At 38.3% G+C, this 541,340-nt stretch overlaps 6 protein-coding genes and 2 non-coding genes across 9 annotated transcripts; 5 read left to right on the top strand and 3 right to left on the bottom strand.

Annotated features, from left to right (window-relative positions):
- Window positions 1–12,889: 12,889 nt before the first annotated feature.
- TRNAV-CAC (transfer RNA valine (anticodon CAC)) lies at window positions 12,890–12,962 on the top strand. The gene has a single exon. It is a non-coding gene; the product is annotated as a tRNA-Val (tRNA).
- A 74,586-nt stretch (window positions 12,963–87,548) lies between these two features.
- LOC145978546 (arylalkylamine N-acetyltransferase-like 2) lies at window positions 87,549–111,260 on the top strand. The gene is made up of 2 exons (XM_083111225.1): window positions 87,549–87,909; window positions 110,213–111,260. The coding sequence occupies exons 1-2, from the start codon at window positions 87,907–87,909 to the stop codon at window positions 111,026–111,028; spliced, it is 819 nt and encodes a 272-aa protein (XP_082967351.1). The 5' UTR covers window positions 87,549–87,906; the 3' UTR covers window positions 111,029–111,260.
- An 11,749-nt stretch (window positions 111,261–123,009) lies between these two features.
- On the bottom strand, window positions 123,010–172,419 carry LOC145978578 (arylalkylamine N-acetyltransferase-like 2). Its single transcript, XM_083111282.1, has 2 exons — window positions 172,300–172,419; window positions 123,010–123,989 (listed from the first exon to the last, which is right to left on the bottom strand). Exon 2 carries the CDS (start codon window positions 123,975–123,977, stop codon window positions 123,183–123,185), a length of 795 nt encoding a protein of 264 aa, XP_082967408.1. The 5' UTR covers window positions 123,978–123,989; window positions 172,300–172,419; the 3' UTR covers window positions 123,010–123,182.
- A 2,995-nt stretch (window positions 172,420–175,414) lies between these two features.
- LOC145978764 (uncharacterized) lies at window positions 175,415–207,712 on the bottom strand. Its single transcript, XM_083111578.1, has 9 exons — window positions 207,682–207,712; window positions 205,027–205,377; window positions 197,108–197,315; window positions 194,882–195,232; window positions 192,124–192,272; window positions 190,552–190,729; window positions 187,575–187,750; window positions 182,264–182,422; window positions 175,415–175,702 (listed from the first exon to the last, which is right to left on the bottom strand). Exons 2-9 carry the CDS (start codon window positions 205,306–205,308, stop codon window positions 175,415–175,417), a joined length of 1,791 nt encoding a protein of 596 aa, XP_082967704.1. The 5' UTR covers window positions 205,309–205,377; window positions 207,682–207,712.
- A 13,042-nt stretch (window positions 207,713–220,754) lies between these two features.
- On the top strand, window positions 220,755–378,802 carry LOC145978763 (uncharacterized). Its single transcript, XM_083111576.1, has 22 exons — window positions 220,755–220,872; window positions 229,189–229,522; window positions 251,591–251,798; window positions 254,921–255,256; window positions 256,751–256,902; window positions 270,137–270,311; window positions 271,499–271,674; window positions 276,399–276,554; window positions 279,915–280,183; window positions 280,981–281,093; window positions 288,533–288,879; window positions 331,296–331,989; window positions 332,419–333,120; window positions 335,849–335,913; window positions 347,783–348,100; window positions 350,629–350,836; window positions 352,527–352,874; window positions 363,821–363,975; window positions 366,878–367,049; window positions 370,835–371,013; window positions 376,971–377,126; window positions 377,997–378,802. Exons 2-22 carry the CDS (start codon window positions 229,235–229,237, stop codon window positions 378,279–378,281), a joined length of 5,502 nt encoding a protein of 1,833 aa, XP_082967702.1. The 5' UTR covers window positions 220,755–220,872; window positions 229,189–229,234; the 3' UTR covers window positions 378,282–378,802.
- Window positions 378,803–404,595: 25,793 nt separating this feature from the next.
- TRNAT-UGU (transfer RNA threonine (anticodon UGU)) lies at window positions 404,596–404,670 on the top strand. Its single transcript has one exon. It is a non-coding gene; the product is annotated as a tRNA-Thr (tRNA).
- Window positions 404,671–417,437: 12,767 nt separating this feature from the next.
- LOC145978499 (ATP-binding cassette sub-family B member 10, mitochondrial) lies at window positions 417,438–450,682 on the bottom strand. 2 transcript variants are annotated; one of them, XM_083111115.1, is made up of 12 exons: window positions 450,634–450,682; window positions 442,340–442,769; window positions 440,246–440,446; window positions 436,224–436,426; window positions 435,743–435,853; window positions 433,509–433,679; window positions 425,336–425,567; window positions 423,602–423,888; window positions 422,720–422,944; window positions 420,878–420,912; window positions 420,236–420,345; window positions 417,438–417,779 (listed from the first exon to the last, which is right to left on the bottom strand). In XM_083111115.1, exons 2-12 carry the CDS (start codon window positions 442,746–442,748, stop codon window positions 417,661–417,663), a joined length of 2,103 nt encoding a protein of 700 aa, XP_082967241.1. In that variant the 5' UTR covers window positions 442,749–442,769; window positions 450,634–450,682; the 3' UTR covers window positions 417,438–417,660. The 2 variants fall into 2 exon arrangements, with proteins under 2 accessions (XP_082967241.1, XP_082967240.1); XM_083111114.1 differs by lacking the exon at window positions 450,634–450,682 and adding an exon at window positions 450,260–450,365.
- A 38,770-nt stretch (window positions 450,683–489,452) lies between these two features.
- On the top strand, window positions 489,453–527,777 carry LOC145978762 (UDP-glucuronosyltransferase 1-2-like). Its single transcript, XM_083111575.1, has 5 exons — window positions 489,453–489,492; window positions 503,910–504,793; window positions 512,875–513,097; window positions 518,791–519,007; window positions 527,405–527,777. The coding sequence occupies exons 2-5, from the start codon at window positions 503,933–503,935 to the stop codon at window positions 527,775–527,777; spliced, it is 1,674 nt and encodes a 557-aa protein (XP_082967701.1). The 5' UTR covers window positions 489,453–489,492; window positions 503,910–503,932.
- The last annotated feature ends 13,563 nt before the right edge of the window (window positions 527,778–541,340 follow it).

Genomic DNA, 541,340 nt, shown 5'->3' with positions numbered 1-541,340 from the left:
ACACCAGGATCACCTCTGTTTAATCTATGATCCAATTTTGTGCCTGGACCACAATACTGATAGCCTGGAATGTGTAGTTCAAATGGCAGCTTGTTTATAATGTCATTAACAAGGCCCCGACCCTCAGAAATATTCCAAAATTTAGGTGGTAGAGTATTAATAATTTTTATGAGATATCCAATCCCCTTAGTGTCATTCACTACAAAATTAGACAATTTGGTGCTTATCATGTCCATAATTCCAACCTTTTCATTGTAAAAATTGTTGTTCCCAGCATTTTCCTCCCCAGCTATCACCAATAGCCTATCTACAAGTTTCCTGACATCATCAACCCACACAAATTCTTTAGGCAGGGTGTTGTATTGTTTGATTCCACTGCCAGTCTTGATCTGTGACCAAATGGGCTTGATTAAATTGTTGTATTTTGCCCCACTGCTCGACTTAACCCTTTTTTGTGTGGGATCATTGTTCTGGTATAGAGCATCTGATTTTATTAATATTTCTTTGTAATCCTCATAATCTTGATCTGTATAGCTGCCAGGTCTCTTCCTGCTCATGAGTTCCCACAATCCAGGTGTTCCGAGATACTTAACAAAAGCACCTTTTTCTCCAAGTCGAGATTCTGAATATACAATTATATCATCTCCCATAAATGTTACTCTGAAATTGCCAATTCTATGAATAATGCTGCCATCAAGCTCTGTGTCAGCATATAAGCCAAACACCTCATCTTTATTGTCTTTAGGTGTTGTTAAATATTTTTGAGCAAGAAGACCCAATTCAATAGGATCCTGACTAGCCTCAATTCTTCTAGGAGCAATAGGACTAGGTGTGTGAATACTGGAAAGTGGGGTGAATGGATAATCTAATATGTTCCTTGCAGCTACAGGTACAAGCTCTGTGAGCAAATTTTGATTTTGCTCTGTAACAGTTTTGATATTCTTACCTAAATTATTAATAGCATCAATTACAGGCTGTTCTGTTTGTTTGTGTTTTTCATAAATTCCACGGTTCTCTGATTTCCATCCCTTAAATCTTTTTACAAGATAATCTCTTAACTTAAGATCATCAATGATTGGCCTTTTCATGGTTATTTATTTATGTTTCAATGTCTAGAAAATTGTTGATTTTATTTCTGTATTTGCCACTATTGGGTGTTCTTGTCATATCAATTGTGACAAACCCATAACTGTCCTGGTTCCAGCACCTGCTGCAAAACCTGGAAAAATCATTGTAGCTCAAGTCCCCACCTACATATTCATCATGTATGTGTTTGAGGTTGGTATGGTCTTGATGAAACACACATATAAAATTGCTATTGTCTCGGATCAGCTGCTTGGGTATTTTTGAAAAAGTCTGTGCCAGGTAGAAGCAATCAATGTTTTTGTGCCGGCCCTGTGTAAAGAAATTCCTAACCTTGTTTTGATTATCCAATATAATGTCATCAAACACAACAACAGAATTATCGAGACATTCATGAAGTGGCTTAACATCTGGTTCAAAAGTGGCTATATCCAATCCATCATATAGCTTCATCAGCTGCTGATATTTTAATTGTTCCAAGCTCTTAGAGAAGATATACAAGTGCCTGTTTTTCCAGTCTAACCAGTTGGGTGCCAATAAAAAATTATCAATCATTAGTGTAGTTTTACCACAAGCCGATGGCCCAACAATAAGACACCTAATATTATCAGGTAACAAGTTGCCATTTCTCTTATTCTGTTGTTCAGGTTCTGGCAGCCTTTTTATAACATCCCAGGTGCTCATATTATTATTTTGTTTGCATCGATCCAGCTGTTTTCCGGATGACCCAGCCATTTGACAAGTAACTTGTTGCCTTTTCTGCGGATAATTTTTTCTATGAGATAAGTGTCAGGCTGTTTAGTTTTGCTGAGCTCTTGTTCATAGAACCTGCCTTTGAGAATTTCTCCTCGGTGATCCTTTATTATATATGTGTTAAGGGTCCCGGGTTTAACTTGAACCACTGTAAATAATTCAGTGCTCCAGTTTCTTGTAAAGCCTCTCTTGAATAAGTGCTTATATTTACTGATTCTTACTTGATCACCCACCCTGTATTTGGCCTTTCTTGTTGTTGGCTGGTATCTAGGATAATATACAGTGCTGATCAATTTTTGCTCATCAGATGAGCTCATTACTTCAGAGGGTTTCATGTTGATTGTGGAATGGACAGAATTGTTATATTTATGTAGAAGTTCTGGAAGAATATTAATCCATTTATAATTACCTTGCAGGGTAAATTGTTTATACATAAGATTTTTTAAGGTTCTGTTGAATCTCTCTACAATTGAGGCTTTGAGATCACTGTAACTCGAGTAATGTTTTATTGCCTGGCTTTTAATAAATTGTTGAAACACTGAATTATAAAATTCTTTGCCATTATCTGTTTGCAAATAGCGCGGGGATCTTCCACTCTGATTGATAATTGTTCTGATGGCTTCTGTAACACATGCCCCAGTCTTGGATTTGAGTGGCACAGCCCAGGCAAATTTTGAAAATGTGTCTATTACAGTGAGTAGATACTTGTAGCCCTTGTTGATTTTGTCTAAGTTTTTCAACTGTCCACTTGCCATTTCAATCAAGTCCCCCTGCCATAAATCATCTATGCCCTTTGTGACTACTGGGAGTCTCTTATAATTATGTCTGGCCTGTCTGTGTAATTCATCAACAATAATTTGTCTAGACATAATATGTAAACAAGAATATTGCAACTATGGGGTGTTCAGCAGCTGAGACTGCAGGATTTTCTAAATATAATTTGTCCCCTATCTGTATTTTAAATTCCAAAGTGCCATCATCTTCTACATAAGATGTTTCTAATGTATTGGGATCTGTAAAATCCTCTAATTCTACACTGCTGATTTTTACTTTGTTATCAGCATTTGTTATTGATAAGGTGGGGTAGTGGTGTGCCTGTGGCTGTAGCCAATATTTGATCTTGATTGGTCTCAATGTGCCCCCAACAAAAAATTGGTAATAAAATTGTGCAGGGGACAGCATATATATTTTGCCTCCTGGTGTAAATGGAGAATCATATTCTTTGTTGGGGATGCTGTACAATTCAAGAATTACTGAATGTTTTGGATTCTCGATTATGCCTGTTATTTCCTTTTCTGCTGTGAGCAATCTGCTTGTTACAGATTCAAGGTGCTCATTGATAGTTCTAACAATCTCATCGTGCCCAGGCTTGATTCTTATGTCAACAGCAAGTTTTTTGTATTGTTGCACAATTTCTTGTAGCTGGGTGGCAAAAACAGACAGAGCATTTGCTTGATTGGATTCCATGGTCCCTAGCTGTTGCTTGATATTAGCTACAATTTGTTGCAAATTTTCAACAACTGCCAATTTTGAATTTTGAGCTGTAAGATCATGGACCTGCCTTCTGATATCCTCAAACAGGGCATGCAATTCATTAATATGTTGATTGGTTGGTAGAGTGGCCACTGTCTGTGTGAGTTGTTTGATCTCTGCCTGGATATTCTTGATATCTTCTGATTTCAATATCCTATTCACTGCTCTCTTAATATTTTTAAGTTCCTGTGATGTAGGCAGATTTGATACTGTATTTTGCAAAGATTCAAGTGCCAATTTTACATTGTGTAATTCAGAAGCATCGGCCACATTTTGCATAGCATTTTGGAGCAGGGTTATATCTGCCTGAGAGGGTGTGGATTGTTGTAAAATTTCAAGTTTTGTTTGGATATCATCTATCAAGTGATGAAAATGAGACAGTTCAGATTCAGTGTTGAGGTTTTCAAGCTTTGTGATTTGGTGCTGGACACTGACAAGGGTATCTACAATCCCAGGCAATCTGGATTCTAGTACATTTGCCAAATCACTTTGCACTGCTGCTATTGTACCTTCAAGATGGGTTATGGAACTTTGAATTTTTCCAAAATCTTCATATGTTTCAAGTTGCAGCTTAATATTTGCTACACTCCGAGTTATTGCACTTAAAGCATCAGAAGATGGCAAATTGTTCATAAAATTTTCAAGTGTCTCAATTTTTTCTTTAACCTCGGCTATGGCATTGTTCAGAGGGTCCAGATTAGGTATTTGGAGTGACTGAATCTGTTCCTTTAGAGTGGAAATCACTAGATCAAAATCTTCTTGTGATTTTATGCTTTTGACAATTGTTTGGAGCTGTGCCTGGACATTATTTATTTGCTCTTCCAATTGCTGTTTCAATTGCTCAGAGTTGTTAGCCTGGGTCTTAAATTTGGCTTGAAGAGCTGCTACAGCTTCTTCTAAACTTTGAAAATTATCCAATGTTGCCAGGTCAGTATATTTCTGAAGCAATAATTTGAGTTCAGAATCAATTTTAAGAAGAGGGTCCATGCATTGTGATTGTAAATTTGTAATTTCTAATTGAAGACTGGCATTGAGTGTGGTTTGTAAAGCTTGTAAATCACTTCTTAATTTCTTGACTCTGACATCAAGCATCAGAATCTCATCACTGTGATCTTCATGTCTTGTGTGGCCAAAAATATCATTAGGCATTTTGTTTAGTAGTTATTTATTATTGAATACCTGATTCTTAATTCTATAAAAAAGGGTATAAGCTTATCATAAGATCCAGGGACTTCAATATATAAGCAGTCACCAGCAGAAACAGTATATACAGTGCCAGAAACCATGTTTGAGTGCTTAATTCTGTAAATATTTCTCCCTACTGAAATTTTAACATCACCCTCAGGAGTTGTAATAAATTGCAATTGCCCACCTACAGGTAATTGGTAATGATTTAAATTATTGTTAAATATGTACAATATTTTGCCTGTTTCATCATCAACATCTGTAAATATGCTGTTCAGATGAATAATTAACAAGCCACTTAGTTTAGACAGCATATCAGAAGAGGGTTGTGGTGTTGGCAGGTCCATAATACCTTGTTTTTTGAACCCAAATAAGTTCATAGGCATGTTTATTTATTTCAAATCATGCTCTGTGCTTGTGCATTGATTGCCATTTTTCAAATCACAATGACCCCATGGTAAAGTATGTATGCCACATGATAAAATGCATCTCTTATCATCATGTGGGTCCAGAGCCACTTTTCTTACAACATTTGAAGTCAATAAGTGATCCACACTCTGAATTCTGGATTCTGATGTTTTGATTAAACTCTGGGATTTGATGCAATTTTTATAATCTTCAAATTGGAGCTCTTTTTCCACAGCTACTCTGCCAATGCCCTTGGCCTTTTTGACAACAGCACTACATGTTTTAAAACTATACACCTTGGCACTTAACCCAGCAAATTCCACAATAACATCACCAAGTGTCTCATCTTTTAACTTGCCGGGCACTTTTTTGTTGTGGGGTTGAATATTCAAATGGTCTGGCAATTCACTGGTATCAAAGTATTGAAACAATTCAGGCTGTGACATATCTTGATAAACATCTTCTGTTTGAATATCAAGAATAAAACTATCCGTATCCATGTACATCAGTTTTACATTATCACCATAAAAAGGTTTCAACACATCATAATACAATGTTAACATATGTAATTTGGACAATTCCAATATTGCAGCCCCTACATAAATAGGTTTATCAAACTTAATTCTTGTTTTTTTCATGTTGAAAAGAGCCATATCTTCATCATAAATTCTTCTGTAATTGAAATTAGGCTTTGCAACCAATTTTTTGCTCAGGCTGGGGTCAGTAATTATTTTAACATTGGTATGTTTTCTGACATTTTCAATTGTTTTGCCATATACAGAATTGACCATCAATTTAAACAAGGTCTTATCAAATTCGCTCTTTGCAGATGTTCGAAGCTTTGTGTTTGTATCAATGTATGGTTTCAACCATCTTGAGTGCCTGAACCTCAAAACTTTTCCAAGTTTGGTCACTTGAACACCATGTTTCATCAGGAACTGGAGGTTCTTGTAATATATGACACAACCCTGTTTTGGCTCCAGTGTCATCATGAGCTTCTTCTGTTTAGAGCCAGGTGAGCACTGAACCTCGGGAATTGGGGGCAGATCAGAAAATTTGTTGTGTAAATAATCTGGAATTGTCAAATCAACCTCTAAGAATAAGCCATAATTACTGTCATCATAGTTCTGAAGATCCTCAATATTGAAATCTTCAACCCATTCAAGCCCTGCATATGGCAGTTTTTGCATCATAGCGTGACCATAGAGGCTGTTGGCATCTACATACAGTATATAATTTGATGGCCGTGCTGGATCATAATCAGGCATATATTTGTTATTTGCTCTGGCATATCTCTGAGAACATTGCACCATCCCTCCTCTTATACCTTGCTCCATAAACAGATACATATCTTGATCTTGGATCAGATCCAATTGCTTTTTGGTGTTTAAAAACATTGCAGACCATGCTAGGCCCGGGGCACTAAAAAAATACACCGGGTCCAGTCCATAATTTTGCATACAAAATTTTCTGAATGCCTGCATTATATCTGCTGAGATGGTCACATCAAGTTTCAAATATGCCATGTGATAATCACCAAATATCTTGCATTTGAAATTGTCCCACACCAATTGGGCATGGTGATAATCCTCATCAGTAATTCCAGATCCTCTGATTTTGCTGTAAAACTCATGTTGTGGAGGCAGGGAACACTCATTAAATTTAGAAAAATCTGTAACATAATCATATGGATAAACACCCTTCCGCCTAATTAATTTCGGGTCCTGATTTGGAAACACTGCACGTGTGATTTTGAATCGATCATCAGGTAATTGAGTGGCCAGTGTATCCAGGCTAGCAGGTAAAAATCTGTAAGAATCAAGAAATCTTATGTGAGTAGGAGTTCCATTAACTTTAATTGTTTTGCTAATAGATATATATTTCTCATCATTTTCAGCTAAAATATTTAAATTCTCCTTCTCAAACCCCTCGTACCTGATTAGATGATGAAAATCATAATTGGATGCTCCATGACAAAATATGGGGACAAATCTTGGTCTCTTGATCTTAATATTACAGCTATTACACAGGGCCATTAAGAATTTACCATCTGTATGAGAATGGTGATGCACCTTGATATTTGTATCTGAAAATTCACAATCACATAGTGGGCATTTTTCTGCATTGTTGAAATCCTCAATCTGTTTCTCTGTTAAAGGCAACATGGGTTTTGATTTTAATAAGATGTTAGATGCTATGTCACGGCACTCATTTTCTATTTTATGTGCAAATATTTTGATGGCATCTGGCCCCATGTATGAATATTCTTTGGTAACAACACCATCCTGTACAACCACATAACAAAAGCTGGAAGGTTCATGTAGCTGGTATGGTGTAATTGAAGATTCTTCAGGATCTGGGCTACAAAATGCAAGAGATTTGAGATTTGATTCAAAATCACAGACAATATATGCTGGGTGTTCCAACAAGGCTTCAAACTTTTTAAATTTGCAATTTTCACTTGGCATTGGCATCACCATATGAACAGGTTTATGATTGTTACAGTATTTCAGATGCTCAATTAATTTGTTTTTGGCAATTTCTGCACTCACTTTACAAACCCCATTCACTGTTTTTCTACCATCAAATACACTTGAACATCTTCTGCACAACTTGAATATTCTATTAGATTTGTCTAGTTGTGTTCTGACTAAAGCTTCAAGATTATGTATCAGAGTGTAATGATATGTGCCATCCCCTTCAATTAAGAGCAAATCAATTGGAATACCAGATTCATCATCATTGATTCTGAGAGGATCTATCAAGCAATTATCACAACCAGTGGAACAAATATATACATTAATAGATAATTGTTTGCCATTCATATCCCTGGCCCTTTTTTCAAATTTATCAATATTCTGTACAGACATTGGATATTCCAAACCCTCCATTGCATCGTCAAAAAGATGTTCATATTGTTTATAATAACTTATTCTCTGAGGATTCCTTGAAACTGGATACAAAGCAGCTAATATACACCACAAAAAGCATTTCTGGTCGGTATTTTCTATATTAACCACGGCTCTTCTGTTTTTAATATTGATAGGTAATGGCAAATATGTGGAACCTTGTAATGGGCTGAATTCAGAAATATTAACATATAACTTGTGTGGAAAGCCGCATAGGCTCCATCCAGACTCTTTTGCCTCAAATTCAGAGTGCTTAATATTCAATTGATCTATTAAACTGCTTATTATTGTGTCTGAATTTGCATTTGAATATACCGGTACAGTTTCTGTTCTGTGGGGCTGTGTAAATTTTGTGCCATTTGGCTTCTTATATTGTGTAAACAATTTGAGGGACAGTTTATAAGAGCCATTTTGTGCATTTAGAATTGCCTGCAGATCAGGTTTTACACTGTTCAAGAAATTCTGAATGCCACATCTTGGCTCTGATACAAACCGATAATCCCTAAGTTGGGCATTAAAACTGCTATGGATAGGTGAAAAGCATGGCTGCTTTGCTACTCTGGCATTAAGAGGTACTTCATGCTTTCTTTTCAGACCAGATGTGGATGGTTGTAGGGGCAATGTTGATGACTGTGCAGAACAAGTATTTTTATGTGTATATGTGAAGTATTGCATGTTATATTTTCTATGGCATTTGGGGCAAATTTTTGTGGGAGCTCTGCATTTGTCTGGGTTACAAATCTTTTGGTGTCTAGCCCAATTAGAGCTAAATATATTTTTATTGCACTGATTGCAATATTTTTGTTTTGGCATTTTTGCTATTGTTTATTATATACAATTTCCCGGGTTTCAATTCAAAACTTTATACTGGATCAGTTGGGTTCAGCACTGTGCTGTGTGTATGTGTGTATGTATGTATGTGTGTTAATATTTCTCGCTTTGGTATTTATATAAAATTTCCTGGGTTTTAAATCTAATCTCTATGCTTAATCAGTTGGGTTCAGTGCAGACAAAAAACTGCATAGCTCTATGTCAATTAGTTCTTGAGATATTGTATTTAGGAACCACTTTGGCCCCCCCTGCCAAAAATTGGCTTTTATTGTATCGGTGTATATTGTCTCTATGATCAAAATTCTATGCTTAATCAGTTGGGTTCAGTACAGAGAAAAAAACTGCATAGCTCTATGTCAATTAGTTCTTGAGATATTAATTATTTTGTATTTAGGATCCACTTTGGGCTTTCCCCCCCCCTCTTCCCCCCCTGCCAAAAATTTGTATTAGTGTATATTGTCTCTATGACCTTACTTGGGTTATTCCGCCAAATTATATGCTTCAAGTCTCCTATACTTTGGTGGAGCCTGTTCAGGTTCTATCCCCCGCGATGTGGGTTCCTCTGCCGATCCAGCAAAGGTGAGGAATCTGCTCTGTGCTCTGCCTTATATAGTTTTACAGAGCCAATCAGAAAACACCACATCAGCACATTATGTCGTAAGCATTTAATCAATTAATATTGCAGAACATGATGCAATAGAACTGGACTGGGAAGTAAATATGTATGGATGTAGGTAGGTGTGGGTGGGTAGGTGTGGGTGGGTAGGTGTGTGTGGGGGTAGGTGGGGGTGTGTGGGGGTGTGTAGGGGTGGGGGTGGGGGTAGGGGTGCATCTTGGCTTAGTTTTAAGTGCTGTGTTCAAAATAAAAATATAGTGGCTGGTAGCTGTATCCAAGCCCTATTATAATTTTTGTTTCTCTATTCTGTTACTAATTTTGATCCTAGGATAATTATATTTATGGGGGTGATTCTGCATAGCTGGAGTATTTTCTCCTGTGCGTACCTCCCGTTTCTCTGCTGAGTGTACATGCAATCAGTACAGCAGCGCCGTGTCCCCGGGACTCTCCGGAACTAATCCATCAAGGCAATAGAACTGCTAATAAAACCGCAGGAGCTGCTAATAGAATTGCTGGAAGGAGAATTGCACAAAGTATTGATCGGCACCACTGTGTAAGCTCCATCATACAGCGCCACGGGAATTAAAGGAACTAATGCTCCAAGTATTGATCCGCTCTTCCTCTGGCAGTTAATTGGAGGAACTGCCGCTCCAGTATTGACCGGGCAAGGGAAACCTGCCTGGAGCGCCACGATGAGGGACTCGGAGGAACTGCCGCTCAAAGTATTGATCCGATGCACCCAAAAGAAATGCTCGCAGCGATCCGAACATATTTACAGGCAATAAAACTACCGGCGCTGCTAATAAGACTTGCCGCTAGGTCACTGAGAATCAATATATTGATTCTCCCCTATTAGAGAGAGTTGAGAGCTCTTGTATAAATATAAGCTCTGGGACAAAGCTGTGTTTTTAGATTTGTGGCTCATATACAACATCTATTTGGCCTACTGAGCAACATACTGAAATTTTGGAAAAAATCGATAATTTTGTTTCTCTTATATCTTCGGAACCATATGTCCTAGAGACATGGGGTTTGTTGCTTTGGCATGAGCACGGCAAGATGCAACTTTTTGATGTCTATAAATTTTTCAAAATATCTTGTTGTTCTCTAGATCTTGAATAACTTGCCTAATTTTCAAGATAGGAGCATGGGGCTTGCATATTTGAAATCTAGAAGCTGTTTAGAAGTTTTGTTAAAAAATCGATAATTTTTTTAAATTTGAGATTTTTCAGAAACTATCAATACTGGAGACTTAAAATTTTGTAGACATATTCTATTCGAGATTCTCTACATTTTATGTCTCTATAATTTTCCTGTTATATGCAATATTTAAGCTGCAAATCTCTGATTTATGTATGTTCTATAAATAGAATTTTCTGAAAAGTGCAATATTAACAAAGTTGTTAATATCTTCGGAACCATGAATGCTAGAAACATGGGGCTTGGTGATTTCTCATGGGCATTTCAAGATGCAACTTTTTGATCTCTATAATTTTTCAAAAATCTCTTGCCATTCTCTAGATCTTGAATAACTTGCCTATTTTTCTTGAATAACTTGCCTATATCATACAATATCAAGAGGGGCATATTTTTGACAAGTTTATGGACAACAATCTCACAGAAGTGCCTTTTTGTAAGTATAGGCACATCAATCTGAGGGGCTCTTCCTTTCTCATGGAATCCATGAGGGCTTTTTTACAAAAATCTTGGATTAGAGGGGGTTCCACACTAGAGCAAAAAGCTCATATAGGCATGTTGAGCTAGTTTTAAGTGTAGACAATTCTGCTGGAGGAGAGCTCTTCCTTTCTTGAGTTTATAATAGCACAAGTACCACTACAATATCATCTGCATGTAGAAGTTCAGATACAGTTACAGTTTTCAGTTTCCAATTTCCTACTTTGAATTTTCTCATCTTTGGTTTTATTTCTTTCAGAATATCATCCATCAAAGTGATAAACAAGTATGGGGATAAAATATCACCTTGTCTTACTCCTGTTGTTGTTATGAATTCCTCTGATCTGTTATTGCCAGTTCTGACATAGCATCTACTTCTCTTGTAGAAACTTTGTATTGCTTCTACTAATTTTTTTGTTTACATTGTTTTTCTCTAGGGTTTTCTATAGCTCTTGTCATGGCACCATATCGAAAGCCTTTTCCAAGTCTATAAAGCATTCCAATTCTCTATTGTATTCTATAACTTTCTCTATTACTTAGCTTATTGTAAATATGTGATCTTGGACATCTCTACGTGGTCTGAATGCACTTTGTGTCTCCTCTAATTTATCCTCTATTTCTTGTCTTAGTCTAGTTTATAAAATACTTGAATAGACTTTGCCAGGCACACTGAATAGTGAAATACCTCTGTGATTTCCGCATTTCCTGTTATCTCCTTTCCTATATATTGGTATTAGTATTGATATTTCCCAATCCTTCACTATCTTCTTTTCCTTCCATGCCACATTTATTATTCCGAGCAACAGATCTTCTCCTTCCTTTCCCATATACTTGATCATTTCTGGTGCAATGCCATCATGACCAGCTGCCTTTCCTAGTTTCATTCTACTAATAGCTTTCTTTAACTCTCCCCGTGTAATTACTTCTTCTTCTACATCTAGTATATCTGTTTTTCAGGCATTCTCTCCTCTTCCTCTTCATTTGGTACGTTTCTTCTTTCATTTTCACTTAATAATTTTTGGAAGTAGTTTTTCCATCTTTTCTTTATTTCTTCAGAAGTTGTTAATATTTCCTTATTTTCATCATATATACATTTTAAAGGGCAATCTTTTTGTTTCCTCATGTTCTCCTTCAAGGTCTCCTTCTCTGCTACAGATGTCGTTGAGGTCTTCACCTTAATCCTGGCAAGGGGCCCTTACAAGGTGCTACCATCCGGAACCAGATGGACCAAGGTTTTTTATAGAGGTATTACTCCTCTAGGTTCCTCCGCCGCCTCAGCCGTTGAGATGACCATCTATCTTCTTCTGGCTTTGGAGCCGTTGACCGTTAGGTTGCTTCTTAGTCTGGCTCTTTACCCACTAGCCTGCCCGGCATGGGAGGCACTGCCACTAGCTATGCTACCGCCGGTATAGTCTAGGGGATCTCAGAGCACGCAAGCCCCACCACCAACTACAAGATCCTGCAACCACTAGCTGGGTCAACAAAATAAGTCAGAAATAAGTTAAAGAATGAATGATTGATTTGCTTTATTTTGCTTCGCTTTTTGTGCAACTTTTGGCTAATTTGCGAAGATGGGGATGAGTGATGACATGATGAAATTGAAGAATGGACACTCACAAACATCCTTGCCCAGGCCGGGCCTCGAACCCAGGACCCCTGGCTTCGCAGCGCAATGAGTTGAAGACGTTCACTTCCATGTAAACATCACGATTTTAACATTGTATCGTATTAGTATGAAGTAACATTGTTTAAAATATAGAAAGTTACCTTTAGAGTTCTAGCGTGCTTGTGTTATTAGCTTAATTACTTTTAGTTTATCTTTGACCACCTTCAGTGGAGAAAACTCACTCACTCTCCGTCATAGAAAAGCCCAAGGAGTGAACATTTATAACCATCCGTTTCCGTAGTGTAGTGGTTATTACGTGCGCCTCACACGCGCAAGGTCCCCGGTTCGATCCCGGGTGGAAACGTGATACCTCTCTTTTTAATCGTGAGGAAAGTCAAGGAAAAAATGTAAATGATATCCTTGTCCGAGAATCAGAGGAACGTAACTCTAATTTATCAAATTTTCAGAATAATGTATTCTTAGGAACATGTTAGGAACTCTTAAAAAGAGTCAGTAAGTTAAAGATACGTGACTCCACCTTACTGCTAAGAATTGGAAGTGGATATATGTCGATCTGACTCCAAATAAGGCTCTGCAGACGAATTTGTTTAAAACAACACTGAATACCACAATTTTGAAGTTAATTGAGGCTGCAAGGCAGTTCTGTCTCCTCCAAATTTATAATGATGTCCGTGCTATCTCAGGTGGAAACTTTCTGCAAACGCCGCTACATACTCATCATAGTGGAGATACGAGAGACGGCCAGAAAGTATTACCCATGTTGTTATAAAAAAAGACGAACGATGTTAGTTGAACAAAACTTTTAAAGTACATACCTTGAGCTATTTATTTCTACATAAGCACCTACGACAAGTTTGTCAGGGGTGCCCACGGCGGGGCGGGGGGTTCATGACGAGCCTTCATCTTTAGGGGAACAAAATTTTATAATTTAGCTACCAATTCTATATATGCATCTTCACACAAAAATGGGGGGATCGTTTCGTTTGATTGACTTGTTATTGATTTTTTGTTATGGTTTTTAGATGTTCAGCATCTACTTCATGATTTAATAACCTCCACAAACATGAAAGTGAGTCGTGCTATTTCTTTGTTTAGTCTTTTAATTTCAACTGCATTGAAAGGTTTCGAATGTCAAGATCTTTCGATCGTTGACATCTCGGTCAGTGATGTTTTATTTGTGGTAGTTCCGAGTCGGCAAGCTACTTCCGACATGTGGACTTGAGTTTTAGTGTCGGATGATTGCAGGCACAATTTGTTTCCCTTGTATAGTGTTCCAATGCTACGACTGAGTATATAATTGTAAGATACTGTCAATTTTCGTTGTCTAAAGCTTACGTATTTCTAAAATTTATTTTTTTAAGTATGAAATCAATATCGACTTTCGAACAAACATCAATGACTGTGTATTTATCCATACTATATTGGTGTGTATGTGGGGGGGGGGGGGTTGATGAATAATTCTTTTGGGGAGGATTTTCATGAACTACTTCGGGGAAATGCGTCCACGGCCTTGGTTGGAGGGAATGGGCACCCCTGAGTTTCGTTACCCTGGTCATACACATCTGTCGTCAGTCCATTGAGAAACCAAACGGGTACTACTTTCTGGATGTCCCTCGTAACTCCATATCGATGAGTATGTAGCGGCATTTGCAGTAAAATTCCCACCTGAGGTGGCACCGACTTCAAATCAATTTGGGACAGAACTGCCTTGCACCCTCAACTCCTCTCCAATGCCTGAGATCATCCACCCAGGTAATCGAACTAAGGTCTCTCGCTTGGCAGTTGGACGTCATACCGACTGGACAACCGCGACTTGTTGTATAGGTGTGCACTTGATTATTCCATTGACTATCGTGTTGTCTTGTCAGGAATTCCAGGCAGGAACGAATCTGAGTTCGTCGAGAATTTATGACAGTTGTAAAATGCTAAAATCCATGTAGACCCCTACAGGAAACTGTCTTGTTCGTCCCATTCTGACAAAATTTATTGCTTGCACGCTTAACAGAGGACTCTGCAAGGTCTATAAAATGTTAGGAAAAGTCTTTTGTATTTAAAACATCTTTATGGAAAGTGTTGCTACAAATGAAGATGTTTTTCTATTGAGTAATTGTCACTTTTAAGCGGCAAAATCAGCCGAACAGACAAATTCTAAATACATGATGATGCGTAATACTAATACAAGTATTGATGAGAAAATGACATAAAGTTTTAGCAAATTTATACCTGAAAATTTGCACTGTCGTATATTTTCATCTTTATGACTGATTTTGATGGCTTAGAATGTGTAGAATACACACCCACTTGTTGCTACTTTTCAAATCCACTTTATGCACAGAAAGGCTAATCGGGACTGGACCTACAGTTTAAAGTGGGATCCGAACCACTATGTGCCTCCACCGGGTATCGAAACCGGGACCCCTTGGATGCCACTTTGTCATAATTGTCTCTGGTCATCTGCAGCGGCGCCAAGATTAATCATCCAGGGGTGCTGATGGGGTGCGGATTTAAATTTAGGAGGTGCGACGTTGAAAATAAAGAAAACATAAAATATGTATGCATGTTTTAGCCACTAAATCAAATACCAATCAACTTTTAGGCATCAATGATAATATGCCAGTGAAACTAGAATACTAAATAATTGCTTCATTTCTGCTTGACTTTAGCGCAACAACGGTATGTTCGGAAATTTCAAAGGAATAGCTTGTTCATAGAAGACCATTGACATACAAGGACGACCGGAGGATTTTCCAGGGCATACGAGGCACATTTTCTGCCTAATAATGTTGCTCTCTAGAAATGAAAACATTCTTTCAGTTTGAAGTTATCATGTTTCTGCAATTCCCTTGCAATAATGAACATACATTACTGAGGAATTAAATTATATATGTGTGAAATACTCGTACATAATTTTAGATTGACAATCATTTTCCAGGGGAGCCATCCCTCCTCCCCTCTTCTGGAGGTCCAATGATGACATTTGTATTACATCTTGCACTCTAAGAAAGTGGTCATAGAATGTAAACACTCAGATTATGTAGCGAAATACAAAATAAAATTATCCAAAATATGCTACAACAAGCAAATGATAACTTGGTTATCTGACTTCAAAAAGGAAAGAGGGTGAAGTTACTAACAAATTACAAAAGAATAACACGAGACGAAAGAATAAACCACAAGAAAGAATGAACATAAATTACCTGATAGATTACAGAGAAGAAAGCATATATATATATATATATATATATATATATATATATATATATATATATATATATATATATATATATAAAAATGAAAAATTCACGAAGAATATATTAAGTCGGACGACATTCAAAACATTTCGCAAGAAATTTAAATAAATATGGATTATTCGATCTACTACTTTATCAAGCATTTGTATTTTATTACAAGAAGACTGTGCAACATAATTTTAAAATTCGAATCCAATTCGAACGAATAGATTCATGTATATACATATATATTTCCTGTAAGGGAGCACGACCTGATTATCCTTACCGGAATGTTGGATATCCCTTTCGAGTTGAAATAGGTTGCCGAACTTCATTTGGTATTCTGCTCGTTGGACAAACTGCAGACATTGTGGGGTCCATTCCCAAAATTAGATCACTTCGCATGTAGATGTCTTGAATCAGACTTACATGTAAAAACTCGCTAACCCGTTCTTTTGACAGGACAGGACCTTTCCAAGTGCTGTTTAATTACAAAATACTCGTCAGGATGATTCAATACTCATCCTTGGGCCTCTACATAAAAAAGGGGTTTTTGGTCAGAAAAAGGGCCTGCCCTACCGCCCTCTTATTACAAATAGTTTCTTTGGATCGCTGGGACCTCTCCTCATGCCCTCTGCTTAAACAAGGTTTGTTAGGTCGTATATATGGGCACTGATGCCCTCGCTGGGACCACTTCTGAAGTCCTCCTCTTAAATATGGTTCTTTTGGCCGACTGGGGCCACTCCTGATGCTTTCTTGTTAAATATGGTTCGTTTGGTCGACTGGGACCACTCCTGATGCCCACTTCTTAAATATGGTTGGATTGGCCGACGGGGACCACTCCCGATGCCCTATTCTTAAATATGGTTCGTTTCGCCGACTGGGACAACTCCTGATGCCCTCTTGTCAAATATGATTCGTTTAGCCGACTGGGACCACTTCTAATGCACACTTCTTATATATGGTTCGTTTGGCTGACTGGGACCACTCCTGATGCCCTCTTGTTAAATATGATTCGTTTTGCCGACTGGGACCACTCCTCATGCCCTCTTGTTAAATATGGTTCGTTTAGCCGACTGGGACCACTTCTGATGCATACTTCTTATATATGGTTAGTTTGGCTGACTGGGACCACTCCTGATGCCCTCTTGTTAAATATGATTCGTTTTGCCGACTGGGACCACTCGTGATGCCCACTTCTTAAATATGGTTCGTTTGGCTGACTGGGACCACTCCCGATGATCTCTTGTTGAATATGGTTCGTTTGGCTGACTGGGATCACTTCTGATACCCTCTTGTTAAATATGGTTCGTTTGACTGACTGAGACCACTCGTGATGCCCTCTTCTTAAATATGATTCGCTTTGCCGACTGGGACCACTCCTGATGCCCTGTTGTTAAATATGGTTCATTTCGCCGACTGGGACCGCTCGTGATGCCCACTTCTTAAATATGGTTCGTTTGGCTGACTGGGACCACTCCCGATGATCTCTTGTTGAATATGGTTCGTTTGGCCGACTGGGACAACTCCTCATGCCCTCTTGTTAAATATGGTTCGTTTGGCTGACTGGAGACACTCCTGATGCCCTCTTATTAAATATGGTTCGTTTGGCCGACTAAGACAAAATCCTGATGCCCTGTTCTTAAATATGGTTCGTTTTTCCGACTGGGACAATTCCTGATGCACATCTCTCAAATATGGTTCGTTTAGCCGACTGAGACCACTCCTGATGCACACTTCTTAAATATGGTTCGTTTGGCCGACTGGGACCACTCTTCATGCTCTCTTGTTAAATATGGTTCGTTTGGCTGACTGGAGACACTCCTGATGCCCTCTTATTAAATATGGTTCGTTTGGCCGACTGGGACCACTCCTGATGCCCTCTTGTTAAATATGATTCGTTTTGCCGACTGGGACCACTCCTCATGCCCTCTTGTTAAATATGGTTCGTTTAGCCGACTGGGACCACTTCTGATGCATACTTCTTATATATGGTTCGTTTGGCCGATTGGGACAACTCCTGATGCCCTCTTATTAAATATGGTTCGTTTTGCCGACTGGGGCAACTCCTGATGCCCTCTTTTTAAATATGATTCGTTTTGCCGACTGGGACCACTCTTCATGCCCTCTTGTTAAATATGGTTCGTTTGGCTGACTGGAGACACTCCTGATGCCCTCTTATTAAATATGGTTCGTTTGGCCGACTGGGACCACTCCTGATGCCATCTTGTTAAATATGATTCGTTTTGCCGACTGGGACCACTCCTCATGCCCTCTTGTTAAATATGGTTCGTTTAGCCGACTGGGACCACTTCTGATGCATACTTCTTATATATGGTTAGTTTGGCTGACTGGGACCACTCCTGATGCCCTCTTGTTAAATATGATTCGTTTTGCCGACTGGGACCACTCGTGATGCCCACTTCTTAAATATGGTTCGTTTGGCTGACTGGGACCACTCCCGATGATCTCTTGTTGAATATGGTTCGTTTGGCTGACTGGGATCACTTCTGATACCCTCTTGTTAAATATGGTTCGTTTGACTGACTGAGACCACTCGTGATGCCCTCTTCTTAAATATGATTCGCTTTGCCGACTGGGACCACTCCTGATGCCCTGTTGTTAAATATGGTTCATTTCGCCGACTGGGACCGCTCGTGATGCCCACTTCTTAAATATGGTTCGTTTGGCTGACTGGGACCACTCCCGATGATCTCTTGTTGAATATGGTTCGTTTGGCCGACTGGGACAACTCCTCATGCCCTCTTGTTAAATATGGTTCGTTTGGCTGACTGGAGACACTCCTGATGCCCTCTTATTAAATATGGTTCGTTTGGCCGACTAAGACAAAATCCTGATGCCCTGTTCTTAAATATGGTTCGTTTTTCCGACTGGGACAATTCCTGATGCACATCTCTCAAATATGGTTCGTTTAGCCGACTGAGACCACTCCTGATGCACACTTCTTAAATATGGTTCGTTTGGCCGACTGGGACCACTCCTGATGCCCTCTTCTTAAATATGATTCCTATTGCCGACTAGGTCCACTCCTGATGCCGTCTTCTTAAATATAATTCTCTTTGCCGACAGGGACCACTCCTGATGCCCTCTTCTTAAATATGGTTCGTTTGGCCGACTGGGACCACTCTTCATGCCCTCTTGTTAAATATGGTTCGTTTGGCTGACTGGAGACACTCCTGATGCCCTCTTATTAAATATGGTTCGTTTGGCCGACTGGGGCAACTCCTGATGCCCTCTTTTTAAATATGATTCGTTTTGCCGACTGGGACCACTCTTCATGCCCTCTTGTTAAATATGGTTCGTTTGGCTGACTGGAGACACTCCTGATGCCCTCTTATTAAATATGGTTCGTTTGGCCGACTGGGACCACTCCTGATGCCATCTTGTTAAATATGATTCGTTTTGCCGACTGGGACCACTCCTCATGCCCTCTTGTTAAATATGGTTCGTTTAGCCGACTGGGACCACTTCTGATGCATACTTCTTATATATGGTTAGTTTGGCTGACTGGGACCACTCCTGATGCCCTCTTGTTAAATATGATTCGTTTTGCCGACTGGGACCACTCGTGATGCCCACTTCTTAAATATGGTTCGTTTGGCTGACTGGGACCACTCCCGATGATCTCTTGTTGAATATGGTTCGTTTGGCTGACTGGGATCACTTCTGATACCCTCTTGTTAAATATGGTTCGTTTGACTGACTGAGACCACTCGTGATGCCCTCTTCTTAAATATGATTCGCTTTGCCGACTGGGACCACTCCTGATGTTCTGTTGTTAAATATGGTTCATTTCGCCGACTGGGACCGCTCGTGATGCCCACTTCTTAAATATGGTTCGTTTGGCTGACTGGGAACACTCCCGATGATCTCTTGTTGAATATGGTTCGTTTGGCCGACTGGGACAACTCCTCATGCCCTCTTGTTAAATATGGTTCGTTTGGCTGACTGGAGACACTCCTGATGCCCTCTTATTAAATATGGTTCGTTTGGCCGACTAAGACAAACTCCTGATGCCCTCTTATTAAATATGGTTCGTTTTTGCCGACTGGGGCAACTCCTGATGCCCTCTTTTTAAATATGGTTCGTTTGGCCGACTGGGACCACTCTTCATGCCCTCTTGTTAAATATGGTTCGTTTGGCTGACTGGAGACACTCCTGATGCCCTCTTCTTAAATGTGATTCGTTTGGCCGACTGGGGCAACTCCTGATGCCCTCTTATTAAATATGGTTCGTTTTGCCGACTGGGGCAACTCCTGATGCCCTCTTTTTAAATATGGTTCGTTTGGCCGACTGGGACCACTCTTCATGCCCTCTTGTTAAATATGGTTCGTTTGGCTGACTGGAGACACTCCTGATGCCCTCTTCTTAAATGTGATTCGTTTGGCCGACTGGGGCAACTCCTGATGCCCTCTTATTAAATATGGTTCGTTTTGCCGACTGGGGCAACTCCTGATGCCCTCTTTTTAAATATGGTTCGTTTGGCCGACTGGGACCACTCTTCATGCCCTCTTGTTAAATATGGTTCGTTTAGCCGACTGGGACAACTTCTGATGCCCTGTTGTTAAATATGGTTCATTTTGCATTGCAACTCATGGCTTATAAAGTGAACTAAAAAAAGTACATATGTGAAAATATATCAGCATACGTTAGATATTGATGTTTGAAACGGTCCAGTTATAAGGACATATTTTTTTAAATTATAGCGCATATTTTGTAAAATTTTAGGTCATAAGAGCATATTTCATTTTGCATATTTTGGTCATTTTTAGGTCATAAAAATAGCTCTTTCTATATAAGTATACATTTCTGCGTTCCAAAATATTTTTATATCGTCTAAGAAAACAGTAAATCTTTATGTTGGGGCGGGTGGGGGGGGGGAATTCGAGGGGGAGGGGTCACGTATACCTTACCAACCAATACTACTTGAATGCAGTAATTATACACTTTATATTTACATTGCTTTTCTATTTACATAGTCCATACAGCATGTAAAATTACGAGACCAATCTTACCTTTACATGTGCAGCAAATGTTTTTATCATGCGTGTCCGTTGTAACTTCGGGAGACGTTACGAATGTCTTGCTTAACTCTGAACGTGTTCAATATAACATGTGGAAAATTTTTTATTGTTATCATGGTGATAACGTTACTGTATCTGCTAGGATTGTTTACATCAATTCTACAGCATTGCATTATTGCACCATATTGTTTGTGATATACTGTTGGTTTCTTTTGAAGGCTTTGAGTTTCACATGAAATTTTATTTTAAAAAAAATAAAATATAAAGGTTTCAATCGACACTTTATTGGATATGTCAGTATTTTTTTGAGTAAGTGCAGTAAACAGATCTGAATTTTAGTGTCTACTTGTGTCAACAAAATATAAAAGTGTAATTTGGTATACTTTATTTGACACAATGGTTTTGTGTTTTCGAATCAACAATGAACCATTCAATACTCAAACAATGCACTAAACCAGAAATTCTGAAACTTTTTCTCATTATACCCTTTGATCGTAACTAAGGTCTAATGTTATAACCCCAGCATAGGTTTTCTCCGAACATTGAGTCTTGTGATTTCTTTTTTGGCTACTGATTGGTGGGACGTTTTTGATACGTTGTAGGCGTGTATCTCCAATAGATCAAAATGGCATTCGTGCTGTATGTGGAAAGATGGAAAACAAATAAACATTTTTAATCCTACGTTTATTATTTTATTGTGATTAAAATCTATATGATTAGGTACCAAAAAAATGTGAAACGTTTATCAAAAACGTCCCAGCAATCAGGCAGCCAAAAAAATCCCAAAACCCACTATTAGAAGAAAGCCTATGTTGAGGTACATTAGACGTCAGTTACGAGCGAAGGGTACAATGAGAAAAAAGTTTGAGAGCTGCTGTCTTATGCAATACAACAGTCTCAGATGGAGTTTAAATTATATAAATGAGATAATATTTTTTACCCATTATTCAAAACTTAAATTATTAATATATTTTGCCTCATTAAGAGTACTTTTATTACATTTTACGTGAACGAAAATATAATTCCGCAGTTGTGTACATAATGTTGGACGTATCAGCACAATGCCATTGGACCTCATGTCATTGCTGAATCCACAAAGGATAAAATTTATGTGTTGGAACAATGTCATCATATACTCGGAGAACAAACTGTATCTCTTCAGTGACGTTATCTACTGTGCAGTGTGTAATCCAGTCACCAGCCGAATCAAAAGCAATAAATGTAGCTCTTGATAATTTAGGCAACATTTCTGAAAAACAATATGTAGCATTATTACTGATATAATTAGACTAAATTGTTATTCGTCGGATTAAATTTCACCTCCTAATCTGATAGTTTTGAAAGGTGTAATATTACATTGGCCAACAGTTATGCATGAATTCATGAATTCAAGTTTGGGACAATAAAAAAGAGTTATCAAAAAAAGTAACCGGAAAACATGGAAAATCGTAATTCTTAATATTAAAATATTGATGCTGTTTTCTGTATGCTTGAATGCAAGCATATGCTTGAAACGCAAAGGAATCAGAAATAGTAAAAAATAACCAGTAATGAGATCATGGTGTGAAAGATTCAGTTGTGAGTTTTAGCTTGAGTTTTTGTTTTTTGAGTTTACATTATGCATACCGTAACGTTCCATAGTATATTTTTAATTATAATGTACAACGAACTCCAACTCCCAGTCATTCAACCATCGTTTTCTAATCAGGAAATATTCAGAAACATCAGAGAAATGCAGTGTCAGACAGCACTTTAGCCTCTTCCTGGATTTCGCCTGTTTACATGTTTATGCCACTGATGACCAGGAAGAGCTTAAGTGCTGTCTGACACTGCATTCCTCTGATGTTTCTGAATATTTCCTGATTGGACAACGATGGTTGAATGACTGGGAGTTGGGAGTTCGTTGTACATTATAATTACTTCAACTCTTGCATTTATCACATTTAGGCCAAGCGAGTGATAACCATCTGAAAGAAGAATGAGGAAAATCTACATCAAGCAATACAATCTAAAGGTTCATGGTTCGATCCCAGCGCAGTTTGAGAGTTGCGATACGATACAAAAGCTAATCGGGAATGGGAGTCGAACCACTATTTTTTTTTTTCCACCGGGAAGATACACTTGTGGTGAAGTTGAAATCAATGATTTGTACGTGAAATTGCTTTCTAATCGTCAATCAGTTTGAAGTTCCAATAATGTAACTTCACCTGTATAACTTGCAACTTTTTCTGATCATTAATTCTCAAGTAGGGAACCCGTATTCAAGAACTTTCCTCTGCCACTTCATATAAAACGTAAGACGTCCTAACTATTCATGGTGAATAAAGGACAAATTTTTGATTTGCCATTCTCTGTACTTACTCAGTTCCATCAGCGAACCGGATCTCTGTTACGTGTTCCTAAGCCTCTTGATCACATCACGTGATGTGTTTTGCGAATTGGGTCAGAATAACGTGCAAGGCAGCACGACATTCGTCACTTCGTCATTGTCCAGGCTAACCAAACCCTCCAATCTTTCTTTCCCCATATTTTGTCGTTTAGAATTGACCTCCGGACATCACGATCTGCTGTTGAACACAAGCCGAAGAATACGTTGCCCGCTGAGCAAAGAAAAGGTCATGGTGTTAGAAAAGATCTTGAAGGTCAAGAGCTCATTGATCCAATCTCTTGATTCGTGAAATCTGTTGGTCAATTAGGAACGAAGGGAGTTAGCAACCCACTGCACACGACTAGTATATCTTTCTTGAATTTGAATCTGTCCGCTTGCTGCGTATCTGTGTCTCAGAAGTCATTAGGAAGCTTTAGCGTCGAGTTAAAGCAAGTCAGCGAAGCTACAACGCTCATAAACGTAAGCCTGCTGAGGCAAGCTTGCGTAATGGGATGCGCAGAGCCTCCGGAGCATGCGTAAAGCCTACGGAACATGCGCAGTGCCTGCGAAGCATGCGCAGGAAGAACAAATATTGATGAGTAGGTGGAGCCTTGTCTGACACGTGTAATGATGACTCGTCTCGAAGGTGTAACAGCTAGAAATGTGAAACTTGAGGCATATACTAAGGAGTGATGGCGAAACTATTTATTTATATTTCTTACATCTTTTTTCTATCTCTCTAGGCTATCACAACGATGAGAATGAAAGGTGAATTGACGATATAAACAAACACGCATCGTTCGTTACCAGCTATTCTACACTAGCGTCAAAGTAAAATACGAATCGAACACGAAACAAGACAGTGGACTTGTAGATAAGAAGTAGCCAATTTCATAAGCACATGATCAGTGGCGGAGTTACAGTTGGGAGGGGCGAATTTAACTCTGTACCCCACCTCACCGAGGATCAATTGTAAGTTACATTTGCATTGTTTTATACATAAATAATAATAACCTTATATACGTTTAAACAATGTATAAGGTTAATACTGTAAACAGGAACCAAATTGATTTCAATGTTTTAGATATTAGAGTATTATTCTGCTAAAATAGAATCGAGGGCTGGAATTGAATGTTATTATTGTGTGTCGTTAACATAATTTGACATGTTAAACTGAACGATCAGGCAAGAGGAGCAAATTGAATAAACAGATAAAACAGAAACAATTATCTTAACGGCCTTCCTCTTTTGAGACATATTGCACAGTGATTAAGATCCAAATTTAAACTGTAGGTCCAATCTCGGTTCCCCAATAATGAGCATAAAGTGGAATTAAATCAAACTTTAAACAATATTCTCGAGCCTGTTTAATTTGATCAGACAGAAAATTTGTGTTTAAAAAAATAATAACATATCGAAGAACTAGCAGTTGGGAAGGGCAATCCGCCCTATTGCCTTCCCCGTGGATACGCACCTGCACATGTACGTATTTCAGAATGAAATCCTATGTATCGTAATTGAATCGTTTATTTCAGAAGCCCCTATCTCCAAAAATAACATTTGTGAGAATATAACCAAAAAATCTTCTATTGTCCGACATAATATTTGAGCGCAGTAAGACAAATTGGTCAAACTGAAGTCCCATTGTCCAGGTTTTTGATAGTTTCCTATATTTAATAGTAGCTAAATAATTATTTTTCTAATTTTCACATAGGGGGTTTCTGCAAGAAACTACTTTTGAACATTTATTTTGCGCCATTATATTTGCGATTTAATAATACTTATTTGTTATTACTTTGTTTCTGGAAGGGGAAGATCCAAACGAATCACAAATAAGATCTTTGTTCTTCTTTAATCATTAAATAGATGACATCGAGCGTGAAGAAAATGAAAAAAAAAAGTTGAAAGCAAAAATATGTTGTTTTCTTCAGAATAATTTGAGCTAAACGTCAAGGAAACAAAGAAAAGAAATCCACATTTTCAGATAACAAAATAGGTAGTATATTAACGGTCCTAATCTTCCTCATCTTCAGCATCTGTTGCTGGCCACAGTAGAATGTTGTCGCAGAAGCTCTCATATACGCGTGTGTAATCCATCAACTGACGAATATCGTATAGTTTCTTCCTGTTTCTTTGGACCTTTCCTGCTGGGTAAGCTTTTACGAGGGTAGCTAAAGAGGAACTTTTGTTTTTTTGCAAAGTGAACGTTCAGCAATAAGCCCACAAATGAACTGCTGAGCTAAAACTTTTTCCTCAGCTCTTTGTTGAAGAAGAAGTGCTTGCAGGATGATATCTTGAAAGGTAGCCGTTGTTTCTTCGGTATACCACTTCCTGATGTTTTATCGGAGTTGGTTGTTTTCTTGTATGAGTGAGGCCACCAACTGAATTACATATTTCCTGCAGAAAAGCTCTATGTCACGGTGCTTGAGAGGTTTCTGCAGTAACGTATATTTCAAGGCCACTTACCTTCGTTAGGTTTCTGCATCAAACTATGCGTCTTGGTAAGGGACATGTGAAACTGTAAAACTATCGTTTTGCCAGAAGTGGTCGATGTGGGGTTTCTGAAATAAACGATTCAATTCAGATACTGATAAAGGCGGGTGTCAGTGTTCAAAACTGTCGGATTGATTTGGTGTTTTATGTCCACTTTATGCACAGTAAGGCTAATCGGGACTGGACCTACAGTTTAAAGTAGGATCCGAACCACTATGTGCCTCCACCGGGTATCGAACCCGGGACCCCTTGATTACAAGGCGAGGACGCTTCCACTGCGCCATCGGGGAGGCCAAAACTGCCAGATTGGAATAACAATCTAATAATAATAATCCTTTGCGCAACAGCCCATGAAGGGCCTGGGCATACCTACCGACTGCCGGTCTCCCTCCCACACTTTCTCTCGTCACCTCTAAGCGTGGAGATCTTCAACCAGTATTGGAATAGTCGGGGGGTCAGCCCGACGTATCCCCAGCCGTTATAGTAGGTCGTCTCGACCGGATTACGCTCACTCACTCGGAGCTCCCCAATTTCCTCACGATGGTGGGTTGCCACCGGCCCTATACGTAGGCCGAATAAATTCCGACCAGAGCCGGATTCGAACCTACGCCGTCCCGCAGCGAACGATCTCAAGACGAGTGAACGCCTTAACCCGCTCGACTACGGAGGAGGACGGAATAACAATCTACGTACATATATATTTTTAGAATCGGTTTTAATCCTTTAAATAAAATACTAGTATAACGTCTTAACGGAATAAATCAATTAATTTTAATAAATACAAAAATGTTAATTTCTAACTTCATCAGTTGATCCAGTTATCATCTATTTCAAAACAGAGCCGCTCAGGAGCGTGGCCTGAAAGAGATTGATACATATTTATTTTGTTCAAAAGTTGATAATTAAACATATAGCAATTGCTGATAAAAAATTGTTACTCTAGCACCAAATTCAGTAATTTAACGTTTACAATGTAAAATTTAAAACAATACTTTTCTTATGACACAATTCTGTAATTTTATCGAATGATTGAAGACTCAAATTGGTAAACGCTGTAAGTGCCACAAGAATTCAATCACCGTTCTCCACGTTAAACTGTGAAATGTGCCATGCTTGATAATGTGGTAAACGTGAAACGTTGCTGGTAGCCCTCTACTTAGTTAAAAGGGCGTGTAAAAAGGCACTAGTGTGAACGTTCGTTCGTGATGTGCGGAACGATGCGATTTCCCAACACTTTCGCTTTTGGCACTTACAACGTTTACCACTTTTAGTCCTCGATTATTGACTAACGTGTAAGTTTATTTCCGGTTGCTAGGAGCTGGTGGTTGTTTACTAGAGAGGATGGTGTAAGCTGATTCAAATGTATGGTTTCTGTAGTGTAATTGAAGAAAGTTGTCTAAGGTTAATATTGTTATTTCCCGAATCGTGTTTTCTTTTGTAAGTGTAAATTGAATGGAATTAGCATAAGTGGAAATTGTATTTGGTGTTGATTGACAGGTAGTGTGGATTTTTACCATATTTCATCCAGTGTCCTAAAGTTTATCGCACATCTGAGATGGCTTCAGAGTAGGCTGCTAAAATCTCGTTGTTCTCCGTGAAGGAGGGATTGTAAGTTTTAAAAGTGATAAGACTCATGTAACGTAACAGTATGTGTGTGTGTAGACATATTACCGTTGACATTTCCTAACATATATGTACATGGAAATAGCCTAGTCTACACCCAATCTCCCCTGATGTAAATATTTTTGGTTTCTTGGAATCAAAATTGGCATCCTAAGAAATTTCCCGACTTTTCTGGTTTTAGAAATTATTTCCAGAAATCAGGAAAGGGACAGAAAACTTTTTAGCCGATCCTGGTACAGAAATTACGGGTTTTTGCACACCCCTAGTGATTTTCAAACGCTTAAAATGTGTTATGGCACTTTTCCCGTCACTTGCAGGGTAACATCATGTTGGTAGGTTCAATGTATAAGAAGCTTTCATTGTAACACATTGCAATAAGCTGTGTACTTAACAATTTTATTCGATCTGTTGGCACGAAGTCGAGAGTAGCAGGATTTGATTGATTTGGTTTATTTTTCTTAATTTTTCTGCAATTTTGGTTAATCGTGAAGACGAGGACGGATGATCGTGGACACTCACAAAGATAGCTGAAAATTGACAGTGAAACCAATTTGTTTTTATTCTAAATTACATTCTGAAAATACAGGGTGTCCGGAATGGGACTGTCAGTAAAAAACATACATTTTGAAGGCGAACTCAAAAAGTTTCATCGGAAGCAGTTACAGCTCAGTATAGCTCATTATAGCTCCCCATGAGGTTCGTTTGTTGCATGGAGAATGTCTAGCCAGGATTCAATCTCCCTCCACGTGTTCTGTAGCATCTGAGGGGTTACAGAGGCAAGGCTTTTCAGGATGCTGTCATACAGTTCTTGTAGGTCATTTATCTTTGGCCAGAATACACCCATGTACCGCCAAAGTAAGAAGTCTAGAGGGGTAACGTAAATCTTTTGCAGAATGTCAATGGAAAATTAATGTCTTTTCAGCTTGACATCTGGCTTAATTTCGTGCAACAGCTGCACCTAGGATGCATACAAACGCGACCTTTGTGCACGACTTTGTGAACAGTGATCCTTGGAATTCCGAGCTTCCTGGTCCCTCCCGTATTGACTTTCATAGATTACGCCTGCTTTTTCCTGCACCGACGCAATTTTTGTTTGAGCGACAGAACACGTGGAGAGAGATTGAAAACGGTCTAGAAATTCTCCGTGCAACAAACGGAGCTCATGGGGAGCTGGAACTGCTTCCAATAAAACTTTGAGTTTGCCTTCAAAATGTATGTTTTTTTTGTTTTTTTTTGTTTCTAGCTACTCCTTACCGTATTAAAATAACACACTTTTAAAAACTGTCAGTTCCATTCCGGACACTCTGTATTTCCAAATTTTAAGACGCAATTCGTTGTCAACTCATAAACGTGGATTGGTTTGTTTGTTTGATTTTTTTGCACAGATAGGCTAATCGGGACTCAGCCAGCAGTTCAAAGTGAGATCCGAACTGCTCTGTGCCTCCACTTGGCAACGAATCCGGGATCCCTTGATTACAAGATGAGGACGTTACAACTACGCCATCAGTTAGGCCCAAGAACGTGGATTGAGACAACATTAAACAGAATAGAACTGAGCTCAAATTGGATAATAAAGAAGAACGGAAGCAACGTGGGCTGTGAAAAAGCATTGATGTCCAAAAAAATAATGTTTAAAATGGTTCTCAGGGGATGTCATTTCTAGCTACAGTATGCATGGAAGGAAAACTGGCATGGAAATATATTGAACTCATATTTCATTCCACTTTTCCGTACTTTGTACCCACGCGATTTCTCGTGTTTTGGCAGATGGTACTCATTTACCTTTTTCGCAGAGAACATCTGCTCACTACATAAGTTCAGGTTGCAGGTGGATTTATTCCCGAAATGCAGAGGTCGCAGGGGTAGGGGTGCAGAAATTGCTGCAGTCAGGTGTTGAAAGGCATTCGAATGCCGGGAAACATATGCGGGCGAAAGAAAATCGTTATGACATTTCTTGCCTTCTACCATATCATCGTTCAACTGGAATAGCCAATTTCGGAATGCTAACATAAGGAGAACACACTGCAGGTAACGCCTTGTGACGTTACGTAAGATTCTCTCTCTCTTTTTCTCTCTCTCCCTCTCTCTCTCTCTGTCTGTATTTTTGGTTTATTTCCTCTGTTTCTGTCAATCTCTATCTTTGGACTACTCTCTCTTTTTTCTTACAGTCTCTTTCTATCTGTGTTTCTGTCTCTCAACCGTTCTCCTCTACCCCCTCCTCTCTCCTCCTCCTCTTCTTGATTAACTTTCGAGCTCTCTTTGTGCTTTTTCTCTATCTATCTATCTCTGTGTTTCTGTCTCTCTACCGTTCTCCTCTGCCTTCTTATCTCTTTCTTTGTTTCTCTATTCTCCTCCTCTTCTTCTTGATTAACTTTCGCGCTCTTTTTGTGCTTTTCTCTATCTATCTATCTCTGTGTTTCTGTCTCTCTACCGTTCTCCTTTCCCTCCTCCTCTCTTTCTTTGTTTCTCTATCCTCCTCCTCCTCCTCTTCTTGATTACCTTTCGCGCTCTCTTTGTCCTTTTCTCTATCTATCTATCTCTGTGTTTCTATCTCTCTACCGTTCTCCGCTCCCTCCTCCTCTCTTTCTTTTTTCTCTCTCCTCCTCCTCCTCCTCTTCTTCATTAACTTTCGCGCTCTCTTTGTGCTTATTCTCTATCTCTGTGTTTCTGTCTCTCTACCGTTCTCCTCTGCCTCCTCCTCTCTTTCTTTGTTTCTCTATCCTCCTCCTCCTCCTCCTCTTCTTGATTAACTTTCGAGCTCTCTTTGTGCTTTTTCTCTATCTATCTATCTCTGTGTTTCTGTCTCTCTACCGTTCTCCTCTGCCTTCTCATCTCTTTCTTTGTTTCTCTATTCTCCTCCTCTTCTTCTTGATTAACTTTCGCGCTCTTTTTGTGCTTTTCTCTATCTATCTATCTCTGTGTTTCTGTCTCTCTACCGTTCTCCTTTCCCTCCTCCTCTCTTTCTTTGTTTCTCTATCCTCCTCCTCCTCCTCTTCTTGATTACCTTTCGCACTCTCTTTGTCCTTTTCTCTATCTATCTATCTCTGTGTTTCTATCTCTCTACCGTTCTCCGCTCCCTCCTCCTCTCTTTCTTTTTTCTCTCTCCTCCTCCTCCTCCTCTTCTTGATTAACTTTCGCGCTCTCTTTGTGCTTATTCTCTATCTCTGTGTTTCTGTCTCTCTACCGTTCTCATCTGCCTCCTCCTCTCTTTCTTTGTTTCTCTATCCTCCTCCTCCTCCTCTTCTTGATTACCTTTCGCGCTCTCTTTGTCCTTTTCTCTATCTATCTATCTCTGTGTTTCTATCTCTCTACCGTTCTCCGCTCCCTCCTCCTCTCTTTCTTTTTTCTCTCTCCTCCTCCTCCTCCTCTTCTTGATTAACTTTCGCGCTCTCTTTGTGCTTATTCTCTATCTCTGTGTTTCTGTCTCTCTACCGTTCTCCTCTGCCTCCTCCTCTCTTTCTTTGTTTCTCTATCCTCCTCCTCCTCCTCCTCCTCCTCCTCTTCTTGATTAACTTTCGAGCTCTCTTTGTGCTTTTTCTCTATCTATCTATCTCTGTGTTTCTGTCTCTCTACCGTTCTCCTCTGCCTTCTCATCTCTTTCTTTGTTTCTCTATTCTCCTCCTCTTCTTCTTGATTAACTTTCGCGCTCTTTTTGTGCTTTTCTCTATCTATCTATCTCTGTGTTTCTGTCTCTCTACCGTTCTCCTTTCCCTCCTCCTCTCTTTCTTTGTTTCTCTATCCTCCTCCTCCTCCTCTTCTTGATTACCTTTCGCGCTCTCTTTGTCCTTTTCTCTATCTATCTATCTCTGTGTTTCTATCTCTCTACCGTTCTCCACTCCCTCCTCCTCTCTTTCTTTTTTCTCTCTCCTCCTCCTCCTCCTCTTCTTCATTAACTTTCGCGCTCTCTTTGTGCTTATTCTCTATCTCTGTGTTTCTGTCTCTCTACCGTTCTCCTATCCCTCCTCCTCTCTTTCTTTGTTTCTCTATCCTCCTCCTCCTCTTCTTGATTAACTTTCGAGCTCTCTTTGTGCTTTTTCTCTATCTATCTATCTCTGTGTTTCTGTCTCTCTACCGTTCTCCTCTGCCTTCTCATCTCTTTCTTTGTTTCTCTATTCTCCTCCTCTTCTTCTTGATTAACTTTCGCGCTCTTTTTGTGCTTTTCTCTATCTATCTATCTCTGTGTTTCTGTCTCTCTACCGTTCTCCTTTCCCTCCTCCTCTCTTTCTTTGTTTCTCTATCCTCCTCCTCCTCCTCTTCTTGATTACCTTTCGCGCTCTCTTTGTCCTTTTCTCTATCTATCTATCTCTGTGTTTCTATCTCTCTACCGTTCTCCGCTCCCTCCTCCTCTCTTTCTTTTTTCTCTCTCCTCCTCCTCCTCCTCTTCTTCATTAACTTTCGCGCTCTCTTTGTGCTTATTCTCTATCTCTGTGTTTCTGTCTCTCTACCGTTCTCCTCTGCCTCCTCCTCTCTTTCTTTGTTTCTCTATCCTCCTCCTCCTCCTCCTCTTCTTGATTAACTTTCGAGCTCTCTTTGTGCTTTTTCTCTATCTATCTATCTCTGTGTTTCTGTCTCTCTACCGTTCTCCTCTGCCTTCTCATCTCTTTCTTTGTTTCTCTATTCTCCTCCTCTTCTTCTTGATTAACTTTCGCGCTCTTTTTGTGCTTTTCTCTATCTATCTATCTCTGTGTTTCTGTCTCTCTACCGTTCTCCTTTCCCTCCTCCTCTCTTTCTTTGTTTCTCTATCCTCCTCCTCCTCCTCTTCTTGATTACCTTTCGCGCTCTCTTTGTCCTTTTCTCTATCTATCTATCTCTGTGTTTCTATCTCTCTACCGTTCTCCGCTCCCTCCTCCTCTCTTTCTTTTTTCTCTCTCCTCCTCCTCCTCCTCTTCTTCATTAACTTTCGCGCTCTCTTTGTGCTTATTCTCTATCTCTGTGTTTCTGTCTCTCTACCGTTCTCCTCTGCCTCCTCCTCTCTTTCTTTGTTTCTCTATCCTCCTCCTCCTCCTCCTCTTCTTGATTAACTTTCGAGCTCTCTTTGTGCTTTTTCTCTATCTATCTATCTCTGTGTTTCTGTCTCTCTACCGTTCTCCTCTGCCTTCTCATCTCTTTCTTTGTTTCTCTATTCTCCTCCTCTTCTTCTTGATTAACTTTCGCGCTCTTTTTGTGCTTTTCTCTATCTATCTATCTCTGTGTTTCTGTCTCTCTACCGTTCTCCTTTCCCTCCTCCTCTCTTTCTTTGTTTCTCTATCCTCCTCCTCCTCCTCTTCTTGATTACCTTTCGCGCTCTCTTTGTCCTTTTCTCTATCTATCTATCTCTGTGTTTCTATCTCTCTACCGTTCTCCGCTCCCTCCTCCTCTCTTTCTTTTTTCTCTCTCCTCCTCCTCCTCCTCTTCTTGATTAACTTTCGCGCTCTCTTTGTGCTTATTCTCTATCTCTGTGTTTCTGTCTCTCTACCGTTCTCATCTGCCTCCTCCTCTCTTTCTTTGTTTCTCTATCCTCCTCCTCCTCCTCCTCTTCTTGATTAACTTTCGAGCTCTCTTTGTGCTTTTTCTCTATCTCTGTGTTTCTGTCTCTCTACCGTTCTCCTCTGCCTCCTCCTCTCTTTCTTTGTTTCTCTATCCTCCTCCTCCTCCTCCTCTTCTTGATTAACTTTCGAGCTCTCTTTGTGCTTTTTCTCTATCTATCTATCTCTGTGTTTCTGTCTCTCTACCGTTCTCCTTTCCCTCCTCCTCTCTTTCTTTTTCTCTCTCCTCCTCCTCCTTCTCTTCTTGATTAACTTTCGCGCTCTCTTTGTGCTTTTTCTCTATCTATCTATCTATCTATCTATCTATCTATCTATCTATCTATCTATCTCTCTGTTTCTGTCTGTCCACATTCTCCTCCTCTGTCTCTTTGTTTATCTTCCTCTGTTTGTTTATCTCTCTATCGCTCTCTCTCTCTCTCTGTGTGTGTGTGTGTGTTTATGTTTTTCCATAGCCCGCTACGATCCTTCCAGCCTCAGCGCTTTCGCCCTCACAAATACGATTTGCTGTGCTCGCTGAAACGCCATTTTCTCGGCTAGAGTCGCTCAACCCTCACCCGTGCAGAGCGGATTTTGTATGTCCACCTGTGTGCATTTATGCTGTTATTGACTAGATGCTTAATTTTTATTTTGAGTATGTTCGAAGTTATGCTTACTATTGCTACAAAGTAATAAAAACGATCCTCTCTAAATACAAGTTAGAACAAGAACAGCCGTAAATGTAAGCTATTTGGAAACAGTGGTTTAACTTCCAAACGTTGAAACGCTGGATTAGATTGATTTGGTGTTTTAAGTCCACTTCAGTCACAGTAAGGCTAATCGGGACTGTACCTACAGTTTAAATGAAATCCGAACCACTATATGCCTCTACCGGGAATCGAACCCGGGACACCTTGATTACATGGCGACGACGCTACCACCGCACCATCGGGAAGACCGTTGAAACGCTGTAAAGTGCCTGATATTATCATGAATAGTCCTGTTAACATGGGATTTGTTATAAAAGAAACTTCGAATAAATATAACCAACTTTGCCGCTGGAAGTTGGCTAGGCAACAATGACCCATGTTTTCATAGCATACCGAGAAGAACAGTCCACATTCTGCTACTACTGTGTACTCTTTTAAAAGTAATACAATTCTTTCGCCTTGCTGTGAATTTCGAATACTTTAATTAAATAGGAAGGAACCACGGTGGTCCAGTCGTTAGGGATTCAGGCTACAACGTGGAGGGCCCGGTTCGATTTCCTGGGTATCCCTGGAACGATTTTCCACCAGTATTCCTGCACAAGAGACCCTCGATTTCTTGCCTGAGATCAATGTCAGCGATCTCATATTTCTTTGCTTGGAGATTAAACACTAAGATATGACGTGGCCAATGGTTTGCCCTTTCTGAAAGAAGAAACATGAACATTAGTTACGAGATTCCTGGATTCGTATATTCCTAAACATAAGAATAATTCCAAATCTGCCCCCATTGAGTGTGCACATACTCGGCCTATGAACTAAACCTCCAAGAAGCCAGTTCCGAGTAGTATCTCCTGCGTACAGTTAGTATTAACCTAAAGCGCTAATCTAGTAGAGTGGGCAATATGTAGGGAAGTTTCCATTGTCCTAGTAGCATTTACCTTTTGATCTTGTTTGTATTTGCATTGTTGTTATGTAGCAAAGCTTTTCTGGCAGTTTTGGCTAATCGCGACGATGAAGATGAGTAATGATATGATGAAATTGATAAAGGAACACTCGCAAAGAACGCACCTCTTCATCAGAATTACAGAAGGTTGAACGAAGGAGAAGGTACATAGTAGGAAAGAACCAGCAGTCTCTTAGCGTCATGTATGAAGAAAACCCTATCCAGAGTGACAGTAATAAACTGCTTCATGCATATTGTTACTAAAACTTGGCAAAATCACACTAAGTGGTAAAACAACACAAACACTAAATCGGTGTCAGTTTGTGAGGATAATCTTTGTCATAGACATCTGCTGAAAGAGGCCCTCCAAAGTTCCTCAATAGGTTTGAGTGATTGATTTGGTGTTTTAAGTCCACTTTATGCACAGTAAGGGTTATCGGGACTGGACCTACAGTTTAAAGTGGGATCTGAACCACTATGTGCCTCCGCCGGTTATCGAACCCGGGCCCCCTTGATTACAAGGCGACAACGGTTCCTCAATAGGGTGTTATGTTTAATGAACAGGGTTAGGTTTCATATCTCATTGCACAGAAACTGTAAGAGAAATGTTGCTTAACTATCAGCAAAATAGTTACTTCAATATCAAAATATAGTTCGCGTGTCCCACCTGTGACAATGTAATGTGTCATATACAGGGTGTCATTTTAATGGCGCCCACGGACCACAGAAACGTATAGAGGACATCAAAATTAACAACTTTTCTCAGTAACATTTTTCTCTTTGGTGCGTCGTTTCTGCGCTACAGTCGTTCAAAAAATACCGTTTTGCCGCCTGAATGCTGCCAACCCAACACAACGTTTTATCGCATCTGTGACGTCATTTCCTGCGGCGAAAAAGTGCACGGCAGTGTTGCAAGAAACACATAAATTTTGTGAAAAATTTCAGACTACCAACCACATTATTATTTGTAAAACGAAGATAAGAACGCGTCCAGTAGACCGAACATCCAGGGTAATACGGCCTACCAGCCAGAAGACCAGCCAGAGAACCAACGATACGAAAAATGGTAGAAAAACAACGTATTCAAAATGAAATGGCAATATCGGATTTTGTCTCTTAGCCTACATGTTAAATATATAATCATCATCAACAACATATTTTATTGGACTTACAGTTTAGATCTGGCTGTTTACGCCCAGCTTCATGTCAAATATTTGCAAATCGCGTTACGAGATTGATATTTACAGGTTTGTATATCCATTTGTCCTGATACATATGTTATGGTATTGTGGTGCTGAAAACGGAAATATCCGAGGTTCACGTTGTTACAGTATGGCTAAAATACGTACAACCACAGTAACAATCTAATCATGAATCAGGAGGGAATATACTGCCATATTCACAGTTGCAAACTATTTATTGCATGTGTATCCGGTGCGCAGCTAAACCCAGTCGTCGGATGGCTTGTTTTACTATCACTTATATCCCTTTGTTTTCAATCATGTTTGTGCCTTGCCGCACAATGCTTCACTTCCTGTTGGGTTACAGAACGCGTTTTCTCGCTTTGTTTCACGGTGCATAATGTGGCTGGTTGTAGCTATATCATTTTTCACAGAATATATGTGTTCCTGGCAATCGTGGCACGCATCACTTCGCGACAAGAAATGTCTCAAATGCAATCAAATGTGAGGTTCGGTTGCCAGCATTCAGGCGGCAAAGCGGTCTTATTGGTATAACTGTACCACCGAAACGACGCACAAACGAGAAAAATGTTACTGAGAAAAGTTGTTAATTTTGATGTCCTCTATACGTTTCTGTGGTCCGTGGGCGCCATTAAAATGACACCCTGTATACATGTATACGGGTGATCTGTAATTAGATGTATTCCCTGAAAGGGGTTGAAGTAGAGGAAATTGTAATAAATTTGACCATATGATTCCCCATCCGAAAAGTAGTAGTTTTCGAGATAATCGAATTTTTATTGTTGTTTTTTTAATTACAATATTCCACATAAAAATACGAATTGAGAAAAACAACTCATTGTATGGCACTTATTTCAGCGGGTTCGCTGAAAAAATAGTTTGTCCCAAATAACAATCACATGTAAGTAACGGGTCGGTCTAAACTTACAAGTGGTGATAAAAAAATGCACTCTTAGTTTTCTTGGTAACGTATTAATAACAAAAATGGTATGACACGAAGCGTACAAATTACTTAAATTACTTCCTTGAGTCATCAGTTATCCAACAAGGTACAAATGTTCCCAACATTCACATTTGTGTACAAGAAATAATACTTCACTCATGTTCATGTTAATTTCCTTAGAAGCGCGCTATCTACTGCTACTCACGCTTTGGTTGTTACATGTTACATCGTACGCCCACTAGAGGACAATACTTGTCTTATCACGTAAACAAGAGATACAGGTGTGAATCATGCAGCTCACTAGATGGCAGTACCTAAGAGCCTATCTCAGGTTGAAAGTGTCTGCTACATAAATCTACTTTGCGTAGCCTCGCAACGAAATCAATAAGTGATGGAATAGGTTCTATTTAATGTTGTTATTGTGCTGTTCAACAAATGCTGCATTCGACAATGAATGCTGATATTTTGTACTGTTACGGGTTTTGTGATAGTGACGCAGCTGCAGCACGAAGAGAATACGATCGTCGTTTCCCTAATCGCCGTTTACCAGACGCGCGAGTGTTTTGTACGACATACCGGGGCATCCGGAAAACCGATTCGGTTCATCGACGGCAAGGCGATGCAGGAAGACCTCGCGAGTTTGCTCCTGAAGCGGATGAGGAAAAAGTGCAGTCTTTTCAAAGAGACGGCACTTCTTCGACGAGAGTTGTGGCCAAGCAACGTGGCATGAGTCAGTGGAAAGTGCGGTTCACATTGCATACGGCACGGCTTTATCCATACCACTACACACCCGTGCATGCTTTGGACCGACCCTGCCAGGAGGATGGATTTTTGTCGTTTTCTAATAAACACTGATCTCGAAGCTCCAGATTACCTCAGCAATATTTTATGGACGGACGAATCAAAGTTTGACCGGAACAGTGTCACCAATTTCCATAATGCGCAATATTGACCGCCAAAGAGCGAGAACCCGAAAAAAGTCAAAGAAATGGCCAGTCAGAGGATATTCTCATTTAATGTATGGATGGGCGTCATCAACAATCATTTGATCGGGCCATTTTTCCTGCCCCAAATCTTAAATGGCATCACTTATGAACATTTTTTGAGGAACGAGATGGCAATGTCGTTGGAGGATGTGCCTCTAGCCACAAGACGTGACATGATTTACCAGCATGATGGCTGACCAGCTCAGCTGCCTGGCCGTGCGACAGTGGCTGCATGAAAATTACCCAAATAAATGGATTGGCCGAGGCGGCTCGATTCCCTGGCCGGCTCAATCCCCCGATTTGTCGCCTTTCGACTTCTACATTTGAGATCACATGAAAGACTTAGTTTACAAGATACCGGTAAACTCGCAAGATGAGCTCAGGGAGAGGATCTTAACAGCTGCTCAACATATCAAGGGCACCATTACACCACGAGTTACGAGAACAAATGTCCGTAAAAACGTGCGGGCCTGCATTCGTAACGGAGGTGTCCACTTTGAGCAAGACGTGTAAGGTTCATTAATTGTAATGTTCATTGATTCCATTCACATGAAAATGGATGAAGTATTTATTATCTCTTGTACACAAATGTACCTTGTTGCATAGCTGATGACTCAAGGAAGTAATTTAAGTAATTTGTAAGCTTCGTGTCATACCATTTTTGTTATTAATACGTTGCCAAGTAAACTAAGAGTTCATTTCTTATCACCACTTTTAAGTTTAGACCAACCCGTTACTTACATGTGGTTGTTATTTGGGACAAACTTTTTTTCAACTAATCACTTACTTGTTAGCTATCAGAAAACGCTGAAATAAGTACCATACAATGAGCTGTTTTTTCTCAATTCGTATTTTTATGTGGAAAATTGTAATTTAAAGAAAAAAACAATAAAAATTCGATTACACCCTGTAACACGATTTTTGTTCCTGTGTAGTGAGTATTATTTCCTAAAGGCTTCTGACTGGAAACCATAGAAAATGCCTATTATTCCCCTCAAACTTTGTTTTTGTGACCAGGACAGTGATATTTTTGAATTTTACCTGTTTTCAATGAGAAAATATACGAATTCGTGTTTTTCATTTACATAAAGAAAAAAAAAACACATGTACACTCTAGTTGTGAACAAAATTATTGCAAAAGATTTAAAAATGAGTAGTTTTCCAGGATTTACGATTATACTGTACATTACTTTCACGAATCAGCCCCCAAATATAGTCTCCCATCATGTTCTCGTTATACTGGCCTTGGTAGCGACGTTCGAAGTCCAATATATCTTGATGGAAACGCTCGCCTTGCTCCTCCGAGTACGCTCCCATGTTATCCTTAAATGTATGAAGGTGAGCATCGAGGACATGAACTTTCAGGGACATCCTGCAGCCCATTTTGCCGTAGTTCTTCACCAGAGTTTCAACCAGTTCCACATAGCTCTCGGACTTATGATTGCCCAAAAAGCCCTTAACCACTAAGACAAAGCTGTTCCAAGCTGCTTTTTCATTCTCACTGAGCTTCTTGGGAAATTCTTCGCACGCCAAAAGCTTCTTTATCTGTGAGCCGACGAAGACACCGGCTTTGATCTTTTCATCAGACAGCTTAGAAAAGAAGTCTTGAAGGTTCTTGAAGGCTGCTGACTTCTTATCTTAAGCTTTGACAAATTGTTTGATCAGGCCCAATTTAATATGGAGTGGAGGCATTAGCACCTTGTGGGGGTCTACCAGTGGCTCCCACTTGACGTTGTTTGCTCCCACAGAGAACTCGGTCCTCTGTGGCCAGTACCTCGTGTTGTAGTGCGCTTTGGTGTCTCTGCTGTCCCATAGGCAAAGATAACAAGGAAACGTGGTAAAACCGCCTTGGAGACCCATTAGAAATCCTATGATTTTGAAGTCTCCGATGACTTCCCATCCATACTCATCATATTTCAAGGTATCTAGCAATCGCTTTATGCTGTTGTAATCCTCTTTGAGGTGGACTGAGTGAGCTAGTGGAAGAGACGGGTATGTATTTCCATTATGAAGAAGCACGGCTTTAAGACTTCTGGACGAACTGTCAATAAAGAGGTGCCACTCATTTGGACTGAAGTCAATTCCAATTGCTTCAAACAGACCGGTGACATTGTGGCAGAAGCAGAGTCCATCTTGACTTATGAAAAAGCTGGAAAATCTTTCTTCTGATCTGTTATTTGCACACTTTCATGTAATAAATTCCACTGCTTAAGCCTGGACGTCAGTTCTGCATTGGACTTGGTGAGACCAAGATCTCTTATTAAGTCGTTAAGATCTTTTTGATTGGGGTCGTACAGGTTTCTCTCCTCTGCTCGAAAATTGTGTCAAGATCAATGTCTTCCTCGCTCTCTGACTTACTACTCTCGTCTGAAGAGGGCAGTTTTTTCTCCGGAGGAGTGGGCACGGGAAACTAAGGGCAATGTGGCACAGGGGCGATGGACGAAGGCATATCCGGATATATAATAGCTTGCACATTCTTTCCAGCCCGACGTTTGGAAGGATCCACCATGCAAAAGTAGCAATTACTTGAGTGGTCAGTGGGTTATCGCCAAATTCTTGGGATAGCGAACTTCATGGCTCTCTTTTCTCCTCTGTACCATCCTGCAAAAGACAAAAGACAAAAATAAACTAATGTCTATTTTCACAACATATTTCGCATATGAGATATGTAGATATATATTTAATATGCACAAAATTATATACTTTTATTAACTTTGTCAATCAGGTGCACAACTGCACCCAAACCTTGTGATTTAGGTGCATTACTATTGATTAGGTGCACAAGCAACTTACAAAACAGGATGTACAATTCAACATTAATGTGGGTAAAAATAAAGTATATAGCAGTTTATTAAATGTTAAACATGTACGGTGTTAGTAAAAGTAATTTTTCAAAATACGTTTGAAGTAAGCAAAAAATTCTAGGCCTCTTCAAGAAAACCCTAAATATTTAATACGTCATTGAAATTATTAAAATTTTACATTTTAATTTTCCATCTTACCTTCCAGAATTTTTTTGCAGTTCTCGCAGGTGAAATGAGGTGCCCAGGTTTTGTCTTGTTCACCTACAGACATGCCGAAATATGCTCTGTATGCTTCACACATTTTAGCAGATGCTTTCACAAAGTACTTATTTCCTCTTTTCTTGATAAAATGGCCACAGACATAACAAAATTCGTCTGCCATATACTTGCACCCTCTTGATGCCATTGTAAACGTGTATCTAATAAGGCAGCTAGGACGACAATGAACCACTTCAAACTGCACGATTTGCACTATTGTTGCTGGCAGAATGCCAAGACCTATCCATTTCAGTTATAGGGGAGACCAGTATATTGCTACAGCGCGCAATATGACACGTTATTTATCTTCTTTATTCGTAATGAGAAAAAACATGTACTGGAAAAGGGTAAATCTCAAAACATCATTGTCCTGGCTACAAAAACAAAGTTTATGAGGAATAATAGCCATTTTCTATACTTTTGGAACACAAGGAATTAGGAAATAACAATTATTACCCAGGAACAGAAAAAAAATAATTTTTTGTTACATTGTGTTATCTCAAAAACTACTACTTTTAGGTATCATATGGTCAAATTTATTGCAAATTTCCTCTAATTTAACCCCTTTCAGGGAATACATCTAATTACAGGTCACCCTGTATATATATTGTTTATGTAATGTTTTCCTTGCTCTAAAATTCATTTGAAGCCTATGCTACTGACTTCTATTATCTTCTGATTTTGTACAGTCACAGACACTTCTGGATTGTAAGAACTTCATTACAATGCAATTTTGATTTTTTTATTGTCCCATCTTGTGTACCCAAATATAAAACACTTTGATACATGTATGTTCGAGGTGTTCTAAACTAACTTGAATGAACAATTCCAGACCATTTACATAGTACTCATAGATACAATATGCACAACTTGCAAGGTATACATTCTATACTAACTTCAATTAGAATGTGTATTGAAAGATACATATATTGGCATTTTAAAAGTATATCAGCATACGTATGTATGTCCGCCAGTCCTCCACCCTGACCCCTGTTATCGAGGTTTGAGTTAAACTGACGTGTCGCATTCTGTAGTCTGAAATAGAGCTGCATTGTTCTTTGACATGTTGATCGCGAAAGGTGGTGATGATAGGTATTGCCGAATCGCGCAAGACGCAATAGTAAGTACGAATATCCGCTGTTTTTGTCGTTGCTGGTTGCACCTCATTTAAGATCTTGATGGTGTAACGATAGTGCAGTTAGTGTATGTCGTGTGTGAGAACGCGCGCGCGTTTGAGTGTGACAATGTATTGAGAGACTTATGTATTTGTGCTGTCATCAAAACAATTGGTTTGTCAAGTCGTCGTAAGAGATTTAAAAATTATTTGTTGCATTTGTAATTGTAAACTAAGGTATGTCTGATAAAAGGAAATAACTCTCGGGTGCAGAATATCATAAACGCAAACGAGAAAAAGAGCGCAATATAGAAAAACAAAGTGGAGCTTTGCACAAATTTCTGAAACTTGACGCAAGAGATGTAGTGAACTTGGAAAAGGTACAAAGTGAATAGTGTAATCATGAAGAAATCGTGGTTTACGAGGCGTACATAATTGTACATATATAGTTTATTGTAAATAGTGATGAAGTGAAGATATGTTACTTCATGTATAACGTTCTGGAATATGTACATAATTATGTACAGTATAAATAGTCATGAAGAAATAGTGAAACAAAACAGGAGAGCTGTCGGCACGTCGTCAAAAACTGTGGTGAGTAAATGCAACAGATATTTTATTATTATTTGGCTTAAATATGTATGATTGTTTTATTTATGAATAACTTATCTTCTCACATTATGTATTCTTTCATTTTATTATGTTAAAAATTGGTTATACCATGTGAAATTGCTTAGTTGTTCATACATTACGTTTTCTTTGTACGTATTTTGGGAGGGGCAAGAAGTAAAATTGCCGGGACTGGCTGTGATTATAATACGACAAACCGGAGCGACATCTATGATCATGTGATTTTTTAACTCGACACGCAGAACGCTGAATAATGGTCTTCTTCCGAATTGATTTAGCGGAAGAGTGAGCAGCCCCTGGGATCATTGCACCAGCGAGTGGAAGAAAGAATTCCATGGCATTTGGGGTAAAGACCGGCTATGCGGGTTAACATTTTGTTTCACTTTTGGCCATGAACTTTCACACCTCGAACAGTACGCCACACACGCAAGCTAAAAGCCTTTGTCCTCTGCTAAAGTAGGTCAGCTTCAACTCTTTATATTCTCCCCAAATTTGCGTACAATGAGTCACCCTAATACGAAAAATATGGCCGGTGGCTTCTCGGGAAGTTTTGTTCGGTCATAGGCGTATCTTCTATTTTCTCTTCTCAATGCTATATTTCCTCTTGGGGATACCTTCATTTTAATTGTACAGATAGTCAGAGTCATGAAGCATATGTGTGTGAACTGCTCTATAGCGTGATTACTAGGGTTACGATTTTTATGACTTAGCATATTTCTTTTTTTTTTGGTAAGTGTGATGTGTTCCCTAAATATATAGAAATTGATATTGTGAAGAAACTAATTGAATTAAGGTGCTTTTTAAGGGCATATTTTGGCATATTTGGTCATTTCTACGTGATAAAGCATATTTTGATGGATTTACGGTCATATTCAGCATATTTTCAGTTTTTCAAGAAATATATAGTCATTTTCCAAGTGGATTCGTTCTTACTCCCATGTTCAGTCAAGGTTTTTTTCTTTGGCTACAGAAAAATCTTTTTCATTTTTAATTGAAAAGTTACAGAAAGTATTCATTGTGCATTTCAACTCATCAGGGCCCATAAAGTGAACTAAAAATAGTATGTATATGAAAATATTTCAGCATAAGTTACATATTGATGTTTGAAACAGTCTAGTTATAAGGGCATATTTTCCAAATTATTGTGCATATTTTGTAAAATTTTAGGTCATAAGAGCATATTTTATTTTGCATATTTTGGTGAGTTTAAGGTCATAAAAATCCTGGCCCACGTATATAAACCTATGGCATTCAAAATGTCCTCAGTAATTAATAGTGTATGTGCGTGTAAGTGTGTGTATGTCTGTAAATTTTCAACTTTTTGCTCATTTTTGACATTTTCATTTTAGAAAGTTATGAAATGAATTACTAAGGGGTCCTAGTGCATCAGCTGCACTACATTTTGCCTATACGGTATATACCCTAAGAAATATAGTTTCTAGTTCAGGGTGACCAGGAAGTGAGCTCGATAACTGCCAAAAATGTAGATGTCGCCGACCTACGCACGGACCTTCTTTTTGAGTGTTCCTTCGTCAATTTCATCACTCATCCTCATCGTCGCGATTAGCCAAAAGTAGTAGAAGAGCAAGCTAAATAAGAAAAATCAGTCTTCCTAGTAGCTACGTAGTAGCTACATAGGAGAATTGGTTTGGTATTGCATTTGATGGAAGATAGTGTTTGTTTCCTAACAAAACTTTAAAAATACACTTCACATAGTTCATGCCCGGTAGAGATATTTTACAATCATATAACGGATTCTTTGTTTGCAGCATTGTTACTGGTTTTAGTAGAAGACCAACTGACTAATAGCTGGTTGCCTGGCAATGAGAATGAGAGCCAAAACAAAGTGACGACATATTTGAAATCTCATTTAGCAAAAGAATCAAGACTATCTTCTGTTGATATGAGGTAAACAGCATTGAAAACAGTAGTATATGTAGGATATTTTTCAGGGGGTGGAATTGTGAAAGTGGGGAAGGATGCGCACTTAATACTTCGTACTAACATTCTTACCTTCCTTTTAAAAGTTTTTCAAATACAGAAATGGTAATCGGTTGTTTTTTTTTTCAGTGTTCTTTCTGATTTCGTTTGAAAATTTCGATTTTCCTAAAATTTCAGAAGAGGCTGTAGACCCATCAGCCCCCCCCCCCCCCCCTATGTCTACGATAGTGACTCAGACCAAAGATATGAGGTACGTATGGTATGCCATTGCGGGACCTACGTATAGCCACTATTGGCCAGATGGCTGGAATAGGTATCCGAAAATGGGAGGTATGTATGTCGTAAATTATCATTATGTCACAGTATCCAATATCGTGACTATAAAACAAGGGAGAGACGATTTACAATTAGATACATTATCATTTAATATTATAATAAGATTCCATCGAAAATCCAAGATAATATTTCTTTCCTATTCAAATCATATTAGGCCTCCCCGATGGCGCAGTGGTAGCGTCGTTGCCTTGTAATCAATTCCCGGTGGAGGCACATAGTGGTTCGGATCCCACTTTAAACTGTAGGTCCAGTCCCGATTAGCCTTATAAAGTGGACTTAAAACAACAATCCAGTCAAATCATATTAATAGTTTTAAAAAATACAGCAATTGTTAATATTCATTGGATAGTGGTTGCTGAAAACACATTCATTTACAATAAACTTTTGCATAATGAGGAGGTTTGGAAACAAGAGGACGATATCGCGGACACCTAACTAGAACAGTGGCGTGCCCAAGGGTGGTTAGTGAGGGTCACAACACCCCTTCCCCTTTGGCCCAGTATTTCTAAAAAAAACAATGTAGGAAAACATGGCATAAGGAAGGCTGACAGCTAAGAAAAGTATACGTAACCCTTCCGTTTCGAAAATCCTGGGCACGCCACTGAACTAGGGGTTCTGCAAAATAAAAATGGTTTCGAATCAGTAAAGTGCCCAAGATATTTGTATGAGGGACTACTGTTTTGAGTAGTCTACTTATAATAGATCATGTTTTCATGAAACTGGCCTTTCTTTTAAGGAAAGTTTGACGATAAAGAGGGCAGATATAGTCCCCAACACTCCAGCGAGCTTACCACTGTTCAGAATCACAGGTTTAAGGTAATACTTGGCTATAACTTTTATTCCAAAATCCAATTATGGCAGAAAAAGCTTTTAAATCCATGTCAATGAGCAACTTTAGCTTTGTTGAACTTTCCCTGCCATTTGCGGACATGCCGTGCCTTTTCAGCTCCAGTTATTGCTGCATATCCGCGTTCTGATTGCACGCATTGTGGAAGATATAATGCAAAATGATTGTCTCTTGATTCTGGACCCACGCTGTGTCGCATACTATCGCCCGGTGTAGTCAGCGAGCCACTCAACAACTCCCAGTTGCACGATTCCGCCATCTGCAGGAAACCTAATGAAATACTCCAAGGGGAATGACGTCATTTAGCAAGTGATCGATAGAGTATGACGTCATAGTTCACCGTTGCTATGGCGACCGCAATGCAGGTCTCAACTCCATTCCTCACCTGGGCGGATTAAAGTGTGTGTGTGTGTGTGTGTTGGGGGCGCGGGAGGAGGAGGGGAGAGGGACAACAGGAATGCCTCTTTGCTTCGAGGGGCACCCGGGGATCTACACAGAGAGGTTCTGTGTTTAATTTTGGCCACATTCTTCTGGCTGTCGGCTCGTGTTAGAGGGGTTGAAAATGCTGGTCCCAACAAGGAATTATGAGGGTAGCTCAAAGAACGTTTCGAAAGAAATTCCAGCAAGGTTTTCTTCAAAAGTTCCCTTTTATGGAATAAAGAAAGTAAGGTCACAAGAACTATTATTATCAAACATTTCAACAATTCTAGGGATTGTAAACTTTGATTTGGGGACTTGATTGGACGTTTGACATCCACGGAGGAGACCCGAATTCGATTCCTGTGACGAGTTGTCTCCACTCCACTGATCACATAGTGCTTTTTTCCGACAAACGAGGCTCTGGCGACTGGTTCAATGGCCAGTACAATTCTCTGTGTTGTCCTGTGTTTTGTCCTTACGTGTGCTGAGTGCCCGTTTACAGCCTCAGCTTTTAACCTAAGTCAGAATATTTTTATATTTCAGTTATGCGACATTACAGTTATGTTATTTGTTATGGTAAGGTGCTGAAGCCTAAGTGCTGAATCACCCAAAATTTTAAATTCAAATTCACATAGCCTGGGGAATAAAGACAGCTAGAGCGCATTGCTGTTCACACCACCTCAACTTCAGCCGAAATCGAGAATGTGTGTAGCCAGTGATGTATCTACACACACCAATATCCCTCTAGCAACTCCCTGAAACTTTGGTGCTGAATTTTCTTATACCCCCCCCCCCCCTCAATATACACCTCACCCCTCCCTTGAATGGTAAAGTTTGAATAAGCACCTACTTGGAGTCCCCTGCGCGCATTCATGACATGGAATGTGCACAGGGGAAAAACCTTTTCTTCGTTTGTAATTGCTTTTTGTTGCTATCAGTGTTCATCACTGTTGCCATGTCAAACCACAGGAGTATCCCCCAAATAGACCCAAGACTCGATAAAACATCCCCAACTAGTAATGTCCATTTCAAATATATATTTTAAATCTCTGTAATAAATTAGCCAATATAAAGTAGATCCCTCCAAATGACCCAGTCAATGTACAATAGAACCTCTGAAAATTACATTGTAGCCTTTATAATGGGATGATAAGTCAACAACAAAACCTCTAAAAATGTCGATAAATACACACTCAAGAAAATTTCTCAAATTAGCTACCAAATAATTACTTAATCTTTTAAAAATTGATATGCAGATGAGAAGTAGCTCTTTAAGAGGTTCGCAAGAAAGGTTGACTCCACACAACAACGCCTTGTGTGTTGCCGTTGGTCTTGGTTGCCCAAAGTTTGTCGTCTCGTCAGAGCTGTAAAATCATTGACGGGCAGTGATTTCAAAGGCAAACTTGTTGAGAGCTCATTGCACACAACAATCGAAATTCCCATGGGACTCTCTAACTTATGCAGCAACGGACTGGAAACAAAATTCTGTTCTGATATATTATAAGAAAAAAAAACCCACATGTTTCCATTTAATTTGATTCTTGTTCTTGCTTTTCTTCAACTTTTGACTATATGCGTTTACACTTTCGATCCAAATTTACTATTTTGGGGGTGTAAGTAGCTTTTTCTGATTCCCTCTTCATTTTGCATATTAAATAACCCGTCTGTATCCCTATTTCAGTTAAAGAACACAGTCATGTCTTCTCTGTACAAATTCGATATCGGATTAATTACTATTTTCAGTGTGAGGTATTTTTATCTATTTCTCGTCAGACCTGGAGTTGTCATTTATGCGAGTAATTATGAGTAACCCTACTTTAATTTGTTGATTTGATAAATCACCTCATCCACCCTCCACCTTTACCCATATCGTGGTAATTGGATTGCAAAAAACATTAAAAATCTACATTGATAGAACTATCACACTTGTTGGTAAGATTAGCAGAAATGTCCTGATATTTAACACCATGGTACATACGAATGTGATACACAAATATGACGTGTACAGGTTACTAAATCCGTGAAAATCTTGAAAAAATTAGCGATGTACGATAGCCAATGTCTAGCATTTAGATAAATCTGGACTTGGGTCGCCATTTTGTCCAGCTTTTTTAAAAGTTTCAAATGGCTGCCTCTGGACCGACCACATACGCAGGGCGGATTGGTTGCAATGCTGTGGAGGCTGGTGGTCTTGTATGACATCATATTAACGAAAATGTTTTCACAGTGTTTGGATGAAATACACGGGAAATTAATGTCTCTGCATGTATGATAAATTTATCAGCCCAAAATTGAACCAGTATCGCCCCTTCTGGCATTTGCCAGAACTTTCAGATTGACAGCTCGGAGCTGAACATATGTTATTATTGGCTGCTATGGATTTCCAGGTAAAAATAGAACGAGCAGTTCTGCTTTAAAATTGAAAATCACACTATGTTGCATGAAATATATTATTTAACTCATTCATAAAATAAAAGGAATCATTTGAATAAATCAGGTGGCCGCGGTGGCTCAGTCGGTAACGCGTCTGACTACCATGCTCAAGGTCCCGGGTTCGATCCCCGGCCGGTTCAAATCCGGGAACTTTTCTAACGGTGGAAGCGGCCCCGGCGCCTACCCAGCGTCGAATAACATGGGTACCTGGGGGAAACCCTGGGGGGTAAAGGCGGTTAGGGGCGTGATGCTGATCACATCACCCCACTCACGACCGGATCAAGAAAGTGTGGGGCGTTACCCCCACACCCCCTATACGCCTTCATGGCGTGGTGCTATGCACAGGGGAACACTTTACTTTATTTGAATAAATCAATATTTTTCAATCTTTCAAATGTGGGAACATAAATTATATGTTATTTCAATCACGGATAGTAAGCACCACTAACTACAGTCCCACCGCCCTTATAGCCAGCGCGGGTACCGCCTTTATGGCAGTGACCCTCTGTTGCCGCGTTTACCTACAAAGGAACTTGCGGCCAAATCAATTAGACCTACCGCTGACCCCCTCTTTGGGCAACAAGCGGCAACCTTTGAAATACTCCTCGTCGAAGCAGCCAGCAGGGAAACAGGATTATGTCAAAATAGTCGTTCTGCACTGTGTTTGGGGACCGGTTCGTACGGCGGCACTACTTTATGTACAATCACCGGCAATAAAATGGGACATTTAGATCTTGAAATACTCGTTTCCCTGCAAAGCGTTATGTGTGTTGCCTACCTCTAAAGCGGTGGTAGAAGTTGCCGTTGAAAATTTGCTATTAGAATCCACTTATGGCCTCCAATCATCTTATAAAAGCATCAGGCGATCCAATCGTGGAGTCCCACGTAGTGATAGTACTAGTTAAAACTATGCTGAAAATTAGATAACTCAACTGGAATAATCCAAAACCTGCAAATATAGTTTTAAAATGTATAAAGCCCATTTCTGCGACTTTTCAGCAATAAGTCGCAATGTAAATTCAATTAGTTCTTCGTAGTGGCGGCGATTATGGGACGTGAGGAGGAGCAGTTGCCCCCACTTTTTGACACTTTCTCTCCCACACTATGCTAAACTTTATCTACGAAGGCATAGGCGCCGACTCCATGGGGCTTGGGGGGGCTCGAGCCCCCCCCCCCCCAATGTTAACGATGTGGGGCAGAGCACCCAAATAATTTTGCTTTAGAGGATCTAATGTATTACTTTGCTTCTCTTGTAAAGTTTACTCTGAATTGTGCCACATGAACTAAACTTTAAATACACATTTGAATTGTTCTAGACCATCAATTTGGGGGTCTGAGACCGCTAAACCATCAACTTTGGGGGCTATGACCAGAGACAGCAAAACACATGACTTATTCCTATATACTAAATAGAGTTTCAAGAGACGATGTGCATGAACTAGGATAGTGGATGGGACGTTTGGGCTACAAATGGCTCTAACATTTCATTCAGAACGAGATCATTGATATATTAGGGAGATCTGTTTTGCGCTCCGTGGTAGCAGATATTAAAAGTCGGGAATATTTTGCTATTATGGTTGACGAAACTTGTGACATATCCATCCGTGTACAATTAATATTCTGCATTAGAACTGTGAATAAAAATTTTGATATTTTTGAGGAATTCGTGGGTTTTTATGAGATTCCGAACTCTGAGGCGAAAACAAAGGAAGAGAGTGAGTCATTCATTAATTTATTTCAGTGATCAGAGCCCCCCTCAATAATTTTGACAAGTCGGCGCCCCTGTACCAAGGGAAAGTAAACTGTCCTTGCCCCTCTAGTTTTGGAACCCAATCGCCGCCACTGGTTTTTCGCCTAAGTAAACTTATTCTTGGGTGCTGCTGTGCTCTGCTGAGGAACGGGATGGGAACCCAGGACTAACAAGCCAAAGTAGTTGTTTAATTGGGCCTTTCCTACCAGAAGCGACCCGGTGGTCTGGTAACATAAACAGATTGCTGAGCTTCTTAAATTTAAATCTGAAAGTAACCTTCTACAGAAATATACTTCTTCCATTTGGCCTCTACTGAATAAGATATCCAGTTTGCACGAGCATTGTAAATGTATTCCAACCAGTCGATTTGAATATTAAGTGCCTGTGGTCAAATATGTTTGCTTTTCTATTTCACTTTGCAACAATTATCCACTAGCACAAAAACTTAACAGCAAAATCTTTACAAGCTCCTGTGAATTGATTAGGCCAGCCGTACACCGGATCCGACACGACGCGACGAAACGCAACACGAGTTACAACGCGACACGGCAATTTGTTGACTAAAATCTAATTGCAGATTTCGTTCGTATATGCAATAGGTCTAGGTCTGTCTTTCATAATTTGAGAAGCTGGTAACAATGCGTTGTAAGTGTAACAGTTTACAGCAGAATCAGTGTATCAATGTGTATATAGAATTGACGTATCAGTTTATATATTGTGAATTAAATATATTTCTAAGCAAAAAAATCGGTTAGAAGGTATGATGTTAACCAATTAATATAAGATTTAATGACTACGTTTAATTGCTGGCTTTAAGTTGCTCCCATTTTCGGTCCGTGATTATTAGATGTCTGTGCCTGAAGTGAATGGATTGGCGCATGCGCAGATCTTTTTGTCGCAAGCTGTTCCACGCGAGACCAAATTCCACGGACCTTCGTTGTCTTGTTGCAAAGCGTCGCAACCTGTCTGTAGTCAAATGTTTCGTCCGGTGAGCGGCCTCCCATAAGGGAATACAGTCAGTGGCGGCTCGTGGTCTGACTTTATGGGTGTGCACTTCAGCAACGCGTCCAGAAGAAGTGTTTTATAACCCTCTCAAATACTCGCTCTTTTCTCTTTGCGTCCATAATTATGCTAAATGTATTTGTAACCTAAGTTATGAACACCTTTTACTGAAACATATGTGTTGTGTATTTGGAACACATGCAGATCGCACTCAAGGTGTCGAATATATTATACATTATTTAATTGATCACAAAATTCCATTCAACAAACTATAATGAACTCCATTTATACCAGACAAAACACCATCTGTTTTTACCAACATCTTGACAACTTCAAAGGTCTTATAAACAATACAGACTATTCACGCAGTAAGCGTCACACATACGACAATAAGGCTATAGGAGAGTTTTATTTCATAAAAAAATATTATTTTTTACAAATTTGAAATACCGTGGCGAACTTTCCGTCGATCACGAAAAGAGCGATGCTATTGGATATAAAGATAATTCAACATTCGATAACCTGACAAAATCACTATAAATATAGAAATGCCGATCTACAATATTCAATATTATTGTCGATTTGCAAAATATTTAGTAAAAACCTTCCCCCTCGCTCCACTGATAAATGTGAACAAGAATAATTACATTTGCATACATGAAACAAGCAGGATCGGGCGACTACCCAGGGCGCCAAACCGGGGCATCCTCCTTGATTAGAGCCAAATCCTAAGCGTGAGTTTATTTTTTAGTCAACTTTGTGCACAGAAAAGCAAACAGAGACAGATGATCTACAATTTAAAGAGGGGTCCGAACCACTATGTGCCTCTACCGGCTGCGTGGCTATTTGTTTTAAAAAGAGTTGAATTCATTGTTGACAAGAATTAATTGAGGCTACTGCTGAATAACTTAATAAATTAGTATATTGCATGGTAGGAGATTATTGTTGTTTTGATGTCTTTATGTAGGTATAAAATAAACACATACCTACAATACACGTGTTCTTTAACAGCATTATAGTATTTTTAAATAAGGCTATTATTCTTCGTCATTAAAACCGTAAATATATAACATGGTTATGATTTATATTGGAGGAAGGTGAAAAGTAGGGGGAGCCAAAATTCCATCTCGCCCAGGTGAAAATTTCATCTTGAGCCACTCCTGCAAACAAGGTATCCGATCCAACGACGACATGCAGAAAATCAGTTGTGATCTATGTAGCAGTTGTTTATTTCTTACGACCGACTGACCAAACCAACAAACTCAAGCGAAATCAAGAGAATAAATAAAAATATTAAAGAAAATGACAGTACTCACTCAGTCCACACTACCCTTCTTCGTACTTCATAATTTGTCTTTCCCTTCCGCCTTATATGTCTTATTACTGCAGTCGCTGGCGTGATTTGTACGAGTAGCTAACTTCCCTTCAAATACGAGTATTTATCAACGTTAAATATTACGTATCTGCTTTCGCTATGTACAGTTTTCCCTTTCATCATGCTCACTTTGCAATGAAAGAGGAACAAGCTGTTGATAGCGTAACAATTTTGCCACACAATGGAAAGAGCTGACTGATCCACATCTACCCCCTTCCCCGTGACTGAGCGGGTGGATAATTCTACTACAGCGCCACAAGGACAGTTTATTTTGGCCAAGCAAAGGCAATGCAAGACATTGTTTAAAGCGCGCGTTTCGCATTCAGTTGTCCTCCCCTCCCTCCTGTCTTCTTCCTTGCCCTTGTCATGCTCGGAACAGAGTGAGAAAAGATACTATATAAATATCCCTTTTCCAAAAAAAAAAATCCCTCGATTTACGGTGATGTGTGTGCTGCCTCTACTCCGCCACACGATCTCGAATGGAATGGGATTGCAACACTGCTGTATCGTGAACACAGCACTAGCAGTGCGAGTTGAGCCCATAATACCGCGATCTAGAAGAGCAAATCCCTTATATTTTCTTGCGTGCTGCAAACAGCGGCCAACGAGCACCTGGCGACTTCTGTTCCGAGCGAACGCATCTCAGCGGCAGGCACAGGTAATGCGAAGCCGATGGGGCGATTGGGCTTCGGAACGTTTGATGTTTTGAAGGAGATAGTGTTCAGTGAATAAGTTTAATAAAAAATAATTGCATTGCAGTTTTATTTGGGTGTGCACGTGCGAATGTGCGAATAGGCAGAAGCCGCTACTGACTACAGTAAAACCTTATGACTCGTCGGATCTGGTGTGCGGAGGGAATGGAAGATGAAATGTTGAGAACACATTTTGACCTAATCGCTCAACAAGCAAGTAAATCACTTGCGTATAATCAAGACGCATGTCTGCGTTACCCACGCCGCCTTGCATGTGCCGAAGCAGTCAGTTGTTTCCTTTGTAATTCGTTCCTCGTTAAGCATCAGATCCATAACTTTGCTTGTTAGAGGTTGTGGTGAAAATCCAAATACAGACGAACCCCGCATGTTTCGGAAGCCTTCACCTTTCACGAACGATAAGCCGCAGTTCTGAGGCTCGGTGTCATGTTACCGGCAAGATACTATTTCAGAATCTTCTCCATATCTCATCACGGACTTATCTTAACTGCTGGAAACGTGAATATCTCTACGCCGCAGGGCCATAATTTTCGCATTTTCCGCCCCCGGGCCTGAATTGGGAAACGCCGCAGCGGCCCTTTTGCAATTTCAGACGCCGTTACCCGATGCATTATGGGGGCGCATAAATGGCCAATCGCGTCATGATCTGTCAACCGAATCCCCGATGGTTGCTTGAATTCTTCATCGCTTGCCACCGGGCTAGTTTCTGTGGCACCGCATGTTATCTGCCGCGTTTTGACCCTAAATTACCTCGGCCCGGTCATTCCGACCGCTTCGCAGAGGCTGCTGGTTTAGCGCAGATCGAGTCACTGTAATCTATTTTCCTTCAAGTTGAAATGTTCATTGTGTCGTCAATCTGGTAGCAGCAAGACACTGAAAATAAATTACAAAATCTATATGGGCTTGTGTAGGTCCCATTGCACGATAATTTTTGGAGGGAAAGTGGCATTAATAAATTCATTCGTTTTTTTTGTTATTTAGCATCGCATTTCTTCCACTTTTGGCTAATCACGACGATGAGGATGAATAATGATATGACGAAATTGATGAAGGGACAGTCATAAAGAATATCCATGCCCTGACTGGGATTCTAACCCGCGACACTCTCAATTTCGCAACCCGCTGTGCTAACAACTCCGCCGCGGAGGTCGGTAGTGACTTCAATGATTCTGAAAACAAATATACTAACTTCTTCTTAAACTTAGTTCAGTATAGGTGTATTTCAACTACGTCACAAACTGTTGAGTTGTGGTTTCTAGCCTCCATGATTGAGGCCAGTTCTTGTAAGCATACGAAATTCAAGCAGGCGGGCGGGAGATGCTAACACATTCATTCGTGATTTAAAACAAACGTGCAGTTGGTGCAGATGTTATGAACGCTACGTGGTGGATATTTCCTTGCAAACAACAAATAAAATCGGCCGCAAACATGGTGGCTGTGCGCATCCTAACGTTACATGAAACCCATCTATGTACAGTTCAAAGATTAAACCTTTCGTTTTAAGTCCACTATATGCACAGATAAGCTAATCGGGACTGGATCTATACACTCAGAGAACTAAATGCATCATATCGATTGATGCACCAAAATGCATCGATTGATGCACTAAAGTGATGCATTTTGATGCAATAGAATGTATCTTTTTTTGATGATGCACTTAAACGTTTCGTCTGAGCTACATAAACTCTGTAGCTCAAACCAAACGTTTAAGTGCATCATCCAAAAAATGCAGGAAGGTGCATCAAGTAACATCAACTGATGCATTGAAGTGTATCTCGACTGAAAAAAATCCTCACTTGAATCAAATGATGCACTTTGGTGTTTCTTTCAGGACAAACAAAAATGCACCCAAATGCATCAAATGTGAATCTGATTCTTTGAAGAAGCCATAAAACACACTTTAGTGCATCAATCGATATGATGCATTTAGTTTTCTGTGTGTACAGTTTAAAGTGGGATCCTAAGTACTATGTGTCTCAACAGGGTAACGAACCCGGTGACCCTTGATTACAAGGCGCGTTATAATTTCGAGAAGAACGATATTTAGTTCGCCGGTGCTAGTTCCCCCTCCAGTCCAGGAACACACTCAATTTTATTAGTATTTTAATGCACAGATTTATTGTATTATATCTACTAATTTAGTTTTCCCGCAAGTATTTCTCGAACAAAAGTTTCGTAGCAGAGTTGTTGCAAGAAAGTTGTTTTGAGTTCAGGTAATATACATAAAACTTTTATGGTTCTTTTATTTGGTTTATGTTACTTCGCTTTTCTGCCACCTTTGGTCAATCGCAAAGCTGAGGATGAGTGATGACATGATGAAGGTATACTCACAAAGGAAACACTTCCACTTCGAACCCGGGACCCCAGACGTCGTAGCGCGCTGTGCTAACTTCTCCGCTTCGGAGGGCGGCTAAAGACTTGTATGGGATATTTGTATTTGTATTTATTGGTATTTTCCTTGTGCGAGCTGTACGCTGTACGCACTACATAGATTTTACTTTACACACACTTTCTCTTTCCTTCAGTCATGTATTAATATTGTACCCTCTTTACGTTAATATTGAACATACAAATAAAGTTATGTGTCTGGTTCCTTTGGTCTCCAGTCTCTATATACCTCTATTCCAATCTTTCAGTTCCCACACAAACTCCTCCCTTGCACTATTTATCGGGCTGCCTTTCACACTTCCATTCTCCCCTCTTCTTCATGTGATAAGGGGTGTTTACACTTTACGTTACACTATAAAGATGGCTCGGTTTGATCATGATCACTCCTTTCGCTGTCTTCTCTAATAGCTTTCCCCCGCCGTTCTCTTTCTTCCCCCAGGTATTTCTCCACTTATTGTCCCGCTTCTTTTGTGTTTATTCTATCGTTTACCACTTCTATCACCTCCCTCCCTGTTAAGTTTTTCAGAAACTTGTCCCTTAGGTCACGTGTAGAAGGGCAGTTCAGGAGGATATGCTCGTCCGCCTCCTCTCCATCGCACATAGAACATATCGTTCCGTATGGGATATTTATAAATACTAAAGCTAAGTATTTATTTGTACGAGTATTTGTCCCGATTAACCTCGAGAGGAAGAAGAACGGCTTTAAAATTCCAACTGCAAATATGAAGAAATGGATAGAAATTATTGAGAATAAATTTCAAGAAAATGTCCGTTAGAGTGCATTTACGTTCATGTAGGAATCCCTGGTCCGATTCACAATGCTGGTCACCTTCAGGGGATCTATCTGAATATGAAATACGAGGCGATGAGAGTCGTCATTCGGGTCATGTATCACTGGTGACTTGACCCACAGCCAGGATAGTCCTACAAATACATTAAAACATATTCCAAAAAATCTATAAGCCTATTTTCATGGTCGTTATAATTGAATAGTTAATACAAGGTAACCAAAAAAGTTCTTGCCGTTCTAGAGCAGTGATAAACAAAGAGCAATACAGTGGACGGTACGTACCTTTAGGTTTCGAAGTAATCTCCATCGGAATCCAACACCTTTTGCCAACGTTCCTGCAGCTGCACAATACCCTGGTGATAAAACTCGGCGGGCTTGCATGCAAAGAAGTCCGTGAGTGCGTTCCTTCTGCGAAGGATCTCCCACGGAGGTGGTTGTCGAGGGAATGAAACAGGTGGTAATCTGTTGGAGCAAGGTCCGGTGAATATGGTGGATGGCACAGTGTCTCCCAGCCAAGTTGCTGAAGGGTCTCCCGGGGCCTCTTTGCCACAAGTGGCTTGGCATTGTCGTGCAGGAACAGCACACCCTTGCGATTCACCAATGCCGGCTCCTTCTGCCGCAATGCACGGTGCACCCTTTGCAACTGCTGAGAGTAGAGGTCAGCAGTGATGGTCTAACCAGGTGGAAGGAGCTCGTAATGCACCACTTGCCCACAATTCCACCATACAGAGAGCATAACCTTTCGTGGGTGCAGAGGTGGTCTTGAGGTGTGAGGAACAGGGTCACGTGGCGACAACCAATGTCTGGTACGCTTGGGAGTGTCACAGAGGACCCACTTTTCGTCACCAGTTAGCAAGCGATCAAATATGGGTGTGTTTAGGTGCCGAGTGAGCAAAGACAAACAGGCTGTCACTCGTTGTTCCTTGTTGGCTGCCGACAATGTGTAGGGTACCCACTTGCATAACTTGTATGACTTTCCTATCCCATGCAGGTGCAGTCTGGCTGTTTCAGCGGAAACATGGAACCTTTCTGCAAGTTCATCACACGTTAGACCACTGTCCTCCTCGATGGCTGCTTTCAGGGCCTCGTCGTCCAACACATGTGATCGTCCACTGCGAAGTTCATCTGAAAGGCTCACATCTCCCGGACGGAATTTCTGGAACCAATGCCTGGCAGTGCGTTCGTTCACGGCATTCTCCCCAAATGCCTGGCAAATGCGGCGACTTGATGCGGCAGCTGACAGGCCCACTTTAAAGTCATCGTACAACAAACACACGCGAACAAGCTGCTTCGATACCTCCATTTCTCTTCGACACTGGACGAGCTATGACTGCTGTGTGTGCGCAACGTGCCTGTATTACTGACAGTCGATGGTCAGACTAACTTCCGATCGTTTTGGTTACCTGTAAATGAAAAATAATATTATTGAAAGAAATCGTACAGCTCGACACTGAACTCTCACTTCTGTGAAATACAAACCTGACACAGTAGTGTGCTACATGCATGTAGCTCTTTTATAAAAATTGTAATTTTGTTTTGGAGGAGCAGTTGCGCAAAACCCACTGCTTTTTCTCACATCGTAATATTCTGGGCGTCCAATTAAAAGCAACTATACAGCAACCGAAAGGAGAGGAGAAGTGCAGTGAATTTGTTTATTCAATCTAAATTGCGAATTTTACACACACTGCAACATAAACCCTTTCTTAAATTCACAGTTGGAGATGGACAACGTGACAACAATGACAATACGAACAATAAGCTTGTTGGCAAGTACGTAGCTATCCTACTGTTGCGTGTTGCCTAAGAATGATGTATTCAAAATCTTGTGAATCGCTACGTTATCGCAAAAATGTGTATTTTACGTAGCTATATTAGTCTCCCAAGTAAGTATCAATTCTGAGGCAAATATTTGGACTGTATGCGTACAGAATACGTATAGTATATCACCATTTTTCTTTATTTTAGCTAAAATGGACCCGGTTTGACAGCTTAAACTCAAAAAGCACTACGACATGGAACCATCGTAGGCTGAAGTATGAACAAGAAGGTAGGAGGAGCAGGTAGCCTACTCGTTGAGATGGTGTGGGAAAGGCCGCCTGGTAAGTACAAAGATTTTCAAATATTTAGTCTCCCTGTGGGGGGAAATTAATTTTCTATGAACTGCATATACCGGTAAGTCCCTGATAACTGTGCAGTGATGGGCTTGCTCAAAATGGAACAAACCTCCATAAGTACCTTAATCCAAAGAGAACGACACACCATCCTAATTCATGGACTGCTGCACTGCAAGTGAAGAAAATGTAAAGGCATGAGGTTAGTTTTGAAAAAGTCGAGTGTATACCACTAAGGAAATTGTGGATTTTGAAGGACATTAGCAATGAAATGTACTCGAAGCGCAACGGGGGAAACCTACAGAGGACGTACACAGTAGGACACTTATATTGAAAGTCAATTGGGTTGTTACAGGGCAGAAGTGTTCGTGAGTGTACCAGGCAGCCAAAGTATTCATGGAGGTGGAAAGAGAAGTTGCAGTGGTGTGAGTATTTCGACATCCTTCCCAGCTGGATTGGATTCCTGGAGATTGTGCAGTTGTGTGCATGCCAGCTCAAAATGGAACGAATTTCAGTGCCAGGAGTCCTTCAGCCCAACGAGATTGAACAGATTGCTCACAGAACATCCGAGGCCATAGGCGTGTGCACGGAAGGTGGAGGACAAGGGGGAGCAATTGCCACCCCTGCCCCTAATCATAAACGTCAGCAGATTTTTTTTTCCACGGAGGAGCAAGCAAGGTATTTTTCCATGGGGTAAACCAGGTATATTACCCCGATAATAGTGTTGCCCCATCAAAATACACCACTTTACTTTATCGCCATCTTGCATCCCCATTATAATACTTAATATAAATTGCTGTGACTGAAATCAAATTATACGTGTGAAATATATACTTTTAGGTTGATATTTGTTTTCTAAGAGAGAGGTGTAGCCATTTTTGCTCGCTGCACCTTCCAGACATCCATGACACTATATTATACTTTCACCTAGAAATTTAGTGGATAGGAATATCTTATCACCGTTATTATAAGATATTATGCTCTTGAAGAAAATTAAGTATTTTCAAGCTGATAATAGTTCAAAGCAACTAAGTGGGAAGGGAAGGGGTGAATTATTCCCTATGTAATTGAACTATTCCGCTTCGTTCTCTGGCATATTTCTTGTTCTTAACACTATCACAGGCTTGCTTTATTCGTCACTTATTCTGCCTCTATGTTGCTGCATTTAATTATATGTATTATTTCATCCAAACACCATAAGTTTGGTGCAGTGAATTTCGGTGAAATCCGGAGGGCTCATTTAGCCAATTCCACTCTCCTCACCTCCTCGTTGGGGCCCCCTGGGATCTTTCAAGATGCGAAAGAGCGAGTGGTGTGCGGAAAGCAACGGGAAGCTACCGCATATATCTCTTCCCTAGAAAAACTGCAATCATGATGAGTCGTTCCAAGGCAAAATATTCCGGACGTAAAATAGCCTCCAATTCGGACATCCTGGGAAGGACACGTTATGACAAAGGACACTGATGGGGAAAAGAGAAACAAACAGAAGGTAAGATTAAGGATTGGAACGTGGAATGCCAGAACCCTGTCACAGTCTGGAAAGCTAGAAAACTTAAAAGCAGAAATGAGAAGAAACAAAGTAGATGGTATGGGAATATCAGAAGTGAGGTAGGAACAAAATGGTGAAATAGTGAGAGATGAGTTCAAGATGTTTTATTCTGGAGATGATCAACAAGGAGACCGTGGTGTGGGAATAGTGCTAGGACTACGTGTGAGACATGAAGTTATAGCAGTGCGTTATGTGGATGACAGAATTATAATGGTAAAACTTCAAGGAAAGAAGAAAGACTTAGCGTTAATTCAAGTGTATATGCCACATAGTGGGTTGTCGGAAGAAGAAGTGGAGGAAAACTATGAGAAAATAGAAGACTTGATGGAAAAAGAGAAAAAGGGATCCTGCATTATCGTAATGGGTGATTGGAATGCTGTAGTAGGAGAAAGGCAGGATAGAAGTACAGTAAGAAGATATGGATTAGGTGAGAGAAATGAGAGAGGGGAAAGCTTGGTAAATTATTTCTGTAAAAGAAACTCCCTAATTGTTGGAAACACACTCTTCCAGCAACATAAGAGAAGGAGATACGCCTGGATATGTCCAAGAGATTGCAAAAGATACCAGATAGATTACATACTGGTACAAGATTGATTTAGAAATTGTTTGAAAAAATGCGAAGACATTGCCAGGAGCTGACATTAATTCAGACCACATCTTGCTAATAGGAGAAATCAATCTTAGATTGAAGAAGATAACAAAAGATCAGGTGAGCAAGAAACCCTACTTAGAAAAGCTAAGGGAAGAAGAAAGACAAAAATTTGCAGAATATTTTCCAAGGAAACTATACTAAGTTTAAAGCTAGTTGTAACAATAAGAATAAGATGTGGGATGGAATGAAAAGTTGCTTACAGAAGGCAGTGGATGAAACAATAGGCTACGGGGAAAGGAAAAATGCAAAGAAACCATGGATTACTGACAGTATGCTGGAAAAAATGGAGGAACGGAGAAAATGGAAGAATGTAAATACAGAAGAGGGAAGAAATAATTACAGGATACTGAATAACCACCTAAGAAGAGAAACTGACAGGGCAAAAGAACAACGGATGAAACAAAAATGTGAAGAAATTGAAGAACTGGAAAAAAGGGGAAGTTATGACTTGATGTATCGTGAAGTAAACTGCTTGGGCTTCCAAAAGAAGAAGTGGAAAACAATGTGGATGATAGAAGACGAGGGAGGATGTGAAATCACAGACAAAAAACTAATATCGAATGTGTGGGGAAATTACGTTGAAGAGATCTACGAGAAAGAGAATCGCCCAGACAGTTTGAATGTAGAAAATGAAGAAGACGTGCTTGATGATGAGAAAGGATACTATATCCTGAATGAAGAATTTGAGCTAGCACTCAAAGAAATGAGGAATGAGAAAGCAACGGGCACTGATGAAATTCCTGTTGAACTTATCAAATGCCTGGGAGATGGAAAAAGATAAATGCTGCACTTATGCATTTAGAGGAAGAACAGTTTGGTTTCAGGAAAGGAAGAGGTACAAGGGATGCAATTGGTTTACTGAGGATCATTGGGGAAAGATATTTAGAGAAAGGAACGGAGGTGTTTGTAGTATTTGTAGACCTGGAGAAAGCCTTTGATATAGTGAATTGGGTTAAACTTTCAGAAATTCTGAAGAAAATTGGTGTATATTGGAAAGAGAGAAGACTTCTAAGCAACTTATACATGAATCAACGAGTTAAAGTGAGAACAGGAGACGAAATGACAGAAGGCTGTGAAATTGAAAGAGGAGTACGACAAGGATGCTGCCTATCGCCTACTTTGTTTAATATCTATTTAGAAGATAGTGAAAAATTGTTCCCAGGGCACAAGAGGTGTCAAATTGGGAGGAAGAAGAATAAACTGCATAAGATTTTCTGATGACATGGCATTATTCGCTGAGGACGAAATAACCATAAATAATATGTTAGAAGAGTTAAACAGCAGCTGTGAGCAGTATGGGATGAAGATTAATCTAAACAAGACAAAGGTAATGGTTATAGGACGGAAACCAAGGAATATTAATGTGAGAGCAAACAGTGAAAGAATCCAGCAAGTGGATAGCTTCAAGTACCTCGGATGCACTATAAGCAGTGACATGAGCTGCAACCAAGAAGTGAAAATGAGAATCGCAATAGCAAAAGAAGCTTTCAATAGAAGAAGAAATGTTTTTTGTGGACCCTTGGACATAGGTCTAAGGAAGAGATTAGTGAAATGTTTTATGTGGAGTGTAGCACTATATGGTGCAGAAACCTGGACGTTGAGAAGAAATGAAGAAAAACGACTCGAAGCTTTTGAAATGTGTACATGGCGAAAAATGGAGCGTGTAAAATGGACGGACAAGGTAAGAAACGAAGCCGTACTGAAAAGATATATATATATACATCAATGCAATAAAACTAAAACAGTGAGATGATGTAAGGTGTTTCTTTCCTGACTGATCTTTCGTCAGGGCTTTTCCCCCTCCCTCCTCCAATCAGAGAGTGTGCGCACGCCTATGTCCGAGGCGACCGAAAAGCAGCATCGCGGATAAAGAAGAGTTCGAAGGAGTACAACTGCGAATGGTTGAGTATCCAGAATATAAGGGTTGGCGCACAGTGGGCGACAAATACAGAATGAAATATGTGAATATAAAATAATATAGACACTACAATCTTATACTTAATCATATTTCATATTGCAATTTTCCACCAGTTCTGCTAACTATTGAGACACATTAAAATTGAAGATATAGAGAGACGATCTCTCCTTTCAAAAATTAATTGGGAGATGGCCTTCTCCTCCAGTATGAGCTTTGAGACAAGGTGCAATAAAACAAACTGCGAAGGCAACATTGTACTTCGTCATATCTACATTACTATCTATTTGGAAAGACAATATCTTCTATGCAAAATCGGTAACTGAAAATGTACAGACTCTTGCTTGATTTTTGTTATTTACCGTCGCTTTCTGCTACTTTTCGGTAATCACGACGATGAGGATGAGTGATGACATAATGAAATTGATGAAGGGACACTCACAAAGAACACACATACCCATGCCGGGATTCGAACCCAGGAGCTCTGGCTTTGTAATGCGGTATGCTAGCCACGGAAGTCGGCTATCGATTCTTGTTACACGCAAAATTATCGTATATATGCGTTGCATTTTTTCTGAGTTTAGTGAAAAGTACATTTAGATTACAATGATGTGGAGTACATCATGTAGATTTAATTACATGTTTTTATTAGCACGTTTGAAAAATTCCTGATAATGTGACAAAGTTATCCAATTTCTTTTCAAGGCGGATGTTAAATAAATTAGAAACTCGTCATCTAAACTCACCAAGAGCTGCTACAGGAACCTGTGAACTACAAATTTCATAAAATTTGGCAAAATTGTCTGGCAACCCAGAAGCAATAAAACGACCGGATGGGAAGACGATAGTATTGGCACTTGTTGTTCCTTCGTTTTCCATGGAAAAGTGAAGCTTTTTCAGTACTTGTGTGCTGTACTTGTGCATTTGTCGCGATGAACAGTGTTGAGAAATTGTTGGTGCGAAGTTTTTCTACCATAAGTCTATAAGTCTGGATGAAAAAATAAAACATAAAAAACCTAGGCCGAATTTGAATCTAGAACAAGTGTCAAAGAAGGGAGGTCGTGAGTGCACTCGCAAATTTCACGTTGAAGGATAGAAGGATGAATTTCAGTTACAAGCATGTCTGAAGATTTCTGGTAAGTTTGAAGTTTTTACTTTAGAGTTTCTGGTAACGCAGATATCACCTTTCCAGTGAGATATTTATTTTGGTGCCCTATTTCACATATCAATTAGTCATGTTGGACAGGAAACTTTTTCTGTGTAACTTTTTTACTAGTAATTTCCACGATGAATGCACGTAAATATTCGTCATTGTGCTTATCAAGTTGTGTAAAAATTAATCCCTTCTGAAATTTCCGCTCTGTTAAACGACTAAATCTGTTAGAATTATATTTCTTCTTCCATTTTCTTCGCATTACTGTAAAATAATTATTAATTTATTATAATATGTGCAAACGTGTAAAACATGATATTCGGTAAACACGAACGTATCAATTTATTATAACGTTGGCTGTTATACGAAATTCATCATTTAAACTCGCATTACTAGTAGAGCAAATATGTACCGGTCCCCGTGGCGGAGGGGTCGCCCGACCCCGTGGCCGAATGGTTAGCTCATCGCGCTGCAACGCTAGGGGTCGCGGATTCGAATCCAACTCGGGCTTGGATGTTTGTGTTTGTCCAGTTTGATAAGTAACGAAGAAAATGTAACAATTGAAAAAGTGTAAAAGTGAGAAAATGTGTGAATGGTGGGGGATACCTATGTATAGGGGGTATTTCCTTTAATAAAAAAAAAAGAGTGGTTAGCACATCGCGCTACGACGCCAGGGGTCCCGGGTTCGAATCCCGGCCTGGGCATGGATTTTTGTGAGTGTCCATTCATCAATTTCATCATATCACTCATCCCCATCTTCGCAAATTAGCCAAAAGTGGCACAAAAGGCGAAGTAAAATATAGCAAATCAATAGAGCAAATTTGTGAGCTATCGCCCCTCCACTTTGGTTCACCACGAGCCGCCACTGATTATTATGTTGAAAAGGTCAGACAGCGTGAAATGAAATTTTGAAATTTTTATTGCATTTTTATTCTTTCACTCAGCAACATTCCACAAAATAAGTATTTTAATCTTGTGCGCATAAAATGGTGCATCATGGGTAGTATGTTATAATGTTCCCTGTGCCTACTCGGATATTTCCAAATTTTTACCACAAAAATGGTTGCCAGGTGCAAAGTAAATAGTAAGGTGATTAGAAATATTCTCTCACCTCAGTATTTCCTTTGGTTTTCCTCAAAAAATATTTATTTCTTCAGGTTCAGTTTTGGTTCATATGTAATAGTTACTTGTCTTGCATGAACATTCAATTTAGTGCTTGTTTGCTTTGGTTGTTAAGTTCAGTGTCTGTCTTTAAATATATATATATGTATAATCTGTGCAAAATCCTTATGCTTAGTATGTTAAGCAGCTAGATCGAATGGCTCTCTTCATAAACACTATTACGGTAATTTTATTTATGCTTAGTGCCATTGATTTTACCTACAAATCATTGGTAAAAAAAAGATAAAGTGCTTCCCTGTGCATAGCACCACTCCATGAAGGCATATATGGGGTGTGGGGGTAACGCCCCACACTTACTCTGCATAAAGTGGATTAAAAACACCAAATGAATCGATTTTCATATTGGCGAAACACATTTATTCACTGATACCTAACAAATTGCATGTATCTCTGGTAATTGTTTAAATATACCATGAGTTTATGAAAAGACAAGGAAGGAATTGTGTAGCCCAGAATAGTAAAAGTGCCTCTTTCTACCACCTCACCCTTTTCTGTGTTGCAAGTTGAAGATAAACAACTATATGCTCAAGTTGATTGGTGCATGAGGTCAGTTATCGTGGTGCCCTTAATAGAGCATTTCATAAGATGTACAGGCAATTTCATAAATATCCTAGTCATTCATCTTGCACAACTTCAGATGCAATACCTGTTGTAAAAAATCCTGCTAATGGTGTATTGTTAATATCACAACATGGAATGAAAGCACAGATATAGCTATATAGAAATAATATATCTACCTTTTTTCTGTCTTTTGGCTGTTAGTTATGTTCATTACTTCTGCTTTTATTTTTATCTTTTATAAATATTAAAGTCTCAAGAAAGCTGGAAAGTTAGAAAAAATATGAAAATTTTAAATTTTTGCCAGTTGAGGCTAACCTATTTTACTTGCAGTATCAGTTGTGAGTTTAGAGGTTCATAATGTCTTAATTTGGAACAAGGTGAATTATTCTCCATGGTGTAGCAGTCAAGAGAGATTTTGGCCGTTGCTTCTTTTACTAGTTTGTTTTTGCCATACGTTCATATGTGTGTGTGCATACCAGGTGACATAATGGTAACACTTGTCTTGTAATTAAGGTGTAACAGGTTTGATTCTCAATGGAGACATATTGCACAGTGGTTGACGTTTCATACTTTGAGTCCTTCTGAACATAAAATGAACTTAAAACAAACTTTCACATGTTTGTGCTTCTTATGTATGTACAATATAATTTGATTACAAAGAACACCCATGCTAGGCCAGAATTCCAAACTCTGTAGACCTGGGGTTGTAGTGCACCGTGCCAACCATTCCGTGACAAAGTTCAGTATGCCAAATTTATAGTTTCACGTGATAAAATTGTAAACGAATGTTAATATCAACTGGTTAGAGGTTTTTAGAAATTATAAACTTTACTACTCTTACTTGTACACCTTTTACATTAGAATGCATATGCACACTCAATTTAATAATGAAGGAAGATTTAAGATTTAATGCAGCACATGATGTTGAAAATTTTAACTAGCTGGGAGGAGGGGGTGTTTAGTTGTGCCTGGGAGTCAGCTGGGGAATGCATTGCAAGAATTTCGACTAGCTGGGGGAATGCACATGTGGGACAATATAAAATCATTCTCATTACTTAATTGTCGGTCCTCGTATACATGTACCATATATAGTAGAGTATAGTATATAGTATGTAAATTCATAGCATTTCCAACATTGGTGGTGTTCTTTATATTCCTTTTGTCCTTGTGTTTCGAAGTCTTGGGCCTCCCCGATGGCACAGTGGTAGTGTCCCAACCTTGTAATCAAGGGATCCCGGGTTGGATACCCGGTGGAGGCACATACTGGTTCAGATCCCACTCTAAACTGTAGGTCCAGTCCCGGTTAGCTTTTCTCTGCATAAAGTGGACTTAAAAGAACAATTCAATCAATCAATCGAAGTGTTGGACCTGGTTCAGGTACAGAATCAGTTGGCTTTGATATTCAATGCTGCTGGTCCAAACCATTCTTGATTGTGGTATATAAACTGAATATTACAATAATATATAAAATAAAACATGGAATATCAACAAATGTAAGTTCAGGCACAAATGACCAAACCACCCACCTTCCTGTCATTTAATAACTTCTGAACCACATGATAACTATCAGCATTCTGTCTGTGGGACAAAAGTTGACCTACATTTTATCTTTGCATAAGAGGACTGTGGTAAGTAATTAAATTTATTTTCCTAATTAAGATTTGGTTTAATACACTATAGCTATCAACAGTAGAGCTAATTTCCCTCCTCTATTGAAGGGTTTAACAATACTTCAAGATATTATTATTTATAATATCAATGTGAAGAAATGGAGTACATCACATAGTTGTCTCTATGGTGAAATATACTTCTATAAAGGTAATGCAAAAATGTGTAGCTAGATTGCAATGTGTGTCTGCAACATACACGAGACAGTGCCTCAAAATAAAGTTTCACTTTTTGAGCTAAGTGCATGGCATTAAGTGTAGATTTTCTACATCATGGTAACAGAAAAGAACCATGGTGGTGCAGTCAATAGGACGTCCGACATTCATACAGGATACCTGGCTTTCATTATTAGAATATGTAATCTCGGGAGGGAATTTTTAATCTGTCCTAGTACAACAAGTAGCTCTGCCACTCATCCAGCCAAAAATGAGTGGTGGTCTGGGGGAGAAAGAAGGCTATAGCATGATCACATTTCCACTTTGTAAAATGGAAAAAAAAAATATTGGTTCTACTACTTCCATGTCCCCTTTGTACTGCAATTAACAGGAAATTGCTGTACTCCAGGTTGCGAAATCATTGAAGACTGGTGAGAGGAGGAGGAAGAACTCATTTACATGAATGTGTTGAATTATTATGATATGTATATTCTATTTATATATATCACAGTATATATTAGAAAGTAGTGTGCGAAATCCTGGAAGACAGGGGAGAATTTTCTCGCCAACAATTCTGTCCTACAATCCTTCAAAGATTCAGATGGTAAGAATTAGTTTGCTACTTTATATATATATATATATATATATATATATATATATATATATATATATATATATATATATATATATATATATATATATAATGTGTGTAATATAAAATGAATGTATGTATATACATAGACATTAACACTGTATATTATGGAGCCTATATTATATATAAATATATAACAAAATATACAATATTAAATATGTGTATATATTTATATATACATTAATTCATTATGTATTTTATATACACATATGTCAGGTATTTATAAAGTAGCAAACTAATTCCTTTATCAACCGGATTTTTGTAGGACATAATTCTTGGTGGGGTAAATTCCCCCCTGTCCCCCAGGATTCGTTGTTTTTTAAATTATTTTTAATAATAATAATTCCAACAAAAGATCCTTTACTGCCAACAAATTGATTTGTTTGATGGTACCAATTATCTTGTTCAGAGAAAACTACACCCAATTCGATACTCCATACAAGAGATTTGGTTGGATGAACAAAATTATGTCAATCAATGGTTGGATGAACAAAATTAAGTCAATCAAATAATTTTGTACAGAGAACCTCAACGTTTTGCTCGCGTATAACAAACAAGAGATTTGGTTGCTGTAACTAGGATTTGTTGCAGCCAACCAGACTTTTCGCTCAGTGTAGCAGATAGTGAAATGGAAGTTAACAAAACTATATGAACTTAAGACTTATTTATTAAATCCCATACCGGAACAAATAAACCTTCGAGAAATTTGTATGTAAGTTATAAATTATAACGAAACGAAACCGAGACAATACATAGATTTAAAATAATAACTACTAATATTTTATTTCTATTTTTAGCGTATATTTCTTGGATTGAAATTTATACAGAGAAAAGAAAACGAGTCATAGAAGTTGGAGCATACAGTGCCATCTGACGGCAGCATTTTACACTACGTGCATCAAGCAACAGACCGGCACTTTAGGGTCTATCTTATCGCACAAGGTTTGGACATCCTTCTCTTCTGACGTCACCGGGTAATTCTTTTGTTGTTAGACTAATTGCCAAAGTTGTTATGTTTTAGGCTAGTTATGTTTCGTTCTTCTAGCATAAATAATACATACGCAGTGTGTTTATTTTAAGAATTAAAACCTAACAGACCCAACCGAACAACGTACGCATTTCCTCTTTGACGTCAGAACACAAAGTTGTCCTAGCGTTGTGCGATAAGGGATGCTCGGACTATTATCGATCTGCGAACATGCAACTTCCTGCCATCTACACGTAAAAAAATGTACTACCACTACTTTCAGAATGTACATTGAAGAATTATGGAGTTTCGGAGAGAGTCATTCGCGAATATGAGCCCTACACCAGGGCCGGACGGGCACACCGGGACAGCGGGCAAAAACTAGGTGCGCCCTCTCGTCTCGGCGCCCTTTTTAAAACACAAATTCGGTGTCCCTTTTTCTACTGGTTACAATCGGTCACAGACATGGCCGTAGGCAGGAAACATTTTCGGGGGGGGGGGGGGTTCATTCATAATTCTTCCCATGGGGGTCGCCAGAAAATTGAATAATAGAAATTATAACAATAATTATACAACAATAATTAAAATTTCATAATAAAACAATTTTATTCCATAATAATAATAATAATAATAATAATTATTATTATTATTATTATTATTATTATTATATCCTTGAGGGGCTTACTGGCCGTGGGCTTACTTAATCCAGCAGATGAGTGAATATCCAGTACAAGGTTTTCTTGTTTCTTGTTTTTACGTTTCATACAGTGTGTACTGAAATGAATAATTATTATACTTCGTTATTAAATTTTAGATACCTTCAAGAAAAAGCTTTAAAAATTAGATGGAAATTTTAGTGATAAAGTTTTTGTAGTTTGACCTTAAAGTTAAAATTTTTTGAATTTTGAAAAGTGTGGAATCAGTTATTATTCTTAAAAACTTAGCCTGGTTCATGGATTGTAACCTCAATCGCGAACGTAATGCGCTAGAAACTGGAGATCCTAGATTCGAACTCCTATCATGAGGGATTTTCGACTTTATCGAACAGGTAATTTAAAAGTTGGAAAGGGAATTTTGGGTCAATCATAAGGGAATTTTCAGTCTATATTCCTTGTCACGTAGGAACAACACTTGAAAGAGGACAGCAGAAGTGAAAATGGAGGGAGAGGTCGCGGGTTGGCTACGATTCCGAGAATAAATTCTGTTTCACTCAAGTTTCAGAATTCCGAATGTATGAAAAATCTAGCTCGATGTTTCAACATTATCTCTTTGTATTTTTGTGATGCTTCGAAAAAATTTTGAAAATGAGTTACAGATTTTGGTTTCTGAACTTTCATTAATCCAACATGTCAGAAGTTTAGGGGGGGGGGTTGAACCCCAGAAACCCCCCTCTAAATACGGCCATGGTCACAGATGTAGCAGTGGCGATTAAACATCTTCTTTTCTGTTCCCTTGCGGACTTCCACAAACGGCTTAAACTTGACGCCCACTGAGACACCGCAAGCGAAACTCTTCCGTTCTGTTGCCGCGTTTCCGACGTCTTAGTGGGCGTCAAGCTTAATGGTCGAGTGACCGAGAGGTCCCCCTCTGGAAGCGGGAAGTTCCCTTTCATTGGCACCAAAACCTTATTTGTGATTACATAACCGTGGATCCGTGTTTCTTAGTGTGAGTTCTTTCTAAGTCCACTTCATGCACAGAAAAGCTAATCGGGATTAGGCCTATAGTACGAGGGACGTTCCGAAAGTAAGTTTCGTCATCTTTTTTTCACAGAAACCCTGCTGGTAAAAATCGGTGCCCAGCGATTTAAGGAAGTTCTTCACAGCCTGTTGCACCTCCTCGTTGCTTCCGAAGTGACGTTCCGACAGTGCTGGCTTCAACGCAGGAAGAAGGTTGAAGTCTAATGGGGCAAGATCAGGGCTGTAGGCCGGGTGATTCAATCTCTCTCATCCCAGACGACGAATGTGTTCTGCAGTGACCCTTGCTGTGTGGGGTCTTGCATTGTCGTCCAAGAACAAAACCCCTCGACTCAAGAGCCCTGGTCTCTTACGTCGAATGGCGGACTTCACTTTGCTTAGTGTGTGGCAATATCGTGCCGCATTGACGGTCTCTGTAGTGAGGTTATCAAACCAAATGACACCCTTCGCGTCCCAGAGCGAATGAGCTCGGGCACGTCGGTCTGCTGCTTATCTCTATTCTTCGGCACTCTGCGCATGCGCCATCGCTTATCTGCTCTCGCTCCTCCCGTCGTGAATTCAGGAAAGATTGTCTTTTGTTATGACAATGTGTTTTCTCACTTTGTAATACGTACAGATTCCCTGTGGAAAAAAATGACGAAACTTACTTTCGGAATGTCCCTCGTATAATGTAGGATCCGAACCACTATGTGCCTCCACCGGGTATCTAACGCGGGACCCCTTGATTACAAGGCGACGATGATAAGAAATAAGAATCAAAAGATGGAAAAGCAGATGTGATACCACGATTAAAATATTTGCTTTACTGGACTGAAGATTACGAAAATCAAGACAAACACAAACATGTGTTCTGTCACTTTTTCTCATTTCTCATCCTAATGAATTCAACAACAAAAAGTGTGAAATTATGCCACAGCACTTCCGAACAAGTTCAATGCTTTCGAGACAATCATTGTCGCGATAATCTGTCTACCGGTTTTCAAAATTACAACTCCCATTTAAGATTATCTACAAACGAGGAACTTGGATTTCGTTCAAGTAGGGCGATGTCTCTACTGCAACAATAAATTTGAAGGCCTCAGGACATTATCGACAGTCTCTCAGGCTACCAACAAGTTTGTTGCTATCATGTCGAAAAACATTGATGAATAAGAATAATGCCAGAAATAATAAATGACAGAACTTCAGGTTTATCTAGTGAAGATCAATTTCCTAACAAGAAAATGAAAATTTAAAGAATGCCAGTTAAAAGCGTTGGATCAACTGATTAACAAATTTCGTGGAACCGTATTCCACTGCGTTATGGATGTAGTTGGTTGGTTGATGTTTTAAGTCCACTTTATACACAGTAAGGCTAATCGATACTGGACGTACAGTTTAAAGTCGGATCCGAACCAGGAATCGAACCCAGGGCCCCTCGATTACAAGGCGACGTCGCTACCACTGCGGGGAAGGGCTTATTGATGTAGTTGTTCAAAGCTCAAAGCATAGAAAGTTACATTTGAATTTGGAATGCTTCTGTCCAAGAAGATTTAAAGATGTAGGGAGACGTTTAGCTCCTCAGGCTTTGAACAAAATTTGTTGATCTGGTTCCAAATACTGACAAGAAGAGACTGAAAAATTAACAAGTCATTCTCTAGTGCGTATCTGGCCTCAAATACTCAGTCAGGGGAAGATGATTACCAGTCTCTCAGTGATGACTAATTAGTAGTGTTACCAGATCGCTATAAGGGAAATGTAGGACATAATGCCCCAAAATGTAGGACTTCAAGTCACAATGTAGGACACAAAATATCTACAATAAATAATACACATTTTTTAAAACACGTTAGAAAGTAATTCAAAATTGGCTTTTTAAGTTTTAAAGAAAAAAAATATGATTTCTTAAATGCAAAATTTCTTGTACTTGTAATCAATACTAAACAATACATTTCTTACTAACGTTTTAACAGGTACTTCTAGAGGAGCCCATTTTTCTCAGGCTTTGTCAAAATATATTTATGAGAAAAACTGAACAGTCAAACTCTGAAATTATACTGAACCAGTACACTATTTATGAAAAAAAATCGCACACGAGTCCATTGTGCTGATGGTAATGAAAGTACTCATTCAACATTTCCATTATGGCCTGGAATGGCACACAAATGTCCTGCGATTACCGCAACTTGAAATTGTTTCATCTGTTTAGCTTTTAGTTCATTAACTTTGATCTGTATACCCTCTCCCCTGCTTTACAATCAAAATATTGAATAAGAATGGGCAACGCCTTGTTTCATCAGTGTAAATCAGAAATTCTACTCAGGCATTGAACACTGACATCATCAGAATATGTCCCCAAAACTTTGCTCATTAATTACTTCCGTTTTTGTTCTAACAAGATAAACTTTTGTTTTGGAGGCGGGGGGTGACTGAATCAAAATACATTTCACTATTGAGGTTGGGAGTGTACAGTGCTTTTCTTAGATTTGTAACTTACATAATGTATCTATGTTCAACTGTGAACACGCATTTTCCTAATTAATACTATGTGACGCTCAAAATGTAGGACATTTATAATATTTTTCAAATTCCTCCCGGACGCCGGACATAAGGCTAAAATGTAGGACATGTCCGGTAAAAACCGGACGTCTGGCAACCCTACAAATTAGTGAATATGGAATGGAAATTTGAAGAAATGAATCAGGTAGAAGTTATGACTGAAGTTAAGAGAAAGTGTGCAAGTAAAAGATTCATCAGCTGCACTCAATGTTATTCGTGTGTACAATGTGTACTCCTTGCAATGCACTGAATCGAATAAAGTTTGTAACAATCTCCTTACGATTCCACTTATGCAAATAAGCTGCGATAGAGCTTCTGTTCAAATTAAATATACTCGTAATAAAAACAACACTACGTAATAGTCTATCCAGTGATAAATTAAAATGTTTGTTGGGGTGAATTTTTTGGTCAAGATTGTTGGTGGGGGAAAATCCCTCTGCCCCCCCCAGGATTTTGCACTCTGCGGTGTAGGGCTCATTCTGAAAGTAGTGGTAGTACAATTTATTACCAATAGATGGCAGGAAGTTGCAGGTTAGTTGATCGATAATGGCAGGTCTGTTGCCAGGTAGGGTGCACGTAATGTAAAATGCTGCCGACAGATGGCACTGTATGTTCCAACTTCTTTGGCTCGTTCTCCTCGTCTTGAATAAATTTCAATCGCAGAAATATCCCATAGAAATGGAAATAAAATATTAGTAATTATTATCTTCAATCTAGGCATTACGTAGGATTCGTTTCGTTATAATTAATAACTTATATCTAAAATTACCCTAGGTTTATTCGTTCCGGTATGGGATTTAGTAATTTAGTCTTGAGTTTACTCAAATGGTGTGCTACAACTAAGAATTGAGAATTTTTTGCAGGAGTTTCATATGATTCTAGATGAAACTCCCAAATCCTAAAATTTTCTGAAAACGTGCCGAAGTGAGGACTGCAGCCCACCCAAACTGAACAGTAAAAATAATATTTTGCAAACAACATTGGGGCTTGAAAATACATACGTGCGTTAATAAAGTAATACTCTTTTTAGAATAAATAATTTACCTATTATTTGTGAAAAAACGCACTTTTCTTCACCAATTAACCTTTGCAAGCACACCTAATCTGTAACTGAAAGTGTATTTTTTCTGGCTTCTTTTGTGTTTGTGTGATTATATATATAATGTGAATCAACTTTTTCCCTTGCGGGAATGTTATATCGTGCTATATAATTATTATTATTATTAACCATAACAAAGCTTTAACATACTGAAAAACCACACAATGATTCCTTCATTTATTCACGCAATTTTCTGTCTTCGAGTGTTTACAGTTCCATTGTTGGCCTGTGCACACTCTTTAAAAATCACAAATTATATTGCATTGTGTACTGGTCATTTTATTGTGCTTCAACAAGTATTGGAGACCATATTACTTTAAAGTAATGTTTGTTATGCATGAATTTCTGAGACGAGTTCATGAACTCTGTCTTCATGTACAGTCATGGACACTTCTGGGTTGAAATTATCCCATTGAAAGCAAGCGGTGTTGTAACAACCCAGAAGTGTCCGTTACTGTACAAGGATTTCTGGTGAGAATCAAGAGTGTTGCGATAGTGTGCGTTTTCCTGTCTTAGTGACAATTTGCATTAAATATATGTTTTAGTCAAGAATAACAAATACTTAAAATGTTATTGAGAGGTTGTTTGTTTCATAAGCTGAGTGCATAGACTATTCTTAATTAGGCTACTATTGAACGAAACTATTATCGGTGCATGAACAGGTTTACATGTGAGGAATATTTTGTTAAATTTGTGACTATTACTTATGGAATTAGAGAATATGCATGTTATTCTTCTTAAATTGCACCACGCATATATATACATATACGTAAATACACACACACACACACACAAAGATATATATATATATATATATATATATATATATATATATATATATATATATATATTACCAACTTTTCCCATACGGTATGTTAAACTCCAGGTTCACCCCCCAAACCACCACCACCAAATAAAATTCTTCGGTACTCTACTGGCAGAAAGCAATTCTAGTTTATTTGTTTGATTGAGTTTGTTTTGTAAGTCAACTTTATGCACAAATAGGCTAATCAAGAGGACTGGACCTATATTTCAAATTGGAATCCGAACCACTATGTGCTCCACCGGGTTTTCAACGTGGGACCCTTGATTGCAAGGAAACAAAGTAACGCTCCTTTAGATATAATATTATCTGTCGATTTCCAACTACACTTCCACCATTTCAACCAAATCTCGTTAAAATTCAGTATAAAGAGTCCATTTACGGTAATTTCTTATGGATTCTATTTTTGCACGAACTTAATTTTACGACAAACCCCATGTTTTTTCTTCTTCAACATATCAGATTACCAATATATGTTTATTCTATTATATTTATTAAGTCCCTTTGGACTTAATTCTCTTTAAGCAGTAGGTCAAAATAATTACTTCGCTCCATTTTCCTACGCATAATTCCATTCAAAATACTTTTTCGGCAGTTAAACTCCCCTCAACCTTAAAAACTTCCTGGGTGTACATGTGTACACTTAAGTCAATAAATCATTTTAGTGTGTAACTAACAGAGTTGTCATATTTCTCGCATTTGCCAATGCAGGACACACTGAACGAGAATGTAGAAACAAGCTTTGTGAAAGTGTCGGCCCCCAATGCCTGGTTTCTATCCGGCCCTCTGGATTACTTCCTACTTTAATCCCTCAATCTCTCCTTTTACCTCACCCTGGGTGCCAAGCGAGCAGATTATATTTACGCCGGAATTACGAAAGGGGGGGTTTCACATAACAATTTATATTTTTTACTCCCTGGTTCTTTTACACATGTACAGCAAGTGAATAAACAACTGGTTTTAAATGGACAGTACCGTAGTTCTTGGAATCATAACATTTCTAGTAGGATTGTATTAGTTCATTATACGTTGTTATATATATACATATTTACATATCGTTTCCATGTGTGCCTTGCATAGACAAAATTAACAAAACTCTAAATCAACATAATTGCGCACCTGTGCACTTCCTTTACCGCAGAGTTAACAAAACTATCTCTGCGGGCCTACCCTCAGCTTAAATGATATTCCGTTCATTACAAATGCGTTTCCTTACGCTTTCACTCTTTCTTTTGGGCATCAATTAATCAATACGGAAATATCCACATATTCAAGGCTTTGTCTACAAGTGGACTTGGGACAGCAAACAGGGGTTGGCTTACACCAAATGCTACATTGTTATATTCATTTTAGACACCAAAAGTGGACTAAACTTGAGGAGACGTTCCTCGTCGTCGAATCCATGGGAAAACACTGTATTTTGCTAAAGCCCATTGGCCTTCTTTATAGTCGGGGTAAACGTCCGTGGACGTGGACTCCGTAGCGTTGGAAAAATTCCACTGCAACGATCTTTTGAAAGACATCTCCCCCACTGGGGTGAAAAAACAGGGGAATCTAATATCCAGTAAAGCAGAATCCAATACGCACATATACTTACATCCAGTAATAACATAAAAGTACACTCATGGAAACATATTACTTAACCCAACACCTTGTACCTGGCCAGCAATTAATTAATACAATATACCAAAACCAGTAATGGCCAATCCGACCATTACAGCCTTTAGCATACTAACACACAATAAAACAATATAATTTATAATATAAAAAAATAAGGTTTTACAGGAATAGAGTTGGTAAAATAGAACGTCTGGCAACTTCCGTTTTAGACTTTAACAAACTTCAAAATGCATAATGAGAAACAAATTTCTTTTTAGCGCTTGAGATTCAAAAGTAAGTAAGTGAATTTACACAAAAGTAATTACAGTTTGCACTTCACGCAAAATATTTTGAATGACAAAAGACAAAAGAATTACAATTACCCAAAAGGTTGAGCATTGAGCTAATTTTGTACTGGTCTCACAGTACTAAAGCGCAGCCCTTTAGCTAGATATTTGGCACCCCACACCCCAGCAGCACCAAGCACTGACATTTTATGTGACTCCTTCGATATTTTCATTATGCCATGGCTTGTGGTATTTACATCCTACAAATTTTGAAATGAAGAAACAAAGAAAACCCCATGAAAAAATAATATAGGTTATATTTAAAGATTCGTAATTTACACTCCTGATTTTAAGAAATAGTTTAGCATATTTAAGAAATTTTAGTTAATTAGTATCTGAAGCACAGCTTTAAAATCGTACTATTTCTACTACTTCGGAAAACAGAAAATTCCAGCAGTGTGTTGTCAGAATATTCCGCAACAAGTAAAAGAAGAAAATTAGGATTTCTCATATATTCTTTCAATGTCCGTTAAGAGAAAGACACAGAGCAGCCCTTTATAAGGGTGTCGCAAGAGTAGGAACAATATTTCCTCTTTCCTTATCAACCTTACTCCATGAACCCCCATTCCGCTGTCATGTGGATTTTATACGGGTTCGCCCGGAAACACATCATCCTAATGTAAACAAACCCATGCTGATCAACAAAGTAAACAAGGAAGTGTGAAAAGTAGTGCTACTGACAAAGAAAAAGCGAAAAAAGTGCGAAACAGGCGAGAAAGGAAAAGTGTGTTATAACCTTCACATGTGTTAGTGTATTGCCAAATTCTTTACCAGCGCTCACTTCTCAACAAGTGCTCATGATATTTTGTCACTAGCAGAAAGAATAATAACAAAAAACAATAGCAACTTTTGCCGGAGACTGCAGAAAGCAGTGTGGGCCTGAGAAAAGAAGAACAAGGGTTAATAATGATAACGAAAATATATAATACGATAAGTCTGTAACTTCGTTCTCAACCTCATGAATGGAAAAGGATTTATGATTCAGATCATAGGCGTAACTTGGCGGGGACAAGGGGGGGCGCACTTGCCCCCCCCCCAAATTTTCAGGTTTATTAAAATTTACAAGTTAGGGGGCCTGAGGATCAAAGTAATAAAGAGTAATATTTGTGATTTCGCAAATGTCATAGTTATTTAGCAAATAATTCTGGATGCTGTTTTTATTGGATAGAAAACGTTTCGAATGTTTTCCACCAAACTTAAGCTCCAAGTTTGATTCTAATCCCTCAAAATTAGGCCCCAAGTCTGATTCTGCCCCCTCAAAATTAGGCCCAATTTTAATTCTGCTCCCTCAAAATTAGGCCCAGTTTGATTTTGCCCCCTCAAAATTAGGCCCCGAATCTGATTCTGCCCCCTCAAAATTAGGCCCAAGTTTAATTCTGCCCCCTCAAAATTAGGCCCAATTTTAATTCCGCCCCCTCAAAATTAGGCCCAAGTTTAATTCTGTCCCCTCAAAATTAGGCCCAATTTTAATTCCGCCCCCTCAAAATTAGGTCCAGTTTCATTTTGCCCCCCCCCCACAATTAAGCCCCAAATCTGATTCTGCCCCCTCAAAATTAGGCCCAATTTTAATTCTGCTCCCTCAAAATTAGGCCGTTTGATTTTGCCCCCTCAAAATTAGGCCCCGAATCTGATTCTGCCCCCTCAAAATTAGGCCCAAGTTTAATTCTGCTCCCTCAAAATTAGGCCGTTTGATTTTGCCCCCTCAAAATTAGGCCCCGAATCTGATTCTGCCCCCTCAAAATTAGGCCCAAGTTTAATTCTGCTCCCTCAAAATTAGGCCAAATTTTAATTCTGCTCCCTCAAAATTAGGCCCAAATTTAATTCCGCCCTCTCAAAATTAGGCCCAAGTTACACCCATGATTCACATGATTCATGAGGTGGTCGAACAGATAACGTCAAGTTCCGAGTTGACTGGTGACATCTATTTTCACGTGGTGACCTGACCCCCAAAGGAAGTGTCTAGAGGTCACTTCTTCACTTGAAAATCCTCAACGGAAACAAGGGCCAAGTAACACCTTGTATACTTTCCTTCTCCCCTTAGGTCTATCAAGTGTAAATTTCTCCGTTTATCCTTTGTTGTCTTAAAAAAGGCTTTGAATGGCGCCCTAGGCCTCAGCCCCCCTCCCTCCCAGCCTGGCCCTCGCTATGGACGTAATTAAGCGAGACGGAACAGTGACAGCGTCATAGTAGGAATAGGGAAGCGTATAACCTCCGGTCGACTAATGTGCTCCCCTTCGACCCCTAAGAGAAAACGTAAATTAGATAAATAATATTTTGTACTAACATTTTGCATGTGATATTGGGTAAATATAACGGCCCAAACAATATTTTATTTCACATTTAGCCTCAACATCCATTCTTTTTTGCAATGTTACTGGGTCTCAGTATCCAGGAATCGAGCCGGTGACCTCTTGGATACAGTGCAGCTCGTGAGGTCAGTTAGGAAATTCAATCAAAAACCTACATTCAGTCCACATAAATGACTCCTCAAATTTTCGGTAATTACAGAATTTTCGGATAATTAATTGTGGTCCAGTTATTTGTGTCTGTTATAAGGAACTTGAATAAGGATTGTTTAAAATTTATTTTTATGTTGTTTTAGTGATTTGACTTTGATTTTCTTCCCCTGGGTGGTGACTAGAATAAAATATGAATTGACGAAATAAGGCCTTAGTGAGATGGTAAGCACAAAGGATCATCCATACTATACCCAAATTCGAATCCACGACGTAATTAAATTAATTCAGTTGAACCGTAAGATAAGCAAGACAAACTTTCCAAAGATTTTGAACAATTAAATTGATGTTACATTTATAATGTGAGAATTTTTTAACTCCCGTAAAGGTTTTCTATAACGATAATTTCCACATTTATAAAATTCATTAAACACTGTTTCTTTTTTCTTTCGCTGCAAATAATTGACAATTCCTCCACTAGGTGGCACTGTATAAGAGTTTTATACAACATAGTTGAATAAGATGGATACCATGGGAATTACATGTTACTTTTCACTATTTTCTTTTCGGAAAATCAAAGTGTCAAAGAAATATACTAGCCTAATATATCTTTCCGTCAGAGACAATTTTATTACGTCATACAAATAATTTCTCTCTACTTTCTTCTTTTCATCATACTGTAAGCCACATTTGCAGTGTTATGTTGTCTAATGTGTATAATGGATTACCTCCACTTTCGTAATTTCTAATAGGTTGTTAAGCACAACACACATTTTCATGTAATATCTATTATATAATTTTTCGTTAATCATTTACTACTCTTACATCACCAGTGATTAGTGTTTTTACTCTTATATCATTATTGCGTTATCTTTATGTAATTTTCTTTGTTGTTGTTATAATCATAGGTATATTTAATTCGTGATCAATTAACTCTCCTATAATTATTTTGCATTGCCGCTTTTTGTATATTTAGTGCAGCACAGTAAACATTGTAACCGTACGATAACAAATTGTCACAAAAAATAAGTACTACGACGATAATAAAGGACCTCACAAGTATTTTCATTTGCTTGTGCGAGTAGTATATAGATCTCTGAATGAATTTGCTATACAAAAGTATATATTGTTGTGTCTGAAAAACTTATCTTAATTTGTATGTGAGGCAAAACTTCTGTTCCTTACATGCTTCCATTGGAATAGTTCCGTGAAAAAGAAACAAAAACTGCTATAGACTCATGGGTGGATGCGTGATACGATTCTTCAACAAATCTAGGATATCCGGGGTAAGGTATTACGTCATCAGTCACCCATTCCACCGCGACGGTTACTTAATGACTTAATTACGTGACGTAAAAGAAGGCTCAATATTGAGAAATATTGTTGCGTTGCCAGTTAAGAAGGCTGGAAAGGATTTATTTTCCCTTGCATGTTCTAATCTTAGAAACTGCCGTAAATACATGTTAATCCTTTAGTTACCTCAGGCTGTTGAAACAATTTCATTCATATTCATATAGTAAATTACTGGGAAGGAAAATTTTGTGTTTTTTCGTGAACCAATTACACGTGAGCGATGCTCTAACCTAGGGGGTTGGTTAGTGCGGCACGATACAGCACCAGGAGCCCAGACTCGAATCATGTGTGAAGCATGTGTGCCTTTGTGTATTTAATCAGTTTTTTTATTTCATTGATTTTTGTTATTTAGCGTCGCTATTCTGCCACTTTTGACTAATCGCGACGATGAGAATGAGTGATGATATGTTGAAATTGATGCAGGATGCACGTTGCGATACACCCTCCGCCACGGAGATCGACTATTTCATCACTTTATCATTCATCCTTAATGTTGTGATTGACTTGACGAGGTAGAAAATTGACCTGTACTTTCATTTGCTTATGCAAGTAGGATATACGCGTAGATCTCTGAATGAATTTGCTGTACAAAAAAAATATATTGTTGTGTCTGAAAAACTTACCTTATTTGTATGTGAGGCAAAACTTCCATTTTACAACAACTGAACGAAGTAACCGATACCAAATGTTCAAATGTTTCTAATGTTTTCATGGGCAGCACAAATTGACAAAATATAATGTAAGATTATTAACCTAATTGTAATGCATTTTATCCAAAGAGTTGGCGGTCATTGTCGAGCTCTAGAATGAGGTGTTATAAGGTTCGAATCACGGTACTTTAGAATCACTTTGGTTTCTGATGTTCATAGGCGTAGTTAGGTAAGGGCTAGGGGGTCTAAGCCCCCCAAGGACCAGACATTACCCCCCCCAAACGGCGACATATGCCAAAATAATTAAGGATAGAGAAACTCCCAAAAAATGAGGAAATTCATAATGACACTTTACATCTGTGAAAAATGTCATGTGTTACTCTTGTCGTGTGACAGTAACACTTAAGGAGAGAAGTTCATATTATGTTTTGATGCAGAATACATCATAAGGTTCGTTAGTTGTAACAGTAAAACTAGAAAAATGTAAAGTTGTAGAGAAATAAAATAAATTTATATTTGTACTATTACATTACGTACGTAGATAGGGCTTCTAAATGTCTTGCAGCATTATAATTTGTTCATTAGCATAAATATAATTAATATTATAACATATTCAAATTATACCTTCTTTATTCTAAAGAATGCGTTCTTTACTAAATTTGCTTCCATCTGTAATAGTATATTTACTTCTTTCATAAAAGTGACACTCGAAGGTCAACACACGCTATGATGCCAGTGGTCCCGGGCATGGACATGGGTGTTCTTTGTGAGTTCCCCTTCATCAATTTCATCGTATCATCACTCATTCTCATCGCCGTGATTAGCCAAAAGTGGAAGAAAAGCGACGCTAAATATCAAAATCTGAATCAAATGACATCAAAGTTCAATTCTATTTCTTTTGGATTAGATGATATGGGGATCACCTGTTTCCCAAGGAGAATGGACGTGATGATTTTCGTAATGAATAAAAGCATGAATAATGCTACACCCCAGTTAGCTCCGCCAAGTGGGCGGACGATGTTGATGTTATACAACCTTGGTGACAATGAAGTTCGACCAGAAAGGAATACGTGATTAAATGCACAGAGGCATAGGCGGTGGAATGGGTGACCCGCAGAAGTGACGCATGTGCGTAAGAGGTGGCGTGTGAGCAGGCAAGAATCGTGATCCCAGCATGTTGCACCCAAGGTCACGTAAAGAACGAAAACGGGGAACTATACGCGTGACATTGAACTTCGACCAGGCACCAGACCCATACGGTCAATTCCAGATAGTGGCGCATTCGACGAAAGCATGACGTCACGGACACGATAAGGGAGTCCGTATATAAGCGCGTGCTGTGCACCGAGGAACCGCAGTGCATCATCACCATGGCCAGGGGCAAACCTATTGACAACACCGTGAGGAGAAGAGTGGTGGATTTGCAACGGGATGGACTCAGTGAACGGGAAATAGGGCGCCAACTGAACTTACCCAAGTCAACCGTCCACTGCATCATCAAACACCACCAAAATACGGGTACTACAGAGCCAGGTAAGGCCCCCGGTCGAAAACGCCTGGTGAGCGTGCGTGACCTACGGATATTTAGGCGCTATATCCAGACCAACAATCATGTTTCTGTGGCCGAATTACGACTGTGGACTCGAGAACGCTTTCACATTGAAGTGTCAACCAGAACCATTCGCCGTTACCTACAGCGATGCTGTTACCGAGTGTACAAGGCGAAACGTAAACCCTTCCTTTCCATGTTGAACAAAGGCAATCGACTACGGTGGGCACGAATGTACCGGGGATGGACATTTCGGCAGTGGAACAGGGTTTTGTGGACGGACGAATCCATTTTCAATGTTGTGTACGGGAAAATAGGGAAAACAGTCATTTGTCGGAAGGAGGAACAGAATGAAGCAAAATGTTATGTACGTCGGGTACAGAAACCTGCGTCAGTGATGGTATGGGGATGCATGACGGCATCTGGGGTTGGCCCACTACACGTCTGTGAGGGCATTGTGAATGCACACGCCTATACACGCATACTGGAGCGGCATCTTCCCACAGTGCGAAGGCACCTGTTCCACAGGCGGCGTCTCATCTTTCAACACGACAATGCCAGGCCTCATACAGCTCGGCTGACAAGAGAATGGTTGACTCGCCATCACGTGCGAACTCTGCCATGGCCACCATCGAGTCCCGACCTCTCGCCCATTGAGAATGTGTGGCGTGTTGTTAAGCGACGTGTGCAACAGAGGGGACCCACGACAGTGGCTGCTCTTATCGCCTGCCTGCAGGAGGAATGGCACCGCATCGATGTGGAATACCTTGAACGACTCGTTCGCAGCTTGCCCCGACGCATTGCCACAGTTATTCGCCGACGGGGCGGCGTCACACCATGGTAAACAGGATTCCCTCTAACAGTGGTCGAACTTCAATGTCACGTGTAGATGGACGAAAATGTTTTATTTTGTGTGGACACCATACATTGCTGCGTTGCAGCGGAAATTTATATTTTCCTTTGTTCCATGTAGCCTGCTGAATAAAATATGTTCAGCATATGCATGTGTTCTCCTTCTTTCACAACGCACTCCTATATTTGTGACTGGTCGAACTTCATTGTTACTAAGGTTGTATATATTTAAGTATCACTCACCTGCTTCATCATAAACACATGTTGTTCTTGTCTGCAGGTAGGGCCTCCTTCTATGTGTTTAGTAGGTTAGTCACGATGATGAAATGAATGTAGATAGTATGTGGTAGTGCAAACACAAACATAGAAACGCAAGAACAAAGTTACACGTGAGACCTAAGAACTCATTTGTTACCTAGAAACTAGGCCAAATATAGCCTACTACATTGTTGTAGTACACTGTTGAACAAGTGAAGATAAATTGCGTGCTCATCTAATGAATGTGTGAAGTTTTCAATGTTTCACAACGGTGACAAAGGATTCAAGAAGATAAATATAGAGGACGTGTTCCTCTTCCTGCAAGATTAAGCTCCGAAGCATATGCGTGCGCACGGGGACAATTGCCCCCCTCCCCTAATCATGAATGTCCGCAGATTATTTTACCATGGGGCATTTTACTCAGATAATAATGCTGCCCCTCAAAAAGCACCTCTTTGAAATTATCGCATTCCAGCATCACCATTATAATAATTAATGTAAATTACTATGACTAAAATCAAATTATACGTGTGAAATATATACTTTAAGGTTCACATTCGTTTTCTAAGGGGGAGGTGTGGTTATCCTTGCACCTCTCCCAGACATCCATGCCCCTGTATTATATTTTCACCTTGAAATTTAGTGTAGAGGAATCTTTTCGCCGTTATTAAATGATACTATACTCTTAAAGAAATGAAGTATTTTCAAGCCGATGAAAGTTCAAAGCAACTACGGGGGAAGGGGTGCAGTGGAACGATAACAGGGGTGCATTGCCCCCCCCCCCCCCACCTTGGTAGGAAATCAATTGCAGGGGGACAAGAAGGGCAAACATTGAAATAAAGAAAGGAAGACTAACAGAATCTAAGAGTGGCAGGAGAGTTTTGTCTCAAATGCATGAAAAATTCTTCGGAGAAAAAGTGCATATTTCAGAGACAATTTATGTCATTTTCGCTGTTGATTTGTTATGGTCCGGATAAATTATGTATATATATTGATTGATTGTGTGTTTTAAATCTACTGTATGCACAGTAAGGCAAACCGGGACTGGACGTACAGTTTAAAATAGGGTCCACCAAAACACTATGTGCCTCCACCGCGAATGGAACCTGGGATCTTTCGATTACAAGCCGGCCCCTGTGGCGGAGTGGTTAGCACATCGCTCTACGACACCAGGTATCCCAGGTTCGAATCCTGGCCTGGGCATGGATGTGTGTGAGTGTCCATTCATCAATTTCATTATATCATCACTCATCCCCATCTTCGCAAGTTAGCCAAAAGTGGCACAAAAGGCGAAGTAAAATAAAGCAAAGCAAATCAAATCAAAAATCAAATCTTGATTACAAAGCGAGGACGCTACTACCAAGCGGGCTATCGAGTAGGTCCTATATAATATATATGCAATAAAACTAGAACGATGGGCGCTATGTGTATGGTCGGGATTGCTTGCTAAGATTCTGTCGTTTTCTGTCGTTCGCTTTCTCTTTTACGTGTCGTGTTTATTTATTCTCTCTCTCTCTCTCTCTCTCTCTCGCCTTTATCTTTATCTCTTTCTATTTCTATTTCTGGTTCGATACCCGGCGGAGGCACATAGTGGTTCGTGTCCCACTTTAAACTGTAACTGTAGGTCCAGTCCCATATTAGCCTATATGTGCAAAAAAGTAGACTCAAAGCAATAAATCACACACACTCACTCCTTCTATTTCTGGCGTGTAAGGGGTGATCCTTTTCTTGGGTCGCGCAAACGTCAAACGTAGTACACTCTGCACGGAATTTTGCAGACTAACGAGGTTCTGGCTTCTAGGCCCATGGCAAGTATAATCCTCTGTGCAACTTGTGTTGTGTGCTGTCCTTATATGTTTATGATTGTCCCTTCATCCATCTTCGCGATTAGCCAAAAGTGGCAGAGCGGCGAAGTAAAATTAACTACATTAATCAGTCAATCAACATCAATATTTCTATTTCTCTCCCTACTGTTCTCTCTCTCTCTCTCACACACACACATACATACACACACACACACACACACACCTTCTCTGTGTATCTTTCTCTTTCACACCTTCATTTCTCTTTATGTTCCTCTCATTCTATGTCTCCCCCTATTGTATCTATATCTTTCCCCCTCTTCCCTTATGTGTGTGCGAGTCTTCTATTAAAATCTGCGTCACTATTAATGTTCGATTTTTTTTTCCTGTAAGCCATTTGGCCGGGCTATTTCTCCGTGGGCTTGGCCCCACCTTTACCCACTCGGCAGCATCCGAAAAAAAGAACATCCCGATGGCGTAGTGTAATCAAGAGGTTCCGGGCCCGATCTTCGATGGTGCCACATTGCTAAGCTTACCATATTTTTTGGGGTCCAACCCAGAACATATTCTCGATCAACTCGTTACTGCTGAATTTCAGTTTTTTTTTTACAAAAATAAATTGAAATTACTTAAAAGCCTTAACATTTTATTGGAACATTAAACTATAAATTGTACAAGAAAAAATATTAACATTATTTTCTAAAATCAATCAATTAATTTTCAAATGTTTAATTGAATAATACATTTTCTGATGTTTAGGAAACCTCTCTGTTCTAGGTAGCATTATCTGTTGGTTGACTCAGTTATACTTTTCACTAGACATGACTTTTTTCAGAAATGGCTAGTTTGTTTTAATAACATCATAAAATTCACAACATGAAAGTTCTGAATTAATTTTAACATTCAGCAGATGTTTGACAGTGGATACTAGAAGTCTACCTCTTTCTGCAGACCAAATATTCCCCATAATTGAAAATACTCTCTCAACTGGAGCAGATGTTTCAGGCGAAGACATAGCACACTCAACCATTTTAGAAATGTTGGTATATGAAATATCAGTCTTTTAAAACAGCTTAAAAATTGTACGTGAATATTCAATACCGGTAGCTATTTTCATGTTCAGATTCTCAAAACCCCGGACATTTTGCAATCCCGGACATAAACCCGGACAGCAATAAAAAACTAGGACTGTCCGGGCTAATCCCGGACGTATGGTAAGCCTACACATTGCATATCCCACTCAACTGCACGTGCAGCACCGATCAGCTTATCTGAGCATAAAATGGGACTCGAACAAACTTTCCTGCGTTGGGAAAGGAGAAGCGAAAAGGTTGCCACACTGCTTGCAATGCAACATCACACCGGTAGCGAGGAAAGTATATCTCGTGAGGTTCCCCCAGGCAAAACTCACCTTCAATCTTCAAAGATTACGTAATCAACTTCAAGGTTACATAAAAACGCTTGATTTGCTTTCATTTCGATTCGAACATTGAACAAAAAAACACGAGTTCAACAAACAATGATGAGGATATTCCCGTTACGTAATGATGCCTTTGAAGTTAAGGCTGCTGGTGTGAGTTGCGGAGTTTTCTGTTTACACTCGGCGGTCGTCAGCTTCTTCGATCAGTCTGCAACGATCCACTTGGCAACATGTAATGGCTTGTCAAGCATTTTGTCTCCGTCGATTGGGAAACGAGAACTTTTCCGGAAAACCACAAAACCGTTGTGTCGATACAAGGAGCATTTTGCTTTTCACGTCCTCTATTGATAACGCACCTAGTGTTTTCTTATCAGCTTTAAACCTGTTTTGAGCTTCACGTTGCTTGGGAAGTTGGAAGACAAAACAGTTCTCTATCTGCAATGGTAAGTAGTTGTTTCTTCTTTTTAGAGTATACTAGCTTCTTAAGAGTGCATGCAGACAATTTGCTGCAAGTTTCAAGGTATGTTGTATTGTGCCAGAACGTGTCTCATGAGGTCAAAATGTTATTTCTTTATATATAAAATGACTCATTAACTAATAGTTTATGCATTTTGTATAAGTTTAACTATATCTATATATTGAGGAAAAAACTGTTTTTCAAAGACATGTAACTCAAGGGGTCCCGGGTTCGATATGCGGTGGAGGCGCAAGTTGTTCGGATCCTACTTTAAACTGTAGGTCCAGTCCCGATTACCCTTATTGTACATAAAGTGGACTTAAAACACCAAATCAAACAAAACCAAACCAATCAAAGACGTAACGTCGAAACGAGACATCAAGCATAACGGGGTGTGCGATAACGAGACGGGCGTGACCGAGACACGTTCAAGTCTCGTCTCGTCTTTAGACCATGGCTAATCCAGAGAATAAGAAATGCTTTAATGAAAATTATATTAAAGAGGAAATAAAAAGTAGGCTTAATTCAGGAAATGCATGTTACTTCTCTCTTCATAAACTTTTGTCTTCTCGTTTAATATCTAAGAAACTAAAAGTTAAAATATACAAAACAGTAATTTTGCCTGCAGTATTATATGGATGTGAAACTTGGTCCCTTACATTGAAAGAGGAACATAAATTGAGAGTATTTGAAAATAAGATCCTTAGGAAAATCTTTGGACCTAAACGGGATGAGGAGACAGGTGAGTGGAGAAGGTTACATAATTTAGAACTACATAATTTGTATTCATGTCCAGATATTGTTAGAATGATTAAATCAAGAACACTTAGGTGGGCAGGCCATGTGGTACGAATGGGAGGGGAAAGAGGAGTTTACAGGATTCTTGTTGGGAAACCTAATGGTAAGAGACCTGTAGGAAGGCCAAGACGAAGATGGAGGGGAGGGACAACGTTGAGATGGACCTAAGGGAAATCGGTAGGGATGGAAAAGAGTATATAGAACTTGCTCAAGATAGGGAAAGATGGAAGGCCTGTGTTGCTGCAGCCATGAACATTCGGGTTTAAGAAGGCTAGGGAGTTAGAGTTAGTTTACGGAATAGCTTCTAGTTGTAGTAACTAAGCTCGTATACCGAACAGAGAGAAGTGCACGATCGTATGAAACCAAGATTATATTTTTTTAATTTTTCTTTCGCTCATTCTTAATCTGTAAAGCAAAAAAGATTGTTTACATTAATACTAATAGGAAATAGACAAACTCACACAAACACTATTTCTAATGTACTGTTTAGATTCTAGTTATTATTTCACTTAACTTAATTGGCACAATGTGTGTGAACTCTGAACCGATGAAACTTCATGCCTTTGTCCCGATTCGAACCTAGAGCACCTGTTGCCATAACAGGTTCACCAGCCACTGGGGACTTGCTTGGTGGGCCGAGAGAGTTGAGTGATCGACTTTCGATCTCGCTATCGAAGTTCCCGGGCTCCAGTCCCGGCCTGGGCATATTGTGAGTGTGCAGATCAATTTCGTCCAATCATCACTCATCCTCATCGCAGCGACTAGCGAAAAGTGGCAGAAAAGCGACGTACAACAAAAATACAAACACTAACCACTCTACTACGATAATCAATCAACTTTCAACTTGGCACCTCCTACGATTTCGCGCCTTCTAGTGAATAGCATAAAGCAGCGAATTCCTTGTAAATTTATACCTGAAGGTAAAATGTAGAGATGCTCAGTTAACATGTCAGAATGTTGTCGCTGGATATGAAATTTGTTCAGACCTCTTCATCACTAATTTCTGCCACCCTAAATCCATATTATTGTGCAGCTATTTACGTTTTTCAATATGCATAAATTTCATACTAAAATACGTACCATGGAAAATCGCGCTTGGATTTTATTTCAGGACAGTCATCTGTCTCTTTGTAATCGAAATCGTAAAAAAATCACATCGTTTCCAGAAATATTGCCAAGGTCATGAATATCTGAGGTCCTATCTTTTCATCCCCTATGCACAGTCACAGTCACTTCTGGGTTGTAACGATACTATTAGCTTTTAATGGAATTGTTACAATCCAGAAGTGTCTCTGACTGTATCTTCATGGCATGCTGTAATAAACAGGAGTTGTTTTATATTTATACTTAATGCATATTCTTCCCATAAAAATATTTAGCTCTGTAAATATAAAATTATTTTCCATTATAAATGGTAACACTTCCTTGCCGTAAAGGCCTACCCTCATAACGAAGAAGAATGAATTGTCATTGAATTTAATTTTCCGGGGATTTTCTATTTTTATGGATTAATTACAACTATGAGGAGAAATCATAAATTGAGTAATAGAGATGGGAACAAGCACAAGGAAACATGCATGTTTGTTGTACAGTCACCAACAATAAAAATGGGACACCTAGATCTTGAAATACCCGCTTCCCTGCAAGGTGTGTTGCCTAACTCTACCACGGTGGTAGAAATTTCCATTGCAGATAAGCGAGTATTTCAGAATCTAGGTGTCGCATCTTTATTGCTGGTTACTGTACATGGTTAGTTTGTTTTAAGTCCACTTTATGCTCAGCGGTTTAATGTGGGATCCGAATCGAACCCTGAACAAGGCGAAAACGTTACCACTAAGCCATCGGGGAGGCCAACTTGTAAATTGTAACCAAGACCCCTGATACCATAGCGTAATGGGTTACTGTTAGTTGCAAATAACATTGAATATTGACGTGATTTTATTAAAGTATTGATGAAATTTCCCCCCTCCCTTTTTATCAGATTCTTCTAAAGGATTGTGCCACCATTAGCATAAGTGCATAATGATCTGGATTTAATTTCCACACCAACATGGGTAACAAAAAATGATGGATCAGATTTCCTAATTCACGTTTTGTGAAAGTAGTACACGTGGCGAATTTTCAGAATATTAGCAATGCAGGGGAGTCCCAAGCAAGTCATATATTATTAATATTATATGATATTATTTCCGTCAACGTTTTTATCAGGCTTTTATCCTTTGAAAAGCTTCAATTTCCTGTGATTTTTAGATAAGATTTCTGTTTTACGTAACAGAGCTTCTGCTGCAAATTTAATATCTCAGTAGGAATCCATGGTTACTCATAGAAATCTCTAGGCGTAAGGCATCAACAAATTTTAGGAACTTTTGGTATCAATTGAGCGTAAGCTTTACGAGTCTTAGTTATTATCCTAAATACGTTTACAATGGTGAGTAAATTTGTCTTCTTTGATTTCTGAATCATTTATATAAGGTATTCCAAAATGAAAAGGAGACCTTTGCTGTAGCGGCGTTGTATATAATTGAAGAAGGTATATATGTTTGCAAAGAGATGGCACGGTGTTTGTCCCAGTTTGCACGTGTAGCGAACGGTTTCGCCTTCTGTTTCCTCAGTTTGCGAGAGTTGTTTTGCGCGGACAGGTGCATTATGGATTCCTCTAGATCAGCCCAAAGAGCTGTAATCCAATTTCCTCGCGCACAAGGTGAGCATGCTTCACAAATTCCTCACACATCCTCCGTACAGCCCCGATATTTCCCCATGTGACTCCCATATCTTCGGCACCTTAAAACAATCACTGAAAGGTCAACGGTTCACCTCCTGTGACAAGGAAGTGCAGAAGACCGTGGAAAATTAAATCCGTAATCAACCCAGGAGTTTCTACACTGAAGCCATCTACTCCCTTCCTACGCGATGTGATCAGTGCATCAATATCAATGGCAATTACGTGTAGGTATCATGTTACACATTAACTGTAATTCTATTATGTAATGCAAATGTTCTGTAATATAATATTCTTTAGATATAACCGTAGTCTCCTTTTCATTTGGGCATACCTATAAATTTGATTTGAATTTGTTATTTAGCGTCGCTTTTCTGTCACATTTGGCTAATCGCGATGATGAAGATGAGTGATGATACGATTAAATTGATGAAGGAACTTTCACAAGGAACACCCTTGCACAGGCCTGGATTCGAAACAATGATCCCTGACGTCATAGGGCGCTGTGCTAATCACTCAGCGGCGGAGGTCGGCTGAATTACTTGTAAATCACACCCTTCAAAAGTCGTTTTGTATTTTAAAAAATACATTCTCTGAAATAAAGTACACACTGTATGCATTTTAAATAAATATTTTGTAAGTAAAAGTCTCAATTTATACTTAAAGCAGATGACGGCAATATAAAGGGACACATATTCTGAAACACTCTCTTCTCTCCAAGGCGTTATGTGTGTTACCTAACTTTACGGCGGTTGCAGAACTTTCTGTTGAAAAATTTCTATTAAAATCCACTCATTTCAGTGCAGTTAGGCAACACACGTAACTCCATGCAAAGAAGCGAATATTTTAGGATGTGTGTACCATTTTTATTGCCGACGATTGTACATAGTTATATATGTATGTAAAATTTAATTCTCGGAAATAGAAAAACATATGTTAGCTACACATATTACAGTAAAACCTGTCTATCCCGGAACATGATGGTTCCGAGCAAAATTTTCCGTCTTAACAGTTTTCCTTCTTATACAGGGTTGACTTTAAATGCAGTATAGAGGGCTGTAGGAAATAATAGAAAGACAGATTTACATTTCGCATTACTTATAATGTAGAGTACTAATGCATGTACGTACATGAATAAGTAGTTGTATTTGTACTATAACCAGGACAGGAAAGGAAGAGCCCCCCTCAAGCAGGTTTGGCTATACTTAAAACAAGCTCAACATGCCCATATGAGCTTTTTGCTCAAGTGTGGAACCCCCTCTAATCCAAGATTTTTGTAAAAATGCCCTCTCGGAAAGGAAGAGCCCCCTCAGATTTATTTGCCCATACTTACAAAAGTTGCATCAGCCAGATTTTTGTCCATAAACTTGTCAAAAATTGATATTTTTTTGGCTACACCAGAAATTAAGCCAAAAAGCTATATATACACACACATACACACCCATATACACACATATTTACTTCCAGTTTAAGTTTAATTGGACCCCAGGTTCAATCTAATATTAAAACAATGTAATATGCAGAGACTCTCTAGAATTGCTCCGTGACTCTCTCATTTCTTGCATCATAAACATATGATTTTTCACCTATAAGAATAACACTACATATGGTGTCATCAGGTAAAGCCTCATGGAATTCACAGATAATTTTAATATTTGTTCTGTCATTCACCACAACCTGTTTCCTTTTTGAAGTGTTAATTACAAACATGGGTCTCTGTGCTTTGAATTCATCTGGTGTGTACTACATGTCAGTATTGCCAGTAGTGACCCTCTTGAAAGCCGAAAAGGCCTCATATAATTTAAGGAAATCATTCTTGGACATGTCTAAATTGTAATTTTCTCTAGGAAATACCTCATTTCTGCCATTTTTAAGATATATGTTCTTGATGTTGCAGTTATCAAATTTACTTGAATTTTTTTCCTGATTGTTGTGTCTTCCAGTCTGAAACAGTACCACTACAAAATCAGGCATGTCATATTGAATGCTGGAGAATGAATTTGTGGCATCAAACTCATAATATGTACCAGATGCGGGCTTCTGTACACATTGATATGTATAAAATTGCAGAGGAATTTCTGGATTTTTTATTATATCAGCTTTGTATTTAAGAGCATAACTGGCTTCATACTCAACAACAGGGATTCTTAACTCCATAGTCTGAATAATGCATTTGCCTGCATCTGGCAGGGTATTGGGCAGAGCTTCCCCTGTAGAGTTTATTGCACTGTACCTCATCAAAGCATTGTTATCATTTGCAGCTCTTCTAAATGTGATTCTTAACCCACCCTTCCACATAATATCTTTGAAATCTGAAAAGAATCCTGGCAATAGGCGCATAGGGAACAGCACTGTGTGGTTTTTAGATAATATCTTATCACCAGCCTCAAATCCACCGATTTTGTAGTATGAAGCCTCGGTTTTGGATAATTTTAATGTGGCCAAAGCTGTGGAGGTAATACCGGGATAATCCACTCTGTTTATAACAACGCCATGCTTTCTGATCTCAATTTCAGAGAATAGATGTGGCACAAAATTATCAACCAATCTTATATTTGAATTTGCCGGATAATCTGTTCCATCGAGCTTTACAACATCAAATTTGATGTATAGATCTGCTCTGTGAGGGTGTATAAATCCATCCCCTACATCAAGATCAACCTCAATCTCTGTGTTGGGTTGATTTAAATTTGCAAATGTCCTCCTGTTTGGAGGGAATGATTGTAGCTCATAACTCTCAATATTTTCCATTTTCTTCTTGTATGTATTTTTATTTAAATGTTAATCTCTATGATTGCAGTTGTTGTGGCTCCAGCAAAATCAACTAATTCTTCTTTTTCATTAGTGACCATCAATTCAATATTATCTATTCTATTATGACACACAGGAAAATATGATGTTGGGGATGGATTGTAGATGATGGGCTCCATGAATTCAGAATTAGGTTTGAATGTTGCAATGATGCCTGTTTGTTTGTGAGTGCCTATGCCATTTGATTTGGTGATCATACCCTCTGCCATATTACAGTGTATATTCAGAGTCTCTATGGCTAAGAATTTAGGTATATTCATAGCAGTGTGTTTGATGCCTGCTTCAAGTTTTGTGTTGTTCTCAAAGCCTAACAGCTCTCCTATAGTACCCAGATCCACTGTTTCTGTGGCAGATACAATCTCTACTCTGTGAGTGACAGAATTTTGACTTAACACTACACCTCTGGGTAATTGAGCATTTAGAGTGGATAGATTATATTGCCCTGGAGTAATGACAATTTTTTCATCCCCTACTGCAATTGTGTTGTTGTGGTGTGTAATATTGGGGATCAGGTACATGCCATAAAATGCCCTGAGAGCTATTGTTTTGGGATATACAATGTCATCATGCAATTTGAGTTTCAATATTGAATTTTGGCTGGTGAGATGAAATACCCCCATGATGTTTCAGATACCACAAGGCTTTTTGAAAATCTTCAATTGATGGTTTATTTATTTGAGACATGTATCTAAGAACAGATAAACACAAATGTCCGCAATTAATATCTTTGAAGTTTTGAATACGGGCATTATTGTAATAAAGATTAGTTGAATTTAGATATTTTATTAAATTTTCAGGTGGAACACCTCCAAATGAATCAAATACAAATGCCTTATTTTTTTAATATTTAAGATAACAAATCCAGTGAGTGCCCTGATTTTTGTACTTATCCAAATTAACAATGCCACACTCTTTGTTGAGTGGTTGTTCTGGCAAAGAATCAGACATGTACACACCTCTAAAATGTTTGATGCCCAATGGCTTGATTAAAGCTTCAATATCTTGGTTTGTAAGCGGCTCTTGTTTTTTTTAAACTTATTCATGGCTCTTTTAACACCTTTGCCTTGTTTCTCCATTGCCAGGTTATGGCGCTTCTGCTCATCTAATTCTGCCCTATTTTTCTTGGCATCTATTACTGTTTTTGCTATGGCAGCTGAACCCCCAGCCAAGCTCCCAACAGCCCCGAGAGCAGCTAAGATGGCAGGGATGGTAAATATGAATCCCCCCACATGTGATTTTTTTCTTGATTGCTGTAATTTTTTTAATTGGGGGGTACTAAGCAACAATTTCATACCATGCCCCTTTGCAAGACAAGAATTTTTTTTCTTGCGCTGCTTTTTGGTTAAGAGACTGTCAATAGTTTTAAGAGATTTGAGACCTGCATAAGGTATTTGATACATAACACCCTTGGCCTTCATTGTAGGTTTATTATATACATATTTACAACCCCCACCCCAATTTTTGTTTGGTGATCATAGCTATGGTGGTTCCCAATGCTGCTATTTTTTCACTCAAAGATGCATCTTTGCTTACAAATCTGCCAAATGCAGCCTCTTCTAATATCTTGTCTGCAACATGTCTCTTGTCAAGATCGGAATGTGTGTTGTATGCAATATCATGGTCTCTACAAGCAGCATCTAAAGGATTAACACCAGGATCCCCTCTGTTTAATCTATGATCCAATTTTGTGCCTGGACCACAATATTGATAGCCTGGAATATGTAATTCAAATGGCAGCTTGTTTATAATGTCATTAACAAGGCCCCGACCCTCTGAAATATTCCAAAATTTAGGTGGTAGAGTATTAATAATTTTTATGAGATATCCAATCCCCTTAGTGTCATTCACTATAAAATTAGACAATTTGGTGCTTATCATGTCCATAATTCCAACCTTTTCATTGTAAAAATTGTTGTTCCCAGCATATTCCTCCCCAGCTATCACCAATAACCTATCTACAAGTTTCCTGACATCATCAACCCACACAAATTCTTTGGGCAGGGTGTTGTATTGTTTGATTCCACTGCCAGTCTTGATTTGTGACCATATGGGCTTGATTAAATTATTGTATTTTGCTCCACTGCTAGACTTGACTCTTTTTTGTGTGGGATCATTGTTCTGGTATAGAGCATCTGATTTTATTAATATTTCTTTGTAATCCTCATAATCTTGATCTGTATAGCTGCCAGGCCTTTTCCTAGTCATCAGTTCCCATAATCCAGGTGTTCCGGCATATTTAACAAAAGCACCTTTTTCTCCAAGTCGAGATTCTGAATATACAATTATATCATCCCCCATAAATGTTACTCTGAAATTGCCAATTCTATGTATGATGCTGCCATCAAGCTCTGTGTCAGCATATAAGCCAAAAACCTCATCTTTATTGTCTTTAGGTGTGGTTAAATATTTTTGAGCAAGAAGCCCCAATTCAATAGGATCCTGACTAGCCTCAATTCTTCTAGGAGCAATAGGACTAGGTGTATGAATACTTGAAAGTGGGGTGAATGGATAATCTAATATGTTCCTTGCAGCTACAGGTACAAGCTCTGTGATCAAATTTTGATTTTGCTCTGTAACAGTTTTGATATTTTTACCTAAATTATTAATAGCATCAATTATGGGCTGTTCTGTTTGTTTGTGTTTTTCATAAATTCCACGGTTCTCTGATTTCCATCCCTTAAATCTTTTTACAAGATAATCTCTTAACTTAAGATCATCAATGATTGGCCTTTTCATGTTTATTTATATATGTTTCAATGTCTAAAAAATTGTTGATTTTATTTCTGTATTTGCCACTATTGGGTGTTCCTGTCATATCAATTGTGACAAACCCATAACTGTCCTGGTTCCAGCACTTGCTGCAAAATTTAGAAAAATCATTGTAGCTCAAGTCCCCACCTACATATTCATCATGTTTGTGTTTGAGGTTGGTATGGTCTTGATGAAATACACATATAAAATTGCTGTTGTCCCGGATCAGTTGCTTGGGTATTTTTGAAAAAGTCTGTGCCAGGTAGAAACAATCTATGTTTTTGTGCCGGCCCTGTGTAAAGAAATTTCTAACCTTGTTTTGATTATCCAATATAATATCATCAAACACAACAACAGAATTATCGAGACATTCATGAAGTGGCTTAACATCTGGTTCAAAAGTGGCAATATCCAATCCATCATATAGCTTCATCAGCTGCTGATATTTTAATTGTTCCAAGCTCTTAGAGAAGATATACAAGTGCCTGTTTTTCCAGTCTAACCAGTTGGGTGCCAATAAAAAATTATCAACCATTAGTGTAGTTTTACCACAAGCAGATGGCCCAACAATAAGACACCTAATATTATCAGGTAGCAACTTGCCATTTCTCTTATTCTGCTGTTCAGGTTCTGGCAGCCTTTTTATAACATCCCAGGTGCTCATATTATTATTTTGTTTGCATCGATCCAGCTGTGTTCTGGAAGTCCTAGCCATTTGACAAATAATTTGTTGCCTTTTCTGCGGATAATTTTTTCTATGAGATATGTGTCAGGCTGTTTAGTTTTGCTGAGCTCTTGTTCATAGAACCTGCCTTTGAGAATTTCTCCTCGGTGATCCTTTATTATATATGTGTTAAGGGTCCCGGGTTTAACTTGAACCACTGTAAATAATTCAGTGCTCCAGTTTCTTGTAAAGCCTCTTTTGAATAAGTGCTTATATTTGCTGATTCTTACTTGATCACCCACCTTGTATTTGGCCTTTCTTATTGTTGGCTGATATCTAGGATAATAAACAGTGCTGATCAATTTTTGCTCATCAGATGAAGTTACTTCAGAGGGTTTCATGTTGATTGTGGAATGGACAGAATTGTTATATTTATGTAGAAGTTCTGGAAGAATATTAATCCATTTATAATTACCTTGAAGTGTAAATTGTTTATACATAAGATTTTTTAAGGTTCTGTTGAATCTCTCTACAATTGAGGCCTTGAGGTCACTGTAACTCGAATAATGTTGTATTGCCTGGCTTTTAATAAATTGTTGAAACACTGAATTATAAAATTCTTTGCCATTATCTGTTTGCAAATAGCGCGGGGATCTTCCACTCTGATTGATGATTGTCCTGATGGCTTCTGTAACACATTTTCCAGTCTTGGATTTGAGTGGCACAGCCCAGGCAAATTTTGAAAATGTATCTATGACAGTGAGTAGATACTTGTGGCCCTTGTTGATTTTGTCTAAGTTTTTCAACTGTCCACTTGCTATTTCAATCAAGTCGCTCTGCCATAAATCATCTATGCTTTTTGTGACTACTGGGAGTCTCTTAAAATTATGTCTGGCCTGTCTGTGTAATTCATCAACAATAATTTCTCTAGACATAATATGTAAACAAGAATATTGCAACTATGGGGTGTTCAGCAGCTGAGACTGCAGGATTTTCTAAATATAATTTATCCCCTATTTGTATTTTAAATTCCAAAGAGCCATCATCTTCAACATAGGCTGTTTCTAATGTATTGGGATCTGTAAAATCCTCTAATTCCACACTGGTGATTTTCACTTTGTTATCAGCATTTGTTATTGATAAGGTAGGGTAGTGGTGTGCCTGTGGTTGAAGCCAATATTTGATCTTGATTGGTCTCAATGTGCCCCCAACAAAAAATTGGTAATAAAATTGTGCAGGGGACAGCATATATATTTTGCCACCTGGTGTAAATGGAGAATCATATTCTTTGTTGGGGATGCTGTACAATTCAAGAATTACTGAATGTTTAGGATTTTCAATTATGCCTGTTATTTCTTTTTCTGCTGTGAGCAATCTGCTTGTTACAGATTCAAGGTGCTCATTGATGGTCCTAACAACATCATCATGGCCCGGCTTGATTTTTATGTCCACAACAAGTTTTTTGTATTGTTGCACAATATCTTGAAGCTGGGTGGCAAAAACAGACAGAGCATTTGCTTGATTGGATTCCATGGTCCCTAGCTGTTGCTTGATATTAGCTACAATTTGTTGCAAATTTTCAACAACTGCCAATTTTGAATTTTGAGCTGTAAGATCATGGACCTGTCTTCTGATATCCTCAAAGAGGGCATGCAATTCATTAATATGTTGATTTGTTGGAAGAGTGGCCACTGTCTGTGTGAGATGTTTGATCTCTGCTTGGATATTCTTGATATCTTCTGATTTCAATATCCTATTCACTGCCCTCTTTATATTTTTAAGTTCCTGTGATGTAGGCAAATTTGACACTGTATTTTGCAAAGATTCAAGTGCCAATTTTACATTGTGTAATTCAGAAGCATCAGCCACATTTTGCATAGCATTTTGGAGCAGAGCTATATCTGCCTGAGTGGGTGTGGATTGTTGTAAAATTTCAAGTTTTGTTTGGATATCATCTATCAAGTGATGAAAATGAGATAGTTCAGATTCAGTGTTGAGGTTTTCAAGCTTTGTGATTTGTTGCTGGACACTGACAAGGGTATCTACAATCCCGGGCAATCTGGATTCAAGTACATTTGCCAAATCACTTTGCACTGCTGCTATTGTACCTTCAAGATGGGTTATGGAACTTTGAATTTTTCCAAAATCTTCATATGTTTCAAGTTGCAGCTTAATATTTGCTACACTCAGAGTTATTGCATTCAAAGCATCAGAAGAGGGCAAATTGTTCATAAAATTTTCAAGTGTCTCAATTTTTTCTTTAACCTCGCTTATGGCATTGTTCAGAGGGTCCAGATTAGGTATTTGGAGTGACTGAATCTGTTCCTTTAGAGTGGAAATCACGAGATCAAAATCTTCTTGTGATTTTATGCTTTTGACAATTGTTTGAAGTTGTGTCTGGACATTATTTATCTGCTCTTCCAATTGTTGTTTCAATTGCTCAGAGTTGTTAGCCTGGGTCTTAAATTTGGCTTGAAGAGCTGCTACAGCCTCTTCCAAACTTTGAAAATTATCCAATGTGGCCAAATCAGTATATTTCTGAAGCAGCAATTTGAGTTCAGAATCAATTTTAAGAAGAGGGTCCATGCATTGTGATTGTAAATTTGTAATTTCTAATTGAAGACTGGCATTAAGTGTGGTTTGTAAAGCTTGTAAATCACTTCTTAATTTCTTGACTCTGACATCAAACATCAGAATCTCATCACTGTGATCTTCATGTCTTGTATGGCCAAAAATATCATTAGGCATTTTGTTTAGTAGTTATTTATTATAGAGTATCTGATTCTTAATTCTATAAAAAAGGGTATAAGCTTATCATAAGATCCAGGGACCTCAATATATAAGCAGTCACCAGCAGAAACAGTATAAACAGTGCCAGAAACCATGTTTGAGTGCTTAATTCTGTAAATATTTCTCCCTACTGAAATTTTAACATCACCCTCAGGAGTTGTAATAAATTGCAATTGCCCACCAACAGGTAATTGGTAATAATTTAAATTATTGTTAAATATGTACAATATTTTGCCTGTTTCATCATCAACATCTGTAAATATGCTGTTCAGATGAATAATTAACAAGCCACTCAGTTTAGACTGCATATCAGAAGAGGCTTGTGGTGTTGGCAGCTCCATAATACCTTGTTTTTTAAACCCAAATAAGTTCATAGGCATGTTTATTTATTTCAAATCATGCTCTGTGCTTGGGCATTGATTGCCATTTTTCAAATCACAATGACCCCATAGTAAAGTATGTATGCCACATGACAAAATGCATCTCTTATCATCATGTGGGTCCAGAGCCACTTTTCTTACAACATTTGAAGTCAATAAGTGATCCACACTCTGAATTCTGGATTCTGATGTTTTGATTAAATTCTGGGATTTGAGGCAATTTTTATAATCTTCAAATTCAAGCTCTTTGTCAACAGTCACTCTGCTAATGCCCTTGGCCTTTTTGACAACAGCACTACATGTTTTAAAACTGTACATCTTGGCACTTAACCCAGCAAATTTCACAATAACATCACCAAGTGTCTCATCTTTTAACTTGCCAGGCACTTTTTTGTTGTGGTGTTGTTGAATCTCTTTATGTTCACTGGTATCAAAATATTTAAACAATTCAGGCTGGGTCATATCTTTATAGACATCTTCTGTTTTAATATCAAGAATAAAACTATCCGTGTCCATGTACATCAATTTTACATTATCACCATAAAAAGGTTTCAACACATCATAATACAATATTGACATATGTAATTTGGCCAATTCCAATATTGCAGCCCCTACATAAATAGGTTTATCAAACTTAATCTTTGTTTTTTTCATGTTGAAAAGTGCCATATTTTCATCATAAATTCTTCTATAATTGAAATTAGGCTTTGCAACCAATTTTTTGCTCAGGCTGGGGTCAGTAATTATTTTAACATCGGTATGTTTTCTGACATTTTCAATTGTTTTGCCATATACTGAATTCACCATCAATTTAAACAAGGCCTTATCAAATTGGCTCTTTGCAGATGTTCGAAGCTCTGTATTTGTATTAATGTATGGTTTCAACCATTCTGAGTGCCTGAACCTCAAAACTTTGCCAATTTTGGTCACTTGAACACCATGTTTCATCAGGAACTGGAGGTTCTTGTAATATATGACATAGCCTTGTTTTGACTCCAGTGTCATCATGAGCTTCTTCTGTTTAGAGCCAGGTGAGCACTGAACCTCAGGAATTGGGGGCAGATCAGAAAATTTCTTATGTAAATTATATGGAATTGTCAGATCAACCTCTAAGAAGAGGCCATGTTCACGGTCATCATAGTTCTGAAGATCCTCAATATTGAAATCTTCAACCCATTCAAGCCCTGCATATGGCAATTTTTGCATCATAGCGTGACCATAGAGGCTGTTGGCATCTACATACACTATATAATTTGATGGCAATTCTGGATTATAATTAGGAATATGCTTGTTATTTGCTCTGGCATATCTCTGAGAACATTGCACCATCCCCCCTCTTATACCTTGCTCCATAAACAGATACATATCTTGATCTTGGATCAGATCCAAATGCTTTTTAGTGTTCAAAAACATTGAAGACCATGCTAGGCCCGGGGCACTGTAAAAATACACTGGGTCCAGTTTATAATTTTTCATGGAAGATTTTCTGAATGCCTGCAATATATCAGCTAAGAGGATCACATCAAGTTTCAAATATGCCATGTGATAATCACCAAATGTCTGGCATTTTAAATTGTTCCACATCAATTGGGCATGGTGATAATCTTCATCAGTGATTCCAGATCCTCTGATTTTGCTGTAAAACTCTTCTTGTGGTGGCAAAGAACATTCATCAAATTTAGAAAAATCTGTAACATAATCATATGGATATACACCCTTCCGCCTAATTAATTTCAGGTCCTGATTTGGAAACAAGGCACATGTGATTTTGAATTGATCATCAGATAATTGAGTGGCCAGTGTAGCCAGGCTAGCAGATAAAATTCTGTAAGAATCAAGAAATCTTATGTGAATAGGAACACCATTAACTTTAATTATTTTGCTTATAGATATATATTTTTCATCATTTTCAGCTAAAATATTTAAATTCTGCTTGTCAAACCCCTTATATCTGATCAGATGATGGAAATCATAATTGGATGCTCCATGGCAAAATATGGGGACAAATCTTGGTCTCTTGATCTTAATATTACAGCTATTACACAGGGCCATTTTAAATTTACCATCTGTATGAGAATGGTGTTTCACCTTGATATTTGTATCTGAAAATTCAGAATCACATACCGGGCATTTTTGTGCATTGTTGAAATCCTCAATCTGTTTCTCTGTTAAAGGCAACATGGGTTTTGATTTTAATAAGATGTTAGATGCTATGTCACGGCACTCATTTTCTATTCTATGTGCAAATATTTTGATGGCATCTGGCCCCAAGTATGAATCTTTTTTGGTAACAACACCATCCTGTACAACCACATAACAAAAGCTGGAAGGTTCATGTAGCTGGTATGGTGTAATTGAAGATTCTTCAGGATCTGGATTGCAGGATGCAAGAGATTTGAGATTTGATTCAGAATCACAGACAATATATGCTGGGTGTTCCAACAAGGCTTCAAATTTTTCGAATTTGCAATTTTCACTTGGCATTGGCATCACCATATGAACAGGTTTATGATTGCCACAGTATTTCAGATGCTCAATTAACTTGTTTTTTGCAATTTCTGCATTCACTTTACAAACCCCTTTTATTATTTTTTTACCATCAAATACACATAAACATCTTCTGCACAACTTGAATATTGTATTGGATTTGTCTAGTTGTGTTCTCACTAAAGCTTCAAGATTATGTATCAGAGTGTAATGATATGTGCCATCCCCTTCAATTAAGAGCAGATCAATCGGAACAGCAGAATCATCATCAAATGTACTGATTCTGAGGGGTTCTATCGAGCAATTGCCAGTGGAGCAAATAAATACATTAATAGATAATTGTTTGCCATTAATATCCCGGGCCTTTTTTTCAAATTTATCAATATTCTGTACAGACATTGGATATTCTAAACCCTCCATTGCATCGTCAAAATCATGTTCATGTTGTTTGTAATAATTTATTCTCTGAGGATTTCTTGAAACTGGAAACAAAGCAGCTAATATACACCACAAAAAGCATTTCTGGTCGGTATTTTCAATATTAACCACGGCTCTTCTGTTTTTAATATTATCAGGTAATGGCAGATATGTAGAACCTTGTAATGGGCAGAATTCAGAAATATTAACATATAACTTGTGTGGAGAGCCGCATAGGCTCCATCCAGACTCTTTTGCCGCAAATTCAGAGTGTTTAATATTCAATTGATCTATTAAACTGCTTATTATTGTGTCTGAATTTGCATTTGAATATACAGGTACAGTTTCTGTTATGTGGGGCTGTGTAAATTTTGTGCCATTTGGTTTCTTATATTGAGTATACAATTTGAGGGAGAGCTTATAAGAGCCATTTTGTGCATTTAGAATTGCCTGCAGATCAGGATTTACACTGTTCAAAAAATTGTTAATGCCACATCTTGACTCTGATACAAACCGATAATCCCTAAGTTGGGCATTAAAACTGCTATGGATAGGTTCATAGCGTGGCTGCTTTGCTGCTCTGGCATTAAGAGGTGCTTCATGCTTTCTTTTCAGACCAGATGTAGATGGTTGTGAGGGCAATGTTGATGATTGTGCAGAGCAAGTATTTTTATGTGTATATGTGAAGTATTGCATGCTGTATTTTCTATTGCATTTGGGGCATATTTTTGTGGGGGCTCTGTATTTGTCTGGGTTACAAATCTTTTGGTGTCTGGCCCAATTAGAGCTAAATATATTCTTATTACACTGATTGCAATATTTTTGATTCGGCATTTTTGTTGTTGGTTTATTATATATATTTCCTGGGCTTCAATTCAAAACTCTATGCTGGATAAAAATATCAGTTGGGTTCAGCACTGTGCTTTGTATATGTATGTGTATATGTATGTATATGTGTGTATGTGTGTTAATATTTTTGGCTTTGGTATTTATATAAAATTTCCTGGGTTTTAAATCAAATCTTTATGCCTATTATGACAGGTTGTAAGGCCAATAACCCACAAGTAGAAAAAAAAGAATAAATATTCATTCACACTGACCTTCCGCAAATACCCGCACGAACATGCATATCTTGAATGGCAATGACCCAGCACTGAGTATTATGTATTGATTTTTGTATAACAAGCTGGGACAGATATAATCCTAACCCTAAATAACAACAAACAAACTAGATGTAACAAATATCAGGCAACAATATATATTTAATTAAATCAAACAAGCCTGTAAGTATGAGGAGCACTGTAAAAACACATCTGTTCTCCTCAGCCACTCTCACAATACTGCCTGATGCAATATTGCATCAAAGCTGCAATACTCGGGAATTTCTGTAAGTACTGGCGCTGAGGAGAACATGCAAAGCAAAAATCAATACTACCGTCTCGGGAATTGTACACACTGACACAGAGGGGAATTACTTGAAACATGCAAACATATAATGCAAGAAATGAGAGAGTCACGGAGCAATTCTAGAGAGTCTCTGCATATTACATTGTTTTAATATTAGATTGAACCTGGGGTCCAATTAAACTTAAACTGGAAGTAAATATGTGTGTATATGGGTGTGTATGTGTGTGTATATATAGCTTTTTGGCTTAATTTCTGGTGTAGCCAAAAAAATATCAATTTTTGACAAGTTTATGGACAAAAATCTGGCTGATGCAACTTTTGTAAGTATGGGCAAATAAATCTGAGGGGGCTCTTCCTTTCCGAGAGGGCATTTTTACAAAAATCTTGGATTAGAGGGGGTTCCACACTTGAGCAAAAAGCTCATATGGGCATGTTGAGCTTGTTTTAAGTATAGCCAAACCTGCTTGAGGGGGGCTCTTCCTTTCCTGTCCTGGTTATAGTACAAATACAACTACTTGAATAAAAATGCGATACACTCGCAATAAGCATAGCAGAGATTACAATTATGTAATACACAACATGTCGGTACACTTTTTACAGTATTGTAAGAATGTACAGTAGGTACTTATGTATCTTTTCGAACCCGGGATGCCTGGCGTCGTAGCGCGATGTGCATAGAGGGAAAGAGAAACTTTGAAAGATGGAATATGAGAGGTGAAGAAAGATTTATATAAAAGTGAAGAAAAAAAGAGAGATAACAAGAAAAATAGAAAGATGACGAAAGGATAGAGGAGAAATAGACAAAGAAAGGTGAAGAAAGAAACGGAATCGTAACAGCTATGAGTATTGTAGCGCATTCTTTCATATCGACAATGTTACCGATAAGCGAGTGGCAACAGAGGCGTGTTCCACTTACAGTATTGCATTGTTTTCTTGCGAGCGAAAAAATAAAGGAAGAATATAAAATCGGTCCTTTCTGGGGACTTTTTTTCCCGTATTTACAGGTTTCCTTCTTATAGAGGTTCCGGGATATGCAGTTATTACTGTAATTGATATATTTCTGCATACAATAGCATTATTATACATATTGTATGCAAAAAATGAAAAATGCAATATTCTGACCAGTTTCATGCCCCGCCCTATCATTTCAATAATTATAGCATAGAATTTTGTGTAGTATTTTCTTGTTTAAATTGTTTATTAAATTCCCTTGAGATGCACATATTTGATGTCAGATTTTAAGTAAAATTTTGTACATCACGAATACAGTGGAATATTGATACTTGTTAAAATGAATGTCTGCTCAATCCAATGAACTTGTTTGCTGTGTGCCATAAAGTCTGATAAGGAAGTGGCAAGCAGCTTTTTATCGACTCGCGAAACCTGTCTGTCGCGTGGTCAATTAGTGTGTGTGCAAAGCGCTTGTTCACTGCAAACAAAACAAGTGCACGTGGAGAAAATTTGAATCCATTCGCGAATTTGTGTGCTTCTACTTTGATTATTGATTCCAGCATAGCACGTTGTTTCCAACTTCACTAAAGGCACTGCTATTTCTAGGATATACTCGTTAAAATGTGCCAATTAATCGATCTTTTTTAATTATGTAACAGCTACTGGGTTCTTTCCTTTCCAAGCATGCTACAGCGTGCACGAACACTCTTAATTTGTGTTTTTTGAATCAATGGTATCTTACTGGTAAAATATACCTGTGTTGACCTTCGGATTTTTACCGTCGGGTTGGGGTATAGGCTATGTGTGTAGTGCCGTTCACAGTCTAGCTTCAATTGAATTCTTGGAATTCCTGTTTTACGTTTACTTTATGCACAGATAGGCTAATCGGGACTGGGTCATCAGGATACAGTGGGATTCGAACCACTGTAGCTCCACCGGAGATAGAATTCGGGACCCTTGATTACAGGACAGCGTTACAACAGCGCCATTGGGGAGTAAAGTAAAGTGGACTTGATCACGGGCGAAGGTGGGGGTGATGTGGTCAGCACCACGCCCCTGGTCGCCTTAACCCTCCAGTTTTTCCTCCAGAGTTTCCTCCAGGTATTAACTTTATACGACGCTCGGTGGACACCGGAGCCGCTTGAACAGGTGGAAAAATCCCGGTCTACCTCGCCGGGGATCGAACCCGAGTCTCTCGTATTGTAGTCAAACGCCCTAACTACTTTTTTTATATAAAGGAATGCGTCTATGTGGTAGTATTCATAGTCATTCACCTTTTTCTCAACTTTCACACATATCCATTTTTACTAACAGTTGGGCTGAAAAGTTCGTAGGCTGACTCATAGATGGCGTTACTAGAATTAAATCCATGTGATTTTTACTTAGTACTAACCTTCAAAAGATACGTGTATAAATTTCACAGCTGCCGGATAATTAGTTCGTGAGATATAGCATTGTGAGTGAAGCAGCTTTTGTTATTGTGAAAAAATGGATAAAAAAGAATTTCGTGTGTTAATAAAGCATTGCTTTTTGGCGAAAAAAAATACTGTTGAAGCCAAGGCTTGGTTTGATAAACATTATTCGGACTCTGCACCAGGAAAATCAACCGTTGAGAAGTGGTTTGTTAAATTTAAACGAGGCGAAATGAGCATCGAAGACGATGCACGCAGTGGACGCCCCAAAGAGGCTGTTACCGACGAAAACATCAAAAAAGTCCACAAAATAATTTTAAATGATCGTAAAGTGAAGTTGATCGAGATAGCTGAGACTTTAAAAATATCAAAGGAACGTGTTGGACATATTGTGCATGAATATTTGAACATGCGAAAGCTGTGTGCAAAATGGGTGCCGCGCGTGCTCACAATCGATCAAAAGCAACAACGTTTTGATGATTCGGAGCAATGTTTAGCGATATTCAACCGTAATAAAATTGCTTCCCATTCCACCATATTCTCCAGATCTGGCCCCCAGTGACTTTTTCCTGTTTGCAGACCTTAAAAGAATGCTCGCTGGAAAGAAATTTAGCACTGAAGAAGAGGTAATCGCCGAAACTGAGGCCTATTTTGAGGCTAAAGAGAAATCGTACTATAAAAATGGCATCGAAAAATTGTATGACCGCTATAATCGTTGTATCGCCCTCGAAGGCAACTATATTGAATAATAAAATCGAATTTTGTCAAACAAATATTTTTTACTATGTTAGCCTACGAACTTTTCAGCCCAACTGTTATATTCTCGTTTTCTCACTACGGACAAACACAAACACCCATGTCCTATCCGGGATTCGAACCCGGGACCCCTGGATTCGTAGAACGACTGAGCTACCGCGGCTCCATTGGGAAGGCCGTACGCATTCTAGCAATTTGTAGTCGTGGGAAAATTCTGATAGAATCATCAGATTGGAATTGAGAAAAAAATTGTTGCGAGTAGTGTATAAAGCTGAAAATTCAGTTCGGATTAGCTATCTTATAAACGACAATTACACACAACATATTGAACAATGAAAGACTCCCAAACGTCTCAACAAAATCCCACACCTCAGCTCTTCTGAGGAAGTGATCAATAGCCTAATCTCTGGTCAACTGAAGATCTTAAAACCTATATTCTGAGACTTCACACCCATACAGCATGCCATTACCATGCTATAATACTTAATATCGTAATAACCACTTACCTATATGGTTGCATTTTTTTCCCGTTTCGTAACACTTTCCTTAATGCTTGACGAAGAGTTTTACCTGGAAAATTTTCAATTTGTCATTTGCTTCACCATCTCTATCTTTCTCCCTTACATCAACTTCATGTTATATAAACCAAAAACCTGTATTTTGCACATGACGTAGTTACGTAAAGCGTCATAATAATCTCGTTGTATCATGTCTCCTAGACTGTTCTCAATCTCGTTGCAATCTTGTTGATGTCTTGCGTTCATGTCTTTTACTTGTATAATAAAACTATAAATGTCATATGCACAAACAAAAGCTTATGTTCTACAACAGGGTGTCTACCAAAATAACAAATCCAAAATTCTTGACTTTTTCATATCTTTTCTTTACCATTTTTCAGTTTTCTTAACCTTTATTTACACGACCCCTACTTAGTTAAACTTGTAAATTAGCAATTAAGAAAAAAAAATATTTCATGAAAAACCCCTACCAGTTGAGATGAAAACTGAAGCTGTATTTTAAAAGACTTACTCTATCTATTAATACATGCTGGACTGCATTTGGCAGACCAGCGAGGCTCTGGATCCTGGACTCACAGCCAGTACAATCTTATGTGGGGCTCGTGTTGTCGTCCCTATATATTTGTGATTGTCCTTTCATCCATCTTACCATCATTCATCCTCATTTTCGCGATTAGCCAAAGGGGCAGAATAGTGAAGTAAAATAAATTAAATCAATCAGTCATGTGATAGCAAAAATTCTTGACCACAAGTATAATTTCTGGACTTTTTCTTGACTTCTTGACCTACTTGTTACTTTCCTTACTTTTTCTTGACTTTCTTGACTGGGGGATACCCTGTATAAGTTTGGATACCTTCTCAATGGTTGTTACGATTTCTTGGAAGCTGTTTTGAACCTCAAAACAGTAAGGCAGTTGAAGTTTCAATTTACAGAGCAAGTACTACACAAGATCATTAATGGAAACCTAAGATGCAGCATCCCACTCCACGAACTCTCCCTCAGAGTGCCCAGACATAAAACACGGAGCAAGGAGACTTTCCACACTGCAACTCCCAGACTATCACTCATGCAACGTTCATTATTCCATAGGCTACCGCACCAATTCAATATAATCTCAAACCAAGTAGATATTTTTAGTTCATATTCGTCTTTTATTACCAATTTAGAAAAGAATTGTACATAAGTAATGCTTGGCTTGTTTATGTTTATATTTATGTTTATATTTTGTTTATTTTATTTTATCTTGTTTCGTGTGTTTTTTTAACACTAGGGTACTGTTTTACTGTTGTGTCTTTCCGGTTTAAAATGGCTTCTGCTGTACTGGAAATTGCAGTAAATAAATAAAATAAATAAATAAGGATTATGAAAATATACCGTGACTTATTGTAATATCAAGAAGTACTCAATTATTTTTTTTTCTTTTGTAGTTTTCTTCACTGAGGAGAACCTGTATCCAGATATTAAAGCAACAAAGAGCAATATCCTTACAGCTGGTAAATGCCCCTATCACTTTGAGTGTCAAGGGTCGAAGCCGCAACTCTTCTGGATTATTTCAAGTACTGAAGCGCTTCTTCACTTCCATGGAAGGCGTCGAAATCAAAGAAGTTCCGAAGAATCGTTACGAAGACGTCCTGGACCACATAACACCAGTCTTCCTGAGGGACGAGGTCTTATCCTGGAGCTTTCCCACTTGCGCTACAGGACAGAGGGAGAAGGACTTCAGGGAATATGCTCTGTCGCAACTGGAGTCAGGGTTGTGCGTGATGGCTACGGATTCCTCCAACAGTAAAGTGGTAGGTGCTTGCCTGAACCGTCCTTTCACAAGGAGCTATCTTCGGGAATCTGTCAAGGAAGTGGGGGTCATTGAAGACCCTATGATGCAACATATAGTGCGTCTGCTGACAACCGTTCATGTGGAACTGGATGTTTTCAAGCATCTGGGCGTTGAAGAGTTGGTGGAGATCGGTCTGGTCTCTGTGGATCGTGAATATACAGGGAGGGGAATTGCCAAGGCCCTTGTGAAGAGAAGCCTAGAACTGGCTTCTGAGAAGGGCTACAACGCAGCCAAGGCTGACTGCACCGGTGTGGCGTCGCTGAAAGCTTGCATGAAGGCTGGCATGAAACCACTGCACGAACAGAAATATTGTGATTACAAGGTAAACGGGAAAGTGGTTTTCTGTAACACTGGGGATAATCCTCAACTAACAGTTGTAGTGGCCCATTTACCTGTACAGACAACTTAGATGCTCAAGTCAAGCAGAAGAGTAAGTGATATTCCTTTAAATATGCCAAGTCCAAACTACACCCGCCACTTTAGTCTCAGTGTGCACCGGACTAAAATACGTGGGGTCAGAGGACAACTCTCATAAAAGGAACAGTTGTTACTTGCTGCATAAAATATCAACTGCCTTATATTGTAAGCAAATAACTGTAAATACACAAGTGTATTTAAAGTGCAAAACTTAAACTTCATAAAGATCAATATTAGTGTTTAGCTATTCATGAAATAATAACCTCGAGTTTCTGTCCCAGTGATATATAATTTACCACTCTTCTGAAGAGAAAAAAATACAGTTCATGCGCTTGAATTGAATTGTTGTTGTTTTAAGTTCACTTTATGCACACATGGGATAATCGGGACTGGAGCTACAGTTTATAGTAGGATCTCAACCACTGTGGAATGTGCCTCCACCGGGTATCGAGCCCGGAAACCCTTGATTACAAGGCAACAACGTTACCACTACGCCACCGGGGAGGCCCTTCATGCTTGAAAATGTCACAAGTAACAAAACAGATTTCGAAATGTGCCGGCCGCATGTGGCGGAGTGGTTAGCACATCGCGCTACGACGCCAGGGGTCCCGGGTTCGAATCCTTGCCTGAGAATGGATATTTGTGAGTGTCCACTCATCAATTTCATCATATCATCACTCATCCCCATCTTCGCAAATTAGTCAAAAGTGGCACAAAAAGCGAAGTAAAATAAAGCAAATCAAATCAAAAAGATTTCGAAATGTAAATTGTACTTCTGGTTGGTAAACAGAGTTCCGGTTTGTGACCTCCTCCTTTCCACTGAACCTGAAGAAACAGTTCAAACTTTTCCTTTACTCTGTTTTTCTTTGAATTTGTGTGACAAAACTGTTTTCTGTTTTTATGATTTTGTAACATCAGCAGAAATCGCCGCAAGGTTTACGTGTTTTTAAATGCGCTTGGAATTTTTCTGACAAATACGTATGCAGGAGTTTCGAAGCGGAACTTACGTCGGCTCTCGTCACACTTCCGCAGAGAAAATACCAGTGTGACGTCTATATTTCCGCCAACACTTCAACCACTGAATAGAAGAGATTTTTTTAGTGACATACTGACCTACTTCCAGTATTATCTTTGTCCGAGATGGAATCAAATAGCGATATGAAAACTAACTAGGCGCTACTCACGGTCGGATCTTGTCACGCCGTGGCGTATTTATAATGATTTTGTTTACTTAAATTTGACTCAGACCAGAAATTTTATGCAATATAAAAAGGCTGTCGCAGAGAAGGTGAGAATAATTCCTGTATAGGAAAACAGCGACCTCCATTGGCTAGCAAATGTACTAGGATGAAAATTTGGTTCATTAGCTGCCGATTGAGACCAAAATGAGCGCAATACGTCAAAAAGTCGTGACTGCGTAGGAGTTAAAACACAAGCATGTACATGGACACCTCGAAGAAACATTAAAATGAAACCAAAAAAGTACAAACCACAAAATTGTTATTCTGAATCAGCCATATTGAGTAGACGTACATCTTTTTCAAAATAGGCACCATTGACAGCTAAGCAAGCGTCCGTACGCTCCTGCCACTTTGTGAATGTGTTTGAAAATTCGTCGTCAGGAAGCGAACTGAAGAAAACTTGCGCTGCGGTGATCACTTCTTTGTTCGTCATGAAATGACGACCACGTAAAGCGGCCTTTAAAAGTGGAAATAGCCAAAAGTCGCAGGGTGCAAGGTCCGGGCTGTATACTGCATGCGGAAAAATGCCAATTTTTCTCTTCGTCGCGTAATTCTGAAAAGCCCGCGCGGTATGCAACCGTATTCAATAGCGTCTCGTTGATCACGGACGGTCTTTGTCCAGGATACGGAAGCAAAGTGCCTGATACGCGCCTATTTTCCAACAACTTGTGCCATCGGTACACTGTGGCTCTACTCAGTCTGTCTTGATCGGTATATGCCTGTTGAAACATTGCATATGTTTCCGCAGCACTTTTCCCTAAACGCCAACAAAATTTTATGGCATGTCGCTGTTCAGCTTGAATACTCATCGCGAGAAGCAATGTTATACACAAAAACCTGGAGGGGTAAACGAAACACATTCCACGTAAATCAACACAGCTGCTCACTAACGTAGTTTCTCAACATGTGGCAACTTGCTATGGAAACAGAATGAATCATCCTACACGACGCGACTAGTGCTGAAACCATAGGCAGTGTTTGCCAAGCCAGGAATAAAATCTGTCTCACCGTCTCTGCGACAGCCTTTGTATGTGTATTTTGTTTATAACATTTTTATGCTTCACTTACTTTCTTTAAGAAGTAAACAAAATCTATTGTAACTCATTACCGGACGAAAGTACAGTTGCTCGCGAGTGAGCACAGTACCCTTTCTTCTCGCGCGTCCGACACAACTGAAACAAAGATGGCTCTGAGAGCGTTAGACAAGACTCATTTCGATGGTATTTCATTGAAGGGGATGCTCGGAAAGGAAGGTAACGAAAGTTTGGCTCTCACGAACTCCACTTACAAGTATTTGAAAACGAAGGTGAGCGCAGCGCTCACCCGTGAGTAATGGCGGGCTAATTAGGAATGAACAGTTGGAACCTTGAAAATATTGTAAAGAACAGGTCCTTTCGAAAATTGAAGTTCAAAGAACTGATGTAACTTTATGATTGTAAGAGATAGCGTTGAGATAAGTGTTCATTTCTGCAGTTAAACCACAATATTGTGTGTTTAATTAACAACTTTCCATGTATAGCTAAGCGTGTTTCACCGCCCCACCGCAAGTTCCGAGTTCAAATCCCGTTCTAGGCATGGACATCCGTAGGATTTTTCCCACGGAGGAGCGAGCCACTCACAATGATGTCCCATTTAAAAAAAAAAAAACTCCTTCGATTTGAAGTTACTATCTTCCTGCAATGTTCTTATAACATAAATTACTGTGACTGAAATGAAATTTTATGTATATTAGGTCGACATTAATTTTCCACGAGGACGTCCCCCCCCCTGAATGTCCATGATTCTAGGCATCAGTGTGTCATTTACGAATACTTATTAATAATTTTCTAATCATCATACATTCTTATCGCGATTAGGTTAAAATATAGAGCAGCGACAATTAATAAGAAATCAGAAATAGAAATGGTAATATTTAATGAAGGGTTGCAACTGGTACCTGGAATTCTACCGAAATTACGCCAAAAAAGGCGCATGTTAATGGTAATAACTGTTAGTTGATTTCAGAACATAAGTTAATTATGTACATGAGTTGTTGTTGTTATCATTTAAATTTTTCTTTGTGTACATAAGTTTCTGGCACTGAGACAGAGAGAAATTACATAAACAGATTTATTGTGCATAAATCATTTTCTTCAAGATCAATGACGTCACTAGGACTTTTGATTCAGAATCTTCAATCACTTGACGGATAAAATTTGGCATGCTGAATCCAGACGTGTAATATATTGTGGTCTAAAGTCTAAAGTGAAAGCTTTGAGATAAGTATTCACTCAAGAACTCGTTATCAAGAGATAAAAATATATTCTTGTATACCTTGCATGTCTACAGATCCAGAGTTCATCTCGTTATCTATTTTTGGTTTGTTTTCTGCGTCTCTGTAAACAGACGGACTACAAATATATGGATATTGGCTGTTTCGTAAATAATTTTCTCTAGTTACTAATGTAAATACACTGTAGGCACCATGAAATGAACATCGCCTGTGAAGATATTCGAAATTTGTTTTAGGAACGTTTACACTGTATACGTATAGATTGTGTGTGCGCATCATCATTGCCTAAATACGTCAATCGCTTTGCAAAAAAAGGAAACGGCTATATGGAGCCAAAAAACGCAGCCGTTAGGGATTTGAATCTCGAATTCTTTTGGCCTTCACAGTTTTTCGTTGTCCGATGAGGTAGAAGTTCTAGAATGGCTGAATTTGTTTAATGATTGAAGCAAATTAAATGGGAAGTTGTGACTTACCATCAGAACCGTATATTGGTCGGAAGTAACTGCTTACGCATCTTTAAATTGCAAGTTGGATCTCTCCATGCACAGCGCTAGCATAAATAGTAAGGCACTTCACTATCATTTTTTCTCAACAAAAGACGATCGATTTCATCCTTGTTGGCACTCCACCCCCTTCTATACTCGGTGACCACTGTGCACATCTACGTATATCATCAAGTCTGAGCTAGTATATTAAGTTACCTTGATTATAATATGCGACTGAACTTGCAGAAACAAGTTATAACTAAGTAAATTCACCATCAAAAGGTCCAGAACTCGATTCCTAAAGTGGATCGAGCTTCAGGGGTTTCCATAGAACTTAAATTAATTAAGTAGGTTTTGATTAGCTTGTGCCAACATGGTTAAATCTATTATTGACTGATTAATTAAGTTTGTGTTTTAAGTCCACTTTATGCACAGTAAGGCCAATCAGGACTGGACCTACAGTTTGAAACAGGATCCAAACCACTATGTGAGTCCACTGGGTATCGAACCTGGGATCCCTTGATTGCTAGGCGATGACGTTACCTCTCTTAAATCTGTTATGTACAGGCAACGGCAAAGATAAAAGCAGGCAAATTGTCCATAGCTATTTTCATTCTTTTATTCTACAACCCGTGTTGTGTTAAGGAATGGAATTCTGTTGATTTTAAGCAAATGTTTATTGATGTTTTTTCTAGTATTTCAATTCATGACCATGACATTGTGGAAAAGAGACTGAACAAATTGGTGACGGACAATTCCCTTACTTTTTCTTTTGCCCTTTGGTGTACCTTAAATACTATATGTAAATGTTTCCTAGATACAGGTACAGGTACAGTGGGATCCATGAGTATTAACGTGCAAATTGTCCATCACTATGATCGTGCACTTTATTTGACCCAATAAGAGCTACAAGAATGAAAAGATTTGTTTGATTTGGTATTTTAAGTCCACTTTATGAACATTAAGGCTAATCGGGACTGGACCGACAGTTTAAAGTGAGATCCGAACCATTATGTGCCTCCACCGGGTATTGAACCCGGGACCTCTTGATTAAAGAACAATAATTTGCACGGTAATACTCATGGATCCCACTGTACAGTAGAATAGGAATTTGAGATGGGGAGGGTACATTTGTGATATAATAAAAATACAATCCAAGGGTATGAGGGAATGCCAAGTACCCTTTCTTCTTGGCCATTTTGTGTCGCAATAATATACGTAAGAAATGTGCAAGATTGGGATAATGTAATAATGTTACACAAGCTCCATTTTCATATGCTTTAGCCTACAGCCACTTGGCACAAGTAGAGAGAAACTCAAAACTTGACGTAATGCTGCTTTGGTGGACAAGCACATTAATTGTTCTACTCACTGCCTCGCCTATGAAGGTTCTGGGTTCAAGTCTCGGGCAGAGTATGAGTGTTAATTATATTTGATTTTCTGTTCCACCTTATCATTAGTCACCCTTACCATGACATTTAACTTAAAGTTAGAAAAATAGCCTCAATAAGGTCAAAAAATAGTTAAATCCACCTGTGCTTTGCACCACGCCATGAAGGCGTATAGGGGGTGTGAAGTTAGGGCCCCACGCTTTCTTGATCACAGCCGAAGGTGGGAGTGATGTGATAAGCACCACGCCCCTAGCCGCCTTTACCCCCAAGAGTTTCCTCCAGGTACCCGCTTTATACGACGCTGGGTGGGCGCCTCAATAAGGAATAAACAAAATTCAAATACATAGGTAATGCAGTACATATAGATTTATTAAATTTGAAACTTTTGTTAAAATGTGTGCACAAGAAAGCAATAATGATTTATACATTAATGAAGACTATACAGAATGGGCAATTTCCTTTTGGACAACTATGTAATTATATATTTCCCCTATAACACATATAGTACAATGTGTGACTTGTCGTGCTATATGTATTGACAAAATGTAGTACAACTCCAATGGTGTAAAATATGTCAATTATCTGCATGCACTACACAGATAATTGTGTCCGAGACGGAATTATCTTCAAGGAAACCTTCTAAGCAGGTGCATACTAACATATTCCAATTTCTGTGAATTATGATCTTTTGTCTGAAATATTAATATTAGGAAAAATAGTTCAAAGCATGCTCATCATGCCAGGACCCGACAACTGAAATTGTTCTTTTTGTATTCTGATACTTAATATTATCCCAAACAGTGTGTGACAGAATTACGTTTTGTCCCAATACATTATACATATTCAATTTTCGTTGATTGATTGATTGAGTTGGTATTTTAAGTCCACTTTATGCACGGTAAGGCTAATTGGGACTGGACCTACAGTTTAAAGTGGAATCCAAACCACCATGTGCCTCCAAACCGCGTATCGAGCCCGGGTCCACTAGATTACAAGGCGAAGACGCTGCCACCATGCCATAGGGGTATTTTATTGTCGCGTTGTTTTCAAAATTATATCATTCAGAGCAACTGAAAATCGATGTTAATGATCGAACTGTAATACAATATTGCCTCCCCGATAGCGTAGTGGTAACGTCGTCGCCTTGTAATCAATGGGTCCCGGGTTTGATACTCGGTGCAGGCATAGTGTCCCGATTAGCTTATCTGTGCATAAAGTGGACTAAAAACATGAGAAATTGTCACTTTTTCGAAAGAAAATCTACATATTTCGAAATTGTGGTGGTGTAATTGTTTGGCTAGGTCTACGTTGCATTTCCATATCGAACAGGCTGTTCTGTTCTGGGTTCTTGATCAAGATGTGTCTTGATCAGTCTCATGGCAAATAAATTCCATACCATGAGAGTCAAGCTAAATAATGTTTCGCGAATATATTTTCAAACAGGTATTTTTGTTTGAAGTGGCTGCCTGAGAAGAATTTAACACTTTTGGTTGCAGGGTACAATGTAAATACGTCCTGCAAAAACAATTTAAAAAATCAATCGACACCAAATTTGTCATGATGCAGTTTGTCTGAAACTATTACAAAAGAATCAGTAGGAAAATCAGTCCAAATGGTTGCTGTTTACAAAACAAGCAAAATTAAGAAGGCACAGGTTGTGCCTGATCTCCAGACTTCAAGAGAACCTACAGTAACCATTGCATATTCTCATCATGCGTATCTGCACAAACTAGTTGCATGAAGAGCATCAGCAAGGCATTTGACAGGATGGACGCAGGCCACATTATTTATGTGAGGATGCTTTTCACTAAAGAATTTAAAAGCATCTCTCAATGTCATCAACATATAACGCTTCTGCTTCTGGATGTTTACATCAATTGATTTACCCATCACTACGTAATCTTTTAGCCCTGGTGGCATCCAACGTATGCCATTTTCATTGTAAAAATCTTGCAAAACGCTAATCAAATCATCACATTTTCATGAAAATCTACTTGATGATGTGTAACTTTTGAAGACTTTGGGGGAGACGAGACTTCGTTGGACACGGAGGCTGATTACCAAGACTTTTATGAATCTTCTATGGCGACATGCAACTTAAAGAGCCTCCTTGAAGGTCAACACTGCTGCTTGGAGTGTCCAGAGCACCTTTCTACGTTTCGGACCCGTTCCCATAACCTTATCAGGTGTATTGAATTCATCTTCTGCCTATTCAATCTCTTCCCTTCATGGTCCTTCTCTTTCACTTTATCATAAAAACCTGTTTTCATCTTTCTCTGCCTACTTTTGCATTGACATTCAGATGCTGTCTTAGCTATTATACTCCAGTAAAGTTACAGAGTCCGTGAAAATGAGTTATCAATATGCAGACAATAATCTAACATTATAATACATTACAAATACCATTTGGAGCAATTCGCAGTTATCACTGGTAATTGCATCACACGCAGTTGGTAATTTCGTCACAGTGATATTCAGCCAATCCATGAACATTGTAAGTATTACAATACAAGTGAGTAGTACCAAAACATACCTTTGCAAGAAAAGTTTTACTTCCGTGTATTAACAACTTACGTTTTTATGAGAAAAAAATTGAAAAATTGTGACGGAATTACCATTTTGCCTTCCGTATTAAAAGACGCGCATATCTCAGTTTACATACACAGAATATACACCAATAATTTCTAGGATATGTCAATCTTACCATACTGTCATATTAGTTCCTGCTTGCCATGTACAGTGAGTTCATGGATCGATAACATCTCCACAGCTATGCTACCATATACCACCTACCACACTGTTCTTGCCTGTATATTATGTTTGAAATTACGGCGTTTCAATTCGGACATCTGGTATAATGTATTTGCTTCAAACTAGAAGCTCACCGGGCAATATAATATATTTCTGCTCTCCCGATGGCCATGTACCTAGCGGCCATCTTGCATCTTCCTGCTTCTAATTTACTTTTTACGTCCACTCGGTAGACACCTTCTCCTGCAGTTGAATGGAGTAACTTTTTTTTGGCCAAGGCTCATAGAACCAATTGATTCTGGGGCTCTCCCCTTTATTTATTAAACCTATGGTTAGCCAGTTAGTAAGATTGCTTCAGAAGCTGCACAAAAGAAGACAATTGAATTGCTTCAGATAATAGTGTTAGTCGACCTGATTCGCTCTCGCCAGCTTTCTTATATTTCAAAATTAATTATTAAGTCTGTTGACTAAGTCTGAAATGTTGAGTGCGTTAGCATGGTGCTTATTTGCGTCCAAGCACGGTGTAGCGAAATTTTGAGTGTGGTCATTACAAATTAGGTTAGATAGCATCGTCTTTTTGTCACTTCGTGCACACATAGTGAACACATTAAAGACAAAATTTTTATCTATCATGTTTCCATTCTTTTATGATCATGTTTGATTTAGTAAAGGTAAAGTTCCCCGTGCATATGAAAGCACATTTAGGGGATGTGGGGGTATACTCGATCTCTGCCAGTTTGGAGGTGATGTGACCAGCACCACGCTCCGGCAGCCTTTACCTCCCAGGGTTGCCCCCAGATACTCATTGATTTCAGACTGGGTGAGCCCCAGAGCCGTTGGTTTATTTCACTTCGCATTTCTGCCACTGTTGGCTAATAGCAAAGATGAGGATAAGTGATGATATGATGAAATTTATGAAGAGATGGCCAAGGAATATCCGGGATTCGAACCTGACCCCTAGCTTCGTAGCGCGGTGTGATAACCACTCCGCCAAGAAGGCCTGCTCTTTTATGATCATTATAAGACAAAATGGAAAGCTTAAAATTTTTCACATAAAAGTAACTATTACTTTGTTACTTTGAAAAGTAACTTTATGATCTTTAGCATTTTCAATGAGAGATAGGCTGGCCCGGATTTATACATGTGTAGGGGCGGATTGAGTGAGATCCCCCTTCTGTATAAAATTTCTGTTAAGCTTATGACTTTTAAGCCATTCTATGTTAGATGTTTCAAATATACGTCACGTATTTTTTCATTTGGCAGCTCTTTTCAAAACAATTTTCCTCCCAGTGAAGGTCACTTTTCTTATGGAAACTGTAGACACATATAAATTCACGCCTGTGCACAGCGAATCTAGAAATTTGTCATCTATGAGTGTGAGTTTCTAAGTCCACATTATGCATAGATAGACTAATCGAGACTGAACCTACAGTTTAAAGTGGGATTCGAACAACTATGTTTCTTCGCAGGGTAGCAAACTCTGTACCTCTTGATTACAAGGCGACGACTTTGCCACAAAGCATCGGGGGAGATCTCGTTTCTATTAGAAAAAGAATGCAACATTACAACAACTATCCAAGCACTTCAAAACGAACAAACTTGAGACATTGATACTTGACAGAATTGTTTCGCGTGCTTGAAGTGTTTCCATCTTTAAGCGAAAACGTCAGAATGAACGCAAGAGTTATTTTCCTAGTGTATCACTTTTATTTTTATTGTCATCTCTAATTCCAGATTTCACTCATCGCTACTCATCCTTCTCTGCAAGACTTGCATTCATTCTAAGAAGTTAGGCACAAAAGTGATAGGGTAAGATAAGATTGAATAACAGGATGTCCGAATTGAAACGCCGTAATTTCACATACTTATATTAAACATAATATACAGGCAAGAACAGTGTGGTAGGTGGTATATGGTAGCATAGCTGTGGAAATTTTAAATAGGTAATGAATAGTAAGGATTCGTTTATTTTCCAGGGGGTGAAAAGTGGAAATGACAACCAATGCAGAAAAAGCTCAAACTGTGTGTGGTACGTAGAATTGGGATCCATTATTGTAGTTCAACGACGGTTTCGTGCAGAGTATCACAGACACCCTCCCGATGGCAAGAGAATCAAGGCGTGGAAAGCAGCGTTTCTAGAGACAGAATCTGTCGCTAAGAGGCATGGTTGTGGCCGATCACCAACATCAGAGGAAAACGTTCAGCGCATTGCAGATGCATTTGCACGAAGTCCCAAGAAATCCGTTCGTACGGCGTCACGTGAGATTGCTCTCCCAAATTTTGTGTACGAACAGATTTCTTGCAATAATGGATCCCAATTTTGCGTACCACCACACACTTTGCGCTTTTTTAGCATTGGTTGTCATTTTCACTTTTCACCCCCTGGAACGATACAAAATAAACGAATCCCTACTATTCATTACCTATTTAAAATTTCCACAGCTATGCTACCATATACCACCTACCACACTGTTCTTGCCTGTATATTATGTTTAATATAAGTATTTGAAATTACGGCGTTTCAATTCGGACATCCGGTATAATGTATTTGCTTCAAACTAGAAGCTCACCGGGCAATATAATATATTTCTGTTCTATCTTGCTATTTTCCAAAATGTGAATTTTATATGTTGCCACTAAGATTGCAAGCTCAATAATTTTCCTAAAATTAGAAAAAAAAAGAAAAAAAATGTTGTTCCCTTATGTTACTTAGTCACTTACTGCGTATTTATTGGGAAGCATATTCCCTAGGTCCCCGTCTTGGTAAACATTACAGAAAAAGTCTCATATTACCAATACAGTTTGGTTAGTCTGTGCTGATTATGCATGTAATGTGCTCAATCCGCAAGTAAATTTTTTTCTATGTTCCAGTTTTCATGGAATTACTGGACTTTGTTTTTTAGTATCGTGTGTTATATTTCACCTTATTCACATATCCCATTCTTTCTCTCTCTTTTTAGGGAAACTTGATCAAATGGGGGTTACAGCCCCAGTCACTTCCCTTGAGACTGACACTGTACCATAATCTACTTTACAGAGAGATTGTCTGTATATTACTATACGGATCTACTACACGGATAATATTGTCAGCATGAAAGCAGTTGCATCAAAATTAGATCTAGAAGAAGGGTGATTCTTTCGTGCATGCTTTAACTGTGGTACAATGAAAACATTCGCATCCATCCCTTTCAAGAGAGTTTATCATTTGGAACCTTGTAAAAAATTTGAAGTATCAGTAAGATCTAACTTTAATGACCAATGAACAATATGGATAACCAAGTTAAATTTCTTGATTAATGTGTGATGTGCAAAAATTTATGTTTGTCCCATAGTACATTTAATGATGTAGTGTATTGTTATTTTTAACACATATTAAGTTTGGCTGAACCTTAGGATAATCTCAACAATGGTATTTTCGAAAATTATTTAGTTTTGCAGAAACATGCTGATACTCTAAATTCTGCAAATTAGTTTTGTTTAGAAATCCCTTTTAAACATTCCACAGAATTTTTGCATGGATTACATTCGCTGTTATCTAGAAATATTTTACAGAAACAATTCAATTATAAATACCTACAGAATAACAATAACAATAAACACGAAGGTTCTCTTGAACACTCTAGGAAGAATTCTAAACAGATTTGATTTTGCAGAATTTAGTCAGTCAGATTTTTTTTTTTTCAAAACAAGGTAAATTTTCGAAATTGTTGTGACAGACCCAATGTCCAGCACCATCTTAAATGCAAAAGTCGTACAGTATTGATATAAGCATACACGTGCAATATATTAGGCACCCTTATACTCGAAAAGCATAAAACTAAAGATTTAGCAACAATTTAATTAACAGTATGATATTTATTTACCATACAAGGTCTACAAAAGTCATCTTATGAATACTCTTTAAATAAGACAATTGCATTTAAAAGACTAAGTTATCACAGTTGGTTTCACAATGTAGGAAACCAAGTAACTATCAGTTTCAAAAGGCATTTAAGTGAGGTTTTTGTCAAATTCCTCTGTCCTTCCGTGGAGGAAGTAATCGAGCCATGAACACTGTTAAAGCTGGGTTAGGCCCAGTATTATTAAACACAGCCTTACCGTTGACTGTGTAGTCGGCATAGTTCATTTGGTATATAGGTTCCATACCTGCCCTTTCACAAGCTGTGTACGAAGCTCGACTAGTAGCATCTGCCTTGGTCGCCGGGAACCCTTTCTGTGCACCAAGCTTCATGCTCTCACTGACCAGCTTCGTGGCAAGGCCTTGCCCAGAATACGACCGGTCTACTGCGAATATCCCAAGGTCCAGTATTTTATCTACATCTAATGTTGAGAATAAGTCTAGATTGAGATGTATCCACGAGAGGAAGTTTACCATATCACGCATCATGGGATCAGTGATGGAGTGAGCCTGCTTAGCCCACTCTTCAACGAACTGGGGCGTAAAAGACCTATTCAGCGAAGCTCCCACGATTTTATCATCGTGGCCAACTGTGGCCAGCACACATAGTCCACTCTCAAGATGACTGCGAGCGTGCACCCTGAAGTCTTTCTCTCGCTGTCCTGTTGAGCAGGGAGGGTAAGACCAGGTAAGTACTTCATCGCGGAGGAAAACTTCCGTCACGTGGTCCAGGACTTCGTCGAATCGGTTCTCTGTCACTGGTTCTATCTTGATGGCCTCTGCGTTCTCCACCACTTGGGACGTGGACCCATGTATCAGTCTAGCAGCCTGGCAGGAACACCCCTGGGGGATCAGCCGAAGAGCCCTCCTCCACAGTCTGCAAGTTCCGAATTTAACAATCATGTTGATGATTATCTGAGGGAAAAAAAACAAACAAAAAGATAGTTAGAACTACTTTAAATCAACAAGAAAAATTATGATTACAGTAAGCAACAAGTCCTCTCCATTTCAACATTATGTAATTTCCAGATGAAGGACTAATTTAATAGCCCTGTATATGCCAATAATAATGTAATAACTTTAATAATAGTCACGATGAAACTACAATTTATGAAGTAATTGTTTTATGGTAACTTTCATCCAGGGTTGATAAAGGTCCAGGAATTTTAAATAAATTCAATTCCGGTCCAGGAGAGAAAATCAGCAAGCGTAAATGGGTTCTAGACAATGTATAACCTTTTCATTTTTAAAGTATTTCAATTCGGTCCAGGAACCTTTTTTACAGAATGAATTTCAATTCGATTCAGCAACCTTTTGTCCACAATGAATTTCAATTCGGTCCAGGAACCTTTTTTCCTCGCATCAATTTAAATACGGTCCAGGAACCTTTTTCAGGAACAATTAAAATACAGTCCAGGAACCTTTTCTCAATGTAACAATACGCAACTTGGACCTAATTTAAATTGTGCAGAAAAAAGGTTCCGGTCCTGCAGCGGAAGCCAATACAACCCATTAAAATTCATGGGTTCCTGGACATCAAACAACTCTGCTTTTATCTAGGCATTGAAAACTTCTACAATAAGATGACCAGATGTCCCCTATTAGCCGGGAAAGTACCTTCTTTTGAGTATCTGTCCCAATTTTGTAAGCTTAAAACGGGATGCCAAAGTGTCACTTTTTTGTGACAGCATAGAATTACTGCACCTATACACCTTCCCTACTATTACTATGAGCTATGACATAGTGACATTAAGAAGATTCATTCACTGACAAAATATCAATGAATGACTTCTAATTCTCAAGGACTGCTTGGTAGGAGTGCAGCGCTTTTCCCCATATTATGTTAGTTATTTACACAGTATTTATTTATTTAATTAGTTTGCAAACATGACGAAACATTTTTTATATTAATATCTGTACATTTTGCCGTACTGTTTTGTGACGTTTTTCGGTCAGAAAATATGAAAAATGTCCCATTTAGTTGTTTTAAAAACCTGGTCATCTTATTCTAGAACTAACAATGAACGTTGAGAATTCTACACAATCGGATCTTAGGATACTTTCATCCAAAATATAACTGGTCATGGAACCAACTTTATATTATCGAGCGAGAGCATCCCGACAGCATCGAAGGGAGCCCGCAGGCTCAGGGGGGGTAGAGTAAGATTTCACATCTTGGCCTTTAGTCATAGAAAGTTATATTTTACCATTTATTATTATTATCATTCCTATTATGTACAGTAATAATAATATCATAAATTGAAATTGAATTGAAAATATAAATACTTTGGCATTGTTGACAAGTTCACAGATCATCTACCGGCATTTAGACCCACAGCTGTAGGCTGACCGTGAAAATGGACGGGTCAGTGATTCAGTATCCAGATAGCTGGTGTCCAGTTTGCACGTGTTTGTGAAGTGTTAAGGTGTTAACTTAACAAGTGTTTTAGATTGTTTTAGTTTACGTATTACTTGTGCTTTTCTGCAGTCTCAATAATGCCACGCTATATCCTATACGTACAATTTAAAACAACGAATTTTGTGTACGACTCTTAGGTCATTACTACGGAATGGATTATAAGGTGCAAAATTATGGTCGGGAAAGGATAAAAAAAAGTTCTGAAAAGGTTTTCAAAAAGGTGCAAAAGAAAGGTGATTATAAGATGCCTTCATTCAGGTCTAAACCAGTTACTTTAACATCCGTTATTCAACACTGCAGCAAATAATAGCCTATAATTTATGGTAAACATGGTATAATTTATATTATACCATTTTATAGCTCAAAAGGTGCAACAAAATGTGTTCATTTTACTTAATTTGATGTCATAAAATACATATCTCAAACGGTATGTTTTCGGTTTGAAAACAGCTACATTTTCGGAAATGTGCTGCGCCTCAAAATCCGTTCCAAAATCCGTTAGTCATAACTAATTCGATTCATGCCCAATTCACAGACTGCCTAAATTCCTTCCCGATTCACCGATCATGACACCCGGCGGAGTGTGGCATGTGCAGTCTTATCGAAACTCTTCCAGATTCACAGATTTCTCCCCTAACCCCGTCCACAATACGCGCCCACCTCCTTCGAGGAAGTACCTTACCTTCTATTCATGGCGAAAGGTTTCTCGGTTTCGGCACAAAACTTGGCATTAACAGCTTGCTTAACAGTACTATTACCATTGGTGATGAGACATTCAAAACAAGCCCGAAGCATTTCACACAGTTGTATACCATACATTCTGAAGTTATGGGATTGGTGAGACCAGCAATGTACTAACCTAACCTAAGCAAAATATGTCTAGCTTGACAGGAGGATTGGCTTAGCGTTGGCTTGGTACGAGACAGATAATAACATCGGGAAACTTCTCAAGAATCTCGGCTATATGATGAAACTACAGTAAAGGTTGGCTTGTAGGACCAGACGATGTGCAAATCTATGAATTGGGAAGAGATTCTGCACGTGAAGAGAAGACTACACGTGTCATACTCCGCCGGGGAGTCATGATCGGTGAATCGGGAAGGAATTCAGGCAGTCTGTGAATTGGGAATCTGTGAACTGGGAAGTCTCGTAGAGAAGTCAGAAGGCGTTTTGCAGCAGAATTCCCAGATCTTCCTGTTTCACAAAGAGACATTGTTCAGATATTTGTGAACAACTTCGGGGAAATAGGGTCTGTTCTTGATAAGAAGCGAAGGGTAAAACAGAGTGTGCTTACTGAGGAGAAACCAAACGACGTTGGAGCACGATTGGAACATACTCCTCAACAATCCCTCCGGCGCCTTGCACAAGAAACATACATTTTCATGACGCCTGCGTGGCGAGCTACAAAGTTTTTAAACCTGAAGCCACACATCAGAAGAATTTTAAAAAAAAAACTATCAGGAGAAAAACTGAAGCAATTTCGGAAGAGGAACTTATACGTGTTAGTGAAAATTTCCTTTTAAAAAATGCCGTAATGTGTGGAATCAGGAAGACAACATTTCCACCACCTCTTGTAACAAGATACGTGCTCAATTTAATTGCAACTGTCAATGCAATTGTACAAGCTTATTTCATTACAAAACTGTTCCAGTTACGCGGATATTGCATCTAGTTTGCCGGCAGACTGGCGCTCACTGACCGACGCGCTAGCCGCCGCTCCACGGCCACCTCGGCCTTGAAAGGCACTGGTAGAAACTGCATTCGCCTTGCTTACTTTCCGTATACATCTATAAATTGTTAATGGATAGTTTTAGTACTTTTTCACGGTTCACAGATATCATTCACAGATCATTTAGCCTCCAAACGACAAAACAATTAAAAATGGTGGCGCGTGAATTGTCAAGGTCAGATCCCAACTTCGGGAAATGATTTCCTGACTTGTCGGGATCCTGAACAGTAGAGATATTCCAAAGGATTGTATTTAAAAGTGGTTAAATCTTAGTATTTTCTGCATTATAAGTGTCATATATTTCTTGACGTTAATAGTTTTTATTCCAGAACTGCAAAAGTAATCGCTTGAGGGGGATATAGTGTGTAGAATTCGAGATTTTTACCGCGTCTGGAATTTTTGCGCTTTTTTCCAGTTCCGAACGTCGGAATTACAAAATTTCCCTTCCGAATCCCATCTCGCATACCCAAAGTTACGGCAGACTCTTACCAGAAATCTCGGGGGGGGGGACAAAATGCACCTCTGCCCCCCTCCTCCTCCTTGCGGACGCCCTTTTCTGTATCCCATTAAATATGTCAGAGGAAAGTAAGAACTGTAATGATGTTTGAACAGAACGATATACACAGATAAATCAAAATAACTAATTGTTCGATTGTAACTTGACACTGCCACTGACTGAATTGTAATCGCCATTATTGTGACATCACGATTAATCAATATGATCTTGTAACTGACAGTAAAAATAAAAACAATGAAAGTGCATAACGGATTTTTCTCATTTTTCATCGTTTTTCTCTCGTCATCCCGTGATGATAAGGATGAAATGAAATTTATGAACGAACAGACACTCACAAAGAAAGAAAGAAAGAAACACATATGGCTAAACCAGAACTCGAGCCCAGAACTTATAGTGGGGTGACGCATATTGAAATAAGTTATGTGGTATATTGAAAGGTAACTGTATCTATGTACTAACATAATAGAATTTCTCTCTTAAAAAAAGAAGAAGAAGAAACGCATTTGATAGGCATGGAATCGAGACGATACGAAACAGGATTTGGCAGTCTTTCGGTTTTGTCTCGTGTGCGAGGAGGTGTTTCGTTCTCGGTCTCGTATCGATTTATAAATATGCAACATCTGGCTTATCGATAAGAAGAAGGAGATGCATAGTGTAGTGAATTTGGTTTCAGTATTTTTTTTCAAATACGATACAAAAATCTCGGACATAAGTCTCGGTATGCTCTCGATTGTCAGAAGACTGTGTCGCTACAATCTGTAATTGGCAATATGATGGCCTTGAAATCAATATTAAATATTGTCTTCAGTAAACTAGATCCGTTGACCAATGACAGGTGCGGTCCTCCATTCATATTAGGGGTTAGGCGTAGAGCTGACAACTCTGCACTGTAAAAAGACATGTCAAGAAACAGCAATATGAGGCCATGGATGTTCCCAAGGTAAAATACTCCGGAGGTAAAATAGTTCCCCATTCGGATCTCCGGGTGGGGACTACTTTGCGAGGTCCCTGGACTAAGGATAAGATCTACGTTAGGAATAAGGAAATTAAATTAGGCACCTGGAATGTTCTGAGCCTTTACCGGCCTGGGGCATTTCAGTGTACACTTAATGAGATAGTTAAGTATAAATTAGATGTAGTAGCTGTCCAGGAAGTTAGATGGCCAGGAGAAGGGAATTGTAAAACTAAAAATTATACTTTTTTCTATGGTGGTACTGAAAATCATAATTTTGGAACAGGCTTTTTCATAAATAATAGAATTATCTCGGTTCTCAAAACAGTAGAATTTATTAATGACAGGATATCATATGCAGTTTTACAGGGTAGGTGGTGTAAAATTATTTTAATAAACATACATGCATCAACGGAAGATAAAGATGATAATAATAAACATGATTTTTATACAGTTAGAACAGGTCTTTGATAAATTTTCTCAGTATGATATGAAAATTCTGTTAGGTGACTGTAATGCACAGATTGGCAAAGAAGAGACATTTAAACCCACGATTGGTAAAGAAAGTCTTCATGAATTAAGTAATGATAATGGTATAAGATTGATTACTTTTGCAACCTCAAAGAATTTAAATGTGAAAAGTACCACTTTTAAACATAAATATATCCATAAATATACCTTGTTTCCTCCAGATGGTAAAACTCATAATCAGATAGATCATATTCTCATTGATAAGAGAAGGCATACTAGTATAATTGACGTTCGTACACATAGAGGTGCTGACTGTGCCAGTGACCATTATTTAGTAATTGCTAATTTAAGAGAAGACTCGCAGTGATAAATCATAAGCAACAAAATCTAAAAGTTCTAAAATTTAATACAGGAAAATTTACTGATGAAATAATTAAGAAAGATTACCAAATTAAACTGTCAAATAGATTTGATGTTTTGCAGGATTTAAATGATGATGAAAATATAAATGAAACAGACGTAAATAAGAATTGGGAGCACATATCTAATGCAATACAATCAGCAGTTAAAGAAAGTATAGGATACCATAAACCAACAAAAAGTAAGCCATGGTTTGATCATGAATGTCATAATCTAATAGAAATAAGAAATCAGGCTAGACTTAAGTGGTTAAATAACTCTGATAATACAAATCTAAGCAATTATAATAGAATAAAGCGAGAAGTTAACCGAACATTTATAAGTAAAAAAAGAGATTACATGAAAAGAAAAATTAACGAAATTGAAACAAACGACAAAAACAAAAATATCAGAGATTTATATAAAGGTGTAAATGAGTTTAGAAAGGGGTGGCAACCTAAATTAAACTTGATAAAGACGGTGATTTTCTAGCTGACCCAAGCGATATTCTAAATAGATGGAAGAAGTACTTTAATGACCTTTTAAATGTTCATGTAGGAGATAAATCAGAAGTAAATGAAGTACACACAGCAGAACCTTTAGTTCCAGAACCTAACTTGACTGAAGTTAAAGATGATATTAAAAGGATAAAGAATAACAAAGCACCTGGCATTGATTTAATACCAGCTGAGTTAATTAAATATAGTGGAAATTCGTTAATATGTCAAATTCATAAATTAATTTGTTTAATATGAAATAAAGAAGAAATCCCTCAACAGTGGAAAGAATCCATAATTGTTCCTGTGTTTAAAAACGGTGATAAAATGAACTGCAATAATTACCGTGGAATTTCTCTACTCTCAACAACATACAAAATATTATCTAACATTATTTTAACAAGACTAATCCCATATGCTAATGAAATTATAGGTGATTATCAATGTGGATTTAAACGTAACAGATCAACTACAGTTCAAATTTTTCACATCAGACAGACACTTGAAAAAAAGTGGGAATATAATCAAAATGTCCATCAGATATTCATTGATTTCAAAAAAGCATATGATTCGGTCAAAAGAGATAAATTATATAATATATTAGTCGAGTTTGGAATACCTAAGAAGCTTGTTAGTATGATAAAAGTATGCACCAGTGAAACACAAAGTAAAATTCGTGTGGGTATTAACGTGTCTGACAAATTTACAATTCATGATGGGTTAAAACAAGATGCATTATCTCCATTGCTTTTTAATTTTGCCTTAGAATATGCTGTTAGGAAGGTAAAAGAAACTAAAGAAGGACTAAAATAAAATAGTGTGACTCAGTTGTTAGCATATGCAGATGATGTAGACTTATTAGGGTATGATATAAATACAATTAAGAATAATGCTAAAATATTTTTCAAAATTGCTAAAGAGATAGGTTTGGAAGTTAACAAAGAGAAAACTAAATATATGTTTACAGGCCGAAACCAAGTGTTAGGTAATAATCAAAATCTAATTATTGATAACGACTCGTTTGAACCAGTTTCCAAATTCAAATACTTACGAGTAATATTAACAAATGAAAATGATATTCAAGAGGAAATAAAAAGTAGGCTTAATTCAGGAAAAGCATGTTACTTCTCTCTTCATAAACTTTTGTCTTCTCGTTTAATATCTAAGAAACTAAAAGTTAAAATATACAAAACAGTAATTTTGCTTGTAGTATTATATATGGGTGTGAAACTTGGTCCCTTACATTGGAAGAGGAACATAAATTGAGAGTATTTGAAAATAAGATCCTTAGGAAAATATTTGGACCTAAAAGGGATGAGGAGACAGGTGAGTGGAGAACGTTACATAATTTAGAACTACATAATTTGTATTCATGTCCAGATATTATTAGAATAATTAAATCAAGAAGACTTAGGTCGGCAGGCCATGTGGCACGAATGGGAGAGGAAAGAGGAGTTTACAGGATTCTTGTTGGGAAACCTGACCACCTGAAGGAAGGCCAAGACGAAGATGGAGGGACAACGTTGAGGTGGATTTAAAAGAAATCGGTAGGGATGGAAAAGAGTATATAGATCTTGCCCAAGATAGGGACAGATGGAAGGCCTGTATTGCTGCAGCCATGAACCTTCGGGTTTAAGAAGGCTAGAGAGTTCGTTAGTTAGTTAGTTAGTAAACTAGATGACATTTGGAGAGGAATAATCCTATATGTTTGTCTATATTTTGGCATGCAGGTTACTGCAAGTCAAAATAATTTAATGAAAAAGAAGGGAAATTACGCGTAAGTTATTGCTCTAGTTTTAACTAGTGGTGTGCGAGACCTCGAAAAGTTGTGTGGGATCCAGAAAAAAAATTCCCATCCCGATCCCGAACAGTCGGGAAATTCCAGAGTCACTAAAAGTGGTCAATTCTCGATGTTTTCTGCATTGTAAGTGTCTGACACGTCTCGCAAATTGTTGGTTTTCATTCCAGAAATGCAGAAAGCATTAATCAATCACTTAATGGAAAATTACGTGTAAAATTCGATATTTCCACAGCATCGGGAAATCGTAAACATTTCCAGTCCCGAAAATTTCCCGACTTGATCGGGAAATTGCGAATTTTTACCGTCCCGAACGTCGAGAATTTAAAAATTTACCGTCCAGACCAAAACATTTCTGTCCCGCACAGTCTAGTTTTAACAATAGCTAACTTGGCTGAAAAGCCAATCTCCCACATCAGTTGAAGATTGTTGTAATTAATTTATTAGAATTATATTTTAACTGTTTCAATACATAGGCCTACTACTCACTAACACTTGTAAATCTAATCTTTTTTAAAAAAAATTGACGTATATTACGCTAATACTTCGATTTTGATGTGGGATCTGGAAACACTGAAAGTTCACGAGATACGACTGTAACACGTTGAGGGCAATAGCTTCAAATACAGGGTGGGCACAAAGTCGCTTTCCCCAATAAATAAAGAAATCAAATAATTGGGGAAAGCGACTTTGTGTCCACCCTGTATATATTCTGTGAGTACCTAGCTTCGTTATAATGTTACTGATCTTCAAATACGTAACACAACATCGCAATCCATCTACTTACTTCCAGAATTCATAGTACGTTCGTAACTTACCTACCAATATTTGACAAAGTAAGACGAAAGGTTGCACTTCTCTTTAATTGAATGATATTAAATTGTGTGGTTGCATCGGAACTTATCACTTAGATATTATAGATAACGAAAGGTGCCAGACATTCATGCTGATAAAAGTGTCTGCGCTGTCAGAGTAAAAACCAACCGTGTGAAATTGATTAGCTTTTGTACATCTTGGGTTAATCCTAATTATGGGAATGATGAACTGATGACGTAGGTGATCGGAAAAATGCAATGAAAAATGCATGAACCTTACCAAGGGTACGAACGTAGCACATTGTGCTGATCATTCCTGCTGCAGATAAAGGGAGATAATATTGACTATATGTGTCCATATAGTGGTTCAGGCACCACATCATACTGTATAGTCAAGTTCTGATTATCCTTTCTGTGCATAAAATTAATTAAATCTTTAAGAAAACTTCTGCTATAACTCTGCACAACAAGCACGTAGATTGAAAATGTCGCAGACACAAACAATAAACGCAAAAGTTGGTTTGGTGAAATTTGTCTTAAATCCACTTTATGCTAAGATATGCTAGTGTGGTCTGCGTCTACAGTTTAAAGTGCGAGCCGAACGTGCCTACCATCGGGAATCGAAACCAGAACCCATTGATTACAAGGCGGGCAACAATTTACAAAATTGATTAGCAAAGTCATATAATTTCATTAGGGGTTTGCGTGATCCATTTTAAAAAGTCGTTAATTCCCGATTTCCTACATTGGAACTCATCGAAAATTGTTAGTTTTTGTACCAGAAATGAAAAAACAAACACTTAAAGTGAAAATGACGTGTAGAATTTGAGATTTCCAGAGCTTCTGGAAATTGCGAATTTTTCCCGTCCCGAATTTCGGGATTAAAAAAATGTCCCGTCCCGACCCAAAACATTCTGTCCCGCACACTCCTAAATTTCATATTACTGGATCACTCACAACCTTGTGATTCCTTATTCCAATTTCTCAAAATCTATCTCAAAGTCGTACGTTATAACATTCGTTACATGCAAATACAAAAATTGAATGCACAAACCAGCAAACAACCCAGGATTGTTTTGCCTCCAAGCGTGTAAAGGACATAACGAACGTTACTGTGGCTAATTATCACATCCTGGCATGCATCCAAATTAACCGTGGCACGTAAAACAATCCAACCTTTGTCAGACGTGAGAGAATTAGCTATTGGTAGTGAGATGACACATGTCTTGTTTTGATATCTACTCTGGCATGGTTTGTTTTCGTGCACAGATAGCTACGTTTTGGAAAGTTCAAAACGACGAAGTAAAGTTTCATGCTATAGACAATAAACAAAAAATTAACATTAGCTACATAATACATGTTCAGTTTTGAGTTTTTTGTCCACTTTATGTACAGATAGGCTAATCAGGACTGGGCCTACAGTTTAAAGTGGGATTCGAACCACTATTAAGTCTCCACCGGGTACAAGGCGACGACCTAAACAATATGAAATCGGGCAGGTATAATAAATGTTACACGTAAGTAGGCTATTTTTTAAAAAAATCACAGGAAAAATGAGTACATGAAAGTGAATTTTAAAAACTTATCATCGAGTTACTTTTCACGACCGAGACGTTTATGGTTAAGTATAACAATATCACATCTAACAATAAAGTTAATAAATGTTAATTAATATAACGTGACTAATACTTTTTACGAAAAGAAAACATTATTGTAAAAATATAATTTTCTTTCAAATTAATGCTTAATTCCTTTCTGAAATTACAATATTTAATTCGTGTCTTGCTATTCTTTATATGTTCTGCTGTCTATCTAGACCAGTGGTCCCAAACTCGCGTTTGGTCTCGCCGATGACGTAGTGGTAACGTCTTCACATTCTAATCAAGTGGTCCCGGGTTCCATACCCGCTGGGGGCAAATAGTGGTTCGGATCCCACTTCAAACTGTAGGTCCAGTCCCGATTGGTCTTTCTGTACTTAAAGCGGACTTAAAACAAAAACTCAACTCAACCCAAACTCGCGACGTAACACCAACCGTTTTCCTGCCCGCATGAATGACAAAAAAACTAAAACTAAATAATCATATTCCATGCATGTAATCAAATATTAAATGCCATATAATATCAACATAATAATGCTTAGCAAAGTAATCCCCTTTTCAAAAACTGTTAACTAATTTAAGCATACATATTGTTACGACGAGAATAATGCGAAAACTGTGCAAATGTCTTCCTCCAACAAACAATACTGTCTATGAATCCGAGAGAACAGGGTTCTGTGTCATCTGCAAAGGTGGAGATTTCTGTTTAGCGTCGGCGGTTGCCAGGCGTACTGCCAGGAACAATCACACAAACCTGGGTTTTCCAGATGTTTCGAGCAAGAGTACAGTCAGGGACATTTCTGGGTTATAACGGTTCCATTGAAAGCAGATGGGAGTCGTGACAAGTCAGAAGTGTCCGTGACTGTACATGATGGTATAAATAATCACGATTATGTTTAGAATTTATGAATGTGTGCACCGTAATTAGCACGATTAATAGCATATTATTTGCTACTTCAGATCCATCCTCACACAGTCCAGCCGACCTCAGTGGCGGAGTGGTTAGCACAGCGCGCTACGACGCCAGGGGTCCCGTGTTCGAATTCCAGCCTGGCACGGGAGTTCTTTGTGAGTGTCCCTTCATCATATCGTCACTCATCCTCATGATCGCGATTAGCTAAAATCGGCAGAAAATCGACGATAAATAACTAATCGAATCAAATCAAGCAAATAAGTCTAGTCCGAAACTGGACGCCCGTGCATAATTTGAAGGGAATTTGCCCCCAGCCCTTCCTAAACTAGATGCTTAAAGGTTTCATTATCAAAGTGTAATGTAATTTATGGATTTAAAAATCTAATTGATGATAGGCGACATTTTTCAAGATGGCGGCACTATTAAAAAATGACTCCCAGGCTACATTATGTTCTAAGATCCTAAAGTTTCAATTTCAGGCATAAAAAAGTTGCCTTCAAATTATGCTCGGGCTTCCAGCTTCTGACTGGACTATGATTATGTTAGCAAAATTCTAGATGAGTCTACGTCATCGCCTTGTAATCAAGGGGTCCCGGGTTCGATACCCGGTGGAGGCACAAGTGGTTTGGATCCCACTTTAAACTGTAGGTCCAGTCCCGATTAGCCTTACTGTGCATAAAGTGGACTTAAAACACCAACTCAACACCAACTCTAGATGAGTCTAGACCAAGGGTTGATTCTATCTAGCTCTTGAAGTAGAAATTGTTATGCGAGACATGTTAGCTCGAACCTTGACGCGAGCTCCTAAGGTTCAACATATTAACAATGAGACAACCTGTTCATATTCTTTGTGTGAATTTTCCTAGGTAAAGATTCATCACCCCGCACCTCCTCCCGCCATTTTTTTGTCTTCACGGACTCAGCAAAAATGCCGTGCCTCTGTATTCCGTATCACTTACGGTACTACTCATTTTATAATTTACAGATTCTAGATTTGAATTTTAATCATGTACAGCACCTTCGCAGTACAGACAATATTATTGCATGGTGACATGGAAACAAACGACAGTACAGTCTTAGAAAAAAATACCTGGGCCACGGGACGTAGAATTTCGTAACGTCTTAAAGCCTGTTGTTTATGCAACCCAAATAACAAAATATTCGCTTAAGTTTGCCTGGTGATTCTGAGTTCTCGGGAAGGATTGAGCTTTGATAGCATGAGTCACATGACTCGTGCCCCAGCCACAACAAACAGCTGGGTGCTACGATGCCTCCAGAAGAAAATTTCAGGAACTGGTTTCTTGACAAGACCTACTCGTAAAGAAATACTATTCTTTCAAGTGATATTAGAGTCATTGTCAAGAGGTTCGCTGAAATGATGGTTCTCATCACAGACCACATGTCACACGTTAATTGTTTAAGTCCAGTTCATGCACTGGACCTACAGATTAAAATGGGATCCGAACCAAATGCCTCTCTATTTGGTATTGAATTCGGAAGCCTTTCATTACATGGCGAAGACGTTACCACTACGACATCAGAGAGGCAATGGAACCCCTTTAGAAAGAGATAAGCGAAAATTGCTACGTGACAAACTACATTTGCCCGTAAATTTTAAAAATAAGACAATATTTTGTACTGACAGTTTCGAACCGTGGGAGAGGCATATATTTTTTTGTACCATCGTCCATTTCACGAGTTTATAATTCTTCCTCACCGACACGAGTAACGCGAGTGGTGGAAGAAAAGCGAAGTAAAATAACTGAAACAGAAATAAAAGGAAAAAGCGAAATAAATTTTATTCATAATATTCTGCAGTCACTTGAGTTGTATTCACGGGATGCTATCTTTAAAGAAAGCCGTGGTCTCTTCCTTGTCTTTTTTGCTTTCTTTGTGCTCTTGCTTCCCCCGTCACGATTGGTCTAAAACTAATTAATGCGACGTTAATTAAACAATCCAAACAACGAAACAATGCACAATCAACTGCACAAAACAACATTCCAAATGTTTTCGAATCGGAAAACAATTGAGATGCTGTAAAATGACTTAAGATGCAGTAATAAAGTGGGAATTCGGTACCGTATAGAATTAAATCGGTAGAGATGTTCGATTTGATTGGATGTTTGTTATTTAGATTTGCTATTCTTTCACTTTTGGCAAATAGCGACGATGAAGATGAGTGATGCTATGATGAAATTGATGAAGGGACACTTACCAAGGACACCCACGCCCAAGTCGAGATTCTAACCAGGGACCCATGGCATCGTAGCGCGCTGTGCTAACCACTCCTCCATGGAGTGGACATTATAGCATATTTTGTGTGCTCAATTGGGATCAATCAATGGAATGAATAGGCATATTATATGATTAATAAATTCATATCATAATACCACGTCATATTATTCGGCACGAAGTAACATCAGAGACATTCAATCTTGCATTTTTGCCTTTCAACTAATTCTTTGAATTCAGGTTAATCACAACAATAAGATAAATTATGAAGCAAATGATAGTGAATGTGGGATATTATTACGAATTACCTGACAGAAACAACATTAAGCAGGCTCGGTGGTCAAGCTCATTAAGTGATTGACATTCGAAATCGTCGCCAAAGTTCCCGGGTTTGAGTACCGTCCTTGTCGCGGGTGTTTGACTATTTCGTCATCAATTTCATGTAATGGTCACTCGTCCTTATCGTCGCGATCATCGAACAGGGAATAAAAATTATAAAAATAAATACGATGGAAGAGTACTTATTTCATCTCTCACGAAATCTCCTACAAAACCGGAATATATAAAATACATGTATATTCATTCACATACATTTTCGATTTCTATATTTAACTAATCGAGACCGAGAACGGGAGAGCAATTTTCAATTCGACAAACCGAGAGACGGAGAAACTGTCAAGTCTCGTTTCTTCTTGGCACCTCCGTAATCGAGTTGTTCTGTTTGTCATTGGCTTTGTATTGGCAATTATTGCCAGTATTCTTCCCCTGCAGGTAAACCATAACGATGAATTATGATGAAATGAAGCAGATAAAAGGGCAAGAACAAGAAAGTCATGCCTGTTCGGGACTCCAACCCAGAACCTTATGTAACGAGATTTGAAATTCTGGAGAAGGCGTCCGTGTTTCGCTTGGTTTTCTCTTTCCTCTACTTCTCTTATATTATCATACATGTATAATAAAAATGGATCTGATACGATATGTTGCGATTCATAATTGTGCTGGTTAGATGCTACAGATGTGAACTCCAAACTGCAATATATTATTCCCTTGTGTTTCGTATGTGGTTGAACATGAAATTTTCTTACACTGTGACAATTTCTTTCTTAGTTTTGGTTTGGTGCACAGATATGCTAATCTGGACTCGACCTTCAGTTTAAAGTGGGATACTAACCACTATGTGCATCCACCGTGTATCAAACCCGGGATCCACTGATTACAAGGCGACGACGTTATCACTACGCCATCGAGGAGGCCCCATGACAAAATGTTATTCACTCGATCTCTACCATAATTTATTTCAGCATTTACATTTTCGATTTCTTCTTCTTTTTTCCTTTTGTTAACTACTCTTATACAACTCTTTTTGCGTCTTCGAATTTCTTCTTGTTTCAGGAAAAAATAATACATGCAGGCTGTATAAAAATCTCCCGTTCAAATAGATAAAACGTTCACTCTCGAGAACTAATTTACATGTTTATCACTAAAGTAACCATTAGGAAGGAAACTATTGAAATGGTAACTGATATAACTGCAGATGAAACAATACTTACAGCCACTAACGAAATATCTATTCTTGTGTAGCCTCACAGACAAGTATATGGTGAGTCATTCACTCTTGCTGACTACGGGCGAAGGTCACTGAACTAAAGGGTGGTGGCAAGCAAGCAGGCTTCTGCTCTACCAAAGACGAGGTCACGTGTTCCAGTTATCAATGGCGTACGAAATAAGGAGGTACACAGCTATCTGCCGTATGTTTTGGTCCCGTCATTGCACTTTATCGTCGTGGCCTTGAAGTTCCCTCAGGGCACTCCTTACGTAAAGGCTTCTCAGCTAGAAAAAAAAGTCGTTTTCACGTTCAGAAGACACAATGGGCTCTTATGGGCAATGCTTTTCTTATGGGAAATACGAGCGCGCTGTTGTCAAATTTCTGGATTTACAAATTTAGCTTAAGTAAAATCGGTACCTGCAGTTTTGCAGGAAATTTTGTAGAGAATACGATGGTGAACACAAAAAACTGGTAACTTGCTTACATAATTTTAGATAAATTAAAAACGCAAATTTTGTGTGAAAACACAATTTTTACATTGTTTTCATTCCTAACGTTGAAACATGCCGTAAAATTGAAGCTTTCATTATGAAAAAAATTGACACTGTTTTTTAATTGTCATAGGTGACGGTGGTACTCAGAATTTATCAATACTTTAAAGCATATTTGCATTAAAAAATATTCAAATAAAGTTTGTGGAGATTTTTTATATTCGTGCAGTAGAAAATGTCGTCGCTGGCCATTTTTTGTTCTGTAATTCCAAGTAAAAACTTCCAGCGACAAAGTTGTGGAGAAAATAATGAAATTATTTTTTATAACCACTCAAAGGTTTCCAGAAATATTACTTCCATGCATTTGGAGTTTCTTTTTAACCCGAACCGCGCGCGAATAAGGAGACGTTGTCTGGCCATCTTGAGCTGACTCACCGCAGCATTCCGGCTAATCACCACCAAGTTTTTCAGTTGTTATTTTATTTCCATTCAGTAAAAAATATGAACTTCATGCATTTTGTTATAATAGAATTGAAATTACTTAAATTTAATAATTGACAATTATTTCCAATGCTGCTGTTGTGAGCAACATTAGTGCTGTCTCAAATACACGTTGTTTTCGTTTACATTACTGTCGACATTAATGCTGAAATGAAGATCACCTTTCAGTTTCCAACGTACACATAAATTCATAGACACCATATTAACCTTTGAAAGGCTTTCCAACACGTGACAAAATATGGGGCTTCAAGATAGAAATATGACATGCCTTGCTTGAGTCATTCACGTCTTATCAGTTCACGTGGGCCATAACTCATTTATTTGTTTGGGTTGCAACTTGAATCTAACCCATGTGACAGGGTCCCCTTACTTGAGTGAGAGATCTGCTTTGGTCTGTTTAGACTTTTTCCCTCTCCCGAAAAAGTGTTTTCAGTTGTGTGAGCTCTCAGTGATTTTTACTTTTTAAAGTGATTTCTGAAGTGTCATATTCGTGCATTACACTCGCGTGTGTAGTGATCGCAATGGATCATAGTAAAAAGGGGTAACTGTAACGTTCACAGTATAATATTAATGTTAATAATTACATATAATTATCATTATATATACAAAATATGTAACACCTTCATTGTGAAGGAAGGTCATCATTTCCCGGCGACATGAGCTAGCGCTGTATTGGCAACACTGTGCGGTTTCTCCATAAGCGCCGTTGTCTCTTCTGAACGTGAAAACGACTCTAGAAGGATATCTTCCCCATTGAGTGGAGGAAAAGTGGGTGCGTATAGAGGTCCTTCAACTTTCGTATTCTTTTTCATTTCAGAACCCGTGCTGTATCGTCGACTTAATCCAATCTATCCGATGTAGGTTTTAGGTTCTGTTTCTGTTCGGTTATTTCACGTTGTCTTCCTGCTTATGTTATTCGCGACGAAGGTTCTGGATTCGATAACTGGACAATAACGGGATTGTGTTAGTTGCTTGATTTGGTGTCTTAAGTCCACTTTATGTCCTGTTAGGCTAATCGTGAATGGACCTATAATTTAAAGGGGGATCCGAACCACTATGTTCCTCCACCGAGTATCGAACCCGGGATCCCTTAATTACAAGGCGCCCACGATCCCACTGCGCCATCGGGGATTGTGTTCGAAACGAATGAATCAAATTTGAGTGATATGATATGCAACCATTGGAAGACTATTGAAAGAAAAGCTATGGGAACCTGCCAGTTTTTCTACTGCAGACAGGAAACCATAAACATGGAAGAGAAGCTTATATTCTATGAAACCTGACGCTATGTGCTCGAATACTGGCTAAATATAATCCATAGAGGCATAGCAACGTTAAACAACCTCTTATATGATACATATAGGTTTAAAAAGGTCAAAATACAAAGATTGTGTGCGCCTCACTGATGGCGTAGTGGTAAGGCCTTGTAATCAAGGGGTCTGGGGTACGATACCAGGTGATCGCACATAGTGGTTCGGATCCCACTTTAAACTGTATGCACTTCAGATTAGTCTATCTCTGCCGGTGACTCAGTCGGTAACGCGTCTCACTACCATGCTATAGGTCCCGGGTTCGATTCCCGGCCGGTTCAAGCCCGGGAACTTTTCTAACGTTGGAAGCGGCCCCAGCGCCCACCCAGCGTCGAATGACATGGGTACCTGGGGGAAACCCTGGTGGTAAAGGCGGTCAGGGGCGTGATGCTGATCACATCACCCCCACTCACGAACGAATCAAGAAAGTGTGGGGCGGCGTGATGCTGATCACATCACCCCCACTCACGAACGAATCAAGAAAGTGTGGGGCGGCGTGATGCTGATCACATCACCCCCACTCACGAACGAATCAAGAAAGTGTGGGGCGTTACCCCCACACCCCCTATACGCCTTCATGGCGTAGCGCCAAGCACAGGTGAGAACTTTACCTTTTTTTTTTGCATACAGTGGACTTACAACAAAATTTCAACTTGCGATAAAGATTATGATAAGGTATTAAAGAATTGGGTCTAACACATTTTTTTATTGTTTACCAATGACATTATTAACTAACTATCTTAATTTCAGTTTCAAGATGAAATCGGCTACGAAATAAAAGGAGTGGGTTCATATTTCTGTTACGAAATTCCACTTTTGTAGTAGACCTGTGCCACACTAAGTTGTGACAATAAACAAATCTGAGACACTTTCAAAGTATTAAATTTCTATCTACGTATTTGGGAAAAATCTTTCAATATAATACTTTTTTTGGACGCGTCAAATCATAGTATTTAATTCCTGTTTTAGCAGCTTTAAGAAACCTGATCTTTTTGGGGGGGGTTACAAATGCCCTTTCTGCTCCCGTCAAGTTACGCCTATGACAAACAGGAATTCAAAGTAAAAGACTGTCCCGACTAAATCGGGAGACACGTCTGATAGATTTACAATTGGGAAAATCATAATTAAGCGTGTAGTTGAAAACAACCTATTTTCATATATTGCATGCAGCTCTACTTTTTCTGCAATGTGGATCAAGAACTGGGGACGTGGAGAAGCACAACACTCCACATAACCAATAGTCACGTGACCCTCTTTGCTTTCCTGTCATGTTGACCTTCGCGTGGAACACATTTCTCGGTGTTAAGACAGGCAAAATCACCCGATCATCGAAGGGTGCAATATGTGTTGCCTACCCTCCTGCATTACTTGCTCCTATTAAAGCCTTATGGGGAAGAACTTTTTTCCATGACTGTACAAAGGGTTCATTGTAAGTCACAAACATTCAAAAAATATATATTGTTGTAAATGCAGGAAAATGTAAATAAAGACCATGCCATGAGGAAACTCATTGTTGTTATTTTTAATAATGCATGTGTTTGTTAAGTCGCAGCATAAATAGCGCTACCACCTTCTCCAAGCGGCAGGTCGTAGCAGTGTTTCCATATCAGGATGTCGACTACATCCTCTTTGATTAACATTCGCTTGAATGTGCAAATCCAACAATTGCGTCATGGCCTGGGAAATTGCGCAGTTGCATGGTTTTCATTGTGCAGTTAAATACAATAAGGAAAATTTTAAGAGTTTGGTTGTTAAGTCCACTTTATGCTCCGATCGGGTTAATCGGGACTGGATCGATTAAAGTGGGATCCGAACCACTGTGCAATGCGCCTCGGTTGGGTGAGCGAGTGATACAAAATTTTTGGGTGCTTCGGTACGTATGACTATTTTGCACCCTTCCAAGTAAAGGTGAAGTTCACCGTACCATGAAGATACATTTAGGGGGATGGGGGAGGGATTACGGACCCACACATTCTCGATCTCGGCCATTTTGGAGGTGATGTGATCAGCAACAAGCTCCGACCGCCTATACCCCCACGTTGCACAGTGGTTCGGATTCCTGTTCTACCACCTAACATACTAAACAGCGGCGCCTCGAAGGACAGAGCCGCCGTGCCATGTCACTACCCTCAGAAGAAACTCATACCTCGCCAAAGTATTGTTAAATTAATAAATTTATAATTTACATTTTTACATACAAGGAGATTCGAATCTCGCAATCGGTCAAGCTGACGACCGCCCCAACCTCCTCGCCGCATCGCCAGCTGTTTCGTACCCTCGCGAGGCAACGTTCCAAGAGCTGCCTAACCAAGTTGACACATGTGCAGACGGTTGAAGACGCAGGGACGGCGACAGGGGTGGGCACGGTTGGAAAGCGCCCACCCAAAAATTCCTGTGCCCACCTAATCAAATTCACTAAGTATATATACTTAGAGATATGTGAATGTTGCAATACATAAGTGTATTCTGGGGTTCATTACATGTATATTTTACTAATGGTAATGAATATTATCTATACTAGAAATGTTCACATATCATCATCCCATAAGAAGCTGATTTAACTTTATCATTAGAAAGCAAAAGGAATTATACTAGACATCTTGAAACAAGAAAACTCTGACCAATTGAATACTTCTAAGATTAGAAGAAGCTAGTGGGCTTAGGAGGCGCAAAATTATGCAGGGTATGGTCAAGATGAGATCAGGATTTAGGGTGAGCTTGAGGGCTGCAGCTCCGGGCCTTCACTGGGGGGAAAAAACTGCTTTGAAAAGTACCACATAAAGAAAAAATTAGGTACTTCGGATGTGATGAAAAAATGTAGAAACTTATAACTGAAAGTGTGGAGGGGATTGGGGTGGGGTCTCGGTTTTGTAAGCTCCGGGTCTTCACATATAGAAATCCCGGCCTGCGAATGATTCAAATAATCTCTAAATAAACAAATAAAAACCTCAGCGTTGCTTCCTCCAGCAACACAATAAATTATTTCTACTTTTTATTTAGGTCTACATCGAAATTCCAAAAGTGTCTCTTTCTTTATTTCATTACAATTTTTATATCTATATTTACATTTTACATACCTGTCATTTTCAAATATCTACATGATATACAAAATGACAACTTTGTATTCCTTCTACTAATAAATACTAATAAGAATCAATCACAATAACCACTACAATACCGAGGTATATTAATTTCGATGTAACAGTTATGTGGGTTTGGAAAAAGCAACACAATTATGGAATTGATAAAGAGTGGCTAATTCTATTTAGAAATCCTAGTTCCACACATACATTTTGCCTATCAGTTACGTAATCATGCGATTTTCTTTGTGATTAACTTACGTAGAATTAAAAGAAGAAGGGGTTGGAAGGAAAGCTATGTTTTCAGGGCGCCAGAGAAGTAATCAGTCACGATGAGAATGGTTTAAACTTTGGAAGCATCAGAGATTCAGCCGAAAAAGTCAACAGAATATGTAGATGCAGATGAAGTAAAGAAAAAATGTATGTCACGAAGTAGGGGAGGGTGGGGTAAGTGAGACAGGTCGGGCAAGTGCATCCATCCTAGCTAAATTGTAGACCATGATAGAAAATGACTCCGCGAGAAGCAAGTTGGTGTCATGGAAGCTGGAAAGGCTGTGTACGCTCACTTGAAAATTGACGATTTTATAGGTATATACAGAGCATTCCCTGACATTCGCTACGAGACTCGGCGGCAAGCTGCCCGGCATCAGCGCTTGTCTTTCCCGGTGAACGGGTCAGCGACAGTCGGTAGAGTCGGCTATTAAAATTACAGTTTTCATATTGTGTACTAACCTTGACTACAGAAGGTGTTGAAAATGATGTTCCTCTGCTGCAACATATTCCTGGCGTCAACTCTAATTCTCCCGATTTTTCGTACAATACTCTCTTCTAACTCACGGATGGTGTTGGTGTTTGTATACTTTATTTCCCCATTTTTCTTTCCACTTTTATTCAGAACTGACCCTGTTACTCTAAACTTTTTTACGAGGTTTAATATAAGCGACTGTCGCAGACCCGTTCACCGGGAAAGACAAGCGCTGATGCCGGGCCGCTTGCCGCCGAGTCTCGTAGCGAATGTCAGGGAACGCTCTGTATTTATTTTCGGTGTTATCTTTATAAGGATTATGGTGTATACAGAAGTCTACATTCCATTTCGTCAATGCATTTTAACACTTGTAATATATTTATTGCATAAATATATCTTTATGAACCTCATACTGGCATCCGGTGAATGTAGCATTATTAGACTCGCATACAGGCGTCAAGTAAATAAAACATGTGGGGTGGGGTAAGAGCGTTATGACAATATAAATAATACATTGTCATAACAACATTTCAAAAAGGTTAGGCTAAGTTCAAAGTTCTACATTTGTACAATATTTATAATAAGTTAGTCATAACAGTTATTTTTGACTGGCAATATGAAAAACAAATATCTTCAATCATGTGTGTTCTTTCAGACAAGAAAGATATGATATATTCAAATTTATAATTAAATTTATTGAAATTGTGTACATTTGCATTGGCTTCAAGGTGTATACACAAAGGTCAACTCTTTAAAATTGTTCAATGTATAATATGATGTCATACTTGGTATTTTGTATCAACATTCAAAAAAAAAATGGTAATTGTGATCATTAGATAAGTATATTGTAATATACATAGTAAAATAGCTGCAACAGAGCAAATATGTACATTTACAACACAAACATTCAAGCTGTTAAGCACTTATGGACAAAAATATAAAACAAAAACAATTGAAGATTGCACATACTAAAAAATGTGGCTTGAACTAGTTGCTCTGATACTAGTTGTCTGTGACTTTGTGAGAGGCTCAAGATGGAACAAAGATAAGTACAAATTTAGCATTATGGAATGGGGATATATTTGTACAATAATTGTTGCTTTTAAAGCATTAAACTTGGCAATGTGATAATAACTTGGAGGCTTAAGTTATATAGAAGCCTTTTATGACTTGAATGAACTTTGATCATGATATAATCTGATAAAGATTCGAAAGTTGTGGAATGACACTGATATGTATAATAGATGCCATGTTGAATTGGAAGCAGTGAATAAGTATCTGTTTTCATATTCCTTAAGGGGCTGGCTTGTGAATGTTACAGTTCCTCAAATGAGTGCTTGGAGGAAGGTTGCATAGAGTGACACTTATATGTTCTACATTTGGATGTGGTTTGGTCAGATGATGAATCTGGAAAACTGAAGCTCAGAATTGTGAATACAAAGACTTGCTTTATCCCGGAAGGAGATAACAAAGAGATATTTTCTTCTAAAGTATAGCATTGATATGTTATAAATGCTCTTGTAATTTTTGTTGTTTCTAGTTTTCTTTTATCAATTTTATAATTATAAAGTTATTTATTATTGTTTGAACATAAACACTATTCAACAGTATATGCAAATTTAAATTTCCTTTTCAATATAGCACCATAGCTACCTATTGTGCTGATACTGAGTTTGAATTAAACTGACTAACAAGGTTAAACTTAGATTATGAGGACTCAAATGGTACAATTATTGGATAGGAAAGAATAAGTTATTGAGTTGTGAATATTCCTGTTTCTGATATTAGTTTCAATACCTAACATTATGGAGAAGGAGATCACATTGGCTGACATTGTGATGATGCTCAAATCGCAGCAGGCAGAAATGAAAGAAGGTGTATCTGCAGTGCAAAGTGAAATGAAAGAAGGTATCTCTGCAGTGCAAAGTGAAATGAAAGAAGGTATCTGTGCTGTGCAGAGTCAGATGAAAGAAAGCATTGAAGCCAGTAAAGCTCAAAGTAAGGAACTTAGAGAAATAAAGGTAGATATTTCACAGTTCCGTAAGGAATGCTTAGATAGAACAGAAAAGTTAGAAAAGAAAGTTCAATTACTGGATCAAAGGATGAATGATGAGCTAGTTTATCTTGCTGCGGATATGGATAAAAAATTAGACTATACAGTTAGTAATTTATCCAAACAGTTTACTTCTCAACTGGACCAATGTCTTGAGGTTTGTGCTCAGTGTAGTGTATCACTTGGTACATTAAGTAATGATCTAATTAAGTTACGAAGTGAAACCAAATATGCTAATTCAACTGAACCACAGGTTGATGTCAAATCTATTGGCATACAACATGATGAGGTTGATAAAGAAGTTATATCTAGCAGTGCAAGGCATATTATTATCACTCGCATTCCAGAGAATGATGCAATTAGGAGTGATGTTGATAGTGATAAGTCGGTGGATATTAGTACAAGGCATAAGTATTATAGAGACGATGAATTGCATAAGTTGCATGATGTAAGTAATAAAGGCAATATCAACTCTTCTTTGGAATTAGGTGTTAAGAATGCACTTCTACAAATAGAAACCAATATCATGAGTGTAGTTAATAATGCATTAACACCAGTATCAACTCATGATATAAGAGCAGTTAAAAATACAGCTAAAGCACAGAGTGACTTTACACCTCGAATGAGTTCTCACACTGTAAATCAGAGACAACATACAGTTGGGAATAAAGATGAAGTTTGTCATGGTTCACCTAAAAGTAGTCTTGTTAGACATAATATAGGAGTGAATACTGAATCTCAGATGTATAATAGTACAGATTCAGATCATGATAGAGTAAGTATGCTTAGTGGTCCATACCGAAATACAAGATTAGCATCTAAGCGTCGAAAATTGAGGAAGAACATATCAGTTGCTAATAATAATGTTGATGACAAAATTTCATATGCACAACATGATGCGGGTCATATGACTAATGTTAGTCATTCAGTAGATGTTCCATTGACTAATTGTAATAAGAGTCAAATTAAAGTTCTCATTAAACCACAGGACTTGAGGCATTTCCCTCATTTTGATGGGATATCTTTAGAGTTTGCACCATCGGAATTCTTAGAAAAAGTAGAGGAAAACCTAGATATTTATGACATCAAAGAAAGTCAATTCTTGAAGTACATACCAAAACTTCTAACTGATTGTGCTAGAACTTGGTACTTAGAAGTAAAGAATCAGTTTACCACTTATTCTGAATTTAAAAAGGCTTTTTTGGCACATTATCAGAATGACCGCTGGAAATCAGTAAAGTTGACTCAAACTTTGAATTCTCCTTTTACAAAAGAGAGTAATGTAAGCCTGTTACAATATGCAAATAAGACCTACAAAATTTTGAAGTCTACTCAGCCTCATGCTGAAGAACCTCATTTGATAGCACAGTTAGCCTCATTATTACCACACAGGATTACTGAACATATGGTGATCAATAATGTACGTACATTGCAGCAAACGTTGCAAGTAATTGAAAATTTTCAATCTTTAAGAAATAATCCTGCACGGTTCAGTGACACGAACAGAAATAATTATAATCCAAAGAATAAGGCTAGAGTAGCAAATGTTTCATGTACTAATGATCAAAATAGAAATAAGGATAGGTATTCTAGTAAATCCTATAGAAATTCTAGGACTTTTAATAAAAATAATAACAAACAATCATCTTCTGATGTTGGTAATCGAGTTCAACAGCAGCATGATAAACAATCATGTGATACAAGGGTGCAAAACACAGTATGCAGAGAAAGCAATAACAATGGTGATGGTTATGATAAAATAGAATATTACCGATCAGATAGTGACGGTGGCCGTAGCAAAACTAGTGACGGTGGCCGTAGCAAAACTTATAGAAACTCTGCTTATACTCGAAGTTCAGCTTCTAATTGGAGACTTCGAAGCCAATAACACTAATTAAATTTTAGGAATCAAATTAAATATTTAAGTAGGCATATACATGATATTTATTTATTTATTTAGTAATGTAAAATTGGTGATCTTGTGCAGAAGTTTCTTGCCCAAGTTAGACAAGTACAAGTTGATGTTTCTTTAGCTGCTATATCTTACATAGATGTAGTAACTGCTTAACACATGAACTTATAAGGGTGGTTGGTTGGGAGTATCTTCTAGACTGTTGGTCTAGGGAGGTATATTTGGCCACAGTACTACTGTTCATCTTGATGGACAAAAATACAATATAATATTTTGAAGTACAAGTTTGTGATTCATTTTATGCACAGTTCAGTTGCATGATCACTATATTTAAGTTTATTATACTTAAATATAACTCCGCATGTTTGTGGGAAACTTGGCATTATTATGCACAACAAAAGCAAATTTTAAAACACTTTAATAGTTCATCTATGTAACAAACTTGAATAGCTGATGAAAGATGTTACCCAAGATGTTAGTTAAGCAGTGGTAGTGTACCACGAATGTAAGTGCATTTAAAATGCTTATATACGAGAATTATTTTATTTGCTATTAGGGAATTGTTAAGTCAATAATTCCTGAAGATGAATTGTTTCCTCGTATATTTTATGAAGTTGACATGTAGCAGAGACATCCACTAGATGATCCAAGCTCGTCACTCATAATTCCATGCCACAGTTGCATGAAAGCATTGTGAAGTGTTCACTTAAAGGCAATAGTGAGTCCTATTGTGACACTTAATGTAGAAATATTTATTATATGAATATATATATATATATATATTTCTTTATATGATGCACATGTATCTTTGGTGCTTTATCAAGTTTGGATTCTTCCAATAGTAATCGTGTAGTGCTGATAGGTTAGGTATTTATGATTTCAAATACACTTATCAAGCTAAGCCACACAATGATGCTGCTATATATGATGATTGAAGGTTGACTACTTCCACATCTTAGGGGTATAAATTTATGAAGGAAAGATACATATTAAGACCAGTTATACTAGTTTTTTCAGGGAATGTAATGTTCCATTTATGTTATAATATAAATGTACTTAATTACATAAGTGATTACTCTGAGCCACGTGTCTTATATTGATAATGATCGTAAATATCAAGTATCTTTTGAGATAACCATTCTTACCATGTTTTGGATTAAAACTATGTTAGATGTATTTTTGATGACTTCTGAAATCACACATGACTACGTTAAAAAGGTTTTAGTCAATTAAGCCTCAGAGATATGTTATTTTATCAATGCACTTGCTAGGATTGATAAAATATTTATACAGACTAGGATGAAATTTTGTTGGTATGAGGTATATTTTAGTTGTTTTATTCTAAATTAATAACAACGTTAATTTGTGATTTATTTTGACAGCATATTAAAGGACTTTGACATGATCATATGATATCTTTGCACTTGAAGATATTATAGTAATGAGCTTTCACAAGGTATTGTCAGTGTGATGTCATTCTCTATAAGTGTGATCTATACTAAGAGTAGACACAGATTGATTAATTATTTGACAATTTCAGATAGTATTTTCTCAATTGCAAACTCAAAGCAATTCTGATAATCAAAAATTGATTCATGGTTGTAAATTCTTTTAAATATACACATGTATATGTTTGACAGTGTTATACATCTGAGATTATATATCCAATATATATGTTCATACTTCATAAATGTATAATGTAATATTTTCTTCATCATTGCAAAACATGATAATGATTTCTTAACTGATAACATGTTGTTTATTTTGTTGGTTTGAAGAACAAAAAAAAAAAAAAAAAAAAAAAAAAGTACTGCTTCGTTTCACAACCATACCCATGAGGGTTGGTTGGTTGAGTTCTTCTCTTAGACTGTTGCTTAAGGGTGGTACAATGAGTCACAGTACTTTATGCACAATTTTTCTTTAGTCAGATGTCAATGTTAAAATTTTCTCGTTTTTCGTGCTTCTTTCCTTGAGTCTGAAACATTAGTTCAGGTATGAAGTATTCATCTGTAGAGTTTGCCTTAAGTTGATCTTCATAATCCAACATTGGTGCTCATTTATATATCTTGATCCTTAGTTGTGATTAACGGTGGAAAAATTCAATATAACAAATATTCTTTGTTATGTGTATTTTGGGTGCAAAAAATGTATAATATAATGTGATAGCATGTGCATAATAGATTTTAATGCTAAGATTTAGCTGTGGCTTAAAAACATTTACTAGAGCTCTAAGATTCCAAGAGTTGAATTGTAGGCTCCAATAGAAATAAACTTGACAAGAAGCGAAGACGTGTTGATCCAAGCTTAAGTCAAGTAGTAAGTTCCTTTAAAATGCTAGAATGCATTATGGCTCCAAAATGTGTTCACAAAGGGCAGAATAGGAAATTCGTGCCGTGACGCTGTGAGTTCAGGAACAACAGTTATTTATGATTTATAATTTTTGCGCGCACATCATAATTTATACATTTCTTGCATGAATTGATTTGTGATATAAGAAATCTAATTTTCGGCACTCCATAAATCTGAAGATGTTTGCTTCTCGATGCAGGGACTTAGATTCTTGTCTTGTTAACTAGATAAATGGATGAGTTCCCAATTATGCTTTATTAGTTTATGAAACTTAGTTGGATCATAGGTAATCTACTCTACATGTGGAAAATTATAATTAATATATTTTTGGCTAAATAAAGATTAATACAGAAATTATGCTCTCAGATTAAGAATGAAGTTCTTAATGGTGCTTCATTGTTTGATAATAAATAAAAATGTTATGTAGCTACATTGTTTTATGTAAAAATGGTTCATATGGAACTTCATTAGATAATTGTTGGTATGTACAACTTGATTTTTTTTGTTTGTTTTTCAACATTATTATGTACTAAAAACTCACTATGTGTAGTTGCACTGTATTGGTTCATGATGAACATGTTCTTGTTCTATTGTTGGAAAACAAATATTCAGTTATACTCATTAAAAAAAAATATTCAGTTATACTCAGTTGATTATAATGCTAAACATGAAAACAGTTTGTAAATATAGAGGCATTATATTAATTGTTATATGTTAAAATTCTCAGTAGTGCTCAGATCTGTTGTTGTGGGTTCGTCCCTTGTTGAGCGCCAGTATGACAATATAAATAATACATTGTCATAACAACATTTCAAAAAGGTTAGGCTAAGTTCAAAGTTCTACATTTGTACAATATTTATAATAAGTTAGTCATAACAGTTATTTTTGACTGGCAATATGAAAAACAAATATCTTCAATCATGTGTGTTCTTTCAGACAAGAAAGATATGATATATTCAAATTTATAATTAAATTTATTGAAATTGTGTACATTTGCATTGGCTTCAAGGTGTATACACAAAGGTCAACTCTTTAAAATTGTTCAATGTATAATATGATGTCATACTTGGTATTTTGTATCAACATTAAAAAAAAATGGTAATTGTGATCATTAGATAAGTATATTGTAATATACATAGTAAAATAGCTGTAACAGAGCAAATATGTACATTTACAACACAAACATTCAAGCTGTTAAGCACTTATGGACAAAAATATAAAACAAAAACAATTGAAGATTGCACATACTAAAAAATGTGGCTTGAACTAGTTGCTCTGATACTAGTTGTCTGTGACTTTGTGAGAGGCTCAAGATGGAACAAAGATAAGTACAAATTTAGCATTATGGAATGGGGATATATTTGTACAATAATTGTTGCTTTTAAAGCATTAAACTTGGCAATGTGATAATAACTTGGAGGCTTAAGTTATATAGAAGCCTTTTATGACTTGAATGAACTTTGATCATGATATAATCTGATAAAGATTCGAAAGTTGTGGAATGACACTGATATGTATAATAGATGCCATGTTGAATTGGAAGCAGTGAATAAGTATCTGTTTTCATATTCCTTAAGGGGCTGGCTTGTGAATGTTACAGTTCCTCAAATGAGTGCTTGGAGGAAGGTTGCATAGAGTGACACTTATATGTTCTACGTTTGGATGTGGTTTGGTCAGATGATGAATCTGGAAAACTGAAGCTCAGAATTGTGAATACAAAGACTTGCTTTATCCCGGAAGGAGATAACAAAGAGATATTTTCTTCTAAAGTATAGCATTGATATGTTATAAATGCTCTTGTAATTTTTGTTGTTTCTAGTTTTCTTTTATCAATTTTATAATTATAAAGTTATTTATTATTGTTTGAACATAAACACTATTCAACAGTATATGCAAATTTAAATTTCCTTTTCAATATAGCACCATAGCTACCTATTGTGCTGATACTGAGTTTGAATTAAACTGACTAACAAGGTTAAAGCGTCCACCTAGAATCTTAGACAGTCGCACTTGATCCAAGGTTGATTGATTCACTGGTAGGTTATTTTTTGTTGCGTTACTACAGTTATAGTTTAATTTTAACAACAATGCCCCATGTGTATTGAGCAGTATGCGTGCTAAATTTTTCGTTATGGGGAATGCCCACTCATCCCTTTTGCCAGTTAATATTGTTGCCTGAAGAACTCTCCAGCACATTCCATTAATCTGGACACATGATTTAAGTGATTTAGAACGTTTGTCTGGTGAAAGTTATTTTCCAAGTTTTATTGTTCAATTTCTGTATCTGGCTGGTCTCATTTGCGATCACATGCAGACTTGATTTATTTCAATCTTTTAACAGAGAAGTTAATATTTTTTTGTATTTGAACTAGATAAAAATGTTCATAACTGTTCTACGTGTAGCCTGGTAAAAGTTTGTTTCTTCTCAAATAAATAATGTGCACACTATGACCTTTCTTTTCTTAAGGGGCCTCCTCACTTGCCCCTCTCTCCCCTATCAATAAGAAAATTTTGCTTATTTGTTTTTAAGTCGAATTTTATGCTCAGATAGGTTAATCGGGACAAAACCTACAGTTTGAAGTGGAGTTCGAACCAGTGTGCATTGCGCTTCCACCAGGGGAGGGGGCAGTAGAAACCAGAACCTCTTCATTATAAGGCGACAACGTTATGCCATTGGAAGTCACTTTTCTGCTAATTTTGGCTAATGGCGACAATGAGGTTCGACGGTGATTAGATGAAAGTGACGAAGGGGGAAAACAAATACACACAGACATTGAAAATACACCCCCCCAATTATTATTTTGACTGTGGTTCCAGGCGCCAGAGACTCGTTCGCCTGCAAGATTAAAGTCTCCAGGGTATACTGCGCAGGATAGAGGTTGACATTTGAGCGCTTTCGAAAAGGTCACGCAATACAGCCCAAGTCGTCTGTGAAAAAGAGATGAATTACCGGGTATAGTGATCAATTTCGATGAATTCCTTGTGTCCAAAATCACATTCTACAAAATGTAAACTATTTGTTACCTCAGTGCATGTGTTTATCTAACCATACGTGCATCACTTCTCCCGCATGAGTAACGAAGACTTACTTCAGAAAACGAATAACAACTTAGCTAACAGATTTTTCAATGTTACTCGATTATATTACTTTTGGGCGATATTTTGTCAAAATAGCCTTTCATAAGCCTGGGGATACTTTATGTAGAATGAACAAATAATTGGTTTTTCCGTGTGTGTGTGTTTACATTCCCAATACATTAATTATAATCCAAATATCCAGTGGCGGCGATTAGGAGGAGCGAGGGGGTAAGTTCCCCCCGCCACATTTTGCTACTTGTTGCACCCGCCTCTCAATGCTAAGACTTTTCTACCAAAAAAGTAAACTGTCCTTGCCCCCAAGTTTTGGCACCCGATAGCCGTTACTGCAAACATTCAGATACATTTGTCAGTTGTAATAACCTTGTAAGCCAAGAAAAGTGATCATTAACCCCCTTGTTTCAGTCAAAACTCATATGATGAAAATAATATGATAATATGATCAGGAACATGCATTTAAATTACGGAAAAGTAATTTAACTATCACAATTTCTATCACTGTCGCCTAATATATAAAGTGGAGTAGGTATGTGCCTTGTATTTTTGCACTTGAAAGACAAAATGTGATGAAACCAATTCACATTTATTTCACTACATTGACATGAAGGAAAGAATGTGATTAGAATGTATGGCTGCGCACACAAAAACACTTCCTTGAAATAATTGTGTCCATCGGAGACAAAAAAGTGGAACAAGATGCGAGAATAGATTAGAAAAGAAAGAGGAAAGACACCAATCACACACACACACATACATGTGATGTGTGTGTGCATGGCAGTTAAGAGAAACATTTGAAGAAATGGAACGAGAGAAAGTGAAAGGAAGAAAGAGGTAACAAGCTGAGAAAGAAAGATATAAGAAGCCATTAGGGAGTAAAAAAGGGAAAGATAAAAAGGAAAGGGAAAAGAAGTGAAGAAAAACGAAAAAATACATGTTTAATAAGTGAAAAAGTGAAAGAAAGCTATTCAATGATATCACACTTGATTCCCCACCCCCGCCCCCTGGGTGTGGGGCGGTGGTATTGTAGAATCGGAAAGAGGACTTCATTCCGAGTCCAACGAGCTATCAACCATCCTCCTAGCTCAATTAAGAACGGAGATATGGCGATAAAAAAAAAAAAAGTTAAAATTTTTAGACCCCCTTTCCATATACTTGACTTGACGTGCAAATTCCGAATCTGCATTCGCTTTCACTCTAGCTCAATTAGGGGCAGAGTGTCCCTTTGAAAATTTTTTGGGGTTTTATGAAATTTTCACGTTTTTTTTTTTTTTTTTTTTTTTTTTTTTTTTTTTTTTTTTCGAAAATTTAAAATCCCCATTATCTCCGTTCCTAATTGAGCTAGGAAGACGGTTGATAGCTGGTTGGACTCGGAATGAAGTCCTCTTTCCGATTCTACAATACAAAATGGGGTATTCCATTTAAAATTTCACAGTTGCCCCCGCGCCACCCCCAGGAGGCGGGGGTGGAGAATTAAGTGTGATATAATTTGAATATCTTTCTTTCACTTATTAAACACGCATTTTTTCGTTTTCCGATTCGATGTGTATTTCTCACGATATGTGACCGTTCCGGGACTTTTGGACCACCCGATATATATATATATATATTACATTTATACCTGCCCACCCTAATCTATCAATATACAGCTTCTGCCCAAAATTCTAAATTCTGTCGAAAATTTCTGGCGCCGCCCCTGTGAAGAAGTCTCAGTGGGGAACAAGGTGGAGGGAGGGGAAGGGGGTAGGCATAAGACACCAGCCGAGCCCGTTTTCGCTTGGCACGACGAGGGTCATAGCTGCCACCTTTAGAGATAAATCGCTAAATATGACTGATTTGTAAGACCCGTTGGGAAGTAATTCCTGAGAAAGGTACTGCCTACTTTTGAAAAAAACAACGTAGTATTTATCTAAAGTTAAATGAAGAGCCATCCAGACTTTTATATTTTTTATAAAGTCAAAAATCCTATGGTGATGCGAGTTTCCTTTGACATTTCTTTTACAACAAATATCTACGATATTTTCGACGTCCAGTTGGAATACGTGTGCATTGGGGAGAAGAAGGTCAGAGGATTTGTTTTGCCCTTCCTCCTGTAATTGTTTTTTTTTTTTTAGGGATGTGTCTTACAGTGTATAAAAGATAGGTTAGCGAGTGAAGATTAATCGGATTAGTGCGTTGTTACTTATTACACACACTGTTTTCCACGTTACCAAACGAAGATAAATTAAAAGTTAAATATCTTGGCCAGTGGCGTAACCACAAGGAGGGGGCGGGGGTATAGCGGAGAGTTTTTTTTTTTCGATTTCTTTATCACGTTAGCACTACCCATCATAGTAGCCGCCGGCCGCCACTGATACTAAATACATTCTACATACTAAATGTTTGTACAATAACAAACAAAGAAGAAAGATAGAAAGAAACATAAAAAAAAGACACAAAAAGAACAAATACAAAATTGAGAACAAAGGCTCGTCTACACACTAAAAAAAAAAATTGAAAACAAATACACAAATGATACACAAATTAATTGACACAATTGTGCTTGGTGTGATATAGTTAAGTCTAATACAAATTAATATTATGTGTAAAAACATATAAATGTTCTTAATATACGGGAAAGGACAAAATATCGTCAAGGGTTGGCAACATGTAAGGGAGAAAGTAAACAAACAAAATTAAAACGAAAATACTTGTTTTTAGGAAGTTGGTTCAGAAATTAAAGCTATTATTCGTGAGTGCTGGAACACAGATATTGTTAATTTAACAATAGAGTTTTTAGTTTGTCTTTGAAGTTGTTGCGATTAGTGAGGAAAGTCATGGAAGGAGGAAGTTCATTCCACGCTCCTGCAGCTGAATATGTGAATTATGATTGGAAAAGCACTAGTGTGTGATTTGGTAGCTCAAGTTCTGAATTTTGGTTTTGTCTCGAACGGATAGAGTTGGTCCGTAAATTACGTCTCAGTAATCTAGTATAGGCGGGACGGCATGGGTTCGATCCCGGGTACAGTCTCCGGGAATTTTCGGCCTGTGTATAGAGCCGGTGGCAACCCACCATCGTGAGGAAATTGGGGAGCTCCGAGTGAGTGAGCGTAATCCGGTCGCGACGTCCTACAACGGCTGGGGGTTGGTCGGGCATCTCCACGCACCCCTGGTGGCCCGCGTGGGAGGGAGGCCAGCAGTCGGTAGGCAAGTAGAGACCTGCACAAGACCCGGAGAAAACCAGTCTGCGAGGAGGCGCGCCTACAATAATATGCAACACGCACGTCAAGCCCAGGTGTTCGAAATCGCGCAAGAGAGCTTCACGTCACAGTTGTGCACAGGCATCGATGCCTGCCAGGCTTTTCTATTACCCGGGTCTTAAGAAGACCCGTGAGACTCGGTGTAGTTCTTGCAGGTAGACGGCGAGCACTACTGTCAGTGTTGCCGACGGCCATTATATTTCACTACGCGTGGAAATATTTGAATTTCTGCTAGGCGCAGGTGCCTTGAGGTTGTATAACCATTGGCGTAGCAAGGGATGAGCGAAGTGGGCGACCACCCTGGGCCTCGCGCATATAGGGGCCTCGCGTCCTATGAGGTTGATACGAAAAACGTAATAAATGGAAGTGAGAAAGATAGAATAGGCTAATTTTTGTGGGCAATAAAATTAAAACATTTTTTTATCTGGCTTTATATTCTAGTTTAACGTTATAATTTGAATGAATACGTCAAATCAGAGGCGGGCGGGAGCTCTTAAGCCTAAGGGGTCTCAAAAAGTCAAAACAATTCTCATTTCTCATGTGAAACATTAACGCAAAAATTGCTTGGACAATTTTATCCAATTATTATTTTCTTGAATAGAAAGCGCTTTGTCTTGGTTTTTCTTCTGTCTCGTGACATTGCATAGCCTACACGATTTTAATATGTTAATGATAAAGCACCTCAAACTGCCACGGAGCAAAGTATGGGGCATTTAAATGCTTCCGGTGTTTTAAACTGAAGAAGGGTATGGATAATATTAGCAGTTCTTCCTTCGTTCTTACAACTTCAGATGCAGCTATTGCCCTCTGTAACGGGCACGAAGATGATTTATCTTCAGAATATCCTGATAAAGTTTTACGTTTCAGGAATGTGCTTAAATCTGAAATCAAGTGCTTTGGCAAAGTTTCTTCTCCTGATAGCTCTACACTAGCTTCCAGTGTTCTCTGTATCCTGTACCACCTTCTGTTTGTATCCTACTCTTCAAGTAACAACCACGAAAAAAGAACTATCTTTCTCAAAATTGAAACTTAGGAAAAACTTCTGGAAGGTAGTGTCGAATGGCATGATTCAGTCCAAATTTACCGGACTCAGTAATCTCACTCTTGAACGAGAAAGGGCAAGATCTAATGTAAAAGTATCATTCGCTGCCCAGAAGCCAGCTTTCTGTTAAGCAAGGTGGTTTGATTTAAATCAAAATTTAAATTGGGGAATTCTATTTTTAAAAAAATAACTTATTGAAATCACTTTAAATAAAATTACAGAATAATGTACACAAGAAATTTGTAGATATCAGAATCACTTTTTCTGAAAGTATATTAATCTCGTATTCATTTAATGGTGTTTATTATGCTCTAAGAAAGGAAATAAAGGAAACAATGTCCTGATGGGGTGAAGCTCATACGAAAATAAATGTAATATGTCATCTGAAAAAAAGACTTAAATTTCCCTTGATTTAAAATTCAATAATTTTTATAAGCAAAACTAACACATTTTTTAAATAGAATAATGTAGAAAATACTAATCACGTTAAACCGTAAATAGTGTCATTTTCATTAAACTGTAAATAAATATGGCAGCTGATATTTGGCTAACTAATATGTTGTAATATGTGAAAATTCCGAGGTAGAGCATCGATTTGTATAATTATTAATCTAAGTGTAGCCATAACCAGCCATTCTAAGTAATTACATACATTTCCTGGAAGAATCTGACTGTACTTGAGGGACCCAAATTTGTTTCTTGCGGACGCGTACTTTGCGATTTTGTTACGCCACTGCGTCAAATATTTAATATTACAAGAACATTAAGACGTAACAACAAAATGAGATTCACAATTATTATTATCATCTAAGCCCTAAAATTCAAAGTAAAGTGGTACAATTAATGTGCAACAAAGTCAAAATTGCTAATTAAAAAAGTCAAATTAGCTATATCAATTGATTACACCAAAGATTTCACATTTATGGGGCAAATGACTATCGTTTTATGATTTGTTGATGTTGAAACCGATTGTGTCGAAGAGTAGGTAGATAGATACTTTGGGCCCCTAGACAGGATTGTGGTTTAGCGCAGCCCCTCCCACCCGCTCTATCAAGCACAGACATTTTATGTGCGTCCTTCGATATTTTCTACTTAAGCCATGGTTTGTGACATTTACATCCTACAAATTTTGAAATGAGGAAACAAAGAACGACTCATTAAATAATATATAGGTTATATTTAAAGGTTCTTATTTAAGTATATTTCAGATGTCTTACTGTCTAAAGAACATCTTAAAAAACGTACTATTACTACTGCCTTGGTTAATGAAAATTCCAGCAGCGTGTTAATGTAGCTCTGCCAAGTGTAAATTTCTCTGTCGCGTACTACTAAATATAATTTTCGGCAGAAATTAATTATTATTATAGGCTATTATATAAATATAATTATTTGCTGACGTTTCCTTGATGACTGTATATCGATTCACATTAATATTTCAAACTTAAAGAACGGATGGAGCCTTGCATTCTAATCTCGCCCAGGGCCTCGCGATATGTTGCTACGCCACTGAAATTAAGAGTTTTGTAACTTCTCAAATTAGTTTCATTATTATGTCAAACCAACTACCACATATTTTCCAAATATGTTTCGAAGCTCTTCAAATAGGTTTTTGTGTCTTATTCATTTTATGTCACTTTTCTGGTCTTGAAATCGTAAATCTCCTCTCGGTTTCATTTTTACGTTGTTCGTTTGTTGAAATGTGTAAATAGCATTGCCTGCTATTTGCACCCGTATGAAGATACAAGCTAACAATAATTATATTTTGCATCGTATTACTATCAATGCGGTCTGTAGAACTAGATAACTAGCAACAACTTTTTTTTGTACTGGGTACAGAGTCTGAAGAAAACCTTGCTAGAAGGTTGAAACGTTACGTTTAGTTTATGTTTTAAAATTAAATAAATTTCTGCGTTGGTCAGCATATTGAGTTTTTCATATCATGTAAATAAGGCTAACTGGTGTTACAACAACATGAGCGAACGACGATTTGTTGAAAGAGATGACAATATTCAAAAACCTTTTATAATGCAAATTCTGATTTCATGTTCCATTTTATGGACCATCGTGCCTTAGTGTCGGGGGGGGGGGGGGATCTTGAGCAACTAATTCGGATATTGAATTGGCAAAATTACACCAGAGAGAAAATCTGTTTGATTGATTGATTCATTTATTTGGTCAATTTATGCACAATAATGCTAATCGGGACTGGACCTACAGTTTAAAGTGGGATCCGAACCACCATGTGCCTCCACCGGGTATCGAACCCGGTACCCCTTGATTACAAGGCGACGACACTACCACTGCGCCATAGGGGAGCACCCCCCCGCAAAAGTATAATGTAGAACAACCACCAGTAACACAAAGTCCAAAATATTTACGATGGCACTTTTTACAAAACTTGGTTCGTACTCCTTTACAGGTGTCAGCAGTGGCGGAAATTAGGGGCGGGGCCGAGAGAGTGCAGTTGCCTCCCCCCCGCCCGACTTTTTGAAACTTTTGCACCACGCTAACCTCATGTATCAAGGGAAATTAAACTGTTCTTCCCCGCCCTCCCCCCCACTTTTGCACCTTGGCCCCTTAGTTTTGGAACCCAATCGCCGCCACAGGGTTTGAGTGATACAAATGTTTTCTACCAAGGAATAAATGTCTGCAATTTCAAATTGATAAAAGTGATGAACATTTTGAGTGCTCCTAGAACAGTTTAGAATCTAAAAGTTGGCAACGGTGACTGCATGACTCATGTATCTGGAGACGGTGCAAAACCGGAATGAGCGTTCGCTGAAGATAAGCGAGCTTCGTCTTGCAAGGCCTTCCAGTTACCCGTGGGCTTTCGATGCTTGACGGGTCAAAACTCAGGTATATAGTTTTACTCGCCCGCCCGACCAGCCAGGCGGGCCTAGTAAGCGATTGTGACCGATATGCAGCCCTCTGTAGGCAAGCCAGGGCCCAATATTATGCTGTAGCGCTAAAAGACTAGGAATCTAGTATAGGAAAGATCAGTGATTGTATTAGTCTTATTTTAATCTCGGTTTTTAGGCATTCTTTAAAGCTATACAGCGATCTTTGCACAGCGTAAGCTTTTTTTAATTTGTTCTCGTACATGAATATCCCAGTTAAGGTGTTCATCGAAAATGACGCCTAGATTTTTCACATGTGTTGAATGAGGGATTATAGATGTGTGTAGTTTGATGCATATCTCGTTAGGATTTATCAGAGAGAGAGAGACTATTTCGGGAACCAATAACAGAGAAAGTTGATTTTTATGGGTTTATTTTTAGACGGTTACTTTTACACCAGGTATTTATGCTGGATAAATCATTAAGCAAAGCTAAGGCTGCATGCGGCGATTTTGGCGGAAACGGAATTTGTAGTTGAGTGTCATCTGCGTAAAAATGGACTTTACTGTGATTGATTATGGTAGGTATGTCGGCTGTAAAAATGGTATAGAGGAGAGGGGCTAGAATGAAGTGGTTTTATTATATGTAAGTTTTTATTTAGTTTTTGCTTTATGTTAATATAAATCAATCAGATTTCATAGTTATTATTGTTTTGAATTCTTGTTTTACTTTTATTGTGCGTATTGATATAGATTTGTTAATGATCTCTTGAGAGAGAATGCATTCAATACTCACAACCACACTAATGTGTGTGTGTTTTCGATATTATTGTTAGTAAAGTATATTTTAAATTAAAAGTAATTGCTTATCTTTTGTTTATTATAACAAAACTCTCCCCCCGGTAATTTTTGGTGGGGGGGATTTTTGAGGTCAAGATTGTTGGTGAGGGATTTACCACCGTCCCCAAAGGATTTTGCACCCTGACTGCATATTATAAGAAGCTGAGCCGGCCCCTGTGGCTGAGTGGTTAGCACATAGCGTTACGATGCCAGGGGTCCCGGGTTCAAATACCGGCCTGGGCATGGATGTTTGTGAGTGTTCATTCATCATATCATCACTCATCCCCATCTTAGCAAATTATTCAAAAGTGGCAAAAAACGTAGTAAAATAAAACAAATCAATCAATCTATAAGAAGCTGAGCATCACTGTATTAAAAACATCGCTAAATCATGTGAGAAAGCGGGAAATGGGGGGTTCGGGGACAAGGAGTATGAAATTGTTACCGATTCTATGGAATGTTCACAACGTTGATAAAAAAATATAATTTGCTAACTTACGCTGTACTGCAATTTGAACTTGGAATTTTCAAAATTTCGTACATGGAAACTTAAAAAACTGCAATATTACAGCAAAAGCTCACAGTTGCCAGGCTCACATTTTTAGTCGCCATGGCGACCTGGATTTTTCGAGCCCTGCATATATATATATATATATATATATATATATATATATATATACTTTGCATTTAGTTTATCTTTTATGCTGTCATTTAGTTTGTCCCTTGTGTACAAATTCTTTCCCCTACCCTAACAGCTCATTCACTCCACTCCTTATTCCAGTCTTTCTTCCTTCTTCCTCGCCTCACTTCTCTTCTCCTTCACTTTCACCAAAAACACTCCCACTTTCTCTAACTTTTCCACAGTAATTTCACAACTAATTTGAGTGCTTCTTCTTTTCCCACACCCTCCAGCCATTTGTCCTGCAGGGCGCGCGTTCCCGGACATTTCGGAAGCAGATCTAGGTCATTAACGTGCTTGCGAGTTTGCTTGTAAACATTTTTTCAGTGATTTCGGAAAATATAGGTAAGAGACTTATTGGTCGAAGGACATTCAGGGCCGTTAATGCTTTTTCTTTGGTATCGGAACAATACGTGCTGTTTTCCAACTGGCCGGGTATTGTGCAGTTCGGAATGAGAAATTGACAATGTGCATCAGGGGACGTAAGATGTACGGTAATAATAGTTTAATCATTTTTATGGATACTCCATCATTACTAGAGGCACATATTTTTGGTAAATAAAAAAGCAAAATTTCAGTACAAAAACTGAGTCAATTTCGGGTTCAAAAGCGGTAAATAAAATGAAATTTCACTGTTATAACGGTCAAAAAGCGGCATATAAAATGACATTTTGGTTTTAAAAATGTAAATATAATCTCCAATTTGATTTAAAAACTGCACTATTACACAAAATAAACATATCCCTTTTAATAGCACATTAAATCATTACCAGAATATTATGTTTATTCCTGCATAAAGGGGCCCATTTTTGCTTCTCAAATATTTACAGCAGAATTAATCAGTTTTCCATGAATTTCATAACTCACAGGATAATTCTGACTTCAGAAAGTGTCGCGTCGGTATATAAACGGTAAATTTCGTGTTTAAGAGTATATTTCGCATGTTGCAGTTCATTTCGCATTATTTCGTGACAAGACAGGGTAGAAAAATGTACCTTATACCTTTCAGAAACATGAAAAATTAACATTACAACGTGTTATTTCACATTTCGTGTTTTCGTCAAAAACGAAATATGCATGCTTCTAATCATTACCAGATGCATTGGATGATATTTCGTTTATTGCTTTCATTGTTTCGGTTTGGTTTATTTCTTGCAGGTGAAAAGTTTGAGCGCTTTCGTTAAAAGTGTTACGATCAAAGAACTCTCGGGTTTTGTTCAGTCCCGATTAGCCTATCTGTGCATAAAGTGAATAAATTCAATTCCAACCCAATCTCAAATTCATCATACTACAATTGGTTTGAGTTTACAAACATAAAATATAAAATCCCTCTATTTCACCATGTGAAGATGCGGTATCCTTAAATTTCATTTCAGAGATATATTTGAAATGATGAAGGGAGATTGCAAGCAAGAAATGCATTCGAAATGACCTATTTTACATTCCTTGATAACCAAAGATCAATCGCGACAATGGGAATGAGTGGTTCATGTATTGTATGTACGAGACGAGAACAACTGCATACAAGCCGAAACGGGAATCCCAAAGACAATCACAAAACGTTATGTTAAACAAAACACGGCACGGGTCTGTTGGCAATGACGTAATTTGATGATTTAGTGCCTCTTCGATGGCGTAATGGTAACGTTGTCGCATTGTAATCACGGCGTTCCGGGATCCATACCCGGTGGAGGCACGTGGTGATTCGGATCCCACTTTAAACTGTAGGTCCAGTCCTGTGAATAAAGTGGATTTAAAACTCAACGTAATTTGATGAGGATTTTAATGTTGTTTCGATGTGAATGGAGAAAGTATATTTATGATTTTTCGCCGAACCTTAAGATAGTTTAAAAAGTTCATATCTTACAAACAGACAGGAAATCTTGGTTTTCAGAAATAAAATTATTTTCCGAGTTGTTTTATAAAACAAATGGATCACATGTCCAGAACTTAGGAAAATCATCCATGCCCAGGTCAGCGCTGGAATAATCGAACGAGTCACACACATATAGGACTAAAACAGAATTAGTTTTTGGTGAGTCAAGTTAGTTATTATTATACGCTGGAAAAGTGATAACACGCAGAATACACCACTTAGAATAGATGTAAATTGCCATACTCTTGGAAGTGAAGACCCTCATTATTCGATATTTAATTAACGCCAGTTGGTGAGCTCCCCTGTCCCATCTGGAGACCACTCTGGTTAGATAAGACATCTAAAATTAGACAACGTACAAGTGACATTGGCATAACAGTTTAGTGGTATATTAACCGTTTCACTTGGAGTGGATTATGCTTCATTGTGGATGTGAACTTTCCCAATAGAGAGAAATGCTGTTAAGAAAAAAAATATGGCAGTGTGGGGAGGCGACATTATTCCGTGGGGGGCGAGGAGGGTGAATTTATTTCTGCTGTGGTCTGTTATTCCTTGAAGGTTAATGGAGACGTGGTTTCCTGGGGGGTGATCCATTAAGTTTAGACATCGTCCCTTAATTTTAGTCGTAATTCCCTGGGGTCAGTGGCGTGCCCATGGGCTGTTGCTGGGGGTCATAACACCCCTTTGGCCAAGTATTCCTAAACAAACGAACGTCATAAGCAGGAAAAGATGGCGAAATGAGGGCTGACTACTAAAAAAAAAGTATACGTAATCCCTCTCTTCCGAAATCCTGAATAAGCCACTACCTGGGAGTGAGTGGTCTCTTAACTGCAGTGATAGTAATTTCCTGGGGGTGATCCCTTATAAGGTAAGGAGGGACAATTTCGCACCAGGCATGCATTTATTTAAATATCGTCGGAATTGGCACTGCTACTAAAGAAAATCCACGCATAATTTGAGAGTATGAATTTCTCCCCATGTTGCAAGTGGAAGCGGTTTTTAAAGTGCATTATTAAATTATATACCATGTTTGAAAAATGTGATGAATACGTATTTACAGAATCCCATGTATTCCTTATGGAGAGACAACTTCAAATTGAAGTTACGGCTAAACAAATGGGAGTCTCGACTATTTCTAGCGCAAATATCATCTTCAATGGATCCTTTACCCGATCATATATTTTTTCCGCCATCGGAAGTTTGATATCTCCAAGAAAACGAGTAAAATAAATCTCCTATAAGCGTAATGCATTTCTCCTTGCCTCCTACAGCCATCCTGGCAGTGTTGCCAAACCTGATGTGCATAAAAGAGCTAAATTTCACCTTAAATTGAGCTAAGTTGACTTTCAAGGAGCTAGATTTACGAAGGCTGGATAAAGTGCCTCCCATGGTAATTTCAGTTGTCAAGAGGGTGGGGAGGGGGCGCTGCTATTACCCGTAACTTTAAAGTGATGACAATCTATTCTTAGTTTTCACCTTCTAGATCTGACGGAATCACCCATCTTTAAAATCGACCGATGGTTGTATGAATCGAAAATAAAGGATTACCGGATAACACTATTGTCATCTTCACCTCAGTCAAGGCGCTATAGAAAAGTAGCTGGGGAGGTAAGAGGGGGGGGGTCAGACGACGCAGCCAATATAATAATATCACGTCACGTGCAAAATGTATACGCATGGCAAAAGTTGGTCTATGTCTGGGGCTAGTGATGCATAGTGGGGCAGGGGGTGGGTGCCACAGTTCACAGCCAAGCGAGTGCATGAAAGAGCCAGATCTGGCCTCAAAAGAGCTAAGTTGGCAACAGTGCTTCCAGCTGCCTCGGAGAGAAGGACCTATAGGAAATTGTCCCTCTCCCCCTTAATTTTAGTCGTATTTCACTTGCGTAATCCCTTAATTTTAGAAGGCGTCCCCTGAGCTGATCACTTAATTTTATATGTGAATGGAACTGTTCGTCGTTTCATTACTATGTTAATTTTAGATTAGATGTCAACGGGAGGCGGTCACCCCTGTAGATGCTTAAAATGGAGAGGGGTTTCCATTCACTTCTGCGTTAACTGATAATTCACTTTAAGTTTTAGACGACTGGAGGTTGACTGGTAAATTCTAGATGCCACCTATTGCCTTTTCGAGCGTCAGAAGGATGAGAAGATTATTAAGGTTAATTTTCGATTTTTTTAAATTTTTGCCGTATGGAACAAAGGGTTCAATTTCATACAACCATAACCATGTTATATAAAATTCTTATTTGAGATAAAAACTCATTTCTTATCTGTTGAGAGAGAGTTCCCAAAGGTGCCGCAAGTACGGGAATGTCCCGTTTGTCATGAAGATGTTCCATTGCCCTGTCAAAAGTCCGCATCACAGATTATACCATGTTTGGAAACGAGAGGCTCTTTAATCAATTTAGCCATACTCCGATGAGCTTATTCTATAGGAGCTGTCACAAATTACATTCTAGTGCTCATTGTGTGCATTCGTCGCAATTAAACTGAAGATGGAAAATGAGATGTAAATTTATCAAAGTAGGAATTGCATTAAATGGTTCTTACTTGTTTTCATAAGGTGATGATTTAGAAAAAGAGACCAAGACTGAAGCTGTCACAGCAAGGGCGGATTATGTCAGTTGGTCTTCCCCTATGATGCATTTGGCTGATCGCCCTCCCCCATAAGACATGGTGTGATCGTTCTCCTTCCGTTAGAAGACGGGGTGTTCGCCCTCCCCCAGAAGACATGGGGTGGTCACCCTCCCTTCCCCTACTAAAAGACATGGGCTGATCGCACTCCCTTTTGTTACAAACAATATTTATGTTCTGTTTATTTTTTCTGTTTGTGTATAATTCTGTATGCTTGGGTTTATTCTATGGTTCAGTCAGTGACGTGCACTGAGGAGTAGCTAGTCTAGCAGAGATAGATTAATCAATCTCACATCTCTAATTATTTTCAAATCACAATATTTATTGTCTTGTTAAAGCCAGAGTTCATATGCAACACTTTTTTCTTCACGCGCTTCTCGTCCCTCGGTGTGATTTGCGGGCAAAACTGGCCTAGCTCGCTCTTCTTCCGCCTTAGCAGTTCCAGGTAGAAACGGCCGCCCGAAGGAAAAGGGAAGATTTCTGCCTCTACCTCCCTTGTCCCCTCACCCCCGCTGCAATGGTTAAAAGCCCGTGATTTGAGGTCCCCCAGTCCCCGTGCTTTCAGGTCCCCCAGTCTATCTCCTATAGGACAGATAAGGGATTGGTTTGCCTTCGATTTCTTTGTAAATTCTCTAAAGAACTCAAGGGAAAATTTTCTGCAGTACTTACTTATGATCTCTGTATTTACAGAATATTTTACACGTTGTACAATATGTATGTATAATATGGGATGTAGTTTTATTATTTATGAAATGGGAACGTGTCATGTGCAGACAATAATGTTATGCTTTCTTTCTTTTATTTTTTTTCAAATATGGAATATATAATGATTAAATTACAAATATTTGCTCAGGCTGTCTCTCGCTCTCGTTTTAGTAGTGTTTTATTTAAATATACTAATCTCTTGGCCTCCAACGGATGTATTTATTTGGGCAAGAGAACGTACGTTCATATTGTTGTTGGTTTGGTTTATTTTAATACTTCGCTTTTCTGCCACATTTGGTTATCGCGAAAATGAGGATGTGTGATGATAAGATTAAATTGATGAAGGGACCTCGAACAATCCAGGCCGGGATTCGAACCCGTGATGAGCGTGCATTCTTGTTCCTGTGTTGTATTCTGCAGTGAATAATGAAATAATTTGAAATGAAAAATGTATCTCAGAACTCAAGAAGCCAAATGAATATTATTGGAGGAACTACAAAAAAGTGTGTTTTGTTACCTGTTTTGTTTCTGTGCATAAAGTGTACTTAAAATACCAAATCAACCAACCGTGGGGGAGTGGTTATCACAGCGCGCTAGGACGCCAGGTGTTCCGGGTTCGAACTCCGACCTGGGCATGGTTGTCCTTTGTGTTTGTCCCTTCATTAATTTATCGTATCATCTTCGCAATTAACCAAATGTGAGAAAAAAGCGACGCTAAGTAACAAAAATCAATTCAAATCATTGGCTGATTGCTTGATTTGGTTTATTTTACTTCGCTTTTCCGCCACTTCTGGCTAATCGCGAAAATGATAGAATATAATTGATGAAGGGACACACTCAAAGAATACCCATGGCCAAACCGAGACTCGAACCCAGGATCTCTGGCTTAGCAGTCAAATCAAATCTTTTTTTATTTTCAAATGGGGGTAGGGGTTACGTGTACTTTTTTTAGTACTTATTCATCATTTTGCAATCTTTTCCTGTTATTGATGTTCTATTTTTAGGAATACTGGGCCCTAAAGGGAGGAGGGGTATGACCCACACCAACCCTCCCCATGCGACGTGACGAGGGAGGAAGTATAAATATGGCCTCTCTGACAGAAGACAGAGTGTGTGTGAAACAGATAGCAGAAGGGAGAGTGATCTTCGGTCTTCAGCGGTGGAGAAAGAGCATCCCGAGGCAGTTCTGCCGATTCTTAGCTTCCACTTGGCAGTTCTGCCGTGGGGCTCAAATTAGAGAAATGTAAATAATGTAAATTAGAGAATTAATGGAAGAATCCGAACCTTGTTTGTTGAATTGTAAATAAATGTATAAAGCCCATTTCTGCGAGTTTCCAGCAATCACCCTGCAACATTAATTCAGTAAGTTCTTGCCTGTGATTGATTCTTTGGTTCCGAGCGCTCTGGTGAGGATCGGGATTAGAACCCAGGACTAACGAGCCTATTTAGTTGTTTATTTGTTGTTGTTTTTTCCTGCCAGAAGCGACCCGGTAAAGTTGGAGTGTTGCGGAACACTTCTCCCCATGAAGCCATGGAGTAATCGCTCTCCTTTCCCTATAAGACATGGGGTGATCACTCACTGTCCCTCCCTCCACTAGAATACGTGGGGATGATTTATCTTCCTCCCCTGGAAGAAATGGGATAACAGCTCCCCATCCGCTCGAAGATCGCTTTCCCACCCCTAGAAGACCTGGGGTGATCGCCTTCCATTCCTCCCCTAAAATAAATCGGGTGATCGACCTCCCTCCCACCATTAGCAGGCATGGTGTGATCGCTCTCCTTCCCCTACAAGACATGGGGATGATTGCCCTCCCCTAAAAGATATAGGGTGATCACCTTCGCTTCCTCTCTTTGAATACATGGGTTGATCGCCCTCCCTCCCAGATAAGTAAAGAGAATAATAGTTTGGAGGGTAAGTGGCGATCGTTTCTCCCTCCCCATGAAGGAAACATGTAAAGAAATATTTAATACAAACACAGATATAAATATAAATATTGGATCAACAACTAAAATATAACATATCACTAATCTATATGACATGAATAAATTCAGTATCGTGTCCAAGATTTTTCTATTAGTAGTCACTTATTTCGCCATTTTCTTTTTGCCACTTTTTTCTGTCTTTGGCGTTCTTTTTTTTAGGAATACTGGGTCAGAGGGGGTTATGATTCCCATCAACCCCTCTTGGGCACGCCACTGAATAAATTCGAATGACGGATTTTAAATTATTCAGTATTCTTTTAAAAAAAAATAATAATCCTAATTAGTCTGATGAAAATTTTCTGTTGAACATGTACTGAATTCAAACTCGAACGAGATCTTCGACCCCAAGATTTCGAAAAAAAGCGGTTTCATATTTTTGTTTTCAGAAGACCCCTTGAAGTGGGAATTGCTATCTGAAAAGGGGGAGGAGGTGTCTTCTCGAACAGTGAAGCTAGGGGGAGGGAGTGCTCTGCATGGCGGCAATGAGAAAGGTGGGGGCAGGCGCAGATATATTATTATGCCTAATATTTTTGAAGACTGAAATGTTATTTTATCATCAAGTGTAACAGGTTCGATATTTAAGTTTGATATAAGTCTTTATGCTTGTGATAGGGTAATCGGACCTGGACCTATAGTTTCAATTTGGATCCGCCACTGTGCAGTACGCTTCCAAAAGGAATCGAACCCGAGACTCCTTAAGTATAGGTTTTTGTTTTATTTGTTTGTTCACTTTACTCCTCGTAGGCCTATCTGATTGTTCAGTTTACTGTGGCAGTGGGGGAGATTATGATAACAACATACAATAATTCCAGACCTGGATCCCTATTTTTGCAAAAGTATACTCTAATCTCTAGAATATGGAAGTCAACTTGGTTCCTGTTTATAATACAATATATTATTTACATAAAACAGTGCAAGTGTAGGTAAGAACTGATTCTCGGTGAGAATAATTGCCCCTCCCAACTGTACAGGGAGTACTTGAGTATTACCGTGCAAATTGTCCATGACTATTTTCATTAATTTTTCTCTCACATCCTATGTGTTTTTAAGCGATGGATATTTATGTATGCTGGTGCGGAAGTTGTCAACAACTTGTTTTGAGCTTTCTTTTAGTTCTTGAAGCTCTTATTGGGTGACATAAAGTAGACGAACATGGTGATGGACAATTTGCACGGTAATACTCATAGATCCCACTGTACCTGCTGAATCCGCCACTGGGTGGGAGATGTTCTGCGTAAATATTTCTAACTGGGGATACCACCGCCCTGCTCCCCCCCCCTTTTCCTCCGCACTTCGAGCACTGTTTCATTATGAGAACACTGTGTTGAAGAAGGGCCTCCGAGCCTATGTATCTGCAGGCGTTGTCTTGATATATTATCTAATTTACAAACAAGAAGAGCATCCATTTAATTTTAATTGACAATTGCGACTTTGGTGGCAAATTTTAAAAAAACTCGCCCAGCTGAAAAAAATGTAGTTAATCTAAAACTGGCCTTAGATGAAATAGAATATGCAGATATTCCTTTTCAGGAATGAAACAAAAAACATGATTTAGTTCAGTTGTAATGTGTCATACATTTTCTGTGGGTACATACTGGAAATTTCGAACTGTTAAGGACAAAAAAGGTCGACTTTCCAGCTGCCTCTACATTTGTTATCGTGTGGCTGTGGGGAACGTGACGTCTGTTCAGGCTGTAATGTTTCCCGTACGCCCCCGAAAACGCAATCAGGGCATAGAACTTGTGCGTGTTCCATTCGAACCTACACTTGAAATAATAGATTCCACAGTGCTAATAAATATGTAGCTTCCGTCGTGACTGTGAATTGTTTAATACCATGACGTCTACACGAACGAAAAGAACGATCGTATCCACTGACCTCGTTTGCTTGTAAATCAACGACACAAGTAAAAGAACAAAAACTAAACACTTTCTGAAATTCTTATAATTTCATTCATGCTATTTCACTGACCTGCTGTGTTCATTCCTTTGATGTTATGTCAGTTTATTTACCCTTGTTGATCATTTGTTGCACATCACATAAGAATAACACCTCTTGTTTTGGAAGTCCCAACACGCTACAGACAGCAAGAGGAGGAGACAGGAGAGGTCGCGCATGCGCTTTGCACCGGTTCCCAGCCATGCAAAGATAGCACATAACGGTGTTCATGTAGTTGCCTCTTTCCCTGCTAGATGGCTCTAACTGTCTCTGCATTTCTATATTTGTTGCTGCGCAACAGCGCGCACTAGGCGACTAAAGAGCAAATTACTCGGGTTTCACAGGATTATTTGTGCGAGTGCCACACTAACCAGCTGAATTTTCTGCTAAATTTGTTGTTTGACCTTCCACAGTTAAATTTCATTGCCTCAATACACCTTACTTCTATTCTCACTTGAGTTATAAGAAGTGTTGAATCCAGACACTTCCCTCCGAGGGGTATCAAAATTCGCAAGGGGAATGTCATAGGGTCATAGGTATCAAATTATATCTGTAATACTAATATTTTAAAATTGCCTCTTACCTATTAAATGTAATTAAATATAATTAACCAGGGGCGGCTGAAAGGGGCACCGCCCTAGGGTGCACCAAACTCTTGCTTGCTCCTTCAGTAGCGCCAAAACTTTATTCTACATAAGCGTGGCAATTTGTTTAAAAAGGGAGTTGTGTAGACAGGAATAAATTAAAGTTGCTTCTGCATAACATAATAAATATAGTTGAAAATCATGTAAAAAAAAATAGGCTAAGAGATTACTGTTGATGTCATTATGTATGTATGTGTTCTTTAACAGTAACACTGAAAGTATTAAAAAAATAAGGCTATTATTTTTAGTAATTAAAACTACCACGCCGGTAGTGCAAACGGACAGTCCTCGAAGAGAAGGGGATGAGGGGGGATGGTATCCCCAGCTAGAAAATATTTCACAAAGCATCCACCAGCTGTCTCATTGTCACCATATTAAACCATATGAGCATCACCCCCCCCAAATAACCAGGCCCGTAGCCAGGTAGGGGCCAGGGGGGCGCAGCTCCCTGACACTCTCGTCACTCCCCTAGACATTAGGTAAAACTATTTTGTACAATTTCTTTGTAGTGAAGAGTGAAAATGTATACAGCAGATATTACTTTGCTCACAACTTGGTGAAGGATAAATTCACAGAACTGAACATCGGCCATTACATTTGTTCATCTTGTTTTTGAGCAGAAGTCTGAGTAGCGGCAAGTATTTAGAAGATTCTCCAAACTTTAGAAAGTCTTTCGTAGGGGATTATCTGTACCTTTGACGCTCCTCTAGCGGCCTCCCGTTTAGACAAAAATCTGTGAATCTGACGTCATTGTTCACATTCCTTCCACATCTGCGTTAAAAGTCAACAACTCCCATGTTTTGGGAACGAAGGGGCGTTTTTTTTTACCTCGGCCGAGGGTGGAATATATTCCAGGTACTATGATTGAATATTGTGCATTTTTTCTTGTATGATATAAATATCTGTATCATCAAAAGTAGTATGGAGTATATTGAAAGGGTTGATGTCGGCAGCCGTCAATTAACACTTCAAGAGATGTTTTAGAAGATATAGAAAAACAAAACTGTAGTATTTGTATGATATTTCTAAATTCTATATTTTATATTATTAATGACCCTCCACCCTTCCCCCCCTTTAGAAAGATGGACTTGGTTTACAAGCCCCTCCTGCTAACTTGTGAGCCCCCCTGGAGATCAATTCTAGCTACCGGCCTGCAAATAACCTCAAGTTTCTTCCAAACTTTCCCCTAGCTAATATTTTCCGCTCAAGCACTGGAATCGAGAATACACAATACATATTCAGCGAGCGTCCTTAGAGCTTCAAAGCCAATGTCGGCCCATAAGATAAAAGATTCAGAAGATGAATCGTAATAACGAGCAACGAACTAAGAAGAACGCAAGTCTGCAACAACATTCTGGAAGTCCTAACATCAAGCACAGTTCTTTACAATTATTTTCATTAAAGTCTTGAAATGTTTTGAAACTTTCAAAATATACACTTCACATTTACAGCCTTGTCATTGAGCCTTTGATTCATTTCATTAATCATAATTTTCACAAATTTCCTCACATTTTCCATAATTTGTTTCTTTCGGCGTTGAAAAGTAATGCAGAACCGTGTATAGGGTTATGGTAAAATTAAGTAATAGGATGGATCAGGAGCTTCTCAGCTGAGGGGAGGAGGAATCCACAGAAAGGTTCATTGATGATGTCATCCACAGATAGGGTCTAGAAGCTGTAAAAATAAATCCTCGGCGTGTTAGTTTGCTGTAAATGTAAGTTATTGCATACCATAATATTGTTTTATTGATTCTCATAATGTCATTCTTAAAATGATAATAGCCGACCCCCGTGGCGGAGTGGTTAACACATCGCGCTACGACGTCAGGGGTCCCGGGTTGGATGTTTGTGAGTGTCAATTCATAAATTTCATCATATCATCACTCACCCACATCTTCGCAAATTGGCCAAAAGTGGCACAAGAAGCGAAGTAAAATAAGCAAATCAATCAATCAATTGAAATGATAGGTAACTATTTTAATTATATAATAATAAAAATAACCCTTGCCTGTACAGCCCGTAAGGGCTTTGGCCTATCTCCCGACTGCCAATCTCCCTACCACAATCCTACCTAGAGCTGTGAAGATCTTCAACCAGTAATGAGGTCACGTGGGGTCAGAACGTCGAACCCCCAGCCGTTATAGGAAATATCCATGATCGGGTTACGCTACTTACTCGTAGCTCCCGAATTTCCTCACGATGGTGGGTTGCCACCGGTCCTATACACAGGCCGAAAACTCAGAGATTGAACCCAGGCGGACTCGAACCCATGCCGTCCCGCAGTCGGAGTCCAAACCACAGCGCTTTAGGTCACACGGCCACGGAGGAGAATATTTATTTTAATTACACTTAATTAAATTTAATTACATATCATAGGTAAGGGGCAGCATAAAAACATTAGTATTGTTTTGCTAGTAATGCCTATGACATAATATATAACAAAGGGATACGAAAAGATACAAAACATGCTTTATTATATAGTCCGTGTGAATGCCTTGAGGTACATCATGAGTGGACACATCGATGGATCTTAGGCATGTTGTATCGCAACACTTTGCCCCAATGATTCTTAGGGATTCCTTCCACGAAGACAATGTTCCCGTTGAATCGTATGGCTGAGGGCAGGGAATTGTTTATGAAGTGCTCCAGTTCTTGCACCGTGAGGTCTTTCCTCCTTGGGACCACAAAAGCCAATGGGAGTTCTCCGGCACATTTGTCTGGAATACCCACCACAGAAGCGTCTATGACGTCAGGATGGGCGCTGATGATTTCCTCAAGCTCCGACGGATATACCTGTACCAAGAACAAGATTAAGGCTGTGCTCAAGGAAGTTTTGTTTTGACTTCACGTCAACAGATGGCAGTAATGGCAGCCTTAGTAATCATTCTATGTGTGCTACCAATTCTACGTGTTTGATTCAATGCAGGAGTGAGTTATGGCTGAATCACACGAGGCTGCATGTCCTGGATTTGCCAGTTGGACTTGAACTAGAAGTGGTGTTGTACTTTTTCTCGCCTGCTAGTTTTCTCCTCACACGATACTCGTGATCGTACTTTTTGGTAGACTTTTGTTCCCGTAAGGCATTGCCCACAGCAGACTTGAGGAAGAACGTTGTAGGAGAATAGCTACTTAGGGGTTCCCCCCCCCCCAAGGCCTATGAGCACTACTCCCCACCCAAAAGGTGGAACATTTCCCCCGCACACCCCTTTATGCCAAATTATTTACTCAAATTATTTTGGTGAGACAAAATTTGCGGAAAAATATAATACAGACATATATAAACAATATGTTTACTTTAGGTATTGTTTACAATACAGAAGTTTACATGTATATTGTATATTACGAGAACTTTGACATTGATTAAAATAACAATTTACATAAATGATAATAACTTCTGACGTTGCAAGGTTGTTGCAGCAAACTTATTTATAATTTCCTCATTTTGCACCACTTTTAAAATATCAGACTTACAGGATGGAATTAAGGTAGATATTAACCACTCATCAGTCCGTTTTTAATTTTTGTGTGAAGAATTGGTAGTTAAACTCTAAAAGTTTGTCCCCTCCAAAATAAAAATCCACTGACACGGAAGCGTCATGAATACTGGGCACCCCTGGCTACTCCTGCTGTTTTCCTTACAAGTTACAATTTCTAAAATGAAAGATTTAAGAAAAAACAGAAAAGAAAGGGTTGAAAATTGGCTTGAAAGAAAATATGATAATAAAGGTGTAGCTACTCTGTAAGCATCATCAGTTACCGATGCATCAGCACGACAACCAGCAACTTTAGGAAGCAAGATCACACTGGAAACTCCTCACCAACGAACGAGCTTACCGCGCCAAGGAAAGATAACAGTAATTCATATGTTCAGATCTTATAAACTTTATTCTTAAGCATTTACTGATTATATGCGTATGTAACGTGCAGAGCATCAACAGGCGTCGATCCACGGGGAGGGCGAAATGGGCGATCGCCACTCCCAACTGCCATGATTTTTGGATATATGAATATGCCTAATAATATTCAAGACTCATTCGTTCTGTATTCTTATGACCACGTTTAGCAGGCTCGAGAAGTCCACTGGATACTCATGATAGGCTAATCGGAACTGGACCTACAGTTTAAATTTGGATCAGAACGAGTCTACAAGGTGCCTTAAAAGGGAATCGGACCTGATACCACTGCAGAGAATATGTTTTTATTTCTATGTTTATTCTTGATACTCCTCATATCTGACCTTCAGTTTACAGTGACAATGGGGGGAATTATGATAACAACAGAGGCGTAGCAAAGGGGGGGTGAAGGGGCCTCGCGTCCCATGGGCTTATTATTTTTTAAAAAAATGTAATAAATAGAGGTGGAGAAAATAGATGGAAAGGGCTAATTTTTGTGGGCGATAGAACTACATCATGTTTTTAACCGGTTATAAATTCTACTGAAACATTACAATTTGAATGAATATGTCAGCTATTTACTATTTTAAATAAACCGGGTGGTAGCCGTCTGATTTTAGAATATTGAGGAAGCCAAACAAAGACAATGAAAAGTTCTCTTACAAAGATTGATAAGCATAAACACAATTCTTGACTTCTGATAATTTATCGGTTCGAGAACATCGAGAAACATTATACACAGCAAAAACGACAGAAAATTAAGGGAACTTTACATATTTGGTGAAATTTCTTTCGAAATAATGAACAATTACCATAAGAACAATAAAATGAGATTCACAATAATTATCCACGTATTGAAATTCGAAATGAACTGATACAGGTAATGAGCAACGAAGTCAAAATGGCTATATTAAAAAAAGTAAAATTAGCTAAGTCCAGAGATTTACTAACGTTCAGTTTCAATATTTACTTTCTTTATGTTCCAAACTTCCTATTTTACGTTCTAGATTATTTTGTAAGTGGACGTGACCTAACACAAAACAGCACAACAATGTTTAACATTCAACAGTTATTGTTCATTGTTGAAGCTCGTTACAGTAGCTATGAAACTACTTCCAAAAACTGACCACCCCACGCACATAAGAATTCTATTGTACTTTTTTACTTAAGGTAAAAGTTCTTCATACCGGATTTTCATTCAAAAGTGGAGAGATGCTGGCAGCTGCAGGATAGTACTTAAGTTCTTGAATTTTATTATTTTCAGTCGCTTTTCTGTAATTTCTGGCTAATAGCAAAGATGCGAATTTAGTGATGATGCGATTAAATTAAAGAAGGGACACTTACAAGGACACCCATGCCCGGATCGAGATTCGAGCACTTAACACATCGGTCACCGAACCGGCGTGTTTATGTTATTAATGCTACATTGACTTGGCTTATTTTACTTCGCTTTTCTGCCACTTTTGGGTTTGGCTACTCGCGAAGATGAAGATGATGGGACAGTCACAAAGAACACCCCTTCCCAGGCCGGCATTCGAACCCGGGGCCCTTATTAATGTATGTATGTTCAAAGCTGTTTGTCTGTAAAATAGATCAACCCTGTGGCCAGCAGGTCTTAGAGTGCCAATCCCTGCCAACCAGATTTCAGTTATATGGCGCCTAGTGAGCTCATCGAGTCCCATCACCGCTGCTGTATACAGCTTGACAGATTAGATTGCAGAATGAATGCTTGTTATTACCTTTATCTGTCATTTTATCTACTAGTTATCTCTACAGGATTTTCCTGAAGTAATTTGGATTCTTGCTGTAACACGATTATGCCTTGTTTCCATATTAAACACACTATAGTTACTAACCAAGGCAGGTTTTCATTATTATTATTATTAAAAGTACTTTACACGTTACGTTTCCACCCTATATCTCATGGATTCTTGTTATTCGGATGGCAAGAAAAACTGTAGGATGTCTCCCGATAAGGTTTTTCCCTACCGTTTGGTAGGAGACGTCATGGAAGTTCCACCTAGGACAATGGGCCTGCCTCTGCGTTGGTGGCCCTATACTAGGTGTGATAGTACACGACGTTTTTCGAGCTAGTACGAATTCATCTGCTCTGGACTATTGCTGGGTCGGGAAGGTCCTACGTTTGCTCAGCATCCACTGTTGTTATGCTGGGGTGAACTTGACCAGCTTGCAACAGTAAAATTACAGTAATGACAGTAATCCCTGAGATTTTCCCATGTCACTTCATGAATTGTAGGTGTGTAATGAAATAAGTCTTGATAGCCAGTGTGTATGTAGGTATGCAGACAGTAGGTATGTAATGTAAAATCACTAACGGCTCTTCCTTTTGGGTCTGCGAAGTAATTCCTTAAGCTTGTAGGTTAGGTTGACTAATAGGTATTTCAAATGATTTGTGCAATTTTTATTACCTTAGATTTAAACATATCAGTATTTGCAGACTTAGGAAGAAGAATTGTGTGTTACAAGAATCGCTGTGGACTTGAAAGCGAGATCTTGTTATACACAGATGCAATCGACATTTGTATCGAGTGTATTTGCAAGCTATATATCAAGTCGATTGCAGTTGGTTCTCCGGCTCAAGGCTGTAAGGTACAAATGGCCTTGCATCCCTCTTCCAACTGAAAAAAGAGGCCCTCGCAGATGGTAGAGACGTTGACGGCGTTGTGAGGCTTTCAACTGACATCTACCTGTACCGACGCTAGTTGGCCCCATCTTTTCAGGACCTTGAGAGATATAGATTGCCCACGAACCATATAAGTTGGAAAACACCATGAGATGTCTAACTTCACGGCCTCAAAATCAACAACGCAAGGATCCATTCTAGGTCCCGAATTGTGGAATCTAAACTTGGAGCCATCTATCAAAAAATTAGGAAGTATTTCGGAGATCAAGAGCACACTGGACTTTGCAGATCACGTAATAATTGTTATGGAAGGTAATTCAAGAACAGAGTTGGAAACATAGACCAGTATTGTGATTAACTCTCTCGAGGACTTGTGTGATACGGCGAAATTTACGATTGCCACCCACTTTATAATCCTAAAGGGTAAGCTGAGTAAAATCTTAGAAGAGTAAAGGAAGCTAAATATCTAGGTGTGGAATTACGAGAAATGCAACGATGACATGGATTACGTAACTTCAAAAGCTGAGCCTGTAATAAATAAATTGGTAGCAATAGGTTCGAACACATTCAGACTCCCTATGTCGCTTACAAACCCATACATATTCATAATCTACAACGCGACGCGATAGTTTTTTTCGATGGACCAATCTGAGAAGAATACCTAAAATATACAACATATGTAACAAAAATAACATCATCATAAATGAAGACCAGATAGTCAAACACAGAACCGCCATATACTGTTGCAAGGAAGGCCAAGAAGAGAGAATTTACAAAGTAATTGGCATATATGCCCCTACCATTGCAGAATTAACTCCCAGATCATCCAGGAGTGGAATAATGTACTAACAGCCTCCGCGGTAGGAGACTGTGCCACTTCTTTCCGTATATAAAAGAGAGGCTGAAAACGACAGATTGCTGTCGTTAACGTCTCCAACGACGAACGGACACTTCACTTACGGTAAATGGTCTACCGGATTCACAGTTTGCAAATTCCTCAACACACAAAATAACTTTATGTTTAAGTGCTGCATTTTATGAGTGATGTTTCTGTCTCTACATTTTTAATGTCCGTTTTATGTGCAGTTTGCAAGAGCTGGCTCACTGACCACCTATTTACAGGAACACCAACATAAGAACAAATCACAGGGCTCACTACTAAAAATAGACTGACTCTTTGTTGTGAAAGGAAACAAAATTTCGTTCAGGGTGATTTTTTTTTACTAATACTTGTACTTCGGTAAAACATCGAGGACAAAACCTGATTACTGAAATTTGCAAATACTTCATTCTACGTATATTACACTAATACCATGGTATATTTATCTACCCACAGGGTTAGAATTCAGGCTGCAGCCCCTTTTCTTCAGGAGCACTGGCGTATGTAGGGGCTGGAATTCTAACGGTGGTTGTGTTTTCTTGGAAGGGGGTTGCATACACAATACGATATTTCATATTTTTAGAATATTCCTCTCTCAAAATGGCAACGGGGGTATTTTAAGGAGGCTTTGCATTTGCCAGTCTAGTCTCAGGAGCCAGCTCCTTTTCTTTATTGCAAATATGGTTAAGAAATCCATGAATCCAACTAAGATAAAGCTACACATTTTGAAATATGATCTTAAAAAAATTAATTTATTAATTGCATTGGATTAAAAGTAATTGATTCTTGCGCGAGAGTGGTTTTCCTCAAGAAGGCTCAACTGGTAACAACATGAAAAACTATGCAATAATTCTAATATATGGCCAACTCTACCATATCGCCACAGATTTTAAATTCGGCTAGCAACAGTGAAAAAAAGGCATGTTTATTATTATGATGTAATGTTATACGTGATACAGAAAACACCCAAACATTAAGAAACACAAACTGTGCTCGTCATTTAAAAAAAAAAAAAAGGTAATGGAAATATCCATAAGCGAACTAGAAATATTTTTTTGAAAAACTTGTTTTATCACTGATTTTGAAAATTCAGGCAGCAGGTGAAATTTTCAGGCGTCCTGTATTTTTCTACCCCTCTTTTATGCATATACTCTGATCAATACTCCATGGAATCCAAGGTTCCCTAAATTTTCAAGATCAAAGACCCGAGAAAATGGATCGCCTGGAATTCGAAGAAATACGGTATTTAAATGTCGTAATCCCTTTGCTGACATATGCCTGAATATTTTGTAGCTATGCACTTTGATGTACATTTTAAGGAACGGATCGGGCTTTGCAATCTGATCTCGCACGGGCCCCGTAATATGTTGCTACGCCAATGGATAACTATGTACAACAATAACCATCCATTCCTTCCTGGACCCCTTAAAAGAGCTAATCCGTAGAGCATAGTTTTCTCCTGCTAAAAGAATCATATAATTATTGTTCATATAAAACAGTGCAATTGTAGGTTCGGTGAGGTACCCGTCTCTGAAATTCGCCCCTCCCAACAGTAATTTCTGGATCCGCCACTGAACATCAATCTAGTTGCTAGTTTAGGTTAATGATCTAAAAGTAACAAATTCCATGTCCGCAGAATTTTTACCAGGGAGGGGCAAGAGAGGATTTTTTTTACGGGGGGCAAAGGAGGCATATTTCTCCCCATAATAGTGATGCCCCCTCAGAAAACTGATTTAGTGAAATTATCATATCCCATCAACATCCTTACAATAATTAACATAAATTACTGTGACTGAAATGAAATTATGTTTGAAATATATACTTTTTAGGTGAACCTTCATTTTCCCGGGGGTCGTCCATGTCAATACCCATTACTTTTAGTACCAATTTATTTTCATATTGTACTAAGAGAGAAATTAAAATCTTGCTCAGCCTACCTCATATCCATGAACTTTCAGAATAATTTTATCTCTGTTTATCATGAAGAACTCCCCATCACTGTTGTAGTAAGCCAGATCGGCCGTGTGTAACCAACCATCCGGGTCCAAAATCCTGTGCAAGTCTCCGCGATCACTAGATAAGTAGCCCTCAGTAACCTAAAATGAGAAGAAACTTATTCAAAAATTTGATTGTTGAGCATTGAGAAGTCCGTATTGTGTAAATTCCTACTGACGTCACCGTTCCGGAAATTGTGGTGTAGGAAAAACAGTCCTCTGTTTTGTCCTCAAGATCAGTGAACAACCAACACTCCTTTATTTTCTAAAGGCATATACATTTTCTATAAATAATTTAAATGGTTTAATATTTAAGATGTACATCACGTAATTATATCATTGCAACAGTTGCACATTATATAGTTAGAGACAGTGGCTGCGATTAGAGAGGCGTGGTGGCAGTTGCCCTCACTTTTTGCCAGCTTTTGCCCCTGCACTATGGCCTCTTAGTGCTAAGCCTTGTCTACCAAAAGGAATTGAAATGTTCTTGCCCCCCCCCCCCCCACTTTCCCCCTCATTTTTGGCACCCAACCGCCGCTACTGGTTAGAGATATTGTTCAAACTGTGCATAATAAATTTTAGTGTCTGTATGGAATATTTCAAATGAAGAAAACCCCTCATGGAAATTTTCGAAAGAGTTTTCTGCGACTATAATACGGATTACTGAAAGAAACAAAATCAGCCGCAAAACCCCCACAGTGCGGGGGGCCGGAGACAAGTAAGCTTTTATGGGGCCCTCAGCCATTGGCACAGTAGAGGGTTCGCGTACGTAAAAAATGAACGTAGTTACTCAGGGGTACAGAAAGGAATACAATATACAGAGTGTCCGAAAAGTCACGCAACCCGGTGTTTACGACCGTATAACGGAATAGCGAAACGGAATGAGAAGAAACGCTTTCCGCCAAGAGAATGCCCTGTATATTGGGAACATTTAGAGAGACAAACATATGTAAGAACATGCATGTTTTAATAACAAATAAGCAAAGTGTTGCTAAAGGCGGAAAAAAATATTTGCAAATCGTGTATATTGATGCACAGAACTCACTGAGGTAAATTATTGCAACTTTTCACAATACCAACGAACAATTTGGATGGCCATCTAATGAATTTGACAGAAAAAGAACTTTGACGAAGTTTCAAAAACATTGCAGAAGGGAATAAATGGGCTGTTCCAAAAATCGATGTTTTCACAATATTACGAGGGACACTGGCAACACTGTTGGTGTCACTTGTCACGAACAGACGTGTTTCACCTCAGGCTATCACACTAAGGCACTTTTAACGACAAAGGAGAAAGTTGGTTATTCTCGAACATATGCAATAAATTACATACACCTTGCAACCCTGAAATGTGGTTTCAATTGGATAGATATGTCAACAGCCAAAATTCCAGGCATTGGTCGACAGAAAACCCACATCAGTTGCATGAACTACCCTTGCACTCTCCGAAAATCGGTGTATGGTGTGGAATATCGCGACGTCGTATTGTGGGACTGTTATTCTTTGAGACAACAGTGGATACTGCTGTGTACGGGGATCTCATAATGCAATTCGTTGCTATCCTGGAAGAAAACGAACGTGATGTTTGGCTACAACAAGATGGAGCAACTTGCCATACATCTAATGAATCTCTTCGTATGCTGAGAGAATTTTTTGGTGATCGTCTAATATCCAAGGATTTATGGCCCAGTCGCTCGCCCGATTTAATATCTGGAGATTTTTTTCTGTGGGGTTACTTAAAGGGGAAAGTATACCAAACGGGACCCAGAACATTGGAGGAGCTGAAACGAAACATTACACAGGAAATTAATAATATCGGTGCTGCAACCCTCAGGAAGGTATCTGAGAACATGATCAAGCGAACCAACTTATGTATCCAAGAAAATGGTGGACACTTCAAACATTTGCTTTAATTTGTAGGACTACCCACATTTCAGGGTTGCAAGGTGTATGTAATTTATTGCATATGTTCGAGAATAACCAACTTTCTCCTTTGTCGTTAAAAGTGCCTTAGTGTGATAGCCTGAGGTGAAACACATCTGTTAGTGACAAGTGACACCAACAGTGTTGCCAGTGTCCTGCGTAATATTGTGAAAACATCGATTTTTGGAACAGCCCATTTATTCCCTTCTGCAATGTTTTTGAAACTTCGTCAAAGTTCTTTTTCTGTCAAATTCATTAGATGGCCATCCAAATTGTTCGTTGGTATTGTGAAATGTTGCAATAATTTACCTCAGTGAGATCTGTGCATCAATAAACACGATTTGCAAATATTTTTTTCCGCCTTTGGCAACACTTTGCTTATTTGTTATTAAAACATGCATGTTCTTACATATGTTTGTCTCTCTAAATTTTCCCAATATACAGGGCATTCTCTTGGCGGAAAGCGTTTCTTCTCATTCCGTTTCGCTATTCCGTTATACGATCGTAAACACCGGGCTGCGTGACTTTTCGGACACTCTGTATAAGGTAAAGGTAAAGTTCCCTGTGCATAGGGTCTATAGCACCGTGTCATGAAAGCACATTTAGGGTACGTGGATAGGTATGTTTTATCTGGTCAGGAGGACATTTTGATGTCGGCCATCTTGGATGTGATGCGATCAGCACCACGCTGCGGCCGTCTTTACCCACTCCTCCGGGTACCATTTGATTTGAAGCTGGGTGGGCCCTTGAGCCGCTTTATGCATCAGATTAGAATCAAATCAGGTTAGAATTTCACGAGAAATGCAGTGGTGAAGGTTTCTTCAACCTATCTTTAATCGGGAAGAAGTTATGACTGCATGATTGTAACAAATGTATCATTTTCCATTTGTGAGAAAAAAAAAGGGTCTGTATATCACATCACTCCCTAACCATTTAAATATTTTCAGTTGAATTCAATATGGCGGACGCCCGCTTGGAACGCACCGATGTGGTTCCCCCTAAGCCTAACCTGTTTCTATCATGACCAATTGTACCCAGCCTAACTCCTTTACTTTTTATAGGGAGTGTTAAAGGACATTTGTATCACCCTCTAGGCACTTACAGTATATGGGACCTTGATGAGATCAAGAATTACACACACACACACACACACACACATTATGTACGTGTATGTATGTATGTATGTGTGTATATATATATATATATATATATATATATATATATATATATATATATATATATATGTGTGTGTGGGGGGGGGTGTAAATGTAGATTGGTAGCGGGGGACCTTTGGTAATATTTTTGCGGGAGGGGGAGCAAGATTTGTAGATCCGGCACTGGACAAAATACCCAATACAAAAGCACCAATGTGCTATAAGGATTTAGATCCCAGAAGCATCAGCAACACTAATATGAACTATTACAACACTGGGACTAATTGAATAACGACTTCCGTACAAAACCTATCCTATGAAGAATAGTGAAATCACGGAAATCGTACTTAGGTAATCGCTTATGACCTAAATGTTATATTAACCCTTCTTTACATTCGTATTGATTATCCTAGAGTCTACGTGATTCTTAACACACTAAATCATCAGACAATATGATTTTCAACTCACGAAAACACCGATCCTCCCTCCACACATATAATATCACTATAAAGAGGCTACGTATATATTTGAATGCACATTGGCTTCACTATGCGCCATATCGTAGTTTTACAAAATTACAAAACTACAAATATGCAGGAAGCGCAAATTCGAATGAAACAAATTATAATTAGGATGTCTTGAATATCATTATTTGTTGCATAATCTTCAAATTTAGTTTTCAGTCGCCTGACGTCTTGTTGTTATGTTCTTATTTAGTACTTACCATCAGGTGCGTCGCCTGATAATGTTCGCATGAACACGTGAACACTGATGCATATGTTTTAAATTACGTACATATTAAATGCGCGCACACACACACATATATATATTTATTCGAAACATTACTTTGTTTGATGCTCGAGTATATACAGACAATTTACTCTGACACGACATCTTTCACGTCTGATTACTTTTCTAGATAGTTGGTAACACTGATTCTTACGGTGTTCAACGGTTGGCTTTGAACATAATTGCTGTGCGTGTTGCATAAAACTGACATCTAAGGGGCTGTTGGCCATTATACCCCGAAGATGTTCACTTCGCTGTGCGAACGCTGATGCAAGCGGCAATACTTCTTACATTCGTCACCAGAGTGCAGCATTTACAAGGGATGTCTGGGGGGACTCTGAAAGGTCTGCGCTACATAGTTGCAAACTTAAGTGAGAAGTCGCCAAACATGGCTGATTTTAAATTTCGCTGGGCCGTAAAATTCACGGAATAATGACGAGCAACTTTTCTTGAGAAACTAGTCTACAGGAATTACATAATACCTTTCTAGGTTTACATGATTTGCGCATGTTCGTCTGAGGGCCATTCAGACTGTCCAACTTTTTTAGTGATAGACGTATTTCATGCCAAGAAAATAACTCTCACCAACTTAAATTGCAAGAGAAAGTGCCGATTATATTTACATCAATTAAATGCACATTTCCCTAGTAACTATACTCAGAATAGTATGGACCCTATGGCCTAAATAGTTGTTACCTTACAAGTAACTGAGCGTTGCAAGTGTTATATAGGCCTTCATTCTGACTTGGGAGCCGCGAAAAAGTCTTGAAGCACTAAGGGCGGCGTGAAGCGAAGACGTTTGGGAACTCTTGCATTAAATGGTCAAAAAATTAATCTTTGATTTTTTTCTGGACTCTTGGCAGGACGATGCACGTGCTTTCAATGCTGAATGAATGTCGTTGGTTAACATATGGTACGTGCAATAAAAAGTAGATTGGGAAGTATGGTAGTCTTGCGTTGTACATACCTGAGATTGCATGTTATACAAATTAGTTCGGCCTAATTATAAATTACGTAATGAAAAGGATGTTAGTTGCATAAAAAATATGGTATTACTTCAAATATAGCGTGATTTTGGGGGGAAATTGTTGAAAAAAGTTGAACTGTTATTCTCACTCTTTCAATTGAAGATGAAGTTACAAGGGAGAAGAGTAAATAGCATTCAGTATAAAGATTTTTTTGTGAACACCCGTACGTGAACCGCACGCGACGCCAGTGCACCATTCACCAGAAGAACGATATTGCAATGAAACCAAAAGCTGTTCACCATGACACTCGGTTATGTATCTCTTCACTTCCGAACTTGAAACATTATAAAAATATTTTTCGAACATCTTTTAACATAATTGATGCTATGAAAATTGAAAAATACTAAGAATTTGGAGTACCTGCGGCCCCTTAACGCAAAGTTCTCCAACTTGTTCTGGTTCCAGAGTCGCACCAGTTGAAACGTCCGTTACTTTTGCCTTTGTGTTGGGTATGGGAACGCCAGCCTCCAAAGGGTGGAACTTGCTGGAATGTCTTGGAGTAAGCAGTGCAATTGAAGTTTCTGCCATCCCATAAGCTGAAATATTAAGATAACCTCTTCAATTGACAGCCTTGTATTAATCATACCACATTTCTAAAAATGGGAAGATCTAAATTAACAGTGACAGGAGTGTATGCTCCTACAACTGTTAACAAAAGAGAAACAGAACAATTTTACAACAAACTACAAGATGTAATAGATGACGTAAACAAAAATGAGCAGATATCTGTGGATTTAAATGCAAGGATTGGAAGAGAAACAATTGAAAATCTAAGAGGACCTCATGGTGTATCAGTAATAAATGAAAATGAAGTTTACCTACGAGAATTCTGTACATACTATCAATAATTGATTACTTTTTTAGACATAAAGATATACATAAATTTACATGGGCTGATCGCGGGTCACAATCAACAATTTGATTATACTTATACAATAGCTGTTCAATTTAGACTCGAATTACAGACACAATTGTATCGTATCATATCCAAGGTATTGGGTAGAAGGGACAAGTCTTCTGTCATTCTTAGCATAGCAGGAAACAGAGAAAGGAATGCGGAATAAGCAATTAGGTAAACGTTAGGTTATTGACTTGAGAGACGGGTATGGAATGAGCGTTGGAATCGTGAGGGAGCGAGGACAGTTGGCGAGGATATGAGACAGAGTAAAGATCGCGCGGATGGTGATAGTGACTGGAAGTGAGGGACGATTATTGGACAATGGTGCGTGAACAGAGTGAATTCTGACAGGAAGGTCAGACATGTGACAATTGAGAGGGCAAGAGTAGAAATATTTTACATGTAAGTTCATTTGCCATAACTTTGAATGTAACCTCTTGCATATATCTCATTTAGGCCAAGCGAGTGATTACCATCTGAAAGATGAATGATGAATAACTACATCAGACAATACAATCTAAAGGTATCTAGTTCAATCCCAACGCAGTGTTAGCATTGCGTTACGGTATACAGAGAGGCAGAATTGGACACTGACTATTTCCTTCTATTAAGTAAACTAAAATCAAAACCAAACCTTATAACGAAAACTGCAAAAGAAATACAAGAAAGTAATTTTAAGGTCCAACTTTTAGAAGAAGAAAGCATAAGGAAATTATATGATAATAGATTAGCAACACATTTGAAACCAAGAGTAGGGGATGTGAAGATTGATTGGATAGAAGGGTGGAATATTTCCTCCAGTAAGAACACAGCATTGGAAGTATATTTTGCAACTGAGATCCGAAGAGCAATTTTAAAAATTGACCGCCATTAAAATATGAATTACACCAAGCAGTAATCGGAGGCAAAGCCTGTAAAATTCGTAGACAAAGAGCAATGTGAAGATTTTCAAGCAGCATAAAAATTAGAAAAACTGAGTACTTAGGTGCCCATGGAGATTGTTGGGGGTTATATTCTTCCATTACCTCAAATGTCCTAATGCATATAAGGAGGAAAATATAACACTGGCAAGCTTTTGAATTTTTGATAATGGAAAAATGTCTTCAAATGTAACTCGATCTTTCAGTTTCTATCTATACTGTATTTACTACTCACAATCTTCCTAATTTTTTAATGTTCTTACCATATTTGTCAATCAGGAAATACGCATTTCCAAGTATGTTTTTAGGAACTGCTTTCCACTGTGTCTGAAAAACTATGTAATTAATTTTGATAGAGGCCAAATATGGTCCTTCCTCCGTGACCGTGCGGTCTAAAGCGATGTTTTTTTGGATTCAGACTGCGGTACGGCATGGGTTCGAATCCGCCTGGGTTCAGTCTCTAGGTTCTCGGCCTGTGTATAGGACCGGTGGCAACCCACCATCGTGAGGAAATTGGGGAGCTATGAGTGACTAGCGTAACCCAGTGTCGGAAATCTCCTATAATGGCTGAGGCTTCGACGTGCTGACCCCAAGTCACCCCATTACCGGTTGAAGATCTCCACACCTATATGTAGGAGTGTGGGAGGGGGACTGGCAGTCGGGAGATAGGCCAAGGAAATTCTAGGGCTGTAGAACCACTGGCTATTTATTTTATTATAGGCCTAATATGAATTTGTCTTACAAAAATATGAATGGAACTGCCTCCCACAAAATCATCTCGCTTCCCTTGCATCAGGCTACTATTTCTGGTCAAAGTTTGTTTGAATCGAGAAAGGCTAATTTGGATTGGATCTGGGATTTAAATTGGGATCAGAACCACTGTGCAATCCACCGGGCATCGAACCGGAGTCCCTTTGATTATACTACGCTATAGGGGAGGTCCACTAAATTCTATATTTCTTAATCAGTTGTATTTTCTCCCAAATTATGCTAAATATTCAAGGCGATGATTTAAAAAGACAAATCTTTAAGAACAAAACCTGGCACTTTTTAAACATAATTCAGATATTTTCAATTGAACACTTATCTTCATTTTCTTACCAAATGTACATAAAATTCCTCAAATGTTTAAATTGCAAGTCTTGTTGAATTGTTGTTGTTGAAGTGATGTTTTAAGTCCACTTTATGCACAGTAAGGCTAATCGGGACTGGACCTACAGCTTAAAGTGGGATCCGAACCACTATGTGCCTCCACCGGCTATCGAACCCGGGATCCCTTGATTACAAGGCGACGACGCTACCACTGCGCTATCAGGGAGGCCAAAATGCAAGTCTAATAGAATGTTGCTTTGTTATAGTAATCATGTATTCCCTTCAGGAAATATCCCTTCAAATCCCTAGACACTATTAATACGTGTTGTGGGGGAGGTAATAATCAAAGTGTTTAACAAATTTATTGTCCGCGTTTCTGTTGCGATGTTAAACAACATTTCGGATTTTAAGTGACATGCTCTACTACCGAACTGGAAATTAATTCCTGTTTGGAGTTTGGTCATCATCTTGGCCATGTCCATGATGTCCACAGGATGACGGCTGCTTTGGAAGACCGTGTGCACAGCTTCTAATAAGTCTGCAGACACTTCGTCATTTTCGCCGATGATGCGAGCCACGGAGGAGGCCATGTAGAGGATGGTGAACTAAAATGGAAAGCAAATTACGTCTTTGAAGAATAAATTCATATCAAGGAAATACAGTCTAAATGTGTGTCAACGTGGAAATAGCATTACTGTAATAAAACGTTCATGCCAAGGATCGAACTAATTTTGAAATTCATGTAGTCATGCAGTTCGTGTGCAGGAAATAAGCTCGTGTAAGGAATATATATATATATATATATATATATATATATATATATATATATATATATATATATATATATATATATATATATATATCTTGATAACCTTTTCACTCGACCCTGAGGAAGGGTCTAGAAATTCAACAGAAATCTCAGGAGTGTCTACCCAATGACGTAGTGGTAATATCGTAATATCGTGGCCTTATAATGAAAGGGTGCTCGGTTCGATACCCGGAGAAGACGCATACTGGTTCAGACCGCATTTTAAACTCTAGCTCCAGTCCCTATCTGGTCATAAAGTTGGACTTAAAATACAACCCCAGAAATCTCTTGATTGAAGATATTGGACGGCGCTCATATTTTGCAAGAGTAAATCCCACACTTGTTCAAATACTTATAATATTTGTTACGTGTACTAAAGGCATAACTTTAAAATCGTGTGTCTTGATCCTGTGTTAGCCCATTTAATAAGGAGGCAGAATTTGATATGATAATTCTATAACTTGTTCGAACATGATCACTCTTACCTAGTGAGGCATCGTTCATTTATTATTCTCGAAATGCCTCCGATATATTCTAGAGTATGTGTTTCTCCTCATGTTGCAATAGCTCTTTCTGTAAGAACATCAACGAATGTGTCTTCCAATGTATTTCTTATGGAGAAAGATAATTCTTCCTCCTTAACGCTTTGAAATATTACAACATTGTTTTAATATTTCTGGTCTGACGTTTTTTCCTTAGTTCTTTGTTATATTCGTCTATGCACTTGGTGCAGTTCTATTAAACAACAAGTTGCTACAGTAAATAAGAAATTAACACTTCCATAAGCATTCATGTAAAATTCTATTCTTGCCCCGGAAGCAAGCGAACGAAAACAAGTCTTCTGCGCAAGTAGTGACACTAGAGGGTTGGACCAATGAACGTGTGCGGCAGCCGTTTGCAGCAGTGCGCTCTGCTTTACTCCGCCCACTTGCATTCTCGCAGTGTTGCTCCACAAAATCCTGGGACACAGTATAGCTTCCAGTTGTGAAGGAAACTGCGCCGCTGGTCCTGGATTGATGATTTATTGTTAGTTGTAGACATTTCAGACGGTCATCAGTTAATTTTAGACCTCAGGGAGGGGACGATCGATTTATCTTGAGACATCAGAGTCAATTACTATTTAACCCTACGTATTAATTAAAGATTTGTTGTTGGTTTTCACTGTCGTCTGCCCCCCGCCCGTGCTCTTACCTTATATTTAGTGAAGCATTCAATTAGAATCTCGTCGTTCACTCTGGGCGTGCAGACGCAGTGAATGCCACAGTGAAGTCGTAGTAAGATTGTGTATCCGTACGTAGAATAAAATGGTGCCGTCAGAAAGCACAGTTCCTGTTGGCCGTCTAGAATGAAACAACGTGTGATAATATAAGAATGACGATGCGCCTAAGGAGATTCCTTGGTAAATTGTCAGACTGCAATACGATATTTTCGGAAACGATAATTAAAATATGTCCGTCAAAAACTTCCTCACTCAATTTTTTTTAAACCGTCATCAATTTCATAAAAACTAATACTATACTGTCTCAGAGCATAAAATCTCTATATCCTAATTAAAAGCTGAGGCTGTAAAGGGACACTCAGCACAAATAAGGACAAATACAGGATAATTTGATCCTATAGAGGATTATCCTGGCCGTGGGTCCAGGCGCCAAAGCCTCGTTGGCCTGCAAGACTGCAGTTACTGGGGTGTAAGTGGATATGACTTGACTTTTGGGTGCCTTCTCAGGTCAACCCTTACACGCCCTATGGGCAAAGGCAGTGCATATCTGGCTAGACAGTCACTTGAACAGAATGGGGTGGGTACATGGGCATATTTAAGAAAGGTTCAACGGTTCAGTAAAATTACCAGATTACCTGTTCTCTCCGCTATCCGCTTGTTCATAAAAATTTCTTCGGAGTTATTTTGTTCTAAATTAGAGACGTATAGGACGGGATACGGATGGGAAAGAAATATATTCCACACACCAGATGGGATTGCAGACCAAATGTCTGAAATTTCCTGATAGTTTCAGAATTTCTCTAGAGAAAGCTCAGAAAATTCCTGACGTTTCACAAATTCTATAATGTTACATGTAATTTCTGCTCCAAAGCAGTTGTTTGTGAACTTATATTACCATTTCATTGTAAGTTCCTGATATTGAAGAATTAAGCATTCCTCAAGTTCTAATTTTTTGACAGTTTGAAATTTCCCAACTGCTTGATAATCCCGAAAGTCGACAAATCATTTCCCAAAGTCTAGCAAACTTTCTTTCCGGTTTGTTCCTGATGGAAATGTAACTGCATCTGGGTTAATTTCAGCTATCACTTCTCTCTCTGGGTTGGGTGTGGATTAAAAAAAAGTGGTTGGTGAAGGATATGATGGTGCTGATTTAATGGGTGAGAGAATTAAGGCGGTGAGATCGATAATTCAGAGAAGTGTACAAAAGCAAATGTTGTGCATTATTCAGCACATATTTTAACTCTAACTGTTGCCCATGTGAAATTTATGCGATAAGAAACTACATTGGGGCTGTCAAATCAGTTATATTTTTTTCCATGTAGTCTTCTCAAAGGAATGTGGTTTTAAAAAAACTCAATGCAAGAAAGCCAGGACAACACCGTATCATTCTCAAGTTGTCTGACACAAGATGGACAGAAAAGTATCAATACTAAGCAGCGTGACTTGTTGAAATAGAAAGTTTAAAGGCTTTACAATTTACCAATACAAGAGAAACATTTCAGAAAGTTCTTCAGTTTCTTCACTGTGTAAACTGTGGGGAGTTTGAAATATCTCCACTTGTTCTAACCAAATTCAAATTGCTTTCATGCAGTGCAGCATTATTTCAGGCACCTCAAAAGGTGGGCTGTTCAGTATTGTGAACATGTCAAGATATTTTAAAATAATCTAAAAGAGAGTTCTGAAAACTTTAATGAAATTTATTCCAAAGCAGAGAAACTTCTTAAAGAGACCATGGTGAAGAAGTGAAGAGACCTAGAACACCCAGCCGTCAAATAAGAGGAACAATGCACCCAGAGGCGCAACCACGAATTTTTGTCTGGGGGGAGGGGGGCAAGTATGAGGATAAACATACCAATAATAATAATAACAACAACAACAATAACATTATTATTATTATTATTATTATTAGTAGTAGTAGTAGTAGTAGTAGTAGTAGTAGTAGTAGCAATATTAAAAACGTTATTATCCTGTAAGTTACGGAGAAAGGGGTAAAAGTTGGTGCAAAAGTATTTGTATGGAGCAAACGATTTGAAGTATTTTTTCATCACCTTCAATTTCACATTACCTAATAATGGGAAACAAACTGTATTTTTGAATGGCAAAAATGCATGATAAATGCATGTCGAATATAATTCTTATATAACATGTATAACTTTCATGTACAACATATATGTTTTAAGGGGAACATTTAATCATTCAGTTTCTGTTGTTTGGCTTAACAATAAAATTCTATTTTTTGGTATTTTGAAAACTGTGTAACTATTTATTCTTTAAACTAAATGGTAGAATATGGAAAAAAATATGATTCCTGCATTTTACACTTTCTTTCTTTAGTTTACTTCGATTATTCTGTTCGAACGTTAACTTTACTTCCTTTATGAACAATAGAAATGAAAAGCTTTCAGCTGTTTTGTTACTTGAAATAAGCTATGTCAATGTCCAGGAGGTACCAATGGACAGGTTCGCTCTCTCCGGACGCCCAGTCTCCACATTATCAGGACGTACAGTGGGATCCATGATCAAATTGTCCATCACCAAGTTTATTTACTCTCTTTATTTTACACAATGAGAGCTTCAAGAATTCGAACAAGACGCCAAACAGGTTGCTGGCAACCTCTGCATCAGCATAAGTTATAATTCATTCCTTAAAAACTAACAGGATACAAGATAAAAATTAAGGAAAGTAGTCATGGACAATTTGCCGAACAGTACTTGTAGATCTCACTGTACCTTTCTTATCTGATCCTGGTTCGCAAGGGTGAAGCTGCTTGTGTTCCAGTTGGCAAATATTGGCCACAACATTCCTGTGACTCAGCTTGACTCCCCTCGAGGACCTGCTGGCGAAAGAGAGGAACACCGTGTCTTCGGGAGAGATGGACTGCTTCGACGGGTCCTCAGCTCCAAGAGGCTCAGCACACAATTTATCGCAACAATAGCTGCCTTGCTCATCGCTGTCACCCACAACAATGAGAACTTCACATGATGAAACGTCGTCACGGACACGACGAATCTCTGGCTCTCGCTGAGATGTCACCACGATACCGAATACATTGGCACACACCAGTTGCTTCTGCAAGTTTTCTGAAAAGAATGTTGAATCATAATGAAAAAGATCGTAGAGAAAGCATTTGCAAATCGGTGTAATCAATGTCCAAAAAATTCAAAAATATCCCATCAGTAATTTTAATCATATGAGGTTTTAAGAAAAGCCCGGTGTTCCAAACTCCCTCCCTCGAAGTCCCAAGTTTTTTGGGCACTGTGCGTCTTCATAATAAAACATTTACTATTTATGATAATTTACGCATTACGTCACCGATTGTTATCTAATCTTAATTGAGATCACTACCACGAAACCGTATATAAAGCAAATAAAAATGAAATTATACAACACACGAAGTATTTTAGAAGAAACACTCATCAATTTTAGAGAGTCGCTGTGAACCTAACCTACTCGCGTGTAACTTCCTCATCGGTAATTTTTTAGGGAAGCATTGAATCTCACTGCCTAACCAACTCATCTCGTCGATAATTTCTAGCGAGAGGCATTGCATTTAACTACCTAATCTATTCACGTGGCAACTTCCTCATCGATAATGTTTACAGAGGGAGGCATTGAGCCTAACTGCCTAACCTACTCTAGTGCAACTTCTTCGTCGATAATTTCTAGCGGGAGGCATTGCACCTAACTACCTAATCTATTCACGTGGCAACTTCCTCATCGATAATGTTTGCAGAGGGAGGCATTGAGCCTAACTGCCCAACCTATTCAAATGAAACTTCCTCGTCAATAATTTTTACTGAGAAAAGCTTTCAACCTAACTGCCTAACCTACTCACGTGCAACTTCCTCATCGATAATTTTTACAGAGGGAAGCATTGAACCGAACTCTCTAACATACTCACGTGCAACTTCATCATCGATAATTTTTACAGAGGAAAGCATTGAACCGAACTCTCTAACATACTCACGTGCAACTTCATCATCGATAATCTTTATAGAGAGAGGCATTGAACCGAACTGCTTAACCTACTCACGTGCAATCTCCTCATCGATATTTTTTTACAGAGGGAGGCATTGAACCAGATTGCCTAACATACTCACGTGCAACTTCCTCGTCGACAATTTTTAGAGAGAGAGAGAGAGGCATTAAACCTAACTGCCTAACCTAACAACACGAAAAATGTATATCGCTAACCAAATAACTACATGACGTCGTAAACCTACGTTGAGAGTGATTATTTTAAAAGGGAGACATTAAACCAAACTTTCTGACCTACTCACGGGCAACCTCTTTCTCGATTAATTATACAGAGAGGGACATTGAATCTAACAGCTTAACCTACTCACGTTCAACTTCCTTGCAGACAAATGCATTGAACCTAACTGACTAACCTACTCACGCGTAACTTTCTTAGTATGGAGAAGACGTTTTTGGGAGGGGCGGTGAAGGTAGCAGTTGATATTCACAAAAACTCAAAAGAAAGATACATACAAGTAAGTGTATCATATTCCCTGGAACGTAAACTAACAACTTACATTTAAAAATCGTTCTTGATTGATTGATTGATGGATTTTCTTTATTTTACTTCGCACTTCTTCCACTTTTGGCTAATCGCGAAAATGAGGATGAGTGATGATGATATGATGAAATTGACGACGCTCACAAAGAACACCCATCTCGGGATTCGAACCTGAGACCCTTGGCGTCGTAGAGCTCTTTCAAAACCGTTCTTATATCTTTTATTTTGTTATTTTTAGCATTCCATTTTACACATACTATCCGTAGTCACACGAATATGAAAATTAATATCATGGTCCGTGGAAGGGAGAATTTATGAGATTCTTGTGAACTTATAACCGAAATGTTTGAACACACTCAATGTTTTTCAAACGTTGACACACCTGCTCAACACTCAACCAATAAGATTAACCACACCAGCAAAATAAGTAATTCACCAATCGGGTAGCTGTAGTTGAGCAGCGCAGTCACAACACCGGCCTCAGCAGCTCCCAGAAGCAGCAAAGGATAGACGGGTAGATTTGGTAGGATGAGAGCTAAAGTAGAACCCTTCTGGAATCCAACGTGGAGCAAGGACTTAGCGAAGTTCCTGCTGCTCTCTCGTGCTTCGGCGTACGAGTAGCTCCTTCCTGTCATGCCACATGTCTTGCAAAAACGAATATAAATGTTTAACAAAGTATTCTATGTTTGAGTTTCATTATAAATCCACTTTATGCACTACCAACTAAATAGCCTTCTTAAACCCTAATGTTATGGCTGCAGCAACATAAGCCTTCCATCTGTCCCTATCCTGGGCAAGATCAATCTTTTCCCATCTTACCGATTTCCTTTAGGTCCATCTCAACGTTACTTCTCCATCTTCGTCTTGGCCTTCCTATACGGGTCTCTTACCATGAGGTTTACCAACAAGAATCCTGTAAACTCTTCTTCCCTCTCCCATTCGTGCCATATGGCCTGGCCACATAAGTCTTCTTGATTTAATTATTCTAGTAATATCTGGACATGAATACAAATTATGTACTTCCAAATTAAGTAACCTTCTCCACTCACCTGTCTCCTCATCTCTTTTAGGTCCAAATATTTTTCTAAGGATTTTATTTTTAAATGCTCTTATTTTATGTTCCTCTTTTAAATGTAAGGGGCCAAGTTTCACATCCATATAATACTGCAGGCAAAATTACTGTTTTGTAAATTTATACTTTTAGTTTCTTAGATATTATACGAGAAGATTAAAATTTATGAAGAGAAAAGTAACACGCATGTCCTGAAATAAGTCTGCTTTTTATTTCTATTTTAATATAATTTTCATGTGTTAGTATATTACTCCCAAGTACTAAGGGTTACCAGACGTCCGGTTTCTCCCGGACATGTCCTACATTTTAGCCTTATGTCCGGCGTCCGGAAGGAATTTGAAAAATATCATAAATGTCCTACTTTTTGAGCGTCACATAATATTAAGAAAATTGCGTGTTTCAGTTGAACACAGAAAATAACTGCGCTCCAAAACTCAATAGTGAAATTAATTTTGATACAGTATTTGTCTTTGTTTCTGATAGAACAATAAAGGAAGCTATTAATGATTAAATTTTTGGGGCCACATTCTGATGATATCACTGTTCAATGCCTGAGTGAAATTTCTTGCTTCGGTGTTTATACTGATGAAACAAGGTGTTTCCCATGCTTATTCAATATTTTGATTGTAATATATAGAGAACAAAGTTATTGAACTAGAAACTACCCTAGATGAACCTTCTGAAATCATTTAAAATTACCATAATTGCTGAATATTTCTTTGCCATTCCAGGTCATGAGAAAGTACTTTCATTACCATCAGCACAACGGAGTCATGATTATTTTTTTTCAAATAGTCTGAAAAATTTGGTTACTCAACGGCGGAGGAGGCGGAAAATCAAGAGGAGTAATACCTCTTTAAAAATCCTTGGTCCATCTGGCTCCGGATGGTAGCACCTTGTAAGGGCCCCTTGCCAGGGTTACGGCGAAGACCTCAACGGCTGATGCGGCGGAGAAGGAGTCCTTTGGTACGGCGCAGAAGGCGAAAGAGGCAACCCTCCCTTTTTGGGGTTGAATAAAAAGGGAACCACTGCCTTGTGGTGAAGAGGGATCTTCGAAGGCTAAGGGAGACAACCCTGACAGAAAACAGCATGCTTGGATGCTTCAGGTGGCAGCCCTACCACCAAGCTCGGGTGCTGTAGGCCAATAACCTGCACACCTTAAATTGCTTTATTAAAGAAACTAAAGTGAAACGAAACCGGACGGATGCTTTGACGACAACCTTTGATGTTAAAAGGAAAACGAATATAGGATGTTGGAATATCAGAACTTTGAAAGAAAGTTCAAAACTAAAACAAGTGGAAAGAGAAATGAAAAAATACAAACTAGAAATTCTTGGGTTGAGTGAGGTGAGATGGGTAGACTTTGGTGAAATAACAACACAAGAAGGAAATACAATGTTGTACTCAGGACAAATAGGAGATAATGCAGAACACAGGAATGGCGTAGGGATACTCCTAAACAGACTGGCAAACAAGAGCCTAATAGAATGGAAACCTATCTCCGACAGAATTATTACAGCTAGGTTTAGAACCCGCTTTAGAAATATAACTATAATACAATGTTATGCTCCCACAGAGACGACAGAAATTGAGAGGAAAGATGAATTTTACCAACAACTAAATGACACAATAAAAAATGTGAAGAAGAGAGATATTTTGATCCTCATGGGTGACATGAATGCCAAGGTAGGTTCGCAAAATGAAGGATTGGAACATATAATGGGGAAACATGGTTTGGGAGACATAAATGATAATGGAGAAAGATTGGTAAACCTATGTGCATATCACGAATTGGTCATTGGAGGAACAATCTTCCCTCATAAAAACTGTCACAAAGTAACTTGGGTTTCACCAGATAGCATTGCAGAAAACCAAATAGACCATATAACAATAAGCAGGAAGTTTAGGAGATCGCTAATGGATGTAAGAAATAAAAGAGGAGCAGATGTAGCCAGCAACCATCATCTTGTGGTAGCCAAATTTAAGCTAAAAATAATGTCAACATCCAAGAAGTTTGAAGGAAGAAAAAAGAAAATTAATGTTCAAAGATTGACAGAGAAAGAAAAACAAAAGGAATTTAAATTAGAAATAAATAATCGATTCCAAGTTCTCTCGGAAAGTACACAGCATGAACCAGATATTGAAACAAATTGGGAAAATGTGAAGAGAATCTACTTAGAAGCTGGAGAGAAGGTACTTGGAATTAGAAATCAACTACAAAAAGACTGGATGTCTGAAGACACTTGGGAAGTAATAAGAAATAGGAAACAAGCAAAACAAAAAAATAAACCAAAGCAGAACAAGATTACAGAAAGCAGCAGCCCAAACAGAGTACTCGGAAATAGATAAAAAGGTGAAGAAATGTGTGAGGAGAGATAAGAGGAAATGGGTAGAGGACTTAGCACAAAATGCAGATGAGGCAGAAAAGAGAGGTGACTTAAAACAGTTATATGACATAACTAAGAAATTATCCAGAAAAACATTCAGGAAGAGTAAACGGGTGAGAGATAGAAATGGTAATCTATTGCTAACCCAAGAACAACAAATGGAAAGATGGAGAGAATATTTTTCAGACATATTGAATAGAGATGGGAAAAGAGAAGAAGAAACCTGTAATCGAACAAGAACAGAAGGAAATAGAAAAGATACCAAAATTAAATTAGGGCCCTCAACTAGAGCAGAAGTTAGGCTAGCAATAAAGCAAATTAAGAATGGCAAGGCTCCTGGAATGGATAACATAAATCCGGAACTAATTAAAGCTAATATGGAAACTTCCATTGATCTATTACAACCGATGTTAGAGAAAATATGGAATGAAGAAAGAGTTCCATTAGAATGGAGAGAATGTTTAATAGTAAAGCTGCCAAAAAAGGGAGATACAACTAACTGTAAAAACTGGAGGGGAATTACTTTGCTAAGTATACCAAGCAAGATACTATCGAGAATAATCTTAAATAGAGTGAAGGATGTTGTAGAATCAAGATTGACGAAAGAATAAGCTGGTTTCCGCAGACAACGTAGTTGTGTCGATTTAATAAATACTCTAAGAATAATTCTGGAACAAAACAATGAATGGCAAGCCACCTTATATCTTACGTTCATCGATTTTGAAAAGGCTTTTGACTCACTAAATAGAAGAGTCATGTGGCAGACACTAGTAGAATATGGTATTCCAACGAAGATATTAAACCTAATGAAAGATATGTACGAAGGTTTCAGGTGCAAAATCCTACATGAAGGACAGCTTACAGAATACATAGATGTTACAAATGGAGTGAGACAGGGCTGCATTCTATCTCCGACAATATTTCTGCTAGTACTAGATGCAGTTATGAAGAAAACGATGGGTTGCAGGAAAAGAGGAATACAATGGGGACTCAAAGATAGACTAGAAGATCTAGATTTTGCGGATGACATCTGCTTATTATCTCAAAGACTTGGCGACATGAAGGAGAAACTAAAAAGACTACAGGAGGAAGTAACGATAGCAGGACTCACTATTAATGTGAACAAGACTAAAGAAATGAGAGTCAATGCAAGAGGAAAAGAAAAATTGAATGTTTGTCATGAGCTGGTTGAACAAGTCATTTACATACTTAGGAAGTGTCATAACAAAAGAAGGAGGTTCAGATGAAGACATACAAAATAGAATCAAGAAAGCCAATGTGGCATTTATACAACTGTATCCCATTTGGAAAACCTGAAATGTTTCTAGAAAGACAAAAATAATGATTTTCAAAACAAATGTAAAATCAGTTTTACTGTATGCTTGCGAAACATGGAAAACCACAAAAGCTAACACGAAAAGGATACAAACCTTTATTAATCGCTGTCTCAGACGTATCCTCAATATAAAATGGCCAGAAATAATATCAAATGAAGAATTATGGAAAGAAACTAAACAACAGCCAATTGCAACCCAAATAAAAAGAAGAAAATGGAGTTGGTTAGGACACACCTTAAGAAAACCAGCTGGAGCAATAGAGAAAGCAGCCTTAGACTGGAACCCCCAAGGATCCCGGAAAATAGTACGTCCGAAGAAGACATGGAAGAGAACAGTAGAAGAAGAAGCAGCCGAGAAAGGAAAAACATGGAGAGAGGTCAAGGAGTTGGCACGTCACAGAGCCAAATGGAGGCGTTTCACTGAAGCCCTATGCTCCTGATGGAGCAAAAGGAATTAAGTCAAGTCAAGTAAGTCATATGTTGCGCAATTTCTCTGGGACATGCTCATCAATTTTACGACACGTAGTGCGAAATATCTTATCTTTGTATGTCGATTTTAATGTTACAGTCTTTGTTGTTTTGACGTTACCTGATGTTATTAGTACCTATGAATGTCCAATCAGCAAACACGTGCGTTTTTTCGTATATTTTATTGTTGGTTTACGTACCTAGTACCTATGGAAGTTGATCTTTATGGCAAGGATATCTAAGCCCTCAGAAAATAAGCGAACTTCGCTGTGGCTTAATATTCGACATTATCACCACTGCTTCAAGGCTAGAGGTAAAAATAAGGCATCGGGTCAATATCTTAATTGTGGGTAGCATAAAGTCACCTTCTTCTACTCACCGAACTCTAACGTAAGTATATGTCTTTCTATGGTGGATTGCAGAGGAATACTGGCCTTCCTATGTGGTACAGAGCTTATCATGACTCCCTAAAACATTGCAACTGCAACTACTTACTTTTACAGGTAAGTGACAGTTAACTGGAAAATTTGTAACGTGTTGAGAACTAAATTTTTTGTAACTCTTGTTTTCAACTCTGTGTGTTCTCTAGATGTCAAGATGAAAGGTTTTCGTGGAATCCTAAGGCAAGGAGGCTGGGCTTCCCTTCATTCTAAATTTAGAATATCCTCGCTTTATTTTAGCCAGGATATGGGATATGGAATTATATCTTAACCGAGGAGTACAGTGCGGGGAGGAGTGAAGGTTTCTTTATCTTATTTTAAATATCTATTAAAGTAACTGCACCTGGCTATCCTTGATATTCAGAGAACTTAGAATTGTACTTTGAATTTATAATTTGATACATATATTAGACCTATTTAATTGTTTATTGGCGGGGGATTGAACAGTAAATGGTCATGGTTCCTTATGGCTATTGTTTTTTTTCTGTATTTTCTGTTATTTCTGAGAGATTGGACACTTTCGAATGGCTGATAGAACTCTGCAAATGCTTAGTTGTTGGAAGGTTGATTAATTGATTGGTTGATTTGCTTTATTTTACTTCGCTTTTTGTGCCACTTTTGGCTAATTTGCGAAGATGGGGATGAGTGATGACATGATGAAATTGATCAATGGACACTCACAAACTACCATGCCGAGGCCGGGATTCGAACCCAGCACCCCTGGCGTCGTAGCGCGATGTGCTAACCACTCCGTCCCGGGGGCCGGCAGTTGTTGGAAGGGTTTCATGTCACAAATAAGAATAATTTTCAAAAAAATTACTTTTTTTATGGCAAAAAAATCCAAAAATAATTGCAGGAAGGAAAAATCAAGCACAACTTAATACCCTTGAAAAATTCCCAAATCATTCATAAATCGCAAACATATTCTATTTCGAATGTTTAGATGAGTGTATTTCATTTTTCACACGCCCAGGGGTTAAATTTCGTTCGTAGTCTATGTTGCAGTAGTTTGTTAAGAAAATAACTTTTACTGTTATGGTTTATTTCGAGAAATGTACCATGTTAATGTTAACAACGGCCATAACTAGGGCTTGGAAGTTAATTACCTAAAAAATCTGTACATTAAAATTATTGAAAAATGACCTAAAATTTTTTTTAAAAAATCTAAAAATTTCAAAATATGACCTAAAAGTAATTTTCACGCTTAAAATGAAAACTTATTTTTTTCATAAATTGCAAGAGAAAAAATAGTTGAACAATTCAATAAAATTCGTTGTTTTTTTTTATTTAAACTACCGAAGCAAAGGGCTAAAAGCAATTAAGTGCTAATGTAATTTTCTATATTTTTCCTTTAAAGTTACATAAAATACACCGCACCGCAAGGTTTTTGTGTATAAGCCATTCACCTCCTTTCTGACTGGGCCTTGCACGATACAGTAGTCGATCAGGATCTGAAAATACAGCTGTGTTTCGCGAGCTTCAGATTATATTTTTTTATGTTGTGACTAATTTAATTTAATCCCACAGATTAAAGCGATAATAATGGCCAGCAAGGCAACCTCTCAAAGTAGGCTTCACGCAAAGTATTTTAAGTTTGCCGGAGGAAAAAAAAAATACTCTCAATTATTTATTTAATCCATTGCCAAATATTTCAGTTAAAAATAACATTGTGCTTTTGCATTGACCATATTTACGGTTATTGGTGTACTTGCTAAAGAGACAATTTTAGGGAATTTAAATATCTAAGTTATGATGAATTGAAAATTCACGAAACAACAGAGAAGGAGCAAAGAGAAACTCAAAAATGATAAAAAAATTGCAACAAACATGGCAAAAGGTACCGATAAATGATCTAAAGTTCGAAAAAATGCAAAAAAAATGTTTTCTGGTTCTAACAACTTAAGTAAAACGAACCACTATAAAGTTTAGCATTGTCTTGAAGCCCGGAAAGAAAAGATGATTTCTCATCAACTTTCGAGCCATAGTCACAACTAATCTAGCAGAGAAATACTTAAATATTGATGCCTGTTATGTCTTTATTTTGCATTAGTGTGTGTAATCTTTGTTTTATATTTAATCACTGAACACTATATTTACTTTTCTAATAAAAATGTTTATTTATAAGTGAATGAACTTTAATGAGAGAAAGCGTTTATGGTATATGCATATATGGAGAGTCTAAAGTAAAATAAGTGATCATTCAAACAAAGCTAACTGCTTGTTCTGTCATTAGTTCTTGTAATAACATAAATATATGAAGATTTGTATTATATACCAGGAACATAAACAAAGTATGCGTAAGGCTTCACATATTTATTTTATTACAATGAATGACCATTGATTGTGTGTAATTTTTGTTCAAGAAAATATTTAGCAGAAAGTAACTTCAAAGTAATTTAAAGCTACTTCTGAGGTACCGGTAACCGTAACTTAGTTACTTTTTAAAATGAATAATGTAACTCAATTACTTTTTGACGCAAGTAACTGTAACTGTAATTTAGTTACTTTGTAAAAAGTAACTTTTCGAATACTGCTACAAAGTCATGGGTCCTCGTGTTTACCCCATCATCTATTTCACCACCTAATCTGATCGTCACGATATGCCCAAAAAATGGAAAAGCAATGTAAAATAACCACAACAGGAGCACTCACAATTGCAGGTTTCTCCTTCCATTTGGCAACATTGCTCCAGACAAAATCTGCCAGCGAGGTTTCGGGTATGGAAACATCTTGAAAGGGAGACTCGATCACCTTTTCCAGTGGATCCGGTTGCGTTGGCTTTCCCTCGCTATAACGTCTTCTGGAGATCCGAGGACCACGGGGCTGAGCATTGGACTGGACGGAAATGAACCAATTTGTGCATAAACGTGAAGATCTGGCGTGGGCATGTAGAAGATTCCACCATAGTCTGACGCTCAGAAAACGAATTGGCATTTTCCAGAAGGTAGGTTCTTATTCACGCTTGTCTCTCATGGACAATGGTGCCCTTGAGTTGTGAGGCTTCTGTAAAAGAAGATTGTGTAAACAAAAAGTAAATTTCCGGGCGAAAAAACTATTGGTTGCACTTACGAGCGTCGCAAACAAAAGTTCATATTGTTACGTTTCATTGTTGAAGATTTGCATGAAAGAGCGGGATTATTTTCGACCCAATTCTGATCATCTCATATCTTACGCTCATATTGAGAGCGAGTTTACTTCTGACGTTGCAGTAAAAGACACACACACTCAATGCTATTCACTATTCAGACACATGCGCTCAAGGCCACAACGCACTTAACTGCGTATTGCAATACACAGAAAGCTGCTGTCTGCAAACGATTACGGCCAGTTTCGTCATATCCCGTTTCGCCTTATTGTGTTTAACCCCCAATACAATTTCGCGTGATTTATGTGACACTAACTTTCTAAGGCGAAACGGGACATCCCATTTCGCCTTATCCTGTTTCGCCTTACACACAAAAAATTTCCCACCAGGGAATATTATCGACATGAAGGGTCATCATTATTAATGTAATAAAACACCATGCTACATTGATATAACGTGAATTTATGCAAATTTCTCTGAAAGAAGATAATGTGTACTGCAGTTAGTAAATAAAATAATAATTGAAAATAGTATGCATCCAAGTCGTCTATCCAAGTTTCAGTCATGTAATCATGGAAGATTACTTTTCTCTCGATGTCCGGTGCATCTTCTTGACGCTGTAGGAAAGCTTCATCTAGGCATTCAATGGGTACCAACCTAACCTAACCTATACCGCGTTTACGAATATTTCGTAAACGCGGTATAGGTATATATAATATATACCTATATATAGGTATATATATAGGTATAATTTGAAATATACGAATATTTCAAACTTGAGCAAGCACTCTAAGCAGTTTTCAGATGGAATGAGGCTAGGAAATACCATTGTTATTATCAGCTAACCGTATTCCATACGAACATATCTAGAAAATGTCGATGTGACCCTCATACAATATAGTAGCCTTCTAGACGAACATATCTTTACGTTTATCTAGAGGTGTTTAAATGCTGCTAAAATATCTTATCTTCTCCAACCATCATTGATGTCAGTAAACTACATTTTTTTGTTCGAGTCCCGTCCTAAGTAATTATTCATGTGTGCCTCTAAAACTGAAACCATGACATGCTTAATAGGTTCTGTGTTGCCACTTCCGTTACATTACAAACTGGTTTGTCGATATTACAAAATCATGGATCCTGGATTCTGTCTGTGGTTGTTGTATCATAATTTCATTGATTCTTAGTCGCAATGAGAAAATTGTCCTTCAAACTAACTTTTTATTGCCAGACAAACTCCCTCCTTGAAATACCCAACAGAAATGTTTGTTGTTTTGTTTTAGCATAGATGTAACCAACAGTGGAACTTAGATCATATAACGACGCCATGATTGATTGAATGAAAATTTTTGGGTGCATCAACACCACCCTTCAGTGTGTACGAGTAAAAATCCTCTTATCTAAAACCCTTACACCTTAAAAAGGGGTGTGAAGAGCCCTTTGAGAAAGTTAAAAGTCCAAGGTTAATAAGGTTGACACCTCGGAACTAAGTTAATGGAACATGCAAAGTTTCATTACACATTTCAACTCTACGTTGATACAGAGAAATATTACACCAGCAAGTTGCAGCAGTGTGGCGTGGCATACGTTAGAAGCTAAAGTCTAAATATTTTCACCAAGAAGAGCAAGGTAGAAATTGCAAATTTGGGTAGGAGCTAATTTTGATACATAATATAGAATAATATATTTCTTTAAATTTCCTATTCTTGGGATAATCGAAAACTACAAAACGAATATTCATTTAACTTCAGTTAGATTAATTTTTTGTTCTGTTCCCTAACTGTATATTTTCCCTTGTCGACGGTATATTCTCATTGTTCTAGATCTGCACCTGCAAAGATGCATTTCCGAATTTATTTGAATGCTTCTTGTCGTCATGATCACGTATGGAATCAGCCGTGAAAGAATCGTTCGTGTTTATGTTGATCACCCTATATATAAAACTGAATATTTCGGAAAGGCAGAATTCTCATCCAACGAATTGTGAGAAAATTTTCATTTCGTTCCATTACCTCATTATATGTATGTAGTCATTGTCCATGACAAAAAGACAGAGACGGCGATTGGGGACATAAGGGACAGTTTCTCACTTACTTTTCGCCCTTAACTATGCCCTCTTAATTCTAAGTCTTGTCTACCAAGAAAGTCATTGCCCCCCACCCCACCATTAGTTTTGGCGTCCAATCGCCATTACTGCAAAAAGCTATACAGGTGTAACTTACCCGCAATGGCTCCTACATTGTTACCATAACAATTCAATTCCAGCACACCATGTTATTGTTGCGTGATTCATTAATCAACTTGCACGAATTGTTAATTTTCGAAATTTAAATTCATTCATTGTGCCTACCAATATTATTTGTTTATTTGATAAATGTTTACGTGAAGAATTATAGAAAAGAGTTTGCTATTGTTGTTTGGCAGTTCAGGCGTTTGAATTCTGTGCGAATGTCTTGACCACTATCTTCGAGATAAATGAATCGTTTATTACAGAAACCCCCTATCGACGGTTTCTGGCGTAAACGATATGTGTACAGTTTCATACAGCTCTTGCCAAGTTGCATCGTTTGATGCAGAAATTGATAATGTAATCACGTATCTAGGTACAGTACGTTAGGTACGTGGTTACATGATAGATTTCTGCATCAAACGATGCACCTTGGCAAGAGCTGTATGAAACTGTACACACTGGCCCGTACCCAGGGCGGGCAAGGGAGCCATGGCTCCCCTCGGACCATGAAATATTTTGATGGAAACCTGCAAAAATAACATGTATAATTTTTAATATTTTGCAAGAATTTAGATTTTATTCTTGATTAAATGAATGGGTTGTCTCTGCAGAGAGGAAGACTCCAGAAGTCTGCAGTCTACTACTATATTTAGTAAATTTTAGTTTTATAACCATTTATGCGTAGCTACTAAATGTTCCAATTTGGTCGGGACAGTTCACCATATTTACTCCCTGTTTTGACTTTTTTCGAACTGCAGTCTTGATGAGAAAATGTCCTCTTTTGTGGTTAATTCACATTCAGACATGTCCATCATTATAAGGATAATTCCATAGCATTGGTGGTCACATTCAGGTTACGAATTGCCATGGCGGAAGGGGGATCTCCCACCTTCCCACCAACGATCTTGTTCTATTAAATTTTTCCCCCATTAAAATTTTCCGAGGGTAAGAGTTTGTGTTATAACAACAAAGCAATTAGTTTGGACTTCAAACATACTTTACTAAGAATAACATCATAAACACATACAAAGAAGAAATAACAAAGAATGATGTCTGCCTGTGTGTGAATGTTGCATACATCTTTTGTTCTCTCTCTCTCTCTCTCTTTAGGGCTGGTAACAGCATGGGGTAAAAACGTACTTCAACAGTCATAGATAAGATTTTAAAATTATATCAAATTGGACTAGTAAGAAATGGAGCCGTAGCTGCGAAGGTGATTGTCATTGTCTCCCTAGGCCCCTGGAACATAGAAATTAGACCGACCTGTCATTTTTCCTCCATTTCTCACCTCCTTTCGTCGGGAATAAAACATAGCACTTACATGTTAATTTAATAGGAAACTAATGTCTTCTTAAAGTTTCTAATTTTTTGTCCCTCCACCTAGTTATCATTAATTTGCAATCGATTTTGCAGATGTGAACAATAACACACACTGCTTCAATGAAGATGGTGTGGGATGCACAACCGACTGTCCTTTTATTAGCCACATTTCTTGAATGCCAAGTTTTATTTCATCGTATTCAACAGAAAAGAGTAAGTACATAAAATTTCTACAATGTCTAAGTTTTCCAGCTACATCTAGGTAGGGGGGTGCAAATTCGGTGTAAGGGGTGCGAAAATCATTCTCGTCCTGGGCGCTGAAATCTCTAGCTACAACTCTGATAAGGAAATATTTCCTTTCGAGAGACCATTAATAGATTTACACCATTATAAAAACATAACACAATAAAAGTATGAAAATTTAATTATCATTTTTAATAAAAAGCAATAATTAAATAATAACACTTATTAAAAACATTTCACCTATCTTCTAATTTCTTGACATTTTGAACCAGTGGATAAAGGAATTAATTTGCTAGTTTATAAATGTAGCAAATTAATTTGTTTATATATGTTTATAATATATATATATATATATATATATATATATATATATATATATATATATAAATTAATTATTTAATAATTGACATATATTTCATGAAAATATATGTATATATATTGTATATAACCAAGGTCTCGGGCTTGCCCCCCCTCAAAATAATCCTGGGTACGGGCCTGTGTACAGTCATGGAAAATAGTTCTTGGGCCACGAGACCTACGATATCGTAACATCTTAAAGCCTGTTGTCTATGCAACCCAAATAACAAAATTGTCGCTTGGGTTTGCCTGGCGGACCTGGATTCTCGGGAATGATTGAGTCTTGACAGCAGCGTGAGTCATACCCCCAGGCCCAGCCATAACAAACAACAGCTGGGTGCCGTGAGACCACCAGAAAAAGTTTCAGGAATTGGTTTCTTTACAACAGCTATTCGTAAGAAAATGTTCTCTTTACTGATATTAGAGTCATTGTCAAGAAAGTTCACTGAAATGGTGGTTTTCGTCGAATCATCATCGCGCAACACACATGCTGTCAACCCAGAAGTCCTTGAAAAAGGTTGGAGTTAAAAACAACGTCTTGACAAATGATAAGACGAATCGATATTCATTAGTCCCAACTTAGAATTTTGTGTAAGACATGGATCATCATGTCCTATCATCCATTTCATAACTTCATTAATCATCCTCATCGCCTTTGTTGACGCCAAGTGCTAGAAAAACAATATAAAATAAGCAAAATTAAGAAATTAATAAATTACATTTTCAGCTATTTCACGCAGCGACTCAGTTGCATGTAGACAAAGTTTCATTAATCGGGAACCAAGGGCCCCCTCGTTGTGCTTCATTGTCATTTTCCCTCCACTTTGCCGGCCGCGATTAACCTGGTGTTGATTAATGCACAATCCACAAATTGCACCAAAGCGGCGCATATTATGAATAGGTAAACTATGTGATATTATGCTAATTTAGAATTTAGTAATAAAATGTGAATTTTGGGGGGTTCAGTTAAGTGGCTGCACATCCATTACGTAATCGCGATATCATCAAATTGTACGAAGCATGTCTACACCTACGTAAAGTGTCAGTCCCCGTCATAGGCGTGCACAGACCCTCTGATTAGGGGGGATAGCCTTGATGATAGTTCAGGCCGGAAAATAATAATGTAATTTCATCTCACTTGTTTAAATTTTATTGCATTGAAAGGTGTGTTTATATATACACCCCTCCTCCCGCCCCCACACACATATAAATACATACATACATATATATATACAACACACACACACACACACACACACACACACACACATATATACATATATACCAACAGTAAAAATCATATAAATTGTCTCTCAAATCTGCGCGTTCCATTTCCTCGAAACAATTGTTCATGCACTTAAGAGAAAACCTTTTAGAAGCAGTACTTCTCTCCTCGGTAATTTAAAATGCATTACAGAAAAGAAATTGCGAGCGAAGCGACCAATAAATTTTCAGATCCAATTTTTTGCAAAATGAAAACAATGTCGATTTAATATGGGGAAAAAATCATGGAGCGCCATATTATTGTCTTTTACAATTTTTTTCATTTAGATCGTTTGGCGTCCAGGGTTAACTCCCGTCGACCCCTAGCTACGGCTCTGAACTTGACTAGACTGCAAGAAAAGCAGACATTGCGAGCGAAGCGAGCAAGAACATTTTACAAAAGGTATTTATATTTGTATAAAATTTGAAATCAAGGGGGCAATTGCAGCTCTGTCCCTCCCCACCCCCACCGCAGGTGCTCTTGGCAGTCTGGAAGAAATAATGCAAGAAAGACGTGAAAACAAAATCCATCTTGAGTATCCTTTTGTCCTGCTACTCTTAGATTCTGCTACTCTTGCTTTCCTTTACTTCCATGTTTGCCCCCTAAAATTGATTTCCGTTCAAGGTTGTGGGGGTGTGTGGTTTCGCCACTGAACCCCTTCCTCCGTAGTTGCTTTGAACTTTCATCGGCTTGAAAATACTTAATTTTCTTTAAGAGTATAATATAGTTTAATAACGGCGATAGGATTCATCTATCCTAAATTTCTAGGTGAAAATATAATAATATAGGGGCATAGATGTCTGGAAGGGGGGCAAGGATTGCCACATCTTCCCCTTAGAAAACGAATGTCAACCAAAAAGTACGTTTTCACATGTATAATTTGATTTCAGTCATAATAATTTACATTAATTATTATAATGAGGATGCAGGAATGCGATAATACAACGCTATTATCGGGGTAATATGCCCCATGGAAAAATACCTTGCTTGTCTCTTCGTGGAAAATATCTGCAGACGTCCATGATTAGGGAGGCATTTGCCCTCCCCCTGGCCCCCTAGGCGCACTCCTATGATCCCCGTGATGGAATATGTAGCTCAAACCCAGGGCTTTAAGATCAAATTTGTTTTGTTATTGTTTTTATTAGTAATTACCTCAGTTTTCTTCCTCTTAAGTTAAATTATTCATGACGACGATTTATGATTACATTAAAGACACGAATGAACATACACAATGAACCCATTTTGGTCGGAACTCGAACTCGGAACCTTGTTTGGCAATAAATACAAATATCCATAAGGCATGAGTGTTTCATTGGAGATGTTCCTCTACTTCCGTCATTTTATCACTAATATATTTCTTTAATATACAATAATAAATCACAACTACCTAAAAATAAATATTATTTTGCATTTTCACATGCATATGTTTTTTTACGGTTAGAGTGTGAACTGGCACCTGTTTATTTAGATTGTTCTTTATGTTTCGTGTGTAGTTAAAGATAGGAAAAATGCTTGAGGAACGATTAGGGCTATAAGAATTCCGTCCGTGACAGAGTGGTTAGCACAGTGCGCTACGATGTCTGATGTCCTGAGTTCGAATCCCGTCGTGCGTATGGGTGTTCTTTGTGAGTGCCCCTTCATCAATTTCATCATATCACTCATCCTCGTCGTCGCGATTAGCAAGAGGTGAAAGAAAAACGAAGCTAAATAAGAAAATAAAAATACTTATAAGAATCATTCTTATTTCCGGACGTGTCCTACATTTTATAGTTACGTCTCGCCTCCGGAAGGAATTTGAAAGAAATCTCAAATGTCTTATACGTATTTTGGGCATCACGTAACTTCAAATTAGATGGAGAAACAGAAAATCTGAGGGGAGTCTGAGACAACGTGGTTCCTTGGAGAAGTATGCTTAAATCAAAGAGTGTGCATGGTTGCTACTGGATGTTCGGAAAAACAATTGCATTCTCAGCTCAGATATTACTTCCCGATTTTCTAGATCCGGAGAAGTCCGGATATATGTATAAAAATGCTTACTTTGTAAAGTTTTATCGATACTACAAGTGTCAATAATTTGTTCGAAGTAACAAGTTTCGTTCCAGAAATTACATAAACGGTCCTTATTGGAGAAATAAGGCACACAATTCTGTTTTTTCCCAGTGTATAGTAGTTTCTTACATATTAATAAACAAGAACTTCCAGACTTTGTTTACGAAATTGTGAATTTTTTCCTTCCCTAATTCATGGATTGTTTTCACTTCCTGGCCCCATATCGACGAAAAACGTTCTGTCTTACATACACAAGTTGAAATCACATACAGTCGTGCTATTAATTAGCAGTTGAGGAATTTTGAACTCAACCGTTCACTTCAACATTAATTTTTCAGCTGAAGATGTGTCATATTCTCGTTATATGCTAAGATGTTCTAGTAACCTATTATATTTACTGCAAATGCGTTCGTGTCCAACATTTTGAGACAATTTGTCCTACTTTCCTCTGAAGAGTGATCTGATAGCACTATGTGTGATGAGAACTGTTTTTACTCAATTTCTGATATAATTTATTCCAGCATTTCCTTCAACTTCTATTACCTTGTTATTACCTCCAATGCTTACACGACTTTTCCTTCGTGCTCGACCTTTGGGTTCAGAAATGTTTGCAACACCCCCATCTCCCGCGTGTAAATAGCAAGCAACAACACTCTGGAAGACCATAATGTATACAACTTGTTTACTACATATTTTACGAAAATATTAGAATGTTAGCTTGATATAACTGTGGATTGTAAGGAACGAAATTAAATACCTGTTTTATACGCAAACTGGAACGAGCGCAGGCCTGCTGTGAGTCACTGTGGCAGTGAAGGTCACTGATCGAAGCAGTTGGTGCTTCTTGCTTGCTACAAGCAGGCGCCTTATCTTTCCTCAAGGAAACACGGAAATCTTCGTTACTTTTTTTCGCCAGACTAATGTTGAACATTTACAGGAACGTAAGGAGTAGTATCGTATTCTATTGGAATTAGATTTCGTGGTGTTTAAAAGATATCATAACAATATGTAAATCTCTTTTGTGACCTACACTGAACTTATTTTAAAGTTTCATTGACATGTGAAAGCGGAAATTTCGAGATCCTTGTTCCTTACGATTTCTAAACAACCAAAGAGCGTGGTGAACGTGAAACTACTTATTGTTCGCCACAAAGGTATGTATTATACAAATGGTCTCTAATCAAAAACCCTATTACATCACAGGAAGTGATATTTAAAACAATTCTACCACGTATCCAACGTAACCAATATTCAGATTGATTCCAAGCTTCTGTTTGGGTTATTTTGTGTCGCATTTTTACCTCTTGCGATAATCGCGACGATGAAGATGATGGGTAATGATACGAATGCAATGCTTCATCTATGCCTCAACAGGTTTCAAAAATGGATCCTCTGACTTTGTAGAGAGTTACGGTGATTTTGATTTTTATTTTCATTTGGTATTTTAAGTCCACTTTATGCACACAAAGGCTAATCGAGACTGCGTCTACAGTTTAAATTGGGATCCTAACCACTGTGTCTCCACCGGGTATCGAACCGGGGACTCCTTGATTACAAGGCGACTCCTCTACTACAGCGCCATCGGGAAGGATGAGAGAGAGTGAGAGAGAGAGAGAGAGAGAGAGAGAGAGAGAGGGAGAGAGTTACGGTGATTACGATAATGAAGAATTGAAAGTAGCAGAACGACTAAGCTATTCTTTTGTCAATATTGGGATAGTTAATGAATGTTATGAATGTCAGTTCAAATTGAAAAAAAATAAACTAAAAAATTTCCAGAGTGCCGTTACAAATCGTTAATTTTTCTCTTTCCACACATTACTTTGCTACTATGTAGATATTTGCATGCTAAGACGTAGAAAGTGCTTCATTTTCAGTGTGTGGAATTGCGATTTATTTCTGAGAATGGAGTGGGTAGTGGGAAAAGGATCACCTCACATGTTTGGATTATACCCCCTTCCCCTACACACACGCACACAAAATATATCGGCTGTTGTTCTTATAAGGAAATATAACATGTATGAATTGTGTCAAGAAATATTGGAGCCTATTCACATCCCTACGGAACTTGGAAGAAAGCCCACGTAGAGATTGGGAAGTTTTGTTACGACAAAATTGGGATGTATAGTAAATTAAAAAGCAAAGTCCTACTTTGTGCTTTGCACCGAGCCATGAAGGTGTATAGGGGGTGTGGAGTTAGGGCCCCACGCTTTCTTCATCAGGCCGAAGATGGGAATGATGTGATCAGCACCACGCCCCTGGCCGCCTTACCCCCCCCCACCCTTCCCCAGAGTTTCCTCCAGGTACCCACTTTATACGACGCTGGGTGGGCACCGAAGCAGCTTGAACAGGTGGACAAAATCCCGATTATCCCCCGTCGGGGATCGAACCCAGATCTCTCGCATGGTAATAAAACGCCCTAACGACTGTGCTACTGCGGCACATACAGTAATTAAGGCAAGAATTGTTTTAGCGTTTCGTTCAACGTTTTTAGGGGAATCATTTTTGGAGATATAATTTGTAGCTCTTGTCGGTTCTGCGACCTGGCTTGAGAAAAGGCGATTTTCTGACGAACAACATTCCACCTGACAAGTCACGTGACTTTCCTACATTTCCTGTGCCTGTTGGCTTTTGCATGAAAGACGAGTTGCTCTTGAGACAGACAGAATCACCCGATCACCTAATGGTGCAATGTGTGTTGCCTACCCTTCCGGCATTATTTACTGCCATTAAAGTCTTATGGGGAAGAACTTTTTTCCACCACTGTACACATAGGCTATCGTTTTCGCCAAAAGTGATCGATAGGGGGTTTCTGAAATAAACGATTCAAATGTGGGTGGTGTAGATTTGCGAATGGCATGAACTTGTTAGCAGAAGATTAAAGAACAATGAAAAGTATGTTAAAAGGAGGTTAATTAGCCCCGCCTACTTCGCTGTACTTTGTGACTCGCTCTGCAGCGTGTACTGCTACGTTCTGCCCACTCAATCCCACCCTCTTCTATACCGCTAAGCGCGGCCTTGCTCCAGAGAGAGCTTGGAAAGAGTACAACAGTCCTAATAATATGGATCTGCAGGTTTACATATTTTTCTACCTCAGGTAGCCCTTTCAGTATGCCCAGTTTCAAGAAAATCAAAAAATGTAAGGCTGTAAAGTGCCTTTTTATCGGTTGATTTCACATGGAATGATCCAATTGTTAAAATAATTTACTTACTTAGTCGATCCTCTTCTACCGTCAGGTGTAGAGGTTTTGCAAAGAGCTCTCCATCCTTCTCGGTCACTGGCTAACATTCTTGCCCTGTTGGTATCCAATCCTCTTCTCCTCCAAACTTCTTCCATCCAACCGTCCCAGGTCTGCCTTGGTCTTCCCTTTGGTCTCTTTCCATCTACTTTAGCTTGCCATATCTTTTTAGGTATCCTTTCTTCACTCATTCTGCGAACATGACCAAACCACCTCAACTGCGACGCTTCTATTTGTTGTTGTAAAGGTTGGGTCTTAAGGCTCATTCGAATTGTCTGATTCCTTACTCTATCTCGTTTTGTTTTTCCTTCTATTCTTCTTAGGTATCTCATTTCAGTTTCTTGAAGTTTGCTAGAATAATTAGTTGTTAGTGGCCATGATTCACACCCGTAAATTAGTGTAGGTGCATACGTTGTTTTGTAAACTGTCAACTTTGTTTTCTTCGTAATTTCCTTTTTGTTTATGAAGTTTCTATTTAGAGCATGATATAATCTTCCTGCTGCAGCAATTCTATTATTTACTTCTTCATCTATTTTCCCACTGCTGCTTATTAGAGACCCTAAATACTTGAACTTTGTTACTTGCTCCAAGCTCTCACCTCCTATCTTAATGGTATGAGTTCTATGTTCTCTACTTATTATCATTGTTTTTGTTTTACTGGTGTTAATTCTCATATTTACCTTTTGTAGTTCTCTGTTCCATACATCTAAATTATATTGTAAGTCCTTTTCAGTTTTAGCAAATAAAACGAGATCGTCTGCAAAAGCTAGTTCTGATATTTGTACCGGTCTCATGAGCCAATTCCCAACAGTAAAGGGTTTAATCTTTCTTTTGCAAGTTTTTGTAATTTCATCAATTAAAATTATGAACAGAAGTGGACTTAAAATGCAGCCTTGTCTTACTCCAGTTGATGTATAAAATTCATCAGATTTTATGTTACTTGTACGGATGTAGTTACAACACTTATTGTAAAAGCACTGTATGCTAGCGATCAGGTTATCATTCACTTTTCTTCTTTGCAGCACTTCCCATAATTTAATCCAAGGTACCCTGTCAAATGCCTTTTCCAAATCTATGAAACACATATGAATTTCTTTATTATATTCTATCACTTTTCCTGATATTTGTCTTAGTGTAAAAATTAAGTCCTGGCAGCTTCGATTTGGTCTAAATCCACTTTGGCTTTCTTCTAGTTGGTGTTCAATTTCTTGCCTGAGCCTGTATTCCAATATTCTTGCATATATTTTATCTGGGACACTCAACAATGAAATTCCTCTGTGATTTGAACATAATCGGTTGTCTCCTTTTTTGAATATTGGTGTGATCACTGCAATTCTCCAGTCTTTTGGTGTCTCTTTGTATTTCCAAGCAAGGTTAATAGTATGGAGTAATAATTTCTTTCCTGTACTTCCCATATATTTAACCATTTCTGGTGTAATCCTGTCATCAGCTGAAGCTTTACCGATTTTTACCTTTTTTATGGCATTATTTAGTTCTTCTTTCTTAATTGTGTCATCTTCTTCCAATATAACTTCTAGAGTTGTTTCCTCAGCTTGTTCCTCCATAGTTGTACCTTCTAACAATTCCATAAAATATTCCTTCCACCTATTCATAACTTCTGTTTCTTCTGTTAACATTTTCCCATTTTTATCTTTGATGAATTTCAGTGGACATTCTTTATCTTTCCTCATATTTTTTAACACTTTATAAAACAGTTTCTTGTTTTGTTTATAATTATTTTCCATAAATTTACCAAATTCTTCCCATGCTTCTTTCTTTGCAAGAATGACCATTTCTTTAGTACGTTGTCTTTCCAATTTGTATTTTTGGTAGTCTTCTTTGTCTTTTGTTGTTAAATATTTATGCCATGCTTGTTTCTTTTGTTTCACTTGTTCTCTTACTTCCTCTGTCCACCATGGGGTCCTCTTCTTCTTTATTCCTATTCTGTATGTGCCACATACTTCCTTTGTTGCATCTAGCACTATTTTCTTGAAATTCATCCAACTTTCTTCCAAATCTATTGTATCCCTTCCTGTTCCTAGCTTTTCTATTTTATCCTTGACTTTCTCTTTATAGATATCCTGATATTTCTTCTCCTTCAACTTATAACTTTTGAGAGATTCTGACACATGCTTTTTCTTTGTCTTAAGATTTTTTTCTTTAACTTGTGTTACTAATTTCATTATAAGAAGATAGTGGTCACTGCCAATTTCCGGGCCTCTCCAAACTCTTGCATCTCTTACATATTTCATTTGGTCTCTGTTTATGATTATGTAGTCGATTATTGATTTTTCGTTCTTAGAGGGTTCAGCTCTTGTATATAGGTGTATCTTTTTATGGTCGAATTTTGTATTTGTAATTATAGGATCATTTGCAATACAAAGATATATCAGTCTTTGTCCATTGTCTGAACAGTGTTCTTCGCCGTATTTGACAATAACCATCTCAGCCTCTTCTGGATTGTTGCCTACTCTTGCATTAAGATCTCCCAGAATGATGATATTTCCTATTGTGATATCATCTATGATACTCTGGAGTTCTTCATAAAAAGTCTCTCTTTTCTCAACTGTTTCATCTTCGTTAGGTCCACACACTATTATTAAATTCCTTTCATGGTTATCGTCGTTGATGTATACTATCATAATTCTTTCGTTAATAGCTGTCCAGTTGGTTATGTTTTTAATATTATCCTTGTGAATGATACAACCTACTCCTGCTCTTGCCCTCTCAGATCTTGGTACTCCACTATATATTAGCATATATTCATCCTCTAATGTTATACATCCCTGTCCTTTCTTCTTAGTTTCTGTTACTGCCAAGTATTTCACTCCTGTCTTTTTCATTCCAGAGACAATTTCTACCTCTTTTCCATTTAAACTCCTTACATTCCAAGTTCCACATATCATTGTCCTTTTCTTTCGCCAGTTCGTCGTCAAATGTTTCCGTCCGGGGATAGCTCTTTGATTACTTTTAACGAGATAAATTTTTCCAGGGTGGGGGTGTTGGCCCCACGCCCAACCCCCAACCTGGGAGACCAGGATTTTCTTTCAGGGTTTACTCCCTTAGCCTTTGGGTCAAGACCCTTTCCTCAAGGCAGAGGATTTTTGGTTCTTTCGCCTCCTTCGCCGTTGAGATGTTTATGCATCTTCATCCGTCGTCAGAGCCGTTGTGGGTGGTGTAGATTTGCGAATGGCATGAACTTGTTAGCAGAAGATTAAAGAACAATGAACAGTATGTTAAAAGGAGGTTAATTAGCCCCGCCTACTTCGCTGTACTTTGTGACTCGCTCTGCAGCGTGTACTGCTACGTTCTGCCCACTCAATCCCACCCCCTTCTATACCGCTAAGCGCGGCCTTGCTCCAGAGAGAGCTTGGAAAGAGTACAACAGTCCTAATAATATGGATCTGCAGGTTTACATATTTTTCTACCTCAGGTAGCCCTTTCAGTATGCCCAGTTTAAAAAAAAATCAAAAAATGTAAGGCTGTAAAGTGCCTTTTTATTGGTTGATTTCACATGGAATGATCCAATTGTTAAAATAATGCTTATCCAAATTTTAAAAGTGCGTACAATGAAATAAGAGAGAATTCAATCCACATTAAAATGAAGAAATAAAATAGTCCAGTTTTCATTTCCTTCTCTGTTCTGGAATGTTAGTCTGTTACACAAGGGATGACATGGGAACATAGTTTTACCTCTTTAGGTAATCACACTGATGAGACTGGATAACGATTAAATGATACAAATACAATAGAATACATATAGTGTGGTCGAATCTTAAACTTAGATTTGAAAACTATAGCCAACATAAAAATGTCTCTTCATCAAGTTTATCGTATATCGTCACTCATTCTCATCTTCCTGGCAGAAAAGCGAAGTAAAATAAATCAAATCAATCCGTCACCAATCATAATAATGTGGTTTGAATGCGTTTATGTGAAATAGCATTGGAATGTGCATTTGACATCCAGTTAGTTATTTCAGTTTGTCATGTTGCAGGCAGTTAAAAGCTTAACCTCGTAGTACTCGTGAAAAACATCGTCGTTTATTAGACTGAAGTGACATAGCAAAGATGACTCTTCTAGGTATTGAACCCGCGATCTTCTGAGTACCAATTCATTGTCTTCACGTCTCATCTCGGGGTATAAGGAGTACCTTCCACGTAGGCACCCAAAGGTCAACCTCACTTCCACGCAGTACACCCTGGACTGCATTTTGCAGACAAACGAGGTTCTGGCGACTGGCACTATGGCCAGTATACTTCTCTGTGTTGTCTTGTGTTTTGTCCTTGTGTGTGCTGTGTCCCCGTTAACAGCCTCAGCTTTTAACAGAAGTCAGAATATTTTAAGATTTTAGTTATGCAACGTTACAGTTGTTATTTGTAATGTAAGGGGCTGGACCCGTATAATGTGACGGTTGCAAAATAGCCCAAGTGCTGACGCACCCAAAATCTTAAATTCAATTTCAAATGCAAAATTCACGTCTAATCTCACTCATTAAAGGAACGAAAAATACGTACTTGTACTTTGCAGTCCATAGTACTGTTTACAGCTGTCCAATTCAAGATAGTGAGCCTAACTCCATCACTTTTATCTAGAGGCTCATAAACGGAGGTCGAATAGATTCAGTAACGCTCGCTGCAGGGCCTAGCTAAAATTCTTGCTCGGTCATTGAATGTAAACGCATATTGTAGCGAACCGGCTGTCCTGTAGCTAGGTGAGTAGTGTTCATTCACGCATGGTAGCGAAAGGTGAAGTGTGAGATTGTAAAATGTATTAGTTGAATACTGTTAGCATTATGTAAGGAACGTAACTGTGTACTGCACGTTCTCAAGGACTCTGTGCTGTGAGAAACGAAAGGCATGTTAAAATCCGAACGATAAGGGTGTGGTGTGGAAATGGTTTTCGTACACATTGAACCGATAGAGACATGCATGCAAACGATAAGGACCTCCCCAATGACGGTGGCAACGCTGTCATCTTGCAATCAGAGGGTTCGGAGTTCTATCCCCGATAGAGGCACATAGCGGTTAAAATCTCACTCCAAACTGTAGGACCAATCTATCTCAGATGAAGTTGACTCAATACTTTTTTCTTTTGAAATAATTGAAACACAGGCACACATTTAAGAATCAGGACTAGTTATTGTCCATGTTGTAAGAGTATGTTACGTCGTTGTTTCCAAAAGTAAAGCCCACACGTGTTATGGTAGTTCGCACTAACACTCATTGGCCTACCTGTGGCGTAGTAGTAACGTGGTCGCCTTGTCAACAAGAGGTTCCGGGTTCGATACCCGGCGGAGGCACTTTGTACGTTGGTTCGGATCTCACTTTAAACTGTATGTCCAATCCTTATTAGCCCTTCAAGAACAACAGCAGCACTAACACTCACTGACCACATGTCTTTAATTCGGGGATTCAAACACAGGAACGTTATTACCTGAATATTGTATTTGTAAAGTATCTGGCGTATTCGTGGTCTAGTGGTTAGGGTACGATTATCAAACAGCCTTCGCATCGTTGCAGGCAATCTAACAGTGGACGTCGAACTATTTTCCTTCAATAAGATGTAAGACTTAATGACGATCAGCCTTTCCGTAAAGTCTAAACTCAAGCGATCGCTCCCGTCCGAAACGTAACACTGATGTAAATTTAAGTGGGTGCCATCTAAAAACAAGCCTACCCCACCCAGAGAACATTTATAATGCTCTGAATCAGATAAACAAACAATATAAATGCAGGCAAATTTTATAATCTAGCCTTTACATAAACTAATACTTCATAGACACAATTTGTAAGTTGTTGCGTAGCAAGTTTCATATGCTTCTAAAGTAGAGTTGACATGTTTAAAATAAAAGCGTCAAAAGATCATGTTTTTAAATGTTGAAAACATATGCGTATGCTTTTTTAATAAGTATGTGTTTAAAACACTTCTATAATTGAATAGTATATGGATGAACAGTTTTGTTCAGATCTAAATACTTAGTGTTGGTACATACATAATGTTTTGAGTCAACTTATCTAAGATAGATTAATGTCAATGTATTTTGTTGCATTCACAATAAAATGTGACATTTCGGGAAACAGAGCAGCTGCCGCGTGGCTAGAGTAGGGCTTGGCAAATGCGGAATAGTTGAATCTTCTCGAATAGCCTACATGCGAGATTTACAAGCAGTGGCGGCGATTAAGAGCAGTTGCCCCTCCACCCCCCCCCCACTTTTCACCACTTTTGTCCCCGCACTGTGGCTTCTTAATGCTAAACCTTACTTATGAAGAGGAAGTAAACCATCCTTGCCCTGCCCCCCCCCCCCCCCACACACACACATGTGGCACACAATCGCCGTTACTGTTTAGGAGAAAAACATAAATATGCATTTCAAGAAATGAGTGAAGCGTTTACTTTATAACTAGAAACACCATCCTTCCTTGGATGAATATGAGATGTCTTATCAACCATTCTTCCTATAAAACAAGTCTTCTTGACACATGTTTTAAACGTTTTAATTCTATATTATTTACACCAATAATTTTGCCAGCCATTTTCTAAAGATGTCACTGATATAGTGGCATTATCCCTTACGATTCGTCGATTTGAATTAAACCTATTAAAGTTTAACACTTGTGCTATTCATTTGGTATTTCCCCCATCAAATGCTACGAGGGCGGCCAGAGCCGGCAACTCGAGCATTCGCCCCAGGCCCCGCGCTTCAGGGGGCCCCACGTCAGATAAGAATAATTGTGTGCGGTATTACAAGTTTATAGGGCGCTGGTGGTTCCAATTAAGTAACTAATTTCATTTTTCATGAGTTCATGGTTCGTTTTGACATAACTTAAAAATATCCAAAGCGACTGAATTCAATTAAAAATAAACAAAAAGAGAATTATGTTAGAGAATGATATGAATAAAAAATGCCACATCGACACGTAAAATAATAGCTTGATATTCAACACACCTAGTTTTGTAATTAAATATAATGAACGCCACACCAGTAGCACATCCATAATTAAGAGAAACACTAATTTTGGAACTTTTATTAACCTCTCATAATCCTTGGTTTTAACATTGAACATGTTCTGCTTATTGCTCGTAGATAATAATACGAATTGTATCAATTATAATTGTTTATTAATTTTAGTAATGTTTATATTGTGATTATATAGGACAGCTGTACTTCAGACTAAGGGAAAAATCTTGTTTAGATATCTGAACAACTTTTGTTGTATATTGTATGCCCCAGGCCCCGCAACCACATAGCTCTTACAAAAAAAAAAAAAAAAAAAAAACGCGATTTGACAAATCACTGATGTCAATATTAATAGATATGCCACAATAATAAATCCTTTCCTCAGTTATGTCATGGAAGCTCTTTAAACTTCAAATGTCTATTTTGTAAGGTTAGAATATAGAAAGTTGGTCAACGAAAGAAAGTTGAAGGAGTGGTTTATAAATACCAAATTTTGTGTGGTGGTCGCACTAGGCGCCATATTCTCGATAAACTGCTATGAATGTACTTGACAGTGGAGGTTGATATTTGGATGGTGTTTCACACGTCACGCTTTCCTTTCAGGTTGCTTAATTGATTTGGTTCATTTTACTTTGCTTTTCTTCAGCTTTTGGCTAATCGCGAAGATAAGGATGAGTGACGATATGATGACATTGATGAAGGGACGCTCACAAATAACACCCATGCCCACCCCGGGATTCGAACCCGGGACCCCTGGCGTCGTAGCGCGATGTGATAACCACTTCGCCACGGAGGTCGACGCTTTCAAGTTGCATATTTATGCTGTCCGGTTAATCGCAACAATTCAGATGAATGATGATGATTAAATTGATGAAAACAGAATCAGAAGCTCATCGATGTGCTCAGGGGTGCAGTTAGAGATTGTAGTAACCTTTCTTGCCAAAATTCCTGAAGAAAAGTTAATATTCATGAAAAGTTGCTAAAATACAGTTCGTATTGCTGTAAAAAAAAGATGCCATAACATACGCTTGACTGTCGGATCTCCCGCTTACGTAATTCGTAACACGCCAGTGTTTTCAATGCGATAAATGAGATGGAAAGCTGCAAAGCAGTAAAATTTCTCGCATCATCTATGCTATAAAGTCAAGGTCATAGGAGTGATTATTTTTATGTTGTTATATAAGAAGAACCAATTGGGATACGTGTTCGTTATGTAACAGGAACTTAAACATGGCGTGAGGTTGTTGACTGTTAACTTGTTGAAAACCTCCGTACTCACGCGATATCTTTGTTCTGGGCAAAATACTATTCTTCCTCTTCGATATGTTCCATTCTTGTGCCCAGTATTTACAAACTCTGATTCGATATACTCATGATAGGAGAAGACTATTTTCCAATTGCGTTATAGTGAGAGTTACAGCAAAGAGAGATAACAATATTTGTAAATATTGGACATTATTATTTTAGTCAGTACTTTATTATGGCACCTTGGCAGGTTGGCAGGTGTAGGAACCTGTGTTTGCAGCGGACGTCATTTTGAGCAGATCTTGTAATTTCTCTACAGCATAGGATTCCTGGCACAACTGTTATTTATATAGGTGTTCAACATCTCATGAGCACTTCCGATATTTGCGTTCCGTTGTATTTTTCTGCGGTCTTATATTGCTGTATATCTTACTTTCTTCACTATTTTAACATCCAAAAGGTTTTCATTGGGTGATGGGAGATCAGTGGATAGAGTTCCATTGACGCTGTTGTCTGGCTTTCCAAGCCCGCGTTAACGATTTGTCTGCCTCCTCTCTCTCTCTCCTTTTCTCCTCTGTCTGTTTGTCTGTCTCTCTCTCTCTCTCTCTCTCTCCCTCTATCACCCGTTTCGAAAATGCAAGTACATATCTATGAACGTCTCTCTAATGTCCCTTAGGTTGTGCAACGTCTCTCTAGTGCACTTCTTAAATGTTATTTACCACTGCTATAGAAATATCTTAATCTCAGGGGATAGGTTCTTTATTCGAGAATTCCAAATAAGAAAGCGTTTTATAGCCAAGAGGATATAGTTAAATGCGGATCTATATTCTGAAAACTTGACACAATACAGAGAAAATATATAACGAAGCTTGTATATACATTGAAATATATATACAGGGTGGCTCAATAAGTCACTTAACACCCTCAGTACAAGGCCACTGCGGCATGGAATTTGAAATTGGCGATGACCAATCGTTATCTGGCCAAGGGGGAACCACATTGACGCCACTCACACGGTCGGCGGCCATCTTGATGTCCGCCATCTTGAATTCAACTTCAGAATTTTAAATGGAAAGGGGGTCGTGCGAAATATCAAAATGGGCTAGAATTTCACGAGAAATGCAATGGTGAAGGTTTTTTCGACGTATCTTTAACCAGTAAAAAGTTATGACTGAATTCTTGTACCAATTTGCTCCTTTTCGAGGTGTTAGAAAAATGCCTTAAAATTTGTTTAGCGCTTCGGTAATGCATCGAGATCAAAGTGACGTCTATGGAGAGACGTTCGCATGCCATTGCACATTATTTTAATCGGATACATCCATGAAGAGCTGTGCATTATGAATGGTTGTCCCGAACAATTTACAGTGTGACGCTTCCATTGAATTAAAAGTCCTTCACAGTGACAAGGCTAATGTTTATGTTCATAAGGAAGTTCATAAACAGAATATGCGATTCTCGTCATCTGATAACTAACTTTGGACAGAAACTCCTTCACAACGTTCCCATAGTGTTCTTGTGTTCCTCCCTATTGAAAAAAACTCTGTAAAAAGTACCTTCTTCCATAAGCAACGATGAAAAAACCTGTTTATTTAATCCAAGTAGCCCTAAGCATTTAAGGTTCCGTTGATGGAAAATTGACTAACCAATCGTGTTCCACACTGCACGCCACACCATTAACTTACCAACTCTAACCATTCAGCTTTGATCTGTCAAAAATGGGTTATCAGATAAAAATCATCGAATATTCTGTTTATGAACTTCCTTATGAACATAAACATTAGCCTTGTCACTGTGAAGGACTTTTAATTCAATGGAAGCGTCACACTGTAAATTGTTCGCGACAACCATTCATAATGCACAGCTCTTCGTGGATGTATCCGATTAAAATAATGTGCAATGGCATGCGAACGTCTCTCCATAGACGTCACTTTGATCTCGATGCATTACCGATGCGCTAAACAAATTTTAAGGCATTTTTCTAACATCTCGAAAAGGAGCAAATTGGTACAAGAATTCAGTCATAACTTTTTACTGGTTAAAGATACGTCGAAAAAACCTTCACCATTGCATTTCTCGTGAAATTCTAGCCCATTTTGATATTTCGCACGACCCCTTCCCATTTAACATTCTGAAGTTGAATTCAAGATGGCGGACATCAAGATGGCCGCCGACCGTGTGGGTGGCGTCAATGTGGTTCCCCCTTGGCCAGGCAATGATTGGTCATCGCCAATTTCAAATTCCATGCCGCAGTGGTCTTGTACTGAGGGTGTTAAGTGACTTATTGAGCCACCCTGTATATTCATACTCCTGGCAATGTTTTATTAATCAGTTCAATTAGAAAGAGTGGATAAGAGATATCTCTTGTAATTATTATATATAAGCATGAGCTGTTTATAAGCATGATATTAAAAAAATGACTTGCCAAATGAGATTGCAAAATGTTTCACGTTTGTCCTTGAATTTCGTAATACCGATAGAAAAGTAAACGACTCTTATCAGTTTGCATGTTGTATATGTTACAACAACATATTGTAGGTTCAACTGAAAAACACGAAGTACCTCTACTGATCACATTTAACACTAGAGAAAGTATTTTTTTTAAAAATTCCTATGACCATGAAGTTTAAAATACGACTTCCGTATGAGACTGTCCCAGTGCTCAAACTGTGATGTTCAATGTTAATGTTATTTATGCTATTAATGTTGCTTTAACTTATTCATGTTTGTTTTTATATAGTATATTGTCACATTGCTCTTATCGCGCTGTATAAAAGAATTTATATCTAAAAAGGAAAAAGAAGAAAACAAAGTGTTGTAACCATAGCAACAAAAACCAATAAGTACTGAAATGGTGATGGAAGTGATAAGATTTCTTGTGTCTGTACTTTATTTTCTTTAAATATAACGATTAACGTTAATTAAGCAATATTATTTGCATTGGTAATCGTTCTGCAAGTGCAAGCGCAGCGGCGGTTATCACGTATATTAGTACCCAGTGGCGGCGATTGGGTTCCAAAACTGGGAGGAGTCAGGTGCCAAAACTCGGGGGGGGGGGGGGGGGCAAAGACAGTTTACTTTACCTTGGTAGATAAGTTTTAGCATAGTGCTGGAGAAAAAGTGTCAAAAAGTGGGGGGCAACTGCCCCCTCGCCCCCCCTAATTGCCGACAATGTTAGTACCTTTTAAGTTGATGTACCGTACAACGATTGTCACAAGTGTTGGACAACGAGTATCATAATAATACTATTTGCCATATCTCGTCTGTATTTCTCGTCATATATTTTTATTCTCCAGAAGAAGGAAATTAATGTCAACAGAGCCACGTGACTTATGAGAAATAGTTCCTTTCTTATGTGTTAGTTCCCATGAATATACTGGTACTAACTGTACAGCTCATATATATGGTTCGTCTGTCATGGGATGAGCATCAATAAATCATTTGGAACACTTAGGTTCTTGTTTAAATTTAAGAAACTATTAAACTATTAACAAACTATTAAATTTAGCAAACTATTATCTTCAGAAATCAAGCCGCGATGAGTTGAAACACTTATATATTCATTTCTCGACTATTGTGATGTAGTCTACTCTGGTAGAATAAATAAAACTTAAAAGTAAATGTTCAAAAATGTCAAAATGCGTGCATGTATAATGTAGCTGGACTCATTTTGGTAACAGCATTTTCACCTTTTAGAATATCACAAATTGTTTTCAATTGTTTCAAGTCCTCATTTGCACTCACTACCCGTTTGCACTTTTCCGCAACAGCTGACCCCTTTTCTCCTGGCTCTTCCATCATCTGCTGCATAGATTCCTCGTAGATTTTCATGGATGCTATAATTGTAATTTTCTCTGGCAATGCACCATAATGTGCAAAAATAAACTTGAATAGCACAGGAGTTTTTCCACTTCAAGAATTGAAGCCGCTTCATTTTCTGGAAGAGCATCTATCACCTCACTGATTTTTCCAAGGTTGTTAGCATAATATATAGCTGCTGATATCCAGGTCCCCCATCTGGTCAAGACTGGTTGCGGAGGAAAACTAAGCTCAGATGCAACTTCCTTAAATTTTCGGGTTCGAGAGGGAGATTTCAGAAATATCTTCTTTGCGTTCGAAATCAACCTGTCCACTTCAGCAGTCAATCATGCACAAGGAAATGTTAACCGAAAGGCAATATCCTAACTGAGCATGAAATACATTTTTCTCACACTTTTCTCCTTCAGCAATGTTGAAACATGCATGAGTTCAATATTACATAAATAAGGCGAAAATTATTCACATAATAAACGGAAGAAAAATAAATGCCAACAACGTTTTTTGGGAGAATAATACTTTATATACACATTTTTTTTAAAAAAATGTCAAATTTCATTGAAAAAGGCAAAAAAAGGCATTATAATTAAAAATAGGCAGTGGGGTCCCAAATAGGCAAAATAGGCAAAATGAAAAGGCTTCTAAAACACTCGAAACAACATAAAAAACGTATATCCGGAAAAAAATTATCAATATATGCAGTAGATAAAAAGAGGCATTTTGCCAAACTTCCGGGCTCTAGTAATAATATTATCAAGGTAATCTTGGTTGTACGTCAACAAATTCCAAAGAAAAGTAAAACTCGTATTCAGTGGGGGCGATTAAGGGGGGCGAGGGAGCAATTGCCCCCCCTTTTTTCCACTTTTGCTCCCGCACTATACTAAACCTTATGTATCGAGGGACAGCAAACTGTTCTTGCCCCCCCCCCCCCCAGTTTTGGAAACCAATCGCCGCCACTGCTCGTATTTCAACACTTCACAGTAAGTAACAACACCATCATACTCTTTTCAGGTTTCGCTAGAGAAGAGCAGTATTACATGGACAAGTGAGGGACAAGATGACTTTGAGGTTGTCAGTCTTCAGGAGAAATGGAACATGCTGTCAATTGGTCCCAGTGGCCAGAACATTAGCTACAATTGTTCAACGGATTGGCGGGCCACCAAAGGAAGAACGGTGTGTGATCCGCAGGAAATGTCTACCAACAGTTATAAAACGACAAGCAAGTCATCGACATCATTCGGAGTATATCGTGAAGTCACCGTTTCCAGAGTTGCCGATACCGAAAGTGCCTATTACAGAGTATGTATGGAGCAACGTGGAGAAGTGGCCCGACAGGACAGCAATCGTAAGTACCGTTACAAGGGAACTATATTTTATATATTATTAACATTTTAGCTCTCAGCTGGATTATATCAGTAATTTTGAAGCTAAAATACAACAATTTTCTCAACTGTTATTACATAAAGGGAACAAAATGAAACTGAAACTACCAAATGTTTATAAATGTTCGAAGTTTGCAATTTTCTTACAAAATTTTTCGAACAAAAAATACTTCTTTTTCAACACGGAATCCAAATATGTAAAACGAATGGGGGTGTTCCATTTGAAATTTCACATTTACCCCCTCAATAGTATCAAACTTTTATTCTGTGCAATTTTTCGATGGGATGCATTCTGCATGCGATATTATAAATGGACCACCCGGTATAGTGGAGGGCAGGAATAACATTTTTCTGGAAAATATGAAATTTCCCCGTTTTGGACAACCGGTTGTGTAAAATGTACTTACATGAAACAATGTAATTTCGAGGTCTAACGCAAAATTTTGTTACACACAAGGTCAAATATAACTTAAAACTGGAATAATCAATGCTGTACTTATTGAAATGTTCAAAAGTAGTTTGATAAGACCCAACCACTATAGACGCAAAAACGAAAACTGTTTTCCACGAAAACTTGGAAACTTCGTTGAAAAAAGAAGGTCGGGCTTCTGCTTCCACTACAGGATTCAAACTGACATAGAGACAGACAGCCAGGGGTCTTTACGGCATTGGTTCCCAGGTACCAGCATTAATCAGTGAGAAGCCGAATGTCCCCATTTGACCCGCCTTCCCTGTTTTAGACAATTCTTCCCAATCACCTACTTTATTTTCTTAAATTCAAAGCAATCACATTCATGGGAGCCCGCACGAAGGGCACTAGCCCTCCCCCCCCCGAGATTTCTGAAAAGAGTTAATGTAATTCGAGTACACCCAATTGTCAACCTCACTTCCACGTAGTACACCCTGGACTGCATTTTGCAGACGAACGAGGCTCTGGCGACTGGCACTATGGCCGGTATAATTTTGTGTGTTGTCCTGTTTTTTGTCCTTGTGCGTGCTGAGTGTCCGTTTACAGCCTCAGCTTTTAACGAAAGTCAGAATATTTTAATATTTTAGTAACACGACAATGCAATTACCTATGCTATTTTAGTTATGGTAAGGGGCTGGACCCCTTATAATGTGACGGGTGCAAAATAGCGTAAGTGCTGACACACCCAAAGTTTTAAATTCAAATTGAAATTCAAATTAATGTAATTCGAATGGTAAAATTGTAGAGATATTTTATAACAAATAGTATTTTTTTCTGTGACAGCAACTATTATTATTATATTTTTTTTTAAGTAGGGTTACGTTTAAGCTTACAGTCTATTTTACACTGATTAGCTAACTATAAAAAACAGCTGTTTGTCCTACATTAATAAATGTTAAGTATGCAGTTAAGCAAATTGAATGTAATTTAAAAAACATAAGTAGTAGTTGTAGTAGTAGTAGTAGTAGTAGTTGTAGTAGTAATAATAAATTTCTGTGACTCTGCCCCCCTTTGAAAAAGTCCTGCGGACGTCCATGATCACATCTGTAAATTAAATATTTGAGTTACGTTTGGTTTGCACAACATAGCTATAGTTCGTCTGCCTTAGTGGTGAACATCGACGAAAGTGTGCATGCGCTGCCTGGACGAGTCTAGTGGCAAAATAGGAGTGGAGAGGATAAGGAAACCAGTTTCCGTGAAAATAGCCCACTGCTGAAACTACAATGAAATTACACGCATAGTAACGTCATCGGCAAAATACGGTAATAGAGGAATTAGGAGCTGCAAAAACTATAAAAACACAAACGAAATACTGATCTGGAACATACAGCATTGTTTCGTGCAAGTTTTTACCTATTTCCCCTATCGAGAGTGGGTTCGTCCTCTCGAGCTAATCTCATCTTCCACGGTCGGGTACTGTGTTAATGATTGATTGATTTAGTTTATTTTTCTTCGCTTTTGTGCCACTTTTGGCTAATTGCGAAGATGGAGATGAGTGATGACATGATGAAATTCGATGTGCTAACCACTCCGCTGCGGAGGCCGGCAGGACGCTGTGTTAAGAAAGCAACGCAACGTTATGGAGAGAATTAAAACTGTCAACTCTATTACTGTTATTAACTAACACCAAGTATAACCATTTAAGGTGTTATATGGCGTTTTCAGGACGACTGAACTTAAAACATTTGTGGCCAGCACGATCCCCAGACTTTTTCCTTTGAGGATTTTTTAAAATAGAAATATTCACATTCAAATCATCCGCACACAATTAAATTTGCGTAGACAAAACATCGATTGAAAAATCACAGAAGATGTTTAATAAAACAACATCATTCTCACAAACATTTACCGTGTAAATAATATAAGCTTTCGTAATGCTTATTGACAATACCAATATATCCTCCATTGCCGAAGAACCGTTTGAGGACTGTCCTGCCCAACAACTTTTAGGTGAGTGCAGGCCCGTAGGCAGGATTCTATTTGGGGGGGGCTCATCCCTTATCAGAAAAGGCGTCGCCAGAAATATTTGTAGAGGGGGCAGGCCACTGATAAAATATAATTAGTAGAAATAATAATGACAATATTGATTATTACCATGGTTATAATTGTTATTTTACAATGATAACTATTTTAAGTTATTAAAAATAAATTTTAATACAAATTTATTATTATTATTATTATTATTATTATATAAATGGAGAGACTTTGCTATCCGATCCACTGTATGAGTGAATATCCAACACAACTGTTGTCCATTATTTTCTTTCATTTTGTACAATTGATGTACTGAAACTCATAGTTATTGTATTTTCTTATTAACTTTTGCACATTTCGTTCAAAAAAAGGCTTTAGAAGTTAGGGCCAAATTTTGTTCATGAAGTTTATACTTTGTGACCTCTCACAAAGAAAGTTATAAATTTTGTTACTGTGGATCCATTTATTCTTTGGATTAAATGGTGGAATATGAAAATATAGTCTGATTCCTCTATTATACACTAAACTTATTTCGATCTAATGTTTAATCCCTACTAAGGAAGTAAAATTAATTACCATTATCCACTATTTAAATTAGATATTTGTAGGATTTTGGAGGGGTGGCTTCGGCCTCCTTAGCCCTTCCCCTGGCTACGTGCCTGGTTGAGTGCTAATTCTGTCCTACCGCAGGAAACGCGCTTTCAAGTAGGTCAACCTCCACATTATTCTCTTCGCAACGCTGAGTCAACACAGATATTTTGAGGCCCAACCACGTGACAACTACTATCCAATGAGAAAACGTTTACATAAATTTCTCTGGGTCATTTAGCTACAGGGCAAGTGTCATCGGCGCTCATAACCCGAAGTCAACTTCTTGCAACTGCTTTGAATCCATAGATTCATACCTATTACACTGATCGAAAGTTCAACTGGCGGCTGATCTACTATTTGCTACATCTCTCTATCTGCGTGCCTCGGTGAGTGTCAACCACCTCAGTTGCGACGTAAAAGCTGTAGAGGTAACATCGCTCTCCCGTTACAACATTGCCAAGCGTACTTCTGTTTTTGTCAGTTGTTTTTGTAGCTTGTTCGTGCAGTGTTTGGGTGTTTTGTGTACAACTTTTATCCAGTAACGGCGCTGGTCAACTCTCTCCCCCACCTCCGTTTTACAGTACATTTGGCAACATGCTGTGTATTCGATGGTCATTTGTTTCGTCCCGCCAGGAACTTTCGGTGCCTTGTGACTCGAAAATGCCCGATGTCAGTCAACTGATCGCTGATTCGTTGTTTCCAAGTCGCCAGTTGGAATTGCGAGTAGTGAACTCTTAAATTATGCTAAATGCGACTAAATTATGCTAGGATATATTATTCTTATTATAATTACTATTAATATTTATATTAGTATTAAATAATTATTATTATTTTTATGATTATTATTTGATGAATTAGGTTGTAAGTTTAATATATGCATGTAGTTGTGAACTTGTGTTATTTATTACTACAGTTAAACAATATTGGGAATTTCCCGAATAAAATTAATTACAATGGTTTAACCAATGAAATGGGTTCAATATAGTACTTGAAATATTTGGAAAAAATTCGACGACTAGGAATTTTTATATGTGACCCCAAATTTCTACCAATTTTCTTCCATAAAATGTTCCTCGTTATCTAAATAAGGGAGGATAAAGCACCTCTTGTTTGAAAGATGTCCGCCGAAAAGATCTGCGGATTTTACGTAAAAACATATTTCCTAAAAACACATTCCTTTGAATTCAATTTATCTGTCTCCCAGGAACGCGCGTTTGCAGATGATGCTATGTTTTACCATTATGCCAAACACAGGGTGCTAGGTGCCATCAACGATTAAATTGTGCTAGGTTTAGCACCATTATGCTAGGTTTGGCATCACTGATTGCGAGGGGTATATAAGGTCATAGTTTCCTCTCTCCTGAGACTTTGCCCGATGCTACGTTTGCCAGGACTGCGGCTGGAAACCAGACTTCAACTGTACAAGGCAATCATCCGATCAGCTCTGCTCTACGCCTGCCCTGCCTGGTAACACCTATCCAAGACGACCCACCGCAGACTCCAAGTTATACAGAACAGGGTCCTACGTATCATCAGCGGACACGGGAGGTATACAACAAACATCCAACTCCACGAAGACCTCGACATTCCACCGTTAGATGACGTGATCAAGCGGACAACCGCCACGTTCTGGGCCAAACTCCAGGAAAACCCAAATCCAACGGCACGAGCCATTGGTACCGCCAACCCGCACAGACACACTCATCGTCATCGTCTACCAAGACCTTGAGCCGACCTGCCAGAACAAGTAAAAAGTGACCACAGCCTAACCGCCACTGCCACCCTCACTTTCCCACCCCAAGCGACAGCTGCAGGAGTGGAATTCAACACCGAAAACATCGCACGCCATATCAATAACAATTCAAAGAGGAGGCAAGGTGTCCACAGACGCTGGTACTCCACAATGTTGCGTAAACAAGCCAAGACTCGTAACTGGTAACTGGTATAACCTCCTGAGCAGGCTGAGCTACCACCTCGAGCGACAGTCGCAGAGGACAGTGATGACAGGACAATAACAACGCCAATGAAGGGGAAAACATTCAAATAGGAGTCAAGGAAACGTAACTCCCACATCAACTAATCAAGACAAATCAGCCAGCCAGCCAGCCTCTTGCGAGTGTAACGCGAGGGTTGCTAAAGAACATCGTTACGAGTGGACCTTCCGTGAGCGAGAGGAGGAAAATAGCAGTCGGAAGACCTTCGCTCATTGTGCTTCTTTTAAACGCGTAAACACAGAAGCAAGCAACGCTTGACAATGTTTCTACGGACACATCATAACAAACTGCTTCAGTGCACACCCTTCTCGAAGATGCAACACCAAAGATCAGACGCCAGAAGATTTAGGATTTTATATTTCTAGAATGAAAAATGTCCAAAAACGGGCGCACGTTCCTTCAGTAATGTTATCCAAGTGTAAACGCCCTCCCTTGCCCGGGAAAACAAAAACTACCACTACCTAGATAGAGGCGGCAAAATCTCCCTCGGACAAGTGAAAGTGCTTAACGGTCCAGGTTGAGTTCGTGTACAGGGACGGTGACCAATAGTGCATGGCGATTAGCCATATCAAAAAGAAAACACACATAATTTCAATTACCAGACTTTTACCTGTAGCCGGGAAGCTGCTATTTGCATACCTGAAAATCACAGGTAGCGACATACGTATGAAATGATATTGCCCAAATTAACATAAAAATAAAAAGTATATTCTATTCAAATCACTAGCCAGCCCTTACTTAAGTTTACCTTTAAAAATAGGTCTGTGCGGTGACAATACATTATTTGTCCAGAATAAACAAAGCGTCTCAACAGCAATTACGCTCACGTGGGCGGACGTTTTTCCTTTTACTTGGCCTCACGTGGTCCTAAACATTACAATAACCTCCGTTGAGTGACGCAAACGTATACTCTCTAGCGGGCGGAACTTCAACACTTCGCCGCGACGAGCAATTAATATTACCAGGCAAATACATTAAGCATAACCACATACGCGACCTGACGTAGCTAGCAGCGACACAGCGCTGACACATACTAAAATGAAAATAACCTCAAATAGATAAAACAATTAAGCGGGCGGCGCTTTACTCTAGCAGTGCGCACTTCAATCAATACAAAAGGAGCACAAACAACAGTGAACTTAAGAACATTAAAAATCACAAAAAATGAGTAAAATTGACCTGAGACAATTAAATACAAATATTAAACGCAACGGGAGTCTGATACGAAGTGTCGAGTTGTGTGGGCGTTTTCAAAACATCAGCGAATTTCTAGGGCATTCTCTAAATATCAATCGAGCCGGTACGTGTTGACATTCATACAGATGAATACGTTACCATCTCTCTGGTTCCACGGCGCATCCTGGTGTCTTCGCGGGCGATTGAAATCACTTAGTATGCACACGAAAGGTTTTCCTATTCTTCCTCGATCGCGACGACGAGAAGGTGAAGAGCGTTCATGCATCTGGTTCCTCGGCGGATCAGTGACGATGGGTCGTCGGTATCGCTCGGGGAACGTCAAGGGCCTTGGCGTCTCTTCCTCTCGGGGTCGGTGAGCATCTTCGTGGTTAGGTGTGATTCGGACGTCGCATATGGGCGGCGGGGGGTAGTTCATGGGTCGTCGGCGTCTTCTCCATCACCGTCGGACGATCTCAAGCGTCGGGACGTCGATATGGCAGCGTTCGACATATCTCTCCCTCTCTGTGGCGGCTGGTAGGCATCAGGCGGCGTAGCTCGGGTTTTCAGCGTGATGTAGGCATTCGTCGTGGTGTCTCGTCTGGCATCGGGACGCACCGAGGGTGGCCCTTCTCCTCTATCTACAGTCAGCCGGGCATGCTTATGAGCGTTTCACTTCACGAAAAGGACAAAATCTCGCTTACAGCCATTCCTCACAAACTCGCTCGGACGACTACAGTAGGCTGGCGCACTTCCACTCGTCCTCACACCAATAGGTAACAACACACGACGAGTCGGCACAATGGTAGTCTCAACGTTCGGAGCGCGTGGATGTGTTCTCCTCGGAACTCGCAGTAAAACTGTGTGTCGAAATGGCAGGTCCTTTCGTTTTATACAGTTTTCGAAAAAGAACGCTTGAAGGTACGCTTCCCAAGAGGTCATTCCTCTTCGCTCCATTGTCTCCCAGCCTGGACAGAGCGTGCTCTGAGTAGTATAAAAGTATATAGGGGAAGGACAGAATTTTTCAGAAAGGAAGAGCCCCTCTCATGCAGATTTGGCTATACTTAAAACTTGCTCAACATGCCCATATGAGTTTTTTGCTCTAGTGTGGAACTCTGCCTAACCCAAGGATTTTGGAAAAATTCCCGAAGGGGATTTTTCAGAAAAGAAGAGCTCTTCTCATGCAGATTTGCTACACTTAAAACTTGCTCAACATGTTCATATGAGTTTTTTGCTCTAGTGTAGCACCCTGCCTAACCCAAGGATTTTGTAAAAATGCCCTCGGGAATTTTTCAGAAAAGAAGAGCTCCCCTCAGATTGATTTGCCTATACTTAAAACAGTGCCAAGTTCCCATATGATTTTATTGTTTATAGTGTGTTTTTTCTGTCAAAATCTTGAATTGATATACAGCTCATAGGTATTGGGTCTTAGAACTTAGTGGAGTGTTGTGCATATCAGCTCAGCTATTAACTGCTGTTATGCAGGCAAAAATTGCCCGATCAATACAATGGGAGAGAGGCGGACAAACATAATTTATTGCTTCCATGTTTTTATAATCTTTTGATCAGTCCCATGTTTCGGCCAGCAATAAATTATTGCATGCCCGGGAGTTGTATGCCAGCAGATATAATCTATATTGTGTCTTTTCAGAGAGAAATAACATATTATTCATCATCATTAGTAAATGCCTGGGAGATTATATCTGTTGACATTACCTACACTGTGCCTTTTCCGAGGGAAATTACATGTCATTTGTCATGGAACTCAAAGAGAAATTCTTATCTACACTATGCTCTTTTCAGGAAAATTACTTACCATCTATCATATTGAGGAAATTCCTAGTATTGCCTTCTCGGATATTGTCATGCAAACTGGTTTGGTCTTGTCGCAACAGAATAATTGCAATATTTCTTTATTTAGGCTTTTTGGCAGATGTGCTGTGTTATTTGGGGGTAGGTAATATATATAAAAGCTTTTCTGCCACGAGCAGAGGTGCTATAAAATGGGTAGGTAATATATTTTCTGACGGTAAAGTGTTGTTTTATATCCAAAGGGCCTCTGTGTTTGAATCGGATCTCTAGAATTGTTCTGTGACTCTCTCATTTCTTACATCATAAACATATGATTTTTCACCTATGAGAATAACACTACATATAGTGTCATCAGGTAATGCCTCATGGAATTCACAGATAATTTTAATGTTTGTCCTGTCATTAACCACAAATTGTTTTCTTTTTGAAGTGTTGATTACAAACATGGGTCTCTGTGCTTTGAATTCATCTGGTGTGTAATACATGTCAGTATTGCCAGTAGTGACCCTTTTGAATGCCGTAAATGCCTCATATAATTTGAGGAAATCATCCTTGGAAATGTCTAAATTATAATTTTCCCTAGGAAATACCTCATTTCTGCCATTTTTAAGATATATATTCTTGATGTTGCAGTTATCAAATTTACTTGAATTTTTTTCCTGATTATTGTGTCTCCCAGTCTGAAACAGTACCACCACAAAATCCGGCATGTCATATTGTATACTGGAGAATGAATTTGTAGCATCAAACTCATAATAAGTACCAGATGCGGGCTTCTGTACACATTGATATGTATAAAATTGCAGAGGAATCTGTGGATTTTTTATTATATCAGCTTTGTATTTAAGAGCATAACTGGCCTCATATTCAACAACTGGGATTCTTAGCTCCATAGTCTGAATAATGCATTTGCCTGCATCAGGTAGGGTATTGGTCAAAGCTTCCCCTGTAGAGTTTATTGCACTGTACCTCATCAGAGCATTGTTATCATTGGCAGTTCTTCTAAATGTGATTCTTAAATCACCCTTCCACATAATATCTTTGTAATCTGAGAAGAATCCTGGCAATAGGCGCATAGGAAACAATACAGTATGGTTCTTAGATATAATTTTATCACCAGCCTCAAATCCACCTATTTTGTAGTAAGAAGCCTCGGTTTTGGATAATTTTAATGTGGCCAAAGCTGTGGAGGTAATGCCGGGATAATCTATTCTGTTTATAACAACGCCATGCTTTCTGATCTCAATTTCAGAGAACAGATGCGGCACAAAATTGTCTACCAATCTTATATTTGAATTTGCCGGATAATCTGTTCCATCGAGCTTTACAACATCAAATTTGATGTATAGATCTGCTCTGTGGGGGTGTATAAAGCCATCCCCTACATCAAGATCAACCTCAATCTCTGTGTTGGGTTGATTTAAATTTGCAAATGTCCTCCTGTTTGGGGGGAATGATTGTAGCTCATAACTCTCAATATTTTCCATTTTCTTCTTGTATGTATTTTTATTTAAATATTAATCTCTATGATAGCAGTTGTTGTGGCTCCAGCAAAATCAACTAATTCTTCTTTTTCATTAGTGACCATCAATTCAATGTTATCTATTCTATTATGGCACACAGGAAAATATAATGTTGGGGATGGAGTGTAGATGATTGGCTCCATAAATTCAGAATTAGGTTTAAATGTTGCAATGATGCCAGTTTGTTTGTGAGTGCCTATGCCATTTGATTTGGTGATCATACCCTCGGCCACATTACAGTGAATATTCAGAGTCTCTATGGCTAAGAATTTGGGTATATTAATAGCAGTGTGTTTGATGGCCGGTTCAAGTTTTGTGTTGTTCTCAAAGCCTAACAGCTCTCCTATAGTACCCAGATCCACTGTTTCTGTAGCAGATACAATCTCTACTCTGTGAGTGACAGAATTTTGACTTAACACTATACCTCTGGGTAATTGAGCATTTAGAGTGGATAGATTATATTGCCCTGGAGTGATGACAATTTTTTGATCCCCTACTGCAATTGTATTGTTGTGGTGTGTAATATTAGGGATCAAGTACATGCCGTAAAATGCTCTGAGAGCTATTGTTTTGGGATACACTATGTCATCATGTAATTTGAGTTTCAATATTGAATTTTGGCTGGTGAGATGGAATACCCCCATGATGTTTCAGATACAACAGGGCTTTTTGAAAATTTTCAATTGATGGTTTATTTATTTGAGACATATATCTGAGAACAGATAAGCACAAATGTCCGCAATTAACATCTTTGAAATTTTGAACACGGGCATTATTGTAATAAAGATTAGCTGAATTTAGATATTTTATTAAATTTTCAGGTGGAACACCTCCAAATGAATCAAACACAAATGCCTCATTTTTTAAATATTTAAGATAACAGATCCAGTGAGTGCCCTGATTTTTGTACTTATCCAAATTAACAATACCACACTCTTTGTTGAGTGGTTGTTCTGGTAAAGAATCAGACATGTACACACCTCTAAAATTTTTGATGCCCAGTGGCTTGATTAAAGCTTCAATATCTTGGTTTGTAAGCGGCTCTTGTTTTTTTTAAACTTATTCATGGCTCTCTTAACACCTTTGCCTTGTTTCTCCATGGCCAGGTTATGGCGCTTCTGCTCATCTAATTCTGCCCTATTTTTCTTGGCATCTATTACTGTTTTTGCTATGGCAGCTGATCCCCCAGCCAAGCTCCCAACAGCCCCGAGAGCAGCTAAGATGGCAGGGATAGTAAATATGAATCCCCCCACATGTGATTTTTTTCTTGATTGCTGTAATTTTTTTAATTGGGGGGTGCTAAGCAACAATTTCTTACCATGTTTCTTGGCAAGACAAGAATTTTTTTCTTGCGCTGCTTTTTGGTTAAAAGACTATCAATAGTTTTAAGAGATTTAAGACCTGCATAAGGTATTTGATACATAACACCCTTGGCCTTCATTCTAGGTTTATTATATACATATTTACAGCCCCCCCCCCCAGTTTTTGTTTGGTGCTCATAGCTATGGTGGTTCCCAATGCTGCTATTTTTTCACTTAAAGAAGCATCTTTGCTTACAAATCTACCAAATGCAGCCTCTTCTAATTTCTTGTCTGCAACATGTCTCTTGTCAAGATCAGAATGTGTGTTGTATGCTATGTCATGGTCTCTACAAGCAGCATCTAGGGGATTTACACCAGGATCCCCTCTGTTTAATCTATGATCCAATTTTGTGCCTGGACCACAATACTGATAGCCTGGAATTTGTAGTTCAAATGGCAGCTTGTTTATAATGTCATTAACCAGGCCCCGACCCTCAGAAATATTCCAAAATTTAGGTGGTAGAGTATTAATAATTTTTATGAGATATCCAATCCCCTTAGTGTCATTCACTATAAAATTAGACAATTTTGTGCTTATCATGTCCATAATTCCAACCTTTTCATTGTAAAAATTGTGGTTGCCAGCATTTTCCTCCCCAGCTATCACCAATAACCTATCTACAAGTTTCCTGACATCATCAACCCACACAAATTCTTTAGGCAGGGTGTTGTATTGTTTGATTCCACTGCCAGTCTTGATCTGTGACCATATGGGCTTGATTAAATTGTTGTATTTTGCTCCACTGCTAGACTTGACTCTTTTTTGTGTGGGATCATTGTTCTGGTATAGAGCATCTGATTTTATTAATATTTCTTTGTAGTGCTCATAGTCTTGATCTGTATAGCTGCCAGGCCTCTTCCTAGTTATCAGTTCCCACAATCCAGGTGTGCCGGGGTACTTAACAAAAGCACCTTTTTCTCCGAGACGAGATTCTGCATAAACAATCAGATCATCCCCCATAAATGTTACTCTGAAATTGCCAATTCTATGTATGATACTACCATCAAGCTCTGTGTCAGCATATAAGCCAAACACCTCATCTTTATTGTCTTTAGGTGTGGTTAAATATTTTTGAGCAAGAAGACCCAATTCAATAGGATCCTGAGTAGCTTCAATTCTTCGAGGAGCAACAGGACTAGGTGTATGAATACTGGAAAGTGGGGTGATTGGATAATCTAATATGTTCCTTGCAGCTACAGGTACAAGCTCTGTGATCAAATTTTGATTTTGCTCTGTAACAGTTTTGATATTCTTACCTAATTCACTAATAGCATCAATTACAGGATGTTCTGCTTGTTTGTGTTTTTCATAAATTCCCCGGTTCTCTGATTTCCATCCCTTAAATCTTTTTACAAGATAATCTCTTAATTTAAGATCATCAATGATTGGCCTTTTCATGTTTATTTATTTATATTTCAATGTCTAGAAAATTGTTGATTTTATTTCTGTATTTGCCGCTATTGGGTTTTCTTGTCATATCAATTGTGACAAACCCATAACTGTCCTGGTTCCAGCACCCACTGCAAAACTTGGAAAAATCATTGTAGCTCAAGTCCCCACCTACATATTCATCATGTATGTGTTTGAGGTTGGTATGATCTTGATGAAACACACATATAAAATTGCTGTTGTCTCGGATCAGCTGCTTCGGAATTTTAGAAAAAGTCTGTGCCAGGTAGAAGCAATCAATGTTTTTGTGTCGGCCCTGTGTAAAGAAATTTCTAACCTTGTTTTGATTATCCAGTATAATGTCATCAAACACAACAACAGAATTATCGAGACATTCATGGAGTGGCTTAACATCTGATTCAAAAGTGGCAATATCCAATCCATTATATAGCTTCATCAACTGCTGATATTTTAATTGTTCCAAGCTCTTAGAAAAGACATACAAGTGCCTGTTTTTCCAGTCTAACCAGTTGGGTGCCAATAAAAAATTATCAACCATTAGTGTAGTTTTACCACAAGCTGATGGCCCAACAATAAGACACCTAATATTATCAGGCAGCAAGTTGCCATTTCTCTTAATCTGTTGTTCAGGTTCTGGCAGCCTTTTTATAACATCCCAGGTGCTCATATTATCACTTTGTCTGCATCGATCCAGCTGTGTTCTGGAAGTCCTAGCCATTTGACAAATAACTTGTTGCCTTTTCTGCGGATGATTTTTTCTATGAGATATGTGTCAGGCTGTTTAGTTTTGCTGAGTTCTTCTTCATAGAATCTGCCTTTGAGAATTTCTCCTCGGTGATCCTTTATTATATATGTGTTAAGGGTCCCAGGTTTAACTTGAACCACTGTAAATAATTCAGTGCTCCAGTTTCTTGTAAAGCCTCTTTTGAATAAGTGCTTATATTTGCTGATTCTTACTTGATCACCCACCCTGTATTTGGCCTTTCTTGTTGTTGGCTGGTATCTAGGATAATAAACAGTCCTGATCAATTTTTGCTCATCAGATGAAGTTACTTCAGAGGGTTTCATGTTGATTGTGGAATGGACCGAGTTGTTATATTTATGTAGAAGTTCTGGAAGAATATTAATCCATTTATAATTACCTTGAAGTGTAAATTGTTTATACATAAGATTTTTTAGGGTTTTGTTGAATCTCTCTACAATTGAGGCTTTGAGGTCACTGTAACTCGAGTAATGTTTTATTGCCTGGCTTTTAATAAATTGTTGGAACACTGAATTATAAAATTCTTTGCCATTATCTGTTTGCAAATAGCGCGGGGATCTTCCACTCTGATTGATGATTGTCCTGATGGCTTCTGTAACACATGCCCCAGTCTTGGATTTGAGTGGCACAGCCCATGCAAATTTTGAAAATGTATCTATTACAGTAAGTAGATACTTGTAGCCCTTGTTGATTTTGTCTAAGTTTTTCAACTGTCCACTTGCCATTTCAATCAAGTCGCTCTGCCATAAATCATCTATGCCCTTTGTAACTACTGGGAGTCTCTTAAAATTATGTCTGGCTTGTCTGTGTAATTCATCAACAATAATTTCTCTAGACATAATATGAAAACAAGAATATTGCAACTATGGGGTGTTCAGCAGCTGATACTACAGGATTTTCTAAATATAATTTGTCCCCTATTTGTATTTTAAATTCCAAAGAGCCATCATCTTCAGCATAGGCTGTTTCTAATGTATTGGGATCTGTAAAATCCTCTAATTCTACACTGGTGATTTTTATTTTGTTATCAGCATTTGTTATTGATAAGGTGGGGTAGTGGTGTGCCTGTGGTTGAAGCCAATATTTGATCTTGATTGGTCTCAGTGTGCCCCCAACAAAAAACTGGTAATAAAATTGTGCAGGGGACAGCATATATATTTTGCCACCTGGTGTAAATGGTGAATCATATTCTTTGTTGGGGATGCTGTACAATTCAAGAATTACTGTATGTTTTGGATTCTCGATTATGCCTGTTATTTCCTTTTCTGCTGTAAGCAATCTGCTTGTTACAGATTCAAGGTGCTCATTGATGGTCCTAACAACATCATCATGGCCTGGCTTGATTTTTATGTCCACAATAAGTTTCTTGTATTGTTGCAGAATTTCTTGAAGCTGGGTGGCAAAAACAGACAGAGCATTTGCTTGATTGGATTCCATTGTTCCTAGCTGTTGCTTGATATTAGCTACAATTTGTTGCAAATTTTCAACAACTGCCAATTTTGAATTTTGAGCAGTAAGATCATGGACCAGTCTTCTGATATCCTCAAACAGGGCATGCAGTTCATTAATATGTTGATTGGTTGGTAGAGTGGCCACTGTCTGAGTGAGATGTTTGATCTCTGCTTGGATATTCTTGATATCTTCTGATTTCAATATCCTATTCACTGCCCTCTTAATATTTTTAAGTTCCTGTGATGTAGGAAGATTTGATACTGTATTTTGCAAAAATTCAAGTGCCAATTTAACATTGTTTAATTCAGAAGCATCAGCCACATTTTGCATAGCATTTTGGAGCAGGGCTATATCTGCCTGAGTGGGTGTGGATTGTTGTAAAATTTCAAGTTTTGTTTGAATATCATCAATCAAATGATGAAAATGAGATAGTTCAGATTCAGTGTTGAGGTTTTCAAGCTTTGTGATTTGGTGCTGGACACTAACAAGAGTATCTACAATACCGGGCAGGCGAGATTCTAGAGTTTCTTGTACATTTGCCAAATCACTTTGCACTGCTGCTATTGTACCCTCAAGATGGGTTATGGTACTTTGAATTTTTCCAAAATCTTCATATGTTTCAAGTTGCAGCTTAATGTTGGCAACACTCCGAGTTATTGCACTCAAAGCATCAGAAGATGGCAAGTTGTTCATAAAATTTTCAAGTGTCTCAATTTTTTCTTTAACCTCGGCTATGGCATTGTTCAAGGGGCCCAGATTAGGTATTTGGAGTGATTGAATCTGTTCTTTTAGAGTGGAAATCACTAGATCAAAATCTTCTTGTGATTTTATGCTTTTGACAATTGTTTGGAGCTGTGTCTGGACATTATTTATCTGCTCTTCCAATTGTTGTTTCAATTGCTCGGAGTTGGTAGCCTGGGTCTTAAATTTGGCTTGAAGAGCTGCTACAGCTTCTTCTAAACTTTGAAAATTATCTAATGTTGCCAGATCAGTATATTTTTGAAGCAGCACTTTGAGTTCAGAATCAATTTTAAGAAGAGGGTCCATGCATTGTGATTGTAAATTTGTAATTTCTAATTGAAGACTGGCATTGAGTGTGGTTTGTAAAGCTTGTAAATCACTTCTTAATTTCTTGACTCTGACATCAAGCATCAGAATCTCATCACTGTGATCTTCATGTCTTGTATGGCCAAATATATCATTAGGCATTTTTGATTTAGTGGTTATTTATTATAGAGTATCTGATTCTTAATTCTATAAAAAAGGGTATAAGCTTGTCATAGGATCCAGGGACCTCAATATATAAGCAGTCACCAGCAGAAACAGTATATACAGTGCCAGAAATCATGTTTGAGTGCTTAATTCTATAAATATTTCTCCCTACTGAAATCTTGACATCACCCTCGGGGGTTGTAATAAATTGCAATTGCCCACCTACAGGTAATTGGTAATGATTTAAATTATTGTTAAATATGTACAATATTTTGCCTGTTTCATCATCAACATCTGTAAGTATGCTGTTCAGATGAATAATTAAGAAACCACTCAGTTTAGATATCATATCAGAAGAGGGTTGTGGTGTTGGCAGCTCCATAATAGCCTGTTTTTTGAACCCAAATAAGTTCATAGGCATGTTTATTTATTTCAAATCATGCTCTGTAATTGGGCATTGATTGCCATTTTTCAAATCACAATGACCCCATGGTAAAGTATGTATGCCACATGATAAAATGCATCTCTTATCATCATGTGGGTCCAGGGCCACTTTTCTTACAATATTTGAAGTCAATAAGTGATCCACACTCTGAATTCTGGATTCTGATGTTTTGATTAAATTCTGGGATTTGAGACAATTTTTGTAATCTTCAAATTGGAGCTCTTTTTCAACAGTTACTTTGCCAATACCCTTGGCCTTTTTGGCAATAGCGCCACTACATGTTTCAAAACTGTACATCTTGGCACTTAACCCAGCAAATTCCACAATAACATCACCAAGTGTCTCATCTTTTAACTTGCCAGGCACCTTTTTGTTGTGGAGTTGAATCTTTGTATGTTCACTGGTATCAAAATATTTAAACAATTCAGGCTGTGCTATATCTTTATAAACATCTTCTGTTTTAATATCAAGAATAAAACTATCCGTGTCCATGTACATCAATTTTATATTATCACCATAAAAAGGTTTCAACACATCATAATACAATGTTAACATATGTAATTTGGCCAATTCCAATATCACAGCCCCTACATAAATAGGTTTATCAAACTTAATCTTTGTTTTTTTCATGTTGAAAAGTGCCATATTTTCATCATAAATTCTTCTGTAATTGAAATTAGGCTATGCAACCAATTTTTTGCTCAGGCTGGGGTCAGTAATTATTTTAACATCGGTATGTTTTCTGACATTTTCAATAGTTTTGCCATATACAGAATTGACCATCAATTTAAACAAGCCCTTATCAAATTGGCTTTTTGCAGATGTTCGAAGCTCTGTGTTTGTATCAATGTATGGTTTCAACCATTCTGAGTGCCTGAACCTCAAAACTTTTCCAATTTTGGTCACTTGAACACCATGTTTCATCAGGAACTGGAGGTTTTTGTAATATATGACATAACCCTGTTTCGGCTCCAGAGTCATCATGAGCTTCTTCTGTTTAGAGCCAGGTGAGCACTGAACCTCGGGAATTGGGGGCATATCAGAAAATTTATTGTGCAAATCATCAGGAATTGTCAGATCAACCTCTAAGAATAGGCCATAATTACTGTCATCAAAGTCCTGAAGATCTTCAATATTGAAATCTTCAACCCATTCAAGCCCTGCATATGGCAGTTTTTGCATCATGGCATGACCATAGAGGCTGTTTGCATCTACATACACTATATAATTTGATGGCCGTGCTGGATCATAATCAGGCATATATTTGTTATTTGCTCTGGCATATCTCTGGGAACATTGCACCATCCCTCCTCTTATACATTTCTCCATAAACAGATACGTATCTTGATCTTGGATCAGATCCAATGGCTTTTTGGTGTTAAAAAACATTGCAGCCCATGCTAGGCCCGGGGCACTGAAAAAATATATTGGATCTAGTTTATAATTTTGCATAGAAGATTTTCTGAATGCCTGCAATATATCAGCTAAGAGGGTGACATCAAGTTTTAAATATGCCATGTGATAATCACCAAATGTCTGGCAATTTAAATTGTTCCACATCAATTGGGCATGGTGATAATCTTCATCAGTGATTCCAGATCCTCTGATTTTGCTGTAAAACTCTTCTTGTGGTGGCAGGGAACACTCATCAAATTTAGAAAAATCTGTAACATAGTCATATTGATATACACCCTTCCGCCTAATTAATTTCAGGTCCTGATTTGGAAACAAAGCACTTGTGATTTTGAATTGATCATCAGATAATTGAGTGGCCAGTGTAGCCAGGCTAGCCGATAAAATTCTGTAAGAATCAAGAAATCTTATGTGAATAGGAACACTATTAACTTTAATTATTTTGCTAATAGATATATATTTCTCATCATTTTCAGCTAAAATATTTAAATTCTGCTTGTCAAACCCCTCGTACCTGATCAGATGATGAAAATCATAATTGGATGCTCCATGGCAAAATATGGGGAGAAATCTTGGTCTCTTGATCTTAATATTGCAGCTATTACACAGGGCCATTTTGAATTTACCATCTGTATGAGAATGGTGTTTCACCTTGATATTTGTATCTGAAAATTCAGAATCACATACCGGGCATTTTTCTGCATTGTTGAAATCTTCAATCTGTTTCTCTGTTAAAGGCAACATAGGCTTTGATTTTAATAAAATATTAGATGCTATGTCACGGCACTCATTTTCTATTCTATCTGCAAATTCTTTGATGGCATTTGGTCCCATGTATAAGTGTGGCTCACTAGCTACACCATCCCGTATAACTATATAACAAAAGCTGGAAGGTTCATGTAGCTGGTATGGTGTAATTGCAGATTCTTCAGGATCTGGATTGCAGAATGCAAGAGGTTTGAGGTTTGGTTCAAAATCACAGACAATATATGCTGGGTGTTCCAACAAGGCTTCAAACTTTTTGAATTTGCAATTTTCACTTGGCATTGGCATCACCATATGAACAGGTTTATGGTTTTTACAGTATTTTAGATGCTCAATTAACTTGTTTTTGGCAATTTCTGCATTCACTTTACAAACCCCTTTTATTATTTTTTTACCATCAAATACACTTAAACATCTTCTGCACAACTTAAATATTGTATTGGATTTGTCTAGTTGTGTTCTCACCAAAGCTTCAAGATTATGTATCAGAGTGTAATGATATGTGCCATCCCCTTCAATTAAGAGCAGATCAATCGGAACAGCAGAATCATCATCAATTATACTGATTCTGAGAGGTTCTATCAAGCAATTGCCACGGCCAGTGGAACAAATAAATACATTAATAGATAATTGTTTGCCATTGATATGCTTGGCCCTTTTTTCAAATTTATCAATATTCTGAACAGACATTGGATATTCTAAACCCTCCATTGCCTCATCAAAATTGTGTTCATGTTGTTTGTAATAAGTTATTCTCTCAGGATGGCTTGAAACTGGATACAAAGCAGCTAAAATACACCACAAAAAGCATTTCTGGTCGGTATTTTTTATATTAACCACAACTTTTTTGTTTTTGATATTTGCAGGTAATGGCACATATGTAGATCCTTGTAATGGGCTGAATTCAGAAATATTAACATATAACTTGTGCGGAGAGCCGCATAGGCTCCATCCAGACTCTTTTCCAGCAAATTCAGAGTGTTTAATATTCAATTGTTCCATCAACCTGCTTATTATTCTGTCCGAATTTGCATTTGAATATACCGGTACAGTTTCTGTTATGTGGGGCTGTGTAAATTTTGTGCCATTTGGCTTCTTATATTGTGTAAACAATTTGAGGGATAGCTTATAAGAGCCATTTTGTGCATTTAGAATTGCCTGCAGATCAGAATTTATACTGTTCAAAAAATTCTCAATGCCACATCTTGGCTCTGATACAAACCGATAATCTCTTAATTGGGCATTAAAACTGCTATGGATAGGTTCATAGCGTGGCTGCTTTGCAGGTGAAGCATTAACAGGTGTTTCATGCTTCCTTTTCAGACCAGATGTAGATGGTTGTGGGGGCAATGTTGATAACTGTGCAGAGCAAGTATCTTTATGTGTATATGTGAAGTATTGCATGTTATATTTTCTATGGCATTTGGGGCATATTTTTGTGGGAGTTCTGCATTTGTCTGGGTTACAAATCTTTTGGTGTCTGGCCCAATTAGAGCTAAATATATTTTTATTGCATTGGTCACAATATTTTTGTTTTGGCATTTTTCTTGTTGTTTATTATATAAGATTTTCTGGGCTTCAATTCAAAACTTTATACTTAATAAAAATATCAGTTAGGTTCAGCTGTGTGATTTGTATATTTAGTGTATATACTTAATATTAATATTATTAATATTATTATTAATTTTTATCCTCGGTTATATTATATAATTTTTTGGGTTTTAAATCAAAACTCTATGCCTATCTTATGACAGGTTGTAAGGCCAATAGCCCACAAGTAGAAATATTGATCTAAACTGACCCTCCGCAAATACCTGCACGGACATGCATGTCTAGAATAGCCTTGTTATGTATTGATTTTTTGTATAACAGGCTGGGAGAGATATAAGCCTGACCCTAAATATGAGTGGATTACAATAAACAAGCTGGATGTCAGGCAAAATATTGTTCAATATACCAGAAATATAAATTAAAACAAACAGGCCTGTAAGTATGAGAAGGACTGTAACAACACATCTGCTCCCCTCAGCCACTCTCACAATACTGGCTGATGCAATGCAAAATCTCTTTATATACCCTAAGCACAAATTAAAACTTCTGAAACAAATAAACCAATCAAAATATAACACATCATCATATTATATCATAATTAAGCAATTAAAAAACAATACATGGCTAATAATTTGTTGCATTGGATAATAATTTGTTGCACAGCATGATGCAATAGCTCTTGCATCATAATTTGTTGCTGAATAATAATTTGTTGCACAGCATGATGCAAGAGCTCTTGCATTACATGTGTGTATGTATGGGTGTATATGTGTGTGTATGTGTGTGTGTGTGAGGGGGGGTATGTGTGGGTATATATGTGTGTGTGTGGGTGTTTTGCTTAATTTCAGGTGTAGCCAAAAAAATATCAATTTTTGACAAGTTTATGGACAAAAATCTGGCTGATGCAACTTTTGTAAGTGTGGGCAAATCAATCTGAGGGGAGCTCTTCTTTTCTGAAAAATTCCCGAGGGCATTTTTACAAAATCCTTGGGTTAGGCAGGGTGCTACACTAGAGCAAAAAACTCATATGAACATGTTGAGCAAGTTTTAAGTGTAACAAATCTGCATGAGAAGAGCTCTTCTTTTCTGAAAAATCCCCTTCGGGAATTTTTCCAAAATCCTTGGGTTAGGCAGAGTTCCACACTAGAGCAAAAAACTCATATGGGCATGTTGAGCAAGTTTTAAGTATAGCCAAATCTGCATGAGAGGGGCTCTTCCTTTCTGAAAAATTCTGTCCTTCCCCTATATACTTTTATACTACTGCTCTGGTAGGGTACGTTCGGATTAAGTGCGGGCCAGGCTGGCGCCGACAGCTCAACTGCAATCTGTGTCCATAAACTGATCGATTATAACCAATTCGATCTGGCATCCGTAATTCTTACTTGATTGCGACGAATCTCCACACATCCGTCCTTGCATACATGTTGCTGCGCTGGTAAAAGTTTCGCTTCAGTCCGGCTGCTAGACCACGAGATATTTGAATGGCTGTCGTTAAGGTCGAATTTCCTAAGTTCCAGACGCAAAACGTGACCTTTCTGGTGCTCGCCCGTCAGACTCGCGACTTCCTCGATTACTCCCGTTGGCTTGGCAGATCAAATATATACATACAAATAAAAACACTCAAACACCTTGATTAAACACATTTTTCACGGCTAATGATTAGAATAATAATAATAATGAGGCAGGTCGACGATAAATCTGACTGTGACACAAGGTATCGATTTTTCCTTAGAAGGCTTCAGTATTACAACAATGCAATGAATAGATTATCTCTGGTATACACAGGTTGAGGCAAAAGTCAGGTTACATAAGAACACAAATACTTCATACACACATACACATGATTGATATGTAATGGTTACAGTTACAGTGCATGTTCGATATGCTTGCATCCATGCTTCGTTTTGATATTTCCACTTCCATTAGTTTGGTGGGTGTGATTTGGAAGATGGCGCCTGCAATCATTTCCTTAAGGTGGCCCAGGCTCGTACATGCCCTCCCAAGTAAAACTCCAGAGTTGTTAGGTTTGGGAACCGCGGTGGCCATTCACATATGTAACCTGACTTTTGCCTCACCCTATATAACTGAACCAATTCTACCATCTATCCATCTTACTTCACAGGAATGTGCTGTTACCGGAAGGAGTTACAAGTTTGCAGAGCTCAGAGACTTGAGTGCCAGGTTTGCAAACTCACTGCTACGAATCGGTTTCAAGCCAGGAGACATCCTTGCAGTGGTTTTGCCAAACCTTCCTGAGTATCCAATTGTTTTGCTGGGTGCAATAGAGGCTGGAATTGTTGTCACGCCACTAAACCCTATTTACACAGAAGGTGGGTCAAGCCTTGTGCTCTCAGTAAGTTACACAGGGTGATTCAGAATTTATATTACACACTTCTAGGGGTTGTAGAGGGGACTTAGTGGATCAAGGAACCCATGTCCTGAAACGTACTGTTTTGGTACTACACAGATGACAAGATCACATATTTTACGTCACTACAAGAGCTGCTCGATGTGGCGACCCTGAAGTACGTTGCAAACAGTGTACCTCCGAAGGATGTTTGCATACACACGCTCAAAAATACCTGGTGTGTGCTGAATCGTGTCTGCTGCAGCAGCAAGAACTCGTGCAAACAGGTCTTCCTCCGACACTACAGGAATCTCATAAACAAGACTCTTCATGTGACCTCATACGAAAAAGTCGAGTTGTTAGATCCGGCGATCGTGGTGGTCCACCGCGACCTATCCACCTGTCCCAGTATGTTTGATTGAGATGTTGTCGGACGTCATGGGAAAAGTGTGCTGGTGCGCCATCATGTTGGAACCACATGTGCTGGCGAATGTGCAGCGGCACATCGTCCAAGGACTGCGCCAATCCTTCTTGCAGGAAGGTCAAGTACCTCGGACCCGTTAGGAAGCTCAAACAGACGACCATCGATGATACCAGCTCATACATTGATGCCAAACCCTTGCTGAAATCCATGAGAATGTATGGTACGAGGATTTTCGTCATCCCAAATGTGGCTGTTCCGACTGTTGAAAACACCTTCCCTGGTGAAATGCGCTTCATCCGTAAAAGGAACAAGCCGAGAAAACTCGGGAACTTCCACACAATGGTGTAGAAACCATGCACAGTAATTGACACGTGATTCAAAATCTGCCGGACCCATTGCCTGTACCCTCTGGGGGTGGTACGGGTGAAGCTTCTGGTCATGAAGAATACGCCAGACGCTGCTCTGAGACACATTCATGTGACGTGTAATGGTGCGAGTACTCGTCGACGGGTTTTCGTCAGTTGGATGAAGGACCTCCTCTTCAACGTCGAGAGTGCGGCATGTCCGTGGCTGTTAACTTTGATGTTACCTGTTTCTCGTAGCCGTTGCTCTAATTGGGCAAAAAATATATGTGATGGAGTGACACGATGCGGAAAACGCTCTGCATACAGACGTTGCGCAGCTCTACCATTACGTCCAGCTTCGGTCGGTGTTCTTAGCAAACGTGTATTCAACAATACTGTACTGTCTTCCGCAACGACTGAATAGCAACTGTAAGCAGAGGACGTTGGAAGCAGCACACATGACGTCAGGTGACTGAAGACGTTCCCTCCGTCAATGTGGGTTGCCTACCGTGAAGCGGGAAATGTGAAAATTATGTGATCTTGTTACCTGTGTAGTACCAAAACGGTACGTTTCCGAACATGGGTTCCTTATCAAAACTTGATCTACTAAGTCTCCTCTACAACCCCTAGAAGTGTGTAATAGGAATTCTGAATCACCCTGTAGTTATGACTGTTTCAATAAATGAAAGTAGTAAGGTAAAGCTACCCCTGCACGTTACAACATGCCATGAAGGCATAGAGGGGGTTATGGAGGTTCGCATTCATAATCTCGGCCATTTACGGAGGTGATGTGACCATTCCTACGATCTTGCGCCTTTATATCCAAAAGTTGTCCCCATGAAGACATTAATTAAAGTTTGAGCACACCCCATAATTCTCCATGCAGAGACATTGCTGGAAAATAACTCATCCCGAGAATCGAACCCGGGTCCACCGCGAGACAGTCAGACACCCTACACCGTGTATCTCATGTCTTGTTCAGTGCTTCATCAAAGTGTACAAGGAACCAGAAGCGGCGCTTCATAAATTCAGAAATAAATTTCATTCTGAAACAAATTGATTTATTTTCAGAATTGGCTTTCCGTGTCTATATAATTTTTTTGCACGTCTGATTATATAAATTAAGCTAATCAGGGGCGATAACTCATTAGCTCTACCCGAAATTCATTTTAAGGTACTTGAATATCTAAATATATTTAGCTCCTGGACTTATAGTTAACAACAGAACCTCCACAGCAATATTATCTGGTTTTTTTTTACGTTAGTTGGTCTAAATTTTTCTACTCGCCAGCATCATAAGATGCGGAAACAATTCTCAGTATAAGCGACCGTTATCATTGAATATGACATTCAGTAGCCATTATAGAATCGAATTATGTCTTGAGTTATTGAATTTCATGCTATTCGGGATGTGGGTTATACAATTGCGTGTCTTTTTCATTTATACTTTGAAGAGGAATGTTTATCATTTTAGCACTTAATTTGTATTGTTCTGTGAAAATGCCATTCATCTACTACATATTTAAAGTATATTCTATTAGTGGTCCTTATAGGTGAAATTATGATTTGCTTGTAATATATACAGTGTCAAAAAATAGTATTTACACTCTTTGAACGTTAATATGAGAACACTAATAACAGCAAGTATGAACTGTTTTGCGTGTCACATACCTTAAAGTCATAGGTGTACAATGGCAGCAATACCTTGTCTGCAATGCTATAGAACAGATCGACAAATCAACAAACAGCAGATATGGTTTCCACAGGAAGGGAAGCGCAGGTAGTGTCAGTCCCATGTTTTATGTCATTCAGTAGCCATAACTTTCTGGGGTACACATCGTTCTTCAGTTTTCCAGAGGTAGAAATCTATCGGTGTTAAATTGGGAGATCTGGGTGGTTATTTGACACTTCTTACATTGCTCAAAAGAAAAAAAAATGCTCACCTCTGCCACTTTGGGTACACAAATGCCTACCGCCTGGTGGGCTGTAACTAAAAACAATAGAATGCCTACACACGCTCGCACACACACTAAATGTAGATATTGCAGCTTCAAATACAAAAAGTCCAGTCAAGTTATCTTTAATAGTTTCTCTGATATTAACATTCAAAAGTGTAAGCACTATTTTGGTACACTCTGTATTGTAAACTAATCCCTTACAGTAAGTAAGGCAATGTCAGGACTGCTACACACCCTATGTGTGCTGCGCTGACTAATCACCAAGGTATCAAACAATCACTACTCAGATGGTAGTGTTTTGGGTTTGAAAACAAATAATGGTGATTCGTTGCTGCACCATGTTCACACAGTGCATCACAATATTCATATGTTTTCTCAGATGAAATGACCCGGCAAATAGACAACTGTGGCGCAATTGGAGTGGTTACGACCCTTCAGTATCTGCCAAAAATCCAGTCCATGATGAAGAGAGCCAGAAGCTGCCAGTATGGCTTCGTCATAGGAGACGCTCCACAGGGATTCATAGACTTCCACCAGTTCGTGCAGGAGGGGTCAACGAGGAAGATCTACAACTCAAACTTCAACATTGAAGACACAATCATCTTGCCTTACTCGAGTGGAACGACAGGCCTTCCCAAGGGAGTCGAACTTACTCAGAGGACGATAGTGACAAACTTCTGCCAATTCCAGACTCCACAGGTGTGTGTCCTAAGAGGTAAGCTTGTGGGTTATATGATACCGATTGTATTGTTTGTAACAAACGAGGAGACAATATGTTTGAGCTTCAGTGATCACACAATCTCTGTTATGAGATAATACTAGGAATTTCTGGAATCCAACACATATTGTTGCCTAGAGAACTGTAATAATTAACAATAGGTATATCCAAAATCTAAACCTGTGATGAGTTTACCACTGTCGAAATTGCCAAAATCAGTGCTAACTTGACTTCGTATGTGGGTACATTTTGAATCATTAGTGTGACAAAAATAAGCATTCTCGCAGATCTACCAGATGAAAGGTCAACTTTCTTTAAGAACTCTTTATTTCCGATGTTTTTAAATAACAAGATTGTTATTTTATATTATTATTATTACGTTTTTCAAAATTCACACATATATTAGGGTCTGTTAATGAAATTATTATTGCTACTAGGTACTTATATATTCAGGTTATATATTACGCGAATTGCGCACACTCTTACAAACAATGTATTACAGTCGATTCTGATTGTTATTGTGCATAATACAGCTTGGAATCAAATTACGCACATAATGCTCCTACTACATTTGCTGAGGAAATTTTTTTTAAAAAAAAATATTCAATATAGGGAAATCACACAAAATAACCTTTTCGGCTCTGTTCAAATTAACTTAACTACAATTTTATCTTATTTGTTTCACATCTCAAAGACCTAGCAGACCATTTCAATTCTTCAATTTCTGGTAAACTTTTGATTTTAAAACTAATGAGAAATTAAACATCCATTTAACATACATCTTCTCCAAAATGACGTAAACATGTAGTTTCTCTTATTGGTGTAAACGCTGGAAATTTTTCATAAACCTACAACATGTGCATGTATCTGTATTTGTTTAAAACACAACAGGCATCTCGGAATACTTATTGACTCACCTGAAAACTCAGCTTTAAGAACACTTTTCTATCAGCACAAAAAAGATGATACGTATGCAAGGCTTTATTTTACCAATTTATGAGATGAATAATCCATCAGCACTGTCTGTATATTACACAACTTTTCGTACTCATATTAAATTGAGTTATCATCCCATCTGGACCATGGCAGTCCATTGGTATTCATCGAATATCTGAAGAATTATCAACATTTGATATCTGCTCTGAAGCACCTAGCCAAGAAAGAACTTCTTGATGTCTGCAGCAAGGAAACTTTATACAGAACAAGCTCATGATTGTCCCTCACACAGCACCCAATGTTCAATACATTACCACAACAGTTTAAGATCTCCAGCCAGATAGACATTTTCAGCTCTTACTCAACACTTGTCACGAACTTTCAGGAAATTTTCCCGAATTAATGTAGGAATAATTTGCAGCTTTGTGTCATGTTGCTTTTGTTACTGTTTTCTTTGTTTTTAGTTGACCTGCTTATACATTATCGTTTCTTTTCAGTTTAAAATGGTTTCCGACTATACTAGAGGAAGTTTAAATATTTTTTTCTTCTTTGTAGAAAACTACCAAGAAGTAATACTTGGTGTTCTTCCTTTCTTCCATATATATGGTTTGACGACAAGCCTTATCAATATAACACTTGGGAACAAGACTGTTACTCTCCCCGGATTCGAAACTACAAGTTTCCTCAAATGCTTGTCGGAACATTCGGTAAGTATGCACGTTAAACTTGATTGTTTAATGCATACAAACCTTTAGAAAGCGCGCAGTGGAAATTTCCGCCTTATAGGTCTACTTATTTTGCTATGGGGCAGCTATGCTATTAGAAAGTACAGATACAACACCTTTTCCAAAATATGCGAGTTTATTCATTTTCACATAATGTGCAAGCACCATTAGTCTACATAAAGAAAGATCGTCGGTCTTAAACTCGCTGAACTAAACATTTTCATGTCGTATCACTTATGCCAGTTGGATGGATATTAATTGAACTAAATAATTAATAATGATGAACTAAATCTATTCCTTTACAGTTAAGTCAATTCCACGTAGTTTAACGGACGAGAAAGATGAACAAAATATAATTTGGGTATGTGAGTGCCAATTCGACTTAAAAGTACTTATCCTTCTCCTCCCATGTCGTGGTTTCTCGGACACCTTCCTAAGGTGTCTGTCTAGAGGAAAAACTACTTCCTCTCCCTGGGTCAGAATCCAAAATGCGCTGCCTGAAGGGCTGCGACTTCGCACCAAGGTTTCCTTGTTACGTCATTGCGTAACCGATGCTATTGCCCTCTGGTGGCAAAATTAAAAAGATTCCATCCATCTGGCACACAAATAAACAAAATGACGGCTCCGCGCGCACTACGGTCCATACACTTCCCCCTCCCCCCATGTGAAATCAGAAAAACATGGACTCAGTGCGGGCGAGACCCTCAAACAAAAAAATATACAAACACTAATGAAAACTTAATAATGGAAGGATAACATTGGAAGTGTAAATCGTTTCTTGCCAGCCCTTATTGTTGATCGCAGACAGATGGTATAATAGATGGTAGGTGTCGACTTTTCCATGTCTGTCGATTTTGGAGTAAGGCTTTATGGCTACGGTCTTCCTTCTTCCATTTCACAATTGTAATCTCCAGGATATATTCCTGAAGGAAACAAAATAAATTACCAGCATCATTTGACATTACAAAATTATAATACCCATTTAATTTTTAATTTGTAATTTCCTCTTCCTTTAATTTTACACAAAACTTCAATTTGTTTCTTTTCTTTATTTATTCCCTTTTATTCCCTAAGAAGAAGAAATGACAAATGACATTTTGGATTCCAACTAATTACATTCAATATATGGTTTCAGTTGATCTACATGACAACGTCTTATATTAGTATTATTTTTAGGATCTTCCAGAAGAACATTATTTTCAGTTAGCATTTTAACAAGTTTGTATGGGCCTTCGTAAACTAATGACAATGACTTTGTCTTATTTTCTAGCAATGAAGACCTTGGATGAGTTTTTACCAAAACGAAATCATGTATTTTATACTTCGGTATTTGAAACTTTCTTTGATATAGCCTGTTTCTCTTGTTCCATTCTAATTTCATCTTGTGGATTGCCTTATTCCATTTTTCACTCAGATTAGCCTTATCCTGCAAGAGTTCCTGTTCAGTTAAACTCCAATTATTTATGAGAGGATCTAAGGGAGCTCTACCCAGGAATAATTCAAATGGAGTAAGATTAAGTGATTGATGCCATACAGTATTAAGTCCAAGTTGAATATAATATAAATATTTGAACCATGAATTATGATCATCATAGCAAAAACATCTCAAAGAAGTTTTCAAATTTTTAATAATTCTTTCTGCTAAATTTGCACGAGGATTATAAGCACTGATAGTGATATGTCTTATACCATTGCCATATAAGAATCCTGCAAAATATTCTGATGTAAAGTAACTTGCATTATCGGTGGTTATTTCAGCACACCATCCAAATTGCAGAAAATATCTTAACAGATAATCAGCTATGATTCTTGAGGTAAGGTTTCGTATGGGTTGAAACCAAACGAAACGAGTTGCGCAATCTACAACTACTAGAATGTATTTATACCCATGGGATTGAGGCAAAACTCCCACAATATCACAGCAAATACGCTGTAAAGGCTTCTTAATAACTTCCGAAGTTAATACATTTACAGGAGAGATGTTAGTGTATTTTGCCTTCTGACAAATTTGACATGACATTACCTTTTGTTTAACATAATTTAACATGTTGTCCCAAGTATAAAATCTTTGCAGTTTCTTCAGTGTTCGGGACCAATTACTATGTATTCCGCCTAATGCATTTGTATGATAGAAATCAACCAATGCTTTAATCATTAGCTTTGGAACAAGAACTTTAAATGGCATATTTTTGTTTTTTGTTTTCTTAAAGACTATACCATCTTTCACAATACAATTTGGAACTTGTAATTTTTGAACCTGTATCTTGTGTAATATCTCAGCTATTTCAGGGTCTCTCTTTTGTTCTTGACGAATATTGTCAATTAGTGTACTATTATTCCAAAGTGACAAATAAGTTGCAGGAATTTCTTTTTCATATAATTCATCACTCTCAAAGTCACGTTGATCATATAGACGACTTAAAAAGTCACCAACTAAATTGCGACTAGAAGATATATGGATCAAGTCAAATTTAAATTCAGATATAAATTCTGCCCACCTGGCAAATTTGGAGAATTTTTGGGCTTTTCTTAACATATGAAATAATGCCATATTATCTACCCTTAGTACAAATTTTTTATGTTTTAGGTAATATGAAAATTTCTCTAAGCAAAGGACAAGAGATTTTAATTCATGCTCATAAATTGTTCTGTTTTTGGAACTTTCTGGTATCTTTTTAGAGAAAAATGCAACTGGTTGGAGTATCCCATCATCATCTGGTTGCATCAAACATCCCCCATAACTCTTAAGAGACGCATCAGTATCTAATACAAACGTTCTTTCAAAATCTGGAAGGGACAAAATGGCATTTTCCATAAATAGCCTTTTAATTTGATTAAAACTATCTTCATGAATAGTTTCCCATTGGAATGGTGTTTTTGGCGAAATAAGCTCGTACAGTGGTGTTGCTATTTCAGCAAACCCTGGGAGCCATGTATGAAAAAAATTGAAAAATCCCAGACAACGTCGCAATGCACGTAAATTTTTGGGACGTGGTAAATTCTTAATTATTTCTATCCTTTCAGGATCTATTTCTATTTTGTGATCTTTAATTAAAAACCCAATAAATTTAATTTCTTTAGTCATAAATGTACTTTTCTTTTTTGAAACTGTCACCCCAAATTTTTTCAAACGTTCAAACACAGTACGTAGGTCACGTAAATGTGTGTCAAAATCCTTACTTATGACAATAATGTCGTCAGCATAATATTCTAGGCACTTGCCTCGCAAATCTCCTAATATACATTCCATCATTCTTGCGAGACAAGCTGTACCAATGGTCATACCAAATGGAACCCGACAATATCTTAATTGTTGCGTTGGTGTAAGGAAAGCAGTAAGATCTCTACTTTTTTCGTCTAATAAGACCTGGTGAAAAGCCTTTCTGACGTCGAGAACCGAATAGATGTTTCCCCGAGAGAGATACGAAAGAGATTCCTGCATAGGTTGTGTTGGGTATGAATCATACACGATCTTTTTATTCAGTTCAGAATAATCTACTACTAATCGTTTATTGGAACCTTTCCCCTTAACTATAAATGCAGGGCTCGCATAAGGAGAATTACACGGTTCAACGAGCTTTGCGTCTATTAATTCTTGAACGGCATCATCTATTTCCTTTTGTTTCTCCTTCGGTGCATAATAAGGAGGTTTACGCACAGGAATAGCGTCTGTAACATGGATCGTATATTTCCACCCATTGAAACATCCTACATTTTCAGTCACTACCGTATTATAAGAATGTAACAACTCACCAAGTTGTTCTTTCCAGTAGTCCTCATCCTGATTTGTTTGGAGTTTGGTGCTGCCTACGTCACATCGTTCTCCTGACTCAGTCTCGAAGTTGAAATTTGCCTGCCCAGGTGTTGTAGCTCGATGAAAGCGAAAGTTTCCCCGGTGCATGTTTGGCTGTCTTCTTCTTCTTCCACCACCTGTTCCGTATCGGTGCTCCGCGGGAGTTGACCTTGGAGGCGTAGTACACGGGACTTCCTGCTGCCTGGAATATTGCTGTGGATAACTTGTCTGTAACGAATTAAAGTCTGTAAACAAACTGTTCAAATGCCATTTTATCGGTATTTTCACTTTCGCGTACGGAACCGTAACGCACTTTTGTTGAAAGTCTAGAAGAAGCTTATTGTTTTTCATAAAGTTTATACCAAGCACTATGTCCACTGGAAGGTTTTCATATAAATATGCCCATATAGGCCAAGTCAATGTTTCAAGCTGTACAGTGAATTGCACTACCTTTTTAAGGATGACGTTCTGTTCTCCTTGTGTTATCTTTAAATAACAATCTTGAACATTAACTGGACACTTTGAACGTAACAAATTAAATGTTTTATTACTAATTAAGTTTTCTGTGCTTCCGGTATCAAGACATGCTTTAACATTTATCACTTTGTTTAATGTACTATCTACAAAAACTGCAGTGGCTTTTTCACTTTTTTCTGGTGTTTCTTGAACACGCAAATTTTGTAGCAAGTTAGCATTACGCGAACCGTAATTACACTTTTGTGAGGCTGTATGTCTTGTACCACACTTATGACAGAATTTGGGGATATTTTCCTTAAAATAAGTTACATTCCTTTCTTCGTCTTTTCCCTTTTGTTGGGAACTTCGGTAAAAGTCACTTTTTACCGTGAGGTGCTTTTGTATTTTTTCGAGTATTATCTCGAATTGAGCATAACTTTTTGGAATTTCTAGAAACAATAATCTTTCTGATACATTTGGGAGTAGCCTGTCAATCACAAGCGCAATGAACTGAGATTCTGTCCAATTCACTTGTAGTAACAATGCACACCGCTTTCTATCTAAGAAAAATTGGAGTGGGGATTCCTTCACTGACTGCTTGCATAGCACATATTTCTGGATAATCTCATCCCTGCCCAATGAGGTCACAAAAACGTCTAATATCTCAGTTACTAAATGTTGCCATTGCACACCTTCTCGAAGATGTTGCAACCACTTAGGCACTAAACGTTCGTGTACTTTGTCTAGTAATGACACAAGAACATCGTGTGTAGGGAAAATTTTAAGTTCTAGAATTTTCTGAATTTCCAGCAAGAAACCAAATATAGATATAGCATCACAATTAATCAAGCGAGGAATTTTCTGTAAGAGATTATGCATAGAGCTAGATGCTGCCTGCGCTGATATTTTAGATAGTTCTGGTCCCTTGAATATGGTCCCTGTATTCACAACAGACGTGACATTTTCTTGACGAGAAATGGGTTGAAAGTTAATCAAATCTCCCCCACTCGAGTTACCACGGTTTACACACGTGAACTCCATTGCAGATAAAGGATTTAGTTCATTATGTAACACAGATCTTCTAGTTGAAGACATTCCGCCGAAAGGAATTCCCTGTGGAGTATCTAGTACCCCCGTTTCATCTACAGTTACAAATGGGTTTAACTGGTAGTGCGCCATTTTACAGAAGTTTTAACTGCCCCATACAATTCGACAGAGAACCATGCTCTGCATCTGTATGCACGTTAAACTTGATTGTTTAATGCATACAAACCTTTAGAAAGCGCGCAGTGGAAATTTCCGCCTTATAGGTCTACTTATTTTGCTATGGGGCAGCTATGCTATTAGAAAGTACAGATACAACACCTTTTCCAAAATATGCGAGTTTATTCATTTTCACATAATGTGCAAGCACCATTAGTCTACATAAAGAAAGATCGTCGGTCTTAAACTCGCTGAACTAAACATTTTCATGTCGTATCACTTATGCCAGTTGGATGGATATTAATTGAACTAAATAATTAATAATGATGAACTAAATCTATTCCTTTACAGTTAAGTCAATTCCACGTAGTTTAACGGACGAGAAAGATGAACAAAATATAATTTGGGTATGTGAGTGCCAATTCGACTTAAAAGTACTTATCCTTCTCCTCCCATGTCGTGGTTTCTCGGACACCTTCCTAAGGTGTCTGTCTAGAGGAAAAACTACTTCCTCTCCCTGGGTCAGAATCCAAAATGCGCTGCCTGAAGGGCTGCGACTTCGCACCAAGGTTTCCTTGTTACGTCATTGCGTAACCGATGCTATTGCCCTCTGGTGGCAAAATTAAAAAGATTCCATCCATCTGGCACACAAATAAACAAAATGACGGCTCCGCGCGCACTACGGTCCATATAAGTCAACATTTCCCACTAGATTGTATTCTACCTTCCCAGCAGGGACGGCGCTACGGGGGGGGGCTAGGGGGGACTGAGGCCTACACAAAACCGGCCTAAGCCCTCCCTGTAGCCCCTAAGATTTTTGTAGTAAGGTAAACGCATTTTGACCGAAAACTTAAAAAGCTTAAATTTACATGTTCCATTATTAAAATTTAATTGAGGCAAGTATATTTTCTAGTTCAGTTAGATCGCAAAGTTTCTTTTAATACGATGTGTTCTAAAATCAAGGGGAGGGGGGTATATGCAGATATGCCTGGATAGCAGCGGCTACCATTTGATATTACGTAACGGGTAGGGTTACCAGATCGCTGTAAGGGAAATGTAGGACATGCTGTCCCAAAATGTAGAACATTAAGTCAAAATCCCGGGTTCGAATCCCGCTCGGGCTTGGTTGTGTGTGAATGTCCATTCATCAATTTCATCATTTCATTACTCATCCCCATCTTCGCAAATTAGCCAAGAGGCACAAAACGTGATGTAAAAAAAACTAAATCAATCAATCAAGTCAAAATGTAGGACACAACGCATTCTCAATAAATAATACATATTTCCATAGAACACGTTAGAAAGTAGTTGAAAAATGACACTCTTGAGTTTTTAAAAAATGAATTCTCAATGAATTTTTAAATTCAAAATTTCAAAACTTGCAATCATACTAATCAATGCACCTCTTACTACTTGATTTAAGTGGTACTTCTCAGAGGAGACAATTTTTATCAAAATTTCAGGTTTAGTCAATTTATATATTTATGTTAGAGTGGACAGTCAAACTCTTTGAAATTATAGGGACCAATACTAAACATTTTACAGACTTTATGAAAAAATAATTACTCTCCTGAGTCTGTTGTGCTGATGGTAATGAAAGTACTCTCTCAACAATTATGACCTGTAATGGCAAACAAATATTCAGCAATTACCGTAATTTAAAATGGTTCCAGAAGTTTCATCTTGGGTAGTTTTTAGTTCAATAACAGGGTGTCTACCAAATAATACATCCAGAAATCTTGACTTTTTCTGGACTTTTCTAGACCTCTACTTAGGTAAAGTTGGAAATTAGTAATTAAGAAAATAAATATTTATTTAATGAAAATCTCTACCAAAGGGCCAGTTAAGATGAAAACTGAAGCTGATTTGATTTGATTTGCTTAATTTTACTTCGCTTTTTGTGCCACCTTTGGCTAATTTGTGAAAATGGGGATGAGTGATGATGTGATGAAATTGATGAATGGACACTCACAAATATCCACGCCCAGGCCAGGATTCGAACCTGGGACCCCTAGCGTCGTAGCGCGAGAAAACTGAAGCTGAATTTAAGAAGAGAATTAGATCTGCTATCTTGTATTAATGCATCCTGAACTGTGTTTGGCAGACAAGCGAGGCTTTGGCGTCGGGACTCATAGCCAGTATAATCTTATGTGGGTTTGTGTCGGTTGTCCCTATATGTTTGTGACTATCCATTCATCCATCTTATCTTACCACCATTCATCTTCATCTTCGCGATTAGCCAAAGGGACAGAAAGAAAGTGACGTAAAATAAACTAAACAACCAATCGGTAACAACAATTCTTGACCACATTGGCTTGTTGATTTTTTACTTTTTCTTGACTTCCATGACTTTCTTGACTGCAGACACCCTGAATAACTTTGTTCTCTATACCCCTGCTTTACAATCAAATTATATTGAATATTGAATAGAATGGGCAACACCTTGTTCCATCAGTATAAACCCTAAGGCAAGAAATTCTGCTCAGGCATTGAATAGTGACGTTATCAGAAAGTGGTCCCAAAACTTTCATCATTAATTTCATCCGTTTTCCCGTGTTTAATGGCAGGACAAACTTTTTTCTTTTTGTGCAATGACTGAATCAAAATAAATTTCAGTATTGAGTTTGGAAGCCCAGTCCATAGACTTGTAACTTGCATGATTTTTTTCTGTTACGTACTTTCCTAATTAATATTATGTGACGCTCAAAATGTAGGATATTCATGATATTTTTCAAATTCCTCCTGGAAGCCGGACATAAGGCTAAAATGTAGGACATGTCCGGGAAAAACCGGACGTCTGGTAATCCTAGTAATGGGCCAATCATTAGTGCCAACCAAACTTGCTACGAAATCTGTTACCTGCCTCGTAGGTGGACAACGTATCAGTGGCTGTGAAATTGTTCTTTAATTGTTGGCATATGCAGCTAAACGATTACATTATTAGGCTCCATAAATCGTATTGCTATATTTCTGAATAAATCTAACAGGTGTGTAAAATTATTTTTTTAAAAGTAGGGCAACGTTCAACATCTAAAGAGCCGTCAATGTTCTTTTCTGTTAGTTCCACATTCGATTACCGATAATGGTATGAGTGTTATCGATGTACTCTCATTGTTTTGTTTTTTTATCGTTATATTTATCCTTATCCTTGCAAAATATTCAAGAGGGAGAAATAGGACGTTAAGAAATCAAAGAGTACACAAAGTAACTAATTCTTAAATGATAAGAATTGGAAATATTAAAATTGGACCTCCCCGCCCTGGTTATCTAGCAGCAATACTGCTGCCTTGAAATTGAGGGGTACCGGGTTCGATCCCGGTGGAGGCAGATATCATTAAGTGGCTCAGATTCCACTATAAGCTGTAGGTCTCGTTCCAATTAGCTTTGTATATAGTGGATCTTAATACAAATCCAATCAAGTAAACATTTTGCACACGATGCAAAAATCAGCACACTTGGGCAAATTTCATTCTTCGCAGGCCTAGGCCTATATGCTAATTAATTATTATCTTTGATGTTTGAAAATAATTTCTGCAGTACCATCAAAGGGGCCAAATTTGATTCCGTGGAGAAGAATCAATCTTTGAAGCACCTCTCATAAGACTATTGATTCAATTCTGATCAATATTCAGAGCATAATATATTCTGAACTAAAATTATAATCTCCAGCAGTCACTTCTCTAACCAAAATGCCCAGTGCAAGAGTTGCAACTACATATATTCCTTGATTTTATGTCAATATATTTGTCTCGTAATGGAGGTAGATTTGTAATGAAAATATTTTTGTTCCTTGAGAGTGTCACGTCCTAAGTGGACGATATTTCTCACATCCTCCCCATTTTAGCTCAAAGTTCTGAATTCCAGTCGTTGAACAAGAAAAGTAAGATATTTCATCATGGAAGAGAAAATGCTATCATTAATACAGTTTCTATTAAGAACAGTCGGTGTTTAATATTCATAATTCATTTGCATGTATTTAGAATTTATTTGCATGTATTTAGAATAAATTTACATATCATTAAAACTAATTTACATTTATGTATCTGCATATTTATAACTTTTATGAATTTTTAATTATTTATTTTATGAAAAATATGTAAATAGAAGGTAATTAGCGGTACTAAATGTTATGCATATGATTTTATATTTATTACTGCAAAGTATGTAATGTATGAAACGATAATATTAATGTTTATAGTATTGAAAAAGTTTTTACGCTTTCTTGAACGCTATGAATGGTGGTAATGGGTAGTGGTAAAGGTCCGATTACGATTTGGGACGGTCCCGGTACTCGAACTCACAATATGTAATGATAATAATTATAGTGTACTATGTAATAATGTTATTATCGTATGGAAGACGGTGGTCCGACATGCTAGACAGAAGAGGGTGAACTCCGCGCAGGTAGACGAGAAAGGAATTTGGGGGGATGTGCGGCCAAGGTCAAATGACGTCAGAACGCCAGAACAAAGAAAGAACCCGATTGTCCAATTAGAAAACGCGTCGGTAGATTTTAAGAACCGTTTTTTTTTTTCAAGATTAACTAGAACGCAAGAACAGAGGAAAGGTATGCAACACTGTAGCACAGGACAAGGGAGGGATTGAACCAGATAACAAAGGATGTCTGGGAATACGCGGTCAAGGACAAATCTCTGAAGCTATGCGTAGCTTGTAGAACCGGTCTTAGCGAATTAATATTCCGCTCAGGGTTGCCTCCAGGGCACTGAAAGCTGTAGCATGGGGATTAGGGTAGAATGCTTGCTTGTTAGAACATGTTTCTGTCAAAGTAACCCAAGGTTACCCATTACACAAGAAAAAAGGATTTTTGGATACCCAATTAGATTGGAGCGAGAAATTTACCTTGAACAAGGAGAATGAAGTGTAAGGGTTTTATCCGAATAAGGAAGAAGGGAAAGCTATCTGGGACTGGACCTAAAGTTTTTACTATTTGCTTTTATCACGGGGTGTCGAACCTCGGACCCATTGATTATTGATTTAGCTAGTAAATTTATGTTTCTGCGTGTTTTTTAACAAAACATTATGTTTATTTTTACTAAAGTTTGATTTATAGTTGTTTTTTTACATTTGGGCGCACAAAGTGTGTCTTGTCAAGTTTTACCTGGTTATTTTCCGCGTTTAGGTTTCTTTTCACTCAAATAACACATTCAGGCAAGATTTTTATCACATTTTGACCACACAAAGTGTGTCTTGTCCAGTTTTGTATGTTTATTTATCAAGTTATCCAAAAATCCTTTTTTCTTGCGTTCTGGGTAACCTTGGGTTACTTTGACAGAAACATATTCTAACAAGCAATATGCTATTTTGCACCCTTCACATTATACGGGGGCCAGCCCCTTATCATTACAAATAACAACTCTAACGTTGCATAACTAAAAATCTTAAAATTTTCTGACTTCTGTTAAAATCTGAGGCTGTAAACGGGCACTCAGCACACACAAGAACAAAAAAACAGGACAACACACACAAAATTATACTGGCCATAGTGCCAGAGTCTCGTTAGTCTTCAGTCCAGGGCGTACTACGTGGAAGTGAGGTTGACTTTTGGGCGCCTACGTGGAAGGTACCCCTTACACCCCCGGACTGTCCTTAAGTCGGTAGTAAGTCACTAAGGGTGTTTTCGCTTTTTTGATGCCTGCTTTATTAGTACCACTTTTCTGAAGCATGAAAAGCTACAATCTTTATACGCTCCCTACGGTTATGATTTGGACAGTTTAGAGTCAGGGCACACTATGACGTAGGATGGAAGCCAAAATAAAGACCTTCAGCACCTGCTTGTCATGATTGAAACATTCAAAATTTCCTTTTACGAACTTTATAAGCTTTGTGTTATTGAAATGTTCATATCCCCATTAACGGTTGCTTGGGAGAAACCTTCGAAATCTAATTGGTGAAGAGAGGTTGAGTGGTCTATCTGATCTGTCCTCTGAAGAGCTTGCAAAATCTTTGGATTTAAAAAAGATTGTGGCTGCTCATAAAAACAGACATATCTTATCGTAATTTCTTGCTGTGGCTCGTTTTCTCATTTTAGCAACAAGTTAGTCACACTGTTTACATAGAAATAGTGTTACGTGTAGTATTTATACGAATATTCAGCGAGTTGATAATGAATGTAATGAGTGTAGTTTCTATGGTGTATTTTGTACACTTCACATGACTAGCAAGATTCTGATATTATTCCACTCAATAATGGCTTAGGACAAGAAACAATTTAATTATTGCATTTTATTTGACATAAAAGATTCGTGCCTAAAAGTACGAGTACTTTTGTATATGATGGAACAAAATGCAACATCTCATTGATTTATCTTGAGTTCTGATTGTAAAATATGCAGCAAGCGTTAAAATTATATCCTAAAAGTATGAAGTAAGTACATATTAGTCGGTATGAGTTAGCCCCCCGAGAATTTGACTCCGAAATCTGTAGCCCCCTTCCACTTATTTCGGGCTGGCGCCGTCACTGCTTCCCAGTTTAATTCTAACCTGGTAATATTTCATATCGGATGTTTAGATTCAATATCCATACATACTTGAAAGAAATGCATTATCAAAGATCAATTTTGCATATTATTCTGGAATTTTGAAGAAGAAATTAACCTTAGGCAAAGGTTATGTATGCATATTTACACTACTGCCTGATAGTAAAATGTTTGTTCCCACCATATATTAAGGCCTTGCAGCGGTGTGTTTGTATAAAGAACAGTAATTCTTCGGCTTCCAAAAAAATATTATATTTACTCGTTTCAAACTTCAAAATTAGGTGCACAAAGAATGAAGCCACACACACACACACACACACACACACACACATATATATATATATATATAGATCAGTAAATAGAATTTAGAAGGGAATTGGCAGAAGCATTAGAAGTGGACACCATAGAAAAAGTCAGTTGAAGGGTTGATCGAGTTTTCGTGAAAATAGAAAATCTCTAAGAAAGTTCAAAAAGAATGACAATATGTGGCTGAACATCAAGTTGTACAGTCAGGGACACACTTCTGTGTTGTAAAGATATCATTGATTTCCAATGGTATCATTACAACCCAGAAGTGTTCGTAACTGTACTACTAACTTCGGTGCATTATACAATGTGAGGAAGTATAGATTACTACATAGTACTCGAAAATGCAACTGCACGATATAATTAAACTACAATTAGCATTATACAGAGTATCCGAAAATAGTGTTTACACTCTTTGAATGTTAATAACAGAGAAACTATTAAAGATAACTTGACTGGACTTTTTGTATTTGAAGCTGGAATATTTACATTGAGTGTATGTGTGAGCGTGTGTAAGCATTATGTTGTGTTTAGTTCCATCACAACCCACCAGGTGTTAGGGAGAGGTGAGCAATTTTTCGTTTGAGAAATGTAAGAAGTGTCAAATAACCGCCAATACCGTTAGATTTCTACGTCTGGAAAACTGAAGAACGATGTGTACCCCACAAAGCCATGGTCACTGGATGACATGAAACAATGGATTGATACTAGCTACGTGTGCTTCCGTTCCTGTGGAAACCATATCTGCTGTTTCTTGATTTGTCGATCTGTTCTATAGCATTGCAGACAAAGTATTGCTGCCATTGTACACCTATGACTTTAAGGTATGTGACACGCAAAACAGTTCATACTTGCTGTTATTAGTGTTCCCATTATTAACGTTCAAAGCGTGTAAACCTTCTTTTGGGACACTCTGTACATCTTTTAGGTTTAAAGATACGGTAACCTTTCACTCTTCCAGATAACAATTTTCTACTTGGTTCCTCCTTTAATCCAAGTCTTGGGCGGGAGTCCAGATGTGAAACCTGAGATGTTGAAATCTTCACACAACGTATTGTGTGGCGCCGCTCCAGTTGCCCGTGCAGACATAGAGAAATTTCTCGACAGAGCAAATAAAGATACCGTTTTTCAGCAAGGTAAGATCATACCAAGTTATATTTACTCTAGCTTCATGCCTGAATCCTAAGGTGTAAAGGGCGTCTTTCTTGTAAGAACCCAAATGTCAACCTCTCTTCCATGTAGTACACCCTGGACTGCATTTTGCAAGGCTCTGGTTCATGGACCCGCAACCAGAATAATTCCTCTGTAGGAATTGTCATGTGTGTTTGTGATTGTCTCTTCACCCATCTCGTCGTTTAGTATCCTCTTCGTGGCAATTAGCCAAAAGGGGCAGAAAAGCGACTATAATAACCTAATTCAACCAATCAAACGGCTGAATCTTTAAACACATAATTTTCTCTACGTTTATTGTCATAAGCAGTGCATTTTTTTCTTTTTGTTCATTTTTGTGTAAACTTCATGTTTTTAGAACAATAAAACAATATATTTTTAAGTTTCATTACAATTTTTAATTGAATATGTAGTTAGCTACACTTATAGCGAAGACATCACCACAATAATACTCTGTTGTAGAATGAAGAATAGCGGATTGCTTTAATGTGAGGATGCTTGTCTTGTGAATTTTATAGTGTTTTAGTGGATTTGTGATTTCGCTACTGGGGGTTCCAAGTTTGATTCCTGGCTTGGGCATAGAACTTCCGTGTTGTTCCATCTCATGTTTGCATAATTCCATCCGTTTCGTCGCGATAAGCCAAAAGAGGCAGAAAAGCGACGAGAAATATATGTGCTTGATAATGTTCACTACTAGGCTTGTTTCTCCAATGTTAATATGATCTCAATAATTTGATTTGATTTGATTTAGTTTATTTTACTTCGCGTTTTGTGCCTCTTGGCTAATTTGCGAAGATGGGGATGAGTGATGAAATGATGAAATTGATGAATGGACATTCACAAACAACCAAGCCCGACCGGGATTCGAACCCGGGACCCTTGGCGTCGCAGCGCGATGTGCTCACCACTCGGCCACAGGGTCGGGGATCTCAATAATGGAAGATCATTTGATTTTTTGGTGTGTGAAGCTTACATAATTACACGATTCATCATATTCCAAAGTGTGTTTGTTTGTAACTGTTTTTAAATAGAAATAGGATCCTGCGTAAGTATTACACGCTGTATAATTGAAGAATTATGAATCATTATCATTCCAGATGATACTTTCTTCCATTAGTGCCGTAACTATTGAACTCGTCTTGTTCTTTTGTAGCATATGGAATGACGGAGCTATCACCTTTAGCCACCATGGGAGACCCAACGCCAGGTTTCGACGTTATGTGCAACGGAAGTCCTATTTTCAGCACAAGTTTGAAAATAATTGATCTTGAAACCAATGAAAGCAAAGGCATCAATGAAACTGGAGAATTATGTGTATTAGGCCCACAGGTATGCAATTGAAATAAGATTGATTTGAAATATTTGTGCGAACTCATGTTTTAGTGTGCATGATAATAGCAATATGGAGAAGATTGAACTTAATTTGACCAACAATTTCTAAAGCCCGCATCACACGGAACTGGACTTCTAGTAGGTATGCCCTAGTTGGCGCTGGACTGGGTACCAATTTGCTAGTTTTCGCCTCACACGATACTTATCAGCGTACTTGTCGATAGACTTTTGTTCCCATACGAGGGAAGTTGTAATGGCGGCCGCGTGAGATGTAAACAATGTATCATATCACATTTTTAAAAGCCGATAACTATTCAACCGAGAAGAATAACGTTTCGTGTACAAAACAATGGCGCTGCTTAAATACATACTTTACAACGTTTACTGTACACGTATGGAAGAATATTTTAGTTGTTTCAAATGTAAACACCGTGCACTCCGCATAGATGCTGTAACTCAACGCGTCTTTCATGCTAACTAACTAACTAAATCTCTAGCCTTCTTAAACCCGAAGGTTCATGGCTGCAGCAACACAGGCCTTCCATTTGTCGCTATCATCAGCAAGATCTATATACTCTTTTCCATCCCTACCGATTTCCTTTAGGTCTATCTCAACGTTGTCCCTCCATCTTCATCTTGGTCTTCCTACAGGTCTCTTACCATCAGGTTTCCCAACAAGAATCCTGTAAACTCATCTTTCCTCTCCCATTCGTGCCACATGGCCTGCCCTCCTAAGTCTTCTTGATTTAATTATTCTAATAATATCTAAACATGAATACAAATTATATAGTTCTAAATTATGTAACCTTCTCCACTCACCTGTCTCCTCATCCCTTTTAGGTCCAAAGATTTTCCTAAGGATTTTATTTTCAAATACTCTCAATTTATGTTCCTCTTTCAACGTAAGGGACCAAGTTTTACACCCATATAATACTACAGGCAAAATTACTGTTTTGTATATTTTAACTTTTAGTTTCTTAGATATTAAACGAGATGACAAAAGTTTATGAAGAGAGAAGTAACATGCATTTCCTGAATTAAGCCTACTTTTTATGTCCTCTTTAATATAATTTTCACTTGTTAATATTACTCCTAAGTATTTGAATTTGTAAACTGGTTCAAACGAGTTGTTATCAATAATTAGATTTTGATTATTACCTAACACTTGGTTTCGGCCTGTAAGCATATATTTAGTTTTCTCTTTGTTAACTTCCAAACCTACTTCTTTAGCAGTTTTGAAAAATATTTTAGCATTATTGTTAATTGTATTTATATCGTCCCCAATAAGTCAACATCATCTAAATATGCTAACATCTGAGTTATACCATTTAATTTTAGCCCTTCGTTAGTTTCTTTTACCTTATTAACAGCATATTCTAAGGCAAAATTAAAGAGTAATGGAGATAATGCATCTCCTTGTTTTAAGCCATCATAAATTGTAAATTTGTCAGACACATTAATACCCACACGAATTTTACTTTCTGTTTCACTGGTGCATACTAACAAGCTTCTTAGGTATTCCAAACTCTACTAGTATATTATATAATTTATCTCTTTTGACCGAATCATATGCTTTTCTTAAATCAATGAATAGCTGATGGACATTTTGATTATATTCCCACTTTTTTTCAAGTGTGTGTCTAATGTGAAAAATTTGATCTGTAGTTGATCTGTTACGTTTAAATCCACATTGATAATCACCTATAATTTCATTAGCATATGGGGTTAGTCTTGTTAAAAGAATGTTAGATAATATTTTATATGTTGTTGAGAGTAGAGAAAATCCACGGTAATTATTACAGTTCATTTTATCACCTTTTTTAAACACAGGAACAATTATGGATTCTTTCCACTGTTGAGGGATTTCTTCTTTATTCCATATTTAACAAATTAATTTATGATTTTGACATATTAATGAATTTCCACCATATTTAATTAACTCAGCGGGTATTAAATCAATGCCAGGTGCTTTGTTATTCTTTAGCCTGTTAATAGCATCTTTAACTTCAGTCAAGTTTGGTTCTGGAACTAAAGGTTCTGCTGTGTGCACTTCATTTACTTCTGATTTATCTCCTATATGAACATTTAAAAGGTCATTAAAGCAGTTCTTCCATCTATTTAGAATATCGCTTGGGTCAGCTAGAAAATCACCATCTTTATCTTTTATCAAGTTTACTTTAGGTCGCCACCGCTTTCTAAATTCATTTACACCTTTATATAAATCTCTGATATTTTTGTTTTTGCTGTTTGTTTCAATTTCGTTAATTTTGCTTTTCAAGTAATCTTTTATTTTACTTCTAAACGTGCGGCTAACTTCTCGCTTTATTCTATTATAATTGTTTAGATTTCTATCATCAGAGTTATTTAACCACCTAAGTCTAGCCTGATTTCTTATTTCTATTAGATTATGACATTCATTATCAAACCATGGCTTACTTTTTCTTGGTTTATAATATCCTATACTTTCTTTAGCTGTTGATTCTATTGCATTACGTGTGTGCTCCCAATTCTTATTTATGTCTGTTTCATTTATATTTACATCACCATTTAAATCCTGCAAAACATCAAATCTATTTGACAGTTTAATTTGGTAATCTTTCTTAATTCTTTCATCAGCAAATGTTCATCTACTATAGATATTAGAACTTTTAGATTTTGTTGCTTATGATTTATCACTGCGAGTCTTTCATGCTGTATACTTTATACATTGCTGGAGTAACACTCGGAAACCACAGACAAAACCGCTCCTTTGCACACTCACAGATTATCTTCACATGGCGAAACTTTGCTCTGATTGGCTGTTCCACAGAATCCAGTCGAGTAAAGCAAGTAGCAATTAGAACATGTCTTATTCCTCCAAACCAGTCAAGCAGTCAGCCAGGCGGCCATGATTGCTACCTAGTACCTAGAAAGTTAGTTCAGCGCCAACTAGGGAATTCCAACTAGAAATCCAGTTCCGTGTGATAGGGGCTTTAGTCGAAAGATAAAATGATCAAGATAGTTATTTAGTAGTACATCTTAATGCATTTTATATTAATTCGAAAATAAACACAGGCCTCCCCAATGGCGCAGTGGTAGCGTCGTCGCCTTGTAATCAAGTGGTTCCCGGGTTCGATACCTGGTGGAAGCACATAGTGGGTCGGATCCCACTTTAAACTGTAGGTCCAGTCCCAATTAGCCTTACTGTGCATAAAGTGGACTTAAATCAACAAATCAAATCAAATCGAAAATAAACAATCACAAGACATCCAAATTTAAAGAAGAGTGTTTGTTGACGATATCCAATATCTATAAAACCCCAATGCCACCACTCACTCACTCACTGACATAAATGTTCTCCATGAAGGAAGCCCCGGAGGCAAAAAAAAACGCTCGATTACAACCCCCCATGAAATTGTCCCAAAAGGCCAATAAAATCACTCACTTAGCCCTTTTTTAAGGGTGAAAATGCCCTTTTTTCACGTCCTTAGCAACCCGTTTCCACGGGCATTTCTTTATTATTATTATTATTATTATTATTATTATTATTATTATTATTATTATTATTATTCATGTCTTCATTGTCTAGCTATATTATTTCTCAGAGATCAATAACAGATGAATCAACTCCTGGTTTTGAAAAGGTGCTTCAAACAAGGGTGACATCCAAGTAAGGAGATTATTCAGTCCAGATACAATTAGATATTGGTACACCCAATATAAAAATATCTACATCGTGGCTGTATTAATTAAATGTTTGGAGGTATATAACAAACAATTCTTTAGAGTTTGCCGTGCTTGTTGTTTACCATGGAAACGGGCGTTGCTAGGGAACTTAAAGAAAGTTTATTTTCACCCCGAAAACTAAGGTAAATGAGTTATACTTGCATTTTCGTGTTTCAAAATATGAGCGTCATAATTTATTACAGAGGCAAAGTAGGAATTTGCGAAGAATGAAGGAAAACAATAGTTTTTCAATTATGTTTAAAAATGGAAAAGAAGTAAATGTTGCTTTTCAAATTTGGTGTCACTATTGAAATTGTTAATGTAAATCATCATTGAAACGGACAGTATTTACGCAGTCTATTATTAACAAAATAGACAATAATATGTTGAGTATTTGTACCATATTAGAACCCGTACACACGTAACGTTACGTTCCAAACTTTTCAAATAAGACAAAAAACAAGTCGGAGAGCGCACCGTAGGAAATTTTAGGTCTAGGCATTGTCATTGAAATTCCTGTTTCAGACTCGTATGAGTTGCAGAAAAACTTGGATAGAGATCTTAATTTTAGTACTACATCTTTTCAGGCGCATTTTTCAAACTTTGTTAATTAGTGTGATTTATTTTCTGATCCAACTGACTTAAAATGTCTAATTTGCAATCAAAATCTATGTTTACTATGGAAATAACTGGATCAAATAAATCAAACGAATTAAGCAAATCCACCAGTTATATACAAGTATTTATGTGCTTCTCCGATAGCGGAGTGGTTAAGCCGTTCGTCTTGTAATCAAGGAGTCCTGTGGCTGATACCCAATGATGGTACATCGAACAATGGTTCGGATCCCACATTGAGCTGTACAGTGTAGATCCAGTCCCGATTAGCCTATATGAACATAAAGTATTCCAAAAACAAACTTTTGTTAATATATTTACTGTATTGTTGGTCCAAAGTAATAAATTCAAGGCCATAGTTCAATGCACGAGTTGATTAGTGAATATTGTTTTGTACGCAGATAATGAAAGGTTATTACAAGAACCCCCAAGCAACGGCAGAGACAATAGACAAAGATGGGTGGCTACATACAGGAGACATCGCTTACTTCAATGAAGACAATTGTATATATGTGATTGACAGGCGGAAGGAGCTTATCAAAGTTAAAGGTTTCCAGGTAAGTACGTGTTTTTATTGTACTAGCAGGAAACAACGTTAGAACATTCACGATTGGCCCTTTTAAATGTACACATTTCCATATTCTTTCATTTGTATGTACGACAGTTCATTGTGTAGATCTGAAATAAATTAGTTTGTCTAGCATTGCCGTCGCCGTCGCCCCGTCAGGAATTTTTACCCTTTTGTCTGAAAAAGTAGCACAGTATACAATTCCAATGAAGGCGAATTTTCCACTACATTTTAATCTACTGACGCCGTGAACGAGACGAGACTTTCAAACAGTAAGTCTTGGTCTTGTTTCAATTTTACAGATGTCTCTCTAGTTCTTTGTCTCGGTTTAACAAGTCTCGTTCTCGTCTTCAATTTCGAGATAAAACCAAGACACGTCACGTTTCGAATTCGATACCATCCCTACAAAAGTTCATGTATCTATCCAAATTCGAACAATTAATTGTATTTGTATTATTTGTTGCCGCATTCCTGCCACTTTTGGCAAATCGTGACGATGATGAGAGATTATTAGATGAAATTGATGAGGAGACACTCACAAAGAACGTACATGCACATTGCACATGCCGGGACTCGAACCCGGAAACTTCCGTGGTGTCAGCCATCTTGAAATCAACTTCAGAATTTTAAATGGGAAGAGGGTGATATGATATATCAAATAAATCAGGCTAGAATTTCACGAGAAATGCAATGGTGAAGGTTTTTTCGACGTATATTTAACCAGTGAAAAGTTATGACTGAATTCTTGTACCAATTTGCTCCTTTTCGAGGTGTTAGAAAAATGCCTTAAAACTTGTTTAGCGCATCGGTAACGCATCGAGATCAAACTGATATCTAGGGAGAGAAGTTCGCAGCCATTGCACAAGATTTTGATTTGATACATCCATGAAGAGCTGCACATTATGAATGGTTGTCGCGAACAATTTACAGTGTGATGCTTCCATTAAATGAAAAGTCCTTCACAGTGACAAGGCTAATGTTTATGTTCATAAGGAAGTTCCTTGAAGTGGCCTTGTACCGGGGGTGTTAAGTGACTTTTTGAGCCACCCTGTATAATAGATTGTATTAATAGCTTTGATAAAGATTGTAGCAAGTTCATATGGTCTTTACTTTTACAAGGCCAAACTTCCATTCATTAATTAATATCCTGATTTTCTTAAAATACTTATCATAACACGCAATTCATTTCTGTTCAGAATCAAAGCTACACAAGCCACCAGTTAAATGAGTTTATATGAAATGTGAAAAATATGTAAATTAAACTAAGAAATGTGATCTGGCCATACAAAGGATAAATAGTTTTTAGAAGGTTCAACCACAACCGCACGTGTCCATCGTAAAGCTAATTTCTCATTACGGTATTATCAGGATACGTTAAAATATTCTTCGACATTTTACGTATGCTTATTATTCGATCTTCGCCCCATTGCGTGAAGTAAGCAAAATTAATTACGTCATTCACATAAGGCAATCTAATGAATGTGCTGCTCATATTCACTGTCGTGACACCATCCTGTGATTTTGTTTTATTAAACTAACTACATTGTAAGGTCTACAGTTGCAGGTCCAGACGAAACCCCAGTCATTATCAAAGATATGATGTTTCAATAACGCTTGACTGTCAGGTCCTAAATAAAGATATATTTGCATTAAGAGTAATAATACCTGAAATGTTAATCTAACTTCACATATTGAATGTTTTGACCTTCTCTCCACTTTTTCCTATCCTGGCTACTCTTCGTATTCTATACTTTCATATCTTTCAAATCTTTAATTATTTCATCTTCCCATCGTATATTTGCCCTAGGCTACTGTTCCGAGTGGTTTTCATTTATATATTTATTTTACTAATCTTTCATAAGACATTCTATTTACGTGCTCAAACCTTAATCTTTGTGATATCATGAAATTTACGATGTTTTCAATCCTTATTAATTTGTTGAGTTCTTCGTTAGTTCGTATTCTCCAATTACCATCAGGTTCTTTCAGAGGTCCATAAATTCTTCTTAAAATTTTCCTTTCAAATATTAATAGTTTCTGCTTAGAGAAATCTTTGAGGGTCCAAGTTTCGCATTCATCTGTGATTTCCAACCTGAAATGTTCACAATATTTAATATTGATAAGCTTGAAATAACATATCTAATTGTAATATCGATAGTCGTATAATGTGCAAGCTATTATTGGCTATCCAAAGATCCAAACCCAAAGTTAAGGCAACAGCAAGAGAGTTAAATAGTGGACAGTGGAATTTCGAGATGGTTCTGGAAGGAAGCGCAACAAGACTTGGCACTGTCTCGTCTCGTCTCGACTTCCAAATTTCTGTCTCGTTCTGGTACCGTTTACACTTCTAAACTCCCTTTCGTTCTTGTCCCGAGTCTCCAAAAGTTACAGTTGTTAATCTTTATGCACAATCGCGTTAACAACCAAGCAACCCTTGTTCTCGGCCTTGTCCCATAATTCTTGTCTACTTTTCCTTACGAAATTCATACCATTCTCTGTTGTCCAGAAAATTGAAGTTCGCGTTACTTGTCTTGTTTTAGCAATCACTCCTATACGTTGCCATCTTTTGCGGAATTATGCCAGAGCCGTTGTAGTTTCCGGCGTGAACCTTTCCTTTCACCTAGGCTGTTACGTCAGCAGGTTAAGTAGGCGACGTGATTGGTCACTTGCGGTGTTGCTTTTCCTACGCGTCACTGCAGGCGCTCGAAACAGCCAATCAGACGCGCTGTTCTTGGAATCTTCCCGCTTTTTATGCTATTGGAGGCCGGGAATAACACCGGTAGTACTTTAGTCATTCCTTTTCTCTAGGTACTCCTTGTAGCCTAACAATTTTCACTCTTACCTGTGGTGATTGCTAATTTACTCTTACATTAATTGACAATTTATTGTTACTTTCAGGGCCATTTTGGTACTACATTTACCTTTACACCTACCCATGGACTTCGGGAAGGGAGGGGGCAAAGGGGGCTACGTGCCCATCCTGGAAGATTAATGCCAATTTTATAAAATTTCATTTCAGTTACAGTAATTTACGACAGTTATTATGTCGTTGCAGGAACATGATAACGTCAAACTGAAGAAGTGTTTTTTTAGGGGTAACACTATTATAGGGGAATATGTGCCTCGTTCCTCCCCTTGGAAAAAATACTTTGTTTGCCTCTCCCTTGAGAAAATTCTGCAGACGTCCATGCACATTCCTAAAAAATGCAATTACACCCTCTGGATTCAAAATTCTGGATGAACTCCTATCCTTTACTCACTGTTTTCTGGCTATGTATAATAATAATTTCCTTCCTCTAAAAGATGGTTGTGGAAATATGATCCATTTAATATCAACATTCTTCACCAGGTGGCACCAGCAGAGCTTGAGGAGCTTCTAAAAAGTCACCCAAAAGTGAGCGATGCAGCAGTTGTTGGAGTCCTGGACGAAAAGTCAGGGGAGGTCCCCAGAGCGTTCGTTGTCCCCAGAGCAGAAGGGGTTTCTGAGAAAGAAGTACAAAGATTCATCGAAGAGAGGGTTGCTCCGTACAAGAAACTTTCTGGAGGCGTTGTTCTTCTCGACAACATTCCAAAATCACCTTCTGGGAAGATATTGAGACGCCTGCTGAAAGAGCAGCAGTAATTAATTTTGTCTGTTTCTGTATATATGTGAAAATTGTTACTTTCTTTTTAATGGCTTTTGCTTAATGAATAAATTTGAAATACGGAACAAAAGTAAATGTGTCTTGGTTTTTTATTTCCATTTACTGTACGCTAGTAATGGCAAAGACGAGACTTATCATACTCGGTATTTGTGAATGAGGAAGTTCATTGTAAAACATATTTAGTGTACGAATCAACGTGGAGTGCCAGGAATTCCTCTCCCCCCAAACAAACAAAAAAACACACACACACACATACACACACACTCACTCACACACACACACACACAAAAGAAATATCCCTGGCAAAATAAAATTATTTTTATTCTTGTTAGGGATGTTTTTATCCCCCTCAAAGAAAATAGAATTGAAAGCTATAGTCTACCACTTCTTAATTATGCAGCATTGAACACAATTGAAAAAGCATTTCTGTTCATTAATGGACCATTCATCAAATGTTTCCCTCTCGAAAAAGTGTTATGCAGCCTTGTGGATTAGAAAAGAACACCTTCTGCAACTGAACAACTCGCCGAGCCGAGACTACAGCAGGCTATTTTGCACTTAAGTTTTCATGATATAGTGATGATATTTTACACGTATTAAAGTGTTCAGAAGAAACTTGTAGGTAGGTTAGAAGGGCGTTCAGTTTGAACTTGTCAATATAAACAAAGATTTCAATATCGAAATGTACTTACGTTCTAAATTCACATAAAATTCCCCAAAGTCGTTGCCCACAAAATGCAATCTTATCTTCTTAATCACATCTTCTTGTAGGCGGTTCGGTTGGAGGACGTTCATGTTCATGGTAGCAGTATCCTTCCGCGCAGTGAAGTGCGCGCAGAAAGAAAGCTATGCCGAGAGAGAAAATAGTTCCTTTTCTATTGACAGTAAGCACGAAAATGTCTGTTTCGAGTAAAGAATGGATGAAAACATTTTCTCTGGGTGATTTCAATTTCAATCAGATTGCAAAACTTAAAATAAAATATTCTATACCAATGACTAAATCGACATGATAAAGTCTGAGTACGCCAACTTACTCACTTTCGGAAACGGTTTCTTCAATTTTGACTAAAACCCGCGCGAATTATTGACAACCATTTTTAACAGTGTAGAAATTTGGTCAAGTTTTAGGTGTTATTTGTTCGAAAGCTGTTTTTTGTGTATGAGTTCGGGCTTTCTTAGAATGTAAATATATAGTAAGTGTTTCTAACTTAGGTGTAAATGTTATCCTAAGATTTGATGACCTAGGTTAGAAACAATGTTCTAAAGTGGTTAGAACCGCAAGACAAGAGTTTAGTTTACTGACTGGCGATATATATGAATTTTTAAAAAAATAACATCTGCAATACATTTCTATGTACTGTATACGATGCAACGTGCTTCAAGTAAGGAACTATATTTTTGTGCTCAAGTCTCGCGAACTTGCCGTTCGAAGGCGCATTGCCATCCCGCATTCATTATCTGAATCCAAATCAGTTTCGTACAGTTTATTACGTTTAAGTATCGTGCTCATTTTAATGGTTATTTATTATGCATCATTATATTCTGCAAGAATCCTCGCATTGTGACATTTTGAAATTCCTTCGCTTGTATATTACGCTGTAGGTTTGCAATGCTATTATGACGTCACTGTCAAGATAGGTTGCACCCGAGTATAGGTGTCTGAAAACTGTCATTACATATTGCGTGTATCTAATTGTGAATGTGCGTGTTTCGAGAGGCGTATGAGTAGAATAGAAACAGTTTCTTCAGAGAAACCTTGAAGATAATACCAATGACTTGCATTTCTTATCTTTTGTTGGCTGGGAAAATAAAAAACCACCAATGATAACCACTGATAGTCTCGACTAGGCAGTGGCGGCGATTAGGGGGGGCGAGGCGGGCAGTTGCCCCCCACTTTTCGTCACTTTTGACCCCGTACTATGCTAAAACTTATCTACAAAGTAAAATAAACTGTCTATGCCCCCCCCCAGTTTTGGCACATTGACCCCCCCCCCCCCGGTTTTGGAACCCAATCGCCGCCACTGCGACTAGGTTTCGGAGAACGAAGCAATAAATGGATAGTTCGAAGCAAGGATCGGGCTCGAGTGGATGAAAAACATTAGCAAGTAAGGCCTGATGGTTACACTCCCTCATTTTCACGAATTTCGCGAATGAGTATACTGATCGCAGGCCCAACTGGCAGCTGACCTATTTCTTGCTACATAGCTCTCTATCTGTCCACCAATCGTCTTCGCCTCGATGAGTGTCAACAACCTCAAGCTGTAGGGGTAACATCGCTCTCCCGTTACAATGTTGCCAAGCGTACGTACCGGCCACCATGGCGGAGTGGTTAGCACATCGCACTACGATGCACGGGTCCCGGTTCGAATCCCGGCCTGGGCATGGATGTTTGTGAGTGTCCATTCATCAATTTCATCATATCATCACTCATCCCCATCTTCGCAAATTAGCCAAAGGTGGCGCAAAAAACGAAGTAAAATAAAGCAAATCAATCAAGCAAACAAGTGTACGTCTGTTTTTGTCAGTTGTTCTTATTGGCTTGTTTATAATGTTTGGGTGTTTTGTGTACCAATGTTCCGTACTTTGTGTACTATTGTACAGTCCGTCCACTAGCCACTTGCCTTACGACTTTTTTTCCAAATTGATGTCAAAATTTTACACTTTTTTTAATTTTATATTTTACTACTACTTTACATGCAAAATTACATTAACAATGATTTTTGGTACAACAATCAAAAATAATCAAAATATTCTACTCCAAATAGGCATTCCTTTATTAACCCGAGTATACTCGGAGCTGTTAAATGTGATATAAATTGTGATATTTACTAACAATAATGCAACGAACAAAATGGTATGTTGTTTATGTTATAAATGATATAATATTGATTTCAAAAGACAAAAGAAGTAATTATTCAGGATCAAGTTCTTGCCACACTCGTACAGACGTCAAACTAACATCAGAATGCGAACTTTTGACTGAAATATCATCACAGTCAGTTAGCGTTGTTTCACTGCCACTAGCACTTACACTACACTCTGATGCACTTATGTCTGTGCTTATATCACTCATTTTGCTGCCAAAAGGACGAGAAAGTTCCAACCGAATCAACGCTTCCGAACAATGCATTCTTGCAAGCAACCGAATGTCATGCAATGCAGAAAAGCTGTTGTCTTTCTTCACTTCTTGGTGCCTCAAGGCAGGCACAAAAATTAGTGCACGCTCGAGACATCTGATGGGCGGACTTGCAACTAACTCCACCTACCCAATTCATCATGAAAGTTCCGCCCGACTTAGTACGGGCCGGTAAAAAAATTACATTCAAACTCCTCAGGTTTCCGAGATAACTCGGGATAATATTTTGCCGGAAGAGTACCACATCCGAGATAATTCGGGTTAGTAAGGCAAGTGGCTAGTATTGTTCGGCAAATTGTTTTTAAGCGATGGATTTTTATGTATGCTGGTGTAGAAGTACTAAACATCTTGTTTTGAGATTTCTTTTAATTCTTGAAGCCCTTATTGGGTCAGATAAAGTGCACGAACATGGTGATGGACAATTTGCACGGTAATATTCATGGAACCCACTGTACAGTGTCTCTCAAAAGTTTTAGGACAACGACATTTTAAACTAGGCAACCCAATTTACACAAGGCGTTGGTGGGTTGCGTGTAGAGTTAGGCTCAATTTCAGGGTTGCCACATGCACAATAAATATTTATAAAATACGCGAAAGAAATAAAAACAAGTATTAGTGTATAAAAAGTATTAAAAATATCAATATTATATCGCAAGTCACAAAATTCTTTCTGAAAGAAAAATAATAGGTTTTCTAGCATTTCATCGCTGATGAGTCTACAGAAAGGAGAAGAGGTGAGAGAAAACGAGAGGTGACAAAGGACAGGAGAAAGAGAAAGCGAGAGGAGAAGAGGAAAACTAGAGGAGAGGATAGACGAGGAGAAGAGATGTAGTGAGGAGAATGGAAAAATATTCTAGGAGAGATTAGGAAAATGAAACAAAGAAGAGAAAAGAGAAGGAAAACGAGATGAGAGAAGAGTGGAGAGTAGAGTAAAGGAGAGGAAAAGAGAAGAACGAAAAGAAGAGGAGAAAAGTGCGTGGAGTCGGAAATCTAAGACAGGAAAGGAGATACGAGGAGTGGAGATGAGCGGGATGGAGATAAGATTCGAGAAAAGTAGGGAAGGCGATGATATGAGATAAAAGCAGAGCAGAAGGAGGGGAGAGAAGAAGGAGAAGGAGAAGAGAAGAACAGAAGGGACTGAAGAGAAGAGGTAGTTGCAGAAAATATCGTCTCAGAGTCAAGAATTGATGCATTAGTCAAATTATCGACATGAAACATTCAATAACATTTTGAAATTTATTGGAGAATGTATTAAATCGGTGCGAAATGCCTTTTGGCTTAGTTCAGAGCAAGGTAAAATCTTCCATGTAAGATTTTTGATTTTACCTGCGATTATACCACTAAAAACGTGAATGTAATTTTAATATTTATAAGAATTATCAATTTTTTGTCCAATTCTCGGTTCGTTGAAATGGAGATTTTGTAATTTAATATTTCCCCTCCCCCATCGTTAATTCCAAACTGAATCATTCCGTTTCACACGGGGTGAACAATGAACACAATGGGATAGGTCTAAAACTTACGAAAATTTTCTGCCACCGGAAGGGTTTGAACCTACGACCATCAGATTGACAGTCCTGAACGTTAAACACTACACTACAAGCTTTCGCTCCTGAAAATAAGTAGAAGGAGCTGACCAATGTGAAATGTAGATGCAACTCTCCTCCTACATGTAATGTGCAAACAATACTTCTTTGTAACAAAGAAAACGAAGGTAGTACGACTCGGAGAAAACATTTAATGGAGAATTGCACATGATGAGAACTTTTCATTCGATATTTGCGGAGGTATCCTTGCATTGAACTCGAGTGGGAAAAGGGGTAAAATTAGTATGTCCTGAATTGCCACAAATGTAAATAGTTATTTCATTAATATTTGTCAATGTCTTTGAAGCAGTACACAATTATCGTTAAAGTATTATAATTCACGATCTTATACATGAAAATATCCCTTTGAACGTGTGTCAATTCATTTATTTGTTTATTTTTTTTATAAATTCCATTTGCAGAACAATGTAGCTACTATACACTGCAATTACAATTAATGTTACCATGCTCTTGTTTGTAATAAAAGGAGAATTAAAAAAGGAACACCTCCTAAGGAGGATCAAACCTGGGACCACAATCAATGCTTTCAAGAACTCTAACCAATACACTACGCCCTTTGCTTCCCTTGGAGAAACAGTTCTTAATTATTCTGCCGCGTCAATATTGTAAACGTTATCCTGCAAAAAGAAGTTCAATACTCTGATATAGCTCTGTACTTATAGAATTACTCTATACACATGCATTTGAAAATTAACTCTGAATTTATTTCTTCGTTGTTAGTATATCTAAGCTTGTGAATATATTTTATTTGTAATTTTATAACGGTTACATGAACATCTAGGAAATAGTTCCTTATAATAACCTCAGGTTGACCAAGTTGCCAATACAAACAAATGGAATACAGATTGTCTTCGAGCTTACATTGTTAAAAAGGAGCGGGTACGCGCATTACTATCCCAATACTTATTCAATAAGGTTCAATAAGGATTCCTGCTCAGAATCTATTTTAGAACCCCTGCTGTATGCAGTCAACAATTCAATAAAATTTGGTACATTCCCCAAAGTTCTAAAACACAGCACAGTGATACCCATATTCAAAAAAGGAGCTGCAACAGACATTGAGAACTACAGACCTATCTCCCTAACATCTGCTTTTTCAAAGATATTGGAAAAAAATTTATCAAATTATATTATAAAGTTTTGTAACAAATATAACACAATAAACAGAAACCAGCATGGATTCCAGAAAGGGAAATCAATAAACACAGCTCTAGCACAGTTAATTGATTATGTAACCGAAACATTAGAGAAACACGAAGCTCCAAACACTATATATCTAGATCTTTCCAAGGCATTCGATAGGGTAAAACATGACCTGCTTATGGTCAAACTAAGCAATATAGGAATAAGAGAGATAGCTTATGAACTTATACAATCTTATCTACAGGACAGAATGCAAATTACTCAAATAAGCTACAACATGCATGGTATAGTCACTAACTTTAAATCACAAAGTAGGAAAGTGTTAATGGGGGTACCCCAAGGATCAATCCTGGGGCCCCTGCTCTTTATCTTGTACATAAACAATGTACCAGAATACCCAAACACAAAAATTGTCACCTATGCCGATGACACAACTGTTCTTGCCAGAGGTATCGACCCTAGGAAGCTTGAAATAAACACTTTTATCACCATAAACCAACTGGCACAATACTTAACTTCACATGGATTAATAATAAATAACAATAAAACAAAATTTATGATATTCAATACAATCCGAAACATGGATTTTGAGTTACAAACACTATGCATAGACAATGTGCTCATAGAAACTGTATCTTCAGTAAAGTTTTTGGGAATAACACTAGATCAAAAATTAACGTGGGAAGAACAAATTAACAACATCTGCAGTAAATTATCATCTAATCTATACCTGCTAAAACAAATGGCTGAATATATTTTAACAGAAATTAACAAATGCATATATTATGGACTAATTTACCCCTATGTTGAATATGGCATAATAGCTTGGGGTGGATCATTTTATAATAATACTGTCAGAATACTGAGACTTCAAAAGAGAGCACTTAGAATAATGTACAAACTAGGCTGTAGGGAATCTTGCAAAGAGTTATTCAGGGAAAAACAAATAATGACAATTTACTCCCTATACATCTATAAGGCTATAATGTTTGTTCTAAATACTGGAAGCATGACTAAAAATAACCAATTACACAACCACAATACAAGGGGGAAAGATAATTATTACCAGAACCAACACAGACTCAATATCTCAAAACAATCACCAATGAATGCCGGAAAAATATTCTACAACCAGCTGCCTCATGACATAAAACTGATATCTCCAAAAGATAATCAAATACAAACAATAAAAAAATATTTGACAGATAGAGCTCTCTACAGTATCGGAGAATTCATGGAACAAGACAATACAAGGCCAATGTACTAAAAAAGGTGTATTTTAATTGTATTCTTATTTCATTCATGCAACAATGATAATGTGTTGTTTTATTTTTATTGTAGTGTAATGAAGTGTATTTTTTCATTTTTACTTTGGTGTAGTGATGTAATGTACTACGCAATGTTTCTTCTTTTTTGTTATGATGTACTTAACTAATTATTATTTCATTATGTATCTTGACGTTTTCCATGCCCTTTTAAACAAGGGTCAACGGAAGAAAAAAAAATTCAAATTCAAAATTCTTGGTTGTCAGAAATTATCACTTAAACTATTGCAGCCCGACCCTGTGGCCTAGTGGTGCAGAGTTGTAACTTGCGACATCCTCTGGTAGCTCAGTTGGCAAGTTCGCTGCCAGCACTGGCACGCGGTGCATCGTCTCTACGTGCGGTCCGTGTCGAGCATTTACGTGCAAGCGAGTGAAATTCCGGTTAAGTCTACCTTCTGTGTTCTGAACCATGTCTGTACGGCGCGTGAATACTGTGAAATTGGTCTTCACAAATGTGCGACAAAAACCAACATCGATACAACTGCATCGGTGGATACAGCAGAATTTGTCACTAACAGAAGATCAAGTGCTTAGTATTGAAATCGATCAATATCGAAAGTGTGTGTTTATAAAGTTAATATCGCGAGTGTTAGGCGAGCAGATAATATTACGATCGGGAGGCACATTAGTTTACACTGATGACAATGGGGAGCATGAGGTAAAACTGGAATGGGCGGATCAAAATAGCGTAATTGTGAATGTACATGTAGTTCCTATGGAACTTCCAATGGACGTTCTACAACAGACACTGACAACATATGGTGATGTGAAATATGTTGATGATGAAAAGTACACGGATGAACATATATACCCAACGCGTACCGGTACAAAGCGAATTCGCATGACGCTTAAAAAACCAATTCCATCGTACATCACTATCAAAGGTGATCGATATTGGGTAACGTACTATGGTCAAAAGATTACGTGCAGGATATGTGAATCTACAGAACATCTCTCAAATTGTTGCGATAAGCGTAGAAAACCAGGAAGAAGGACAGCCTCCACATATGCGGAAGCCACCCACCGATCACCAATCAATATTGATGCAGCAGAACAACCACTGCCATACCAGCCTACAAGTTTTCAAGTACCCAAGACAACCCTGGACATAGAAATGAAAGAATCCCCAAAGAACCCAGATGTAAAAGAACCCGAAGGTGCCGCACAGACGCCACTGGATCCTCCGACGAACAAAGTTTCATCAGAGAGAGCAGCAAAGGAAACTTCCCATTTGTTAACAACAGAAAGTCAAAATTCGACATGGGTAGCAGAAGTTGAACGCAAGGAACTTTCGAGTAACTACCAGGTCTCGCCTGAAGCCTCGATTAGTGATAAGATAGCCCCTCCCCTCCCCGCGAACAGCTGTGTATCGGAAGGTGAAAAGAGCCAGGCAGGTCATGAGCTTTCCCTGCCAGGCGCTTCCTCGCACACAACGACCTTGAAACTAGCAGAAGGAAACGTGAGTGGACAACATGACCAACCTAAAATTGCTCCCCCCCTTCCCTCGTCACAATCGCAAGAAATGGTATCAGGAGATGACTCCCAAACTGAAGAGGAATCCACAGATGATAAGCAAGTTATGGACAGAGGTCAACGAAATAGAAAAAAATGCACAAGTTCACGACTGAAAGCGGTAACAGAAGGTAAGAAAAAGAAATGTACCAGGATGTTTCTAAGCCAGCAGTCCGTCACACACAGCAGGAAGACCCAACAAAAGTGAAATGTTAAGTAGATGCGGGTTCAGATCGCCTTCCCCCCCCCCTCCATTAGGTAGTTAGTGTAAGGAGAAATGTTTGTTTATGTTTGGAGATGAGAGTGATTTACGAGTGTAGTGCGCGACATAAATTTCTGTACTTTCCTAGTGTATACAGTGTAATGTTATATATTACATGTTAGAGAGTTACAAGATGAATATCGATATAATAACAGGTAGAAAAAATAGTGTAAATTGTGTCATGCACATGAACGATTATCATCATTCTGAAAACACTTCGGACTAATACTTACTTTAGTGTAATTGAGCACCAAAAATGCACATTTACGTGGTATTCTTATATACAGTTTTTTATAATATCTTATTGTGCATGAATTACAGCACTCGTCTTTGTACCCTTAACATCAATGGGATCCTGACGCCAGTGAAATGCAAATTGCTTGCGGACTTTGTCCGAATCCACTCGATTGACATTTTATACTTGCAGGAAGTTTGTATTGTAGATTTTAACTTCCTGTATGGGTACGAGGCTATTGTAAACTTGGGGACAAGCGGGAGAGGGACGGCAATTATAATCAAAAGTGGTATAGAAATAAAAAATGTAAAGAAATTAGTCGATGGGAGGGGAATTAGTTTTCAAAGTCAACGTTATACTTTTGTTAATATCTACGCCCCCTCCGGACAGCAAAACAGATGGAAGAGAGAACAATTTTACCAGGCTGAGATCGTATACTTACTTCCAAATAATGATTCGTGTATCATCCTAGGTGGTGATTTTAATCAAGTGCTGCGATCATGTGATTGTATAGGAAAGTTTCAAAATGGTTTAGCTTTAACGACCTTAATCAGCGATTTACAGCTGAAGGACATCTGGACCGAAAAACGAAAGGATATAGTGTTTACCTATTTCAATAACAAAGCAGGTTCTAGACTGGACAGATTCTATACACTTGGTCATACTATAAAATATGTGACGACAATAGATGCTTTGCCGGTACCTTTTTCAGATCATATAGCAATCAGAATGAGTATTAATCTACAAGAATCTAAATTAGTTTGGGGTCCGTCCTATTGGAAAATGAACTCTGCCCTACTTCAACAGCCTAATGTTAATGATATGTTTGAAGAAAAATTGAAGTATTGGTGCCGGCAACAAAAACACTATACTGATTACAATACGTGGTGGGTAAAATACGTAAAACCTCGAATTAAATCCTATTTTCAATGGCTAGGGAAAGAGAGTGCACGTGACCGGAACTTAATGTTGAACTTCTATTACAAATGTTTACATGAGTTATGTATGCGACCTGATGTCACCGAACATTATCCACAGATACAAAAATATAAAGCACAAATCCTTACGTTGCAACGGCATCACTTGGAGGGTATAAAGATAAGAACTACTAATGCGTCATCCTTGCAAGATGAACGAACCTCTTTATTTCACTATGTTCACACACAAAAACAAAAGCGAGCTCTTTTGATAAACAATATTGTCGATTCCGGCGGAAATACACATAGAACTCAACAAGGTATATCACAGGCGTTTTACACGTATTATAATAATTTGTATACTGGTAAAGAAGTAGATCAATTGGCTGTACAACAATTGCTCACATCGGTAAATAATTTTTTGACGGACGAAGACAGAACTTTGTTAGACAGTGACGTCACTGTCGATGAGGTGTATGAAGCACTGCGTACTTGTAACGTTAAGCGCACTCCTGGCAACGATGGCATAGGCTACCAATTTTATATACTTTTTTTGATGTTATGAAACATGAATTGGTCAAGATAATACAAGATGCATTTCGAAACGAATGCGTGCTTCAAAATGAAGGTATAATTGTACTGATTGCCAAAAAAACGCGTCCGAGTGCAGTGACTGACTTTAGGCCCATTACTTTGTTAAACTGTGATTATAAGATTATGGCCAAAGTTTTGGCTAATAGACTGAAACCTATATTATCTTCCTTACTCAGTTCACGGCAAACATGTGTCAGTAAAACTCAAAATATATTTTCTACAGTGGCGGTTATACGTGATATAATGTATTATTATGAAATGCAACAAACCGCAGCTTGTATACTATCCTTTGATTTCACAAAAGCTTTTGATCTTGTAATTCACCAATATTTGTTTGAAGTACTTCGAGCCTATCGCTTCAGTGAAGCCTTTATATCTGTTTTGCAAAGTTTCTATAGAAAGGCAACCTCCCGTCTTCTTATCAATGGATTCGTGACTCCTGCAATACACGTGACGAGATCCATTCGCCAGGGGTGCCCCTTGAGTATGCTTCTCTTCGCTTTGACCTTGGACCCGCTACTTCGATATATTCAGTGCCGAGCCCCACCCGCAGCGAGTGCTTTCCTTGAAACGCAAGTGTTTACATTCGCAGACGATTTATCAGCTTGTGTAACAACAACGACCCAGCTCCAAAATATACTGAATGCAATGTGTTTGTATTGTTCTGCCAGTGGAGCGGAAGTTAACATGACAAAATCAAAGGCTTTACCTGTTGGCAACTGGAAGCAAGACAATCCGGACATAGGGATAAAATATGTAAACGAACTCAAAATATTGGGCATTACTTTTCTACTAATGAATCCAGAATGCTGGATCTAAAGTGGACGAAAATTGTAAGCGAAATCAGGTTACAGTGTTATCAAATGAGAGGAAGACAACTCAATTTAATTCAGCGTGTTTGGTTCCTACACACTTTTATTTTTAGTAAATTAAATTATGTCGCTCAAGTGTTGCCAATCACACAGCAATATGTCCGACAAATAAAGTCTGCTGTGGGATGGTTCATTTGGTGCGGACATTTTTTTCGGGTACCATTCCCGATCATGTGCCAAACACAAATGACAGGTGGTCTAGAATTATGGAATATTGAAAATAAATGTAAGTCCCTATTTTTAGCTAGAAATTATAAATTGTACTTAATTGAACGGTCGATTACATCAATGTGTTGCGTATATTTACCGATACGTTTCCACCGCAAAATCCACCCAACTTGTCTCGACTAACAAAGAGCCCTATGTATGTACGAAATTTTGTACAAGAATGGAGTTATGTGGAGTTTCCCATGGACTTGAAGGAAAATACTCTGTCAAAATATTTGTATGAACATTTTCAACGACAACTTATTTTGCAGCAGAGTCGAATAGAGAAAAAATTTCCTAATGTTATTTGGTCAAATGTATGGCAAAATCTCCACAAGCCTTTCCTTGACACGGACATACGAAGTTTGTGGTATACCCTGGTGCATGATCTAGTTCCAACAAATGTTCGACCAAATGAAATAAAAAGACTACCAACAAATGAGTGTAGACAATGCGGAGAGGTGGATACAAATGAACATCGCCTCACTACATGTAAAGGAATTTCAGAAATTTGGGCCTTTCTCCTTATGTGCCTTGCCAAAATATGTCGTATATCGCCACAATGCTTTCAAGCAAAAATTTGTATATTACCAGACTTCAAATATTTCCCTGTGAAGAAACAAAATGCCATTGTGTGGCTAATAGCACATACAGTATATTATATATATAGCAAAAAGTTTGAACCAAATATCACCCTATATACAATGTATCTTAAAAGATCTAGATGGAAACAATCAAATAAACAAAATGTCCGATTGTCACAATATTTTGGTAAATATCTGGATGTAATGTAATTGTATGTATACATGTAGGAAAAAAAATCCATAGATGTAAACAGAATAGTGAAATATAACTTTTTTAAAAAAAAGTGGTTAGCACATCGCGCTGCGACGCCAAGGGTCCCGGGTTCGAATCCCGGTCGGGCTTGGTTGTTTGTGAATGTCCTTTCATCAATTTCATCATTTCATCACTCATCCCCATCTTCGCAAATTAGCCAAGAGGCACAAAACGCGAAGTAAAATAAACTAAATCAAATAAAAAAAAAAAATTAAACTATTGCATGTTGAGTTAGTGGCCACCTAGCCGCTTCTGATGAAATCTATCATTCTTCAGATTCTCTTTAAAATTCGACTCTGGTCACTCGTAACTTGCTGGGTGCATCGACGGACAATGTTTTGCGATAAGAAGCGGCCTTGAATAGCGTGAGTGAGTCACTTTGAACGCGAGCAAGCTACGTTACCAAGGTTGTCTGACTTTGAAAACCAAGTCATTTTTTTTCACCGTTTCCGAACGCGATTGCTATTGTAAAAGTATATATTCTCACAAAGGAGCAAGAAAGAAAATTAGACCAATGTTCTCCCGTCGTTTAAAACCAATATCTATTAAACGAAAAGTTCACGATTGTCAATAAACCTATCTGAGCATAAGGTGGATGTAAGTAATAAATTTAATACAAAGATTCTCCAAAATTTCTCTCCCACTGTCTACGTCACTAACGTCAGGCCAGTATCCGGGGGGGCATGGGGGCCATGCCCCCCTCGAACCCTGAAATATTTAAATGTGAACCTATCAATAACTACGAAAATAACCGTCGATTTTAGAAATGTGTAAACATTTCAATTTTGTTCTTACATAAATGAATCTCTTTCTTGCGCAAAAGTCTTCAGGCTGCATATTGGATGGTTTTAGTTTTATAATGCAAGGCTAGCAGACGTCCGATTCACCGATTTAGTCAGGACAGTGCGTTACTTTCAATCCCTGACCCAACTTTTTTGAACTGCAATCGTGATGCGAGAATGTCTCTTTGTTATTGTTGTTTTCTTAACTCACAATTAGACATGTTCTTTATTGTAATAATAATTCCTAGTACGCAACATTTAATTTATAAATATATTATTTTCTAAACATAGAATTATCATGACTTTTGAATCGCGCTCGCACTATTTGAACTATTTTGTAATATCTCTCTCTCTCTCTCTCTCTCATATATATATATATATATATATATATATATATATATATATATATATATATATATATATATACACACACACACACACATACATTAGGGTCTGGCCACTCCCTCAAAGAAATCCTGCGTACTGGCCTGGTCTACGTCAATGACAGAAATGCAAGCAATACCTTTATTTATATTTAACCCAATGAAAGGAATGTGGAAGAATTTAAAAGAAATAAGAAAGAGCGGAACTACTGTTGCTCTACTATAAAAATTGTTGTCTTTCGAGGAAGAAAAATAAGAAGCATTTACTCCAGCACCTTAACACAGTGTCCCACGAGTCTCTCTTGACTAATACTCTCAAGTGTGAAGAATAAAATTTTCCGCCTGTTTACGTCTAACGTTGCGCAGATTTGGTAGTTCGCAAACGGTGTAATTATTTCGTGTTACCTTACGCAACAGCAAATACATTTCATAAGACTGTTCTGAACACCAGACTTGCGTCAGTAAACAAGCATTTCGTCTGTTGCAGTATCACAGGAAAAGAACATCGTCCTGCAATGTTCAAGCCTCTAGATATCTTTCATTAATAATGTCTAATCACAATAATAAGTTAGAAGAAATAACTCGCATTTTCACAACTACCAATATTCTCGTTTTTCTTCATCACTTCGAAAATTATTTCTCGAAGATATCTGCTATACTACAAGAAAGCAATCCAAAATTAAAGTAAAAGTTCAACCACATGTATACCCAACTTCATTTACAATATTGGAGAGACAGAATACTTAAAAATTGTTGTTTCAATCGAAAGTAAGGGCGTGGTGTAGTGGTTAGAGTTCTTGAAAGCATTGATTGTGGTCCCAGGTTTGATCCTCCTTAGGAGGTGTTCCTTTTTTAATTCTCCTTTTATTACAAACAAGAGCATGGTAACATTAATTGTAATTGCAGTGTATAGTAGCTACATTGTTCTGCAAATGGAATTTATAAAAAAAATAAACAAATAAATGAATTGACACACGTTCAAAGGGATATTTTCATGTATAAGATCGTGAATTATAATACTTTAACGATAATTGTGTACTGCTTCAAAGACATTGACAAATATTAATGAAATAACTATTTACATTTGTGGCAATTCAGGACATACTAATTTTACCCCTTTTCCCACTCGAGTTCAATGCAAGGATACCTCCGCAAATATCGAATGAAAAGTTCTCATCATGTGCAATTCTCCATTAAATGTTTTCTCCGAGTCGTACTACCTTCGTTTTCTTTGTTACAAAGAAGTATTGTTTGCACATTACATGTAGGAGGAGAGTTGCATCTACATTTCACATTGGTCAGCTCCTTCTACTTATTTTCAGGAGCGAAAGCTTGTAGTGTAGTGTTTAACGTTCAGGACTGTCAATCTGATGGTCGTAGGTTCAAACCCTTCCGGTGGCAGAAAATTTTCGTAAGTTTTAGACCTATCCCATTGTGTTCATTGTTCACCCCGTGTGAAACGGAATGATTCAGTTTGGAATTAACGATGGGGGAGGGGAAATATTAAATTACAAAATCTCCATTTCAACGAACCGAGAATTGGACAAAAAATTGATAATTCTTATAAATATTAAAATTACATTCACGTTTTTAGTGGTATAATCGCAGGTAAAATCAAAAATCTTACATGGAAGATTTTACCTTGCTCTGAACTAAGCCAAAAGGCATTTCGCACCGATTTAATACATTCTCCAATAAATTTCAAAATGTTATTGAATGTTTCATGTCGATAATTTGACTAATGCATCAATTCTTGACTCTGAGACGATATTTTCTGCAACTACCTCTTCTCTTCAGTCCCTTCTGTTCTTCTCTTCTCCTTCTCCTTCTTCTCTCCCCTCCTTCTGCTCTGCTTTTATCTCATATCATCGCCTTCCCTACTTTTCTCGAATCTTATCTCCATCCCGCTCATCTCCACTCCTCGTATCTCCTTTCCTGTCTTAGATTTCCGACTCCACGCACTTTTCTCCTCTTCTTTTCGTTCTTCTCTTTTCCTCTCCTTTACTCTACTCTCCACTCTTCTCTCATCTCGTTTTCCTTCTCTTTTCTCTTCTTTGTTTCATTTTCCTAATCTCTCCTAGAATATTTTTCCATTCTCCTCACTACATCTCTTCTCCTCGTCTATCCTCTCCTCTAGTTTTCCTCTTCTCCTCTCGCTTTCTCTTTCTCCTGTCCTTTGTCACCTCTCGTTTTCTCTCACCTCTTCTCCTTTCTGTAGACTCATCAGCGATGAAATGCTAGAAAACCTATTATTTTTCTTTCAGAAAGAATTTTGTGACTTGCGATATAATATTGATATTTTTAATACTTTTTATACACTAATACTAGTTTTATTTTTTTCGCGTATTTTATAAATATTTATTGTGCATGTGGCAACCCTGAAATTGAGCCTAACTCTACACGCAACCCACCAACGCCTTGTGTATATTGGGTTGCCTAGTTTAAAATGTCGTTGTCCTAAAACTTTTGAGAGACACTGTACAACTGTTGCAGGGGTGCCCACAGGAAGGGGGGGGGGGTTATGACGCAGGCTGCGCCATCGAGATTTTTGGGGGGAATTTTTCCCTTCAAATAATATAAAATTCAACATTCATATATTTATGAAAAATATATGTAAACATTTTACACCTTAAATGCACCAAATTTAATACATTAGATGAAGAGAAGAAAATGTTTAAGGGTATTATCGAAAGGCGGGGGGGGGAGAAATATCCAACTCTTACATATTAGGCGTTAATTGACACGTGGGTTCTGGGAGGATTCTGAATTAAACTTGGGGGGGGTGACAGTATCCAACTCTAGGTCTTGGATTATGGCGGGTATTTTAGTTAGAGGGGGGATTGAGCATTAAATTGAGGGGTATCCAATTCTTGTGTATTACTATTGTCTTAGACTATTGCGGAGATTCTGGTGTGGAGACTGAGAATTAACTTTTGGAGGAGGCAATATCCGTTCTTCAATATCAACAGTAAGTCTAAAATTGGTATGGAAATTTTGGTGGTAGGATTGAGTATGAAATTTAAAGGGGGAGATAGGAAGCACTTGATAAAGTGATTAGGTTGTCGAGGGATTTCTGTAGTGGAGAGAGAGTTCTAACATTAAATTTTGGAGACTGTGTTTAGCGATAAGGCATCCACACGTTTTCGAACCCGAACGTACCAAAAGAGAAGCTGGAAAAGATTAAATATCTCGGGATCCTAACAAAGTATTGACACCCCATTAAATTAATATTCTTGAAAGACTGAAAAGAAATGGATGTAAAAATTTTCTTGCTCGCTTCGCTCGCAATACTTCGTTACGAGAATGCGTGTTTGGTGATTTACTGAGGTAAATTTGAAATTTTATACTATAGCTGCATTACAAGACAAACGATATTATCGAGATTCATTAATAACATCACTTCTTAAAATATAGTGCTTACTGTTGGTATACTGCTTAATTTAAAGCAGGTGCCTCGTATTATCGCCCTGAGTGTAAGAATTTCTAGCTAGGATTCTGTAACGTCTCGTAAAACAATAATTGAATCGGTTATACCTCTGGAGCATGTTATTTGGTTTGAATTTTCTATCTTTATTTTAAGTTGTGTAAAATTTTGTGTTAAATACTCAAACTATAAAATAAACACTATTTATATGCATATTTACATGATTTAATTTACTACATTTAACCAATCAATGTGCTAGCTTTAAGTTTTTTCGAAAATCGAACAATTAAAATAAATGGACAATTTTACATGGTATTTCATTCAAATAGACATCAATTATTACGTATTCATCCAAACTATTTTGGGGAGATTATGATGAACGATTTTAGGGGCGGTCTTGAGTCATTGACACCCTTGTTTAGGGAGGAGGGGAAGATCAAGTATAGTGTTCAGTAAAGCTAAGAGAAAATTTACTTTCGATAGACACGCTGTCGTAATTAAATACTTTGTGGGGATTAGGATATGATTTGGGGCGGACGCATGACCTAATTTGGGGGGGATACGTCATTGGCCTTTGGGGGGGGCACCCCTGGTACAACTTTTATCCAGTAACGATGCTGATCAACCCTCTCCCGTTTTACAGTACGTTTGGCAAAATTATGTTCACGATTCGAAGAGCGATTGGTTGAAAGCATTGTTGCGTCCAAGGATACACTCCTTCTTCACACGATTCCCGTTATTTAAGTCACGTTGCAACGTTAAATCTTGTCAACATTATTGCTAGGGTGATCAGACATACTCTTTTTAAGAGTATTATACTCTTTTAGAGGTTCATATACTCTATACTCTTTTCAATTTGCAAAAATTCCCAAATATACTCATTTCCTTGCTATTTAATTTCATTCATTATTTCGTAAAAATTCCTTCAAATCCACAGAACGGAAAACGTCAAGATGTCAACAAACTGAAGTATTGACTCCTTGACTCAAGAATTTTCTATGAACAATTTCAAGAGTCATTTTCATATTCCATCAACAAGCAAAACATGTTTCAAATTCATTGGAATTTAATGATAATGATTAGGGCTGAGCCGATACCGATACTCTTACCGATTCCCACCGATACCAATACCGATACTTGAAAATTGCAATAATTAAAATTTGTTCAAAATATTGATCAATATTGGTGTGTAAATATTCTCCTCCAATTATATGCATCAACATACCAAGAAATTTGCTTTAGAATATTCAAGAATTGCATCAGAATATTAAAATAGATATTACGTAGTCCCAAAATATAGTTTTCCGTGCAAAATTAGTGAAAAATAAAAAGTAAGTTTTAATTTTGCGTAATTTCCAGGATTAGACTGTCAAGAAGTCGCGCGGGATTTTTGCGGACCCCGTGAAAGACCAAAATGCCAGAAAGTATCGGTAGCTGAATTCCAACCGATACTTTCCAATAGCGATACCACTGGTATCGGCTGATATCGATATATCGGCATCGGCTCAGCCCTAATAATGATATTGAAACTTACTGTACAATTTCAAAAGCCGTTGAAAAACATCTTGAAGATTGGGGGGAAAGAAAAGAATCAATGATGGGTAAGTGGAGGTCAGTGTGCAAAGATTTAGTACAGGCTGGGTCAAATTTAAAAGTGATTATAACTCTTATAAAATTCTTGTTTACTCTGCCTGGTACAAATTTTGGTTGTGAAAGACTCTTCAGTGTTATTAAAACTTATTGGCGAGAGGAAAAAAGTACACTCCTGGTGTCAACACTCGAACAAGTAATGAAAGTGAAATTCAATGTGGACATGACCTGTAGTAGTTATGTACCCCCGTTGAAGTCGATAAATCAATTGATTGGAAAAGATCGATCAAAGATCAATTGATGATGTAGGTGTGTGGGCAAGCAAGTGTGGGTTTTTTGAGCGTTTTGATTGGTTGTTGGGGAAAAGTGGGCGGGGCTTGATGATATGGGTTTCCTGTTACTGAGGAGATTGATAAGTGTTTCCGGGGGGTGTTTTCGTGGGCTTTGATAAGTTTGGCGGGTTTCCTGTTGTTAATGAGTGATTGATAAGTGTTTCCGGTCTGGAGGGCGTTTTCGGTGGCTTTGATAAGTTTGAGATTGCGGGAAGTGTTTGCTGTTGTTAATGAGTACTTGATAAGGGTTTCCGGTGTTGATGAGCTAGGTGGCTATTTTTTGGGGGGCGTTTCCCGTTTGAGACCGTTGATGAGTCTGATATTCCTGGAAATGTGTGTAACGTTTTTCTGTCTGAATAGAACATACCCGAACATGTTTTGGGCGTAGGTTTGGATGAATTTGCAATTTCAGGGAGTCACGTGACTGTTTGTGACGTCACAAATGGAAGTCACGTGACCATAATTGGAGTACGTGTTTTCGGTGTCTGAGGAAAGATGGCGTTGATGAGTTTGAAATTCTGGGAATCGTGATACGTGTTTCCGTTGTTTGATGAGAGATGGCGTCTAAACTGTACTAGGAGTTGAAGTAATAAAACCGTTTGTACATACAAGTAAATGTTATTATTGTATCGAAATAAATAGATGTAATATACGTACAAAATTCTCTCCCTCCACCAATGCAGCACTGTACCAGTCGAGGCGTTACGGCAGAATGAAAAATCTGCAGTGATGGTCACAACACATGCATATCAGTTCTGTGTAGGCTTTGGTCATTAGCGGTACGGATGCAACGTCTTTGCTGATTATGCATGCCAGAGATAACCAACCACAACTTCCGCGTTGAGTCTGCGGCGGGGCTTGATGATATGGGTTTCCTGTTGTTAATGAGGAGCTTGATAAGTGTTTCCGGTCGGGAGTTGAATTATGGTTTTTGGGGGGCGTTTTCGGGACTTTGAAAAGATTGCGGGTTTCTGTCGGTTGGGGAATTGATAAGATGGTCTCCTGTTGTTAATGATGAGGTGACGGTTTTCTGGGAATGTTGATATGGGTTGAGGTTTCCTGTTGTTAATCAGGAGGTGACTACGGTTAGTTTTCTGGGAATGGTGATATGGGTTTCCGTTGGGGGGCGTAAATGACTGTTGAAGTTGATAAGAGTCGACGGTTGAGAAGATAAAGGAGTTGGAAAGGAAATATGTTGGGATGTTGAAGCGATATGGAGAGATTGTGGAACACGTGTTGGGACATGTCGGGTGTTTCTTGGAATGGGCATGTAGAAGTTCGTGGGAACGTTGATAAGGTATGACTGTGTGCAGGATACGTTAGTAGGCGGTGGAATGGAGAGCGGGCAAAAAGGAAAAAAAGTTTCCGAGAGGCAGCATGTGAATAGAATAAAAAAAGTTGTGTTCTCGGAGGAGGTGGAGATTCATAGTATACCGGGAAAAGAGGAGGACCGACGAGGCACGTGGGCGTTGGATGCCTTGCGCGAGAGAATGCGCAGAGAATATCAGGGAATTTGAGGAGGGGTAGGTAGGTATATAAAAGGTTTTGGCGTGTTTCACTTACACAGTTCGGCAGACTGTACGCTATCAGGTAGTAATCATCTGCGATTTTGCTGACACTTGTTCCTGGACACCTTTGCTGATATTTGTTCCTGGACGAGCTAGGTATAAAATCAGTATTCCGAGGTGAGTACTATAGGTTTCGTACGCCTATATGTGAGTAAAATGTAAATAGAACCAATGTTCGGAAATCCAAAATAGCGACCGGAAGTGGGGTTATCTTGGAAACGGTAAGACTTAGGAAAAATCTGTTTGCGGATTCATCACGTACGCCTATATGTGAGTAAAATGTAAATAGAACCTATGCTCGGAAATCCAAAATGGCGACCGGAAGTGGGGTTATGTTGGAAACGGTAAGACTTAGGAAAAATCTGTTTGCGGATTCATCACGTACGCCTATATGTGAGTAAAATGTAAATAGAACCAATGTTCGGAAATCCAAAATAGCGACCGGAAGTGGGGTTATCTTGGAAACGGTAAGACTTAGGAAAAATCTGTTTGCGGATTCATCACGTACGCCTATATGTGAGTAAAATGTAAATAGAACCTATGCTCGGAAATCCAAAATGGCGACCGGAAGTGGGGTTATGTTGGAAACGGTAAGACTTAGGAAAAATCTGTTTGCGGATTCATCACGTACGCCTATATGTGAGTAAAATGTAAATAGAACCTATGCTCGGAAATCCAAAATGGCGACCGGAAGTGGGGTTATCTTGGAAACGGTAAGACTTAGCAAAAATCTGTTTGCGGATTCATCACGTACGCCTATATGTGAGTAAAATGTAAATAGAACCTATGCTCGGAAATCCAAAATGGCGACCGGAAGTGGGGTTATGTTGGAAACGGTAAGATTTAGGAAAAATCTGTTTGCGGATTCATCACGTACGCCTATATGTGAGTAAAATGTAAATAGAACCAATGTTCGGAAATCCAAAATAGCGACCGGAAGTGGGGTTATTTTGGAAACGGTAAGACTTAGGAAAAATCTGTTTGCGGATTCATCACGTACGCCTATATGTGAGTAAAATGTAAATAGAACCTATGCTCGGAAATCCAAAATGGCGACCGGAAGTGGAGTTATCTTGGAAACGGTAAGACTTAGCAAAAATCTGTTTGCGGATTCATCACGTACACCTATACGTGAGTAAAATGTAAATAGAACCTATGCTCGGAAATCCAAAATGGCGACCGGAAGTGGGGTTATTTTGGAAACGGTAAGACTTAGGAAAAATCTGTTTGCGGATTCATCACGTACGCCTATATGTGAGTAAAATGTAAATAGAACCTATGCTCGGAAATCCAAAATGGCGACCGGAAGTGGGGTTATCGTGGAAACGGTAAGACTTAGCAAAAATCTGTTTGCGGATTCATCACGTACGCCTATATGTGAGTAAAATGTAAATAGAACCTATGCTCGGAAATCCAAAATGGCGACCGGAAGTGGGGTTATCTTGGAAACGGTAAGACTTAGCAAAAATCTGTTTGCGGATTCATCACGTACGCCTATATGTGAGTAAAATGTAAATAGAACCTATGCTCGGAAATCCAAAATGGCGACCGGAAGTGGGGTTATCTTGGAAACGGTAAGACTTAGGAAAAATCTGTTTGCGGATTCATCACGTACGCCTATATGTGAGTAAAATGTAAATAGAACCTATGCTCGGAAATCCAAAATGGCGACCGGAAGTGGGGTTATCGTGGAAACGGTAAGACTTAGCAAAAATCTGTTTGCGGATTCATCACGTACGCCTACATGTGAGTAAAATGTAAATAGAACCTATGCTCGGAAATCCAAAATGGCGACCGGAAGTGGGGTTATCTTGGAAACGGTAAGACTTAGCAAAAATCTGTTTGCGGATTCATCACGTACGCCTATATGTGAGTAAAATGTAAATAGAACCTATGCTCGGAAATCCAAAATGGCGACCGGAAGTGGGGTTATGTTGGAAACTGTAAGACTTAGGAAAAATCTGTTTGCGGATTCATCACGTACGCCTATATGTGAGTAAAATGTAAATAGAACCTATGCTCGGAAATCCAAAATGGCGACCGGAAGTGGGGTTATCTTGGAAACGGTAAGACTTAGCAAAAATCTGTTTGCGGATTCATCACGTACGCCTATATGTGAGTAAAATGTAAATAGAACCTATGCTCGGAAATCCAAAATGGCGACCGGAAGTGGGGTTATGTTGGAAACGGTAAGACTTAGGAAAAATCTGTTTGCGGATTCATCACGTACGCCTATATGTGAGTAAAATGTAAATAGAACCTATGCTCGGAAATCCAAAATGGCGACCGGAAGTGGGGTTATCTTGGAAACGGTAAGACTTAGCAAAAATCTGTTTGCGGATTCATCACGTACGCCTATATGTGAGTAAAATGTAAATAGAACCTATGCTCGGAAATCCAAAATGGCGACCGGAAGTGGGGTTATTTTGGAAACGGTAAGACTTAGGAAAAATCTGTTTGCGGATTCATCACGTACGCCTATATGTGAGTAAAATGTAAATAGAACCTATGCTCGGAAATCCAAAATGGCGACTGGAAGTGGGGTTATCTTGGAAACGGTAAGACTTAGGAAAAATCTGTTTGCGGATTCATCACGTACGCCTATATGTGAGTAAAATGTAAATAGAACCTATGCTCGGAAATCCAAAATGGCGACCGGAAGTGGGGTTATCTTGGAAACGGTAAGACTTAGGAAAAATCTGTTTGCGGATTCATCACGTACGCCTATATGTGAGTAAAATGTAAATAGAACCTATGCTCGGAAATCCAAAATGGCGACCGGAAGTGGGGTTATTTTGGAAACGGTAAGACTTAGGAAAAATCTGTTTGCGGATTCATCACGTACCCCTATATGTGAGTAAATTGTGAATAGAACCTATGCTTATAATACTGACGTGTGCATAAATAACAGTTTTTCTTTTATTTTCAGATGGCATTGTTACCTTTTGATTTCGACCTTTTGTATGCTGACCTTAAGAACGAGAATCAGAAGGGAGAAAGAAGAAACCTATGGAATAAGAACCAGGCTAAACATGCGGAGAAACATATTGCGTGTTACGTCGACTTTTGCGAAGAAAACAACTTAGCGGAAGATCTGTTAAAAAATCTGGAAGAAGTGTGCAAAGATATGGAAGTGAGAATCGACAATCTGATAAAAATGTTTTCATGTATAATCGGGAAAAAACAAAAATCTGCGGTATTCGGGGATTTCGTCGAAAATATAAAACGTGGGCAGTATGTACCTTCCCATCTATCTCTTCGAGTGTGCTTTGAATTGATGGAGTTATTTAAAGGTGTCAGACAGCAGAAAAAAGAGGAGAAAATGGGGGACGAGGAGAAAGGAATGGAGAAGAGAATGGTGGAGCTTTTGAAAAAGAGAAAATTGAACAGCTAGAACTAACATTACTAATACACTAACACACTGTTCAATTTTCTGCGGTTGCATTCGAAGAGATAGATGGGAAGTTTATTGATTTGTTGCAATACAATTATTCACCTGTAGAGTTTCATTATGTGTAACAATTTCTGTGTATATATTTTGTAAACTGATGATCGGCACTATTGATTTGTTACAACACTGATATTATATAATTACTCACCTGTAGAGTTTCATTACGTGTAAAAATTTCTGTGTATATATTTTGTAAACTGATGATCGACACCAATAAAGATTGCGATGTGTAAATATGAACTTATTATTTGACAAAATGAAATTAATATAAGGTACTTACATCGTCCCCGTTCTCCATTCTGATCCTTCGTTAACAATTTCAAAGTGTGAAATGATCGTAGAGAAACATATGCAGCTGCCGCAAACACAGATTCCAGTATCATATCGTCTTTCAAGATAGTAAGTTGATTGCTGAATCTGGCTAATTGGTATATCCGGTAAACTCTGATTGCAGTATCATATCAAATCCGGTCTAGCTCAATTAGGAGCCGAGCTATTTTCTTATCTACGTCCTTCTTCCTTTGGCGATAGATAAACATTTCGGACGTTCCTTCGTTAAGAATTTATCTACATCCTGTGTTTACAGATAAACATGAAAACCGTTACATAGCGATATCTACGAGGAAAACATGTGGTGAAGGCGGTTAACCATTTCCGGGATAATTACATAGGGCCAGTAGAACCGTTAGGATCGGAGATAACTGTTGCGTCATGCTTGCGTATATAAAGAACGGCGTTTTCTCCACAAGACAGTCTTCGTGAAATAATCATTGTACGATCATGGACGTACAGTTATCCGCTGACGATCTGTTAGTGCTATATCGTGACGGATATTACACAACATCTGCACAATTACGGGAAGTGTTGGCGATTATTGCGCAGAAAATCATCGCGGGAGAAAGTATCTCTTTGGTCGAGGAGTATGACCACTTACTACGGACAGTGACAACATCCGCACCCGATCTTTCAGGAGGAGGATGGACAGATATTCCCGAAGAGTCCCCAGGCCCTCCGTCGACACCTGATTCTGTATCCCGAGTCACCAAGGAGGCGCAGGCATCCGACACAGGAACTAACGCTGCATCCAGATCACAGCCGGAGCCTTTGCCAGGACCGTCATGGAGACCGGACCCCCCAGCAGAACAGCCATCAAATGGGAAAGGTAAGAAAAGAAAACGTGCTTCAGTGTCTCGTGAACAGATAGGGAATATAATATTACACAACATTCAAGAACGCGAATATCCTAAATTCCGTTCCAAGGGACGACGTGTTGAATTCAGTTTCTCACACCCTCCAGAGAATGTCGATCCTCACACTTGGATTCGCGAAGGTGTTGAAAATCTTCTCACCTACGTTAAAAAAGACAGCAAGGATGAAGACAAAATAGGTTTAACTCTGTCTAACATATCTGACCCAACTGTGAAAGATATTTACATCGGGTGGCATAGATGTGATCAGTTACATAGTGATATGGTGTGGAACATTATGTATAAAATATTGCAGAGTGCGAAAACCTTCACTGCTACAGATCGCTTAATTTTACGAGCAGACCATGTCAATATACCTGTTGGAGGTGGGGGTAATCGAACATATTGTCTACCTAATTACATGTTAAGCACGCAAAAAAGAAGTATCGTCGGTGTGCCGAATAGAAAAAACCACTCTGTTTAGCTGAAGCGCTGGTCATAGGGAAAGCCCATGCTGATAAAAACCCGTCCTATACTCAATATAGAAGAAACAGAAATCTTCTTAAACCTGTTTTCGAACTGATGCGAAAAGCAGATGTAGATCTGACAGACAATACGTGTACTGGAAGTGGAATTCCGGAACTGAGAAAATTTCAGCAAGTTCTCCCTGAATATAAGATTATTGTATACAACAATCTTCGTGATGTTAAAGATGTTTTGTTTGAAGGACTGGTTGAAAACGCTTCCAAATTTATATACCTTCTCTATGATAATACCAGACAGCATTATGATGTGATAGTGAACCGTGTTGGAGCATTTGCGGCAAAACAAGAATGTCGCGGGTGTAACGAACTCATATTTCAAAAAGCTCATAACCATCTGTGTAAACAATTGTGTTCTATGTGCCGTTCAACTCCACCGTGTGTACCTGAACAGGGGGTTCGCAGAATATGCCAGACATGTCACAGAATTTTCAAAAATGAAAACTGCTTCACGAATCACGTTTCTACACCATTCCGAAACGGTACAGTCTGTAGTGAAATACAACAGTGTCCCCGATGTTTCAGAATTATTCTAACTCACAATACATACGAAAAAGTGCATAAATGTAACATGAAGTACTGTACTGTATGTAACTGTGTGAAGCCTATCAATCATTTCTGTCACATGGCTATACCGAAACCTAAATTGAATTCAAAATTTCTCTATATATTTTACGATTTTGAATGTTATACAGATATTCCTTACTCTGAGAAAGAAAAAACTTTTCTGCATGTTCCGAATCTTATTGTAGTGCAGACAGCCTGTCACGCATGTTACAAAAAAGAGGATTTAACGGTTCCATGTTCTGTCTGTGGAACAAGAGAGTTTGTATTCTGGGATGATCCTGTAGACACATTCCTGTCCTATCTCGAATTGCAACATAAGTTCACCAACATAACCATCTGTGCACACAATGCACGAGGTTATGATTGCACATTTCTATTAAGGAGAATGTTGGAAAGAGAAATGAAACCTCGTGTCATCTTAGATGGAACCAAAATCATTAGTATGACATACCAAAATCTTCATTTTGTGGACAGTCTCAACTACGTTCAGACAAATCTTGCAGGATTTTCCAAACTTTTTGGTTTGCCTGTGCAGAAAGGATATTATCCGCATTTGTGGAACACCTACAAGAATAGAAATTACATAGGGCCGATGCCTCCTCCTGCATACGGATATGAATATATGAAAACAGTTGAAGATCAACACCGTTTTATGTCTTGGTATGACATTGAATGCAATAAGAATATACCTTTCAACAACAAAAACCAACTTCTCCAATACTGCATCAAGGATGTTGTCTTGTTGAGACAAGGATGTTTGAAGTTAAGACAGAATTTTCTAGATATATGCAAAATAGATATTTTCAAGGATTGCATCACAATAGCATCTGCCTGTTCCCTGATTTACAGAGGGAAATTTATGCCGGCTAATACTATAGGGATAATTCCTAAAGGAGGTTACCATCATGCAGATCAGATGTCCAAGTTTGCATTGAAATGGTTAACCTACGTTGAAGAACAGAATCATGTAATACTTCTTCACGGTGGACGTACTCGTGAAAAATATGTTATAGGAGGACGTTACAGAGTGGACGGATATCACGAGGAGACGCAGACAGTGTATGAGGCGCTTGGATGCTACTGGCATGGTTGTCAACGCTGCATATCAATTAACAGGGATATGTATCCGAAAAATGACGATGAAGATGAAACCGATCAGGATAGTAGCAGTCAGAAACATAGTGACATGTTGAACACTGCAGCCTTCAGATACGAAACAACATGCCGTAAACTTGCTGCTTTACGTTCGGAAGGATACCATGTCGTCACAATGTGGGAATGCGATTTCAACAAAATATTGAAAGCAGATCCTGAACTCGATAGATATCTATCGACACATCCTATTGTTTGCTGCATTCCTTTAAATCCACGAGACGCCTTATATGGAGGAAGAGTTGAAAGTGTCAGGACTTACTACAAGATCAAAGAGAATGAGAAATTACAGTACAATGATTTCACAAGTTTGTACCCTTATGTGAACAAATATTGTGCTTATCCTGTCGGACATCCTACCATATTTCTAGGAAATTCTATTCCGTCGGTAAATGAGGTTCTGAACATGGAGGGCCTCATCAAATGTACTATTCTGCCGCCAAAAACTCTTTTACATCCTGTCTTGCCTACAAAAATGCATGGAAAACTCATGTTTGTATTGTGTAAGGAGTGTGCTATCAAATTGAAATGTGAAGGTACATGCCAGCATTCCGATGAACAACGCGCACTTTCGGGAACTTGGGTCATTGCCGAGGTACGTAAAGCCTGCAGTTTAGGTTACGAAGTGTTGTCGATGTCGGAAGTGTGGAAATATGAAACATCCATGTACAACCCTGTCACACAAACTGGAGGACTTTTTGCAGGATATGTCAACACCTTCTTGAAAATAAAACAGGAAGCGAGCGGTTGGCCTTCATGGTGTCAGAACGATGAGGATAAGAAGAAATACATACAGGAATATTTTGATAGGGAGGGTATTCTATTGGAAGAAAACAGTATAGAAGTTAATCCAGGAAAACGTACTCTGGCTAAACTCTGCCTTAATTCTTTATGGGGCAAATTCTGTCAACGGGACAATCTTTCCCAAACAACCATCATCAAGGAATCGAAAGATTTTCTCGATAAAATGACTGACCCCAATATAATGATCGGAGGAGTTGTGTTCATCAATCAGGATACTGTTTTAGTGAACTGGAAATATGTTGAAGAGGCTGTCAGTCTGAACAGGAAAGTAAATGTTCCTATTGCAGCCTTCACGACATGCCATGCTCGCCTCAAATTGTATGAACTTCTCGAAAAGTTGGGTGACAGAATATGTTATTGTGATACAGATTCTGTCATTTACATAGATAGCCCTGAAATGGAATATCACCCCCAGACAGGTGACGCATTAGGAGAACTCACCAATGAATTGACTGATTTCGGCCCCGATGCAGTTTGTGAACAGTTTGTTTCAACGGGACCGAAAAGTTACAGCATGAAAATAACTAAACCATTCTCCGAATCACGGTATATCTGTAAAGTGAAAGGGATTACATTGAATACCACCACATCGGAATTGGTTAATTTTGATACTATGTGCGACATGATAAATAATGAGAAACCTGAAGTTATAGTGGAAAATATTTTCAGAATTAGAAGAACAAAACAGTTCCAGGTTATCAGTACAAATGAAAGAAAGCTGTTTCAACCAGTATTGCTGAAACGACGATTCGACCATGAACATTTATCGTTTCCTTTCGGATACTGCACAGACTAAAATATGTATGTAGTGGTCCAGAGTTCGAACCCTTCTTCGGACGGTCAGTATATAAAATGTGTTTACAGACTGGCAGATTTTCATTTTTCTTCAGAACCTGTAAGACGTTTCTTCAGCATAAAACATGTTTCCTAAACTTTCCCATCCTTTCACCATGATGGTTTGCGGAGCATCAGGAAGTGGAAAAACTACCTTTGTGACAAACATAGTCGACTCCATCGTTCATCTCGTCGAAGGATCCGTGAAGAAAATCATATGGTGTTACGATCAGGAAAACAGTCTTCCGCAAAATCTTCGAGATGTGCAATATCATAAAGGTATCGTCGATTGGCAGTCGTGGAACGGAAAAACCCCCACTCTCATAATCCTGGACGATCTTATGATGGCTGCTCAGGGAGAAAAAGTCGCCGACCTTTTCACAAAAGGTAGCCATCACAAAAACATTTCGGTGGTGTTCATAACACAGAATCTTTTTCATCAAGGAAAAAATTGCAGGGATATTTCGTTGAACGTGAAGCATTTTGTTATTTTTAAAAATCCACGAGATATGAACCAATTTACTGTTTTTGCACGACAACTTCATCCTCACCGCATGAAGGAACTCGAAAAAGTATATATAGATGCTACGACGCAACCTTACAGTTATTTGTATATTGATCTTTCACAGTCAACACCGGATCCTTTACGTTATCAGACAGACGTTTTCAACCAGAATTACTCAACTGTATATCTTCCTCAGGAATGTTTAAAACATCGAGATGAGGAAAACGAGGAAGACACGTACCAACTCACGTTCTAACAGGAATAGACATTCCACTTCTTTCAAGAAACATTCACCTTTCTTGCACGTGTTGAAAAATTCGCCGCCCAAAATCCGTAAATCATTATTGAAAAGTGCTCCGAAAAAGACAATACGTTTCATCAGCGAATGCTGCCTGAACGTTTTAAAAGGAAACGTGAAAATTAAACCATCCGCAAAACGCCGTCTGACACCTTACAAGTCGGTCATACGCAATCTTGTGAAACCGAAAGTGAACATCGAGAAACGCAGAAAGCTTCTTGTTCAGAAAGGAGGATTTCTACCTTTACTTCTAGGATCCTTGTTATCGGGTCTTCTCGGTACTCTCATTCCTCATTGAGAAATGACATCTTCTTACAAAAAAATGATCGTCCTTTCACCGGAACAGTTAGCACGTATTCGTGGTTCCGAATTGTCTGTGACTCAAAAATTATCCGTTCTAGATAAGAAGATGAATGATATTCTAAAAATGAAAAATATATCAGACGATCAAAAATGGCGACTTTACAGAAAAGAACTGGACGAGTATTTACGGCTGAGTCGAAAATCCAAAGAACCATTACAGATTCCTATTGTGCAAGATAACGACGGTTCTTCTACTATTTCACCAGAATCGACGTATTTTCCTCAGAACCTGGCAGAGACATTACCCCGTAATACACGTCATCAGTTACAGAATATCATCGATGAGTACCAATCTACGGCACAACATTTGATAGACGAAAGTCAGGAAAAAACACTTCCGGATCCGAAAACATTGAACTTCTCATCGTCGCCAACGGAAAGCCCTGGACCGTCTCATCGACAGAAGAAGAAGAAGAAGAAAGTGACCGTCCGTGTTTCCAGGAAAACTACACCTTTTCTGAGAACACCTGACGCTTACAAACTGGTTCCTCTGAGAAAAAGCCGTAGACAGAGAGATCGGTCATGGGAGTCTCTAAGTTGAAACACGATAAAATTCTCACCAAAATATATTACGATCCCCGACACCATGCTTCATTCTCATCTGTAGATCGTCTGTGGAAAGCGGTACGGGATAAAAATATATCCCGCGATACGGTGAAAAAATGGTTGATGCATCAGGAAACCTACACTCTCCACAAACCTGCGAGAAAAAGGTTTCCTCGAAATCATTACAATGTATGGAACATAGACATGCTTTGGGAAGCTGATCTCAACGACATGGCATCGATTCAAAAACATAACGACGGATACAAATATCTTCTGACAGTGATCGACGTATTTTCAAAATATGCCTTTGCATTACCGCTAAAAAATAAAACAAGCAATTCTGTAACCGAAGCTTTCAAAACTATTTTCGAAGAAAACAGACGGAAACCTGTTACACTACAGACCGACCAAGGAACGGAATTTACAAATTCTACATTCCAGAAATTTTTAAAAAATGAACATGTACAGTTCTCGACAGCAACAAATTATCCTGTGAAAGCGAGTGTAGTGGAACGTTTCAACAGAACATTAAAAGAACGGATGTGGAAATATTTCACCTCAAAACAGACAAGACGTTATGTAGATATTTTACCGCAACTTCTCGAAGGTTACAATACAGCGATCCACAGTTCCATAGGAATGGCCCCTCGAGATGTCAACGAAACAAACGTTTACATTGTGTGGAAACGTCTCAACAAACCTGACAAACATGTTTCACAACCGTCTTCAGATCTTAATGTAGGTGATATTGTACGAATTTCTGTCGTCAAAGGACATTTTGAGAAAGGATACGAACAAACGTGGTCACGAGAACTTTTCAAAATCCATTCCCTTGTTCAGCGAACACCTGTACCTGTATACATATTAGACGACTTAAATGAAGAACCAGTAAAAGGTACATTTTACAAACATGAACTGCAGAAAGTTTATTCGGATCCTGACGAAGAGTATAAAATTGATAAAATTTTGAACACCCGGGGAAAAGGAAAAAAATTGGAATACCTGGTTCGTTGGCTCGGATATCCGCCTAGTTTCGATTCATGGATCAAGGCATCTTCCGTAAAACAGTTATCGGGAAAATAATTTCCAAAACATATTTATATCAAAATATAACGGTACTGCGATCCAGTGAGTCCTCTGTGTTCGGCGAGAATGGATGATAATTTCTACGTTTACCTCCTATCATCTGCATCGGAGGAATATTTTCCAGACAACACACTCACCCATTTCACCGTAAAACTTGCTAAACGAATCGATCTGTCTCCAGAATTGTGGGAAGTCGGATTGGCAGAACTACATTATTCAACTCTATACGACAATGTTTTGGAAACTGATTCTGGAATGTTAACTCTTCCTGTTCGGACATATGCAAGTGCTGAGGACCTAGTCTCTACCATCATCGAATCTCTCCCCGACGACCTGGAAATAAGGAGATCCGTTCTCGAGAAATTCTGGCATTTTTTGACGGAACCGCAATGGGGAACATTTGGATCTACTATCTGTACGGATAACACACTCTATATTAACGAACAACCATTTTATTTTCCTGCAACAACATATACGATAGAGGATCTGATTTATTTCCTGAAAACAGACCCTGCTAATGTAGCTGTTCCTACTCATCTCAGGTTTTTCTTCAAGCAGGCCGTGTACAAACATCTATCCGTGATAGGGGTTCCGAAGCCTGAACCTGACGATGCTCCAACAAATACCGTTACACCCATAGACGAAACTGATGACTATGCTAAATTTCGATATGACATATTGAAATCTATTTATTCTACGCACGCAATGTCCAATAGTGTTGTGGATAAAAACCCATACATATTTATTTACTCTGATCTGGTGAAACAACAATTGGTCGGGGGAGAAATGGTACGTCTCTTGCGTCTTACCCGAAAACAGTGTTCGGACATAAATACGTCTTGCACAGTACCCGTAGCCCATCAAACATTCGACCCGATTCATTACGTTCCTCTGGATAAAGCCTCTTTCGAAACAATAGAAATTGCGTTGTACGATAGAAAAGGAAATTTCTTACCTTTGAGAACTGGGTCCGTACCCACAATTGCTGTTTTACATTTTCGTAGAAAAGCAAAGTCCTTTTAAAAAACAGTAGACAGCTATTTCTCTCAGTCTTTGTCGAAAAGCGAATGAATCACCATGAATTCGCAGACCGAATATTATAGTAACCAAATCCGTGGAGGAATTGGGCCCATCTACCGTTCAACTAGAAATCAAAAAGGGAGAGGATTGGGGTCACTTTTCGCAGGACTGTTTAGAATGGTGAAACCTCTACTCTGGAGCGGTGCAAAGACGATCGGAAGAGAAGCTTTAAAAACAGGAGCTAACATTATCACCGACATTGCAACAACCCAACAAACTCCGAAAACTATTGTTCGTCAACGGGTACGTGAAGCAGGTCAAAATCTTCAAAGTAAAGCACAACGGAAAATCGACTCTCTGGTAGGTTCTGGTATAAGAACCAAACCTGCAACAAGAATTGCTCAGTTGATGTTAAAACGTTCAGCCACCCGTATTGGAACATCTACGATCCGTAAAAAACAAGCATCCAAAAAACGAAGGAAAACATCTGCAAAATCTAGGAGAACACGTAAAAGAAAAATCAAACAGAAGGTCTCAGGGAAAGATATTTTTGGATAATGATGGAGGATAACATGTGCATGATCTCGCAGTTCGACCTCTTCCGGAAAAAACCTATTCAGCAAAATGTGGAGAAAACGTACACAGCCACCTACAAACCTATCGCTTCCATCGATAATCAGAATATAATTCAGTTTGTCATACCGGCGGCAGGAACTGATTTTCTCGATCTTTCATCTGCCTATCTTCGTCTGCAAACGCAAATGGTTAAACAGGATGGAAGTCCCATGAGTGCTTCCGAAACAGAAAATGCCCTCACAAAAAACTGCGGGGTCGTGAATTATCTTCTCCATTCACTCTTTTCCCAATGTACAGTGACTCTCAACGGCATTGCTGTAACAACCGCCGATAACAATTACGCATATAAAGCAATCTTCGAAGCAGCTATCAATTACGGAAGCGATGCCGCAAACACGCATCTCACGAATGCCCTGTGGTATTTGGACACACCTGAACATCAAGATCAAATCACTGCCGACAACACAGGTTTCACCACAAGAAAAAAATTTTTCCAGTATGTTCCGACGACCGGAAATCCTACGGAAGTGACAGCCGTGGTCGACCTTATGGGAAAACTTCACATAGATTTCTTCCACCAGTCTAAATACCTGCTCAACGGTGTTGAAGTACGCATAGATCTAGCTAGATCACGTGACGCTTTTTACATCTGGGGAGACCAGACATCACCTACAGTAAGAATAAAAATTTTAAAGGCTGTTCTCGAAATAAATCACATCATTCCTACTCCTACCACCAGTTTGGCCATAGACAGAGCACTCACTTACGCTCCTGCTCATTATCCGTTCACCAGAAGCGTCATCAAAGCTTATTCTTACGTCGCCGGAACGCAGCAGATTTCGATCGATAATGCTTTTCAAGGTCCTTTTCCGAATGTTGTTCTTTTTGCTATGGTATCCACCGCCAGCTTTCTCGGAGACAGTAAGAAAAATCCGTTCGACTTTAGAAGTTTTAACCTATCTTCTTTCCATCTTGTGAAAAATGGAGAACTCGTACCTTCCGAACCTTTACAAATCACCACAGGAGCAAACAGCGGATTGATAACACGTGCTTATCAAACTCTATTTTCCGGTACAGGCATTCACCACGCCAATTACGGACACCAGATCACACGGAAAATGTTCGAGAACGGATTCTTTTTCCTGATTTACGACATAACACCAGACTCTTCAGGAAACGACACGCACACCAGTCTCCAGGAACAAGGCATCATCGGAGCCGAGATGCAGTTTTCTCCTCAGCTGTCGGAAAATATAACATGTCTTTTGTATGCTGAATTTGAATCTGCAGTAGATATACCTAAAGATAGAAGTGTCATCCTCCATCAGTGAGACCGAATTTTCCATAAATATGTGTGCCTGTGTTTCTGACTCCCAGTGTTACCGAAATAGCTCTTATGTAAACATTATACTGCTTGTGATGGAAAAACCCACCAAAGTGATAACCCGTACTATTAAGCATAGTAGTGTTTCTTCGAAAGTGACAACTTCAAAACCTGTGAACATACAATTGTTTCCCGAACTATTTGACAACAGCCCAGGAAGCATAGAAATGACCAAAGACAGACACATTATTATACATTATTGAAAACATAAGCAGCATGAACACGTCGCAGATCAGACAGATTCTATCTCGAAACTGTTCCACCAGAAACATTTTTTACGGTGTTTACCCGAGAGATCTTTTACCTCGGACGTTTCCTAAGCCGGCCTTGGTCATTGCAAACACTGACAAGTCCGACTCCCGGGGTACACACTGGGTGGCCTTCTATTTCGACAAAAACAATGTGGCCGAGTATTTCGATTCATACGGATTTCATCCTTTCTATCAAGAATTCGTAACTTTCCTGAATAGCCATTCCTCGGTCTGGACTTACAACAACATTCCCTTACAGGGGGTATTGGCCACAACATGCGGTCATTACTGTTGCGTGTATGCTTATTACAAAGCACGTCACGTTACAACCAAGGATTTCATCCACACATTTCCACCAGGTATCAGTAAAGATGGATATATCCTACACCGTTTTCGTCAGATCTTCAAATGTTTACCACATTCCAAGTGTTCCAGAGGGGAACGAACGTGTTGTTCTATCCACACGATCCAGGCTCGCGTCATGAAGAAATCTAATTAAAATATGTGCTGCCGTATCTTTCTCTCAGTGCCATCGAGACAGTTCTAGTGAACACACCATGGAACCTACTGCGGCTTCTATAATGGAGAAACACGACAAACTTGTAACACGTATGACCCATAAGGATGATGTTTCCAAACGTAAACCTCGCAAACGTGTGCAACCTATTAAATTAGAAACCGTTACTATCAAGAACGAGACGGCTGACGAGGGAATGGATGTGACTACGGACTGTGATTTCATAAAGAGACGTAGGGAAATTGGTTTTTCCACAGACAAAATCGAGTGTCCTAAACTACATGACGTAGATGCATGTTTAGATCTCTATCTTGCAAACACATATTTTCTGAACAAGGAAAAAAACAAGTACGTAGCCATAGGATTCGAAAAGGAATCCCCTTTCAATTTGGTGTGGGAGTTTTCGCAACAGGGGAGATCACCCGTACGCATCGATTCTAAACAGATTAGAGAACTGTGTGCTTTAAAATCTGACTTACTGAATTACGTCGACACTGGTCGACGATTCAATTATTTGGTTACTGGAAATATCACCGTTAGTGGTGTAAATTTTTTCGGGAAACGTTGCATCTCGATGTATCAACATCATTCACCGGATGCTTTCATTTTCACAGCCTCTGAACTACATTTATTTATGTGTAATCTTTTCAGACCTCTGCAAAAATTAATGAACGAACGTTATCATAAATTACAACCCGAAATGGAGGCTTTTGTATATTGTATAAAAAAGAATATGGTTTCAGAAAAAAAAGAAGTACCCGATGTATTGAACTATTTTTATGTACTTTGGTACAACGAACTGATGATTGAAATATATCTTCAGAACAATCTTGGACACACATTGATATTGTAAATAACTTACGTTATGTATCTGATGCTGTAAAGTATCCATTGTAAATCTATTCCATATTGTAAATGAACCATTGTTATTTTTATGTATTGTAATTCAGTCTTTGTTATTTTATGTATTGTAATATAACCCTTCAGGTATTGTAAACTTTCTATATCATCAATTGTAAATAAAACATTTGTGTTATTCTATATCCATACTATCAATTATAAATAAAACATTTGTATATTTTGAACATTTCTTTTATTTATTACAATAAAAAGTGTACATTTTCCAGACATTTTCAACTGCACAGGTTTTTTCACCTTTACCATGTTTTTTACATTTTAAACTTTCTGAACTGTTTTTGACACTGCTTAACTTTGGACATTCAAGTTCTTCGATATTGCATACAGTCATCTTACCCTCACCTTTTTTCCCCACTAATGTTTTCACCCATTCCATTTTCTTCGTACCTTTAACATAAACTTGCTGATTCATAAGCACTAAATACAGAAGATCTTCTAATTTCTCGTACGGTAGCCATCCATCATTCCAATCGAGACCATGTTTGTTGGTACGAAGCCAGTAATTCACTCGGCGATACTTTTCACTCAACAAGTGTAAACCATATGGAGGTTTCACTAAACAGTCAAATGCACTGTCGAAAGGAAATTTTAAAATTCCTACTTCTTTACACACAAATTCTCCTTCGACTCCTCGAAAACCTTGAATGTCCAAAAAACAGGCATCCATTTTGTTCAACAGGTGAACACTGTCAATGTATCATCAATACTGCCCCGACATACCGCACACTTGTCCAATTGAGAGGCACAGAGACCACAGGCTACAAAATGTCGACACGGAAGAATTACCACACTGCAAGCGTTTTCAAAACATATTTTACAGAGTAGCACAGAATCCACACTCTGATTATCGGATGTTTTTTCAGTAGTTTCCACACTGTCGCGATATTTGCAACTTTTCGAATCACTGTGTAACGCTGCAACACTCTGTATGTAACTACAGGTTGGTATTGCCCGGTAATGTTCTAGAATCGGGCAATCTTCGGATGTCCAATCACACACTCCGTACCCACAATGGAAACATATTACCCTATCACCGAATCCTGAATAATAAAAACCTGCAGTGACTAATTCTTCAGCAGTCTGACGTAATCCTATTGGCCACTTTCTGTAAGTCTTGTATCTCGCATTCACCGACATATAATCGGTGGTAAAAGGACCGCCTGCTATCAGACGAGTATGGTAAGTATACACTCTCATATGTCGAACAAAAAAAACTCGTCTGATACTGTAGGTATCGGGTATGAAGGTTCAGCCAGAATATTCTCAAAATCAGATACTGTAGCTGACGGGGTCCTCGGTATCGGCGATAAAGGTTCAGCCAGAATATCCTCAGGATCGTCGGGGAACAGCCGTCTGCGAAAATCGAAACCTTCGGGAGGAACCACAGGGAAACAAGGATGACCTTCTAAGTTAAGTAACAATGGACGATCACAGCCAGAACACCACACGGAATTTCTGTCTGCCAACAAAGAAAGCCACTCTTTCACTCTCTTCTTCAAAGCTTCGCCCAACTCTTCCTTCCTGCGACGTAGTTCGCAGATACACCCGTGACTCGGAAATCCTGTTCTCTCGTCACCTCTTCTTTTCCTCTCTTCTATCTCCTTCAAAGTCTCGCAGCGACGGTGAAGTCTTTTTCCTGAGCCGTTGACCACGTGACATCCACACCAGGGAGATTCAGGCATCGCTACATACATAAACGGGAAATAACTCAGCAACCGATCCAGGGCCGTTCGATCGCTGTCCAGATCGCCGCAAGACCGAACAAGTTCCCAGAACTCTTCGTAGCTGATCTCGTAGAAATTCACACCATTATCAGACAAACGTGTACCACTTACATCCATCCTCACATGATACTAAGATCCTCCATCCTTTCTATTTATACCCTTTTCCCTCCTACGTCACCATTTCCGTTAAACAAACTTCAAACTACAAGGCTACGCCCAAAACATGTTCGGGCATGTTCACACAGAACCGTTACACCACCCAGAAATTGCAAATTCATACAAACCTACGCCCAAAACATGTTCGGGCATGTTCTATTCAGACAGAAAAACGTTACACACTTTTCCAGGAATATCAGACTCATCAACGGTCTCAAACGGGAAACGCCCCCCAAAAAATAGCCACCCATCTCATCAACACCGGAAACCCTTATCAAGTACTCATTAACAACAGCAAACACTTCCCGCAATCTCAAACTTATCAAAGCCACCGAAAACGCCCCCCAGACCGGAAACACTTATCAATCACTCATTAACAACAGGAAACCCGCCAAACTTATCAAAGCCCACGAAAACACCCCCCGGAAACATTTATCAAGCTCCTCAGTAACAGGAAACCCATATCATTAAGCCCCGCCCACTTTTTCCCAACAACCAATCAAAACCCTCAAAACACCCACACTTGCTTGCCCACACACCTACATCATCAATTGATCTTTGATCGATCTTTTCCAATCAATTGATTTATCGACTTCAACGGGGGTACATAACTACTCCTGTGAAGAGTTTGGACTGGCAATAAAGTACGATTTATACATACTCAAGAAAGTAGAATCATCCCAGAAGTACGTATGAACGATGGTGCCATTGATGGTGCCATTAATGAGTAAGTATTTGTAATTAGGTAATTACATTAGCAGGGGCGCCGACTTGTCAAAATTATTGGGGGGGGGCCTCTGATCACTGAAATAAATTAATAAATGACTCACTCTCTCCCTTTTTTAAGTTTTGGCCTCAGTGTTCGGAATCTCATAAAAGCCCATGAATTCCTCAAAAATATCAAAATTTTTATTCACAGTTCTAATGCAGAATATTAATTGTTCACGGATGGATATGTCACAAGTTTCGTCAACCATAATAGCAGAATATTCCCGACTTTTAATATCTGCTACCACGGAGCACAAAACAGATCTCCCCAATATATCAATGATCTCGTTCTGAATGTCATGTTAGAGCCATTTGTAGCCCAAAAGTCCCATTCACTACCCTAGTTCATGCACATCGTCTTTTGAAACTCTTTTTAGTAAAAATTTTAACAATACTCATTATTACATACTTGGTATATAGTAATAAGTCATGTGTTTTGCTGTCTCTGGTCATAGCCCCCCAAAAGTTGATGGTTTAGCGGTCTCAGCACCCCAAATTGATAGTCTAGAACATTTCAAATCTGTATTTACAGTTAAGTTCATGTGGCACAATTCAGAGTAAACTTTACAAGAGAAGCAAAATAATACATTAGATCCTCTAAAGCAAAATTATTTGGGGCTCTGCCCCCACATCGTTAACATTTGGGGGGGCTCGAGCCCCCCAAGCCCCATGGAGTCGGCGCCTATGCATTAGACCCATAAGTAAGTTGAATCTGTAGAGTGTAGGCCTATTTTATAGGGGCTATAATAGAAGCAATAACAAATAGCCACCCTTATTTTCGTTTTCTTTTTATGTTTTGTGCATGCGCATCTTCAACCTATAGACTATATTCTTGTTGGTCAACAAATATCTGGTCACCCTAATTATTGCTATTGTTGTCCATTGTTTTTGTGTCAGTTGTAGATACTGGAACTATCGTACATCTTCAACAACCTAGAGCTCTGCCAAAGTATAGTTTTGATTCATATACTTTTATTCAGTGGCGGTTGCCCCCCTCACTTTTAGCCACTTTTGCTCTCGCACTATGCTAAACCTTATCTACAAAAGGAAATATACTGTATTTGCTCTCCCCAGTTTTGGCATTTTGCGGTACTTCCTATCATGAAATAATGTTCTTCTTAATATTATATGCAGGGGCGTGGTCTTATGGGGTAATGTATAGATAGGGACCCCACATATCACAATTTCGGTCATTTGTGGAGGTATTGTGACCAGCATCACTCCCCGGCCGACTGTAAGCAATCTTTAAACATTACTAACTTCTGGATTTTGGTCCTGAATGAAGAGTTCCTAATCACAAGTGTTTTTAAGATAAACTTCAACACAAACTTAAGAGAAGGTCAAACTAAGATAAAATTAATGATACTGATAACAAATTCACAAGCCGCACTTCTAAAATGACAAATGCCTGTTATCTTTATCGTAAATCAATATTACAACAAGAGATATTGCTGTTAACTAACACAATCTAAAATAGTGATGTATTTTTCTCGTATTGCCGGATCACTTGAAAGTTATATAATTATCTGGGTTCTTTGTTCTTCTTGAGGTTATGCAATACCGTTAGTTTCAAGGTGAAGGAGAAAGTGAAATCACAAAACCGTGTACGACGAGCAGTGTTGTTGGATGAGTTGCTATCGCAAGTAATTGGTTTCTTGTCGTTGAACTGTTCAGGCAAGAAATAATTGTTTCTGCTGCATTACATAACTTACACGGTGATAACTTACACAGGCTATCTGGCTGGAAATCATGATTGCCGGGCTAGCTACTCGACTGGTTTTGACGACTAGGCCATGTTCTAATTGCAACTGGCTTTCTCTGCTAGATTCTGTGGAACAGTCGATCAGAGCGAAAGTTTAGCCATGTGAAGATAAACTATGAGTTTGGCAAAATAAAGTTCCTTGTCCGTGGTTTCCGAGTGTTGACTATTTTTGTTCGCTTTTCGATAAAAGAAAAAGTAACAAAGATGATGTGCATTCGTGATGTTCAATAATATTTAGGAATTTATCCAAAGGATCAGATTTGTACGCGACAAATGTGATTAGGCCATAATGAAAATCCTTATTATTACATGTTTGACATATTTAGTTGAACAAAATATTTTCTTTATGAATGAGTCCTGCGAATCTCATGTATGGCAAACCTGAGTTCATTAAGAAGCTTGTTCAGTCTGCATTGATTACCATAATTTCTTTCGAGCCAATGTCTAGTCGATACTTTTCTTTTAATTATTTTAATTCATAATAACAGCAGTTAATTCTCCTACAACGTTCTTCAAATCGCTCGTCCATTCTTTTATCTTGTCTGCTCTATGCAATGTCTTATGGGGACAAGAGTATACCGCAGCTGAGCAACATTTCATTATTTTATTGCAAATACCTTTTGCAACTGCTTTTGCACATTTCCTATTTTCGTTATTTTGCTGTAAACTTTCGGTAACAGTAACAGTAACTTGAAATGCAGCAATAATCTTGTCCAAGTCTGGATTCACTGTGCTTGTATACGATTTTAACAAAAATGGACCAAAGTCTGGTTTACAAGATTTACAAAAGTAGTTTTCATTAGTATAACTAAATATTACCAGTGCATTACAGTCAAAACTCTACACTCCAAATGTTCCCATTTATTGAAGCCATTGCACTTCACAAGACGGCAATCTGCTTCAATGTTACTGCAACAAATAATATCTAGTTTCATTTTCCCGGAAACTATCGACGACATCGGATCTTAAGAAAACTTCCGTTCTTAGATTGTAAGAATGTTGCTTCCGATCCATGTCTTATTTCCAATATTCAGAAGATAACTTCCACACTATATATTTTCACGAATCCTGGCTAAAGGTCGCCATAATTGTTGCTGTTAGCTTTTAAATTAGCAACAAGCACAATATATAAAAAAATATTTTAAGAAATAAAATACAGAAACCGACTTACGAGTTCGTGTATTACACTATATATCCCATAATCGTTTTGTGCTACTTTTGGCTAATTTGCGAAGATGGGGATGAGTGATGATATGATGAAATTGATTAATAGACACTCACCAACATCCATGCCCAGGCTGGCATTCGAACCCGAGACCCCTGGCGTCGCAGCGCGATGTGCTAACCACGGCTAGTTTTGGAACCAAATCGCCAACACTGCCTCCACATTATGTGTGTGTGTGTTGATTGATTAATTGAGTTGGTGTTTTAAGTCTACTTTATGCACAGTAAGGCTAATCGAGACTGGACTTACAGTTTAAAGTGGGATCCGAACCACTTGTGCCTCCACCAGGTATCGAATCCGGGACCCCGCTGCAAGGCAACGACCCTACCACTGCGCCATCGGGAAGGCCGTGTGTGTGTATAAGTATATGAAGGTTGAATTATGTACCAAAAACCAAATTAAAAATGTTCCTGCGCCACTGAACGCAGCTATGCACTATCCAATTTTACAAGTTCACTCGACCTCCCCCTCCCCTTTTAAAAAATCCTGCGTACGCCAGTGGTCAAAATACATATGTATTTACATTTTTATCTCCGAGTTTGCCTGTCTCGTACTTGCACAAGTACTACCGCTTGAAATTTCAACTCGCCAAAGAATTTTTGCTATTTCCTGTGAAAAACGAGCAGCATGAGAGAGTATGGAAATTGTGTTCTTCGTGTCTTCGGAACCACACTCTCAAGTCCCAACTCCTCTATTTACCAGTACTCAAGGTCAGCTGTCTTCCGTTGTGGAACGATGCCTCCTTCAACTCCGTGTAGCTGCGCAGTTGCTTTTCCTCCCAGCTGTTTGGATGTGCAGTGAGGTCAGTGGTGTGTTGTTTATGCAACGCGTTTAAAAAGAGGCGTTCCAGACTGAGCTAACGGTGTGCCACAACTGTCTGTGGTTGTGTTGTGTGTCAGTACCAACAAAACACAAGGTAACACGTGACAGTGCGGTTATTTTATTGTTATTGGCATTATTATTAGCCAGAGTGCAGGCTGTGCTTACTTCATTTTCCGTCGAAAGATCCAAGCTCCGACGTGTAAGTGCATATACATAAATCTGTGCTTCCATACCGTCTGACGACTTATTTATACCGTGGATTATGAAGCTTATGAAGACATTATCCACGCAGCTCGTTCCCTGTTCAGAATTCAAAGTCAAGGTAAACTAGGAGCGTATTTATGTATAACTGGGTTCGAGTCATGAAACGAAAACATATTTGTTTATGATCACCTACTTGATTTCTTTCCTGGGGTGCAACTGCAAGGAATGTGCGACAAGAATTAACTTAACATGTATGTAAACTCGCGGCCTTGGCCGGATCTATAATATATTTGGGAGGCTACCACAGCATGTGCTGTAAGCATGAATGTATATGTGTGTTCACTGTTTAGGTCGCCTACACATCTGTTGTCGCCGTGCATCACCGATAAACCTTCACAGGGTGTAGCAGTTTCTCAACCGCCGCGTCGCGGCCTGGGACTGGCATTGATTAAACCGGCCCCCCAAAGTTTCTGAAATTTGTCATTTTAGTTTCGCATCATTTCTTAGTAACAGATACAAAAATACATAATTTGCTTTTTGTTTGTTTAATTTATTTTACTTCACTTTTTGTGCCACTTTTGACTAATTTGCGAAGATGGGGATGAGTGATGATATTATGAAATTGGTAAATGGACACTCACAAACATCCGTGCCCAGGCTGGGATTGAACCCGGAACCACTGGCGTCATAGCGCAATGTGCTAACCACTGCGCCACGGGGGTTGGCAATACATACTTTGCATACATAAATATTTGAAGTCTGAATGTGATAATCAACAATGCCCTTCTGCTGCTTTCCCTGTTTATCTAACAGACTCGCGTAACCACGTCTTGTACGCTCGCATGCGTGACCTTCGGCCATGTTGTGGGCGAAATCATATTATAGATGGGGTAAAATGTCTGCATGTTGTATTGGATGAAGGAGAACAAGTGTATGGGGAATATTCCTGAGTAAACAAAAAATAATCGATCGGGCAATTCGATTATAGATGGCGGGGAATGAACTTCCAGTTTGGGCAATTTTCCAGTGTAAACAAGTGGAATACAGATCGTCACCGAGCTTAATTTCTTATAAAAGATCGGATTTACGGAAAAATAAGTCTTTTTCCAAGACAATGTTGATCTTCTACCAACAGTTTCGTGTTAAGACTTCTGCAGGTTTAAATAAGTTTACATAGATTATGAGCATTGAAATACTTCAATTTTACAACAGTAAAACGTATAATTTTCGACATTGTGTACTCAAACAGAGCCCCTTTAAATTTATCATATGGCTTAGAGAGAGCGTCGTCAGAAATTTTTGTAGGGGGTAGAGGCCAGTAATAAAAGTAGAATAGTAGAAATAATAATAATAACAATTACAGCTGTTATAAATGTTATTATACAATTTATAATGACTAAACTAATTAAATAAACAAATTTTATTCGAGATTTATTATTATTTATCTATTAATGCTATTCGATCTACAAGCCGAGTGCATATCCAGCACAACAGTTACAATATTGAAATGCACAGTTATTGTTTATTTATTTCTTTATTGAGAAAATTCCAGATACAGCACAGGAGGCCATTTTACACTGAAATTGTCAACAATGAAAAAGCAAATAATAATAGTAATAATAATTAAAAGTAACAAAAAAACACAAAAATGAATAGCAAATTAACAAAAATTTGTATTTTATTATTTACTTTCGTAAGTGTCGTTCAAGAAAAGACTTTAGAAGTTAATAAAAATTTTATTAATAAAGTTTACATTGATTACATTAAATTAACTTAAAATTGTATTTTTTTCAATCCTGAATGATTACAAAGAGCTCCAATTTTTAAATATAGTCAACACATGTGCGTTAGACAATTATAATTTTCGAAACACGTAAAATATTTCCATTTCATTTACTCCAGTGATGTAGTGTCGACTATTGCCTCGTGTTTGTGTCCAGTCCAGTCTTTTCGCTTTACCACCTGAATCCACTGATTTTTCCGTATCGGATCTGTCTGAAAACTATGCATAGATACTCGAGAAAAAATATTTGTTCCCAACCTTGTGTTGAAACCAACACTCATGCAAGGATTGTTTGTCGCCTTTTCTGTGAGACATTACCCTTACACCTTTGAAATCCATGTTATTTTTTCAAAACCGGAAGTAGCGCCCCCGCCTGCGCCGAACACGAACGAAAATGTAAATATCCGATGAATAGCCCTCATAAGTTCGCTAATTTGGAAAGTTTGGAAAGTAACTTTATGTGTGCATGGGCTCTAAGGTAAAAATATTCAAAATAGTATTGTCTAATTTCTTAATAATAAACTGAGTAAATAATAACCGTTTCAAGATAATTGGTAGGATGTTTTGCATAAACGAATTCAATAGCGACACTAAATTGGAAATGCAATATTTACGTCTTTTGTCATTTTCACATTTTTAAACGTAATTGGAAAATAATCGTTTTCAGTCATTTCCCTCAAATTCCTACCTTGCCTCTGTAATAACTTCTGACGCTTGTTTGCTATTATACCTATAAACCAGTGGCGGCGATTAGTTAGGGGGCGAGGGGGCAGTCGCCCCCCCCCCCAAATCTTCGCCACTTTTGCCCCTGCACTATGCTAAATCTTACCTACAAAGGGAAATATACTGTTTTTGCCCCCCTAGTTTTGGCACCTTGCGCCCCAATTTTGGGTCCCAATCGCCGCCACTGCTTTAAACATTTAATTAAACCAACCGCGATGTAAATATTTTCGCATTGAGTTTACCAATATATACGTAATTTTATCTGGACTGAAACTCCTTATGTAGATGCAGTGACACTCCCGCAATGCGGGAAGGCCCCGAGGTGTAGGGGCCCCGCAATGTTTTCTCTGAGCTCCTGAAATTTTATATAATTTCAGAAATTCAACACACAGTGTCTGTTATTTTTAAAAAATACGAAATAGACAAAATGTAGGTCAACAGTGACAAAATCTGAACTCGAAATTCACTGAGGTGAGCACTAAATAGAAACGCCCGATCTGTGTATCAACAGAGTTTTACGAGTCAGAGGACACCACAAATAACTTCACGACTGTTTTATGTATTTTTTTTCATGTGGAAGATGGTCGAGTAGGTTCCCAGGAACATATCATAAGACAATGTCTGTGATAATAAGCAGGGGCGTACTGGCTCGATCAAAGGGGCCCAGGCAACTTAACCTTAATGTACTTGCTTGCAGATCGCCTAAAATAGGAAAATAATCCCTCATCTCACACCTTTATAGATATACCGTGTGTCTGAATCTTTTAGAGTATAAATTGTCTGCAGTTATGAATCCAGTAGGAAGATTCAGTTGCTCGGACAGTCTGTTTTTTATTGCCACACAAACAAGAAGACTTAGTAATTCATGAACTTTTACCACTAATATTATGGTGGTATTTAAAATGTAACTTCCCACCAAATATTTTCAAAGGGGGATCCAAGCCTTTTCATATTCAAATAAGAACAGACATATTTCCAACATAGCCCACACCTGTTAAGTGTTACAGATTATTTTCGATTTTTAGCTGTAGTGTGACAAGGTAATTCAATTTTCTGTTAATTGTTAAACACTTTAAAGGTGGGTAGCTAACTATTGTACGTACGTCTGTTACCCTCTGACGTCTTCGATGATACATATACGTTGTAGTATTTTCGATTTTTCTTTTTTACCAAGGGACCCCAATATTTTAGTTGCAGGGGGGCCCAGAGCACTGTGGTACGCCACTGTGTAGATGTCAGTCTAGTTTGAGGCACCTTTTCTAACCAGGAGTTGATTCATCTGTTGTTGATCTGTGAGAAATATAATGTATAGTGGAACCACAAGCAAAGAAACCTGCGCAGACCCGCGATTCCTGTACACCGCACTCCCGCGAGGAGGGGAGGGGGAGATTGAACGATGCTTCCTTATGGCCCGAACTGAACGGAAGAAGGAAAAGCTGCTGGGGGACTTTTCGTCCAAGGTTTTTTTTCCTTGTGGTCTCTCTATAGCTAGACCAGTGGTTTCCAACTTCAAAAGGTCCGAGGGCCAAAATTATATCCAGCAGTTGATAGGCGGGCCGCATTTCTTTTTTTTGGGGTGGGGATTAAAAATTACAAAAATTGAAAGTACTGAACTGAAAATGTAGTACTTTCGCATGACCTAAATTTCTAAAATGAGGCAATAAAACAATGGAATTACAAATCAAAATTGTATAATTACAATTTATTTCACAAAAACTCAATACTTATTGATGAATTGAAAGAAATTAAAAACACACCATATAAATAAGAATCCTTCATAGTAAGTGTTCAATGTGAAAATTGAGCCCCATCTACTTCTTTTATTAAAGTTGTATTTGAATTTCTGTACTTGAAAGTCTCAGGTGAAGCAGTGCAGAATCTGCCAGTCTGCTTCTGTAGCGGTTCTTGATGAACTTTATTGAAGAAAAAACACTTTCACACGTGTATGTGCTGCCGAACATCGATGTCATTCTTTGCCAAAAACTACGAAGGTTTGGAAAGCGTTCTTTTGAAAGGTATTTGAAAAACTCTGGCCCCTTTTCTTACCAAGTTTGAAGGAACACATCGCCTTGCAAATCACGCAATTCAAGTTGGAGAGAAGCTATTTTAATTTTCAATCTTACGTTTTTAGGAGATATTGCTCATTTCGATATTTGAACAAACTTTAACAATCAGTCACAGCACAATCCGAGTTGGAACACTGGAAATCTCTTCGTACTTCGTGCGTAGTAAAACAGATCTGTATAGCGCCGCTCTGCAGTTTGTTTCTGAACACAAAGAGTGAAGCCTTCGCGGAAGCGGGCGAGTTCATTCCACATAGCGAAGGGGTGGAATGCATGGTGTGAAGAGAAAGTTAGGTCACTTTAGATTCTTCTGATGATCATTATTGACTGCCAAATCAATTCTACCTGTGACATTGTCTTTCTTTACAGAGCATCCGTTCCTTCAGTAAAAAAGAACGTATTTTAATAAAAATAAATAAAATTAATGTATTTTGCGCTGGCTTCGCGGGCCGCAGAAAAAGGCAACGGGGGCCGCCAGTTGGAAATCCCTGAGCTAGACAATTAAGATTTGAAGGAAACAATGTGTGCCTCAAAAAACGACCGTGGCAACGGGTTACTAAGGACATGAAAAAGGACATTTTCATCCTTAAAAAAGGGTCAAATGAGCAATTTTTTAATTTTCTCAGCTTTATGGGACGATTTCATGAGGGGGGGGGGTTGTAATCGGGCATTTTTTTGGCTCCGGAGCTTCCTTCATGGAGAACATTTACAGTATGTCAGTGAGTGAGTTGTAACGTGTAGCAGTGTCCACGTTACAAATGTGTATATAAACTTAATATTTTCCTTTGTTTGGTATTTATAATTTTTGGGTGTTAATGGTTAATTACCAAGAAAAGTGGAACTCACCTCGTATATAGACTATACATCCAGATGTTAAATATAAGGTCAAAGAGTTTGTTTCTTGCTGCCAGCAAGCTGAGCTGGAATTTCATTATCGGGGACAACAATGCGAGAAAGCAATCGCTATTGTGTAGAAGCCAGGCAGACTCAACTTTATGTAAACATTGAAACCGGGGAAAAGACGAAAGATTAGGCTGTCTTCCCCACGCTATATCTGTCGTGTCCCTTGGCGGACAATAATTTAACTAATATCATATTAATCCCTGATTCTTTTACTGCAAGACTGTGTAATCAGAATTTAGTTATGTTAAGGTAAACGAAAGTTATGCCCGCGCAAGACAAAACCTGTATTTAAAAAAAAAAAAATTGCTCAACATTTTAACGTTGTAAACTTTCTTTCTTTTCTTTGTTGTCTTTTCGCGTGGCCGTTGCAGGGAGAGAGGGGAGTTGGAAGAAGCAATACTCCCTAGTCAAATTAAGTGCTGAGTGTAACAATTAAAATTATATTGCATATTTAATATTCACAAAAGGTTAAAAATAGTAATTTCTGCATGTAGCTAATTATGTTCCTCATTGATATTTTATTAATATGTATTTTATTGTAATGTAAAATTGATGTCAAGATAAAAGTTGGTAAATCCTTCACGACACCGAGAAATCCTATATAAGCAACAAAGCTCGGTGGCCCGTGGCCTTTTGTATTCGTATTCCAGATAAATACGGAACTCGTATTACCGTCTTTTCTTTTCATACCCGTATTTCTGCGCTTACTTCCACGTCGCTACTAGGAGTTAGATTATTCTGGATTACCTTAGGACAATTACTTAGCTCTTCTGGTCAGAAGGCTTATGTTCTCTCAGTTCTATGCTCCTGGTCAGGAGATGTAATTGAGAGGATTGTGATTGTCGTAGGATACACCAGAATCCGGGATCGGTCGATAGACTGTTAGTAGTCAACGTTTGTGTCCCTGGTCAGGGAACACCTTTTCTTATTCTGTGGTCACGGATTAATTTTCAGTTCTCTGGCCAGAGGCTGAAAAGAGAAAAGGAAGTTGGGTACTTAACTGAATATCGACAGAACCTAGTGGGAAAAAGGATTGTCGATTGCTTATAGAATCTTGGTCAAGATCTATAAGTACATTGAGAACCTTTGACCTAGAATTACGAGGGACCTTCCATCGAGAATTGAAGAAGCCGGAATAACCCGAACCTTGAGCCGAGGAGACTCAAGCCCCGAAGCGATACTGAGTGTGAAGCCGAGGCTCTATAGACCCATCGAACCAAGTACGATCCAGGGTGGATCCTTACAAGTGGCGCTGCAACGTTTGGGGCTCGAAGTATATATCCGGTGGTTCTTCTGAAATTACGAAACATCGAGATGGCAACAAGAAAGTCTAAACGCAATTCATTGCCGACGATTGTAGAGGAACACGGAATTTTGCACTTTGATTGTTGCTCCGATCAAGATGAAGATAAGGGGGCATTTAGGTGCATTTCCTGCAGCCAGTGGAAGCATTTCGTTTGTGAATTTGAGGCTTAATCCGTGGAAGGACAAGATTTAGATGCCGTCCGGTGTAAAGGTTGCCAGGGCGATGACGATGAGAATAAGGAACCTGCTATTGAACTTCCTCCGTGGTTGACAGTTTGGTCCGAAATGGAAGAAAAGAAAAGAAAGAAAGAAAATGCCGCAGAAGAAAGAAAGCGACGTGAAGAGAAAGCAGAAGAAGAAAGAAAGCGACGTGAAGAGAGAGTAGAAGAAGAAAGGAAACGTCAAATAGAAAAGGCTGCAGAGGTGAAAGCCCGGAAGGCGGAAGAGAAAGCTAAAAAAATCGCTGAAGAGAACAGGTGGCAACAGTTCTGGAGTATATTAAGAGAAGAGAAAGCAGAAGAAGAAAGAAAGCGACAAGAAGAGAAAGCAGAAGAAGAAAGAAAGCGACAAGAAGAGAAAGCCGAAGAAGAAATAAAACGACGAGAAGAAAGAGAGCGACAAGAAGAGAAAGCAGAAGAAGAAAGAAAGCGACAAGAGGAGAAAGTCGAAGAAGAAAGAAAGCGACAAGAAGAGAAAGCAGAAGAAGAAAGAAAGCGACAAGAAGAGAAAGCCGAAGAAGAAGGAAAACGACGAGAAGAGAAAGCAGAAGAAGAAAGAAAGCGACAAGAGGAGAAAGTCGAAGAAGAAAGAAAGCGACAAGAAGAGAAAGCAGAAGAAGAAAGAAAGCGACAAGAAGAGAAAGCAGAAGAAGAAAGAAAACGACAAGTTGATAGATCTGAAAATGAAGAACGGTGGAAACAGCTGCATGAAACTCTAAGCAAGGAACAGTCCCAAAATAATGAGAAGTGGGAGGTACTCCACACAACGCTTACAGTTGAGCGAGAGCGTGAAATAGAAGGAATTACTCGTTCCATGAACACTCTGGGAGTGAGTGTAACCGAGATTAAGGAACAGATGACTGCTTATCTAGGGAAAAATGAGGAAGTACGTTATAAAGTTGCTGAGTGCTTTGAGAGGTCAGAGAATTTTGGTGAAGAACTACGTCAAGGAGAGAGTAAGGTTTCCTCTTTCTGTGAAGAGATAAATACTAGTATTTCCAGCTTCCGTGAAGAAGTAACCCACAATATAACCAGCGTTCGTGAAGAAGTGGATAACATTGCAAAGAATAACACTTGTGTGGCCACCGAGTTACGTCAGCTGAAATTAAACGTGGAACAAAACATAAGCTCCCTGAGAGACAGACTTCAAGGACTTAACGTAGATCCATCTCAACGAGAAACCGCTGTTAGGTCACCTTATGGCTTTGATAACCATCAGTCAGCTGAAGAGACGTCAGATTACGTCGGGTGTGAGGGTGCACGCGGACTTCCGAGTAAGAGAAAGATCTCAAGGAAGAATAATGTTAGGCCCACAGTGGAAGATCCAAATGTTCATGGTTTGGAAGAAATAATTAATCACAGTAAAATGGTGACCTCCATTGGTAACACTGATGCTGGTAGGTTTAGAAAAACGTCGAAAAGAGAAAAAAAATCGGAAGAGAACTTCTTGTGATTCCTCCTCCGAGGACGAAAGACCACCGGGAAGGATTCGTCATAAGAGGCGAAGACGCGGAAGGTACTCAACTCCATCTTCTTCAGATTCGGAATTTGATAAAAGGATCGAAGGACGATATGGAAAATTACCTCGGAATTTGACTTAAATCAACTCCCTAAGTTCAGTGGGAACATTGAAACTCAGAGTGCACAGAAGTATTTGAAGGAACTAAATGTTAACTTTGAGCTTATGCAAGTTCCACAGAAATATCGTCTCCAGTTACTATCCAGATTGTTTACCGGACAAGCCGAGCATTGGTTCCAGGCCCATTACGAAGAGTTTAGGGACTACAATGGGTTTTGTAAAAAGTTTACTGCTACGTTTGCTTCAGAGGAAGCAAAACAAAGACAACTGGACGTCTTGAGAAATAGAAAGTACTATAAAGGCCAGGGTCAAACCATGGAAGAGTATGCGTGGGGAATCTATGCTGGTTTTAAGAATCTTTCTCCAGTACTCATAGAAAGTGAAGTCGTGAATATGATAATTAGACAGATGTCTTATAAAGTCAGACAGCTTTGCCTCGTTTACCCACCGAAGACAATGGAAGAGTTAGCAGCGTTTCTGAAAAGATATGAAGTGAATGAAGAGTCCGAAAGCTGGAGAGCAGGTTGGTTCAAGAGAAATGAAGCTGGGAACAGTAATAATGGAAGGTTTAGAAACCAGCAACCACTGCAGAGAAATACAGCAGTAAGACAAGTCGTCCGAGAAAACCACGGCCCTGCGGGGAGAAACTTTAACAACGACGTCCGTAACCACGAGGAACCAATGACAGGTAATAATGGTTACCGTCAAACTAGGGAATTTAGAGGAAGGACGTGGTATAGGAGTCGGCCTAATACACCAGAGCCCAGATCTGATCCCGAAACGAGAGCACCAGAAGGAGGTTACATCGAGAGAAGAAGAAACTCAGCATCTCCTCCTCGAAGAAGAACCTATGATTTTCCTAACGGGCAATTCACAACTTCGGGGTCTCAGACACATGAGTCAGAGTTCCCGAGGACCTTTGAACAACAACAAGCGCTTGAGCAGACTCGTCAGTACTATTGGAGTGCTCCAGTAGTTCCCACTAACCAAGGTTTAAATGAGAATCTTGCTTAAGTTCCATTCCGCTTAGGCAAGGAAGCCAGATTAAACATCGCTGTGTTGGATAAGTGGAGTGCCAGTGAAGATAAAATTATGGAAAAGGTTAAAGAAAGTCAATTCTTGTCCAAGAGTGAACAGGATAGTTTGTTCCATTTGCTTATGAAATATCACCACGTATTTTCACAAAGACCTGCCTGTGCTACAGATGTTCATTGTGAGATATGGTTGAAGGATATTGAACCAGTGTTTAGGAATCCATATCCGATCCCAGTGGCCTAGCGCGAAGCTTTAGAAAAGGAGCCTGTAGATCGAGTCATCTACCAGAATTTAAAGAAGTTCACCCGTTCCAGGAACGACGGAGAGAAATACTCGGAGAAAGCCAGATTTCTTGTGACTAGTGGGGAACCTCAAGAGTTGCCAGTGAATTGTTATGAACATTAAGTGAAGTTTTGAAAATTTTCACAATTTTTCTGTGAAATTGTTCAAATTTTCTCGTAGGAAGCGGGGCAATTGTAACGTGTAGCAGTGTCCACGTTACAAATGTGTATATAAACTTAATATTTTCCTTTGTTTGGTATTTATAATTTTTGGGTGTTAATGGTTAATTACCAAGAAAAGTGGAACCCACCTCGTATATAGACTATACATCCAGATGTTAAATATAAGTTCAAAGAGTTTGTTTCTTTCTGCCAGCAAGCTGAGCTGGAATTTCATTATCGGGGACAACAATGCGAGAAAGCAATCGCTATTGTGTAGAAGCCAGGCAGACTCAACTTTATGTAAACATTGAAACCGGGGAAAAGACGAAAGATTAGGCTGTCTTCCCCACGCTATATCTGTCGTGTCCCTTGGCGGACAATAATTTAACTAATATCATATTAATCCCTGATTCTTTTACTGCAAGACTGTGTAATCAGAATTTAGTTATGTTAAGGTAAACGAAAGTTATGCCCGCGCAAGACAAAACCTGTATTTAAAAAAAAAAAAATTGCTCAACATTTTAACGTTGTAAACTTTCTTTCTTTTCTTTGTTGTCTTTTCGCGTGGCCGTTGCAGGGAGAGAGGGGAGTTGGAAGAAGCAATACTCCCTAGTCAAATTAAGTGCTGAGTGTAACAATTAAAATTATATTGCATATTTAATATTCACAAAAGGTTAAAAATAGTAATTTCTGCATGTAGCTAATTATGTTCCTCATTGATATTTTATTAATATGTATTTTATTGTAATGTAAAATTGATGTCAAGATAAAAGTTGGTAAATCCTTCACGACACCGAGAAATCCTATATAAGCAACAAAGCTCGGTGGCCCGTGGCCTTTTGTATTCGTATTCCAGATAAATACGGAACTCGTATTACCGTCTTTTCTTTTCATACCCGTATTTCTGCGCTTACTTCCACGTCGCTACTAGGAGTTAGATTATTCTGGATTACCTTAGGACAATTACTTAGCTCTTCTGGTCAGAAGGCTTATGTTCTCTCAGTTCTATGCTCCTGGTCAGGAGATGTAATTGAGAGGATTGTGATTGTCGTAGGATACACCAGAATCCGGGATCGGTCGATAGACTGTTAGTAGTCAACGTTTGTGTCCCTGGTCAGGGAACACCTTTTCTTATTCTGTGGTCACGGATTAATTTTCAGTTCTCTGGCCAGAGGCTGAAAAGAGAAAAGGAAGTTGGGTACTTAACTGAATATCGACAGAACCTAGTGGGAAAAAGGATTGTCGATTGCTTATAGAATCTTGGTCAAGATCTATAAGTACATTGAGAACCTTTGACCTAGAATTACGAGGGACCTTCCATCGAGAATTGAAGAAGCCGGAATAACCCGAACCTTGAGCCGAGGAGACTCAAGCCCCGAAGCGATACTGAGTGTGAAGCCGAGGCTCTATAGACCCATCGAACCAAGTACGATCCAGGGCGGATCCTTACAGAGTGAGTAGTGGTGGGATTGGGGCTATATAAATATTGGATAAGTTACAGTGCTAAATTTTTCTGAATACAGTATTTCTCCAACCAACATCATTAAAATCAAATAAATAATACAGTCGTCAGTTTTCCAAGTGCAATAATATAGTAATCGATTTTCCAATTACAGTAGCATTCCAAGTAACCAAAAGTTGGGCAACGGTAATTTTGGCCGTGGTTCCAACGCTGGCCAAGTGTGTGGTTTTTACGTTGGACTGGTTTTGCGTTGGCCCAGCTTACTAAAAACTAAAGTATAGATAGGTTTGTGTTCTGATACATACATAATTTATTGTGAGGCCAAATGTAAACAATAGTACAAATTATTTGTGAAAATAAAAAATATACACAGCACTTTCTCAATCACATGGCGGGGGGGGAGCTCCCCATTGGCGCAGTGGTAGCGTCGTTGCCTTGTAATCAAGGGGTCCCGGGTTCGATACCCGGTGGAGGCACATAGTGGTTCGGATCCCACTTTAAACTGTAGGTCCAGTCCCGATTAGCCTTACTGTGCATAAAGTGGACTTAAAACACCAAATCAAACCAAATCAATCACATGGCATCATTGTTTTCAAAGCACCATACTTTCAAGTGGTAGCTCAAAAAACTTTCTACAGTTTACTTAGTTTTCACCTTCTATGGAATTTACTTTGCACATAACATTGTTTAATCACCTTCACAAGAATATCTGTAAGAATGTTCTTGTTCTGTTACAGCTAAAGAGACAAACAGTAAGGAATTCCCAACACGTCTTTCATCCATAGTGGCTGATAAAGGACTGGTGGGTGACTGCAGTAGCGGCTGATGCCTATTCGCGCACTCGCACACCAAAAAAAAATGTGCAATGTAATTGATTTTTATTATATTTATTCATTGAAAGCCATTTCTTCAAAACAACAAATGAACAAAATTGGAAAGTGTACACAGCTGCGCCTGGCTGCACAACGAAATGGCGCAGTGTTCGACGGGGTGGGTAGAGGAAGCAGAAAGGCTCTTATGCCTTGGATGAAGGGCTTTCGGACTCGCTTCGCACAAAGAATTGTGACATAGTAGCAACGGACATGCGCTGTTCCCTCTTCGTCATGTAGTGTTGCAATCTTTCCACTCCTTGCCGTGTGACGGAGTCAAGACTCGAGAACAACCCATGCATCATTGTAAATTGAGGGATTTTTTTTTTTCTCAGCAAGGGAAATTTTGATCTCGCTCACCTCTCGCGGTTCTGAGCAAAGCATTGAAATCCGAATGAGGGGAGGGCGAGAAGTGTGTGGCGTGTAGTGACGAGGGTACTATTCAACCATGGGTGCGTTCCGAAAGTCATAACGAAACGAACGAATCGAACGAAAGTAACTGGCTTCGTAAACCTGGTGAAACCAGTTATTCTACAGGCTTATGGGACGCTCTAGACGAAAGCGCAGACGCAGCGTTTTGTTTATAAAAATTTTCCGCATGGCGTCCAGCGGAAGGCATTTCCTTCTGACAGAAATAAACTCTACTGCGGATAGTGTTAAGCCTCTACACACGGAACTGGATTTCTAGTTGGAATGCCCAAGTTGGCGATGAACTGACTTTCTGGGTAGGAATCATGGCCGCCTGGCTGACTGCTTGACTGGTTTTGAGGAATAGGACATGTTCTAATTGCTACTAACTTCTTCGACTATATTCTGTGGAACAGCCAATCAGAGCAAAGTTTGGCCATGTGAAGATATTCTGTGAGTTTGTAAAGTAGCCTTTTTTTGTCTGTGGCTTCCGAGTGCATACAACACGAAAGGCATGTTTACAATTGAAAAAGCTAAAATATTCCTCCATACGTGTACAGTAAACGTTGTAAAGTATGTATTTTATCAGCGCCGTTCTTCTCTACCTAAAACCATTTAATACGAAGCGATATTCCTCTCGGTTGGATAGTTATCGTATTTTAAAAGTGTGAAGTGATACGTTGTTTACATCTCGCGCGGCCGCCATTATGGGAACGAAAGACTATCGACAAGTACGGTATAACAAGTACCGTGTGAGGCGAAAACTAGCAAATGGGTAGCCAGTCCAGCGTCAACTAGAGCATTCCAACTAGAAATCCAGTTCCGTGTGATAGGGGCTTTACTCATTTTAATCGCATTGTAAGAACAGTTGAGGCACACTCATCTTCTGCATGTTGCTTCATATCGCACTCTGTTAAAATTATAATACAATTCCCGAACTAGTGCAGTTTGAAGCCATCATGCACCTGCGGTGTCTGCAGGCAGCATACGATTCTCACTGAACAAACCAGCCTCCTGGCCCATGCGTTTGGTGAATCTCGTTCTTGCACGAGACGCACGGAATGCGACTTTTGGGACAGTATAATGAACCTCACGAAACGCACGGAAGCACTTATGGAACGGCCAGTTGCCATAACTCGTTTAACGCTTTAAACTCGTGCGACTTTCGGAACCGGCCCCATGCAAGGCCAGATGCGATAAGTGGAATACGTTGATACAGGTGCTGGAAAAATAGTTTTATAAAATGTCATCGGTTTGAATTAAAAACATTCACAATGTTGTAGTAATTGGTGCATTTAGACGCTCTGACTTGTAATTGGAAGTTCAACGAAACTTTCAAATAATCAGAGTTTAATCTTGTATTTTTGTCACAGAACAGTCAATCCAATTCTTTAATCAGTGCATACGAGAATATGTAAATTGTACAATTATGTCATTGATTTGAGATAATTTTTGTAGAGGTGGTAGCAAGAACTAGTTGCATTTGATTAGGGTTTCGAGCATCCTCATTACAATGACTAAAGTGAATAAGTACATTAAAAATGGTAATTAACTTAAGTGTACGTACGATGAAATGTTTATGTGGCATTAAACGTGGGTTTCTGATTGGACATATTTACATTGAAGAAAGATAATAAACATTATTAAAACACGGCAATTACGCAAAATTCTGGCAATATTATTATCCTTTACAAACCATAGCAGTTTATCGGTATAGCGTTGCGAGTGATTTTGTCAGGTCGTCAAATGCTTTTCTACGGGTCACGAAAGAGACCAAACAACACATCTTCTCTCGTGATCGATTAAAAAAATCACTAGGCTATTTCGATTTTGTAATAAACCTTATTTTTTAAAAAAAAAATCATGAAATACAACTCTGCTATCGCCTCATCATCAGGGAAAGGTGCGTCATAACTTGGATTGCAAATGCGATTAGCAGAAACGGGCAGGAATAATTGAGTGCGAATAACACTTCTGGACGCGAGGTCAAGGTGCACACCCATAGACCCAGACCTCGAGCCGCCAGTGTTGCCACAATCTGAGGTCACAATTTCCCTTTTCAAGGGCAACATTTCCCTTTTTGGACCAATTTTTCCCTTCACTTAAACAAATATAATAATAATTATTATTATTATTATTAGCAGTGGTGTAGTAGTATCAGCAGCAGCAGTAGTTGTAAAATTTCCGTTGGTCCATGTTCGTATGAATATTACAAATTTTTACATACAGGTTTGAAACATGTTCAGGAATCCATTAAATCGTTAGCCCTCATCGTTACAATTATCCGAAGATACATAAAAGCGGCGTACAATAAACCCAAAATAAATATAAATCGATACAAGCTTATATTCAAGTCTGCAGAAATAAGAAGGAACAGAAAAAAATAATAAAAATAAGAATGTGAATATGAAACTGGAACTTAACATAAACTGTAATAATGTAGAGTCAGGAGTCTTAAAATTTCCCTGAAATTGTTGTATTTTTAATCGAAATACCCTTTTCTCTTTTGGCTAAAATTTCGGTCCGAATTTCCCTGCAATAGGGAAATTTCCCTTCATGTGGCAACACTGCGAGCCGCCACTGGGCGACTGTAAGTTAAAAATAGCTTCTAATTTCATTAAAACTATATTATATTTTCAGTATGTGCTGTGACTGAAATATTCGAAAAGAAACACTGTTACATGTCATATATTTTACGATCTAAAATTGACAGCGTACTCCTGAAAGTTGTCTTAACATGAGCAAGTTGTTTTTAAAACTGATTTTGACTCACTTTTTTCACCTCCGTTGGCCCAACGAAAGACCAACATCAACTTGCCAACCAACGTAAAGTCAACCTTTCCCATGTAAAAACTGACGTTGGCCCAACGGTTGTGGTTACTTGGGATTAGAATAGAATATATTTCTCTGTGTTTTCGGTGTTCAAGATGCAGCATGTCCATGAAAAATCAGCACTTACCAAATTAATTTAATGGTGGCCTGAGGGTACTGCAATATCATCAGATCATATAACTATTCATTAGGGGTGTGCGGGACAGAATTTTCTGGGTCGGGACGGGAAATTTTTTAAGTCCCGACATTGACGGGAAAAATTCGCAATTTTCGAGACGGGAAATGTTCGAAATTTCCCGAAGCTCTGGAAATCTCGAATACTACACGTCATTTTCACTTTAAGTGATTGTTTTTGCATTTCTGGAATAAAAACTAACAATTTCCGATAAGTTGCAGAAACTTACAATGCAGAAAACGTCGAGAATTAACGATTTTTTACAATGACCATTCGGTATTTCCCGACTGCTCGGGATCCCGAAAGATCGGGAAGTCATTTCCCGAAGTCGGGATCGGGACGGGAAATTTTTTTCCCGATCCCGGTCCCGACTTTTCGGGATCCCGCACACCCCTACTATTCGTGATGCCATAATTTATTTATTAACATTAAATTTCAAGGGTACAAATTAATTAATGTATAAAGTTTATAAAATTAGAAAGGTAGTTTATCAGTAAAACTGTTGGGATGAGTATGCTCTAAGCTTTTGTGGCGGTGATCAATGTTTGGTCGAAGTCTTCATAAACTGAATGTCATAATCAACTGAAAATTACTTTGAACACTTGTTGATGGTAACATTGTATAGTGCAGGAAATGTTAGAGTGGTTCAAGTACATTTACTTTTAAAATTTGTGATAGGAAGTTATTTATGAAACTTACTGCAGTGAAGGACCCGTTGAATCACCAAACTGAGGGAACCATGTATATAGTTGTAACACTTGCCACTCCTCATCTGACTCAAAATAAGCTGGGGGCCTCCCAGATGGTGTAGTGGTAGCGTTGTGGCCTTGTAATCCAGGGGTCCCAGGTTCGATACCTGGTGGAGGCACATACTGGTTCGGATCCCACTTTAAACTGTAGGTCCAGTCCCAATAGCCTTTCTGTGCAAACTTGAACTAAGCTAATTGTGAAGCAAGTAGCTACATGTTACAGCTTTGCAGTCTATTACTCTATTTTTAGGTCAATGTAATTAATCTGTAGTGGCGTATTCTGAAAATTTGACCCTATTTTTAGGCCAGTGTAATTCTGAAAATTTGACCTTCTTTACTGCAACAATCATGCTTTGGACTCCAGCTATGGGATGCATGCAGATTCAAGTCTCCTTGGGGAAGTGTAACAACTTCTCCTGAGATTTCGGTCTGTGTATGGGGCCACTGGCAATCCACCATCATGAGGAAATTGGGGGGCTACGAATGAATGAATTGAATTGAATTGTTGTTTTAAGTCCACTTTATGCACAGAAAGGCTAATCGGGACTAGACCTACAGTTTAAAGTGGGATCCGAACCACCAGTATTTTGTAAATGCAGTTCCAAATAGAAGGAATGGGTTTATGGCTGCTCCAGAAGAATGTTCTACACACATAACAGTGAATGACAAATCCTTGTTCATTTCCCCCATTACTGAACAGGAATTAAAGATAATCTTCAGGCGTATAAAAAACAAACGATCTTCCGGCATTGATGAAATACCAGACTTCCTAATTAAGAAATGTTATAGTTCCCTATGTCAACCATTACTACATATAATAAACAATTCCATTGAACAGGGTATTTTCCCAGACAGGCTAAAAATAGCTGTTGTTAAACCATTACTGAAGAAAAATGACCCAAAGGATTTATCAAATTACAGGCCCATTTCCCAACTCTCAGTCTTCTCAAAAATTATTGAACATGCAATAATGATGAGAGTAGAAAATTTCTGTAGTAAACACTCAATCTTAAGTTTGTCGCAGCATGGTTTTAGGTCCGAACGAAGCACAAAAACAGCGTTAGCAGACTTAGTAGAATGTGTCACACAATCTCTGAATAATTGTAATCACACGGTAGGAGTCTTTTGTGACCTATCAAAAGCTTTCGATTCTGTAAATCACGAGATATTGCTGTGGAAACTTCAAAAACTTGGTATTCGTGGACTACCACAAAAGTGGTTTCAATCTTATCTTACCAATAGAAAGCAAATTGTAGAAATCGCTCACACCACAGCAAAAGGATACGTAACACATCAACACTCCACCATGAAAAGTGTAACATGTGGGGTGCCTCAGGGAAGTATTCTTGGCCCTCTTTTGTTTCTTATGTACATAAATGATTTACCAAATGCTATACCTGAGGCAAATGCAATATTATATGCTGATGATACAAATATTATAGTAACAGACACTTCTAAAGATGCTCTACAATCTAAGGCTAATAACGTATTAAACAAATTAGATGACTGGTTTTTAAATAATAATCTACTCCTCAACAGCAAAAAAACAAATTACATTACATTTTCTACAATCCAAACCAGAAACCAAATAAGCCTCAATCTAATATCTGGGAATACACAACTAGAGCCTAACAAAAATTCAAAATTTCTGGGTATCATTCTGGATGAACACCTTAGCTATACAGAACACATAAACACGCTACAATCAAAATTAAGTAGTGTGTGCTATGCCCTTCGAGAAATGGTAGACATCTCAAGCACCGAAACTGTAAAGTGCCTTTATATGGCAAACTTTGATGCTTTACTAAGATACGGGATTATGGTTTGGGGTAACAAGGGCCACTCCAATGTCCTTTTTATGCTTCAAAAAAGAGCTATAAGAATCATAGCTGGAGTAAAGAAAACTTATTCATGTAGAACTCTTTTCCGTAAACTTAATGTGTTAACTCTCCCCTGCATATACATTTATGAATGCTTAATTTATGTTAAGCAAAATATTTCCAACTTTGCCACAAATGAGGAAATACATGGCCTAAACACAAGAAATAAAGACAAACTTCACATAAAACACTGCCGCCTCAACTTATGTAAGAAAGGTCCCTTAAACTCTTCCATAGATCTCTACAATAAACTACCACAAGATGTGAGGAAAGAACCAAACTTGATGATATTCAAGCACAAGATAAAATCAATGCTTCTGAAGCATGTTTTTTATTCTATAGCTGAATACATGGAAGCGGCTTTTACATAAGACAAATGTACATAATGTAGTATAATCACATATTATTCTTGTAAAATTAAATGTCAAATGAAAGTGGGTAATTAGTATATCTTCTCATGTTATATTTTTTTGTGATTTTGATATAATAGCAGAGTAAGACCCAATTTTTTACAATTTTTGGCTATATATTTTGTATTTGTAAAATCTATTAATGTACCTGTATTGTAATGTAAGTATTGACATGTCCTATATTACCATGTACTGTAATTTGTACACACCGGTAGTCCTTGGACGCAAATAAACTAAACTAAACTAAACTAAACTGTGCCATGTGCCTCCACCGGGTATCGAATCTGGAATCCCTTGATTACAAGGCGACGACGTTACCACTACGCTATCGGGGAGGTCCCAGCTACGAATGAGTAGCATAACCCACATGAAAACCTACGACGATGACAAGTGTTCGTCGTGCTGCCCACACGTCACCCCTTGACTTGGTTCTGTGATCTCCAACCTCTTGTGAGGCATGTGGAAGTGAGGCCGGCAGTCGGTAGGTAGGCCCTGGTCCTCAAGGGCTGTTGCACCTTGCACCATGGGTTATTATATGTTAATTAGATATAATATAAATAAAACACCAATGCATTCATGCAAGTAAAACAAACACAGAAAACTAACGACTTAAAATTTTCAGGCAATTTGTATATACACATGATAGAAAAAGATGGTTTACCAGCAGTAATCCAGGTTACATGGGAGAATATACCACCTTAATGTAGGCTTTTGTGAAATTCATTACTTTAGGACTGGTTGAAGTTGCTGAAAAGGCACTGTTCAATGATGGGATTATTACTGGGATTGCATATAGTTTCGAGAATGCTATGGCTTGCCTCTAATTTTCTTAATGCCCCTTTGCCCATTTCGAGCCTCCCTGGTGAAATAGTAGTAATGTTGTTGCCTTGTAATCAAGGGGTGCCAGTCTTGATCCCCAGTGGAAGCAATTGCACAATGATTTGGATTCAAATTTAAACCATAGGTCCAGACTAGAGACGGCCAAAAACATCCGGATTCCAGAAAATTTTAATTCTGATTTGGAAAATTTACTATCTGGATTTCGGAGCGAAAAGGATTACAGAGGCAAAACATATTTTGGAAGGAAAGCTGATTACGCAGGCAAAACAGATTTTGGAAGGGAAATGGATTACGGAGGGAAAACAGATTGCGGAGACCAAGTAGATTTTGGAGTGAAAACTGATTTTGATTCATATTTTCAATAATTGTAGCATGAATTAAAAATATTCTCTATTCTTCCACCCAAATGTCGACCTTTCTTTCACGTAGTACACCCTGGACTGCATTTAGCAGACTAACAAGAGACTCGCATCTAGACTCACAGCCAGTAAAATCCTATGTGGAGCTTGTTTTGTGGTGTTTGTGATCTGCCCATGTGTGTTTATGGTTGTCCCTTTGTCTACTTCGTCTTATCACAATTCATACTCATCTTCACGATTAGCCAAAAGTGGAAGAAAAGCAAAGTTAAAGAAAACAAATAAATCAAATCAATTAATGTAACCTGTCGTTCACCTAATAAGGTATGAGCTATGATAAATTCCTTCTTAATTTAAAGGGATAATATAAAATATCTTCTGTACAAAGCCAATTATGCAGTGAGCAATTGAAGGACATCAGGGAAGGGACACTTAAATGAGAGAAATAGGGAGGTTATATCAAGATTGACACAGGAAAGATAGGAATGATAGCCAAGAGGCTTTACAACAGGTGATGACATCGAGTCCTTTTGCTACTTTTTTCTAGACTGGAGTGGGTAGAGAGCATTTTAATCAAAAGATTTGGTAAATGGATTACCCATGCATGTACATGTGTGATTTAAAAACAGAGAGAGAGAGAGAGGGTGGGGGTGGATAGAAGCAGAGGAAAATGGTGGAAAGGATAAATAAGACGTACAACAGCAAAGAGAAGAGGCGAAAGAAATACAAAGGAGTTTGGGCAGGGCGAGAGAATACGTTTGTGAAACTTTTGTATTTACAAAATTTTGTATCAACAAACCCTAATTTATCAGTAGTATTTGGCTCCTACCCACTTGGTTAAATTATCTGATAGAAGCTGACTGCGCTTAGTAATACAGTAGATGTCCCTTCTTTTAATAATTGATTGCATTACCTTTATCAATATACATACACATTTTCTTTTTTGACCAACAATAATTGGTATACGTACATTAATGAATATTTGGTACAGGTTAACAAAAAGTTGGTCCATGAGGTCAGTTCCACAACAATCAGATGCAAGGTGGATTGATTTAAATCAGTTTAAAGAAATAATTTATAGAATAATGTACGTAAGGATTTTGTAGATATCAGAATCACTTTTGATGAATGGGCATTAATCTCGTAATCATTTAATGATGTTTATTAGGTTCTAAGAAAGGAGGAAAACAAAATGTGTGTACTGATGGGGTGAAGCTCATATGAAAGGAAATGTAATATGTAATCTGTAAACACCCTTAAATTTAATAATAATAATCTGTGGCTCTACAGCCCTGGAAGGGCCTTGACCTATCTCCCAACTGCCAGTCCCCCTCCCACAATCCTACCTAAAGGTGTGGAGTTCAACCGGTAATGGGTGACGTGGGGTCAGCACGTCGAAACCTCAGCCGTTATAGGAGATTTCCCAGAGCGGATTACGCTACTCACTCATAGCTCCCCAATTTCCAATTCCCAGAGTGGATTACGCTACTCACTCATAGCTCCCCTATTTCCAACAGACCGTGTTAGTTACGCTACTGCATGATGGGTCGAATTTGAAATTTGGATTGCCTCCTAAAAACTGGATTCCCTCCAAGATCCGGATTCTCCATTTTCACTTTTTGGATTTGGCCATCCCTAGTCCAGACCCGATTAGCCTGTCACGAGAAATCAAATCAGTTGCTTAATTGGAAGTACCAGTGTCCTGCAAACTCCTAATAAACCATACACAATATTTTTTTTATCTGGTGCAGGGCCCCCTGAAGCATGTGACCTTGAGTGAGTGCCTTAGTTGCCTTTCTGCATAGATGTATGCTATGAATTGTCAGTACTGAAATAATACCAATATTATGCGCATGTTCCAATTTATTCTAACAACATAATCTGTAGCTATAAATTGTTAACAAATGAACCAAAATCAAATGTTTATTTTTAAAACAAGAAATAGAAATGGTTTGGTGTAAATTCGTGGTCTCAAAAAAACCTATTTTCTGCAACACATACTTAGCAATAAAGCTTAGATGGCATAATCAGTTTTTCAATATGCTATTCATGGAAATTATGACAAGGTCAAGATCCCTCCCCATATTTTTCTCTTAGCACCCACCCTTCTGGTTAGGGTGAATAATATAAGTGAACACAACTATGATCTCTTCCTTGGAAAAATTGGTGAGATTGGGAGTTCACCACTCAACTTGCTTGTCCACTGAGGCCACTGGCATGTGCAGTGGGCAATTCCCCCCCCCCCCCGTCATATTTGGATAAATAAAAATCAAATGAAAGCAGTAAATACCAGGTAACCAAGAAAGTTCATGCGGTTTTAGTACAAAGAAGAAAAGGTCCAAAACAAATGTGTTTACCTTGTATTTATTCTACAAAATATCCACCATCCGCTTCTACAACCTTCTCCCATCTTTGTACAAGCCTGTAGATGCCATGTTTGAAAAAGTCTTTGTGTAGGGCCTCAAAAAACTGCACCACCGCATTTTCAACCTCCTCGCGAGTTTGGAAATGTCGATTGCGCATATGGTTGTCCATAGACAAAAAAAGATGGTAGTCTGATGGACCGATGTCGGGTGAATACGCTGGATGTGGAAGAAGTTCCCAGCCGAGAGAAGAAATCACCTCCAGGGTCATCTTTGCTGTATGCGGTTTAGCGTTGTCTTGGTGGAAAAGAACACGCTTCCTATTCACTAATGCAGGTTGTTTTTTGCAAGCTGTTCGGCTACTCTTTGCAATTGCGCGGAGTACACCTCTTTGTTGATGGTTTTACCACTTTCCAAGAACTCATAATGCACAATCCGAGCCGTAGTCCACCAGACACACAGCAGCACCTTCCGCTGATGAACAGCAGGTTTTGCAGTTAAAGGTATGGTGTCATTTGACGATAGCCAATGGTATGAACGTTTCTTGTTATCGTACATTACCCACTTTTCATCACACGTCAAAATGCGGTCCAAAATTGGACAGATGTTGTTCCTAGTGAGCAAGGAAGCGCAAATGTTCAGTCGTTGGAGACGGTTCTCAGCAGTCAGCTCGTGAGGGACCCACTTACTCAGTTTCCATGATTTGCCAAGCTCATGCAAGTGCACACGAATTGTTTCAGCACTTACCGCAAATCATTGAGCGAGTTCTTGACACGTTTGACTTGAATCCTCTTCAATTGCTGCCTTCAGTTGGTCCACATCGAGAGATTTCGGTCTGCCCGATCGAGGTTTGTCTGCCAGTGCCTCATCGCCACTCGAGAAGGTTTGAAACCACTTTTGCACTGTCTGTTCACTAATTGTACCTTCTCCAAACGCTGCACATATTTTTCTTGCTGCTTCCGCTCCTTTTGTGCCCAACTTGTACTCATACAGTAAACACGCCCTGATTACTGCATTCGACACAGCCATGGTTCGCTGCGAATACTTGCTCCCGAACTATCGACTGCGACCTGTTATCTACTTTAGCCGACGTGCCAAGGAATGAGCTTTCCACCAATCACACATACATGTACCCCTGGTGGTTGAACTGCGTACTACCCCACGAAAACTACGGTCAGTTGTAAAAACCGCATGAACTTTCTTGGTTACCTGGTACCTTGGGGAAAAAAACAAAGTTGTAAATTCAACTCCTCCCGAAAATTACCATTTTTGTCATTGAGTACAATTTTCAAAGAGTGAAAACCTCCAAATATATATACGAAATATTTTATTGGGTATTCTGTCCCTCCCCCCAGAAAAAAAGAAATCATGCACCTCCATATGCTATACTTTTTTCAGATCGAATGTGCGGTTCAAGGACATCCACCCAGCTCCGCACTTCCCTTTTCCTCACTCCCACTCCTATGCATTCCCTGTGCAGCATGAAAAAAAATGACTGGGACTCCCAATGAACAGGCAGAAGACAGGTGTCTGGAGGGGAACAGGCGACTGCATGGGGAGACGATGCCGTGACCTTGAAGCGCAGATTGGAAATGAAATAAGTATAGTGACTGAGGCAGCTTGAATATATCACGGGCATAGTTAGCCAACATTAGTGGAATTCAGTTTTGCATGATTATGGACTTGAATGTGTTTACACACTTTGCAAGAGTTTGTCTTCAGAATTTTTATTTTTCTTGCAGAATAAGATAACATGAAAAAGCATTTTTGTTGGACCTTATTAAGATAGCAAATTTCTCAAACTACAATGGCTTTGCTACTTCATCGTCACATGATACCAAGAGGGAAGAGTTGGAATCATCGAATTTCACCAAAGACTACAACCTGCAAGAGAAATATCTTGAGCAGCACACGAATACAAAACAAAAATGTTGCCGTTTCAATGAACACGAAACGTAGACTACATTTAACTACATATCATTCTGCTTCCACAAGTATTTCAGAAAAAATTGTGAAATCACCTTATCAAGAAATATCTGTGCCAAACATTCCTCTTGCAGAATTTATGTGGAAGAATGTTAATAATTGGCCAAATAAAATAGCATTGGTAAGTATCATCCTTGGTTTTTAGAAAGTGCATATCAAAATTCTCTTGAAATTGTTGTTAATTTCATATGTAAAATGGATGCCTGTAGGATTTTTTTTTCCAGGGAGGGGCAAGCAAGGTAATTTTTTTCCAAGGGAAGGGCGGCAAAGGAGACAAACATATCTAACTGGTACCAAATTATCATGTTCTTAAAAGCCCTTATAATAATTAACATAAATTATTGTGACTGAAATGAAATTATGTAAAATATATAATTTTTACGTGGACAATCATTTTCCAGAGAGAGAGAGAGGGCATGGCTTCCCCTTTTGGATGTCCATGGCCAAGACCTTAGCAAAGTAATTTAAATATCACATTCTAGTGAACATAAATTTGAGAAGGTAGAGACCCACATTCCACACATTCTTCTCTCTCTTATAAATGAAGCACATGCCCTGGATGTTATTGCAGCATTAGAAGAGTTGGGGAAGTTATATACAAAGCTCATTCAATATTTAACTGGAAATATGTTGTAACATTATATTTATTACAAGCACCAAAAGAACTTCAGTACTATGTTTCAACATAGTCCCTCCCTAGTTCAATGCACCTATGCCAGTGCTTGATAAGGCACTGATTCCACAGGGGAAAAAAAAATTGGATGCGTGTGTAACCACTCATGCACTGCTGACTGGACTTCTTTGTCATTCTCGAACCTCGATCCACTTAGTCCATCTTTCAGTGGGACAAAGGTGTGGAAATTGGAAGGTGCGATATTGGGCGAATATGGAGGGTGGGGTAAGCACTCACACTTTAGGTCCTCGATGGTAGACAATGTGACACTGGTAGTGTGTGGTCTCGCATTGTCATGGAGCAAAAGCACACCAGTGGACACCCTAGACCACGTCGTCTCTGCAGAATGGCTGATTTCAGTTTTTTGCACAAAAGCTTGGAGTAGGTGGTACTGTTTACATTATGACCTCTGGGCAGTAATGTTCAAGAATTGACCCTAAAATCAAACGAATTCCTATGTAACTACAGTTATTTATATCTAGTAGAAGAAAAGTATGTGCTTCTCTACTAGATCGCAGTTCACATCCAAGTACGAGAGTAAAATTTAATTTGAAACTGCCATTATGAGCACTGCTGCATGTAAACAATGGTGTATCTACAGTAGATACAACGTTTTACATGAAATAGAATGTGTGGCCATGCACAGTTTTAGTTGCATTTTTGATTTGGCAACCTCTTCATTCTCCTCATTCTTAGTCGGTGGTACATATTCCAGGTCATTATGGGAATCATATACACTTTCTAACTCGTTCTCATCTTTGCTGTTGCCTCAATACTCGTGAACTTTCTGAGACACGTTGCAATTCAGTAACAGCCGTTTCGCCGCCATCTTTGCTACTTACCATACTTTACATGAAACAACTGGTAGATACCATAACTTTCAACATGTCCAGCTCTGTCATCTGTTGATGAAACGAAACACTTCGAGTACGATTCGACTCCATTTACGATGGACTACACAATGCACATTACATTGTAACTTCAAAATGACAAAAATGTCACTTACCATGTTTTACACCCGAGCCCTTCAATTATCTCAAATTAACAGGTTTAAAATTTTTGCTATCAAAAGTATGTTAACCACATTCCAAGAAGTTTGGTTTACTGGATGTCAAATGAAGTTATGTACATGAACTTGATAAAATCGTTTTTTTTTTATATAACTAATAAAATAATAGCACAGAGTGATGTTGACAATTAATGTTTATGTACACAATTGAAATATAATCGAAAGGATTAACTTTGGAACTTCTCAATGACAAAACTTGTCTGGCAATGAACTACAATGATGAAGTATTTTCCTGCTTTTTTGTAAATGTATTTTGTCATAAAGCACTTCGCCAAATACATTAGCTGATAAAATGTAACTTTCTCTAAAATTTGGGATTCAAAAAACTTCTCGTTCCTTGAGATTCCTTGTATTTGGTCCATAAACAAAAAAGCTCCAAAGTTCCAAATGCACATTAACCAATCATTCTATGTATTTAGTTTCAGTGTAAGGTTTTGATAACTTGTTTGTTGATGCATAACACCTAGAATCCTAATTTCAAGTTTCCGGATTGTACATCTTCCTACATAACAATAATAATTGTCAAATTGTATATAACATTAGAATATTTTCACATTTTACTGTTTTTAAGCTATTTAGTCAGGCACAGTGATGACCCTAAAGGAGGACAAAGTCATCCTCAACAGTTTTTAGAAAAATATTTTGACTATCAATATATGTAAATATATCATTATCATATACAATATTCTGTATTAAGTTTCGAACTTCTGAGATGTTTTTGTGCATCATAATTTGAAACACTGCTTCCCTGCTCCCCATCTCAAATTTTTCTGACAACATTGTTAATGCTTAGAGGTCTTTGAAAGATATGTAATCAAGGTTCCAGTGTAATTAGTTGGCTTTTTATTTGCCAACACATTATGCACACATTTCCAAAATAAAGTCATCTTCATTTTTTTTTTCAAAGGAATGTGGAGTAACAGGAAGAAGTTACACTTATGCTCAGGCAAGAGACTTATCTTGGAAATTTGGTAGAGCATTATTGAATCTTGGGTTTTCCAAGGGAGATGTCCTAGGAATTATTCTCCCCAACATTCCAGAATATGCAATAGCATTTTTGGGAACTGTTGAAGTTGGTGTTATTGTGACGACAATTAATCCAATATATACTCCAGGTAGGTTTCAAATAAGTCAGTCTGATGTTATAAGTGTTAGATATAACTGTCTAGTCTACTCTATTACATTCTCATTATCATGCTTTATAGCAAGTGTTTAGGAATGCATAGATACCATTTATTTTAACTTTTATTCATATGCTATTATATTCTTCTTGGTGTTCTCCCTGCATGCAATTTGATAAATGTAATTTTTAATACTTATGTGGTTCAATGAAAAATACTTTTCTTACCTTTTACATGAGATACAAGGATTGTTTACAATATTGTATTCTCTTAATGTAGACTGTTATAAATTCCTTGACTATTTCAGACTTTCAATGTATCTTCAGTTGAATTTTCAGACAATGATGTAATGTTCGAACTTAGTTTGACACTAGAACGGCAGGTGCGGTCAAAATGCCCTACCTTCACTGTTTCTTTAATAACTATCCAGTTTTTCTTATTTTTTTCCTCTGAAATTTTGTGACTTTTTATAATTCTTTGTCCTTTTTAAGATGGTGTATTGAAATCTTCAAAATATAAATTATTCCTGTAAAATTCCATGTTATACCCCTAGAACAGCGGGAGGGGTCAATTTGACTCCTTACAGTTTCATTTATGCATGCTACAATATCAGCATTAGGTTGCATCATCCTCTCTTTAGCATGTTCCCACTTGTCACAGTTTACATGTCGTCATGTAGGTATAGTGTTCTTGGACTGGGAAGGATGTCTCTGAACATGTTGCGTCAAGTAGCAATTTCTCGTGGTGAAATGTTGCGTATTCTGGAGTGATCAGTTGTTGATTATTATAATTTTTATTTGTAATCAAACTGTATCACAAACCACCTAAACACATTGATTATAATACATAAAGCACAGAATCTAATATAAATTAAAAATACATTTCCATTCTAAAATAATTAGAATTCTTAAATGCGTTTCTTATGAGGGGTCAAAATGACCACTTTCAGGTGTTCTAGGGAGTATCAGATCCTTCGCTGTTCTAATGTTAAATATGTTTGCAGCATACATTTTATGTGGTGGCCGTGGTGGCTCAGTCTGTAACGCGTCTGACTACCATGCTAAAGGTCCCGGGTTCGATCCCCGGACGGTTCAAATCCAGGAACTTTTCTAACATTGGAAGCGGCCCCGGTGCCCAACCAGCGTCGAATTAAATGGTTACCTGGGGGAAACCCTGGGGGGTAAAGACGGTCAGGGGCGTGATGCTAATCACATCACCCCCACTCACGACCGGATCAAGAAAGTGTGGGGCATTACCCCCACACCCCCTATATGCCTTCATGGCGTGGTGCTATGCACAGGGGAGCACTTTACCTTTTTTTTTTTTTTTGCATACATTTTATGTGGAAATATGAAAGCAAGAAATACCATATTTTTAAGTATGTAATTTTTTTATTACAAACACAAGTTTCGTGCTGTTAGGGATTACAATTATGTAAAAACTCCACATTCCCTGGAACTAAAACAACAATATTAAATATTTGCTGATTTTCCGGATTTGTAATATTTCTGTCAAACTCTCTAACTTTTGCAGGATTTCCAATATATATATATATATATATATATATATATATATATATATGTGTGTGTGTGTGTGGGGGGGGGGTCAATGAATATATAATAAATAAAACTAACATATTTCACAACAAATTTTGAATATATTATTATTATTATTATTATTGCAGATGAAATACACAAACAGCTTCATAATGGTGGAGCAAAGGGCGTGATAACAATTCCAGATTTGTTCCCTAATGTTCAAAAAGCAACACAGTCTCTTCAAAACTTCAGATCAACCATTATCATTGGTGATGCCCCACCTGGATGCGTTAACTTTCAGGAAATTTTGCAACACAGCAATGGGTCTTCTGACACTTCAAAAGTAAATATTGATCCTGAAGACACCATAGTGTTGCCTTACTCCAGTGGCACTACAGGAGTTCCGAAGGGAGTTATGCTCTCTCACAATAATCTTTCCACCAATATTTTGCAGTTTTCATATGGTGCTATATCAACTTTTCAACAAGCACATGGTAAGATATAAATTCTACCTAGATCTCAATGGGAAAAAATATACAGCATGTTCCACTTAGAAGGATTGAGAAATAAATGCTCACCCTTCAAAAACAAAGGAAGATATTGTGATTTTCATTTTACAATATACAGAAACTCTCCAAGTTTACGCACCAATAGTGAATACATGTGCTTGCGCATACATAAGCATTACAACACATTACAAATGCAGCTGCGCTAGTCACTCCACAAGATGGTACAGAAGTGGGAGCTTGAATACCAATTAGATGTCTGCAGGCCACACATTGAGTTGTATTGACCATTTGCCTAAACTCAGAGTTTCTACATCAAGGTATGTAAATGGGTGTGTTAATAAACCATTATTTACACTTCAATTATCAATTATTTCTCGATCCCTCTAAGTGGAAGACACTGTTTAATTGTGGATTGTAAGGTTAGTGCATACTTTTTCAGTTCCAAAAATCTTAATTATAATGAGAGCATGTTACGTTGTAAAAAATAGATCCAGAATCACTCAACATAGTAGCAAAGTTGGATAGGTGCCACTTGTTCTGTGATTATTGAGAACAAGTGACCATTACACCACCCAACATATAATCATCTTGCTACATGTACTTAACATATTTGTCTGCCGGATGCAAGATGGAGGGGGGAGAGAGAAGTGCAGTATAAGTTCAAGCATATGGTGGACAGGAAGAGGCTGCTGATAAAAATAGTCAATGTTTATTTAATGATAAATATAGGCTTGATTGTATGTAATCCTAATTACAAATGTTTTCCTTTGTATGTAGACAAGAAAACAATTACAAATGTCAGCAAATTACAATGTTTGGAACAATGTATATGGATTTCGTGTTGCAAAGTTTTTACATAAAAGGATGCACTTTCTCCATTTCTCCTGTTTTCTATGAGTAATGCAGATATATTTGCATGACAAACATTAAGCCAACCTCTGTAGCAGAGTGATTAGCACAGTGTGCTACAACATCAGGGGTACCATGTTCAAATCCCGGCCTGGGAATCTGTGTTCTTTGTGAGTGTTCCTTTACCAGTTCCATCGCTGTAGCAATTACCCAAAAGTGCAAAAAGTCAAATACAAGACTCCTTGTAATCAAGGGGTCCCAGTTTTGATACTTGGTGGAGGCACATTGCACAGTGGTTTGGATTCCACTTTAAACTGTAGATCCAGGTCCAATAAGCCTATCTATATAGTGAACGTAAAACAAGTCAATTCGATTCAAGACAAACATTATAATTATGATTTCTCTAAAAGATTGGCAATTTTTACATGAATTTATACGAGCCTGTTAGATTTCATAACACCTTCTCCTCCCCCCAGCAAATCCAAGGTAAAGTATGGTTGTAAAATGTTATCAGCTGCTTATGCTATATCTTAACTCTCCATCCAGGAAAAGACTTAAAGCATAAACTAGAAACTCAATCCTGCTAGTATGTTGAGTGGTCCTGGGGTCATATATTATTTTTAAGGCTGATCCAATACCAGCAGTATTGGTAGAAATATTTACACTAATAGTATCCAATACCATTGTTTTTAAGATGCTAGAAATGTGGCCAAGACCAACATTTCTTCCTTTTCAAATATTTGCCTTTTCCAACTTACCTTTGGCTTTTTAAAAAAATGAACAATATTTGTGCATTTCTTAAATGAACATGGATTCAAGTTTCTGTGAACAGCAAATATGTGACAAAGATCCATACACAGATAAGACTTGTAACCAAGTCTTGAAAATCAACTTCTGTTTAGTTCTCCTCCAAAGTCGACCAGGCTTTGTTCGTAGAGGTGTGGTCTCGTCAATAGCCGGCCCCCATGGTGGAGTGGTTAGCACATTATGCTATAATGCCAGGGGTCACGAGTTTGAATCCTGGCCTGGGCATGGATGCTTGTGAGTGTCCATTCATCAATTTCATCATATCATCACTCATCCCCACCTTTGCAAATTAGCCAAAAGTGGCACAAAAAAGCAAAGTAAAATAAATCCAATCAATCAATCAATCCTGTAACAATAATCCCAATGATGTCTCAGTAGCCAACGAGGCCTGTGCCTGTGCAGGAACTTTTTGGTTAAGGATTCATTGACAAGTCCTGCCACTTTCTTTGGTGTTTTGCAGGAAATTGTGCAAAATTCAAATTTTCGATTTAATTTGCATCAGCATTGTGCAAGAAAAAAAGATGTTGAGACTACATAACATGTATTCAAACATTCCAATGTAGTTATTCAATATTTTTAACCAAAATTCTGGTAAATTGGTGCATATAATTTGAGTGGAATACTTACAGGCTAATATTAAGCAATATTTTATACAACTTCTAAAATTTTTCTTGTCTGTATATTGTTGTAATCCCGTCTTACCTGGGATCTGAGGTCACAGGGAAGTTTCAATAATACATTTAGGTAGAGCTTAATTGTACCTGTTAGCTGAACCTGCTCCGATTAAGAGGGTAGAGATATGGAATGTTGAATGTAAAGGTTATTTACGCTTGTTCATACCTGGTAGGTGTGTGATGTTCTTGTCCAGATGCTTCTTGCAGACCGAATTGTGACTGGTGCCAAGGTTCTATCCTGCGACCCTTGGCTCACCAAACCGAGCGATCCCTCGTGACTCGTTGCATGCTAGGCAGCCGTAACTTCGTGTTCCGTAGTCGTAGTCTGTAGGTTGTAATGTGTTGTAGAGTAAAGTGTAATCAGAGACTAATTATCCATATGAGCGTCGATGATAAAATTAATTCAAATGAGAGCGAGCTCCGGGAGTGAGCTGCCTTTTATAATCTTAGGCTTCGAAAGGTTGTTAAAGCTTTCGAACATGCCAGATCTTGTTTAGATCCACGCGTTTGCCTTTCAGTCATTGTTTTCACGGAAGTTACAAAGTTAGCGCATTCTTGGGATCGCCCGCTGGTCGGACAATTCCAGGAAATAAACAAGCATGAATATTACCATGACGAGGTTTTCTCGGTTTAATAATCTCCATATCTCTACATTCCCCTTGTTAAGTTAATCGATCCACTCTGTGATGGTCGACCTTCTCCGGAGGAGGTTATATTTAAAAATTAGTATTTATTAAAAATTTCAAAATCCGTAGAAAACCAATACAACAATCCATGCACCATAAGATTCACATCACCACAAAAAAAAAAAAAAAAAAAAAAATTGAGATCACCAAAATATTCATATCAGCAAAAGATTCGTAGCACCAAACACCGTTGAGAAAAAAAAAAAACACATAGAGAAAAAAAATTAAATTGCAAGTCAAAGCCTCTTGTGAACTCAAAGAGTACGAGCACCAATAACGAAGTCTTGAGGCATATATAAAAAATAATCCTATAGGTTTGACACTTAACTAGTTTTGAATTAAACATGACAACACGATAACAGAAAAAACACAGGTCATTACACAGCGAAAGAACGCCGCACGGCACAACACACGTGGGTTTGTTGACTGTTTGCGGAGTTCAAAGTACACACTGACAAACACACACGCATAAGGTTGGGCGGAGCATTGAGGTAACGTCACCATGGCAACGCCGGAGACTGCACGTCGCTATAGGCGGAGTGTATTCTGGAGCAGACGATAAAACAAAAAAAACAAAGACTCTTTATCTCACACAGGGTGAGAAAATGTAAATCCACTAAAAATATGGGCAGCACCCATGGTCACAACCCTGGCACTGCTTGCATTGTAAAATGATTTCCCTTGTAGTTTGCGGTTGTTATGACCCTTTTTTTTTTTTTTATCTAAGACACACTTCCTACATCAAACATTTATTTTTATTTTGATCAACTTTCTTCATTTGTACAATTTTCAAGCATCTGTATCAGTATCGTTGGGAATTTGTAAGACCATTAAGTGGTATTAGTATTGGCTCAGTCTTATTTGTATATACGGTCGAGTTTAAATTTCTTATCTTTATACATTGCATGACAAAGGAACATGATACCGATGCATTATTTCTATTAGGTCATCCCATAAGTAACATCGTTTTGTGGCACATGAAAGAAAAAAACTATGACATGCCTGGAACACAATAGTCAATCATCATAATACTCACCCCTCTGATTCGACAACCCTCTCCCACCTGTCAATCAGTTTTTGAACACTGCATTCGAAGGAAGCTGTAGTTTTTGGCGAGAAAAACTCGTCTACTGTTTGCCGCATGTCCTGCATGTTTCGCAGTGTTTTTCCATCAAGATGTCTTTTTGATACTGTGAAACAGACGACTGAAATTTGTAGATGCAAGGTCTGACGAAGAAGGTGAGTGGGACATTTTCTTCCATCCAAATTCCTGTAATTTCTCACAAGTGCTTCTTGCCTTGTGTGGGTGAACGTTGTCGTCACCACCTTACGATTGACCAGTGCAGGATATTTGTCAGCAATGCAGCCCGTGGCTTTTCCAACTGCTGACAGTAGACCTCCACAGTGATTGATTGTCTGGTTTGATGGAAGTAATTCAAAATGAAAGATACTATGCAAATCCCACCAATCACTGTCCCCGATGGCGCAGTGGTAGCGTCGTCGCCTTGTAATCAAGGGGTCCTGGGTTCGATACCCGGTGAAGGCACATAGTGGTTCGGATCCCACTTTAATCAGTAGGTCCAGTCCCGATTAGTCTTACTGTGCACAAAGTGGACTTAAAACACTAAATCAACAACCCACCAATCACTGTGTGTGGGTGGAGTTCTTGTTTTGCAACTGTTCCCACCACACCTCCTTTAGGTACCCACTGTCATTTGTGTTTAATGTTATCATATAGGATCCACTTTTGTCTCACTTCACCATTCTGTTAAAAAATGGCTCCCTTCTGTATTGGGTCAGCAAATGTCCACTCACTGCTGCCTCTGATGAGGTACCTATTCAATGTTCAATGTTTGAATGGGTCGATGAGAGTACTATAGCCAATTCTTCAACCGTCTCATGTGGATTATCCTCAACAGTGGCTCTCAGAATGGCATTATCCAGCTCTACAAGTCTCCTTTGTTGTGGCATGTCAGCGAGACTGGTTTTCCAAACCGAAATTTTGTGAACCATCTTTGACATTTGCAAGCATCAAGGGTACCATAACTATACTCGGTATTGATGTTTTGTGCCACTCCGGTCACTGAATGTCCCTGATGAGTATACATAACATGCTGTATGTTCTTCAGACATTACCATGCTCAAATATGTATCACTGCCACACAACTCTTGCTGCAGACTAACCTTGCTCCATGCATGAATACACAATGAACTGTCCTTCTTTGATAGTATCATGGCCTTGCACAGTGGTCCAAGTGACAAAACCTGGCCAAAATCCCAAAATGAAAATTGCCAAAGTAGGTTTGGTACCCTTATAATTCTAGAGTAAAAGGTCTGTTCTATTGAAAACTACCTGATGTTACACAATAAGTGTTGACCTCAGTTGGTAGCAACCTTTGAAGTGTGGGTATGATGTGATCTTGCTTAGTTCGTTGCAGAAAGGACTTTTCCACGTAGTTAGTTTTGTGTCTTCATAAACATTTATCGGATGCCAATTTCGGTTTGAAACTTATTTTTTGTTAGTTTTAAGCTTTAATTATAAGGAGATACTTTTGTCATCTGCTGCAATCAAATATTGAATTGTTAATGTGCCGGAACTCAAGTTAGTGCAAAAAGGCACAGATTTCTTATTTTTTGATACTTCTCGTTGAGTTACAAAATGACTCAAACAAGCTCAAATTAAGATTAAACCATCTTATGTTAGAATAATGTTTTAGTTTCAGGATCCAAAAGTAGTTTTTGCCCTTTCTTGCCCCTTTTTAAAAAAATCTTAATGCAATTAGATACGCGAGATCTTCATTCTTCTTAAGTTGGGTTGGGATGGGCATCTGAGAAATTTCGATGTAAGCAGAGGGCCAAGGAAGAGGGATTTCAAGACACATTTTCTTCACATCGCTTGTGCAGCTTAAGATACACTATGAATGTAAGAAACTAGGAAAATTTGCTATTTGACAAAATCATTGACCTTCAACAACAAGATTTTGCTTGCCGATCAGGCTTCAGTCAAAAAAGGAAATCACGGCTCACGGAAAAGTGTTATATGAGCTTAGGCACTATCCTATAGGCCATTATCCTATAGGCACTATCTTATGGACTGGACCTAGACGTGGTGAAATTTGAGATGGGAACCAAGCAGAAAATTAAGCTGCACTTCTCGCTCTATCAACATGCCAGCTCCATTCACAAGATACTTGTCCGTGGTCCAGCGATTATTTTGGCTGCTCAAGATGCTGTAAACAAGCATATAAAGAAGTATTATATGTAACACCATACTCGGACCAATTCGAGGTGGGTGGGAGGGGGGAATATGCAGTGGTCAGAAGTAGCGTGCTACTTGTAGCGTCACTACAGTAGCTAGCTACAAAATTTGTAGCTGTAGCTGTAGCGACGCTACATTTTGAAAATTGTAGTTGTAGCGGTAGCGAAGCTACAAAATTCCTGTAGTTGTAGCGAAAATTTCGCTACAACTACATTTTCTCTCAGCATTTTGAGGTGAATTTTGAATGTGGCAACAGCGTCAGAAAAATCAACAATAACCTTTAATTTTGCAGGAGGTTCATAAAGACAAAGTCAACTACATAAAATTACAGGTTATCTAGATTGTAGATTATATATATCTGCATGTTATTTAATTAGTATCTGGATATCTAACTAACTGACATATATGAATATATTCCATCTAACAGCTACGTTTTATTGAGCTTCATCGCTATTTTGGATAGAAACATACCTCGTTTGCTGCACCGATGGAAAAAAGTGCCTCGTTTGCATCACCCCCGGAACAAATCCTGTGGATATCCATGGTGTAAGAGGCACCAAAATGTCATTAATTGCTGTGTAAAACACAACTTGCAGTGCAAAAACGAGCGATGGATTTTCCACTGCACTGACAAAGGAATAGTGCCAGAAATAAATGGTTCAGTACGTTAACAGCATTGATCATTGTCAGTATATAGGATCTCACCAGCAAGAAATTATTGTTACAAGAATGATAGAGTTTCTGGAATTACAATTATTTTTGCGAAAATATTTGTTCACAAATTTTAAAATTACAATACATGTAGAACACTCTGGTTTACACGACAGTTTCCTCAATATATTGTATCATATTGTAAAAAGTACGTACGAGTTATTGACATTCCTGCAGAAACGACAATTTTTTTTAGTTCTTTAGTTAATATACATAGTTTTCAAATTTATGTATTTTTCCTACTTTTGCGTCACTTTTCTGTAACTTTTGCTAATCATGACATCATCATCAGTATCCTTCGCCGTTTCCTGCCTCTGACTGGGTTGGCATAGAAGTGAAGCCTCTCCATTATTTCCTGGTCTTCCACCACTCCTCTCTTTCCACGGTGTTCCCAATCTTCTCCTCTTCTCCTAACAGTCTCCGCTATCTGCTCTTTCCACCGACATCTTGGTCTCCCTCTTGGCCTTGTGCATTATAATCTCTTACTGGTAGTCTTTCTGCATCCATCCTCTTCATGTGCCCGAACCATCTCATCTGTGCCTGATCTATCCTGTCCTGAAGCTTCACCACACCCACTGGCTGTCAGATCTCCTCATTCCTTATTCTATCCCTTCTAGTCTTCTCCCATAGACTCCTTAAAATTTCATCTCCACTGCCTGCATCTTTTTCTTGTCTCTCTATGTCACGTAATTATTGGCACATAGTATGTGTTACATGTTACCTTCTTGCATTTCATAGGTACATCCCTGTTCCATATTAATCTTCGAACGCTTTTATATAGTCCACCACCCATTTGTCCTCTTCTGTTTACCTCCTCATCTATTCTTCAACACTTCTCAATCATGACAATGAGGATGAATGGTTTATTTAATTATTCTCTTATCTATACTAGTAGCTTTCTGCCACTTTCGGCTAATTGTGACAATGAGGAAGAATGATGAGCAATGTGGGGAATGGAGGAGCAGGAGGATCCCATCCTCCCAACTTGGCGTCTTTCCTACTTTTTGTTTTGAGTCCATTTTATGCATAGATAAGCTGATCAAGACTGGATCCGAGCCACTATGTGCCTCCGCTGGGTATCGAACCTGGAGCCCTTTTGTAAACAAAGGGTCCCAGGTACTTTTCATTCAAAATGCTGCCATCATATCAGTCTATTAAAAAATGAAATATTTATTCTCAAGAAAAATAAGTTGATGTGAACATAAACGTAATCCTATCAAATTTCATTTGTGTATAGTTGTAATCATTAATTTGGGTAACACCCTAATTGCAATATTCATATATCAAATTTAAATTGAAATGCCACTTGCATAGGTACATTATTCTCATAAACTATAGTAAAAATAAGCCCTCCCCCATGGCGCAGTGGTAGCGTCATTGCCTTGTAATCAAGGGGTCCCGGGTTCGATACCCGGTGGAGGCACAAGTGGTTCGGATCCCACTTTAAACTGTAGGTCCAGTCCCGATTAGCCTTACTGTGCATAAAGTGGACTTAAAACAGCAGCTCAAACCAAACTATAGTAAAAATAAGTAACTGAAGTAACACAGCTAATAAAATTATTGAATGACTGGAATCATGATAATAAATAACAGAATCTATTTACCAGTAGTAGGGGATTTTTTAATATTCACATGGTTATTTTTAAGTTTTTTTATGCAGAAGTAGCGCAAAAAGTACGAAGTAGCGAGTAGCAAACAGGAGTAGCGTAGCGAGCTACTTTTTGATAAATGTAGCTGTAGCTGTAGCGAAGCTACATTTTGGAAGAATAGCTGTAGCTGTAGCGAAGCTACTTTTAAAATGTAGCGTTCTGATCACTGGGAATATGATGCATGTAATCCTTCTACTCCTTAAATCCAGTCATCTCCACAGAGCCGTCTGAGATAGACACTTCAAAACGATGTATTAGACTTCCTTAAACATCCCCTCCAGTTGCTGGGTAATGTTGAAACCGATCGACATGGAAATTGTAACTACATTGAACAACGCATAAGTCGTGGTTTACTGTATTGTGAGGACAATTGGCACTAAAATATCATAATACTGTCCAATATTGTGTTCCTTTCCTAAAATGATAGAATATGTGAAAAAATCTGCATTCTAAGGTCATAGACCAAAAATTGAATTTTGACCAAGTTTTCCATTCATCTGGACCACTGTGCCTTGGAGCATTTCATAATTTGTCCATAGCATGGCATCCTTTCCCTGACCATGCAGAAAACGACATTACTTATGGGATGACCCAACTTGAAGGATAGACTGTATATTGTATGTATGTAATTACATAGATACAATATATAGTTGAACCCTAATTTTACATTCGAAGATTTTGGTATTTCTCCCATTATACAGTCAATCTTCATGGTCCCCTTACAGGAAAATGTTATAAAAAAGTTCCCGATTTTACATTTTCGTGCATTTAAGTTTTTTTTCACCTTGGTGCCCTGAAAAACATAAAATCGAGGTTCCACTATATTACTTTTGTCAGTCACTTACTTCTCCAATGTTGATCATGGGGTGTACGGGTGACCCTTTCTGTATCAGTCAACCTCACATGTAGTACACCTTGGATTGCATTTTGTAGAGGCTCTGGCATCTGGACTCCCAACCTATGTTGTGTTGAACATAAACAGGATGTACATAAAGTCCGGTAAGACTTTCAAAAATTTATTGTAGAGAAACAATTAGCATTACTAAGTGACACAGGAAGTTGATTCTTTTTTGTATTGAACTTGTTTCCTGTAGTTCCATTTCTTGCCACTAGATGGTAGCAAATTCAAGATGGCACTTTATGGAGCTTATAAAACAAAGTGTTCTACAGAAATGTCAAACACAGATTTAGGAGCAAATACAGGAAAGAATCGCCAAGCAGAAAGGCAATCTATGATTGGCATCAGAAATTAGTTACAACCGGGTGCTTGTATGTGAAGGAAAGAAGTATTTTGGCCAGGCATGAGTGAAGGTGACATTGAACGAGTGAGGGAAGCATTCACAAGAAGCCCTAGAAAATCTACACGTAGATCTTCATGTGAGCTGAGTATGTTACCAATGACTGTGTCGAGTGTTTTGCGTGAAAAAAATGTGTATGAAACCATACCGACTTCAGTTAGTGCAAAAGTTATATCCCCAAGACAAAGAAAGGCAGATTCAATTTGGCTGAGAATTGCAGCAGAGAGAAGATGAATTAGTGGATTTGTTAATTTTCAGTGATAGATTTATATTGCCTTGCTTCTTGGTGTTTCTTTTCTGTATTTGCTCCTAAATTTCCACTGTAGCATTCTTTGTTTTGTCAAAATGTAGGACACAAAAATTTAAGTGCTTCAGTAATCACGATCTTGAATTTGGCACCATCTAGCATTGATTGATTGATTGATTTAGTTTATTTTACTTCGCGGTTTGTGTCTCTTGGCTAATTTGCGAAGATGAGGATGAGTGATGAAATGATGAAATTGATGAATGGACATTCACAAACAACCAAGCCCGACCGGGATTCGAACCCGGGACCCTTGGCATCGCAGCGCGATGTGCTAACCACTTGGCCACAGAGTCGGGCAGGCACCATCTAGCATCGAGAAATGGAACTACAGGAAACAACTGCAATACAAAAAAAACTTACGACTTTACTTGTTCAACTAATGTGCTGTGTCACTTAGTAATGTTACTAGTTTCTTTATAATAAATTTTTGAAAGTGTTACTGGACTTTATGTACACCCTGTATGTTTAAAATTGTCCCTTCATCCATCTCATCTTATCATCATTTATCCTCATCTTCGCAATTAGCCAAAAAATGGCAAGAAAGCAAAGTAAAATCAATCAATCAATCAAATTTTGCTCTGCTACTGAGACAGCCTTGAGTTTACCTAACTTTCACTTCCTGGTTAATGCTTAATTATAGAGACTTGCCTGGTTTCTGACAATGCCTGATAGAGTTTTATTACACCTACAGGAGATCACCAAGATGTGATTCCAGCAGTTCTTCCTTTCTTTCATATCTACGGAATGGTATGCTGCCTGTTGAGCAAGCTGATAGGAGGAGCGAAGATTGTCACATTGCCTAAATTTGAACCAATACTCTATCTACAGACAATAGAGAAACATAAGGTACAATAATCATAGATCTTTAAGAACCAATTCAATTTTCAAAAAAGGTAAATTTAGAGCTTTCCCTTGTACGAGGGTCATCCAGAAAATAAAGACCGTTTGGTTATACAAAATGAAAAACACAATATTTATTGGAAAAAAAACAAATTCTGTCACATACCTGAAGCTTCCTTCACTTCTGTACATAATCACCTCCTACATTTAAACATTTGTCGTATCTGGACACGAGCTTCAGAATTCCTATGTTATACTCTTCTGCCGCCAGTTCATTAAGCCAGGTGGTCACTGCATTCAAACAAAAGACCGCTCGCGCATTTCCGCCAAAAGGCACTACAATCAATGCAAATCGTTATTGTGAGACTCTAAGAAAACTACGATGAGCCATCCAAAACAGCAGGCCAGGAATGCTTTCTGGAGAAATTGTGCTTCTGCACGACAATGCCCGCCCTCACACTGCTGGTGCAACTCAAGAATTACTGGATCAATTCGGATGGGAAATTTTTTATCATCCACCCTATAGTCTTGACCTTGCTCCTAGCGATTTCCACCTTTTTCCTAAGCTGAAAGAGTTTCTGGGTGGTACACGTTTTGGAAGTGATGAAGAGTTGGAGAATGCAGTGACCATCGGGCTTAATGAACTGACGGCAAAAGAGTATAACATGGGAATTCTGAAGCTCGTGCCCAAATACAACAAATGTTTAAATGTAGGAGGTGATTATATAGAGAAGTGAAGGAAGCTTCAGGTATGGTTTTTTTTCCAATAAATAATGTGTTTTTTATTTTGTATAACCAGTCTTTATTTTCTGGATGCCCCTCGTACATTGCATCATGACATGAAAGTACGTGGGAAGTGTTGATCACACATGAGTGAAGATGGTGTGATCAGTACCATGCCCTGACAGAGCCAAAGTGTTATGTACCAGGTGGTCTTAATTTCAGTTCACCTACTCAGAGCCCTCTGGAGTCCAATCAACTTATTAGGTTGTGGTGAGACTTGGAATACAGGCTAAGGAGACAATGGAGTAAGCTATACTCTATCCCTGAAATAAGGCTGCACATAATAGTAGACAAGGGTGGGGCAAAGCAGTACATGCTGCTGCAAAGGCTGGTAACTGCAGCTGCATTTCCCCCTCCATGCAATCTCATTTCCTCACAGTTGTTCATTGTTCAAGCCCTCTCGATTTACTACTTATGCAGAGACTTGCTTTCATTCGCTTTCTCCAGAGATTCCCATGACAAAGAGTATAATGCTGATGGACAAAAAATAGTTCAAATTTTTGCCACCAGGTGGAAATGTGGCACTGAAATCTGGTGCACAGTAAACAACATGCCAGGAATCTCTTCATACGACCATTGAGATCATGCCATCTTACGCTTCCAAAGGGTCATTCATGTTGCTGACAGAAACTAGAAATAAAGTTTTGCATGTCGGATTTCTGGTTGCTATTTCAGTGCCACATTTCCACCTGGTGGTGAAAATTTGATTTATTTTTTTCACAATGGTCTCCATTGCCTCTCTATCACATTTTACCGTAATCTGATGCTTCAAACACACTTCAGAGGGCTTTGAGTAGGGAAAATTTAAATCATGAAAATTTCCTTTTGTTTCTTCTTAAAAAATAAAGCAAAGCATCATGATGGTTACACTAATTCAGTATTAATGCCCTACATATGACAGCCAGTCAGTAAAACATGAGACTGAATTTATTACTCACGGAAGACCTCGTAATTCCAATTTTGGGCAAGCGTACAAATAAAAAAAGGGGTCACATGGAGCAAGGTCAGGACTATATGGAGGATGTAGCATGCTTTCTATATTTTTCTTGGTTAAACATCAAGAAGCAACATTGGCAATTTGTGGTTTGGATTTTTAATATGGAGATTCCAACCAGAAGGTGGTCAATTGTCCATTGTTGCCAAATGCATGCAGCAACTTGCTTCAAATTTTCCATGGCAGTTCATCCATATCCATAATAGTGGCAATAATATCCTTACCCCTTCAGACTAATACTGAGTAATGAAAGCATTCTCATTCATTATTCACTGACTCCCATATGAACTTTCACACCTAGTGACTATTTGAAGGGCTCTGGTGTAAAACATGGTGAGTGACATTTTGGTCATTTCTGAGTTCATTAAGAAAGAAAGGTTATTAGAAGCTATACGGTAGATAACTGTTTTTGTGTTGTGTTTACTAATTTCAGAAGGCTTCACTGAATCCAATGCAAATTGTATGACACGGCAATTTCACTCGAAAATTGAAGGATGGCACATTTTACTTTGTAACTCAAAAATTACCAAAATGTCACCATGTTTTTCATCAGAGTCCTCATTTGTCACTTGCAGAACCAACCAATAAGTTGCAATGTTTCACACAGTATCTGCACAAGCATGCAATTGATTGGTCAGTCCTCAACTGACATGTGTCATTTGTTGCTTCATTGTGGAATCTCTCTTTGTATGGTATTTTTTACTGTAGTAATTATCTACTGAGCAAGGAATTAACCACAATTCTATGAGTCCTCCTCCTTGGCCATGCGGTCTAAGGCGCTGTGCTTTGGACTCCGACTGCAGGATGGCATGGGATCGAGTCCACCTGGGTTCAGTCTTCAGGTTTTCAGCCTCTGTATAGGACCAGTGGCAACCCACCATCATGAGGAAATTGGGGAGCTATGAGTGACTAGCATAACCCGCTCATAAAAATCTCCTATCTTTCCATATAATGGCTGGGGGTTCGACATGCTGACCCCACGTCACCCCATTACCGGTTGAAGAACTCCACACCTCTAGGTAGGATTGTGGGAGGGAGACTGGCAGTCAGGAGATAGGCCAAGGCCCTTACAGGCTGTTGAGCCACGGGCTTTTGTTCTAAGAGTTTAAAGCATTATTGATTTCTTTCCAGGGTACTATGCTTTATGTTGTTCCTCCAATCCTGTTGTTTTTGGGATCTCATCCAGATGTGAAGCCACGCTACTTGGACTCTGTTCATACAGTTGTCAGCGGCGCAGCACCAGTTGGGCCAATGGATATTGAAAGGTTTCTGAAGGTTAAAAAAGATGTAACCTTCCAACAAGGTATATTTACTCTCTTTTTGTACCCTATATTTTCATCCTCTAGTTGACTGAGTGACCTTGGTGATTCTCACATTATCTTTAAGTTGAGTTGTTGTTTAAGTCCACTTTATGAACAAATAGGCTAATCCAGACTGAACCTCCAGTTAGAAGTGGGAACCAAACCACTATGGGCTTCCATCGGTTATCGAACCTGGGACCCTTTGACGAGGCGACAACGTTATCACTATGCCACCGGGGAGGCCATACCTTATCTTTGAATACACTATCATCATATTTGAAGAACTGATCATACTACATCATCTCTATATATATAAAATTGGATGTGTGTGTGTGGGCATGTATGTCTGTTTGTTCCGGCGTAACTCTCAAATGCCTGGAGCAATTGCAACCAAACATTGTACACGTATCACTTTCAATCTGGAAAGAATACTTTGGGGGTAAGACAACCCTGGCACCCCTAGGGGTGGGGTTGGAAGGGGTGATATATGAGGGCCGTTTTTTTTTCAACCTCCAATGGACCATAAAAAAAGACAAGTGTAAGTAACAAAATGAATTTATTACCAAAAGTTATGTACATACCTGGTTATTTTCAACATAATTGCCGTGAAGATCCAGGCATTTGTCATATCGTGGGACGAGCTTTCCTATTCCCTCTGCGAAGAACGTTGCCGCCAGTGATGTGAGATGGGCCTGAACGTTGTTTTGAAGCTCCTCATTGGTCTGGAAGCTTTGGCCTCCTAGCCAGTTCTTCAATGCAGGGAAGAGATGAAAATCACTTAGTGCTAAGTCGGGGCTATACACCGGGTGATCAAACACTTCCCATTGTTGGGTTACAGCAGCACTGTGAGGGCAGGCATTGTCATGAATGAGGACAACTCCAGAAGTTAGCATTCCTCTTCTTTTTTTTTTGAATGGCTGTCCGCAGTCACTGTAAAGTCTGACAATAAACATCTGCATTGATCGTAGTCCCCGGTTCCATAAACTCAACAAGCAACACACCTTTGTGGTCCCAAAAAACTGTTGCCATAACCTTCCTGTTGGTGAAGGTTTGTTTGAACTTCGTCAGTTTGTTTGGTGAGTTTGATTGCATCCATTGTTTTGACTGTTGTTTTGTTTCTGGGGTGACGTACTGAATCCAGGTCTCATCTCCAGTAACAATTATTTTCAAGAAACCTTCACCTTCAACCTCATAAAGGGGGAGGAACGTCAGCGCTGATGCCATTCAGCGAGCTTTGTGGTCGTCAGACAACATTTTTGGAACCCATCGAGCACACAGTTTTTTTGTAGCATAGGTGTTGTGTAACGATTGTGTAAAGAGATGATCTCGACACTTCAGGAAACTCCACACACAACTCACATATGGTAAACCTCCATTTCTCTCGAACCACTTGGTCAACTCGTTGAACAAGGTCTTCTGACGCGACAGACTTGCGTCCTTGTCCCCCTTCATCATGAACGTCGGTTTGTCCATCTTTAAATTTCCTATACCATTCACACACAACACCATTACTCATAAAGTTTTCACCATACACGCAGCTCATTCTTCGGTGAATTTCTGCTGCACTATTCCCTTCTGCTTGAAGAAAGCAAATAACACTATGCAACTCACACTTAGCAGGAGCATCAATCGCACCAGCCATGTTTCCGTGCCTACAGCTCAGCTCAAACTGGTGTCGGCAGTGGCAGAGGTTATGGTTAGAGATATGCACAGTCGCCCACCGTGCATCCCCACCTCCTACCACTTGTCTGGCTGTTTAGCAGCTCGATGGGAGGTTGAAAAAAAAAAATGGCCCTCGTATAAAATAATCCAAAACGACCGATATTAAATTCTGCACAGACATCCGTGACTCTATGCAATCCCGCACAATGATAATGTTTCTTGGGTTGTCTAACATTCAGGCTGTGTTGTGAAAACGACCGATATTAGTGTGGGATCCATAGTTTTCATGACACTCCCAATGCGGTTCAACTTCAACGCCGGGTAATCAGCTAGTTTATTTATAAAAATTAAAGTGTCTATGATAAGCATTCATAAATTTTAGTGTGTAACAATCAGAATATTAAAAATAGCAGTCATACTGAAATCAGATAAAGAAAACTGTATATTCTTTAAGTATTGTGATAAAGCACTCATTCTAATAAAGTTTGAATTATGGTGTGAAGGCTGTACATTTCCTTGGTCACTTTATATCACTCTCCCTGTACCCTGCCTAGATAAACATGGGTGCATTTTCTTAATGTTTTATCTGTGTGTATTACCTGATACATCATATTTCATCAGATTTGATTAACTTAGAGAAGTTCGGCATAATTTTCAAGCTAGTACATTTTACTAAGCACACAAGTATACATAGAGAAAATACTAATGTATTGATATTCCTCATTTTATTGTGATAATTTTTAAAATAACAATAGTGGGGTAAATAAGTGACCCTTGTTCTTGAAGTGGTAATTTAGTGAATTTTTGTAATCAGCAAGTTTGCTTACTTATTTCCCTTGGAAATCTAAATAAAATTGTACATAGAATGTAAATGCTATGTATAATTTAGACATACTTCCAGGAAACAAATTTCTAGGGGGTCTGTGGAGAATTTAAACCGACAGCACATTTAGGGCTAGTTTTTCAATGTTCAGTTAGCTCGTAACTGGAAGTGTGGTGGCAATAATGTTAACCGCTACTTCTTGTGGTTGCGAAGCAACATGGCTGCTTCATGGAGCTATCGAAGTTCTACATTTGACAACTTCACCATCAGATTGAACTAAATATGATTCATTAAAAAGTTGATATCCAGTCTACCAGATGCTCCAATCTCAGCATGCGGAGTGCATTGCATTTTATAATATGAGTTCGAGTGCTGGCCCCCTTTTTCTTTGTCAATTATTTATTACGTCTGTTCCCTTCAATTCATGCTTTATTGTTGAATAATTTTAACTCTGAAAATATTACACTAAATTTTAAAATTATTTTTACTCTTTGTGCCTTCAAATTTTTAGAAGTTGGCCTATAAAGCATGCTTACTAAAATGTTTTTGTTTTCGTTCAACAAACATGCAGAGAGATGGTACAAAGCTTGCAGTCAAGTCTTGCACATTTTCTCCATATTAATAGTATTTATATCAAAAGAGAGGAATTACTAATATTTCAACTTCCCGAGTTCTTCACGCTTTGAGCTCCATAACAGCATTTGACATAAATGTGATTGACCTTTATTAGAAGAAAGCCAAATGTGTAGTACTTGCGTTCGTTAAATTTATTTCGTGATCAAACAGAATGAATACGCAGACATTGTTTCAATCGTTTGCAATGCAAAAAAATGTGCTTTCAAGAGCAGCCTGTGCATATGTGCTTGTAGTTCCACATTTAAACACCAGGCTGGTAACAATCAATGCAGTTTGAAACTACACTAAGAGATGACATGCAGATCCTATATTTCTGTGCTTCAGCATTCCCAACACACTATTTTGAAGTGCAAAGTGAGGATTACTAACTACCTGTTACTTTCGCATTGAAAATCTCGGTACTGGTTAAGACTGGCGATTTATCTCCAACTGGTAGATAGTTAACAAAAAGATTAACTGGACATTGAAAAACCGGCCCTTAACCACACATACCTTTGCCTCTCACTTGATGTCACTATGATATAGTTGGTTTTCTGTATACTTTATTGCTTAACCTTTACCAACCAGCATGCTATTTTATGTGGATTGTAATTCTAAAATACTGGTCAAAGTTGAAATTCATCATGCATGACCAAAATTATCCATAGTATTGTTTATTATTCACAGGATATGGAATGACTGAAGCATCACCTGTGACGAATTTAAGTGAAGCATCTCCAACTGCTTTCAAACCTGCGACAGTTGGTTTTCCTGTCCCTACTACATGTGCTAAAATTATAGATGCATCCACTGGCAAGACTCTGGGCCCCAATGAAACAGGAGAATTATGTGTAAAAGGTCCACAGGTAATAAAAATATTTATTCAACAACTGTTTAGTAAAATTACTCATATGCAATGGTGATGCCAGCCTATGCATCAGCAAACAAGAAAAGACATGCTCTTTTATCCAGAATCTTTTATCCCTCTTATTATTTGTCTGATGTTATTATTGCTTGAATATGTGTGACCAAGAGACTGTAATGGGTTTTCCTTTTTTAAAAAATGAAACTGCACATTCATTTACAACACAAGGGCATACGAATTATCCATTCACTCAACAATAAAAAAAATAGCTTCACAGAAAAATGAGTACATAAATAGGGAGCGGATTTTTAGGTAAAAAAACTTGTTTTTTTGTTGCTTTGGAAGTTGGCCATACTCGATAGGAGTGATGATACTGCTGCCATGCAATCTGCAAAGTCTTATTTCACATAAAAATGCATAATTTTACCTTTAGCACATAAAACACATATTTCTAGGGAAAGAACATAAAATACACATACAGCATGTCCACGCTAGAGGGATCGAGAAATAAATGCTCGCCATTTAAAACCAGATAAGGATATTGCTGTATTTTTCATATGACAGGAAAGGGAAACTCTCCAAGATTGTGCAACACTGTTTTCAGACAGCTACACGGTCACGCATGCGCGTCAATAGCTTTTGTCTCGAAAGGAAGCCAGGCGCCATTCAGTAGTCGATCGCGCAGTGGAAAACATGTGGACACCGCAACAGAAAGTTCAGTGCGTGTTATGGCTAGCAGAAGAGAAATCTGTTACTCGGGTTCAACGCCGTGTTCGTCGTACGTGGAATGTGGATCCACCTGGTCATAAAGCGATTCTCCAATGGGACAGAACACTCCGAGAAACAGGTTCTTTACTACCGCAAACCGGCAAACATGCGAAAGTGTCTGTGAATGAGGCAACAATCGAACGTGTGAGAACGGCATTTGCAAGGAGTCCAAGGAAGTCTATCCGAAGAGCTAGTTCCGAACTTCAAATTCCTAGATCGACTATTCACAAGGTCTTACACAAGTGACTCCATTTGACTGCTTACAAGATCGAGCTTCATCACCACATAAAGACAAATGATCGTCCGCTTAGGGCACATTTTGCAGCTGAAATGCTTCTGCGAACTGAAAATGACAACTCGTATCTGGACAAGATTGTTTTCTCGGATGAAGCAACCTTTCATTTATGCGGCAAAATCAATAGGCACAACTGCCGGATATGGGGTTCAGAGATTCCCCATGTTATTCACGAACATGAGAGAGACACACCTAAAGTGATTGTCTGGTGTGGATTGACGAGGAACTCTGTCATTGGACCATTCTTCTTCTTAGAGGCTACAGTCACAGAACATGTGTATCTGGACATGTTGCAGAACTTCGCCAATTTGTTCTGGGGATATGTTAAGGACGTTGTTTATCAAGGAGACAGACCAAGAAATTTGCAGGAACTGAGGGGCCGCATCACAAGTGCAGTAGCGCTTGTGACTCCCCAAATGCTAGAGAACACTTGGCGGGAAGTTGAATACCGTTTAGATGTGTGCAGAGCCACCAAAGGTGCACATATCGAGTTGCATTGAACATCATCTGAAACTCGGGTGAGTTTTGTATCAAGTAAAAGTAAAAGTTTATGTTACCAATACATTCTGTTCACTAGAAATTATCACTTATTTCTCGATCCCTCTAGCGTGGAGACTTTCCAGACAAAATAAAGTTTCCAAATTATTTGTGTATGTTTTAAATTACTGTCCTATTCGGAACTCCACACCACAAACCAGGAGTCACTACTGCCCTCTACAGAGCACTAATGTAGTGCGCAAACTTTTTTTTTTTTTTGTTATTGGATTGATATTTTGAATTTCATGCATAAATAGTCCAAATATGTGGTAAATTACTATCCTATTCAGGATTGCACAAGATATGTTCAAATGGAGGACATTCTAAGTGTTCACAATATTATTTAGATTTAAGTAGAACATTTGTTGCAGTGGAAATCATACTGAAGAAAATAAATACTCCATTTCTGAAAAACTTCCTGTCACAATACATACAATTTGTGCCACACAATGAATCCATGTTTTGTAAGAACTACCTCTCACAGTGTTACGAAGAAACTGTGCCAAAAAATAGATGTGTGTGTGAACATGAAAAATTTTGGTCAGTTGGTCATTTTGAATGAAAATATATTTTAACTTTTCACCACATATTTTCACTAAAAAATTAGAACATAAAAAGTAAACATTTTTCAGTTTTTTAGCACCTAAAAATCTGCTCCCTATCCACAAGTTTCTCTGTATTTATACATTCATTTTCATGAAAGTAACAAAAATGGCAACTTTGCACTAAATTAAGGCAATTTATAGATACAGTGGAACTTCGATTTTACATTTTCCTACATTATACATTCAATCTTGATAGTCACAATATAGCAAAATGTTATAAAATGATCTTACATTTTCCTGCATTTCAAGTTTTTTTCAGCTTGGTCCCCTGAAAAACGTAAAATCAAGGTTCCACTGTACATTGGATCAGTAGTGTTACCAACATCAGATATGCTTATACAGTAAAAGTTCTCAATAATGAACAGGCTTGGAGGAAAAATAAATGTCCAAAAATGGAATTAAAAAATGTCCATAATTTAGAGGTGTCCGCTATTCAGAGGTGTCCATTAGGAGAAGTTTTACTGTATTAGCTTATACCAGGGATCGCCAAACCATCGATTACGAGCTACCGGTAGCTCGGTAGCTCGTGAGGGGTTTGGCTAGAATGGACTGTAGATAAGAGGGAAATATTTGAGTCAAACTTTGGCAGAAATATCTGCTTCTGTTGATAAATAACAATTCATTCCAATATTCATGACTACCTATTCACCCCTAACAAATATTGTGGATGAAAATGAGTGTCATCCTTCTCATTGACATGGTAAGAAGCAAGATGATAATGATTAGGGGCAAATTTATAAATTTTACTATGTTTACATGTTTTGAACTCTCTGTAAGAAATGACAGCCTATGTATGTTGCAGAGAAATGAAAAATAATAATTTGATTTAATTTTGTTTTTGTTATTTAGCATCTTATTTCTGCCACTTTTGAACTTTTCTTCTTAGCCTGCAAATTGCTATTGATGTTTTCAGTCCTTTGGCAGCCTGTGTGGCAGTGGTTAGTACAGCATGCTGCTACTTCAGAGGTCCTGGGTTCGAATCTAGGCATGGGAATGTGTGTTTGTGACTGTCCTTTATTGATAGGAGGTTCAGTAGAAAGCAAATAGCTTTTTCCATATTGCATGATCCTGACTGGGGAACCAAATTACATAATAATGGCTTATCCTGAATTTCATGGGCCTTCCCAATGGCACAATGGTAGCATCCTCACCTTGTAATCAAGGGATCCAGGGTTCGATACCCTGTGGAGACAAATAGCAGTTCGGATCCCATGAAACCTATAGGTCCAGTCCCAATTAGCCTTACTGTGGATAAAGTGGACTTAAACACTGAATTTTATAAGTTTATGCTTTCTCTTCAGCTTTCGAAGTTCAACTCTCAGTATGAGCATTCAACACCTGCTCAGGCTGTTAAGTAAATAAATAACATGTGCCCTGAGGTATGCTAAAAAAATTATACCAATTTTCTGTAACAAATTTCAATGTTATAATTTTATATTAAGGTTGAGCCAATACCGATGTCTCATTATCGGTTGGAATTCATCTACCAATACCAACCGATACTTTTCCGGCATATTGGCCTTTCACGGGGTCCGCAAAAGTGCCACGTGACATTTTCGCGGAGTCTATTCATCTTGGAAATCACGCAAAATTCAAACTTTCTTTTTATTTTGCACAAATTATGAAAGAACAACTATTTTTTGATTACATGACATGATAATTTTATTATTCTGATGTAATTCTTCAATATTCTAAAGCAAATTTATTGGTAAATTCATGCATATAATTGGAGAAGATTATTTACAAACAAATATTGATCAATATTTTGAACAAATTTTAATTACTGCAAATTTCAAGTATGTATCGGTGGGAATCGGTATGAGTATTGGCATCGGCATCGGTTCAAAGTGGTATCAGCTCAGCCCTATTTTATATTTTAAAATATTTTCAGTTAAATGACTGTTCAGTTCCTTTAGTATCTCATTTCTTCTTGAGAAGGGTGTAATTGGTAGGAAAAAAATTGTGTAAAGTTAATTACTTTCATTTTCTGTTTACATTGACTTTCCACCTCTATCGATTAATAACGACAATTAGTCACGATTACTCCAGAAACTTTTCCCATTATATCATCTCCATCTTTATCCATATATTCATTTTAAGGCATATTGTTCGCATTATTATTGTCCTTACAACTATTTAGAGAAGTTGATAGTGACTAGTGTGATTGCTTTTGACACTACCTACTTCTCACGAGGCTGAATGTAGCTCCAGTGCTTTGCATCTCCTCAAGAACTACAGGGTGGCGCACGAACAGTTGACACATTTGAAATCTAAATTTCAAAAAAATACACTGTGGTCGGAGTTGAACAATAATACACAAGCGCATTCGGTACTCATTGGAAATACCGATAGGCGGCCTATCGCAGAGCTGGCTGAGCATGATCTAGTAAACACGTCCATTTCCCGCCAGTCAGTGCAGCGCACTAAAACAGCCCTGTTCTATGCAGAAACAAAGAGCGTTACAAGTACGCAACGGAAATTTCGAGCTCATTTCAAAACTCCAGCAAGAAACACTATTCTTCGTTTGTACCGTACGTTCTAGGAAGAAGCCACCGTGAAAAAAGAAAGACAACCTCGCGTTGCTCCAGTTCAGACCCCTGAAAACATTGACGCTGTTCGAGTTTCCGTGACACGTAGCCCTCACACCTCACCTCACTCTACCTACCCCTCTCACTGCTAATGTTGTGTTGGACTTTTTGAACACAGTTTTTGGTGATAGAGTGATTTCCAATCTATATCCTGACCCGACACAATGGAGGTTTCTTCTGGCCGACTTCAAGCCCAGATTTAAATCCCTGTAACTTTTTTCTGTGGGGGTTTTTAAAGGAAAAACTCTTCCCGTTCAAGCCAGCAAACATTATGGAAATGCGAGGTCGGATAGTTCAGTTGTGTGGTGATATTCACAAAGAGATGTGCTGTAGAGTTGTAAGAAATATGCACATCCGCCTTGAAGAGGTTGTTCGGCAAAACAGGGGCCATACTGAACATTTGATACAGTGAGAAAACTTTCCACGGACAGACTATTCTGTATGTCATAATATGCACATGTAATATTTAAAAATAAATTTGCAATCTAAATTTCAAATTCGTGTGCCACCCTGTATTTAGGAAATCCAATGACCCACAAGCATTTTAAATCTGTGGCAGTGTGAAATACATGAGGGAAACTGGAAAATATTGACACTAAAGAGATCATGAAAGATTTCATTAAATTTTGTGATAGTCAAATAGAAGTTGAGAATATTCTGTTTTGAAATATGTCACTGCTTTATTTCATCAGGATTACTATTTTGTTAAAAAATTATACCTGTAAACATGAATGTGCTACTTGATTCCGCTTTGCTGTTATATTTTTATACGATGTGTAACCAAGCTTAGAAGAAAAATATGTATTATAAACAGAACTCAACAATCAAAATTCTCAATCAAAAGTTACATGTAAAGTATTGTGTTGATGTTTCATGTACCCCAGTATATATGTTTGTGTTTTCAGAGCTAGTTAATTGTAATTACAATTCTTGAAAGGTTTTTCTCAAGTGTGTCCCTACTACTTAAACAAATTGCCCCCCCTCCCCTCCATGGAAGAAGTCTGCATATATTCTTTGCTTAGCTTTGCCCCCCCCCCCCCAAAAAATATCGGAAGAAATCGACCCATATAAGAGTGATGCCCATTCTTAATACTGTATTACTGTTTGGCCTTGTCGATGTAAATTCTGTACGTGCTAAATCATCTATTATTTTTAAATCTTACAGGTGATGAAAGGTTACTTAAACAACAAGGAAGCCACTGCTCAGACCATTGATACTGAAGGATGGTTGCACACTGGCGATATCGGATATTATGATGAAGATTCTCATTTCTATATTGTAGACCGGCTTAAAGAACTTATAAAAGTTAAAGGGTTTCAGGTATGTTCACATATATGAATTCAATATAGTTTTTGTTGTTACATTTAGTTTTTCACTAAAGTGTTTCAGCATACAGTTTTCAACAGTTTCTTTAATGCCATCTAAAGCTTTCTACATCACATACTTCTAACATTTCTACATGACTCAGTTTTATACAGTTCACATAAAAACACATTATAGTTTATCAAAAGAGAAATGACATTTTCAAGTACCACCTTTAAAGATTTATTTCTATTAATTTTATATTGCCTTTCTGCATGTCTTCATGATGACGACGATGAAGTAGATAAGGCAAACACAATGATAAGATTCTAACGTAGGACCCCTCAATGGCAGATTGACTACCTTCTCTCCTAGGGGGTGAATGAATTTTTTAGCTGTTGCATGCTAATTTTAGATGTCTCCGGGGTGTGATCACTTAATTTTAGATGTTAAGGGAGATAATTGATAATTCTCACATTAATTAGACCACCCAAGTGGCTGATTATTTAAATTTAAAAATGAGAGGAGGTAATTACCATATACAGTTATTAATCCAGGAATTGACCTGCAACAAATTAGTGACAATTTAAATTATATGCCATTTTTCAATATGGCAACCTTAGTGTGTGAATGATCAGCAAGACATTTGTTCTTATTGGTGATACTAGTCTTACAGAAAAGATATATATCAATATCCAAGGTATTGTCAATAAGCATTGTTATTTCATGAAAACTTCGATGTCTGCCATTTTTTTCAAGATGGCAGACTTAGCAGCAAGGTTGCTACAAAGAGGTTATTGTGAAACTTCAGCTTATGAATTACTTCCTTTATTTTTTTTTACCTATTTTGCACTAATATTCCTGACATTATGTTTAATCTCCATTTAGGTTGCACCTGCTGAATTGGAAGAACTTTTACGAAGCCATCCAGACATAAGTGATGCTGGGGTGATTGGTGTTCCCCATGAGACAAAGGGAGAGGTCCCGTATGCTTTTGTTGTTTCTGCAAAAGCATCCTTAACAAAGGACGACATACACAAGTTTATAGATTCTAAAGTGGCACCCTTCAAGAAACTTGAAGGAGGTATTTTGTTAACTGACAGCATTCCAAAAGCAGCATCTGGAAAAATTCTTCGCAAAGAACTGAGAGCCTTATATAAGAAGGATGTTTAATTGAAAACTCAGTTCATATTGTGGGAAAGAGAGACGCGGTAATAGATAATTCAGGTACTCACATTTTCCACGAAGCTGTTTTAAGTAAATTTCTATTAATTTCGGTAGCCACTTCCACCATCCTCGTTGGAATTTGTTGTTGTCATCACCAAGCAACGATACAATGAATTCTAACGAGGATGGTGGCAGTGGCTACCGAAATTAATAGAAAATTACTTAAAACAGCTTTGCGGAAAACGAGAGTACCTGAATTGAAAACTCAGGTTAAATTAATCAAAATTTGCCAAAAATCAAATATCTATTTTTCTTACACCGAAACATGTATATTTTAACATGTATGTGAAATATGTATTTTTATTTTTAGAGTAAAATATTTACCAATCACCAGACAAGCCAGTCTCTTTAAATGGACTTCAAGATAAACAAACAAAATCTTTTTTAGACATGTACCAAAAAATGATCGATGATTCAGCATCTTAAAATTACATTGATTAGTTATGAAATACAATTATTACACTTCAGCCCAAGGTTTTTCCATTTATAATTTCACTCGAATAAAATGCATTATACTTAGCATTTAAATTTGATGAAAGTGTATGGATATGGCATAAATGCAGACTTCCATGAATTCCTCTTTCATCCCAATGGATTATGTATAAATTGTTACAATTTTTGTACATAAACTTTAACAAATTTATTTAAATTTTTTTCTTATGGAGCAAAAATTTGAAAAGTGTAAGGGTTTATACACAAAAATCGTTAGCACCATAACATTTTGTACTTTTTGAAGATCTGTACATTAAAGATATTACATGTTGCAGTATTAGTTAGCCTTCTCTCTGTGTGTGCATGCACGCAAGGGGTGGGATTTAGTTTGGCGAGTTGAACTCAAAACTGGTCCTCGATTGACTGATGCTAGTTTGTGCTGACTTTGCCATTGTCCCTGCTCCAACAGTGGGCCACCATAGAAGAGAAAACTGATTTTGGCAGTGCTAGCTCAGATTTTTTCAGCTATGGTATCCAGTTAGGTAGAGTTTGGACTCCCCTAATTTTAAAGGTGGCTATACCTTCCATAGGACCCCATGCAACCTCATTCAAAAGTGGTGAATTTCAAAAGATTTACAGATCCCTAAGCAGCTGCTCTTTGAGTTATGTGAGCAAAGGGTAACTCAAAGTAAGGATTGTTCTTCCACTTCGCACCCTATAAGCCATTGCACACATCCAGTCCATCAGGTCTGCTTTAATACTTATAAAAGCTATAATTGTATGAGACATTATTTCCAGCATAAGTAGAATGTAATATAATCATGACACACAGTTCCAATAGCCCTTTGCGACCGGGGAAACACGATCGTGAGGGTAGGTATTTGAATTTTTTCCCGTTAGGAGAGATCGCTTCTCCGACTCAAACCGGAATGCAACGCCCATGCTAGTTGTGCGCTTCATTACTCTTTTGTTTGTATGACATTACAGCTTTGGCTGGTGAATTTGGAGGAAAGCAAAAAGCAGCAACAAGTGGATGCAATGAGTTCCAGAGGTAAGTTCCTTGTTTTTGTTGTTTGTTGTTTCCGTTTTCAAATTTAAATAGTAAATTCTTTGTCTCAAAAGTGTCAGATTTGAAATAAGATTAATAGTTTCGCTTGCTGTATTAATGTGTGGTTTGTATTGTGATGTAAAAAGTAAGTCGCACAATCGTGAGGGTCAGGTCTAATTTAAGCTCGCATGCAGAATAATCTTTTGTTGTGAAGTGTTAGTTGTACTTGCTGTAGATCCTTTGCTTGAGAAGAAATGAAAATATATTTCTTGGTGGAAACGTATTTTCATTTGAAGTCACTTATTGTTGTTTTTTGTGAATACATAGTTTCCATAACAATATGTAATATTATGCATAATATATATAAATATATTATATTATTCTTTCCAGCTCTGTCCAATGATGTTGTCTTGCAGCTGCTAGAGGACTCCGACATTGATGGCCTCTCAAGTGAAGGTGAAGAAGAAGCTGCAAATCGTGGTGGAACATGGGAACAAGCTTTGGAAGGTTCAGCCTTTGATAGATGCTGTGAGAAACAGGTGCAAATTAATACCGCGAGATTTCTCAAGCTATTCCATTGATGAACAGATGATCTCATTCACAGGTCGCTGCAAACTGAAACTGTTCGTAAAAAACAAACTACCGCCTGTAGGTTTAAAAAATTTCGTTGTCACCAGTTCATCAGGAATTGTCCTAGATTTTGAAATATATCAAGGAAAATCTACTCCAGTCGAGTGCCCTGAGCTAGGACTTGGTCCATCTGTTGTGTTCCGACTTGTTTCTTCCCTTCCACAAGGTAGTTTCGTTTATTTTGACAGATATTTTGTAACACTTCCATTACTGGAAAATCTTGTGGAAATAGGAATAGAAGGGACTGAATCAATAATGGCAAACAGGATTAAAGGTGTCAGGTTACATGAAGGGAAAATGCAGAGAGGTGAATCTTACGAGTATGTCAGAGGTATGACAAAATAGTAATTGTGGAATGGCAAGACAATAAGAAAGTGCTCATGGCATCAACATGTTGTGGAATTGAGCCAGTTTCGCAGGTAAAGAGATGGAGCAAAAAGAGAATAAATATATTGAAGTTACATGTCACTCCGTTGTGAAAAGGTACAATCAAAGTATGGGGGGGGGGGTGTTGATGTTTGTGATCAGCAAATAGAGTACTACAGAACATGGTTCAAAACAAAGAAGTGGACCTTGAAAGTGACATTACACTTCCTTGACTTATGCCTTGTAAATTGTTGGCAAATGTACAGGGAAGATTGTCGATTAAATAAGTTAGGAAGGAAAGACACATATGATCTCCTTAAATTTAGTCTGCAACTATCTGAAGCCTTAATTGCAACACCGGCGAAGAGAAGAAGTCTTGAAGAATCATCAGACATGGAAGAATATGCTGTAGGTGAATGGAGCAAAATACACAAAAAGAACAGCTACATTCCATCACCGAAGCCTGTTGCTAACAAGAGATACGATGGCTATGATCATTTCCCTACTTTTGACAGCATCCCTGCGCCACGCTGTTGTCGCCTTGACAATTGCAAAAGTCATACTAAAGTAAGATGTGTAAAATGTGATTGTTATCTTTGCCTCTCACGAGATAAAAATTGTTTTGTTGCCTTTCATGTCAAGTAGATGTCTTACTTTGTAATAATGAAACAAAGTTTGAAGACTTGAAGTAAATTTTTGACAGGTAAATACGTGATCTGTTGTATTGAAAAGATTATAATGTAAATAATTGACACTCACTATACTGTATGTGGTATACCAAAAAATCTTACAAACTGTAATTAATGTAAATATATTATTTACCCTATAACTACAACCATTAATGCAGTCACACACACACACACACACACACACACATACGTGCATATGCTACCTTGTGGGGACTCTGTTAGTGCACATACACTGTGGGGACCGGGGGAAATCACAGTCGTAGTCTGATGTGTTTGTTGAAATTATGTGACAAATAACACAGTAAAACTATAAACTCCCGAAAATTAAAAGTAACCTACATTGTGAGCAAATTATACAAGAAAAACGTTTCCTATCCTTGTGGGGACACCAGTACCCACAAGGCCTGTGAAATCAGGTGGCCTCGGGTCCCCACAAGGTCCATTAGATTCATGAAAATTTGCACATACACTCCATACACACGATTGATTCTGTACAGACGCTGTGGGGACCGATGTGTAAATAAGTTTGAAAATGCTACCCTGTTGGTAATTGACAATAAAAGAGAGGAAATACTTTTAGTCTCTGTCGATTTTTGCAGTTTTTGTCGTTTATGATATTTTTCATAAACAAAATCGTAAATACTTGTCCTGCAGAGAATAAATCACTGGAAAAGAGAAACAGATGTTACATGAAATAGGAGAGATCTGACGGACACAAGAGTACTGGGAAAATTATTTTGGATGTAATTAAATGACTGACAAATAAAGTTAGCAAAATAATTATAATAACGAGTGTTGTGCTATTTTGGGAAGAAATGCAAACTTTTGTCTTTTAAAATGAAGACAAAAAGTAAAAAGCTACATACCAAGCGGATTACAAATAATAATAATAATGATAATAGTAATATTAACGATGATAATAATAATAATGATCATAATAATAATAATACCATGTGATACGATGTGGAAATCAAGCAGAGGGATATAGGACTTGAAATCGATTCAATAAAGTTCTGAGTTCGATTATTTTCTTCCAGTGTCCCTTCATCAATGTTATCTAATTGTCACGATTAGCCAAAAAAGCCAGAAAGAAAGGATGCAAAATGTGATATATATGCAAAAAGTATCTTCCATTGTTCTCACAAACTATTTGTGTTTAATTTATATACATTTCGAATCATGCTTTGCTTTAAGTTAAATGTTAATTTGCATCTAACATTACAATGCTGACCAAGGCATTAAACAAGGCTCAACAGTGTTACTAAATTAAATTAGTCAATATTTTAAAAAGTGCTTTTACTAGGGATATAAATTCTGATGGAAAATCGAGTAGTGTCCCTACAACGTTGTTATCTTCCATTGAAGAAATATATAGTGCGCTCAAGGGTATACAAGCTCTTATAAATTTTCTAAGCGGAATAGGGGAGGGGTGTATCATGGGCAAAGCCAATATTATTTTCAAGGAAGCTAAACTGTAACTTTACACGCCATGAAAATACTAACAGTAACTGTTATTATTATTATTGATTTATGTACATTTTTAATTTATGATAATATATTATTCTTTTATGCATTATTTACATCTCACAAATTCAATCAATTTACTTTACGTGCTCGGATGCTTTGAAATAAGGAAGTCATGGCTTCAATTCGCGATAGAAATTCGATATACGTTTAAGAAACTTTTCGCTCCACAAGCTTACCTTTTTGTTGTTGAAATGTATTATGTGCTCACAACGTATATTACTGCCGATCCAAAGCTAGTAGTGTCCCCACAAAGATGATATCTTCCGTTGAAGAAAGGTTTGATGTCCTCACAAGGTTTATTACTTCTGATGTAAAGTGGGTAGTGTCCCCACAAGGTTACTATCTTCTGTTGAAGAAGTGTATGATGTCCCCACAAGGTTTATTACTTCTGATGCAAAGTGAGTAGTGTCCCCACAAGGTTACTATCTTCTGTTGAAGAAGTGTATGATGTCCTCACAAGGCTTATTACTTCTGGTGCACAAGTGAGTAGTGTCCCCACAAGGTTACTATCTTCTGTTGAAGAAGTGTATGATGTCCTCACAAGGTTTATTACTTCTGATGCAAAGTGAGAAGTGTCCCCACAAGGTTACTATCTTCTGTTGAAGAAGTGTATGATGTCCCCACAAGGTTTATTATTTCTGATGCAAAGTGAGTAGTGTCCCCACAAGGTTACTATCTTCTGTTGAAGAAGTGTATGATGTCCCCACAAGGTTTATTATTTCTGATGCAAAGTGAGTAGTGTCCCCACAAGGTTACTATCTTCTGTTGAAGAAGTGTATGATGTCCTCACAAGGCTTATTACTTCTGGTGCACAAGTGAGTAGTGTCCCCACAAGGTTACTATCTTCTGTTGAAGAAGTGTATGATGTCCTCACAAGGTTTATTACTTCTGGTGCACAAGTGAGTAGCGTCATCACAATGTTGTTATCTTATGTTGAGGAAGTGTATGATGTCCTCAAAAAGTATAGGGGGCTTAAAAAATCTCGAAGGAAGGAGGGGCGACATAACGCATGGGTAAAATCAATATTTCAGTCAAGGAAGCTACAAGTTAGATAAAACTAAATTAATGCTTACTGGAAGAAAGCAATGTTTCGTTTCTTTTTATGACTCAGGCCTCCCCGATGACGCAGTGGTAGCGTCGTCGCCTTGTATTCAAGGGGTCCCAGGTTCGATACCAAGTGGAGAGGCACATAGTGGTTCGGATCTCACTTTAAACTATAGGTCCAGTCTTAATTTGTTTTACTGTGCATAAAGTTGACTTAGAACACCAATCAATCAATTTTTCACATATATTCTGGCTTCAAGATTCCACTATGTCAGTGTTAGAGTAAGGTGGGGTAAGACTGCGCGGCGGGTAAGACTGCGCACCGGTTTTTCGAGGTGAAAATCATACACAGTTGGCACCACTGCACCACCGTTACTTCGTTCAAGATGGTAGCTAGCTGTGGACAGTGGTGAAGATACGTTTGAAATTCGTTGTGCTGAGAGACGTAAGTGAAAAGATTTTGAGGGGGTTTGCTATTTATTTTGGTACTACGGGTTTTGAGTACTAGTTCATTGTGAATGTATACAATATTACGATGTTGATGGATAGAAGAAGTTGTGTTAATGCCGAGTCCACCTGTGTATTAGTTTCCATTGCTTTGTGCAATGGCTGGGCAGCATCACGTGATCTGTTCAGGAATGCAGCACGGGACACGACTGCGCACGTGCGAGGTTTTACCCCACATGTGTGTGGCTTGCAGGTGCAAGTGTGTGGCTTGTATGGCCCAGCCATTAGATAGATCATTTTTTGGTCCACTGAAGTCGTTTTATTCATCTGTGTGTGATAAGTGGATGAGTAACCACCCGGGTCGCCCAATCACAGTTTTCCAAGTGGCATCTATTTTTACAAAGGCATATGGGAAGGCAGCTACAGTTGGGAATGCCATGAAGGGCTTTGAAATGACTGGATCATGCCCTTTCAATCAAGACATCTTCACTGAGGACGATTTTCTTCCCTCTACTGTGACAAATGTATCAGCTAAAACTCCAGGTGAGCAGCCTTCAACAAGTGGGGTTAACAATACTGGATCATACGGGCACATTTCCGTTAACCAGATATCACCACTTCCACGTGCAGAGCATATTCAGCACCGCCGACGAAAGACAAGGCAGTCTCAGGTGTTAACTGGATCTCCATTCAAAGTCAACTTGGAAGCCTCGTTGCTTGAGAAGAGTAAGAAGAAAGTTCAGGGGAAACAGAAACCGAACATCGTTGTTGAAGAAGATGTAGCAAGCAGAAAACGCCAGAAGAAAGAGTACAATTGCCCAGGTTGTAATGAGAAGTACAGCGATCCTGCAGTAGAAGATTGTATCCAGTGTTCCATATGTGACGAGTGGTGGCATGAAAATTGCACCTCGTATGAAACAGGAACCTTTATTTGTGATTTGTGTTAGCGATTCCTAACCCAAGTGCAGGACGGGATTCACTGTGCCTACTGTTAGAATGCCACGAGAAATGCGGGTAAGACTACGCATTTGCATGGTCACGGTTTTGTAATTGTTTCATGCAGAAATATTGTTCATTCAGCTTTCGGAAATTTACTGTGAGTTAGCAAAGGATAGTGCAATGTGTATTGCTTTTTTCATGTGTGTCTGTAGTTTCATAGCTTGAATATAAAATTATGAACTCAAACTGCAAGGTCTTGCTCCACCTTACTCTATATCTAAGGAGGAGGCAACTGTGAATTCATTATGGCGGGGAAACAAATATGTTTTTATTTTTTTTTCGCTTTGGAAGATTCCTTCCATTGCAACTGCTTACTCATGATATCCGATTAACTGTAAACATGTTGAAGGGAAAGAATGGCGCCACATATCATGGAAGAAGAAGAAGGAAGTGCAGGCACAGGCAGGTCATAATGATTTTTTTATTTTAATGCAAGTGTCATTTTTGTCTTCGGTGAGTCCTTTAGGCGGTACGAACGTTCAAAAGAGTCCGTTTTTATTACATTACTCTCTGTGGTAAAACCACGCATGCTTAGGGGTGCAAGGAACACATATTGAGACCAAAGTAACGTCATCAAAACACGCAGCCTTCGGTTGGCGGAACCAACATTTCAAATGTTTCAAGTACTGTTCGGCGATATATCGTCCAGACGATATATCGCGATATTGAGAAACTATCGTCCAGGCGATATTAACTAGACGATATATCGTTACGATATTTTTGCGATATATATATTGTGGAGAGGGAGACGATATATCACTCATATCACGATACGGAAATAATATCGTATCGTCTGCGACGATAGTTTCTTGACGATATATCTCGATATCAAAATTCCGATATTGTACATCCCTAGATTCAAGTCCAATTTATGCACAGAAGTTAATCAGCCCGCCTCTGCGTCGGATACGATATTTGTTTATTAAAGTTTACGTATTCTGGTTATTTCACGTCAGGAACATGGTGATTGAACAAACACAATGACGAGGATTCGAACCTGGGACCTCTGACATACTACCAGTCGCAACGGAAAGCAGACTTCAGTTTGCGGGATCCAGAAGTCCTGTCCCGGGAAACTTCGGGAAATGATTTCCTTACTTTCGGGTTTCCGATAGGTCAGGAATTTAAAATGATCGCGAAATAAGAATTCTGGATATACTTAATTACTTAATTATAGGAAGGGAAATCTTCTAGAAATGGCATCAAAATACCGAAAATAATTTCTTTGGGGACAAAATGTGGGTGGAACTCGATAATTTCAGGAGTGTTTGGAAATTCTGAACATTACCCATCCATAAAATTATTGTAGTCGGGAAATACGTGAAATTTTCTGTCCTGAAGATCGGGATAGTTTTATAAACCGTATCGATCCCGTCCCGGACCCATAAACTCCGATCACTCACACCCATAAAGTAAAAGAAACAGTTTTTTAAGTCCACTTTATGCATAGTAAGGCTAATCGGGACTGGACCTATAGTTTGAAGTAGGATCCGAACCACTATGTGCCTCCACCGGGTATCGAACCCAGCACCCCTTGAATACAAGCCGACGACGCTACAACTTCACCATCGGGGAGGCCTGAGGCATAAAGAAAAGAAATGAAACATTGCTTTCTTCCAGTAAGCATTAATTTAGTTTCATCTAACTTGTAGACCTATTTCATTTGATGATATTTGGTCTTTCCATTCATTAATTTACAGTGAACGAAAATATTCTTTAAATAATTTGAAAAATGTAAATAGTTTGGTCGTCTTCTGTGGCGGAGAAGTAAGTGTAGCGCCAGAATTCCTGGAAACGAATCTTTGTCAAGGCATAATGTGTTTTTGTCTTTCCATCTATTTCACAATTTTATCCTTGTCGTTGCGATTAGCTAAATTGGCAGAAAATCGACGTAAAAATACAGATGGAATTAGTTTGATCTTTTCTCAAACAGCACATTTGCAAGGGTCATTCAGGGTTGACCGACCAAGACTACAAGTCCTACAAGGACAAAACTACGTAAGTTTTTTAAAGGAATCTCCCTGAGCATACAGGCATAGCTACTATCAATGTGTCAGTTCCGTGAGTTATTTGGCGTTGTCATAGCCTGCTGTCATAGCCACCGCAGGATATCTTGATATCTTTTGTCAGTGCTTCATCTGTCAAAAATGTCTTCCCTCTCATATTATCTTTCAGCGGCTCAAATAAATCTGATATTCACTAAGAGCTAAGCCCGGAGTGTAAGAACATGAAGCAAAACCCTTTCGGAGAGTTATTGCTGTCAAATTGACCATGTGGGGATGTTATGGTGAAGGATAACATTTGCAGGCAACATCAACGTTTTTTTTATACAAATGTCATTATACGGCACCCTTCATCAACTTGCAGGAAAACTGGGCATAAATCATGATCCTTTCCCCAAAAATTCACATAAATAACACCTTGCATGTCCCAGTCGGACAAATGTGTCCACACGGTTCATTCGTGAGCAACTAGCGTTCTTCGCCAAGCTGTTGAGATCATTCGTACACTCTTGCCCATTCTCCGGCAGTTGTGTTTGTCCAGATGATACGAAACTGAGAAACTGTAACAATTGAAAAGTGTAAAATAGAGAAAACCCGCTCGGGCTTGGTTGTTTGTGAATGTCCATTCATCAATTTTATCATTTCATCACTCATCCCCATCTTCGCAAATTAGCTAAGAGGCACAAAACGCGAAGTAAAATATACTAAATCAATCAATCAATCAATCAATCGACTCTTGGGAATCTGTTTATGAGTTCTATTAACTTTTTCTCTATTATTTTGTCCCTTTCCAGTAGGCTCTGAAGTTTTCCTCCTCTATTCTCTTTCTCAATGACACCTGAGCATCTTCTTTTGGCTAGAGCAGTTCCCATTGTTTTCTCTGATGTTAAAAGTGTGTTTAGAAACATGGTTTTACACACTGATACTACTTCTCTTTCCTTCTATGGTAAAAAGTAATGATTTGATTTTGATCTTCGAGATTCTTCATTTTGCGTAGTTTTGTGTTTAACGTCAGACACCTTTACATATGTGTTGATGAATTGTCGTTGAAGCTGAAGGTCGTCACTTGCATAAAAGTCCTTAAAAATTTCATGTCTTTCCGCATCTGTGATTTTAAAGCATTCTTTACCAAACTTTTCACATTTTCCATCACATTTTACTTTCAGATTTCTCCCTGGAACTAACTTTTTTGTGTATGGACTAACGTACGATTCACCCTTGTTTCATAAATCTTATTTAAATTTATATAATATTTCGTAAATCGCATATCTTGTTTCCCGATATAAGCTTACGCCAGTAAGCGCCTTCATTTCTTAGCAGCCACTGAAGAAACTTTGCAGATATTTTTATGCAGAAAATTTCAAGATACGCCAATTGCAGGGTGCTTAAATCTCCGGAACCAGTGGAAATTCAGCCACGAAATATTGACAGGTAACAGAGGAGGTAGTCATAACTCAAAAACGCAATTTTTCGAGTTACGCCACTTCGCCCCTTCACCGACGATATATGCAACATGGAGCGACGTGGACACTAAATTGTGTGCATATTCAAAGTTTATTTAATACATATTATATACAACTTATATTATTTAATCAACCAATTCATCCATCTCACAATAAACCAACAGCAAAAATTACATAAATTGTCTCTCAAATGTGCACGTCCCTTTCCTCGAAACAATTGTTCATGCATTTAAAACAAAATCAATTAAGACAAGTCTTATTTCTCTGTCTGGTAATTTACAATGCATTACAGAGAACAATGATATATTGCGAGCAAAGCGAGCAAGAACATTTTTGGATCCAATTTTTTTGCAGGCTAAAATCAATATTGGTTTAATAGGGCTCAAACAATTTCACGGGACGCCAATGCATTCTCTCTCTCACAACTTTTGTGCCTCCCCGACAGGGACGGGTACGGGTGGGCAATTGCCTACCCAGAAATTGCTGTGCCCACCCGATTGCCAACCCAATCAAATTCAATAAATATATACACTTGGGAAAATGCGAATGGTCCAATAAAATAAGTTATTATGGTGTTCACTTCATGTATATTTTACTTGTCAATATTATCTATATTACAGACAAGTTCACATATTATCATTCAATAAAAAGCTTTGTTGTCCTTTAACGAAACACTGATTTCGTGAATAGGTTTACAAAGGTCAGAGTAAATAATAAGTTGAATGAAATTAGTTTAAGCTTTTCTTTCAACTTCCTTAACTTTATCATTGGAAAGCGAAAGGAATTTCCAAATCTTTTGAAACAAAAAATGTGATGTAATGCCCACTTGTATGCTTAAGCAGCCAGTGGGGTTAGGAGGCTTTATGGGAGGCGCAAAATTGTACAGAATATGATCAAAATTAGAACAGGATTATGGGCCTGAGGGCTGCAGCTTCTGACCTTCACAGGGATGATACATCAAATTGCTTTGAAAATGTGCCACAGAATGAAAAGAAATAGATTCTTGAAATGTGGCAAAAATATAGAAATATAATTAACTGTCTGCCATAACTTGGCCAAAAAGTAACTGAAACTGAGTGTAGAAGGGGTGGAGTTTAGTTGCTTGATGTTGTCAACAACGGGCTTCCGGCCTGGATATGATTAAGGTAATCTGTTAAACAAATAAAAACCACTTCTTCCTCCTGCAACACACAAAGTTGTTTAGTTAGGTCTACATCGAAATACTAAGACAGAGGTAATTTGGTATGTCCCTTTCATCATCACAATTTTATATACCTGTCATCTTATAATTTTGATATCGTATCCAAAATAGATAATAATAATTTTATATTCATTCTACTATTAAGAAGCAATCACAAAAATAGATTTTGATAAAACAGCTCTGTAGGTTTGAAAAATACCTGCAGAATTATTGACTTGATGAGTTAGCAACCGTATTAGGAATCTTCTTACATGAATTGTTGTTTTAAGTCCACTTTATGCACAGATAGGCAATCGGGACTGGAACTACAGTTTAAAGTGGGGTCCAAATCACTATGTACCTCCACCGGTTATTGAACCCGAGACCCCTTGATCACAAGGCGACGACTCTACCACTATGCCATCAGGGAGGCAAAATCTTCTTAGAGATACATTTTCCCTATCAGTTACGTAATCATGTGATTTTTCTTATGGTTAACTAACATATAATAGGGACAAAATTTTAGAATTTTGTGCTTCATAACATAATACATACAATTTTATTTATTTATTTATTTATTTATTAAATTTCGGTGATATTTTGCCAAAATGTCCTTCTTTAGCTTAGGTAAATATTATGCAGAATGAACTAAGAATTTGATTTATACCCGGGTTCTTGCCTTTTTTTAAAATTTCGCTAATAAGGCATTATTCATACTTATGCCAAACGCTGAGAATGCAAACGTGATGTGCACCCTTCCACAGATCGGATTGATTTTAGTTATTATGTATTAGTTTTAATCTGCGAATTAATTATTGTTTAAACGATATTTTTCATTTTATTGCAAGATATTTTTAGTAAGGGGTTTGCCCCCGTATTATGTGAGGGACTCGATTAGCCATTTAGAAATAAATAAATAACACTCTGCGTGTAAAACAAAACACGGTGGCGAACACACTATGTTTGCATTCTTCAGTTCGTCCATTTCATCAACATGTCGTAAGTGAATCACGATTATTGGTACTGCACGACACTCGAAACACGATGGGGACATTTTAGAATGAATCCTCTTGAATTTCAGTCCGTATATGTTCGTAATTCTATGTCTTGGCCAGTTTGTAAATGCTGTAGATACTTCTTACAGGCAGGTGTGCACACGGAGGTGCCAAAGGTACCTGGCTACCCCAAATGTCTTCTAAGAAATAAAGAAAATATGTTGAACTACCATTAAAATAATGAAAATAATATCAGTGGTAAAAAATAAGGAATTTCGTTTCATTTGAGATGACCATCTCTCTCTCTCTCTCTCTCTCTCTCTCTCTCTCTCTCCCTCTCTCTCTCTGAATCTCTCCCTCTCCACAAACAATGAGATATTCCTTTACTATAGTAATCAGTAATCACGTAGTAAATAAATTATTTTTTCCTTGATCAATCGCAGAGCCCCTTCACATATCGGACCGTAAATATTATTTTCCCGAGGACCGACTTGTTTGTTAATGCAACCTTCTAACATTTCCAATAAGAGTTTCATGTTCAAAGACTTTCATGAATGCTCTCTCCCTTCTCATTCAATGACAAGTGTATCAATTTTCAGATTTTTGCTTACATCTGAATTCTACGGTTTAAAATGATATGTAACACATGGCACTATCTATCGAGTGACCAGGTACAGCAATATATTTTATGAAGTAGGCGAATGTGCATTAGAAAACATGGTAAAACTGAACCTACAGATGTACTTCAGATTATTGATTCAGCTGATAGCACCTGTAGAGATATAGCCTTGTATTCATCATTTTCAATTGTTTACTATCATTACATAAAATATCGACACGGTGAAAGTAAAACCTGTGCTAAAATGATAACAAATGCTCATTCTATAATGTTAAAATTTCATGTTTATATACTTAATAGTTTCTGTGAAAATAACATGAAGTTACGACTATAGGCTAGCCATGTCCAGATAGATAACTGAAACTTCCCTTAAGGGATCCCCAAATAAATTATTCTGCGCGCACCTATGCTTACAACATCGCAAGTATAATTATTATTTTGTATTTTGCCAGATAAGACTCCCAAGTTGTTGTTTTCAATTCAAGTGGCAATCTTGTTACGCGTCCCTGGAAGTTACGTCAGAGCGATCGGTTGGTGAGTTGGGTTGTATACGTACAGTCATGGACACTTCTGGGTTGTAATGATTGCATTGAAAGTTAATAAGATTGTTATAACCCAGAAGTGTCTGTGACTGTACATACAGGTTAGATTTTCAGCGCTCATAGATCAGAAACTAAGCACTTTCGAGGTTATGAGAATGAGGAAAAGTTTATTGTTTTTTATATATATATTTACCAGCATCCAACCGTTGTTGAAGTTGTTTTAGGACACCCTGTATATGTTGGAGGGGGTGGGGGACGGGCATGAGTGCATGAAAAACTCATATAAGGTCTTAGATTTATACTGCCCACCCTAATTTATGAATATACATCTTCTGCCCACCCGGTCGAAAATTTCTGGCGCCGCCCTTTCACCTCGATGGTATAATGATAACATCGTTACCTTGTGATCAGGGGGTCCCGGGTTTGATACCCGCTGGAGGCACATGGCACAGTGGTGCTAATCCCACTTTAAACTGCAGGTTCAGTCCCGATTAGCATTTCTGTGATTAAAATGGACTTAAAACCATAACCCAATCAATCAATTTTACAACTTATTTTCCTTCAAGTCGTTCGGCGCCCAGGCCTGACTCCCGCCACCCCCTAGCTACGGTAGTGAAGACTAAGAAAAGATAAGACTAACAGTAAGAAAAGCAGGTAATGCTAGCAAGCGATCAAGAACATTTTGCGAAAAGTATTTTTATTTGCATAAAATTTCAAGTTGTGGGCGGTAATTGCAGGTACACTTGGCCGTCAATGTTTGCCCCCCCCTTGTCCCCCCAACAACTCATTTCCGTCCAAGGTTGGGGGGCAATACCTCCCCTGCCCCTCCCACCCCTGTGGTCGCGCCACTGCATCGGAATGAAAGTGGCGACACGTGAGCTGCGTTCGCGCTAAATCTTTCGTTGCTGGGTCACTTGATGTCGACAAATAAACTCAAGGTCAACAGATTTAGGGTCGCGTGGGTGGTGCAGTAAAACGTGTAAACTGCTTAGTGTCACTTATGATGTAAGCGCTCTCATTTTGATAGGAGTGTTTGGGATTGATTACGTCAGGGGAAATGATTTCCTTACGCTAACCTGATGTGAGGGTAGGAAGTATGAACTAGGAATGAAGTTAATGGCAAGCACAAACGCACCTGTTGTGTGTGTGTACGTAGAGGTCGATTTGATGTTATAAGTTCACTTTATGCACATTAAGGCTAATCGGGATTAAACCTACAGTTTAAAACTATGATCTGCACCACTGTATGCCTCCACCGGGTATCGAACCAAGGTACAAGCGAACAATCCTACCACAGCGCCATCGGGGAAGCCGAATTAAATATTATCATGAGGATTCATAACATACCCAACTTACAGACCCTATTTCCAAGATGTCTCAACTACAATTTTACATTAAACAACTCTGGGAATAATTGAATGTCGATGCTAAATTAAGATGTAACACAATTCAAACAAGTTTCACATGTAGCAGTTTCCTAGCTCCTTCCTTGCTCAATTCATTCAACTTAAATTGACAATTTGTACTAGGTGGTTAACCGTGGCGACAAAGTAAGAGAGTGATGGAAAATGTGGTAAACAAATAAGAGGAAATGAAATATTTCCGCAGCATTTGTCTCAAGTGACGGTGGAAACTTCAAGTTAACACCCACTGAGACGCGGCAACAGAAAGCAACAGAATTTCTGTTGTCTGCTTCTATTGAAATCAAATGGTGTAATGCCCACTGCAGGGAAACGCACGTTAACAACGTCTCAGTGGGCGTTAAGCTTAACCCGTGAATTACAACCGGCTACTTCCAAAAACGAATCCGTTATCTTAGACGTTGAAAGGTAACGAGGTGTCTGACAGACCCGAGTGAAACTTAATTTGTCGACCATTTTGTGGTACAAACTGCCATGGCAATCCTTTTGAATGTACCCCTAGGTGCTTGCACTTTGGATGTATTTCTACGTTCTCTCGTGTTGGCTTGGCGTCCCTCGGATTCACATTACCAGTTGAGTTACACTGCTTGACACAAATATCGCTGACTTTTATTCCAAAGAAGTCGAGATTTGAACTTTAAGTTTTGAAAGTGAAAGTAATTAGAAAATATTAACTAACTCTCTGGCATTCCTAAAGCGGAAAGTGCGAGCGTCCCCTTGTAATCGAGGAATCCCGGTTTAAATACCTGATTGAGGCACATGATGCTTCGGATCACACTTTAAACTGTAGGCCCAGTCACGACTAGCCATACTGTGAATAGAGTGGACTTAAAACACAAACTCGAACTTAAACTCTAAAGTGGAAAGTTTATTGTCACAGCAACCTAAACTTTTTATCCGTTCCTACAATGGGTAAGATTAATTCAGGTTTCTCCATTGTTACCAGTTTCCTTATAAGCGTCTTATTTATTGCCATTCCATCTTCGTCTTGGCCTTTCTATAAGTTTCCTACAATTAGGTTTCCCAACCAGGATTCTGTAAGTTTTCTTTCTTCTCCCATTCGTGCTTCATGACCTGCCTACCGAAATCGTCTTTATTTAATAATTCTAATAACATCTAGTGATGAATATACCGATTATCAAATTCATTATTTTTACCCTTCTTCATTTTTCCTGTTTCCGACATACGACTCGCACAAGACCCTGAATGAAAAAGAGGAGGTCAACTCCGCAACACATGAATATTTAAAAATCCTTGGTGAGAACAGTTGTTTGGCAAAAAGCACGACAAATAACGTTTACATTTGTTTCAACAGGAGACACTGGCACAGTTCCTCTGTAAGACTTAATCCAACTCATTACTATGAGCAAGAAATTTCAATGGTGCACAATAACGTTTTGTGTGAACAACAAATCACACAGCATTTCACAGTGATAGTCGCTCCTGCGGCATACAAACATATTTTTTAGAAAATAATTTTAGGCACAATATGTTTCAGGATAGTGTTTCATATATTTACATTACATATATAGTATTTTACAGACTGAGTCTTACACTTAACTTTTGTAGTCAACAATCATAACTAATTGATATAAAACGCAGATTTTCAGTTCTGAGATGGATGTTCATTGTATGTTTTAAGTCCACTTTATCCTCATATAGGACTAGACCTACAGTTCAAAGTGGGATCCTGACAACTGCGCCCTCCACCGAGGATCGAATCAAGGACCTTGATTAGAAAGTGACAACATTAGCCACTTCACTGTCGGCGTTTTTTGAAAGCTTTTTCTGTTTCAGTGTACATACTCTGCGTTTACAATAGACTTTCCCAGCTATATTTTCTGTTTCGTATTCTTTCGTTATTCTAACAGGCTTCTGTTTATGTTTTCTGATTCGTATCTTTCGCTCTTGCTACTTTCTGGTTTCCCATTACTTCCAGCCCCCCTTCCTCCCCCGTTGACAATTTTCTTCAAGACTCCTTGAACAAAATAAGCAAGGAAATCGTTAACTGGAATATCCTAATATAACAAAAGTCTGAATGGAATACATGTACGTACCCTACATATTTTTTTAAATATTTAAACAAGTACACAATTCGAACAAGTGTTCTCGGGTTACCAGTCAGGTTAAATTGGAGTTGGCTTCCAACGTTTCGAGGGCATACATTGGATAGCAATGCTAAGTTTTAGATTGGCACAGAATTTTATAGTAAGGGGGATCGAACTTTGGAGTTCGGGGGGGGGGGGCAATCAATATTTAGCGCTTTGGCATAAAATTCGTATGGTGATCATTATTTAGACACCATACCATTTTATGATCGTATGGTATAAAGTGGATTTTACTCTGGATTATTCGCTAAGCGCCGTGGCGGTGGGTGTCATAGTCATCCGCCTTTCTTCCTTCTCTCTTAAAACAAACATCTGATGCATGAAAATTTAGTGAAGTAAAATAGAGCACCGACTACTAAATAAGAAGTACACATGTACTTCTTATTTTACGTTACTTTTCTGCCACTTTAGGATAATGAAGGTGAGAGAGATGGTTTGACATAGCATCAGGTACGGTGGCGCCACAAACTCAGAGACAACAAAGTGGGTGCAGAAGAAGCAATAAGAGATCAATTTGGAAGGAGCAAAGGTCGCGGCACCGTATGAAAATATTTACTCCTTATTAAATTAGTATTATTGCCAGTTTCTTAATTAATGCCCTAATTATTTTCTTGCTCGATTCGCTTGCAGTGCTTCGCACAGTGTACAACAGCGGATTGAAGAAAAGGGGCATAGAACGCTGGAAGTCACCACAAATATATATATATATATATATATAGTATACGGTTCACATTTTGTGATATTATATGCGAAAAGATTATTGTAGTTCGTGTCTTACCATTTACTTGATATTGTACCACTTTTCCACCCCATTTCTTAGTGATGCACCCTTTTCGTTTTTGGCGCCCATGAGCAAATGCAGAGTAAGTTGGGAAAGAGTAAATAGCACGGCATCCTTTGAAAGTATTGACGCAAAATTAAATTAATGTAATATTATTGTAAGTATGCAAATAAATAGATATAAAAATTTTCCCGCGCGCTTCGCTCTCAATTATCCCTATTTGGGTCTTGATAACATGATTCTGAAGGATTATACTGTAGCTACATTACGGTTTGATTTCATTTTTGTTATTTAGCGTCGCTTTTCTTTCACTTTGGGCTGATCGCGACGATGAGAATGAATGATGACATGATAAAATTGATGAAGGAACATTCACAAAATAACACTCATGCCCAGCCCGAAATTCAAACCCGTGGTCTTTGGCGTCGTAGCGTGCTGTGCTAATCACACCGCCACGAAGGTCGGCTGCTACATTGCCAGACACGACCAATATTCTTGGTGTTGATTGAATTTTTTAATAAATTTAGGAGATGTAGCCACAGTTCATTAGGTGAATCACTTTCCAAATAGGTTAAAAGTGCTTTCGCAACAGGAAAACGCGCCATCCCACAAATCGAGCGCCCCAAAGGCAAATTGCACTAATTTTGCTTCGAATTTATTCCCCATCCAGCCTATTCACAGGACTTGGCCCGTGCGATTTCTTCCTGCAGGTGCACCATTTTAACGAAGTAGTTCTATTAAAAATACTACTTTATTGTCTGTTCCGTGTGCTGTCAGAATTGTACTAAATATACTACATACTAACGCATTGTAAAGAACCCGATACAACAGAAAAATATGTAATGTAAGATGTGCATATCAAACTTGTCGCAGAAAGTGAAATTTACACGTGAGATACAATCCAGATTTTCTTTACTTTGAAATGCTCTAAGCCTAAGAGGAGAATTTGTTGCAGGAGGCAACAAATTCTATTTTCACTATCTACGGCTCTGTGTATGAAACGATAATTGAATCAGTCATACAAACAAACAAGTTCTAGTTAAGACAACTGCAGCATGAATATTTGGTTTGCCCCACTGGTGTACTCAGGGTAGGGGTTGGGGGAGATGATGGTGCTGCAGCTCCACAATTACCTATGAATTTTTGAGAAAATTTGAAATTCTGAAATTTTGAGAAAATCAATTTTTTCAAATGAAAGCAGAAAAACTCTGGAAAAGCAAAATGATAAAAGCAAACTCCCCTTAAAACGACCCCCCGATATTTGTCTTTGAACAACTTTAAAAAGGAAGGCAAAAAATAATATTTATGAAATATTTTATATCCCATCTTCTCCCAGAACAATTCCGCCCTCCTCCGAAAAGAAAAATCATGCGTATGCAAGTGGTGTGCCCAGTTAAATTTTTCTATCTTATCATTAAGTTGTGGGCTTTTTAACATCTATTCCCCGACCAAAAACACTGAATACACATTATTTATTTTCTGACATTTCAAATTATCTATAAAATCAATGTGCTTAGCTTTCTGCGTGTCGAAAATATACATTTTAAGATATAACTATTGACCACTTGATAGGCTATTGCATCCAAATTAAAATCAGTTACTATATTTATCAAAATAATATTGGGTGGTTAAGATGATCGAATTTAGTTATGAATTTTGGACTATTATCCTTATGCTTGGTGCCTTGAAATTCTTTATTTGGGAGACTCCGTTCAGGGCCTTGAGGGGGATGGTCACCCTGGTGGAGGGAATCATAGTCCCTGTTTGGCCCAGTAAAAAGAATGTCTAAAGCAGGAAATGGTGGCAAAAAGATTGCTAACGAAAGTCCTTGGTATGCCCCTGTATGTAGAGTTCGGTAGAGTTTTATTTTTAAACCCACTTTATGCACATAAATGCTTTTCGGGACTGTGGACTTGCAGTTTAAAATGGAATCCGAACAACTTGTACCTCCACCTTGCATTAAACCCGGAGCCCTTTTGATTACAAAGAGGTGGCATTACCACTACGCTACTCATCAAAGAAAGAAAAAACTGAAACTCTTCCACAACTTTTCAAGACAGGAACTGTTCCATTTGAAACATAGAAGGGGAGGAGAAAGGTCTTCCTCTTTCTGATAGGGAAGGAAGTGTGATAATTTTCATTGACATTTCTTAACATTTTGATGTTTTCCCCTCAAAAATAGGACGAGGCCCCAATGACTTTTTTATTTCCATGTGTTTGTACATGCAGCGTAAGTCAAAATGATGTTCCCGATTTCAGTGTCTATTTATTTCATTGTAATGATACGAAAATGACTGATATTGCACACACAGATTGAAAAATTCAAAATGTTTTTCCTGGCGTATTATAAATGTTATCTGTGTGATCCACGTGTTACACGACACACATCTAGTCTATAATCAAGTTCCTGCCACACTCTTCCTAGCATGTCAGGGTCCACGTCGGCTATGGCTGCAGTGATGCTCTCACGCAATTCCACCAATGTTGTAGCATTTTCTAATTGACTTGCCAGAAGGCGGTTCAACCACAAATCTTGTTCGGAAATGTCGCTGAACGAGAACACAGAACGCTTTCTGCTGTCCAGTTGTAGCCACTTTTCTCACTGCTACTAAACTGCCTTCTGGTGGCTGACAGCGCAACTACGAGTCTTGAATAGAAAGAAGAAAAAAAAACTTTTTGAGATTGTATTCCATAAAAAAATTACTTATGCAAGAAAAGCTCATTACCTTTCGTAGAAATACAATATGGCATACCAAGTTTTACTCTTCCCTTTTGCTGTTTTGAGAAAAGCCTAATTCTAAAGTTGCGGATTTCGCAATAATTTAATATTTAAAGGGTTATATCTACTAACAGCGTCAATATCCAAGTAATGTGCTATTTCAGTGAGTGCTGATAGTGAGCTTCCATGTCGAGTAAAAAGAATTGGTAGTGTTGTTTAACCAAGATATTACGGGCCGAAATAAGTAAAAATACAGTGGAAACCTGTATTTCGGGCTCTCTTTATTGCCGCATAACAATGGAAAACAACAATCCCCATAAAAACAATTGAATCTATACAAGCAAACAGTCTTACACTAACAACATATTTTTAAGAGGTATAGAGAGAACCTCAAAATTTCATGTTTAAGGCCAGTGGTGGCGATTGGATTCCAAAACCTGGGGGTGGGGCGGTGCAAGGAAAATTTACTTTCTCTTAGTAGTCAAGGCTTAGCATTAAGAGGCCATAGTGAGGAGGCAAAAAAAATAGGGACTGAATTGCTTTATTTTACTTCGCTTTTTGTGCCCCTTTTGGCTAATTTACGAATATGGGGATAAGTGACGATATGATGAAATTGATGAATGGACAATCAAAAACATCTATGCCCAGGCCAGGATTCGAAACCGGAACCCCTGGCGTCGTAGCGCGATGTTGCAACATCCTCCAGTTGGACACCAGTCGTCACAAAGTTAGTCCGCTACTCCATTTGTCGGGAACATTAGACTCTTAGTAACTCATCAAGGCTTGCTGGGTAACAAGTATAAAAAAGCCAATATATCTGAAATATCAGTATCTGCTGTAGGTTCACACATGCATATGCATTTTTCTATTATATAAGGTTACAAACCGCATACACGGAATTTGGTCCGGGCACAAGTAAATCATCAATCAGAACTTTGTTTTTCAGTTGATTTGTGCAGTTTATTTCTTTCTTAATAAACTGCTCCAATATCCGGTATTGCTGAAATATTAACTTTAGAGAAAGAGACCTTTGATCTCTTCAGCCCTCGACCCGAAATAGCACTACACTGAGGCTCCGGAAGTTCCGCTGTCGTCATTGTCTTCATCTTTGGACCCGAACTGGAACTAGATGTAGACTTCGTTACTTTTCATTTTCAAATCACTAGATATTATAAAGCCACCAATGGACACTGACTGATCACTAATCGACTGTATGAGTTGTCACACTTACCTCTGAAGTCTCATTAACCGATTCTATTGTACAGGTCAACCGGGAAATGAATATTTTCATATTCTAGAACGTTCAGCAGGAAAACGATTCGTTAATATAGCCAGTAGTAGTTCGACTCCTTCTCTTATTCAAGAACGTTCTCTCTCGCGCTTTCCAGAGATTAAAAATTACAACGAATCGTCCTACTTGTGGCGCTACCTTTGTTGTGCAGCTTTCAAATGCTGACAAGTCTTTCCATAGTGCTCAAATTCGCTGCGACAACACCGAAAGCGCAAGAAAAGTTTACGTGCAATATTATGAACAACAGGGTTATAGAACATTCTTCGTCTTGCCTTGATAATTATTTCTCTCTTAAAGTCATCGTCCTATTATTCAAGAAGACTAAAACCTATTTTTTTTTTAAAGTAACTTGAAAAATTTCCGATCCCCACCTTGGATACGTGCTATTAACAATAAGAGGGTTATAGAGCATTATCTGTCTTGTCTCGATAATCATAACTCTCAAATTATGATCACATTATTCAATAAACTAAAAGCCTCATTTTATCTAGTGTAATCAGAAAATTTTCGGTGGGGGGCTCGAGCCCCCTTGGATACGTGCCTGATGTCAGATTAAGATCGATGACTTGCCTGTTGTATGCAGTAATACCGATCTCACTTCAAAACCTTTCTACGCTGAATATGACATGGTTTAACAAGTTGAACAAGGGATGCTGGACGGCGTGAGGAAGAAAAAAGGGGTGATGAAGCACCCTTCCCCACCTCCTGGCGGCCCCCCTGATTCTAAGTAAACCCGAACTCATACACGAAAATAGTTATCGAACTACTAACACCGAAAAAGTTACCAACTGTATATTGCCAAGTTCATACTTAATGCCAATCTTACATACCTACAAGTTTCTTGTGAACAATTTAATAAGTGTAAAATATCAGCACTATGCCACGAAAATTTGAGTTTCTTTTGTCTCGGCACGGTGAGGTTGTCAGTTTCGGAATGGTGTCCTTCCTTAATCCACAAAGCTGCACAATTTGGGGCAGGGAAATCTTATGAATGGACCATTAATGGACAAATGATTTTTCAATTGTGTCTGTTACATAGTTAAGACATGGAATAATATATCCTTTCAAGTCCATTTTTCTTTAAAGGGATAAAAACACTTCTGGCAGGGATAAAAATAATTTTCTTCTGCAGGGGATAAAATTTATTGTGGTGGGGAAATCACCGGCACCCCCTTCGCTTAATTCGCACACTGCTTAACTCATTTAATTATTAACCTTCCTAAAATACCACTCTTTCTCCCCTCTGTCTTAACACATTCTCCCCGCTCCCCAACCTTCGTTTCATTACTAACATAAAAAGTAAAGTGTTCCCCTGTGCTTTGCACCAAGCTATGAAGGCGTATACGGAGTGTGGATTTAGGACCCCACACTTTCTTGATCAGGGCCGAAGGTGGGGCCGCCTTTATATCCCAGAGTATCCTCCACGTACCCACTTTATACGACGCTGGGCGGGCACCAGAGCCGCTTGAACAGGTGGAAAAAATCCCGGGTCTCTCGCATGGTAGTCAGATGCTAGCTGAGCTACCGCGGTTTTCATTACTAGCAATGGGATGCCATTAATTTAATTCAATTACTAGCAAGTAAGATCTTGCAACCAAGTTCCGTTTCTAGAACGCCGGAACAATCTTGGTCCACTATATCCATGAGAAGTGAACTAGATTTAGCTTTAGTGCCTCGTACATACATATAATTGAAACCGTCAATACATGGACGAAGAGAAAAACGGGGGAGCCGAAATTCCGCTGATCTGACGCCCTTGTTTATTTTAAAGGCACCAGGGCAATAAGCACCTACCCCTGAACGTATGCGGGAGGAGGTTTCAGGGGTTTCCCCTTTTTCTTTCCTTGTCTGTTTATTACTGAGGGAAAATGCAGGGCTTGAAGCTGAATGCTAGTTGTGGAAGCATTCCCTTTCATCCCATGCTGCGGCGACCTATTGAAAGAATACGCTGCATTCTTTATGGAACCAAAACACAATTATAGTCCACCCCTTCCAAGGTCAAGTGGAAACAACCTGCATTTGTTTTCTAAGCATATGAAGTCACGTACGCGGTCACGAAGACGACGTGGGCGACCCCATGCTTTCCGAATCAAGTTATGTTTATTCCGTACTGAAAGAGACAAACAATACCCAGTCTGTAGGCCACATCGAACCAACGGAAAGCGACGTAAAATAACGAAGAAATAACTAATACCACAAAGAGCATGTAGATATCTCACATATTTAATAATAATAATAATAATAATAATAATAATAATAATAATAGTAGTAGGTAAAATTAAAGTTTCCTGCGCATATAGCACCGTGCATGAGGCAAATTTAGGGGACGTGGGAGCACATATTCTTCATCTCGGCCATTTTGGTGGTGATGTGTTCAGCACCACACTCCGGCCGCCCTTACTCCCGAGGATTACCCCAAGGTACTATTTTTTTTGAGTCAGGGTGAGCCTCAAATAATAATAATAATAATAATAATAATAATAAACTTCTGTATCTGTATAATAAACGAAACTTTGTATCAAGATACTTTGAGAGTTACTTACAGATATGTACTTAATTTTACATTCATTTTGGAAGACAATGTATGTTTCATAATTCCCGGGTCTCTTTGGTTATTCCTAGAACACCCTTGTTTATGAGATGAGGCCTAGTGTTGTGTAGGCCCCACCAGATCAAAACAAACATTGGAGGAGCAAGGGAGTTTGTGCTTTCTTCATAGCATTGCTAGCGACTTCTGCCCTGTCACGAATTCACAACTCTCATAAACAAATGCGTGTGAAATAATGTGTAACTGTAAAGACAAGAGAAGAATTCGCACGAAACCCAGTGGTGTGAAAAGTTGGGTAAAGTAAGGTTGAACCCGCATTATTTTATTTTTTAAGAAATAAATTTGAAATGATAGTGAGGAAACAACAACACCAACAACAAAAAGAGAGGTTAGGCAGAAATATTTATCTGCTTTCCTGATGATACATACCACATTTCATTTAGCATAACAGAGGGCTTCCAGCCATTGGATGTAACCGTCACTTGAACCTTACATCCATGCATATACCTACCTATATGTACATATGTATGTATGTATGTATGTAAATATATTTATGCATATTCACTACTTACCCATTTTTGACATTTGCAACGCTCTGTAGAAACTAAATATTCAGAGCTTAATCATCGAAACTCAACAAACAATAGATGTACAATTTGCCAGTAAGAAATTTACTTTTGAGTGCATAGGTGGGGAGGGGGGGGGGGAGCGGGAACAAAATAGAAAACTTACAACTCTGCTAAGATGGTAATTACTGTAAATTTAGAGCTTTTAGGCAGATTTTTTTACAGTCGCTGTATACCTTTGAGGACTAGAGTGATAATTCATTTGAGTAAAATTGGGTCAAGGCCTTCGATAAGGCGTGAGGAAAATGGATTTTCGCTATTTTGCGCGATTACAAAATGCTGTAAGTTGAGAGATGTTTAGTTTTTCTTTCGGCGAAGTGACGAACTTGATTGATTGATTAATTTGGTGTGTTAAGTCCACTAAGGCTAATCGGGACTGGACCTACAGTTTCAAGTGGGATCCAAACCATTATGTGTCTCTACTGGGTAGAAGTGGCGAACTTGTTTCAACAAGTTAAACTTACTCTAACCTCTGGCGCAACTGCTCTAATCTCTGACGATATCTTGAATTGTACAAACATTGCCACAACAACAAAAACAGTGCTTTAATGTCGCACAAATATCTACACATTCAGTTGCTTGCTACACTATGTGGAAGAAAATCACTGGACATCCCGGTTTCAACTCTGAAATGAACTCCTCATGGAAAACAGAGTACAGACGGGTATATATACGGCAGCAGGAGGCTTCTCAGATAATTCGCTGATAAAATGACGGACAGGAAAGAGCTCAGCATGTTTGGAAGAGGGATCATAGTAGGCTGCTCCACAGGAGGTATGAGGGCCTCCCCCATGGCGCAGTGGTAGCGTCCTTGCCTTGTAATCAAGGGGTCCCGGGTTCGATACCCGGTGGAGGCACAAGTGGTTCGGATCCCACTTTAAACTGTAGGTCCAGTCCCGATTAGCCTTACTGTGCATAAAGTGGACTTAAAACAGCAACTCAAACCAAACCATAGGAGGTATGAGTATACGTAGCATAACTGATGCCTGACAGGTCCCTAAATCAACTGTAGTCTTTGTCATCAAGAAGTGGAAAAGAGACACATCAGCAGTGCACCACAAAGTGGAAAACCCACGAAATTGGACGACCGGGACAGGAGAGTGCTGAAGAGGGAGATTCGGATAAACGGGACCCGTCCGATGCATTCGATGCAGAAGAGTTTCAAAGTGCGACCAATTTGACTGTTTCGACCAAGACACTTGGCAAGGAGGCCCATGCGCTCGGTTATCATGGTCGAGCCGCTGCCCACAAACACCTGATAACAAAAGCAAGAAACGGCAGAGAGTACGCTGGTGTAAAGAGCGGAGAAACTGGATGGTGGAGCAATGGCAGAAGGTCCTATGGAGCGATGAATCACGCTTCACACTGTTTCGATCAGATGGGAGAGTGTGGGTATGGCGATTACCCGGAGAACGTCTGTTACCCGAGTGTGTAGTGCCCACAGTGAAATATGGTGGTGGCGGCATCATGTTCTGGGGTTGTTTCAGCTGGCATGGCGTGGGTCCACTGGTACCGGTGTATGGCCACATGACGTCTGCGTCCTACCGAGATATTCTCGACAACTCTATGGTCCCCACGTTGTGGCGTTTCTATGGAAACGAAGAATGTGTGTTCCAGGACGATAATGCGACTTGTCATGTTTCCAGGGCTACCATGGAGTGGTATGCAGAAAATAATGTCACCCGACTAGATTGGCCTGCTCAGAGCCCTGACCTCAACCCTATCAAACATCTATGGGACGAACTGGAGCTCCAACTGAGCTCGAGATCGCCTCGCCCTTCTACACTTCCAGGGTTGGTGACTGCACTGCAGAAGGAACGGTGGAATATCCCACTCGGTGTACTACACGACCTTGTGGCCAGTTTACCATGACGTGTAGTTGCTGTTATAGCTGCCAAGGCGGACCGACCTCCTGTTGATTGCAAGAAAACTGATGGTATCCGCTGACATGTGGTGTCCAATGACTTTCTTCCACATAGTGTATAAGCGAGTGGTGTCAAAGCTACTATTTTAAACAGTGGATCTACAAGCTGATGGTCGATTTCCTGACTGGATTGGTTTTCGTAGACACACCCGCATAATGTCGTTCGAATCTGTGCTTTAGGACAACTCAGGGCATTATTAAATGCCTCGATACCCATGGAGAACATGATAAGCTGCAACCCTAGCTCCAACTTGTTCAAACACAAATCTAGAACATATTTTAAAAACGAAGATTAATTGCTTCACAATGAAACTACTCGTTACGACCCTGTTGATTACAATTTTACAACTTTCTTCACTACAATGATAACAAGCAATTGAGGATTTGAGGAATACAAGGGTGGAGGAGCGGCACCTCACGGTCGTACACATGCTTGACACATGCGTACATGAACATACCTTAGCCTACAAGAAAAATTGTCCCTACAAGAAAAATTGTCATTTAACCAACTTTTACCTCAAGTATGCATTTTGTATGCGATATTTCATGGGAATAAAATTTGACTATTCCTAAGAAAATATTTCGGTTCCCCCTTTTTCTTCTATCTTTCTCGGCGACACTGTAATACTGACAGAAGCTCTTTGATATTTTCAAAATAAAATGTTTCCTCTATTCGGAGGAACGTTGTTGTCCATACCTTACTTTCTTCTGTTTTGTTATTTTACGTCCTTTTTTTACCTCTCTAGGTTAATCACAATCAATGAGGATGAAGGATGATTTGATGAGATAGATGACGGAACAAACACACATCGATTACCCAAGATTCGAACCTAGAACCTAGGATCAGTGTGTGAAAGTGCAACCCCCCTCTTTGAAAGGTTAGCCCCCAGTCCCTGGTTTCTATCCGGCCCTCTGGATTACTTCCTGCTTTAATCCTTCAAATCCCTCCTTTCACCTCACCCTGGGTGCCAAGCGAGCAGATTATATTTGAGCCGGAAATACGAAAGGGGGGTTTCACATAACAATTTATATTTTTAGTCCCTGGTCCGTTACGCATGTACATCAAGTGAATAAACAACTGGTTTAAAATGGACAGTACTCTGTAGTTCTTAGAGTTAATTCAGCAAATCATAACATTTCTAGTAGTGCCTCCTCGATGGCGCAGTGGTAGCGTCGTCGCCTTGCAATCAAGGGGTCCCGGGTTCGATACCCGGTGGAGGTACATAGTGGTTCGTATACCACTTTAAACTGTAGGTCCAGTCCCGATTAACCTTACTGTGCACAAAGTGGACTTAAAACACCAAATCAACAACAACAGCAACAACATTTCTAGTAGGATTATATTGTTTATTATACGTTATTATATATCGTATATAACTTTGCAAAACTATCTCTGCGGGCCTACCCTCAGCTGAAATGATATTCCGTTCATTACAAATGCGTTTCCTTACGCCTTTACTCTTTCTTTTGGGCATCAACTATTCAATACGGAAATATCCAAATATTTAAAACTTTTCTAAAGGGGACTTGGGACAGCAAACAGGGGTTGGCTTACACCAAATGCTACATTCTTATAATAGTCTAGCCACCAAAAGTGGACTAAACTCGAGGAGACATTCCTCGTCGTCGAAAGATGGGGAAACACTGTTTTCTATAAAGCCCAATTGACTTTTTTATAGTCTGGGTAAAAGTCTGTGGACGTGGACCACGTAGCGTTGAAAAATTCCACTGTAACGGTCTTTGGAAAGACATCTCCCCCACTGGGGTGATAAAAAAATCTAATATCCAGCAAAGCACAATCCAATGAGCACATACACTTACATCCTGTAATAACATATAAGTACGCACATGAAAAACATATTACTTTACCCTACACCTTGTAGCTGGCCAGCAATTAATTAACATATTTCCAAAACCAGTAATGCTCAATCCGACCATTACAAGTACTCCGAGGTTTTTCTTGGCTATGACATTTATGTTACGAAGATTTCATACAAAATATACAAATAACAAGTACGTACAGGAGAGAAGCAAGTTGCTTGAACCAACAGAGGGTTTCGTACCAAAGCAACAAAATGCAAGGAATACAACACCTGGATCTTCTTTTCAATCTTCAAAACAGCATTCACTGCACGTGAACGGTGCAACTAGACTATAGAAAAAAACGAACCTTTCCGAGAGTCACCCAATCTACAGGCAACTGAGCTGCTTATTGCGTCGCCCCGGTCTGGAAAGTCACACTTGCTTCTTAATGTTCGCTTCAAACGACACTTGTTTCTTGTTTACTTATTCTTCTGAAATCTGCTTTTGCCTGAATCTTCCTTAATGCATCAAAATATCTGCTTTCGAAAGTTTTAATGAGCACGTTTTAAGAACATCTCAACGACCAAAGTCAAGAATTAGTAGAACTTTTGACTGTCTTCTAATCACCGAAAATTAGCAAATATATTTCCATCAATGGATTGTAAATTGATTATGTACGAGTTACATGTAAATATATTTTGTAAACTTCAAGTTAGTATATTTCATTGATTGATTGATTGATTTGGTTTATTTTACTTCGAATTTCTGCCACTTTTGGATAGTCGCGAATATGAGGATGAGTGATGATTAGATGAAATTGATTAAGTGATACTCAGAAAGAATACTCATGTCCCTGGCGCTGACCACTCCGACGGTTAGTGTATTTCATTTTACATAGAACTTTAAATAATATTTTTCTTCCATGTGCAGCAAGTTGTACCACAGTTATGTTCCGAATTTGGCAACTTCGACATTTCCGTTAACGAAACAAATAGTTGATGAAGGTACGATGAATAAAAGCGAACTATAAAGATCACATTTTATGTATTTTCCGTCCATAATTATAATACATGAATAAAGTTAACCCACAGTTTTAAATTTTCACATGCAAATTTGCTTCATTATTCGGGCTGGTTGATTAGAGGATAACAGCAGTGTACGTAAAAATGATCAAGCATAGCGTTATGAACCTCAGGTTGAAATTCTAAGTAAAGCATGCATGTGCGAATATCCCTCCACTTATTTCATGAGTTCATGATTCATGCTTATGTCACGTCGTAGATATGTAAAAAGAAGTTAGAACGGTGTTTACAGTGTAACTGCGAATGCTCTATGCTATGTGTACTAATCAGAAAGTAGTATATCCATAGTTGAACTCACATTGACAGACAAACAATTTTATCGACATGTCAATTATTCCATAATACTAGACTTAAGACTACTTTTAATCCAATTTGCAATTATTTCTGAGCAATCGAGAGGTATATGTTGTCAAATTGTTTACCCTCACTTACAGACAAACCATTTGACAAACCATGTACATAGGCATAACTTGGCGGAGGCAAGGGCGGGAAACCGCCTCCCCCCCCCCCAAATCAGGTGTTGAGTGAAAGAGAGGTATATTCCACACATAAAATGTCAGAGACAGAAAATAGTTCAGAACTCAATGTGCTGTCAGGAATGTGTGAATATAAGAACACTCATAATGAGTTTCAACACAGAACTTTCTTGTGTGTGAGGAACAACATTTAAGAGAACATTTTCCAAATTTGAAATGAACTGTTCAAAACATTATTGACAACCTCCGTGAGTTCAGGATGCTGTGAGCATTCTTTCTTGTCCTCGGAGGTTCAGGACCAATACACTGTATACTCAAAGCTACTTGGCATTAAATACTTCGCCTTATTGCTGTTTTGTATATTTAACAAACGAATGATATTAATAGGTCCAAAATTATAAATGAATTTTACTCGGACGCAACTCGTCAAGAAAGGAAACTGAAGCTTCATTAGATTTTTGATTGATTGATCGATTGATTTGGTGTTTTAAGTCCACTTTATGCACAGCAAGGCTAATCGGGACTGGACCTAAAGTTTAAAGTGGGATCCGAACCACTTTGTACCTCCACCGGATATCGAACCCGGGACCCCTTGCTTACAACCCGGGACCCCTTGCTTGCCTCCCCATCGGGGAGGCCTGAAGCTTCATTAGAACTACAAGCTTCACTCATACTTGTGTGCTATATGTGGTATGTGGCGGATCGGATTTATATGCTATATAAAGATCGAAATATGCTATGCATAAAAACACCTTCGAAATTGTATTATGGTCTATATATGTTTATGACCTCACGGATACTCTTGGGGATGCCACGTATCACATGATTCCAAATACTGAAGGAATTCCCTTCTAAAGCCCACATTTCTTGCGTGGCTGGGTACCATCATTTTTTCAACATAGATAGCGCAAAACTATTGCATTTTTATCGCTTGTGTTTGAAGAATAGATATCGTTTACAGAGGAGGAATTGATGAGTTGCTGGGCTCATTTATAGTTTTCTTCTGCAATAATAGAACCATTATGCACTAGAGGTATTAGCTGCTCAACATGGCCAAGGCGGTCGATTCAGTAAATGATGACATTTTACTTCAGGAACTATCGTATTTTAATATATTTCTGAAAACGTAATTATGCTGCTAAAATCTTACCTCATGGACCGAAAGCAATTTGTCAATTATAGAGGATACATATCTCGGGAATACCCTACGCCTTCTGGGGTGCCGCAGGGATCCAATTTGGGCCCACTCATTTTCTTACTCTTTATTAATGACCTCCAGAAAATTATTACGAAATCACGTTGACTTATATTTGCAGACGATGTAAAAATATTTAGAACAATTTGCTCTGACGAAGACAGCCTTGACTTGCAGGCAGACCTAAATAGATTACTACAATGGAGCGAAAATAATAGACTTTCATTTAATCTTGATACATGTCAGGTAATGTCTATAACAAACGCTGAAATAAAAAGAAACTTCCAGTGTCAGATGGGAGGAAAACAAATAGCTAAGGTCACTAAATTCACGGATCTTGTTATCACGTATGATGCAAATCTATGTTTTAAAGAGCATGTGCATCATATCGTTAATCAAGCATATAAGTTGAGTTGAGTTGAGTTGGTGTTTTAAGTCCACTTTATGCACAGCAAGGCTAATCGGGACTGGACCTACAGTTTAAAGTGGGATCCGAACCACTTGTGCCTCCACCGGGTATCGAACCCGGGACCCCTTGATTACAAGGCGGTGCCACTACCACTGCCAAGCATATAAGAAATTAGGATTGATAAAAATATGTGGGGAAGATCTAGAAAGTATGAATATTAATAATTTTTGTATGTCTCCCTAGTACGCTCATTCGTAGAATATGCATCGGTAATATGGCAGCCCTTGGACAAAAAAAAAAAAAACATATGAGGGAAATAGAAATGATTCAGTCCAAGTTCTTGAGGTTCATAAAGTATAGAGAAGACATCCTAAATTCAATCCGTACTCTGAGCTTGTATCGCAGTTTAACATTGAAAAAACTGAAGAAAAGTTTAATCTTAATTTGATGAGCACGTTATATAAAATTGCAAATAACAAAATAGACTCTATGGGGTTAGTATCTGCATTACAATATCATGTACCTCAAATGAGAAGCAGACCGAAACCCCGTTTGTTTCATGTACCAAAATCTAGAACAAATTATGTAAATATATCTCGGATGTGGAAAACTGGTAAAACTTATAATGAAGTAGTAGCAAATGATCCGAGCGTTGATATAAACAGTATGTCATTTCAATCATTCAAAAAAGAGCCATACTGGCTCAGTGGAGAAAGGGGTGAGGGGTTCGTCTGTATATTAGTTAGTGAAACAATTTATGTTATGCACAGATATATGTAATGCACAAATATAATGCACAAAATGTATGCATGTCTGAATGGAACAATGTTCTGTGGGATCATTTGTTAAATAAATAAATAAATAGATAATATCTGGAAAAAATATGTGGGTGGTTTCCGACTTTTGGATTGGATTCGAGATAATTTATACCGGGATTGTTTAGAATTTTCTTTGTCGTTAAATTGTGTTTATTTTTGCGGATGTAGCGTCAACAGATTCTGTGATATGGATGTCTCACCTCGCATCGACTCTTGTCCCTCACGGTCAAACAGACGGACGGTCCGATAGAGATGTGTTTACCTACTATCTGTTAGGTCTATCAGATTTTTTAATTTGTAGCTTTGAGGCACTGATCGTTCATACGGGCTGATGGACTTGGAGAGAAACACTTTACACATTCGCTAATCAGTTTCCTGAAAGGAATATAAAAGAATCCAAAAATATAATATAAAAATAGTATGGCAATAAATATCGTGTTTAGTAACGTTACAGAAATTCATGAAAAATAAAGTGGGATATTACACATCCTTTACCCAGTCAGAACTATATTTTTAATATATATTAAACATAGCTTGTTTATTGTGATAAATGTGAGGTAAAAGGTAAAGTTCCCCGTGCAGATAGCACCGTGCCATAAAGGCACATTTAAGGGATATAGGTATAGGACCCCTCATATTCTCGAACTCGATCTCGGGCATTTGGAGGTGATGTGATCAGCCGCCTTTACCCCTCAGGGTTGGCCCCAGGTAGCAATAGATTTGAAAGTCTGTGAGCCCAGACCCGCTTTATGCGGGGACAAGGTCGGAAAAAATTCCGAAAGTATATCATGCCCCACCCGAAAATCGAACCCTGGTTACCCGCTTGGAAGTTAGACGTCCTGAGGAAAATAACTGCCATTAATTTTTTATCACATCATTCGTAGCATATATTTTGTAATATCAACTTCATAATAAAAGATGTATGTATTTTGACGTTCACAAGATGGGACGTTTGACTTCCAATATACCTACATCACACGATGCAGTTCAAAGTGATTCCAGCGAAGGAACTCAAGGTCGAAATGGAGCAGTGGTCATGCTGTGAGCAACTTCCACAAATGTTCTCTGGTGCTGCTGTGTTTTTATCAACAACGAAACACAAGACATTAGGTTCCAAGCATGTGTGTGGGTATCACGAATCGAGACATTGCAATCTGAACTTTCTGACCTGTCACGTTTCTCCTTTCCTTCTCAAGTCACAAGGCAGCTGATTCTGATATGCTTACGTCACGGCGAACGACCTACTGTTTTTTATTCACGTCTGCTGAAAGGTTTTTGGAAACTATGAATTAAGTTAATGAGAAGCGGAAAATTGAAGGATCGTTTTTGTGATTGGGTGCTTGTTTATTTACTCATCATTGCTTACTTATGTGCACAATTAGCTGAATTGATTGATTGATTGATTTGGTGTTTTAAGTCCACTTTATGCTCAGTTAGGCTAATCGGGACTGGATCTACAGTTTAAAGTGGGATCCGAACCACTATGTGCCAGGGACCCCTTGATGACAAGGCGACGACTCTGCCACTGCCAACTAGGACGTTGATCTTGTAAATATAGGTTCCAGGATTAGATTTCTTACGGGGTCACGTTTCAAGTTGTCCTTGTCGCGCTTTGAATTTGTAGCTCCAGTTCGGTCAGATCGGGCATAAAGTGGACGTAAACTTCCGCTCGATTCGGTCAAAAATAATATGAAATACTGGGAAGATACATCTGCAAGAGTGAAAAAGCAGCATTAGGCTTCTTACTAATTTTCTGGAAGCGCCATTGAATTCATGGCAGAAATAGACGTTATTTAATTTCGTTCACATTAAGACGATCCGATTTTATGATGTTATTTATCTAAATTTAATTTTCCTTCGATTTCTTCCACACTTTTACGTCAACCAGAAAACTTTACGTAATTTTACAGAATGAAATATTCGATGTTTGTTTCGTATGCTCAGATTATAGTATAAACATTTGGAGCTTAACTCATGGGGGGGGGGGGGGTTGAGCAGAATATTTTCTTTTTTGCAGCTCATAGAAATATCATCCAGGACTATTTTGATAAATAGGTGTTACATTTGCAAAATCATAAAATTACTGATTACTGTAGTCCTCGGGTTTCAGGAGGTTAACAAAAGTACCATTATCTCTTGAATCTCCATAAACCAAAAAAAATTGGGAGCAAGTGTCTCCTTTACCCCTGCTACGTTACGCCTACGGTTGCTGCGCATAAATGCGTCGCTGAAAACCCTTAACAGTTAGAAGAATCAAGGATTCCTTCCTGGTAGGCCACAACAATGATGAATAAATTGAAACGGGACGGTGCAGGGTACAGGTATCTGGATAACTTAGTGGTAGCAACTGTCGTCTTTGACTGTCTCTAAGTCATCCAGCAACTTGGCAACAATATTAAACGTACAATAGCATTGTTACATTCAAAAAGGCATATGTGAAAAAATATAAATTCTATTCACATTTTTACATCACATAAATTGGTATTGATTTTTTGATTGATTTAGTTTATTTTACTTCGCGTTTTGTGCCTCTAGGCTAATTTGCGAAGATGGGGATGAGTGATGAAATGATGAAATTCATGAATGGATATTCACAAACAACCAAGCCCGACCGGGATTCGAACCCGGGACCCTTGGCGTCGCAGCGCGATGTGCTAACCACTTTTTTTTTTTTTTTTTCAAATAAGGACAAAACAAAGGACATCACAAACAAAATTATACTTGCCATGGGGCCAGTCGCCAGAGCCTCGTTAGTCTTCAGTCCAGGGTGTACTGACGTGGAAGTGAGGTTGACATTTGGGTGTACTAGGTCGAAGGTCACCCCTTACGCCCCCACAACGTGGAAGGAACACCCCTTACACCCCAACCACTCGGCCACAGGGTCGGGCAAAAAAATTGGTATTGAATGTAATTGATAGTATTTATGTGCAGAGAATGTTCTGAGAAGGTTCAAATTCGATATCCTTCTTAAACACACCAGTACCTTCAACAAAACGATTTTTCCAGAATTGGTCTAATTACTTTTGGGACAGAACTTGCATAATATATATGCTGTGTCCTAGAGAACAGTAAGTTTACAGTCAAGAAATAAAGAACAAAATAGGTACTGACGTTGTTCTTCCCTCGTTTTTTAGTCTGTGGTTTTATTCCCTACACATCGCAGTAATTAAGTACCAAAAGAAACTGAATCTTAATCTTTTCTCGCTATCGAGGTTGAAGCAAGGAGAAATAAGTGGGAAAAATAACTGAACAACATGTATTTACCCGTGATAGGGCCTCTCTAACTTTACACTTTTAACGGACGTCTTTTTAGCTCATGACTTCCTTCTGACACTAACACTAACATTAAGGCGCACGACGTACAATATAACCTATCCTAAACATTACCAAACCAATTACACACTTATGTGATTTTGTATCTGTATTCATAAATATTATTAATGTTGAACACTAACACACATTTACCTTCTACTATTATTAATGTTTATTTTAATCTTACTTATTTCCTCGTAGAATGCTGTAAAACCAACGTTGTTCAGGAAAACCGAACAAATTTGGTTCTTCATGCCAATGTCGCAGTGAGTTACTGTAAACAAAAAAATAAGGAAAATAAAGGATGAATGAAAAAGGGAATCCGTGAAAGAAAAATCGCGGAACTCACGCCCTGAGTTAATTTTAAGGTACCAGGGCATAAGAAAATACCTCCGAAAGTATGATGTTCCCCTCTTTTTCCTTCTGATAATTCTAAACCCCTCAAAATACTCGATCATCTGTAAAAGTAAAGGTTGAGCAATGTTCCGCAACCTTCTTGTCCTCGCAGAATACCATAAATTATCCAGTATTGAACACGGCACATCATAAAATTTATTTATCTAAAAAAAAATACATTACGGCACTGTTGATCTAAATTAAAAGTTTAGGAATGAGTTACAATATAATCAGTAAAAAATTCTACTACTACTACTACTAGTACTACTACTAATAATAATAATACAATTCACTGCACTCATAGGTACTTTTGGTATTATTATTATTATTATTATTATTCGTATTATTATTGAAACGATTCATGCAGCTCATTATATGGATCCGAAACGCCTGTAGATATTATGTATGTGTAATAACAAACTGACCCTTGCCATCAAGGGGCGTCTTATTTAAGTCATGACAATGACAGAGCGAAAAATACAAACATAAGAAAACAAATTTGTAAGGTAAAAAGTAAAGTGCTTCCCTGTGCATTGCAGCAAGCCATGAAGGAGTAAAGCGGGCGTGGAGTTTGGACCCTACACTTTCTTGATCACGGTCGAAGGTGGGGGTGAAGTGATCAGCACCACGTCCATGGCCACCTTCTTTCGCCAAAAGTTTTCTACAGATACCCACTTTATACGACGCTGGGTGGGCGCCAGAACCGCTTGAACAGGTGGAAAATATACTGGTTCTCCCCCGCTGGGGATCGAACCCGGATCTCTCGCATGGTAGTCAGATTAAATAATTTACATTTACATTTTGTTACTACAAGAAAAGTTCGCAGCACACCCGTGACCTTGTGGAGGAACACCGGTTGCGAAACATAGATTTGGATAGAGGGCAATGGCGCCAAATAATGAGAATTAAAAGTATTTCAGAAATCGAATTCCAGAAAGCTGTGGGGTAAAAAGTGACCTTCAGCCAGACACTGTCTCAACCTCTCCTGACGAGCGCTGATACACCTTGAATATCTTGGCCTTTGACCGGGAGGTGATTCTCCGGTACCCACAAGGTCTACTCGGAAAGAAATCGTGTGTATGCGCTCCCCCTCTCACCGCACCATCACCCGAAACTTCCCCCCTTACTCCACTTCCCCCCGGGTACCGACAAGGGCGATAAAACCAGAGCGTGTGGGTGTGTAACGCGGACGCGATTTTTATGCCACCTGGTGAGGAAAATAGTAAGCTCATCCCACACGTTGCATTGAAATTTGCCACCCTATGGGGACACGTGAAAATCAAATTTTCCCAACTAAGGATGCTATGCATCAGGTTCTTCCATGTACTTCCTTTTAGGTAATTCCATTATCGTTCCTCAAAAATTCAAGAGCAGTGATCCGAGGCTTCTAAATGTATTTTCGTAACGATTTCCTTGTGGGGACCGGATTTTGGTCCCCACAAGTCGGTGTGGTCCCCGTAAGGTGGATTCACAACTGACGAGTGTCCCCATAAGGTAGCATCTGCAAAAGCGCGCGCGCGCACGCGCACACACACACACACACACACACACACACACACACACACACACACACACACACACACACACATACACACACACACACACATACATACATACATACATACATACATACATACATACATACATACATACATATACATAAGTAATTAAATTGTCTTTCTCTAATATAATCCCGGACTGTTCATTTTGAAAGTAATAATTATATGGTACATTATGGTAGTAAATAAGGCCTAACACTCACTATCGTGAGGGTACTTTCCCTAGAAAACTAGATGTGGCAAAAAAATTTCATTACTAATTTTGTGTTTAGATGCACCCAAACATCAATAAAATTCAATTTGTGACAAATTATTCATCAGAAATCTCTCTTCGGTCGGAAAGGGATAGTAGGTTGGACCTGCACTAAGGACCATGGGACAAATTTTCATTCTTTGGAGAAGAGAAGGTGCACCCATGACCCAAAAGGAGTGATAGCCCCATGAGCAGGAAGCTTCAACATCATCTGTACATATCATCATCAATTATAGTGGAACCTTGACTTTATGTTCCCCGATTTTACATTTTCCCCCACATTGTTTTTTTTTTTTTTCCAGCTTGGTCCCCTGAAAAACAAATTCAAGTTTCGACTGTATATGTCATTTCTCATACTCTGTTCAAGTTAAAGGAAAATGCCTAACATCACTGTACACAGGTGTATTTCAAAATAATTTTATTACCTACTACATTTTAAAAACAAAAATATGTCACAAAATGCACTTCTTATGTCTGTTGGCATTACAATGTACAAAATATTAGATTTGCTTAAACTACAAACCATTCCATAACCTAAAAAATAACTTGCTATGTTAAGACACTGCTTTCATACATCACTCATATGAACACTAGAATAATTTATATTTAAAAGAAAAGCCTCAAGAGTTTTTAACAGTCTGGTGTTTCACAAGCTTCTTAAATACACCATCCTGAGACATTAGTTCATCATACGTTCCTTTCTCAGCCACACCTCCCTTGTCCAGCACAACAATCTGATCTGCAATTATATGTAGCAATAATCTGTTACACAACCAATTAAATTCACTTTAACAAATGTCATGTAGGTAGGTTGCAGAATATTCTGAATTGGTTCTGTTATGAAAAGGTTTGGACATTTTGAACTCATAATTACAATACATGTTATGGGAATTTGAAGTTTGCAATGCATATTAAATGCTTTATTCCAACATAATTACATTAACACAAATGTGGCAAAACTACGTATATAAGGTAAGCTAGTGATGACTGCATGATACAAATGAAAGATTGTGCAAAAAATTATGAGATTTTTATTTTCTATACGTATTCAATTACAATGATAATTTAGGGCAGTTTTTCTCCCTCCTCCTCTCTCTTGTTGCCCTCTCTACTCCTCTCTTCTCTCTGTGAAAGAGAGAAGGGAGGATAGTAGAAGAAAAGGTCATTGGGGGAGATGATCTACCTCCCCCTCTCTTCTACCCAGTGGGGCAAATAAAAGTGGCCTGGAGATTGTACCCTGGAACTGTGTTCTTCGGGCCACTTTTATTTGCCCCACCCGGTATTATCAAGCTTCCTGTCAGGTGAGTAACATGAAGTTAATGGAGTGTATGAATTCACCTAATTATCTTGAACCTCGCAACTAGTGGGAGGGGGGAGAGGATCAAATTTTAAATGACTAACAGTGAACCTGTCCCTTTCCAATGGCTGTGCCCATTGGGGACTCTGCAAGCAGCGTCACATAAACAACAATATATCAAAATTACAAACAATTTGAAAAAGGTCTCTGTGCCCTACAGGAGATAACATGTTACTAAGGAAGTCATGAATTTGATAACCTTATAAAGGGGGAGGTCGAGGAAGCATAATACATTAATCATCTACTTTGAATATGGAACTGACTCAATAAAAAACACAGAAAACTATTTCGAATTGAGTTTTTCAAGAAATAAATTACTACAAAACATTTTTTTTAAATAAATAAGACATCTTTATTTTATATTATATATTAATAAAACTCATAATTCATGATAGGTATGCAAGGTGGTAAATTTCATACTCGAAGTATTTACAAGGCAAAAAAGAGCTTTAATTTTTTTTATTTCACATATTCATGAAATGAAATGTAAACCTCCACATATACAGTGCCTTTCACAGCCAAGATGGACATGGAGCGGCGACCAGCATACCGGGAAGTAAGAGAGCATCGGGAGGCATTTAGACCCACAGCTGTATGCTGACATTGGCACTGGACGCGTCAGTGCTTCAGTATCCAGATAGCTGGTGTCCAGTTTGCACTTGTTTGTGAAGTGTTAAGGTGTTAATAAGTGTTTTGTTTTAGTTTATGTATTACTGGTCCTTTTCTGCAGTCTTAATAATGCCAGGCTATATGTACAATTTAAAACAAAAATGTACGATTATAGAAATTTCAGCAAAAAATGCAGGCTCGACCAGGACTCGAAACCAGCCAGCCTGGCCTCGCCTGATTTTTCACTGCCGCTGTGTTACCTGCGAGGAATCGTCTCTGCAAGTGCTACTGCAATGGGATCTGTTGCCTGTAGAATTCGATGTTACCTCATTCCTCCCAGCATAGAGATGTTAATTCATGAAGATTAGGCACACACAGGAGATGTACTTCGTGGAAATTTCAGCAAAAAATGCAGGCTCAACCAGGACTCGAACCCAGGTCTCTGGCATACCTTGCCATTGCTCTACCACTGAGCTACCGAGCTGGCCTGGCTTCGCCTGTAGAGCAATTTTTTGCTGAAATTTCTGCGAAGTACATCTCCTGTGTGTGCCTAATCTTCATGAAAAATTTGCGACTCTTACGTCAATACGAATTTTTGTAGGGAAGTTAGAATGCATTTTGCAGCAGAATTTCCAGATATTCCTGTTTCACACAGCGACAGTGTTGGGATACTTGTGAACAAATTTAAGGAAACAGGGTCTGTTCTTGGTAAGAAGCGAAGGGTAAAAGGACGTGTGCTTACTGAGGAGAAACTAGATGACGTTGGAGCACGATTGGAACATACTCCTTGAAAAACCTCCGGTGCCATGTACAAAAAACAGACATTTTCATGACGCCTGCGTGGCGAGCTACAAAGTTTTTAAACCTGAAGCCACACATCAGAAGAATTGAAAGAAAATATCAGGAGAGAAATTGAAGCAATTTCCGAAGAGGAACTTAGGAATTTATACGTGTTAAGTGAAAATTCCCTATAAATTAGCCTTAAATGTGTGGATGTGGGAGGACATCATTTCCAACACCTCTTGTAGCAAGATACGTGCTCATTTTAATTGTAACTGTCAATGTATTGTATGAGCTTATTTCATTACATAGCTAGCGGTTCCAGTTATTCAGTGTTGTATCCAGTTTGCCGGAACACACACTCTTACTTCCCGGCACGCTAGCTGCCACTCCATAGCCACCTCAGTCATGAAAGGCAAGGCACTGTAGTATATCAATACATTACATACCTGCATTCTTGATTGTTGATAATCTATGTGCTATGGTTAATACAGTTCTTCCTTTCATAATTTTTTCGAGTGCTTCTTGGACAAGGTGTTCGCTTTCAGCATCAAGTGCACTATAAAAAACAACTAATTTTATATTTTCTATATAATCATAAACAGCACATTTTTATATTAACACATGTATATTGATATATCCATGGAGGGTAAAAAACATGGTTTCAAATGAAATTGGTAATTTTGTGTGTTTACCATGAGACTAGGGATGGCAAAATTCTGCAATTTTGTTGTAATTTTTATGGATAATCTCCATGTCCTACTTTCTAAAAAAGTAAATGTCTAAATATGCAATTGCTACACTGCAGTCACCTTGAAACACACATTTATTAAGGAGGTCAATGAACCTTTCAGGTTCTTCAAGGACCATTTCTAATTTTATATCGGATTGGTAGAATATCGGTTATCGGTATTGGTAAATTTTATATCGGTAGTTTATCGGTATCGGCCAAAATTTCATATCGGTCCATCCCTACACGAGACTATGAATTAAGTACACTACATTACCAATTCTACCTCTATGGTTGTGTTAAAATAGAAAATTAGAAATTCACCTTTACTCATTTTATCAGAAAATCTCAAAATGCTTACCTTGTAGCTTCATCCAGAAGCAAAATCTTGGGATTCTGGAAGTAAAAGAACACTTAAGTGTCAATGTATGAAAAAGATGATTTCAATAGGTGCTGTAAAATATAAGTGTTTATATGTAAATTTGTGAATATTTTATACTTTTAACATACAATATCTGTAATAGATTTGAGCTGCGTGAAATATCGAAAGACTGAACACATTTGTAAATAATAATAATCATATCTATGAAAATATCTTCCATGTGTTCTCTGTGCACACAATGACAAACTTGAAATTTCTGTTTAAAAAATTACATCATTTATGCAGTACTAATTTCAACCACTCTGGACATGTGCACTTTTCTTAACAACAACTTTCTCTTTTTATCAGAATTAGTACTGCAATGCTTAAATAAATTCTAGGGATGGGCCAGATTAATCGGTACTCTATCAGTATCTACCACGGTACTCTATCAGTATCTACCGATATAGGCACATTGGTGTATCAAAGCAATACATCTATAAATACATTATAATTTAGTGCAATATTCTGCCCTTTTGTTTTACTTGTGGATATAAAAATATAATCCCCATACCCTACTTTTGTTAAAGTAAATGTCTAAATATGCAGCTTCTTTTGCACTGCAGTCATCTGGTAACGCACATTTATTAAGATCATGTTTCTCAAGGACCATTTGGAATTATATATCGGATCGGTAGAACATATCGGTATCAGCCAAAATGTCAATTGGCCCATCCCTAATAAATTCTAAGTTTGTTGTATGAACTAGTTACTGGTCCAAAAACATTGTCAAGTGCCTAGCTGCAATAGACACCAGTGGTCTACTCAATATGCCATCTGCTTGCAACATGGGAGACCAAGTTAATTGGGTGGGAGTGTTGGTAAGTGGGGTTCTTTCAGCGATGTCTGTATATAAGCAGCTCTATGGTTCATCCAGCCTTTAATCAATGGGTACATGGGACAAGGCTGGGGGTATAGGAAGCCAGAGCATGGTGGTGATCACATCACCTACACTATACCCCTTGTGTGCTCTCATGCACAGTGCAATGTCAAGGGAATACTTTGCTGCAATAAGTTGTAAATGTTTATTATAATAATTCTAAAACTATTTTTCATTGAATTTGAAACTTTTGATACAAATACTTCTCAATCGTAAAAGAGAATGTAAAAGTCATTATCACAATGATTTAGGTTGTTGGTGGAACTTTAAATATATTTTCTACATAATAAGACATATTTGCCGGTGTATAAGATGCACCAGAGTATAGGATGCATCCCATTTTTTGTATACATTTTTGAGGAAAAAGCTTTATAGTGAATTTATAATTAATTTACAGTATTTCAAATATAAGGTAATATGTACGTCTACTTTCAACAAATAACTTACCTAATAAGGAAAGTATACATTTTAATCTTCGACACGCACCAAAAGGAAGCAAGAAAGAAATTGTGTAACTTAGAAAATTTCCAGAAATGAACGTAATCAAAAACTGAGTATCTGCATTTTTCGGACATATTTTTAAAGGAAAAAAGTGCATCTTGTACAGCAGCAAATACGGTAATTTAACAAATTATCACGTGTCATTTTAATTATTTCCCTTGTAGTTTACAGTTCTTACAAGCACAAACACAATTTTCGATGTTTCACGAGAATACCTGCTCACATCATCAGGCATTTATTCATAGTTTGATTAATTTTTATTACTACGTCTTGAATGACAGAGAAATAAGAGTAGAAAGTAGTTCTAGTTATTTTGGGTGCATGTAGTAAAAAATATGAATATATATCCATGAATTAAATAGTGTAATCATCTTCTAGGATATCCATGTACAAAATCTCACCTTGATCAGGGCTCTGGCAATAGCAATCCTCTGCTTTTGACCTCCAGACAGCATAACACCTCTTTCCCCAACTTTTGTGTCAAACCCATCAGGAAATTCTGATATAAAGCTGTAAGCATTGGCTTCCTTTGCCACTGCAACCAGTTGATCATGGGTTATTTTGTGGGGTTCATCAGCACCATATAAGATATTTTCTTTGATTGTGGATGAAAATAAAACTGGTTCCTATGGGGTAAAAAGGAGGAAATACTAAACAACAAAAACAAATTGTTTTAATACTTGGTATTCTCATCTTTTACAAAAGTCGGTTTCCACTCATTTTGGCAAAGCAAATTCCCCAATTTCAGATTTTCCAAGCAATTTAAATTCTCAGGAAAATATTTTGACCTAAAAGGGATGAGGAGACAGGTGAGTGGAGAAGGTTACATAATGTTACAATTTGTATTCATATCCATATATTATTAAAATAATTAAATCAAGAAGGTTTAGGTGGGCAGGCCATGTGGCACAAAAGGGAGAGGAAAGATGAGTTCACAGGATTCTTGTTGGGAAACCTGATGGTAAAAGACTTGTGGGAAGGCCAAGACAAAGATGGAGGAATAACATTGAAATGGACCTAAAGGAAATCGGTAAGGATGGAAAAGATTGGATTGATCTTGCCCAGGATAGGGACAGATGGAAGACCTGTGTTGCTGCGGCCATAACATTCGGGTTTAAGAAGGCTAGACAGTTAAGTTAATTTAGTTACACAAATGCATTATCACGCTCAAAACACAAAATGAACTTGAAACATTAAACCCTATCCTTTACTACAAAGGAATTAATAAAGGCAAAGGAAAAAATCCACACTATAATGATATTCTATAAACAAAATAAAATTACCTGACTAACAGTTCCAATATATTTCCTAAGCCAATCCGGGCCAAGTTCATTCACTTTGTATCTATCCAGGAATACCGTGCCATGGTCAGGATCATAAAATCTCAAAAGGAGTGCAGCTAAGGTGCTTTTACCAGACCCGCTGGGACCAACAATGGCAGTTACAGACGAGGGCTTTACATGAAAACAAAGACCATCAAATATTGGAGAATCACTTCTCGAAGGGTATGAAAACTTTATATTTTCGAACACTATACCACCTTCTGGCTCTGATGTAGGGATAATTCCACCTGATAGAATGGAAAGTTATAGCAAAAATTAACTTCTGAAAAATGCTTTGAAATTAAATTATTAAAAAAGACATTCAACACTACAGCACAGCTAGTTCATAGATGAAAAGACACAAGGATAATATCTTATTTGAGAACTACACACAAGCCACCTAGGATTCACTGAAGATGGAAGTTTTGGCAGTTTTTTAAAACATATAATAATAATGCATTCTGCATTCATCTTCACAAATAGAATAGAATATTAATTTTGTTAGCATCCCCAATACTACAACCTATCAGAAGTGAAGTCTGAATCCACAGGCAGAATTTGAGGGGCAAGTCTGCACCTAGGTCGAAAAAAAAAAAAGAATGTCTTGCTCAACATTCAAGATCACGAATGCAAGTTTTTTTTCGATCACAAGGGATAGTTTACTATGAATTCAATGGACATTAACAAATGGTGAATAAGCAGTGTTACAAGGACTGACAAGATTATGTGCATCTGTTCAGAGTAAAAGATCCAAACTCTGGCCTGACAGGTGGATTCTCCACCATGGCAATGCCCATGCTGCATTAATAGTTCACAAGTTCTGGCCTAAGAATTCCATTACAAAAATGGATCATCCACCTTACTCACCAGACTATCTGAATTATTATTATTATTATTATTTTTATTTTTAATGTGAAGGGACAAGGAGACATGGATTTGCTGGCATTTCCGATCCAACACAGACAACTTTATTGCGATGTACTCAAAAATAAATAAATAAATATGTAGATAAATATTGTTTCCAGCAGTGGCACCATTGTCTCATGAAGTGCATAGCCTCACAAGGAGAGTATGTATTTTGACGGTGACAGCAGCAGCTAGTGCACAGGCAAGTAAATTCTGGATTTTGTTGGGCCATCCCAGGAATGAAATTGTCACACCTCATATAAATTAAATATATTGGTCTAGACAATCATCCCATAGAGTAGCATTTCTTTTGGTTAAGTAAAATTTCTCCACATAAGTAATATAGACTGTAGTGTCTGCTACAAAAATTGAAATAAGGTTTTTGGAAGTACTTACAAGCATTTCTGTTCCCAAAACTAACAGGAATATTAAAACAGGTGTTTGTAGGAGGGTTAACAGGTTGTACAATAACATATTAAAAGGTGAAGATAAAAAAGTTTTGGCTCTTATGGCTTCGTAGCTATGTGCACACATCGTTTAATATAAATATTTTCATATTAATGTAGCTTGGAAAATAATTATTTTTAAAAAATTATATTTCGGTTTCAACTCTCATATTATACCACTGAGAAGGCACAGTACACTTCTTGTGTGCTTGTGTGTACCCCTCCCCTTAAAAAAATAACAATAATAAAATTGCTGTACATCTGACAACACTTTCCTCTTAATTCCTGAAGGTTAATCAAAAATTTATTATTTTTAAAAAAGAATAATAACATTAGTAACTACCTGTGACTGGAACTTTTGGCTCCCGATCTATTAATTCCCACAATCTCGTGCTAGCTCCCAGGCCACGCATCATTTCCGAGTAAAACGAGGTGAGACCTCCAATGGATACGCCAATGTATGCCGCATATAACAAGAAGGCTGACAAGTTTCCCACTGAGATATGTTGTCCAGTGACCATAACACCTCCATAGTACAGCACACACAGTATGATCAAATTTCCACTTAAGCCTGTCTAGAAATAATATGTATGTTTATATCTTTATTACCATATTCAATTCCCAGTAAAAATTAAAAAAATGTACAGGGTAATTATAAAGTCCAACACATCAAAAAATCTCTAACAGTTTGTCTTTCCTTGATGTACTGGGTGACCACAAATAAAGTTGCCCTACTTGGAGCCCTCTGCACTCGTTCGAAGCAACAAATTGCGGTAAAACTTGGTATAGAGGATATGGAGAATGGGGTACTGAACGCTGATGACAAAATAGTTAAAATTTTCACCACCAGGTGCAAATGTAGCGTTGAAGTAACAACCACCAGTAATTTGAGATACAACAGTGTTCAATATGGCCCCTTCCAACGTGAATGACACTTTGTAAGTGTAAGACAGTGTGATCAATGTTTACACGACGTGTTTCCTGGGATGTTGTTCACTGTGAACCAGATTGCAGTGCTACATTTCAACCTAGTAGTGAAAATTGGAACTCCCCCCTGCCCCTTCCCCCATCAGCATTCATGGTCTCCATAGCTTCTATACCAAGTTTCAGTACAATTTCTTGCTTCGAACAGGCTTCACAAGTGTCTCCTGGTATGATGTACATGTTTCTGAATCATTTAATTACACTGATTTTTAAAATTTTTCATGGACTCATGGCCGCATGTATACAGAAGTAAAGCCTGGGGTTTACAGCTGCTGAAGGATAGTAGAGTGTGTTTCAAAAGTTGCGAAACCCAAACTTTGAAAACTTATATCACGAAAACCGTAAGAGATATTTACATTGGGTCTGCTGCATTTTAAAGCCTCATCCTTTGAGATAGTTTTCAATGCTTAACATTATCAATTTATTCTATACAGAAAATTAAATAAATTATTAATTGGCGGAAGGCAGCATTAAAATTTTTCCAGAAATGCACTTTTGAGTGAGAAAACTATATAAGAAATTATCGGAGTCACAATTAGACTGCCTTCTGCCAGTTATTAATTTATTTAATTTTCTGTACGAAATAAATTGATAATGTTAAGCATAGAAAACTATCTCAAAGGATGAGGCTTTATAATGCAGTAAACCCGATGTAAATATCTCAAACTGTTTTTGTGATATAAATTTTCAAAGTTGGGTTGCGTGACTTTTGAAACACTCTGTATAATAGTATTATTATTATAAACTTATTCTTTATTAATAAGCACTTTTATCCACAAAGCTTTTTTTTTCCTTTTTCGATTAATTTCAGTGACCACACCAAGTTCCAACGAGGATGGTGGCAGTGGCCACTGAAATTAATCGAAAAAGAAAAAACAGCTTTGCGGATAAAAGTGAGTACATACTAGTTTATCCGTATTTATATACTACCACGTCTCTCTTTTCCCAATTATGAAGCACTTTTTATTATAAACAGTAACATTTTTCTAAACAATTTGGATGTAAATATTGAATTGATTTGCATTAATTGTATTAACCTTAACAATATTACTTTTAGTATTTAACTTTGGTACAGTTAAGCATATATTTTTAAAACACCTACTTGGTATTATCATAAATTTCAAAACCTTTACAACTAATCAAGTGTTTTGACTAATTGTGAGATGTTGTTTATTTGATTATACAATTAATGCAAAATATTTACTAAATCAATGGAGAAGGTTTGGATATGTTAAACCCTTATATACAGCCATGCATGGACTTTTATAATTACCATGTACACAAATACTAAGTTAAAAAAAACTAAGCATTGTAAAATTTATCTGTTTGTGTTCTGGAAACATCTATTCTCTGGTTTGTAACTGATTAGGACCCAATAACCTTAAATAATACTGATATTATACAAATTAGTGAACCTTTAATGAACAACTACGACTGAAACCTCAAGAAAAATGAATCTCAATACTTTAAAAAAAAATTAGTATACAAATTAAAGTATTATGTTCATAAGAACAACCGCAAAATAGTAGAAAAGTTCACTTTGTTAATGACTAAACCACACTGGTTCTAATCTACTCAGGGTGGCCACTCTAGGACCATGATAAAATTCAAATTAATTCCCAGTTTTCAAAGTGAACTTTCCAAAAATTCAAGGGTGCAAGCACATGTTTCCTCTATTTCCATCTTACATATTACCACCTCTCACCACCCACACACGAATATATTAACAACATAAAGGGTTGGTGTGATTCGAATGTATTCAAAAATTCTAATTCAATTTAATTAAACTGTATATATACAATTTAAAATATTCAATTTAAGGTGTGGAGTTTACAGTCACCATTACACATACTCAGACTCAATATACAAACACAATGTTATGGAGTATAATAATCTATGAAAAAATGTTAATTGTATAGGAATTTCAAACTCAAATTTACCTATCAACTTCATGATATGTTATCTTGCAATAATCTTTCTGCCTGTTAAGATAAATTGTTCTGCAAAGGACACTATAAGTAAACGGATTGGGAGAATTCTGTTTTATTTTCCACACATTTTTTTTCTTTTCCTTCCTCGATAAAAATAAAAGCCAAACTGTGAGAAAACTTGCTTTGTGGCATTTGTAAATATATAAATTCATTTGGATTAATAAAGGTTGCAATTTTCCACGTCTACAGAGAAAAATTCATGTAGAGTTCACACACAATTCCCGGAGCCAATAATTCACACATAATTCCTGGAACAAGGAATTCCCAGTGAGTAGCCACCCTGCTTCTGTTCTTTCCATGCTAATGTTTGCTGGGCGGTTCCTGTCCTGTCCAGCCAATGGGGCTGTTCCTTGCCAAACTTTTATGATGGTGCCACCAGCATAGTAGTGTTTTTATAGAATTTCGTTGCCTAAGCTTTACATTAGAGTATGATGCTGTGTACTATACAAGCACATTACATTTAAGTAGAGTTGAGCCAATAACATTTTGAACTGACATACCACTTCTGATATTTTTACCAATTTCTGCCAATACAGATGATTGAACAATTGAATAAATCTATACATATTAGAAGTACAGGGTGTCCACAAAGTCCCCTCCTCATTACAAACCTTTGTGCTTTAAGTTTTTAAGTTAGAGAAGTGAAATTTAAGTGTGGGAAAACTCACCAAGTTTCTCTGGATTCATATCCCATTGATGTGCTATTAGCGAAACAGGAACTGTGCCCCAACAAATAAAAAAAAAAATCCAGCAAAAGCACAGCATGTGCTATCATATCATGAGAAACAGTTACCAAAAACTGTTCAAAGGAACTTTCACAGCAAGTACAGAAGGACACCACCTGACTTCAAGAACGAAGTTCTGGCATGAAAAATTCAAGGAAACAGGAAGTGTGTCTGATCTTTCATCAAGGTGCAAATTGTCCAGGCTTTGTAACCCATACAGCGACACATTGAAGAACACAATATAAGCTCATTACATCAATTCCCTTAGAGTAATCTGCCAAAACCATGGGTAGAACTGGAATTTTGATTAAATATGCTTCGTACTCATGTGGAGGTTTACTGACAATGTCCAAAAAGAAAAACTTGGTGAGGTTTCCCATACTTTGCCATAAGTTTCACTTCTCTATCTTAAAAGCTTCGGAAGGTACAACCCTTTGTAATCAGGGAGGGACTTTGTGAACACCCTGTATTTCACCATAACTACCAGGGAATTGCTTAACCCTCCAGCGGTCGCAATGTATATGTGAGAAACTATTATGGTTTTACTAACACATTTATCATTACCTTTTAATTTTCACCTTATTTTATTTCAGTATTACCTATAATGATTCTTAAGGGCCTCAACAACATTGCTTTAGCACTACACATGCTATTTATTGTCACCTTACAACAAATGTATTTAGTCCCGTCACTCTGACATTCATCACATCAGATTCCAGTTCAAGTCTCCGAATTACCATCTGATACCTCCGCATTATCACAATCTGCAACAGACCCTTAGCACTGATGATATCGTATTCACTGCATTCACCATCGCTACTACAGAGCATGGAACAATGGATTTGGCACTTTTCCGAATCCTAATGGTAAGCTCTACAAGTTACCATTAACCTGAATGAGACTGATCGCTCTGTATTTCACAGATACAAACAGCCTACTAATCCTAGTCACAAAAGGGCACCACGAGTATACTGTGGTATTCAAACAAAGAGGGAAACAGCTGCTGAGAAGCTTAGAACCGCAGGCCTAATCATTTCTGAGAAAATGAACAATTTTAGTCGCATGTATCTCACAGATAAAGCGCGACCTGTGGAGGGTTAAATATACAATATTTATTATACAATACACATAATTTATAGGATATTTTGACTCCATAAAAATGTTGAAAGACATTTTGCATATCTTGCAAAACACTAACACTCTGGAAAATGTACCAACAGATATCAGTGGATAAATTTGAACTGGTACATTCCTGTACATAAGTGGTATTCAAACTGTGAGGCGTGCCTCCCTGGGGAGGCGCGAGAACTTTGGAAAAAATATTTCTTTTTCTGAAAATTAAAAATGTGTTTGCAAAAAAATATATCAATCTTTTCATAATTTGTCGCCAAGAAAGTTTACATTTTTTTTTTCTCATTTGTATCATTGCAACTCACATTGGTTGTCCTCAGCAAATGTCACCTTCAGTGTTTTAGAAGTGAGATAGGAACTGCACTTGCACCTTGTAGAAAAAAACACGCCAATGCTGAAAACTTCATTGATAGCGTCTTTGTACAGAAACTGGCATACCTTTCTAATATTTTCCACACACTGAATGTACCACTACAAGGTACAAGGGAAACTGAATCCTGCACCTTTCAGACAAGTTGGCAGCCTTGAGAAGGAAGTTGCTGCTTTGCAAGAGAAAGATCAAATATGAAACCATTGGTGATTGCTTTCATACATTGAGAGTGTTGTTAGAAGCTGTTCTACAATTAAATGAAGAAATCCAAACATTGCTGTATGCCAGCTTTCTTATCTTTTTACCCCATGAATATCAAATAGCTGAATGAAATGACACCAGTTTATAAACATTAAAAAAAATTACACCTCCTGTATTAATCATACACATTATATCTTCATTACTTGTATGTGTACAAGCAATAAACAAACTCATGGCGAGATTTTGTGTTGATCTTTCATGGTTACATCACATGTATTTATCTATTATTATTATTGAGGGGAGGCACGTGCAGATTTTTGCAGTGGATGGGAGGCACGACAGCTAAAAGTTTGAAAACCTCTGCTGTACATCATTATCAGTTTTTCTGCTCAGCCTAATTTGAAGCCCTGCTACTGCTAAGTCATATCAAAATAAATAAATAAAGCTGAAGCTCAAGAAAGATGTATTGAAAAGGCTGTTGTAAAATGTATTGAACAAATTATATTAACTACCAAAAAATTCATTCAAAGATATATGAGCATGATAAAAACTTACAGAATTGTTTCCCCATATTAGTATGAATCTGCACCAATTAAGATAAACCTTACTAAACTTAAAATATCAACACTAGAAACCCAAAATAAAAGAAAGGAGTTTCAGAGGAAACTGAAAGAAAAACTTAGAGAAAAAGAACAAAACCATGGACAAGAATGGAATGTAGAAAATAAATGGAAAGTAATGAAAGAAAGCCTCAATGAAGTTGCAACAGAAATATGTGGAATAGTAAAGATAACAAATAAAAAGAAGCAGACAAGATGGTGGAGCGATAATGTGAAAGAAAAAGTTGCAATTAAAAAGAAAGCATGGCTAAAATACTTAAAGACCAAAAGAATGGAGGACAAAGAAGCTTATATACAGGCAAGAGATACAGCAAAACGGATAGTGAGAACAGCGAAGAAGGAAACCTGGGAACAATTTGGAAAGGAAATAGAAGAAAATCATAAAAATAATCCAAGAAAATTTTGGCATGTGTTGAAAAATTTGAAAGGAAAACGAGGAAAGAAAATAAGGAATATCAAAAACAAGAATAATGAGGTGAACACCAATATGAAGGAAATTTTAGATACGTGGAATGAATATTATGCAGAAACCTTTAGAGAAGAAGAAGAGGAATTGTATGAGGAAAGACCCATGAGGGAAGAAAATGGGAACGTGGAAGCTGAGGAAGAAATCCAACTAAAAGAAGTACAAGAGGCAATTAAATCCTTAAAAACTGATAAAGCACCCGGTTGGGATAATATACATCCAGAATTTATAAAATATGGAGGAAAGGAAATAGAAAAATGGATATGGGACTTATATAGACTAATATGGGCAACAGAGAGAATACCAAAAGATTGGGAACAGAATGTAATAATTCCTATACATAAAAAAAGGAAATACCCTCGATTGCTCAAACTATAGAGCAATATGCTTAGCGCCAGTGGCCCAGAAACTATATTCACACATTATAGAGAAAAGATTAAGGCAACAAGTGGAAGATAAATTGGAAGAAGAGCAAGCAGGTTTCAGGCCTCATCGTCAAACTCAAGATCTAATCTTCTCCCTGAGGAACGCAATAGAGAAGATACTAAGCAGAGGAGGGGAAATATTTACAGCTTTTATTGACTTAAAGTCTGCCTTCGACAGAGTACCAAGAGGACAAATATGGAAGGCCCTTCATCAGTTCCAAGTAACGTCAAAACTGACTAGAATAATTCAAAGTCTATATAAGAACGTTAAAGGAACTGTTAGAATAAATGGACAATCCTCCAAGGAATTTAATATGGGAAAAGGTGTAAAACAAGGTGATGGACTTAGTCCTCTTCTTTTCATACTATTCATGGATCAAATTATAAAGCAATGCAAAAGAAGAACAAGAAAATGTAAAATTGGAAATTATAAGATGAAACCGGTATGGGTACAAACATTAGTATACGCTGATGATATTGTTCTCCTAGCAAAAGATAGCAACAGCCTACAAAATGCTGTCCTAGAGTGGGGCCGAGCATTCAAAGAACGAAAGATGGAAATCAATGTTAGCAAGACGAAAGTCATGCACTTCACTAAACAAGAACCAGCAAGGATGCGCATTCATTGGAATAATAAGACCTTAGAACAAGTAGAACAGTTTGAATATTTAGGAACCATACTAACTGCGGACGGGAAAATGGACTCTGAAATTAATCACAGAATTCAGAAAGCAAATAATCTGTACTATAATATTAGTAACACCATTATAGGTAAAAAGGAGATTAGTAAAGAAACAAAAATGAAAATATATAAAACAGTCTATCTCCCCACGCTATTTATATGGATCAGAAAGCTGGATAATGCAAACTAAATTGGAGAGCAGACTTACTGCTACTGAAATGAAATTCTTAAGAAAAACTGTAGGAAAGACAAGAAGAGATATGATACGAAACACAACAATAAGAAGAGAATGCCTGAATCAGGAACCACTGATTGAAATCATCGAGAAGAGGGAATTAGGCTGGCTGGGACATCTTATTAGGATGGAGGAAGAGCGTAAACCGAAACAAATATTTGAGGCTCGACCAGAAGGAAAGAGAGGAAGGGGACGACCCAGGTTGAACTGGAACCAGTACATTTATGGACTGGCACAGAAGAGAGGGAAGACACCGGACAAAGTGAAAAGACTGGCACAGGATAGAACTTCTTTCAAGAAGTGGCTGAAAGGACCCGACGCCTAAGTGGGCATAAGGGAGAAGAAGAAGAAGAAGAAGAGGGGAGGCACGTGCAGATTTTTGCAGTGGATGGGAGGCACGACAGCTAAAAGTTTGAAAACCTCTGCTGTACATCATTATCAGTTTTTCTGCTCAGCCTAATTTGAAGCCCTGCTACTGCTAAGTCATATCAAAATAAATAAATAAAGCTGAAGCTCAAGAAAGATGTACTGAAAAGGCTGTTGTAAAATGTATTGAACAAATTATATTAACTACCAAAAAATTCATTCAAAGATATATGAGCATGATAAAAACTTACAGAATTGTTTCCCCATATTAGTATGGCAATGCAAAAGACAGAAGATGCTTAAGCAGGAAATATATTTACCAAACCAAAAAATATTCCTCTTGCTAAGGACTCCTTATATGTAAGCCCAAGAACATTCTGAATCTTTTGTGAATAATGTTCAATCTCTTTGTTTTCTCTACTGAAAGCTTTCACTGTTCTAATATTAGATATTCTCTCTTCAGCAGTTTGTGTAGCATCTGCCAGGGCATCCTACAATTAAAAATAGATCAATTCAGCACATTACTACAATAACATTTTCCCAATATTTCTCCTTACAGAATATTTACACCTAATACAAGGATATATATTTAATAAAGTACTTATGTCAATTTCAATACTCTTACTGGTCCCAACTGATACCAATATCAAAACATTCCATTCATTTTAAATTATCGATAGCTAAAAAAAAAATTGCTTATGTTGATAAAGAGTTCAAACTTAATATTAGCTAATACTGATAAGGGATCAGCTACAAAATTACGAACTTTTCAAGCAGAATGATGTCAGCTTCTTAATCAATACATGTGACCACAATAAAAATTATTTTTCTCCTTAACAAAAGTCCTAGATATTTACTCATATTTAAATAGTGTGTGCATGAATTTATTATTATTTTTTTTTTTGACATGGCCAATAAAAGAAAGACCACATTGGGAGAAAGTTATATATACAAAGGCTGTCGCAGAGAAGGTGAGACTAATTCTTGTATAGAAAAACAGCGATCTCCATTGGCTAGCAAATGTACTAGCGTGAAAATTTGGTTCATTAGCTGGCGATTGAGACCAAAATGAGCGCAATAGGTCAAAAAGTCGTGACTGCGTAGCAGTTAAAAGACAAGCATGTACATGGACCCCTCCAAGAATCATTAAAATGAAACAAAAAAATTACAAACCACAAAATTTTTATTCAGAATCAGCCATATCAAGTAGATGTACATCTTTTTCAAAATAGGCACCATTGACAGCTAAGGAAGCGTCCGTACGGTCCTGCCACTTTGTGAATGTCTTTGAAATTCGTCGTCAGGTAACGAACTGAAGAAAACTTGTGCTGTGGTAATCACTTCTTTGTTCGTCATGAAATGACGACCACGTAAAGCAGTCTTTAAAAGTGGAAATAGCCAAAAGTCTCAGGGTTCAAGGTCCGGGATGTATGCTGGATGCAGGAAAATTTCTATTTTTCTCTTTGTCGCGTAATCCTGAAAAGCCCGCACGGTATGCGGGCGTGCGTTATCGTGGTGCAATCTGAAGGAATTCTTCAAATGCGGCCTCTTTTTTGCTACGTGCTGGCGCAGTGTCTCAATGACTCCTTGGTAATACTGTGGCTCTACTCAGTCTGTCTTGATCAGCATATGCCTGTTGAAACATTGCATATGTTTGCGCAGCATTTTTCCCTAAATGCCAACAAAATTTTAAGGTGTGTCGCTGTTCATTTTGAATACTCATCGTGAAAAGCAATGTTATACACAAAAACCTGGAGGGATAAACGAAACACGTTGCATGTAAATCAACACAGCTGCTCACTAACTTGGTTTCGCAACATGTGACAACTTGCTACGGAAACAGAATGAGTCATCCTACACGACGCGACTAGTGCCGAAACCCTAGGCAGTGTTGCCAAGCCAGGAAAAAATCTGTCTCACCTTCTCTGCGACAGCCTTTGTATATTAGCAATTCCTTGGATATACGGATAAAATCACTAGCTGCTGATTTAATCTATTTCACAATCTTATTTCTTACTACAACCACAACACACACAAATCAATTTCCCTACAGCATTAGAATGGCAATTAGCAAGCTTTGTTCTAAATTCATTTAAACAAGTATTTTAATATTTTTTAAAAACGTAATTTTTCAATAGTTCATTTTTCATATCTATTTCTTAATGAGTGGCAAGGACTATTGTGTGCTGACAGTAATGCTCTAATCAGAATGTCAAGCACGTATTATTTTCTTTGGATTCGGTTCAGTTATATCAAGTGTAAATCAACATGTATACTTTGGTACGTTGTCCTATTTAAATAGAGTATTTAGTGCCTATTTAATTGCCTTTTTTGTAAATTTTTGCCTACCTATTTTGAATTTTTTTAGTACCTATCATCCAGTCTCTAACAATAAGGCTGAATTAAGTGAACTGCACTTAAATGAAAAACTGCATTTCGAAGTACTGACTTTAATACAAAAATGTTTGTCACTATAAAATTAAATTTTAATAGTACAAAAAATTACTAGTTCATTTCTGGATGAAACATACTTGAAATTGTTAGTAGCACATACCTGCACAGATTTAGTTATATTTTTAACATATCGTCCATACACTACAGCCATGGCAGCTACAGGAGGAACTACACTTAATCCCACCATTGCTAATTGAGGTGACACATAAAACTGAAAAAAAAAAGATACAATAAGGAGTTGTTTTAAGAAGTATATGGAATAATGTACACTTCTTACAAATATACACAATAATTCTTGGTAACTCGCAAAAGAGAGTTTTCAGTTCAAAATAGTGTTTCTAGCCATTTTTATCTTTTGCCCCTCCAACAATATTTTTCCACAACTGTAACTCAGGGAAGGACATAAAAAGTTGGTTACTTGAAAATAGTCATTTCAAATTATTTCCTAGAAATATCATAAGAATTACCTCTGAAACTTTGCTTGTGATCAAATCCATAACTTAATATAGAAATAGTTGTATGATCGAATGTGTAACAACTTGTAATAATGTTCTGTACAGGCAAAGATAAAATCAACTTACCATCATTGAAACTCCAGCTGCTACCATTACAGATGACCTCAAACCATCCGATATATTCATAGTAACAGACTGACTTACTAGAGCAGAGTCAGCCGATAAACGATTAATTAATTCTCCGGTTCTATTCTTATCGAAAAAAGCCACTTCCTGTTTCACAACTGAATCAAATAATTTAGTGCGGAGTCTTGCTGTTATTCTTTGTCCTATGTAACAAAAAAAGTGGAGGAGGTTATTGGAAGTACACAAAATTGATAATAGTACAATTCTATAGTTATCCTATGAAAGTCCAGGAACACAATTCAAACAAAGCACATAACATATACTAAAAAAAACTACATTCTGGTGGTTTCATATCAGCATTGTCAAGGTACAAATGGGAGTGTGGCTAAAAAAAGTGAACATAAAGAGACAGGCACACAAAGATCATGGAAACATTTGAAGGGCTCGAGTGTAAAACATAGTGACATTTTGGTCATTTTGGAGTTACAATGTGTATCATGTAGTTCAACGTAAATGGAGTCTAATCGTACTTGAAGTGCTTCGTTTCGTCAACAGATGACACAGCTGGACATGTTGCAAGTTATGGTATCTACCAGTTGTTTCATGTAAAGTATGGTAAGTAGCAAAGATGGTGGCGAAATGGTTGTTCCTGAATTGCAACGTGTCTCAGAACTCTTATTCTTTGTCCTATGTAACAAAAAAAGTGGAGGAGGTTCTTGGTTCGAAATTATAACTATTTTAATCCATAAGAGCTAAATATCAGTGAAAACTATTAAAACTTAAGCCCTGTGTACATTTGAAATCATTCCTTACAAACATGTCAAGTTAAAGAAAAATTCAACAGAAAGTTACAAGGTCATAATTGTGTCTTCACTGATTTGCTTATTTCATTTCGCATCTTGTGTCACTTTTGGCTTATTTGCGGAGATGGAGATGAGTGATAAGATGAAATTGATGAATAAGCAAGCACTCAAAAACATCCATGCCCAATAAACATTTTCTAACCACTCTGCCAAGGGGCCGGTAAGTGTTATTTTGAAGATAAGAGATTTTTAAACTAGGGATGGCCTTGTCGAAAAAAATTGTTTTTCGATTTTTGGAAATGAAATTTTTCAATTTTTCGTTATTTCAAAACAAAAATAGTTTTTAGTTTATTGAAAAATTTTTCGTTTCTCGCTTGTTATTTTTAAAAAAACAGTTTTTCGTATTTCGAAAAAAAAATAATTAAAAAAAATTGTTTTCGTTTCTTGATAATAAAAAAATAGTTTTAGATTTTCAATTTTTCAAAAAAAAGAAGAAAAAAAAGAGGCCACCCTTAATTTATGTAAAAATTGCTTACTGAATCACAAAAATCTAATATTTCCATTGTATGCAATTTGGATAGTCTACATAACACAGCTTTGTATCAAGAAAGGCTTCTGAATCGCATTCTGCTTGGCATGCTGATGTAATAGATAGATATGTGAAGCTGAAAAATCGCTCATACATAAACATTTTTTTTACAAATATTGATCTCCATATAGATATAAGGAAGTTATTTTTAATAACAAGCATTCAAAACTTATTTTTTTAAAATACTAACATAATAAAATCATGAAATCAACTTTTCTAATGGTGTTCATTTCAGTCATAGACATAGGAAAGCAAAAACTTGTTACTTATTGTTTATTGAATAAAATTATCATTATTATTAAAGGCTTTCATTTTTGTGTTACAAATTGTTATGGTTGCTATAAAAAGTCTAATGTCAAAATATTATTATTGAACTGACATCACAAATCAGCTTGAATGAAGCGGTATCTGATCACTCATTTTGATAATATCGTTTCATGTAAACCATGCTAACTACAACAATTCCTTGAACAACCCTCAAACAAATCGCATGTAGCACCACCAAAAAAAATAATTCAGATGAAATATCATGTTTGGATGATAGTAAACATACAAGTGAATCATATTTGCTGTAAATAATTTAGAAATTTATTTTAATTTGTAAATCAGCTTTTTTTGAAACATCAACTTTCAATATCTCGAAACCTGCATTTTGTCACTTACCATGTTTTACACCTGAGCCCTTCATTCAATACTTAGTCTTATTTTATTTTGTGAAATATTTCTTATTCTGTTCTTGGAAATTGAAAAGTACAAGCATTTTCTAACCAGTATACAATGTTAAAAGTTACTCCATTGAATTCTGACTAACCTTTTAATAATGTCTATGCATTTTTTGCATTAAAATTGCTGGGAAAGGTGAAATATAATTATGACACATAAATTAAAAGATTTCACCATTTCTGTAACTTTTGACATCATTGCTCTCAGAGTAGATTGTAAGACAATTGATGGAAAGGTGAATGTTTTACCTGCACACATAGATGCTTCATGTGTACAATCTGTTAATGCATGTTCTTCCAAATCCTCCTTCCCCTTGTGTCCAGATAATGTTAGTGAATGAAATTAATGGGGGGGGGGAAGTAGAAAGTATTCTTATTTCTTCTGTTCTTTCTACTTTGGTTATTTTACATCACATTTTCTACCTTTGGGATTAAATGCAATGAGTGATGAAATCAATGGAGGGACAAACCCAATGATACAGCACTGCCTTAAGGGCAGGAAGAACAGTTTATGTCCAGCCAGGCACCATGACCCTAAACTGCTTCTCCCACACCAACCTTTCCCTGCTGGGAAAAGAGAGATCTGCGTGCTGGATGGTCGTAGGAGGAGGAGAAAATTTATCATTAAGCTTATGGGAGTATCATTTTACTTGTTCTCTTGGGAATATCAAACTTCGGATGGCACATAAAAACACATGAATTGAAACAGAACAGGCTGAAGATTTCATTTGCTGTTGGAAAAGTCGAAATGTCCATTTGATTACAAGTAACTCGAAGTTGAAGTTGCGTCTCCACAAGGAATACATGACATCTTGTAAATTCTTATTCATCATATTTTTCACAGATCGTATCTGGCTTAATAATCAACTTTAAAAAACCGCTTCCACTTTCAACATGGGAAGAAATTCCTGCTCTCTTGTGCCTGTATCGTTTCTTTCAGTAGCAGTTCACATTTCGATGTTATTGAAATAAATGTCCCCCTGGTGTGAAACTGTCCCTTGCAGCCCTCCGAGTTCATACCGTGCCCCACTGACCATCCACCATAGAGGCTGGGTATTGTCTATTTTCAGTTGTGTGTTCTTAGCTAAGGCTATAACTGCTCCATTTCATGGCATTGGACTACATACAACAGAAGCCAACAGTCAAGCATAAAGAAAAAAACAAGTTTGTCAAACTTTAAGACTATTTTATGCATATAAAGGCTAACTGGGATTGGACATACAGTTTAAAGTGAGATTCAAATCAGTATGTACCTCCACCAGGGATTGAAACCTGGGACAACTTGATTATAAGGCAACAGCATTACCATTAAGCCATTGGGGAGGCTCAGTCAAGCAGCAAGGTGGTCCACTGTCTTGAACACTTTCTTGTTTCAGTCTCTATATTGCTGACTTTTATGTCGAAAATCTCTTTAGAATCACTTTTTCACTACATAAAAACACAATATGGTAAAAAAGACCACACGTAATGGCTACTTCTGTTAAAGATAAAATTAATGAAAATTGCACATTTTGCAAAATTTCAAGAATATTTACATTGCACAGACTCTGGAAAGTATCTGTAATTGATTTTGGCCAACACTTGCTGATACTGATTCATCAACTTAGCCCTAATAATAATAACAACCATAGAATGTTAACAAACACTACCAATGAATTTTCTAAAAATCAATTGCCTTGTAATCAAGGGGTCCCGGGTTCGATACCCAGTGGAGGTATATAGTGGTTTGGATTCCACTTTCAACTGTAGGTCCAGTCCTGATTAGCCTTACAGTACATAAAGTGGACATAAAACAGCAAATCAATCAATCAAATCAAATTAAAAATAAAAAACAAGCATAAATGTTTTCTAAGTATAACATGCATATGTATTTGTTATATTTATAAAGTGAAGCATTTTCACACATACCAGATACTGACATAAGGTACACTCTTCCAAAATTGCACAAGCCTCCTACAAGAAAAATTCCTACTAGAGCCAAACACAACTTATTCAAATTTTCCCTCATTTTAACTGGATCCGAAGTATAAATTAAATCGATGACCTTTCCGAGGCAGAAGGGAATGGCCATTGTAACTGCACTTGAAACCAGAAGCAAGCAGACTGCACCTGCAAATGAAAGTGAAAACCAAGATATTTAACACAGTAAAATCTTATAACTACCACTTTTAAACAATAAAGATTATCCTCTAAGAATTAACTCTTCACTTGGTCAAGATATTGGTGTCATTCTCTTCTGTTTCTAATGAGCTTTAATTTGAAATGCAACATGACTGTGGTGTTCAAATATTATAAGTTTTGAAAAACTAAAAGGAAAATGTCAAGAACATCCCTTTTAAGCCATTAAGGGCCAACCATTAAAATAATGAGGCAATTGACAAATATGTAGCAGTTTTGCAATGTGTGAGACCCAATTTGAACAAATTTCAGCATAATTTTTTTTTGGATCACTGGTATGAGCAGGAAAAAATGTAGCGTTAACACAATGTTGGCCTTTAGTGTTGTATTTCTCATTCAACCTAAATTTCTGGTTTCTTGGCTATTTTATGTCGGATAAATGTGGGAATATCAAAGATAAAAATAGATAGCCAGATCGATAATATATCTTTTGGAACTGTACAATTTGTATTATTCACTGTCTGTATATTAATATACAGGGTGTCCCCATAGTACCATTACAATCAAACATAACTCTGAAACCACATGTCATGGAACAGTGTGTTATTCTTTTTCAAAATGTTCTACAGATCAAAAAGTTTTTTCTTTAAATGTTCAACGTTTTTTTTTTGTTTTTTTCACCTTAGCATGTGCCCCTCTGGTTGTACATGCTGCAGTATATCAACATCAACTGTTATCACAGCTGTAAAGATAATTCTGCGAAGTGTAACAATGTCTGGAACAGGGTTTTGGTACATACAATCCTTGACGTATCTCCAAAGAAAAAAATCAAGGGGGTGATATTAGGAGATTGCAAGGCCAGGCATTTGGTCCGTCCAGCCTATTGATCTCCGAGGGAAATGTCTATCCAGAAAATCCCAAACATCATTAGACCAATGTAGGGGTGCTTTGTCTGGGGAGTAGGTACTGTTCAAGCATATTGCAGTAAATGGGCCTGGAACACAAATGGCATCAACAAAGAAAACTTTTCGAGCTGTAGAACACTTTACAAAAAACCACTCTGCTCAACGGCATATGGTTTCAGAGTTATGTTTGATTATAATGGTGACAGTACTTTAGGGTCATCCTGTATATTAATATGCACACAGTGAATAATACAATTGTACATTAACCAAAGAAAATATATTATCAATGTGGCTATCTATTTCTATCTTTGGTATTAACACATTAGGAGACATAAAATAGGCAAGAAACCAGAAATTTAGGTTGTGTAAGCAATACAACCAAAAAGGCCACCGTTGCGTTAACGCAACATTTTCTTTTTGAAAGTACAGACAAGCCATTAATGGTTTCATTCTCACATTTTAGGTGATTTTATCTTAAATGTTATCAATTGAAGTAGTACATCAATAATTTTAATCATTTCAAGGCTGCGTGTGTCCAAAATTTCATAATGGGACAGCAATGGGTTCCTATGGAAATTACATTTTTTGTACTATAATGTGCCTGAAATTTGCTAAATTTGTTGACTTTCATGTTAAAACTGTAACTATAAGCTGAGTTCTTGATGTTCAAGAAAACAACTAGGCAAAACTTGAGGAAAAAATTCTGCAGGGGTCAAGGTGAATAATTTATAATTTTATGTGTAAGTAAAATGGCATACAGTCAGTTATGCACTTAAACAATTGTTCCAATATTAAGTTCAATAAAGAACAATATTTCATTAATTTCAAACTTGGTTTTACATAATTGCACCACGACATCAAAATTGTTGTACTATTTGCTAAGACATGAAATTTAAAAATTACTGTTATTGTAATGGAGGTCTGAACAGTGAACACTATGATTTTAATGACCCAAAAACCAGATGTTGCTGATACTTACCAGCTAAGTTCCATTTTTCTGTTTTGGCTAGTGACAGTAATCGCACAACCTCTGAGGATTTCACTATTGAAGGTTTTTCCCCACCACTAACCTTTCCTTTACTGAGTTCTGCTTCTCTTGAACGAAATTGTTTGGCAGTGTTAGTATACAAGTTCCTTATTTTCATTTGATTAAGCCACCACAGTGAACGCACTGACAGTGAAAAGTTCGCATGATTGTTTTTGACACAGTAACTACAGAAAAATAAACGTGGTGTCCTAACAGCTGGAAATTTCTGGAAACACTTTCCAGCCTGTTGCACTGTCCTTGACACTGAACTGAAATACTTTTTGTCACTTCGAAGAAGATTCTGGAAAAGGCAGAGATTTGCACTTCCTGACTGAAAAAGAGCTCTTCCCTGAATATGCATGCTGGTTCCTTAGGTTCATACCTGAAAAAACAGAAATTAATATTTTCTCTATTGAGTGTAATAAAAACATAAACTGATCCTCAGACCTTTACAAAAACTGCTGTAACTTCTGTTCTATAATTCCAAATATAATGATTCAAAAAACATTTTGTTCAAAAATAAATGCTATTTTCATTTTGTTTATTACCATCTTTGCTCCTAGATTAGTAGTTTCGGAACGACTTAAGATGACCGGACCATTCTCCGATTTTCTTCATATTTGGCATACTCACTAATTGAGGCCTCCTAATCACGAACCTGAAGTTAAAAGTTGTCGGAAACGTCTAGAAATTGCAAAATAAGCTAAAATAAGGCGTTAGTTTTCGGAATGGAAACAGTTGACTTTCGCAAAATTTTTTGTTTCACAAGGAAATAAATATATTCCTGATACTACCACGACACCAAATTTTAACTATGTTTGCCTAATCTAACCACACATCAATTGTTCGTGGGGCTAGCATCACTGGTTCACAATTATTTTGCAATTTCTAGATCCTGATACTACCAAGACACCAAATTATAACTACAGTAGAGCGTCGATTATCCGAACGTCGGTCAACCGAACGACCGCTTAACCGAACTGTGTACTCGCTCGCACCTGTTACTCTCCCGCCCTACCGTCCATCATCCCCCTCACTCCCAAACCAAGTTTTCCACAGTAGTCGCCGCACTGGGCCACCGCTGGCGGAACATTGCTTCTAATGGGGCCTTCATAAGACGCTGCTGACCAAAATAAAGGATTTTTTTAAACATTAATTTTGTGTACTGTGTGTATTGTTCATGCAAAATGCGTATGTAATATGTACATATTTTTGTTTAATAAACTGTACCACATACTATATATTCCTACTAAAGTTGCCTTTGTACGTTACTTTGTAATACTTAAAGAGATGCCTGTTTTTATGAATAAATTTACTGTACAGTACTTCTTTTTGGCAAATAAACATGTACAGTTCGATTATCCGAACAAACCAGTTTTCCGAACACCCATGTCCCCCAATTACTTCGGATAATCGACGCTCTACTGTATGTTTGCCTAACCTAACCGAAATTAACCTAGTCACACATAAATGGTTCGTGGGCTAGGTTCGCAATTATTTTGGAATTTCTAGATGTTTCCGACAAATTTTAACTTAAGATTCTTCATTAGCAGGCCTCAATTAGTAAGTATGTCAAATATGAAGAAAATCGGAGAGGGGTCCGGTCATCTTAAGTCGTACAGTATTTTTTGGTAAAACTTCGATAGCGTCCCAACACCTCTCACTTGTTTATTTAGTCATTTTTAACATTCGTACTTACCTATTCTGCATTGCGAAAGACTCTTCAAGGTGCTTTTTTCACGAAAAAAGTTCAATTTTTGACATAAAAAAGAGTAATCATTAAACCATCGATGGGTAGCCCCAAAAAACAATTGACGTTAACCCCAAAAATCCATGGACGTTAGCCCCAAAAATTCACGATAGCCCCACGAACCATCACGGGGACGAGGTATGCCTACGAGTTTAGATTAGGTTCCATTAGCACTCATTTCGTTCAATTTAGCATATACGGACCACATCGGTTTTTCTCGAAAGAAAATACCAACAAGAACTTCTAAATGCAACAGAAACTAATTTCGGTAAGTAGTTTCTTGTGTAAAAATGAAGAAATCCGGTGGGACGATATCAAAGTTTTACCTTTTTTTTTCCCCCCACTTCCAATTGTTTCCTCACCATAAATCCTACATATCTGGAATCCTGATTCATACCCATTCCAACGACATATCATACATAATTGTATTAGGAAGGGTTGATTAAACATCCTTACCAGAAAATGTAATGAGAAGACATGGACTAGGAAAAATGAATGAGAATGTTCTTTGAAAAACAAAGACATTTTAATTTTGGCACACGTGAATGGTCACAATTTTCAGCAGATACTGAACTTCGTCACAGCTATACAAAATGCCATATGTAACATCACCGAATTTCAACATAGGCTATGCATGTAAAAGATATGTTTTTAAGACTGTTTACTGCCATGTAATAAGTAATTTGTGCTTAAAACACTGTTCAGGAAACACTATATGGTAAATTACTGCCACACTAAATGGGTTCTTGTTAAAAATCCTGGTGACCGGTTTATACCCGTATTTACTATTTTTCTGGCGGTAAACTTTCCGTATCCGGAAAACTGATTTCTTAAAATTTACAGGAGAAATTACTTACCGAATGAAGTTTCTTTAGACTTGTGGAAGTTCGGGGAAGTATTTTCTCGCATCGTTCATTGAATTTTGCCGGTAAATCATGTATTTTTCGATATAAATGTGTGACCTATGCACGAAAGCTGTTGCATCAATTTCCATCCAGCTGGATGTTGCTTGTGTGTGATGACGTAATCCCGGTCAGCGTTCCCAATCACCGGTTTTTGTAACTGAAGAAGGTACGTTTCCGCAAATGGTTTGTGAGGCTGTGTGTCAATGGTTTGTGTGGCTATGTGTCAATGGTTTGTGTGGCTATGTGTCAATGGTTTGTGGGGATGTGCGAGAATGGTGTTTGGGGCTACACATTTTTTTTTTCTAAATCAATTTTTAACTATTCTAACTTAAACGTGACCCAACCTAACCTTACCAGAAATGGTTTGTGGAGCTATGTATGAATGGTTCGTGGGGCTACGTAGGAATTTTTGGGTGGAGTGGGGTGGAAACACTGCATGCCGACTACGGTAGTGAAACTGTGACCGCCATTTAGCATGTTACCTAAGGGTAAAAGAAACAAACAAAACTTACTTCATACGTCGAAAATAGATTATTTCCATCAACAAAGTGAAATGCCACCTTCAGCAATTTTCTCAATGCAGAATACGTAAGTAGGAATATGGAAAGTGACATAAATAGCGAGTTTCAGGCGTTTTCCGGATACGGAAAGTTTACCGAAACTACTTACGGAAATGAGTTTCTCCAAGCTTTCCAACGTTCGTGGAGGTATTTTCTTTCATGGTGGAATCTATTTGACCGGCAAATCATATATTTTTTCAAGAGAAATATCCCACCGACCCACAATTGCCATGCTTCCCGTACGTGAACTGCATGCTCCGCACGTTCGATGAGGTAACCCACTGTCAGTGTTTCAAACTCCTTTTTTTTACCATGCTTGCCTAACCCAACCTTATGGAAATGGTTCGTGGGGCTATCCGTGAATGGTCCGTGGGGCTATCTGTGAATGGTTCATGGGGCTATCCGTCAGCTACCGTGCATAATGGTTCATGGAGCTATCCGTGAATGGTTGGTGTATAACATTTCGAGAATAAATGTATAATTTCCACCGTGACGAACACGATAGTAGGCATTTTTCGGTGAAGAAGGTTGATTAAATGTTAAGTATCCCCGAAACGACTGGAATCCTTTTATTTTCTTCTTTTTCACATTGGTACTTACGTATTCTGCATTCCTAACAATTCTTGAAGGTGCCATTTAGTTTTTTTCATGCAAATAATCTCAATTTTCGACATATCGAGCAATTCTTGTTTGTTCGTTTTTGCTAGCGTTACACGCAATATGGCAGAGAAATCTTGACTAGCGTTGTCGATGATCAGTGGTTATGCAGTGTTGCAACCTTATTCATCGAAAAATACCTACTTTCGTGTTACTGATTTCGTATTTTGGTAACATTATAGTATAGGGGTGACGGATTTCTTCAAATTTACAGGAGAAAGTACTTACGAAAATCATTTTCTGTAGCATTGTGGAAGTTCGTGAATGTAGTTTTGATCTATTTTAATGCGAATACATGTTGTTTCATGCGAAAATCTCTGTCCGACATGCTGTTTCTGCTGCCGCCATTTGCTTTCTGCATGAGAGCACAAAGTTCAGTATGTTAGATGATGTAACCCCGTAGTCAGTGTTTCAACCTCCCTGTGTTTTCACTAGAACATGACGTGCCGAGTATTTTTATTTTTTTTTAACTATGCTTGGCTAACCTAACTTAACCTAACCTTACGGATAATGTTTTTTGGGGCTAACCTAACCAGGTTAGGTTAGGTTCGGTTGGGCAAACATAGTTAAAATTGTTAAAAACATTCATAAATAGCCCCAAGAAACATTCACGAATAGCCCCACCAACCATGCATGGATAGCCCCAAGAACCATTCATAAATAGCCCCACAGTTACATGCACATTATACTAGTGTTACACAGTAGGATAACCGCGTGTTTGGAAACATTAACCGGTTGTTACGTCATCAAGTGCAAGCAAAATTTGGTTCACGTACTAGAAGGACATCAATGGAACAGGTTTCGTGCATATACGTAAGTACGACTGCACATTTAGTGACAATAACAATTAAAGTGAGAATCATAGAACTTAAGACCTGTGTTGCAAACTTCTGAAAAAAAATAATCCACATAGCCTACAAGGTGTAAAAACTTCCATTTTCAACAGATACGGAATAAGCAGTGTATCACTGATGACCTGTTGAAAGTTATTGAATGTATGTAAAAAAAATAAATTATAATGTACATCTTGCCTGGTGGCCGACTTTCAGACTCATCACCGAAGTTCCCTCGCTCGAATCCCGGCATGGGTGTTATTTGTGAGTGTCCCTTCATCAATTTCATCTGACGATCACTCATTCTCATCGTCGGGATTAGCCAAACGTGGACGAAAAGCAACGCTAAATTTTAAAAAATCAAATACAAAATTGACATCTTATCCCCCAGGAGTAAGATGGTTCCGTACCAAAGGATTAATTTTCTCTCATATTTTACTAAAAAAAAACCTTGATAGAAGAATGTGGCACATTGAGATAAATTAAGTTTTGAAACCGGGGTTTCTTCATTAAATTTATTTGATGTTTGAGATGGAAATAACTCATTTGGTTTGATTGATTTGCTTTATTTTACTTCCCCTCTTGTGCCACTTATGGCTAATTTGCGAAGATGGGGATGAATGATGATGATATGATGAAATCGAAGAATGGGCATTCACAAACATCCATGCCCAGGCCATGATTCGAACCTGGGACCCCTGGCATCGTAGCGCGATCTGCTAACCGCTCCGTCACGGGGGCAGCTAACTAATTTGGAATTCAAATATCACCTATCCCTCATCGTCTCGTAACTAATGACAAATGTGCGTTTCACAACGTGGTCGATGTCACACATTCCAGTATCCTCCAGAGTGTACTTCAACATCTCTAAAGTTAATTCATCCAAAAACACACTTGTATGTCCTTTTCATCCCGTTCAAAAATGCTGGATTATGCATCAAAGACACCAAGGGAAACTAAAACGGCAACTTAGACAGGCATAAAAGTGAGGAAAGAAAGACTGTAGAATACAGAAATATTTAGAGGCAGTCATATTTTATTGTACGCTACATATAAAATAAAATGCATATTTGGGGGTGAATTTTTAAATATTGTCACATTTTTCTTCTCTCTTGTTGTGAAGTGTTCATTTTAAATCAACCTCCCTCACCCTATGGCCTGCCCTCCTTCATCCGCAAAAGTATTCCGGAGTGTGAGGATGTCACCATGCAGATGGTGAACACCTCTGGATTATAGATAGACTCCTAAGTCCCACCCCATCCCCCATCCGCGGAGGATCGTCACTGACAATGTGAAATCACACTATCATATGCCGACATTCGACATACCACTTCCGTTTCTGTACTTGACTTAGTGAGAAGTATTGAGGTTGGCAACAGCCTAATAACAGATTTCTTCTGCATCATGTAGTCCGTTCTATGAAAGTACACTAATGGAAGAAAAACGTGTAAATTACGTTGGATTATACATTTTAAAATATATTTTCATTAAAGGTTTCTGTTTATAATAATAATACATGATTATTGTATAAATTACAATCGATCACGTGAACAGAAAGAAAATAGCGCCAGTTTCAAACATGGTGACTTCCATGCATGCAGGAAGGTCTCCCGTGTTTTCAGAGTAGTCTTTCGGAAATACAGCCATTTGAAAAGTGGCAAGAAGCAGGTTGTTCTTAACGTTTATGTGACGTTGTGTCGGTGCTATCCTGAGCAAGCAGTGAAGCTGGTGTCCAAGTGTAATTGCGTGTCTGCGTCGTTGTGTTTTCGGTGTGGTGAAAGAAAGGAAAACGACCAGTCGAGTTGTGAGTCCCGCGAAAAAAAACACGTTGTTGCTCGTATAAACAAGTACACCGATTTTGAGAAAAGTGCAATACAACGTGAGGTGCTTTCGTATTCTTTCAATCAAAGAGCCCTCCTGTCCACTGTGGGGAAGATGTTGATAGTGATGATTGATGACGATCTCCCCAATTTGAGCAGTCGACGTTAAATTGCCTCTTGTACCACGTTGAATTCCTTTTTGGGAAGCAAATTTGACAGACCGTACTCTGACAGGATGATGTCTAGCACCGAAAATACCTCAAGTTCAAAAAGGAACTGCTGAATCAAGGTAAGAAAATACATTACTTGCATGAGACGTGCGTAAATAATGTGCTTATTATCGTCTTCTTGTTTTCTAGTGCACGAGAAATCGAGAGAAAGATAAACAATCTCTTTTTATTCCCCGGCTTATCTTTGTTTAGCTTCTGCTAAAACTGGCGGTATATTTGTTGCAAAAAGGAGAAAACAATACTCTACATGTCAACAATGTTGGGCAATAATTTGGTGGAAGAGGAAGCAATAAAACCAAAAGGCTTGAATTTACTGAAACGAATCTCTCACTCTCTTGATTAACTTTGGCGCTGTCATACTGAGAGAGGAGGGGGGAAGGGGGATCTGTTAACCCAGTGTCAGATAAATGGGACTTTTGGCGTAGAAAAATATGTTCATTTTGAATAAGAACACGTATTTAATCACTTGTAGAAAATGTATTATTCTTCAATGTGAAGATTATCAGTTAAAATAAAAATACGTTTTTCCATGTTACGTAAAATTAAAGGTTGCGAGTGAGCAGCATATGATGGCCGCACCATTCACGAACAGCTGGCGCGGAGTGATACGTTACTCGAAGTGAGACGGTTGTTTACAGAGGGTCGGAAGGTTCGTGATTCTTACTTTAGTAAACTAATTACAGAATATCTCTATATTGTAAATTCTTACCAGTACGTTCTCCTGTAAAATTGAAGAAATACGTTTCGGGGATACTTAAATTTTACCAAAGGTTGAAACACTGCATACCCAAAACGTGAGTCAAGATGTGCCCGCCATATTGTGTGTTCCGGAAGCGAAGGGGGAAAAAATCACTCTATGTGAAAAATTGTGTTTGTTTTCATGTAAAAAGCATAATGGCAACTTGAACTATGTTCCGCAATACACAATTGGCAAGTACGAACCATGCGAAACACAAAATATCCCATTTAAATGTGTCTCCGATATAACGAACTGTTACTCTTCCTTCTGCCAATATATTTCATCACGAGCCAGACTAAATCAACTGGTGTCATAAATCGCCGTGACAACTATTATTTCTTGTATCTTTCCAAAAGACAATAACAGAAAAACACTTACAATCATTACAATATGTTTCACTGAGCTAAGAAGTAACTTTTTCTTAGGCGTTTGATCGTTTTCATTTCATACGTGAACAAATCAAATGAAATCGTTTCCAAAACTCACTCACCTTCACTATCACCAGCTGGTCGGGACAGTAATAGTGATAACAAAATTGCAATCTCTGTTCGGAATTTCCAGTCCCTCGTTGCAGAGAGGTATAGGTAGCAGCAACCAGGGGGTGAGTAATTATCGCCATTAGTTCATTATTAGCGGGGATAGCACGGGAGCACTTGCCCCACGAATGGGTGTTTCTGGGTTACCTTTTTCTTTGGTAACATTATCGTATGAGGGAAACGGATTCCTTCAAATTTACAGGAGAAAGTACTTACGGAAATCATTTTCTTTAGCGTTGTGGAAGTTCCTGAATATAGATTTGATCCATTTTAATAGGCCGCGGTGGCTCAGTCGGTAACGCGTCTGACTACCATGCTAAAGGTCCCGGGTTCGATCCCCGGCCGGTTCAAATCCGGGAACTTTTCTAACGGTGGAAGCGGCCCCGGCGCCTACCCAGCGTCGAATAACATGGGTACCTGGGAGTAAACCCTGGGGGGTAAAGGCGGTCAGGGGCGTGATGCTGATCACATCACCCCCACTCACGACCGGATCAAGAAAGTGTGGGGCGTTACCCCCACACCCCCTATACGCCTTCATGGCGTGGTGCTAAGCACAGGGGAACACTTTACCTTTTTTACCTTTACCATTTTAATGTGAATGCGTGATGTTTTCTGTTAAAATCTCTGTCCGACACGCTGTTTCTGCTCCCGCCATTTGCCTTCTGCACGAGAGTGCAATGTTCCGTGTGTTAAGATGATGCAACCCCGTAGCCAGTGTTTCAGCCTCGCCGTGTTTTCACTAGAACCACGAGTCGAGTATTTTTAATTATTTTTTTTTTTTACTATGCTTGCCTAACCTAATTTAACCTAACCTAACCTTACGGGACATGGTTTTTGGGGCTAACGTGAATGGTTTTTCGGGCTAACGTCAATGGTTTGTGGGGCTAACGTCAATGGTTTGTGAGGCTAACGTTAATGGTTTGCGACGTATTAGCATAATTTCAAATCCGGGCACGAAAGTAGATATTTTCCGGTGAACAAGGTTGCAACACTGCATAAATCGACAAACACTCTCAGAACGCCCCCTAAACCAGTACGCTATCACGGCCATAATGTGTTACAGATTCGAAACAACAAGTAACAGTAAGTACTCGTAAATAGAAGAAATAGACATTATCTTAGTTAGAAATGCATTATTTCACCTTAAGAAATGTTCCGCATTCGAAAATAACACGTTAGCAATGTAAAGAAGTCCGAAATATATGATTCGTAGGTGTTTCCCTCATACGATAATAGTACCTTTTCTTTATCTCTACCCTCTCTTTCCTAGCTTTCTCCAGGCCTGTAGCTAGAGGGGAGCAGGGGGGGGAACTTCCCCCACTGAGACATGCTTTGCATTCCCCCTGTGAAAAATATAGAACACATTCCTATCTGGAATTCTCACTGTTCTTTACAATTATATCCTATATTGCTCTAGGAACTTAACAAAGACACTTATGGATTTGGTGATTTATTAAGGAAGGTGTGTTGGATATGTATTCTTGGATGTATTTATATGGAGTTTGAACTGCTCAATTTTTTGTTTCCCAAGTCTACCTGTTGGTAATAGTGATGCATGTAGAAGAGAGAGAGAGTGAATATTTGATTTTTGTTACTTAACATTGGTTTCCTGCCACTTCTAGTTAATTGCGATAATGAGAATGACTGACGATATGAAATTAATGAAGGGACACCCATACCCAGGCTGAGGTTCGCACAGGAACTCCTGTCGTCGTAGTGCGTTGTGTAACCACCCCACTACCTAGTGCTAGTGAAAGATTTAGGACTGGGTCAATTATCAAACATGACGAAAACGTGACAGTGTTTCACATTTATTATTTCTGTTAGAAAGCAATAAAATTGTGATGTGCATCTAGGCATCTTTTGGAGTGTAAATAGAAAAGGCACTAAGAAAGTTTTGCAATACACCTTTAACTTTTAAGTGTCTGACCACAAGGGAGCTTGAACTACTCTGGGCAGGCACTCCTCGGTGTACAACTTCGCGCTCGCGGTGGCTGTCTTCTGTGTTTCCACCACCACCCGCGCCACAACTCCCCTTACAGTAAAGAAGGCAGTCACCATTCTCTTCTTTACGGAACATAATTTTCGCACAGACACGGGCGTGTTTTTATCTTCGAAGAGCCAGTCTTTTTTTTCTGGGCTTTAGTGGGCATGTCATAATAGTAAATCCTGGTCTGATCAACTGTTAAAATGCTGCTGATGTAACGAGGTAAAAAAAAAGGTAAAGTGTTCCCCTGTGCATAGCACCACGCCATGAAGGCGTATAGGGGGTGTGGGGGTAACGCCCCACACTTTCTTGATCCGGTCGTGAGTGGGGGTGATGTGATCAGCATCACGCCCCTGACCGCCTTTACCCCCCAGGGTTTCCCCCAGGTACCCATGTTATTCGACGCTGGGTGGGCGCCGGGGCCGCTTCCAACGTTAGAAAAGTTCCCGGATTTGAACCGGCCGGGGATCGAACCCGGGACCTTGAGCATGGTAGTCAGACGCGTTACCGACTGAGCCACCGCGGTTCCATTTTCCTCAACATGCTTCAACATGTCACAACGTGGTGCCGATCACATCACCTTCAATTTAGCCGAGATCGAGAATTTGTGGGGATCTATCCCCACATCCCCTAAATGTGTCTTCATGGCACGGTGAACTATACCTTTACCTTTTATTTACGCGTATAACCTATTTATTGGACATAACATTTTATCGACTCTTCTGCTGTAGAGTGGATTCTCCAAACTTAAGTCATTCTCTGACTAACAGGAATGGGGTTTGAACGTTTCTGCTGAGTGGTGCCGACAAGCGCCCCCAGCGACCTCATGCTGCGAGAATGGAGTAAGGTGAAGGAGGCCCCTTTTTAGTTGGTTTCGTATTACAGTCATTAAGGAACATATTTCTCAAAATGTAAAGAAAATACAAAATTCCCTCTAGTATGAAATGATGACACCGCAATCCAAGAAGTCATTGATCAATCAAGGGGTTCCTATTTGTTCGAGATACGATGACTACAGAGAGTTACACAGGATGGTGTTAAAGGTGGAGCTCCTGTAGAGCATACGCACTCGTCTGGTTCCCCTCAAATATCCGGTTACGCTGACTGTGTTATGAACGTTAATATGAAATGGTGAAGTGGAGATTCTTTTAAAAAGAAAAAAGTATGCAAGCTGTGTAGCATATGGTTTCACAGTTCAATTGGGAACAAATTTATAGAGTCAATTACCACTTCTAGGCTTCCGAAGAACATGGCGTACAAGTGGAACGAAGAAAGGATTGGTACCTGACTCAACAGTCATTTGTACGACTTGCATTTCCTTACAAGCATATGGATAGTTTATTTGTGTATGTGGTGAAAAGCACGTCTGTTAGGGAGGTTTCAGACCGCGACACGTGGCGGCAGGGTTTCACACCGAAGTGACAAGCAACAGACCCCTTTATAAGCAAACAAGCCATCGAGAGTCTGAGCGACACGTGCAGCTTATCTTATCGCTTCGGTTCGAAAGGTTGCATTGCATTGATTACTGATGGTTTGCTTCCAAGAGATACGTGTCGCTTGTCGCTTCGGCCTGAAACATCCAATAGGAAGGTTTCAGATCGAAGTGGCAAACATTCACCTTGCGTGCGAAAGCAATGGACCGAGGCAACACCATGCATAGTATTGAGAAAACGTAGCTACAAGTCCGAGCGACACGTGCAGCTTGCCGTGTCGCTTTGGTTCGAAAAGTTGCATTGTTTACTGAGGATTCACTTTCAAGCGACACGGAGATTTCACACCTAAGCGACAAGCAATACAAGCCCCTTTATTCTAAAGCAAACAACTCATTGCGCATGCAAGAACAACAGACCGACGCGAGACTATGCATGGTATTGAGAAAACGGCCCAGTCTAAGTGACGTGTGCATTTTTTTGTGTCGATGTGGTTCGAAAGGAAGTATTCAGACTGAAGCGACAAGCGACACGTCTCTTGAAAACCAATCTTCAGAAATAAACAAAACCTTCCGAACCAAAACTACATGACAAGTTGCAAGTTTTTTGCCGCTTGCGTGTCGCTCGGGCTGGGTAGTTTTATCGTGTCGCCTCAGTCTGTTGTTTGCGCATGTGTGGTGAACTGTTTACTTTAGGTTGAATGCTTCTGTGTCGCTTGTCGCTTCGGTGTGAAATACCATTATCGCTTGTAGCTTCAGACTGAAAGCTCCATTACTGCTTGAAATAATTTAGTGCAATTAATGATTGATTGATTGATTTGTGTTATTTTACTTTGCTTTTTGTGCTACTTTTGGCTAATTTACGAAGATGGGAATGAGTGATGATATGGTGAAATTGATGAATGGACACTCGCAAACATCCATGCCGAGGCCAGGATTCGATCCCGGTACCCCTGACGTCGTACCGCGATATGCTAACCACTCCATCACAGGGGCTGGCCTATAGTGCAATTAAAAGTGGCATGTCTTATCATAGGTTTTCCCTAAATTCCCCAGGCGCAAAGACGAAGTTCTTAGCGCATATATTTACCAGCATTTGAATATGTCTTACCTTACTTAACTTCTGCAGATTTGTTGGCAAAGATTCACTTCAGCGTGCATTGTGTCATAACAATATCACCAGTTTTATAGCATTCTATTTCACTCGCTTTTCCATTTACAAAATAATTGAATATATAAGCTTTTGTACGTTTTGAGTTCTTCGTGCGTGTACTGCCCATGTTGTATGTCTGCATGTATACAACTGGCGGTCACAAATACACGTTGTTTTTTCAATAATCTGCACTGCATTTGATCATCCAAAGAATTCAACAAGTCCACTCCTTCATGGTAAAACTTTACAAATACCTTTCTGGACTGTCGTCGCAGAACTGATGAAAACAAGTGCTCATTTCTTACTTCGTATGTCGGTGAATTTGTACTGGAAAGAACGGGGACTGGTGTAAACCGGAAGTTCCGGGGGACCCGGGCGAAGACGTCAATGTTTATGTTTACATTTTTAACACGGGCCCTTCAGGGCTGTTGCGCAAAGGATTAATATTATACATAGAATAATAGAACCAAGTTAATACATGAAATTGATTTACACCAGGAGCGGATCCACGGGGAGGGCGATAGGGGCGCTCACCCCTCCCAACTGCCATGGTATGGATATACTGGGTGAGTCTTTTAAAAGAGGCACCGTGGAAAATGTGCTCCTTGCTTGTAGGCAACGCTGGTACACCGAAGAGAAGAGCGGGGCAGAGAACAGTCCAGGATATGTCATGTCATGTCATGTTGTCGAATATGCTTGGCACCGATATCCTGGACTGTTCTCTAACCCGGTCTTCTCTTCGGGGTACCAAGGTTGCCTAAATGCAAGGAGCGCATTTTCCACGGGGCCTCTTTTAAAAGACTCACCCAGTATTATTATGCCTAATAATATTCAAGACTCATTAGTTCTCTTATTTTATCACCACGTTTAACAGGCTCGAGAAGTCCACTTTATGCTCATGATAGGCTAATCGGAACTGGACCTACAGTTTGCACCTGAGACCACTGCAGAGAATGCGTTTTTATTTCTTTGTTTATTCTTTTCACTTCTCATATCTGACAGTTTAGCGTGACAATGGAAGGAATTATGATAACAACAGAGGCGTAGCAACGGGTAGTCGAAGTGGGCGAGCGCCCGGGGCCTTGCGTCCCATTGGCTTATTATTTTAAAAAATGTAATAGATAGAAGTGAGAAAGATAGATGGAAAGGGCTAATTTTTGTGGCCGATAAAACTACAACATTTTAACCGGTTATAAATTCTGGGGAAAAATTACACTTTGATTGAATACGTCAACTATTTAGTATTTTAAATAAACCGGGTGGCGCCGTCTGATTTTAGAATATCCAGGAAGCCAAACAACAACAATGAAACGTTCTCTTACAAAGGTTGATAAGCATAAGCACAATTCTTGACTTATCATAACTTTGCGGTTCGAGAACATCGAGAAACATTAGGCAATACATAGCAGAAACAACAGAAAATTAAGGAAACTTCACGTATTTGGTGAAATTTCTTTCGAAATATGACCAATTACCACAAAAACATTTCAGACGTATACAATAAAATAAGATTCACAATAATTATGCACGTTACACACCTAACCTAATGACCTAACACAAAACAGCACAACATTCAACAGTTATTGTTCATTGTTGTAGCTCGTTACAGTAGCTATGAAACTACATCCAAAAACTGACGACCAGACACGCATAAGAATTACATTGTACTTTTACTTAAAGTAAAAGTTCATGTCGGATTTCCATTCAAAGTGGAGAGATGCTGGCATCTGCAGGATACTACGTAAGTTTTTTTAATTTTATTATCTTTCAGCCGCTTTTCTGTAATTTCTGTCTAATAGCGACGATGCGGATGAGTGATGATTTAATTGAATTAAAGAAAGGACTTACAAGGACACCCATGCCCAGATCTAGATTCGAACACGGGAACTCCTGTGGCAACATCGAAAGTCGGCCACTTAACACACTCAGTCACCGAACCGGCGTGTTTATGTTATTAATGCTACATTAATTTGGGTTATTTTTCTTCACTTTTCTGCCACTTTTGGCTACTCGCGAAGATGGAGATGATGGGACAGTCACAAAGAATACCCATTCCTAGGCCACCATTCGAACCCGGGAGCCTTATTAATGCTATATATGTTCAAAGCTGTTTGTCTGTAAAATAGATAAACCCTGTGGCCAGCAGGTCTTAGAGTGCCAATCCCTGCCAACCAGATTTCAGTTATATGGCGCCTAGTGAGCTCATAGAGTCCCATCACCGCTGCTGTATACAGCTTGATAGATTAGATTGCAGAATGAATGCTAGTTATTCTCTTTATCTGCTATTTTATCTACTAGTTATATCCTGTGTGTTATATTTTGTGCTAACAAAATATAACACACAGAATGTTCCTGAATATAACTTGGATTCTTGCTATAACACGATTATGCCTTGTTTCCATATTTAACACACTTTGCTAACGAAGGCAGTTTTCTTATTAAAAAAATAATTAAAAGTACTATACACGTTAAGCTTCCACCCTATATCTCACGGATTCCTGTTATTTGGATGGCAAATCAAATTGTAGGACCTCTCCAGATAAGGTTTTTCCCTACCGTTTGGTAGGAGACGTCATGGAAGTTCCACCTAGGACAATGGGCCTGCCTCTGCGTTGGTGGCCCTATACTATGGTGTGATAGTACATGACGTTTTCCGAGCTGTACGAGTTCGTCAGCTCTGGAATATTGCTGGGTCGGGAAGGTCCTACGTTTGCTCAGCATCCACTGTTGTTATGCTGGGGTGAACTTGGCCAGCTTACCACGGTACAATTACAGTAATAACAGTAATCCATGAGATCTTCCATGTTACTTCAGGAAAATCTAGCTATGTAATGAAGTAAGTCTTGATAGCTATTGTGTGTGTGTGTGTGTATGTGTGTGTAGGTATGCAAATAGTAGGTATATAATATAAGACCACTAACGGTTCTTCCTTTTGGGTCTGCGAAGTAATTCCTTAAGCTTGTTGGTTAGGTTGAGTAATAGATATTTCAAATGCTTTGTGTAATTTATATTACCTTCGATTTAACCATGTCAGTGTTGCAGACTCAAAATGAAGAATGGTGTATTATAAGAGATCGCTGTGGACATGAATGCGAGATCTTGTTATACACAGATGCAATCGACATTTATATCGTATTTGCATGCGATATATCAAGTCGATTGCAGTTGGTTCTCCGGCGCAAGGCTGTAAGGTACAAATGGCCTTGCGTCCCTCTTCCAACTGAAAAAAAGAGGCCCTCACAGATGGTAGAGACGTTGACGGCGTTGTGAGGCTTTCAACTGACATCTACCTGTACCAACCAAGCCGCATCTTTTCAGGATCTTAAGAGACATATAGGTATTTCCCAGGAACCCTCGACAGAATTATGGAAGTTATTGCACCGACAGGAAAGCATACCAGATGTCCTAACTTCACGGCCTCAAAATCAACAACACAAGGATGTTCACAGAGACGAATTCTAGGTCCAGAATTGTGGAAGCTAAACCTGGAACCCGAGTTGGCCATTACTTCGTAGTTTTATATTATTATTATTATTATTATACGAATATTATTACACATCTTATGCTTATTATAGTTTCACGTATTATACAATTGATGATTCATATATATATTCATAAATATTTTATTAATGACTTCAGCCAATTTTCCAATATGGCCGCCTTTTTAATCGTTAACATTATACACTGATATATCTATAAGTATAAATAAAGGAAAATTTAAGCAAATTTAATATACTCAATAGCAATAGTTTGATTCGTTTCTAATTGTTCTAAGGTGTGTTATAAGTTTCATTTTGATCTGTGAATTGAAGCCGAAGTTATTAATTGCTAAGTTAAATTCCTTATATTCATTTGTAGTTCATGTTTTTGGCAGACGCTATTCTATTCCGCATTATTTCAAATTGCATTGTTGATTTGTTTAAATTCTTTTGTCGAGTAGAAGATCACGCGTTCCTGCTTGCATTGTTGCCACGGCATATAAAAATTCGCTGTGCCAGATGAATGTATACTTCTAATATTTTACTGTTCAAACATATCCAATTTCTGGTAATATAAAAGTTGTTGTGTCTGGTACCACTGTAGCAGTGGGAAGGTGTAACCGTCTCCCAGAGAACGCCTAACAGTTTTTCGGTGAGATCTCGCGAATCAAGAGCTGCTTCGAATCTCGGGCGTTTTCGCATACGTATCTCGCACGGATAACGGTCGGAATTGTCTGCGTTTTGGTTGTATTACGTAGTATACGAGTGTGTTTAATATTCTAATAAAGCCAGATTAGAATAGATTGTGGTTTTCTTTATTTAAAAGCCGTTATAACTAAAGTTCAAATCACAAACCCTGAGACCTTCTGTAAACAAAACCACCTGCATGCAGAAAGCATTGCAAACTCATAGAAGTAAAATATTGGATTTCCTATTAAAGAAGAATAATTTTGTCACAAATGGATATTGGCTTGCAGGTGGAAGAACAAAATAAACCTCAGAAATGGTAGTGTTTATATATATACAGGGTGTTAATTTTCCTCCATTCATATTGGGGGTTAGGCGTAGAGCTGACAACTCTGCACTGTAAAAAAAAAAAAATGTCAAGAAACAGCAATATAAGGCCATGGATGTTCCCAAGGTAAAATATTCTGATCTCCCGGTGGGGACTACTTTGGGAGGTCCCTGGACTAAGGATAAGATCTACAATAGGAATAAGGATATTAAATTAGGCACCTGGAATGTTCTGAGCCTTTACCGGCCTGGGGCATTTCAGTGTACTGTTAATGAGATAGTTAAGTATAAATTAGATGTAGTAGCTGTCCAGGAAGTTAGGTGGCCAGGAGAAGGGAATTGTAAAACTAAAAATTATACTTTTTTCTATGGTGGTACTGAAAATCATAATTTTGGAACAGGCTTTTTCATAAATAATAGAATTATCTCGGCTCTTAAAACAGTAGAATTTATTAATGATAGGATATCATATGCAGTTTTACAGGGTAGGTGGTGTAAAATTATTTTAATAAACATACATGCACCAACGGAAGATAAAGATGATAATACTAAAGATGATTTTTATACAGAGTTAGAACAGGTCTTTGATAAATTTTCCCAGTATGATATGAAAATTCTGTTAGGTGACTGTAATGCACAGATTGGCAAAGAAGAGACATTTAAACCCACGATTGGTAAAGAAAGTCTTCATAAATTAAGTAATGATAATGGTATAAGATTGATTAATTTTGCAACTTCAAAGAATTTAATTGTGAAAAGTACCACTTTTAAACATAAAGATATCCATAAATATACCTGGTCTTCTCCAGATGGTAAAACTCATAATCAGATAGATCATATTCTCATTGATAACAGAAGGCATACTAGTATAATTGACGTTCGTACATATAGAGGTGCTGACTGTGCCAGTGACCATTATTTAGTAATTGCTAAATTAAGAGAAAGACTCTCAATGATAAATCATAAGCAACAAAATCTAAAAGTTCTAAAATTTGATACAGGAAAGTTTACTGATGAAAGAATTAAGAAAGATTACCAAATTAAACTGTCAAATAGATTTGATGTTTTGCAGGATTTAAATGATGATGAAAATATAAATGAAACAGACGTAAATAAGAATTGGGAGCACATACGCAATGCAATAGAATCAGCAGCTAAAGAAAGTATAGGATACCATAAACCAAGAAAAAGTAAGCCATGGTTTGATAAGGAATGTCATAATCTAATAGAAATAAGAAATCAGGCTAGACTTAGGTGGTTAAATAACTCTGATGATACAAATCTAAACAATTATAATAGAATAAAGCGAGAAGTTAACCGCACGTTTAGAAGTAAAAAAAGAGATTACTTGAAAAGAAAAATTAACGAAATTGAAACAAACAGCAAAAATAAAAATATCAGAGATTTATATAAAGGTGTAAATGAGTTTAGAAAGGGGTGGCAACCTAAAGTAAACTTGATAAAAGATAAAGACGGTGATTTTCTAGCTGACCCAAGCGATATTCTAAATAGATGGAAGAACTACTTTAATGACCTTTTAAATGTTCATGTAGGACATAAATCAGAAGTAAATGAAGTCCACACAGCAGAACCTTTAGTTCCAGAACCTAACTTGACTGAAGTTAAAGATGCTATTAAAAGGCTAAAGAATAACAAAGCACCTGGCATTGATTTAATACCAGCTGAGTTAATTAAATATGGTGGAAATTCATTAATATGTCAAATTCATAAATTAATTTGTTAAATATGGAATAAAGAAGAAATCCCTCAACAGTGGAAAGAATCCATAATTGTTCCTGTGTGATAAAAGGTGATAAAATGAACTGCAATAATTACCGTGGAATTTCTCTACTCTCAACAACATATAAAATATTATCTAACATTCTTTTAACAAGACTAACCCCATATGCTAATGAAATTATAGGTGATTATCAATGTGGATTTAAACGTAACAGATCAACTACAGATCAAATTTTTCACATCAGACAGACACTTGAAAAAAGTGGGAATATAATCAAAATGTCCATCAGCTATTCATTGATTTGAAAAAAGCATATGATTCAGTCAAAAGAGATAAATTATATAATATATTAGTAGAGTTTGGAATACCTAAGATGCTTGTTAGTATGATAAAAATATGCACCAGTGAAACAGAAAGTAAAATTCGTGTGGGTATTAATATGTCTGACAAATTTACAATTCATGATGGGTTAAAACAAGGAGATGCATTATCTCTATTGCTCTTTAATTTTGCCTTACAATATGCTGTTAGGAAGGTAAAAGAAACTAAAGAAGGACTAAAATTAAATGGTGTGACTCAGTTGTTAGGATATGCAGATGATGTAGACTTACTGGGGGATGATGTGAATACAATTAAGAATAATGCTAAAATATTTTTCAAAACTGCTAAAGAGATAGGTTTGGAAGTTAACAAAGAGAAAACTAAATATATGCTTACAGGCCGAAACCAAGTGTTAGGTAATAATCAAAATCTAATTATTGATAACAACTCGTTTGAACCAGTTTCCAAATTTAAATACTTAGGAGTAATATTAACAAATGAAAATGATATTAAAGAGGAAATAAAAAGTAGGCTTAATTCAGGAAATGCATGTTACTTCTCTCTTCATAAACTTTTGTCTTCTCGTTTAATATCTAAGAAACTAAAAGTTAAAATATACAAAACAGTAATTTTGCCTGTAGTATTATATGGATGTGAAACTTGGTCCCTTACATTGAAAGAGGAACATAAATTGAGAGTATTTGAAAATAAGATCCTTAGGAAAATATTTGGACCTAAATGAGATGAGGAGACAGGTGAGTGGAGAAGGTTACATAATTTAGAACTACATAATTTGTATTCATGTCCAGATATTATTAGAATAACTAAATCAAGAAGGCTTAGGTGGGCAGGCCATGTGGCACGAATGGGAGAGGAAAGAGGAGTTTACAGGATTCTTGTTGTGAAACCTGATGGTAAGAGACCTGTAGGAAGACCAAGACGAAGATGGAGGGACAACGTTGAGATGGACCTAAGGGAAATTGGTAGGGATGGAAAAGAGTATATAGAACTTGCTCAAGATAGGGAAAGATGGAAGGCCTGTGTTGCTGCAGCCATGAACCTTCGGGTTTAAGAAGGCTAGGGAGTTAGTTAGTTAGTTAGAAGTAAAATAATCCACACGAAAATCCAGCGTTGTTACAGGATTCATTACGTAAGGTAAAACAATGGCCAATGTGTAGTATGGGAAACGCTGCCGCAAATGACGTCTCACTTTAAACCCAATGCTCTTTCTTTTTTTACTTATTGCTTCACCTTTATGGTTAACTCTTTGCACCAGTAATCATTTCCCATAAATTTGGTTTCTTTCTTGCATGTGAATTGAATATATTTTACTTAGGATTTACATTTTTTTAGACAAAATGATATAACATGGTAATGTATATTTCTAAGGATGATATAGATAGGAGTGTATTTGAAATTTGTTTGTAGATTTTATGTAAATTGTATCTTATGTAAATAAAATATATAATGGGCATAAACAGCCATATGCATTGCTGTAAGTCCAATAAATATATTGATGATGATGATCAAAACAAAACAAAGAAAGTTCGTAAATTTATTGCGGTTGGAAACTTTGACAAGCATCATGGACAACAAGTGAAGGTTATGGTTCACAGTGATAGGATCAAATAGTGATCGAGTGCGCTGAAACTGTAGCTTTGTGTGAGAGATAGGATCAATACCATTACTATAAGTCATATCCCGTTGATACGTGTTTCAGTGTTATTTCTGTGCATCTTGCGGGAATTTAAATTCGTGTCGTGAGGAAGCCGGCAATTGCCGGCCTCATTTAACTACCAACCATGATGGACGAACAGGAACGGTCTGCGGCTGCCGGACTTGTAGAATTGGCACAAGTCGGCCACACCAACCCCCACCTCGACACAGAAGATATATCCATGCTTGAATTAACAAAAGGCCCAGGTAAACGGACACATGAGGAAAGTGAGGAGCCTACAGTGCACGAAAAAATTTCGCGGCCCACACAGGATCCACGCAGTCCCTTAGTTTACTGGTACTCTTCAGATATCCCTGGACCCTATGTCGTGTTATTAGAGGGATTGAATCGAAATATTGGCAAACTTTCTGCCGGCAGTCTCGGCAATAGGCTGAGAAAGGCCGATATTCCTCTCTATTTGATAGAACAAAGTGGAAAAAACCGAGTGCGTGTGACATTTAATTCCGCAGAACATGCCAACGCTCTTGTCAAAAATGCCCCCTTCCTCGACCTTCTTGAAGTCCGGGCAAAAATTCCACAAAGTTTAGTTCAACGAGAAGGTTTAGTTTATGGCATAGAGTTGGATGTAACAGAACAGGATGTCCTTGACGGAATAGCTTCACCCTTTCCAGTTATCAGTGCGAAACGTCTTAAGAAAAAACTTTGGAATGACGATGGAACAGCTAGATTAGTTGATACCAAATTAGTATGTCTCACCTTCCATGGAAAATTTCTTCCGGAAAAGGTGCTTATCAACAGTGAAGTCTTGGTAGTCAAACACCGTGTCAGGGCAGTGTTGCAGTGTTCCGTTTGTATGAGATACTCGCACGGCAGGGCCCAATGCAGGTCAAAACCTATCTGCAGTAATTGCGGATCTGAAAGCCATGATACCCCTTGTAACAAGACCCCCTTTTGTATTAACTGTAAGCAAGGTCATGGTGCCCTTGATCGCACCTGTGAAATTTGGCGCCAGGAATCACAAATCCAAAATAAAATGGCCATGGAAAATTTATCCTACCATGACGCAAGACAAAAAATCTTGGGAACATATTCGGCCCCTCCTTCCAGGGAAGCGATCCTAAACCCGATTTATAATAAACGGGACTTTCCACCCCTCAAACCTAGCAAACTCAATACAACTCCTAGTCAACTTGGGCCACTCAGTAGCGCTTGGGAAAATCCTTTCACAGCGTTGACAACAGAAGAACCTAGTCTTTTACACCCGGAAGCAGGCCCCAGTGTCACCCACACCTCGGTGGGTCTCGCCAAGCACAACAAATTTTCCAGACCCCGCCATCGGCCACACAGAAGTTTGATAACAAAGGTTAGGCGTCCGGGTGCTGAACACTTGGATTGTCGGCATGCCTCCAGTTCCAGTTCGGACACTGATAACGACATAACTGTGGTAGCACATCCCTCTCAATCGATAGGAAAGGATGAAATTTGTCCTTCCTTACCCGTAGGAAAACGGGCAATTCCCCCGGTATCTCCACGGCCGCGGAACCTTCAGCTTCCGCTAAAAAACGCTATGCCAGGAACAAGTCTCCAGTCTCAAGACGTCCATCGCAGTCGTTCTGACTATCAGACATTATCTAGCGACCACCAATCTCTATATCACTCTCTCCTGGACCTTATCCCGCACCTTTGGAATTCGGCTATTAAACTTCACGACTTCACAGAACAAGAACAATTAATTCGCAAAATTCAAGATCTTACGACACATTTACTTTCTATTATATCAGGCCGTTAGAATGTCCCGGTATAGACCGCCTTCATGTGTTCTTTTTGTTCTCTCTCTCTCTCTCTTTCCTCCCCCCATGTTATTTCCTGTCATTTTTCAATGGAACGTCCGCAGTTTTTCGGCCAGAAAATGTGAATTACAGCGACTTATGGCGGATTATAAACCCCACATTCTTAGCCTACAAGAGGTGAAAGGCACACGATATGAGAACTACAGATTACCACATTTTCTTTCCTACGGTCCTCCTTTCCCCCCAACACAACGAGGTGTTGCTATCTACGTACATGAAAATATTCCACACTCTCTTCTTTCTCTCCCCCCTTCTCTCCCTTTGGTTCAATATTATAACGTAGAAATTGTTGCTGTCCGCATTCAATTCCATCATCACTTATTCACACTCATATCCCTTTATATTCCTCCCCACCACTTTTCGCAGACCATCCCGTTATCCACCCTCAATGAACTTCTTACTTTCCTCCCAGGACCCTATTTAATAACCGGTGATTTTAACAGCCATCACCAGCTGTGGGGCAATGTCCTGACAGATCGATTAGGTTACACCATTGAAAACTGGATCATTGAGAATGATTTTATTATCATGAATGACGGTACCCCCACCCACTATCCACACAATGGTTCCCGCCCGACCAGTATCGATCTCACATTAGTATCCCCTAACCTTTTCTCTCATATCAATTGGATCAATGATTTTGACTTACGAGGGAGTGATCACACTCCGATCTTTCTTTGTTTACCGAATAATTTCTCGAATACAGGCGTGACTGACATTCCTGTCCGTCGATGGACACGTAACTCTATTAACTGGACCACCTTCCGATCTTATTTTCTTAAATTATATTATACGGATACTATACCCTCCCAACGGACTATGACATATACCAAATTCCTCCACATGATTACGTTAGCTCTTGATCGGAGCGGCACTCGCCAAAAATTTTTTACCATCGATCGATTTCCCAAGATTCATTGGTGGAACACTCAATGTGCCGCCATCAAAAACAGAAAAAAAGCACTCACAAAACTTTATGCCAAACACCCCACGCCCGAAACCTGGCTAGTACTACACAACATTCAGACTATCGCAAAAAATACATATACCAAAGCAAAACGACAGGCATGGAAACTCTTCTGTCAGTCCCTTGATGTGAATCTCCCAATCGGAGTCATTTGGCGCAAATTCAACTCTTTACGACACCCCCATGTTCCTCGTCCCCGACCGATTAATACTGCCTGGGAAGTTGAATTTATGGATCTCCTCACACCTCCTACAGTCACCTTACCTCCCCCCTTTATAGACCAGACAAACATTACATTCACAGCAGATTTTCCTGCTGTTACAATACCGGAACTTCAACATATTCTAGAGAACATTCCATCTACTGCCCCAGGATATGATGGTATCACTTATGACATCCTCAAACATTTACCAGAACAAGGACTTAATATTCTCACTGCGATTTTTAACTCTGTTTATCGTAGGGGTAAAATCCCGCGAGGTTGGACCCAACATGTTGTTATTCCGATATTAAAACCAAATAAACCAGCTATACATGCTACGTCTTACCGCCCTATTGTTCTCATACCAGTTATGGCTAAACTATTTGAAAGAACTTTACAACACCGAATATCTTGGAATTTAGAGAAACGCAATTTTTTTCCTCCCTCCCAAATGGGTTTTCGCACCGGGCTTGGCAGTCAAGATGCTATATGTACCCTTACAGTGGCACTTCAGAATAGCCAAATATTGCGACAATATTGCTTCAGTTTATTCATAGATGTTGCTCATGCCTACGATTCGGTTCAAATTCCAATATTATACCAAATTCTTGATACTCTTCATATTCATCCGGTGGTAGCACAATTAATATGGCATTTATATCAAGAACCCATACTGGTTTTTTGGTTTCCCCATAATGTCACGGGACCACGATTAATCCGGAGTGGTGTCCCACAAGGCTCCCCACTCAGTCCAATTCTTTTTAATATATATACACAATACTTACATCAAACACTAAATTCTAATCATCATATCCTTCAATATGCTGACGATTTTTGTTTCTATAATAGTACATCAGATGCCACTCGAGGCATCTTAGACTTACGCAACTTTATCATTCAATTACGAGATCAATTATCGCTACGCGGTTTATCATTTTCCCCGGAGAAATCTCAGATTATTATTTTCAATCAGTATATGCTTACTCGTTATCCTAACAATTTAACTCATTTACATCAAATTCCGGTGGTTCAAACCTGTAAATACTTAGGGATTCATTTTGACCGTAAATTAACTTGGCAACCACATCTTACATATTTGCTCACAAGAGGGAAAAAATTGTTAAACATTTTGAAAGGGCTTGCCACTACCAAATGGGGGGGCCACCCCTCCATTATGTTATTGTTTTATAAGAATTGTTTTCGTTCACTTTTTGATTATTCGGCTCCCGTATTGGGCGGGATGTCTGATCGCTGGCTACAAAAAATGGATATTTTACAACGTCAGGCACTCCGCCTTTGCCTCGGCTTAATGGCCTCTAGTCCCAATGTTAGCGTTTATGGAGAGAGTACTGAACCGCCTCTCTCCTTCAGATACCAATACTCTACCATGAAATACATATTGAAAACATGGGAACGACACCCTCACCCCTTCAATACCGTATTCGCTATTCAACGACAACTGAACGAAACTTTAACCCTCGATCGCTTTCGCCCTCGGCTTTTCTTTTTGTCTTGTTATAATATTGATCGAGACGCCTACCATCTCAGCTTCACATTTACATCTCCTTTGATTTACACTTTACCGATACTCACCGCCCCTCTCCCTAATATTAATTATACCGATTTCGGTCGACACGAATACTACAAAGAATTATGGCCCGACTACACTTTTATTTACACAGACGGTTCCAAAGATGCCGACCGCGTTGGATGTGCCTTTTATGTCCCTCGATACAATGTTGTACGTCAATTTTCCTTATCGTCAGAAGCGTCTATTTACTCGGCAGAGTGCTATGCTATTTATCAGGCTTTGCTCCACGCTCGTGAAGCACACTACACGCAAACTTTAATTCTCACAGATGCCCTCAGTGTATTATTTACGATCGCTCGTTGTGGTAAGGCAGCTTATCGTTTGCAACTCCTTCCCACCTTAATTTTACAGGAGTACTTTCACCTCCACCACAACGACCAACGAGTACAGTTCACTTATGTCAAAGCGCATAGCAATCTTAATCCTTATCAAGACCTAGTGGATATTTATGCCAAAACAGCTGTGGACGTTCCTTCCCCCTCTCCTATCCGACTTGCCTATACTGATCTTTTACCTCGGGTCAAAAAAAAAATTCATTCCCAGTGGGAAAATTGGGCTCATGCCGCAGTGGCAAAAACCACTACTTATAAATGGTTCAACGATAAACTCCTTATTCGACCCTGGTTTCATCACCTAAAAATGCCTCGTGAAGTGATCACTTGTATCCTACGCCTTAGAACGGGACACGTGACCACAAACGATCATCTGGCAAGAATTCACCAAACTCCCTCTCCCAATTGTACATGTGGAGAACATAAACAAACCCCCACCCATTTATTTTTTCAATGCCCGCTATGGAATACACAACGTCAGGCACTCTTTCACAGACTCCTTCGAAAAAAGGTTCCATTTCCTCTCTCCTTGCCCTCTTTACTTTCATCACCTTCCCCCTCTATTATGTGGATTCTCTATGGATTTGCTCGACAGTGTGAACTTCGCTTTTGATATCATCCCTCATCATTGCAGTGTTATAGTGACAGTGAAGTGAAGTGGAACAAAATATTGTGCTGTTTATACTAGTGCGCGAATTTCCAGCCCTCAATGTTTTCAGACCGTTGCCCAAGACTGCTACCATACAAGCGGTGAGGGGCATGAAGAAGAAGAAGAAGAAGAAGAAGACAAGCATCATAATAACGATTTTTGTTCCACCAAATATAGTGCACTTCGTAAAATAACTTGGTGACATGGCAAGGCAAGATAAGTGTGAACATTTTGTAGTAATATGCATTGTAACTATCAATGAGCTTAGAGATAATGATATTTTATAACATTGGTTATTTTCTAAAAATAATCATGTGAACAGCAAGGAAGTAGTGCAACTTAGTAATATTGCCTGACTTATCCTTAGAAAAATAACATGCCGAGTTCTATGCGTGCGGGAAAGTCTCCGTGTTCTCCGAGCTTGTTTTCAAAACACCAGCAAGGACAGCCTTTGAAATGGGGTGAGAAACAGATTCTACTCAATATTTATGTAACGTTCTGTCAGTGGTATCCTGAGAAACCAGTAAATGAAGTGGTTAAGTTGGTATCCCAGTGCAGTGGTGTGTCAGTGTCTGCAGTTTTAAGGGTTATGAAAGAGAGAATGACCGGGAGAGTAACAATGTATGCGGCTGCATATTCGTCTGATGTTTTGAGAGCAGGTTCTCACATTCAGAGGCTCTTATATAAAATGAATAGGGGCGGCGAACTATGAGTTTAACAGCAGATGATTGCGGTCATGAATCAGCTGATGCGGAGTGATACATCGAATCGGCGAGACCGTTTGTTTACAGAAGGTCTCAGGGTTGGTGATTTACACTTTAGTTCAGAGCAGGAATAGGAGAACATCCACGAGGCCGTCACAGAACTTCACCAGTGGATCAAAGGGGAAGGAACATGGTATCTCAGCCCGAACCCGGATGTTCGTGTAAGTGTACTTGTAAGTGCATCGCTACGGGACGTAGCAATCTCTAGAAAAATTAAGAAATATTTCGGGATCAAAAGCACAAATAGACTATACAGATGACTTAACAATTGTAATATAAGGTAATTCAAGAACAGAGTTGGAAGGAAGTCCAGCATTGCGATAAACTCTTTGGGGGATTTGTGTGATACGGCGAAATTTATGATTGCCACCCAGGAGACCCACTTTATAATCCTACAGGGTAAGCTGAATGCTAATAAACACCCGCAGATGAAACTCAGAGAAAATTTTTAGACGAGTAAAGGAAGCTAAATATCTAGGTGTGAAAATACGAGAAATGCAACGATGAAATGTCTGTAATAAATAAATTGGCAGCAATAGGTTCGAATACAATCAGACTCCCTACGTCACCTATAAACCCATACATATTCATAATCTACAACGCGATTGTTTCTTTCGACGGACCAATCTGAGTAGACTATCTAAAATATACTAAGATATCCATCTATTTCACTCTGGATCCCTGAAAAAAGCTAATCCGTAGAGCATAGCTGTCTCCTGCTAAAAGAACCCTATATATAATATATAAAAATGGATGTATGTGTGTATATGTGTATGTGTGTATGTGTGTGTATGTTTGTTCCGGCATAACTCTCGAACACCTGGAGCGATTTCAACCAAACTTGGAACACGTATCACTTGCAATCTCGAAAGAAATACTGGCACCCCTGGAGGTGGGGTGGGGAGGGTGACATGTAAAAATAATCGAAAACGACCAATATTAGTGTGGAATCCATAGTTTTCGGGGTCTCTAAGATGAATAGTCACACTCCCAATGGCGTTCCACTTCAAGTTCATCACCTATCGGGATGGGGTGAGAGGGGGTGAAAATTTAAATGTCAAAAATGACCAAGATTAGTGTCAAATCCATAGTTTTTGGAGTCGCTAAGCTAATTGGTGACATTCACTATAACCAAACTTTGTACACATATGACTTACAATCTGGAAAGAAGTACTGTGGGGGTGAGACACCCCTGGCACCCCTAGGGGTGCGAGTGGGAAGGGGTGACATGTCAAAATAATCGAAAGCGACTGATATTAGTGTGGAATCCATAGTGTTCGGGGTCGATAATATGAATAGGGACGCTCCCAATGCCGTTCAACTCCAAAACACCCCTGGCATCCCTACAGATGGGGGTGGGAAGTGGGAGACGTAAAATGACCGATATTAGTGTGGAATCCATAGTTTTCGGGGTCGCTAAGATGAATAGTGACACTCCCAATGCCGTTCAACTCCAAGCCACCCCTGGCACCCCTAGGGGTGAGGGTGGGAAGTGGGGGACATGTAAAACGACGAATATTAGAGTGGAATCCATAGTTTTCGTGGTCGCTAAGATGAATAGTGACTCTCCCAATGCCGTTCAAGTCCAAGACACCCCTGGCACCTCTAGGGAGGGGGGTGGGTAGGGGGTTACATTTAAAACGACCGATACAATGTGAAATCCATAGTTTTCGGGGTCGCTAAGATGAATAGTGACTCTCCCAATACCGTTCAACTCCAAGACACCCCTGGCCCCCCCTAGGGTTGAAGGTGGGAAGGGGTGACATGTAAAAATAATCGAAAACGACCGATATTAGTGTGAAATTCACAGCTTTCGTGATCGCTATAATGAATAGTGACTCTCCAAATGCCGTTCAACTCCAAGACACCCCTTACACCCCTAGGGGAGGGGGTGGGAAAGGGGTGACATTTAAAACGACCGACATTAGTGGGGAATCCATAGTTTTCGGGGTCGATAGGGACACTCCTAATGCAGTTCAACTCCAAGACACCACTGGCAACCCTAGAGTTGGGGTGACATGTAAAACGACCGACATTAGTGTGGAATCCATAGTTTTCGGGGTTGATAAGATGAATAGCGACACTCCCAATGCCGTTCAACTCCAAGGCACCTCTGGCAACCCTAGGGGTTCGGGTGACATGTAAAACGACCGATATTAGTGTGGAATCCATAGTTTTCGGGGTCGCTAAGATGAATAGTGACACTACCAATGCCGTTTAATTTATTTATTCTTGCTCTTGGAGGTTGAACTAAAAATGTTATTCATTGTTGTTAAATTTATATTATAGTGAATTTGTAAAAGATATTACTTTATAATTTGTACACTGTATTTATGCATTTCAATAGCTGTAAATAAAATTAGTTACCTTTTACGCGCTATACTGTAGTTAGAATTCATTAAACACCCGGGCAACGCCGGGTAATCAGCTAGTTGTTAATATAAAAGAGTGCAACTATAGGTTCTATGAGGTACCCGACTCTGAAATTCGCCCCTCCCAACAGTAATTTCTGGATCCGCCACTGATTTACACTAATTAATTAATTTTAGAACGATCGTACCCATACACACACTCACACATTATATTTGTATACATATTTTACAACCTAATTAATTAGCATATTTATAAAATATTATTAGAAAAATACACTGTTGCCCTGACACGGGACAGAGTAACAACTTAAAATTTTTCATGGTTTCTTTTCGACTGTTCTGGTTCTCCCGCGAAGAGAGAAGCAACCGTCTTAGCGCGTTTGCCAGGCGTAACCCCTCGTGCACTCATGTTGTTTTTCCACGTTTCGCCAGGTAAGCTGACACACAACTTACAAGAATAATAATGAACAGGAATGCACATCATGTGTGTTATTTTATCTTTCATCGAGAAGCGAACAAAAACGACCACACTCGGAAACCACAGACAAAGACTATCTCCTGCCAATCTCACAGATTATCTTCACATGACCAAACTTTCGCTCTGTTTTGGCTTTTCCACAGGATCTAGCAGAAAAAGTCAGTTGCAATTAGAAGACGCTCTAGTCATCAAAACTAGTCTAGCAGCCAGCCTGTCCAGCGCCAACTAGGGCATTCCTACTGGAAATCCAGTTCCGTGTGATTTGGCCTTTAAGCCCGCACACGGAACTGGATTTCCAGAAGGTATGCCCTAGTTGGCGCTGGACTGGCTAACAATTTGCTATTTTTCGCCTCACACGATACTTATCAGCGTACTTGTCGATAGACTTTTGTTCCCATACGAGGGAAGTTGTAATGGCGGCCGCGTGAGATGTAAACAATGTATCATTTCACATTTTTAAAAGCCGATAACTATTCAACCAAGAGGAATAACGTTTCGCATAAAACGTTCTTAGGTACAAAACAATGCCGCTGCTTAAATACATACTTTACAACGTTTACTGTACACGTATGGAAGAATATTTTAGTTGTTTCAAATGTAAACATCGTGCACTCAGCATAGATGGTGTAACTCAACGTGTCTTTCATGCTGTATACGTACGTTATACATTGCTGGAGTAACACTCGGAAACCACAGACAAAAGCGCTCCTTTGCACACTCACAGATTATCTTCACATGGCGAAACTTTGCTCTGATTTGCTGTTCCACAGAATCCAGTCGAGGAAAGCAAGTAGCAATTAGAACATGTCCTATTCCTCCAAACCAGTCAGCCAGGCAGCCATGATTGCTACCTAGAAAGTTAGTTTAGCGCCAACTAGGGCATTCCTACTAGAAATCCAGTTCCGTGTGATAGGGGCTTTACTCTTGCATGGAATGGACGACTGAAGCCTCTCAAAAACGTTTGAATCCGTTACGTTTCATATTGTGCCATAGATGGGTCAGTAGATATTGCTATTCTTTATATATATACAGGGTGTCCAAAATGTCCACATACATAGGGAATGTCACTTTAGAATTGAAATGTCACATAATGTGCTTGATGCGGCGACATTCGAGAGCCAGGTGCAAGTCAATGCATTCCTGCCATTAAAGTTATTCAGGTGAATGCGTTCGGCATGAGTCAGTGGCATTTTTGCTTCTCACTTGCAAAGAAATAATGGTATTACCATATTTGGAGACTTTTGGGACACCCTGTATGTGTGTGTGTGTGTGTGTGTGAGAGAGAGAGAGAGAGAGAGAGAGAGGAGAGAGAGAAATAAATGCATGTATTCGTGAATACGAGCCTCCCCGATGGCGTAGTGGTAACGTCATCGCCTTGTAATCAAGGGGTCCCGGGTTCGATACCCGGTGGAGGCACATAATAATAATAATAATAATAATAATAAAATCGTTTTTATTAGAGCGGGCGTGTTTCGGCCTCGAGGGCCGCTCTTACAACAAACACTTGTCTTTACAAAGTAAAGTAAAAGTAAAGTACAAACGGGATATATGAACATATCCTGATTACATGTATGATAGATGATCATTGAATACAACTTTAAACTGTAGGTCTAGTCCCGATGAGCATTACTGTGCATAAAGTAGACTTAAAACAACAATTCAATCGTGAATACGACTTGTTTTCTTCCAGTGACAGTGGCGTGTGCTTAGTGTAAGCAACACACCGGGTACTTGGGTAGTTGGATCAGCGTAGAAAAAGAAGAAAACAGTAGCCTTGGTGTAACCTTTACTTACATTTTTCTTTCTATTATTTTTAAAATAATGCTACCAACTCGCAACGCCCAACACAAATATAGTGAATATGTATGAATCACCACTATTTACAATGGAAAATGGAAATTAAAATTCCTAGAGAAATATCACGATGAAAAAAAGGCACTCGTATTCGACTCTGATTGAAGCTCTAGTAGATGACGGAAATTTTCCATGTGTAGATAAAGTTTCAGCAGTAAGAGAACAATCCGCGAATACATTTACATATCTCGGTAGATAGTTTTCGTACTCGAAGTGGAAATTCCTAGGCCCGGATGTTTGTTGGAGCGGAAGGAGTGCTTTACGTAATTTATCCTAGCCGAGGGAATGGTATAGTAGAACCACAAGGAAAGAAACCTGCGCAGACCCGCGACTCCTGTGAACCGTACTCCCGCGCGGAGGGGAGGGGGAGCGTGGACCATGCTTCCTTATGGCCCGAGCTGAAGGGAGGAAGGGAAAGCTGCGCGGGGACTTTTGGTCCAAGTTTTTTTTTTCCTTGTGGTCGCTCTATACCCCCATCGAATGCATTACATTTAAGTTTCCCGTTAGGTACAATTTTAAAAGAAAACATTTAGCCTAAAACCGAAGCAATAACTACTACACAATCATAAGGTTTCTTAAGTGATTGACTGAATTGTTGATTTAAGTCCACTTTATGTACAGAAAGGCTAGTTGGTACTGGGCCTACGGTTTAAAGTGGGATCAGAATCACTGTGCCATGTGCTTCCACCGGGTATCGAACCCAGGACCCCTTGATTGCAATGCGACGACATTACCACTACGCCATTGGAGAGGCCCATAAGGTTTCTTAAGTGCTTTTAAATAATGTCACGTGCCTGTATAGGTGAAACAAATTGTAAATAGCTAAAAGGTAACTAACAGATGGCAGCACTAGATAAAGCCTGGATTTATATAATATAAAGTGAAACGAAAACCATATATATATATATATTGTTAATAAATAATTGATGCTTGATTTATATTAACCTGACAACAATGGATTATGAAAAGGAGAATAAGATAGATTGATTACTGTAGCAATCACATATGTTGCGGTGAGAAGATTAAAGAAGTCAGGAAACTATTTCGGATTTGTGTCTTTTACCTTCTGTTTGGAAAGGAGTTTTTCCATCAGAGCTTTTGGTTTTTTCCCTTCTTGGCGCCAAGTCCTAGGCTGCCCCAAAGCACGACGAGTTGCGCATTTTATTGCAGCACCGGGTTAAGCTGGGCGCGAGAAAGGATGCGAACCTTAACTGTCCCTTTGGTTGCCATAGCCTATTTTCTAGGACACAATGCAAAAGAGAAAGATGATTAACTTGATTGCTCTAGAAGGAATTGGAAACAGATATAACTATTCAGAATTTGGAATATCAGAGAGGTTCTTCAAAACATGAAGAACTTTCGAAAACGATTTTACTGGTGACGGGCAACGTGGCCTTAAAAATTTAAGTTTACTTCTAAAATAAGTAACATATGAACTCATGTATGTAAAGAACTTCACCTTTTGAACTGAAACCAAGTTTAGGTCAGGATTAGCAGATATCTTGCTTAAACGGGAATTCAATCACATTAGCAAAAATGAAGAAAAACAAACTTTCACGAATGCTACATTATTCCATTACATCGTGAATAGAAATACAATTTCGAACTCCTGTTCCGTACTGCGTATGTTACTACATTATACCCAGATATGAAAACGAAAACATGAAAGATGTGTGAGAATTCTTTATACGAAGAGAAAGTGAAACATGGAAGATGCTCAGAGCAGAGGTTAAGGGTGCCAACAAATGCCACAGAGACTTAATGAAACACAGCTCTCATATTTTTTATATCTATACCTATGCTCGAAAAAAAAATCAATTTTTAGCTAATATGTGGAAATTAATAACTTTACCTGGTCCTTATTCTGGTCCTGAAAATATGATTTTGTAGATAATGTAAAGTATTGCTTGCAACCGATTACTGTTAAAGCACGGCATTCTGACTCATTAAAAAATTCTTGTTAAAATTGCGGTATTTGCCACTCCGTATATTGGTATCCTTTTAAGGTCTTGTACCGTCAGCGCGAATTTTACAGTACTTATATTCCAGCGAGAATTGACGGTCTCACACAGTTATTTCTATAGGGTCAACTTTTTATGATTTGGTCGTAGAACACCAACCTTGCAGTTGTCATTATGGAAGGAATTTTTGCAGTGTGTGTAATTTGCAGACCAAATGTTTAACATTCTATGATAAAATCCTTCCCACAGGGTTGAATTGTTGTTTTAAGTCCACTTTATGCACAGTAAGGCTAATCGGGACTGGACCTACAGCTTAAATTGGCATCCGAACCACAATGCGCCTCCACCGGGAATCGCACCCGGGACCCCTTGATTACAAGGCGACGACGGTACCACTGCGCCATCGGGGAGTCTGTATTATATATATATATAATACGGGAAAGTTTCTTCTTCTTCTAATACATGAAGACTTCTTCTTGATACATGAAAACTTCTTCTTATAATATACTACTTCTTATATGATATGTTATATATATATATATATATATATATATATATATATATATATATATATATATAACATATCATATAAGAAGTAGTATATTATAAGAAGAAGTTTTCATGTATCAAGAAGAAGTCTTCATGTATTAGAAGAAGAAGAAACTTTCCCGTACTAGAAGAAGAAGCCTTCCAGTATTAGAAGAAGAAAAACTTCCCTGTACATATCATATAAGAAGTAGTATATGATAAGAAGAAGTATTCCTACGTTATATGTATCAAGAAGAAGTATCCATGTATTAGAAGAAGAAGAAACCTTGCGTACTAAAAGAAGAAGAAGCCTGTCTGCAGAGAATAAGAAGATACCTTTAGGAATAGACATCGAAGTATCTTCAAATATATATGTAAATGAGAGAATATATGTTCAATTAATCATATATATACAGACAGCTTAAAAAAGGAATATGTGTATCAAGCATGTGTAACCTGATGATACAAGAATATATGAAGTATTATTACTCTCAGTTGTGAGTTAAATGAGTCGTTTCCTTTCTTAACTTAACGTTGATATTTACTTTTAATTGCCCTAGGTATCTCATGTTCTACCCTGGCCTAAGCCAAACTGGTGTTACGCAATATGACGTGACAATAATAATTATTAGAATAATTGGAATTTGAATAATTTGATTTATAATTTATAGATATTTATAGAAATAAATAGAATTATAATTTGTATTGCTGGTTCGAAGTTGCACATGCATTCATCTGTATAACGGTAATTTGTTAACGGTGAAATGGAATCATATTCAGTCGCTTGCCTAACCCCAAATGTCACCGCACGAACCCATCTCTATGTAAATTGTAGGTCAAACTACAAAATAAGTGATATAATTCACTCAATATTTCTGGGCATCGATACTAACATATTCTAACCCTTCACAAACCATAATTGACAACATTAAACAGAAAGAATTAAATGACGCATTTTATATTCACCTTGAATACTCGTACCTGAACCCAACTATGTTACGCCACACTGTGACATTGAGCATATGCCATTACACCGACGTGCCTTTGAACGTGAGGACAACAAAACGTACCATGCCAAAAGCGTGTCAATCGCATTTTCAACTTGTCAGTGCCCCATGGCGCAAGATCACATTTCATTACTTCAAGGATGTTCCCGTTTATTTATACGTGAGAGGTGAGACTAAACTTGGGACCAAACTTTGGGGAGGAAGAATCGAACTTCATTCGAAATCATTCGTGAGTATTAATTGTCCAGTCGTCAAAAAATTCTCTGCCGAAAAATATGCATCCTTGTGGATTAAAGAAGGACACCACGTGACACTACGTGAGAGGTGAGACTAAACTTGGGACCAAACTTTGGGGAGGAAGAATCGAACTTCATTCGAAATCATTCGTGAGTATTAATTGTCCAGTCGTCAAAAAATTCTCTGCCGAAAAATATGCATCCTTGTGGATTAAAGAAGGACACCATTCTGCAAGTGACCGACCTCATCGAGCCAACATCAGTTGTTTTCCATTTATGTTTTCATGACACAGTGATGATATTTTGCATGTGTGAAAGTGTTGACAAGTAACTTGTAGGTAGGTTAGATGGACGTTAAGTTTAGGTTAGATGGACTATAAGGTTAGGTTAGATGGACGTTAAGTTTAGATTAGATGGACGTTAAGTTTAGGTTAGATGGACTATAAGGTTAGGTTAGATGGACGTTAAATTTAGATTAGATTAGATGGACTATAAGGTTATGCAAGTTACAAGTCTATGGACTGCGCTCCCAAATTCGTTCCACTTCCAAGAGCAAGAATAAATAAATTAAACGGCATTGGGAGTGTCCCTATTCATCTTATCGACACCGAAAACTATGGATTCCACACTAATGTCGGTCGTTTAACATTTCACCCCCTTCCCACACCCACCCCTAGAGGTGCCAGGGGTGTCTTGGAGTTGAACGGCATTTGGAGAGTCACTATTCATCTTAGTGACCCCGAAAACTATAAATTCCGCACTAATATCGGTCGTTTTAAATGTCACCCCCTTGCCACCCCACCCCCAGGGGTGCCAGTGGTGCTTTGGAGTAGAACAGCATTGGGAGTGTCACTATTCATCTTAGAGACCCCGAAAACTATTGATTCCACAATAATATCGGTTGTTTTACATGTCACCTTTTCCCAACCCCACCCCTAGGGGTGCCAGGGGTGTCTTGGAGTTGAACGGCATTGGGAGTGTCACTATTCATATTATCGATCCCGAAAACTATGGATTCCACACTAATATCGGTCGTTTTCTATTATTTTTACATGCCACCCCCTTCCCATCCCCACCCCTAGGGGTGCCAGGGGTGTCTTGGAGTTGAACGGCTTTGGGAGAGTCACTATTCATCTTAGCGACCCCGGAAACTGTGGATTCCACACTAATATCGGTCGTTTTTGATAGTTTTTACGTATCACCTCTTCCAACCCCCACCTTAGGGATGCCAGGGGTGTATTACCCCCACAGTATTTCTTTCCACAATTTAAGTCATATGTGTACAAAGTTTGGTCATAGTGAATGTCACCAATTAGCTTAGCGACTCCAAAAACTATGGATTCGACACTAATCTTGGTCATTTTTTACATTTTAATTTTCACCCCCTCTCACCCCTATCCCGATAGGTGATGAAAGTGAAGTGGAACGGCATTAGAAGTGTCACTATTCATCTTAGAGGCCCCGAAGACTATGGATTGCACACTAATATTGGTCGTTTTCGATGATTTTTACATGTCACCCCCTCCCACCCCCAACCCTAGGGGTGCCAGGGGTGTCTTACCCCCACAGCATTTCTTTCGAGATTGCAAGTGATACTCCACGTTTGCTTGAAATCGCTCCAGGCGTTCGAGAGTTATGCCGGAACAAACATACACACACATAGGTACATCCATTTTTATATATTAGATTTTGATTGTAACGCAATACTCAAGATGAAACTTCTGGAACCATTTCAAATTGCGGTAATTGCTGAATATTGCTATTCCAGGTCATAATGAGAGAGTACTTTCATTACCATCAGCACAAAGGAGTCATGGGAGAAATATTTTTTTTTTCAAAAAGTCTGTAAAAAGTTTGGATACTAGGGTTCAGTATAATTTCGAAGAGTTTGATTTGGCTCCTCTGAGAAGTACAAGTTAAAACATGTGTAGTGAGAAGTATGTTGTTTAGTATTGATTACAAATTTGGAAAATTTTCATTTAAAAATTCATTAAGAAATATTATTTTTTTAAAGGTGAAAAGTGTAAATTTTACATTAATTTCTAACGTGTTCTAGAAATGTGTATTATTTATTGTGAATGTTTTGTGTCCTATGTTTTGACTTGAAGTCCGACATTGTGGGACATTATGTCTTACTTTTCCTTTATAGCGATCTGGTAACCCTACCATGTACCTCAACTCACATCCCTGATCATAAAGACAGACGATGAAACATGCTAAGAATGTCGAATTGCAGGACGCCAAGAACAGAATACATTCAGCTAAGCTTCCTCCATCATCCTTAATAGTGTATTCCTCCTGTTGGAGAGTATCCTTTGGTTGGGCAGTCCATGAAGAGCATTCGCACAGCTTGAATCCTCCAAGGCCTCCCAGGATTTTTGGTGCTTCCCATATAGACGTAGGTCAGGAATGCGTTTACTCATCTCTGTGAGTAATCGTTGGTTCATTTGTTTTCCTGACACCAAGGGTAGGTTTGCTCTCCGTGGAGAGGGTGGGTTTCCAGCAGAGAGGGATGTAACGTGACACGAGTTTCCATGATGGCCCTCAATGTCCTTTGCCACAGGGTGTATTGGAAGCCCTTTGCGTCTTCCGCCCTTGACTGGTTGGGTGGAAAAGGTCTTTGAAAGGCACCCATAGAAATTTGTTCTGTCAAACATAGCAATCTACCCTTTTAAATAAGTAAATAATCCCCCTTTACACTGAAAGGGGTGTCGGCAAGTAAGAGCATTCAAATGTCAATCTTCGAGAACGTCAGTTACATATAACAAGATGGCCACTGCTAATTAGCAGAGTACATCTACGAAGTATGTACAATCACCGACAATACAAATGGTCCTGAAATGCTCGCTCACTGCAAGGCGTTGTGTATGTTGCCTAACGCTACGTCGATAAGTTAATTTTAATAGCATATTTCAATGGAAACTTCTACCACCGATGGAGTTAGTCAACACACATAACGCCTTGCAGGGAAGCTAGTATTTTAGGATCTAGGAGTCTCATTTTTATTGCCTGTGACTGTACTCAGAAGCAATATTTCATCATTAAGATATACAAATCCCACTGTAGGGATCAGCCAGTGCATATGGCTGTGATATATCTACACGCACACACACCGACAGCCCCATAACACCCTTCTAAATTTTTTCCAACGCCCGGTAAATATAAAATGTTTCACAAAGGCCCAATTTGGGCATAAAATACCATATGCCCTAAAACTAACTGACACCTCTTAAATGGAAAATCCTATAATCCTTGCGTCAAGAAAGCGTAAATGACGAGGGCTTAGCAGGAATTTTTATATTTCATTTATATATCAGAATTATACAATAAGCTCTCCATTATTTAATTGGTGTAATCATTATAGATTGTTATTATGAATATTTTATAAAGATTGTAATACCGAATTATTATTATTAATTATTTGTTCCCAAGCCTGTATTGAGGATGTCTACTAAGAATATACATTCAAAATCAAAATTACAAAAATTAATTAATAACGACCCTAATGCTTTATGCATATTTTTACATTTTCCTGGATCAACTGGAGTGACATGATTGTATAGGAGAGGTCCTTGTTTCCTCATTTCCCCATTTGTATTCGCATCTTTATGTAATTACTAATTAGGTTTATAACGGTAATGGAAATATATAATAATGATGGAATTAATTAATGAACATCCTTTACTTATACCAGATTCGGACTCCGTACCCTTGTTTTCAGCTGTGCACGTAAATCCCTGTTGACCACGGAGTAGTTCCTATATCGTACGTATTGTTTATGTAAAAGCTATGTAAACATTGGTTACAATGGACTTCCGCTCCTGTCTGTGTATCTCGCCCGAACATTTCATATAAGTGAATTTTAATTCAAATTATAGACAAACGAAAGGAATTTTTCCCAGTTATCGCCTTCTCATAATATACCAAAAGAAAAGCAATGAGCAGAGACTGGTATCAATTAAGTATTCATTCTCAAGAAACGTATACCCTATACCTATACCCTATCTCGGGAATATGTGGAGCAAGGTCGCGCATAAGGACAAAGAAGGGGAGGAAGCTAGTGGGCGGAGCAAAGCAGAACATCCTCCTGCAATCCACTGTTAGCTGCGGCCCCTCTTACCCCTCCACTCAATCTCGTTCCCTCTCATGTCACTACTTGCGCAGAGACTTGTTTTCGTTCGCTCGCTCCAAACATTCCCGGGACAGAGTATAGAATGGTAATATGTTCATTTATTTGTTTGGATTCGGCTGTATCGATCACGTTACATGCTTTTTTATACATGCTTTTACTAATTAAATTATTTTTACGCAGAACGTCTTTTCCTTTTCAAACTGACAATAGAAAAGTTGGTTTTCTTGTTCCTTTTTTTAAGGAATAGGTCAAGGGTTTTTATTTTCTTATTATAGCAACCCTATGCACTATCACAATGGTATGGGGAATATATACGAAAGAGGCGATGAAAAGCTGGAAGTCAGCTGAACTGAAGTAACCTGGTTTTGTGTCGTAAGGTGGTGAGAAAGTTGTTTCGGCTGATATAAAACGAACCGTTGTCCAGGTAGGTTTGGGTTTTTCCTCCGCTTTTTATGGGTTTTGCCACACCTGTTAACCCATTTCACACGTTATAAGCCCCCTCAATAAAAGCACCTTTCGTGCTTTATAAATTTAAGCTCACTAACAATTATGTTTCTGGAATGTGGATGTTTTCTAAAAAGAGGTCATGTGGGAGTAGAACTTCAGCCCCAATCAACGCTATATGAATAGAAGGTTTAAACGGTTGGAAGTCTTCACGTTGATTCAGGCAAGGAATAAATATAGACGTAATACAACATATGCACAGAGGAAATTGAATCATTCATTTCTAAACCCTCTATGAACCAATATTGGCAAACGAGTCTTTTCTTCATTCAAATTCTGCGCTCTATATACAATAGATGTAATAATACCGTAGTATTGCTTATAATTTTATTATTTTTTATTATCTAACAACTTTGATTAAATTTAATTTAATTTTTGTTATTTATCGTCGCTTTTCTGCTACTATTGGCGACGATGTAATGAGATTGATTGTAATTGATGAAGGAATACTCAATAAGAACACCCAGGCCGGGTTTCGAACCTGGTACCCCTGTTGTCGCAGCGCGCTGTGCTAAACACTCCGCCACGAAGGTAGGCTCTGATAACTTTACTTGGGATAGTTTCTGTTATCATTCTCCCAAATAAGGGATTTCCAAAATAATGATTCAATTGATGCAGCCTGGTTTTCGAAAATCTGAATCAACCAATAGCATGATTAAAAATTAAGCAGAACTCTATCATATGTTTAAAATATCAATATCATGGGAACTTTAACTCATGACTGTTTACAGTGAATCATAAATACACATGAACAAAGTACTCCTATGCCTATGTAAAATACAGTAAAACGTCGTTAATCCGGACTAATGGGAGGATAAGTTGACCGGTATAGCGAAAGTTCGGATTAACTGAAATAACCTAAAAGAACAGTTGAAAGTGCATTAAAACTCCGTTTATAGCAACAAAACACGTATATTATGGTGTATTTAAAGTACATAGGCCTAAATACACTATACAGTACAGTAAATTGTGAAGCAATACTTTATATACAATGCAGTACGTACATACGCGATATCCTTATTATGATGATGTGCCCGACGGACCTGACTCTTCATTTAAAACCTTGCACTCTGTTGTTGTTGTTTCTTTTTTGTCTGTCCGGAATAAGCGAAGTCCGGTTTAACGGGATCCGGATTAACGAGGTTTTACTGTAAGATTTTCTTTGGTGAGGGAGGCCCTCGGTTTTATTTGCATTGAGGCTCTTTTTTAGGCGTTGTATTTATATTATGAATGCTATTTGAATAATAATAATAATGATGATAAACTACCAGTGGATAGGCAAATGACTGTTAGGCTTTAGGCGGGATACCGCAGGTTTGATGGGCGAGATGGGTGTTCTCAGGGGGGAACATTTACGACAATATCCCCGTATATAGCGATTCTAAGGCTCACAGAGTCCCTAATCAGTGTGTAGTGGTAACCTTGGGTGTTACAGAGTCTGATGCAAATAGGGTGTGTTGAGGTAGAATCCTGTGGGGCCCTAACACGACACGCCCTATGCGCTATCATTGCACGGTGAAATGAAGAGAGAATAACTTTACATAAGTCAATGTAGAAAGTTTGGTTACGCGTATTCATACAATAGAAAGCTCTGTATCCTGGAATCTTGACCCATAGAATTTAGCTTACAAAAATCTGACGAACTACGAAATATATATACCAGTAAACTGGACACTAGCTGTATTATAAGAATTTCCAAATAACAATACATTAATATTAGGCCTTGTGTTCGTTTAAATTAATATTCTAATCCTCATTCAAGAGATTAAACGTCAACCATTAACCCCGCCTCCGCAGCGGAGTGGTTAACACACCACGCGACACCAAGGGTCCCGGATTCGAATCCCGGCCTCGACAAGGGTATTCTTTGTGAGTGTCCCTTCATCAAATCATCACTCTTTCTCATCTTCACGATTAGCCAAAAGAGGCAGAATAGCGAAGTACGATAAGGCAAATCAATCAATCAATACATATATTAACACCTTAAAACACACACTAATGCAGCCAATAAAATTACAAAAATCCACTACACAATAACTTAAAAACAGAATTTTATTTGAATTGTTTTAATTTAGAGTCGATTTTCTGCCACTCTTGGCTAATTGCGACGATGAGGATGAGTGATGGTATGATGAAATTGATGAAGGGAAACTCACAAAGAACACTCAAGCCCAGTCCGGGATTCGAACCCGCTGACGTTGTAGTGCGCTGTGCTAACCGCTCAGCGTCGGAGATCGGCTTAAACATAGAAGAAGATTCAAATTAGTATACTGCCGTCTGTATAGCCTGCAATTTACATTTTCTCTTACAATTAGTGCCAACGACCTAATTTGCAATTAGGTCTCTTCACTGCAATGTTTTTACAACTTGTGTGTAAACTTTTATCTTGTTGTGGGTGAGAGCGATTACGGGTTTTTTCATCTCTGCGGTTGAGCGCGAGCAGAACTTAATGAGCCGAGATTAATGGCATTTTATCCGCAAGAAACAACGTGTGCTCTTCCCTGTCGTGTACATTAAACAGACTAGCCGTATTTTACACAGAGACCACAAAGCGGTGTAAATCCTTTATACTTGGTGAGGAAGGGAACGGTACCGAAGATTTAAAGTGCAGCATCAAAACCGTTTCGAATGCATTTGCAGTGTGGAATATTAAGAGACTTAACCACATTATTTGCAAGGCTTTAAACTATAAACAACTCTGAGTACGGGAGAGCCATGTCTGTTGCTTGTGTCTCTTCCTTGCCAAAAGGTGAACACGTATTCTTTTCTTTCCTTACGTCATGAATAGAACGCCACGAAAAACTACAAGTCGAAAGCTATTTAAGCCAACCGAAAGTTCAATGAACTTCAATGTGAGGGTTATGTTTCATTTGCAGGTCGCTAAAGCTACTCTAATGGCGGAAGCTATACTCGAGGACACGAAATAAGGCTGCTGGTAGCACATGCGCTGTTGCCGCATTGCATTACATGTTCACAACGTTTGCGACAAGACATGGCCAAGTTTTTGCAACATGCGTGGTAAAGAATGACATCAACATTTGTTAGAAAGATCAGGAGTGGCAACGAACTATTTCCTTTTGAAGGCTGGGTTGACGCGTGCATCTGGCAACACTGCATGCTGAACGTTGCCACACCGTGGACAGGAACCAGAGATTCTCGGCCTTTCCTTGTTATAAGTTTCCCAGTTATGGCACCAGGGCACTACCGCCAAACCACATAATTTCGTGACCAATAGAATACTTGTACTTGTTCAGGAACTCTGTAGAAGAGAATAATAAAAGTGTCGCGTACCGTTTCACAATTTCATTACCTACTTTGGAGATAACCATTCATGACTTTAGTTGAAGATACCAATGCAAAGCTCTTGTCTTATAAATAGGACAACCAAGTTTGAGAACCACAAAAAGAACAGTGTTTTGTTTGCACTGGGCTTTTGAGATATCAGGATTTATATCATATCAAATTTTTGTTCCCAACATTTAGTATTCAATATTCTGCTCGTCTATCTGGGAAATATTTAAATTAAAAGTACAATCGCTTGCCAAATGACGTAGAGCTGACAGTTAAACCAAATTACCAATGAGTCACTTTCGGAAAAAGATTCATCATATTTAACCGTTGAGTTAATCATGAACTGGTGTTATCCTAAACGTTGATTCCGTTAGAGATCATAGCCCTAATGATTCACCCACAGCACAGGCTACCTGTATGTTTGTAACTGTAAGCAATCACGAGATATAGCCAGTAACATAATACGGGACGAAAGCTGACATCAAGCAAAACAGGATGTAGATAGTGATATATTATCGTGGGCAAGTATAAATCTAGACATTTTGTAAGTTTTAATCGCTATCGCTCTCTCTCTCTCTCTCTCTCTCTCTCTCTCTCTCTCTCTCTCTCTCTCAGTCTTTTCCTGCTGTTAACCACAATGGAGGAGTGGTTGGCACAGCGCGCTACGACGCTATGAGTCCAGGGTTCGAATCCTGACCTGGGCGTGGATGTTCTCTGTGAGCGTCTATTCATGATCTTTGTTGATATATTGATTTTAAACTACTTAAGAACGACCTTACCTCTGGTGGTACATCCTGTATAAATTACAGGTGAAGGCTGTTAATCCTACTTTATGCCTAAATAGTTTAATTTGTACTGGACATTGATTTGATTTGGTTTATTTTACTTCGCTTTTCTGCTCCTTTTGACTAGGATGGTGAGGATTATATGATGAAATTGATGAAGGGACACTAACAAAGAACGCTCATTCGGGATTCGGGATTCGGGATTCGAACCCGGGACCTCTGGCGTAGTAGCGTGCTGTGTTAACCCAGCCACGGAGATCGACTGGGACTGGACGTACAGTTTAAAGAGGGAGCCGAACCGCTGTACAATGTGCCTCCACCGGAAATCGAATCAATGTCTGAAAATATAGATGCCTTTCAAACAACCTTCGTAGAACCCAACTCTGCGGGCATTTACCGGGCTGTTGGAACAACCGTGAAAGGTCAAAGGGCGAAAGGGCACAACCGCGAAACATAGGGGTGCGCAGACCCTCTGATCGGGGGGGAAGTGCAAGTTGATGAAAGTTCAGTCGGGAAGAAAACTCTCATTCTATCTCACTGTTTTATTTCCATTGCATTGATGGGTGTGTATATATATAAAATGCAGCAACTTAGACACCATAACGAATAAATAAATTGTCTTTGAAATGTGCCGCGCTCCAAACAATTGTGTTCATGCACTTAAGACAAAACTGTTTAGCAGCAAGAGTCTGAAGTACTTAGTAGTTATAACTTCTCTCTCTGGTAATTTACAATGCATTTCAGAAAACAATAACATTGCGAGCGAAGCGAGAAAGAACATTTTTAGATCCAAATTTTTGCAAACTGAAAACAATATTGATTTAATATGGCACAAAAACAAAATATTTCATAGGGCGCGATGGCATTCTCTTTTACAATTTCTTTCATTTAGATCGTTCGGCGCCCAGGGCCAACTCCCGCCGCCCCCTAGCTAAGGCTCTAAAATTGTAAGACTGTAAGAAAGGCAGAAACTGCGGGCGAAGCGAGCAAGAAAATTTTACGAAATGTATTTTTATTTGTATAAAATTTTATATCGAGGGGGCCAATTTCCCTTTGTGCCGCTCTGCAGGTGCTCTTGGCCGTCTGGAAGAAATAATGCAAGAAAGACGTGAAAAAAAAATTCCATCTTGAGTATCCTTTTGTCCTGCTATTCTTAGATTCTACTAGTCTTGCTTTCTTTTACTTCAATGTTTGCCCCCCCCCTTGCACCCCTAGAATTGATTTCCGTCCAAGGTTGGGGAGGGGCAATGCCAATTGCCCCCTGTGATTGCGCCATTGCACCCCCTTCCCCTGTAGTTGCTTTGAACTTTAATCGGCTTGAAAATACTTTATTTTCTTTAAGAGTATAATATCGTTTTATAACGGCTATAAGATTCCTCTACACTAAATTTCTAGGGGAAAGTATAATAATGTAGGGACATGGACAGCTGGAAGGGAGAGCAAGGATGGCCACATCTCCCCCTTAGAAATCGAGTGTCAACCTAAAAGTAATATTTCACACGTATAATTTGATTTCAGTCATAGTAATTTACATTAATGCGATAATTTCAAATTCAAGTGGTGTTTTTTGAGGTGGCAACATATTATCGGGGTAATATAATACCCCATGGAAAAATACCTTGTTTGCCCCTCCGTGGAAAAAATCTGAGGACGTCCATGATTAGGGGGGCAATTGCCCCCCTTGCCCCCTCGTGCGCACGCCTATGCCGCGAAACGTAACCCAGGATTAAACGCGAACTGAATAAACGCTAAGGATTAAGCGCGAAGTAGAATAAGCTAAAAAGGAATTACAACGAAACAGATTAATCGCAAAACCAAAACTAAACACTAGAATAAGAGCGAGAGAAATAACAGCGAAACGCAAAAGAGCGAAAGCACGAAACCAACTTGAATACCGGAATGAGCGCGAAAGGCAAAACCGCGAAACGGATTAAGCGCGAAAGGAATTGTAGCGAAAGGGACTAAGCAAAAACGGAATACGAGCGAAAAGATTAAGCGCAAAATCAGTGACGTGCCCAAGGGGATTTATTGGCGTTATAACCCCCGCACCCCTTTCGCTCAGTATTCCTAAACAAAAATCGTCAAAGGTAGGAAAATATGACAAAATGAGAGCTGACTACCAAGAAAAAAGTATACATAATCCCTCCCTTTCGAAAATCCTCGGCACGGCACTGAGTGAAATGGATTAACCGTAAAAATTTCACTTGAGCGCTTAATTCCTTCCGCGGTTGTTCTGGTGACCCTCTTTCCCCCTTACAAGCTCTTAAAAATGTCCTCCCTCCAGGAGTAAGTACATGCCCCCCTGGGTTGAATATCTCCTAGGTAGGGGGGGATGCCAGAACTCAATAACTAAACTTTCCCCCTACTGTGAAACAGGTCTACCGGTTGGGACAAGATATTATACACTGCCTGCGGCCTACAAATTTTTCTGAACGAAAGGGAAGGATGCCAAAGGGTGACAATGTAATTTACGCTATGCATGTGAAAGAAAGGGAGAAATTTTTTCCCCAAATCTGAAGCGGGCCAACTTTCCTTCTCGCGTGCGTCTTTGGCTCTCTTATTGGTGCCACGCTCTGCAGTCCTGGCCAACGGCGTTCAAGATCATGGTTTCGTAATCGGCTCTGGGTTTCTTCAGCTGCCACTGACAGCAAGTACCCTTGACCTAGGAGACACTACGTGAATGGATTCTAGCGCCGCGCGAAACACCACTGTGCAGATACCATTGAGTGTTTCGACTTGTGTGTGCAACCACATCGTGGGAAAAGGCATTGTAAGTATACCTGTGTGTATTTTGGTTACATAATGTCTCTTTTCTGTCTGTCCAAACAAATCGCGACCGTGAGGATGCATAATGAAGTAGATGAAGGAATAAATGCAAGGGAAGTTCGTGCCTTTGTCAGGATACGAACTGAGGACCCGCCGCGGTAACAAGCTAGAAACTATAACAATAATTGTATTAGTCATTCCTGAGTTATTGCCAACCCCGGTGGATGAGTTTTGAATTGAATTGAATTGTTGTTTTAAGTCCACTTTAAGCACAGAAAGGCTAGTCGGGATAGGACCTTCAGTTTAAAGCGTGATCCGAACAAATATGTGCCTCCACCGGGTATCGAACCCAGGACCTCTTTATTACAAGGCGATGACACTACCACTGCGCCATCGCGGTGGACTAAAAAAAGCCAAGGTTTCAAAATGCTATATTCGATACACTGGTACAGCATTTCTGCATCCTTGTGTTTATATTCTACTTTCTATTTCATTAGTTCATCATTCATGCCGACCTCTTTGGCGGAGTGGTTAGCACGGCGTGCTACGATGCCAGGGATCCGGGGCTCGAATCCCAGCCTGGGCATGGATGCTCAATGCGAGTGTCGCTTTATTAATTTCATCGTATCATCACTACGTATCTTCGCAATTAGCCAAACATGGAAGAAAAGCGAAGTGAAATTAACCAAATCAAATCAATGATCATCCTCATCGACGCGATTAACCTAGACAGCAGGTAGAACTGCGAAGGCGAAGTCAATTAAAATGCAATGTAAACGCAACAATTTTGAATAGTTATGGCTTCCTATAAATTCACACCAAGATCCACCACATAGACGAACGTTAGCGCCGGTGTTGCCCCAGTATCGTGAGGATAGAAGAACTACTTCAAAACAATAATATCGGATTCCGGTCTCGAAAGCAAGAAACCATTGACGATGGGGCTCGACGCACTGACCATGAGTTACCCAGTGAAAAAACTACTGCAGACCCTTGCCCACAGATGGATATTGCACCACGTGGTTTAGTTTAGAACATTGCTAGAGGTGATCTCCCCAGCTGTCATACTGTCACCATATGAGCATCCTGCTCTCCAGCTAACCGCAAACATCCTGGGCCTCCCCGGTGGCGTAACGTCTCTCCTCCTTGTAATCAAAGGGTCCTGGGTTCGATACCCAGTGGAGACACATATTTGCTCGGATTCCTCTTTAAACTGAAGGTCCAGTCCCAATTAGCCTATCTGTACATAAAATCACACATCCCGCAGCTAGAGATTTCCACTTCGAGAGCTGATTTAAATATTCATACCTGCAGACACTTAACTAGACCTTAGCATGGAATTGTCATTTATGTTTTACATTTAAATCGCAAATCTAAATAAAATTATATAAATAAAAAACGTAACGTATGGAAGTATATGTTTAATAAGACAAAAAATCCTTATACACGTCTTCCGCCTGCTTCTTTGCGTGGAAATTCTGTCTCCGCAACAAATCACCAGATTTTAATGCATATTCAACACATCAGTAGTCCATTCTAGTTTTTTGGACTTTTAACCACTGTTATTTTTAAAAAAGATATTTACCTACGTTTCGGAGGCTGAATCTGCCTCCGTCTTCAGGGTAGCGTGTAGTCGTTAGGTTACATAAATGGTTGCCTAGGAGGATTATTCTTGGTGGCCTAGGCTCCACCGCGTCTGTTGGTCACAAGGACCTCTATATACATAAAATTGCCAGGTAAGATTATGAGTGGCCCAGTGGCCACGCTACCCTGAAGACGGAGGCAGATTCAGCCTCCGAAACGTAGGTAAATATCTTTTTTTTAAATAACAGTGGTTAAAAGTCCAAAAAACTAGAATGAATAAATCACCACTGATTAGCTACAAAGAAGAATCAGTAGTCCAATCCCCCATTTTATAATCCAGTTTGGATGATCATTACAGCGATTGTAATAGTGTACTTACTTATTATGTTCCTATTTATAATTTGCCCATTTTTCTTGACTTTCTATCTTTTGAGTTAATCGAGAGTATGAGGATGAATAATGATTATGTGGAACTGATGAAGGGAAAAGGGGAGATAATTATTCTTGCCCAAGTCGGGATTCGAACCCTGAAGAGATAGTGAATAGAATACTCCATACACTCCTAACTAGTAATTGCACAGAAAAAAGGTTGTTTGGAATAACTCAAAAATGTTGTTTCTGGCAATCAAACATATCAACAACAAACAAACCAGGACCCTAATTATGTATATTTGGCTACAGTTAGCAAATAATGTGATCAAATTCATCAAATTCAATAAATGCTACTATTTTTTATAGTTATCAAGAAGTTTAACTAAACGTTTCTTGTTATAAAATTCAAACAAATCATTTTTTTCTGTGTATGACATACAGTCCCATTTTGTTTATAATTAAGAACATTATTATTAATGGAAGAGTAACAATTAATATTTTTAGAATATATTAAAAAGTATAGATAAGGACTCATAATAAAATTTTGCATTTAGTTTCGATTAACCACTTGCAATCACCTAAAGTAAAGAATTTCGCAGTTAGAAGTTAGAACAATGTATTTAAAACTTTTTCTTATTCCTATTTTAGAAAGCAAAGCTACCCTCTGTTCATTTCATTTTACCATGAAGTCATGTGTTGGGGAAGGGGGTGTAGGACCTCACACATGCTCAATTTGAGCCATACTGGGGGTGATGGGATGAGTACCACGCTCCATCCGCTGGGTGAGCCTCAAAGTTGTTTCATGCCGGGATGCAAAATCTATAGTTACTGGAAATGTAGCAATCACAAACATATGAAATACTCCGTGCATTTTACAAGTATATGTGTAGTTTAAAATATTTCAAGACTTGTTAATTAGCTTTAAGGGTGTTCTTATGTAAAATTACTGTGCTTTCAAAGTCAGTGTTGTTGTTAGAACTATGATTAATCATGTTTTACATGACATCAAGGTTACGCTTCATCCTGAGGAAACAAACAAATTTCCTCCCGGTTCCTCAGCCGACCCTTTTCCCAGGATAATCGGGATAGCTTAAGCTTATTTTGAAATGATAGTTTTCATGAGAATACGTCAAACACCAATCAAACTTGGTAGGGGATGGCTTCACTGAAGGATATTGGTTTACAATTCAGTAAACACCTGTGATAGCCACCAATGGCTAAGTGTGACAGGAGAATTGAATTATGGATTCTGGTGTATTTCACCGGGCTAATCAGTTTCAGAAAAATTCAAGTATGCTAATCTGGAACGACAGTTTATCGCTACAAAGGAAAGAAGATATGAAACGAACATTATCCCAAGAGTGATGTGTAGGTAGAGAAGAGGCAATTTGTTACCCAGGAAGGCTTTGGTATTCAAGCCTTCTTTTTGTAGCGAGGTTAATCAGGACTGAACCTGTAGTTTCGCACGTAATCCAAAGGTCTCAGTTGAACATCTTAATTGTATGACCACAGATAACTTGGAACAAGTGAAAGCCTATCAAAAGTTCTACATAATTTCTGACAGAAGTTACCTTAATGCTTATTTAAACGAGATAACGAATATTTATCGTTCCCATCCTCATCTAGCTTTCAAGGGGCAACGTTCTGTCTTGAAATCAATAAAGCTTTATTTAAAAAAGATATTGCAGAGTAAATTACAAATAACACCTTGTTTGTATTCTTGTGTTTAACGCCGCTCTTCTAAGTCTTTAGGCTAATCGCAATAATTAAGACGAGTGATGATGATGATGAAAAATATGAATGGACAAACACAACGAAATACCCTGCTCAGGTAGGGAACTCAGAACGTTTGTCAATGACATGAGTTGACAGCAACGCAATGTGCTCTGCCAAAATAAACTTGTGAAGATTGGGATTCTCCATTCGTCACTATCTTGAAACATCCCCAGTATATATTTATTGTACTAGTTCCAAGAATATAAGAAGTATGTCCGCCCATCTTCTACTATTTATTATCGCCTTTCCTTGATAGCAGATCAAATATGATTGTCACAGATTTAACCATCTGGTTATCTGATGTAGCTTGGTTCAATTACCAATGAGTACACATTTTCTCTTTCTTTATGAGACAAGGGTGCTTGAGGAAGTTTGTTGTACGTACGTGCTTCAACCGTTCTGTACCTAGCATTTCAAAACATGGTTCTAATATAAACTTCTTCTTTCAAGTGTATAGAGTCGAATTACTTTCGGAACATCTCCAGCAGACTACGCGAGTCTGTCTAGCGAGCCTAGTGGGCGTTAAGAGCCTGAGCAGGGTGCTTAGCTATTGGTTCTGGGTTGAGTTGACGTCAGCGGCTCGCTTCGTTGATTGGCTGCTTCGCGAGTTGTGACTCGTTCCGAAGCTTCAAATGCATAACAGCCAAAGAGGTCATGGAAATAACCTCCCTCTACCTGTGTGTACGAATGCGATATGCCTGGGGTTAATGAGAGTTATAGCCCCTTCATATGTCCAGCCTCGATTAGCCTATCTGTGCAAAAAGTGGACATAAGGCAAGAATTCAATTCAATTCAATTCAATTTGTTCTACATTTATTTTACAGGTTGAATGGATTACGTCATTTATAAAGATAAGAACAAATATACAGAACTGCATTGTCCTCAGAGACACTTTTATTCTTCCCGACTCCTTGTCATCCATTTTTGGAGATGACAGCGTTTTAACAATTGTTTTTAGCGTTTTGAGAAGCACAGATCTTTTACACTGTCTCTGAGGAAGTTCTTAGTGTCTCCTTCCCTTCTTAACATGTTGTGTATGTCTCGTGCAGGTCCCTTTTTAACCTTACGCTTTTAACCATTCTGAAGGGGATTTCACACTCCGTTTAATACTTTCAGGTTAGGAATTTACTTAAGGGATTTTTTCCTCGTGTACTTTGAAGGGCGCAAAATGACCTTATGTGCGGACGCACCCAAAATAATTTAACTTATTTAATCAATTATAGACTATTTATGGAAATTCAAGGGAGGAACCCCCGAAGTCAGCCCGCCTCCACCCGCATACATTCGAGGGTATGCGTTTATTATCCTGGTTCCTAAAAATAGACCAGGACGTCAGTTGCTCCAAATTTAACGGTTCCCCCGACTTTATTTTCTCTATTTATTACAATTTGGTTGCATTTTATAATAAGTATAATAATAAATTACAATGCTATACATAAGAATATATATATAACGTAATTGGTGTATACAATACATGATGTGATATGATATCTGTTCTGGAGAACAGAGGATATGAACCTCGTGAGTGACATTGCATTACATGTACATTTTTTAACCATTAGTGTGCAGTGTAAATATAACATTTTCCATTATTGTACGGTTTCTGATTTCGACTCTTGTATTTACAAGGTACAACAATATTAATAACATTTTTAGTAACGTTTCTCGGGCAGTGAAATTGATGGAAATATCGGATCTTTAAAACGATTGACAATTATTCCGATATCAGTCGATATCGATACAGTACAAATCAATCGGACCCATCTGTACTACAGCCGGCCACCATGAAGGAGTAGTTACCGTAGTCCACTACGGAGCAAGGGGTCCCAGGTTCGAATCCAATGAAAGGTATGGACGTTTGATTGTGTTTGTTCGTTTATTTTATTTCGGTTATTTTATGTCGATTTCCTACCTCTTGGGTTAATCGCGACGATGAGGATGAATGATGAACTGATGAAATTAGGACAAATACAATGATAAACCCAGGGTTTGAAGCTGGGAGCTCTGGCTTAGTAGAGCATTATGGATACCGCTTTATCTATTTCATCAATAATCCTGCACACATAAAAGTAAATGCATCAGTTCAAACAAAAATGCATAAAGTCTGTAGCTCAGAACAAATGTTTAAGGTCATCAAGAAAGACGCAGGGTGCATGAAGAAACGCTTCAATTGATTGACTGATTGAATTGGCTTATTTTACTTCGCATTTCTGCCACTTTTGGCTCATTGCGAAAGTGAAGATGAGTGATGATAAGATGAAATTGATGAAGAGTCACTTACAAAGAACACCAATGTCCAGGCCGATTCGAATCCGGGAAGAAGACACGCATTAATTGATAGATTAAAGTGCAGCTCGACATAGAAAGAAGTACTCACTTGTATTATATGAAGCACTTGGCGATACCTTCACAAACGATATATAAAAATGCATTAAACTCTAAGCCTGATTCTTGGCAAAGGACAAAGAACCACTCCTCTAGTGCATCAATCGATGCGTTTCTGGTGCATTAAATAAATTTGATGCATTTAGTTTTCTGTGTTGGGGTCTTCACGATTAGAGGTTTATCCAGAATTTTCCGTCTGAGGGGGAGTTTAGAGCCGAAATGGCCATAAGTTGGCCCTTCGTGGAAAATTTTATGAGGTGTTGAGGAAATTTGGGGGTGGATAAATCACTGTCCACCATAACCCTGTCCCAGCCTCCCATCTAGATATTTTGCCGCCCTGGGCAGGATTATGCCCCCCCTCACCCCCCCACACACACACTACCAAGCACCGCCATACTATGTTTGCCCTTCGATATTTTCTCCTTATGTCATGGTTTGTGATATTTGACATCCTACGCAAATTATGATATGAGGGAACAAATAAAAGCAGGTCATATTTAAAGATTCGTATTTTGCATTTATGATTTTTAAAAAGAGTTTATCATATTTAAGAATAGTTGAGTTAGTGTCTGAAGAACAACTTTAAAAACATTCTGTTACTACTACTTTGTGAAACAGAAAATTCCAGCACCGTTTTGCCCGATTATACCTCTGCCAAGTGTAGATTTCTCTGCCGAACATTCTTTGTTGTCTATAATAAAAGCTTTGACTGATGCCCTGAGCTTCAGTCCCACTAGCCTGCCCGTCTCTACGGGCCTGTTCTTTCGCTTTATCCTGGAAGGTTTTCATTGATTGATTGATTGATTAGCTTTATTCTACTTCGCTTTTTGTGCCACTTTTGGCTAATTTGCGAAGATGGGGATGAGTGATGATATGATGAAATTGATAAATGAACACTCTCAAATATCAATGCCCAGGCCGGAATTCGAACCCGGGACCCTATAATGGAAGGGTCCGAAAGTTCTATTCCCGATGGAGGCACATCGAACAATGGTTCGGATCCCACTTTAGACTCTGAGTCCGTTTCCGATTATTTTAACTGAGCCTGAAGTGGTCGTAAAACAAACTTAATCAAACATTTTGCTCACTGTTCATCATCATTGTCGACAGATGTAGAACATGGACTTAAAATAATGACAATACAAGTACAAACCATCCCCACCAGAGTTCTAAGTCGATATTATGTGATAGATCTGACAGGGACATGGTGTTAAGGGCTTCTTCATTCCCTTGGTAGATACCTTGCAGGACGTACGTCACAACAGTCATTAACGACTTGTCGAAATGAACTCGATGGTAAGACACATTTGTCACAACAAACTCGCAAGGACACTTGTAAAGCTATAATTTTTGAAGCCTTTAATACAACACTCACGATCATCCTGATAGCAGGAGTGTCATTCAGTCTTTTCTCTTTTTGATACACAAATAACAGGAGATGACAAGCCGCCTTCAGTCGTGTTGTGTTTGAAGAAAAGAGCATCTCGGTCTGTCGTCTGGGCAACAGGGCGAGGCACTTGAGTGGAAGGATGAAGAATTAGCCACACCTTGCTGGCGAAAGAAGTCGGAAAAGTCTCACCCAGGCGTAACCATCTCAGACACACCCTGCGATTTTGCGTTCTTGGGTCGAACAAACCAAGAGCCTCCCTTGTCCTCAATAGCACTTCATCGGTATTCGCCCCAGGATGGTTCATTGGCTATTTTGATACTTATCATTCTCAAGTGTGCTACAATCAGCATATTTTTTCTTTTCTTGACAAGATGATTTTTGTTTTCGTAGCCAATTTCACCTCTTCAATCCTCTTCCTTGAAATCCGCGTCTCCGCTCTCGAAATATTATCTCCTCTTCCCATATGGCACTTTCTACTAGCCCAGGGTCCAGATGTTGGTTATTCGGTTTCGTGAACATTCTTTTGTAGTCGACAGGAGAACTCATCTGCTAGAAGCAAGATATTTCATTTCCATTGCCTACGAAATGATTGATGATGGATTGATTTGATTCATTTTACTTCGCTTTTCGGCCACTTTGGCTAATTGCGAAGATGAGAATAAATTGGATGAAGGGAAAATCATAAGCACATATGGACACACAATGCAAGCCCCACAGGGATTATACTGGCTGTGAGTCCAAACGCCAGAACCTCATTAGCCTGCAAAATGCAACCCAGGGTGTACTACGTGAAAGTGAGGTTGACATTTGGAGTCACCCTTTATGCCACATTGCTCACAAAATTATTAGATATGTGGGGTATAATGGATGATCCTTTCGGAAGTTACCCAAATGTCAACCTCACTTCCACGTAGTACACCCGGGTTCGAATTCCGACCTGGGCATGGGTGTGTGTGTGTGTGAATGTCATTTAATCAATTCCATTATATCATCACTCATCCTCATCAATCAAAGTAAAGTAAACCAAATCAATCACTCAAACGTAGTACACCATGGACTGCATTTTGCATACTAACGAGGATCTGGCGCCTGGAACTTCTGCCAGGATAATCCTATGTAGGAATTGTGTCGTGTCGTTCCTATGTGTTTGTCCCTTCCTCCATCTCATCTTATCATCATTCATTCTCATCTACGCGATTAGTCAGATGTGGCAGAAAGAGGAAGTAACATGGGAACAGTTACAACTGTATATGTTGTATAAGTTACAAATATTTACTCTAATGGATTTAAGTTTAGAATTTATTTATTTATAAATATTAATATAATATTTGATTAGTTCCTTTCAAAGTTATTCATATTTTTAACGTTCAACAGTAGAGTAATTGGAGTTGACGCTATTCTTCCAGAGGCACTTCAACTAGGACACAAGCTGGGAAAATCTACACGGTTCGAAACAGAACCTGCATCAAACAAATTCATATATCCAGATCTCTCTTGTTTGTGTCTCTCACTAGTGTATTTGAAGCAAAGGGGATTATCAGAATTGACCTCTCTCCTAAATCATAAAAAAATAATTTTAGTTGTCCTTACTTTTTGAGTTTCAAAGACTGGCAAAGCCCTCCCTCCCCCTATTTTGATTGAATGTCCTATGCAATGCATTTGTGGAATGTCAGGGGTGGAGATATCTAGTCGACAAAAAAGAAAAAAACTTAGACTATCAGGAATGCAATAGTTCACACACACAAACACGAACAGAAGGAACTAATATTAAAACGGAAAAGGAGATAGAATTTTTACAAACAGCAACTATACTAAGATAACGGTGTAGTATCACCTAAAGTGACGACACATGCCGCTTCAAAACGAAACAAGCAATAGCAACGTTTCGCACTGCAGTGACGCGACAAGCTGCATTAGGCTGTATTCGATTGGACGATCTGAAAGTGACACCGCCAGTCTCCTTCGGTTAGATTAACGCGCTGCGAAACCAGAGGTCAAAGGTTAGAGCCCTGACAAGGCAAAGAGGAGAGCTGGAGTCAGCACGTGCTTTGTTCTCTGCCAAACAGAGCTCGCCGTTCTCTTTATGAGGCGAATTCAAACACTCGGTTGCCACATTCAAATCCGAGAGAAGAAGGTAGGCAAAGGACACACAAGTATTTCAGATGGCGATATGTCATCTAAAGGCTTGAATAGCTCTTTGATATTATTTACTTGCCATTTCAAAGAACGCGTGCAACAGTACGGTCAGTCGCCACGTGTGTAGGAAACATACATTTGGCAACATGGCACGCACACGACAGATCATTTCTTGGCGGGAACTGTACCAATAGAGACCTTCTGGACTGTTGATAGAGGAAGGGAACTGGTAAGTCCAAAGCAAAATAAATACGTGGATGATTCTTAACGCACAGGAATTATATAAATGTGCGATGGGAATAGAAACGTTATCAAAATACCAAATAATACAGGTTCTTTTTCTAGTACTAATAAGTGTCAAGATGAATCAATAAATCACCTCAGGCTGACCTAGTTAGCCGAAGGGTTTGTTTCCGAAGGATGAAAAATCTAATAGATCTTTTTTATTCGTACAAAAACTGTATATTATATTCGTAGATTTTTTTTTTGATCCCACACAGTTGCCATTAGCAGCGCAACGAACAACTGCAATAAATGGTCAAAAAAACTTGCATTGAAGTACGAATCGGATTTATCACCTAATTTGGTTGATCAGGTAATCAGCTTCAAGTCAATTAAGTCCTCAAACATGTAAAGAAAACCAATAATATCCACGATGTTGCAAAGCTTTGTTGTCAATAGCTGTATAACTATAGCAGTTCACTTGATTTGTGTACCACAATTCAATTGCATCTAACGCTACCTATAACTTCGGTAATAGCTGAAGAGAGAGGAATTAAAGCGAAGGACAAACTGAACAAGATTTAAGTTATAGAAATGTAAGAGTAACGGCTCCTTAAGGTTCTCAGCGAGAAGCCCTTAAGTCGTTAGTTACGCCACTACATGTATCCACTTCCATTCATCTAACACATTATTTCAATTAAGTACTGCTGACCAGGGTGGGAAATCATTGAGTGTGTGTGTGTGTGTGTGTATTACCATATGATGTACATATTTATTACGTTATATATACTTTTTGAATAGTTGTTATTACTAGACAATTTATTTATATATATATATATATATATATATATATATATATATATATATATATATATATATGGTACTGATTTCGAACACAACAGCAGGTCTACAGAACGGTCTAGACACGTTACACGGATATTGCGGGAAATGGGCCATGCGAGTAAATATGAAGAAGACCAAAATAATGGTATTTAAGAATGGGTACGTATTTGGTAAGCTGTGGCCGAGTGGTTAGCACATCGCGCTGCGACGCCAAGGGTCCCGGGTTCGAATCCCGGTCGGGCTTGGTTGTTTGTGAATGTCCATTCATCAATTTCATCATTTCATCACTCATCCCCATCTTCGCAAATTAGCCAAGAGGCACAAAAACGCGAAGTAAAATTAACTAAATCAATCAATCAATCAATATTTGGTAAGGATGAACGGTGAAACAGTACGATTATTTAGGCATGGGGATGACAATGACGGGTAGGTGGGCAAGGCACGTACACAGGAATAAATGTAAAGCAATTTTTGCGTTAGAAAAAACAAGAAAAATAAAATACAAAGTACCAAATATTCCAATCAAAATTCTGGAGGGTTTCTACGAGGCCACAGTTAAGGCAACACTATTCTATGGTATCGAACTATGGGTCTGGGAAGGAGGGGAAACCGTAAACGCCGTACAGTCTAGATTCCTAAAACAAGGGCTAGGAGTAGGGAGGGGTACGGAAACATGTGGGGCACTTAGGAAAATGGGAAAATTGAGAGAGGAAGTGGATGCCAAAATGAGGAGCATAAAATACTGGGCAAAACTGATCACCATGGAGGGGGGAAATTTGAAGAAACTCTGTGTACAATCACAGATAAGGGGGGGGGGGTAATGGGAGGCAATGGGTAGCAAAACTAAAGACGGAATTATACAGTATAGGGCTAGGATGGGTGTGGGAAGAGGGAATAGAGGGGAGAATTGATATGCAGATGCTAGGGGCCATACGTGCCAGACTGGAAGATATTACCAAACAGAAAATTTTGGCAGAATGCGACGCAAAAATATCGTTAACATCGGCGAAAATAGTGGATACGGATCGAGAATGGGGAAGGAGGAACTACGTAGATTTTTGTGGTCAAAAGAAAGGTCAGGATTGGCCTGGTTCAGACTGGGGGGATGGGCACAAGTTAAACTTAAACGGGAGGACGGGAGCGTAGAATGCCCGCTATGCGGCGAAGACGAGACGAAATTTCACATTCTCCTCCAGTGCAAAGAAACAGGGGAGGCAAGACATAAATATATCAGGGAAATGAATGAAGATAACATTGAGAATATAATGACAAGCGTTCTTAGGAGGGAGAGACCGAGAGGGGGGGAGGCGCAAATAAGGAATCTGGGAACTTTCCTACACTACGCCTGGGTAAAGAGAGCAAAGAAGCTCAGTGGGGATAGCGAACATGTGTGAAAGGGGGGAGGGTTGCTAAATAAATAAATTAGTAAATAAATGTGAGAAAATTTAGGAATCACTCAGGTAACAGTGCAAGTATAGGGAAAGATTTGAAATGAAATAGTGTTTGTGAACTCCCAAGCAGTGTGAAGGTGGAAGCAGACTAAAAGGAGGAAGGGTGTGGGGGAAAGTACACGAAAATTTTTCACTTGTATGGTATGTATAGCTGTAAAGACTCATACTGGAAATAAATTCTATTCTATCCTATTCTATAACAGTTAATTACTAAATATTTAAACATATATATTATTAAATATATTTTTATTTTTTATTAGAATGAATCTGTTAAATCTTGAAAGATAGAGGGGAAAAAATGCAACATTCACAGACGCACACAGAGGCAGACATTATACTTTGTTCTTTTGTGGATATTTCCAATATTGTCATCAAAACTAATTGCTTGTATTTGTTGTTAAAAAAAATCTCTCCTATGAAATTTTTGTTTGGGGAATTGTTTAGGACAAGATAGTTTGTGGTTGGTAATCCCCCTGTCCCACCTAGGGTTTCACACCCTGATGCTGACTGAAAACCTTTTCGCAATGCTCCACACTGCCAGAAAGTCTGGTGCATGCTGTGTTGAAAAGAACAGCAAACTTGCCAAGTATTATAGGCTATTCAAGTCACTCTTCTCTGTTGATTGACACACATGAATCAGTGTTGTAAGTGCTCATTTTGCAATCACCGCACCCTGCATACATAATCCTCACAGGTGCCTCACTTAACAACGCCTACGATTGTGCGTACGCGGGCCAAAGTCACGTACCAAGTCCCGTATAATGATGCCAGATTGTTTGGGATTGTTCTCTGCCCTTGTATCCTGTTCAGGATACCCTGCCTTGCCAAGAATCGCCCTGACCAAATCTTTTTTCAGGATAACGATCAATCTCAGTTCTTATCAAAATTGCATCCAATTAATGCACACAAAAGGACCAGGCAAACGGGGATTGTGTAGGAAGATTGCCAATGAATTTTCAATGAGTAATAACATTCAGTCTATCTTATGAAGACATTGAGAAATGTGTGAACTCAGTTAATGACAGGCAACGCTGCTTTCTAGTTCTATATTCAGGACAATGAAATTTAATCACAACCTTGAAAGCTATTCTTTTAATAGACTGGGCACAACCTATATAATGTGTAAGAGAACAAAACAAAATATAATATTTCGAAATACAAAGACCTTACATGTAAATTAATATATCTGTTTTTCTAATGAAATAACTACTTAATTAGAAAAGAATTAAGAATTCCACAGAGGAGAATTAAACTTTTTTACAGAGATATCATTTGTAAATACACTATTGCTTTTAATAAAACCAAGTTATTTACCGTAGCCACATAAAATTAAATTGTTAGACATGCATTAATTATGTAAATATATATCATTAACTGCATCACAGACATTTATAATTTACATGTAGTGTAGATCAGTACTAGGTAAGCACAACTTTTACATATTCTATAGAAATAAATTGATTGTTGTTGGTACTATAATATTGAAAGTAAATGTGTGATAGATATTATATTATTCTTCAACTACATCTTTAATAATAATAGTAATAATAATAATGATAATACAGTTTTTCTCTTTTGAAAATACTCAATTATGTCATAACTAACTAGAACCTAAAACTTGGTATATTCTGTTTTATGGCAATATGTGGTTTATAGTAGTTGTTTTAGTTGTAGCAATATTGTGTTAGTTTCATTAAAGACATTTTCTGTATGTATCAATTCATTACATGCATTAGCTTAGATTATACTTGGGTTGTAAGTTATAGAATTTTAATGGTAGTGAACGCGTTAAATTTATTATTAAAATTTAGTTTAATTTATTAGTGGTACACTGGGAATAGTAGATAATTTTTTTCATGTTGGTTGTTTTTTCTTACTGACTGAATGATTTTCCAAAAATCAAGAGATCTTTACATAAGAAGGGTCAAAACGCATATGTATCAAAACATATTCATCCTTTTCGGTCCCATAGACATGTACAGATTCATTCTTGTTCGACCTCTATCTCCACTCAAAGAATGTTATTAATCTTAACTACTCGTACTTGATGCCAACACTTTCATGTGTTTTTTAATCCTTGTTGCCAATGTGTCACTGCATGATAGAGGCTGCTGCACTGTGGTAGTTAACAAACATTTTGTTTGCGTACGTGGTAAAGTGTCAAGCAGAAAACCAGTACATGCTTTATCTGTGGATGACATCACTAAACATTATTGAGCCAGTATGATAATTTCAAATTGAATAGGTGTTTTCTCGTTCCAGATTCTTCACATCAGCAGCGCCCAATGATGTTTACATTAGCGACATTATTCACCTTAACGGTGCTCCTGTCTCCTGTTTCCAAGGCTGCCAATATCTTGGTGATTCACCCTCTTTACAGCGGCAGCCATGAAGTTCAACTGAGGGGTCTGAGCGAGGTGCTGGTCAGCAGGGGACACAGAGTGACTTATGTGAAGTTTAAAAACTTTATGAACATTGCCAACAAGAACCCAAATGTCACCCTTATATCTTTAGCTGTGGATAACAGGGACGGTACCTACCCTTACATAACGAAAGAAGCAGAAGGACAATTCAACATGCCGCTGGACGTCATGTGGAACGATGGACTTTTCGCTACAAAGATCCCAAAAGAAGCCTTTCTGTCAATGTATGCTCTTTGCGAGACACTTCTGAGCAACAAGCGACTGTTGATAGACCTTAAGTCTCAATCTTTAGACATTGCTATTGTCGATATCTTCAGCAACGAGTGTGGACTTGCCTTTGTTAATCAACTCCAGATCCCGTCGATCGCGTACTGGGCATTGCCCCTCAACAGTGGAGAGATAGACTACACGGCAATGTCTCTATTTCCATCCTACGTGCCAGCATTCATGTCCCAGTTGACCGACCGCATGAGCTACCCCCAAAGAGTGAAGAACTACTTCTACAAATTAATGGGTCATGTTGTGATGCAGATACAATTCTTCGTTACGAACAGTATAATCCAGAAGTATTATCCAGGCTCTCCACACCCTAGTCAGTTGTTGGCCAACCTTTCAGCCATATTAGAAAACTCGGACCTAGCTTTGGACTACCCTCGTCAACTCCCGCCAAATGTGCTCAATGTGGGATGTATGCAGTGTCGACAACCTAAACCATTGCCTAAGGTAAGAAATGAACTCATTTCAAAACGATTACTAAACTACCAAATCCAAGGTTTTCACACTGCTCCTAGCTCTTGAACTGGTGAGCTGGTGTACCTTAAATTTGATCGCTTATAACATGAACACTAGGAAAGATATTCACACCAGGTTTTCTTAGTGACGAAACCTTATCTATTGAGTTTTTAAATATTTTTGGTTGCCAGTTCATTTCATGCAAGAAATTTTGGAAATTAATTAATGCTACTTAAGACCCCGGATAAGCATTGTTCACTGGTATAATCTAAGTAGCCTTGTCAGGTGCAACAAAATTTACTGTCAAAAGTAAAATTTTCAGAGCAAAATTGTTATTCACGATTTTCGATGGAATTGTATGGTCAGGACTTGGGTACATGTGCTCTACGTCTGCTAACAATATTCTGCACTGCGACTGGTTAATTAAGATTGCATGCAACTTTTCCATTTTGCCCATGAAATCGCTATTTTCAAATCCATTAGTCATTGCACAAAACCAATATTGAACTCAAAATACAGATTAGCATGACATCAGTCACGAAACTTTGATTATTACCCTGCGAATTTTTTTTCATATCTCTTCCCTCCCGAAATAAGTATTCTAGAAACAATTATCTCCGATTTGCTTTATTAATTAATTCCTGTAGTTTTCTGAACGGAATAAGTTGGAATGCTTCAAGACTCAAAAAACCTGATGTAAATATCAGATGCTGTTTTCAAGTAGCTAATTTTCGATGAAAATGAAAAAAAGAGTTGCGCGACTTTGGAGACACTCTGTAGTTCATTTTATCCAGTTTGAATTCAATATTGACTTACATTTACTTAGACCTATAAATTTATTATAATGTTTCTTATTTATTTTAATGTTCTTGTTCTAAATTTTCGGAAAATATTTAAATGGGGAGGGGATGATAATTGGTTCATTATATGTTCAGTGGAAATAACATAATTTTCTTCTCACTTCCTAGACGTCTAAAAACATGGATACTTTAGTTGTAGTAAACAATATTTTTATTTATAACTACAACAGTAAGCCACGCTGTGTTCAATTAGGCCAAATTTTATTTTGAATATATTTATCAGCAAATAAGTTATTCAGTTTTCAGTTACAGTTTATAGGGTGATTCGAGCTGCTGGAATATGTCCTTCACCGGAATTTAAGCCTGGCTTCCTAGACTACAATCTAATAGAATGGGTCGTGTTAAGTTAGGAGGGTATACTGTGGAATCACTCACATGTTTCTATCTCAATGGTAACTTCTCAGTTAAAATATAAGTGACTCAGTAATTACAAGCTACTATATTTTACTGTTAAAGTGCATTCTTCGACTTTCAGATCTTTTCTTCCTTGATTTACAGTTGCAAATATTTGACTTACTTTTATCATCAGCTGCGTACTAACTACATTGTTGATGTAAATTAGTTTGCCTCCCTGCTGTCTTGCATATAGAAAAACTAATAACAATAATCAAGTTCAATAGAGAATTATACATTACTAACTTGCTTGTTGGCCGCGGTGGCTCAGTCGGTAACGCATCTGACTACCATGCTAAAGGTCCCGGCCGGTTCAAATCCGGGAACTTTTCTAACGGTGGAAGCGGCCCCGGCGCCCACCCAGCGTCGAATAACATGGGTACCTGGGGGAAACCCTGGGGGGGTAAAGGCGGTCAGGGGCGTGATGCTGATCACATCACCCCCACTCACGACCGGATCAAGAAAGTGTGGGGCGTAACCCCCACACCCCCTATACGCCTTCATGGCGTGGTGCTAAGCACAGGGGAGCACTTTACCTCTTTTTAACTTGCTACTTGATAAAAGTGTTCCAAATTACCCTTTTTAGAGTAGAACGATATTTGTAACATTTGCAGTCAAATGATGTAGAAGGTTACACGAAAAATAATTGTATTTTGTTTGTGGAAAGTGTAATTATTTTTTCGCGTTTCATCTTAAGGTAAAATCTAATTTGGAACAGCTCTTGTAGGTACAGGTCAAGAAGTGAACCTAATTTGAGAAACTAATGAATGACACACAGGTTTACAACCGTCAAAAGCATATTTCATTCTTTCACTTTCTACTTTCTTCCCCGATCCCGCTTCAAACAATGAGCGTTAAAGTGTTTTTGTCTGGTTCCGCTACGTTTCCTCCGCTGTCAAACCATAACGCACTTACTTTTTTAACTCCTCTTTTCCTGGTAGAATTTTTAAGCCTTTATTAGAGACTGTTCCATTTCGAAAGGAACATAAATTCTTCAATATTGTACTAATACTCAAATACTAAAAGGTTCATTACTAATTGACCTTGTCACTGTTGTGTACAAGTTAAAAAAGTAAAAATTATCGACATGTGAAACGGTTCAGAGAACGAAGAAAATGGACTCCACAAACTGCCAAATTACTTCTGCTAACAAAAATGAGAAAGAGTGAAAGTATGCGGTAAAAGAAAACTTCAAGCTGGCTACACAAATAACTTGTGCGTGAATGAACACATTATAAATAAAAAAGAAGTGCAAGTAAAAAAAAACAACCAACAAGAAGAAATCTGAAATAAAGCATGACAATCATTAAAAGTACAGGAAGACTTGCTACTATAAGCTCATGACAGAAGCAAGGCCAAGAGAAAATACTGAATGTATTCACTACAAAAATTGTCTCATTTCGTCGGAATGATATTATATATATATATATATATATATATAAACCATAACATTTCAAAACAAATTATATCATGAGGATCTACACGATGATCTTCTCGCTTACTTTGGTACCACATCTAAGTGATTGCACATATAAAGACTAAAATATTCTTGATTTTAACCTCAGAGACAAGTGGTTGCTTCCTGGACTGAACAGGGACCTCATGACCCATCAGTCGGCCCCCATCCTCTCAAGAGGCATCTAAAACTAACAGTAATTATCAATATGCAAATATTGTAATATGTAATATTAATCATCAATTGACATCTAAAGATTTATTGGTTGATTGACTTGGTTTATTTTACTTAGATTTTCTGCCACTTTTCGCTAATCGGAAAGATGAGTGATGATATGATGAAAGTGATGAAGGGACATATACAGAGAACATGAACGTCCAGGCCGGGATTCGACCCAGGAACCCCTGACGTCATAGCGCGGTGTGTTAACCACTCCGCCACAGATCGTCTAAAGAGGTAACTGCTCCCTCTTGTACATCAATACTAAACATCAATGACCTTAGGCGGGCACGGCTTAAGAAAAGTAGTCATTCATGTTTACCCTTGGCACCGCTACAGTGAAATGAATCTGTATGAAAAGAGCATAAAGGTGCAATATGAGTGGTAAAACATAGTTACTAAGAAATTAATCATCGTAAGAAACAAAAATTCTGCAATTCCTCCTACTATAACTAAAAATGTTCCTTTCTCAAATTGTCTGCTCTATCTTCGCGATTAGCCAAAAGCGGTAGAAAAGCGAAGTAAGGTAAATTAAATCAATCATTCAATCGAATTGCCTGCTGTGTCATGAATGATAAAATATCTGGAAAATGCGTTTACGTTATTGACAACCATGACTATTAACTTCGAAAATATGACAAATATTGAATGATTCGATTAAAAGTCGCAGAATGAAAGCGTTATTAGCTTTCACGAGTCTGTTTATGAGTTTAGTAGCTAACTTGCAAGTAGCAGTCTGAACTAACTGCATAAAATTTCAAATAAAGTTCTTTCGAAGAAGCACAAGTCTCTTACATAATTCCCTTACTGTTTTCTCGAGTAAGCAACTTCCAAGCTCCGAATGATAAAGATTCCACAAACATTATAATACATTCCTGTCAGAGCAAGAGCTAATTCAATATTTTTGGAAGAAGGCCGAGGATTTGAACAAACAGTCCCTGGTAGAGAAGGGGATTTTAAAATACCCACCCGCATCTGTGATAAAAGTTGACATAGTGCCTTTTCCCACTCTCTAAAGGCAATCTAAATCGAATGGTGGCACTTTAGTTTTTTCTACACAGTTTTAATTCATTTAGAGCTATCAGCATTTTCCTATGGTTTTAACCTGGTTTCTTTATATACGAGGGCTGTTCAATAAAAATGACATTTAATATTTTACTCCTATAACACCTTTACCCACGGTATACCCATGTACCTATACTCATCTTCATAATTTTGGTCGTCTTTCTGGAAACTGATTTTGATAGGTCCTTCAAAATCGGCTCCGCAGCCCTTGCAACCACATCTGATCTAGATATTTTTTATTTAAACCGGGTTGATTTAAATCAAGATTTAAATCGGGTGATTTTTTTTAAAGAAAATCTTTGATTTAAATCACTTTAAAGAAATAATTTATAGAGTAATGTACATAAGGAATTTTTAGATATTAGGATCAATTTCGGTGAAAGTACATTCATCTCATAATCCTATAATGGTGTTCATTAAACTCTAAGAAAGGAAAGAAAACATATGTACTGATGGGGTGAAGCTCATACAAAAGGAAATGTAATATGTCAACTGTAATAGCCCTTAAAATTATCTTGATTTAAAATTCAATAATTTTTTTAGGCAAAAATTACAACAAATTTGTGTAGAATAATATACAAAATACTAATCATGCTAAACCTCAAATAGGGTCATAATCATTAAGCTGTAAATAACATGACAGCTGATATTTTGCAAACTATCGTTATAAGAATCGAAAATTCAGCTACAAGACTATACAAATATTTAAATTTACAATTATATAGTATATCTAGAAGTTATTATTTTCAGTGCAAGAAAAGTAACTGAAATTATAATTGTTTCATTAACACCTATACGCCTTCATGGCGTGGTGCTATGCACAGGGGAGCACTTTACCTTTTCTTTTTTACACATTCAACAAACATTTGCATAGTAGTTTCATGTACACAGTATCAAAAACAGAAAAATATACCATTTACATATAACTTTTTCATTTGCTTAATCAAACTGTTCAAATATTTTAAAGGGCCGTTTGCCAGAAAAAGCCTTTCTATAAATATAAATATATATATATATATATATATATATATATATATATATATATATATATATATATACCGTGCGTCCATTTCGATCTGCAGCCGAGAGATCGGGAGAAGCGTGGCGGGCGGCACTGACGGAGATGCCGACATTTGCGGCCTGAAATGCCCGCTTATTTTTATGGACATATGCAGACATTTATATAAATATTGCAAAACGAGCACTAACCTGTGTTATAAGAGTATGGTTTTAATTTTAGTAGCTTAGTGATTGCATGTGCCGATGATTTTGACACGCCCACCTCTTGTGAAACACGGCGTAGAGGTTTGTTTGGAGAACGTTCTAACGCTGCACCAATATCATCGAGTTTTGCTTCGGTTAGAATCCGTCGTTTTTGCTTAGGTGTTTTAAAATTTAACGATACAGTTTCTCGTAATTTAAGGACAAGATATCTAACCGTATCTCTGTGTGGAGTTGAAACGCATGGGAATTTCTGTACAAATTACCTACACACGTCTCGACACGAGTTTGTTTTCACGTAGGTACGTGTCATACATAAAACATCTTTGTTCTAACGTGAATCTTGCGGCTGGCATTCCAATCGTCTCACTGACACGTCACACATACACACTACAATAACACAAACAAGTAACTGCAAGTAACCAAGAATAACACTCTTGCGCACAGTACGAAATTAACACGCTCTTGGTTTACATTGCTCGCCACTATATTTACAACTCTGTCTTCATCTAGTCGCGAAGGAACAAAAAACTCGAGCTCGGATATTTCGGATTGCGAGGAAGCTCACGAAAACCATTCACTTTTATCGGTTTCGTCTGCAGTGTAATCCTGATACAGTGTTGCACATTCGAAACCTCCAAACGATTCCCATCGCCACAAAACTCTTTCAAGGATATAAACTTAAGCAGGACGTTACTGATCAAAACTATGATTAAAATGCTTTTTTATCTGTGGCTCTTAACATTGTTTCTATAGCGTATTTATTTGTGTATATAAGAGCAGAACTTGGATGAATTACAGAAGAACTTTTGCGTGTTATAACACAGGTTAGTTTGGTTTTTGGTTTAGTTTATTTTACTTCGCGTTTTGTGCCTCTTGGCTAATTTGCGAAGATGGAAATGAGTGATGAAAATGATGAAATTGATGAATGGACATTCACAAACAACCAAGCCCGACCGGGATTCGAACCCGGGACCCTTGGCGTCGCAGCGCGATGTGCTAACCACTCGGCCACAGGGTCGGGCTAACACAGGTTAGTGATCGTTTTGCAATATTTATATAAATGTCTGCATATGTCTATAAAAATAAGCGGGCATTACAGGCCGCAAATGTCGGCTTCTCCGTCAGCGCCGCCCGCCACGCTTCTCCCGATCTCTCGGCTGCAGATCGAAATGGACGCACGGTATATATATAATCAAGAAACATACAAGAAATTTTGAGCTTGTTCATGTTAAAAAAAAATAATCGATTTAGATAAAAAAAAAATAGTAGCATATGACTAGATCTGGACTGTAGGGTGGATGACGAACACACTTCACATAGTTTTTCACGAGATATTGAGAAACAATATTTGCGACGTGCTGTCGTGTCGTAGTCTTGGAACCCACCGCACACAAAGACGTCTCATGTTTTTCTGTTACCAACATGTGGGTAACAGCCAATGAAATTTCCCGTATTTCTTTCTCACAGTACTCTTAACTTTATTAGCCGATCTTCTATCACAATGTTGATGTTTTCTTCCGTAAGAGCACTGTCCGGAGCTCCGAATCCACTTTCCTTTGAAATTGATTCTCTCCCACTTTTTAAACATTTTAAACCACCTTCGAACTGTGTTATAGGGAAGAACAGACTCTTCATAGACCGTCTGTAGCATTGTAGGCCTCACCTGACGATTCGTTCAGACGAAATCTGCAAAATTTCAACGCAGCGTTTTGTTCGTTCAATGTTACCTCCATTCTTGCCGTAGGCGGAACTGCAACCTGCAGGAATGTCACAAGCCCACTACTGATGTTCAGAACATGAAACTAGTACCATGTGTACATTACACATTTAGCTAACACAAAATTAAATTTTGGTAGGAGAAATCATTTGTATAAATAAATAAAATAGAAAAAATAAATGAAAAAATGGAAACCGGGGAAAGTTATTGGAAATATGCGATATTAAATCGAAGAGACATCTGGAATGGTTGACCATTGTCAGATTTAAGTGCCTAGTTGTGGGGAGAGGAGGGGTTGAAACCTGTATCTAGACAACAGGGTGATTAGAGTAACTCGCCTCACATGCTGACGTAGGGCATATCCAGTGGACGATAAGATCGCAATGGCTCGATTCATGTTGACTGTTATCTTTAGTTGATGTTTATTACGCGTAATTTACGCTAAAACGTTACAATAGGTAATGAAAAATCTAATTTTCTCCAGTTTTTGTTAATATATTTCAGAAAACGTGTCGAGTACACATAATATACTTTTTGTAAATTGTCTAATTGATTTTCTTTAATTTTGTGCAAAAACGAAGATTCTATCTCTATTCTGTGAGAAGTTATGCGGGTTTCAATATTACACTACACATTCTGACGGGGGCCATATTGATGACGGCATTTCTCCGAAATCCGCAACGGGATTCTTTGGGACTTATTATGACAAATGGAACACAAGTAGTACTACACGTTCTAGCACGTTTCGCTTCATTTTGTTATGTCCAGGTTGAACTCTAATTTGCTTGGACTAGTATGCCAGGCTAAATGTGATTAAGTTGACCCCCTCCCACCCTATTATTTCTGTATATACACAGCCATGAAGAGGAAGCAAAGAAAACATCAACAATTTGTACCTTCTTGTATAGTGTCGCTTTTCTGCCACTATTGCCTAAGCGCGAGGATGAGGAAGAAAGGCGATTGGATGAAAATGATTAAATCGATGCTCACGCCACGACCGGCCGTGGCGAAATAGTGAGTCCAGTACTCAACTATTCTTACACGGTAACAAACTTGGTTACTAAAAAAAAAGATGATGTAATACACGTATATTCCAATAGAGGGCATTGCTCTTACATGCCTTCTTGTATGCTTACAGGAGTTTGAAGATTTCATTCAAGGAGCGGGGAAACATGGAGTAGTGCTGTTCTCAATGGGAGCAACATTTGATGCGTCGGTTGTTCCTCGACGCCTTCTCCGACGTCTGATGGACGCCTTTTCTCGACTGGAGCAACGGGTGCTTATGAAGTTCGATGGGTCGTTAACAGGAGTGCCCGACAACGTGCGTATCGTCAAGTGGCTACCACAACAAGATATATTAGGTATGGGTTTCTAGTGGTTAATGTCGGCTATGATCTCATTTAACAAGAAGGCAAAGGATTAACAGGATCTGTACAAATATTGCATGGTATAGTAGGGCCCAGATTTGTGTGTAACCACATATGCCTCCTTTGTATGTAGCGAAGCATAAATTACAAATGTCGGAGATTCACATTAGCAACAATATAAGTGAATTCCATGTTACATATTCTTACATACTGAGAAGTATGTTGTATATTTTCAATTTAAAGTACGGTCACGGGCAATACAAATGGGACACCTATATCCTAAAATGCTTGCTTCCTGCAAGGTGTTTTGTGTGTTGCCTAACTCTAAGGCGATATGTAGTGTATAGTAGCCAATTTTCAACGGCACGTTCTGACACCACCGTAGGGTTAGGCAATACACCTATCGCTATGCAGGGAAACGTGTATTTCTGGATATGCAGGGTGTCTCATAAGTAATGGCGCAAACTGACACAGATGGAAGTACACGATAATAGAAGCAAATAAGTCTCAGTAAACATGGGTCTGCAAACGAGCCGTTTTCGAGATAATCACGAATGTGTGGTTACAAGCCGCCACTGACTTCATTGTTTGTAAACGTCGTGCTAGTTGGTAAAATGCTAATAATACAGTAAGAAAAGTGACTCCCACAGTACGATTAGACTGTGTACTGATTGTATCCATCCTGTTTGATTACAACGCCACCTCTCGGAAATGTTCTCTTTTGTAAACAAAGAGCAAACCTTGGAACGCGCAAGGAGTAAAGCACTCGGTGTTTACAAAATGCAATCAGTTACGACTTCTAACCACACATTCGCACACATTATTAGCATTTTACCAACTAGGATGGCCTTTACAAGCAATGAAGTCAGTGGCGGCTTGTAATCACACATTTGCGATTATCTCGAAAACGGCTCGTTTGCAGACCCATGTTTACTGAAACTTTTATGCTTCTATTATCGTGTACTTTCACCTGTGTCAGTTTGCGCTATTACTTTTGAGACACCCTGTATGTGTCCCATTTTTATTACCGGTGACTGCACATAGTTTTTACATAATATGCTCCATTCCTCTAGTTTTCATTGAGAAATGCATGTAGGCCTATTTGAGAGACAAATATTCAAAACATTATGTCTCTAAAAATTAAATAACTTGTATCCGACTGTAACAGACCTTAGGCCTTTATTGAGCTTTCAGACCGAACCGACAAGCGACACCTGTCACTTGGAAACCAGCCTTGAAAAATAAATGCTCCCTTTCGAACAGAAGCCACACGACAAACTGCACGTGTCGATTGTCGCTTGCGTGTTTCTCGAACTGTTCCGCCTTCCCAATGGCTTCCATCGCGAGCGGTCTGTTCGATGGATGCTTTCCTATGGACAGAATGGCCCCGTGTCGCTTTCACTTCCGTATTAGGGAGAATTCACAACGAAGTGACAGGCGACGTGTGTCACTCAGGAACTACCCAATCAACAGCAGCGTTTCACATCGTAGCGACATGACAGGCCGTATTCGATTGGTGAAATCATTAGGCGAGATGTGTCGCCTGTCACATGTCGCTTCGGTGTGAAGCCGTCGTGTCGCATATCGACTAGGGAGCTTCCAGACTGAAGCGACACGCGACAAGCAAGACGTGTCTCGTGGAAACCGACCTTCAGAAATAAATAGAATCTTTCGAATCGAAGATACATGACAAGCTGCATGTGTCGCTTTTGCTTGCGTGTCGCTGAACTGGACCGTTTTCTCAATACCGTGTATCGTGTCGCCTCTGTCAATTGTTTGCGCACGCGCGATGAACGCTTGCTTATAGAATTCAAAGTTCCGTGTCGCTTACCTCTTCGGTGTGAAACCCTGGTGTCAATTTGGTCTGAAAACTCCCATAGACTGAAAGGTCCCCGGTCAATGGTCGCTTGTTATTTCGGTGTGAAACCAACGTGTGGCTTGTCGACTGTCGGTTCGATCTGAAAACTACCTTACTTTTACTTAATTTTGTTTTGTCGGGAAAATCACTTCAAAAATCAATATTCTGTTTGTACAGTCGTAGAAAGAAATACTTCCTCCATAATACTAGTGATATTAAGGCTCTATGGGGGAAGTACTATTTTCTCCATGACTGTACTCTGTTCTTCACCACAACCATATTTCTCGAATAATCAAACAGTAAAATGAGATATCAGGTCAGCAATTCAGATAGTGGTCCAGATGAAATTTCTTATAAATCCAGTCCAATCTAAAAAAAAAGTAAGTACAGGAATGAAAAAAACAATCTGATATTACGAGAAATATTATTACTGTATATATTTTAAGATTCTTAGGCCTACATATTTCTGCTTTTCACAGCACTTTCTTCAACATACTTTGCATGTTATGCATGTCCTTTCCTACATAAAAATTTAGGCCTTAGATATGTGCAATGTCATAAAAAGCACGACAGAAAAAGAATTTGTTTGTATACAAGAGGGTAGAGTAGAGATACATGAAGATTGGTCAGCATAATTAACAAAATAATAACAATAAAAAGGGGTGTTAACTTTTAGTGGCTAATAATATATTTCCTCGCCGTTTTGACGTTTTGACGTTTTTTTCCCCCCAAGTGAAAACTGTCAGGAATCCTTGCGAATGCTTAAGGTTTCAGCAAGGTGGGAACATGAGAATAGATAAGGGTTTCTCTTATTTTTAATATCATATTTTCATGTGACAAAAAAATAGGAGTTGGCCTCCTCTGCCTTCGGGCACGGAACTGAATTAATTACTTAATGCTTAACAAGTTTTAACAATCACACTAGAAATAAACAATGAACAAACAATTCTAGTTACAATAATTATGCATCAAAAGTTGAGGAAAAACATTATCTATTAGTAGTATATCTTTCGTTTAATTGTTATTATTTGTATTTTATATTGAAAATCAATATAATATATCAATTATGATGCATAATTTTGACAGAACATCACTCAGCAAATGTGAAATTTAATAGGGGAATAGACAAAGTAATACAAGTGAGTGTATTCTAGAGTTCTAGTATATATCAATTTCCTTCTTATCTTCCATTCACGGTTTCTTCTTATAATAACTGTCGCTTTTGTGATTCATTTAGCTACTTGCCTTATTTTGAAAAGGAAAGATAGCGCTTTTCATTTAACACATCCCTAATTCAAGAACATTAAAAAGGGAAAGTATTCTCTGAAGACTAAATTGCGTAAAGGTTCCATAACTCAACTCTTACTTTTATCCTATCTTAATGCACTTATAGGGGTATTCTTAACTTTCCCACTTCTCTCAGACGGTACATTGAAAAGGAGAAATCTATGTTTCCAAAATAGCGGCTTGAAGCAAACGTATTGTTTCGAAACGAGCCGATTCTCTCACGACCTGAACATCCTTTTTCCATTTGGTTCTTCACCCTTCGGCGATTGGACATCTCTTTTTCTCGGATGCTTCCACCAACAAGCAACACAGGCAAACATCAAGAGTTATACAAAAGTTATATAGCATATAGATCTAATATCGGAAGTCATTAAAAATTACTTCTTTGCTGCTAAGAAGATGCATGTTGATTCAGCCTTATATGTATCGACAATTTTCTTGCAGCATTTCCACTATCATATATTTGATCGTTGTATGTATTAATGAAATACTATACAGCTAAAAGTCACCGGACATCCAGTGATGTTCATTCCAAAGATACCAGCCAGGTAACAAATAAGATGCCTAACCTCCCTTCGCTATTATTACAGCATTTACTCTTCGGGGCAGGCTTTCTACTAAGTTCTGGTATATTACTGGTGGATTTTTTTCCATTTGTCCTGTAGCCTCGTGAATAGTTCATAGGTGTTTCTTCGGTCGAGTGGGTCTGGCACGCAAGCGACTCTCCAGTTCATCCCAAAGGTGTTCTATGGGGTTCCAGTCAGGGCTTTGAGCGGGCCAGCTGAGCACATTTACCTGATTGTCCTGAAACCACGATGGAATGAAACATGCTTTTTGAACAGGGGCATTATCGTGCTGAAAGAGAAAAAGGGCTCATTCAACTGTTGCCACGGTGGGGGCAGCATGCTATTGTCTAAAATGTCCTCATAAACACCACTGTTCATGTTGCCATTAATGGCCCGAACCCAAACCAGGAAAAACATCCCCAGTCCATGACACTACCGCCACGTTCACTTAGGTGCCCGGTGACTTTTGGCTATATGGTGTATTTTAGGTCGCTTATTTTATGGTTAAAAAATAAAATACAATTTAAGACACTGCGTTCTTGGAAATCACAGGATAACCAATACACCAGCAGTTCACTCCAATTTGGAGCTTATAACCCTTCATCATTATGTTTTCTCCAAGGAATTTGCTTTCGTATTCAATAATTAAAACCCGTCCATTCCTTCGAAAATTCTCTTCATAAAAATCCAAGTAACCCCTTGGTGTAATAGCCCTTCAAAGGCCAGAGCCTGCCTGCCAAGTGACAAGCAAATCGATTACCATCGTCGCTGTTTTATGACTTTCGAGATCGGACTCTGCTAATATCACCAAGATGCTGGGTCATCACTGAAAATTTGAAGCTCGCACCGGGGATCGAACGCGGGACAGCCCACATCAAAGTCGAGAGCGCTAACCATTAGGCTCGTAACTCTGATCTAGGCACGGGAAAATCATGTACTTAATCCAGCATTTATTATCAATAATTTAGGAAGAAAGTAGTTGGAAAATAATTATCATTTCTGCATATTCCCAGGAATGCATACACAAAATTGTATTAAATGCACTACGCTGAACTATTTTGAGGTTATATGTAGAATAACTTATCATTTTACAAGTTACAATTACAAAAGATAAATTTGCACATTTTATTTACTGTTCTGTTTGTAAACCTAATCCTAATTCAACAATTTATTATCATTGCAATTTATAGTATATGAATTAACCATATGATAATAATTGACAATTGTAAACTTCCAGGTAATTGTATTAATTTTAGATGCGTGAAGACATCCCAGAGTAAGTTCTTCATCACTCCTTGTAGTAGAGAAGGCTTTGCTGCTCTCTCTTGTGATATAAACATTGAGATAAATCACTATAATTATAAATATTATTTATTGTTTTGGATGGCCAAGTTAAGGCACAAACCTTTTTTTCCACTTAACCATCTCTACTTTACATTTTATAAATTGATTATAATAGCTAACAAAAACATTAAAATACCAAAGAAAAGAAAAAAAACACAAAAAAGGAAAAGAGCTGGTGTTACGTTTTTTGATGATATAGCATCTTATTTCAGGCTCGTGACAGAAAAGAAAGCGGAAGAAATAGCACATACACTGTAAGAAAAGTAAAAAAGAATACACGTAAAACATTAACACACACATAAGAAAAATACTCAAATTACCGAACAGTCAGTGGGTGTTGATACTACAAATTTACATCAAGAAAGGTTTCATTTTGTTGTATTTCCCTGTTTGCAGTACTGGTAAGTTGACTCCAGAAGATGATTTCTTAATTTTGATTTGATAAAATCAAATTTTGGTCGATAAAAGAAGAGTTTCTTATGAGATTATATTATTACACAATAATATAGATTATAATTTGCATCAACAAGGACTGAGATGAAATGAAAGTTTGTATAAACTTTCACATATGAAACATGGAATAATTTCCATCAACATATGTGTTTGCAATAAATTTATATAATCTTTCTCAGGTCATCCTAAGACGAAGCTATTCTTCAGTCACTGCGGCATGCATAGCATAATGGAAACAGTGTACCATGGAGTTCCTGTGGTAGGGATGCCTGTGTATGGTGACCAGGCGGACGTTGTTGAAATGATAAAGACCAGGGGCCTCGGGATAAGGCTAGAGAAAGATGCCTCAGCTGAGGATATCTATGGTGCCATGATAGAGGTACTTACAAATTACAGGTGTGTATTCATTTCATAGTTATTTTACTACTATTTTATCTACTTTTGAATTCTGGTTCCTTCACATATATCTAAAGCGTTCCAGCTTCGTTATGTCTTGTATACATGTACACGTATATGTACATACGTTCACACACACGGGGTAGATTTTTAATTGGGGTGAATGCAGTGGCGGCTGCTGATGGTTTATCCTGGGTGTTGCAATTCTATAGCGCGCAAATCAGAAAGATTGGAGGGGGGGTAGTGAGCAACTTTACGTGAGCTTAAATGCATGCAAAATAATAAAACAAATAATGTTTTTCAAATCATTAATAATACCAACTGATAAATTCAGTACTACTCACCCTATTTATATACGTATTTTGGTGGTAAGGTTAGTAAATTAAGTTAAGATTGGCCACAAAGGCAAATATTTATCATTGCACAACGTGGACATTTTTTTTGTTGCTTTACGGCACAGGGCAGTAAGTAAAATCCAAAGAACTGGTCTGCTGCTCTCTAACGGCGTATAAAAGAATTAGCATCCCAGCGCTTGTTGCAGGTGATCTGCAACGACCAGCAGACCGAAGCACGGGGTTAAGAAAAACAGGATTGAATCTCGCTGCTTTATCACATGCTGCAGAAATCAGGTTGTTGCACTGGCGTCTACTCATATAGTGCGAAATCTCGCAGGTTGCCTCCTTCTTTTTAACATATCATAATGGAATTAGCTTTTTTGAAACAATTAAGGGCAAAATTAGTTTATGTTCAATATATTTCATAGGAAAATAATGAGAAAAATACTAACAAAAAGTATGAAATTTCATGGTAAAATATCTGGTCGTTGTGCAACATTGCAACAATATCAGTAACCGCCCCTGGATGCATGGGAATTCGACTCTGTGGTTGCTAGTGTCTGCCATTGGGGGAAAACTAGCTTCCAAAACCTTTTGAATTGCAAGACACTTTGTATGTCGATAATCTAAAACCAGCAACAATGAAAAGCAGGTTCGTTGTTCCGAAGTGAGTGTATTCCACATTGACGTATTTATGTACGTAAGTGTTGGAGCAACACAATTATTTATTAGCGAAGAGAATGCACCCACAATTGAGATCTCATCTTAGTTATCAGTGCTAACATTACAGCGAAAAAGGCATCCCTTACGTTAAGAATGAGCTATATTCTTTCAACTTACACCAACTTTCACGTTCCACGTAAAATGCTTACTTTCTCACATTTCAAGATCGTCCTGCTGTCTGATTTGAAACTTGCGTTTGCACGTTCGAATTCAAAGAAATACCATTTTCCCCAGGCTTAAGACATGCAAACCATTAGAGGAAAAGGTCTAAATATGGGCCTCCCTTTTTATTTTGTCATTTTCGGAGGGAAAAAGTTAAAATATCAAGCACCTGCCTTTAAAATGCATAATCTCTGAAATATATACTTAAATGTAATAGCATGCTAAAGTATAGGGGCTATCCACGAGTAAACAAAAACATATCGAACGGCACAATCGATTTTCGAACTGTAGCACAACTACTTCCGGTTCACGGCGGCCGGGTAATTCAAGCGCGTACTTGTGGCATTTCTTCTCGTTTTATATACCGGATGAAATGGATCATATAAAAGCACTTGACGACGAGAAGAATAAGAGATATCAGAGCAAAGTAGAGGCCTTTGCATATCAATTGGATGAGCAACTAGGAAGTATTACGGCATTATTCCAAGATGAGATCCATTTGCTGATCGTCGTTTCATTGGCGATATTTGCGAGATGTACGGACATATAAAAAACGGGAAAAGGAGCTTCTTTTCTTCTTTCTTCAGTCAGGACGAGTGAGAGGGATGCGATAATGCACACTTGCTGGTTTCGTTCTCGTTTGAACGCAGAAATACAAAACGCTCATTGTTATTTTAAGTCAATTTTCTGCTATTTGTGTTAAACATGACGATGAAGATTAATAATAAACTGGAAAAATTAATGATGGGACAAACACAATGACACACCATTGCCTCACCATGGTGTTCAAACCTAGGACCTCTTCTCCATCAATGTTGATTTGATTGATTGAGTTGGTGTTTTAAGTCCACTTTGTGCACAGTAAGGCTAATCGGGACTGGACCTACAGTTTAAATTGGGACCCGAACCACAATATGCCTCCACCGGGAATCGAACCCGGAACCCCTTGATTACAAGGCGACGAGGCTACCACTGCGCCATCGGGGAGGCACTCTATCTATCAATGTTGAAAAGATTTCCATTGCAAAAGACGAAAATTAATAATAGTACCCGCACTTAATTTTCTGGCTACACAAAAAAATATTTCCTCTGGTTACACACACACACAAAAAAATCTGGTTACACAAAAATTTAATACAGTTCGTGTGTACTTCAAGAACTTAACGTGTAACCTATCTGGCCATGACCGAGCATCTTTTGAAAGGAAAAGTAATATTTTTGCTCATATCACTAAAACAGAGAGAAAATCGAGATTTGAATGATTTCTCTTCTACTTTTAATGAAGTGCAAGGGGTGCGGGACGCAAAATTTTTGGTAGGGAAGGAAACAGGACGTGGTATTTTTAAAGTCCTGACGTTCAAAACGGGAAAAATAATGTTATTTCCCGACTAAATTGGGAGATTATAGGAGCGGAAAATATTCAACATTACCCGATACTTAAAAAAAAAAAAAAAAAAAAAAAAAAAAAAAAAAAAAAAACCTCGGGTGATGATTTATTTTGCATTTCTGGAATAAAAACTGCTAATTTCAATAAATTTCGGACATTTAGTACAAAAAAATGTAGGGAATAAACTACTTTTAAACTATCATTTTTTCCGAAGTCTGGATCGGAATGTTTTTTTTTTCGTTTCGTTGTCATTACTGCGCCGTCTACGCCTGCTAATGGTCTTCCAATTTTCACGCTTGACAGCTTCAATGCAATAATTTGGCGCCTAGATCTCGAGGAAATGGATGAAGAGAGATCCATGAAAGATTATTTAGCACTGATCGTAGTTTAAATCCTCCTTGTACACACTCATTCGTTCCTTTCATACGTGACACAATCTCAGCTCCCTTTAGCGGCATGTTGTGAGCCTACGAACCGGAAGTTGTTGTGCTACAAGTATGGCGTCCGCGCGAAGGCACTTCCTTCCGGTGGATAGCCCCTATAGAAGGTCTCCATTTTTAAAAAAAAAAAAAAAAAAACAATTTCCAAAAAAATGGTAAAATGATGTATTTCAAAATTGTGGTCTAAATATGGGCGAAATATCACAAAAAGCTATTAAAATTTTTAAAAAACCAGCTATTTATAGCTAAAACATAATAAAATTCATATTTATGAATAATCTGTTGTTTTGAAAATCACGCTGAATGGGAAAAATCGAAATTAAGAAAAATATCCAAATATTTGTTGGAAATGTGATCTCAGCATTAGACCTCATGTCATAGCCCATATTTAGACCATCACGCTATTTTTCTTCTTCAATTTATTTTCGCTCTCTCTGGTACATATTTTACAAACAAATCATGGCATTATAAAAGCTCACATTTGTTTTATGTACCGCTAATATCATAACCTATACAAATGACAATTCAGAAAACTCTGAGTTAAAACATACCTGCATAAAGTTTTCGGAGGTCGCATTCTATAACAGAGTCCAAGGCCGAAACTAACCAGCACTTTCTCTTGCGAATTGGCGCCGCAACCTTTGTCCTTGACAGATAACCAGTTCAAATAGCCTCTGCCAGGCTGCAGCACCCGGGAGCGCTGATAACTCCAAAACCCATATTTAAACATTCGCCCATATTTAGACCTTCTCCTCTAATAACAATTTAACTTCTTGCAATGTGATATCGATATCATAATTTTGCCTGTAGTATTATATGGATGTGAAACTTGGTCCGTTATATTAAAATCGGAACATAAATTAAGAGTATTTGAAAATAACGTCCTTAGAAAGATATTTGGACTTAAGGGGTGAGGAAACAGGAGAGTGGAGAAGGTTACATAATTTAGAAGTGCATAATTTGTATTCATTTCCACATATTATATTAAATCAAGAAGACTTAGGTGGGCGGGCTATGTGGTACGAATGAGAGAGGAAAGTTTACAAGATTCTTGTTGGGAAACCTGATGGTAAGAGACCTGTAGGAAGGTCAAGACGAAGATGGAGGGATAAAGGTGAGATGGACCTAAAGGAAATCGGTAAGGATGGAAATGATTGGATTGATCTTGCCCAGGATAGATACAGATGGAAGGCTTGTGTTGCTGCAGCCATAAACCTTCGGGTTTAAAGAGGCTAGAGAGTTAGTTAGATATCGATATCATAGATTGAAAGAATAAAACGGAGAATTTCGCTTAAATCAACTTATAAAAAATATTAAATTAAGTGGATTGTACCCTGACGTGAAGCGTAAGAAACAGTATGAAAAACCCTGAAAGTTACAGTATAAACTGCAGTAGTGCAAGGAGTGAAAATATAAGTCCGTCAAATTCGTTCCCAAGCAGCATTAAATAAACAAACTTAACGAGAACCGAGTATTATTCCATCTCAACAACGAGACATTACGTCCGAAATGTTCATCTCGTATTTCTCTTTGACATCACTTTACTGAGATGTATACTCGAATACGCAGAATTGCAATGCTGCTTGGGTTGTCTATATGCCAGGCGCTTTTTGGTCAGAATCGAGGGATTGCTTCAGTGCTCTTTAATAGCACCTTTACAACTCAGAACTGTCCATGGCTGTACCAGTATATCGCCTCAACGATGGATTCTAAGTTAAAAATTCAAGCATATTAGATTGAGTATCGAAATATTTCCAACAAATTTCCTCCCTTCCAATTTTTTCGTCGTCGCCAGGTAATCAAGAAGTCCCGGATTAGACGCAGGGTGGAGGCACATATTCTCGATCGCTGACATTTTGGAGGTAATGTGATCAGCATAATGCTCCGGTCGCCTTTACCCTCCAGGATTACCCCCCCCCCCCCAAGTACGTACACATTGATTTCAGGTTGGGTGAGCCCCGGAGCCGCTTTATGCAGGGACTAGGCCGGTAAAGTTCCGACCTCAGAACACCCAGCCCACGAATCGAACCAGGGTCTCCCGCATGGCAGTCAGACACCCTACCAGCTAGATCACCTCTAGTTCCATATTGCAAAAAAATATTTTTCAGGAACTGACAGAGGATCAACAATGGATTTTTTGATAGCCAGTAGCCCACATAGACTAAAAATAGCACGAAAAATTGGTGTCTATAAAAATTACTTGCCTCAATACAATAACCGTTAATTTTGAAATACCGTCTACTTATATATAGACGCTCCGCAAAAAAGGCCTAATATTAGAGAGTCTATATATAGCTCTGCCGCAGTTAATGGATTAAAGGCAGTGACGTGTACTGAGGTGTAGCTAGTCTAGCAGAGATAGATCAATCAATCTCACATTTCGAATTATATTCAAATCACAATATTTATTGTCTTGTTAAAGCCACAGTTCATATGCAACAATTTATTTTCCACGCGCTTCTCGTCCATCGGTGGGATCCGTGGGCAAAACTGGCTGAATACTCTAACTCGCTTTTCCTCCGCCTGACCAGTTTCCAGGTAGAAACGGCCGCCCGAAGGAAAAAGGAAGATTTTTACCTCTACCTCCCTTGTCCCCTCGCCCCCCGCTGCAATGGTTGAAAGCCCAGGCTTTCAGGTCCCCTAGTCTATCTCCTATAGGACAGTTAGAAGATTGGTTTCTCATAGATTTTTTGTAAATCCTCTAAAGAACTCAGGGTAAAATTTTCTGCAGTACTTATGTTCTCTGTATTTACACAACCTTTCACACGTTGTACAATATGTATGTATAATATGGGATATAGTTTTATTATTTATGAAATGGGAACGTGTTATGTGCAGACAATAATATTATGCTTTCTTTCTTTTTCTTTTTTCAAGTATGGAATGTATAATGATTAAATTACAAATATGTGCTCGGGCTTTCTCTCACTCTCGTTTTAGTAGTGTTTTATTTAAATATACTACTCTTGGCCTCTAACAGTCATAAATACGGATGTATTTATTTGGGCATATTGTTCTTGGTTTGGTTTATTTTACTTCGCTTTTCTGCCACATTTGGTTATCGCGAAAATGAGGATGAGTGATGATATGATGAAATTGATGAAGGGACCTCATATGAACAATCCAGGCCAGGATTCGAACCCGTGATGAGTGCGCATTCTTGTCCTATATGTTGTACTCTGTAGTGAATAATGAAATAATTTGGAATGAAAAATGTATCTCAGAACTCAAAAAGCCAAATGAATATTATTGAAGAAACTACAAAAAAGTGTGGTTTGTTACCTGTTTTGTTTCTGTGCATAAAGTGTACTTAAAACACCAAATCAACCAACCGTGGGGGAGAGGTTATCACAGCGCGCTACGATACCAGGAGTTACGAGTTCGAACCCCTACCTGGGCGTGGGTGTTCTCTGTGTTTGTCCCTTTTTTATTTTTATCGTATCATCTTCGCAATTAACCAAATGTGACAAGAAAGCGACGCTAAGTAACAAAAATGAAATCAAATCATTGATTGACTGCTTGACTTGGTTTATTTTACTTCGCTTTTCAGCCACTTTTGGCTAATCGCGAAGATGATACGATAAAATTAATGAAGAGATACACTCAAAGAATACCCATGGCCAAGCCAAGATTTTGAACCCAGGATCTCTTTCTTAGTAGTCAAATCAAATCGTTTTTTTATTTTCGAATGTGGGTGGGGATTACGTGTACTTTTTTTTAGTACTCTTTCATCATTTTGCAATATTTTCCTGTTATTGACATTTTTTTTAGAAATAGGGGTGTGACCCACACCAACCCCACCCCCTTGAGCACGCCACTGACTATTACCTCAAGTGTCGACGTCACCGCACGTCACTGATTAAAGGACATAACTTCCACATGTCACAGCTGAAAGATAGGTCAACATGATAATAATAGGGAAAAGACAATAACATTTCTTACTTTCATGCAGCGTATTTAATTTTCTTGAAACCAAAATATATTATTTTTTATAAATAAATAAATATGCATTGACTTACATGGTAACTTTGCAAACCACTTCTATTATATTATACTATCCCAATGTACGAAAACTGAATTAGAACTGTGGAGCTAGGTGTGAAGGTATGATAATTGGCACCGCTAAAATAGACTCTTCCCAAATGAAATTGTAAATACTCCCCTGTTATAATTTGGCTGCCAAATGCAAGTACTGGAAATCTGATAGATATATGTTATCTACGTATTATTATTCTTATTCCAGTGGCTTCTTGCAAAGTTTTATTTTGGGATTTGTTGAAGGTAGCCTTGTCTGTGCTGACGCTTTAAAAGCAGTTTCTTTGTATATGATTCACGAAACATACAATAAAAATTATAACCCAAGAAATTTACAAGAAACAGTCTTTCTTCTTGCAGAGCATTAAATGTATTCAGCCAGAACAACATAAATATAAATTTGAAGGTAACAGACTGACGCAATTAGTAACGTATGAATTTGCATTTTCTGAATCAAAGTTAGTGAAATAGTATTTGATGAAAAAGTCCTCCTCCGTAGCCGAGCGGGTTAAGGCGTTCACTCGTCTTGAGATCGTTCGCTGCGGGACGGCGTAGGTTCGAATCCGGCTCTGGTCGGAATTTATTCGGCCTACGTATAGTGCCGGTGGCAACCCACCATCGTGAGGAAATTGGGAAGCTCCGAATGAGTGAGCGGCTGGGGGTTCGTCGGGCTGATCACCCGTCACCCCAATACTGGTCTGAGACCTCCACGCTATAACAGCTGACGGAGGAACAGTGTGGGAGGGAGACCAGCAGTCGGTAGGTAAGCCAAGGCCCTTCAAGGTGCTGTAGAGCTGTGGGTTATGTTATTTGATGAAAAAAGTATTTACAGACAAATTTTAAAGTTCTACAGAAACACATGGATTATATATTCGCAATCAAGATGTTCTCCTTTAAAACAACGTACAAAACATTGATTTTCACTGACATATAATTTTGACCATCAAGGTTGACATTTTTTTCTAGAATTGATTCATGACATGTCTTCAAGCCTTCGTGGATCCTCTCTGGGGGCCCGTGGACCACAGGTTAAGAACAATTGTTCTAGAATCTTTACTTCCTTCCATGCAATTTTCTTTAAACGGCATCACTCCCCTCTCTTCCTGAGTACTCCTCTTTTCTTTTGATTCCTTTGATATCTAAATCCCCAAACAATCCAACTTTTCCCACGTCGTGGTGTGTGCGTGACTATAAGAGACGGCACTACACTCCATTACACGATGAAACAAGCAACAGGATGTACGTCATCAGTATTTGTAAGTAATTGCACTTAGAAACATGCTTCGTTCTGACAATTTATATCTTATTTTTTCAGCTATCAGGAAAATGCCAGGAAATATAAAGCTCTTATTAGAGACCAGCCACAACACCCTATGGATCGAGCAGTGTGGTTCATAGAATACGTCATGCGACATCATGGAGCTGAGCATTTGAAACTGGGCAGTAGGCATCTCAATGTCTTTCAGCTCTATGGCCTTGACGTAATACCAGTCCTCATGCTTGGAGCAGCATTGCTCTTGTATGCCATCTATCGGTGCTTATTTTTACTACTAACGATTCTTAATACGGCCGTGAAGAGAACATGGAGAATCATCACACCAACAGTTGTGCCATCTGGTAGCGACATCTGGAAGGAGTTGGTCGAACTGACACCAGAGGATTTCCACATTTTGAAGAAGGAGTTGTAAATCTGTTATCATTTTTGTACAGTCATGGACACTTCTGGGTTGTAACAACCTTATATGTGATTATTACAACTCAGAAGTGTTCATGACTGTACCGTCGAAAGATTTTCAGAGACAAGTTTTGGTCATGTCTCGAAATTCGAACGAGACCGACAGGCACGTATTCAGAAATTCTTTTCGGGGGGGCTAAGCATTATTTTTTTTACAGGGGTATAGATAGAACCTCGCAAGGTTTAAGGTCGATGGTGGCCATTCAGTTCCAAAACGGGGGTGGCAAGAAAAGTTTGCTTTCTCTTGGTAGACAAAGGTTAGCATTAAAAAGCCATAGTACGGGGCTAAAAATGGAGAGCAACTGTCTCCTAAATCTGCCACTGTTTAAGCTGCTGTTTCTTTCCCTTCTTTTCATTTCCTTTTTCTCTTCTTTCAGAACGTGATATCGGGACATTTTTTATCACTCGACTCCTCTCTTGCAATGTACGAACGTTGTGTTTGTGCCGAAACGATCTCAGTATGTGTATGTGTGTCCGTTTCACGAAGCTGTTATGCAATGGACAATCCATTCGAATGTGTTGATCCTTTATGGTGTTCTCGCCTGCCTTCGAAACGTAACCTTAACAAAAATCCTAATTTTCCATCCTTGTGACTTGGATCTTCAAGATTTAGGAAGAATTCAGACCGAAGGCACACACACGTCGTTTACAATGAGTGACCCAATCAACAGAAACTTTTCACACGGCACGACAGACTGCACAAGCCTGTGTTCGATTTGTGAAATCCTCAAGCGACACGTATAGCTTGTAGCTTCGGTGTGAAACCTGGTGGGTCAATCTCCTTGTCACCTTGAAACGGCAGCTCGTGTTGACCACAGAAGAAAAATATCTTGTCAACCGGTGGGAATGTCCCTTAGTTTTATTATATCTCCATTTTCTGTGCTTGTTAATTAAACAGGCAACATCTTACGGTTGGGCATACACAAGAGATGTGCCATGCAGAAATTTTAATGAAAATGCTGACTCCATCAGGCATACCGTGCAATTGCTCTACAGCGACAGCAAAAGATCAAGCGAAGCCAAGGGTGACTCGGTAGCTCACTTGGTAGAACAAAGAATGGCACGGTATACGTCGGGCCGACCCCCCGACTATTCCAATACCGGTTGAAGATCTCCACGCTTAGAGGTGACGAATGAAAGCGTGGGAGGGAGACCGGCAGTCGGTAGGTACGCCTAGGCCCTTCATGGGCTGTTGCGCGACGGATTATTATTATTATATATGCCAGTGACCCTGGTTTTCGAGTCATGGTCGAGCTTGCTTTTTCCACTAAAATGTCCACATATGCAACATCTTCTTGCTTTCTCTTCTCGAAATTCATAAAATTTTCGGCCTTCATGGCTGCCCCTTTGTGGTAGTTAGTGTTTGAGTGTTTTTCCAAAACAGTTGACTTAACCCACGAAACTCTCGGACTGCATACACGAAACTTGGTCCGGTCACAAATAAATCGTCACTAAAAACTTAGATTTTCAGTCAATCTGTGCAGCTTATTTCCTTTTTTTTTAAAAAAAAAAAAATATATATATGCTCCAATGCCCATTACTCCTGAAATATTTACTTCGATCTCTTCGGCTCATGAGCCGAAACTAGCACTACACTGTCGGCAATGTCAATGTCAGCTTTCGACCCGAACTTGTACTAATAGTGGTAGACTTCAGCACTTTCCAGGAAAATGTGTCACTAGTCCTCTTCCCCCCAATCTCTACATCTTACAAAACTGTCAATGGACACTGACTGATCACTAATCGACTGTCACACTTACTCCAGATGTCTTATTGAATTATTCTGTTGTACAGACCAACTGTGAAATTGAATCCGCGTATTTATGTCCATATTAAATTCTGGAATGTTCCGCACTTTTTTTTGTAGTAATGCAATCGCCTGACTCATGGCGCTACCTTCAACAGTGCTTTGTTGTGCAACTTCCAAATGCTGACAAACCTTTAAATAATGCTCAAGTTCGTTGCGACAACGCCGAAAAAGGAAGAAAAGTTTACATACAATATTATCAATAACAGGGTTATCCTTCATGGTTCTAGAACATTCTCCGCCTTTCCTCGATAATTATATTTCTCCTTAAATTATAATCACAATATTCTATTTCACACACACAAGCCATAAACCTCATTTTATCTAGTGTAAATCGAAAAATTTCGGAGGGGGCTCGAGCCCCCCGAGCGCCCCTCTGGATACGTGCCTGGAGACCGAGACAGACACTACCAGTAGTGTGCCCAGGATTTTATTTTGGGGGGGATTGGATCACAGGCGTGCCCAAGATTTTTGTATGGGGGATATGACCGTAAGGGGTAGACTGTCTTCTTTTCTTATTAGTCAGTTCTATATTTTCCCATCTTTTCCTGCATTTTATGTTATTTTTAAGGAATATTGGGCCAAAGAATGAGGCAATGACCCCTACCAACATTCCCTGGGTATGGCATTAGACTAAACCTGGAGATTCGTATAGTATGTGCATGTGTGAGTGTTTTGTGACAAGGCATGATAGGCCGCACAAGCCTGCATTCTATTGGTGAAATCCTCAAGCAATACGTGTCCTCTGTCGCTTGTCTCTTCGATGTGAATTCTACCTAAAGCAAAACATTCACTGCGCACGCGCGATCACGAGACCGAGAGAAAACAGCCCAGTCCGACACGCAAGCGGCAAGCGACACGTGAAGCTTGTTGTGTCGCTTCCAGGGACGTAGCTAGGTTGATCAGTTTGGGGAGGGGGGGCCCAAACGTAAGATTTTTTCTATCAAACTATTATAAATTAACAAACTTTTTATACACCATATAGGCCTATGCTGTATACATACATTATATATGTGTGTATGGGTGTGTGTGTGTGTGTGTGTGTGTGTGTGTATATATATATATATATATATATATATATATATATATATATATATATATTTAATATATATATAGTCTTGAAAGAAAAGGAGCAAGGGCCTCCTCGGTGGCGCATGGTAGCATCGTCGCCTTGTAATCAAGGGGTTCCGGGTTCGATACCCGGTGAATGTTCATAGTGGTTCGGATCCCACTTTACACTGTAGATCCAATCCCGATTAGCATTACTGTGTATAAAGTGGACTTAAAACACCAACTCAATCAATCAATAAATTGGAAAGGAACATCATTTTCTTCTGTAGCCCCCAACAGTCTAATGATATACTCTCGCGAAATCCACAGACATTATTCGGGAAATTAAATGCAGAATGAACTCATTAGCTTAATGGCTGATACACCAAGAACAATGTTATTGGTCTTTAGATTTGTAAATTTGCTGGAAGAAAATTGAGAAGTAGATAAAACCCTTTTCCGTGGTTTTAGATATAAAGTGCTGGAACCATGTTTACAAGTATTGGCAAAAGTGCAAATATGAAATGTGTGCGCAATGAGTTCAAGCTAGGCATCTCATGTATACAGTTTATACCGGAATCGAATCCTGTATCTCTTAGTTCAAGGGCTGGCCCGAGTCTTCTATGGCATGTGATTGTTCTCTTGGAGAATGATGAATGATTTATGCACACGTCTAATTTCTTAAAATTAATCTTATTTGTGTGTGAAAAACTGAATATATGATGGCACTGGATAAAAAAAAGTTCCCACACGCTCAAATGATTACGCTCTCGTCTTTGGTTCGGCAGGTTCAACAAGGTTCAAGGTTCGATCCCTCGTGGTCAGGCCGGTAGCCAGAATTTGATTTCGGAAGGGGCTTATCCCTTATCGGCAGCTGCCATCTAAAGACGAAAAGGCTGGGGGGAGGAGTAAATGCGCTGAAGATGAATTTCTGGGTATATTGCAACTTACCATATACAAGATGTTTAATCCTGTTAATGAAGTAATATTGCGGGACAAAAAAGTGGGGAAAGGCAACTGTCCCCTTGCCTCCCCTAGTAATGGTCATCACTGGTAGCGACTAATGAGTAAATTTATCAATTTTAGTCAGAATTTTAATGCACAAAAATATGACATAATTCCCCTTCTTCTTGAGACATGATTGTAGTTTACTAATAGAAGTTGCTAATGTAAATATAGTTATTGGAGATCATTTGCTTTATTCATGTGTAATTACAGTTTTGCTCAGGGACTTTGGCCAAGGAAATTCTGTAAGGTAAGATCTGGAACTTCTCCGTCCAACAAATAGTAGGTCCAAATGCTTTAGAAAAATCTAATTTAATAACCCTCGCAGCCATTAATATAGAGATTCACATCTCCAAAGTTTTAAAAGTACAAAGAATAGTTATAAACGAAGTTTATATTATGTGTTACTGTGAATTAATGTATACTTTCTAGGAGAAATTTAGAGAACGTTTATCGTAATTTTTGTGATATTTATTTTTCTGAAGAGTTAAACCTGGCATGTCGATAAAATTTGTTCTTGTCTAAAGTTTGTTAATATTATGTTAACACATTGTCTTACAGAAATAAAGATTATTTTAATAATACATTTGTTCTATATGTTGATTTAACACATATTAGGCTAGACTGTACTTTTGACCGCATCTAGACATCTTAGAAAATTTCTCTCCTTTCTAAAAACCTCTATAATATTCCAAATTCTGGCCTTCCAGATGGCGTAGTGGTAACGTCATCGCCTTGTAATTAAGAAATCCAAGGTTGGACACTAGGTAGAGGCACGTTGTGGTTCGGGTACTACTTTGAACTGTAGGTCCAGTCCCGATTAGCCTCTCTGTGCATAAAGTGTACTTAAAAACAAGAATCCAACATTCAACAATGATATTCCAAGTTCTGAACAGTTACATCTGCTTAGAATTCATCTCAGAAAATTCATGCTAAATTTCGTCTGGCTTGCTTTTACTGTTTGGAAAATATGCTTAGCCACAAAACTATTGCGAGTATCTAGGTAAAAGCGGAAGCAAGCCACACGAAGATTGAGGTAAATGCTCACGAAGGAATTCTAAGCTGATGTGATATTTCATAATTTGGAATTTCATAGCAGTTTTTCGAATGAAGAGGATTAAAAACAAGAATCCAACATTCGTTTTTGCAAACGACTTTGCTGTGTCGTTCAAAGGTTCAACCGGTCATAAGTAAGGTAATTATGAAATAAATGCTTGAGGTAAACAAAAGATATGATGTTCATAGACATGTGTCAAGAAATGTATCGGGGTGTAAGTGGTCACCTTTGGGAAGACACGCAAATGTCAACCTTACTTGCACGTAGTACACCCTGACTGCATTTTGCAGACTGGCGACTGGCGAGGCTTTGGCGTCTGGACTCAAGGCCAGTATAATCTTCCTTGGCGCTCGTGTTGTGTCGTCCATATATGTTTGAGATTGTCCCTTCATTCATCCCAAATCATGATCACCCATCCTCATCTTCCCGATTAGCCAATAGTGGCAGAAAAGGAGAAGTAAAATAAACCAAATCAAACAATCAATCAGTCAAGAAATGTTTCCATTCAAAATTGAGAGAGGAGGCGAGAGGAGAGGAGACTGTCTTGTTTGAATTAAATAAAATGCTTTGAGATGCGTTTCAAAATAACTTCAGTGATAAACTTTATCAATACAAAATTATTTTTTGTTCACAATTTTACAAATAAAAAAAGAAATTCTTAAAAATCTGTACATACTGGAAAAAATTACCTAAATCTTCTTTGCTCTCTTTTCCTTATTGCTTCACACTTACCACTTAGGCAGTCTACATTTTTTCTTTCTAATCTTTCTTATTCTTAATCATCGATACAGACCCTCTCATCGCTCTCCTCCCTGAAAAAGGAACACAGATAACGGCATCAATAAGGTAGAATATCACAGATTTACGGAAACTGTAAGCAAATTCTAGTTTTACCTCTCGAAAATTAAATCATAATTATGCAAGTGGTACCATTCTGGCGAGGGACTTCCCATCTACAGTCCACACGATGAAAGAATAGACGTTCCGACTCCAAATGAAGGAGGGGTCTCTTTCATGATTTACCTGTCATAAATAACGCCTCGGCCAGTCAACGTGTGCTGTCCCTTCGCAGACGAAGCAAGAACGTCAGGAAGAGTAAAGACATTCCATAAAGTTACCCTGTTACTAAACCCTTGCGGCTGTTAAGTTTAGCAATACAAAACAAGATCAAATCGTCTTCATGGTAACGAACCTTCCTTGATTGGTTCAAGAGCCAGTACAGCCTCTTTCTACCCATCTCCAAAAGTGACAAATGTTCACGGGCACATCGGAGTTCTCGTCAAGAGAATATATTTAGCCTGCAATTAGTAGAGGAAGGAGGCCACGTAATTGGTCCTTACAGGGATGTGTTTCATACACGTCACGACAGGTACATGAAACAACGAGTAAAGTGAGCAAATTCCTCAAACCTTCCCGCGCTCTTTCACTATTGGAGGAACATACTATAAGTTTGCGACTACCAGATCAGGGATTGGATAGAGCACAGGGGCCTGGCTGAAAAAATTGAGTTGAGACCAGTCATTGTTGCAACTAGCAGCTATCATATCACCAAATTACTTTGACCAATGTCTGCTGTTTCTACCAGGCGTTGAGTGATCGTATTTTGTAGCATTCCAATACTTCTCTAAAACAGAAATGGTATTATCTATAATTACTTGATGTAAGCAGATACGCAAGCTGCGTAGAAAGGTAAGAAGGTACAATGACCGAAGGATTTAAAACTTTGAACTGTAACCCTTTTCAAAATTTTCATGCAATCATAAAATAAATATCAAAAGCTTGCAGATAAGATAATCTCAAGTTAGCTGATTATGTACAGCACAAGGTTTTGCTTGTACAAATACGTATATAGCCTATATGATATTTGCTGAACAATGAAATACATTTGATTGATTTCCTAACAACTGAAACGTAGAATTAGTTTATTTTACATAAAGAGAACCTTAGGAATCATTCTGTTATCGAAATGGAATCTGACCTGATCAAGGAACAGAAAACGAAGCGATTACTGTTCTATGGAATGAGTACTTAGCGTTTGTTAACTCAAACTCATTACAGATACTTAGGGAAATACAGTGGACTCTGTTTTTCTTTTAAAGTCCTCTTTATGAGTGGAGGCTAATCATCCTACCTAAAGTTCGAGTGGCAACAATGAATTACACATCGTTTAGTGGTTTCACTTCAGCACTTTTGAAGCCAGATGTTGTAACCCTTCTGCGTTCTTTTTTAGATCAAAAAACCACGAAATGCTTCACTGTACTTGCAATTTCGTCTAGAGAAAATCCAACATTTTTATTGTAGACAACGTTTATAAAATAACAAGAAATTAATCAACACACTGCACGTTCTGTTCCGCAGTGAATCAAGCATTATTGTGCTCCCAGCCATTAGCGTACTAAGGATTATTATTATTACTGTATCAAATTGTAAAGGTGCATATTACATAGATGCGTTCTAGGGGGAGCGGGATGCACGATAAATTATTTCGAAGTTACCATTTTTAAGCTTTATTTAAGTTGTTCAAAGACAAAAATGGTAATCGAGCATCATTTTAAGTAGAGGTTACATTTATCACTTTGCTCATTCCATAGTACCTTTCCGCTTTCATTTAAAAATTTGGATTTATCAAAATTTCTCAACTCTCTCCTGCGTACGCCAGTGCTGAAGGCAGAGTGACCGGAACAATGAAGAACTACGAGGAAACCTCATACAGTAGAGTGTAGATGATAACAAAAAAAAAAAAAAGAAAGAAAGAGAAGAAAATAACAAACAAAAACTTCGCTGCGTTGGAGGCGGCAGTACGCTTACGTAGAATAGCCAGAGGCGACACCTGTTATTCATACAATATTTCTACATCAATACAATACAATACAATCTGTTATTCATACAATAGCGTGACCTTGCTGCTCGAAAAACATTATGCAACATTCTGAAGCACAGCTGCGCAACCACAGGGGGGCAGGGGGCATTGTCCTTCCAACCTTGGAAGGAAATCAATTTTAGGAGGGGTACAGGGGGGCAAAGATTGACGGCCAAGGGCACCTTCAGGGAGGCACAGAGGGAATATTGCCCTCATCGATTTCAAATTTTATGCAATTAAAATTACATTTTGTAAAATTTTCTTGCTCGCAAGCCTCCTTTTATTAGGCTACTCTTTTACAAGTTCCGAGCCAGGCGCCGAACGATGTAAATGAAAAAAAATGTAAAAGGGAGAATGCAATGGTTCCCCCGTGAAATTATTTGCGGCCAGTGGCTCAACCACATGGGGGGGGGGGGGGTTTAGAGGCATTGCCTTCCCAACCTTGGACGGAAGCCAATTCTAGGGGGGGCAAACATTGAAATGAAGAAAAGCAAGGCTAGCAGAATCTAAGAGTAGCAGGACAAAATTATACTCAAGATGGAATTAGTTTTCATATATTTCTTGCATTTTTCTTCCAGACGGCCAAGAGCACCTGCAAGGGGGCACAAAGGGCTAATAAAAATACGTTTCGTAAAATGTTCTTGATCCCCCTCCCCTCCACCTCGATTTCAAATTTTAACCAAATAAAAATACCTTTCATAAAATGTTCTTGCTAGCTTCGCTCACATTATCTGCTTTTCTTACAGTCTCAAGTTCAGAGCCATAGCTAGGGGGCGGCAGGAGTCGGAGTTGGGCATTGAACGATCTAAATGAAAAAAGTTGTAAAAGAGAATGCCATGGCGCCCCGTGAAATTCTTTACGCCCTATTAAATCAATATTGTTTGCAAAAATTGGATCTGAAAATATTCTTGCTCGCTTCGCTCGTAATATGATTCTTTACTATAATGCATTGTAAATTACTAGAGAGAGAAGTAAGATAAAGTGTGTACTTCAGAATGTTGTTGATAAACGGTTTTGTTTTAAATGTATGAACAATCGTTTTGAGGAAAAGGAGCACACACATTTGAGAGACAATTTATATCATTTTTGCTGTTGGTTTGTTATGAGGTGGATGAATTGATTATGTAATGTATTTAAATAATGTATATGTAGTAAAGAAACATTGAGTACGTGCACAATTTTTTGCTAACATGTTGCCTATTTATTTTCTTATTTTACGTCGCTCCATGTTGCATATGTGTAAAACATATGTTCCACATGAAAGTTACACATGTCATATATACAAAAGTATTTATATTCGTCATGTTGTCTTTCAAAAATACAGTTTGTGTGCTTGTTTACCATTATTCGCTAATGTGAAATTGAACGTGTTGAAAATATGCCAGAAAAAAATGCCATCAACAACAATGATAATAATAATAATAATATTAATAATAAGTATTATTATTCCTGTATTATAATTGGCACGTTTATCCTCCTGGTACTTGCCCCCACCCGGGAAAAAAATCGTGGTTGCGCCTCTGCTGAAGGAGAATACATTTGATCATTTCTTTAAAGTTTAAGTTCGATATTGTTTAACTATTTTTCTCTAACACCTGTACTCAGCAGCGTAAGTACAATATTAAAAAGAAATACAGTAAAGAAAACGTAAAGTTTTCCGTGCATGTAGCACCGTGCCATGAAGGCACATTTAGGGGATGTGGGGATAAGGTCATACACATTCTCGATCTAAGTCATTTTGGAGGTCATGTAATCAGCACCACGCTCCGGAGGCCTTTACCCCCCCCCCCAGGTACCCATTGATTTGAGGATGGGTGAGCCCCGGAGCCGCTTTCTGCGGGGACAATGCCGGAAAAATTCCGACCTTAGATCGAATCCGGGACGCCCGCGTGGCAACCAGACGCGCTATCGTTGAATACCGTGTAATCCATTTATTCACACTAGATTCTCGTCATGTTTTGGGACTTCTCCGATGGCGTAACATTAAAGTCCCCATCTCGTAATCAATGAGACACGTGTTTGATACCTGATGGAGGCACAAGGGACAGTCTTTCGGATCCCACTCAAAACTGTAGATCCAGTCCCGATTAGCTTATCTCTGCATAAAGTGGACTTAAAACAACAAATCAATCAATCGTCATGTTTTTTTTTTTCATTTCTTTCGATTTTCCCTAGGTTATTTCGTAGGTATAGTAGTCCCATTTTTTGGGGGGGGTTAATTCGAGGTAGTCTCGGTCCCGTCTACCTCGATAATAAAGGATAGAGAAATATATTTATTTTCAAAATATATTCAACAACTCTAAAGTCGCATTTATAGCTCAAACCAGTGACATTTCACTACGGGAACAGAATAAATATCCGCTGATGGTTTACAAGAAAATGTAAAAGATAAAATGTGTGCAATCACTATTAAAGTTTACAAAGAGAGATCTGTGAAACACTTTCAACTGTATGAAAATCGGCTGTTATACTTCAATATGACGTAATCATTAGCGTCACAGAGTCGAGGTTACAGTACACGATACATCTCCGGAAACAGGAAAATATGAATCAGCAAAAAAGAAACCTTTTCACGGTCGGAATCATTTCGTAGAATGAAAATAACAGGCCTGCGTATGTTGGTTACGCAAGAAACGAATGTCTTCGGCTGCCGAGCACGTTGAGTGCTGGACTCACCATGCTACTTCATCAATTTTATCTAAATATCATTCATTCTTGTCGTCGCGATTAGCCTAAAGAGGTAGAAAAGTAAGATAAATACAACTACACAATGCTCTTCATAAACACAAGCGACAAGCTGCAAGCGACAGACGACAAGCAACACTGACAATTCACGCCGAAGTTGCAAGCGACGACACTATATAGCCATTCAGTCTAAAGCAAAACATTCACCGCACAAGCGCGAACAAGAGCACGAGGCGACACGATGCACGGTGTTGAGAAAACGGGCCAGTCAGAGCGAAACCTGCAGCTTGTCGTTTCGCTTCTGTTCGAAAGATTCAATTTCAATTGATTACTGAGAGTTCGCTTCCAGAGACACGTGTCGCTTGTCGCTTCGGTGTGAAATCTGAGTGTTGCTTCATTTAGATTTCTCTCCATGTTAGTAGCGAGTTCAGATTTTCGTTTTTGGAGAATTGAAATTAGCTGGTCGGTAGATGAGACACGAATTTTTGCTTTTACGCCTGTGTGAAAGCTTCAAGCCGAAGCATGCAAAAAATTGCAATCTTACAGATCATGATTACACTTGATTACAACATATACCTCAAATTGTCAACCTTGAAACTCCTGTTTTCCGCGAGTATAGTTTTATACTCGGAAACAACTACTTTGCAAGATACAATTGGACAACATTTTAAGACAACATTTTAAGACAACATTATCTTAACGTCAAGTTCACAATCATCTACATAGGCTGTCCATTGCATTGTTGTTTCCAATGCCTTTCTTCTGGCGGTACGCAATGGTACGCCCTATCCAGGCATGCCCACAGGGGGCATTCATGACGCGCCCGCGTCATGGAAATTTTTTGGAGGGACAATTTTCTTTAGTTTAGCTTTCAATTCTATATATCTTCGTTTGATTGACTTATTGATTTTTAGTTATGGTTATTAATAGAGCCCGGAAGTTCAGGCATTTATTTTCGTTAAAATAGGCAGGCAAAAAGGCATTTATAATGTGGAAAATAGGCACTAAAAATGAAAAAAGGCAAAATAAACCGAAAAAAAGGCACATTTGGAAGTCGCTTACTTTTATCTATAATTTCTGGCAAAATATTAAAATTTACATTGGGAAGAGCATTTCAATTTTCTCGGTCTTGATTGCACATAACTACAAGGTGTTTTTTTAAAGTTCTCAACATTCATTGATAGTCGTCTGTCAGAGAGAATGTTTTTCATAGTAGAAAATGATCTTTCTACTTCGACAGAAGTTATTGGAGCATACATAAAACAAGCTAATGCAGATGGACTCATTTCGGTAACAGCATTTTCACCTTTTAGAATATCACAAATTGTTTTCAGTTGTTTCAAGTCCTCATTTGCACTCACTACCCGTTTGCACTTTTCCGCAACAGCTGACCCCTTTTCTCCTGGCACTTCCATCATCTGCTGCATAGATTCCTCGTAGATTTTCATGGATGCTATAATTGTAATTGTCTCTGGCAATGCACCATAATGTACAAAAGTAAACTTGAATAGAACAGGAGTTTTTTTCACTTCACGAATTGAAGCCGCTTCATTTTCTGGAAGAGCATCGATCACCTCACTGATTTTTTCAAGGTTGTTAGCATAATATATAGCTGCTGATATCCAGGTTCCCTATCTCGTCAAGACTGGTTGCGGAGGTAAACTAAACTCAGACGCAACTTCCTCAAATTTTCGGGTTCGAGAGGGAGATTTCAGGAATATCTTCTTTGTGTTCGAAATCAACCTGTCCACTTTAACAGTCAATCATGCACAAGGAAATGTTAACCAAAAGGCAATATCCTAACTCAGCATGAAATACTTTTTTCTCACACTTTTCTCCTTCAGCAATGTTGAAACATGCGTGAGTTCAATATTACTTGAATTGAAAATTATTCACATAATAAACGGAAGAAAAATAAATGCCCACAACGTTTTTTTGGGAGAAAAATAATTTATATACACATTTTTAAAAAAAAAAGTTGTCAAATTTCATTGAAAAGGCAAAAAAAAGGCATTATAATTAAAAATAGGCAGTGAGGTCCCAAATAGGCAAAATAGGCAAAATGAAAAGGCTCCTAAAACATTCGAAACAACATAAGAAACGTATATCCGGAAAAAAAAATATCAATATATGCAGTAGATAAAAAGAGGCATTTTGCCAAACTTCCGGGCTCTAGTTATTAAGTACAATTGTTCTACCTACCTGTGGGTGATCGCGGAGATGGAGTTGAAATGAAACACCACCTCTTATGCCTTTAGAATCGGTTTGAAAAGGGGGAGCGTCCTGTTCGCATTAATACAAGGTTAGTCAAGCAAACAAACTGTTTGCTTCGCCAGTTGTTATTGTCCAGTTTTCAACCTTTCCAAATTTGCAGGTATTTTATAAAATTCAGATCTCCATACCGAAAAGTTGCAGAATGCACAATGAGTGTCATAAGAATAATTAGAAACAGACTACGTTCGTGTATGGCCGATGAGTGGTTAATGTCTACCTTAATTTCATCCTCTGAATCCAATGTTTTAAACGTGGTTCAAAAAGATGAAATTATCAATAAATTTGCAGTAACAACTTTGCAACGTCAGAAGTTATTATCACTTATGTAAAATGTTATTTCAATTAATGTCAATGTAATATGTCTATATTGTAAACAATACCTAAAGTAAGCATACATTGCTTAAATAAGTCTGTATTATTATATTGTTTCGCAAATTTTGTCTGATCAAACAAAAGTAAATAATTCGTCATAAAAAGGGAGAGGGGGAATGTTCTTCCTTTTGGGGGGGGAGTGCGTCATAGGCCTTGGGAGGATGGGCACCCCTGGCCGTACCTGCGCCTTTTTATAGATGGGAATAATAGCCAATAACATTTTATTTTAATAAAATCAATGTGTGTGCGTGTAACTTCATGATTGCACAATCATTTATCAACATACCAGACAGCCAGAAAGAGAAGAAGAAGATAGTGAAAAGTAGACTTACTTTACTTACTCAGATCCATAGCCGCCGACTCCATGGGGCTTGGGGGGAGATCGAGCCCCCCCCCCCCAATGTTA

The sequence above is a fragment of the Lepisma saccharinum genome, chromosome 25 (assembly GCF_977018435.1).
Source record: "Lepisma saccharinum chromosome 25, izLepSacc3.1, whole genome shotgun sequence".
In the NCBI taxonomy this organism is placed as follows: Eukaryota; Metazoa; Arthropoda; class Insecta; order Zygentoma; family Lepismatidae; genus Lepisma; species Lepisma saccharinum.
Note: the sequence above shows the minus strand (reverse complement) of the source record. Positions and strands in the feature narration are given on the sequence as shown.

Coding starts and splice junctions, on each gene's coding strand:
- LOC145978578 (XM_083111282.1), bottom strand. CDS start 123,977: ATGATTGTTAAATTCGGAACTTGCAGACTGTGGAGGAGGGCTCTTCGG.
- LOC145978764 (XM_083111578.1), bottom strand. CDS start 205,308: ATGCCAATTCGTTTTCTGAGCGTCAGACTATGGTGGAATCTTCTACAT. Junction 195,233..197,107: donor CAACTACAGCTACCCGATTG/GTGAATTACTTA, acceptor CATTCTTTTCAG/AAAACTTGCAGAAGCAACTG. Junction 190,730..192,123: donor AATGCTTCACTAAATATAAG/GTAAGAGCACGG, acceptor TTTCCATTTTAG/TTCACCATCCTCTACATGGC.
- LOC145978762 (XM_083111575.1), top strand. CDS start 503,933: ATGATGTTTACATTAGCGACATTATTCACCTTAACGGTGCTCCTGTCT. Junction 504,794..512,874: donor AACCTAAACCATTGCCTAAG/GTAAGAAATGAA, acceptor GTATGCTTACAG/GAGTTTGAAGATTTCATTCA. Junction 513,098..518,790: donor ACCACAACAAGATATATTAG/GTATGGGTTTCT, acceptor AATCTTTCTCAG/GTCATCCTAAGACGAAGCTA.
- LOC145978499 (XM_083111115.1), bottom strand. CDS start 442,748: ATGCATATTCAGGGAAGAGCTCTTTTTCAGTCAGGAAGTGCAAATCTC. Junction 425,568..433,508: donor GAGGAATATTTTTTGGTTTG/GTAAATATATTT, acceptor TATTATTTCTAG/ACAGGCTTAAGTGGAAATTT. Junction 420,346..420,877: donor CTTCTGGATGAAGCTACAAG/GTAAGCATTTTG, acceptor TGTTTTTTATAG/TGCACTTGATGCTGAAAGCG.
- LOC145978763 (XM_083111576.1), top strand. CDS start 229,235: ATGACTTTGAGGTTGTCAGTCTTCAGGAGAAATGGAACATGCTGTCAA. Junction 270,312..271,498: donor AGATACCGTTTTTCAGCAAG/GTAAGATCATAC, acceptor GTTCTTTTGTAG/CATATGGAATGACGGAGCTA. Junction 348,101..350,628: donor GGCCAAATAAAATAGCATTG/GTAAGTATCATC, acceptor TTTTTTTCAAAG/GAATGTGGAGTAACAGGAAG.